General features: G+C 46.8%; 24 protein-coding genes across 42 annotated transcripts; 14 read left to right on the forward strand and 10 right to left on the reverse strand.

Annotated features, from left to right (window-relative positions):
- Positions 1–215: 215 nt before the first annotated feature.
- TMEM240 (transmembrane protein 240) lies at positions 216–14,226 on the forward strand. 3 transcript variants are annotated; one of them, XM_069874807.1, is made up of 4 exons: positions 216–401; positions 1,529–1,670; positions 12,767–12,975; positions 14,078–14,226. In XM_069874807.1, exons 1-4 carry the CDS (start codon positions 236–238, stop codon positions 14,224–14,226), a joined length of 666 nt encoding a protein of 221 aa, XP_069730908.1. In that variant the 5' UTR covers positions 216–235. The 3 variants fall into 3 exon arrangements, with proteins under 3 accessions (XP_069730908.1, XP_069730910.1, XP_069730909.1); XM_069874809.1 differs by lacking the exon at positions 216–401 and adding an exon at positions 1,084–1,351 and having other exon boundaries at positions 1,564–1,670; XM_069874808.1 differs by lacking the exon at positions 216–401 and having other exon boundaries at positions 1,471–1,670.
- A 10,166-nt stretch (positions 14,227–24,392) lies between these two features.
- ATAD3A (ATPase family AAA domain containing 3A) lies at positions 24,393–46,307 on the reverse strand. Its single transcript, XM_069874778.1, has 16 exons — positions 46,041–46,307; positions 44,948–45,024; positions 44,271–44,372; positions 42,901–42,960; positions 42,470–42,539; positions 41,532–41,697; positions 40,836–40,905; positions 39,312–39,467; positions 39,028–39,084; positions 38,019–38,144; positions 36,885–37,009; positions 34,583–34,634; positions 33,662–33,732; positions 30,323–30,490; positions 29,651–29,759; positions 24,393–24,808 (listed from the first exon to the last, which is right to left on the reverse strand). Exons 1-16 carry the CDS (start codon positions 46,267–46,269, stop codon positions 24,629–24,631), a joined length of 1,818 nt encoding a protein of 605 aa, XP_069730879.1. The 5' UTR covers positions 46,270–46,307; the 3' UTR covers positions 24,393–24,628.
- Positions 46,308–48,383: 2,076 nt separating this feature from the next.
- VWA1 (von Willebrand factor A domain containing 1) lies at positions 48,384–77,701 on the reverse strand. Of its 5 annotated transcripts, none has more exons than XM_069874787.1 (7): positions 77,680–77,701; positions 65,905–66,025; positions 57,746–58,309; positions 52,957–53,235; positions 52,219–52,491; positions 51,229–51,498; positions 48,384–50,577 (listed from the first exon to the last, which is right to left on the reverse strand). In XM_069874787.1, exons 1-7 carry the CDS (start codon positions 77,692–77,694, stop codon positions 50,537–50,539), a joined length of 1,563 nt encoding a protein of 520 aa, XP_069730888.1. In that variant the 5' UTR covers positions 77,695–77,701; the 3' UTR covers positions 48,384–50,536. The 5 variants fall into 5 exon arrangements, with proteins under 5 accessions (XP_069730888.1, XP_069730886.1, XP_069730885.1 ...); XM_069874785.1 differs by lacking the exon at positions 77,680–77,701 and adding an exon at positions 68,368–68,400; XM_069874784.1 differs by lacking the exon at positions 77,680–77,701 and adding an exon at positions 67,036–67,122.
- Positions 77,702–87,199: 9,498 nt separating this feature from the next.
- On the reverse strand, positions 87,200–94,007 carry TMEM88B (transmembrane protein 88B). The gene is made up of 2 exons (XM_069874622.1): positions 92,619–94,007; positions 87,200–89,167 (listed from the first exon to the last, which is right to left on the reverse strand). Exons 1-2 carry the CDS (start codon positions 92,886–92,888, stop codon positions 88,898–88,900), a joined length of 540 nt encoding a protein of 179 aa, XP_069730723.1. The 5' UTR covers positions 92,889–94,007; the 3' UTR covers positions 87,200–88,897.
- A 2,273-nt stretch (positions 94,008–96,280) lies between these two features.
- On the forward strand, positions 96,281–100,013 carry MRPL20 (mitochondrial ribosomal protein L20). Its single transcript, XM_069874814.1, has 4 exons — positions 96,281–96,395; positions 97,861–97,971; positions 98,284–98,361; positions 99,378–100,013. Exons 1-4 carry the CDS (start codon positions 96,309–96,311, stop codon positions 99,549–99,551), a joined length of 450 nt encoding a protein of 149 aa, XP_069730915.1. The 5' UTR covers positions 96,281–96,308; the 3' UTR covers positions 99,552–100,013.
- Positions 100,014–101,175: 1,162 nt separating this feature from the next.
- On the forward strand, positions 101,176–111,438 carry CCNL2 (cyclin L2). 6 transcript variants are annotated; one of them, XM_069874789.1, is made up of 11 exons: positions 101,176–101,497; positions 103,230–103,304; positions 103,588–103,697; positions 103,967–104,087; positions 105,330–105,394; positions 108,234–108,333; positions 108,419–108,523; positions 108,750–108,891; positions 109,034–109,151; positions 109,230–109,322; positions 110,082–111,438. In XM_069874789.1, exons 1-11 carry the CDS (start codon positions 101,201–101,203, stop codon positions 110,434–110,436), a joined length of 1,581 nt encoding a protein of 526 aa, XP_069730890.1. In that variant the 5' UTR covers positions 101,176–101,200; the 3' UTR covers positions 110,437–111,438. The 6 variants fall into 6 exon arrangements, with proteins under 6 accessions (XP_069730890.1, XP_069730894.1, XP_069730895.1 ...); XM_069874793.1 differs by lacking the exons at positions 101,176–101,497; positions 103,230–103,304; positions 103,588–103,697; positions 103,967–104,087; positions 105,330–105,394 and adding an exon at positions 105,405–107,953; XM_069874794.1 differs by lacking the exons at positions 101,176–101,497; positions 103,230–103,304; positions 103,588–103,697; positions 103,967–104,087; positions 105,330–105,394 and adding an exon at positions 105,405–107,884.
- Positions 111,439–115,837: 4,399 nt separating this feature from the next.
- LOC138729951 (C-signal-like) lies at positions 115,838–126,001 on the forward strand. Of its 2 annotated transcripts, XM_069874561.1 has the most exons (7): positions 115,838–115,841; positions 115,877–116,050; positions 123,064–123,115; positions 123,412–123,599; positions 124,022–124,177; positions 125,017–125,127; positions 125,249–126,001. In XM_069874561.1, exons 2-7 carry the CDS (start codon positions 115,910–115,912, stop codon positions 125,360–125,362), a joined length of 762 nt encoding a protein of 253 aa, XP_069730662.1. In that variant the 5' UTR covers positions 115,838–115,841; positions 115,877–115,909; the 3' UTR covers positions 125,363–126,001. The 2 variants fall into 2 exon arrangements, with proteins under 2 accessions (XP_069730662.1, XP_069730663.1); XM_069874562.1 differs by lacking the exon at positions 115,838–115,841 and having other exon boundaries at positions 115,876–116,050.
- Positions 126,002–129,265: 3,264 nt separating this feature from the next.
- AURKAIP1 (aurora kinase A interacting protein 1) lies at positions 129,266–131,309 on the forward strand. Its single transcript, XM_069874812.1, has 4 exons — positions 129,266–129,326; positions 129,742–129,824; positions 130,302–130,747; positions 131,146–131,309. Exons 2-4 carry the CDS (start codon positions 129,773–129,775, stop codon positions 131,251–131,253), a joined length of 606 nt encoding a protein of 201 aa, XP_069730913.1. The 5' UTR covers positions 129,266–129,326; positions 129,742–129,772; the 3' UTR covers positions 131,254–131,309.
- A 3,598-nt stretch (positions 131,310–134,907) lies between these two features.
- On the forward strand, positions 134,908–157,390 carry MXRA8 (matrix remodeling associated 8). 3 transcript variants are annotated; one of them, XM_069874796.1, is made up of 10 exons: positions 134,908–135,025; positions 146,627–146,647; positions 147,079–147,387; positions 147,917–148,018; positions 149,179–149,637; positions 154,570–154,728; positions 155,351–155,381; positions 155,673–155,749; positions 156,072–156,149; positions 157,008–157,390. In XM_069874796.1, exons 1-10 carry the CDS (start codon positions 134,923–134,925, stop codon positions 157,031–157,033), a joined length of 1,365 nt encoding a protein of 454 aa, XP_069730897.1. In that variant the 5' UTR covers positions 134,908–134,922; the 3' UTR covers positions 157,034–157,390. The 3 variants fall into 3 exon arrangements, with proteins under 3 accessions (XP_069730897.1, XP_069730898.1, XP_069730899.1); XM_069874797.1 differs by lacking the exon at positions 134,908–135,025 and adding an exon at positions 137,999–138,071; XM_069874798.1 differs by lacking the exon at positions 134,908–135,025 and adding an exon at positions 140,854–141,137.
- Positions 157,391–166,542: 9,152 nt separating this feature from the next.
- DVL1 (dishevelled segment polarity protein 1) lies at positions 166,543–232,584 on the forward strand. Of its 2 annotated transcripts, none has more exons than XM_069874775.1 (16): positions 166,543–166,578; positions 167,043–167,312; positions 195,722–195,791; positions 201,412–201,533; positions 204,483–204,595; positions 209,351–209,489; positions 213,959–214,052; positions 215,017–215,086; positions 215,842–215,981; positions 216,913–216,989; positions 217,469–217,536; positions 218,346–218,423; positions 222,608–222,739; positions 223,169–223,336; positions 223,996–224,202; positions 228,076–232,584. In XM_069874775.1, the coding sequence occupies exons 2-16, from the start codon at positions 167,143–167,145 to the stop codon at positions 228,492–228,494; spliced, it is 2,067 nt and encodes a 688-aa protein (XP_069730876.1). In that variant the 5' UTR covers positions 166,543–166,578; positions 167,043–167,142; the 3' UTR covers positions 228,495–232,584. The 2 variants fall into 2 exon arrangements, with proteins under 2 accessions (XP_069730876.1, XP_069730875.1); XM_069874774.1 differs by having other exon boundaries at positions 166,544–166,578; positions 218,346–218,495.
- Positions 232,585–233,729: 1,145 nt separating this feature from the next.
- Positions 233,730–239,754, reverse strand: TAS1R3 (taste 1 receptor member 3). The gene is given in 7 exon segments (XM_069874467.1): positions 233,730–233,774; positions 233,776–234,656; positions 235,466–235,586; positions 235,864–236,067; positions 236,626–237,405; positions 238,111–238,411; positions 239,432–239,754. Coding segments are annotated over 7 exon segments (2,547 nt in total). The 5' UTR covers positions 239,647–239,754.
- Positions 239,755–241,202: 1,448 nt separating this feature from the next.
- CPTP (ceramide-1-phosphate transfer protein) lies at positions 241,203–243,971 on the reverse strand. The gene is made up of 2 exons (XM_069874811.1): positions 243,826–243,971; positions 241,203–243,055 (listed from the first exon to the last, which is right to left on the reverse strand). Exons 1-2 carry the CDS (start codon positions 243,945–243,947, stop codon positions 242,533–242,535), a joined length of 645 nt encoding a protein of 214 aa, XP_069730912.1. The 5' UTR covers positions 243,948–243,971; the 3' UTR covers positions 241,203–242,532.
- Positions 243,972–244,575: 604 nt separating this feature from the next.
- Positions 244,576–253,401, forward strand: INTS11 (integrator complex subunit 11). The gene is made up of 17 exons (XM_069874788.1): positions 244,576–244,820; positions 245,484–245,581; positions 246,331–246,404; positions 246,598–246,826; positions 246,928–247,026; positions 247,120–247,154; positions 247,817–247,955; positions 248,107–248,171; positions 248,272–248,461; positions 249,119–249,202; positions 249,707–249,796; positions 250,388–250,550; positions 250,801–250,908; positions 251,623–251,684; positions 251,997–252,139; positions 252,313–252,442; positions 253,229–253,401. The coding sequence occupies exons 1-17, from the start codon at positions 244,793–244,795 to the stop codon at positions 253,292–253,294; spliced, it is 1,803 nt and encodes a 600-aa protein (XP_069730889.1). The 5' UTR covers positions 244,576–244,792; the 3' UTR covers positions 253,295–253,401.
- A 1,911-nt stretch (positions 253,402–255,312) lies between these two features.
- LOC138730058 (lysophosphatidic acid receptor 6-like) lies at positions 255,313–256,440 on the reverse strand. Its single transcript, XM_069874804.1, has one exon. The coding sequence runs from the start codon at positions 256,423–256,425 to the stop codon at positions 255,364–255,366; it is 1,062 nt and encodes a 353-aa protein (XP_069730905.1). The 5' UTR covers positions 256,426–256,440; the 3' UTR covers positions 255,313–255,363.
- Positions 256,441–259,989: 3,549 nt separating this feature from the next.
- Positions 259,990–281,463, reverse strand: PUSL1 (pseudouridine synthase like 1). 2 transcript variants are annotated; one of them, XM_069874805.1, is made up of 8 exons: positions 281,384–281,463; positions 280,039–280,096; positions 274,090–274,277; positions 268,689–268,838; positions 267,014–267,187; positions 264,014–264,068; positions 260,778–260,940; positions 259,990–260,529 (listed from the first exon to the last, which is right to left on the reverse strand). In XM_069874805.1, exons 1-8 carry the CDS (start codon positions 281,440–281,442, stop codon positions 260,498–260,500), a joined length of 879 nt encoding a protein of 292 aa, XP_069730906.1. In that variant the 5' UTR covers positions 281,443–281,463; the 3' UTR covers positions 259,990–260,497. The 2 variants fall into 2 exon arrangements, with proteins under 2 accessions (XP_069730906.1, XP_069730907.1); XM_069874806.1 differs by having other exon boundaries at positions 274,090–274,408; positions 281,384–281,423.
- Positions 281,464–284,851: 3,388 nt separating this feature from the next.
- Positions 284,852–363,312, forward strand: ACAP3 (ArfGAP with coiled-coil, ankyrin repeat and PH domains 3). Its single transcript, XM_069874764.1, is given in 26 exon segments — positions 284,852–284,955; positions 322,502–322,559; positions 325,836–325,855; positions 325,857–325,950; positions 326,830–326,883; positions 337,969–338,027; positions 339,569–339,752; positions 341,636–341,680; positions 342,133–342,228; positions 342,572–342,646; positions 343,892–343,903; positions 350,322–350,434; positions 352,130–352,181; positions 352,636–352,736; positions 353,154–353,265; positions 353,856–354,064; positions 354,674–354,743; positions 354,864–354,958; positions 355,472–355,686; positions 356,240–356,344; positions 356,767–356,868; positions 360,038–360,130; positions 360,605–360,825; positions 360,976–361,085; positions 361,757–361,867; positions 361,975–363,312. Coding segments are annotated over 26 exon segments (2,601 nt in total). The 5' UTR covers positions 284,852–284,908; the 3' UTR covers positions 362,123–363,312.
- A 10,629-nt stretch (positions 363,313–373,941) lies between these two features.
- Positions 373,942–392,323, reverse strand: SCNN1D (sodium channel epithelial 1 subunit delta). Of its 2 annotated transcripts, none has more exons than XM_069874777.1 (13): positions 392,250–392,323; positions 382,110–382,441; positions 381,017–381,269; positions 379,918–380,111; positions 379,293–379,396; positions 378,628–378,791; positions 377,955–378,053; positions 376,998–377,115; positions 376,437–376,515; positions 375,876–375,933; positions 375,074–375,129; positions 374,669–374,744; positions 373,942–374,405 (listed from the first exon to the last, which is right to left on the reverse strand). In XM_069874777.1, the coding sequence occupies exons 2-13, from the start codon at positions 382,424–382,426 to the stop codon at positions 373,995–373,997; spliced, it is 1,929 nt and encodes a 642-aa protein (XP_069730878.1). In that variant the 5' UTR covers positions 382,427–382,441; positions 392,250–392,323; the 3' UTR covers positions 373,942–373,994. The 2 variants fall into 2 exon arrangements, with proteins under 2 accessions (XP_069730878.1, XP_069730877.1); XM_069874776.1 differs by lacking the exon at positions 392,250–392,323 and adding an exon at positions 385,290–385,382.
- A 7,205-nt stretch (positions 392,324–399,528) lies between these two features.
- On the forward strand, positions 399,529–408,857 carry UBE2J2 (ubiquitin conjugating enzyme E2 J2). Its single transcript, XM_069874712.1, has 7 exons — positions 399,529–399,753; positions 401,557–401,687; positions 401,905–401,945; positions 402,792–402,894; positions 403,222–403,360; positions 403,782–403,862; positions 405,455–408,857. The coding sequence occupies exons 2-7, from the start codon at positions 401,557–401,559 to the stop codon at positions 405,737–405,739; spliced, it is 780 nt and encodes a 259-aa protein (XP_069730813.1). The 5' UTR covers positions 399,529–399,753; the 3' UTR covers positions 405,740–408,857.
- A 4,019-nt stretch (positions 408,858–412,876) lies between these two features.
- C1QTNF12 (C1q and TNF related 12) lies at positions 412,877–434,424 on the forward strand. Its single transcript, XM_069874617.1, has 9 exons — positions 412,877–413,177; positions 413,502–413,766; positions 420,424–420,543; positions 421,248–421,359; positions 421,609–421,790; positions 426,536–426,644; positions 427,281–427,371; positions 431,482–431,560; positions 432,121–434,424. The coding sequence occupies exons 2-9, from the start codon at positions 413,596–413,598 to the stop codon at positions 432,217–432,219; spliced, it is 963 nt and encodes a 320-aa protein (XP_069730718.1). The 5' UTR covers positions 412,877–413,177; positions 413,502–413,595; the 3' UTR covers positions 432,220–434,424.
- Positions 434,425–476,447: 42,023 nt separating this feature from the next.
- Positions 476,448–482,386, reverse strand: B3GALT6 (beta-1,3-galactosyltransferase 6). The gene has a single exon (XM_069874753.1). It carries the CDS (start codon positions 482,309–482,311, stop codon positions 481,283–481,285), a length of 1,029 nt encoding a protein of 342 aa, XP_069730854.1. The 5' UTR covers positions 482,312–482,386; the 3' UTR covers positions 476,448–481,282.
- A 704-nt stretch (positions 482,387–483,090) lies between these two features.
- SDF4 (stromal cell derived factor 4) lies at positions 483,091–496,053 on the forward strand. Its single transcript, XM_069874752.1, has 7 exons — positions 483,091–483,181; positions 484,282–484,647; positions 488,613–488,749; positions 489,214–489,327; positions 491,382–491,540; positions 492,257–492,432; positions 493,991–496,053. Exons 2-7 carry the CDS (start codon positions 484,340–484,342, stop codon positions 494,165–494,167), a joined length of 1,071 nt encoding a protein of 356 aa, XP_069730853.1. The 5' UTR covers positions 483,091–483,181; positions 484,282–484,339; the 3' UTR covers positions 494,168–496,053.
- A 1,949-nt stretch (positions 496,054–498,002) lies between these two features.
- TNFRSF4 (TNF receptor superfamily member 4) lies at positions 498,003–505,246 on the forward strand. 2 transcript variants are annotated; one of them, XM_069874755.1, is made up of 8 exons: positions 498,019–498,088; positions 498,181–498,389; positions 499,905–500,027; positions 500,395–500,496; positions 501,267–501,333; positions 501,873–502,102; positions 502,414–502,530; positions 503,179–505,246. In XM_069874755.1, exons 2-8 carry the CDS (start codon positions 498,248–498,250, stop codon positions 503,247–503,249), a joined length of 852 nt encoding a protein of 283 aa, XP_069730856.1. In that variant the 5' UTR covers positions 498,019–498,088; positions 498,181–498,247; the 3' UTR covers positions 503,250–505,246. The 2 variants fall into 2 exon arrangements, with proteins under 2 accessions (XP_069730855.1, XP_069730856.1); XM_069874754.1 differs by having other exon boundaries at positions 498,003–498,389; positions 503,179–505,245.
- Positions 505,247–513,118: 7,872 nt separating this feature from the next.
- On the forward strand, positions 513,119–519,967 carry TNFRSF18 (TNF receptor superfamily member 18). Its single transcript, XM_069874543.1, has 6 exons — positions 513,119–513,293; positions 515,648–515,782; positions 516,271–516,358; positions 516,826–516,914; positions 517,995–518,135; positions 518,584–519,967. Exons 1-6 carry the CDS (start codon positions 513,119–513,121, stop codon positions 518,733–518,735), a joined length of 780 nt encoding a protein of 259 aa, XP_069730644.1. The 3' UTR covers positions 518,736–519,967.
- Positions 519,968–527,027: 7,060 nt separating this feature from the next.
- TTLL10 (tubulin tyrosine ligase like 10) lies at positions 527,028–556,402 on the reverse strand. The gene is made up of 12 exons (XM_069874468.1): positions 556,294–556,402; positions 540,955–541,053; positions 540,089–540,239; positions 539,094–539,212; positions 537,869–537,989; positions 537,154–537,239; positions 536,775–536,946; positions 534,730–534,901; positions 532,921–533,061; positions 532,353–532,469; positions 528,153–528,246; positions 527,028–527,308 (listed from the first exon to the last, which is right to left on the reverse strand). The coding sequence occupies exons 1-12, from the start codon at positions 556,400–556,402 to the stop codon at positions 527,028–527,030; spliced, it is 1,662 nt and encodes a 553-aa protein (XP_069730569.1).
- Between the last annotated feature and the right edge of the window lie 4,916 nt (positions 556,403–561,318).

A 561,318-nucleotide genomic window follows, 5' to 3' on the forward strand; every position in this document is an offset into this window, starting at 1 on the left:
GGAGAGCTGGACACCTCCAGCCTTCATTGGGGGGGTCTTCTTGGAGGACCTCAACTCCAAGTGGGAAACGGAGGACGAAGAGGGTCGCAGGGGTCGATGGGGCTGGAGCGCGGGGGCCCTGCGCCCCATAAGAGCTTGGGGGGGGTTCCCACCAGATCCCAGGGGATGCGTGGAGGATGATGCCGACCCCGGGCGGGAGGAAGGGCGGGGTGAGGCTGCCGTATGGGACTCAAAAATGCGGCCAAACGGCGCTGCCGGGGTTTCGCTCGGGAAAAAGCCGTGTGGCTGCGAGGCGGGAGAAGCAGCCCCGCAAGGGCAGGACCACAGCAGAGCCACCAGCACCACCACCACCACCACCGCTCGCCATGAGCCACGCTGGGAGCAGCGCCCTCCCCACCTAGGTAAATGCTTGGGGTGAGGAGGGGGGCGGCCAAAACCACCTCTGCCTGGGAGCATCTTCTCCCCGCATCCCTGCTGCATCCCGCATCCCGGCATCATCTCCTCCCTGCATCCGCGCAGCATCTCCTCCCTGCATCCCGCAGCCGCGCAGCATCTCCATCCCCGCTGCATCCCGCATCCCCGCTGCATCCCGCAGCCGCGCATCATCTCCTCCCTGCATCCCGCATCCCTCCCTCCTCGCACAACCGCCGAGCCAACCGGGCCTGGGGAAGAAAGGGGCTGGGGGCTTCCAGCAGCAAGGAGAAAGCAGCCTGGAGATGAGCGAAGGATTATTTATTTTTTTTTCCCCCTCGTTTTTAGGGAGGTGATGATTTTTTTCGCCCCCAGCGGGTGATTTTTTTGGGGAGGCTTGGGGAAAAGGATGCAACCAGGCTCCCCGGGGCTGGGTGATTTTTTTTTTTTAATTTTTTTTTTTTTTTTTTTTTGCAGCCTGCCTCCTCCTCCCCCAGCCTCTCCCCCCCTTTGGTTTTGGCTGGCTGCTTTGCCAGTTGCTGCATGAAGGGCTGTGCTTGTGGCAGCGTGTGCCCGCTCCCGGAGCCGTGGCGCACCCCCCGCCGCTGAGCCTTGGGGCGGGGGGGGGGGTGTGTGTGAGATAAATAGATAGAGATATCTATATATATAATTTTTTTTTTTTTTTAACCTGTCACGTTCGTCCTAGAAAAATAAAACAATCCAAAGGGGCAGGGCTCGGGAGCCAGAGGCATCCCCAGCTTGGGGGTGGGGTGGGGGGGCCCCCGCAGCCCCGCGCGATGCACCCCGGGCTGGGCTCTGCGGAATAACGCGGCTCAGCGAGGGCTGGGGGCGCACGGACCCGACTGCTGGCAATTCCCTCTTGATGTCCATGAATGCAAACACCATGATTTTCATGATCCTGGGCGCCTCTATCGTTATGGTAAGAGATTTTGCTTGTTTCCCTCCCCCTCCATCCTCCTCCCCCCCTCCCCGCGCTGTCCCTTAGCCTGTGCCCCTCGGTGTCTGCATGTTTGTGCCCCGGTAACGAGCGTTTTCTTGATGACTGCTTCAGTCTTTGGCAATCAAACTAGAGTCAATGTTTTATTCCATCATCCAGAGTTGACCAGATGCCTTGGTTATGGGCTCTTACAGGCAATAGCTTGCTTGATGGACATGAATGCGTTGTTGGACAGATTTCACAATTACATCTTACCGCATCTGAGAGGGGAAGACCGAGTTTGTCACTGCAACTGTGGAAGGTAAGTTCCCTGCAGAAGGGTCTCTCCCACCTGTCCGTGTCCCCCCCCGAGCCCCTTCCCACCCCGTCTCCCCGGGAAGGCACCGCGAGGTGGTGGCCGGCGGCCGGGGGATGCTGGGCTACCATTTTTTTGCATTCTGGCTGTGTCTCACCTTCCTCAGCAGCTCCTGCGTGAACACAGGGAGGGTTCGGGGGTTGTTTTTTTCCAGAAGAAGAGTTTTCTGTGGGCCTGGAAGCCCGTTTTCCTTTGTATGCATGCTGGTGTAGATGCATCTGCGAGCTCTGGGAAAGTGAGTAACTTTGATTTAAACGCTTGTCGTTTTGCCTTCGTTGTCACCCGGATGGGTTGTTCCTCAGCGTGTTTGTGGTCTGGGTGTTGCGGTTGTGGTCGTGTGGCTTAAACGGAACCACGTTCGGAGTGGCCGGAGGGTCTGTGTCCAGAAAGGAGCGTCACGGTGTCACTTTGAGGCTTTATAACCTTTGTTTGGCTTTTAATTCTCCATGGCTTCTCCCCTGAGAGTTGGACTGGAGGCGCTGGTCTGTGCTTTTGTGGAGCCGTTGGTAGGCTGAGAGCATCAGGGTGGGTTCCATGCCAAGAGGAACGTCTTTGCCGCGTACAAGTTTATGACCGGACAGACACCGTCCTCTCCCCATGGCTCTTTGGCAATTAGATTCTCCTGAACAGTGCAGCGTTTCTCGGCTCGTGCGTAATCGCTGAGGTGCTCGGCTTGTAACCGCGCTTGGGATGCTCTCTGGGAGCCTCCAGAGCCCCAGTTTTGGGGTGGTGGATTTCTCTCTGCTCTCTGGGACTGTTCGAGGTCCTCCTCCCGTGCCTGGTTACTCACTGCCTGCTGGGGAGTTTCTTGTCCGGGGGGAATAAAGCAGCGTGAGGCTGTGCCGGCTAAAGGACACGCTGGGGGAGCTCTCCCTCGCCACATCCAACGTTTGGACTAAGCTCTATTCATCTCTGAGCTTCTCTGGAACCAGCTGCATCCTGTCTCCCCGGCGTCACATCCCTTCGGTGCCCCTGGTGTGGAAGCTCAGCTGAAACGGGGACGTGCGTAGCCTAGCGAGGGGAAACCACTTTGCCCTTCCACTCCTCTTCGTTTGCCGAAGGTGAGGGTCGCCTTTCTCCCCAAGGCTCCTCCTCAGGCTCCCCTGGTGGGGCAGCAAAGAAGGTACAAGGTGCAAACAGCACCTCTTGAGCCATCCTGTAGCCAGACTCTAAATATCCAGCTCCTCGAGTGCATCGAGCACCTCTGTGTTAAGGCCTTCGAGAAGGCTGGGGACAAGAAACATCAACAGCATCTTTGACTCTTTTTTTGAGGAGGATTAGCTTTTTCTTCGGTAATTTTTTGGGGTCTCCTTGGTGCTTTTCACCGGTTTAAGAGTTTTCCTCTGCCTCTTCAAGCTGTTTTTCTTTGTGCTTGCCACGGCTGCGTTGGGTGGTGGTGAAAATTGGTTACAGGTAACAGACTCTCACACCGTCTGGCGCGACTGAGGGGTGTCGGGTCTCTTGGCAGTGTCCCTTCTGCCCAAGTCTGAGGAGGAGGCAGGGACACTCCGCTCTCCTCAGGCTCCACGGCTGCAGAGATGCTGTTTGGGCAGATAAATTAGCCGTGGCTCTCTCCCCAGATGGAGTTGGGTTGTTTCTTAGAAAGTGCACGAAACAGCTTCCGAATTGTCAAGCGTGGATCTGAGAGGCGGCAAAGAGTGGAAGCTTCTCTTAGGTCTGTAGAAGCATCAGCTCTTGCTGATAGAAACCTAAATCTAAACTAAAGGAGGGGAGACTTAGGCTGGGTAAGGAAGAAATTCCTACAATCAGGTGGTGAAACACTGGTGGAGGTTGCTCAGGGAGGTGGTGGAGGCCCCGTCCCTGGGAACATTCAAGGCCAGGTTGGATGGGGCTCTGAGCCACCTGATCTGGTTGAAGGTGTCCCTGGTCCTGCAGGGGGTTGGACTGGGTGACCTGTTGACCTGTGAAGGTCTCTTTTGACCCAGAGCATCCTATGATTCTATGAAAACCAGCACACCGGTCTCTAGAGGACAAGTTCTTGAGTGTGAGCAGTGATTTCAATGCTCTCATGATCTGGTGTTGGAGACACTTGCCTGAAGCATCCCTATCCCGTCGGACTCTGTTCTCATTCTCAGGTTTGGTTTATGGCTCTCGCCTACTCTATAAGCTCTGACCCGCTGCCTGAATGGTCCGTGTTTTGAGTTCTCTGGTTTAGAAGGCAGGTGATGCAGAATGTGCCTCTCCCTTGCTGTCAGCTGTCCCTGTGCTCCGAGCGGAGGCCTCAGCACGAGCCGTACACGGCTCTGCCTGGCCCTGGCGAGGATGCATCCCCGAGCGCGTTGCGAGCCGTGGTACCAGGGGCTGAGACTCTTGGTGTGCCCGCAGCCAAAGCGAGTCCTGGGAGGAGGGCGCTGGCTGATGCTCAGCTTGTGGCAGGGAGGAAAATGAGTAAATGTCGCAGAAATGGAAGGGAGGGAGAAATGGGAATAAGTGAAGACCAACACGTGCTGGGCTGAGCGGCTGCGATGACTGATTTTCCCTCCTGCCCTGGCCTAGGATGGAACGTCAGTCACACCAACTAACTAATTCATAAATTTTCTCCTTCCCCTCTGCCATCCTACCTGTATCCTTCCTCAGGGCATCGGGGGGGGCATGTCCATGATCTACCATGTCCAGGGTCTACCACATCCATGATCTACCACATCCAAGCACCCCAGGCTGGACTGTGAGTACTTCGATACCCAGTGCCCAGCAGGATGTGCTCTCCAGAAGGAATTGGAATCCCCACTGAGCTTGTGACTGTGTGAGGATCTGGGAACTGGTGGTGGTTGCAGACAGCGAGGGCTGCCCCTGGGCATCTCTAGGGGTTTGGGACTCTGTGCACTGCTCCACCCTGACCCCTCTGCCCCACCTCATCCCTGCAAGACCCTGAGGAGAATGCTCAAACTTCATCCCCTGGCTGTCCCCACTGCTCTGGTGTTGGAGAGGACCTCCCAGCCAGAGAGACTAGAGAGACTGTGGGAGTTTGGCTCCTGGTTTGGACCACAGCATGTGGAGAGGGTGTTAGTGCATCTGCAGCCCGTGTCTCTCCTCCCTGGGCAGTAGGATGGGCACCTGGCTGTGTTTTCTGCTGCCTCTTCTCCCTTGTGTCTCTGGGGCAGGGTGAGGATCCCTCCAGGGTTGGTCTCACCACATTTTGGTGGCTCCAGGCTTTTTAGAACCGCCTGGGTGCACGGCTGGCACGGCAGACTGCTCTGGGTGGCTCCTTAAAGGGCTCTTCAGGTTGCACGGGGGCTGTGGCTGGGATCTTTACTCCATGTGGCTTTCCCTGGACTCTGCCTGTTCTCCTCTGCTTGCAAGAAGGTCCCAGGAGAAACGAAAAGCAGCGTGAATTTGCGGCGACATGTTCACTTCTTTCTATAATACCCTTGACTCACAGAGGGTCTGATTTTGGGCAGCTGGGCATAATATTTTAATTTTTTTTCCCCATGATCCTAAGCATTTGAGGCATCGGTAGCAAATGGGGAGCATTCCTGGGGTCAAGACGTTTGGGGAAGAAAATCAGCCCCATCTCAGGGTGCTGCTGAGCGCTGGGCTCTTGGCACTGCTGGGACTGACCTCCACCTCGCTCTGCACATCCCTGCGGATCCAGGGTCGCTGCGGGGGCTTCTTGTCACTTTATGCTAGAAGCGAGGCAACGATTTGTTAAAGTGAGAGTGACCTCACTGTCCTGGGCCCTGGCAGGTGCTTCTTGGGTCAATGATGCCAGAAAAGAGTCATGGCCTCTGGCTGAGGACTGAGAGGGGGTGACAGGTGATGGGATGAGAGGGAACGACCTCAGGTTGCACCAGGGAAAATTTCTTCACTATAAGAGTTCTCGGGCACTGGCACGGCTGCCCAGGGAGGTGGTGGAGTCCCCATCCCTGGAGAGGTTTAAACGACGGGTAGGTGATGCGCTTAGGGATACGATTTAGTAGTGGACAGGTACGGTTGGGCTTGAGGATCTCAAAGGTCTTTTCCAACCAAGCAGTGCTGTGATTCTATGGCTCGTGGCTGCACAAGGTGTTCAGCGACAGCCTGTGGCTGCAGGGATGTCTGTGCTTGGGTGATGTTGGGAGGTGACAGCGGCTGGCGGTGTGCGTGCGTCTGCCCTTCTCTCCTGCCCAGCGCAAAAAAAATTAGGTGGTTAAGGTAACACAGCAAGATTGGCTTCTCGCTGGAGGAAGAAGGGGTGACAGCCACATTTACGCTTCTGCTGGCTCCTGTTGATGCTGGAGCAGATCCCTGCGGGAGCCTGGCAACCTCTGCCCTCAGCGTGTGGAGAGATCCAGGCTGTCCGTGCAGGCGGCACAGCCCCTCTGGTCCTCGCGAGGTACCTGTTCCCAGGGTGCAGGGACTGCAGAGGGGATGCGCTACCCCAGGCTGAACGTTTCTGTCCCAGCCAGGAAAGGGTCCTCGCTGGAAGCAGAGAGCTGGCAGCAGATCAGGAGCTGGGTGATGTCATGCAAAGGAAAAACACCAAAGGGCGTCCGTGGAGGCAGGGTGAGTTGGAGAGAACAGATGACACCTGCGTGGAACAAGGACCATCCATGCAGCCTGGGGGGCTTGGAGGTTCTCTGTCTGGGAAAGGACAGGGACCTCAGGAGCTCTGGTCTGTCACTGACCTTCTGAGTGACCTTGGGGGCGTCTTTGCCTCCCAGACAAAGTCTCTTCTTGTGGGAAGCGGAGTTTGAAAGGACTGAGAGGAGCACGAGCCCTACCTGCACGCCAATACCCTGCAGCAGAGCTGGGGGCCTGGCCAACCCTCAAGTTAGCTCCTTCTGTCTCCATCAACCCTACTAGGCTCTTTCCAGGAGGGAAAGGCTCGGGGCAAGGCTATACCAGACCTCTCCTGAGCAACTGGTGTGCGTGGAGACCCCGTGGTGCAGGGGGCTGGAAGGGCGTGAGGTGGCTGCTGCCCTGGTGCTGGGGTCACCCGCAGCATCGGTGACCCGGGAGGGTGGTTAGTGGGGCTGGAGCATCATCTTGGCAAAGAATGGGTTTGAATAACATTGTCCATGGGGCTCAGGCTGTGAGGGGCTGAATGCTGCCCCCTCAGAGGGGGCACAGGCCAATGCTTGCCCCAGGCTCGCAGAACTGCTGTTGGAGGTACAAAGAGAGTATGTTTTTACTCTTTTTCCTCCTTTCCCAGCCGCTCTGGGAATGTCATTAAACCTCTGTGTCCCCAGACCCTCTGTGGATGTGCTGGGGGAGCACATTGTCTGGTGTTGGAGACCACGAGCCCTTTCTGGGGCTTCAGGTAGTGCCTACAGGGCCCCAGAGAGATGTTTCCACCTCTCATTGGTGCCGTCCACGTTGTTCTGCAGACTGGCTTTGCTGGCAGGGGCTCTGGGAGGCGCTGGGCTCATGGGGAGAGGCTGCAAGGTCAGGACAGGGGGCTCTGGGCATGACTTTGGGGCTGTGACAGCTGCAAGGTGAGCCTGGGAGGTGTGACACGTCTGCTTCTCACTGTCACCTGCCCAGGAGGGAGCCGAGCAGAGCCAGGGCATCGGCGGGTCCCCCAGCCCCAGCGGACGAGGGAGCCCAGAGTGTGGAGGAAGCATGGGGCTCTTTGCATTTAAAACAACATCTCAGCGGCGTGTTTTTCAAGGCTCCCATGCTGTGCTTGGGCTGCAGCAGCCAGCGCGCACGCAAGGTCACTGGAAGGGACAATAGCGCTTCGGGCAGCTCCCTAGTGAAACTTCCCAGCCGTGCTGGCCGAGGCTGCACCGCTCGCTCCAGGAGGGATGAAAGGTGGTCTCCACGCTTTGGGACAACCCTGGGAAAGGGATGGGGATGCTATAGCTCATGGACACGTGCACAGACACAAACAGCTTCAGCGTCTCACCTGAGCCAGGTGCTGTCTGGCTGGGGACGGTGCCACAAACCCAGTCTCGCGCTTGCTTCAGGAGAGCAGCTGCTGGCAGTCGCCACCCCCTCCTGCTTTGGAAGGCGTTTCTGGCCTGAAGTGTGGTTACATTTCTTTTCCTACAATTACATCTGCTTCCCGTGGCAGCTCCACCGCAGCAAGGGTGGAGCATGAAGGTGCGTGAAGGAGGTAGCACACAATTAACCTAGTACGAATAATTTGGATCTGTTGTGACAACTGAGACTGGCTTGGACTGTCCAGGAACTGGCCCTCGGGTTATTTAGCTTAGATTGAGATGAGATCACGGGAAAAAACGCTTTCCTGTGAGAGTGATGAGGCCCTGGCACAGGTTACTCAAGAGAAGTTGTGGCTGCCCCATCCCTGGAGATGTTCAAGGCCAGGTTGGATGGGGCTTGGAGCCCCTGATCCAGTGGGAAGGATGGGACCGGATGGGCTTTGAGGTCCCTTCCAACCCAAACCATTCTGTGATGGCTCCCACGTCATGCTCAGCCTGGAGGTGACATATTCCCTCCCCGGATCCAGCCCCCAGAGCCATCCAGGCCATGTTCCAGTTTCCAATCCCCTTGTTACGTGGTGGGGACCCTGGACCTTTGTGCACTATTAATAACGTGCTGTGCTGCTGTGCCAGCGCCTCTGAGTTGCTCCTGTAGCATCCACAGGGATTTGAGCTGCAACAGAAAACTTCTGGGGGGTCTGTCCCTGTCCTCCTCCCCATTTCAGGGGCACCATTCAGTCCTGGTAAGTTAAAACAAAGCATAAAACCCCCTGCAGCCCTGACTCCTTCCAGCTGTTGCACTAGGAGGAAAAATCCATCTTCCCTGAGCATTGCTAATGCCTTTCCATAAAACTCCACGTGTGGAAGCCTCCGACGGGCAACTCCATTGAGTGGAAGTACCTTGGTAACTCAGGGCTCCCAGAAGCTCCTGGAAGGTCCTCAAGAACTTTCCTGGGATGCTTTAATGACAGCAGCCTTTTCTTTTAAGGCAATTTGCACCCGGGATTGAACTGATTTCTCATACTTGGAAAATTAAGTTGCCAGATCCAGATAGGTCTAAATTTTTGCTGGCACAGGGGCACCGTGAGGACTCAGTCCCTCCTTACGGGATGCTGGGAGCCAATATTTATTTTGTGTGACCATCCCTAGCTCACGCATGAACAGTGAGAAAGGGTCGACCAGCCATCCTTGCCTGGACCTTCCTCCCTCCCTGCCCGAGTCGCCCCCTGCGGCTCCTGGGAACGCAGAGACGTCGGTGCAGTCACAATTAGAGAGGTGGCGTTGAAAATAAGAGCTGTTCCCGACTCTGGTTGCACCCCAGAGCTGGTTGTGCTCTCTTCTCCCCTGCCCCTCTCCATCCACGCTCTCTAGAGCCAAATGGCCTACAGACCTAGACTTGTTGTGCTGAGGAACCTGGAGCACAGAAGGCTCAGGGAGGTTCTTATCAATGTATATAAATACACAAAGGGAGGATAGGAAGAAGGTAGAGCCAGATCTTTGTAGTGATGCCCAGAGACAAGCCCAGAGGCTGTGGGCACGGAGTGGAACGCAGGAGGTTCTGCTTGGACATCGGGAAATGCTTTTTCACAGTGAGAGTGACTGAGCAGTGGGACAGGTTGCCCAGAGATGTTGCAGTCGCCCTCCCTGGAGATGCTTAAATGCCCTCTGAACACAATCCCGAGCAACCGGCTTGAGAGAATCTTGGACCAGGTGACCTCCAGAGGTCCTTTCAACCTCAAACGTTCTGTGATTATTTTTATGGAGCTACAGGGCAGAAACAAGGACTTCACCTCTGAAATCACGGGGCTCTGGGGTCAACCCCCCGCACTTGGAAAGGGAGCTGCAAACCCAAAAGGAGCATCAGGCCCTTCCTGGTGCCCCCAAGGTGCCGTGCAGCCCAGTGGTGGCTGAAGGAAGCTGGGAGAGCTGGAGGAGATCCCAGTGCAGTGTGCAGAGTCAGCCAAAGAGAGGGACAAGGCAGCGAAGAGGTGACTGCGTCCCTTCCCTCGGTGCCCTGCAAGCAGAGAACAAGAGCTGTGAAGGAGGCAGACTGCGTGGCAGGAGAAACCTCTTGTGAAGCACGTGAGGAGCGCGCTGAGCCCCATGTTATTGCAGTTAGGTGGTCTGTGTGTTTGTGTGCAGATATGCGAGTGCTGCAGCCACATCCCTGTCCCTGAGGGCTGGGAGAGGTTTGGCAGGGGGAGCAGCTCACTCCAGGACTCGCTTCTGGGACAGGGCTGAGACCCTCCATGAAAACCACCTCATCTGTGGAGAAATTTCTGCATTCCCTTCCTAGGAACGGGTCTCTCCTTGCCGTGTCTGGGAAGCTTTGCTTCTCTCAACCCCACAGACGGCTTCGTGTCAGCGATGCTCTGCTCTAGATAGCCTTGTGGGTGGTGACGGTGAGGCTGAGGAGATCCGTACCAGGTCCTGCTGAGGCACTCAAGTTGCTGATGGGTTCAAGCAGTCCTGGTTCCTGGAGGCGTTTGTGGGCTCAGAACTGTGAGAAGCAAAAGGGAGTAAGTTCAGGACCTGCCAGGTGTCGCTGGTGGTGGCTGGGGAAGCATGGGATGAGGTGGAGGGTGATGCTTGCCTTTCCCCTTCTGCAAGGCTGCTTGGCTGTGTTTGTGACGTTAAAGGGAACCGTCCCATTCAGGAATAAGATCTCCCTTTTTGGGACCCCTCTTGCACACGACCTCTTTCCCCCTAGATTTTTTCCCAGCCAAATGAGGAGGAAAAAGCTTCTGTGGTTGCAAACCAAGAGGGAAGTGTGAGCAGAGCCTCTGTGGTCACTGTGAGCTGCCCGCAGAGCTGGCCTGGGTGCGTCTCCTCTCTGCTGGGTGCATCTCCTCAGTCTATCCTCAGATGCTAGATGCAGATGGGGAGCAGCTCTAGACAGCAGGAACATGGCTCAATGAGCTTCCCATCCACTTTCTTTCCATCCACCACGTGCGGTGACCCCAGGCTGTCCCCCAGCCCTGCCTGGAGCTTTCAGGAGCTGGTGGCTCCCGTGCAGGTGGCCTCCATCAAGGCACTGCTGAGCTGAGGGCTGTTTTCAGTAGGTTCCTTTGAGTGGAGGTTTGTTTGTGTAAATATTTGGACGTTTCTCAGGCGTGATTATTGAGCAACCTGCACCTCATGCATATTCAGAGGCCTCCAGGGATTGCCTCCTCTCCTGCTTGTGGGAGCAGGGCTGGGGATGTGGGAGGGATGCGAGTGTGGGTGATGCTGGGAGGGACGCGATGGGCGATGCGGCTGTGCCCTGGCCTCGAGCTGGGAGCACTGGTGCTGCGTCCATTCCCGAGCAGTGTCTGCCGCTGAACCGGGCAGCGGGAGGAGGCAGGTTGGCGAAGCACAGAGCCTCAGCAGCCTCGTGGCCCCTGGTTGCCCTCAGGGAAGGTTAAAAGCCGTGTAAAGCAGATGCAGAGGCTCCAGAGCAGCAGGCTTCCAGTTTTTCTTTGCGTCCCGCATCCCCCATCACCCGGGATCCTCCTATCCTGCTCAGCTCCCTGGTTACAGATGGTCCCCTCCCATTTGGTCCTCACAGACCTGCTTATTTTTTCTACTCTGCATCTTGCTCCATCCCTGCCATTTTTCCTTCTTTTTCAACGTTACCAGCGTCTCTCAAGCAGTTCAGCTTCATCCCAAGCTTGGTCTCTACCATCTCATTGCATGAATGAACCCAGACGCCCTCCTGGCATAAGATCTGGGGCCGGATTCATCCCTGAGAGAGAGACGTAAGACTGAGAGCTCCATACTTGCTCTCCAAGGATGCTGCCAGGCTGGGGCACAGCAGCCTTGCTAAGCTAGTGGCTCTTTTTTCAGAGCCCTTGGCTACCATGCAAGGTCTTTGGCTGTGTCCCCAGTGAGGGCTGAGTGGTGGGGTGAGCTGGGAAGCAGACCCTGCACCCAACAGAGCTGGGCTGAGACACCTCCCTGAGCCAGGGGGCTGCAGGAGGGGCTGTGGGGCTCAGCTGCAGCTGCCGTTTTCTTCAGGTGGCATTTGGAGCACTCGTGGGGGCTTTCTGGCTGCTCCTGTGCTGGGAGAGATCGCTTACGCTTTGCCATGGGCAGTAACTCCTGCCTGTTCCTTGGGGAGGGCGAGGGAGCCCCGGCACCCCAAACCACTGCAGCGCGCAGAAGGAGAGCCTGAGGCGCTTTGAGAGCTTGTCTGACTTTTCCAGGGGTGCTGCAGGGTCTCTGCCATCTGCTGTCTGAGGATGAATTCAAGGCATGCTTTCAAGTCCTTCCCCCAGTGCTGTAAACGAGCTCTTCTCGCATATGTAGACGACACGATTCTCATTTTAAGGAGGTTATGGGAAGGCTGGGAGGGGCTCTTGATTGGGGATTGCAGGGACAGGACAAAGGGGAGCAGTTTGAAGCTGAAAGAGGGGAGATTGAGATGAGATTTTAGGGAGAAATGTTCTCCTGTGAGAGTTGGGAGGCCCTGGAACAGGTTGTCCAGAGATGTCATTGCTGCCCCATCCCTGGAGGGGTTCAAGGCCAGGTTGGATGGGGCTTGGAGCCCCTGATCCATGGGAGGTGTCTCTGCCCATGGCAGGGGTGGGACTGCATGGGTTTGAGGTCCTTTCCAACCCAAACCATTCAGTGATTCGATGATTTTACGCTGCAAGCTGGGATGTTGAGGCAAACAAGGTGCCTCTGGAGAAGGACCGGGAAGCTGGTGGCCCCGCGGAGCAGAGGACTTTGCTGACCCCTGCGAGGTGGCGTGTTGCGACGGTGCGTGCCGGGCTCACGGCTGCACGCTCAGCAGGAGCAAAGCGTTATCGACCTCTGCCTGCAAACACAACCGCAGCAGTGCCCTGTGAGTCTCAAGGGGGTGACCACTCCAACCTCATGCTGTCCTTATTATTATCTTCATTTTACAGGCAGAGCACTTGGGCACAGAGAGCCTGCGTCAGGCATACGACTCACGTGGCAGGCGTGGGTCAGCTTTCTGTTTTTCCTACCTCGCGTTCTGCTGATTGCTCTGCTGATATAAGCACAAAAAGCCAAGAGCAGTGCTTCTGCTCCCCAGAATGTTGGTAGAACCTGGAAAGAACAGTGTTAAACCAGCCCCAAGAGGAGGCATTGGATGGAAAATATACTCCGCTTTCCTCCACTGATGCTTTTCCCTGTTTCTCTTCCCCGCAACAGGCATCATGTCCATTATGTTATCCCGTACGATGGGGATCAGTCAGTGGTGGACTCCTCGGAGAACTACTTTGTGACTGACAATGTAACCAAGCAAGAGATTGATCTGATGCTGGGACTTTTGCTGGGCTTTTGTATAAGCTGGTTTCTGGTGTGGATGGACGGGGTTCTCCATTATGCAGTGCGAGCCTGGAGAACGAGCCGACGGTATGGTAAGTGCAGCCTCCCCGGCTCCCTCCTCTTCCCTCTCCCCTTTTCCCTGTCCCCCGAGGCTGGTGGAGAGGGAGGAGGGCAGCGGGCTCGCAATGTTAGCTGGATTTAGCCCCAGCCGTCTCCCAGCCCTCTTTATATAAGCAGGAATATTTAGGTGGGAATAACCAGGATCCAGCCTGGAGGGCTGCGCTTTGGGACGTGTGAAGCATGTGTCGGCGCGAAGGGATGGAACGCAACACGCTTACCCCGTGGGCAGCCTGGCAGATGGTGGCTGCGTGGCTGCACGTGTGGGAAGGATGTTTTTTAGGCCAGCAAAGCTTCCCTGAAATGTGGATTTTTCGATGCTTATCCCTCGCGTCCAGGCACGCGGAGTGCAGCCTGGGTTGGGTTGGGTTGGGTTGGGTTGGGTTGGGTTGGGTTGGGTTGGGTTGGGCTGGGTTGAACGTGAGGTGATGGGGTGGAGGTGGCAGGAGATGCTGTGTTGTGGTGGGACCAGCTGAGGTTCCCCCATCCTCCTCGACGTCCCAGATGTGTCAGTTCTTAGGCAGAGGTGACACCAGCCCCACAGGGAAAAGCCTTGGCCATGCTAGTTAGTCTTCGGACACTAGTTAGTCTTCGGGTTGCTCAGCATCCTGGATAACGGCCTGAGAACGAGCCACAGATGCTCCTTCCGAAGCCCTCTCTGCCCTCTTCACTCTCTCAGCATCCGTGTCCCATGGACTTTAATAGTTTGGAGGGGGAAAAAGACAGAAAAACTGTTAAACTAGTAAATGACTTGAAATTCCATCACAGCGGCCCTGCAAATCTCAGCCTCTCTCCCTCTGACCGAGGGTGTCTGTGAAATTACAGCTCAGAGACAGAGGAGACTGAGCAGGAGGAAGATTTATTTGTAAGCCTGTAAGGAATCCTGATGAGGGAAGCGGGCTGTCTCTTTGTAAAAACTCGGATGACAGAGAGATTAATTCCTCGTTACTCTTCCCAGCTCGCGACAGGCCGTGCCGAGGCCAGGTCCGCGCCGGCTTGCTCCGAGGCCGGGCTAGGTCAGGCCGTGGGTCTCATCTTCTGTAATATCTCATCTTCCTTCTCCTTTCTGCCTTCCAGACAATTCCTGGTCTTGGATTCCAAAGTTTTGTAACTTGAAGGAGTTCAGGAAACGTCACCACAGGCAGTACGAGGAGGCGACTGGGAACATGGTGCACATCAAACAGAAGCTGTACCACAATGGGCACCCCAGCCCCCGGCACCTCTGAGGAACTGCAGTCAGGTTTTAAAAAAGGACTTTGCTCTTCTTCCAAGGGAACAGCTGGTGGTTTGCTCCTCTGTGGAAGCCAGCCGAGGACACGATTTTACGTATCCATCCTGTGTGTCCCTGTGGCACGCCACGATGCACAACTAAGCCAGTCCTGGATGCTACGCAGCCAAGACATTGCACTGTGTTCCACGTATTCTCGTCAGACTTGTGTATATATGTAAAAAGCAGACAAAAAGAAAAGGACAAACAGAAAAAAAGACTTGCATTATACTTTCAACCCCCTTTTCCTGGCATTCACGGCTGTCCTGCACATCCAGCTACCCGACGGGGAATGTTGGCCAAGGGTATGGAGGTGGGACAACATGAACAAGATGCGGTTTCTCATCCAAGAACCCAAGTCTCCCATTTCTTTGGTCCTTCGGCTCGGTTTTGCTTTGCTCTGTTCCTTCTGTTGCTAGAATGGCTTGTCTGTTCACAGGTTTGGACGGGGACGGCTGCCACCGGCCAGTTGTGAGGGCGCGGTGTCCCTTTTGCTTTGGTTCATGGTCTTGGGGAGTTGCTGTGGGGGAAGGAAGCCCTGGGAATGCGTAACGGATTTGTTCTTTGCGTTGCTATACAATGAAACCTGCCTTAAGCAATCCAAGGAGTCACAGTGCCAGGGAACAGCGCTGCGAGGTGTCGGGCTGTTTAACAGGGGGGGTGACACCTGGTTTACACCACTTGCATCTTGGTCCCTTGCTGCTGTCAGTACTGTTGTTCTTCACTGATGCTAGAGAGGAGCTGCTCCTGATACACAGGGAGAAGTGTGTGGTGTGGAATGGTGTTGGCTCTGCCTTGTGCTCCGATCAGACTCCTCTGCTGCATAAACACCCCCCACCCCTTGCCCGGGAGGAAAGGAGCTGCTCTCCCCCTCTTAGGGGATGAGCCTGAGGCTCCAGTTAAAGCCATCCTGGAAACCCTGATGGTGCATTGAGAGGGTCCTGTTTACAATCTCACTCTTCCTGCCCATGAACAGTCACTTATCCTCTTGTATTGCTGCTCCGAGCCGGAATAGCACATCAGCAGCGAGCTGGGCTTGGCTTGAGGAACATGGAGAGACGTGAGCCTGAAGCCAAACTCAGCTACAGAGTCGAATGTCTCAATGATGGATTAGATCAAAGTATGAGGATACTCCAACTTGGTTTTGCCTTTGCTACCCTGGTTGCAGCTTAGGTGTGGGTTTCAAGGTAGCTATCGAGTGGCTGAAACCAATCTCCACATCTCTCACTTCCAGTTGCCTGAAGGAGTGATGCTCGATAAAGCCCTCGTGCACCTAGAGCGCGGTGGGATCCGAGTCCTGTAGCAGTCGTGTTCTGCCGGGGAGAGAAGCGTTTGTGCCCACACTTGCATCACTTTTGCACATGCGGAGCAGCAGGCAGCTGGAGTCTTGCTGGCTGCGTGGGAAGAGGAAGATTTTTATCACTAGAGATAAGGGAGGGAGATGCTAGCCCCAAGAATTCAAGGTGGCAGCCCTAAATCCCAGTCGTTTCTCCTTTTTTTTCCCTCATTTTGCGTGGAGTAGGCATGTGGTTAGATGGGGAAAACACCCAGAACAAAAGGATGATGAACTCTCTCAGAAACTGCTGTTTTCTTCTACGGATGGTGATGCTAACAGTGGCCTCCTGTTGTCTGAGCGCGGTGGCTGGGAAGGGAGAAGGACACCACGACTCCCTGCTCTTCTCCTTCCTGCTCCAGCTTCTGTCTTGGTTTTTTTTTCCCATGTTCCCTATGCCCCATGATCAGTTTGATTATTTACAAGCCCCAAAGCCGGCTGAGAGCCCAACCAACCTGTCCCCTGCCATCCCTCCCTTTGCTCTTCTCCAGGGCCTCTTGCCTTGGAGCCCCAGTTTCTGTCTGTCATTCCGAACTCCCCACACTCCCAACGTCTGCGGACGCCCTTTAGCATCTAAAGAACGACTTTTCCTTGGGCGGCTCCTTTCCGAGCCCCAGGGCTTTGCAGCCTCCCTCGCTGTACGAGCTTCGTGCGTTTGACCATATGGGCTCGTCCTCAAGCGGCACAAGATGCTGCTCACTTCTGAGGAGTGTTACTCGCTGAGATCTGGCCAGGCAGCTGCTCTGTTTGCCCTTGTGTGATGCACACACTTAACTGACAGTGAAGAATAAGCTGTATTACAAACCAGGTACAGCGCACGGATACGTCTTCAGGTGGGCCAGTGTCTTGCAGGGGAGAAAGATCATGATGCAAATGCTGAGTCTCTGAAATCAGTTGTGCGTGAGGAGTTAAAAAGCACTTTAAATAATCTTTGCACTTGGTGCCTCTCGTAAGAGAGACTTAAGGCAGTGACTCAAGCTCAGAGCGAGCTGGAAGTCTGGTTCTGCCCTGCGCTAGCATCTGCCCTTAGCTGAAATACCATTAAATACGAAATGTACAGCTGGAGAGAGCGAAGGGATGGCTCACACAGGCTAAGTCTGATCCACAGCAGAATTTCAGAAGGATATGAGGCTCTGGAAGCAGGTAAAAGAAAAAAAATCCTACCTGGTCCACATTCCCATTGTTTAAGACGAGATCTCTTTTTTTTTTTTTAAGCTGCTGTGGCTGAGCTGTTGCCATGCGAGCCTCTCTCTTGTTTGCACTTTGTTAGAGAAGAAAACAAAAAATACTCTCAGTGCAATTGAATTTACTGGGAGTAATTAATTGGTCTTTTAATTAATTAAGAGGAAACAAGAAACCCTCTCCTCAAGCTCCTGTAGGTTTGACCCCGGGGAGTGGCGATCAGGACTGTTGGGGGGTGGGATCCCCCGGCACCCCAAGGCTGCGGTGGGGGGAGCTCCCTCCGCTGGGGCAGCGCGGGCGCCGCTTCCCCCATGGGTTTGTGCAGACGGTGACTGGTTTTCCCCACAGCCTCGTCTCCTCTTTGGGGAACGAGGCGCCGCAGCCCTACAGCGAAGTGGAAGGTGAAACAGGCAGCTGCGTTTTGAGTATTTCTTGCCCCAAGCAGCACCCGCTCTCTCTCTCTCTCTCTGCTTGACATCCGCACTCTTGTCCCTATCCCACCCCCTCGATTCTGCTCGAGGTGTGAGCCTCACCAGCACTGTCTGACTTCGTGGTCTCTCGTCCCTCTGTTCGAGTGAGGTTGCTCCTGTTTCTCGCAGCTCAGTTGTCCGTCCAGTCTGCCGTTGCGCCGTCGTCTCCTCCCGTGCATGTGTTCGTTCTGCTTTTGTCTGGTCGTGGGGGTGTTTTCTCCTTGTTTAATTGTCTGAGATGTACTAGTGTTGACTTGTGCGTTGTTCTCTTGCCTCTGGTCCAGTCTTCACACACCAAACCAAAACCAACCAAAACCCCCCAACAGATTGATACGACAACAAACCCAAAACCCAGCAACAACCCCAAAGGAAAAAGGGGTTCAGTTGGGAAAAAAGGGACTTTGGCAGCAGGGAGTTGACACAACAAGGTCAGGGCGAGGCCAGAGAGTGGAGGAAACCTTTGGAAGAGAGAAAAAACCCAGGTTTCCAGAGCTTCCAGCTGGCAGCTGCGTCTGTAGCGGCAGCTCCGTGGGGACAAAGGAGTGGGAGGTGTGCACCGCGTCCTAGCGCTCGTCGCCAGATGCTTTGAGGGAGGCTTCTGCCGAATGCGATAGTGGGGGGAATCTTGTGCCACCTCAGGAGGGGCTATTTTTAGAGCTTAAAACTGTATGTGCTGATTCTCCAGAGCTGGGATGGGCACTGGGAACACTCCCCTGCATTATCGGTGTGAGGAGCCCGGGTCTCGCTGCCTGCTAGGGGCTGGGATCTCTTGCAAAGGAGAAGAGCAGAAAGACAGCTGGGGAAAAGCAGAGGCTTGTGGAAGCTGTTGGATTGACCCGTAGCTCCTTTTTCAATTCAAGCAGCCCCTAGCCCTTTGGTGAGATCCCTGAAGGCAGCGTAAAGCGAACTCCATTCTCTGCCAACCTTCTTTCTGTTCTTGCCTCCTTCTTTCTTCTTAAGAGAGCAAGACGTTAGAGATTAGGTCTGTCAAGCTGGTTGTCTCCTCCAGTTTGCTTCCTGTCTGGCATCTGCTCTTCCACGACACTCAGTGGCTCCGATAGTTGAGGGGTGGAGAGGGAAGGAAGAATTACAGGCGGCCAAATTCACTGTAAGGGTAAGAAGTGCTGTGCCAGGGAGGGGCCAGCAGAGCTGCACAGGACTGAGAGGAAAGGAAGAGCCCCAAACCACCACACGTGGCATTTCAGGTGCGGCTCTGGGTGGTCCCAGGTGCCACGAGTGCCTTCTTTGGGCTGGCACGATGCGAAGGACCCTTCCCCTTTGCCATCCAGTCAGCTGGGAGAAGAGAATCCCTGATAAAAAAGGGATACGAAGATGATTAAGGGTCTGCAGCATCTCTCCTATAAGGAAAGGCTGAGAGAGCTGGGACTGTTCAGACTAGAGAAATCTCGGAGGATCGATGTATGTAAATACCTGAAGGAAGGATGCAAAGGAGGCAGAGCCAGGCTCTTCTCAGTGGTACCCAGTGTCAGGACAAGAGGCAACGGGCACAACTGGAACATGAGAGGTTCCATCTGAACATCAGGAAAAGCTTCTTCACAGTGAATTTGACTGAGCACAGGGACAGGTTGCCAGAGAATTTGCGGAGTCTCAGCCCTTGGAGACAGTCAAAAGCCAACAGCACATGGTACAAATAGAAAGATGTTGGGATTAAATGCTCTGCATCCCCGACGCTCTCTGAAACGTGCAGGGCAGGGGGCAGATGGGGCATTAGCTGCTAGGCAGGGACATGGGACTGCTGGTCCTGCCCTGGGATGGAGTGAATATGAGAGCACAAAGAAGGAAGCGAAATTATGGGGGTGGGAAACACTCACGCCTGCAACCTCCACGCACGAGGGCTGCTGGGGCAAAAGAGGAGGAACCAGAGGGGTAGAAAACGTGGGCAGGTGTAAGGAGGAGCTGTACAGCGAGTCTGGGCTGCTGCGTCCTTCCTAGGCTCTCAGGACACTGTTCCACATGTGTGTGTGCGTCAGTGTGTTTATATCCGTGCGTGTGTCATCACCTGCTCACTGCATGCAGCCCATTCTGCGTCTCGAGTGCCCCCCGTTCATTTGCACCCATTTCTTCTCCAAGGGGGTTGCTGGTTTTAGTCACCTCTCCAGGCTGAGCTCTGGGATTTCCGCAGAGGGACGATCCTGCGAGGCGCTGAGCACCCTCCGCTCTCGGTGCCGAAGGCAGCAGAAACTCTTGCAGGACGGAGCACACAGGTTAGGGAGAGATTTATTTCAGTAGCGCTCTGCAGTGAGAATACAAGAACACAACTTGGAGTGCTGTTTTCCCTGATGGTTAATCCTTCTTTTGGTTTTTTTCCTGCACTCAAACCAGTTTTGCACACACCGGACAGGGAGAGGTACAACAGACGTTGGTACAAACAGAGAGAGAGATTAGGCTCTGCTCTGAGTCTAATCACGGAGTAATCTCTACTGTAGTTGAAAAGCAATAATGGCTAATTTATTTTTATTAAATACACTTACACGGGCAAACATCACCTCTGGTTTATGTTCTCCATGCTGGGAGTCGTGACGATGCTGCGCCGGAGCGGAGGGGAGCAGCCGAAGGCCGCAGAGAGCTCGGGGGTGGGAGACAATAGAAAAAGCACACTGTGATTTTATTTGGGTCAACGAGTGAGTGTATTTCAGCCATTCCTTCCCTTTCAAGAATATGTTTATATCATAGATAACCGGTTCAGCTCCTGGAACTACGCCCGTCCTTTGCTGTTTGTCAGTAAAATAGTTTTTTGCATGTTTTGCATCTGAGTGTTTTTTCCAACCCTCTGAACCAAAGGATGCTCCTGGGGGGGTGGCTGGAGAGCAGCTGGGGCACTGCAGGCAGGGGCTGAGGGGAAGAAGGGCTGTGCAATTTCCCCCAGATTACATGACAGGATCCTGTCCCAGATTTGAGCCTGCTCGTCTCCCACTCACTGGGAAGACGGAGAAGCTCTACAATCCAAAAGTGATTTAAAAAGATGATAAATATTTTAGTGTCAAAAACCTAATCCTGGGTGCCAGCTGCCCCCAGAGAGGAGCGTGGCCTCTCCTGCGAGGAGGCAGGGTGCACACAACCCAGGGCTTTGGCACCAACAAGGAGGGGAGTGCTCATCTTCCATCCTAGCAGAACAAAATCTGCCTCCTTGAATGAGCCTTTTAACATCCTTCAGTCTGTTCTTTGCTCTCCTGGACCAGGACCACACAAACACCGAGAGTTTGGTCCTTATGCACAAAGATGCGGATGCACGAGTTGTTCTACAAGTCTGGGCCAATCTGGGCACATCTTAGGCTTGGAGCAAACACTGTGTGAAAGCAGAGCAGCAATAAAATACCCAACAGCCAAGCGAAGAAATTCCCACAAGAATAAAACCCAGAGCAGCAGGAGAGGAAAGAAAAGCACGCAGGCAGCAAGGGAGGGAGCTGTTGTCATGGAACTGACTGATGGTTAGGGGCACTGGCGTCTCAAATCACGTCTTGGGGGTGAGAAATGGACAGAGACAAACGATTCGAGTACTCTTGGGGTGAGAACAATGAGAAACAGGGCAAGAGCTGGAGGACTGCCTGGGGACATCTTGGAGCTACCCCTGGGCGTACCTTATAAAATAATAATGTTGTGCAGCCTGGGAATACTGCTAAAGCTTCATTCCAGGAGAAGACGTGGATCAGAAGACAACACCGAGATTTGCTAAGGCTGTACTACCTCAAGGAACGGGGGGAAAGCGAAGGAAAAAGCAGCCTTTGCCTTATCCCAGTGCCTGAGTGGTTGGTGTCTGTGAGAGAGAGATGCTGGCTGAACCACAAGGTCTAGCAGAGTACCAGGAATCTGTGGCAACGCTCACTCAGGGATGCACGAGCCCTACAGCACGGGACACGCACTGGTGAGAAAGCGTGAGGTGCTCGCATCCTTGTACCGGCACCATGGACCTTTGCTGCCAGTGTATCCTGTTCAAAAGCCAGCTCTTTAAGGGATGGCAGCTGAGGACAGATGACCATGCTGTAAATCTGTCTCCCCGCTGCGACACGGAAGCCCAGAGAAGGCGTCTCAGCTGGCAGTGGCAAAGTCTGGCAGTGATGGATCGCTTGCTAATCCGTCTGCTCTTAGATTTGCTCTCCAACACAAAGTACTATTTTAATAAAGTGCTATTAGCTCATAACTCACTCGGCGTCATCTGAGGAGAGAACCTCAGCCTGGAGTTGCCATCCAGTATCCCCGCATGGAGCACTAACAAATAGCTGGGTGCCACCTCCATGGGGACATCATCCATCGTGAGCTGACAGCAAACCAAACGGACCGATGAGGCTGGCAGAGGTGACTGAATTTAAATCTTTGATGAGGCGGGAGTCGAACGATGACGGAAAGCCTTTTTTCCTCCTTCCCTGTTGCATTCCACATGAGCAGCAGCAGCGACAGCGACTGCCACAGCGATCTGGTGGGCAGCAGGGCATGAAATCACCTGGCTGGTGGCTAGGAGCGACGTGCATAGCCAGAGGGACAAGGAATCTCTTTGCAAAAGCAGGATTTAAAGAGCCTGTAGCAACAGCAGCTGGGGCACACCAAGACAGCTGGCTTCAACAGCCCCTGGCACAAGATTTGAAGGTAGGAAGAGCAGCATGCAAGCCTGAAAGTGAGCATGGAGAACATTGTTTCCTGTGGAAATGAAAATTGAACTATCAACACTGGGAAAAAGTAGCCCTTTCAAGCCTCGTTGCCCAAGAAAGGGAAAGAGCTTCACCCCTTGGGATAAAGGCAGCACTAGCTAGCGAGTCACACAGAGCTGTGTTCCAGCACACAGCACAACTGCGAGGGCATCCATGTGTTCTCCAAAGCACCATGCCCATACAACAACACTCAGGTAAGGACTAGTGGCCTCCACCATTAAAAGTGGTCATTAAAATCCCTTAAAAACTCACTTCTGCACTCAGGCGAGCCCAAGAATCCCTAGGTCAGCCTTCCTGCTGTCTTCCCTGAGACAGCAAGAGGCTACTTCTCACTAATTGTTCTCCAGAATCAGCAATTAATCACAGAAGCACAGATCACAGCTCATTAGAAGCATTCTCCTCTGCTTACACTTTGCTTCCAGGTAGGTTCCTGATGCAATCTGAAGGAGGAAATGCCTCAAACAGCTGAGACAGCAGTCGCTGTGCCTTTCACGCAGCTTTAAAGCAGGATTTGCTTCCCAGCCATCGACCTCAGCAAAAGTGCAGTCAGCACAAGGCCAAGAGCACCTTTCCCTTCCTCCAGCTCCATTTGTGCTTCACGGAGATGATTATGGAAGAGAAAGGAAAAGTATTGAAGTTGTGTGTCACAGAGTTTTTTAATCACACCGATATCAGACTGCCCCCTCCCATAAGTCATCAGCAAAGGGCCCTTAGCAGACAGTGGCTCTGCTTTGCCTCCTTCCGTCTCCCAGGGCTTACCAGAAATACAATTCCAGTAAAATCTTACTAGGAAGAGGAAATCCGAGAACAGCTAATCCCCTTTACATCAGTGAGCTAAGGGGACAACTACACCTAGGCTGAACGGGAGGAAAAAACACTGGCATTTGAGTTTATTTCAGTCAGTCAGGACACAAAACAAGGGAGCAGCTTCCAGAACACGTCTTCGAATTCTACCTAGAATCTAGGGGAACATAATGGAGAACTACTTGGAGAACAGCCCAAGACAGCAAAAGGTTTGCAGCCTCAAGAGTCATTTTCTTTCCTGGTGTCCCACAAGGCTGCCTGTTCCGAGAAGCCCGAGGACCAGCCCTGTTCCGCTCCCATGCTCGCAAGCTCTTGTCAGTGCGCATCTCACAGCTCAGAAACAACCACCAGCGAAATGGACAAAGCTGAGATTGCTGTCGGTTCCTGTCAGAGGAGAACATCTCAGCAAGGTACTCAAGGGCACAGATTTAGGTCAGGCAAATGTGCTTGCACAGTGCAGTTATGGAAACAGATTCAGAGCCGAGCACAGGGTTCAAATCCAGTTCAAACTCAGAAAAAAACAACCCAAAACCAAAAAAACAAGAGATTTTCTGACCTCTCATCTCCACAGACAGAACAAATGTCAGCTGATGGAGACAGGCTTGCGTTCACGACTTGATAATGGCACATTTCTCAGCTATTCCAGAAAGGCAGCAGGACACTCCAGCAAGAACAGCTTGGTGGCAGCAGCCAGTAGCAAACAAGCCCCACTCACATCTCTCTCTCTTTCCAGACCATGCTGGAGACCTGTGTGTCAGACAGACAGACTGACAGCTTTGCCTACTCACCTCCTTAGAGAGCTGATGTATCTGGGGGAAAACACCTAGGGCTGCTCCCAGCTGTAGCAGCAAGAACCGGGCTGGCGAAAGCAAACAAAGCACTGTGGGTTGTATAACCAGAACAGACACAGCAGAATGTGGGAAGCAGCGGCTCCTGCTGCAGCTCGGTGGTGTCTGAAGGGCTCCCTGGCACTATGAGCAGTGTTTTCAAGACTGTGCCATGAAAGTGCCACTTGCTCCACTGCAGTCAAACCTTTTGTGATCCAGGGAGCGCGTGCAGCTATTCTACAGTGCTACTCAGGAGGAGATAAGCTCTCAGGCTTGGAACACTTCACACTTCAGCACTGAGTCACATTCCAGAGCTTTCAGCCCCTCACAGCGCATGGTGCAGGCCATCCGCGCATGGTGCAGGCCATCCATCCTCCAGGAGAGCCCAGCACAAAGACAAAAGGAGCAGCCAGGCACCAGCAGGCACAGAAACATCACAAGGGAAGTCCCAGTGCTTACCAGCCATCCCACAGCACAGCTGTAGCTGGTCCTAAGTGTTGACTCCGAGTTCACCAGGTGCTGCTGTGAAGCACACCTAGCACGTCTCTGTAAAACAGAGTCCACCCAGAGTCTGGAAGGGGTGACAACAAGAGAGAAAGGAGTGATGCCATACAGAGAGGTGAGCAAGGAGATAAGTCATGGGCAGGATCTGTGGAAAATGATGAGAAATTGCTCTGCCAGAGCATAAACCCTACAAATTAAAAGATATGGGAGTAGCAGGCTTGGACCAGCCCCACGTTCTCCATGCCTGTACCACTGGGACGCTCCAGAACAGTGTCAAATGGCAGAAGGGTCTGGAGTTTGGGCCTCTCCAGCAGGACAGACATACAGACTAACACAGCTGATGGTATTTCAGCAAGGGAGTCCTTTAATACAGCAGCTTCTGCCTTATTTAGACCATATTTTTCTGGTGCACTTTAAAACCACGAACACGAAGGCGGACTGAGGCAACACCCCCTTCCCCGCACCAACGGACACAGTTCAACACATGATTTCACCAAACAATTGCCCCAAAGACCCTCCCCGCTTTCTCCCACGCCCACATCCCCACACACACGCTGGTCTGAAGCCTGCAGACTTCTCACACTGCTGTTCCTTTGGGGAAAGGCAGGAGTGGGTTGCTGCCAGCCCCTTTGCTTGCTTCAGCACCCTCCGTTTTCAGCCACTCCATCTTCTGTTTGTGTTGCCGCACAGCATCAGCTACACGCGCGTCAATCATGGCCTCTGTAAGAACACCGTCCTCTGAGGCGTAAGCAGCAGCCTGGAGAGGCAAAGGCAGAAGGGACAGAAGTTAATGATGGCAATTCCTACGATCAGTGAAGACTCAAGATCAGCCTCTCTCTTTTGTTCCCTCCTTCATGCCGGTCCAATCATCACCCCAACCCCACTGTGCCTGCTAAACCATGTCCTGAAGTGCCACAACTACACGTGTTTTGAACCTCTCCAGGGATAGAGACTCCACCACTGCCCTGGGCAGCCTCTTAAAATGCTTCACCGCTCTTTCATAAAGAGGTTTTTCCTAATATCCAATCTAAACCTCCACTGGCACAACTCATCCCAGTTTTGACTACCCCAGCACAGTAGATCATGTCTGTCTCTTCGACCACTGCTGCCCCACTGCAGGAGGAATAATTACTTCAGGAAGCGGGAAAAAAAACAAGTCGATTTCCAGCCCTTTCCTGGAAGCCCCTTTCACAGAACTGGTTAGATCACAAGAGGTATTACTGCACTACATGTAACATGTAACCACAGAGGTGGCAGGCACTGGTTTTTACTGCCAGAAGCATCAAAACAGATTCTTCCCTGGGTAAAACCTTTGCAATCCCTCCTTAAGACAGAAGGGGCAAGTTAGGCTGATGCTAACAGTTCAAGCTAGACACTGGCCACAGGCAAGGAGCACAGAGGAATAGAAGGTCTGCCAACAGAGGATTCATTTTGCATAAAGGCGCTTCTCCTCCACGTTCAGTAACAGAGCAGGAGGCATCTTGAGCAGCGGGGCAGTTCCTTCCCACAAGTGACAGCATTGCACTGTCCCCATAACCCGCCTGCTGCCCCAAACGTTCATACAACATCTACACAACATGACCCATCCTCTCCCCCCACCACGCAAGGGGTGAAAGGTGCTGTTCAGACGCAGTATCCTCACTAACTCAACCCCAAAGCCCCCCCATGCCCCTTTTTACTTTTATTTTTATTGCAGGACATGACCAGAGACTCAAAGCTACAAGGAGCCACAGCCCTTTATCAATGCAACCTTCCATCCAGGAGGATCAGGTGTTTTAAAATGGAGTAAGTGCTTTCCTGGGATGTGCTAGGTGCCTCCACAGAACAGAGAGGATGGCTTCCCTTCCTCCCCACCTCTGCATAGCCCATAAATTCACCAGTGGAAACTCCTGCAAAGCTGTGCAGTTCACGCTCTGTTGATTTTCTCAATGACTTTCTATTTATAGAAAGCCTCAGGCCCTGGCTGTCAAGAAAGCAAATGGGAGAAGCAGCTGTCCCTTCTGGGAGCAGCTCGTGCACACACAAAAACCGCTCCTGTGCTTCATTTATATTCATACCCCTGCCTCCTGCATGGACAAATTTTAACCCATTTTTTCCAGTGACACTATTTGTGTTTTGCAACTCAAATCTAATTATGAAATAAGCTGAAAACACAAGTATTTGGGGGGGGAATAGAGGGATGGAACACAGACCAGCCTAAAGGACTAATATTTCTATTTCAGCCAAGAAGTACAGTTTATTTTAACAAATCTGTACCCTTTGAATCATGTTTATAATGAAAAAAGCCTGCTCAGAAAAACCCAACACACAAGCACAACACCCTACCTCCCTGCTTATTTCTCATGTCTTCCAGCTCAGACCACCATAGAACCATTAAATTCTTCCTATAATTTGGTTAAACAGATGATTCTTCTATTATTTTTTAAATATAAACAAGGCTCATGGAGCACAGAGGCATTTATGTCAGTGGCACTAAAGGGAAGGCAATGACAGGAAGCTCACCTGAGGCATAAAACTCCTGGGAGTTCCCTTCAAGTGCTGCCAAAACGTTTTTCCAAAGATCACAGCTTGGAATATTGAAAGGTTGTTTTTTATGACATTATCTAAAGCATCTCAATGCGATCAAGTACAAGGTGCAGAACTAGAAAGTCTGCACATTACTACAAGCAGATCTGAAGGGAATTTTTAAGTGTGTAAATGCACCTAATCCATGCTGTATTCATAAATGATTGGATATGGGAAACAGAAGAGCACAAGGACAAAAGGGAATGGTCATTTCTTCTGCAGAAGAGATTAAAATGGATTTCTAGCACGCAGGCCATTAACTGTGCCAGATAGCAGCACCTTTCCCAGTGCTAGAGGTTACTGCACCCTATGCTTTTCTGCATCTTAATTTCTCTGTTTGGTAGAATCAGAACAAACTGAGTCTGGCTGAAACAACAGTGAATTAGAACTTCATCTAAGCATTAGAACTTCTAAGTGACAGCCAATCAATTTCAAGCCCAGCTTATCGTGGGCTTAAGCTGCTCCAGCATTCACAGCCAGCAGTTTCCACCAGGGCTTTGTGCTGTAATCTTCTCCAGAATGGCTCAACTCAATTTATTTATGAAACAGAGACCTTCGGCAAACTGCATTTCAGCAGCTGCTGTGATGAGCCTATCTGGAAAAGTGTTGGAAACATAAATGTATGACACAGAGTTGCTTCAAGTCTGCTTTGTGGACTTTTGAAGAGCTCTAGGCTCACGACACCTGCTGTTTACCAGCTCTGTAAGAGGTTACTAAGACCAGACCAGAACGATGGATACCTTTTTCCCTTTTCTTGGCTCTTTCTGCCGGGTATCTTCTCAACTTGTAGATCATCTCTCCCCTGCCTGTGTTGTTAGCCTGGCGTAATGCTTTGCGTAGAAACAGAGCAAAAAAAGCAACTGGAGGTAGGGAACTGAGGGGGAAGTCCAGATGTTAGACCTTAGAATCACAAAAGAGGCTCCCTAAATCCTCAGGTTAAGCCCTTTTATATCTTCCTTATAGCTCCCAGCAACCAAGTAGACAAAATCGCAGCCTGCAAAATGATTAAAATTCAAGTGTGTATTCATGATCGTGCTGCTCACATCAGGTTATTTCCCACATCAGCCATCTGCAAGCAGCATCTTGAATCAGAAGTTCACACCCACAGGAGTTTAAACAGTTCAAGAGTTAACAGTCCCATCTGTAGCACATAACTACCTTGCAGCAGTTGCATCCCACAGAATAAAGTCTAATAAACATGTTCTTGAGCACTTACGCTGGTTCAAAGCCCCTACCTATCCTGATCCACCCCGCAGCCATGCCAGGACATAGTAGCTACGCAGTTAACCGCCTTGCCAAGCTATTTTTAGTCCTGACCAGCATCCTGACCCAGTTCACGAGACAGCCGTACAACGAGGTGCACCAGCACAATGGAAAGGAGGGCAGAAAGGCAGGAATAGGAGGCAAGCCTAACACTGCCTGAAACACTCGTCAGACTGCAGCTTTGATCCTTCCCTGATAGAGAGCATTGTATCAGCTACACAGCCACCTACAACAGCTACCCACTGACCCAGGCCCCCAAATACCAACACCATTCAAGAGATCAGCTAGGGTTAAGAGTACTTAAGACACCGTCTCACAGAGAGGCTTTTAACCGCAGCTGATGAAGTGCTATATCCTATGTACTTAAAAGGCAAAAGCAAAGGGAGGTGCTGACAAGTCTCCTCGCAGTCAAAAGTCAGTGGGCCAAACCTAGCATAAACGCAGCCTCTGTAAAGCTCCAGCAGTTCCAGCTCCAAATTCCTTGACTCAATGACTGAAACAAAACCCTATGATAGCAACAGCTCCAACAGGCAGCTCTCAGGGCAGTGCTCGATACAGAAATCTGTATCACGAAATGAGTTTAACTTCTTGGATGCCTTCACAAATGGACTGTATCCTCTCACCCAGCTCCTGAGAAAAGCCCATGTGACCCACCACCAGCTGCAAAAAGCCTGACCCATGACATTCCCTCTCCTGATCAACAGGAGATAAGATAAAGACCCTTGTTCCAGAACAACAACTGATTTTAGCACAGATGAAGCTTCTTGCAGTTCCTACTTCAAAACTATTGGTATCTTTTTGCCCACTCCCTACTGCATCTCTTTTTTTAAAGCTCCTTGACAGTTTTGTGGCAGCAGAGAGGAACATGACCTCCTGCTGCAATTTTACATAGAACCTTGTTAAGAGTTCTGGGGCTATGAGGTACCTTTTAAAAAGTGATCAGGGCAACAATAACGAAGTCATCACCCACAGCTTTCCCTTCCTTCAAGATCATTTAAAGGATGAATGATAAAAGCTGAGGTCATTCCCAGGGAGTAATGACAAGCTAGGAGATAAGGGATGATAAAAAGCAAAGCTGATAAACAGCAAAGGACCATTTATCACAACTTTTTATTACAGGAAATGCCTGGCAGCAAACCCTTTCATATACACAGTAAAGGGGTTCTCTTACTAAATGAAAAGAAATAAAGAAATTCTATGACAGCTGGTGGTTTACCAACACCATTACCTCATCACCATCACTCAGTTTAATACAAACACCTTTATTCTGAGTTTCAGAATTGGAAGCCCACAAAAAGCAGAGCTGATAATGATCCTGATTAACTAACTGTACGCTAACATAAAATGAATAAAGACTAACAGCACTCAAATGGTTGCTTTGGACCTCACCTCACAACTATCGCAGTTGAATGAGTTAGAAAGAATAAATAATTTCTGTACCTTAAAAAGTGGAAAACAACCTCAGGCAACTCCTTTACTGAGCTTCTTGAGCTGGAACATGAGTAATGGGCAGCATAATTTGCCAAGACCCATTCCTAAGTCACACACTTTGCTTGAATTCGGTAAGGGATTTCCCATTTGTGATTATAAAACTTGTTCCTGTTAATGAGATGAGAATTATGCTGACATTCTGACACCTATCTCAGAGCTAGCAGCATCCTAGTACCACCGTATGGAACTTCCAAAATGAAACAGGATCCAACACCAAACATTCAGCCCTTTCAGAAAGGAAAAATGAGCCAAGAAGCCCAGTGACAAAAGCCCTACTTACCTGCCACGCCACAGCAAGCTGAGATATCTCTCGGCCAGACATGCCCTCTGTCAACCTGGCAATCTCTGAGCACTTCTTCCCATAGTCAAACTGGGCCAGCTTCAAACGTCTGAAAAGCAGAACACGGATTAGTTTTCATGTAGCCACATGACAGGAGGTTGGGGGAGTCAGAGTTAGACTTTGTGAAGAGCAACACCGACAATGAAATCAAAGACCAGGTCAATCTCAGTGTAAAGTTCTGGCCTGAGTACAGAGGTTCACTTGGACCCAGAAAACCCGATTTTGTGGCACAAAAACGCACGTACCTGGATTAAGAACAGAAAAGTGCAAGACTGCACAACACAAGGAAACAAATCACCCGGTCTGATTTGTCTCTGTAAGCCAAGACAAGTGCTTGGACATGAGGAGCTTAACAGTGTTCCTACTAGCATTATTGCCTCCAGTGCAGTAATCTGTCTCCTAAATTTTATGGGCACAACAAACCACGGCATGAAATTCTAGCACCTCATCCTGTGCCAAGATAGCAAGAGGCATCTCTCCAACTCCTATCTGTACTATTTGTTTGAAGTGGGTTTATAGATAGTGTGACAGATAGCACAGAAAAGGAGATGAAGAACAACAACAAAAGAAAGAGAATTGGATATTGTGGGAGCGTTCTGCAGGGATACTCACTGTTTACCCTCTGTGGCTGGCTTCAAGACATGCCTATCAAAATACATTCTCACAAGCCGCTCCCGTTCTTCCAGCTGGGGCAGATCGAAGTTCACCATTTCATCTATTCGGTCATTGATAGCCCAATCAAATTGCTCAGGCTGGTTGCTTGCTAAAACAAGCATAAACCTGGAAGTGTGAAACAAGAGAGGAAAGACTGAAAAACCCATACAAATTAAAATCAGTGAATCAGCATGAACACTAGAACTACCGTAGCCAGTTCCAAAGACCTTTCATCACCTGACATGCCTGGAGACCTCTAAATCTGAACCTCTGGCACAAGGCTGGAAAACACGGAGAGATGTTTTCCAGCACAGACATACCTCCAAGTTTAAATACCAGTTTGGGGAAGTGACTTCATGCTGCTAACTGCACAGCACCCTAAAATCACAAGGGGCTGTCTTGGTCCTGCTCTGAATGTATGAATGGCTGACAAACTGAAAGCCAACAGCATCGCTGAAACTTCAGCCAGTTCAGAGCTGCAGAGCACTGAACAGACTCACCCTGGCCTAAGTATAAGGGGAGTTTACCAATGCAAGGTCTGTGTCTGAGAAGGTCAGTCTCCAGTAGCTGGTAAAAGCTGACTTGTTTCCTTCTAGCAAGGCTGACAACACACCCCTGCTACCAAGCCTAACCTGTACAGAGAGAGAGGTATTCACAATGGGTGCCATAAAACAAAGGCGGTTTGTTTTACCAAGCTTTGCTCCACAGTACAGACCTTCCATTTTCTGGGTCTTGCCCCCTCTGGCTGCATTCCAGAAGCCCCCTCTTTCTTATTTTTGCTTTGTAATGATGCTTCTTCCTGATGCCAATTCTACTTCAACGCTTTAATTGATGCTACCAGCTTAATAGTGCGTTATAATTTGAAATGGGCTTTTAACCACAGCTATTGGAATATTGACGTTCTCGCAGTCTATTTAAATTCTAGTCTACAGGGGGCTGTGTTCTTTGCTGTCATTTCTACAGATAACTTCACCAACCCAAGAAACACACAGGCACAAAAGCGTTCCTTTTCTACCAATAAAGACTTCCTCGCAGACCCCTGCAGGACAGCTTGGATGAAGGACTGACATGCAACCTTATATCCAGGCCTTGTTCATTTCTATCCTGAAAATGGTCCAAAAGAACAAGTGATGCTGGCGCAGTCAGCTATCCAGCAAGAAAATGGAAAAAGTTCTTTGGGTGTTTAAACCAGCAGTTTATAACACTTGGTTCCGTTGGTGACAATTCACTTGCAAAGTGACAGTACCCCTCAGGGTCTCACCAAACCAGCTGGATTTACACGCGCTATTAGACTTGTTGAAGTGAACTCCTATTCACGCGTACAGGACTCCTCATTGCCCAAAGCAGCAATAAAGCTGCTGAGAAGTAAAAAGCAGTGCATGAATCACGAGGGCACATTCAGTCTCCTCAAATGGCTCAGTTTAAATTAGGGCTGAATTCAACATCTGACAAAGCAACAGCCCCACTGTTCTGAGTGGGGGCACAGCACCTCCCTTGTCCTTGCAGTGAGGGGCCCAAAATATAAATATAAACATAAATATAAATCTGTTCAGAAAGATAACTTTGCTAGACACTGTGAGTCTGAAAAGGACTCTTCCCTAGAAAAGCAGGAACTATCTAAAGCTAAAACATACACTAATATTTTTAAGCTTTCTGCAGTTCCATCTAAACATCTTCAGCACTTTTGCAGGTATAGAGGAAAAGACATTTCTAGAGATCACCTGGGAGCTCGGGATATCTAGCTTTCACCTTGGAAACCTGTATTTCTATCTTATGCACCATTTGCTCTGAGTCCTGCAGAACACGTGAATTTTGCCAACATACATTTATTCTTGCAATCAAGTCACAACATCGTTTAACAATAATTATACTCAACTCAGCACTTATGGAGTAATTCTCTATATCATTTCAGAAGACACTGAAGAGAAAACGAAGGATCTTGCAAGGTTCTTGCAGGCTCAACACTTTGCTTTCCAGCAATCTGCTCATTTTAGAAAGGCACCTCACTGTGACGGAGGAGGGTGCAGAGAAGCTACATAAAAGCAACTATGAATTAGAACTGATTGGTTTTAATAAGTTCAAGAGATGCCCCAAGGACAGAAAATGCCCTGCTGATGTTCTGAAACACTGGCCTCCTAGAACATTCATTTCACTGTCATGAGGTTACTGTAACAGGTTGTAGTGAAAGACCTAAAGGTGACAATTCATCAGTAGGAAACTCACCTTCCCATGTACAGAGACAACTTTTCTGGTTGGCTCAATTTCTTTGTAAGAGGAGAGGCTTAACAACTAAGTAAAGCTCTCATACACAGAAAAATCAAAGATTATGTGAAAACAACTGAGGAAAGGTCACCTCTTCATTATGATAGCAAGGAAACGGCTCTTGTTAAACTGCGCAGCGCTCTGCAGGAAGTTAACATTAATGTGACAACGCAAGCATGGATGGATTGGCAATGAACTTCACCCACATGCACACAGCTGTCAAGTCAGCCCTGCAATCATCTGCATTCAGCAAATTGAACGGCAGCTGTGAAGGAAACAGCTCTGGGACTCCGACATTCATGTGCAGCGTTGCACACGGGCTGAGCAGGCAGCTCATGCAAAAGAAATGGGGTCAGATTTAAACTCATTCGCCTCCAAGTTTCAAACCCACCCCCACTGCACAGACATGCACAGCATGGAAAGAGGCCATCAAAGCACTGGAGAGGAACAGCAGCTCCAACGAGCACCATGCTGAAGTGGTTTTGAAGGTTATGAAACATCCAGCCAGCATCAACCCTGCATTTTCTTTTGCAATATTGATTTTCACGGGCCCAATATTGTCCTTGTTTAAACAACAGTGATCACAAAAGAGAATGTATTCATTAAGACAATCAAGATGTTCAAGTATCACCCCTGTTTCAGGAAAGATTTCCCTCCAGTGCTGGAAGGGAGCCATGCACAATACTGATGACAGGCGAAAGGGAACAGCTCACCACCCCGTACCATATGCAGGGGAAGCGTTGTTCTGAGGGACAGTTCAAGATCCCTTTTGCTCATCTTTAATGTGAGTCAAACACCCTTTTCACAAGCACTGATCTCCACCCTGCAAACAGCCCTTCTAAGTTCTCCTTTCCATGTACCAGGAAAAGGTAAGAGAAGCACGCTACATTCAGCATACCAACTGCATATTCTGCACAGGTTTTTCATGCCCTTAGTAGCACAGGCCATGTTTCCAACTTTCATTTCCACACCACAGACCCTGTAAAGACTTTCCTCAATTCAGGGCTGCCGTAAGGGCTCAAACTGGATACTCACTTGTTGCTGTGCTGCCCTGTTCTATGCAGGAATGCATTTAAAGTTGCTCTGAGATCTTCACTGATTTTCTCCTGCAAAGATGAAATCCAAAGGCAGATCAGCTGCTTGGGGACCTGAGAGGGGTCACAACTTCAAGCAGCATTACTGACAAAGTGAGTTCTGTTATTGTCAAACATTTGCATTACAGCAGAACCCAAAGCACTGAAATACCTTAGGAAAAAAAGGATCAATTTACAGACCCAGGAAAAAGGTTAGGAGTTAAAGCCTCAAGCAGAAAGCCAAAACGTTTAGCCCCAGTCATTCAGTGATTCTCCTGATTTCAAACTCAGGGCTCTAACTGTTGGCCTAGGAAAATAAGCCAGAGCAAAGAATTCACACATTCAAAGTAATCTTCTAGGGACAGCTCTTTAAACAGAGCATCAGGGTTTATGTAGCAGGTCCAGATTCAATGTACAATCTGGTGACTGACTTTGAAAACATAAATCATTTGTATAGAGGGGAAGATGCTTGTGTAGTTTTGATAACAAAGTGAAAAGCAGTTCTGTTATGAAAACTTCCCAAAATAAATATTGGTTGGGACAAAACCCAAACCCTGCAGGGTACCAACTCTGTAGTGGGAACAATCTTCTCTTGTTTTCAGGATATGCCTTTCTCTCCTACTGCCCAGTCTCCTGCAAAGCCTCCAAAAAGATGACATCACCCATGATCTTTTGTAGGGAGTATTCTCGAGGCAGTCGAGATTCAGATTCCATTCAGCTGCAAGATACTAATTTCTTATCTCTACACTGCTTAATTAGGTGAGTAGTAGAGCATCTGCCAGTTTTAATCTTTTGCCTCTTGAAGCTAGCTAATCAGGTTAAATAAGAAAACTCTCTGCTGACTAACTCTGCAGTATGCACAGATAACAGACAAAGTACTTACTGTTGCCCTCTTCCGCAGAAACGCATCCGCTTCATCCACAAATAGCAAGAGCCTGTAAAAGGAAAGCACTACACAGTAATAGGAGATGGGTAAGTGAGGCTCAGATGGCTCGAGTATTCTCCTGTCCTACTCCCAGGCATCCATATCCATGACCAGCTGGAAAAATTTCTTCACCAAAAGTGTTGTCAAGCATTTAAAGAGGCTGCCCAGGGAAATGATGGAGTCACCACCCCTGGAAGGATTTAAAAGCCATGGAGATGTGGTGCTTAGGGATATGATTCCGTGGTAGAGTGGGCAGTGTTGGGTTAAGGGTTGGACACAATCTTAAAGGTCTTTTCCAACCCAAACGCTTCTATGAGTCTATAATTTGGCAGTGGGCTGGTATCTAACAGTGCTGCTCTGCCACTGCCAAGCTTGAGCAGATCTTTGAAATTCAGACGTGCCTCCCCAGGTATTTGCACGAGCGTTTATTTTAGCATTCCCTCCTACTCATGGGAATGTGCCCACAGGTACAAGCCAGGCACACAAGCAAACAAATATCTTGGCAACAACAGCATCTTCCTGCCAATTCTCCTTATATCATTCTGAAAACGTGAGAGCAGAGTCCTTCCCTGCAACTTGCTTTATTTTGTTGGGTTTTTCCCTTCCAAACCACACTAACGATAATATAATGGTTTTACTACCTGTGGAGAAATGAATTAATAAAGTCAATGAATAATTCACAAAAATAAATTCACTTATAACCCAAGGGCAGTGCTCTTCCCAAGAGACAACACAAGTAAAGATGTTTATCAATAACAGAACCAAGTTGGTCATAAAGCTGTCACAGCTCGTATTATTTTCTTGCCTAGCTTCAAAATTAGTTTTCTTCCAAGGGATTTCAGGTCCTATTAAGATCTTTTACTCAACTCGTGTTATTCTGAAAATGTGATCAGCTACAGCCTCTGCAAAGAACACAACAGCTTCCAGCTAATAAAGGCAACATTGTACTAACAGCTGATATTGTTGGATAACCAGAATAAATACTTGAACGTTTCTAGAGATGTAGAATACTGATGTGTATGGACATGTGTAACTTTGATAGCGACTTCCACAGATGGCCACCTGAAGTGTATGAAGTTCAAATGCACAGGAATTTATTGGGACAGAATAAATGCAGACTCAGGCAGTGCTGTGAAAGAGAATTCTTTACTGGAAGTCTTCATCCAGTTGAGTAACCTCATCTCTCTTCCAACTTCTATTTCTAAGCTTACTTAAATTCTTACACCTTTCCTTCCATAGCTCCTCAGGGTAGGAGAAGCTTAAAGAATTTAAATCCTTAGGAAATGCACCCTGCAAGTCTGGGTTTTCTTTTTAAAGGGGAAAAAGATACATTTAGATGATGAATGTAGCAAGGATTAAAACAGACACTGCAAGATAATGCCCATCTAAAGCAATCAGAAAACACATAAATCACTGGTTAGCCACATTTACAGAAGACCTGCAATCAAAACAGCACAAAAAACCCAAACTGACACCCACTGCAAGATCTCTACTGAATTTTAATATCCTGACTGGACAAGCAATGTCTTAGCTACCTCTGGACTGCAAAAATCCATTTACACTAGCATGAAAAAATTAACTACATATTCTTACAGAATCAGAGAGCCAAGATCCAGCCTCAACACGAATGCTTTTCTGCAGATAAAAGTTTGCTTTTAAAGGTGACTGAAAAAGCACACCAGCTTGTGACTTTTACACCTATTGAACCTCGATGCCTTTAGCGTCTGTCTCCCCCTTATCCTCTTATTTCTCATAATTCCCTACTTCTGCTTGAGACTCAAAAGTAAACAAGAAGCTGGACGCAAACAATACCAGTGTCTAAAATCTGAACAATTGCAACAGGGAACCTAATATCCAGAGTGTAAACACCTGGCTGCCTTCTCCATTTGTGCTAAGTCTTATAACTACTGCCAGAAAAGTAATCAGTCTCAAAGACATGTCCCAGTCTTCAAGCAGGCAGTATCTCTCCACCTGCCTGATGAGACCAGCAGAATCAAGCTCTGACTGATGTAGAAAATGTGAAATAAATAAGAAGGGTTTAAGGGAGCAGAAGAAAAGCTTTCAGCTTTTTTAATATTGCTAAGCAACAAGAATTCACCCGTTGTAGGAAAACTTCAGTAGATGTTACGCCTGGTCAGTGTTATCTCATGCGTGCAAGACTATCATTCAATAACAGAGATTGGGGGTCTGAACTATATCACTGCAGTGAGTTTCTTTGAGCAAGAAACCAAAGTTAGGACTGCGAGGAATCTCCACTTACCCTCTCCTACTGGTGTTGGCCCAGTCGAAGAGTTTATGCATGGCAGTAACTCCTTCCCGCCCCATGGGGGCAACATCGCCACCAGTCATGATGGCATAATCCATGCCCGAGTGCACAGCTAATTTCTGGAAGGAAACAGAACCAGCGAGTCAGGCTCTCCATTTCACTGCGAATCCACGGAAGGCAAGAAGGGAAACAGAAGTAGTTTAGTCCTTATTTGCAGAGGGCAAGTACACTTTTAGAGAAGAGACGAGTCAGTTCAGGGTGGCTTTTAGCATTGCTTTGAATGGGAATGGAAGATGGAAGATAAATCTTCTGGCAGTGCACGAATCTTTAATGCTAGAAGCCACTGCTGAGAGTACTTAGACTTTTATCTTTCACTTGCGCACTGTTTTCCTTCCACCATTTTCTTCACGGTCTAGTTTATAACTTCCATCCTCTGTGCACCAGAGCAGAATTCTATTCTCTACTATTATGCTTAACTAACACAACTCAAAATTTTTTGTTTAAGCAAATTTAAAAGCCAGGAATTAAACATGCTGTTGTCATTTGCTAGACCTGTCCCTCACTACTGGCTTTACACATACAAACTACATAGCATATTGCCAGAGCAGGCAGCAAAATACTATTGGTATATGGGTTTAATGTATTGATAAAGACAAAAAATTCCACTTGTACCAGCACATCAAATCTGCCACTCTTGAACAAGCCTATGAAACCTCAGATCTAGTGGACAAGCACTGAAGAACACATCAAAAAAATCACATCCTGACTGCAAAACTTGCACTGCAAAGCCATCCCCATCCCTTCTCTGGGACTAGGGTCTTTCCTGCCATTCCTCACTGGTTTTTAGACAAGCAGGCTGGTGTTGTGATTTCACAAGTCACAGTTGTCAAGTGCCTCTTGCAGATGCAAGGGCTCTTCTGCCTACGCTTAGCACTAGAATCCAAGTGATTGCACTAATCTAGAGTTGAAGCAGCTGGATGCCCTTTGCTCCTTTCCCAACAGACACAAGAACACAACATTTATGCACGACTACAGCAACAGATTTCAGACGGGAGAGGGTGCTTAAACCACAAGGTTTTCCGAGCACCTTGCAACGTGCAGGCTGTCAGAATCTTGGCAGGGTTTTACCTTGGCAAAGAGTGTCTTTCCGGTGCCAGGGGGACCATACATAAGAATATTCCTGTAGAGGCTTTTGTTCTTTTTCGTATTTCTTGTTGCTATGGCAATATCCCTCACACGTGCTTCTAACTGTGGCTGCAAGAGAAGGTTTAAAGTTAAGGAACAGAAAGTATTGAGACACCTGCATCCATCAGCTTTACAGATCAGTACCAGCAAGAATTAGGCAGCGCTCCTACAGCCTCAAGCTTTTAAGGCTTAACTTCAGCTAGTTTTTACTTCAGATGGGGGTAATTTCCCCTTCTGTGTCAGGACTTACTCCATTTAAAAGTTCTATCTGTTTGGCTATAACTCTTTTATAAGAAAAAAAGCAGCAGTGCAGTATCTACTATAAGAACTGATAATGCCTAAATATTCAGTTGCTATTGGATGCCCTGAGAGGGATCTGTCAAAACATAAGGAGCTCTCTACAATACTAATTCTTTCATGTACACCAAACATTCATGCTCATCCTTATTACACTTGTAGAGATATCAGGAGAAAGCGATCCCTGCAGAGGCATTCTCTCTCAGCAGCCTCAAGAAGCACTTAAATTTGCCTGATACCCAGGAATCAAATTCAGAAGCAAATACACAGAAGCAGCCCTCATTAGCAAGTTAAGAACCATTCACGAGATGGGCAAATGCACACGCTGCTTCAGCTTTCTGGCCTACAAGCAGATCTAGGTTCAATAATCCTCAACAGATACGAAAAGACAGGTGGAAGTCTGGATAAAACTACAGCAGGGCGAGGGCTGAACTAAGACTTCCAACTGCTCTGCACGGAGGAGAAAAAATAGGACTAATGGCGTGCCTAATGCACTGAACACACGAGCTTATTTACAGTCTTAGGGACCCAGAGGCACTATGTCTCCAGAATTACTGGAACTACAGCTTTTGGAGTGAGGGTAAGGAAACAGCCTTTCCTATTCGTATTTCGAAGTCATCCTTCACAGCCCAAGACGGGAAAATAGAGTACTCACACTGAGAACAACTCCTTCAAGGGCATCCTGAGCCTTGCTGGTAAGACGTTTACCAACCTAGAGAGGACAAATTCAATTATGACACGTGAAAATCAACCACAGTTTTGACAACTTACCAGGACAAATGGGTGATATGAAGTGACACTGAACTCGGCCCACTAAGCCATTTCTAACAGTACGTTTATGCGCAGATCCATGGCAAGCTCCCTACTCAACATAAAGAGCTGTAAAAAGTTTTGCTTCCTCGCGGCTGAGAGCAACACAAAACCAAAGCTGAACTTTACCTTGATGGGATGCTTCAGTGCCTCCAGTATAGTAATGCGTGAGGTTTCTCTCACCAGGGAAGGTTTGCCTAAACGTGCCTCGATGTATCGCCCTGCTACTGCTGTGGCATTCTTGGCCGAGTAAACACCCACTGCCAGCAGGGTTAGGCCTGCCACCTGCAAAGAAGAAGGGGGAAGTATTGGGAAAAACACTTGGCAGGTAGACAAAAGACCAAAAAGCTGCTGCTTACTTTAAAAGCAACTGTTGACTTCTAGTACAAGTGCAGAACAAGGTCAAAAGCCTCAAGGACAAGGATGGCATTGTTCAATAAACCACGAGACACCATCTGTTCGGTTTCTCTCTGCTTAAATGGGTGACATCACCTCTGCCTTGGATGCAAACTCCAACGGTTCAGAATTGCCAGTTCTAAGATGCAAAGAATAAGATGACCTCCACACCCAATTCATCTCCAGTTACAGGGAGTTTAGAACACAAAACAGACTCCACCTTTCTAGCAGCCTCCCTCTAAAAACAAGGTACCATGACAAACGATCTTGTGCACTTCGACATCATCCGCTTTAGCAACACCCGGTACTAAGCAAAGTTACAGGTCGTTGCATCAGATCCATCCAGGCAGAGATTAACTATTACCGACTTTCAGACTTCACTGATGTTCATGTTACAAGATACAGAGAAATCTGGCTTTAAGACTGCCAGCTCTGTATCGAAACAGGACAATTACTCAGCTCTCACTGAAGAGCCCAATTACTGTGCCAGCTCCAAAACCCAGCCTGATTATGGTCCCTTTCTATTTATCATGAAGTACCTAGCAAAGGAGTGAATCTCCGATTAGCACAGTGAGTTCCATTAAAAAACACCAACAAAGCATAAAAGAACTTTGAGATGAACCTTCCTAGTCACATGGATTGGCAGTTAGGAAAAAAAAAAAAAAAAGCAGCCCTTACAGAAGGTAGGAAGAGCTGAAAATCCAGGGCTAAATTAGTTATTTTAGTGTTCCTCTAATTCTTACCTTATAGTCATATTCCAAAGCAACAGAAAATGAGTCCAGCTGTGTTATCACCTTTCCAAAAATATATGTACTTTTTAAAGTGAAATGTCCCAAATTTACAAGACAAGAGCTCATTAGAAGGAAAAATGACCATAATGCAGGAAACTGGTATCTAGGTCAGGAGAATATGTAGCTAAAAGCACCGAGCACTCATCTGCAAAAGGCTCCAAATACCGCAGGCACCCCAGGTACAGCCTAAAGATTACAAAAGGATCCACTAAAAGCACGTCTTGTTCTTCCCAGTGCATGAAGCATGTTTTGTATCAGCCTGTGCTTATAAAACCAGAGGGTTGAGCAAATGGTGGTGATGGAATTGAAGCAAAATGTCCATTTTAACAAGCCATGCTACTAAAAACATACTTTCATTGTAAAATTTTAAGTAGTGCACTGAGAAACATCTTTGTGTCTATAAGAAGCCATTGCCAGGCTTTTTTGTCTTGGAAAAAGATGCTGGTCCAGCTGTTAAACAACTTACCGTAGCCGTAACTTTATCCCAGTCTGTTACAAAAGCACGGAATCCTTCCCCAAAGAGCATCCCAGCTGTCCTGTAAGCCAGCAGCAAGGGAAGCAGACCAGAAAAGGATTTCAAAGATTGAATCTAAACAATTTACAAGACAAGTTTATAACGATCTTCTTCAGAACAGGCCAAAGCTACCTAAGGGTTCACCTGGGAATTGAAACATGAACAAGCACGGCGGACACATATAATCATCTGATGTCTACACCTGATCTGGGATTAAATCCAGAAAACCATTTGGCATTAAGATGGTATCAATTTCTTTCTTTAATACATTATTGGTGCTGAACTGTAATTAAAGGTATTTCATTCTAAAGCTTTTTTAATTGAAAATTCCAAAGGACCCAAAATTAACAAATGAAATCTAAATGCCACTCCTCTGGGGACAAGAATACCTTATGCCTTGAACTAATCTGTTAGAAAAACTGTATAAAATTTACAAATCTATAAACAGTCTGTCTGGTTCACAATTTAGGAAGACAAGTAGAAGAGAGGGTTTTCTAACATAATTCCTACTGTTCATAGTACAAGATTGTACAAATTAACTTTCGATATTCCTCAGAGCTTAGAGGAATAAACAGTAAGTTTTCCTACACAATGGGAGAAACCTGCAAAAGCAGCAAGGCAACCCAAGCCCTTCTGGTTCACACGTACTTGAGGGACTCTAATACTGTCTGGCGATGTTCAGCAGCTTTCAAGCGGATCTGCTCCCGAATGATGTCTGCGTTCTCCCGCTCAGCCTTGGCGCGGGCCCTTGCCTCTGCCTCGACACGCAGCATTTCATTCTTATGCCGTAGCTCCATCTCTCGCTCCACAGTAGCTTAAAAATCAGAAAGGAGCAAAGAGGTCAATCTGGGCTGGCTTAATCCCGTGTAGAAGACAGGTGAAAGAGATGCACTGCTTCACCTTGGTTTCACAGCAGCTCTGTGCGGTCCTATTGCAGCAGACTAAGATCTTCCTTCCCTCCCACCTTCCCCCCAAAGTCAGACAACTGGTACAATATTACAGAAGACAGATAAGGAATATTCCCTCTCTGGTCATAGGGATCGCACAACAAACAGGAGGCCTTATCCAGAGAGCACAGTGCGAGACAACAATCATAATAATCAGTTCTGGAAGTTCATTACCAGAAAAACTGCTAAGGGCAAACTTTAGTCAGAGACGAGCTACAGAATAAGGGATAAAGCAACAGAGAGGGATAAAAACACAGAACGAGGCACTGCTGCTGCTCCTCAACATCGTTTCAGAGAAAGGTGAGCTATTTTTTGTTTCTCTTCGCTCTTCAAGACTGGTTCTATTTTAGATTGTCCCAGTATAAAATCAGAATTTCAGCTGCTGTATCAGGAGATGCTGATGGTTCACTGGAAAATTGAAGTACCATAGGACAGATGTTTAGGAGTGCAGCCACCTCTAAGATTGATCTTGGAAGCACCTGGTACTTCTAGCACTACTGCGATTTACCTGTTACTTGCCAAGGACATTGACACATCACTCTAATGGAGCATCAAACTGGACAAAGAGTCAAAGATCAGCACAGAGAACTCATCTTCCCGCCCAGTCTGCCACTAACTAAAGAAAAATTGCTAGCTTACCACGCCTCATGGCCTCCTGCTTCTGTACAGATTCTTCCTGCTTCCTCAGGTTCTCTTCATTAACAAGTTGCTAAAGGCAGAGATGACAGCAGAAGATGTGTCAAGACTGTAAGAACTGGGTCGAGTAGGTATCTGCGTAAGCTTAACTACTACAAATGTTTCCAAGAAGCTGGTGCTTAGGTTGAAGCACATTCCTTCACTCCCCATCTCCCAGATTCATACTCTTAATTCCACGCTTCTAGCCACTTTGCTCTAGTTCTTGAGATTTGGTTTGCCTGGCCAGTGCTGCTGATGCCAAACAAATAGTACAGATGAAAGCAACGCTGCCTGGTAGCAGCCATCTGGCCAGCAGGACAGGGAACTGTTCCAATTGCCACTTTGACTCAAGAAAGACAGTTCCCAGCTGGGTTAGAGAAAGAATAATATCATACCTGCTGTCGCATCTGTTCATCATAGCGCTGCCTTGCCAATTTGTCTTGGTACTGAGCTCGCTTCAAAAAGAAGGAGTACAAATATAAATACAGGAATATAAAGATTAGGCGTTTAAGAGAGAACCTAGTCCTGATGGCAATGGGGTTTGGAAAAAGCAGGGGGCAAAAACCAAAATAAAGCAAAAATAACCCCGCACAAACAAACAAACAAAAAATCCCTGGTTTGAATATGAACAGGGCAAAGTTTGGGGCAAAATATCCTCATCCGGCACAAAAACTTCCTCTATGCTGAGAAATCTAGATAATGTGACTTTGTTTTAAAGCATCACAGGTATAAAACCAAAGAAACATGTGGGTTTTGGCCCAGATAAGGAGACTTACTTCAGTGGGAAAAACATGATTTTCTAAAACACATTACCTGGACTGGCAATTACAAGCAATTGAACTACCAAGATCTGCTGTTTGTCAGGTGAGCTCTGTATCTCATCAATTTTCAAGCTCCTCATTATTTTCTCTCATCAATTTTCCACTGCAACTGGCAAATAAACCCCTGTCACCTACACTCAGCTGAAAGTGGTCCGAGGGCCTGCACCCACCAGCAAGGATGACCCTGTACAGGGGATGACATTATCTCTACTTCAAACACACAGACAGCAGAACGGCTTGCAAGTTATCTCCTCAACAACTGTAAAGCACAGCACGGCAGAAATAAATCGTGATCGAGTTTGCTTTGACTTCAAACAATGCACTGTGAACTGCAAGCATTCAGGAGTGAACTCACGAGCAGCTCCCTGAACCAGCCCCAGTCAAAGTCCAAACTCGGATAGGATAAAAAGCAACATGTGCCAGATAAGCAGTTTTAGCTATCTCCCCGAGCTAGATCATCAACTAGAATTGGTCAGCGCCCTAATTTCCTGTGTTCTCAAAGCAAAAAGTCACCATATGTGAGCTATCAGCGTAAAAGCTAGCTGACATCTCCCTGGAAGTGACCCTGCTTTAGCAGGAGGGGGACAGGATGAGCTTGAAAGCCCTTCAATCCAACCATGCTGGGATTCTGTAACAGCACTTCCTTGGAAGTTCCCTTAGGAAAACCTCAAAGAACGCACAATAACTGCCACTACCGATCCCCTTTTCAAGACTTTAGCAAGAAAAGTTTAAGACAACAAAGCTGCACATGACTACAAATCCAGTTCAATATTACAAAGCCAGGGCAGAAGACGGGATCAGTCTGGGAATTGCCTCACATCTAAGGCTGCCTGTGGCCCATTTTCTCCTGCTTCCCAAAAGGGGCAATTAATGCACCGTTGCCTTTTCTATAAGGGAACAAAAAGAAGGTCTCCCATCTCATGGCTTCCCCCTCATTTCCTTACTGCTTGATGCTGTTTTGTTTCTTCACTGAGTGTTTTCCGTCTCTCTTCTGCTTGTACCCGTATCTGCTCACTCTTCAGTTGTTCTATAGCAGCTTCATACTCCTATTAAGACAAAACAATAATCATCACAGATGAGCTCAATACGCCATCCTACAGAGAAATGCTAGTGACAATTATATTCCAAGAAATCCATTTGTATCCTGCTTAGCTGACCAACGATTGCATGAAATCTCATAATTAACCCTTTCAGGATTAGATTAGATTTATTTTAAAAAAAGAACAAACCAACACTGAAACAATCCCCAAATCCCCTTTAAAAAGAACAAGCCTGTTCTCCACCCAACTACTTTGTCCTTCCCTGCAGAAAATTCTTGTCGCTCCCTAAAAAACATGGTGGTATTCCAGAATTTACAAAACCCCTCAGGACATGCAGTTGTAAACGAAGCCATCAAGTATGAGCCAGAACAGCCACGCCACCCACACATCGCCTTCCAGAACTACTTTCTTTTGCTAAGAAAAGGCAAATAACTACAATTTGCCAAAGCTGAATAGCAGTAAGAAAAACTCAGCACACAATGCAGACTGCTAGAAAGTTAGACTTCAACTTATGACACCCTTAAAGTCGGCAGTTGCCTGACAAAGGCTGGCCCTACAACAAATGATGGGATCCAACATACCTTAAGTTTTGCTTGCTGTTCCAGCTGCAACGTCTGCTCTTGCATCTGGGCAAGGCTAAGAGCATCTTTTGCGTGGCCTGAAAATGACAGCGGGAAGAGGTTATCGCCAGCACAAAATTCATTTCTTGAGAAACCACTAAGTTGATTCAATCCAACCTGGCGCCATCTGAGGCTGCCGAGTGCAGAGCTCTGAAGCTGCACCTCAAACCTCCCTGCCGACTGATGCTCAGGAACATCCTCAGCACGCCCACGAACTGAAGTCAATGGGTTTACCCTGCTGGGAAGGAGCTCCAGCACCTTCCTCGCCCTTCACAGGTGCTGGGGGAGGTGAGGTCCCACCACCCCCAGAGGAAGCGGCTCCAACACCTCCCTCATCCTTCAGATCCTAAAGAAGGTGAGATCCAGGCACTCCCAGGGTAAAGGGGCTCTCCAGCATCTCCCTCATCCTTCAAAGGTTTTGGGGGAGATAAGGCCTGGGCACCCTCAGAGGAAAGGGCTTCAGCACCTTCTGCTCTCTTCACAGGCCTCAGAGGAATGGACTCCAGCTCTTTACTCTTCCTTCACAGGCTTGGGGGAGACGAGACCCAGGCACCCCCAGAGAAAGGGGCTTCAGCTCCTTTCTTGTCCTTCATATGCCCTAGGAGAGGGGAGGCCCATGCACCCTGGGAGGAAGAGGCTCCTCCTTCTCCCTTGCTCTTCACAGGCCCCGAGGGCAGGTGTTGCAGCACCTTCCTCTCCCTCCACAGGCCCTGAAGGTGGCGAGGCCTGGGCACTTTTGCGGGAAGGGGCTCCAACCCGCCTCCTCCACCTCCACAAGCCCTGAAGGAGGCAAGGCCCCGGCAGCCCTGCAGGCAGGGGCTCGAGCCTCTCCCTCTCCCTTCACAGGCCCCGGGGGAAGGTGCTGCAGCACCAGGAGGCTCCAACTCGTCCCCCTCCCTCCACGCGCCCCATCCCTGGGGGGGTTCAAGGCCAGGTTGGATGGGGCTTGGAGCCCCTGATCCAGCGGGAGGCGTCCCTGCGCAGGGCAGGGGGTGGGACTGGATGAGTTTAAGGTCCCTTTCCCACCCAAACCACCCCCCGGCCCCTCACGCACGGGACGCGTCCAGCTCCCGCGCCGCCTTGGCCGCGCGCTCCAGGCCCGTGGGGTCGAAGTTGCTCCATTTGTCCTTGGGCGCCTGGCGGTCGCCGCTCCCGCTTCCTCCTCCGCTTCCTCCACCACCTCCTCCTCCTCCCGGAGCCTGCGGGAGGGACAGTCCCGGCGCCGCCGCATCCCCGCCGCCCGCGGGCCCCGCGCCGCGGTTCAGCCCGAACAGCCACGACATGAGGAGGCGCCGCCGCTCCCCGCGCGCACGCGCGGCCGCCGCCTCCCATTGGCCGAGCCGCGGACCGGGGGGGCGGGACTGCGGCCCGCGATTGGCTGAGGGGGCGGGACCGCGGCCCGCGATTGGCTGAGGGGAGCGAGAGAGCCGCGCGATTGGCTGGAGGGCGCGGGGGAAACGGCCGGGAGGGGACGGGCAGCGCGGAGGGACAAACTAGAGCGGGTCCGCTAGGAACGCCGCGCGCGTTTGGTTAGGGGTGTGGAGTCATGGGGTGAGGGAATGGGTTGGGGTGGAAGGGACTTCAAAGCCCATCAGTGACACCCCCCACTGGATCAGGGGCTCCAAGCCCCATCCAACCTGGTCTTGAACATCCTCCCATCAGGAAGGAGAATCGTGGAATCATAGACTCATAGAATCATAGAATCACCAGGTTGGAAGAGACCCACCAGATCATCGAGTCCAACCATTCCATCAATCACTAACCCATGTCCCTCAGCACCTCGTCCACCCGGCCCTTAAACCCCTCCAGGGAAGGGGACTCAACCCCCTCCCTTGGCAGCCTCGGACAGGGACCAATGACCCTTTCTGTGAAGAATTTTTTCCTAATGTTCAGCCTAAACCTCCCCTGGTGGAGCTTGAGGCCATTCCCTCTCGTCCTGTCCCCTGTCCCTTGGGAGAAGAGCCCAGCTCCCTCCTCTCCACAACCTCCTCTCAGGGAGTTGGAGAGAGCAATGAGGTCTCCCCTCAGCCTCCTCTTCTCCAGGCTAAACAACAAGGAGCTATAGGTTATTCTGATAAACCAAATTTGAAGCTTATCCAGACACAGTGTGACGTTGAGCCACTGCTAAGCGGCAGCAGGTATCGCAGGGAGGGCTCCATGCTCTGTGTCGTACAGGATGCTGTATCACCTCTACCCCATCTCTCATAGTCACAAGCACCGTTTCCTTCTTTAGGGGCCGATTTTAGCTTAGGTGCTCGTTTGACAAATAGAATCACAGAATGATTTGGGTTGGAAGGGACCTTTCCTTGAGGAAATGGCCTCAAGTTGCACTAGGGGGGATTTAGATTGTATATCAGGGATAAATCTCTTCACTGAATGGGTTAAGGGGCACTGGCAGAGCTGCCCTGGGGAGGTGGTGGAGTCCTTATCCCTGGAGGGGTTTAAAAGATTGGTAGATCATAGAATAGTTTTTGAAAGGGACCTTAAAGCCCATCCAGTTCCACCCTCTACCAAGGGCAGGGACACCTCCCACTGGATCAGGGTGCTCAAAGGAAGCAAGAGGATGCAGACTCCAGCAAAATTGTGGTCTTGGGGAAGCCTGTTTTCCTCAGAAAACCGCCAGGTGTCCATCCAGATAACAAGTTGGTGGAGAGGGACGACCGCTCCAGTTCCTCCAGTGCTCCAGATAAGCACTGTCCTGGAAGACTGTGCAGAGAACCTCGGGTACCTTGGCACAGGGTAGGGGGTGTCTGTGTTGCTGAAGCTCAGCTGAGCATACTAGGAGTTCTGATTTAAATCTTTAACTAATCACCAACACCGCGGGCATTGGAAGGTGCAAGGACTCTGAAGAGCCCCCAAGAACAGCTCGTTGGCACATGGAGCTTCTTAGAGTCGCCACACACAGAACTTGGCTCCTACTGGGAGCTCTCATGGTTTGCGCTCTCATCCTATGGAGGAGTTTGGATGTCTCACCAGTTATATCAGTGCAGACAAGATGCTTCGATAGCCCTGGAAATCATCAGGCTTTAGTTCAGAAAAGGGTTTACTTTAACTTACCTGTCCAACTCTGAATTTTCATGTTCATGAGTACTACCAGTTCCATCGATATTTAAGGGATATTTACATTATGGCCTCTTGTAAAACAATTCTTACTGAACTGGAGACGTTACTGACACTGATATATTTCTAGTTATGTATTTCTGACACATTTTTTTGTGGGAGCAGGGGTAAAGTTCCGTGAAAACCAGACTGAAGTCATGGGTGGAATGCTTACTTTTCAGCCATCTAAAATTGAGATGAATACCACCTTTTCAACACATATCTCTCAATAGAACAAAAACTACGCTTAACGGATTTGCCCTCACTACCATCAAGAACAAAAGAATCATTCAGTAGCTCTTGTATTGTATATTTAATTGTCTTCAAAAGGATGCATTACAATTGGAGGGGATGACACATTAATGCGTTAGTAAACTATGCCAGGAGTTGTGCAAAATTAATCTCAGTCCTACAGCAAGAATGAGCAAGATTATCTTATTGCATGAGAGATTCCAGAGGCTTTCTCTTCCCCTCAGCACAGTCTCCATTAAGATTAATCACTCACAAATGCACATTCCAAAGGAGAACACAAATCATGTGAAATCTTCTTATCAAGTTAATGAATGACTCAGTCCCTCCTATCCCTTCCTCCTGCACAAGGCAGCAAATGGTCCATAAAACTAGACATGACAAATTCAACGCTCAGGAGACGCTCGGTGACAAAGTTCCTCTCTGCTTTGAAAGTGGCTGTTTCAAGAAGTCCATAAGCAGAGCTAATGGAGGGTTTGCAAGATGTGGGGGTCTCCTACACAGCACAGCTTTTCAAGCAAGTTCCACATATAGGACAAACAAGCAATAAGTTTAAGATACAGCGAGCATTACTGAGGGGAGGTGTTCCTACTGGTGCTGGGGTTTGTGACCAGGGAAATACATACATCGCTTTACAGCCCTAAGCCCTGAATCTTGGAACCGTGTTGCTCCAATGGCTTTGTCACTAGGTATTAAAACGGTCTCTTTTTTATTCTCCAGCTCCCCTTTCAAAAAGAGTAGCTTAGTGACAGCACATTGAAGCCTGGGGCCAAAGGGAAAGAATCAGGTTCACTCTTCTCCCCTAAAAACTTGATTTTTAAGCATAGCTCAAGCTTAGTGCTAGGTGGAAGCCCAGGACAGGATACTAAGGACGTGCCAGGTATTTTCAGAGCACAGAGCCTGGAATGATAGTGCTGGAGACTCATTGTCCATTATTAATTGCAGAACAGGGTAATTAATCTCCATACAGCTGCTCTGATAGCAGGACTCGCATCCAGCTTGGGGGTCTGCCACAATAATTCAGTGGTTGTGATCCAGGTAGTCCCCCACGACTGTTTAGGGGGGTGGATTTGATTAAGAAACAAAAATAACTGCTTTAGATGGTCTTACTGTCTGGCTTTTCTGGACTCACTGCTGCTCCTTAAGCTCAGCTGAGGGCTGAGAGCTCTAGAGTAGCGCAACCTGGGGGGAAGCAAATTCCAAGTTTTTGAACTTCCTGCTCTCTCAGACTGATACCAAGTCCTAAGACTTGGGGGAACTGAACCCCTCAAAGTCCAGCTGGGGTCTGTATGTCATTGCAGCAGATGAATTTAACACCAGGGCCAGAGGGAGAGCGGCAGAGTGTTGGTGAGACTCAGGAATTCAGCAGGCAGACAGAAACTGTGTGTCAGCCCTGGCCTGGCACTGCCCTGTCGTTCTGCTTCTCAGCATTCACCCATCAGGCTCTACCATAAACCAAAGACCACCTGGGAGCACTAAACTGTCCTTGCATTTCGTCTGCATGTCCCAGTCAAAGGCCAAGTGGGTTAACAACCTCTTTTCTTCCTCTTCTCTTTCAGCTGAGCTTTGACCTGAGCTCCTCTGCAAACCGTATTGCATTATTCTTCTTTCTCCTGACGCTTTTCCCTTCCACCCCGGAGACCTCTGCTCTTGGGATGCCTAATTTGAGCTACCTGTTGGGTCCCTGTGGTGAGTTGGAGGGAAGCTGCTTTCTCTCAGGTGTCGGTGTCAAAGGCTGTCGACAGCAAGAATGGATTTGGCAGCGTGTAATCTTTCTCCGAGTGCAGATGCCCAGAATGAAAGGCCAGTGCAGCAAACAGCTGAGTCTTGAACATGCTCATAAGCTGCAAAAATACAACTGTATCAACGTTTAATAAATAGAGAACAGGCAGGAAGCAAGCAAGAGTGAGGATTCATCACTTAACCTTTTGTTTGTTATTTGTCAGGCATGTTTATATAAAAGATTTGGGGTTTACAAGTCAGATTGGTTGTTCCATTCGAACAAGCAAACCTTTAAGCTTAGGGAGAACTTGGCTGAGGACAGCCTGTAGGCTTGGTGACCAGGACACCTCAACAGACAGCGCAGGCTGGGAGATGATCTGGGAGCTTTCTGGATTCCTCCCTTGAGCCCTCCTTTTTGTCCAAGTCTTTGTCCAAGCAAGATTCCTTGCTCTGCGGGGAATCAGTTCACTCCAAAGTCTGTCATGCTGTCTGTCTGTGCTTATATCCTTGGGCCTCTGTAGCTGGGAAGGACACAAAAAGTATAATGTCAGCCTTATCTCCCCGTTCTCCAAATCGGACCGAGTCAAAGATCTCATCATCCCTGTGGCTGTCTTTGCTACCAGCTGGGAAAAGGCTGTGCTTCTGCACTCACACAGCTTATTTTTAGCTCTTACTTTGCCTCAGCCTATCAAGAATCCCTTTGTTTCATGACAGTAAGTGGTTTCTGGGCAGTGGGAGGAGGGAAGCAGATGGGTTGTACCTCAGCAGCTGTGCTTAATAGTTAGCTTGTCCCTGCCACGTTGAAAATGGAAGGGTAGCCAAGATTTCAAATGACTCAAACAGTGCTTCCAATGCCCATGCCAGCTTTTAGCAGGCTTCCTGCCCTTGCAATCCCAAAGTCTTTCCAGGACTCTCTCCCCTGTACACTTTCTCCTGCCTGCAGACATCGTGCCACTAGGAGGAGTGCTGCTCTTAAAAATGGGAAGAAGAGCCCATCTCTGGTCAGTTCCCTTGGGGCTGGTAGCTGTGGTGGAGACCTGTTGGCCATCTAACTGAGAAGCACAGGACATTTCAGCCATGAAGCTCCTCTGTGTTGGAGCTCCACCACCTCAGAGCCCTTCAGGACACTTGCCCTTGGCTAAAGTGCCCTAGGATTCTGCACCCAAACTCACCTGGCTGCATGCGCACCATGCGGCACAGCCCTTTGCCTGCCTGGTTCTTGTACATGGGCTTCACACACACTTTGTTGGTGGTGCCCGAAGCCAGGTCTGTGAGGAGCACGCTGTGGATCTGCGGCGAAACGCTGATGACGGACGAAGGGCCAGTTTGCCGCCGGCACCTGACTCTGTAACCGAGGACTTTGCCGTCAGCAGCGTCCCAGGAGGCTTTCAGAGTGTTGGGGCCCATGTCTTCAAAGCGAAGGTGCCTCACTTTGGAGCTCTCTAGAGAGAGAAGATGCGTGTTACTGTAGGGTTTTTGTTTGGAGTGGTACTCACTGCTACCAGCCTGGTCTTTCTCTGTTGTAGAGACACAACAGCCCATCACTACAGCTCCACACTGAGGGAGCTCAGCCTAATTAGTCCTTAATTTTGTCCTGGTCCCAGCACAAATTACTTTCATTGGCACTCTTAGACACTGGCTGGCCACCTCCCAGCCCCTCAGCTGCCGTCATTCTCTGAGCTCCTCGCTCCCGAGTCCTGGTAAGAGCTAGGTTTTGCCTCCTGCAGTATCTTCATAGGAGCCTCTTCAGAGAAGCAGCTTTTGCTAATGAATTTGCCCCCCTTCTGATGCTAAATCACACCAACGCACAGACACTGAGGAGATAGGAGTTAAGGGCACTTTTCTTTCTTCTTCAGGGGATCTCCAAGCCCATTCTGCTTGCAGCTGCACTAGGAGCTTGGCAGTACACGACCTGTAACAGCAGTCATATTGTGTCTGGGCTCGATTTTCTCACAGCCCTGTGCCTTATACATCTACTGCATCCTAATGATATGCCATGTTCATCAGAAGCTGCAGCTTTTCCCTCTCCCATTCCTCTCCAGTAACCAGGCTGAGTTCTCTGGCTTCTCCTAGAGGCAGATGACCTGGGAAAAGGAATAGGCACTCTTCAGGGACTTCTTGTGCCCGTAGAGCTTTCTATCAGCAGAGTGCTCCTCACTCACCTTCCTGAGTGCATGCTTTAGCAGACAGGGATTTCTCCATCCCCGATTTGTAGACTGCAGTCACTGTCACCAGGTAGGTTGTATTGGGTGCCAGGTTCTCCACCACGGTGCTGTTATGCTGCCCATCCACCTCCAGCAGCTTCACTGAGTTCCCGGGGAGTGGTCCGTACAGGATCTGATATCGGATCACGCTGTCTAGTGTAGGAGCCCAGCTCACGTGGAAGCTGTGTGGCCCCGACTCTGAGATGAGAACCTGAACTGGGCTTATTTCCTCTGAAAGAAATGTAAAAAGAAGTAGATGAGCACGTAACTGAAGGCATAAGAATGCTGTCAGAGGAGTATAATTGACCTTCACCATATCTGGCTCCCAGGAGGCAAAAGAAAATCAATGCAGCAAGTGGATGCTGACAATCATCTAAGTCAGCACAACCCAGCTCAGCCCTAAGAAAATTATTTCTGTACCTGTGCATCACAGAGTGGGCAAACCTCCTCAGCCAAAACTGGTCTTGCATGCAGAAAATCAACACTGAGTGCAAGTCCATCTCGTCTTTGTCACCCTGCTCAGATTTTCAGCGTGCCACTTTTCTGCATGTTGCTCTCCAGCAGAGATCTGAGCCGTTTTCCTGACCCAAATGACCAGTCTGCACAAAGGGACTGGCTTCTGCACCAAGATCTCTCCCTCTCCTACCCCCTTACACATGGATTCCCCAGCAGTGGATGCAATTATGCATATTTTACCTGCCAGCGTAGTAACCCTTGTTGTCTGTGGAGGGAAGTAATGGACATTGGATTCAGGAATGAGTGCCACCTCGTAAGTAGTTTCTGGCACAAGGTTGCTTAGCGTGAGGCTGGTGTCAGCCCCAGACACTTGCTTGGTCCTCTTCCTTGCCAGGTCATCTGTTGGGGCGTACTCTAGGGTGTAGTAGCCAGTTTCTTGGGAGAGGAGTTTGGGCCACATCAGACGAAAGCTGCTTGAGGTGATATCCACCGCGTGGAGCCGATTTGCTTGGATAACATCTGGAAGAACAGCAGCAAGAAATCACTACTGACATGAATGCATATAAGACGGCACATCTAACATACAGGCCCTTCTGGATGGGAGATGTAGCCTACAGCAACCCTGGACGATGGCTGGAGTCACTGAGGTGCAGCCGAGCCCTTTCATAGCTGTTCAGTGAACCAGACCCTCTTTGAAAGGTTTGGGACCACAAAAAATAAATCCTTGAAGCCAAACTTAAAGCTCAAAACCTGTAAACCACGTTTCAACTGAAGTAGAGGTTTTCATACCACTCTTACCTCTTGGACAAGAGAATGAATGGAGCTTGCAAAGAAAAGGAAGGTGTCTCCAACCACCATGAGGTGGCATTTTGGCTTAAAGCAATTGCTCTTGTGCGTGTTCGTGCTCAACAGGCTCAAGAATAGCTCTGCACCCTGTCTCCTGGGCATGGCCAGCCTGAAAGCAGTTTGCCACCAGCTGCTCTGCAGAGCCCCAGCTTTCCCTCTCCACTCTGTCTGCCTTGTCCTCTGTGCTATGGCCAAGCGATACTGGCGATCTGCTGTGATGGAGAGACCTGACACAGCACGAGCCGTGCCCCTGCCCCCCCCAGCCTGCCTTGTGCCAGCAAGAAATCATCTGGAGACGTCCAGCAAGTTCTGGGGAGCCACTGCTGCCCGACAGATGTGTGGGAGTTACTGAGCCCGGATGAAAATGCAGCTTCCCACACTCAGCAAGACATTATCGCATCCTCAACGCGGCAAGCAGCGCGGTGACGAAGTTGGAGACAGAATTTGGGCATCCAAGTTCTGAAACTCCTGTTCTCAGCTCATCCCGAGCTCCCTGTGGAAACCACCTACCAATAAATTTTGTCGTGTACGTGAAGCAGCCCAGAATATGAAGAAATACATCTCTCCCCCCTCTCTGCCTTTACCCAGTGGCCAGGAAAAGGGGCAGCAGCCGGGCACTGCCCAGTGTTTGCTGAGCCGGCTGCATTCATCCCAGCTGAAGTCACTCCCCGCAGCGCTTCACAGAGCTCCATTGTTCGGTGACATTCAACGTTCAGAGCCACCCTTGTGGTATCTTGCCTCTCTCTCTCCTCCTGCACAGAGGCTTCTCTTCAAGGCTCATGCTACCTTCCAGTTCTAGACTGCAAATGCCAGACACGAGCACCTCTGCTGACGCGCTGTGGTGCCCACAGCTTCCTCGGCTGCTTGAACCTTCCAACGCGTGTGATCTCCTGAGCCCATCTTGGGCAGAATTCCACTGCTCTCTTATCTTCCAGAGGGGTGGAAGCACGTCAGACTTTCTTTCTAGCTCCAAGGAAGTGCCATACAAGGATGTAAATAGGCTGGTTTAAAAATAATATTATTTTAAAAGGAATTTTAAAAGCACTCTGAGCCTTACAGGCCTTATGAGGAATGGCTGAGAGAGCTGGGGGTGTTTAGCCTGGAGAAGAGGAGGCTGAGGGGAGACCTCATTGCTCTCTGCAACTCCCTGAAAGGAGGTTGTGGAGAGGAGGGAGCTGGGCTCTTCTCCCAGGTGACAGGGGACAGGACGAGAGGGAATGGCCTCAAGCTCCACCTGGGGAGGTTTAGGCTGGACATTAGGAAAAAATTTTTCACAGAAAGGGTCATCGGTCCCTGGCAGAGGCTGCCCCGGGAGGTGGTTGAGTCCCCTTCCCTGGAGGTGTTTAAGGGACGAGTGGACAAGGCGCTGAGGGACATGGTTTAGAGTTTGATAGGAACGGTTGGACTCGATGATCTGGTGGGTCTCTTCCAACCTGGTTATTCTATGATTCTATGATTTTAACGAAGTGCATTTGCTCTGCATGGTGTCACTCCTGAAACCTTGTGATTCTACCCTCCATTTCAAGCTTAAACACTTCACAGAGCACCCCGAGCGTCACCGGCCGCCCGTTACACAGAGCAAAGAATCATAGAATCATAGAAAGAAAGACAAAGGTCGTCCCAGACCTGCAGGAGAGCAGCGGGTGGCCTCACCCTCTCAGGCTTATCGTGAAGAAGATTAGCTTTCCTCCTCCGAGCTGCTCCGAGTCCCTGCCAACTTCCCTGTCCCACATAAAGCTGCCTCATTTTTTCCTCTGAGCTGTTCTTTGGCTCTCCCAGGCAGGCAGGAACATTTCCCTTACCTGTGCCCTGCCTGCTGCCAGCGCTCCAGCCCGGGGGGGAGGCCGCGCTGCACCCTCCTGCCATGGGCCAAGCCACAAAGGAACAGAGGAAAGGCGCCGGTGCCAAAATCGCTGCCAAAAGCTCAGGGAATGGAAATAAATGAGCTTGGAGGCAGGGCCTGGGGATGCTGTGAATAAAGAGGGGTGTGATACCGAGGGACGTGCCGCTCTGCCCCTTCTTGCCAGGTTACAGATGCCACGAGCATAGAAAGAGGACAAGAAGCCCCAGAAAGTAGATGCCCATGGTACCCTTCACAGCCCCTCCTTGTTCCCAGAGGGAAATGTTATGTTCATGTGGTGTATTAGACCAAAGCAACACTCAGAGACAGCTTGAGACTTGCTTGTGACAGGGGACAGGACGAGAGGGAATGGCCTCAAGCTCCACCAGGGGAGGTTTAGGCTGATCACTAGGAAAAAATTTTTCACGGAAAGGGTCATTGGTCCCTGGCAGAGGCTGCCCAGGGAGGGGGTTGAGTCCCCTTCCCTGGAGGGGTTTAAGGGACGAGTGGACGAGGTGCTGAGGGACATGGGATAGTGATTGATGGGAATGGTTGGACTCGATGATCCAGTGGGTCTCTTCCAACCTGGTGATTCTATGATTCTATGCTCTCCTTCCACCTGCTGCTGCTTGGTGACTTGAAGCGCCATTTCAGAGCCACAAGTTCTCTGGCATCCCATGAACGCTGGTGAAATCAAGATTAGACACAGAGGAATGTCGCTGCTCTCATGGTGAGTGCAAGGAGCACAGTCAGGCAGTGGATGAGCCTCTTCTAGCTCCACATCCATGAAGCCCTCTCTGCAGAAGCTCCAGCTGGGACTTGGGACAAATAGCTTCTGCTTTGTGGCTCTGTTTCCCTACTTTGATGTGGATGAGAGGGGAGTTTCCAGTCCTAGGAAGGGGCAACACCCTTCACCATTACCAAAGCACACATTTAAGGTCTGAAATCACTCCCTCTGCTCACCTGCTTATATTCAGTGCTAAGTGCCCATGCCAGAGGACTCTAGGCTCAAAGCATTCATTGCAGCAGAAACCATCCAGGGCCCTATTTGGGATCAGAAACTTGTTGCCCTGAACGTGCATGGGAAATGGTTGATGTCTTGTAACTGCTGGGCAGGTGGGCTCCTGCAGAACTTGGCTCAGAAGGTGATGCCAATGGATGAAACAAGTCAGCAGTTGTCAATTCGACTGGCTGAGTGAAGTATAAGTGGGTCCTGGCACACAACCTGATGTCATCTGGAAGGAATGCCTTGGTTTCACAATATTTAAAGGTCCTTTCCCAGAAGGAGAGCACCAAATGAATTGACATTTCCAATGGAGAGAGAACCTCCAGAAAATGAATGGAAAGTCTGCAGAATCACAGTAACTCACTCAGCTTCCCAAACAAACCCAGAGGCAGCTGGGAAGCTGAGGCAAAAGCTTTGCAATTGTGGGCACTCCCACCGCGATGGCCTTCAAGAGCTGCAAAAAGAACTTGCGTTGTGCAGTGTAGCATGCAGACTAGCATGAGACATTCCTTTTGGCTTCCAAACACCTGTCTTCTGGCCCACGTTGTGGCTTTGGGTCTCCTCAGACCCTTTCCAGGATGCTTTAAAAAAACCAGGACTGCTGAAAGCTCCAATCTGCTGTCTGCTGCTGCTCTTTGCACAGCAACCACCACAACCACACCAGCAACAAAGAGGTAGCAGTTGGCCTGCTACGCCTAACAAGTCAGGGCTGGGAGTTTATTCCAAGGGCTGTGCTTAGCCAAGTCAGGTTATAGACCTGGCGGATGCAGAACGTGCTCTAACAGGGGGTTTATGGAACAAAACCATTCCTCTCCTGCAGTCTCTGTGCTGATAGCGACCACCATCCTTAATTGCTCTTTGTAAGAGAACAACAATCATCCTGTGCAGGTGAGAGCATTTTCATGCCATCCTTCAATTGTGCAGGTGTCTACCTGCTTGATTCATTTCCAAGTCTGGGAGGTTCTAAGGAACCCAGCCAATAGGCTGCCCGAGCCTCCTTCCTTCATTAACAACCAAACGACTCATTACAAACACAAGTTCAGCTCACCAGCAGGTTTGCAGAAGGGAGTTTGTCCCGGTCAGTCATGGGAGTCTCCAAGGGGAATAGAGGTGTTAGTCCCAGATCTCCTAAAAGCCTTGGATTATACTTGGACCTGTAGCCTTGTGGACAAAGCACCTCAATTTCCAAGGGCAAAAGCACCTCAATTTGCAAGGGCAGCAGGTGTGGGTGAGGAGGACCATTGGTCTTAGGGGACTGTCACAATACCTGCCCCGGCACTAACTCAGATTCGGCCCTGCTGTGAACTCCCAGAGACCCCAACCCTGCCCCACCATACCTAGGATGGCATCTCGAAGCTCCTCTGTGATGATGGGCAGGTCATCAACATCCACAAAGTGCAGGTGCTTCTCAGGAGGCTGGCTGGCAGCAGCAGAGAGCTGCAGGTAATTGCTCCGCCCAGTGCTGACAATGAAGACTGTTACCCCCATGTCCTTCAGCAGCTGCATGGGTTCGGAGATGTCATCAGTGGAGAACCCATCTGTCACCCAAACCAGTACCTTGGGCACATCTGGACGGGCACCGGCTTCATCGCTGAAGAACTTCTCCTTGGCGTAGGAGAGCGCTTTGCCCGTGTTGGTGTCGCCCATGAGCTGCTGAGTGTCCCGGATGGCTTGTTGCAGAGTCTCACTGGACTGGTACTGGTCAAAAGGGAACTCCATGGTGGGCATCGTGCTGATGTGGATGATGCCCGTCTGGACGTCTTTGGGGCCAAAGGTGAACGGTCGCACAAGGTCCCACATGAACTCCTTGACTCTGATGAACTCATAGTAGGAGACGCTGCCAGAGCTGTCCAGCAAGAAGAGGAGGTCCCCCTCTGAATTGGAAGCCGATCGCTGCGGACCTGGGAGGGGAAAAGAGAGGGAGGTGCGTTAGTGAAATGGTGAGAACTCATCCATGCACAGGCATCTGTGGAAGCTTGGTTATCTTGTACCAAATCTCAGAATTCAGTGAGGATTTTGCTGGGTAGAGACCCAGCTGAAGAGCAGGGCCACGACCTGTGTTGGACTGTTTGTCTCCCACTGCTTTCTTTGGGTTCAGTCTCACTGTGGGACATCACAGTTGCTCAGCCAGATGTAGGTCTTGCCCCAGAGGATCAGCGCAAGGGGAGAGGTCAAAGCACTGCACTGGAGCTGGAAAGAACGCTTAGATGCACTGGAGAACATCCTAGTGCTGACCTGCCCGGTTATGGGACCCTCTCAACGGTGCATCAAGATCAACCATCATTCAACAGAGATAAGGTTGAAGATGCATCTCACCAGGCTGCTGTGTTGGGCTCTCCAGGAGCAGGGAGAGGAGCTCCTCCAGCCTGCATTGGTTCCCTGCTTTCCAGGTTTTGTTTCCAAATTCATTTTAAAGCCACGTTTCATGCATTTGCAAAGACTAAGACAGCGAGAAGGAACTCGCTGTCTTATTTGTCTTAATTTTATCCCCCTTTCCATGCAGAAGTGTGATCCCTGCTGTTCAAGGAGCTACTTGGATGGCCCAAACAGACCCTGTGTCTCTCAGAAGAAAAAAGCCAGTCATGGGAGAGGATAGGCATGCCAAGGGATTGAAAAACAGGGATGAAATATGCCTGATTTCAGCCTGAGGAAATACAGCTCCTCATGGAACAAGAGCAGGAGGAATGCCTGATACTCCTTGCGTCCAAATTCAAGATACATAACAGGTGGGAGCAGAAAATGCCACTGCAGCAATGAAGAGAAGTAATTTCCCCAGGATATTAAACTTCCCTCCTCCTCCTCAGGTCCTGCACAAGCTCACAGGGCTGGAACAGAGCAGGGAGCCCACGCAGGCGAGGTGGGAGAGATTCCTTGGACCCGACACCGCAGGAGCCAGGGGAGCTCTGGCTCTTGGTCTCACCTAGCACTTTCACATCACACTAACACACGGTCTGCGAGCACTGCTGGGACTTACAAACCCCATGTTCTCAACCCATGACATGAACTGAAAGGCCAGGGAGGCGCAAAGAGCAGGAGCTCAGGAATCAGGGCAGAGCCAGAACTACAGCCCGCGAGTCCTGGATCCCACTCCGACTGCTGCAGAAAAAAAAACCCTCCTCTGAGCTCCATCAGCTTGCTCTGACACCTCTTGTTACACAACACCAGGCTGATCCCGAGTACTTTCTGCTCCAAGCTGGCGGTGGACGTGTTCCAGGAGCTGGGAACATTCCTCACCAGCCTGAGCCAGCAGGTCAGTGGTGCCTCGTGCCAGGGCGTAGCCTTTGCCACCCCTCGCTGCTGCTCCGGGGTAACGCTCAGCAGTCCCTCAAAGCACCAAACTGCTGGGCACAAGACACAGCAACAGCCACGGTTGGGAAGAACTTTTGGGTCTAAGCCACCTTACAGGTTTACCCCATCTTATGGCAATGGCAATGCCTGGGAGAAAAATGAGCTGCGTTTGGAAAAGAAAGAAATGATAAAGAAAGTTGATGAGAAAACCTGCTGGCTCTGCTCTCCCAGGAGAGGCGGCCGATTCTCAGAACTGGCTGCCTTTCCACTCAGAGGCTGCGCTCCCCAAAGCTCCCTGATTTATACCTCTGTTGGCAGGAAGGCCTGAAGCAGAGGGACTCCTCCCTAGATCGCTTTTTAATTTGAGGTTTTCTTCCTCTTCTGGATACGCATTGACCTCCTTTCCCAGGCAGCGTTAGGAGCAGCACGTCAGAGGGGCTCTGGGACGAGATGCCTGCGACAGGGCTGCACACACTCATTTGTGCAGAAGAATGCTGCATGTCAAGAAGAACAAGCTGAAAGAGGGGAGATCGAGATGAGATTTTAGAATGAAATCTTTTCTTGTCCCAGGCTGCCCAGAGCAGGGGTGGCTGCCCCATCCCTGGAGGGGTTCAAGGCCAGGTTGGATGGGGCTTGGAGCCCCTGATGCAGTGGGAGGTGTCCCTGCCCATGGCAGGGGTGGCACTGGGTGGGCTTTGAGGTCTGTTCCAACCCAAACCATTCTAGGATTCTATGACAGGTAATAAATCTACCATGCCCACTCACTATTTCCCTGCCCTGGTCCTTTCTCTCCTCCTACTTTGCTGTCTCATACCTGCCTCTTGTAGTCATGCCCCAGTGGAGGCTTAGCAACCTCTTGCTCATCTCTGCCAGCTCGTTGCTGTCTCTGAGCTTGCCTTGACATGGCTTTCTGCGGGGTAGGGAGAACTGTTTGCATGAGCTGTCTCCTTGGAGCAATTAATTTTACAGGAGCTGTCTACAGCCTTGTGGTTTTGGCTCCCACATGCGGCTCCAGCACTCAACCACGATGTGCTGCACCAAGCCCATCTGTGCTCCGCATTGCTGGGCCACCCCACCTTCTGATCGCTTCACTGATAGAGGAGCCCAAACAGGGACGGATCAGGAATCTCTGGTCCAAGGTTTTCTCCCTTTTTGCACCTCAAAAGCAGTCAGAAAGCAGGGTGGTGGTGAAAAGCATTCCAAGTTAGTTATTGGTATTCCAGCTATTGAAAATCTCCCAGGCTCAGAGGGATAGGAGGAGGAGTCTCCTCTGTCTGCTTCCCACACAGCAGTTTAATTGAAATGGTAAGAAAATGGGTCAAATGGAGCGCAATTCCAGGCCACACCCTCAGAAGCATGTTCAGAGTCACAGAATGGTTTGGGTTGGAAGGACCTCAAAGCCCATCCAGTTCCACCTCCTGCCATGGGCAGGGACACCTCCCACTGGATCAGGGGCTCCAAGCCCCATCCAGCCTGGCCTGGAACATCTCCAGGGATGGGGCAGGCACAGCTTCCCTGGGCAACCTGTTCCTGCAGGGTGGGGGACAGAAATGACACCCAGAAACAACAAGTGTGGGTCCAAACCACACGTATCTCATGTGTTAGAGTTCAGGTGTGCGCTGGAAGAAAGCCAGAGTGCTTGCGCACATGGTCTGTAAACATGCAAATAAAGATGCTGCCCACAAGTCTCTGTCTTCCTGCAGAGCCCTGGGCAGCACAGAAACCCTCCTCCTGCAGCCACTGCTGCCTGAGAGGGCAGAGGGATACCAGATCCACAGTGAAACAATGGGAGAAATTAGATGGAGCCTTTAGAAACGGAGAACATCAAAATTACTTAGAGGTGACTGAAGGAGAGATGCTAGGAGGAGGTGGGAGCAGGACCTGCAGTCCACATGGATTACAACCAACTCTTCGTGACCCAGCACGCCTCAGCTCTGTGTCGCAGGCGCATACACAGCATCTTGGCATTCCAAGCTGGGCAGAAAATAGATGCAAAGTCCGGCAAGGTTTCCTGCTTGCCCATCGGAACGCGCGCTTCCATCACCACATCACCCAGCAGAGCTGAGCCTGGGACCCCTGGTTCCTGGAGGTCCCTACCTCCTGACGCTGCCCCAGCAGGGCAGAGAAACAAGGGCTTTGTTTAGAGATTCTGCTGCATGAAGCGAGTCAAACACACGTGGCCACAGCTCTGCTTTCCCCTCCACTGGAAGAAATACGAGCCGCTCACTTGGCTGGCAAGCCATAAGGAGAGATCTCGCCAATACGATTTCCTCCTCCCAGGAAGAAATCATCATTTCTCTTTGTCCCCTCGGCTCCCCACCGGTGTCAGTAGTGTCTCTCCTTTCCTGAGTGTTGCAAGAAACGTCTGGGAAAGCTTCTGAGCCAGGCAGGGCAGGGATCAATGGCCAAAGGGCATTGCTGACAGGCAGTAAACAAGGTCACATGCGCCAGCGCGGTACGAGGGGAATTCAGAACACACCACAGCAGTTGTAGGCAAAATCCCACTCCTGCCAGAAGTACCTGCACGGGAGAACACCCGGGTGAAAACCGGCGTGGAACACCTGCTCCAAAGGGAAGAACATCAGTGGGGAACAAGAGCCAAGCCCCTGCCAAACTGCACTTTGCCTGTTCCCTGTGGCTCAGGGGCACCAAGAGAGCTGGGCATCGCATCAATATCCTTTAAGCGCTCGTTTGACGCATCATAGGTGGCTGGAAAGAGCTGCGTTAATTAGGAGGCTCTGCTGGAAGAGCTGCAGCTTGACACCAAAATGTTCTGCCTGGAGGGTACAAACCATTGGTTAACAACAATTGGTTAACAACTGGTTAACAGTTACACTAGTGGAGAGGTGAATATTCTGGAGCTGAAGGGACTATGGGTGGAGCAGAAGGTTAACCCTTCATACAGGCAAATACCTTTACAGTTACCTCTCCTTAGCACTCAGTCCCACGTAAGATGGAAACAAGTTCATCCATTTAGATTTTGGCAGCATAAAGGATCCATAAAAAAAAAAAATTGAGACAGATCTCACTACATCAGGAGCGTGGTAGCGCCCATCAAGTGACTGGACGCTCAGTTGTCCTTTTCTCTCACGTTTAGGTGTTCAATTCCTTCATCTTTCTTCCTGTTCTTTGTCCTCCCTCCAATATAAACATGCCATCCATGCCAGAGGTGGGGCAGCGGGGATTCGTTACCAGTAAATCTCTGCATTACGCAAGCAGCTGCTGTTTTCAAGCTGCTTCCTTGCGTTACAGCAGAAGACGAGCGGCTGTTTGGCGAGGGACCAGTTGAAGATTGCTCACTCGCAGTGGGATTCTAAAGGAATCACAGAATGGTTTGGGCTGGAAGGGACCTCAAAGCCCATCCAGTCCCACCCCTGCCATGGGCAGGGACACCTCCCACTGGATCAGGGGCTCCAAGCCCCATCCAACCTAGCCTGGAACCCCTCCAGGGATGGGGCAGCCACTAAAGGGACAGTCACTGGCACCTCCCTGCCTTCTGTCAGGGCTTCACTTCTCAAGAGCCAAAGACTAACTCTGCAGAACCCCTGCAGAGCTGGGTTCTTGCTGTTCCTGGGCTCTGGGGAACAGAGAACACGTGGCAGCATCCTGCGGTCCCCCTCTAGCTGGTACGTGGTCAGCAGACACAGATCAATCATGCAAAGAGGGGTTTTGAAGGCACTCATGTGGCAGCAGGAGGTCACCATGGAGTCACAGTCACTTGGCTTTTCCAGGAGAAAAACAGCTGGTCAAACTTCCCTGCCTTACACCCAGATGCTGACAGGAGATATCCGCTTCAGGAGTCCCCCGCGCTCTCAGCTGGGACCTGAACACAAGCCACATCCCTGATTTACACCGGGCTTGGAATTTGTAGAGTATAAAGGATTGAACAGCCAAAAAAAAAAGATCATCTCCTGTCTTGGTTAACTATGTTTTAAATCTCATATTTTTCTTCCCTTCCCAGTGTTTGGTCCTGCAAGGAAAAAAGTTCTACTATGAGAGGAGCCAGGTTTGGAGGCTGAAGAACGCAGCCTGTGCTTCCTTGTGGCCCCTTGGGATCGCAGTGAGAGGCAGGGGGAGGAAGGCACTGACTCTCCCAGAAAGAGAGGCTCCCCCCAAGCCAGCCAGGAAGGGTTTTACCCTCAAAACCACATCAGAGAGGGGTCTGTGCCATGGGAGGTGGCAAGGTCACCTGCCCATTTAAGAAGGTGACCTTCCCCAAGCAAAATATACTCGTGTGACTAAAAGCACTAACTGCCTGTGCAGGTTCCAGCTCGTCCGTGCCACAGATTACGGGCTGAGAAACAGCCCTTCAGACAAATTCCTCTGGCAGGGAGAAAGCTGGGTTGCCATCTCTTAAGATCTTTTCCGGAGTTTCACGGTCTCTGCTGCTTTACTTGGAGCCTTAGAAGTCCTAAAATAATGGAATTATGCCAGCTACCGGGCTGTGTTTCAGAGATAAGCGCAGGGTCCTCTACAAAGTGTGTAAGGATGGGCCATGCCTATTTCTCACTTGCTGCACTCACTGGCACAGCAGCATCGCCATCGTTTTCTGCTGATGAAAGCCCAGAGTAACTGGGCATTGATAACCTAAGTTCCATTTATCAAAGCCAAATCTATCATAGAATGGTTTGGGTTGGAAGGGACCACAAAGCCCATCCAGTTGTAGCCCCCTGCCACGGGCAGGGCCACCTCCCACTGGATCAGAGGCTCCAAGCCCCATCAACCTGGCCTTGAGCCCCTCCAGGTGAGCGCGTAGAAGCACCACTGGCCATCCAGCAGCTTCCTCGCTTTGTCCACTGCGGCTGAGAATAAAGCCACAATCGTCCACATTCAATCAAGTCCCTAGGAAACAGTTATGAACCTGTCAAACAGTTTTCCTCACTGTGTGATCGTGTCACATCCCCACACCACCTCCAGAGGAAGGCACGGTCCTTCTGAAAAAGCCATGGCTTGTTTTTTCACAGACTCTGAAGTTCTGAGTATGGTTTTTAGCTGCGGAACCGCCACTTACTCTCCCACAGCAGCAAAAAAGCATGACAATAGGAATAACTGCTGCCTGTGTGGACATCCAGCGTTGTGACAACACCAGAGGCAGCAGTAGCATTCCTGAACAGCTTGTGCTGCTAAGGGACAGAACGCAGCGCCCTGTAAGGGGACGTGAGCAATAGCCACAGGCTGCTCTGCATCCCAGCTGCAGAATCTGACCCCAGCAGCCTGGGCTGCTGCCCGAGCCTGAGGACCTCCCGACAGACAAGAAGTTCATTTCCCCTTCCACGTTGCGTTACATTTCCCAGGTGCAGCCAGCAGCAGCCTCACAGTCGGAGAACAGTTTTCTACTTGTGAACACAGTGCAGAACAAAACAATTGCACCAGCTTAGCCAACATGATGGGGGCTAAGCCTTCTGCCCGGTGCTACAGTGCAGAACTCAGAAATGAGACGTCCATCTCCTTCATGTCCCTTTCATAGAATCATAGAGTATTTGGGTGAGAATGAACCTTAAAGTCCATCCAGTGCCACCCCTGCCATGGGCAGGGACACCTCCCGCTGGATCAGGGGCTCCAAGCCCCATCCAGCCTGGCCTTGAACCCCTCCAGGGATGGGGCAGACAATTCTCAGGACAACCTGGGCCAGGGACTCCCCACCCTCATAAGAAAACATTTCTTCTTAAGACCAGATTTCAAACTCCTCTATTTCAGTTTCAAACTATTCTCCCTCATCCTGCTTCTGCTGTAAGCTCTGCCAGATCGACCCATAATCATTTTCCCCAAACAATATCCAAGAGAAAGCATCTTAAAGAGGGAATATAATGGTTTCATTACAGAGATTAGCAGGAGAACAACAGGACAGATCTATCACCAGTCACTGGTTTTACTTTTCTTAATCCAGGTACGTCAGTGCCAGGTAACAGCGACGAGTCTGGACTTTATCCACACAACTCACTGAACTCTGTGAGTTGCTGAATTGTTTCCTTTCCATGACTGGAAACAAGCAAGATAAATTTTCTTTCTCCTATTTCAAATTCACAAAGGGTTTTTTTTATTATTATTTGTTTTGTCCTTGTGCCAGCAAAGTAACGTACAAATATAACCTAAAGCAGCAATATAACTTCAGCTTTCATTCTGAAAAGGTTTTCTGAGAAGCTGTAAGGACCAGGAGGCATTAAATGGGGGAAAGCAGTAAGGGAACCTTGCCTTTCCAGGCACTCACCTCTCTCAGGTGCGTTCTGTCCCGCAGCAAACTGCAGCCACAGACCAAGAGAAAGCACCGTCTTGGCCAACATAGCAAAGTCTGGTCCTGGGCAAACTACCTTAAATCCAAAAGCTCGGCTCTGTGAAGGCAGATGGAAGACTTCAAATCAGTCATATTACGTGCAAGGATCCACCAGATCCCAGGGTGCCACTTGTACGCTGCTCATGCCTTGAGCTCCGACTCCTTTACGCGTGTTTTGCTGGGCTGTGGTGGAAGCTCTGGCTCCTGTAGGCAATTTTCCTTTTCTTCCCCCCCCCCTTCCCACTCCTTTTAAAGTCATAAATCCATCTTGACAGGAATAGCTGGAGGAGAGGCACAAACAGCACCCCTGCTGCTGTTCCTCTCCCGAGTTAAACTTGCCCCGGGAGCGGGGATTCAGTTGCAGGCGGGCTGCATGCAGCTGGGCTGGTTTGAAAAATACACCCCTATAGATCAAACTTTGGCCCTGTGAGACACTGGCAGCAATCCAGCTACTGGGGCGGTTTGGGGGGGGGAAGAAAGCGCGGAGAAATCCAAAGCTGCTCTGCGCTGGAACGAGCTAGAAGAAGGAAAACCACGTATATAGAGGAAAGGAAAAGTAGAAAGACTTGAGAGCGTGCCCTGCCCTAGGAATATTAGCTAATCTTCTGGGAGGAGGCAGGCTGAGCATCCCCCAGGTCCTAGCGCGACGCAGCGTGTGTCCCTTCCCCTGGGCCAGACACCAGCCCTGCAAACCAACGCCGCGTCTCGCTTCACCCTGGAGAGGAGCTGGGGCAGATGGCACCGAGAAACGCGGACCCTGTGGGAAGGAGCCGCCGCTGAGGAGCAGAGCGTCAGCGTGTTGGAAAGGGCACAGAGCAACCTCCTCTGGTGCCGCCTGCTCCATCCACTGACTGTCTCCCTCGGCGTGGCATTAAATACATCCTCAAGTCCGTGACTTCCGAGTCAAACGGGACTCGGATGCCTGAAAATAAACCTCTGACAAATCTCTTACTGAGTGAAGGGGCAGGAGAGTTCAGCAGAGAGCACACACCGAAGACCCCAAGTTCAGCCTTCGCTGGCGTGCAGCCTCTCTATTTCCCTTCTGCCAGAACAAAAACCCAACCAGACCTCGTTTCCCTTCTCGTTGCTGTCCATGCATCTGCTTTTGGCTCCTGCTCATCAGGTGGCAATAGCCTCTTCCCCTTTTCTCACTGTAAATTTTAACATGCGTGACTTCTGGACAGACCCAAGACGTTCCTAGCAGAGAAAAGCTGGGAAGTGACACCCAGTTATGAAGAAACCAATCAATCCTCATCTCCCTGAACACGGGGAGTGACCAACAAGACAAGCTAAAAAGTAGTAAAAGAGGAATATTTAGAAGCCTGCGGGATTTCGGAAACTGGTGAGCAATATTTCCTCCAATTTGATGTTCTCTCTCTTGGGAACCATAAAAAAAAAGCGAACAGGAATTCAAAGCCAAGAAACTGTGCAGGGTGGAAAAACTGTATCCAAACTCATCAACCAAATGGAAAGTCAGAACATGCTCAAGAAATCAGATCCAATTAAGAAACCATGGAGTCAGTCAGCCAGTTAAACTGCTTGGGCACGCGTTTGTGTTCCTCCCACCCCAGTCTGGTACCCTGCAGCATCTCAAAGGAGCTTTGCAGTTGCTGTAGGATGTTTTAATCCCAAGTGTTCTAACTCTATACAACCGACAGCTTCTCCCACAGAATCACACAGGCTGGAATAAGCGTTATCAGAGGTACTTAAGAGAAATAGATATCCCTATGCTCATACCAAGAGCAGGTAACTTGAGAGATCTCCTCAGAATGGCATCTTTACCCTGGTGCAAGAGCTACAGAGACCAAACACTACTGCCAGCTGATTCCCTGGCAGAGTGGGGTTTCATAACATTACCTCCTGCTTAAATAAGGCTGGATATTCACTGCCGAGCTATGTTGATGGGAAGACTGGACTTTGAATCATAGAACAGTTTGGGTTGGAAGGGACCTCAAAGCCCATCCAGTCCCTCCCCTGCCATGGGCAGGGACACCTCCCACTGGATCAGGGGCTCCAAGCCCCATCCAGCCTGGCCTTGAACCCCTCCAGGGATGGGGCAGCCACCCCTGCTCTGGGCAACCTGTTCCAGAGCCTCCCCACCCTCATCATGAAGAGATTCCTCCTTATGTCTTGTCTCTATCTGCCCCTCTCCAGTTTATCTCCATTGCCCCTCGACTTGATCGCAGCTGCTTAAAATGAAGAGCAGACTCCTTCCCTCTGCCCCAGGGGGGTTCAGAGCTGCCCCTCGCAGAGCCGTGCTGATTTATCAGCACTCGGGGCGAGGTGAGTGGGAAGCACAGGTACTCAGGCAGTGAAGCTGTCAGTCCGAGTCTCGTTTGGCAACCAAGCATCCAGAGAGAAATCACACAGCGGAACAGATCACAGCATGGTCCAATTCACCAATCTGAGCGAATTCATCGATCCTCACTGTACGTATCCACACTCGGCTCCTGCTGTATTGACCGTGATGGCAGCCAAGAAGGCACAAGGCTTTCCAAACCTCTGTTGAGTGAAGGACTCTTCAGCCACGTCCTTGTTCTCCGACAGTGAATACTTCCCACTTGTTCTCACACTGGTCCCATTCTGGACCTGGGATGGGCTGGAGAAAGCAAGTAAGGGGCTCTTGATCAGAGAATGCAAGGATAGGACAAGGGGGAACAGTTTTAAGCTGAAAGGGGGGAGATTGAGATGAGATCTTAGGAAGAAATGTTTCCCTGGGAGGTTGGGGACACCCTGGCCCAGGTAGCCCAGAGATGCCCACTGGATATTTGCCTCATCTTAGAATAATTCCCTTTTTTTGGTGAGTTTATCAATGGAAATGCCATTCAGTCTCACACCCTGCAGCCTGGAGAGATTTCAGCCTTTATCTGCCTGCAGCTCCCGCTGGGATAAATGGAAGCAGGAAAAAACAGCCTGGAAAATAATTAGATCTTACACAATTTGGTTTTATTTTTAAACTTTACTGTAAGTGACAGATCCGGTTTCCAGTAAGGCTGGTGCACGCGTGTGCTGATGCTTTCCTAGCTGGTGCATCCTGCGGTGTGAAGCTAACGGCGTTGATGTGTAAATGCAATTAGAATCTGGCTGCAAAGCCCAGCCTAGGCTCAGCTCCCCATTGCTGCTAAGCTCATGACCTCCATCTCGCATTGATTTGACTGCACTGCACAACATGGTGATCATCTTCTCCCCGTGCCAACTAATGGAACAGCTCTGGAGAAGGGTAATGATTATAGAGAGTAAAACAAAAAAGAAAATCAAATGAAAGGCAGCAACTGTATAGTTGGGGTTGTTCAGCCCAGAGAATAGAAGGCTCTGGGGAGACCTTAGAGCAGCTTCCAGTGCTGAAAGGGGCTGCAGGAAAGCTGGGGAGGGGCTCTTGATCAGGGAGTGCAGGGACAGGATGAGGAGGAACAGTTTTAAGCTGAAAAAGGGGAGATTGAGATGAGATTTTAGGAAGAAATATTTTCCTGTGAAGGTGGGGGACATCCTCTGATTCTATGATATTGATGATGCTGAGCACTAGGACATAGGTACCAAGAACGTCCGTGCTTCAGTGTTCGAGGATGCGATTCCTCAGCACGGGACCCACACAGGTACACACAAACATTGCAGAGCACAAGCTGTGCACTGTGCTCCTGTGTCCTGTGCATGGAAGGCTCTGGTGGCTGCAGCTGCTGTGACAGTCTGGGGATATAAACAATAACGCAATGTCTGAAGAGAAGCAATATCCTCCCCGAGACAAATGACTGCAGCTGGAACAAACAGGCTTTTGGGAACACAGCCTTTCTTCAGCTCCACATGGAAGTTTGTTTGGAGGGGTTATCTATATATGGCAAATTGGAAATTCCCCATTTGAAAAGGAAGCAAAGCAGCTCTGCAGTGCTAGAAGAACCATGTGGGCAAAGGTTCATCCTTCAACTCCAGGCTGGCACAGGTGAGCAGGTACCCATGGTGCCAGGAATTGTAGAAATATACAATGGTTTGGGTTGGAAGAGACCTTTAAGCCCATCCAGTCCCATCCCCTGCCATAGGCAGGGACACCTCCCACTGGATCAGGGGCTCCAAGCCCCATCCAGCCTGGCCTTGAACCCCTCCAGGGATGGGGCAGCCACCCCTGCTCTGGGCAACCTGGGCCAGGGATCCCCACCCTTCCAGGAAAACATTTCTTCCTGATAACTCATCTCAATCCCCCCTCTTTCAGCTGCAAACTGTTCCCCCTCATCCTATCCCTGATCAAGAGCCCCTCCCCAGCTTTCCTGGAGCCCCTTTCAGCACTGGAAGCTGCTCTAAGCTCTCCCAGAGCCTTCTCTTCTCTAGGCTGAAGAAGCCCAACCCTTGACTCAGTGTGCACCAGGCTCTTGGGCTGGCAGGCAGGACCTCTGCCAGCTCCGGCTGAGACATCAGCTCAATTCTGACGTAGAGGGTGTGGAGAGCAACTGAAAAAACCAACACTCCCAGCTGGCTCCAAGTTTTCCTCCCAACACTGACCACACACGGCTCACCTGACCGCCCACCGAGTCGTACCCGACTTCTAAACAGCCACAGGCTGCGCTGCTAGAGGACGTGAACTTGAACTCCACGGACTCCAGGAATGCCTTTCTGACTTACACAGAGAGGGTCAGGCCCCGCGTTGCCAGTTCTCAGTTAACAGTGTGTCATGCAGTCTCCAGCCTCAAGTCAGCTCTTATTTTTGTTTGACTTGGAAGACAAACTACAAAAATAGACATGTTTACTCCCTGCATTCACCAGCTTTACTTTTCTCAAAAGCTGCCCAGTGACCAGAAATGACTCCACAGTGAGGTAAAGTCTAGCTTATAGATGATCTCTTTCATCCGAAAGCATCTTAAGTCACCCAGCACAAAAATACAGCCAATTCCGGGGTGAAAGGCTCCTTTGGAAAAGGAAAAGGCTCCATCTCCTTTGGACTCCAGCTTCCCAGAGGAGTTCCTGGAACAAACCAGCCTCGGGAAACGATGCCTCCATACCTGCCATCTCTTGTGATTTTAAACTGCATGCAAATTTGATAGGAATGGTTGGACTCGATCCGGTGGGTCTCTTCCAACCTGGTGATTCTATGATTTTACTGTGGAGAAATCATGTCAGAGCAAAAGGAAATGGGAATGAATGCTGTTGTCAATTTACCCTGAGGATTAGCATCAGTCAGCTAAAACAAGTGAGGGGAACAGTTCCCTGAGCACGGTGCCAGAGCTGGAAATCCAGGGATAGATCCGAGGTGAATAACGCCTCCTCACTGCAGCCTCTTAGCTCCAGGTCGCACCAGCTGCACACTTGGCATCTCTCTCAAAGCCAAATCCAATTTGTCTGGTCTTTTTCTACTCACCTCAGGCACATTTTCACCCCTGGTTTGTTCCTGTTAATGTGCCAGACAACAGTAGCAGCCCAATAGCTCTTTGCAGTGACATTTGGAAAGAGCAGGACAGGGTGACTGGAGAGGCACAGCTCGTTTGAGTCACGCCCCAGCATCTGGGGAGCCGAGCAGCGTTTCTAAGTGAAACCTCTTTTCATTTATAAAGGAGCATTTTTTGATGTAGAGGCTGTCAGTGCAGGAACACGCGAGCAAGCCACTCAAGTACATCGTGATGAAAAGAACATCTCGACTGGGAGCAAGTTTACTGGCTCTGTAGGGGGGTTGGACGCAGCATCCAGCAGCAGCAAGAAACTCATGGAGCAAGGTATAGACAATTTAGTAAGTGAAGCAAAGCCACAAGCAAATTAAAATGAGGAATTTATCCACTACTTCCCATCAATAGACAGATGGTTAGCCTCTTCCTGGCAAGCAGGGCTTCGATACATGGAAAAGTGACTTCAGTAACCAGTAGAACTGTCTCTGGCTTGAGAAAGCACACCCTAAACAAGCAGATGCCTCCAAAATTCCATCACGCCCAATGTAGCCCATGCACCAGGGCAAGAGATCACATAGTTACGCTATAGGGTGTACAGGAACCGTGTTTTAATGATATAATGCCCCTATTGTATTCAGGACAACTAGCTAACAGCAGCTGCTGCTTCTACCACATTTATAAAGGCATTTGCAGTCCTCTATGTAAAAACTGCAGTATCAGACCACTATGAGGCTTTGCAGGGTTATTTTTGAGCCAGTCATGAAGAGTCTTGACTGTTGTTAAGAGCAAATACATACACAGAGCCATTAAGGTTGGGAAAGTTCTCTAAATTCACCCAGCCCAACCATCAGGCTGACTCCACTGTGACTGCTAAACCACATCCCAAAGTGCCATGTCGACACGCTTTTTGAGCTCCTCCAGGGACAGAGCCTCCACCACATCCCCAGTTTCGGTGTGGACTGAAAGGGATGATATCAGGGAAAAACAAGTTACAAGCAGCATCACTTTGAGTCAGTCGTGTTTGTGGGGGAGCTGGGCAGCAGCCTGGCTCTCTGAGCTGCAGCTGGGCCGGTTTCCTCTACGAGCTCACAAAACCACACAAAGTTGAACAACCAGCTTCTTGCTTGCACCTCGCCTCCGGAACTTAAAGCGTTTTCAATTTGTAGGAAAAAATGAGATCATTTGGGGAGTTCCAGGAGCAGGGCAAAGAGCAACCTGAGACAGAGAGGGGGTGGAAAAGCATGAGGGCTGGATGCCAACAGCACAAAGCGAGCTGAAGCACTTGAGGATGACTCTGCAACAGTCCAGGCTCTCTTAGCCATCTGAATTCAGGGTACCTCAGCCCCAGAGATTTCATTTTGTCCTTGCATCTGCCTGGAACTGTTGTAATTCCTTGAAGAACTGCTCACAGCCAGGTTGGCTACCCCAGAGAGACACAGTAGTGAAGGGGTAAAACAGGAGAAACAGCAAGCTGCTCATTGCTCAGAGGCTTCTGGCTTTCTCCTTTTGTCAGGTAGGTCAGGAAGAGCGAACATCTCTCGCCCTGTCTCTCTCAGTTACCGCCGAGGCCCCTGTTCTGCGTGCAGCAGGCTGAATTAATAACTGTTGGGTTGTCACAACACATCCTCATCCTCCACCCCACACCTAGAGATGCTAAGGGCTGTCCACACGCATCAACTTCCCTGCCAAGGAAGAGCCGACAGAGCAAGCTCTTTGCTTCACTCCTGTGCTTTCAGCTCAACCCACGACGAGGATGAAAAGCAGGAGAGGAAACACTAATCCTCAAAAAAAAAATAAAAAATAGGCAGAGCACAGGCTCAGCCATCCTTGCGCATGCAAAACCCACAACGTCCCCCCAAATACACATTGTTGGTGCAGTGATTACAACCACAGCATGAAGACTAGGCACAGAAGACAAATGTGCAAAAAAAATTGACTTATGGGGTCTAGGTCCTTACGAGAACCGTGTTCTCAATTGCTGCTTCACGTAATTACATGGGGGTAACGTGAAGATCTGCTCCACAGCACCAGGCACTGCAAAGGAACAAAGGTACAAACCTAGGTGGGCCAAGGACAGACCTACAAGGTCCTTAGGGCCAGGATATCTTTCCAAGGATTGGAAAACTTGCATTACAAGCGTCAGAGCTGCCCAGTTCTGCAGAGGACTTGGAAGAGTGGCTGATTCAGACCATAGAAAGATTCCTATATCTTTGCTGGACCAGCTTCTCAGTGCAGCTTGTTTCCTTCACAAGGCAGGATTTAACTGCATTTTTCCCAGCTGGACCCAGGCTGCCATCTCACCTTGCTTGTCAGAAACCAGAGTAGCTCTGAAAACTGGCCCCCCTTCCAAGCCATCCAGATGAGGTCTGGATGCAGTGGCCAATTTTTAACCAAAGGCTCTTCTTTGGAGTGGATAATTTCCCTTATTGCTTGACTTTTATCCCTTATCTCTACCCTGTTAGGAAAGCCCAGACAGCTGGGAAAAGCCAAATTGAAGAGAACTTCCTTCGACTCAGGTTTCCTGAGGAATTTCCAGCTGTGCAATGAGCTGTGACTTCCCATTCTCAGCCTCCCTCAATAACTGCAGTCTCTTAACACATCAGCCTGGCAAAGAGAAGACAATTTGGAGCAGCCTGCAGGCACACACACAGGAGAGCAAGACATGGGAGAGGAAGCATTCTGCACGCATGCAGGGGAGACTCATGCATGTGGACAGTCTTCTTGGGCTTGTTTGTCTGCAGTGTCCGAGGGAGGAGCGAGTAAAGAAGCAACCAAGCCAAAGGATATCAGCTTCTCTCCCCTAGGAGGCTGGGTTGTCATCTATTTTGCTTATTTCAGCTTCTATACCCAATTTCTTCGGATCACACCGATAATTGTTAAGACAGCACTACAGCCCAACACCCCACGCAGCTCTGCAGGCTCTGACAGACCGCTGCGCGTGGTTTTTTGAGGGTCAGAGTTAACTCTAACATGACTTACAGCAGCCTGCTTGGGCAAGAGCACTGTTCCATCATTTCTGGCTCACATTGCAAACAGCAGCAAGCAGCAGTTGGATCAGGAGGAGCTATCAGGGCAGCAGTCCTCCCTCACAAGCTCACGCCCTGGTGCTGCAACCCATTAACGTCGGGGAACAGAGCAAAAGAGAGCACAGGGCGGTTGCTGCTCCTGTCAAAGAGGCTGTATTTCAGGTGTGCTCCATTTTTGGAAGCTTGTCTAAGTCTTGCCAAGCTCTGCTGAGTTTTTAGCTCGGTGCGGGGGGGGAAGCAGGCAAAGACCTTGATGGAGGGGCCTCCGAGCACCCATCAGAGCTGCATCCAGTCACAACAGGAAAGGGAAGCAGCACGTGGCTTCTCAGTTCCTATCAGGAGGGACGCTTGGCCCCCACTTCAAGCACAGCTGCATGAGTGCTGGCCAAGCCCTGCTCTCCACTCCCTGCCTGCAATTCAGAAGAGAATGAGACTGATTTTCCATCAGCCTCAATACTCAGGTGACAGCTAGAGCGTCTCCCAGCTCTCGGATGCTCCTCGGATGGAGCAGAGGTACCAGTCGTCTTCTTTTCACCCTCAAGCCAGCTGCCGTTGAGGCTGGAGAAGGCTGGTTTCAGAGTAAGCGGAGCCTGAAAACTGGCTTGCTGGGATGGAACGGGTTCAGCGCTGGTGTGGCTGCAGCACAGGAGCAAAAACCACCTGGGACAAGGACTTCAAGTCCCGCTGTAGAGCTCATCGCTCTCGTTCAGGCTGCAGAGAGGAACCGACCCTCAGTTCCAGGATTTGGAACTAGGCTGCCTCTAAGGCAGGTTTTGCAGAGGACTCACTTTTATCCCCTCTCAGTAACAAGGCTTGAAGAACAAAAAACAATCACCCCTTTTGTCTGAACCCGGCTGGGGAGTGAGTGGGAAGGAAGGGAATGACTCTCAGCGCTCTCAGCAGGGCTCCTCCAGCCCAGCTGACCTTGACTGGCTCACTCCAAGCTCCTGTAACACTTGGAAACTTGTGCCCCAGGCCAGTTAGTGTCAGAGTGGGGATTTTCTCTTCAGCCTCCACACCAGCCCACGAAAGCTCTTGGTTTATGACTGTTGTCCTCCCATATACCCTGCCTCTCTCTTCACAGGGCATAGCCTAGGGTGAGCTCTGCATCAGATCTCAGTTTCTCCTTCCAGGCACCGATTCTCCATTTTTCACACGTTCGATTCGTCATTTTTCACACGTTCAGAAAGTTCTGGAGATGTAGAAGCCTCGTATGCAGCGAAGCCTGGATCCACAAGCAACACGCAGGATCACAGGGTGGTTTGGGTTGGAAGGGACCTCAAAGCCCCTCCAGTTCCAACCCGCTGCCACGGGCAGGGACACCCCCCACTGGATCAGAGGGTCCAAGCTCTACTGGCACAAAGGAGCAGAGGCAATCCAGCTTCTGGAGTGGAGAAAGGAGACCTGCAGGCTCGGGAGGGAAAGCAGCACACGCTCTGCCCATGGACAAGGTTGCCACGCCCTCACAACCAACATTCAGAATCTTACAAGTCTCACATCCCCTTTTTTTTGCCATCCCAGACTCAGTTTGAGGTCAGTTGTTTTATAAATCGAAAGGGTGGAGGAGGGCTGAAGGGATTTCCAAGGTAAGCCTCCTTCCTCAGGCTGAAGGTGGACTTGGTGTTGGGAGCCAGGGACCAATTCCACCTTGAACCACCCTGGCTGCGCCTGATGCCTCGGGGCAGGCCACGTGTGGGTGTTCCAGAGCAGACACAGGCCTCTATTATTCATTTACTATGGAAAGAGCCATAAAAAGATCTGAATGAGGAGGACTGACTTGCTGGAATCTACAAGTAATGAGAGGGGAGGTGGGGAAAAAGGATTTCCTACCGTCAGCAAGTTGCTATTTACAGTGGAAAGAAGGCAGGTGGGACATTGATTTCTAGAATAGAAATCCTGTTGCATAAACAGGCTTGAAGGAAGCCAAGGGTTCTACTGGAAAGTGCTAAGGCTGACTACTGTCCTTCCCTTACTCTAAGTCCTGCCAGCCTCATACTCCCTCCCACGTCAGACTAGGGAAATAGTTGCAATTCCAGTAGCCCATAAAGAAAGAGGTGATTTGACGCATTCAAAGCAATCAAAACAATTCCCATCTATTTTGGGGATAAGAGACTTTTGTTCTAGAGCCGAGTGCTGTAATGCCTGACCCATGATGAAAGAACGGGAGCAAAAATATTCCCCTGCACATAAGTGGTTCTATTAGACAGAAATATCCTCCTTGTTCTCCACCCTTCCATGGAGGCACAAGCTCCCTCTGCAGAGCTGAATTTGTTTCTTCAGTCAAGAAAGAAGAGACAGATGATGGAAATATAGAGTCCCATCCAGCCACACACCAACAGAAACAGAATCCTAGAACAGTTTGGGTTGGAAGGGACCTCAAAACCCATCCAGTCCCACCCCTGCCATAGGCAGGGACACCTCCTACTGCATCAGGGGCTCCAAGCCCCATCCAACCTGGCCTTGAACCCCTCCAGGGATGGGGCAACCTGGGCCAGGGCCTCCCCATCCTCATTGTGAAGAATTTCTTCCCAATGTCTAATCTAAATCTTTCCCATTCCAATTTAAAGCCATTCCCATAAAATCAGCTTTAGCTGTAACTGGCCCAAAGCTCTGCTGCTGGATAACCCCGTGTCCCACGCCTTGAAACTAGGACACAGAGAACTAGGAAGATACTGCAGATATTTCTCACTTGATTAATCAGTAAATATACTAACAGAGCCACCTAAAATTGCCCTGAAACGAGTGCACTTCTTGGCAGTCGCCCTGGGTGAGCACTGACTCACTCCTTCAGCCTTTTCAGAGAATTGCACCTTGCCTTCTACCCCCTCATCTGCTCGTCTACCAGAGACTCGCCTCCGCTAGCCGCCTCCTCAAGGTAATTCTTACCCACATCTATTTCAACAGCAGCACAAAGCATCAAGTAGCACTAAGTCACACGTTTACACTGACATCTGGATCTGGGACTACACTCCCCGCTTCCCTACAGGGGAGGGAAGAGGGATCAAGCAAAGAAGAGGCATTGCTCATGTTGGAAAGGAGTTGAAGCCCATTGTGGGGTTTCTAAATCCATCAGCCTTGTGGAAATCTCCAAATTCCTAGAGAATGACCCTAAAAACTGGTCAAAAAGGTGGCACGTCGCTGGGGATGCCACTAAACAGAGAACTGGCACATCAGAGACAGCTAAACATATGCTAACACAGACCCACATCTCTGTACGTGCTCATATTTAAATCCTAGACTATACTGGAAAATCAGCAATTCCAGCTGTTCCTCCCTTTCCCAGCTGTGCTACTGAACCAAGGAAGCAATGAGGCACTACTCACCACTTCCACAGTCATCCTGACTCCTAGGTCTCCAAAAAAAAACCAAGCCACCCCACGCTGCTTGCATATATAGATGGGACAGAGGGCAGGAGGAAGGAAACAATCACCCTTAGGCACTTGCAGCTGGTGAGCTCAGGTGCTGCTGCTGCCCAGGAGCAGGGGCAGGGGAGCTTTGCTCACATGGGGCTGCTCCAAGCGTGGGGTCTGCGCGCATCGCTCATCCTGCTCCTGCGGAGGAAGCCTGGCAGATCCTGTTTAGCAGAGTTCTCCCACACGCGGGGCTTTTTCTGCCTCGGCTCTGCTTCCTGGCACCTGTCAAAGATAGTGCTGAGTCCCTGTGAAAGGGACTCAGAAGCCAGCGAGAGCTCCTTTTCTCATGGGCTCTGCCTCTTCTCCCATCTCTCTTACTGACAAGTTCTTCAGAGGCCACAGCAAGCTTGTCAGGAGAGGAGATGATGCATGGAACATGATGGAGAAGAGTCCCAGAGGGATAAACAAGGAAAACAGATACAGAATAGAACTGTGAAACTGAGGAAAAAAAAAAAAAGTGCCTTTTGTTTGCAGTCTTCCCCCAAGGCTGTTTGTGTTGCTGCTTTTGCCTTTATAGATGTGGGCTACCAAGACACAGGATTCCTTGCAGATCTCTGGAGCAGTGGTGAAGTTCTGGGAGTTCTTCACTCCTCTCCCAGCCCTTCAGGCTGGTTTATGGCTGGATGTGAGGAGCCTTTGCCCTGGTTTTCATCAGCCTTTCTTGCTGGAGAACCCAGGGACGATGCAGACTTCCCACCCCAATCTGTTGGACCTCTGACCCTAATCGGACTCAACCCTTTTTCAGGATTTCAGATCAAAGAGCAGACAATCAGTTTTAGCGCAGGGATTGCTGGACTCTTTCTTGTTACGGTTGTTCATTAATCAGTGATTTCCCGTGTTGGAAGGAGCATGAAAGCCGGAGGCTGAGCCTGTGCCATGTGTGCTGCAGTGTGTACCCTAAATCCTTCTCCAGCAGACAGAACTGTGATCAAGAGGATGCCAGCAGGAATCCAAGGACAGATAAGCCTCGTGTGACCCATGGCAGGGCACCCTGCACAGGAGGGGTCTTGAGCCTTAAAGGCAGCATTTTTCATTTCTGGTTGGGAACGCTCTAGACAGCGGGAGGGACTCCAACAGTGACCTCATGGAAGGGTCTCGTGCCAGAGAATATGTTTTGTCTCCAGAATGTTCATGGGGTTTTGCCGAAGAGCCGTATCCAGGAGGATTAACGGCGAGATGGTGCATCTGTTCCATCAGCCCTGCCCTGGGGTACAGGGAGTCGCACAGAACAACCTCTCTTCTCCACGTGAACCTCCAGCCAGGTTGTTTTCTCAGATCCTTCTAGCCACTCTTGTGACAAGAAAGGGGAGGCTGCTCTCTAGCTTTTCCTTCTGCTCATTGTCAGTGGGAGTCGGTGAGTTACTGTGACGTGGCTCAGAACAAATCTTTACTGCTCTGTAACACATAGAAGTATTTCCTTCTGGAAGCCGAGTTGTTGTGTGTGTAATAACAGCTATTGGAGCACCAGCACCTTGCCCAGTGGTGAGAGAAGCTGCTACTGCAGCATTCAGCAAGCTACAAAATACTGACTGCTGATCCCAGACTGGTTATGGTCTGCGGTGTCCTGCTACCAACACCAACAGCCCATAAAAAGAGGTAGTTGTGGGCACAAATATAGTTGCCTTGGGGCTTAACCTTTATTTAAGCCCACAAATCCAAGGGAAACAACCCTTTTTTGCACCAAACCCCTGTACTTGAAAAGCTGGTAGCTATGCTGGGCTGAGGGTTAATTTTCCAGCAGTGACAGCGGCTGAGAGCAAAGTTATCCACGTCCTCATTCAACTGCATCACATCCTTAATGGCCAAAGGGGTTTCTGTCCTCCCCCTGCTCCCTCTGTTCATGTAGGAGATGGAGTTGCATTTTTATACGGAATAAATCAGACGGCTGAGTGAACGCTTTCCCTGTAACCCGAACTGAAAAACCACTTGCGGTCTGAAGGAGTCTGACTGATTGATTTCCTCTCTATGCTTCTTTTTTTTTTCTTCTGGATTTCTAAGTATCCAGTTGTGACTAGAAAGCAAATGCCAGAATACCACGAGCAGAGCGTTTGGCTCAGGTGGGTCAGGAGGGAGAAGCACAGTCAATGGCCACTCCGCGCCCAGCACCAGGGTGAAGAAAATCCCCCCTCCCTGTCCATGGATCAAGACTTCACCAGGAAAAAGGCGATGTGAGAAATGAAAGCCATCTCCAAAGAGAAATAAGAGCTTTCCAAAGAGAAATAAGAGCTCTCCAAAGAGAAATAAGAGCTATCCAAAGGCATTTTGCAGAACACGGGATGGGTTTCTTCCTCCCTTCGCGTGCGCGGTTGCGGTAACGCCTGAGCCTCTGGCAGCAAAGCCAGTTCCGAACGTGCTGCGTGGCTGAGCTCATTTCGAGAGATAAGAAGGTTTATTTTCCAGCTGGACTCAGCTAACACTTGTTCCTTCAGAAAAGTGAGTGCTGTGTGAGCGGAGGGATGCTGTTGACGTCTCAGCAGCAGATTTGGGAAGGCTAAGGAATCCGGGATGGCTGGAGAGGTGAGGAGAGCCCTGTTCAAGGCTCGGGCTTGTGGCACCCTATTTCTAGATAGGGATGGTGTCTTTCAAAACGAACTAGAAACACTTCTGTAACTTCTGGCTGCGGGATGGGGCTATGAAACATCTCCTGGTGCTGCCACAGCCTGGGTCAGCGAGAGGAAGCTGGTGAAGGAGTCAGGAGGATTTTTCAGGAACAAAGCAGATATCCTGGGCTTTCAGCAACAAGAAGCTTATGTCTAGGAGGAAATCTGCTCCCCTGCTTTCTATTTTTACTTCTACGCCACTGTTTAGGGTCTAGGGCTTGGTTTCCTTAGCTGTGTGAGGTACTTGGGAAACAATGAGAGCAGACACGAGTGAAAGCGGCAGCATCTGAAAGCAGAGAAGCAAACCAGACAGCAACGCTGTTTTTCTGACTGCTTTGTTTGGGATTTTTTTTTTTTTTTTGCCTTGTTTCTTATCTCTCCCCGAGGTTCACGCAAACTATTGAAAACCAGGTCCAGCCCTGCACATCCTGTCTATTTTATACCTGCTGGAGGATTGCCCGCGGAGTCTCAGGGGACAGATGCACAGCGGTGCCTTCTGGTTTGACCTGGTGCTCCTTCCCAGTGTGGTTTGCTTGACCTTTATGATGCTGAGCCCGTCAGTCGTGCCAGCAGGGGAACAAATAGCTTCACAAAGAGATGTCCTGTCTGACAACGTAGAGCCAGAGACAGGATGTCAATATAATCTCCAGCACCCAAAAAGGCTGGGAATGGTTTTTCTGCTCCCCTCTTACTTCTCAGTAAGAGAACCTGTGCCAGTAGAATCATAGAATTATAGAATCATAGAATAGTTTGGGTTGGAAGGGACCTTAAAGCCCATCCAGTTCCAATCCCAATGCAATAGGAAGGGTCACCTCCCACTGGATCAGGCTGCCCAAGACCCATCCAACCTGGCCTGGAGCACCTCCAGGGATGGTGAAGGAAGATGGTTCGAGATAACACAGTGTGAACTGCAAAGAGAGAGCAACTAGCCCGGCTTGGGAACTGGAAAGGGGGTTGGAACTGGGTGGGCTTTAAGGTCCCTTCCAACCCAAACTATTCTATGATCCTATGAACAGTGAGCAGGAGGAATTCGTCACAATCTTCCTGTTCAGTGCTACACAGCCTCAGGCAGAGCCAGCACCTTTGTCCCACGCGTGCCGCCCAGCTGCAGGCATCACCAGCTGGCACAGCAAACCAGGCAGCTCAAAGGGAGAATCATAGAATCATAGAATAACCAGGTTGGAAGAGACCCACTGGATCATCGAGTCCAACCATTCCCATCAATCACTAACCCATGTCCCTCAGCACCTCGTCCACCCGTCCCTTAAACACCTCCAGGGAAGGGGACTCAACCCCCTCCCTGAGATGATGCTCTTTAAGGGCCAGCGACTCTTCCAGCAGCTCTCAGCCATCTCACCAAGTGCAGGGAACGTCCTGAGTAAATATCCTTTTGCTCCTCCTTGCAGTTGGCTCAGGGAAGAGGAGTCGTTATGCCTGGGTTTAGGGAAGGAATCCAAGGACAGGTCCCCTGGGCAGCGCTGCCAGCAACGCAGCATTCCTGGAGCAGAGCTTTAGATCGCACTTCGTTTGGTGTGTCCGGTGTAGGTGCTGCGTGTCCTCCCCACCACGCTCCTGGCCACTCAGTCATTCCTGCCGTGTGGCTAGGGAGGAGCTGCCTTAGGAAACTGGGATGGAATCGCTTCTGGCGTTCAAACGCTCCCACCCACAGCACGGTCTGGTCCCGGCACCTCGCAGGCTGTCCCGCTTGCCTGCATCCCATTAGGAAAAAATTAGGAAATTAGGACATTAGGAAAAAATTCTTCACAGAAAGGGTCATTGGTCCCTGTCCGAGGCTGCCCAGGGAGGGGGTTGAGTCCCCTTCCCTGGAGGGGTTTAAGGGACGGGTGGACGAGGTGCTGAGGGACATGGGTTAGTGATTGATGGGAATGGTTGGACTCGATGATCCGGTGGGTCTCTTCCAACCTGGTGATTCTATGATTCTACGATCCCCTGCCAACGTTTCCATGACCTCATGTACTGGCAGAGAGGGTAAATGCAAAGCAAGCTGCGACAGCAGTAACAACCCTCGCCGTGCTGGGCATCCGTTGTGGACAACTCACGGCTCTTCTTAGGAAAAGCGGCTCTTTTGTTGGTCCAACAAACGTCACTATTTTTCCCATGGAGAAAATAGGGTGCAGATCCTTCACTTGGGCTGCAGACACACAGCCCAGGAGCATCGCCCAGCCTGCCTCTGCATTGCTTTTCCCCATGGGGTGATGGCAGCCCCTAGGAATCTGGCTGCCACAGCTTGGCAGAGTGATTGCTCCCCTCAGCATCTCCGGCTGGATGAGGCTCGGAGCCCCCGATGCAGTGGGAGGTGCCCCTGCCCATCACAGGGGGTGGAACTGGATGGGCTTTGAGGTCCCTTCCAACCCAAACTATTCCACGAGTCTATGGTTCTATGACTCAAACAGGTGACAGCTTCTAGTGTGAGGAGGTGCCAGGCAACATCCTAGAACACAGCAGAGCCTCCAGATTCCTTGGCATTGTCTGCATGCAGCCTGGCTGGCCCTGGGAGCCTGGGGACCAACACTGCTCCTCAAGGATGGAAACAAGGGCATGGAATTACTTGGGGTAATATTTGCTTCCACTTAACTCCTTGAAGAAAACGTTTGTTTTTCAGAAACGCATCTATGTTAGCGATCCCTGGGTACTTCTCTTTCTCTACTCTGTCACTTTTAAAGTGAAAACTTGATTTCTGGGCACCACAGACTCCAAAAGCCTCTTTTTTTCTACTTAGAATCATAGAATCATCAGGTTGGAAGAGACCCACTGGATCATTGGGTCCAACCATACTTCTTTCCTAGTTTGTGTTTTTAATGTGCAAACCCCTGAACAGAGATGAGTCTGGGTGACTGGAAGGGCAGTACTCTCTGCAATATCCAGCAGATGCACCCTTCCAGGCTTCTTTGTGGTACTATTGATTTCTTTTTATATAAAACTTATTTATTTTCATGTTTTTCTGCAGCTCTTAGACAACAAGCCCTTGGGCAACGCATGCTTCACAGATGGTTTCATAGTGGCGTTAGTGTTCTAAGAGCCACAGTGCACTTGAAAACATCGAGCTTCTCTGTTCCCTCCTCCTATTCAGAACATCTGAAGGTGTGGGGAGACCAGGGAAATTCCTGCAGAGGGATTTGTGTGAGCTGACCCAGGCAGATGCAGAAACAATTCAGGGATGAAATGCACATAGTAAATTTATTTAGAGTCCCTTGTGAACGGGGGGATCTCCAAAGCAGCCCCCAGAGGCACGGTGGAGCTCGGTCCTTGCTAGGAGAGAGTTACAGCACTGGCTGTTCCACCTGCATCGCGAGGATCCACGCGGGCGCAGCTTTCCAGCGAGCTTTGATCTTTCCCACAGCGGCGCAGGAATCTCAAGCATGTTCCGAGTCTATCCCAGGCTCATGTTATCTGAACGCAGAGGTCCTGCTCGCTCAGCACACGAGACTAAACAACGATTAGGGTGATATATGTGTTATCCTACACCCCAGCTGCAAGTCACAGCCTGCCCTTGAGTTCCCACAGACCAGTTCCATACAGGTGGAGGCACTGGGGTGCCCCAAACTCAGGTTCTCACCTTCATCCCTGTCGTTCGCACACCAGTTAGTGCCCCGGCCGTGTCCCAGGGCAGGATTCCCAGGATAGAGCTGCACTCTGTGACCACTCTGCATGCTCTCCTGCTCTGGGAAGAGGAGCTGGCTGAGCGAAGGAGCCCTTGGCACACGCTCCCTGATTATTCTTCTTCAATCGCTTCCATTCATTCTAACCAAATTTTCAAGCAGAGCTGGAAGCAATCATCAGCAACGAGTTATTGCAGCTCGCAAGGCGGGGGGGGTGGGTGAAGGAGGACAATGGAAATTTCCCCCAAGACATTCAAGTTATAATTAAGCAGTTAGCAGCACAAATAGAGGGAGCAAAAGAAATTGTCCAGCATATATGTCATTGGAATTGCATTACCGTGCAAATCCCTGCCAAATGAGCCTAGAGAGTTATTCACAGGAAACACGGAGTATTCAGCTGCCTGTGGTGGATCAAGAGCGGCAGCCGATCTCCTGCGAGCACTTCCATAGACTCATAGAACATTTTGGGTTGGAAGGGACCTCAAAGCCCATCCAGTTCCACCCCTGCCATGGGCAGGGACACCTCCCACTGGATCAGGGGCTCCAAGCCCCATCCAACCTGGCCTTGAACCCCTCCAGGGATGGGGCAGCCACCCCTGCCAGGGCCTCCCCATCCTCACAGCAAAACATTTATTAATTCCTACTCTTAGGAAGAACCAGAACCACTCCATTTGCGTTGAATTCCATCCCTTTTAACCCACCTTGCTGTGCCAGGGCAGTGGAGGAACTACCCTAATGAGAAACCCAGAGCCCCAGTCCCTTCTCTTCACTTCGGGGCTATAAATGGGATCAATCTCACACCCAGGCTTGCTGCCTGCATCCCTCCCAGCAGTGAGAGAGCCTCCTTGGGAGCAGGCAGGATGCTCAGTGTTCAGTCCGACGCGGTCAGGCAGCCGGAGCTTTGCCCTTGGACCTGACACAGGCTGCATGCAACTTCATCTCGTGGTACGTGCAGCAGGTCCCAGCTTCCTTTCCTTTAGCCTCCCTCAAAGGAGAAATCTAGCATCCTTCCAATAAAGGCTATGCTGTCCTTGGCTCTGAAAGAAGATTCTGATTTCAGTTCAGCTTGACAGATGGTTCTTATTTGTGCTGCCCCCAGCTGAGGGCTCCAATAACCGGAGGCATCAGAGCACCAATACCCAGCTGAAAGCACTGGGAAATGGCTCAAATATTTCAGCTACAATTCCTGCTGGACTCGGAGGCTTCAGCTGGCAAAAGCAGGGAGGCAGGGAACTGGTTATTCAGCTCCTGGTTTCCACTGGCCTAGAATTTCCCTGTCTTTTGTACAGGTTTTGCATTCCCTTGGGCCGAAGCATGCTCTCATCTACCCCACTGCGAATGTGGAGTGTCTCCACTCATTTCAGTAATGCTAGGGCAGATCCGTGCTTGTGAGAGGGAAGAGCTTGTTCTTTTATTTCAGGAGTGCCTGGGCTTATTCATCCCTGGCTCTTGCACACAGTAGAGATGGGAGACATTCCTTGGTAAGCCTGTACAGTGAGAGCAGCTCCTCCCCTTGCACTTGTGGAAACCTGCTAGTGTCATATTAAATCCATACGTAATCTGTATATAATGTTTCCATAAACATTTATCCACAGCGATGCCGAGGCCCATGTCTTTCTGTCCTCCTTCTCGCCAAGCAGGGCTGTGCTCTGGACTCTGCCCTGGGCTGCGAGCTCACAGAACAAAGCTCTGACTGAGATTTTGAAGAGGGAGGCATCGCTTCCCCCCCAACATCTGTGGGCGCAGTCCCTGCCTGGCACACGAGCCCTGAGGAAAGGAGCCTGGCACAGCTGCCCTCAGGCCTTGATCCAAGGCCGAGGAGATTAAGGATGGCTCTGTACTCTTTACAGGAAATTTAGGATCAAACTAGTTCCACATCAGAGCTTCAGCAGCGCTTGCGATGCATCACTGAGCTCTCTGCCAGACTGAGACACCCTTGAGGTACAGCCTGAACTCTCCGACACGAGGTCTGCTCTGCATGCTTCCAGGTAGATTCATTTCCCTTTTGTTTATTAAAACTCTCTGTAAAGTAAAATACCAAGTCTTATGGGCAATGGCCTTCCTAACAACTCCCAATTTCTTCTGCAGAGGCAGCACTGCGATACTTGCACCACAGGCAGCTTTAGGAATCCTTTCCTTGTAAAAGCAGTTGGATTCAGTGACAGGTGAGCGACAGGAACAGCAGCTCCTATCAAACATCTGTGCTCCCTCAGCAAATATTGCCTTCCGGCAAACTTATTTTTTTTATCCTGTAGCACGATATCTCCTTTTCATGAAACAGAACTTTCTGCTGTTTTTCCCTCAGTCCTGTCAGGTTATTTCTCTCCTTTTAACTCTCCAAAACGAGACAGAGACTGACAGCAGAGGTGTGAGGAGGAAACAGGCCACACCGAAAGGGAAGAATTGCAATGAACACATCAGCAGTGTGAGCAATTCCAATTCCCTTTTTCTTTTTTTAAAGTGGATGTTTCACTTCTGAGGCATAACATGGGATGATGATCTGCTCCTGGCTCTAAGTTGGCTCTTTAATAAAGGAATGAGTTGAAGGCAGGCTGCTTTATGAGCCCTGGGGATCCAGAACAGCTTGCTGATGCCTTCTCCAAATTTTTCCCTCCTGCGTGTGTCTTTCCCACTACATTCCAAGCACATCTGCAAGCACACAAAGGGAGAACACAGCTCTCCCCCAAGATTTTGTCACTGTACAGATGCAAATGCACTACAACCCGCTGGCTGGAAAAGCATCACTCGGAACAAACCCACTCCCGTCCCCCGGGCAGGTGATGACAGCAGAAGGGGGGCCCTGGCAGATGGGGGCACACCTGGCAGGTGAGCTGCAGGACACAGGAAAGCCAGCAATACATCGAGACAACAGCTCTTGTGTCTCAAAAGAAGAGTCAAGCAATAGTGCCATGCTTACCTCCAGCTGCCCCCGTGTTGTTCTTGTCTGGGTTGGTGGCAGGACTGAGTGTCCCTCTGTCCAAAAACGAGGTGTTTCCTGGCACTTCCGTTCTCTTTCACCCATAGCCACCACTGGTTGTTTCTCTGAGAGGAACTATGGCTCTGAGGGCTATGTAGACTGAAAAAAATCAATCCTCAAAGCAAGCAGAAATTACATTTTAATTTACAGTGACACATACTGTGGGACAATGGGCACCATGCGGCTGTTTCTGATGCAGCCAGTGCTTGGAGACAGAACAGAAACTCCCTCGGTGGAGCTATGGCATGATCTTTATTCATACATCACCATAACATGGTTATATTTGAGAGGCAGGGGAGCAAGAGCCAGGGGGAACACAGAGCTCACAGTGATCGGTAGCACACAGACCCCACTAACTGAAGACTACAGACACCCACAGTGAATCCAAAGGACAGAATCATGCATCAAGCTTTTCCCTACCTGCTGTACAGAATCACAGGATCATTCAGGCCAGAAAAGACTTTTAAGATCGAGCCTAACCCTTCTCACATACACTGTACTTTTCACTCAGTTGTAATTTATGTCGTGCCATGTGACAGAGGAGTCTGCGGTATCACTTCAGAGATCACCGAAATCAAGAGTGGGATCCAGGTGACCTGGCTAAGCATCAGTTCAGGCCCTGGGGGAGTTCTGCAGAAGCACAGGAGGAAATTCAGGCTGGGCTTTCCCTCAGCAGGTTTCAGACACGCAGCCCCTCTCCCAGGAACAGTTGCCCCGCACATCCCCCTGGGCATTACAGACCCCATTCAGCACAGCAAGCTCCCCGGACACTGTTTTGCTGCCTTACTTTTATTTTCAGTCTCCGTGGCCCATTCAGTTCTGGTTTCACACAGAGAATACAACACGGTGCCAGTGCTGAAACAGCTCCAAGGTCCTCCAGATAGCCAGCCTTATTGGAGCACAGAAAGATTCATAGTATCCAGCAGTCAGTTTGATGCTTTCCAGTTCTCCTCTCTCAAACTGCAGCGCTAACCCTAAACCTCAATATCTGTGACCCTCAGAAAATAAAGCATTACATGCTGCCCTTTGCAGGCATAAGTTCTTAGCCGAGACCTGGGAGAACTTGTAGTGCTCAGCAGCCACCACGAGTCTTCAGCTCCTCCTGCCAGGAATCCTAAATCCAGCCTGAATCCCCAGCCAGATGTAGCCCCAGACAAAACCACCTGACCACAGCAGAAAGGACAAGGAGCTGTTTACTGGTTAATAACTCTCAGCGTTACCTATTTCAGATGAACAGCTTGCAGGGCAGAAACCCAAAGGCCAGCACTGGTTTCCACAGCCATCCCAGTGACCTGACTCAGGAGCAGAGAAAGGAGCATAAGCACGGCTATAGACTACGGAAAAGAGGGACTGCTCAGTGAGGGAAGAATATCTGATGTGTAGGAAAGTGGTGGATCCCAAACATTACAGAGGCAGCGACCTGCAGACACCTTTGCAAGAGATCAGAAACATCATTCGTCCCACACTTTGGAAAGTCACAGCTGCTTCCTCTTGGCTGGATGCTTCACCAAGGGCTGCATTTTCCAAAGAGCTCTCAGAGGCACAGAGCAAAGTCAGCAGCCACTCCCACCACTGTTTCACTCTATACACGTCCTCTGCGTCCCATGCGAGGTGGAACATGCTGTCAAGACCGGAGACAGTGCTGTGTTCTTACAGGAAGGAGTCCCTGTTCTTCTCAGGGCTGAATATTGTCTTTACCATCAAGGACTTGTGTCTTCCATATTTCCCTCACGGTGAGCAGAATCCTACCCACTTACAGAGAAAGGTATAGGAGATGGCTCATTAACAGCTTTCCCTTCCTCTCACATCCAGGTACCACACAGCCTTCATCTGCAGAGGCCTCAGGATGATGATTCTGGGAGGTGATGGTGGGTGAGGAATGGCCAGGAGAAGAGGGAGCTGCCTAGGGCAGGGGCCCTGGTGCTGCCAATTCATACCCAAGCCTTGACTTGAGCGTTCCACCCCTTGGCACAGCCGCAAAGGCCTCCCTCCTCGTACCAGCGCCACTTCACCCCCTTGTACACAGCCCTGCTGTACGGCTGGAAGCACATGAAGAGCCGGAGACGCCTCGCCAGGCTGCAGTAGGTCACCATGGCCACCACGATGAGAGGGGACATGATGATGAAGCCGAGGATAATGAGGGCAGAAGAGCTGTTGTCATCCAAGATGCTTTTGCAGTAGCGGGCAGACGAGTGCAGCACCTGTGGGAAGAGCAAGACAGAGCTTGTCACAAACGTGGTGGTGGACGTGAGTGGTGACCAATTACCCTTGAGTTTCTAGTGCTTTCACAGAAAGACACACCTTTTCCCCCTCTCTGAGCTGAGCTCAGCAATCTTCAGGCTACACTATGTGACTGGCAACACATTTTAATCGGGCTTTCAATTATTCCAGCACTGCTGTGAGACAAGACACTGCACACCAGTCCTGAAGAAGGAAGCATCGGTCTTTATGAAGTCATCAGAAAAGCACAGCTTAGCATTTGGTAGGCAGAAACCAAATAAAAAGGCCTCCTGCTGCTACATTGACGTGGGTGGCAAAACACATTGGAAAATATAACAAAGTAAATAAAATACAGCAAGATATTAGATTCTTTGTCACAGAGGTTGGTCACTGCATGGCTACCTGCTGGTTGGGGACTCTCCAGACTCCTGCCCTGGATCAGACCCCTTCGTGTTCTGTCCTCTGTGTGCACCCTGTACTCATTTCTACCTCCTAGCATCTCTGGAAAACCCATTCACCCCAGGGTGAAAAGCATCCAGCCCAACTAACTGCTTCTTGCTGAGTGGTGTTTAAAGCCCTCCTTTCATCCTGGCAGCAGGAGATTTGAGTCAAGCACTCGGCTGTTCTGCATTAGCAAATGCTACAGGCAAACCTCACGTCCCTTAGCTTCTTTTCCTTTATCCGTATGCTCTCAGCAGTACAAGCAACACAACCCATCATGCTAAAAAATATCCATCTAATGGATCTGCACTGCAGAAATCAGGCTCTGCCACTAGGAAGGCATTGAAAAGCAGTAGGGCAAACACAAAGGGCTGCTCTCGTCAAGCCGTACTGCTGCAATCCCTCTCTATGTCTATTAAAGCCTGTCCTAAAAGACTCTCTGTAGCTAACAGCAACGCAGTTGCTTTCAGTTCTGAGGTACTTGGTTGTACTCAAAAAACTTTTGCATCTCCTCAAAGCTTTCAGCTGGCGAACACTGTGAGCACAAAGAGAACCTGAGGTTTTCCAAGGTGAGGGTCGAGCCAAGTGAAGTAATTCCAGGAGGCAGTCCTCAGCCTTTTTCCCACTTTGGGTCCAATTCGAAATCCACATTATGTCTTTCAAGGACTAGTTTCAAATCATAGGAAACATTGATTTAAGGGCTTTACAGACAATATCATAGAATTATAGAATGGTTTGGGTAGGAGGGACCTAAAAGATCCTCCAGTTCCAACTTAAATCTACCCTAAAAAGCCTCATGTCTTACAGAATCTGCACCCACACTGCATCTGTGGAGACAGAGCAGCTGTTTTACCAAGACAATGGCCCACACTGCAGTTTCTCCCAAAGAGAGTTGATTATTTCTTGCGAAGATTTAATCTTCACTAAAAGAAAAGCCATTCTACACACCTGTCCTTTTGATTGCAAAAATCCCAACAGCCATGAACTGTGAAAGGAAAGCGTTGCAACCCACAGTGAAGGGTTGCATGACTATTCAGGTAGTTCAGGACCCCTCTGAGCCCCTTTTGCCCTCCAGAGCCTCCCAATTTGCCCTGTTGGGCATCACACACATTTGCATCCCATAGTGGGACATTTCCAGAAGGTGTCACAGCCACGGTGGGAATTATCCGGCCCAGAGGTACGTGATTTCTCCATGAATTATGCTTCACTTCAACCTGCAGCAGCTCTCGTGTCTGCCCTGTTGTACAAAGCAATTTCAGTGATAGATGTCTCCTTGCTCATTGGTTTGCAGGACCAGGAAAAGCTTTGCAATAACAGCAGCTATGAGTTGCCATAATTCCAGGGCAATAATAACCAAAGCCAAACTTCTCAGACCCAGCAAATACATCTGGGAAAACAATAACAGCACAGTCCCTTTGTCAGGGAGCTTTGAGACAGGGAGGTGTGGGGTGAGAACTTGTGTGGCTGGGATGTCAGCTGAATAACACAATGCGATGGCTTTATTGGGAAATTACAGCACATCCACCAGGCAAAGCTATAAACGCTTGCAGCCAAGCATCAGATTTAGCATGCTGTTGTGCCCCAGGATTTAGAGGACTCAAGAGAGCGACTGAAATGCACCTCCAGAACGAGAACCTTTACCACACACACACAGCTCCTCAAGAGAAACATCACCAGGCACTAAAAGTGCTGCCAAAGAGGCCGTTCGCCCAGAGTGGGGTAACAGACAACACCTCTGGGAAACGTGATTTTATGTTCCCACCAGGCAGAGAGAATGTCTCCTCTTTCGCTGCAGAGCGAGACCTTCACACCTCTACCCATGCTCCACAGAATTCAGCACAGCCTTACTGGGTTTAACTGGGCAAGGCTGACTGCTGCCGTGTGGCTAGATCCTTTCCCACCATGGTCACCCAGACAGAAGCCCCGAGGACTTGGGTGACTAGCTAAGATGCAGAGATTTCATTCAAAAGAAGGGAGAAAACTTTCTTCTTTCAATATTTCTCAGGTAAATGCAGCAGTTTGAGAAGATTCAAATCCTACTCCCTTTATTTCCGATTCTGTGGAATAGGGAGACCAACAGCATCTGTATTTCGAGCCAATTCTCCCTACAGGAGAGTTAATAACCCTCAGCGTTACCTATTTCAGATGAACAGCTTGCAGGGCAGAAGCCCAAAGGTCAGCATTGGTTTCCACAGCCATCCCAGTGACCTGACTCAGGAGCAGAGAAAGACACATAAACACAGCTACAGGCTATGGAAAAGAGGGACTGCTCAGTGAGGGAAGAATATCTGATGCCATTTTTTTCTCCCCACAAAGTAGGAAGTAAAAGAGCTCTTGGAATTTAAGAGAAGTCATTGAGCTGGACCAAGAGTTCCTGCCTGCAAGGTAAACAGAACAGCTTTTTCTGAAGGGAGGGGTAAAAATGCATCTGGTTCATTCCTGCCGGCATTCAGATGTGCCCGCAAGACTGGCACCTCGTGGGAGCTCATTGTGAAATGCTGTAGATTTCTCTCTAATCACTTTACACTTAAACAGGCACAGAAAACCACAGTGTCCAGGGGATCAGGACGAGGGGTCCCACGCAGTCTGCGAGGAGCTGGGCAGCTCCTGTGACCTTTCTGCCTCTCCGAGAGCCTTTCTGTCCAGCCTCCTGACACAACGTACAGGGGCCAGCCAACTACTTGAAGTCAATTACTCCAGAAACCACAAAGACTCATGCACATGCCAGCCTTGCTGTGTCACCAAGCAGAGAGCTTGCTCCCTTTTATAGCCAAGAGACAGCACTCCAGCACAAGCCGCTGTCAACCTGTTCTTGTCAGCCCAGCCTACACCCCCCTGAAAAATCTCTGTACAGATACACACACCTTGTGAAAACAAAGCCAAAGCTCGAGGAGTCTGGCCTTGCCTGTACACTGGGCTAAACTAACCTCTTGTGGATGGTCCTGCCGTAGGGGTGGCTGTTAGATGCTAAATGGAGCGAGGTTTGCTTACCTGAGAGTGGCACTGGAAGCCAAAGTAAACCACCACAATGGTAGGAAGCAGCACAACGGTGAAGATGACAAACAACAGGAGCAAATTAATGAGAAAGACCAAGGCGTTCATCATGAGCACCACCAGGGTCCACGCCAAGCAGCACCAGGTGCTCCGTGGCTCCCTGGGAAGGAGCTGGTCATCCATGTCATATGGTGGGAGGCTAGGAATCATCCGAGACTTCTCCGAGAGGTTTTCTGCTCCAAAATCCTCAGTGTCCTGGGCAGACATTCTTCTAGAAGGTTGCTAATCAATTTACGCTCTTATCCAAAATGGTTTCTTTGCTCCTGCCAATAGACCTGTAATTTGCAGAGGTTTTTCCTGCCTCTTCCACACACAAACAAGAATGTTTAATTAGAGATCATAATGGGGCAAGGAAGGAAAGCCCTCTTTTGGCCACCTGTTTCCCAGGGCCTGGCCAGCACGGGTTGTTTCCTTTCAAAATGCCTCCCAGCAGTGTCCCAACCTCAGTTTCAAAGCAGATGTGGCTGCTGGAAGTTTGACAACAGTTATTATTTTGCCTTTGAGTCCATAGAACTTGTGATTTTGTTGTTGCTCTTCCTAGGATTACGATGCCAAAAGGTCCCAAACAGTGGCTGCCTCAGCTTTGATGGGCTGCTCAGTTCCAGAGAGCTTTAGTATCCTCCTCCACCTTTAAGCACTGCTGTTTGCTAAGAATATCAGGCTTAGGCACTTTTCCTTGACTTCAAATCACGTTTCCACACTCTTCACCCTGTCCTCAGGTAAATATTCCTGCTCCACTCTCATCCAAATGAAGTGAGTGGGGAAAACAATGAAGAGCAGCTGTTGCTCCACTCTCTGCCTTGCTGGAGTCCTTGCTCACACCTTGCAAAGCTGGAAGTAAACACTGGAGCAGAGCGTGGTTTCAGTGCTCTCAGCTGCCTGCAGTCACAGGCACTCAAATACAAGGAGTGTCTTCCCTTCCCAGCTGGCTCTCGGAGCTTTGCAACGCTGCTGTTTACAGACTAGATTGTGAAGCTGCTCTCTGTGCTAGCCAATCCTTTACATCTGTCTCCTTCTGAAGTGATTCAGCACACAGCACCCAAGAGCCACCCTCAAACCATACGCTCCCAGGTCAAGATGGTCCCTTTTCAACTGTAATTATTCTGCCTCTGATTCATTTGCTGCAATTTCTCTCTAGATTAAAAAACCTTAGAGAAATTGATAATAACTATTTGTCTCTCAAATCCTTTGTTCTCTGCAGTCGTCACTGTTGTTGTTTGCAGAACATGCTGATATCCTTGCAGGGAAGGCACAGCAATTATCAATTATTTCATCTGCCTCATATGTTGAATATTATTTAATAATTCCAGTGATAGCTACCTATTTATGCAGCCTTTTAGAGGCATCCATAGATGCATTATCATAGTGGGGAGAAAACTTCCTTAACTCTAGAAGAAACAGGTAGCACAGGTCTTGGGAGAAGGTAGGGAAAGAAGCCAGGAGTCCTATGTGCTACTTGATGCTATTTCTCTCAGAAAAATGAGGTTCAGAAAATGCTAAAGTGATTTTATAATACAGATAAGTGGTAGCTTGCCTTCATTAAATGCTCTTGTTAAATATTGCATGTTTTGGGAGTCCATCCCCTGGCTGTTGTTGTGTGTTTTGGTATCTTTATCTGTCTTAATTTGCTGACCAGCCGTAGCAATATCACAGCAGAATTAAAGCTAAAAAGGTTTATCAAAGGACTCAGACAGACCTGTAGGAGCCAGCAATGGCTCTGACAAACACCCCAGGAGCTTGGATAAGTACCTGTTCTGATAGAGTACAGACCATCACCTAAATTATTGTCCTTGTGTCAATCTTATTCCTTTGTAAATACCATCTGTACAAACCAAAGCTGCTTAAGCAGTCAAAGAAGTGCCATAAATTCTAAAAAGACTTGCAAAACCCAGTTTCTCAAGTTCTTTCGTTATAATAAAAATGCATTTTTAATCTGTAGGAGGGTTGAAAATTGTGTTCTTTAAATTCTATCTTCCTTTGGAAGAAACCACACATTCTAATGATTCTTCTAATCACCAAGTGAACTTCATGTCAGACAAACCCCAGCAAGAGTAAGAAAGATTCCTCAAGCCTCTAATTGTGTGTAATTTCACATCCTTAATGAGCACATGCCCCTAAGTGGGAAAAATGTCTTGATGGTACTGCAAGTTATGGAGCAATTTTTAACAGCAGCATCATTGCTTGGAGACGCTGAACCTGGTAATGATTAAAGATAAACAGATAAATTCATCGCCAAGAAGTAATGTTTCTACTGTCCATAATGACAGCACCATCTTGTGGTTTGTTACAGTTCATAAATTTTCATTTTATCCTTCACAATCGCTTGCACACAGAAGGATGCTCTACGACATGCGATGGAATTCTTCCACGCAGTGAAAACACTGATCTTCATACTCCTTAGCATTGTTAGTTTGAGCACTGCATGTGCTAGTCTCCTCTCCCAAGTGACAAGTGATAGGACAAAAGGGAACGGCCTCAAGTTGTGCCAGAGGAGGTTTAGATTGGACATTAGGAAATATTTCTTTACCGAAACAGCGATGAAGCACTGGCACCATCTGCCCAGGGCAGTAGTGGACTCTCCATCCCTGGAGAGGTTTAAACAACATCGAGATGTGGTGCTTACAGACACAGTCTGGTGGTGGAGTTGGCATTGATGATTTTAAAGATCTTTTCCAACACGAACAACTCTGATTCCACGCTCCTGTAGTGACGTGCAGAACTGGACAACTTTGATCCACACCCAAGGGTCTGCTGGATAATGAATCCTAGAATCATTTGGTTGGAAAAGACATTTTTGAGATCACCAGGGCCAGCTGTATCTGTCCACTATTAAACCAGACCCCTAAACATTTCATCATGTAGTGACAGGACTGGGGGCAATGGGCATAAACTGGAGAGGGGCAGAGTTAGACTAAACATGAGGAGGAATTTCTTCCCTGTGAGGGTGGGGAGGCCCTGGCCCAGGCTGCCCAGAGCAGGGGTGGCTGCCCCATCCCTGGAGGGGTTCCAGGCCAGGCTGGATGGGGCTGGGAGCCCCTGATCCAGTGGGAGGTGTCCCTGCCCATGGTAAAGGGTGGAACTGGATGGGCTTTAAGGCCCCTTTCAAAAACTATTCTATGATCTACCAATCTTTTAAACCCCTCCAGGGATAGGGACTCCACCACCTCCCCGGGGCAGCTCTGCCAGTGCCCCTTAACCCTTTCAGTGAAGAGATTTATCCCTGATATACAATCTAAATCCCCCCTAGTGCAACTTGAGGCCATTTCCTCTCATCCTACGACTTGTTCCCTGGGAGAGAAACCAACACCTGCCTCACTACAACCTCCCTCCAGGCATTTTTTGCTCAGGGACCTATTGGGAAAAACAGCTCTGAGCGAGGAACTGAAGAAGGGGATTCTGCCCCGCTGTTCCTCTCTTGTGAGACCTCATCTGGAGGTTCTGGAACCCTCAAAAGGAGAAGGAGATGGACCCGGATCCAGAGGCGGGGGGGGGGGCCGGGATTCGGATCCAGAGGTGGGGGGGGCCGGGATTCGGATCCAGAGGCCGCGGGGGGAGGGAGGCGGGATCCGGGGCCGCCCCGGAAGGCGGAGGGAGGGAGGGACGGAGGGAGGGAGTGCGGCAGCCGCGATGGTTTTGCTGAGCGCGGCGTGCTGGCTCCGCAGCCGCCTCACCGACCGCTTCTGGAGGAAGCAGGAGGTGCTCAAGTATGCACGGGTGAGTGGCCTGCAGCGGCCCCGGCTCCGGCAGCCCCTGCCCCGGCTCCAGGAGCTCCAGCCCCTCCTGCCTCGGCCCCAGCCCCTCCTGCCCCGGCTCCAGGAGCCCCAGCAGCCCCTGCCCCAGCTCCAGGAGCTCCAGCCCCAGACTCTCCTGCCCCAGCTCCAGGAGCTCCAGCCCCTGCCCCAGCCCCTCCTGCCCCAGCCCCAGCAGCCCCAGCTCCAGGAGCCCCAGCAGCCCCTGCCCCAGCAGCTCCTGTCCCATCTCCAGGAGCTCCAGCCCCTGCCCCAGACTCTCCTGCCCCAGCATCCCCAGCCCCTGCCCCAGCTCATCCCACAGAGCCCTGACCTCCTGGGGAGCTGGTCCGAGTGGCACGTCCCAACCTCGAGCATCCCCTTCTCGGCGTGTCCCGGCTTCAAGGGCTTGTTCTTGCTTTTGGTGGGCTTGCTCTGCCTTTTTAAATTGAGCAAACGAGCTGGGAAAATAAAGATTTTAACCTTGCCTTGCAAGTGCATTTTGAAAGGTGAAAAAGGCTGCGTTGGAATATGGTTTCAATTCAAGCTCGCGCTGTTGTACCCCAGGCTTGGGAAGAAGCATTTTTGAGGGCAGGCTGCTGGCATCCTGGGTGGCAGCACGTGTTGCTGTAGTATAGAGATGGGAAGTGTTGAAGTGAGAGTACCTTGCTCTTGCAGGGCCTCAGCTGCCCACAGCACCAGTTATTTATCCAGTGTGCAGCACTTCTTGCAGCTTCAGGCTGGATGGGTGTCAGTGGCAGCTCCAGTAAACCTCACTCATTCCGCTTTCTGTTTGGGCAACTGCAATGTGTTTGGCATATCAGAGGCTCCTGTCCCATCCTTGTGTTTGTATTGACAAAAAAATGCTGGAAGAGGTGAGGTTGAGATGAGAACTTACAAAGAAATGTTTTCCTGTGAGGGTGGGAGCCTGAGAAGTTGTAGCTGCCCCATCCCTGGAGGGGTTCAAGGCCAGGTTGGATGGGGCTTGGAGCCCCTGATCCAGTGGGAGGTGTCCCTGCCCAGGGCACGGGGTGGAACTGGAGGGGCTTTCAGGTTCCTTCCAACTCAAACCACTCTCTGATTCTATGAAAACTGAGCAGGTAGGGCAAGAACAAGAATAGACCCGTGAGTTCAGGGGTTGGCTGAAAGCACTGAAGATGATTTTCCTGGTTGCCTTCCCCCTGGAATCACAGCCTAGAATGAGGTCTGTCTGGTGCTGGCTCCCTCCTGCTAGACTGAAATTATTCAGCCTGCTCCAACTTTTCAGCTTCAGGTTTCCCATGCTGTAAAACAAGGAAATATTTTCTTTATGTGCTACCTGAAGGCATAGCTGATGTTTGTGAAGTATTTGTGATCCTGGTTATGAAATGCAAACGAGCGTAAATTAATATTACTAAAGCGTTTGAGAGCCTTAAAGATAACTGAACGAGAATGTCTTGTTTTCATTCCAGCATTTCCGTGGAAGGAAGAACCGCTGCTATAAGCTGGCTGTCCGAAGCGTTCGGAGAGCTTTTGTGAGGTCTACAAAGGCCAGAAGGGAGAAGAAGAGATTCCTCAGAGCGGTAAGGAGCAACATGTTAGATGCAACCATTAAAATGGGAGAAGAGATAAACTGAAACAGCTGTTTTCCTTACTGGAGGAGTGGTTGTCTCTCAAAATCTTTTACCAATGGGTGAAAAATGTGACTTTAATGTAAATGTAGTCCCTCTGCGGTCTGAAAAAGCTTGCTTTCTGAAGTTCATGCATATCTGTGTGGCACAGAGAAGACTGTAGGTTGAAATTGTTATTTTTACTAAATGTGAGCAGGTCAGCATGACAAAAAGTTTTCTTTTAAAGTATTTTCTCATGCAATATGTTAATTTTTACACTTTTAGCTCTGGATCACTAGGATTGAAGCAGCTTGTCTTGAACATGGTTTGAAATACCCAGCTTTCATCAGCAATCTGGTTAAGGTAAGGATGGTGCTTGAGAATCATTACTTCGAAACAGCAAACTGGAGATGCTGTCTAGTAGAGTTCTTCTGAAGAGCCAGGCAGATTAATTTCTTAGAAGTCTGAAATCTTTCAAGTAGACATAGTCTGAGAGAATATATCAAAGGGTTGCTTGTTGCTGTTTTAAAAAGGAATTGAAGCTGCAGCCTCTGCTTGCCACTCTTTGATCGATAATGGTAGAGACTTCCCGACTGGAGCCTAAGCAGGGAATAACAGCACAGGGCATGGGATTGTAAAGCTCCTTCTGGCAGACTCAACTTCTGCTAATTCTGTCTGGCTTCCTAGTTCTAGTGATGAAAGGCCTTCTGTTTATGAAGGGAACTTTACTTTAGGAACTCAGTTCTGCCCTAAACCTGTTTTTCTTCCTTATATGCATGATTCCCTTTTATCCTGGTGAACGTGCTGCTCTATGCTTTGTTCTGTCCCCAAAACTTTTACTGCACATATTAAAAACAAGACTTGGAAAATGCTTTTTCACTTGTTGCTACTGTGGGCACTAAGGGACAGGTGCCTGTACTTCAAGAATTTAAGGTCATAAAGCTCAGATTAGCAAAAGCAGCCCTAAGAGATCTCTACTCTTTGTGTTTTGCTGATCGTGGGCAACATAGAGAGTTGGTGTCGTTGTCCCTTGTTCTTAAACATGCTGGGAAGTTGATTTTAATTTGTTGTTACTGGGACAGTAAAATTAAAACTTGTTTCTCTGGGGTCTGATCGTAATAATAAGGTGAAAGAAGAGATTTTCCTTCGGTTCTTGGTTTCTATTGGAAAGACTTTGAGAGATTCAGTAAATGAATTTTACTCAGTGGCTCAAGGAGACATCCACTGCAAGGAGTTATGTGTGACAGGTTTCTAATAGTCCCGGAATTGTACAGTATAGAAAAAGCATAATTTTCCTTAAGACCTCAGGTAATTGGTAACCTTTGCAGTGTTGTTCCTAACAATTAAAGTACTTGATCAATGATTTTTCTTGTGCTTAGTCCCAGGTGGAGCTGAACAGGAAAATGATTGCTGATTTGGCTATTTATGAGCCGAAGACATTCAAGTCCCTTGCTGCCTTAGCCCAGAGAAGGAGGCAAGAAGGCTTCCTTGCTGCCCTGGGAGACGGAAAAGAACCGGAGGGGATATTTTCACGTATTGTACACCAGTATTGATACTAAAAGAGTCTGCAGAGACATGTTAGAAGTTGTATTGTGAAGTGAACTGGTCACTGACCACTGCTGTGGAACAAGATCCCCTAAGGATGGTTCTGGAAGGAGGATGGGGTGCGTCAGGGGGGCAAAGCTTGCACCTTGGTGATTTCTCTTCCTGCATTGTAAGTTCTGCCCCTAAACCTGTTACAACTGAGCCAGTTACAACTGAAACGCATTGTACACCACTGTTGATATTAAAAGAGTTTGCAGATACGTGTTTTGAGCAGGTAGTTGTGTTGGGGAATGAACTGGATTGCTGAATATTGCTATAGAACAAAATCCCCTCAGGATGGTTCCGGGAGGAGGACGTGGTGGGTTGGGGGGTGAAGCTTGCACCTTGGTGACTTTTTCCCCTGCGTTGTTGTAACTAAAATGTGCTGTACACCACTATTGCTATTAAAAGACCCTGCAGATATGTTTTAAGTTGTGTTGTGAACTGGCTCCCTAAACACTGCTGTGGAACAAAATCCCTTAAAAATGGCTGTGGAAGGAGGATGAGGTGGGTCAGGGTGCAAAGTATGCGCCTTGGTGACTTTTTTGCCTGCATTGTTGTAACTGAAACACGATGAATAAGAAACCAGAGTTGGAAGTTGGCAGTAGTGAGCCGGGCCTGTGGAAGTTCCATTGTTCATGACGTAGGTTCCTGTTAAGGAATCAGTCATAGAATGGTTTAGTTGGAAGAGACCTTTGCGATCATTGAGTCCAACTGTACCTGTCCACTAATAAACCAGATCCCTGAGCACTTCATCTGCCTGTCTTTTAAGTATCTCCAGGGAGGGGGACTCCACCACCTCCCCGGGGCAGCTCTGCCAGTGCCCGTTAACCCTTTCAGTGAAGATGTTTATCCCTGATATACAATCTAAATTTCCCCTGGTGCAACTTGAGGCCATTTCCTCTCATCCTATCCCTTATTCCTTGGGAGAGAAACCAACAGCTACCTTACTACACCCTCCTTCCAGGAAATTTTTGCTCGGGGATCTGGTTTCGAAGTGCACAGGAATGGTTGGACTCATCTCAAAGGTCTTTTCCAACCAAACCATTCTACAATTTGCAGGCAGCGACGAGAGCAGTGGTGGCTGCCCCATCCCTGGAGGGGTTTAAGGCCAGGTTGGATGGGACTTGGAGCCCCTGATCCAGGGGGAGGAGATGGAAAGGGGGTGGAAATAGATGGTCTTCAAGGTCCTTTCCAGCCCAAACTATTCTACGATGCTATGATTTGTGGGGATAAAAGGGGATAAGGCCCTGCTTACGCCAGGGGGCGGAACTGGATGGGCTTGGAGGCCCCTTCCAGCCCAACCCGCCCCACGACGCTGCGGTTTGCGGGGATAAAGGGCGATCAGGCCCTGCCCGGGGGGGCGTGCGGGGTCCGCCCGGAAGCGCCGCCCCCTCCGCCCTGTTCAAATTCCCAACGGGTGCGTCACGCCGCGACGCACGCACCGCGCGGCCGTGCGTCTGACGTCACGGGTGCGCTGGCCAATGGGAGGCCGGCACTTCGCCGCGCTCCGCCAATCAGCGGCGAGAGGGGGCGGGGCCAAGCGGCGCGGCCCTGCGTGAGGCGGGGGGGGAGGGGGAAGGAGGGAGAGCGGCGCCAGGCGAGGCGGCGGCACAAAATGGCGGCGGGTCCGGGCAGCGCGGCGGCTGTGGGAGCGGTGGGAGGCGGCGGCCCCGCGGTGGGAGCGGCTTCGTCAGGGAGCGTAGCGCCCGTGCCGGGTCCCGGCGCGGTGCTGATCGGGGACAGGTTGTATTCGGGGGTGTTGATCACGCTGGAGAACTGCCTGCTGCCCGAGCACACGCTGCGCTTCACGCCGTCCATGAGCAGCGGCCTCGACCCCGACACCGAGACCGAGCTGCGCGTCACTGGCTGCGAGCTCATCCAAGCGGCCGGCATCCTGCTGCGGCTGCCGCAGGTGGGGCCCGGCCGGGCGGGGGGCTGGGATCGCAGAATCGGGGGGTGGTTTGGGTGGGAAGGGGCCTCAAAGCCAGTTCCACCCCCCCTGCCATGGGCAGGGACACCTCCCACTGGATCAGGGGCTCCAAGCCCCGTCCAACCTGGCTTTGGACACCTCCAGGGATGGGGCAGCCACCACTTTTCCACGCAGTCTGGGCCAGGGCCTTCCCACCCTCACAGGAGAACGTTTCTTCTTAAGATCTCATCTCAATCCCCCCTCTTCCAGCTTAAAACCGTTCCCCCCTCATCCTATCCCTGATCAGGAGACCAAGATCCCATCTCAATCTGCCCTTTTTCAACTTAAAATTAATGGGTAATATGAAACAGCTCCTTTAAGGCAGATTTATGGATAATAAAACAAAATTGCAGTGTAGCTGCAAGGGTGGAAATGAGTCCAAATGTGTGAAAGTTCCCTTCTCTAGTGCCTCCCCACTCTCATTGTGAAGAATTTTTTCCTAATGTCCAGTCTGAATATTCCCCCTCCTAATTTAAAGTCATTCCCCTCGTCGTATCAATCCTTGGCTTTGTTTGCCAGGCTTGAGCCTGGACCCGCAAGCTGGCTTCGGTCGTGGCTCCAGTTGCGGTTGGAGGTGCTGGGGTTTGGGTTTTGGGGGGTGAAGGCCCTTGGAGGCCGCGGGGCGGTGATGTCAGCACCTCCCTGCGTCACCTCCCGCGGGGCACGCTGGGATCGGGCCGGGGAAGGAGGAACTTCGATGGATTCCTGTGAGTTGGAAAGGGTTTTGTTTCCTGGTGAGCTCCAGCAACTGGCCTTGCCGCTTTCTGAGCGTAAAACTTTCCAAGTGTCTTTGAGCCACTGAGTCTCAGTACTTTGCTGCACCTCAAATCCTGTGTTCAGTTTGGGGCCCTTCACCACAGGGACAGTGAGGGGCTAGAGTGTGTCTAGGGAAGGGGAAAGGACTGGACAACGAGCCTTATGAGAGGCAGCTGAGGGCACTGGGGTTGTTTAGCCTGGAGAAAAGGAGGCTGAGGGGAGACCTTATCGCTATCAACAACTGTCCGAAAGGGGGGTTGTACCACAGTGGGTCCTCGTCTCTTTTCACAAGTGATAGGTGTTAGAATGAGAGGAAACAGCCTCAAGTTGCACCAAGGAAGGTTCAGGTTAGATATCAGGAAAATTTCTTCACCAGAAGGATTCTTGGGCACTGGAACAGCTGCCCAGGGAGGTGGTCGAGCTCCCGTCCTTGGAGGGGTTTAAAAGCCAGGTAGATGAGATGCTTGGGGATCTGGTTTAGTAGTGAACAAGTATGGCTGGACTCGATGATCTTTCCCAAACAAACTTCTGGGTCGTAAATCTGAAGGAGAGCCCACAAGGAAGCTGGGGAGGGGCTCTTTATCAGGAGTGCAGGGATAGAACCGGGGAGGGAACGGTTTTAGGCTGAAAGAGGGGAGGTTGAGATGAGATATCGGGAAGAAATGTTTTCCTGTAAGGGTGGGGAGAACCTGGCCTAGGTTGCCCCATCCCTAGAGGGGTTCAAGGCCAGGTTGGATGGGGCTTGGAGCAACCTGGTCCAGTAGGAGGTGTCCCTGCCCATGGCAGGGGTGGGACTGGATGGGGTTTGAGGACCCTTCCAATCCAAACCATTCTGTGATTCTATCAAGTCATTATGAGTAGTTTCTCTTTGGAACTAGTAGTTGTTTTGTTAATACCTGTTGTGGTTCTTCCTTTTTAGGTGGCTATGGCTACAGGGCAGGTGCTATTTCAACGTTTTTTTTATACCAAGTCTTTTGTGAAGCATTCCATGGAGGTAAGAAAATATAAAAAGATGTCTATGGCTACAGATATTATTTCATGTTTGATCTGTTGTGGCAAGTTGTCAACTTGGATGTAATCAGAGCGTTGGTAACTAGCCTGTAGATTTTACTTATTGATCAGCATAAATTTACAAAGCTACATAGTACTAATTTTGCCAAATTTTTAGTATCTCTTGGTTTCACCACCATTTTCTCTTATTATCGCTTCTTAAGTTGTTGGAGGCGATTGGTTCCTGATTTGAGCAAAGCATCAATATTGCAATCCTTCTCTTTCAGCACGTGTCCATGGCCTGCGTTCATCTGGCATCCAAAATAGAAGAAGCACCAAGACGCATAAGAGATGTAATTAACGTGTTCCATCGCCTTAGACATCTACGGGAAAAAAAGTAAGTTTCGACTTTGAAGTAATCTGAAGTGTTTGCGGTATTTTAATTATTAAACTTTGTGGGCTGATGGTAGCGTTGTTGTCTATTTTGTAAATTGGGGAATGTCTTGAAGAGAGCTCAAGAAGAAAATTAAGTTAACTCGTTTTATTCAGTAAATGGTTTTGGGTTTATAAGTAGTGATGTCTCTTACTTTTACACAAACAGAGTTTAATCTATGTGTGAGTACTTTGAGGTTAAGGTTGTCTTCAGAACTTGAAATTCTCTTGCAGAAAACCTGTGCCTCTAATATTGGATCAAGAATATGTGAACTTAAAGAATCAAATTATTAAGGCGGAAAGAAGAGTGTTAAAGGAGTTGGGATTTTGTGTTCACGTAAAGCACCCTCATAAGGTTTGTACTGTATCAGTTAACTTTACAATCTGTGGTTTTTATGTATAAATGCTTTCAGTAGACTGTTCAACTGTGTGGAAGCTGTAGAGTTTGTATATTATAGTGCTAGTTAATCAGTGAAAGTAGCTTGTTATGACCCCAATGTCTTCTTTCTTGTTTAAGAGATGCTTACTACTTGCTCTTGTATCACTGCTGAGTGACGACTGGAGGTGGATGCAGATGCTAAGTATTCCTTGAAGTCAGATTTTATGAGTAGGTAGCTTTGATGTTAGAAAACATCAATTAAACATAGATTCTTAGGCAGAAGAGAATTTGGAGAGCTAGGATTGTGAAATCCTGTTATCAGAAACACTGCGTGACACAAACACTCCTGTTGGAAGCATGCTGAGGTTATTAAACCTGTATGAGCTGGTTAGCAGTTTCTTATGTTCTAAAAAGCATGCATGGGTGTGAGGGGCTTGACTAGAAATGAGACCATTCCCAGTATTGTGTCAGACCAGGATGATATTTGAAGGGTGTAACTACTGCAAATGTTAAAGCTGGTGCTTTTTTACTGTTAGGGTTATGCCTTAAGTAGCTAAGTGCGGTAAAAGAACTTCCCGCTTCTGTGCCAGCAGAACTTGGGATCATGCTCGCTCTTCTTAAAAACTGCTGATGTACGAAGGCCTTTTTAAGCTTACTTGACTTTCAGAATTCACTCATGTTTTCAGTATCCCAGAGGGCAATTGTATTTGTTTGTTAATTGGTATGAATCTTTGCTATTATAGTCTTTTTATCTGCATCCTCGTTCTCCCTTGAACCTAAGAAAAGACCTAGACCTGAACAAACCAGTGACACACAACATGTTAGATCTGTTGTCTGCGATGCTTTTACACTCCTGTTACTGCTTATTGAGGCTAGCGATATTTTCTCCCAAGTCAACAGCTAAAAAGGAATCATGAATTGTATCAGAGAACATACCTAGCTTGAAAAGAGTTGACCAAGTCCTCTAGATGAATAGCGTGATGACTGAGCTCGGATGATGGAGAGCTAGGAAAGTCAGATCTGGTTGAGTGTCAGATCACAACAACTTTTTCATTGGAGAGGAGAAGCGGTGTGGATAAAGAACGGGAATGTTGAAAACACTCCTTGTGGAGTGTTGTAGAGCTTGAAAGAATAACGGATGCCTCATGGAAGTCCCTCTGAAATAGAAAGGTTGCTCTCAAGATTCTTGTTAATAACTGAATAACCCGTATCTTCCAGATAATCGTTATGTACCTTCAGGTATTAGAATGTGAACGTAACCAACACCTGGTCCAGACTTCATGGTAAGTTGATTTTCTTTGTTCTACGAGACCAGCAGGGGCAGTAGCAGAAATATGTCACTTGAGGCACTCTGGGCAGCATTGCTCAGGAGTGATTGTGGGCCACACCAGACAGCTCCAGTTTTTCTTGGCGTGCCCCAAACTATCCAAACGTTGATCGGCCTCTTAAGTTAGAGGCACTGTTTTAATGGTAAGGTAGCTTTCCACCCTGACTTCTCACTTCCCTCCTCTCTGCTTTCACTTTACAGCTGAAGGGAAAATGTTGGGTGGGCAGTAGCATTTCCTTGGGTCTTTTTGTTCTTCAGAGAAAGCTGTGTGCAGTTAAAGTCTGTTCCCAGTGCTGGGAAGTGGCTTTTCGCAGTGCCTAGGCTTGATTACAGGTGTACCAAACGCAGTATCAGCACAGACAAATTTATCAGTATGGATAATGCAAGACGTCAGCTTCTAAGACTGGATAAACTCAGTGTTTCCATGTTTGCCAAGAAATGTCCTCTGCCTTTTTGCTCTCATTACAACCAAGATTTGCTTGGGGATGGGAAGCTTACGTAAAATTCTACATCTTAAACTTAAAAAAAAAAAAGATGATGCTTTTAAACAATAATGCTTTTTAACAATGCTGTGGTTTAAAAACCTTTAGTGAATCCAAAGATCATATTTCTGCTGACTGAACTGTCTGGTAGTGTGAGCTGTGTGTAGAGAACCAGTTTTGACTTTTCTTTTCTGTACTCTTTTGATCAAAGGGTAGCCTCTGAGGGTAAGTGACTAAGACTTCTCCTCTGCTGCCCAAGCGCTATGGTGCAGGGATAGCTGCCGTCTTCAGCCAAACCAAAGCAGGCTCTCCAAAGAGAAGGCTGACTCTAGACAGGTGGTATATACACGATAGTATAGTAACTGGCCAACTGCTGCTTGTGCTTAAATTATTTGACTTTTATTTCTCTTGTGCATTTTGACTGTTGTAATTTTATCACCTGATTGTTGAAGTACTGAACAACTTTTAATGTTATATTTCTATAACTGTTAAAATGATGTATTCTTAAATGATAAAGCAAATTAAGTTGGGATTTAAGGTTTAAAGGGATAAATTAACAAAATAAAAATGAAATGTAATTTCTGTTTGTAAACTAGTTAGAAAACATGCGTACATGCGTGAAGCTTGGAGTCAGATGCAGTACTTAAATTTCCCACTGCCAGATTCGCAGTGCCATTGCATGAAGTGCTTGAATAGGAGAGTTAGAGAATACTCGCTACTGGTTTTCTGTTTGTTAGGAAAGGAGGGGTAGGTGAGGAGGAGGGAGGAAATTACCCTGATTGAGAAATGGTTCAGATGTTAAAATAACATGTTCGTGTGCTGATGCTTGTTGCTTCCAGTACGCAAAAACTGGTGGATATCCAGTATGATTTTCTTACATGTACGTTTTCACAACATTACCTTTTTCTTAAAACATTGTGACAAGGATTCATTTCCTCGTGTGTCTGATTCTGAGCCCACAGGGAAAACATGCAGAGGCCAAACTTGGAAGCAGGCATGTTTTTCAATTTGGCAAACTGGAAAAAGGCTGTATGACTTCCAGATGTTTGAAGTACCACTTACTTTATCGCTTCTTTTGCCAAAAGGTTTGTGCTCTTTTTGTAGCGGGACAAGAAAAGCAGGTTTGAGGTTCCCTTTCTCCCAGAAAGATGAGCTGATGTAGACCACCGCTTCTCTGGGGTTGCAGTTCCTCTTTGTATAAACAAGAATGTGAGACAGCTGGGGCAGGTGGGAGTTTGATCCTCTTGGAATTCAAGTTTCTTTTGGCTGTCCTGTATAAACTGGTTACAAATGTCTGGACTGTGGTCTCCGGTTCGGATGTCTTGGGGGTTAGTGAATCCTTGTATACTGAGTACCCACGTGGTTATTTACTACTTCGAGGAAGTGTTTTATTTGAAGGTCTTTTTGTTCTGTATGGTTTTAGCTTTTCCCCATCTGAGACTTTGCTTGACATGTGTGCTTGAAAATCTAGATCTTCTTAAGCCCATCAGCTGACAGATTCACAGGGAGTTACTTTGTGTATTTAAGATTTAGAAGAGTAATGCCTAAGTGTACTGACTGGAATATATGCCATATTTTACAGTTTTCTCATTCTATGAATGTTCATTTTAAGCAACATTACTGAAATGGGACAATTTGGAAACCGTATTTCATGTGCCAAAGAGGAGATCTGCCTGAATACTGAGTGTTCTCCTGAACTGATGTTCCCAAACACCCTGATTTCTTCTGTGGCTGCTTTTTTGCATCAAAAAGAATTCTATTCTGGATGGAAAACGATGCTTCTGAAAGAAAAGGGACCCCTTAAGTTTCCAGTGGAAGTCGTCGCCTGTGTGCCGAAGTGGACTCAGTTTTCATGGGAGAACTGCTACAGGAGCTGCAGCTTTCCGCAAACCACCTGGGTTCAGCCCTATTGCAGATAAACATATGAACCTAAAAGTCTATAACTGAGCACTTCAGGTTATATTGTATGTTGTCTTGATGAAAGTAACTTGTCTATTGCATGAGAGCAGGCCAGTAGAGATCCACAAGGAAAAGTAAGGTTAAAATTGGTTCTCTTTTCACAACTGAATTTTCAGCAGTCAGTCAAGCTTAATTTCTGCCACACATCCCTCACCTCGAGGGGTTTATGTTATTATTTTTATTTTAGTAAAATTACTCAGCTTTTCTTTAGATTTACAGGAATATAATGTTGAAGTCTAGTAACTGAATGCAGAAAGAAATAGCTCTTGTAGAAGTAAAAACAAACAAAAAAGCCCAAAAAACACAAAACAACTTTGCAGTGCTGTGCAACTTTGCTGATATCCTGTCTTTCAGGAATTACATGAACGATAGCCTGAGAACAGATGTCTTTGTAAGATTCCAGCCAGAAAGCATTGCCTGTGCATGCATTTACCTCGCAGCTAGGACGCTGGAGGTGAGCACACAGTTCCATTCCTTTCAAGTTTGTTAGGTCTTTTCATAGAAGCAGAAAACTGAGCATGTCCTCCCTTCCCTTTCAGATTCCACTTCCTAATCGTCCACACTGGTTTTTACTTTTTGGAACAACAGAGGAGGAAATTCAAGAAATCTGCATCAAAATATTGCAGCTCTATACTCGGAAAAAGGTTTGCTGCTTCTTTGTATTGTAAGCCTTTTTTTGATGGCTGCAGCTTGGAACATGGCTTGGAAAACCTTGAGCTGCAAGCCTGGTGCATTAAGTGGGACGGGATGGTAGTCCCAAGTGTCTGGGGGTCTATAAATTAGTGTCTTCCCACCTCCCTCCCCAAAAATGAGTAAGCAGAAAGCCTAGTTTGCTGAGTTTTGTCATCAGCGGTGCTTCTGTGTTCACAGGTTGATCTGTCTGATCTGGAAAGTAAAGTAGAAAAGAAAAAGTTGGCTATTGAAGAGGCGAAAGCACAAGCTAAGGGTCTAGTACCAGAGGGACCTCCCAGTTTGGATAACACATCAGGATTTTCCCCTATCCCAAAAACTGGTGAGTAATGCATGACTCTGTGCACATGTGCTAACTACACTTATACAGTCTTGGTGACTATAAGAATGATGAAATGGGTGAGGGGAGGCTTTGGTCACTGTCCATACTTTCAAAAGAAGGTAACAAAGGTTTATTTTCCTAGAGTCGCCAAAAGAGGTTAAAGGAAATAAACCTTCGCCACTCCCCGTTCAGGCAATGAAGAATGCTAAAAGGAAAACGGAGGGAGCAAAAAGAACTAGTTCAAATAGCCCAGTAAACGGGTAAGGCTTTTTGGACAAAGCAGCTTATTTTTCCCATGACTACTTGGAGCAAAACAACTTACTGTCTGTGTCACACAGGGTTCAGAAAGGAAGAGAAAGCGGAAGTCGAAGTGGAAGTCGAGATCAGAGTTACTCAAGGTCGCCATCCAGATCTGCATCCCCTAAGCACAGGTAAGCACTCCTGTAAAAGGGTGTGCTGGGAGAGGCTTCGAGACTCATTTCCCAGAGTGAGGTTTGGTAGTTGCTCAACAAGAGAGGCTGTGAGATAACATCGCGGTGTGTGCTGCTGGTTTAAACTCCAGAAATGTTCCGGCTGTGAGTTGTCCTGTCCTGGCGCACAGGTCAAGGGAATTGTCAGGTCTGACCTTGTCATACCTCAGCCAGACCGACCAAAGGGAAAGTGTGAGCATGCTGAGGCACTTTGGAATGTCAGCCTATTTAATGGTTACACATTTACCCGCCAAGCCACAGAGTTTCTCTGTTGGTTGGAGATTTTTATATTTCAACTTGTGTGTTTATGGCTTCAGCCTTTAATGAGTTATGTTTTTACCAAACTGTACAAGAGTAGTTAAGCCATTTTCTGCAGCAGATGAACTCTTAACTCCAGGCTCAGTCTCATTGGCAGTTGCTTCAGCAACTTAATTTATCAAATACAAAATGATCTTATTTTCATTTCTTGGAGAGCAGTAGAGATTCATAGCCCTCGGTCAATGCAAGTTTGAATTCTTATTCAACAGTCTGTCTAGTTTTTATGGGATGCTGAACAACGTCCAGAGTCCAGAGCCTGGTCTCAAACTGTACTTGCACACCTGAGCTCTATAAGTGAGAAGCGTTTGTGTGTGTTGTGGCTACATTTAGGCACTAAGAGTAATGTAAAGTAATTCTATTTAATATTAAGAAAACCACGTGTTTTCTCTACCTTTTCCATAGGAAAAGTGAAAGTTACTCCACTTCAAGCGGCTCCAAGTCCCACAGCCGTTCTCGGAGCCGCAGTGACTCTCCTCCAAGACAGTTCAACCACAGTTCTAACTACAAAGCTTCCAAGGTGAGGAGTTACAAGAAATCAAAGGACTACAAATATTCAACACACAAACCACGGAAATCCCGCAGCAGGAGTTCATCGCGTTCCAGGAGCCGCTCCCGGGAGCGCTCTGACCATTCGGGGAAGTACAAGAAGAAGAGTCACTACTATAGAAATCACAGGCACGAGCGTTCACGCTCTTATGAGCGAGCAAGTCATCGCTATGAGCGAGACCATCCTGGCCACAGTAGGCACAGGCGGTGAATAAAGCAAAAAGTTCTTTCCGTTAGAATTTATGCAGCGGAATTTTTCCTCGTTTGGTATAGGGTGAACCTGGCTTGTAAACCATCAGTTTGAGTAATGTCCATTCTGCTGGCAGTTCTGTACTTCCTATCATGAATCCAACGGAAAGATTCTAACAGGACAGGATGATGTGAAAAACTTAATCCGATAGATGTCTCGGTGACGTGTTTGGCTGGAGTGTCACCTCGTAACACTGCAGAACTTGTCTCCGGGTGCTTTTATGCCTGCTCTGTAGTAGTTTGCATACCGTAGTGCGGTGGAGTGTTGTTTGGGACTCCCAGTTCTGCAAGCAGGACCTCCGTTGCTCAGCAGCTGGAATACTGTGCTGAACAGTCCTTCCCTGTGGAACTAGAAGGCTCAAGACCGTTCATAAACACCATTGGAGTGGCTTGGTGCTAAAAACGCTGTGTTTTCATACTGACTCAATTATGTTGTACAAATGTAAGGTGACTTTTCTAGAACCGTTGCCTATATTAGGTTATATTTGTGTATATATATTTTGCAGTGTTACAGTACAGTATGGAAATATGGCCTTACTAGCCTTTACACTTTATCCACAATGTAAATAAGCATTTCTTTAATACAGGTGGAAGAAATATACAGAAGACTCAAAACTTGAATTCTATCGAAAGACTCGTGTAGAAGATTCTGATAAATGTGAAAGTATTTAGCTCTGTGTATTGAGAGTAGTATATTTTTATCTGTGCAATGCTGCGTGCAGGCCACCAGCTCATAAGGCATTTCCTATATATTCATTTTAAGTGGTTTGAAATTCTTTACTCAGGATCTTTGACACTCTGAAGAATTAGTAGTTTGTTGATCTGCATGCTTGTTGAAGAACAGCATTTACAAACCAATAGCAACCCCCCCACAGCCCAGTAGTATCAGTTCTAGTGGTATATCTGAGCTGTTACTCTCATGCTCCCCAACTTCATTAAAGTATTTGATTTTCTATCAAATTCATTTGATAGTGGTTTCTTACAAGCTTGTACCACTGCGCCTACTCCCAAGGAGAGAAACTTGGTGCCGAATGAAGAGTTTGCCTAACTGGAGATTTCAGACACACCTCAGTTGTTACATCCTGAGTGTGGGTATGGGTAGAGGCCGTCCTGGGTTCCTCTTGGAGGAGGAGATGGGTCTGCTCTGAAACAGGGTGCTGATACCTGAGCCTGTCAAAGCTCTGTGAGTAGGTCCTGCTAAAACCACTGCCTGCTGGTTCAATTCCTCTGTCCGCTCCCAGGGAAACAATGGGTGATGTTTTTTGTGGTCAGTCTTGCAGGTACCTCAGGGTGACAGTGGCTCTTCTGAGATTTCTTTTACATCCAAACCAATCTCTTGGCAGTTTTCTTTGTTCTAGTATGGAGGGAAAGCAGCTTTGAAAGGATTTGCAGTCGGCCTTCCTTTAGCTGACCTCTCACCTACCACTCTCCTGTACTGGAGGCTGCCTAGGATTATGGGGTGTAATTACCCGTAGAACTTGACTAATCTTTGTTTGAACTGTTTTTCACCTCCCCACTCCCCCGACATTCTGTTCTGTAACAGGAATTACCACTTTGTGTTTCACCGCTCACTTACCTGTTCGAAGCGCATCGTTACTGGATGGTTTCAGCAGGTGCCCCTAATGCCTGCAGAGGGGCAAGATGGGTCTTTCCTGGTTGCCCTGCAGCAGCAGTCGGTTTGTAGTTCTTTATTGCAGTTCTGATTGCATCTCAGCTGATTAAAAAAAATGAGATAGGCAGCAGATGCATGGAAAGCACCTCAGAGCTTCAGCAGAGCACTGCTATGGGTTGTAAATTAGTCTCTTCCTGGGTCAACAAACTCTGCCTTGACCTTTGCTCACAGATGGAAACGAATTATTTCATACTTGGTATTTGAAAAGAGTGGAAGTTGAGACGCTAAACTAGCTTAGACAACGTGATACAAAAAGTAACATTGATTGACTATTCAAACGCGAGCAACCTGACTTAAGAGCGTGCTCTAGTTTCTGTCTTTCTCATTCTAGCTACCTGGATACAGCTCGAAGCAGGTCAGCCGCAGATCTCCGTTTTCCAGCTCTAAAAGATAGTCAGTGTTGCCCTGTTCAATTACTTCATTCTGCTCCGGATGCTTCCGGAATTGTCTCTTGCCCAGTTCCTGAGGTAAGCAGCATACAGGGAGGCAGATTTAAGGCACACTCCCTCCAGAAGGACTTTGGGAGGGATTTACCGTAGTCGAATCTCTGTTCTGCTGCAGGGAGCATGGGGAGAGGTGGGGCCCAGGCTGTGTGCGCTTTTTTACGCAGGCCTGATGTCTCTTGGTTTAAAAATCAGCGTCTGTGCTCTGTGAACTACTCTGCTGATGGACAGAGCTGAACAGAGAGTCATCTGCTTTTGAGTACGTTTGTTCAAACCTGGAGAGGAAAAAAAAACAAACAAGAAAGTGTCTATTTTTACATGAAAGTGGTTTGGTTCCAAAACAAAAGGGATTATGTCACAGGATTAAAAGACATCCTGTTCTGAAGAGACAATCTGTCTTTCCCAGCAAAGCCCAACGCGCAGAACATCTTGGCAGCGAGCTGCGGTTGGGAGAAGGTGTTTTGAGTAGCCAGGGGAAGCAGGAGGTGGAGCTGTAGAAGTGTGGGGCTGATGCGTGGATGGGAGGAGGTGCAGCTCTGTGTAACACAGGCGCCTGTTCTCACCAGTGGCACCGTGCGCAGCCCTCGGGGCAGGCAGTGTATGGTTCCTTGGCTCAGGAAGTCTGAATTAGAGTGACTACCTGTATGTGGTAGCTCTAGGGGATTTACAATCAAGCAGCTTTTCAGCATTCATGGTGCTAAATGCTAAGAACCATGGTATCTGTCGTGTTTCACTCAGAATAACCGTCTCAGCATTCCGAAGCAGGCATTCCGGAGTTTTACTTTAAGGTCTTTGCGGTGGTCAACTTCCAAACCTTTGAATTAAATCCCTGTTTCTTTGAAGTTAGGCACCTTGGGCGTTCTGTACAGGCACCTCTCCCGTTAATACCAAACAGAACATCCACTGATCCCCAGAAGTTTAGGGTGGAACATAGATTTCTCTAATTTAAGATGTAGCTGGAGTAGCAGCAGCTCTCTGCAACAGAGGCGCCTGTTCTCACCTGTGGGATAAAAAACAAACAGGGAAAACAAAACCGTTAGCATGAATAAGTAGGGTGAATTTTGCGCTTTAGAAGGGTTTGATAGATGAATGCAGGTACAGTCAAGTAAGCATCAAGAAATCTGCAGTGGGAGGGGGAATCGCAGCTCTGCCAGTGCAGGAATGTGCCCCCCGACACCAGCCCCAGGGCTGCTGGTCCCAGCTCAACTCACGCGTGCAAAGTTGCAGCTCCGCCTGGCAGCGCCGGCACTCTGGGTGCTGACAGCAAGGGCCGAATAAATTACAAGCACAAAGAGGTCGATGAAACGGTCTTGTGCCTGACAGGGATTGTTTGAAAAGCCTCCAAACCTAACAAAATGCTGTCGGTAACGCACAAAGAGAATTGCATTGTAATTAACGCCGTACGCATGGGAGGAAGGTAATTGATTAAACTGCTTGGAAGAGAGGAGCGCTCGTGAGACCGAGATTTCTGGAAGGGAGCTTTGTTTGGAAGAAAGGATTAAAACACAGGTAGCGGCGTACAGGGCAGCCTTGCTGCTGGCTTGTTGCCACAGCTGATCTTCACACAAAGATGAGCTTTTCCCACCAGCTTTAGGCATCTAATCCCAAGGATCCACTTTAAATAAGGGGTGAGGGATCCACACATTCATTTTTATATATTGCAGAGCAATATATATACACATTTATTTGATTGCTTTGATGCTCTGGACCCCCTTGCTAGTGGCCGCTGGTTTCCGTGTACCTGTGTGAGCGCGAGCAGCTTATGCGTGGCTGAAGATGTATTCATTCCAAACCTCCACGCACAAAACTTGCCTCTGCGAGGCTGAGCTAAGCTTTAGTGTGTGGCTATCACCCATCTCTCCCCAGGCAATGGAGAGGTCGGAGGCCCTTCCCAAGGGTCCTGCTGTGGAGACTCCCTCACAGTTGATCCATTCATGGCATGTGAGTTCCTTTCAGTCTTCAGAGCACTATTCCTTGTGAACACGATGCCACAGGGCCAGGAGAAGACACGATAGGGAAGCGAGGGATATTCATACTCCCTGAGAGCTTAGATACCAAAGCTGGAGAGTCCCCTATCTTTCCTGTACAGCCGATGGGTAAAGACAGGAACTGGAATTGCAATTAGACTTCTCCAAAAACCACGGGGGATGAATCTGCCTCCCAGAACGACACAGGAACAGCAGCTGCCTAAGCGATGACCACACCTCAGCTGTGCCATCACACTCTTGCTCGCTCGCCCAGCTTGACAAAGGATGTTGTATCGCGAGAAGCTGGGATGTAATTCCCTAAATCCCAGCTGAGTGCTTTTGGTTTCTGTGCCTCTGCATTCCAGAGCGGGGGCTTCAGTTCCTGCCTCTGTTCATCACGCCGTGAGGGACCTTGTCTCTTCTTGCTGTTCTGCCCGCTCCTGGGTGCTGGGGGAAGCAGTTTCACCCCTCTCTCTTTATCTCACTCCTAGGAACAAGGATCCCCTCTTCCAGGGCAGCCCTGCGATGCCCGCACAAGCAGTTGTGCTCAGGAAAGAGGTTTTTCCTGCAGAAGCTGGCGGAATAGGGATTTGTAACTTCAGGGGACCAAACTGGGTTGTGATCCCTGTAGGAGAGGGAAGAACAGAGCCATCCCTTCCTCTTGGGAAGGCGGTTGCTTTCCCAGCAGGTTTTTTCCAGGCGTGATACCCAGCTCGGGTGAAGATCCAGAGGGAATTTAGCCTTGAGAAGAGGAGGCTGAGGGGAGACCTTACCGCTCTCTCCAACTACCTGAGAGGAGGTTGTGGAGAGGAGGGAGCTGGGCTCTTCTCCCAAGGGACAGGGGACAGGACGAGAGGGAATGGCCTCAAGCTCTGCCAGGAGATGTTCAGACTGGACATTAGGAAAAAAAATTTCACAGAAAGGGTCATTGGTCCCTGTCCGAGGCTGCCCAGGGAGGTGGCTGAGTCCCCTTCCCTGGAGGGGTTTAAGGGACGGGTGGACGAGGTGCCCAGGGACACGGTTTAGTGATTGATGGAATGGTTGGACTCGATGATGCAAGAGGTCTTTTCCAACCTGGTTATTCTGTGATTATCCCTGGAACCAGCCAGCCGGGCAGGGCAGCAGGGGTGCCGAGCTGAGCTAAGTTCAATTGAGTTGAGCTGAGCTGAACCGAGCTGAGCTGAGCCGGGCGGGGCGGGGGCGGGGGCGGCTCCGCGCACGCAGGTTAAGAGCAGCGAGGGGCCACGCCGGGAGCAGAGCGAGCTGAGCCGAGCCGAGCCGAGCCGTGCCCAGTGGAGCCAACCCTAAGAGCGAGGAGAGGAGCCGTGCCGAGCCCAGCCGAGCCGGTCCCGCATGGCCCAGCCGCGCTGCCGCTCCGTGCTCATCACCGGCTGCAGCCGGGGCATCGGGCTGGGGCTGGTGCGGGGACTCGCAGCCGCTGCCCCGGCGCCAGATTTCGTCCTGGCCACCTGTCGGGAGCCCGAGAAGGCGCAGGTGAGGGGTGCGGAGCCGGAGCGGGGTGCGGGGGGTCCCGGCGGCCGCGGGGATGCGGGGGAGAAGGCGCTTTCGGAAGCGCGGAGCGAGGTCGAGCGCGGTGGGATGGGGCTGGGGGCCGAGCTGCTGCCCGGGCCGGGTGCTGGGGTCCCGCAGAGTGTCCTGGAAGCCCCCGAGGCTGCAGGGGACACGGGCTGTGGCCGCTGGGGTGTTGGCTGCCGAGGGGAGCAGAGCGGAGGATGCTGCAGCATCCCGAGCGCTGCTGGTCCTCTGGTCCCCTGGTTTCTCGCTGGATTTGCAGCTGGAGAGACGCGTGTCCTGGCTTTCTGCAGTTCTGCGTGGAGCCGAGCCCTGCAGGGGTAACCCGGAGCCTTCCCAGGGAAACCCTCTACAGCTTTCCTCCTCCCCTCTGCACGGTGTCTGTGTCCCCAGAAGGAGCCGTGCCCCGTCTCTCTCCCCCTTCTCTGCTGGAGAAAGAGAAAGCCCAAATGAATGAGGTAGAGAAACCCCTCTTAGTGCCCTTCTCGGCCGGGTCGGGACCAGAGCCTTCTGCTGAAAGCGCAGGAACTTTAGCTCTTCGTTGCTGTTGAATTAACTTGTAGCCCTTTCCCCTTACTGCCACAGTATAGCAGTAACGTGTTCGGATTCCTTCCCTATCCCTAGAGTGTTGTAAATGACCGTCAGTCAAATTAAACGGACTCTCTAGACCTTTGGGAGGCAAATAGCTAATGAGGGTTCTCAGTCTGATCGGCTGGTGCCCTCTGTTGCATCTCCAGTCTGATCCAGACTCCTGGATAAGCCGGGATGCTGCTGGAGCAGCACAGCAATACATGCTTTTCCTTCCCTAGGACAGCTCCTAGAGCTGCAAGAATCTGAGCTCTCAGCTCCGTCTCAAGCCCCTCTATTACCGCAGGCATTTGGTAGGAGAACCAATACCAAACCCCCTGCTTCTGCATCTCCCGTTTCAAGCATGGCACAAGGCTGCCTCGGCGAAAAGCAACTTCCCTGGCACGTGCGGAGGCAAACAGAGCTTGTATGGCTGTTCCTTATAGTGGATTTTATTCTTTTCAGGGCAAACTGTGATCACACACACTTTGTTTACTGCACAAAAGCTTTCAAAGATGGTGCTGAGGCTTCCCTTGACAGCACCGGGTTCTCAGAAAGCACTCGGATCTCAGGTACCACCGTGCTGCTCTACTTAGAAACCAAAGGAAAAGGTCTTGATTTTGTTTCTTATCATCAAAACGATCTCTCCAGCACAAAAGCACATTTAGGCTATTTCTGAATCAAATTGCTGAGAGAGAGCCCAGTAAGACGGCAATCTGATGCGCAGCCTGCCTTTCAGAGCCACCGCTTCCTGCAGCTTCCCCCTCCTGCCCCGCTTCTGCACCACATCAGCTCTTGAACAGGTACCCGCTACCATTCTGTTTGCTTTTAACTCCTGTTACACGGCCTGGCGTCTGTCCCAGCCGTGTTTCCTACCCGTGATTGCACAACCGTGCGGTGCCGTAGTGGCACAGGAAACCAGCGGAGACATACAACCCATTGTTAGATCAAAATCTCCCCGCGCGGTTGTTTGTTCTAAAGCTGCTTTTGCTGGTGCTGAGGCAGGTTCTCTTTTTCGCCTCTTGGCTCCTGTGTTCAGCACTGACTTCTCGTTATAATGGTCTTGGATCAGTTACACGGAGAAGTGAAATGGTTCCATCAGTGGGAAGGGCTTCCTGGGAAACACTATATGGATATATCATAACGTGTGAGGGGTTTCGCATTGCCAGTACAGAAAAATCTTGAGGAAAAAGGCAGGTAAACCTTCACAAGAAGATGAAATAGCCTTCAAAGAGCCCAGTGAGCCTGGGAAGAGTCTAGGTCCCTCCTTGCTTGCGGCAGTAGAACCTGGGAAGACCACAGCAGTCCCATCTCCAGGAAGCTGGCCCAGAGCCACGTTCTGCAGGACACATGGGGTGCATCCCGATCTTGTCTCTTTTGGAGGGGGGCAAGGTTTGTCCTTGGTGGATCAGGGTGGGTTTTTGTTCTTCGTAAGGACCTCTAGGCCATGTGCTGCGTCTTGGCAGCACATCAATAGAAACCTCTGCAGCCAGCTGAAAGCTTATTTCTAACAGATGGGTTTGGAAACTCCGCAAGGAAGGAGTATCTTTACTAAAGGTATTGTAGTAATCTCGCCAGTCTCATCCGCAATGCATAAAGTTGGCACTAAACCTTCTGAATTCTGAGGTGGGTTCTAACCTTGCTGCGTCACAATCAACTGACCGTCTCAAACCTGCAAGCCGTTCTGGTGCGTTGCTTAAATGTGGTAAGGAAAGGCAAAGCATCCAGTGGGAGGTGTCCCTGCCCATGGCAGAGGGCTGGAACTGGATGGGCTTTAAGGTCCCTTCCAACCCAAACCATTCTATGATTCTAAGAGCTTAAATGAAAAGCTGTTTAAAAATCATCTTCCAGTTTTAGTGGTGAAGTGATTAAATATGCTCCGCTACTGCAAATCCAGTGCCCATCTTGGGGACAATAGCAGCAATTCCCTGCTAGCTGAGAGTTATTCAGGGGATCTCGGCAGCATGCACACCCTTCCACAGATGACTGCATACTTTGGGGTCCTCCAAAGAGCCCCTAAGGACCTGACTGTAGAAAGAGATGCTGGAGAAGGGTCTGACTTTGCTCTCCTCTGCCTACGGCAGAAAGCAGCGCATCTCCCGCTTGCCCTGGGATAATGCTGAGCAGCTGCAAGCTTTTGCATGTGACTCTGTTGGCAGAAGTTGTAATAACTTGGGTTCTTGTGCTGAAGAACTCCTCGGTGGCCTCCACACAACATTTGCCTAACAAATGGGCTTCAGATCACACGATAACATGCAGCAGGCCTGCAGGCGCATCTAGATAACCATGGCTCCTCCTTGAAAAGTACCACACTATACTCCTTCAGCCCCGTTTTCATTCCAATCTGCCTTTACTGTGGCTGCTCCTGCACTGAGAGTGGAAGCAGCCACAAATCTCTTGCAAAATAATGCTGACGTCCTGCCTTTGCACCCCAGGTGGACAAAACCACACAACAGTTACTGTTAGGCAGCCTGTAGAGGCTTACAGACACATCTGTAATTCTCCCCCACTCCTGCTTTTCTTTCTTGCTCTTCCTTCCCCCCATCCCGCTTTCCCATAATAGGGAAAAACCTCTGACCCAAGACTACACCCACCAAAGGTTTAAGTCCCTGTAGTCCCCCCAGACTTGATGAGGTGTGGAAGGAGGTGACGGCTTTCTGGAGGAGCGAGGTAGCGGAAGGGATCCAAGGAGCCGTGGTGTGACTCTGTTTCCAGTGCTTCCAGTCCTCGGCTTGGCTCTGCTCGGCTGGGCTGAGCGCTGAACGTGGGACAGGAACATCTCTTGTTACTCCTGCTCTCCCCGAAGCCCAGGTGTGCTCCCAGGTGAACAAGAAAGCGTTCAGCTCTGTGTGGCCGAGTCCTCTGCTGGGCTCTGGAAAGCTTCCAGGGCTTAATGTGCTGTTTCCCTTCCTCTGAAGTAGGAGATAGCGTTCCCAACAGTGCTGTGTCTGTTCCCTTGTCAGACCCAGCTCGCCCTGAAGTGCTGCTGCACGCTATCTCTGTCAGGTTTGGGGTTTGTTTTATTTTTCCTACATATTTTAGCCATGTGGTCTGCTGTCGGGGAAGAGCAGCTGAGCCGCGTCTGGAGCAGCACTCAGGCAAGATAGATGCATTATATGAGGCAAAGGGGGCATTCCTGAACTCTTTCTAATTCTGTGTTATCACAGCATTGTTGGTTTTTTTTCTTTCTGGAAGTGTTTTGCACTTCCTACAGCATTAAGGTCTCTGTCAGAGAGGACGGTAGCTTTGGGGCAGCTTGGTGTGAGCTATTGTAAAATCCAACAGTGAGTTGGCTGTACTCTGTGACACCGAATAGCCCTTCTCAGAGAGACACAGGCAAACCTGATACGTCTTTGATTTTGTCCCGAGTGCAAGCAGGATGATGTGATACCTAGATACCCTTTGCCTGACAAAGCTGCCTGCGGGCTATTTTAGTTTGTCTTGATTGCTTCCAACTGGCTTAGTATGGCCAGCTCCTTTCCAAGGGCTGAAACTGAAGTGAGTAATGCTTTCATAAGGAAAGCAAAGTAAATCTTGCTAAATGACACAGACAACATAATGTTCCTGGTTGAAATCTAGCAATAAATATCCCAGTGGACTGATGTATCTGTCTCTGGAGCCTTGAATGCCAGAGGAACTTGTTTAAATTGGAGTAGGCTGACTCTTTGTTAAGCGTAATTAAAATCAGCAAGCAGAAACAACAGATTCTAACGAGAGTTTACATTTTTCTTGGAATCCCTAAGCTGGTTCTCAGGGGTAACTGTTCAGGTGCTTCTTGAGCTCCGCTGCTGAAGGTGGTATTGGGGGGCAGCGTTGTGTACTCCGTGCTTGTCAGGCCACACCTGGAACACTGTGTGTAGTTTTGGTCCCTGCGATACAAAAAAGATGTGGAGAGGAGCCAGAAAAGGGCCACCAAGGACTGGGTTTTGTCACATGAGGAAAGGCCAAGAAGGGGTTTTGTTCAGCCTTGAGAAAAGAAGGCTTAGGGGAGACCTTATCACCGCATTCCAATATTTAGAGGGTGGCTACAAAGATGGAAACTCCCTTTTTACAAGAGATTCCGATTGGACGCAAGAGGAAACTTGTTCACAATGAGAACAAGCAGCCATGGGAGCCATCTCCCCAGGGAAGTGCTGGGCTTCCCAGCGTTACTTTCAAGGTTCAGCTGGGCAGGGTGTCGGGCTGTCTTGTCTAGACCATGTTTTTGCCATGAAAGGCTGGCCCAGACAATCTTTGAGGTCCTTTTCAACCTGCTATTCTATGGTTCTAGGATTCTACGAGGTCTGCTGCAAAACAATCTCGCAGACAACTTTGATGTTGTGGGCTTGGGTTTTATCATTTTGTTTTGTTGGGGATTTGTTTGGTTGTTTTGTTTTTAATGGGGGAGGAGAACAAGGCATTGGACAACTGACCACAGCACGTTCCAGGAAAGCTTTTCCCTTCAGAGGGTAATCATTAACTTGTATGTACACGCATTGCAGTAAAATTTTCAGAGGTCTCTGGACACAGGAGGCTGCTGATGTCTTTGATCAAAACTACTTGTGGTGAGCAAAGAGGAGAAGCAGCACACATGGACGTCTGTGTCTGATTGTACCACGAACTTGTCTTGATCCTCCTCTCCACATGCTCCTTCTAGTCACAGAAGGGAAAAGAAAAGGTTTTTCTTCGGTTTTTGGGTTTTCTAACTGGATCTTTCAGCTTATATCAGGTGGAGTAACATTCCTGGAGACCAAAGCTGTACTTTGTGCCTGGAAGCTGCTTCTGAAGTGGGAGTCGATTGTCAACCAAATAATTAATAATTAAATGGGAAAACCATTGCATTTTAAACCTGATTTGCATGCAGCAATTGCAACTTCATGCTGGTTATGTTCTGGAGAATGTTACGGTGTTTGGAGTTCTTAACTGAACATACTACTTACTCACTTTGGAAGCCTCAGTGTTGCTGCCGCTACACAAAATGTCTCTGGCCTTTTAGCCAAAATTAGTAGCTTGTTCCTGTCAGAGTAAAGCAATCTGACTATAAATAAATGAGCAAACCTCTAGCAGCCAGAGGACTTCTGGAGTTCATTACCAAGCGAGCGATACTGCCAAACTAACGTCCAGCGGACAGTCCAAAGCCGCATAATTATCGCAGGCCTTGACACGGCAGAACTATTTCATGCCTGACTATCAATAAACTAGATAGTGTGTTCTGGGCTTTCAGTTTGTTGAAACCTGTCCCACTGAGCCCTGTCCAAGGAATGTCTGGTGGGTTTGTGCTTCTGGCTCGTTCCTCTTCCCCCTCCCCTTGGTAGCCTGATCTGCAGTTGTAGATTGTACTAAGTGGGAGGACAAATTTTCTTAAGAAGCCGGGAGAGAATGTTGCCGAGTGTGAACTGAGATAAAAGATGCAACGTGTTAGAGCTTGACAGAGGACATGGAGTCCCCGACTGTCTCCAAGTGGCTAAGAAGGACTCTTTCAAAACCAGCCCTCCTGACCCCTGTTCCCCAAGGGCTCCTAAAGAAATGGATTTGCTTGAGCTGGAATGTTTGGCCAGGGTTGCTCATCTCCTAAACGCGGCTGGGAGTATGTAACCCATCTGTTAGGTTTGGCCACGCTTCCCACTTGGCTGCATGGCACAGAAACCTGGCGTATTCCAGCTGGGCCCATAAATCCAATTTGGACACACTTTGTCCAGCAGGAGTACCAGTGTAGTATAAATTTTCTCCAAGAACACTGGCCATTCCTCTACTGAGAGGTAGGAGACAGGCGACTGAATTATAGCTATCTAGTAGAGAGAGAATTGTTCTCATGGACAGTTGCTGTATATACAATTTTTGTAACCTATTTCTTGTGTGCTTTAGCTTCTATTACAAGACCTGAAGCTGATGGGAGTGCTGGAAAACAGACTTTTCATGGGCAAATTGCTTGGAAACCTTTCCTGCAAACAAACAGTAATTCCCAATGGCTTCTCTTACGCATCCCTGTTGCCCTGGACTGATGTCTAGCACTGGCTGAGCTTCAGAATGAAGCTTTTCTTACAGAAGAGAGGAATTACTGGCTTGGAATGCGGTCTGTGTGTGGGGTCTGCTGTGGAACCAGCAGTTGTAGCCGCTTGATCACAGACCTTTGGTTACACTGCAAATACACCTTTGAGTTGACACACTGAGAACTAACTCTGCAATCTAGCGTACTGGTATCTTGACTAAACAAGTGAAGAGTTCAGTTTCTTGGAGCGGTTGGTCTTGCTCTCAGGAAAGCTGCTCAGCAGTTTTTGTTGGAAAACAAAAATCCCTGCCTTCAGTCCAATTCTGAAATGAATGGCAGTTACAGTTCTGGAGGTGCAGATCTCAAACTGTTTTATGTAATAGCCATGGAGATGGATATAGATATATAAAATGTAACGCACATGACTTCTTCTTCCTAGGAGCTCCAGCAGCTCAGCAAGCAGTACAGCAACATCAAGCTCCTCCAGCTGGGTGAGTAAAGGGCTTATAGAGAAGTACAGTCAACTAGGTCAAGTGAGTGCATCTTAAGAAACTGGTCTCCTGGCTGTACAAGACCTCCAGCAGCTGGAAACGATCACCCTTATCTTAAGATAACACTGGAGAAACATAATCTATGTAAAGACTTCTGTGCGTGGTCTGTGCTGTCTACACGTCCCCATTCAGACTAGCTCCTTAGCTTTGGTTTAGCGTGTGTTGTCTAGGGACAGGCAGCCTTTGAACCACACAGTTCACGGCTCACCGCGGCTGTTCTTGGCTCCTCTGTGCAGATGTGGTCTGCGAAAACAGCATCAAGAAAGTCGTCAAGGAGGTGGAAGAAATTGTGGGAGACAAAGGTCTGAACTGTCTCATTAACAATGCTGGCATCAACGTGCTCGCTTCCTTGGAAGAAGTCACGGCGGAGACAATGCTCACCATTTATGAAACCAACACAGTTGCCCAGCTGATGGTCACCAAGGTAAGAAGAAGAATGTGCTTTATCTATGGTGTGGTAAGAGTGTTTTCCACTAGTGAGCTGGACATATAACCCAAGGGTTTGTCACCAGCGCTGCACAGATACAGGTTGATATCAAACTGCACACGTAGAGAGCAGCAAGAGATCCTTTCTATCAAGGATCTTTCTCTTTATTTAAATCCATCTGCTGTGAGGTCACCTTAGTGGAGAGCCTGGGCTAGGAGGTGAGCAGAAGAAACTAAAGGTTCTTGGTTCTTAGAGCTGGCTGTTGTGGAAAGGTTTCCAATGGTCAGCTCCTCTGGAGAGCCATTGCCATCTGTGCCGGTGGCATTGAGTCGTACTGCAATCCTTCACAGAGAGTCCAGCTTGCCTTGAATGGTCCAAGAGTGCGGTGACCAAATTAAAACAAACTCTTCTTTTCACAGGCGTTTCTACCCCTCCTGAGGAAGGCAGCCCAGCTGAGCACAGGCATGGGCTGCCACAGAGCTGCTATTATCAACATGTCCTCTCGTTCTGCCTCTATGCAACTCGTTCAGGCCAATGAGGTGTTCCTCAAGGTCTACCCTTACAGGATAGCAAAGGTTAGTGGGCTTCTCTGGGCTGTGCTCGCTGGGTGAGGGTGGGCCTCTGAGTTAAAGACCTCTCTGAGCCAAAGACAATGATCTGAGGCGTGCAGTGCTTTCTTGGAAGGGCTGACACATGTAGTGTTCTTCATGTAGGTGGAAAGGGGACTTGTAAAACCATACATCTGGAGCAAGCATGCCAACTTCTTAAGAAACATCCATGACTACTCTGATGTAGATCCATTTCAGAGGAACTCGGTGTTCAGAAAAGAACTGATGTCATCAAGTTTGTGTCCTATTATCTGTATTCCTTTCCAGTCCAAGCAACATAGCAGGCATGAAACTCAGCAAAGGGTGTGCTGGCCCGTAGCCGCTAATGCTAATGACTGAGAGGTGGAGTTTTTAGTTTTGTCACATCCAGAGACTGAGTTTGTATGAATAGTCAAGATTAGACATACAGTTTCTCCTACACCACCTACTCATAAGCTGTTAATGTGCTTGTTTTCCCTGTTCCAAAGTAAAAAACTGGATGTTTGTGTAGTGATTATTGCAGAAAAACAGAGTCCTTATGTCAATATTATTTTCCCCACGCTCCTTAGGAGTTTCAAATGCTACTTTGTCTTCCCCAATAACTTAGTTTTATCTTTGGGCAGTAAGCTTTTGGCGACAGAGCTTTCACAAAGCCTTTCTTAAGAGACTATCTCCAATAAGTCTGGATAAGTTACTGTGATGCTGTTACTGCCCCTTCGTTTGTCAGGAGACAGCATGGTGGAAAGGAGGTACCAGTTTGCTTGGTTTAAGGTCCTGCTCAAGGTCTGTAAAACCCGTACAGTAATAGATGGTTTCTCCTCTTCTAGACTGCACTGAACATGATCACTAGGTGTCTTGCTGCAGACTTGAAATCGGATGGAATTCTCTGTATTTCTTTGCATCCGGGCTGGCTTCAGACAGACATGGGTGGAAACATGGTAAGTTCCAAGGGGTTGGAACTGGACGATCTTTAAGGTCCCTTCCAACCCAAACTATTCTATTATTCAGTTCCCTTCTGCAGGATATTCCCAGTAATAATCTAAGCTTGATTTGCTCTAGGCTCCCATGCAGGTGCAAGATGCTATTCCAGGCATCCTCTCTGTTCTGGACCGTCTTGGTGAAAAAGAAAATGGTTCCTTCCTGGACTGGCAAGGGGAAACTCTCCCGTGGTAAAAGTGCACAGCGCGCTACAGAAACAGCATGTCAGTCACTATTTCACCTGTGCCACTAATGCCTGTGTCCCTAGGGTTTTCCTAGATGCTAGTTGAAATAGCCAGTCTGATAGCCAGCCTCTCCCTGGGTGTTTTTGGGAAGTGAGGTTAGAGGATTCTTTTACTTGGTATTGCTCCTGCTCTGTTCTAATGCTTCCTGCAAATACTACTGTGCTCCTAGTGACGGATATCTCCTGGAACCATCTAAAATAGATTAAAAACTACAAGTTAAATCCAGGGGCTGGTTCCTCTTCACTTCCAAAACCAAAGTGGGTCTTGCTGTCTGCAGAAGTAATGACCTGACCTCAGAGTAAGGCCAGTGTAGGCTGTCAGATTCCTGTATATTCAGTCTGCTGGAGACATGTCTCTGTAAAAAAGCTGTTTCCTTCAGTCCTAACTCAACAAAGGCTGAAGCTGCCCAGCTCTAAACTGCATGATTTGGTACTTCTGTAGATTCCTCAGCAGCCTCCGAGTGTCCCGAGGTTGACAGCACACACCAGGCACATGCTTTGTTCCCAGTGGGTGACTAACATCCTGATACGGGGGTGGGAATGTTGTTTTGTACATAAACTTCTAAAATGTCTTCAATAAAGTCTTGTTTAAACAAATAGTCTGTTTACTAAATGACTTCAGTTAACTTCTCTGGATGTAGGTTTCTTTTCCCTGAACAGAGAACTGTACTCCTGTCTCGCAGGAAGAAACCCTAACCGCTGCCATCTCCTTGGGGGTAGATGGATTTAATGTGGTGGGGTGTACCCAAAACTGAGGCGGACCCTTGTTCTGGTCTGAAATACTAAAAGCAGCTGGTGAAAAGATCTCTGTGTTCTGGCTGAAGTAGGGATAAAAGCAAAAAGTTCTTTGAAGTCTGGGATTGGCTTCGACATCACTCCCTCATGCCATCTGATGAAACTCTTTCATGCTGTGCCAAGGGGGAAGGTTCCCGTACCAAGCGAGGAAAGACAAAGAACAGCCAGGTAAGCGGGAGAGGCAGGTGTGGCAGCAGCCACGGCTGGACCTGCCGTCGGGTGCAGCCCAGGGTGTGTAAGGCAGAGGTCTGCTGCTGCCCTCCCTGATCCCAGCGCTGGCAGGGGTGTAAAGTCTCACTGTAACAACTGCTTGGTATGTTACGCGTCTGCGCCTTGGCCTATTTTTAGTGACTAAGCAGGTAATAAAATTCTGGGTTTTCCTCTCAGCTGAAGGCCTGACATCCCATCTCCAGCACAAACCTGATGCTGTGAGAAGCCAAACTCAATAATCAATACCAATGTGATTATTAAGCAGGTATTACTTCAATAAATGTCACCGGGGCACACATGGGGTAATCCGCCTAATTGTCCAACTACTGAGACTGGTTACATGACTTTTAGACTGGTTAAACATACATATTCTTATAGATTCCGGGAAATACTCGTTAAACATACATATCCATATAGATTCCCAGAAATGGGTTACATGTCCATTGTTTTCCTGGGAACTTATTGTCCTGGTTTATCAACCACTTTTGTATGCACATCACAGTTTCTTTGTGTCTTCAGAAGCTGCTGCTGGTCTTTATCTCATCTCCTTCATCACCGTGTCCTCTTGGTGAGCTCAGGTCTGTCCTTTGTTCCCAAGTCTGTCCTTTCAATACTTGATTTGTTATTTGTTTCAACTAGTAAACAAGCTAAACTCCTGTTACAATCACATTCTTTCTAACAGCAAGCTGGGTGAGATTTGATTCTTATTATTATTGCTTAAGCTAATTCAGTACCTTAACATAACGATTTATTCCTTCTTTCACATCTCACAAGACAATGAAAGATATCAATAAATTCTTGCAACTCTAAGAGAGTGTTTATTCTTTCAGGTTATTTATCTGTGTCTGGAGATTGTCTGCATATTATCGTGAGATGCAAGACAGTTATATCACAATGTAAGAATGGATTGATAAGCTTTGCTGCAGCTGGGTTGTATGTTTAATTATCTCATCATGTAAATCCATCTTGTAAGATGTAGCTGGTTGAAGTCAAGAGATAACCTGTCTTAGAGCTGCAAGAATTTATCAGTATGCTTAATTGTCCTGTGAGATGCAGCTGGGTTAGGTGAGGAGTTAAATTGAAGTGAGCCTCAAGACAGGGTTGGATAATCTAAAAAAGAATGAGTATTCTTTGAGGATTTACACGGTTCTTTGTCTAAAACTAGTATAAATACCCACTGCTTTTGTAAGATGGGATGGCTTTTGCAGAAGGGCATCCTGAATTGTAAAATAAACACATTATCACCTTTGCTTGGAAGACTTTGTCCTTTTCAATGTTTTGCCAATGAATTTGATGGGAACGGTTGGACTCGATGATCCGGTGGATCTCTTCCAACCTGGTTATTCTGTGATTCTATGAATGTTTCTCACAAGAAGATTATTAAACAGAGAAACCAGCTGCAGCAAAACTTATCAATTCTTTCTCACATAAACAAGCAAAACTCCCGTTACAACCAGTCTTTCTAAGTGCAAGCTGGTCAGGATTTGATTCTCGTTGTTGTTATTGCTTAAGTTAATTCATTCCCTTAACGGAACAATTTCTTCCTTCCTTCAGGTTTAAAAGACAGACAGATGAGGGGCTCGGGACATGATTTCTAGTGAGCAGGGACGGTTGGAATTGGGGTGGACTTCTGGGTGGAAGTGTTGATCTGCTGGAGGGTCGGGAGGCTCTGCAAAGGGATCTGAACAGGCTGGACCGCTGGGCTAAGTCCAATGGCATGAGGTTTAACAAAGGCCAAATGCCGGGTCCTGCACTTGGGGCACAACAACCCTGTGCAGTGCTACAGACTGGGAGAAGTCTGTCTAGAAAGCTGCCTGGAGGAGAGGGACCTGGGGGTGTTGGTTGACAGCCGACTGAATATAAGCCAGCAGTGGCCCAGGTGGCCAAGAAGGCCAATGGCATCTCCGCTCGTGTCAGAAACAGCGTGACCAGCAGGTCCAGGGAGGTTCTTCTCCCTCTGGACTTGGCACTGGTGAGACCGCTCCTCGAATCCTGGGGTCAGTTCTGGCCCCTCACCTCAAGAAGGATGTTGAGGCTCTGGAGCGAGTCCAGAGAAGAGCAACAAAGCTGGTGAGGGGGCTGGAGAACAAGAGGAGCGGCTGAGAGAGCTGGGGGTGTTTATCCTGGAGAAGAGGAGGCTGAGGGGAGACCTCATTGCTCTCTACAACTACCTGAGAGGAGGTTGTGGAGAGGAGGGAGCTGGGCTCTTCTCCCAAGGGACAGGGGACAGGCCGAGAGGGAATGGCCTCAAGCTCCACCAGGGGAGGGTCAGGCTGAACATTAGGAAAAAATTCTTCACAGAAAGGGTTATTGGGCACTGTCAGAGGCTGCCCAGGGAGGGGGTTGAGTCCCCTTCCCTGGAGGGGTTTAAGGGACGGGTGGACGAGGTGCTGAGGGACATGGGTTAGTGATTGATGGGAACGGTTGGACTCGATGATCCGGTGGGTCTCTTCCAACCTGGTTATTCTATAATTCTATGATGAACCCTAAGGGCTTTTCGAACCTAATAATTCTCAATATCAAAACCCTCACGTTCCGCCCCCCCCCCCCAATACGAGGCGGGGGGGGGGGGGTGGCGCTTGTAACCCGCGCCTCAGCGCGCATGCGCGGGGCCGGCCGGCACCACAGGGGGCGCTGGGCTGTGGCGAGTGCGCATGCGCATTACCGGGGCCTGCGGGGCGTGGGCGGTGTCCGACGCATCCGCAGAGGCCGGGGGCGGGGCCGGCGCTGAGGAGAGGGCGCATGCGCAATAGGCGGCGGGCGCCGTGGCGCGGGGGACGATGGGAATGCGGGGGCGTGGCTTTAGGCGCGTGCGCGCGGGCAGAGGGGGATATATGAGCGTGCGCTGCGGGAGGCGGCGGTTGCCGGAAGTGCTCTACCGGAAGTGGCGTGCCGGAAGTGGCGGGGATGGTGAGTGATGGCGGGCGCGGGCAGCGGCGGGAGGGCCGCTCTCGCGGAGCGGGGCAGCGGCGAGGCTGCTGGGGACGCCGTGGACCCTACAGCCCGTGCAGTTCTGTCCCCCTGCTGCGTGCAGGGACGTCTCCCGCTGGATCAGGCTGCCCAAGGCTCGTTCCCCCCGGCCTTGAACCCCTCCGGGGTTGGGGGAGGACGATGATCCCAGTGTGAACCCCAGAGGGAAAGTGGCCCATTTGGGGAAGTGAAAAGACAGGTGTCCTCTGTGTGTGTGGTTTATAAATCATCTCAGCTCCCACGATGCCCAGGTGAAGTGAGGAGAGTGTTTGGAGTCTCTCAGCCTGGCGTTGGAGGAGTTAAAGTGTAAAAACAATATATTTACCTCATTGAGCTCATGTTCTTTTTTTAACAGTCGTTACTGGCTCTAAGCAAAGCAAAGGAATATGTTAATATCACAGCTGGGGTCCCGGTTACTGAAGGCTTCACGAATTGCAGGTAAACAGATGCTGCGTGACTTAGTTTTTACTTTTTCTGGGGTAATAAGGCTCTCAGCAATTTATTTTCTAGTCAGCAGAGCAAGAGGCGTGCAGCTTTTATTGATTATGGGCTTGTGAAACATTATTACAGCTCAGGTCTGCTCTGCTGGTTTTTTGTACCTCACATTTGACTTCTCTGAAGCTTAGGAGATTCCTTGGCAGCAGAAAGGCTTAGTACAACAAACAGTCCCGGGTTGTTCCAAATTGCACTTAAACAGTTTGCACAGTAAAATATTGTCCCGTGTAGTTTAGCAGATGGCATCACAGCGATGTGATTAAGTTTGAATTAAAAAAGACTTCTTTGTTTTTGGGATGGAAATACAACTCCTGTAACCTTTATTAGATTACTTTGGCCACTGTTTGATCCAGTCAGAGCTTTTTTTAAGATATTGGTTGAAAATTCTGCCTTTTAAGTGAATTTTTTTTCTTCTCAAAGGCCACCTCTTGCCAAGGTCAGCGTCCTCCTTTCTTTGCCCTCATTCTCCATCAGCAAACTACAGCACGCAGCCGTCTAACAAGAGCGGAGCCCAGCCTCAGCGGTGGTATGCGCTGGACCCTGAGCTGGAAGAGATGCTGATCCCCAGGAAGCTTTCCATCAGCCCCTTGGAAAGCTGGCTGACGGTTAGATATTCCCTTCCTAAAGCAGAAATCCTTAATGCTCATGAGGAAGTAGGTTATGAACCTCTCCAGCGATATGACTGCCCTCCGTCTGATGAGGGAGCCGATGTGGGGGAAGAAGGAGATGTTGGCAACAAGATTCAGTGTAAGAACGTTTTGAAGATTCGGAGAAGGAAAATGAATCGGCACAAGTACAAAAAGCTGCTAAAGCGACGAAAGTTTATACGGAAGAGGATAAAGGAAGGTCGCAAGAAGAGACGTCAGGTAAGCTGTGATGTAGTTTAGTTCCTTCTCTGGTAATCAAGGTGTAAACAGGGATTGATTGTAATTCTGTTTCTTCAGATTTGTAAGAAGCAGTGTTGAACACTTCACGATGAGGATATGATCTTAATTTTCTAACTGTTTCACTTTCCATCTCCTCAGTTTTCCTCGCATGGGAGTTTTATCATAATGCTACCAAGTTCCTTGTGCTTTTTTACGTATTTTCTGCAATAAGGCTGTAACTATTGTGACACTTGGGCTGCCTACTTAAAATCATTTGTTTCCTTTGTGTGTGTTTTATGTAGATTCTCCTTGGGACAAATGGGCAGTGGCTGAGTACTTGTGTGTTGCCTCTGAGCTGTTACCATTTTTTATTTTTTTATTTTTTTTTTATGTTTTAGGCAAAATTTGAGAAAGATTTGGAGCGCATCTGGAAAAGAGCTGGTTTGAAAAGTTCTCCTGCGGGATGGCAAACACCCAAGATATTCCTGAAAAGTACAAAGCGATAAAAACAATTGTAATGAGTTTCAGCCTGTAACTAATTAAAGGATATCCAGTACACAGATTACTTTTAACCTTTTTCTGAGTGTGATGAAATTAGTAGCAGGATGCTTTCAGTCATGGTGAGCAGTTTTCCAAGGGCGAGCCTGACAGCAATGTGCATTTCCTCCTCAAATGTGTGGTGTGAGCCCTTGTAGGGTGGCTGCTGTGTGCAGTTCTGTGCTGCTGCCCAAGCTGTCTGTCTGAGCAAAGGCATCTTAGTCTGCAGCTGAATTCCTGAAGCTGCTATTAAAGATTAGACCGAGCGATGTACTGGAAGAACAATCCCTTGTGGGAGATGGGGTGAGTGAAAGAATTCTTCTGATTGTAAGTATAACTGTGTAAGATACAAGACACAGGCAATTTAAAAGTTCTTCTCAAAATCGTAGTGTTCTTTTGTAGCCTTCATAGAATCACAGAATCATGGCATTATTTATATTGGAAAGGACCTGAAAGCCCATCCAGTCCCACCCCTGCCATGGGCAGGGACACCTCCCACCGGATCAGGCTGCCCAAGGCCCCAAGATGTAGAAATTTACTTTAAATCCTGACAGAGGACTTGATACCAGGGTTCTGGTTTGTGTCCTGCTCTTGATTTTTCTGCAAGGCAGTTAACGCTTCTGTGTGATTTAGTTCTTCCTTGTCTGTATTCCAGGAGATAGGTGGGGTGGACTGACCTCTGAGAGAAAGGAGGGAAAAAGAATGAGCTCCCTTAGGCTCATCGTTCTGGAGCCTCCAGGGAAACTGCCCCGAAAATGAATTCCTTTGGATCTTCTAGGAGCAGGACACTTGACTAAACTGAAAGGGAAGGAAAAAGTAATCCATGGAACTCATTGCTACAAGGTACAGTTGAGTCTTGCTGCAGGAAGGAGAGATGTTTGTTTATTACAAGCCCAAATATGCTGAACTTGTCCATATGTTGCTCTCTGCTCTCGCTAGATGGCAGTGAATCCCAAGCTTAACTATTGCTGTAGAAGCCGAATGGATCTTTATGTCTGTGTTTTAAGGAAAGGGTACATCCACATTTAAAAATTGATTATTCCTGCTAGAGAACTGTTGGTATTCTGAGAGCTGTATTGAAGCATGTGTAGCTGTGGTAGCAAAAAAAAAAAAAACCTACAAACAGTAATTGTTTGACTTCTTTATAATTCTCAAAATGACTTGAAGATTTTTCCTTCATCTCCTTATTCTGCTGTTCTGAGAGGAAATGGTTGAAAGTCAACAGGGGAGGTTGTAGGTCTATGTGGCAGCTCCAGTTCTCCACAGAAACAGGCTTCTTTGTCATTTTCTGCTGTAGTTTTGGCTCGCTTCAAATTAATTTTGTTCAGCTTTGAGTTTGTCATGGGAAAAGGGAAAGTCCAGTAGTCAATACAAGACGTTCCTTTCCCTTGGAAACCTTGTGCTTAGCCTACAAAGCATGTTGGAGGGTCTGCTAGCTGTTAAAGCAGCCCTGAGGTCATGCTGACAGTGAGTCTGAGCCCACAGATGCCTCTCCTTGCTGTCCTTGGCACAGCCAGAGGATGGTTTGCTGGCTGTCCAGGAAGGAGTCACGGGGCGGGGGAAATGGAGTGGAATGTAATGATGGCTCATGAGACAAAGACCTGAAGCTGATTCAAACCAGGAGCTGCATAGATTGTAATGGGACTGAACACAGTGAAGGAAAACACCGACTTGGATTGAGGCTTTGTAGAGAAGCAAAAGGTTTTGGTATCCTTAAATCCTGACACACGGGGAGCCTGGAAGAGGAATTGTGTTGGTAATTACCCAGACAGCCAGATTTTGTTGAGTTGATGGACTGCTTGAAAGGATCCAGACTGGAGGATTTCTCTGCATACCATAACTCTGGCACTGGAAGTCCTGTTTTTTTTTAATGTCTTCCGTTACTAGTCTCAAGACCAGCGTTACAGGGAGTACATATTAGCCCATGTCGGGGAACATGTATGAGCATTGGGTGTCCAAACTGCCCCTTTCAGGGGTTTAACAGGGCTTTGCTCCTTCTGTTACTCAACTGTCATTGCCCAGTAATTCCTGAGCAGAAATCACTGTGTATCTTTCCTCTGGTGAGGTCATACTGGTATTAAATGGGACACTTTCATATTGAAAACTGCCAGGATAAGTTGATATTGTATGTACATTGGCTTCAGTGGCTCCGACTTGGTCCTTCTTGAAATACGAAGCCAGCTCTCCTCCAGTGGGTGTGTGTCTATGTATTCCAAAGTTAATAAACCGTGTGTGTTTACGTGAGCTGAAAATCTGGCTGAAGTGATCTTACTGATCCTGCAAACAGCACCTGCGGGTAACTAAAATGACATCTTTTCAGCATTCGTGCTGTTGCGCTGTTGGCGTTTCTGTTCTGACCGTGAAAAACATTCTGGTTTGGGTTTGCATGGGCTGAGCCTGGTCATTTACTCTCCAAAAATAACAGGGCTCTGTACTCAACCTGGAGCGTTGCATTGCTGAACTGAAATGGTTTTGAAAAGTGAACTTTGCTTTTTCTACTGATTTTTTAATTAAAACCCAGTAACTGTAGCTCTTGCAGACACCCGAGGTGGCTTTGAGCAAACAGAGTGAGCTGGCTTTCTCATTCTTGCTTGCCTTTCCCTAGAAGACAGAGGAAGAAAACTGAAGCAAGGATTTCTGTAAATCAGAGAATTTAAGACCATCTGATATGTCACTCTTGTTGTTAATTCCCTGAAATAAGAGTGAAGTTTTAGTCTTGCTCACTGCATGGGCACTAATGCAACCCTTCTCTCTTATACTGGTTATAAAACTTGTAAGAACTACAAGGTTTTCCTCTACGTTCAAATGTAGCTGAAATTGGCTGCTGTGTTTCAAAATAAGGGGAAGAAGGAGGAGGTTGAATGGACAGAGGGATCACGTAACTGCACATGCATTGTTTCCTTCGGAAATGTGGCTAAAATTTTGTTTAAAGTCGAAAAATAACATGAAATATTGGTAAAATATGAGGTGTTTTCCCTTGTTTACTAAACAAGACTTGGTGCTGATCAGGCAGGGCTCATGCTGAGGGGATGTTGTTGCTTTTGGTGTGTCTAGGTCTGGCGAAAACACTCCCAGAGCACTTGAGAGTCCCATTACCACTTGGAATTGAGACAAGGATGTGGAGTCCTAAGCAATGAGTTGGCACATAAGGTAAAAAAACCGAATGGCTTGGAATGTGTCAGGTTTATTTTAAGGGAATTATCAATTCATGGCAAGGTGCTTCTGGTTGAGCTTTACCATCAGCCAGAGAGTAAATGGTTAAGCTTGAAGAATAAGCGTTCATAGAAGAACATGCCAAAGAAAAATGATAGAAGAAAGTCCAGCTGTTCCAGTCGGCACCGTGACTGCGTATAAACAGCACCAGTTACTCACCAGCTCTGTTCCCTGGGTGCGTTTGAGTCAGAGCCGTTTCCTGACTGAGGGGTTTTGCTGCTGTCAGCAGCGAGCGAGCTGTGGAGCCGCCAGCTGGAAGCCGCTCAGCAGCAGAATCAGCAGGTACGTCCGGAAGGCAGAATCTGTGACTGGTCACCCAGGCTTAGTGGGTCTTGGTTTGGCTTCCTTGGCTGCTCATCTTGTTTCAGTTACTTCTCAGAGGATGCTGCCGCGTGTCATCTCTTCTGTTCCTTTTCCAGGTCTGAATGGGCACCCTCGGAGGGCTTGGTGCCAAATGTTACTGTCTTCGTGATGCCTGTGTTGGCATCCTGCCGCCTGCGAGAATTGCTGCTGCAGGCCTGTTGGAAGGTAGGACAGAGCTAAGTGTGTCCTACTTTCTGATAGCATCATCTGTTGCTTGGGGAAGGGAAGATGATTCTAGCCCTCGGAAAGACAGGAAAGGCTTTCTCTCCTGAGGAATTTATGCAGAAACCTGGGATCGTGAACGGAAAGTAAGCGGAAAATAATAATCTTGATATCCCTGCCTTGGGTGCAACACCTTCTCCTTGAGTGATTTCTAATTAGGAAATAGAGCTGGGGAGCGGAAAGGAGAGCAAATAAAAATGCACATCTGTAGGGACAGCAGCTTCTGGAGGAAGGCTGCTAGGTTAAACGTGAACATTTCCACATTGTGCTGACTGAGGAATGTCCATTACTGCATTTAGTGTCATCGACCTGTTCCTTGCTTGGAGGGGGAACTCTAAATGAGCTTTACTGGGATTTGGTGTTTAGTTTCCCTCCCATCCCCACTGCTTGCACCAGGGGGGAGGTTCAGATTAGACATCAGGGAAAATTGCTTCACTGAAAGGGGCACTCACAATTCAGGTATTATATATGCTTGCAGAGAGGAATGAGATCTGTTTTCTTTAGTGAAAGCTCTTGGTTGCTGGAGTCCTCCTTGACAATTCACATTCTGCATAAAAAAAAGTTGGGCAAGCTCCATGTTTGTGTGTCTAAATGTGGCAGCAGGATTATATTGCATTATGGAAAGCAACCTCCCTCCAACCAAAGCATTTTTATTATAAATGAGATGGCCTGTAAACCTGAGGTAAATAATAAAACTCTCTGGGAGGCAACCTTTGAGCACCCTTCTCAGAGCCAACCTATTCATTTTTCCACTCTTTCCCAGTCATCTCTGATCTTAAAATAAGATGCCGTGCCTGGAATCCCACTGCTTAATTATTTTAGGTGGATACAAGAGATAGCTTGCAATTAGTGTGAGGAATGGAGTTTGCCTTCAAAAGCTTATAGCACCAGAACACTGTTCCCTTGTACAGAGGGACTGAAAGATGTGGTTTGAGGCATGATGCTGATGGTCAGAAAGGGGACACAAAGTGGCATCTTCCAGCTAAATGTGCCCGCTCCCTGAGAACTCGCAGAACTCTGTGGTTCTTCCCAGAAATAAACAGTGTGGTGCGCTTGTGGCTTAAGCTTTTCCCATGTTGGAGAAACCCAATCTGCTGCCTGTGTGTGATTGCTGGAGAGCTCCAGACAAAGCTGGCTGCGCAGTGTTCTCCACCTGGGAGATCACTGCCTTTCCTTTTGTGCTGGCGTGGGAGCACAGCAGGTTGCTTGTGAGAGAGACAAGCAGAGATGGACAGTCAGGCAATAGCAATTATGGCATCAAAGCCTTTTAAAATATATGTGGATCTCAAAGCTCATCCAGTTCCACCCCCTGCCATGGGCAGGGACACCTCCCACGGGATCACGTTTCTCCAAGCCTCATCCAACCTGGCCTTGAACACCTCCAGGGATGGGGCAGCCACCACCGCTCTGGTTCCTTCCTAAGATATCTTCTAAATCTCTCCTCTTTCCTCTTAAAACCATTCCCCCTCATTTTGTCCCTGCACTACCTGATCACGAGCCTCTCCCCAGCTTTCCTGGAGCCCCTTTCAGTACTGGGAAGCTCCTCTAAGGTCTCTCTGGAGCCTTTGCTCCTCAGGGCCTGAAAAGGCTGGAACTTCTGTACCACTGCCAGCCTTGTGTTGATGAGTGTCCAGTCATAAAGCTTTGGCAGTACAGGCAGAGACTGCTAGTACATCCCTCTGCCTGTTACGAGAGTGGAAGGAGTGAGCTCTGGATTGATGCAGGATTCCTGGATGCTTCTCCAGGGGCTCTTGGTTCATTTATTTCTCCCCTACCTTCCTTGTGCAGGACTAACAACTTCCCTGCAAACCACCTTGAGATATAGATTGAAAATGTGTGCCGAGCGCAGGTCTCTTCACAGAGGGTGTCGCTGAACTGAAAGATGAGACCCAGGTCTGCCTGTCCGCTCCCCGTTTTCTAGGTTTTAGAAAGCAGATGAGTAAGAGCCAGGTGGAACGTCACGGTTCTGAGCTGCTGCCTCCTCTCGCGTTTCTTAAGGCAAACAGACTGGCTGAGTGAGTGTTCAAAGTGATGATTTGATCCCTCAACCATTTCCTCCTGGATCTCAGTGCTGTCTGCCATCTGCCGAATTGGACCAGGACTGGGTATCTGCTCCCTAGCGGGGAGCCTCGTGGTTTCAGTGTTGGGTTTGAAAAGCGAAGATGCTGTGGAACCACAGCTCCCGTGGGAATGAGTCAGTCCCGGGTCATGGGTTGGATCCCTTTCTGTCTCAGGCACTTGATATCCAGAAGTTGATGGTGGGGGGGATTGTTTGTCTCCATAGTTCTAGGAGTTTTGCAAGTGGGACCTGGTCAGGAACCTTGAAATGCCCCCATCCTGCTTCCCAGCAACACGTGGTTGCTGCTGTGAACCTTGGAGGAGATGAACACATGCAGACACCTGCACAGAACCAGCTCCTGAAGCTGTGATTGATGGGAGCTCTAATTCAGATTTGCGTGTTTTTCCATCCTCTCAGAAAATTTGTGCAGTGATTTTGAGCTCATACTTGCTTTTATTGATTTTTATTATTATTATTTAAAATTCTGTGTGTCGAAAATGCTCCTGGCTCTCAGAATAGATCAGTAGTAAATATTTTAAACAAGATTTAAACAATGTAATTTCACTATTGTCTCCTGAAAAGAACCAGCAGGCAGTGAGGAGCTGGGGAATCAGGATACTGGAAATTCAGAAAGGCAAGAGGGATGCAACAGGCGATTGTAAAGTTAAAAATGCAAGTTCTGTCCAAATTATTACAGAGTTCCTTGTTGAGGCTTTCCAGAGCTGAAAGACAGGAAGGAGATTTTTGTCTCAATCTGCTCTCCAGCCTGCTTCCCCGTTGGCTTTTCTGCACAGCGAGTCTTCCCGCAGAGCCAGGGCTTTCTGGGCTCTCTGAGGACAGACGCAGCGCAGTCTTGGAGTGAGGTACCCGACATGCAGCTGGTCCGGGCTGTATTCCTGATTCTGCCACTGCTCTGCTCTGTGAATTCAAGTGAGTCATTTCCTTCAATGTTGTCTCCCTCCTGCTCCCGTCTGTTTAGACTACAGACTTTCCGAAGCGGAGCTCCCTGTGCTGGATATAAAACCTGCCTGTGCGGAGAATATAAGCACGTGTGATGCCACCACTGAAAAAACTACTGTAAAGATGATTGAGGGAGCAGGAAAAAAGCATATAATGTGGTTTTAGATTGTCTGTTTTTAAAGATGTTTTAATTGAAACAATCATGGCAGGCTACTTAAAATGAAATATGTTTTTTGCAAGCAAAACTAAATTATTTCTATAGAGAACTGATTTTCTAGATTTCTCTTTACAGTTTTCCATCCCTGCCAAAGATATTAAACTAAAGAGAAAGCTATAATTTACACCTGCTTTGTGGATGTCAGTGAGATGGTGCTTTGTCTCACTATTTCCATTCCCTATTTGCTTGCTGCTTATTTTTTTCCCCCCATTTCTCCTTCCTTCATCTAGTTTGTTTTTTTAGGATGAGGACTTTGATTCTCCACATTCCTCCCTTACGAAGGGATCCCGATAATGGTTGGTGCCTGTGGATATCGTGACATATAATAGTAATTTTGATCCTTGATGTCTGAAAAAATGCTGGATTTGTGTTTCTGTGGGTAGGTGAGATAGGAGCTCACAGGCTGTTATTGCCGTCACCTGACAGAACTTCAGTGGTGGAGTCTCCATCCCTGGAGAGGCTCAAAAACGTGTGTAGATGTGGCACTCTGGGACATGGTTTAGCAGGCACAATAGTATTGGGCTGACGGTTCAACTGGATGATCTTGGAGCTCATTTCCATCCTTAATGATTCTATGATTTGTGGAGTACAAAGGTTTATGAGGATGAATCTTAGCAGGTGTAAACTGGCATGGGACCATGGTAGTTGGCCTAAAATTTATACCTTCTAAGCGTCTGCCTCTGATTGTTTTGGGCATGTGAATCCGTTTGGCTTTTCTCCCTACACTGAACCCAGTTTTCTGGATCTTTGTATTGTCGAAGAATCATCAAAACGTGTTTTTATCTTGGAAAAATAATCTTTAGGCTTCAGTCTGGGGAAAAAAAAAAAAAAAAGAATCTCTGTTGGTTTCCTGGGCAATTTCTCTGTTTTTATAACTGGTTTCTATTAATGGTTTTGAGATGAATCCCAGGAATCTGAAGCTGATGGCTTTCCAACAAAAGGAGGTGTTTAAATATAGTGCCATCCAAAGATGCCAGACGACAGGAACCACTGAGCTGCAGAGAGGCTGTAGGGCAAACGCTGCAGACAGAGCCCTCTGACCCATTAGGGCAGCGGTGCTGGAAGGACACAGGCACAGGCGTGCACACTCTGCTTGGAGGCTGCAGTTTAACTCCTCATTTCTGCGTGTCCAGGTCTCTGCTCAGCAAACTGCAAAGCTCAGTGCATTAAACAGACAATCAGAAACCTCTCGATATTCCATGTAACTGAATATCTTGCATACCTGGACATTCACGTTGATTAATTCATGCTCCAATGCTCAAATACCTCAATACTCGAAATACCTCTGGACATGAGGAAGGAGAAGGGTGAGGGAACACTGCTCAGGCCAGCCTCTGTGGAAAATCTAGTGAAAAATTCAGCTCCTGACTGGGAGAAGTGTTGACACAGCTGCATTTCCAGGGTCTCTTTGGACTAGCAAAGCTCTAGGAGGACAGGGCTGATGAAGCTGTGTGGAATTAAAGAGCGAGGAAAAGGCACAGATTGGTGTCCGTCTTGTGTCCCTTTTTCTCCTCTCATTGTGAACCCCAGAGAAACTGTTGTTATTTCTTTCTTTTAGTGGTTTTCTTTAGGAGACTTCAGTGGGTTCAGCCTGAATTTGGCTTCTTGCAGTCAGGAAATAGCCAATTCGTGACAGCAGCAACCACAGCAATCTGCATTTATCCCAGAAGTCATGCAGGACACAGCCAGTAACCTCTGCGGTGCCAAAGCTAGGAGGCAGAAAGGTGGAAAAGCAACTTGGAATTGCAGCCTGAAAGGTTCTGCCTGTGGTTGAGAGAAACTGAGGGAAGGAGCAGGTGCTTTGTTTTTTCTCTGTACAATGAGAATGGCTTCTTGCCTCTCAGCCACACGTTTTCCAGACTCTGCTCTGATGATGCAGCTGAGCAAAAAGCTGTGAGATCGGAGCCTTTCATCCTGCTCCCTGGCTGGACAGAGACAACAGGAAAGGCTCCTTCTTCTACGAGACTTCCCGTATGAAGGGCTGAGAGCAGAAGTTCTAAATCTGATGCAACTTTCTGTGTTCTGGGACAGGGAAACCTGTTCTCCCCCTGGCTGTGTTCTGGGGCTGTTTGTGGCATTCCAGGCTCCTTTGCCTGCACTGCCCTAAGCTCTCATGTATTCAGTCTTCGTCATTATTACCCTTGTGCTACGATAGCTGCTATTAAGCCCTGGCTTACAAATCACAGGACAGAGTAAATATTGTTTTCTAGGTTGTCTTCTGAGACTCGAGCTTGAAGTAAAACCATATGAGGAAACAAAGATCAAAACCCCACTGAAGGCAAGAGAATAAATCCAGTCTCGAGCAGACAGCTGGATGAGTGTCGGACAAAGGAAGGAGCAGCTGGATCAAGTAAAGCGCAAGGAAAATTAGTTCCATCCCCAGGGGGAGGGAGAAAGATTGTTTCTAGAGCCCAGAGCTGCCTGAGACCAACTCTAGCCGATAAAACCTTTACATCAAAGTCAGAGGCAGAGCCGAAAGTCCCAGAGGGAGGGGAAAGAGAAGAGGGGGTGTTTGTAGTAGCCCTACAGAAGGCGGTGGGGAAAGGAAGGAGGTGGGGTGCGAGTGTAGGGGAGAGCAGAGAGGGGAGGTGGGAAGTTGGAAGTTGTAGGTGGAGTAAGCCTGCAGAATGTGAGCTGCTGTCTACAGCTTTCTGGATGTGAATTGATGAGGTCATAGTGTTTTCCAGTTACCACAAAAAAAAAAAAGTTTAAAAAAACAAGTCTTCAACTTGTTTTTCAAGAGAGGCGAAAACACGGAGAAGCTGAAGAAATGGAGCAACTAGCAAAACTCTTTCTGTGGCAGCTTTTGCTTCAGCAAAGTAAGCTCCTAGCTGATCGGCATGATGTTACTTGCTTTTATTTCAGCTGCAGAGGATGGGGCTGGAGGCTGGCTGGAAGATTTCAAACTGTTATTTCTGTAAGATTTTGTTCAGATTCCTAAGTTAGCTGTGTTTTCTTCTACGAAGGGAGGGGATCGTGGGTTTCTCATGCTGTTTTGGAGAGGAAAGAGAACAGAGCAATGTTTGAGGCTGTTTTAAGTAGCGCTTCTTTCAGCATGCTTATGCAATCTATTTTTTCCTGTATTACCTTGGTTGGGAAATTCAAAAAGCAATAAGCTTGAATGGGAGTACAGTAAGGCTTGTATAGTTAGAGTTACGTGATCCAAGGTTATTTTATGCTTTTCAAGAGGCAGAAACCTCTGGTTTGTGTGTGTGCTGTGGGTTTTATTTTTCCTCCTGTCAGCATAAAGACAGAGCCATAGGAATTCACTTTTGCGTAAGGTGCAGGAAAGGGCTGAGGATGAGTCTGATCATCTTACAATAACAGAATGGCTTGTACCTGTTCCTTGATCTCAGAGTTTTCCGTAAGAGCTGAAAGCAGATTTAGGGTCCTGAGAACCTGGCCAGGCTGAACAGAGAATCTCCAGTTGTGCTGGGATGGCAGGAGGAGATTTGAGGATTAATTGCAAACCCCCAGCAAATCCTCACTTGCAGCTGTGGGCTCCAAGGAAGGCACCTGTGAACCAGGACCAGTTATGGCTCTCAGAACAGCATGGAGAGACTTTATTCGGGGTGCTGAGAGTAGGAAGCGAGGAGCGCAGCTTTTTGGGGAGCGGTGACCCCCTGCTCTTCCCAGCCCTGTTCGTGAAAGGCTGTGGCTACCACAAATTCCTCAGTACATAGGTGGAGTAAGATGAAGAGTTCTCATTTGGGTCCCTAATTAATCCGGATTCCATGTCACCACATCATCCCCAGATTTGCAATGCTTCAAGGCAAGCTTTAGCAATCTGCATAGGGATGGAAGGTTTAAAGGTGGCTCAGAAAGCTAGTCTGTGGGGGTGGGTTGAGCCTGGAGAAAGAGGAGAGGCCACATATTGTATTTCAGAAGCACCAACCAGTCCAGCTACTCCCCGGTGTGGTGGAGTGAGTTGCCAGAGCTTGTGGAGCACCCAGGGCAGGAGTAGCAGGTTGGGTTGCTGTGGAGCAGTGGGAGAGCTGTGCAGAGGCAGCAGCATCCCGCCTAAGGAGGGATGATCTCCAACAGACACTTTTTAGGTGTGTTTTGGAGAGAGAACTGCCCATATGCCAGGCAGACGTGATAACTGAGTCCTGCTCTTCCCACACAAACCAGGTGATAACATAAAGAGTGAAGATGGGAAGGGGAGAAGGGAAGAAATCTGTGTTGTTCTATATTTGCTGAGATGATCTGGAGAGGAACCACACCCTCAAGTGTTAACGTCTTGCAGGGAGCAACAACACTGTGTTTGGAATGGCTCTATAAACTATTCCATGGGCCTGGAGCCAACGTGAAGTCCACAGGGCAGAGCAGAGTTTACAAAGCTGAGCTAATAACTGCCTGTGAGAAGTTAGGGCAAATCTGTGAGGGATCCTGATTGCCCAGTGGCCACGATGGGGACTAGTTTCTTGTACAGACAGAGAGCTTTTTCCTTTGTGCCGTGGCAGCGTATTCTTGCTTTTTGCCGGTTCGGGGCATGTTCCTACCTGCAGGGAGGTGCTGGAATTGTTGGGACTAGATGGGTGGTTCAGGGCTCTACACTTGAGGAACTGGACTCCATATTCTGCTGTTGAGGAAGTTGTCCCAGGAAGTCTTTAAAAATCAAGATAAAAGCCCAGTTCAAAGCCTGGCTTGGCCACCAGTTGGCTTTTAAGGCCAGCAGGGGCAAGTGGTGGATGGGAGGTGTCGAGGTGGAGCTGTGGTGCTCCGTATCTCCTTCCTTTGCCTCTTTGAGATGTTATTCCTTGTTACTGGTCAGTGGGTTTAGAAACTACCAGAAGAAAACTGAGCTCGTTTGTGTAGCCATCATCTTGATGTTCCTACACCTGAAGCCATTACGGCCTCTTCGACGCTGGGTCAGCTCCCTGAAGATTCTGGATGGAGCCTCTGCCATTCTCCAAAAAGATTTGGAAACAATTTGGCAGCACAAGCTGCTGCTTTTGCAATAATTGTGTGGTGGCTCTACAGAGACCACTAAATCCCCTGCAGAGACCGTGGGATTTGTGGGAGAAATAAAGAATCTTAACAGAGATCTTGTGAAGAACATGTCCTTTCTCTAGGACCAGACCGTTGCTCTGTGATGTCGCTTCCTTTTTCAGAAGAAACAAGCAGCTGAGACCGAGCAGGAGATGGCAGAGAGGGTGTGCAGAGGAATGATGAGCTGCGAGAGAGAAGTGAAGGTATTGTTTAGGCCAGACTCAAGGGACTGTTTTCTGTTTGAACCACTCCAAGGACACTGCCTAGAGAGCTCTGAGTGTGTGAGGTGTTCAGAGCTTGAGGCTTTACTCCTAGTTTGCCTGCAGTTTTTGTGGCTTAATTCTTTACTTGAAAAGTGGATGGGATTCAAGAAGTTAAGAGCTGGCTCTGCCTTTTACAAGGGATTAGGAAGCGCTTTTGCAGGCTGCTTTCCCCTTCCTGTATTGTAGGAGTAACAGAAATACCTCTGGAATCCTGTGGAGAGGCGTGCTGAGTCTGCATGGAACAAGCTAGGGGACAGCGTGTAGATGTCTTTCTTTTCATTTTTAGTGAGCGCATCACACAGAGAGGGCAAAGGGATTCTCCATCACTTGGAATTGGAAATTTGGAAATGAAAGCTACAGCGAGTTTTGTGTCGACAACTGTTATCTGGTGGTTTTCAAGCTTGAGGTGTTGATGTCCTGTAGTTACAAACCCCTGAGCTTTCATTAGGTGCATAAATACTCTGTGATTTTACAGTTGCAGGTTGGGAAGTGTAACTCACCAAAATATCTGCTTCCAGTTGACCCCAATCCTGTGGTTCATAAGCTGTCAGCTTTGCTGGGCTACGGATACATCTCCGCATTGTTCGGTAGCTGCTGGGTTATACAAACAGTAACTTTAAAAAGCGTGTCTGGGGGACAAGTCTTGTTTGCTCTGCGTGTCTCACACGGCAGAGCTAGGTCTTATAGCAAAAGGAGGAGACTGAAAAGAGGAAAAGGCTTATTTCTTCTTTAACTGCTGCTGTGTGTTCAGGTTATTGAAGGTCAGTTGTTTTAAATTCCATTTTCTCCAGAGTACAAGAGACCAGATTTCTTGGATTTCTAAGTGATCTCATTTACAGCCATGTCAGATAACTTTGAATCTTATCCATGACCTGATGTATGTGACGCAAATGTCCAGCATTGATGGGGAACCAGTTCAATCAGTTCTTCCTTCTTTGTCTCGTGGAGTTCCTGTGCCTCTTGCAAAGACTTGTCCTTTCTCTGCCTTCTAGAACTTTGCTTATTGGATGCTGCACTGCGGTCTTTTTGCTATTTGCACCTCTTCCCTTTTCCAACAGGGAACATCTCCTGGTCACTGAGAGGACAAACCTAGAAGGACCAGGGAGTGTAACTGTCAAGTAAGCTGAGAGAAGGCAGATTGAGATGAGATTTTAGGAAGAAATGTTCTCCTGTGAAGGTGGGAAGGTCCTGGCTCAGGTTGCCCAGGGAAGCGGTGGCTGCTCCATCCCTGATGGTGTCCAAGGCCAGGTTGGATGGGGCTTGGAGCTCCTGATCCAGTGGGAGGTGTCCCTGCCTGTGGGGCTACAGAAACATTCGTGGCTGACAGGGCTCCAGCAGCCTCGCCTGGTGAAAGGCTGTGGATGGGATGGAGCTGGGACCTGGGTGGTCCTTGCCATGCTGGTGGGGCCAGCTAAAACATACAGAACGAGGGGTTAGTGCTGTTATTAGTTTAGGGCTGCCACAGGCTACTGAGTATTGGAAGGCTTAGGTGGATATTTGTGTTGGTTTTAAGATTTACGGTGCTGTGTTTGGGCTCAATGTTTTTTGCATTAACTTACAAGAGGAGAAAAGAAAAGTAAATGCATTCCTCTTGCTGAGCCAGGAGAGGATGTTTCTGCAGCACCAAATCAATTCGCTGTTAATGAGCTGTAATGCAAGAGTCTAGAAGCTCTAGCTGTGCATCCAGCCAGCTCAAGACACCGTGCTCTAGCACGCAAGTTGCTGTTTGGGTTGTGATCCCGTGTTGTTCCTTTGCCATGCGGCAAACAGCCCGATTCAGACACACGGGCACTGCTTTGCCCCACCGAGACGAGTGGACGCTGTCGTGATGCCAGCTGCTTGTCCTGTCACGAGTGAGACTGATTTCTCCTGGAGAAGGATGATTTGGTGCTGTAAAAGAGCTTTATATCATTCCTTCATTATTCTAAGCTAAATCTAAGTCCTTGTTCCCAGAGACAGAGGCTGGCAGCTTGTATTTTACCATCAGGTATTTTGCTGCCTATAAGGGGAGACCATCAAATGATGGATGTACAATGTCTTGTGTATGGTGTCCCTTTCTTCTATCCAGGGTAGTACAAACTTTATCTGAAATTCTTTCTTTTCTTTGTGTTGCTGAGGTTATAAACATAATAAAAATAAATGCTTGCATTTGGAGTGTCTTTGAACCTGCAGTTCAATAGCCAGCACTGCTCATTTTTGCTCTCTGGTGTCACTGCCCTGTGTTTTGTGATAGGAAAAGGAAAGGGAGCAGAGTTTATTCTCAGCCCGTGCGCTGGGGGTGTGGCTAAAATAGCTCCAGCCTGGCGTTAATTTATTCTCTTTTGAAATGCATAAGTTCCAGGGCTGAAAAAAATAAAGCTTTTGTCCAGAGGACATTGTGCCTGTGACATTAGCAGGACAAAACATCTAATGATCTTGCAGGAACCCACTTGGGCTTGACTGGTTAGAGATGAATGATGTCATTGTGCTGCGAATCTGAATCATGCTCTCGAAGTATGATGCCAGGAGACCTCCTAGACCCCTCCTACACAACAAGCAGGAAGGACTGGACCAGGGAAATGCAGAAACAAAGGCATGAGTTCATTTCTTGCAAAGTTCTTCCTGCACAGAACTGAGTCACATGAGTTGGACAGAGTTGCGGGTTCATCCAGCGCATGACAGTGTTAACTGTGCTGATCAGGAACGTGCTGCTCCCAAAGCCAGGGGGTGTTTGGCCAGCAGAGCGCTGACAACAGGTGTGAAGCAGAACAGCCAGGGCAAATCCCTCCTTGTTTCACAGGTAGACAGAATTTCCTCAATGCGTTAATCCCACCATCAATTTGAGAGGAGTTTCATTTGGAGTCTTGGAGATGCAAGTTGTCTTTTGGCCCTCGGTGTAGAGCGTCGGCAGCGTGGATCCCTTCCCTCTAGCTGTGTGGTTCTATTCCCCAGCAAATGAGCTGCTGGCAGCTGTGTCTTTGAGTCTGTTCAGGCCTTTGCTTTAGCAAAGAAACTTGACTGAGATGCGAGTGTCGTGTTGTTTTCAGTAACGTTCTTCTTTTCTTCTTTGACAGGCTCTGTGTATCCATATTCAGGTGAGTGACATCTTTGTAATCCACCTGGCTTTGGGATCAGGGGAAGAAAGGAGAGGGACCCGGGTTCCGTGATGTGCAGTAAGGGTCTTATTGCTGACTTCCATGGGCATGAACAATGCATCCCATGAGCTGGTGTCTCTGAGCTTCGATTAAAATGGGGGTTGGGATTAGGAAGGGTAGGCAAGACAGGTCAGATCTACAGTCCTGGTAACAGACATCATCGACATTGCTTTCATTGAATGAAATCAGTGGTTTTGAGTACTTTCTATGGTATTTCTCTGTCAGAGAGCTCTGTGTTGGTCTTGAAAGTTACTTTCTTTTAGGAGGAAGGTGTGCAGAGATTCTAGGACAGGCCAGAGTCCTACTCTAGTATCTCCTTCCTGTGCCATTAACCTGATAACTGGTTTTTATTCTTCGTTCCTGGCTCTCAGTCCCAGCCGATGCCTCAAACCCTCAGAGCGTTGTAGTGTCAGTGTTAAATATCACCGCTACGCTGGGGTCGCAGGCTGTTCTGCCCTGCAAGAGTTACCGCATGGTGTGGACCCAGGATCGCCTCAATGACCGCCAGCGCGTAGTGCACTGGGATGTCTACAGCACCTACTATGGAGATAACAAGATGGAGAGGCTGTGTGACATGTACTCGGCTGGGGATCAGCGTGTCTACAGCTCCTACAACCAAGGGAGGATATTCATGCCTCAGAACGCATTTACAGACGGCAACTTCTCCTTGGTGATCAAAGGTATGAAACAGCACCTTTTGTCTCTTTGCTATCTGCAGATGGAGGATTCATGACTAAATGAACTTTGTATTTTTCAGTGAAAATGGCTGTTTTACAGAGCATTTTCTCTAAATAAATAACCATCAGTCTAATGGGGCTAACGAGGTTCTCTGAAGCACTGGCAGTTTTGTTTTATTTCACGTTAAAACTGTACCATTTTCAAAGAGAATTGCTAACAACTCATTGACTGAAAGTCACTTTGGCTTCTTGTGGACCTTCGTACTTCAGCTTCTGATCTATAAACCCAAGATTGTCATTCTTCCCATGTCCACTCTCAGTTAAACTTAAATAAAATACATTCCACACAAGTGCACATAAACTGAACAATATATTTTGTTAGATGAGATGATTCTTTTGATAAGAATGGGTTAGAACCAGGTTGTATAAAAGCCCTTTCACACCCATACAAGCATTTGGGAAATAAGTGACAAAAGCAATCGTCATCTCAGTATAAAACATTCAACTTCCCTTTTCTTCCCTCTTGTACCAGGTGTTGCAGAGAGTGATGAAGGCACGTATTCCTGTAATCTTCACCATCACTACTGCCATTTATACGAAACTGTGAAAATCCAGCTAGCTATCACCAAGAAAGGTAAGTGTGGCAGGGAACTTGGCATTCCTGGTCCAGCAGTTGAAGTCCAGTGGCCACCAGGACTCTGTTGAACTCCCAGTGGGGTTTGTGTGCTGGTTTGCAGTGGGCTCTGTGGTGTTCTGCTGGTGGCAGAGAAGAGCGGAGTGGATACAGGGTTTTGCCTCTGCCTTCTCGGTTCAGGGCACAGGAGGCTCAGAGAGCATCAGGAGGCAGTGGCATTCCCTGGGTTTCAGAAACCTTATTCAGTGTGTGTATTTTTGAACCTCTCTCCTTTCTTGGCACGCACCAAGCGACGTGTGGAGCCTGTTAAGTTACATCTTTAGGCAGCCGGTTAGCTAACTGTACTATTACTGCTCCAGCAGCAGAACAACCCCTCGGAACAACCCCTCATCACCCAGGTTAGCCACAAAGATCTGCCTTGTACTTTGGCTCGTGAGCTTCCCCTGAGAAGCCGCTAGTTTAAAAGCCTCCTCAAGTTACCACACCTTAACTCCAGCTCTAAAACCAGGCTCCTAAGGGTTGTTGACAGCTGCAGCGTGTGCCACCCACACCACACGGACATCCCAACCGTATCATTTAAACTGACCTTTGTGTGTTGCCCAAGCGGAGCTACTGGGGCTGTTGAAGGGAGAAGAGAGAAGCGAATCTCTGCTGCTGCTGTTCTCACAGTTTCTATGCAATAAAAACACATGGGCAGGCCTGTGAGCTCTGATCTGCTCGGCTGTGTTTTGGTTCTTCTGTTATTCCTTTTCAAGAACAAAATACAAACCAGTGCTGCTCGAACTCCTCCAGTAATTAGGGCATTTGTGGGTAGGAAAGCATTTCCTGCTTGGAGCACTGGGATACAGCATATTGAGGATGAAAACTATTATTCTTAGTCTGTAGAGAGAATAGACTTCCTGCTTTCCAAAGCAAGAGATTAACTCTTATAAGGAAAAGTAAGTGTTTTTTCTTAATGCACTGGCCTAGGATGTAGAAAGTGAAGATGCATTTCTTTATCTGCTGAAGTGAGTGTGAACAAGGCACTTCAGGATCTTTGGAGAGGACGTGTTATAGGATCACGAGGTCTGAGAGCAACTGTAGATGTGCCTGGGTGTCCTTAAGCATAGGACAAGGGTGGAAAGATGTGCAATCCACAACTTGTATTGTCTTCTCCACAGCTGAGGATGCAAGCGAGTACTGGGATGGGGAGAAGCCTGTGATTGTTGCCCTAGAAGGCAGCACAGTGACGCTCCCCTGCGTGAACCGTAACCACATCTGGACCGAGCGGCACAGCGAAGAGGAACAGCAAGTGGTTCACTGGGACAGGCAGCCCCCAGGGGTTCCTCACGACCGGGCTGACCGTCTCATTGATCTGTACGCCTCTGGCGAGCGCCGCTCTTACGGACCTCTGTTCATCCGTCAGAAGATGAACATCACTGACACGGCCTTTGCCCTGGGTGACTTTTCCCTGCGGATTTCACAGCTGGAAAGTGCAGATGAAGGCACTTACTCCTGCCACCTGCACCATCACTACTGCGGCCTGCACGAGCGCAGGATCTACCAAGTCTTTGTGACGGAGCCGGTGAAAGAGAAGAAGGTGGTGAACCTCACAACTCACCACATTGCTCCCGCCATAGGTAAGTGACTTCTGATTGCAGAAGAAATAAATATCTCCAGTTGCACCTTTGAGCTCTAAAGAGCTCAGTGAGGCTCAGGACAGGATTATGATACGTTACTCCCTGTCATCACCTCAGGAGGCCTTTGCTCCAAATGTCCTTGCCTTTTCTGTCCCTCCACAGTGGTTTGCACTTAGTGCTAGGAGGAGGGAGCTTGGCCAAGGCAAACCTGTGCCCTTCAGAAGAACCCTAGACGCCTCCAGAGTGAAGGTGCCACCCAGAGCGACACCGAGGGTTCCTCTAGGTCTGTTCCTGCTCTTCGGGTTAGAAGAGTAGAAGAGGTCTTGCTTCCCCTGCTACTTGTGCATGGGCTGGGTTGTTTCTGAGCCATTTCCATCACACTGGTGTGGCAGCAGCAGTCCTAGCGAGATGAGATCCTGGAGCTGCTTTAATGCTGTGTCCCACCCTTCGGGGCTGGTGACTCCTTGCAGAGCTGTAGTGACATCACCTCCAGCTCTTGTTGTCTTTGCTCCAGGGCAGTTCTGCCTGTTCTGCCCTGCAGTGCTGACAGGCCCTCAGGCAAACAAGCTGTTTTTCCAACAGGCTCCCGTTCCCGATTGCTTTCGTGGAACAGGACAAGGTGTGGGGCAGCAGGCGATTCTGCTGTGCCTTTGCTCTTACTACATGCCACTATTCTCACCAGTGGAGAGCCTCAGTGTTTCTCTCCCCTTTGCTTGGGGCTTTAGGCTGTGCAAAATGCCAGGTGGTGCAGAATTAAGCACCAGGAATTTTCCTCTGCCCTTCAGCTTTTCTTTTTTTTTTATTTTTTAGCTTAAACCAATTTTCACATTTTCCACTGCACTGAGCTATCACCTGGCAGCCTGTCTCAACTTGAACCTGTCACGCTTAGCTCAGGCAGAAAAATAAATAAAAATCCCAAGTTTAATATTTTTTTAAGTCTTTGGGGTGTAGTTCCTTATTGAGACTTTAAAATATTCATTGTGGTTTAATATTTATTGGCTGCTTAGTACAGTTTTTTGACATGCTTCATACATTTTGAAATAAGTCTATTCTTCTCTAGCAGCTGGCTTTGTCAAGTCACAGAAATCTAAACCTCCCCCTCTGAGACTGAAGTTGGTGTCCAGCAAACCCAGGCGGAACAAAAGAGAGGCGGCTGGTGGGGTTGGGCTGGTGGGGAGGCCAGAGCATAAAAACATCAGTCCCATTTGCTGCCCTTCAGCCCTATCCAGATCACATTGTGCAGAGGGAAAGCAGATCTTGTTTTCAGAGTTGCCCGCCCTGGAATTTATTCCTCTCTTTCCTGGATATTGTCCTGTTTGATGCTGAATAGCTACCCACCTGCCATGGAGATGATGCGTGGGCTGGAGCACCTTCACTCTAAGGGAAGGCTGAGAGAGCTGGGGTTGCTGAGCCTGGAGAAGGCTCTGGGGAGACCTTAGAGCAGTTTCCAGTAGGGAAAGGGGCTCCAGAAAGCTGTGGAGGAGCTCTTGATCAGGGAATGCAGGGACAGGATGAGGGGGAAGGATTTGAAGCTGAAAGAGGGGAGATAGAGATGAGATTTTAGGGAGAAATGCTTTCCTGTGAGGGTGGGGAGGCCCTGGCCCAGGTTGCCCAGAGCAGGGGTGGCTGCCCCATCCCCTGGAGCTGCTCAAGGCCAGGTTGGATGGGGCTGGAGCCCCTGATCCAGTGGGAGGTGTCCCTGCCCATGGCAGGGGGTTGGAAGTGCATAATCTTTAAGGTCCCCTCCAACCCAAACCATTCCATGATTCTATAAGTCAGGCAGAACCTACCAGTAATTTAACCTGCCAGGGCTGTGGTGGTTTGGCAGCAGCGCCATCAGCGCTGGAAGATTTTTGCTTTCCTGAGAAAAGTCATTCCCACTGTCCAAAAGAACAGCCTTAGAGGAGCTTTGTGCCCTAGGGGCAGGGAATGCTCAGCTGGTCAGAGCACCACGCACAGAAATGTGCTGAGTCCATGGGAATGTGGAAGAAGCCGAGACATCCGGAGTACCTTTTTCAAACCCGCTGCCGATGAGGAGCCTGCTGGGACGTGCCCTATTTCTCTGTAGCAGCAAAGGCTGAGATGTTGCCCCATTTCAAGGAAAAACTGTCTAGAACTCTTCTCGGGGTATAACATAAAGCCAAATCGAAACATCAGGAGACAACAAAAGCAAAGCAATGCTCTTTTTCAGCAAGCAGCTATAGTTTCTGGCATAACTCCAAGACCCGGAGCTGTTTCCAGGCAGGAAATTTCATCCTGTTTGGAATATAAGCATGAACTCGATTCTGCTCCCAGTCTCAGCAGTACAAATGTGGTGCACGTCGACTAATTCAGGACATTTCTACCCTGCGTTTGCTTTGGAGCGAGGGATTGAAGAATGTTGTGTCTCATGCTTATTGCTGAACTATTCTCAGCCCTTTGCCAGCCTTGAATGGAAAATGGGGCCACGTACCCAGGATGTGTGAGCTCTCTTGGTGGAGAGATCTCAGTTTTTCCCAGCAGAAGAATTTGGCCCATGACGCTTTGGTGATGTAAAGGCACCTCTGTTCTAACTTTTTCTTCCCCACTATTAGATCTTGCTTCCCAGCTCACATGTGTGAACTGGAGGCAGGCAGTTCATGCCCTGTTAAGATCATAGAATCGCAGAGTGGTTTGGGTTGGAAGGGACCTCAAAGTGCATCCAGTTCCACCCTCTGCCGTGGGCAGGGACACCTCCCACTGGATCAGGGGCTCCAAGCCCCATCCAACCTGGCCTGGGACACCTCCAAGGATGTACTGAAAGATCAGATCTTGACTAGAGAATAAACCTTCATCATGTCAGCTTAGGTTCTGCTGTAACACTAGGTTTATGAGGACCATGCTGAAGCTATTCTAGGCACTGCCGCTCATCTACTGGGTGGGACTGAGTCAACCGTCACTCTGTGCCTCAGTTTCCCCAGTTATAAAATGGAATACATCCCACTGCCTTCCTGGAGATGCGCTTTGAAGGCTACTAGTGATGCTTTGCCTGAACACTAGTCTGACAAGTATTTTCAGTGGGACTGGACTGAATAAGCCAAGGAAGCCCAAAGACATTGAATCTGTTTGTTGTTACAGTGACTGTAAAGTTTAACTCTGCTCCCACCCTGTCTTGCAGCTAAGTGGGAAAGCAAAAAGCCAAGAATAGAATGTATTTCTGTTTGCTGATCTCTGGCTCAAACAGCTGCTGCAGGGGCTACCGCCTCATTGTTGGAGCTGCTGCAGCCGCCCGGCGTGATCCAGAGGTTGTTGAAGTGGAGCTGTCATGTGTACTGTTTGCAGCTTTGCAAGTGGCTTTTTTGGTTTGGTATTTTTTAGTTTAGCAGTGGTGAAAAACACATGCTGGTTTTCAGCCCTCTGGCCAGCTGGCCCTGCCAGGGAGCGGAGCAGAGTACAGCACATCCTAAAACCTCTCCGTTTTCTGCTGTTAGAGTTAGCAAATGATCATCTCTGCTTTCAAAGCATTTATCCCAATCCGCTGTTGTGTTATTTGATTCTGTTGTTGTTGGGTTGGTGTTTTTAAATACTGGAAAGGAACTACCTGACAAAGTGGCACCAGTCACTGTGCCACCAACCAGTTCAACGTCTCTCACGTGAGAACGCGGCTGGTAAGTGGTCCCTGTGGCTTTGGGGTATTTTCCCTCATCTTTCTTCTTATTCCCTCTGACTGATTTACAGGGTTAATCTCCCAAGAGAACAGAAGGTCGGACCCCCATCCTGGTCCTTGCCCTCTGTCAACATTCCTGTTAGGGAGAGATGGTTTCAGCTCTGTTTTGAAGAGCCCCCCAAGCCCAGTGTGTCTGGGTTTGCTGCCTGTGCCTGGTTTGACCACTCCTCTGACTCCTGAAAGCAGAGAATTTGCTTCCTCTTTATATGTATAAAACATTGACCTATTTATTTGAGAGCTGCAAAAAATGTTCCACGTAAAAGTTTTGAGTTACACTTGCCTGTGCTGCGGAACCGAAGCGCAGCTGCACCCACAACTGGAATGGAATCTTGGCTTTTCTTTGTGGGTTTTTATTTTATTTGTTTTATTGATTTTTTTATTTAAAAGGAAACTCATTCTTTGGCATTGAAAATTTCTCCCGCTCTGTAAATTATAACCCTCGGTAGGGAGGGGCTGCTTCATACTTGAACTGTCTGGAGCCGAAGCAACATTGTGTGTGTTGAAAGGGACCCAGAGGAGGGTTGAGTTACCCTGCAGGAAGACTTGGGGCTGTCTAGTGTGGCTTCTTTCTGGATTCCTAGCAGTAAACACGGACGCACAGATAGGAAGGCAGCAGCAAGGGACTGTGTGACAGTCACTGCTAATGTTTTGTGCTCCTGGGAAGGATAATGGTGTTGAGAATCATAGAATCATTAAGGTTGGAAGAGACCTCTAAGCTCATCCAGTCCAACTGTAAGCCCAGCACTACCGTGCCTGCCAAACCATGTCACAAAGTGCCACGTCTACACACTTTTTGAACACCTCTTGGAAGGGAGACCCCACCGCTGCCCTGGGCAGCCTCTGCCAGGGCTTCACCACTCTGTCAGTAGAGAAATTTTTCCTAATATCCAATCGAAACCTCCCCTGGTGCAACTTGAGGCCATTTCATCCTATCACTTATTACTAGGGGAAGAGATCAGCACCTACATCGCAACAACCTGCTTTCAGGTAACTGTAGAGACCATTAAGGTCTCCCCTCAACCTCCTCTTCTCCAGACTAAGAAGAGAAGAGCACAGGCATCTCCTACCTGACGGAGATACAATATGTTGGGAATTAGGTGGCCATTTGCCCTTTACTCCATGCAGTTCAGGAGAGTTTCTCACTGAACTTGATTTTCAGGTCCGTGTGTGGGCCCATGTGTGAATGTGCTTTGCTTTGGATGCCAATTACAATTACCAACCTGATTTTCCTTTTCCTCTGCCATCAGATCCAAATGTCGTCAGGGGCCACAATGTGATAAACGTCATCATCCCCGAGAGCCGGATGCATTTCATCCAGCAGCTGGGCTACATCCTGGCCACGCTCCTGCTCTTCGTTGTCCTCCTCATCATCGTTGTCCTCGTCACCCGCAAGCGCCGGCAGAGAGGTGAGTGCTAGAGGAGACCGATGCTCGTAGGGATATTGCATGGCAGGAGAGGTGCTCCTGCAAATAATAACTGCAAAGGAAATGCTGAAGGCATTCCTGGAAAACCAGGAATGTACGCAACAGGCAGTCTTTGCAGGTGCTGATGCCGAGAGAGTCAGTAATGTGGTGTAGGAATTTCCAGGCTTTGATTTGCCGAGTTGCTCTGTTGTAAGGGAGAAGAAAATCAGAACCGCTAGGTAGCTGCTCTTTACAGATGGAATTTGTTTAGAGCAGAAGGTCCACATGCATCCCTGAGGAGCTAAGTCCTTGCTGGGCTCTCCTGGCCCTGGCCTCTGAATGGAAAAGAGGAGCCTGAAATCATCACCCCTTGCAGGGTGGGGTGAGACAAGAGCCTAGTGGGGTACCTGGTGTGTGGGAGGGTGATGAAAACCATCATGTGATGGATGTAGGTGGGAATTGGCAAGTGCAGCACCAGCAGACAAAGATGATGGGTGAGGTTAATGTTTTTGTAATAAACGGGAGGAAAGAAATGAAATATAGAGTTGGCTGCAGTTTCTCCTGGGTGGTCATTCATCATTTCTCATGACTGTCATCCATCATTCTCTTTCTTCTCCCCGTTTAGGTTACGAATACAACGTGAAGAAATACGGAGAGTAAGTATAATTACAGAGTCTGCTGTCTAGGATTAGAATACCTAAAAATGAACTTAGGGGCCCAAACCCTCAGCTGTCACTGAGCCCAAAGCAGCTGTAAGGATTGCTGTGAAAACCACCAGTGCAGGATAGAGAATGAAATTTCTATGGATTTGTGTCCAGATATATAGCAAATAGACACTGTAAATTCTTTAAAGCAGCATTGAAAAAGCTATGGTGAAAAAGCGTGAAAGGAGCCGGTTATTAAAGGATGTGACAATATAATTTTATCCTGTTACTCCTTTTTTTCAGGAAGGATGTCAATCTGAAAGAATTTACAGTCGACACAACAGATCTGACTCGATACAAAAGTGAAGACGTCAGGCTGGGTATGTATCAACCTGCATCAGTTGCTGTAGGTGAGCTTGGCCCTAGAGAATCCAGAGCATTTTGCTGCATGCTAGAAGAATCTGTGATCTAGGAGGAGGAGGAAACTGAAGTATGTGTAAATGATAAGTGCCGGGGGCAAAAATGAAGTTGTGGCGCCTTTCCTTTTCCTGCTGAGTGGCTGGGTAACTCCATGAGTTACTCCTAGTGATCTGGAGATGCCAGAGTCCTTCAAGGACTGATCACACATCTGCCTTGCCTGTAGAGCTTTGTTTTCTTTTAATGTTTTAATGGCTGTCTATATGATCCTTCTCCCTTACACAGATTACAAAAACAACATCCTGAAGGAGAAGGCTGAGCAAACCAGAAGCTTCCCAGCAAAGAACATCGATTTAGACAAAGGTAATAATGACCTGCTTCACCCTAATTCGTGGCTGCAGGATGGGTGGAAGGAGGGAGGAGGGAAGAACACAGTTTAGCAGGGAGCTGACCAAGCCACAGGCGAGTGAGGAATGTTAAACATCATGAACAACTGAGAGCAGGAATGAGAAGCCAGTTCCCTTCCCATCCTTTCATCACGGAGCCACAAGATGCAAGTAGTGATTAGGCTTTTAAAAACTTCTGGCGTGGCACAAATAGAATTTTTCTTTATTGGAAAAAGAATGCCTCTCAGGGCTGGAATCGTGCGTTCTGTACTGTAACCTCAGAGGGAGATGTGTCTCAAAAATGTCCTGGCATGGTGTTTGAGAAGAAAACACTGTGCAGAAGAGTGTTTTGAGCTGAATTAATTTATGGGTAATGGGCAGGCACTTACTTCATCCAACAAAAGCAAACAACTCTCCCTCCCTAGGGGCTGAATCTCTTTTTGTTTATCCAGTATTAATCCTGAGTATTACGCCTCGGTTTGTAGAGCCACACTTATGTCGAGCAGTGCTTATAAGAAGTTGTTGGGTTCCATGAGTTGAGAATGTAGTAAACTGAAATTATATCAAGAAGGGAATGATCTGGAGTCCCTGAAATGCCTTAAACCTGCTGTTCCCAATGGAGTTCTTATGGTATATTTGTCAATGTTCTGCAGAGACTATTGTGCAATGATATATACACTTTACATCTCACTGGGGGCTTTATGGGGAGGGTACTGGGGATGCTGCTGACTGCAAACAGTCGCTGTTCACTGTGTAGCTCAGCCCATACTACACTGTGCCTGTCTGGATGGCTCAAAATCTCTCTTCTCTGACCTCCATTTCAATTTGCTTTCAGATTTCAGGAAGGAATATTGTAAATGAAGATGCTTCCAAGCTGCTGGCTGGACCAGAAGCTTCAATCAAAGATAGAGGAATGGAAAAGAGATGCCTTTCCGTAATATCTTGTTCCTCCAGTTACGATACATTTTTTCATGTACACTTTCTCCCCACTAAGCACAAGGGGGTTTGCAGTTGCTTCGTGAAAGAGTTACCCCATCTTCTGTGTGCACTTACGATGGGTTTGGGTTGCCTTTTCTTCTTCTACTCTCCCAGTCCTCCATTCCCTTTTTCTTTCTTGATATTATTGTTGGTTTTATGCATCAATGATTTTTATGAGCTGAATCAGCAGACCTTTTGCTTTGATGTTACTGCTTTAAATAAACCAACCTGCATCACTGATCTTGAGCCATGGTTATATCAGACGTTTTTCCATGCAGTGTATTCATCAGAAAATAATAGCAAAGCCTGGCTGCGATCTCTCCTAGGCTGCCATAAATCAAGAGGAGCGATATTGTCACACAGCACTCTACATAGTCCAGGTGAAGTACAGAGAGTGCAGCCCTGTGCAAATGACAACGTTTATACCTCGTTTTATGCAAAATGGTCAATATCCTCATTTTCCAGGGGAAAAGGAGGCGCATAAATGACCTAGGGTAGGGTTGGGATCAGCTCGAAAGAGCTCTGGAAGCTGGACTCTGTATTTCTCTCTAAGCTTGTTTGTTGCTTTGTTTGTGTTTCAGCACAGCCCAAATCAAATTTGGCATGAGCAGACTCTTCCAGCTGACGTTGATGGAGTTACAGTGCTGTAAGACCAGTCTCAGTTAGATCAGGACCAGAATATTATGGAGAGGGCTAAACTGCTCTGTGGAATCTGGAATGTGATTTTCCTGCAGTCCTTGGGTGGATCCAGGCCACGCAGAGCTTGTGTGCACATCAAAGCCGAGGTATGATCACAGCGTAGGGAGGTAGATCGCTAAAAGGAACAGCTTCACATGAGCCAGACCGTGAGGAACAGGCGTAGCAACACACTCCACATAGCCTGTCAGGAATTTCCATGAGCCAGAGTCTCAGGAGGGAAGTCAAAGAGGGAGAGGATTCCATTCTTGTGGATTTTTGGCATTGTTCTGGGGAGCAGATACCTGGGGTAGTGGGGCTGTGAGCTGAAGAACAGTGTGGGGATGTCCAGGAATTGGAAGTCAGTAATTCAGTGTCGTGATCTGAGCGAGTTAAATCATCAGGTGACTGGATGGAACTGGGGTCAGGTGGTGGAATTGCAGGTGGTAGAATCATGAAGATGAGCTTGTGCGGGACTGCTGTGAGGGAGGATGTGAGAGCGATGGTGTGGGTTTGGTCTTGAAGTAGGGCTCTGCTTGCAACTGGTGTCTCAGCATGGATGTCTTCCTGCGGGTGGAGAATTCCAAGATTGTTCTATGACCTGTGAGTGGTGAGGAGGGGCTAAGGCTGGGCCCAGGTGCCTGTCGCCTGCCCTTCCCCCAGAGCAGACAGTCATTCAAGGCTGCCTTTGGCCGGACCCGATTGAAACCCAAGCCGCATTCCTGCAGGTGGATACAGCTGCACTGCTTATTCCATCAGGGTGGCACAGTCTCAAGTAATTGTCATTAATGTCTTTCTCCATCCCTTTCATGTCTGTGAGTCAAGGGCTGGAGATCTTCCCTTGCCAGTTCAAATTGCTTAGCACAGCTCATACACACACCAGCTCAAAGTGGGGTTACTCATAAACTCCAGAGGCACTTAAATATTTTATTTGACTTCTGGGCTGCAAAATAGCTTAAGGTGTAAAAAAAAAAATAAATTAATATGTCCTCTGAAACAAGCGCTAGGGAGAGCTTTATGAGTTCCTCATCCATGCTTTGATCACCGGTTTGGGTTTGGGTAATGGTCAGACACGCCAGTATAACCCTAGAGTGCTCAGGGTGGGAGCCCCAGTGAAGATCGTGGCCGGGAGAGGCGTGTGTGGTGTGATGGGACTGCTGATCAGGTCCAAAGCAGCCAGCCACATCCAGTGTGTGATTTTGCATGTTAAAATTCTGGCTGGCAGGGATCCAGGCAAGCCTCCTGGACAACCAGGTATGTTTTCAAACTGCTGAAAACAGAGAGAAAGAAAACTGAACGCTAAACTGAAGAGGTTTGTTTGTTTATTTCTTAATACAGAGGAATTATCAAGGCTATTTGCCCTTAAATACTGGTGAGAAGCCATTTAGATCCTTTACATGTGCACTTTGTGTTCTGTCAGTCCTTGACGTTGGTGTGAAGTCTACAGAGCTGATCTTGCACATGAAAACTGAGGGGTGACCGGCAGTAACCACCCAGGGCGGGGTGGGACCCCTGCTGTCCGTTCACTCTGCACAGACCCAGTGCAATACCAGACTGGTTGGTTTTCTCTCTCTCCTCTCGTAGAACCATTAAGATTGGAAAAGACCTCTAAGATCATCCAGTTCGACCATCTGGCTTTCTCTTCCCAATACAGGGTGGTAACTTGCCTCTCACGGCTTTACGTTAAGGTGTGAAGCACTTTGGTCCGTCTGCTTCACCCCAGTTGTTCAAAGTCGTGTTCTCACTGCGCTGCTGTCATGCTGAACCTTCATAGACTTTGTTACCTGTCATTTTGTAGGCTCTGGGTAGGCTTTGCCTCGCTTATAGTCTCCTTCATTTCCCAAGAAGTGTGGCTTATGTTCAGCTAGTTAAAATAATTGTAACCCCTGATACTTTTATACCACTTTCTTCTCAGTGAGTGCTGCAGCTTAGTGAGGGCAGAGAATTGAAAGTCTCTTTTAGGGTCATGTGTGGACTCAAAAGGGTGTATGGCAGTGACCTCAAAAGGGGTTGAAACTGAGACTGGAACTAGATCCCCCCCTTTCAGCTCTGCACACTCTGCTCCCTCTCAAGGCTGAGAGGATCACTTGTTCCATAAAGCTTGGTCTTTTTATTTTGTTGTAAGAGAATTAATTTTCATTATTATTGTTACTTTCACCATTTATCACTGTTGTGTAACTCTCCTGGCATTTAAGAAATAAAGGAGAATATGATGGAGTTCCAGGTTAAGGTTGATGTTATTTCCTGCTCTTTGGAGATGTTATCTAAACCCTTAGCCAGCATTAGCTAATTCCTCCCATAGCTGTACCGTGTGTTTAATCTCAGAGCATCCTGAAGTGCCTGACAAAGTGCAGATTGAATGTAAGAAGTTATTCCAGTGATTTCAATATGATTTCCACATGGGACGTCATCATTTAACTTGGTCCTGGGGCCCACTCTCCAAAATTGCCGAATAACGACCAGATCTGTGGCTGTAGATGGAGTTCAAACCATCTATCGGAGATGAAGGCTGGCAGCTCCTTCATAGAACATAGTTCTGCTGGTCCAGAAGGGAAGATAACATATCCTGCTGGAATAGTTAACTGCACAGTTTTATACTTCGCTCCCAGCCAAATTCCTTTTTCCCTTGCAGAACTAACACCTTGCAAAGTCCCTGCTGCACATCCTGCTCTTGGAGGGCTTCCACCCGCTGAGTAGTATCCCAGCTGGCGTGACAGAGTTCTTCCAGGGACACTGGTGGAAACAGCTTGTATTGCTGCTTGGGTGGACGGTGCAGGTGCAAGAATTTGAAGGATCAAAGCAGGATATGAAACTAAAAAGTGGCAAAGACGTGCATTTAGCAAACTTAAGTTTATTGAGCTGCTTGTCTAGCTCTGATGGAAGTATTCTCTTATAATATATATATATTTTTTTTCTCTTATTCTCTGTTATAAATCATAACACTGCAGCCAGTCTCCTGCCACTCCATCCATTCCTATTTACTGGGGTGAATCGCCCTGTGATGGCTGCTTGTGCTTTCTTGGATAATCAGAGGGCAAGAAAACCAGGTTAAATGGTTTGGGAGAGGAAGAGAATGAGCAGTAGATGGGGAGTAGATCCTTCTTGCTGGGCTCTGCTGTTGCTCGGAATGAGCAAGGAGTTCTCGAGCAGGTGGAGCCAGGGGCTGCAAACAATGAAGATCTCGCTGGTACCTCTGTGGGGCCGTAGCTCGTGCTGGGTGTCATCGATGCGTTTAGCCCTGCTCTTTTCTTCTGGTGCACCAGGACTCTGCGGGCAGACTCCAGCCCAGGCACTGTTGCTTATTTGCTGCTGAGGCTTCTTGTTACTTTCTTCTGTCTCTGTAGGCAATTGGTCTGATTTTTTTGGGAAGCAGCTGGGAACAAGGAAAAACTCATTTAGCAACCACAGGGCCTGCTTTGCAGACCACTGCAATTAAATATTTTCATTGCCTTCATCTTGACTGAAATGAAGTCCAGATTGTCCCCGTTTCCACCCTGCCTCCCAGCCTGGGGAGAACCTCACCAGTGGAGAGAGACTTGCTAGTCATTAACAGAGCAAAGGTCTGAGGGGAACAAGAAACACTGGGGAACTGAGGAAAGCAGAGTAAAAATCCAAATCTACATTCCTAAGAAGAAAAGCTCCACTGTTTCCTGAGATCAATTGTTTAAACACTTCTGTGCCCTCTGCAGATCAGCTGCTCTGAAGACAATTTCTGCAGGGTAAACTTTTCAAGTATGGCTCTCTCCTTTTAACAAAAGTGCTGCAGCTGATCAGAAGAGGTAGCAGAACCAGAAAATGGCTGAGGAAAGAAAAGAGATCAAGTCATGATGAGCAGGAGCTGGGAATGGTTGGACTCGATGATCCAAGAGGTCTTTTCCAGCTGGTGATTCTATGATCCATGCATCGCGTGAAGGTGTTTGACAATGCTTGATGCTGCCAGAAATGTGTGTTTGCAGTAGTGACTGGTTCTCCACGACTGGCAGTAAGATGAAAAGTGTAGGAGTACTGGGTTTTCAGAGCTGGAATTTGGATGTTCTGGCCCACAGCATTTTGTGTGTGTCGTTCAGTGATATGGGAGGTCTTGCACGGAAGGCATCGCTACCTCCTTTTGCAGGCAGAGCTTCTTACTGGACAACAGAGGGTCTCGTGAAGATTCCCCTCTGAAGACCCATCTTCAGCAAACACACGATGGAGAAAAAGGTGCTTCATCTTAAACACCTTGATGTCGCTCAGTGATTTGAAGCACTCAGCCTGCTGCCATTTCCAATAACGTTCCACATCTTTGCAGACTCATCTCCACTGTTTTGGTCGTTGCTTTGCAGTACAATTGCATTCCAGGAGAGAAGTTAGCAGCAGGGGTAGGGATGTTGATGCCATTCTGTACGAGTATCTGATTTTCACTTGAGATTTGCTGTTGCTGGGAGACTTTGAAAGGCCAGGAACATTGTTCGGTGCGGTAATTCTTGCATTGGTACAGGATCGCACGGTAACAGAACTGAGATGCACTGGATTTTCAGCAGCAGTAACAGCCACCAACAGGCTCAACTTAGATGAAAAAGAGACTGAAATTGGAGGAGACACTCTGCATTTCTATAAATCCCGTAAGCTATGTGCATCTGCTAACAATGTTGGTTAATGTTTTCCATCACATTCTTCTAATTTCTTTTCGGCAGCCCCTGTGGAGCACCAGTGTGAATATTGTCCTTTAGTCTTTCTTTTCCCCTCCCAGGCTGAGTCCCCAGTGCCTCATTCCCACAGACCCATGGGGCAATATCCCTCCATAACACACATTCCTCAATTAAAAGGATGTTTGGAAATGTCACTGCAAATACCCTCTGTCATTTCCCCCAGGTTTATTTGTATGTGAATCCAGTGGCAATGAAATCCCTGGGTAGCCTGGTCCCGGAGGCTGGGAGCAGATTCCTGAACTGAAAGTCTTCTGCTTCCCTCTAGCGTCTGATGCCTTTATTTTCTGTTGGGACAGAGTTCTTCCATGACCTGACTGTACCCAGGATCTGCTGCAGAGAGAGGAAGAATAGAAGGAGAAAAAAAAAAACCTTGCATATCTTTTGGATCAGAAAAATGAGCAGTGTAAACAGACTCGGATTGCATCCTGCTGACACGTACCAGCTTGGAGCCAGCCTACAGCGTCTTAATTTTAAGATGCATGGTTGCGGTCGTATCTCTCTGCTTCTCTTTCTCTTTTAGGAGCATTTCCATGTTCAGTTCTTATTCTGTGTTGATGCTAATCTTGCCTGTGTGGATCGGTAGAACGAAATGGAATCTCTGCCCCAGAGAGGAATAGTAGCTGTTTAACTTGTCTTTTTTAATGCACTGAAAGTCTTCACATAGTGCTTAGCGTGGGGAAAACTTAAGATCTTTGAAGAGAAGGAATAGTTTGGCTAACAGTCCTGGTGTGATTGCTCAGACACCAGTTTGTGCTACATCCCTTCAGTGATAAAAGTGCAAAATACATTTCTTCTTTTATTTTTTAAACAATAGTGATTTGGGAGAAAAATACTTCAGTGAAGGAGTGTAAGGATTAGTCCTACTGATGCCAGTACTTTGGCAACCCAGATTTTCTATCTCTAGGTCAATACTACGATGCCAATCTGGAAGGAATCTTTCCTGGGTTGCAGCTGTTGTCGGTTTAGTTCCTAGCAGATCTGTGCTACTGGCCTCTGGGTAGGTACCATCAGTCCTACAAGCGGCATGGAGAGCTGGCAGGCATTGGTGGGAAGCTTGCAGTGATGCCAACCGCACTGATCCTGCTGGGCTGCTGAAACTAAGGAAAACACAAGTCTTCATCTTCCCAAGCTGAGTATCCACGTGAAAATACTCATAGTCAAACCTGATTTCATGGACATGAGTGGCAGAACTGCCAGCGACTGCAGCTTGAGAAGAAATAATCCTCCAACCGAACGATGGTTTTGTTCCTTCACAAACATATTCTTGCAGGTGGATAAAAATCTGCCGTGAAATCTCAGAGTGGGTCCCAAGTCGCAGCTTTAAGTGTTAGAATGCTCACTGCTTTGGTTTTGTTTTTGTCATCTCTCTTTAAACAAACACTTATTTGCAAAGCACCCAGAGTGTGATGAGCTTTTTGAATTCCCCGAGACAAGCAGCCACCGTCACTGTCACTCAAAGGATGGCTTTTTAAAAGGCCTTGGTTATTCTCTGCGTGGTAATGAAGTGCACTGCCATATAAATGAAGATAAAGGGTGAACGGCTTTCATGCCTCAGGACACGAGCTGCTCCCTGCAGGGGCCAGCAAGGCTATTCGCTCCATCACGGAGGGCGCAGCACTAATAGCAAGAGATTTTATGCCTTATATTTATTTTCTACTGAAGTGTTAAGGCCTGAACTCCACACGAAGCAAGATATTAGCCCTGATGGACCACTGATTTGCTAAGGTGGTGTATTCTGCATTCCTGTGTCCACTCTCTAATTGGATTAGCTTGTGGTTTGACAGTAACATGAAAGTGGGTTATCTCCTCTCTTCTGCGCTTTATAGAGACACAGAAAGCTTTGTGTGAGTCATAGATCCAGTCTTACCATGTCTGTTCCAAGGTAGTCATCTGACAATTACACAACTCATTATCTTTCCAGTTGTCAAAAGTCAAAGCAAAGCTAATCGAGCACAAACAGAGCTCTCTGCAGATCGAGCCTTTGTGTGGATACCACCTGGGTCTCCGAGGAATTCAGGAGGTCATTAAGTATGAACCAAAATGACCAAAGGGTTGAATGTTAATATTTTGCCTGAGTTTCATACTGCAAAAGCTCAGAATCTCAGAAAATATAGCTTTTACCAGAGTAACATTACAGTCCTGCCAAAGGAAGCCTTCCCCATTCTCGCTCAGAGATTCTTGTGTGTGGTAGAACTGATGGATTCACGGCATCCTTTCCACGCCAAGAGATGCTTCCCATACTCTCAGGTGCTTACGGAATGATAGCATATGTCTGCTCACACAAGCAGGACAACATTGAACACATAGTTTTACAGAAACCTTCTGTACTTTATGCCTTACTCTATCAAATTCCAAAATTGAAAGAGCGAGGAATGACCAGCCATTGGTGGCTGCTGCTCTTGGAGCGTACTAAGTTGGTCATTCCTGACTAAACCGCTACCAAATCCCTAGTTATGTGACGAAGACTAAGGCTATGCCTTTACTTTGCTGTTTATCTCACCTTTTTAAATAATCATACAGACATTCCAGTTTAGCAGTGTGAATGTCAGCAGGTGAGCAAATCCCTGGAGCTGGAGAACCCCAGTGAATGTGATGTTGTAATTGCTTCACTCTACCAGAAATGACAGCAGAGAGGCGATGATGTTTTGGTTTCTCAGTATTGTTAAAACTTGTTGAGGTGTGGATTAGCCGTGCCGCTGGTAGAGAGGCACCCGGATCTGGCTCCGCGTGGGAGAATTTGGCTCTGGAAGTGGTATTGCGGAGTTCAGGTGGTAGTGTGCTGGTGGGATCTGGGAATGATTAAAGAGTTGAAAAATGAAAAATAGCAGTAGTTACAGAATCACAGAATGGTTTGGGTTGGAAGGGACCTCAAAGCCCATCCAGTTCCACCCCTGCCATGGGTAGGGACACCTCCCACTGGATCAGGGGCTCCAAGCCCCATCCAACCCGTCCTGGAACCCCTCCAGGGATGGGGCAGCCACCACTGCTCTGGGCAACCTGGGCCAGGGCCTCCCCACCCTCATCGTGAAGATTTTTATCCCAATATCTCATCTACATCTTCCCCCTTCCAATTTAAAGCCATTCCTCTTCGTCCTGTCACTATGCGATCACATTGTGCAGAGGGAAAGCAGATCTTGTTTTCAGAGGTGCCCACCCTGGAATTTATTCCTCTCTTTCCTGGATATTGTCCTGTTTCTTGCTGAATAGTTACCAACCTGCCACGGAGATGATGCGAGAGTTGAAGCACCTTCACTCTAAGGACAAGCTGAAAAAGCTGGGGTTGTTCAGCCTGGAGAAGGCTCTGGGGAGACCTTAGAGCAGCTTCTAGTAGGGAAAGGGGCTCCAGGAGAGCTGGAGAGGGGCTCTTGATCAGGGAAGGAAGGGATGGCACATTGGGAATGGCTTTAAATTAGGAGGGGGAGTATTCAGACTGGGCGTTAGGAAGAAATTCTTCACAATGAGGGTGCTGAGGCACTGGAGGAGTGAACTTTTACACATTTGGACTCATTCCCACCCTTGCAGCTACACTACAATTCTGTTTCATCGTCTATAAATCTCTCTTAAAGGAATTGTCTCATATCACTCATTAGTTTTAAGCTGAAAGAGGGCAGATGGAGACGAGACCTTAGTCTCTTGATCAGAGAGGGCAGGGATAGGATGAAGGGAGCCGGCCCCGCAGCCGGTGTGGAGGCACCGCCAGGAGGAGCTGGAGCTGCAGGAGGAGGAGGAGGAACAGGGAGCTGCAGCTGGAATAGGAGTTGCAGCAGGAGAAGGAGGAGCAGGGAGCTGGAGCTGAAGCAGGAGGAGGAAAAGGAACTGGTGCTGGTGCTGGAGGAGGAAGAGGAGCTGGAGATAAAGCAGGAAGAGGAAGAGGAGCTGGTAGTGGAGCAGGAGGAGGAAGGGGAGCTGGAGCAGAAGGAAGAGCTGGTGCTGGAGGAGGAAGAGGAGCTGGAGCAGGAGGAAGAGCTGGTGCTGGAGGAGGAAGAGGAGCTGCAGCAGAAGGAAGAGCTGGTGCTGGAGGAGGAAGGGGAGCTGGAGCTGAAGCAGGAGGAGGAAGGGGAGCTGGTGCTGGAGCAGGAGGAGGAAGGGGAGCTGGTGCTGGAGCAGGAGGAGGAAGGGGAGCTGGAGCAGAAGGAAGAGCTGGTGCTGGAGGAGGAAGAGGAGCAGGAGGAAGAGCTGGTGCTGAAGGAGGAAGAGGGGCTAGAGCTGAAGCAGGAGGAGGAAGGGGAGCTGGAGCTGAAGCAGAAGGAGGAAGGGGAGCTGAAGCTAAAGCAAGAGGAAGAAGAGGAAGAGGAGCTAAAGCAGGAGGAGGAATAGGAGCTGGAGCTGAAGTAAGAGCAGCAGCAGCAGGAGGAGGAACAGGGAGCAGGAGCAAGGAGCAGCAGCCGGAGCAGCTGCAGGAGGAAGAAGAGAAACAGGGAGCTGGAGCTGAAGCAGGAGCAGCAGCAGGAGGAGGAGGAAGAGGGAGCTGGAAGAGGAGCTGCAGCGCGAGGAGGAGGAGCAGGAGCTGAAGGAGGAGCAGGGAGGAGGAGCAGGCAGCAGGAGCTGGAGCAGCAGCAGGAGGAGCAGGAGCGAGGGGAGGAGGAGGGAGAGGAGGAGGAGGAGGAGACCCGTCTCCCCCCCTCCCCAATGGCGGAGACCAAGATCATCTATCACATCGACGAGGAGGAGACCCCCTACTTGGTGAAACTGCCCGTCCCGCCCGAGAAAGTCACCCTGGGCGACTTCAAGAATGTGCTCAGCAACCGCCCCGCACACGGCTACAAGTTCTTCTTCAAGTCCATGGACCAGGATTTCGGGTGAGCGGGGCCGGTCCCTGCCCGCGGGGCGACCGAGCCGGAGCGACGCGATCCGAGTCCCCGCGATCCGGATCCACGCGAACATGGCGGCCTGAGGGGGTGGGGGGAGGAGGAGGCCTGGGGACGGGTTTGGGCTCCGTGTGCCGGCCTTCCACCTGCCTCCCACCGGGGATTCGGCTCCCCGTGCCCCTTCTGGTGCCCTCTGCCAGCGTTTGGGCTCCCTGGGCTGCCTTCAGAGCTCCCGGTGCCGGTGTTTGAGCTGCCTCTGCCCTGGGTTTGGGCTCCCAGGGCCACCTTTTGGTTCCCTGTTCCAGCATTTGGGCTCCTCATGCTGGTTCTGGTTCCCTGTGCTGCTCTTTAGGCTCCCTGTGACAGCATTTCGGTTCCCCGGGCCGCCTCTTTAGCTCCCAGTGTCTGAGCTGCCTCTGCCCTGTGTTTTGGTTCCCTGTGCTGCCGTTTGGGCTCCCTATGACAGCATTTTGGCTCCCTGTGCTGGCTTTCGAGCTCCCAGGGCTCACGTTTGAGCTGCCTCTGCCCTGGGTTTTGGCTCCCAGGGCCACCTTTTTGTTCCCTGTTCCAGCATTTGGGCTCCTCACGCTGGTTCTGGTTCTCTGTGCTGCTCTTCAGGCTCCCTATGACAGTATTTTGGCTCCCTGTGCTGGCTTTCAAGCTCCCAGGGCTCGTGTTTGAGCTGCCTCTGCCCTGTGTTTTGGTTCCCTATTCCAGTGTTTTGGTTCTCTGTGTTGGCCTTTGGGCTCCTCATGCTGGTTTTGGTTCCCTGTGCTGCTGTTTGGGCTCCCCATGACAGCATTTTGGCTCCCTGTGCTGGCTTTCAAGCTCCCAGGGCTCGTGTTTGAGCTGCCTCTGCCCTGTGTTTTGGTTCCCTGTGCTGGCCTTTGGGCTCCTCATGCTGGTTCTGCTTCCTAGTGCTGCTGTTTGGGCTCCCCATGACAGTATTTTGGCTCCCTGTGCTGGCTCTCAAGCTCCTAGTGCCAGTGTTTGAGCTCCCTCTGCCCTGTGTTTGAGCTCCCTGTGCTGGTTCTGGTTCCCTCTGCCAGCATTTTGGTTCCCTGCGCTGGCATTTGAGCTCCCAGTGCCAGTGTCTGAGCGGCCTCTGCCCTGTGTTTGGGCTCCCTGTACCATTTCAGTTCCCTAATCCACTGTTTTGATTCCTAGTGCCATCATTTTGATTCCTATTCCAACATTTTGGTTCCCTATTCTGGCCTTTGGGCTCCTCGTGCTGGTTCTTGTTCCCAGTGCTGCCTTTTTGGTTCCCTGGGCTGGCTTTATAGCTCCTAGTGCCAATGTTTGAGCTGTCTGTGCCAGCGTTTGCGCTCCCTGTGCTGGTTCTGGTTCCCTGTGCCGCCATTTGGACTCCCTGTGCCAGCGTTTTGGTTCCCTGCACTGGCTTTTGAGCTCCCAGTGCCAGTGTCTGAGCTTCCTCTGCCCTGTGTTTGGGCTCCCAGTGCCAGCGTTTCGGTTCCCTAGTCCACTGTTTTGATTCCCAGTGCCATCATTTTGGTTCCCTATTCCAGCATTTTGCTTCTCAGTGCCAGCGTTTTGGTTCTCTGTTCTGGCCTTTTGGCTCCCTGTGCCAATTCTGGTTCCCTGTGCCGCCGTTTGGGCTCCCTAGGCCAGCTTTTTGGTTCCCTGTGCTGGCTTTTGAGCTCCTGGTGCCAGCGTTTGAGCTGCCTGTGCTGGTTCTGGGTCCCTGTGCTGCCGTTCGGGCTCCCGGTGCTGGTGTTTGAGCCGCCTCTGCCTGGCGCTTTGGTTCCCATGAAACGGTCACATCTGCAATCCTTGCTCCTCATTCCCAGTGCATCCTGCTTACTGGGAGAGCTGGGAACGATGAGGGCTAGGCTGTCAAATGACCTTTGTGATCGTACAGGCCAGATGTTTGACCAGAGCAGGAGATTTCTGACATTGCTCTGATCTCCGCACACAAACGTGGGTTGTGTGCCACCGGCCTTATCTACAACCCTAATAAAATAAACCAATAAAATCCGTTTGACAGTTTGCCAGTCAGTAACTTTGAAAATCTATTAATCCTTTTGTAGCAAATCACTTCTCTTTGTACTCACATCTGTCACCGGCAAGACAATTTTGCATATTTAAATGCCTTGCGAGTAAAAAAAAGAGAACAGGTTGGTGGGAAACTACTGTGGACTTGGTTCCAAGTGCTGTGGCTGAGGTGTGAATTCTGTGTTTGCTGAAAAATATCATCCTGAGCATCCTTTTTACGTATTGTGTAGCATCTTCCCTCTCCGTGAGACCCAAAGCCTTTAATGTTAATTGTGGTTTTACCCATGGTGGAATGTGGATGTTGTTTGTTGGTGTGTATTTCTTCTGTGGGAGCTGTTGGTGTTGGCGTGTTACTTCATGCGTTGACTTTGTGTTTCTATGGACTGTGAAAACATTTTTTTGGCAAACAACTCTACAAACCATAAAGTTTGTTTGCAAAATAAGGTCTTTGAAATTGTCCATTCATAGATTTTTCTCCTTCACCCACAAGTGATAGAGACATGTGCCCTATAGTTGTAAATTAATGCGACCAGCAGCGTGTGGGAGGAGATTCTTCCCCTCTACTCCACACTCCTGAGACCTCACCTGCAGCCCTGCATTGAGTTCTGGAGTCCTCAGCACAGGAAAGACATGGATGTGTTGGAGCGAGTCCAGAAGAGGCCACAGAGATGATCTGAGAGCTGGAGACCCTCCTGTACGAGGCCAGGCTGAGAGAGTTGGGGTTGTTGAGCCTGGAGAAGAGAAGGCTCTGGGGAGAACTTAGAGCAGCTTCCAGTGCTGAAAGGGGCTTCAGGAAAGCTGGGGAGCCCAGCTGGGAATCCTCAGGAAACCTCAGTGGTGCTGAGTTGCGCTGAACCAGCAGGGAAGGTCTTAAACATGTTCAGGCTCTTCTTGGTCTTCAACCAGGTGCCAGAGTTGGTAACCAAAACCCTGCAGTGGATTCTCTTGTTAGTCCCAAAATGGGGGTAAAAATTGTCTTGGAAATGCGGAGGATGGAAGATGAAGGGCTGCAAGTGGATGGTGAGGATTAAGACCTGTACATTTTGTCTCATTTAAACAAGTCTCAAGTGTAACTTCTGCATGTGTTAGGGTGGCAGCTCATTGTCGTGCCACGGCTGGAACTCGCTCTGTAGGCAGTGGCCCTTGCAGGGTGATAACCTGATTTTTGTTTGCTTTTGTTTGCTAGCTAAATTTTTGTTCATTCTGAATTCTAAACACTTGTGAAAAAGAGGGAATTAGAAGAACATTCATCTGAATCTTGGCTGTCTTAGCAAGTGTTAATTGTAAATATGGGCCTTTTTGTCATCATCTTGTGTTTACACTGGCTTTTTCAAATTGTTGGTAGTAGTTGGTAATTAGAGATGCGGTTGCCACTAACCATAACGAAATCCTGTATCTAATTTCTGCCTCATGTGCCTGAAAACGTCGTCCAAAGAAATTCTGCTATGCGTGTTCTGTAAGTGCTCCTTAGGCTTCAACTGCAGCAACGTTCCTGTTCCAGGTGCAGCGTTCTGCGGTTCTGGGCGCTGTTCTGGGATTTGGTGGCTGCTGCTTGGCCAGGTGGGTTGTAAATCCCAGCGTGGAGTGGAAAGTACTTCTCGTGTTAAGGAAGGAAATCTTTTCCTGGAGGAGTGAAGCCTCCTTGAGCAGCAGTCGGGAACTGGGTTCGCAGTGCGGCACATGTTGTTGTAATTAAGGCACAGCCTTTCCTGGATCCTGAAATAATGTAATGAATAATTGTGTTCAGAAACAGGGGATGTGTCGAATTGTTTCCAAGCCTAAAAGACAGAGCTGCCGAGGATGGGAATGGAGTTGGATTGAGGATGTGGAGCCGCATCAAGCTCTGTTAGGAAGTGAAGCAGTTCTCTGTTCTTTGCACCCGTGCTGAGTTCCCAGCGTACTTTCAGCTTTGCTGCTCAGAAGGTGCAAAAGAACCATGCAGGAGTGATGAATTTCCTTCTGAACTTCGGTTACAGTTTAATTTATTACTCTGCCTTTCAGTCTTAATGTTACACTATCAGTAAAGGTGTGGAAAACAGATACACTGCAGAACCTTCCTCTTGATTTTCAGGACAGCCTGACTTTGACAGAGAACCGCTTTCTCGGGGGTGGCTTCTGCACCACCTCTTGATGGGATGGGCCTCTTTGTTCCGCAAGCTCAGGCTTCCCTGCTGCCTCCATCTGTAGATACGACGATGTTTAGAAGAAGTAGGATGTTTAACTGTGTTCTGGCTTTAAGACTCAACCCTTGGAAGTGCTTTGTGCCTTCTATTTTTATTCCAGTTGGTGGGAAACGAAGCAGGGCCGTTACAGGATCAAACTCATTAACGTGATGATATCAACCAGCAATGAAATTATGAAAAGGTGGTGTTTGTGGTGTGTCTTACAGACAAGGAGCTGTGTTACCAACTTGCTTAGCTGCTTACAGCAACTGATTCTTTCCGCTCAGGGAAAGAGCTCAGAGGTCACTTCCGATTGCTGAAAAGGTTGGTTCTAAGGTTACAGCCTCACACATCCTCACAATAACATATGATACGAATTGGTTGATTCTTCGATGGTTGAAAAATGGCAAATAATGAATATATCTAAAAATAAAGCTATAATTTGTGATGCCTGGGCTGTCATGACTGGAACTCTGACAGCTGGATAGATGGTGTTGAATCATTAGGATCCATAATGACTCTGTCTGACAGTTCCTATGAAATGAATTCCTACCCATCTGCTCTTAAATACTTGATATTTCCAGAACTTTTGTTGTAAAACACTATCACTAACTTCCAGAAATACAAAATTAGAAATGTATCCGATCCTATGCGTTCCCATAAGTGATTTAATTTGTTCTGCAGTGACCTGCTCTGAGGCTCCACGCTGCTGTCTCACCTCTGGTCAGTCCAGGATGTTCTGCTGCACATTGATTATAGCAGAGGAGGTTCAGAGGAAGAATTGTACCATCTTAAATACATGCTCTGTACAAAAGCTTGACTGATAAATATCCTCTCTTCTGCACTGTGTGCAGTCAGCGCGTCACCGGGCGGGAGCTGACGGTGTCTGTCAGGACTGCGGGATAGGCAGAGCGAGCCCATCACACGCTCTCCGCAATCTTTATCCATCGCATACCAGGGTAGGTCTGTTCTGCCATCCTCCTGGGTGAGGTTCAACTCCTCATTCTTTCCATTGTGTGAACTAATACTCTCTTGATTACACTTCTTCAGGGAGTACTTTGAGGAGTGGCTTTGTAGGCATTCCTTCAGTATCAGCAGAGCTTCCTTTCAAACTCCACTTTTAGACGCAGCTGTTTCTTGCGCAGAAATGGATTTTCTTGGTACTTGGTGTGTTGAAAACTAGGAAGCAATTGTGATTTAAAGCAGTAGGAATCCACCCTCAGATTGGGATTATGAGCTGAATGGGGCAATTTTTGATAGAAGAGGAACACTGTCTTGTGTCTTTTTCTCATGGAGGCAGCATGCCATCTCTGTTTTTACACTTGCCCTAACAGGAGTCCTTACTGAGAAATGGGAGTCCTGATTGACAAACGTGGGGATGCAGAGTAACTTCAAAGCTTTTAGAGACAAGATATTAAAACCAACACCCTCAAAATACTTGTCGTGGGGACAAGTGAAAGTAGGAGTTGCCTATTTATCAGTGAGGCTTAGGCAATCGATGCTCTATGTGCCGTTTGGACACTGGACATATGTCATTTGGAAATCAGAAAGCTGATTTGCGTTTGTGTTTGCAGCATTCTGTGTTCATTGAGTGTAACTGTGAAAGCTGTTGGAAAAATCCAGCAAGCAAGGGAACAAAATCATAGAAGCCTTCTTTCCACCTGTTCTCACTCGGATAAGGCAGCGTACTTGGCCAAAAGTGCCTTGCAGGTAGGATTCTGCCTTTGAAGTGGACGCTGCTCTGCTGTGCAGGAGCAAGAGTTTTGGGATGGAGATTTGGTTTGGTTGGTATCGCAATGAAGATTTTAACGAGGTATTTTTGCTGCTGTTTTTAAGGAGATCCTCTCAAGACTAAAGAGCAGCATGAAAGGATGCCCACCTCCATTCTTGTTTGAGAACTGAACAAGCAGGTGACAGAGGCTGATGTAGGGCAGTTGAAGGTAGGAGCTTGTCTTTTTTGACACGGAATAAAATGAAAGCAAGTGGTTTATTTCTGCATTAGAAGATACGGACCTGGTAGACGAATGTGCAGAGGGGGCATGTGCTAAAAATAACAGGGTAGGAAAATGATCTTTGCAGCTCTGTGACAAGAATTGATGCCCACAGAACGAATCTGTATGGATCAGAACCAGGCAAGCGGATGCTGGGGCAACCGCTGTGATCGAATCTGGCAAATATTTTGGGTGTATAAATGGAAAGTTTCAGAATTACTAAGCAGGCTGTGAGGCTTAAAAGTAGACTGGATGTGAGGGTCTAGAGAGCAGTCAGAATTCAAGGGGATTTCCAGGGGGCAGGTAGATCAGCAGGTAAGAACGGGCAGGCCATAGGACTCTTGGCCTTGAAATACAGGCAAGATGATCTTTACAAAGAAACCAGGTAGAACCTCCCTCTGATTGTTTGTTTTGCCATGTGTATCTCAATCTCCTCCCTGTTTAATTTCTTTTAGCCTTAATGTTATTGAGAGAACAGGGTATCTTCAGGGAGTTATGAAGTAGTTCCATGAGGGTAGAACCTAAGCAGGTTTTCTGAAGATTTGTGTCCTTTCATTGTTAACCCTCTGTATTTTCTCCGTTAGCTCAGACTGCTTCCTCAGTTAATCAATATTCACAGATTAGACTGAAAAAAAGACAGCAGCTCACTTGGACAGGAGGTTCGAAAGGGCTGGGGTTCAACTGCTAATGCAGTCACATAATTTCCCATATAGAGATGCTTATGGCATGTTTCCTGCCAATATCTTTTGGACAGCGAACGTGCTTGAACAGATGGAGCAACACATGAGTTTCTTGTGAAGGTTTTTTTTTTATCCTATATCCTTCTTGGCCAGGTTTGCCTGTCTGCAGGCGAGAAAGGAATGGTTGTGCAATAGTCAAAGCTGGCTTCAGGTCACACCGGGACAGCTGTTCCCTGCAATGTAAACAGGCCGGGCTGACCAAGAATATAAATGCAAGGCATGTTGCAGCCCGTGGCGAGGATTCCTGACCCTTCGCTGCTGCTGCTGCCGCCAGCTTTGCTTTGCAAGGCTGTAGCAGGGCATGTGGCAGCACTGGAGCTCAGTTTTGGACAGATCCAATGCCTGGTGGAGTCGCTGAGAGTCTCTCTCTGAAATGCACTGGATTTGGAGCCAGTTTCCAGCTGAACTGTTTGTTTACGTGAACAATACTGGTTCTAATGTGTAACTTGTGGTGAGCGCAGTGGGAGGAGAATGCTTTTTAACAAATGCTTTCCTCAACAAACCCACAGGTGGTTGAGTAGATGGATTTGAGAAGATGCTTGGATTTTTATTAGTTCTTTGAGACAGGTAATAAAACCGAGTATGGGGATGCTGACTTTACAGTTCACAGGGTTGGCCGTGGTTTTTTCCAGCTTTCATTCCGCTCATCATGGTCTGTTGCACACTTAAATGCCTTAAACTTTTCGGAAGTCCTGCTGTTGGTGGAGGAGCTGAAAAGTAAAAGCCAAGTTTCAGTTTGAGTCAATTGAGTAAATGTGGAATAATGGTATGAAAATAGGGATTACTAAGAGCAGGTCCTAGGCCTGAGGATCTGGATCAACAGTGACCTCATTGAGGCCTTCATGGGGAAGAAGGAGTCTTGAGACTGGAAGGGAGGTCTCGTTAATACCTGCAGAAGGTTGGAGGGCTGTTCCCAAGTGGGAGAAAATGGTTAAAATGCATTGTTAAAGCACTGGATTGAGACTTAAAAAAGTTGTGTTCAGCCACAAATTTAGGCTTGGATTCAGCAAAGTCCTTGGACACAGTGAGGTGCAGGGCTGAATTGAGGCCTCTGTTAGCTCCCTGCCTGATGAGAATAGCCTTTTTCTCCTGGCTTTTCCCCATTTTCTCAGCTGAGATGTATAAAATTCCAGGAACCTGCGTGCCTCACTGCTGCTGTTTAGACAGCATCTCACACCGTGGTGCTTTTCTGTTTGCTGACATCAGAAAGCACTATTGTAGCACAAATAATAAAAGTATGGATAAGAACAGCAGCCTGAGAGACCTCAAAGCTCGTGCTTTGTAACCACACCAGGGTAGCTTACACGTGCTCTGCCAAGCTGATTCTGATAGCTGCCTTAAGTACAAGTCTCTGCTTATTTTAACGTCCCAGCTGTAATGTAATCTAAATATTTAAAACAACTGCTTTTTCTGCTGGAACCCGAGGACTGCTCAGCTCCTAGGGTGGAGTGTGTTATATTTATTAAAAGCTAATGCTATGAAAACATGCGAAAGGGATACATCAGGTTTGGGCTGCTTCCTGTGACTGGTGATCTGCAGCAGGACAAGTTAGAAAAACAAGTTTAATACTGTTTGGTTAATGAGCACCTCTGCGTAGTGTAGGCACAGTTTTGTTTTTCTTTTCTCCAGTGCTCAGGTAGCCTTCTTTTGGCTTAAGAATACACACACAGCCTGTGCAGCTGGTGTGAACATTAACCATCTCTATAGGATTTGAGTTCAGCAGCTTATTTATAGGCTTGCTCTATCTCTAATTAAAATTTGCCTGTGAAGTAGGTTGAATTAAATGGGATTTATTTAATAAGAATTTCTGAAACACGATCACCGTTACAGCCTGCCACAGGAGAGGGAGCAGGCAGCAGGAGGAGACCCAGATGCACCGGGAGGAGATCTGCGTTCAGCACTTTGAAACCAACCATAAACAGCAGTGGAATAGATTAAAATTTTGAATTAAGGAATTAATTAGCATATAGTGTTAAAGCCTGTAAAGATTTCCATAGTCTTTTTGAGAGGAGTACAGCAGGCTTCCTTCGCTTGGGTTCTTGGGTTCTCCTTCAAGCAGGAGCCTGGCATTTCACAAATAGCCTGTTCATGCTCGCGTTTGTGATTTGACTTTAATTGCAGCCTGGTGTCACCAGGACAGCGTGTGGTCTGGGGGCATTCTGGAACACCAAGCAGGTATTTCACCAGTTGTGCCAGTGCTAGGTGAGAAGGTTGACAAGGTAGTTTTTATGACACACAAACAGGGATTTTTCTGTGCATGGCATCACCGCTAGAATTCTCTCCCTGTTCTTCTGCTCTTTATCTTCCAGAATCATGACAAGTTTCAGTTTGGATACCTGGATAATTAAAATTACTTCCCTTCTCTCTTTTTTTCTATGACAGCTGGGGTTCCTGTATGTTTGGCTGATGCTGATGTTGTGTTTGATATGATTTGCAGTATATTTTCTGCCTTCCTCTCTAGGTGAAATTCTTTCAGATGGTGATTTCTTTTCCCCTTCAAGTTCTGGCCAATTCTCACTCCCTTTCCTGTGTTACTGTCATCTTTCCCTTGTAAATAGACATGGAGAAAGGGCATCCATCAGTGTCTCCGTGCAGCTGATACTTGCCTTGAGAATGTAGGAGACCTCAAGGAATTTGCAGTATGTTATAGTCTCCCCATTGGAGTCTTGAGTGCTTTGTGGTTGATAGGGATCGGATTTGCTAGTGGAATTTCTTTGCAAGGACCCAATTTATCAGTGTTTCTGTCAACTGAATAGCTAGTCCACTGTCTTTATTGCTGCTCGGTCCAATTTTAACATCTCCAGGGTAAATGCGTAGGATGATTACTGGCAATTAGAGCAGTGAGCTGTGCTCACATCCTCTTGGAAACAGGGACAGTTGAAGTTTCTATTCCACCTCCTTTTGTATTAAATAACTTAGCGAGGTCAGCTGGTGTTTGCAAAGCAGCAAGCCTTTTTTTGCTTCAAAATTCTACAATGCAGAGGCCAGGCTTTCTTTTTTTGGTTTTTTTTTGGTTTTTTTTTTCTGTGTTTATGATGAGTAAAAGGGGAGCAGCATTATCCTTGAAACATTCAGCAGTGTGGGAGTCCAGTCCTGAAGACATGAAACTCTGCTCCCCTTTCTTAGCAGGTCCATACTTCTCTTGATGTACCTCACATTATGGGAGGGAAGATCATAGAATCATTAGGATTGGAAGGGACCTTAAAGATCATCCAGTTCCACTTTCTGCCATGGGCAGGGACACCTCCCGCTGGATCAGGCTGACCAAGCCCCATCCAACCTGATCTTGAACACCTCCAGGGATGGGGCAGCCACCACTTCCCTGGACAACCTGTGCCAGTGTCTCACCACTCTCATGGTGAAGAAATTCTTCCTTATATCAAGCCTAAATCTGCCCCTCTCCAGTTTATACCCATTCCCCCTTGTCCTATCACCACAAGCATTTACGAATAGTTCCTCTCCAGCAGCTGATTATTCCAGTTAAAGATGTTGCCGCATCAAATACAGCTCTTTACATATGTATTATTGCAGTTTATTCTGCGTGGCTTTTTGGCTCCTTAAAATGCTGAGATTTCTGGATTTTATTTGGAAAGAAATTAGAGAGGAAGCAAAGTGCCAAGTGTTAAACCTGCTTAGTAAACTCAGCATCTAGAAGAGTTTTATTCCTATTTTCTTCTTTCTTTTTTTCCTATTTCCCATCCTCCTATGGGAAGAGGAAAGTGCCTTGGTGTTTCTGTGTGACTTGACCATCTATTCTGCGAGCGCTGGAGGTGGAATCAGCCCTTGTCCTTTCTGTAGCCACCAGGTAACCCTTAGGTGAGCGAGTAAGTTCTGTTTCTTTTGCCTTGACATCGGCGCTGACGGAAGCAGCTCCGTGATCGCTCCATGCGGAAACACCCAGAGAGAGCTTGAGAAGAAGGCTCAAAGAAGTGGCTGTGTCCTTTGAGTGGCCGGCTGCTGCACGCAGGCTTAATTTATCCTTTGGTCCTTGAGATGTGGCTTTGCCCTTGTACTGGCAGGACTCGGCCTGTTGTGTAAGGAACACGCTGCACGGTTGCTGATCCTTTGTTTGAACGCTTTGGACACTTTGATTGTACTGAATAATGGAGGTGAGGCCAGCGGCCTCTGATAAAAATGGACACGGCACCGAGTTGAGGGAGATTAATGTCATTTGGTCTTGTGGTTACGTTTTAAAAAAGCTTGCTCGTGCTTTCTGGTTACTCTCTATTTACCTCCTTTTTGCGTTCTTGTAGCAGAATGGTTTCCCTGCAGTTTACTAAAGCTGAGGCTGTAAATGACTGCATTGTACTAAGCAGAAATCTTCCCTGATGCGGTTTAATGGCTAATTATGATATCCAGGATGGCATCTTTTCTTTTGGCTCTGTACTTTATAAAGAAAACAGCTGCCTCATCTTTTGGTAAATATCTACTTTATGTGCTCTAATTGTATTATTAGATGGCGGTAATTAAGATAGTCCAGCAAGGGATGTGTGTGAGATCTGCAAACAAATCCTCTTCTCTGAGATAGTGGTAGAGGACTGTGGCCTTCGGTAGCCAGCATTTTGAAATCCTTCTGCATGTGCCTAATGAGAAAAACACATGTAAACTCACTGTAAGTGCAGCTATTTGTTAAGAATTTTGCAAGATGTAGAACATACAATGCCAGTTCCAAAGAAAGCACCGTTTTCAGAAGAGATACTCTGAGTAGGTGGATTGGGAAAATGAAAAGGGAGAGGAAAGCATTCCTGACAGTCTCTAGTATCAGTTTTACTGTTTGTTTAATCACTTGGTTGGGGTTCGGAATCTGGACAGATGATTAAACTGATCTGTTTTTCTTGTCCCAGCAAAATGTGTTGTTTGTTCATAATCATTAAGGGTAGGTCCAGCTCTGCTTCCAGTGAAGGTAGGGGAAAACCATTTCTGAGCTTCTCGCCATTAGTGTTCACAAATGCAGTCTTGCCTTGTTTATCCAAGAGTTCCAAGACTGGTTTCTTTCGCTTTATTTTTCTTCTGTTCAAAGCTTTAACAGTGAATGCAGACAGTGTTGCTTTTAAACCGGTCTGCCTTGTTAGTTTAGCTCACAAAGCCAGCGTTGCAGTTGGAAGCCTAGTAGTAAGTGAATCAAAACATCTCTTCAAGAGCACGTTGCTGACAGTAAAATGTAGGGAAGGTGTAAAATGTCCTTTCTCAGTAGGATAGCACTCAGTCTGTCTTGGTCTTTGGTTGCCTACCCATACACCTTCCCTGTACAAAGTAGGTTTGCGGAGACGGACTTGCAGCAGTACCGAGTAAGCACTCGCTGGAGTTGTTGTGTGATCCTTTCCCTGATACTGTGGACCCTGTGAGGAAGCAGAACTAAAAAAAAAGAACTAGCCCTGTGCCAGCGTGATTGTAGGTGTGAACCTTTACTTCTTCATGCTACAGTACAGAGACTGACCTTAGGTTTGCTTCAAACACATGGTACAGGGCTGTTTGATGTACCCCATCAATAACCAGTTTAAACTATTTTAGGAGATGTTTTCTCACCGTGATTCTAGCTGGCCTAAAAATCACTGTGTTAAAAAGGCAAATTCATAAGCAATATTCTCAAAGAAGGAGCAATTTGATAGTAACATCTGATATTTTCTTTCCCTCTCCGAGTTCAGGGCAGCTCCCTCTGTTTCCTGACCTCTTTTACTTCGAGAGTATACAAAAAAAGCAAATTCCTTTCCTTACACACCCTGCAAAAACTGGCAGAGAGATGATCCTCTTCTAGGGTAAAAAACGAAGAGGTCATGCCTGCTCTCCAGAAAACCTGCAACTCTGAGCACTGCATCCAGCCTTCTCCTGAGAAGGTCCTTAGAGATATCAAACTTCGCTTGTTTTCCCAAACAGAGTAATAACCTCCAAGTGAAAGATGTTACTTAGACTGAAACTTGTTTGTGGGTGGGTACCTGTCTTTATCCTGAGGCCCTGGCCCAGGATGGCCAGGGAAGTGGTGGCTGCCCCATCCCTGGAGGGGTTCAAGGCCAGGTTGGATGGGGCTTGGAGCCCGTGATCCAGTGGGAGGTGTCCCTGCCCATGGCAGGGGTGGGACTGGATGGGCTTTGAGGTCCCTTCCAACCCAAACCGTTCTGTGATTCTGTAAATACTGATGTTGAGCAGTGGGATGTAGAATGGGCACACCATTCTCTAGATCTTCTTTCCGCATCGGAGCTAAGAGAGAATTGTAAATGTAGGTTATATGTGCAGAACAGTGTTGATGTGTAAGCTCTGTTCTTCCTATCTGGTTACTGCCTGCCTTTTAGCAAATGACATTTGGATTGCCTGCCACTGGAATGCCAATCTCTACGTTAATTAAGCACCAGCTCTAGGTTTAATGAGCGTGTTGGACAAGTGGGCGGATGTTACTGGGGATTTTCTGATGGTGCTTTGGGGTCCCACTTTTCAGAGGAGACTACTGGAGGCTCGTCCTCCAATTTTTGCTGTAGAGTTTAATCAGTTGAGACAAGCTGCTGAGCAAATACAGAGCAATTTACACTGCTTGAGGAAGTAATGACCTAAATATCTGCCCTGGGATTCTGTTGTGGCTTACTTCCATGTGAAATGTAAGAAACTGAGGAAATAACAATCATTTTTGGTTATTTCAGTGGCCTTGGTAAGATAAAGTATGAAAATCGTCTGGAGGATATTCAAACCATACAAAACATGATTGGAGTGAAACGCTTGAGGATCATAGAATGGTTTGGGTTGGAAGGGACCTCAAAGCCCATCCAGTTCCAACCCCCCTGCAGGGACACCTCCCACTGGATCAGGGGCTCCAAGCCCCATCCAACCTGGCCTTGAGCACCTCCAGGGATGGGGCAGCCATCAATCTCGGAGGTCTTTTCCAACTTGGTGATTCTGTGATTCACAGGAATTTTCAGTCTTGGTTGTCATGGCTGAGATACGGAGCCCATCCCATGCTCTGGAAAGCTGCTAGGTTTGTATCATTCTATTTTTAAGATCGCTCTGATTTTGGAAGGAGAGGTTTCCTATAGAGGTCGCTCAGCAGTTTGTGAGGAGCAACCCTAAAAGGGAGCCTCCAGATCACAATTTCTTTATTTTTTCTTACCCTGCTGTTGCATTTCTGTAGAAGCAGCTGCATTAGAAATTCCTTAGTAAGTGAGTGTGCAAATACTGCTTGTTGGCAGCTCTCTTGCTGTGGGGAACTGGGATGAGGGTTGTGTTTCAACAACTGTTAGGCTGCTAAAACCGCGTATTCATCCTGTGAAGTTTAAGAGGAGCAGATAGATTTGAAAGTCGTCTGAAAATAAGAATTTTGTTAGTTCAATTCGATCCAAAACCTGCAATATTTAAATGACTTCTCTCTGGGATGTGAAGAGAAGAACGACTGTGGTTGAGGCTATGATTTGGGATTTGAGGTCTGCGTGCAATCTTCCCTCTTCCAGTTACTCTGTATTTGACCTTGACTAAGTGATCAGTCCCTGATACTGCAACCAGTTAAACTGGCTCCGAGCTCCATTTAGGTACATGAGCTGCACCTTTGGAGGAGGCTGTAAACACGTTGAAATTACATCCCTGGGAAGCTTGTAAATAGGGGCTTTTATTTGGGGGTTCAGTTCTGATTGGTAAAAACTTCTGACCCAGAATACAACTCCAGCTTGCTGCAGGCTCACATAACCACGGGGGTTGCCCTTCCAGAAGGATCCCAGTGCAAACACATGCTCCCTTATCAGATTTCCCTTCCCTTTTGCTTCACTTAGTGGCAGAGAGGCTCTTTCTCCCCTCCCTGCCCCATTGCTTTTTGGCGGTCACTGCAGGAGAAGCTCTTGGTTGATTCCTCCAAATTATATAAGTATATAAAAATAATTTGCCAATGCAGAAAGAATGGAACTACTAAAAGAGTGGGTTTGCAAGTCTTTTGGGAGCTACTTTTTAAATCTGTTTATTTCCAGTTGTATATATTTATATTTTCAGTTGTAATTTATGACCTGTTTCAGTTACAGACAAAGAAAGGCACAGTAAGGGGATCAAAAACTAACCAAGCCTAGAGCCTCACCTGATAGAGAGAGAAGAGAGAAGGATACATGGCAAGCTTGTCTTTATTTGAACCAGAACATGCAAAGAAGTGTCTGATGCTTAATTACATTGTGCTCCTCCTGAGGAAGAAAGCTTCACCCTGGTAGCAAGCGATGACGAGATAACCAATGCTGCAGAAAACATGAATATTTAGGAATTTCTGGACCAACCGTGTTGTTTATAATGAGAGGTGCTGGTTCAAGTGTTGAATTCAAGGGGGAGGTTGGATTTCTGATGCCATGGGGAAATGTGGGAATACTTAGTCATGAGAGATTATTGAGCAAGTGGCAGTGTTTGTAGACGTGCTCGACAAGTTCCTCCGTTCAGTCTATGCAAAAATCTTCAGTGGTGCTAGAAACAAATCCTGAAATGGGACAGAATGTGCCTTCCAAAGAGTACTTGGAATGAAGGTAAACTGAGTAATGGCCCTGGAGCCTCTGTGAGCAGGCAGCTGGAGCGTTGTTAAGAGTTCTTTGGTGCTTTACGTGTTTTGTGGTGGCTCCTGCGTAGCACACCCTGATGAATGCTTGGTGAAGATAACGAAGGTTTGCAATGCCAAGTGAATTTATTTGCTGTTGCCAGTGCTGTTTCAGGGCTCCAGCTTGTAAGAATTACCTGCAGGGTAAATGGAAATCCTGTTCCTCGTGTGCTATTAGATGGATGCATCTGGAGCAGAGCGATCAAATAGTTAATGTGGAAAAGCCTGCCTCTTCTTCTTTCACATCGTCCCAGCAGGGGTTGCATTTGATGGTTTACATTAGCTTTGCTGTTCCAGCTCCTGCTTCTTTCACACCCTGCTTTTCATCCCCCCTCCCTCCTTAGGTTTTTTTTTAATACATCTTTTATTCAACGTGGTTAATAAGCATATTTGTCATCTGCTTATTCTTGTCTTTGCTAACACTCCCCCTCCTCCCGCTCAGACCAAATTAACAGTAACCCACTGAATTGCAGATAATGCTACTGTGAATTAACCTGTGCTGCAGGGCAGCTTCGCGCTCCTACTGCCAAGTTGACTTTAGTTTATGTGGCTAAAATTAGGCAGTGCAAAAAGAGCTGGTATTTTCCTTCCTGACTGGAGGGGCTCATCGGTGTTGGAGGGCAGTGACTGGGCTTTAGGAGGCATCTCCTGGACAGGTTCTTCTTGTGGGGACACCTCTGGCTGGGGACATCTGTCCTGGCATTGTCCCATGAGTCGCTGCATGAATCGCACTTGTTCTTTCCATTCGAGAAAAGGTGCAGAGACAAGCAATGTGGTTATTTCATTGTTGTTTATACAGGCAGGGGGCCTTTCTGACAACTGGCATCACCTTTCATGAGGCATAGTGTGAGCTCCTAGGAAGACAGAATGTCAGAAAGGGGAGAAATCCATTAGGATGTAACAGTTCTATCCTTTTTAAGGAAGCATCTTGCTTTTTTCTTTACATAAAATAAAAGTGAGAGTAATAGAAAACAAGTGAGTAGAAATATAATCGCTTGCTGTGCCCAAGATCTGGGACCGTGACCTGGGATGTACTGGATGCAAGAACAAATGCGTGACACAATTATCTAGCAGAGCCTGGCAAAGTGACTAGAGGTTGCTTCCAGTGATTGCTCCTGGATGCAATGGGTTTTGACAGCCTTGAGTCTGTTACTGTCACCACAATAAAATGCATTGCTTCAAATTAAGCAAAAGAAGACCTTTTTTTCTCTTTTCCAGTCCTAGAAACTCTTGGGTCCTATTGTTCCTTTCTCCTTTTATCCTGAGGGCTTCTAGGAGCAATCGCAGTGTGGTTTGTCTCTGCATTCCAAGCTGACAAGAAGCTTTACAATATGTCAGTTAATAACCGGGGCACTGTGAACTCTCGACAGCGGACTGGATGTCGTAATTAGAGCTCTCTCTGTTTGATTTCTTTGGAGCAATGTCATACAAATCAGGAAATGGCTTTATAACTCTATGGACAAACGGGACATTCATGTGAACTTTGTGACCGTAGGGATCCAATAAGGTTAAGTGATGGTGGCTTTGGGTGGGCTTCTAGGTTGGAAAAGAACGCTGTGAATTGTTTGAACAGTTGGTTCAGCTTCCAGTGCCTGGGAATTCAGTAGCAGACAGACACCACTATCCTTTGTGTCGTTGTTGATGGCCTCAACAGTCAGGGAAAGGTTGAAGCTGTTTCTGGAAACACGTCTCTCTGGTTCTGCAGAAGAGTGAAGGATTGAAGCGCATTGTCTGTACTTGGTTTTTGGGTGAGTGGAAGGTTCCATTCTCCAGGGTTAGAAGTTTGTTTATACTTCCTTTGAGTCAGTAGTTTGGTTGATTGTCTTCTTTTCCTCCTCCCTCTTGAACAGCCTCCTCTCTTTCACTCCATCAATACCTCTGATTTGTCCTCACAGGATGCTGGATGTCACGTTGTCCTCAACTTAGCAGGCCCCCATGCATCTAAAAATGGATGTGAGCCAGAGCTGCCTGTATTGAATAAACGTGTTTCTGATTTTCAGTGCTTTTTCTAAGAGTTTGTCTCAAATATTTCTTTCTTAACAATTTGTTCTTTAAATCTGAAGCGTTTGGTTATAAGGTGTAGGTGCTTGTGAAATTAAAACCTGACTTTTAAAGCAGCATTAGCTCTTAAAACCTTATTTCAAGTAGTTGTAGAACCACCTTGACTTTTCCTTGCCCAGACTGCCGATTTTCTCACATTCGTGTATTCTTATTCTTTAGTTTTACTTACAGCAGCCAAATAATGTAAATAAAACCAATAGAGACGTGCACATCTGCCAGCTCATGAAATCTTAAAACATTCTTTTCTCTAAGGACAGTAAGTATAAAAATGTAAATGCAAAACAAAAACAGCTTTGAAAATGTATTGCTCTTTTCCTGATATGATTCATTCTCCTGAGCGTTATGCATTAGGGGCAGATATCGGTTAACACTGCAAAAAGTGGCTTTTGGAGACAGTACACAAAAGCTGAACTCTTATTAAAGCTGTTTTCTCAAAAGGAGCTGTGTCCCTGGGTGTGGAGGCACCGAACTGCTGGAGAACAGCGTCTGCCAGGGCGAGGGAAAGCAACCCTGGCTTGTGAGAGTCTGACTGTGCCTCCTTTCGTGGCTGTGTTTTCTTCTGGACAGATTTCCTTTAGAAAACAGTGACTCAGGACAGGGTCAGAAGGTAATAGCTGTGTTAGAAAGTTAGAACTGAGATGCTGCCAAGGTGTCTTGAACTGTTTCCCCTCTTTAAGATCCTGTAAAAGAGAGAGTTGCTTAGTGTGCGCTTCTGATTTTCCCCCCAGACAGCCTGGCTTTTGGTGGCTTTGCAGACACTGGTTTGAAAACCACCAGCTGGACCTTTGCCTGTGGATAAGGTACTTGGCGTCTTGGGGCAAATCTAAACAACTAGTCCACGTTTCAGAGTTTATATTCCGTACTCACCCCTCTCCCTCCCCTTCTCATGCATGCTGTCTCCTTTTAACAGCTTCTTTTTCTCTCTTTAGACTCCAGGGATCACTAATTAAGAAATCAGCCTCTGGTTGATGGGAGAACCATTGGCAAGTGCTGCAGTTACAGAGCTGCTGGGCTTCCCAAGTCCCTCACAAAAAAGGAGTAAAGATAGGAAGACAGCTGTGAGAGAGGAATGGACAGATTACAAAACCACTGGGATTGGGTCTCTTCTTATCTGGCTCTGCCAAACAGCAGGATATGTGTCTCAATGAAATCAGAATTAGGAAATGACAAAGTGGAGTTGTACTCTTGAGAGATGCTATCGGTATCCCTCTGCAAAAATAGGATTGGGAACGCTCAAGAAGCTGCTCAGGATTTGTGGTGTGGGTTGGTCGAACAGGAGCTGTTCTGCCTCTCTGCTGCGTTTGTAACAGAAGCAGCAGCTTTACGGGTTCCCTGTTCCGGTGTTATCATCTCCCGATGTCGAGTCAATCGAAAGCCTGACCTGTGAAAAGCTCCTGTGACTTCTGGATTGTAGTTCAGTTGGCGTGTAGGAGCTTGGTGTTTGTGAGTGCTGTGATGTGAATTTGCGCTCGTTAGTTTGAACTCAATATGGCAAACGGCCTTTGCTTCTCTAATAGGATTTGGAAGGAATCTTTGCAGCCCTGCTATGTGTCCCAAGCTGAGTCCGATGCTTATACGGACAGCTGTCTTGTACTGGAAGACTTCAGGTTTCTCAAAGCAGCACCTCTCCCAATTTGCTTTTACAAGAATATTGGATACTGCAATTTGTGCGATCGTTCTTGCTCTTTTTCTAAATGCAATAGTAGATATTTTTGTGCAACTCATTGTAGCATTGTCTGGAGTAGCAAACTCATGACTAAACATGAACATGGGGCTGGGGGAGCCCTTGCAGTCAGGAGCCTGTTTCGCTTCTCCACCGGAACTCGTTTTGATGGTGAAAACAAAAATTTTTGGCCTATTGTGGTGAAAATGTTTAAAGAGTGATCACCAGCCCGTGTGGTCGTGTATCCAAAGACTACCTGTTCCTTAGTTTGTATCTGACTTGGGATTTTGCGACAAGCTCTTTTTCACTGCCTAAACAAACTTGTAAATCCAGTTATTCTTTGAGGTTGAAGCATGGGTGGAATTTATTGCTAGGTCTGAAACTAAAAGGTCTGAACCCAGCTTTTCATTGCATTAGAAGTTTGTCTTGCAGTGTTGCTATCCCAGGGAAGCGTCAGAGGGCTGGACGTGCTCTTTTCCTCCCCCAGCGGCACGTCATTCCCTGTGGGAAACAAAACTTCGAAGGAGTACAGATGAGGACAACTTCATCCTGTGATCTGGATTCCAAAATACTTTGTAGATGCTGTCCAGGCTGTGTGTTGAACGGCTGAAACAGCCATGAGGTGGATTCATGTTCTACCCCTCTTGGGCTGCCTTTGAGATTTGGCAGAGGTTCTGGGAATTGTGATTTAGATTTCTCTCCAGAGCACTTTTCAACCTGGTATAGAGAACCGAGTAGGAAAGGCTTCTGGTGGCTTCCCACACAAAAAAAAGGATACGTGGTCTTTTAGGGGTTTTTGTGGATCTCTGTGGGAGAGTTGCCATTTGCATGTTTTTAGAAGGCAAACAGAAATGCTTCTCTCCACCTCTGTGCCGGTGTTTTATATCGGTCTAGAAGCGACAGGCACTATTGCATCCATTCCTGCAGACACCTAACCCGTCCTGGGCTGCGAGTTACCCTTCTGGAAGGTGGAGGAACGCAGACCAAAAGCCCGTATTAAAATAAACTGAATAATTTTCACCACATCACTGACCAGAATTATGCCATTTAATTAAAATACGTCTAGACGAATAACCTAGGGGGAGAGAGAGATTATCTATAATAAGTGTTTGAGGTTTCTGCAGAGGGACCATACTAAATAAATTTATGAATGGCTTCTTTTCTCCTGAGCATCCGGAGTCTTGGAGTAGCTGTTGCTGGATAATGTGGTTATTTCTCGTCTAACTCGCTTGGCATTCATCACTTTGTTAGCGATTATTTTAATCTGTCTGTAAATAATATTTCTGTGAGGTATCGATTAGCACTTGTGGCTCATTTTTGACCTAGATTTGTTATTATAATGAGGTGCTTTTAAAAGCACAGAAGGTACACTTCACAGAAGAAGAAGAAGGATCGATTCTTATCTTGACTGCTCTCTTGTATGTTTAGCTTCCACGTTCTGGTTGGCAGCTGAAAGCCAGGTTGTGTGACACCTGTATTGAAAAGGAATTAAATGACTGTAATGAGGTCTGGAGTTGCTGCCTTATCCAGTGGGTGCTTAGAATGCTGAAAGGTCTTAACTGGGGGCACAAACAACTGCCTGGGCACTTGGCCATTGAAATGTGTGCAAATACACCAAGATAAGAAACATTTGCTGTCAGTGGGCTCTGTTTTTATCAGTGGCCAATATCTTGAATAACATGTTGCTGCAGAGTTGTCTTCTGGGTTTTTGGAAAAGGACTTAGGTTGTAGTAGTCTGGATATCACTTATTATATCATCATAACCTCCTTCTGAATTATTTACTGTGCCGTCCCTCCTCGGTCAGTAGCTCTGCCTACAGCAGATCCATCCCTGGGCTGACGCTGATACGTCAAGACCAAGTGGAATGTAGTATTTGTGCTTGTGTTTGGCTTGGGAGTGAATTTCACCTTCCAGAGTTCGTGTTGGTAATTTGAGGATGGCATTTACTTGACAACCCATTGGATCAGACCCATGAGGGGACTGCAGTGCCGCAGCTCCGTTCCGGTGGACTCTTTCTGCTGGATGTGTCAGCGCATTGTCCTGTAATTCCACTCTCATTCAAAGATTGTGACCTTTCCACCAAGGTCCTTTCTGTTCCTCAGCTTGTCAGATGTCTTTAACTCAGCATCTGCTTGAGTGCTGCGCTTCTATTGGCACTTCTCAAGTAACTTTGAAAGGTGTGGAAGCACAGCTAAAAGGCCGTACTGTTTGAGTCAGTTTGTGCTGAGGGAGGCTTTATAACCAAAATCTGCGTTCCCTTGGCACAAAATTAGAGATTTTCTTGGTATGTGGTAGGTTGAGTGGCCAAGAACCTTCCAGTTTGTTCATCAGTGGGGCTGAGAGCTGTTGATGATCAGCTAAAAGCCTCGTGAACCTTGCCTTTCAATTCTCAGCTTCAGAACTGGCTTGGAGAATGGCACTTGGACTGCGCGTTAGTAACCACGCCGTCTCCATGAGCTGGTCTGTAGTTCTCGGTATGCAGGGTTGTGACCTGACTTCAGCCTGGAGAGGCTTAGATTTTCACAAGGCTGCATCTCTACTTCAACTTTGTGTGAATATCATCTCTAAATGCTGTTTAGAGAGTGTCCTGCCCCGAAGTTTTGAAGATAATTGTACCCTGGGGAAAGCGGAATCAGAACCGGCTGGTTCAAACGGACATCCCACAACCAACTCACTGCTGGCAGTGGCCTCTCTTTTACAGTGTTTTTCCTAGGTGGTTTTTAAGAACTGTTTAATTTTATGTGGGCTTGTTAATATTTATTGGTTTGTAACTAAGCCATTGGACTGGGACTTGGAAATCTGGGCTGACCTGTCCCCTTGTGCTGTGGCTTCCTTGTCTTTACAGCAGAGATGGTGCTGTCTGTCCCCTGGGACAGCTGCGAGGATCGATTTATTAACACCTGTGAGATTGTGATATGGGCACATAAATAATTTACTAAATAACATGGAGGGTAGAGGAAAAAGGGAAATGACAGAAAAGGCAGAAGACTCTCAGTGTGGCTAAAATGCTTTCCTTGTTATGGACACTTTAGGCAATTCTGTTCCAAACCCTTTCCAAGGGAGTGGATGGTGTTGATGAAAACAAATGGTGAGGCCTCTGAACTTCAAAAATCAACCATTTATTTGGCTTCTCCATGCACATGATTCGGAGTAACCTTTTTTCTGCGAAGTTAGCTGGTGGTGGAGTGGAGAATCACACGATGAACATTTGGTCTATCGGTGCTAAAACCAGAATAATTTCTATAGATATCAACTCATAATGCCATAAATGCTGGTATTTTAGCGGGATGTTCACACCTTGAGCATCTGCACGACCACTGAAATATTGTTAATTAAGGAGTGGAGAAGCAAATCATATTCCCTGCATGCCATTGCTCTTTAACAGTCAGTCAGAAATACTTTGAAATACTTAATTAGAAGGCATTCCTCATAGATGCTACCAAGTGAATGTATTTGGAGGCGATGGGCAGAAGCTCTGGTGAGGGTCTGTGGCCCAGCACGAGTCAGGCCATGCGGCACTTGACTGAAATGGAAGGATGAGACGGATCTGGGCTGGGAGCCCGGGCACCAGTTGGTTCAAAACACGTGGAGCCTTTTAGTGTGAGTCACTGTGTTGCACTTGGAATGGCTGAGAGGCCTTTAAAAGTGCTGCAAGTGCGATGCAGATGGCTAACGGGGATTGCTGCACAGCAGAATTCCCCTGCTTCACCGTCCAGGCAGCTGTAATGCAAGTGATCTCTGCTTCCCTCCCTCCCTCTCCCTTCCAGCCCTTGGATCATCTTCGTGGCCTCCTCTGGACTCGCTCCAACAGATCCATGTTCACCTCAAGGTCATGCAGTGGGTTGGTGCCAGAGTGGAACTGAAACAGCTTTGATTGTCCTCGAGTCCCAGCTCATTGCTATAAAAAGTGAAGCTTTGAGCTTGAAATGAAGGGTAGCTTCAGCATGATTCTGAGGAAATACAGTCATTCTTACTTCAGTCACATGCCTAAGCGTAGGTTGGTATCTGGTGTAGGACCTAAATGCCAAAACTTTTCCAGTATCCTGCAGTTCTCCTGAAGGACAATAAATTATCCATAGTCAGTGTGACAAACTGCTGGATGTGCCTCCAGGAATAAAGGTGGAGCGGAGAAAACAGAGAAGAGGCAGTTGTGTGGGCAAAAGTGTTTAGTGTGGTGATGAAGATCAGATGTGGCAGAGGATAACTGGTGTATAAACATTTGAATGCATTAACTGTTAATTGCAGGTGGAACCACCAGGACTATGCTTAGATTTTTAGAAGTGTAGAGTAACATGAGACAGACAGGAGCAGCTCATCACAGAAATGAAGAAAAAGAGGCTTTCCGAACACATTTGTCACCTGTGCAGGAGGAGGCGATTTCCCTGATGCTCACTGCTCGCAGTTCCTTGCTACAATTTCTGTAGAACCCATGAGGGATGTGGACTTGGATGCTGAGCCTCTGCATATCTCTTTTATTGAAGGGTATTTTGGTGAAGGTTTTGTCCCACTGCTGGGTGTGTTGTTCGCATCGCAGTTGTGGGTAGCACATTCATATTCAGTTTTGACAGGTTCGTGTGGGAGTGCTTATATGGAAAGGCAAAGCATTGTCAGTGCTGGGTATGAATAACAGCCTAAAAAGGTGATCGCCGGTTCCAGTCTGGCTCTGTTGTGTTTTAAGGGGAGATTGGCACGAGCCTTTGGTTGAGGAGCGCTGCAGGTCTGCCTCGGAAGGCTGCGGCACGATTCCTGCTCCCGGGCTCAGCGGGATGCCGACAAGATCTGAGGCTTTCAGGCATCGCAGAAGGCTGCAGATCCTTTGTGCTGAGCAGAGCCCTTCTGCGCTGCATTATGGTGTTTATCTGCTTGGCAAAAAGATTTCTCTTCTCCTCCCCTCTTTCTGGTTTCCAGCAGAAACATTATGTCCTGGCTAAGCCTCACGTGTAAATTCAGCGGGTGGCTTTGTTTCCATCCGTTTCTAAAAGTCGGGAGGCCGGTTGAAGGCTTTCTGTGTTGTGACCTCGGCTGCAAAAGTCTAAAGTTTTAATTCAGCGTTAAACATTGAACCTGAAATGTTAATCAGCTTCAGAAAGTCTATTTATAGAGCTGCAGGCATGGTTCCAGTGGGGTAGTTGCAATTCTCCATGTGATCAGAAGGGCAAGAGGTGGCAGCTGTTGGGGTTGCTGGGTGCCTTCTGCAATTTAAACTGTCCTTAAAGGAACAGCGCATCTTTGTTTTACTGAGGTTTTCTCAAAACTGGCTCTCCTCTCTCCTGTGCTTTGGCATTGTAGCGAACAGTCTCATCTTCAGAGATGTTTATATTCTGCAGGGAAGCTTGGCCTGATATTGGCAGGCAGGGTGCAGTAGCTGGACAAGTCTGGGCCTTCTTCAGAAAGGGCTTCTTCCTGCAGAGCTTTAAAAATATATTTTTATGGCTAGTGAAGTCCAGAGAGTTTCTATGAAGCAGCCAAGTGGAGTGGGATACCGGTGGAGTTCCGACTGCTGGTCTGATGGGCAGGTGTCTGTCAAACTGCATTAGAAGGTGGGAGCTTCCCAAGCAGAAGTTGCTTTCAGGTGAGCTGAGAATCTGCCAGCCCAGCTAGTAGAATTTTACAAATATCTTCACTTGGTGTTCCCTCATTGCAAATGCAATCAAAACTCAAGACTGTGCAATGCTATCAAATCCACAGCTTAATATCCAGTTGCCTAAATGCGTATGAATCGGTTGTTAGAATTTTTGGAGTTCCCTTGCTGCTCTTCATATGGAGTCAGAGTGTATTCTGAGGCAACGAAGAGCGTGGCAGAGGGATGAGAGTGAGGGTAAGCTTGAACAATCCTGAGTCTTTGGGCTAAAATCCTCTTGGGAGGAGAACAAAAGGTCAGGATTCTCCGAGGGTAACCAGGAATATCAGCCTGTCACAGAAACAGGTGAGGTATGAGAGGAGAACAAGGCTGGTTTGGTAAATGAACCCGGTACCTGTTTGTGCGGAGCATGGTGGGAGCAGAGCCAGAGGATCCAGACACAATTCCAGGAAGCGAGAGGAAGGAGGGGCTGTGACCAGCAGTGATTGTTTCATTTAGTAATTAATTTTTAAACCTCAGCTCTCGGTCAAATAAAGCAGAGGATGTGAGCTGCTGCGAACTGTTCCCTCCTCCCCTTCCCCACACATCCACACCCTTTTCTGTGTTTCCAAGTGAAGGCTCGGTTGATGTGAGAGCTGGTAGTGGGGATCGTGCTGGCAGTGTAGGACGGGTGCTTGTTCAGGAGTGTGGGGTCTTTTCCATCCTCTGTCACCGATGTACTGTGTGACCTTGGGTGAGTTATTCCCGTGTCCTTCTTTTACCTGGTAGGTGCATTTGAAGGATGAATAAACGACGTAACAACTTGTGCACCAAGCTTTTTCTAGAGGGTGATGAAGAGGAAAATGATACAAATCATAGAATCATAGAATAGTTTGGGTTGGAAGGGACCTTAAAGATATCTAGTTCAAACCCCCCTGCCATGGGCAGGGACACCTCCCACCGGATCGGAGGCTCAAAGCCCCATCCAACCTGACCTTGAACACCTCCAGGGATGGGGCAGCCACAGCTTCCCTGGGCAGCCTGTTCCAGGGTCTCACCACCCTCATAGTGAAGAAATTTCTCCATATGTCCAGTCTAAATCTGCCCCTCTCCAGTTTATCCCCAGTCCTATCACTCCAAGCCTTTGTGAACCATCCCTGCCTGATCTCTTAGCACTGAAGAACCACCTCCATGTGAGTTATTGGTGTGCTGGCAGAGTCCGTCCTCCCTCCCCTTTGCTGAGGAGAATCGTGTCCAGCTGGATCACAGCAGGGCCCTGTGGGGTAGACCAGCTGCTGGGAGGTGTTGGGACCCAAGTTGTCTGGAAATGCCTGGTTTGTTGTTCTGTGTTCGTTGAGTGATAGCTCTGTACGTGACCCTGGGTAGGTGTTTATTTGCTGTCTTCTCTCTTGCCCAGAGTGGCTCAAACCTGGGTTAAGCAGGGGATTGTACATGCTGGGAAGAGACACTGCATGTGTTCCCACCTCGCCAACGTTTATAGAACCATGGTGTTGCCAGGGACGGGATGGATGTAGGAAACAAATATCTCCTCCTCTGAAGGGAAGCTTTAACTTTTCAAGAGCAGGGAATGTCTTTCTTGGTAGCAGATGGTCCCTCTCCTGATTGTTGACCAATAAGTCTATTAATGACTGTGTTTGGGAGCACCGATGCTTTATCTCCGCAGTGGACCACATCCAATACCAACAGACTCTTCCTTACCTTGCTTGGAGATCTCGGGCAGATGGTATGCATCACCTCTTCCCAGGGAGGTGGTTGACTCGCCTTCCCTGGAGGTGTTTAAAATGCGGGTGGATGAGGTACTGAGGGACATGGTTTAGAGATTGGTGGGAATGGTTGGACTCGATCATCTGGTGGGTCTCTTCCAACCTGGTGATTCTATGATTCTGTGATTCCTCCTTACCATGCTGGCTTAGGTTGGGTCTTTTTTTGAACCAATTCCACAGGGCCTTAAGACCTTGGTTTTTTATCAGCTCCTAAGGGACCCTGTGTGTTTCAGACACAGACAACAGAATGAGTCTCCCTCAGCCCTCACTCCTAAGTTCTTGTAGAGCAGAAGACATCTTCTTGAGTACAAAGTTGTCCTCGGACTGAAGCATATGGCTGTAACCATTCGTATTCCTTTCTTGCCTTCTCTCTGTTGCTTCCCCTTCCTGAGAGTTGAAAGGAGCTGCATCTTTACTACAAATAATGATTTGTAAAACAGCGATATTTGAAATTAGTGGTTGCTGCTGTCTTTGATGTTCTTGGCACTGTTGGTTGCTACCCAAAGCAAGCTGGGAATTACAGTCTGTCATTCTCTTGCCTCATAGCTCAAGGCTATATTTAGTAGTTCAAGTTGCAACAGATCCGAAAGTTATTCCCTTTAGCTGCAGCAGGCGGCTGACGCTGCGATAGTGTGCTGGTTTGTGATGACTTCAGTGGGCTGGTTTTCCATCATGGGGACGGCTGAACCAGTCCATGCAGAATTGCAAGGATATCCTGCCTGCCACTGGCTGTGTCAGTGTTAGAAAGACCCCCAAGCCATCTCTCAGGAAAGAACTTCACAATCAGGATGGTTTTAGTGCTTAATTTTGCCTAAATCTTGGGGCAGAACTCTGCGTGTGGTTTCTGGGGTGCACTCAATGGCATTTCCCATGGCAAGGGGGGAAATATTGTCATTTAAAACAGGCAGCTGTCAAGGTGAAATTATTGCAGCATCTTTATTTGGTGATCCTGCAGCTGGAGCCTTTCTGAGTGAGTGTTCCCTCCAGGACTCAGTGAAACAGGAGAGGCGAGGTTTGAGTTTGAGTCAATTCATTGCTGCTGGAGGTGCGTGCGGGTGTTGAAATCCTCTGTCTGCACACGGAATTTGCAGCTCCAGAATTACAGGTCTGAGGGCCTCGTTGAATTGTCAGAGGGTTATGAAGCACTGAGGATCTGCTGGTTTCAGTGGAGTTTACTCTGAATTGTCCTTTTAGAGCCCAGGTGTAAATGACTGAAGCCAATGCTGAAGTCATACGGTCTGTGTCCTGCTGCCAAAAGGTGAAGGGAGGGCAAATGCATTAGGAGTTAAATGGATATTTTAAGATGTTTTCCTTTCCAATAGCAGGAAAGGGATGAAATCTGCCTGACATTGTACTGCAGGCTATTTGCAATGCAAATAAATATGGAGAAAGAAGAGGATATTCTTTCCTGCTTTAAAAAATGGTTTAAGATGTGCAAATGTGGGTATTAGTGATGATATTTATTCCTAATTTTCCAAAAATAAGGTGGAAAGAAACACTTTGTCCATTTGGTCTCTTCTCCTTCCTAATCGTTTTCCCCCCTCATAACATGACACCTCATGCACAGTCCATTACTTTGTGGCTGTTGTGGGTTTTTTTTCTACAGCAACAAGAGACACAAAAACATAAATAAAGGAAAATGTGGTTGGCCTTTTTAAGGCTCAGAGAATGTCATAACCAAGTTGTCCTTATTCCCCTGTGTCAGGACTCGAGGCCACAGATGTATTTCTGGTACGAATCTGCTGTTTGACTTGATGTAAGAGTTGCCGATAACAACATCTTAGTCAAGATTTGTATCTTCCCTGGACGATTTAAGCAAACCACTGTCCCTTCTGATGTGATTTCAAACCCTTGATTGTATTCCTAATGTGTTTTTTCTTTTCCAGGGTGGTAAAGGAGGAGATCTCAGATGACAACGCAAAGCTACCTTGCTTCAATGGAAGAGTGGTGTCCTGGGTAAGTTGGCTCATCTGCCCGTGGGGCTCATTCGTTGGCTGATACCGTGAGCAGAGTAGCACGATAGTTGGGACATGGATCTGGACTTTTAGTAGGACCTTGAATCTCAGATTACATGGATCAAAGGCTTAGTTTTTCATTATATCTGTAACATCCTGTTATTAAGTGATCTATTTTATATGTTAGAGGAAAGTCCACCAAGCCGTGCAGGGCTGAAAAGGTGATTTAAACATAAAAACTTTGTTGTTGCAAAGATCTAAAAGCAAAATTTAGATGTGTGGCTTTAACTGTTTTGGAGAATCAATGGTGTAGAGCTTTTTGTGAGCGTGATACCCATGCAGGCTCTCCTCAGCCGCTGCTGCTGGGCAGCAAATGACACAAGGCATCCTAAACCCATCTGTTTCTGCTGGGGCAGAGGCAGCACAGATTGGTGTGAGTACTGCAGATAGATACATCGCTTCAAAAGCCTCTTTCCCCTCTTCCCACCATCAGCTTGTTTCCAAATTTATATGCATATCCCACTTGTTCAGATTCAGTTTATAGCTCTCTCCTCGGAGATCACAGCGCACCGTTTGCAGATGCTGCTGACAAGGGCTTCTGTTCCCCTTGCCGAACAATCAGCTGCAACATCTGTGTCTGACCTGAATTACGAATTGCAAATTACTTTTTCCACACTAACACCCATAAAATTGCAGCGCTTATCTGCTTCTATTTGCTGCTAATTACTGGAGGAGCTTTATGTAAATCTCGCTGTAAGTTAATTGTTCACAGTTTTGAACCCCTTAATACCCTGTTCCCTGGATCCTAACAAATAATCACATACGTGTAGTTCAGGGCTAGCAAAGTTGGTCTTTACCTTTTCTAAAAGCTGCGTTTTGGGCAGGGCTGTTTCCTTTTCTGGTTTTTAATGTGATGGGGCTGAGATTTCTTTGTCTCCCATGTTAGAAAATGTGTATCAGCTGGTAGCTGACAGCTTGGCATTCTTTCCCCTACCCATCTGTGATAATTGTTGCCCTGGTTGTAAATCATTGCCCTGTACATGTGAGTATTTCACACCCAGGCAATGTATTTAAAACGGGAACATGAAGTGTACCCGGAGCAGCTCAGCTGGCTCTTCCCCACACCTCTCGACTGATGCAGAGGCTACTTTGAAGTTCATGAGGTGACTGACATATGGAAATTGGAGATATTAATCTTTTTTAATATCATTTGAATCCTTCTGTTTGTCCTCAGTAGGAATTTTGATCTTGGTGTCATACGCTGGACTGATTTCCATAGGGGAGAAGGTTCAAGGGAGGATCCCCAAGTCTTTAGTCGTTGCTTACTTCTCCTGCCCTTGGATCTCAGTGTACAGGGATATTAGTATTGAATTAGAATCACTGCTGCTAATTAACGATCTAAACCTCCTCCCATCCCTCTTGTGTCCTGCTTGGTTTTCTCCTCTGCATCTTAGATCTTGGCCTTTTGATAATGGGGTGGGTTTTATTGTTGAGGTTATTTTAGGGCTAAGCAGTTTGGGATGGAGGGCTGCTGTGTCCTGGATTCCTTTTCTGTGGCTGACATTTACGTTTCTTAATGATACAGGGGCCAGTGCTGGTTGTGTGGCTGCGTTCTTCATCCAATAGTTCTTCTGTTAATGCATTTACATGAGGACGTAGCTGGAGGGGTTCGAGGCCAGGCTGAATGAGGCTTGGAGCAACCGGATCCAGTAGGAGGCGTGGGGTGGGACTGGATGGGCTTTGAGGTCCCTTTCAACCCCAACCATTCTGTGATTCTATGACACGTCTGCCTGTTCTGCTCACACACACGCATAAAACCTAGGACGCAGGTTTTTTCAGAGGATAATTTTAGTTCTTTGGGACTGCTTAATTGAAATTATTCATGCAATTTGGGTTTTTCAGGCTCCGGTCCTTACTGGGCAATTTGGATAAATAGCTTGTATGGAAGGGAGTAGGTTACCTTCAGGCCTTTTGCAAAAGCTTAGCATGTTTTTCTCTTCTCTTTGCCCGGCCCTGGGAGAGCCTCCCAGTGGAAGCTGGGAATGTGGAAAGAATTGGCTTGTGATTGCTGTCAGATCAGAGCCAGCCGAGCGGCCTCTGCCAGCAGTTTGCACAAAGTCGCTTGGCTGTTATCTGCGTTTTTTAGGAAGGCTTTGCAACATCTGGGAACCATTCCCTGAGTGGCTGCTGGGAATGTGCACCATCTCCTATTGGCTGGCAGTGATGTCATAGCCTTGTGCGAGCCTTTCTCTGTTGTTTCCTTCTCTATTATCTGGGTGCCAGCAGATAATACTTGTCCTGTTTGTACCTAAGCGTTTTAGACACTGTATTTGGAACTGCAATTAATGTTGTTGGGTTAGAACCGTTTAGTCTGTCCCGCACAGGGTGACACGGGACCTTTGGGGCAGTTAAATGATCGTCAGCAAAGTGCTTTGTTGCTTCTTGGAGCCTAACGGAGTCAACGAGGGGAAATCCACGGAAGCAGATTCTTGTTGATTTTTTTTGTATAGCTAAAATGAACTGATTTCAGGACCTGTTTCTTCTCTGCATAGATTATTTCTACCCTCATTCATCTGATTGAATTATCACACAGGGAAAAGAGAGAGCTGGGCAGGAAACCTGGCTCAGAGTGAAGAGGATATTAACACAATTCTGTGATGTAAATCTTCTTCTATCCTGTTCAGAGCTTATAAGAAGGAAAGCAGGATTGCTGAAAGCATTCCTAAGCTTTAAGGCACCTGAGCGAGTTATCAGGGGAGCATCGGCACAGGAAAGACATGGATCTGTTGGAACGAGTCCAGAGGAGGCCACACAGATGATCCAAGGGCTGGAGCACCTCCCAGGACAGATTCAGAGAGCTGGGGTTTTTCAGCCTGGAGAATAAAAGCCTCTGCGGAGACCTTAGAGCAGCTTCTAGTTCTGAAAGGGGCTCCAGGAAAGCTGGGGAGGGGCTCCTGATCAGGAGTACAGGGCTAGGACAAGGGGGAAAGCTTTTAAGCTGAAAGAGGGGAGATTAAGATGAGATCTCCGGAAGAAATGTTTTCCTGTGAGGATGGGGAGGCCCTGGCACAAGTTGCCCGTCCCTGGAGGGGTTCAAGGCCAGGTTGGATGGGGCTTGGAGCCCCTGATCCCGTGGGAGGTGTCCCTGCCCAGGGCAGGGGGTGGACTGAATGGGCTTTGAGGTCCCTTCCAACCAGATTATTGCTGCTGATTTCAGTGAGCCCTTGGATCAATCACTTCACCTCTCTGTAGTTCAAATTCCCCTTTTCCTCCTCTACACTGTGTTTGCTTATGCTTTTCACTTAATTATAGCAAGAACTGCCTTTCACAGCGCTCAGCAGCCATCTGAGCAAACTCACCCTGGCGTTAATTAAGCCAGCTCAAGGAATCAGTCTGTTCAACATTCATGGCCAAAGACACCAGTCAAGAACGAGCCGAGGAAGGGGAAAAAGCAAACACTGTTACACTCTGCTCTCATCCAGCTAAATATTTATTTGTCTACCAGCATGAAAACTACAATACTTAAATTCTTACTGTTCCTTAGAGCAGCAGCAGCTCTTGGTGTTTCTCTGAGCTCAGGGACTGATAACAGTAACTAAAGAAATACCCCAAAAGAGCCATTTGTATTTTTGACAGCAACTTCAGTGCAGCCACATTCATCTACAAGTTGAAAGTAATTATTTCCTATCAAGTCCCAGACATCTCAAATCCCAAGTCAAAGCTTCACAGACATGGCCCATTATCCACTCGGAGGCTGCTCCCAAAGGACCAATCGCACAAAAGGACTTACTGATGAGGCCCTGTATTCCACCAGGAATTCTGTCAAAGGCAAGAGGACTCTGCACTGCTAGAAGGCCCCCAAATGCCTATCAAGAACGTGATGTTTATTTTAGTAATGTGAAATTGTCTATGCTGGGTAGATCAGGCTTCCTCCTTTTTTTTCAACCACAGTGCATTTCACAGAATGGTGGAATGGTTTGGGTTGGAAAGGCTCTCAAAGCCCAACCAGTTCCACCAGATTGGATACTAGAAAAAATTCTTCAGCGAAAGAATGGTGAAGCCTTGGAATGGGCTGCGCAGGGAAGTGATGGAGGTGTTCAAAAAACATGTGGCCATGGCTCTTTGGGACATAATTTAGTAGGCACGGTGATGTTGGGCTGATGGTTGGACTGGATGAGCTTAGAGGTCTTTTCCAACCTTGATGATTGCATGACTCTCTGATTCCTCCGGGTTAAACTTTCACCCTAAAGGATGTGCCTAAATGCCAGTAAGTGTACTTTGTTTGCATATATTGATGCAATTTGGAGTGGGAAGAGTGAGGGGATGTACAGACGTTGCCTACACCCAGGTTTTTTCTTTTCTTTTGGTTTGATTTTGTGAAAGCATTTACACAGAGGCTCCTCAGCGAGCGAGCCAGGCTCAGAGATGTTCTTGCATCTCCATAATGCCAACATGCTTTCTAAACATCTCCCATTAACTTCCCCACCTGACAGAAAGAAACCCTAATTATCAAGTTATTCAGAGAGCTCGTGTTATTTTCCCCTTCAGTGTTTCCTCTGCTGCTCTTGCTTTGGTGACAAGAGAGTTTGAATAATGCAGCTGCCTCCATGTGGTGCTGGGGAGCTGTTTTGTCTTCAGGCAGTTCCTTTCAAGAGATTGTTGTATGTTTGCCTTCTCGTGTTTATGGAGTATGCTCTTAGGAGTAATACCAAACACCAGTCCCCTCCTGTCCTGTTCCTTCTCCTTCTCCATCCCCTTCTTTAACAGCCAGCATCTCTCTGAGGATTATAGTAGAATTAGTTCTTGATAAATTAACCAATATAGCGAGAGTCTCCTGGCCTCAAGTTGTGTCAGGGGAAGTTTAGATTGAATATTAGGAAAAATGTCTTTACTGAAAGAGTGGTGAAGCCCTGGCAAAGGCTGCCTGGGGCAGTGGTGGAGTTTCCATCCCTGGAAGGGTTCAAAAAGCATCTAGATGTGGCACTTTGGGACATGGTTTAGTTGTCACGGGCTGATAGTTGGATTCTGACGGTCGTAGAGGTTTTTTCCAACCTTAATGTTTCTATGATTCTTATATAGGGCAAGTTCTTCCACAGCTAAAAATAGAGGGAAGCTGAAACCTTGTTGCCTCGTAGTGAAAGGTAATGATCTGAGTTGTTATTTGCGCATTTATTTAATTAAGGACCTTACAGTCACATTTTAAAAGCTTCGGCAAAGCAATTGGATGTCTCAGGGGCTTGGTAATAGGTTATAAACCTTTTTATTTTCCACCTCTAGGTCACCTGTTCCAGTCTGACTAGGTATAAACTGGAGAGGGGCAGATTCAGACTAGATTTAAGGAGGAATTTCTTCACGATGAGGGTGGTGAGGCCCTGGCCCAGGTTGCCCAGAGCAGCGGTGGCTGCCCCATCCCTGGAGCTGCTCAAGGCCAGGTTGATGAGGCTTTGAGCCCCTGATCCAGTGGAAGGTGTGCCTGCTCATGGCAGAGGGGTTGGAACTAGATGCTCTTTAAGGTCCCTTCCAACCCAAACCATTCTATGATTCTATGACTTCTGTAGCCAGTGGCCAGAAGGCGGAGAAGCCTGTATGAGCGTGTGTAATTCTCTTCTTTCTCTTGGCAGCTGGTCCTGGCTGAAAGCTCCCACTCGGACACGGGATCCCAGTGCACCGAGAGCCACGCTGACCTTCCTCCACCCATTGAGAGAACAGGTGGCATTGGAGACTCCCGGCCTCCATCGTTCCAGTAAGAGCAAGTTGTCTTTTTTTTTTTTATTATTTTACACCAAAAAATGCTTTTCCCATATGTTTCTTCACCACGTTTCTCCCTGCTGCTGCAAGCCAGTTATTTATTTTTAGAAAAATGATATACTTATTAGAACTGAGGAAGTAAAATGGGGGATGAGAAGAAAAAAACTTATCATTGTTAGAATGAAACATATATCATATGAATCTTGTTTTGAAACCCGCTGTGGAAGAGCTAAGTAGAGAGGGAGCCCAAAATGCTTTTTGTGGGGTATGGCTGATGACCGTTTATTATTGCTATGTTACGTATAATTCTGAGTATGCAGAGCCAGCACAATACTGATATTGAGAGCAAGAATTTATCGAAGGAATGATCCCTCCTTGGTGTGGATGCGAGGCTGGCAGCCGGAACGGTGTGTAGCCAGGCTGGGAGTCAGCTGTTGGAATGGTAGCCTTGTTATTTCCTGTTACGTGTGCAAAGCCAAAGTCTGTCCTCAGAATGCCTCCTGTTTGGGCTGGCCCTCTGAATTCACCCCAGGAGGATTTCAAGCAGAACCTGGTTCTAGCTGCGATCTTAGTGGGTGTTTGGAGAGGGAAATGTGGTCCCGATTTGCCTGGTGTCATGTGTTCTCATTGCTTTCTGCGACATTTGTTGCCTGGAGGAGCCCGTAGCGCTGTGTATGAGTCTTGTACAGATAAATGCCTTCTAGAGGGTACAAGAACTCCTGGGAAATGCTAACCCTGCCTGACACCGTGTGCCTTGCAGGGGCTTTACCGCCCTCCTGCGTTCATTAATTGCGTTATGTTGCCTGGGAGAGGCCTCTTTGAGTGCAATCACATGGCCTGCAAGTAGAACATAACCACTTCTTTGTATTCCTGACCTGTGCCTAGATGGAAGAGCTGCAAGATCAAACTTCAGTTAAAAAACTAATTGTGTTGGAAGTCGAGCACGAGTCTGTGTGGGTAGCCACTCGCTTCTCTATGTGCTCAGCCTGATGGGATTCCAGCTGTGCTCTCCTGAGGTCCCAGCTGTCTTCTAGAGTGTCCAGAGCATCTTGTCTGGTCTTCCTGCCGGCACCCAGCACAGGGCTTCAAGTGGTGATGTCTTCGTGTTACAAAGCTGATGTGGGAACCCCAGTGGGGCAGGAACTCACACAGGTCACGCAGAGTCAGGAGCAGCAAAATCGGAGATTGTACTCTCTGGCTCATGTTCTTGTTCTTCTCATGTGATAAACAACTAGGTGTTGTATAATTGTACAAACAGAAATGTTGTTGGTCAGCAAAGAATACAAGAAATGGACCGAGTGGTCAGGTCAGCAGGCAATACCGTCCCAGGGAAGGAGATCCTTGTCAGCAGTGAAGTGGTAATTGCAAGTAGCTGCCCGACAGGATTGGTTTGTTCCTTCATCATCAATTAAATCCAAAGAAAATTTACTTTTCCCCTCCCTGATGAGGGTCCTGAAGTTCATCCTGTATTTCATGCTCTGCTGCTTCTGTTCGGTGGCTGCCAAATCCACGTTCATCTGAATGGGTGAGGCCGTTCCTGGTTTAGCAGTGGAGGTGCAGAGTGAGCTGGGAATAGTCACTGCTGAGCTACCATCTTACGCAGCTCTGGGGTGTGTGCGCTGAAAATGGGATTGCATTTAATTTGACCAGCAATGAGAGAGGGAACAAGCCAGTTGTGAGGCTCCTTTTGCACTCTTTGTAGGCAGGTTTAGCCTGGGAAGCGATTTAATCCTGGAGAGGAGCAGCAGCAGTCGGTAGATGGTGCCGGTGAGGTGTCCGAGAGCTGCCTGGGGTGGCCTTGGCAATCTGTCACCCTCCTTCCCTCTCCAGTTGTGCTGGACTGAAACAAGAAACACAGCCAGACCCGTGACTGCCCTTCGATACAGACCTGCGTTTCGGTCCCTCTGTTGGGGCTTAAAATGTGCAGTCACTTGAAGAACAGCCTCGATTTCCCAATTTGTGTGGTGGGCATGTCAGCACATTTCATGAAGGCAAAGAAAGCGTGTGGGCGTGCAGAAGGCTTTCCAGCAGTCCTTTTCCATGGAACGCTGCACACGTGCTTACACATATACCTGTTCTGGGAGCCCGTGGGACCAGTTGGCTGGACCACTGCTGCTTTTATTCCCTTTGTAAAATGTGCATGGCAGCACCTTCCGACCTCAGGGAATTCTAGAAGCAGGACAGTAATGACTCAGATGCTGTGCTCTACATATGGTGATGGCCATAACACACTCTGTGAGCCTGAGAAGGACGTGCTGGGCAGAAACAGCAGCTGCCAAGGGCAGATAGGAGTTGGGACTCCATTTAAATGGGAGATATTTGTGGAACAGAGAGGAAGAGTATGGCCAGTGACTTTCCTAGGGAACTGGTTCTCAGCAGAATCATAGCATCATAAGATCACAGAATCGTTAGGACTGGAAAAGCCCTCTGAGCTCATCCAGTCCTACCGCCAGCCCAACCCCACTGTGCCATGTCCCGAAGTGCTGCGGCTACGTGTTTTTTGAAACCCTCCAGGGGCAGGGACTCTACCGATGGGACTGAGCTGAAATCCCATTTCCTCTGCAAGCATGTTAGTGGCTAAAGCTGCCTGGTGGTTGTCTCTAAATGCTAAAGCAATCCCCTTTCTTATCCCTTTTCTTAGCCCATCAGGCCTTTTTCCCTATGGAAACTTCACACCGCAGCCCTGTAGCAGCTTTTTTTCAGCATCACGATGATACAACTTGTGCAAATCACACTGTGTCTCAGGGCATGGATATTGAAGTGTCTTTTCACCCATCAGGCACTTTGGGGGCTGGGGGGAGCCTGCGGGGCTGCACCCAGACTGCAGCTGACCTGCAGAAGAGGTTTCTGGCTTCCAAACCAACGTGCTCGCACCCACAACCGCTTTTGTCAAAAACAAAAAACCAGATGACTCCACTGTTTCTTCCTATTTGTTCTCTGACAGCCCGAATGCTGCCAGCAGCCGGGATGGCCTGGACAATGAAACAGGAACCGAGTCAGTTATTAGCCACCGGCGAGACAGACATCGACGGAGAAACAGAGAAGGGCATGAGGATGGTGAGTCCTATTTCATTTTTCCTCTTTTTCATTTAGAAAGAACAAGTTTTCTGACAGTCTTTCAGAGCAAGAACTACTTTTGCATGAATCCTGCGGAAGCGTGTCTGCATTCCTGTGTGCTTTCAGGGAGTGTTATTATTTTAATGGAATAATTTGATGATTGCTTTGAAACTCTTTGAAGATCGGCATTTTCCAAGAGGTTTGGACAGCCTACGGTAAAGTGGCAGGGAGGTTCTTTTTGACAATGTAGAGAACTTTCTGTAGTATTAGAAGATAATTAGTTTGGAGAGGAATAAAGACACACAGTACTGAGCTCCGTGCTGTCATGGCTCAGCTGCCTCCGTAATTCAAGTTTGCTCGTATAAAGGTAGGACACTCTGCCTCTATGATGTGTTGGGAGTTTGCAGCATAGAAACTTTGAGGCTGTTAGTGTTTTAACATGGCAAGATCTGAGCCAAAATCCTCTGAAATAATTTCTGTTGATTTCTCCAGGATTGGGTCAGCAGTAGTGTTTTATTCTGGTATGAATACTGCACATTGGTTCTGAAGAACTGGTTTTTTATACAGAACTGCACCCAAAGTACACATACAAACTGCACAACTTCATCTCTTGCCTCTAGTCTGTACATCAAAGTACGCCTGGTTTTTCCTTTGTTGCCAGACAAGAATTTCCAGGCTTAATTATGAATGAATAGGTGCCACCCATCGAGTGTCAAATGATCCAGAATATGGAATACTTGGGCCCAAGAGATGCCATCACTGGCTTTCTTTGCACCTTCACCCACTAAAGTATTTGTCTCCAGTTAGAAAACCAGAAATCATAGACACACCGCAGGTTAGAAGCCGGTGTCTTAACCCTTGTGACTGACTCGGAGTGACTGAAAATTACTCAGTGGGTAGAGCAGAGAGCTGGTTTTGCACCATCCTGACTGCAGATCCCTTTGGGAAATCCCAGAGAGAGGCAGAATCTTCCAACAGTGTTGTGTTAAAAACTTGTTACAGGAAGCATGTTGAAGGGTGATTTGTTTTTAACGTTGCTCATGTGGTGTTGTTTGAGCACAGGGGTTTCTGCCTTCTAATGGTCAGAAATAAGTTCATGCTTTTCCCTTTAGACAGAAATGGGATAAAAACTCCTCCTTCTCCCATCAGTCTAAGCTGTGCACAGGCAAAGTGTCTTTGTAACAACAGTCATACATTAGTCATTCTTCTCTTCAAGTCTTTGGAGTGCAGTTGGATAGAAAATGGGGGAACAGTGATAGGAAAAAGGGGACAAGGATGGAGGAAGGACAGCAAGGTTGTAACACCTGGTTCACAGCTATTTCAGGGACAGAAGCTGTGTGCTCCCTTGTCATTATGAAGTAGTGGTAAATCCTCCTTTCCCTGCAGAAAGAAGGAAATGTGTTTGGAGTGTTTGATCTCGTCCTGTAGAGACTTGTTCAAATAATACCCAAATTACAGCTCAGGCAGTTCACAGAGAGGCGGGAGGAGGAATCGGCATCGGAGCACGGCATTACTCACGGGTTTGTTCCGCAGGTATTATTCTGCAGAGTAGCCAGGACACAGGCACGGCACTGCCAGCTCCCCAAGCTGCACAATAACACGGACCGCAGAGCGTTTGGAACCATCTGAGCTCATTATTGGTACAAAGTGAGTGGCAAAGAATTACCCACCCTGACAATGAGGATATCCCTGGATACTCTACAAAGGGAAAGAAGTACTCTTTCCACATGAAAAAAAAAGGAACGATGTATTATAGCCTTCATTTCAAACCAGGTGAAGTGAGAAAAGGGGCTAATGAGCCATTTGGGAACTGCACGGATCCAGACACATTGAGCTAAAACTTCTACAGGTCAAGCAAGCTGACTCTGCTGGTCCTCGATCACCAGGGAACGGGGAGGCTCAACAGAACGAGGTTCTCAGTCTTGCTTGGGAAAACCTCAGGGCAGAGAAGAGTGAAACAAAGATCTGTTGGGAATGTAGGTACAGTGAAACTATCCCACAGTAAATATGAGTAGAAAAGCAGAGTCTAACTGTGAGCTGTGCAGAAAAATCTCTCTCTGCTCTGCCTGATGGTCAGGGATCACTGCTGTTTTCAGAACACAGGAGAAGCTTCCTTCTAAGTTAGCCACTAGTTCTCACTTAAACCCCCTCCAGCCCCTCACAGCTCCATTGTGAGTAGATGGGAGTTTCATCTTCTGTCTCCGAAAGGTACCATTGGTTCTAGGCTGCCTTTGATTTCTCCTCTCCAGGGTTAGACAAATGAACCTTTCTTCTGCCCAGTCATTCTATGTAGAGCAACGGAGTCCTCAAAGCATCATCTTCCCTGTCTTTCTTAAGCCACAGGTTTGAATTCCCGAGAGCAGTGGTGGCTGCCCCATCCCTGGAGGGGTTCAAGGCCAGGTTGGATGGGGCTTGGAGCCCCTGATCCAGTGGGAGGTGTCCCTGCCCAGGGCAGGGGGTGGAACTGGATGGGCTTTGAGGTCCAACCTAAACAAAATTCTGTGATTCTAAAATGAGCCCTGTCTGGAAGTGTGGACAACGTTACCTAGTCTGTGTGTATTTTAAGGTACGATGGTGATTATACGGTGGAGGCTACCTAGGCAGAGAACTTATTTGCTAGGGGAGTGAGAAACTTTGTATCCAAAGCAGCTTTTGTATGAATTGGGGAATGCCTCTTCATGATCACCCTTCACGCTAACGAGTAGTGCATCCATCCCTGGCATTAGCTTCATCTAAAATTAGTCTGAAAGAATTGAACTGTCAGCATGTCAGAGCTCTGCTGTCTCTCTTAAAGCAACAAAAGCCCTTTTTGCTTTGGGAAGTTGACAAAGTCCTATTAAATGAAAGCAGAGTGAGGATGTTAACGAGAAACGTGGGAGGTCTGCCTGGCGCATGTGCTGGGACCCCTCGCTGTCTACAACAAAGCTCCCACCTCCGTTTCCTGAGGAGGAGTGGGAAAAAGGACTGTGGAAGCTCTAATTAGGAAGGTAATTAAGGGACAGGTTTTGTTTGGCATTGGAAGATGTTTTACTGCTACTGCTCCGTTTCTGACAAGTCCACAGATGCCAAGTGTCGTCAGTGGAGTTTTGACACCGCCTTTGCTGTGGGGTGGACTTAACTGTTGTGCAGGCAGCTGAAAAATACTGGATAATGACCTGTGCTTTGAGAAGCTGTTGATGTGGGCGCACTTGCAGATCTTCAAATGTTTGGGCAGAGGAGCTGTTGGAGATTTTTGGTCATTGCCACAATCTCTGTGTTCCTTGCCATAGTCTGTGCCAAGGAATCCCAACAGCAAGGGCTGGGACTATGAAGCAATTGCAATGGGAACTGGAGCAGTGGGAGCTGAAAATAGATTTCTTCTCAGCAGTTTAAGGATTCCATGAAAGTCCCTGATCATAGTGGGAGAGGAATGGAACCAGAGCAGAGCATGAGCTGTGTTTAGACTAAGAATTTGGATACCTGGGAGTATTTTATGATTAAACCCCTTATAATCATGGTTTGTGAAAGTACTCACTCAATTATGATAATGGTTCTCACTCCCGGCCCCCAGAAAGGGAATTGTAGCTGGGGAGAGAGATTACAGAAGCTTTATGGATTTAATTGCACCCTGTGATTATATAGGAAACCTGTAAATTCAAGGCTGCTTGGTGCTGTTTGGGAGGTGTAAAACTTTGTTAAATTTGAAGCGTATTTGTAAACTGGTAAAGCCACTTTTGTTCATCAGAGCAGTGTAAGGAAGCTTTTCCATGAGAGATCTAGTCAGACAGGAGACGTGAAGTTGAACCCCCTTTTCTGTTTAAAATACAGCAGAGATAGAGCTGGAAAGAGGAGATGGAAAAAGGTAAACAGTACAGTGAGCTCTTCCGATCTTGTATATAAACCAGGTGTATTTTAGTTGCAATATGTAGGAATATGGATGTTGATCTCAACTGTCAGTGGCTCTTGGGGTCTGCAAACTGACAGTAACAGTCTGCTCTCTGCCTTGCATCTGTTTGCCCAGTCCAGTTCCAGCTGCGCACGGGCTTTGAGGGGAACCACAAGGTGAACCTTTGACAGTGGTCAAATTCCCTTCCAGTTTTGTTTTTATTGAATTGTGTGAGAAGAGCCATATATTGAAGTTTTAATTTACACAAGCAGGCTGACGCATTGCTAGTCAGAAGGAGAGGATTGTCCACAGGAATGTTTGTGTGTCCGACAACATTTGCACAGCGAGGGATTAGGAAGAAATTGTTCTGAAGCATCTTGTGTGTGTGGGGTGGTCAAGACTTTGATACAGCTGTGCTGCCCAGACGAGGTGGCATCCCTGGGGATGGGCACATGGAGCACAGGTATTAATAGAATTCCTCAAGGAATGTTGTTCATCATTTTCTATGCTGCTAGGCGCATACCGAACTCCAAGTGTCTTACCTGCTGCTTTTCGAAGATCTTCATGTGAACCTTCCTGTTGATGTCAATGTCTCATGGCCATCCTAACCGATGTTCTGATATCATTCTAGTCCTTGTTTGTGCCTGCTGCTTCTGCCTTGCTCTGTTTCTGGCTTGCCCGTGCACTGAGCCATAGACAAATGAAAACCTTCAGAAGAAGCTAGGCAGACAGGAGTCTTTCCAGCTGTTGAATGAAAGTATGTTCTGCACAGAGCTCAGTTTCATGATAAGGATCCGCAGCTCTGTGTGATCGTTGTGCTGCTCACGGTTCCACTTGTTCCTTCCTCTTCCTCTCTGCCTAGTAACACCTCATTTCTTTTGTTTTCACAGTCCCTCGGATCAATGGCCATCCAAAACTGGACAGACACCGTGAGCACCCTCCTGGTTATGACAGCTCTTCTACGATGATGAGTAGCGAGCTGGAGTCCAGCAGCTTCATTGACTCCGATGATGATGACAACACCAGCAGGTAGGGCACTGGTGCGGTGACTGAGCTGTTAAACACTGTTTGCCTCTGTTTCCCAGCCACTTGATTCTTTTTCTGGGCTTTCCTGAAACATGCTGACGAGCAAGATGAGAATATTTATATATTCTCTTTTCTTATTTCCCTTCTTTTCTTAAAAATTTTCCTCTGTTTTCTTGGGTTCTTTTCTGCTGCCTATGATTTGAGCACTGGTAATTCCTCAGTAACATCAAGTTGTGTTCAATCGCTGCTACGTTAGTGGGGTCGCTCTCCAAGCTGCCTCCAGCCACTGTTCCAATTAAGAGAAAAATGCTATTCCTGTTTTTTTTCCTTTTAATAGCAAGAATGATCGCATTTTCAGATCAAAGCAATGTCAAACTGTCTACCTATTTATAAAGTCCTGGTGTGAATATTGTAACAAAGCACTTAGCATAGACTCCTAATAAGTACACACTTCACTAAAGCTGAATTGTAAAGGAATTCCTAGGTAATTGCATAGTCTGAGACCTATGAGCAGCGCAGGAATTAATCAGAGTTAATGCTATTGCAAAGGCAGGCTGTGATGCCATTTATTTATGACTTTTTAATTATTTCTTTCTTTTCGTGCAGACAGAAAATGTTAATTATTCCTTGCTTTTTTCAAAAAAACCCCTCTCCATTTCAAGTAGTCCTTGTTATCCTCTAAAGAGATTTCTGTTGTTCCATAAAAGGTTTGTAAGCCAATACATTTCTCTGATTGAAAATACCTATTTTTAGAGATGTAAAATCAATCCAAACAAATACTCTTCCCTTTCCTGGCTGCGATGACAACATGCTCTGAACACCGAGTGTAGAGCTGCTGCTGTTTATCCAAATGAGCTATGAAACCCATTACAGATTTGTATTAATTGTCAAGATTGAGGATCTCTGGGGGTTTGGAGAGATCTGTAGCTAAAACAAATAAGGTGCAACATGAGGTTGTTAAATTCTAGGGGGAATGGAAACAGCAAAGAACCAGTCGTGGAGGTGCTTAGACATTTGCTGTGTTTACAAACACGCTGTTGGCTTCTTGAAATCATTGGATCTGCTCAGTCTTGCCATTAGTCATAGCTTAAAACCGGTTGAAGAGCAGCATTTCCTTCGCATTCTGGGTGTTTCAAAGGGTTGAAAGGGTAAACATTGAAGATTTGGTCCTGGATTGGTTTCAAGAACTTATTTTGCAGTTACAGGGAAGTTGCCAACACCTGAAGATACAGAAAATGAGCCCCTGGCCACTTTGTACTTCTCCTGGGTGTTCACGTGCATAAAGCGTTGGCACAATCAGTCGTTAACCTGAATGTACTCTAAGGCTTCCTGAAGCCTTTAGGGCTCCTACGCCTCCTTCCCTCCCTAAAAACTCAAACCCACAAAAACAACAACAGCCCTGCAGCTGATTTTGTTTCTGGTAAATAAGTTAATCATTCCCATGGCAGCAAGATATGCAGCAGGGCAGGATTAGCGCGGGCAGGGTGGCCACTTGAAGCCCATTATGCTGGACCCAGCTAACTCTCTCTGTATTAATAATAAAGTCAAGCTTCCTGCGTCTGACCTGAGAAGAAAGAGACTCTTGGAAGCTGCTGCGCAGCCCTTTTCCGTTCCGGGCTAGGGCAGAAGCTTTTGGCACAGGGAATAGCTGCCAGGCCAGCTAGTCAGGAAGAACAGCTGAACGGAATGCTCCAAGGTATGCTGGTGTGTTGCCGTGCGGATGCGCTCAAGCAGATGAGAGATTGTGCTGGCAGGGAGAAGTTTTCTTTAGAGGCAAATACAGGCAAATAGAAAACCGAACATGCTCCAGATCTGCTGGAGACGGCGGCCTGGGGAAAGAGAGGTTGAAGGGGGTAAGTGATTACAGCTGATCAACTCTGGGGTCAGAACCTGCCTTGGAAAGGAGATTGGATGTGGAGGTGGTCACTGGGAGAAGAAATCAAATGTGAAGGGTGTCACTGTCTTGCAAGGGAAGAGGCTGTCAGGCTGAGGATATTTTCCTATCAGTGTGTGTTTGACACCGGTTTGGTTTAGTTTGACCTTGGAGCAGTGCGCTAGAGCTGGGGAGTTTGCAGCCTGAGGAAGCTCTGTTGCATTTAATTAGAGAGAAAGGATCATTTTTTTGCTTCAGTGATTTAATTTATTCACAGATACTGCCCAGAACCCTTCAAGTAGTGCGAGTGCAATAATTATTTCCTTTGTTTTTGAAGTTTGATGTCACGGTAGTGTTCTTTGCGGGCTGTAGTTGGTGTTTTGAGTACAGATTGATGCAGGGAGCTCATGGTGAACTGTACAAGAGTCTTGTTTCTATCTTCTGTTAAGCAAATAAAGCTCTGGCAGATACGAAATAGCTGTAGGATTATTGTCAGCAACTTCCAATTGGTATTCTCAGTTCAATGTAACTAAAATAATTCACTGCAAAAAAAGTTAATTACATTTATTCTTATTCAAGAAATTAGCATTAGTTCTTTTTTGACTATGGGGATAAGCTTTCTTTAGCAAATTGTTACCTTTTTTCCCTTCCTTTGGGGGATGCAGATTGGTAAAACTATTGTTCTTTTAAAAAAATCTCTTCTGTGGGATGTATCGGACTGACTGCTAGAAATGCCAGTGGGGTTTTGGCCAGTACCCACTATAGGGAGTGGGGAGTTAGGATTCTAGATGTGTGTTTCATCTTTGCACTTTATTTTTCCCAATAGCTCAAATATACTATCTCGTTTTGCTCATCGAATTGTGATAATAACTTGTACTTATTTCTGGGGATACTTCAGAGATTGAAACGTTACTCCTCAAGAACTAGATGATCTTTAAGATCCTTTCCAACCCAAACTATTCTATGATTCTGTGATCTGGTACTGTTTCGTGGCTCTCATAAAGAGCACCTCCCCAGCTTTCCTGGAGCCCCTTTCAGCACTGGAAGTCCACTATAAGGTCTCCCTGGAGCCTTCTCTTCTCCAGGCTCTTTATTTTTCCTATCGAAAAGGGAAAGCCTCAGCGAACCAGATACTTTGAGCTGTTTCCACAGATTGAGAATTATCAAATTTTGGATCTCTTTTGCACATACCACCTCTTAGCTCTTTACGTTAATTTGCCTTGCTGGGAGGGAAGAAAGGAGCGTGTGAGGTTAACGTGCCTGAAATAGTTTTGTGAACTCAAAAGAGAATGTCAGGAGCCTCACAGCCCTGAGCAGTTCCATCATCTGTGATGTTCAGCTCAGTTTACTCGACTAACACACACTGCCTGTCCACAAGATGGGTTTCCTAGTGTGGTTCGTAGTCTCGTGACAACAAGCTCCTTTTTGAAGTTGATGGTATCAAGTTTTGCTTGAGGTTTTCCAGCTTTCCTGCATGTGGCTACAACTTTGAGACATGGAGACTGGGGATAAAGACGGGCACAGTTTGCTTTGGGGCAGCGCCAGTTCCATCATTTGGGTTGTACAGGGTTGGGTTTTTTATTCTTGGGTTAATGATGGAGCATTTCTTTGCCCCTTTTTTAATGTAATAAATAGAGAAGAGAGGTCTCTCTGGTGTTAACGCTGGTGTATCTGAAATCCATGCTTTGTTCCAGGCTTCTGAAATGAGTTTGGACAAATCCATGCCTTTGTGTCTCAGTCTGTTGTCTGTAAAATGAGAATGATCACTGTTCCTGACTCCTAGGGGGACGTTAAGGACTTATATGTAGAATGTGGCACATTTTACAACTTAAAACAGCCTGAAAAAAACCCACAACAAAATAAAACTAACAGAGTAGGTAAAGGTGAATCATAGAATCATCGATGTTGGAAAAGACCTCTAAGATCAGTAAGTCCAACCGTCAGCCCAACACCTCCTTGCCTACTAAACCTTCTCACAAAGTGCCACATCTACGTGCTTTTTGAAAGCTGTTTATTAGTTGCACTTCATTGAATTTGAGCCCCGATGTTAAGTTCCTGCTACCAGGGGAAATAACAGCAAAAGAGAAAAACAGCGCCATGACAAACCTCACCAGAATTAACATTAAGACATTCTCCAGGTTGTTGTTCTCCCAGAGAGGAGATGAAAATCAGTGTTTAATGTACGTCTGTTCTTAGAGTGTGTGTGTTTCTTCTGTGGGCCAGGAGCCAAGACCACCTCTAAAGCAATGGAAAACGGCTGCCTCTGACCTTTAGGTGGTGATATCGGGGTGATAAGTGCCTGTTGAGGTTGGGTTGCGCTCAGTCTTGCTCCCAGAAGAAAGCAAGCCTGTAAATTATAGTCTAATCTGTGCTGGTATCTTCTCTGTGCTCCGAGGCTGAGACGCAGCACGCCCTGGGACTGAGCAGCAGTTCAGCCACGAGCAGAACGATCCGTTGTAAGGCAGCTGATGGTGTTGGTGTGATTTACTCTCTCCTGCATTCATAGGGGTCAGCTTTTTTTTTTTTTTGGCAAGGTGCAGAGAAATTGAAATGGCTCAGCTTTACCAAGTGCTCCATTTCCTGCTCTCTGTTTCCTCAGGTTGAGTAGCTCCACCGAGCAGAGTACTTCGTCCCGGCTCATACGGAAGCATAAACGCAGGAGGAGGAAACAAAGGATGCGGCAGATTGACAGGGTAAGGTTGGCATCATCATTTTCTGGGGAGGCAAACCGTGTTCTATGAGTCTAGCGTGTGAATTGGGAAGGGATCCAGAAGAGGTCTGTGCCCTGTTGAATGCACTGGGAGGGCTCCCTTTGCCTGCAGTCTCCCCTGGACTAAACCTCGAACGCTTGAAGTTCTGCAGCACTACAGGCAAGACTTTCTTTCTCTGCTCCCTTTCTCCTTTTACTATGAAGTGATCGCATTTCTTGCTGTCTCTTCCAAGCCCTGCTGTGCTGTGGGCAGGGGGTGGCTGTGCTGTCAGATGCCTGATGGATAAATCATGGAGATTTGCATTCTGCTGAACGGAGAAATCTGTGTTTATACTAAATTACCAGGCTTTTCCCTCTCTCTTTTCTGTGCTGGTCCCGTGGCAGCAGCAGGAGAGTGCTCCAAAGGGCTTCTCAAATTAACTCTTTGGTTCTCCTATGTATAGTTTCACAGACGAAAGAATGAGCGTGCATACATTTTATCACAAGAACTGGGGTGATGTTTTAGCAGATATTTGATAAGCACATTTGTATTTCATCTGGGGGAGAGGGGATTGTCTGTCTTTCCCCTTCCTGAAGGATAGTGTGTTGTTCCCTTCTCTCTTTTGGGAGGAGCTGTGGATGTAATAATTCACACTACCCTGGACATTTTAGGATTTAAATGTCTGCCTGCCAGCCTTGCAGTCAGGCAGCAGAAGTGTTTGCGTGTAGAGTTTGGTTGAGAAACCTCAATATAGCAACAAGTTTTACAAACAACACTTTAGGATTGTGGTTTTTTTCCTTATGGACTCCTACTGAAGAGTAATTCTGGGGAGGCCACCGTGGTTTCTGCATCCCTTGCAAATGGAAACCTATTCATCAATTCCTGATGCATTAACCTTCAATAGTTATTTTTATTGTTTTATTTTGTGCCATTTAAAACATTGAGAATTTTCTGTTGTATTTTGCAGTCATCATCGTTCAGCAGCATCACTGATTCAACCATGTCCCTAAATATCATCACAGTCACACTCAACATGGGTAAGAGGATAAGCCATGTTTTTTTATGGTGAATTTCAAGCGTGTGGTGTGTTTTGTCATGGTGCAGTAGGAGAGCCGGTAGGAAGTTCCTTGATTTGAAAGGATGCCAGCTGAACTAAAGGGAATGGGAGCTGCTACTCAGCTGGCTGTGCCCAGATTCCTAGTCCGGTACCGGATGGTTCCGAGCCGTTTGCACTAGCAGATCCAGATTCTTCCTGAAAAGCCCAGGCAAGGAGCTACAAGATCTGGAATTCTGCTCTTCTTTCTAGGAGTGGTAAGGGGTCAGACATCACTAGGAGGAGGAGTAGAAGGGCACTGGCGGTTTGCATTTCTGCTGCTCGTGCGTTTCATTGTTTAGCCAGGCAGAAATGTGTGGGACTGCCAATTCAGCACCTTCCAGTAGCACCAAATTCTTCCTGCCACTCTGACACATGGAAAAACATTGCCTAATGCTGATCAGGTGTTTAATTTCTACGTGTAGACGTGTCTTTTCAATGTTGTTTCTCTTACTGATTTGTTTGAATGGAACTTTTCAGTGTCCTGTAGGGGAAAATAATGTCTCGAGTAGTGTTTCCCCACTGCCTTTCCCTGAACGTGCCTGGCATGGTAACCTGAGATAGCAAAGTCAAACACAGCCCAGCTGATGTGTTGAGAGAAGTGATTTTTCAGGACTGAAGTAGCCTGGCGTTAGCTCTTTGCTGTCAATACAATCAACTTTGTTTGCTTTTTCCCCCTCCCCTCTCCTTTCTGTATAGAGAAGTATAACTTCCTGGGAATCAGCATTGTAGGACAGAGCAATGACCGGGGTGATGGTGGCATTTACATTGGCTCTATTATGAAAGGAGGGGCTGTGGCAGCCGACGGCCGAATTGAACCAGGAGACATGCTTCTGCAGGTTGGTCCGTGTCCAAAAAATATGTGCTGCTGGCTTCTTTATTGGTGGCTCAGCTCAGTCATCCCACCAGATCCATGCCCTTAGTAATGGCTTAAGAGAATTCATTCATACTCAGAGAATGTGATGTAATCTAATTGCCAACCATATCCTGGGCTGCAACAGAAGCGTGAGCAGCGGGATGAGGGAAGGTGTTTTCCCCCTCTGCTCTGCTCTTGTGAGACCTCACCTGGAGTCCTGCATTCAGCTCTGGAGTGCTCAGCACAGGAAGGACACGGATCTGTTAGGGCGAGTCCAGAGGAGGCCACAAAGATGATCCCATGGCTGGAGCACCTCCTGTATGAGGCCAGGCTGAGAGAGTTGGGGCTGTTCCACCTGGAGAAGAGAAGGCTGTGAAGCAGCTGCTAGTACGGAAAGGGGCTCCAGGAAAGCTGGGGAGGAGCTCTTGATCAGGGAGTGCAGGGGTAGGACATGGGGCACAGTTTGAACCTGAAAGAAGGGGGATTGAGATGAGATCTTAGGAAGAAATGTTTTTCTGTGAGGGTGAGGAGGCCCTGGCCCAGGTGCCCAGGGAAATTGTGTCTGCCCCATCTCTGGAGGTGTTTGAGGCCAGGTTAGATGGGGCTTGGAGCCCCTGATTCAGTGGGAGGTGTCCCTGCCCATGGCAGGGGAGTGGAACTGGATGGGTTTCAAGGTGCCTTCCAATCCAAACCATTCTATGATTCCATGAGCTGTGCCACAAAGACTTATCCCTTCGATCTGTAATTCTTTGTGAACTCTGCTGGGTAGCTGATGTGCTCTGAGAAACAATATTCCTGTAGCTGCTCAAAGAAGTGGAAGCAGTTTCAAGGCAAATAAATCTGGAAAGAAATAATTAAAATGTCTTTAACTTTCCTGTTGCAAAGCCTGACCTCTGCTTTTTGCAACCTTTCAGGTGAACGATGTCAATTTTGAGAACATGAGCAATGACGATGCAGTACGGGTTTTACGGGAAATAGTCTCCAAACCAGGGTGAGCATGTTACAAAATCTTTTCCTGCTTATCCTTGGTATCCAGGTATTGTTATTGGGCAAACCTGTGAGAAATCACATTTGGATCTCAGTAAGCAACCAGTGCGACTGCTGATCTTGACTCTCAACTCAGTGTAAATGGTGAATAGGTGAGACTGCTTCCAGCGTACCAGCCAAAACCAACAAAAAGTAGGAGTTGCCTACTTTCAGCAGTGCTATTTGTTTGTAGGATGAGCGATTTAATATGTCAAGAGCTGATCTTTCAACGGGTTTCACCAACAGGGCTCATGATCTGTGCAGAACCAGACAAATCCTGATACTGTTTGTACTGGAAATACTTCAATGAGCATCTCAAAAGCATTCTCGGAATGTACTTGACAACTGTTGGATAGGAATAAGTGTGTTTCAAAGAGTTCATTGTTGCAGTTACAGCTTCTGTAGAGAAAGTTAAGTTTCTCTTCTTGTTTTCTTTCTTCCCAGACCTATCAGCCTAACAGTAGCCAAGTGCTGGGACCCTACACCCAGGAGTTATTTCACCATCCCCAGGGGTGAGTATGTATTTGTGCTGCTTTTCTGGGTTCCTGGGAGCCTACAAAGTCCAGAATATTTTTTTAGATAGTTTAGCATCTAGGGATTTCCATTCCCTACGAGTTCCGTACTTTTAGGTTTGTTGTATTGTTTGCTTTTTTTTTGATTTGGGAGGCAGGGCTTCAAGATTCTGAGACTCCAGTGTGCACTGAATTCACAGGAATTTTGATTCGTGTGGCTTTTGATCAACCTTTTGTTGGGCATATCCACCTGATCTTAGCTTTTCATTTGGTGGAAACTTTGGAGGATAACTATGCTTAAGTGTCAAAAAGCCTTATTTTGTCACACGAACACTTCTTTAGAAAGAATTTTGACTGAGTACTTTTAAAGTTTGAGGTGACCAACATTTTTTAATACACATAAAACCTCTTGAAAATTATCTAGTCTTAAAGCTTTGGGCTTTATAAACCTTTCACTGGCTGTAAAAGATCAGTGCCCATGTGATAGACACAACTGCCTCCTGCTGGCGAGTGCTCTGCTTGTGGGATTAAAGCCGCTCGTTACCAGTCCTAGGGTTGCATTGTCTATTGAAATTAATGCCACAGCCTCATACGGACTCTGGGATTGAATTCGTTGTGAAAACCAGCGTAACTGAAAGAAAAATCCCCCAAGATGCAGATTTCAGGGAGAGTTTGTGTATCAGTTTGTCCTTTGTTCAGCAAAGATGCTTCCGTTGTTATGACCTGTACCCCCCCCCAAAAAAAATTCTATCTTACTCTAGGTCTAAATCTGATCCCATTTGTTTTTTCTCTTTCTGGTTGTTTTTCAGCTGAACCAGTGAGGCCAATTGACCCCGCGGCGTGGATCTCTCATACCACAGCCATGACGGGAGCGTACCCCCGTTACGGTATGAGCCCCTCCATGAGCATCACCACATCTACCAGCTCCTCACTAACAAGCTCAATTCCCGATTCGGAAAGTAAGTCACACTGCGGCCAGCACAGGGCAGGCGTCTTCTGCTCGGGGCCAGCAGTGCAGAGCTGTGCGCAAAACCGACCCCGGCCACAAGCCCGATGAAAACAACAGCTGCCACACAGCTCTTGAATGCTTTCTTAAATATGTAATTCTTACGGGGAGCGTAAAACCTTTTTGCACAGGTCAGAAGTTAAGCTAGTGGTGTTTTGCCAGGGTTCACATTCAAGAAGAGGTGGCTTTTGGTCCCTTTTAAAGGCAAGCCTCCAGCTTTATCCTCCCAGATGAAAGTGAGAGCTTTCTCCTTGTGTTTGGCTATTTTTGAATAAATTTAAGTAGTTTACTTCAAGTGGCTGTCACTGGATAATTATGTTAATGTATCGTTTAAGAAACCTTCCACTGATATCCACGTAGCCTTCCTTTATACTTTTTTATCCTTATAGAATTCATTGAAAAAGGCAAAACCAAACATACTGTCCTACATGAGAGTGTGGTTAGAAGTCAGCCTTCTCTCCTGGTTTTCTGTCTCTGAACTAGTCAGATCCATGTAAGCAAGGAGTTGTTATGATCCTGTATCTTGGAAATCTTGGTTTAAAGACTGGAAGTTCCCCTTTTTTCACTCTGCCTTTGCTTTCTGATAGAAGCCTGGGGTAAAAGCTAGTGTTTGGGTTGAAATAAGTGGATGTAAGGCAAGACAAATAAATGAGGAGCACCTGTCTCTGAGAACACTGTCCACTGAGGTCCTCGTTCAGGAAGGTGTTTGCATTTAAAATAGCGCTTATGTTTACTTGACAAGGAAGTTTTGAGGTGCTTTGCTCCTCCTCAGTCTGAGTTTGTTTCCCGTAATACAGGAAGAATTTCTCTAGAGATACAACCTTCCTGTCAGGTTTGTTCATCTGTAGGAAGGAGATTTGTTATATTTGTTTACGTACTTATGGACATCTTGAAGTGGCTTTAAAGCTCAGAGGAGATGATCTCATTTGTGGGACAAAGCTACCTCCGTGTGCGTTCACCAAAAGCCGGAGAGATGCCTACGTGTTTAGCAAGGGATGCTCAAGCGTCTGCCAGATCCAGAGGCTCAATTTAGGACTGAGTAACTGTGTTCGTTTTGTTGAATCATAGAATCGTTTGGGTTGGAAGGGGACTTAAAGTTCATCCAGTTCCAACCCCCCTGCCACGGGCAGGGACATCCCACTAGATCAGGTTGTAAGGCTTTTCCAGAGAGGAAGGGAACATAGCATTTAGGACAAAATAAAACGAACACGAAAAACAACACTTCGAGGATTTTAAAGACCAATGTGATGTTGACAAAATCTTCTCTGGACTGCATGGCTGCAGGAACTGGTTATGTCCTATCAGGCTGCACAGGCGTCTGCCTCTTTTTCTTCTCTCTTCTCTCAGATTTTATAAGCACACGGTTCCTGGAATTCCACCTCCCCTTGAGCTGAAAGGGCCATTATCCTGTTTGTAGGTGCAGTAGCTCTTTAGGTAGCAGGCAGCCCCACTGAGGGGGAATACATCCGCTATAGGAAGCAAGAGAACGACTCACCTGATGACTGCTTTATCCTGGGATGTGTTTTCAGCCTTACAGGTACTTAAGATTGCTGGAATCAAATGTATCTGCTGATTGCTGTCAAACAATGGTAGTCTGTTACCCTACGTTCCCCTTGAACTGTTTATGTATCATGTGCCTTGACATAAGGTGACGTGACTGGGAAGCGTGGGACACAGACACCCTCTCAGTTTTACTTATAAAATAAATGTTATTTGGGAACAGAACTGCATTTCTGGAGACAGCTTCTCATTTCTCTGCCAGTGACTTACAGCATTTCCTTCCCTGAATGCAAGAAAAGGCAGAGTGCCCCAGACTTTATCCTTTTGGGTTTTCACCCCTGACTTTTACCTTCTGCTTAACGCTCCCTCCTTCAGTTCAGCCCCATTTCCCGCGCCCCAGGCCCTCGGTACAAAGAGCGCCCGGTGTGAACCTCTTGCAGGAAGGACAAAGCTGAGGAGGAACAGAGGAGGAGAGAGAGGGGCAAGGGGAGCCTGGGCATTGATGTCTCAAAGAACAAACGGCTACATGCCAAATGGAGCTTTCTGTCTTTTCAGTCCCAATTCTGTCTCAGTTCCTTAGAGGAGAGACTCACTGTTCCTCAACGTCTGGCTGGGGCAGTGGCTGTAGTGAATAACCAGAGTCTCCTTAGACAAGTCTGGTTCGTGGCTCCTTCTTTAAAGTGTTGTGGTTGCCTCCTGGTCCACTGTTCAGGGGACAAGTCCAGGATGTTGTTAAATGGAGGGAATAACTGCTTTCCTTGTGCCTAGCCTTCCTCTGCTCCCTAGCCTCTGGATCACAAGCGAAGTTCAGATATCTGATATATTCTCACAGCCACCATCACGTCAGTGGTAGTGGTGAAAGTAGCTGAGATTTTGGGGCCATACAAATCACCACCACCCAGTAGGAATTGCTCTGTGATAGCTCCTTATTTTCTCAGGTGCATTTCTTCAAACCCAGGACTGCAAACCAAGTGTGTCATGGTGATTACTGCTTTAAAAAGCATCTGGTTCTCCAGCAGCGTCCTGTCCATTCAGAATATTCTCCAGCATGGTTTGGGAGTGCTGGACTTGCTGCCTTGGTCAGTGCAAATCCTGCTCCTCGGTTACTCTGCTAAAGGCAGGTTTTTCCAGCCCTGTTCTCCCACTCCAGGCCCCCTTTCTGCAGAGCAGGGCCGTCCCATCCCATGAGCTGATGTTTCAGTGTTTCTTGAAAGTCTTGCTGGTTCAAATTGCAGTCCGCTGACGTTGTGGGAAAGTTCTTTTTGTCTCTTACATGGACTTCAGAGGATTTTGCATTGAGACTTCAAACTGTTTCTGCTTAAGAGTGTTCAGCCTGAGGTACCATGTCATCGCGTTTTTGGGTACTGCAGTACAGACTCCAGCCACGAGTGGGATTCCATGTGGTAGGACTCCGTTCTCCTGGAGAATAGGCCCCTTCAATTGCCAGCAAGTGGCACACGTAGAAAAAGTCGATGCTCATTTGGCCACGGTTCCTTCCATGCATCACAGGTCTCCAAGAAAAAACAATGTATTGCTCCCCATGTACTTCAATATTGATTTGTTGTTCCCCCCCCCCAAATCAAACACATTGCTTTTTTGCCACTAACCAAACTAACTTAAAGCAAAAGCAGAATGTTAAGTATTTATTCAGACTTTGTAAGTATTGAAACCGCATGCGTAGACGGTCTGGGATATTTTCATGTGTATCAGCAGTGCATGTGTTGAAAGAAACATTCTCCTTTTTCATTGTTTCATGCTGGTTTTACCTTTTATCAAACTTCTGGGTTGCTGGAAAAGGACAAAATTGGTTCCCTTGTGCTTTGGAAAGGTGGGTGATACGAGAAGCTGGGAGAAGGGAAGGGAGGAGGGCTTCTGAATTCCTGAACTACAAACACAGGACACGCCTGCTCAACATGAATTTTCCAGGGCTGAGAAGATGGGAGCAGGAAGGAGGACTGGGTGCTGCATCCAAAGAAAGAGTTGTCTTACATGTAGACAGGCTGATTGGGTTCTGCACAGGACACAGAAAGGCTGTTAGTCTCTTGGACCCAGATTCACCCACTGGATTTCAATATTAGATGCCATTTTACCTGTGTGTGGCAGAGGAGTTTCTAAAGGAAGCAGCCTCCTGCAGCAGGGATCTCGGGTCAGCAGCGTGAATCTCAGCCCTGTTGCTCTGGTTTTATTATAAAAATTGTGTGGGACTAGAGATAAGGAGGAATTTCTTCACTGTGAGAGTGGGGAGGCCCTGGAACAGGTTGCCCAGGGAAGCTGTGGCTGCCCCATCCCTGGAGGGGTTCAAGGCCAGGTTGGATGGGGCTTGGAGCCCCTGATCCAGTGGGAGGTGTCCCTGCCCATGGCAGGGGGTTGGAACTGTATCTCTGAGGAATTGGTTCTAATGCTGTAATTTATACCATCGATGAGGGTGCATTTGGGAACCTTTGTGTCTTTTTTATCATCTGGTGGTAAGCCGTGACTTGAAATGTTTCATCTGAATCGGGAGCTGAGAAGGTCTTTTTGGACTCGTTTCCTTTCAAAGAAGCATGTAACCTTTCTCCCTTTTAGAATTAGAAGAATCTCCCCTAACTGTGAAGAGCGACATGGCTACTATTGTCAAGGTTATGCAGCTACCAGACTCAGGCCTTGAAATTCGGGACAGGATGTGGTTGAAAATTACCATCTCCAATGCAGTGATAGGTAAGTGAATCAAAGGAATGCAGGGGTAAAACCAGTGGCTCTTTGGGAACAGGCTGAAGAAACCATCTTTATGTGAACTCTCCCAATCACTTGTGTTCTGTAAATCCCCTGACATTTTCCTTACTGCAACTCAGAAAGGGTTAACAATGTAACTATAACATTTTCTGTGTCTGCATGTGGTGTCACCTTTAACGTCCTATGCAACCTGATGCAGGATGATTCTCTGCTTCCTTTACTGATGTGTGGTGGTAACTAATTTAGCAGTCGTGAAAATGATACTTGAAGCTCTTTGCAGCAAGATTGCTGCATGCTCAGATCTGCCCTCAGTACCACACACTGCAGCCCGGAGGGCTCTGTGAGAATGTCAAGATTCAAAACCCCAAAAGGATCAGTCTGGCTCAGATGATCCTCTTCCCATTCTCATTTTAGGGGCCGATGTGGTTGACTGGCTTTACACACACGTGGAAGGCTTCAAAGACCGACGGGAGGCTAGAAAATACGCCAGCAGCATGTTAAAACACGGCTACCTCAGGCACACCGTGAACAAAATCACCTTCTCGGAACAGTGCTATTATGTCTTTGGAGACCTCTGTGCCAGTAAGTGACCCAGCTGGGAAGGGCAAAGCTGTGCAAGTGGTGTCTTTGCTGTGCTCACAGGATGCACAGAGGAGAGTCCTGAGAAAGCGGTGGCTGCCCCATCCCTGGAGGTGTTCCAGGCCAGGTTGGATGGGGTTTGGAGCCCCTGATCCCGTGGGAGGTGTCCCTGCCCAGGGCAGGGGGTGGAATGGGTTGGGCTTTGTGGTCTCTTCCAACTCAAGTCATTCTATGATTTGCTGATTTCATAAGTGGATGTTTTTGAATATTCCACAATTCTGAAGTTGCGTGATGAGAGGTTGATGCTTCCTGTTAGACCGTGCAATCAGACTACTTGGAGGAGAAGGATGAACTAATCAAACAGGGCATTGCACTCAGGCTCAGGATAACTGGACTCATTTCTGGTGATGCCACAGATTTCCTGCTTGTCAGTCACTCTTGTTTCCAGTCTGTAAAATAGGAGTGGTTCCTCTTGATTTAGGGAAGTGCCACAAAGGTGCTTTGATGCTCAGTGGTAAATATTGAGGTCTGCCCTGCTACGGGTGAATTTTTGGGCCAAGGCCAGGTCCCTCTCCACTGTAGGTGCTGTGCCAGCTGTTATTAGCTGGTGAGAGCCAGCTGCTCGATAAGAACAGAGTCCTCACCTTTTTTCTCTTTTCCAGATTTGGCTGCACTGAACCTTAACAATGGTTCTAGCGGAGCTTCAGATCAGGACACCCTCGCTCCACTTCCACATCCTGCTGCTCCGTGGCCGTTAGGCCAGGGATACCCATACCAGTATCCTCTGCCCCCTCCGTGTTTTCCGCCAGCGTACCAAGACCCAGGCTTTAGCTATGGTAGCGGCAGTGCAGGGAGCCAGCAAAGTGAAGGTAAGATGCTTTTTCTGGTATTTCTCTCTGCAGCTGTCATGCCTAACCATTTGCTTGAGTTCTTCCGTACTGTCTGTGCTCCTGTCTCGTGGTTTCGCACGCTGCCTGCATGGATTTGGTGCGACCGCACTCACTCAGAACTGTTTGTGTGGGTGAGGGACTGGGTTAGCCCTTCAGCTCGGGATCGAAACTGCCAGCGATGATTTAACTGAGTGTGCAGGACAGGACAGAATAGAACAGACACAGTTTATGGTGATGCTGTGGTTCTGTGCCCTATGCAAAATGCTGGTGGGAACTAGAGCCGAGCCGTTTGCTCTGTCTGTGACTTCTCTTACCTAACAGCACCACTACGGCATAGACAACATCAATGACTCAATCTCCCCTCCTGTAAAGCATTCCCCCCTTTCTAGAGGTCAGAGACATTGCCAGCATCGCTCAGCATTGATAGAAATTAGGCCACGTCCTTGCTGATGGAGCAGAGTTTAGAACCAAGGTGCTCTTGGCTTTTACTTCCATGCTCGGTACAAAAGGCAAATCACTCTCTGCTTGTGAGACAAGTGAGAGGTGGCCAGCCAGATAGTCTACAGGGCTGAAACCCTGCTCACAGGGTGGAGGGTCGCTTTTGGAGTGTATGGCAGGGGAACAGAGAATACTGCATGGATTAAAAACCCGATCTCCTCCTTTCCTGCCCTAGGATAATTTTATGGTTCGTTTTTAAACCTTAGTAAATAAAAATCACGTATTTTTGCCTGTACAGACTTTTTTTTTTAATCATTTCCAGAGTGACTTTTGCTTTTGGAAATGCTGCCAGTAAAGAAAGGCTGAGGATTCTCTGTGTTTCTGTGCTGAACATCCAGTAACTCGGATGTAACTTCTCCCTGTTTAAGGCAGCCAGGTGGATTTCGCAAAATTGCACAGAAGAATCTGGTAACAGGAGCTTTTTCACAAGATTTTAGCACTAGTGCTTCCCACCTTATCTCAAAGTTACACATGACTGTGAGGAAGCTCCATCCAGAGGTTTTAGAAGAGCAAGCTGATTGCGCTGGGAAGAATGTGATTATTTTTCTGGCAGCTGGTTCTGCAGGCGGTGGAGAATTCCATCTCTGCTGCTGGAATGGGAAAGGTACAGTATTTTATCCATGCAACCCGTGTTACTGGCTAAAGAGAGCCTTACGAAAGGCACCAAGGTGTTTAATTCTGAAGGGTTTCAACGCTTCCCTTGTTCTTCTTTTGGAAACTACACTTCTGTGTTGTTTCTTGTGTTGTAACTGTTATTCCCTTGTTTTGTTCTGAGCAAGCGTTAGACTGAAGGATTCATAGCGGAATGGCTGACTCTAGGGGATTGGTAAGCTTCAAATGCCTCCATAATAAGAATGAATTCACAGCATGATCATTTAGACTCTTGTGACCCAAATGTTTAGCTGTATTTTTTTCTTTATTTTTGTTTTCTTATTTTCCTTTTTAATTGTCTTGGACGCTCGACCTGTCTCGGCTCACAGTAGTTGGCTAGCGCAGCATTAGCTTCTCGACCTGTCTGGCCCCCGTGTGACTGTGCTGCAGCAGCTACAGAGGGAAGGGCATCACTTATCTCCCTGTCAGCTCCGAGAGCAAAACCCTATCACCGGTCTCTTTACTTCTCTTCATCAAATAAGTGAATCCCAGCTCCTAATTTATTAGTCTGATGTCATCCATATGGATTGGAATTATCCACCGGTGTCCTTCCACAGCTTGTTTACAGAAGGACACTCGAGCACTGTCCAGATGTCTCTGGAAGGAACTGAGAATCCTGGGACATGCGGTTGCATTGGTCACTGTCAATACAGAGTGCTGGAATTGGGGTTCTTGGGAAGTCTCTTACGTGCGATGATAGATCATAACTGAATCCACCTGGTGAATAAGAGTGTCACATAGCTTTGAGATGGATGCAGAGTATTTGCTGAAGATTACAGAAAAATACCTAAAACTGGGGTCAAGAGGCAGACTGAGACGGTGTTCTGGCAAGCAATAGATGGGGAGGAAGATCTAGCAAGGTTTTATGTGGTGTTGCAGTTCTGTTCAAGGCTCTGTTCCCTTATTTCATCTGAGCCACGTCATTGTTCCTGCCCGCAGTACCCAGGACATAGGTGATCTTTAAAGGCTCGGGCAGCTTTGCTGTAGGGAGTGGCAGTGCTGTGAGAACCTCTGCAAAACGTCATCTCTGCTACCATAGCGTTTAGATCAAAGCCACATCCCTGCTCTGGTAGATGCTGGCTGTCCTGATGGTGAGAAATCTGCAGGTTACAGTCTGAGGGGATGAAAGAAGTAGGAATTCATTGTGAGATAAAGGCAGAGGCGTATGAGCTGTGGAAGGGTTAAAATAAAACATCTGTTTTCTTCCGCTGTGAACCATGTGCCACGCTCCAGAGCTCACAAAGATGCTTCTTGGATGTCATCTCTGTGGTGTTCTTTGGTGCAAAGGCTGTTGCAGCCAAGCTGCTAACAAGTAGTTTCTCCTCACTCGTTTGTTTTTACAAGATCGTTAGGAAACATTTGAAATGGCAAATCAGGGCCCTCTCCAAGAAGCTCACCTTAATGAATCTTCCCAGTATTCAGTGGAGACACCAGAACCTATGTTAACATCTCCATTTACAGATGGATGAGGGACAAAGAAGAACAGTGTTTTCCCCAGAACGGAGAAGAACTGATAGGGGTTACAGCCAGCAAATTCTGCTTCACGGTACCAGGCTCAGAATACAAACTTCAAGTCCGTGGATTTTGTATTTTGTATTTTCCCTCTCTCCTTGCACTCTGCAGGGGAATCTGTACACACTGTGCACACCAGGTTGATCTGGTTCTCCTGTCTCTTCTCCTTCCCTGCTCTAAACATTGGCTGGAGCAGATGGAAGGTGATGATCATGTGTAGTTCAAGAAAGTAGCAGTTCAGAGTCGTCGTGGTTCTCCTGCTTCAGTGACCCTGGTGACTCAGTGGCTCATCGGCCTCAAAAGCTGGTCCCATTCTGCTGGCTGGGGATCCTCTTCAGGGAGACAATCTGTGGGTTGTTTTGGGGGGGGTTTTAAATAATAATTAACTTGGAAATGTCTCCTAACTTCATCCCAGCCTCTCTCTCATGGACATGACCTTCAACATCCACGTAAAATCAGTTCAGAAATTTAGTGAAGCTTGCATGTAGGGATAATTCAGCTCATGCCAGCAGCAGTGCTTTGGTTTTCTGAGTTGATTTAGTGGCCTCTGCTGGGAACACCCTGCATGCTGCTGATTTATGGCAGAGCAGTTCAACAAGTACCTGTTTGTTGAAGAACTCTCCAATAACAGAACACTGTAGTGACAAAAGAATGAACCCACGGGAGCCAGAACATCTGTTAACCTCAGGTGATGTGGCCCTGGTGCGAATATTCCCAAGGATGATAGAGAAGACACTTCAGGTTCTTCTTGAAGAGGTTTTGCTGGTAGAAGATAGCAAAGACTGAGAAAGTTACGATTAGATTGAACATCACTTGCTTGAGTCAAACCCCAAATGCCTGCTTCTTCCTTCCTTTTCTGCTCCTCCTCTGTCTCTGGTCCGTGGGGTGGCAGGAGAGCAGATGGCTTTCAGCCAGAAGGTCTGGGCTAGCTGCTGCTTTTGCTGTGCGAGCTCCGAGGTGTCTACGTCTACCTGTGCATGGCACAACCTTGTCAGCTTTGTTCTTCTGAGTATCATTGCTAAATCCCATAAGCCACCACCAGCACGTTCAAGCCTGGTTTTGTCATCATTGTTGCCATTCCAACAGTCGTACGCGGATCCGTGAGTTTCGGTAGGAGCTGATGCGGGAGGTGGCGGCGACCGCGAGCTAATTCTGCTTTTCTCTGTGTCCTTTTCGCTCGTGGCCCTTTAGGAAGCAAAAGCAGCGGCTCGAACCGAAGCAACAGCGAGAACAGCAGGAGAGCTCTTGGCAGAGAGAAGGACCGCAAGTCAGCTGGCAGCGGCAGCGAGTCCGACCACACCACCCGCAGCGGGGGCGGCACCAGCGTCGTGCGCCGGGAGAGGCCCGTCAGCCAGCTCAGCCACCGGAGCCACGTCTCTGCCACCCACAGCGAGAGAAGCCACCACAGCCACCACTCCTACGGGCCTCCAGGAGTCCCACCCCTCTACAATCTCCCCAAGCTGGGCTCCAAAGTCTACGGGACGAGCGGACCACCCGGAGGGCCCCCCGTGAGGGAACTGAGCGCTGTTCCTCCGGAGCTGACGGGGAGCCGGCAGTCCTTCCAGAAGGCCATGGGCAACCCTTGTGAATTCTTTGTTGACATCATGTGAGAGAAAGTGCCTTCAGACTCGGCGTGGGGAAGGGCCAGGGGGTTGTTTTGGGGACGGGCGGGCAATTCCATCATTGTCCAACTCGTAATGGAAGAAACTTGGCTGTCTTGCATGTTACACCTTCCCGGTTTGCACTTGTGTTGCGGAAAAATCAACAAAACAAAACAAAAAATACAAAAAAAACCCCACAAAAATGAACGACGACAACAAAAAAATCTCCCGGGATTGTTAAATATCAGCAAATTGATGGCATCTTTTCTTTGTCCCCTTTTTTTTCACACTCCCCCCCAGTTTCTTCCCCTCTTGTTTTGGATTGTGAATGGCTGGCATATATTCACATCGTAATGAGCTTTGGTAACTGTGGCGCCTCCTTCAGTGCAATTCGTGTATCTTTTAGGCTTATTCAAGGACTGTTATTTCACGCCCGACTTCTGAATTTCCAGTAATGCATAGTAGCACTTTTATTTTTCCCTGCTTATTTCTCTTACAAGGAAAACAATCTGATGGCTGGCGGTATCTGTGATACCACCTGTGTCTTGGCTGCATCCGTCGCTCTAAGCAGAGAAGCGCAGAGCCAACGCGTGCTTGGAAAGGAGCAGCCTCAAACCGATTCCTAGCAGAAGGAGAAGCTCTGACTCCCACCTTCTGCCCACTAGGGAGTATAAATCAATCTTTCTTTCTTTTCTTTTAAGGTATTATTCAGTCCAGGGAGTGGTGGAGTCTTGCTGCTGTATGTGTTCATTGTGCAGAACTTGTAAAGTTATTTCTTTTCGTACCACGATAGTGACTTTGTAGCTGCAGTTCCTGGGCATTTCAGTCACATCCCTGCTGACAGGTGGCTCTCTTCCTTCTGCTTATAATGCACTCTCGCTTACAGGTTGTCAAAGTTGTTTCTGCAGATATAGGACAATTGCTGCTAAGCGGTTGTGGCTGCAGCTTTTCCCTTTTGAAGGGGATATTTATCCAATTTATCCGGTTCTAGCAGACGTAGGTAAATCCCGGCTCCCGCTGGGACACGGCTATTCATTTTGATCACCTCTTTTTTCCATTCTTGGTTTCTGAGCAGCGTCTTTCTCTTTTCTTGGAATAGAAAGCTGGAGATGTCTAATCCCAATGGCAGCGTTCCCCAAGGGAACGTGTTCTGAACACAGAGCGGGGCCGGCTGTTAGTGGAGAGGTGAGAGGGTGTTGTGAGAACAGCTTATAAATGGTGCAAGGAGCAAATCTTTATACCTGACACAGAGCGAGACCCACAGGAAAGCGCCTGCTGGGGAGTTTTGACTTATGTACCTGCTCTTGTATATCCCCAAGATTTCATTATTGTGCGTTTCTCGCTCTAAGGCTTTGGATGCTCGATGGAATTCAGGAACCTTTGGGGGATGTGAGAAGCTTTTTTAAAGTATCTGAACAAGGGCATGGTAAGAGCACACCCACGCTCTGGTCTAGGGTCTCATTTAATGGGAAAAACAAGTGAAGCTGCAGTCCCGTAGTGGCGTTTGACCATGGGGCCGTGCCTCAGTTTTATGTTTTGTGAGCTACCTACTTCCACCAGGCTTTAGGATAGGGGCTTTAAAATCAGTCCTTACTGTATAATAAGTGTTTTCTTGACTGGTAAGAAGCTTATTTTTGTTATGTTCCATGCTTTATGGGTAGTGTGACTACTTGGTATGAATGTCAAAAGAGAACATGCCTTTCTCACTCTGTCCATGTAATTTGATGTTCCTTTGCCGCCCTGAAAAATTACTCTTCGAAACTGTCCTTTTAGGATGTTCATTCTGATGGATTTTTCACTATTATTTTTCTTATTACAGGTCTGTGTGTAAACACATCCCTTTTACAAGAGTCAGAATAACATTTTCAAACCTCTGTGTTAACTGGAGACTTAACTCTCACTTTCCAAAGGGAGCCAGGCAATTAGGAAACTGTCCTCAGATTAGGGACTCTGGTTGCCTAGGATCATAGAATGGTTTGGGTTGGAAGAGACCTTAAAGATCACCCAGTTCCAACCCCTCTGCCAGTTGATAAACCAGCTGAGTGGCTTGGGACACTTTTCTCTCCAAAAATCTCCCCAAAAGCTACATAATGTTTCTGAAAGCAGTGCTTTCGTTGTAATCCCCCTGGTGGGCTGGCAGAGTCAGCAATGGCTTGTTCAAAAGGTGGCACTACCTAAAGCTTGACTGTCCAACAGTCTCCTTTTTTTTCCTTTCCTCCTCCCACTAACGCAGCAAAGATGTGAACTAAGCAAGATTGACACTTAAAGCAATGAAATAAATCAGGGTAAAATAGTTCTGTGATTTGCTGCGTCTCCGCTGTTAAGGAGTCTGTGACTTCACTGACAATCACGAGTGGTTCTGCTTCTAAATCTACTTTAACTTCTGTGGTCTCTTATATATTAGGATTTTTCTGGCCCACTTTGTCTTAAGGCAGAATCGACAGGGCTGGGGGAAGAGGTTGTCGCTTCAATATTTCCAAAAGGGATTCAAGCTGGGGCCTGAGTTTTCACCCATGGAAGAAATGTATTTCATTTCCTCATCTTCTTTCAGGAATCGCAGTTTACTCACCCGCTTTTTTGTGGTTTTGTCTTGTTGTTATGCTGTTGGTAGAAACTGTTGTGTGTCTTGCTGGTCTTTGCTGCTATGTTGAAGGACTGTGTTCTGTACGTGTGTGTCTGCGGGTGCCTCTGGGGTGAGGCTGGTGCTCTGGCACCGTAACGCGGGGGTGGGAAAGCGTTCGGCTGCTAAACCCGGCCTGAACTCATTGCACCCACAACCAGGCATCCATTCCAGGCTCCGAATGTAGCGACAGATGCGGTTAAGGCTGGATGCACGCAGACCCTGCTGCTGACAGGGAGCAGCAGGAGAATGTAAATGGTTCTATGTGAGCAGTGCAATACCTAATGGCCCCTGCGGCTAAGACAAAAGCTTCATTTCCCTGCCTTGTAGTGAGAGGGAAGGGAAAGTTAGGCCTGAAATGATGCTAGCGCTTAATTTTCAGAAGTGAATAAAGCAGGAGATGTCTCACATCCCATCCTTGGCTGTGCGGGTTTCCCCTCTGGGGCACAGCGCTGCCTGCTGAAAGAGGTGCCACCGGTGCCACCGAAGCTGCTCACAGCAGGCAGCGCTGTGCCGGGCGAAGGCTGGCGTCCTGCAGCACTGGCTGCTTCCCTCACCAGGGCCTGAAATTTCTCTCTGATTGTAAAGCCAAATAACTGGCACTGCCTGCACTCTGGAGTGCACGACCTGTGCCTCTCGCTGCAGCGAGGAGGGATGGGTTTGCTCCATAGGGCACAGAAACCACTTCACAACGGGAGCCTTAAATAGCCGACAGTTTTATTCTCCGAGCCCCTCAGCGTCTGCCTACGCTCTGCAGCCAAGCTTAGCGTTCACATGTACCTGCCGACAGCTTTTAACAAGGACTTCTGGGTGTGTCTGGAAGGTTGTAGAACGTGAGGAGCAAACGGTCTGGGATGACGTCTCCTCTCCAAGGGAGGAGGTTCCTGTAGGAGCATCAGGCCCACTCGGTCTCGCAGCTCCGAGGAACACGTTCTTTGACAAATAAGTCTTAAAAGCACTGCTATTGTCTTTTACCTCCTGTTAAGAAATTTCCTTTTCAAAGGTAACAGTCCCCTGGACACTTTATCCAAAGGTTTATTGGATGGCAAGCAATGATGCACAGACGTTGACTTTTGGTGTTATTTTTTTGTTCTGTTCGGTCCCACCTTGAGACTCGACAACTCATGAGTTGATGTAATTGTTTTTGTTTTGCATTTAACTGGATTGTAATAAGATTGACTTAAAATTATTAATTCTAATCAGTGATTAGAAATACATGTAAAGAATTTTATGTACAGTAGAGGAACAAAGTTACATGATTTTAAATAATGAAAACCCAGACTATCGCCTATTCTAGAATTGGTTCTACTCAAAGAGTGACCTCTTACTAGCATGGACTGCACTGTTCCTGTTAAATGTCTATTGCATAATTGAATTCTTTTTTGTAGATATTGTATTAAAACTCAAGTGTCTGTATAGTTAATATATAGCTGCTTATGTGTAAATGCTATTTTAAACACTAAAAATCTTTTAATTTTATGTGATACCACAGTGTACGTCTTCAGTTCTTCTCACTGTCTTTTACTGGCGAATGATGAAACATTGGTTGAATCTTATTCTCTTTTTTCCCCCTGAAGACAAGGAAGGTTTGTCCTCTGCAGGAGAAGATTGTTCAGGAGCTACTGATAGGCAGCTGGCAGTTCTGAGGATTACTGGTATTTCTGAAGTGCCCTGTGAGTGTTCAGTACTAAACTGGGTTGAAATGCAGATTTCTGTGCTGGTTAACGACATCTGGCTGGAAAGAAAAGACCCTGCCATTCATCTGAAGTGCGCTAGCTTTGAGCTAGTTACTAATATATTGATGCTGAAGTTTTGCTTTCCCCTTAAATTGCCCTACCTCTTAATTACTGAGCTTCTCCCTCGCACAGCTCGGCAGGAATAGATGTAGAGGAAAGGCTGAAGGAAGTTTGTGGAAGTCAAAGACAGCTGGAGGATCTGTCCTGGTGCAAAGGCGTGAGCTGGAACAGGCTCTCCTGCCTGCAGTCCCTGGAGGTGAAGCTGCTGATAGAACCTCTCAGTGTGAATATTCCCTTTGTTCTGCACTCCCACAAACTCCACAAAGTCCCAGAGCTGAAGTGAGGAGGACTAGTGATGTTCTCAGGTGCAACAGCATGCTCACAAAGACTTGCTGCAGCCTCCAGATGTGAGGACTTCCAGACTTGAGGTGAGATTTTGCTATCTGTGGTCATGCTGAGGAGTGCTTTTGTCAAATATTTCAACCAAGTGCACCAGGAAAATTTTTAGCCTTGGTTTTATTAAGATTCTGGCTTGCCCACAGTTATTCTAACTTGGAATGAAACTGTGCAATCTCTTGAGAAATACAAATTCTTGCTTGTTTTGTTTTAGCGCTCATGGACTAGTTCTCAGTTAATGTGTATGAAGTTTGGAGGGTATCTGGGGCTGGCAGAGCAGTGGTTGCCACTGAACCTTTGCTTTGCCTTTCAATCTTTTATTTCATTTAAACTTTCCCTTCCTGGTGGTCAGCCTGCTGAGTAAGGTTGTGTTTAACAGGGTGATGGTGTATGAGACCGTAGCTTATAAACTCATCATAAATAGAATTATCTCCTTAAAACCCACCCAGCTTCCCTCAAGGAGCAGGTGACTGGATCTGCTTTATTGGCTGTTTATTGGGAGTCCTCCTCTGGCTCCTCTTTAATGGAATTCTGGGAAGTGATCCAGCGTGTTCAGATCAGGCATAAACAAGATGATGTAGCATTTTGGGAGGTAATAAGCCCCCAAGATACCCAGACTGGTTGCCAAGATGGCACTAATCTGAGTTACAGACCTGAGGACTGTCTTCAGCGTGGCGAAGACAGCAATAAAGAAGATGTAGATGATGAAATAGATGAGGATGGCAAACGTGATCCCCCGGGCCAGGTTGTACTTCTTACCAGACGTCTGCACCATGAACGTGCACAGGAAGCAGACGGTGGCCAGGCAGTTGTTGTAGCCGTACAGGAGGACGAAGGCGAGCCAGGACTCGGTGTTGCACACCAGCAGGACTTCAGTGGGCAGGGACTTGTAGTCGGACACCAGGTTGTCGGGACCCAAGCAAAGGTAGCAGGTGGAGAAGGCGCATTCGGTGAGGAAGCAGGAGGCGATGACGAGCCAGGCCCTCCTGGGGGTCACCCATGGCAAGAAGGTGGGGGCACAGCGAGGGCACTCGGTCACTAGGGTGATCTCGAGGGACTTGATGAAAAGGGTAGAGAAACAACCGTTGAGGCACAGGCAGCTGATGACCTGCTGGATCATACAGAGTTTGTTACTGGGCTTGCCTATGTAGAGGCAGCAGCTGAGACACAGCAGCAAGAGTGTGAACAAGGCAAAGAAGTTCAGTTTGCCTCCTGAAGCCTGCACGAGGGGGGCCTCGAGGTTCTTATAGAAGAGCACTGCTGTCAGGCAGATCAGGGAGATGATGATGCCCATCAGCACTAGCAAGGTGATGGTGAGCGGCTCATTCCAGAAGAGGTATCTCTCGCTGCGGACGTAACACTGCGTGCTCCGGACAGGGGACCACTGGTGCTCGAGGCAGGGAGTGCAGGTGGAGCTGTCTGCAAGGGAGCAGTGAGAAGGTGATGATTGCTGCGCAGTGGAGATGATGGATCACAGTCACGAACTGAGTAGCTGCTTTGAGTGCTACTTTGCCTGCTTCCTCCCCTGCCTACATGTTCTGGGTCTCCAAAGCTTGCTCAATCTCTTTTTAATTTTTTTCCCCTCTACTTCTCCACCCTCTCTGCAAAAGGATCCATGTATTGCTTGGTTGTTTCCCTTAGAATTGTGGAATGGTTTGGGTTGGAAGGGACCTCAAAGCCCATCCAGTTCCACCCCCTGCCATGGGCAGGGACATCTCCCACTGGATCAGGGGCTCCAAGCCCCATCCAGCCTGGCCTTGAACCCCTCCAGGGATGGGGCAGCCACCCCTGCTCTGGGCAACCTGGGCCAGGGCCTCCCCACCCTCACAGAAAACATTTCTTCTCATCTCAATCTCCCTTCTTTCATCTTAAAACCCTTCCCCCTCGTCCTATCCCTGCACTCCCTTATAAAGAGCCCCTTGCAGCTTTTCCTCAGGAAGGGTCACCAGCTTCCTAAAGATCCCATAATTTCATCATACCCCTCTCTTCTGCCTCTTAAGAGAAAACGCACACGTTGTCCTTAGGCGTTTTTTTTGGAGAGGAAGGTCCCCCGTGAAGGTCTGTAGAGCAAGACTGAGCAATGCCCAGCAAAACAGAAGGGACCCAAATGCTGTGCACTGGCCGTGCTTCACGAAGAAGAGCTCACAGCTGGTCTTTACCAGCCCGGTGAGCCTGTGTGAGCCTGACCAGTAGAGAGACATAATACAGAAGGTAAAGCCAGACCTCACCTTTACTGCTCCAGAAGGTGTTCTCTGGACAGTCCGTACAGTCATAGCAGCAGAGGTGGGATCCTTTTATTCGTCTGAATTGTCCTGGTTTACAGTGTCTGAAACACTCTGAGGTTGGCTCCTAGGTAAAAGGAAGAAGGCACATCAGCCAGGCAGCTTCAGGAGAAGAACCGGTTCGCCAAACACACTGGAAGCAACTGGCTGGTCAGGGATCCATCCTGTGTCTGAGCCTCAAAAGTGCTGGGAACTCCTTTTTCAGAGGAGCAAGAAGTGGGTCCCTCAGCAGTCTTGTAGGCACAGCATGCGGGCTGAGAACTCTTTAGGAACCATCCTGGTGGAGCTGCAAAACCATTTTACCTCATTTCATGATTGTTTATGCTTTTGCCCGTGATCTTTACCTTTTGATCTGCTGTGTGAAACTGAACCTGGGACTTGTTGATGAACAAGAACTCTTCGTAGTCGCCTACAGGCAGATATGTAAGGCTGCCGTTTTTCCAGGACCAGAAGATAAGCTCGTACCCAGGGTTTGTGTTGTGGGATTGATCAAACCTGAAAGTTTGGCTGTTGGCCCTGAACGGGAGGGTGTTCATGAAGTGCAGGAGCTGAGGAGAGAATGAAAACTGACCGTGAATACTGGTACAGTTGATGCTCTTGCTTAGAGAATAATAGACATAAGGAAGAATTTCTTCACCAGGAGAGTGGGGAGGCCCTGGCCCAGGTTGCCCAGAGCAGGGGTGGCTGCCCCATCCCTGGAGGGGTTCAAGGCCGGATTGGATGGGGCTTGGAGCCCCTGATGCAGTGGGAGGTGTCCCTGCCCATGGCAGGGGGTGGGACTGGATGATCTTTCAGGTCCTTTCCAACCCAAACTATTCTATGATAACACAATAAGCTAACTTCTGACTGAAATCAGGTGTCCCTTACGTGGTCTAAGGCTGTGGCTATCGACTGCTCCATCAGTCGTGCCAAGCCCCGTGAGCAGGAGCCAGAAAAGCCCTGGAGAGGGGAAGGCAGTGCTAGGCAGCGGCAGAGAAGGTGCTGGAGCAGGTCTTGGCTGCCTGAGGGAACGGCCAAGGTTGTGTCTCTGCCAGAGCACGGGGTAGGAGCCTGGTGCCACGAAACCCCCCATCCCTGTCTGCTTGTGCCCCCTGACCTGCACTCACCTGCCAGGATGGGATGGATGCTTTGGGACACGCTTGGTGGGTGCAGCCCAGCGCTCTGTGCAGCGCGTAGGCCACGCTGTAGACTGCCACGTGCACCGGTTCTGTTTGCGTGCGGCTCAGAAAGGGCAAGGTGTCCTGCAGCGAGACGTGGTCACACTCCGAGCACTGCGTGCCCAGCATGTCCGAGTTCAGGAGGTCGTTGAGTTTTCTAGACTCCTGGCAAAACTTATCCTGCTGAACAGAGGCGAAGAGGTCAGCAACGTATTCCTGGAAGCCCGGGACGGGGTCTACTTTCATAACAAAGCCTAAGACTGTCCCGATGCTCTGAATATTTGGGACGTAGGCAGCTATGTCGGACAACATCCAGGCTTCGGTGCCAATCCAGACTTTCTTGCTGAGTCCCATCCTGATGCTGTGTTCCAGCAAGGCCTGGGCTGGCTGACTGTAGCTAAAAAGGACGATGATGTTGACTTTGGTCTTGTTAATTAAAGTAATGGTCTCTTCCAGCTGGTCTTTGGCTTTGGGATCTGAAAGATCCGTAGGAATTAGCCCCTCAAATGCTATGCAGATGCTGTGATTTCCAGCCATGCTTAATAAGAGCTCCTGGGCTCCTCGGCCATATTCATCGTCACTTCCAATGGTGGCAATCCAGTTCCATCCAAACTTGTTGAGTAGCAGGACAATAGCTTCCACCAGGTTCTTATCGCTGGGAACGGTTCGGTAGAAGGATGGGTACAACTCTGTGTTGCTGAGCTTCTCGCTGCTGGCTCCGTAGCTGACCTGCGAGTTAGAGGATGAGAGAAAGTGAGGCAAAGGGTAAAGTCGAGGAGAGTGGTCACAGTACAGATCTCTCTCCATCTTCTTTTCTTGGTCTCTGTGCACTGGATTTTCAAAATGCTGGGTTAGGATAGTGAGGAGGAAGGACTCTAAAGGGGTAGGTCTGTCAGGGCTGCGTTTACCAAGAGACTCACAAACTGGTCCCTGTCACGTCCCTCCGGTAGCACTGTCCCACAGGGCTTTGTCCTTCCACTGTGTCCGTCACCACAGCACCAGCCCTTATCGTTAACAACAGTGATAATTAAGAACTATATGCAAGGGATGATGCACCCAAGGCTCAGTAATGTCTTAACTGAGGGGTAAATTTATCTCCCTGTTAAGCTCTGTTGTGGCCCCTGAGTCCTTACAGCCACAGTTGTGTTTTCATGGGATCTTCCCAGCTGATGCTGGGAGCTTCATTATTCCCATTTTCCATGGGTCACAGAGCCTCCTCTCTCTCCTCTCCAGGAATTCAGGCACTGAAGTGTCTTCCAGGAGGGAACTTTGTTGAACAAGCCAAGATCACTCAGGAAATCTGTGGCAGAGGCAAGACTGGACTTTGAACTGGGACTGCTACAGGGCAAAGATCTGGAGTAGAGACCACATTGCTGGTCCAAACCCTTCCTCCACCAAAAAGGAGATTCTTGCTTCTCTGGAGAGTTTCATTACCTGTGGGATCAAGAAGCTGCTGAAGAGTTTGGCAGTGACCAGGCAGAGATCTGACTTGTGGGGCCCGATGACAGCAGCCACGCGAGGCTGGTAGTCGGTGTAGTCGCACAGGACTCCGATGCCCGTGGTGCTGTTGCGGGTGAGGAAGAGCAAGCTGGGCTGCAGGGCCACCACTGGCTCAAAGCAGGTGTCGTACATCTCGTAGCCCAGCTTTACGCCTGGGAGAAGCGAGGTGGAATTGTTGATCTGATCGATAGCAAACCTCATCCCAAGAGCCCAGATGAGCCCATCTAGATACAACCTGCAGGAAGAGGAGACGGGGAGTTACGTGGTCTGTCAGTGCTGTTAGGTTGGTGATGGGCTTAGCCCGTGTCCCTTGCCATTTTAGCATCCTGCCTGTCAGGTGCCATCAGCAAAGCGCTCCTGCACCCTTTGTAAATGTTTTCCTGTGAGTAGAGAGGCTCTGAGAACCTTTCAAATCTAATTAATCTTATCATTTAGCAAATACGGCCTCTGTGCTTCACAGGAAAAGAAACTGAGGTTGGGAGAGACCGGTATGCTCAGCTCTGAGGGTCAAGACTCAGACAACCTCCTGCTCTTAGCTTTGTGTACTCAGCCATGAAGCCAGAGGCTCCCAGAGCACCGTGTGTGCTAATTCAGGTGAGGAGCCCTTCTTCCTGGGGTTTTCTTCCACCCTATAGCTCAGTGCACTGGGCAAATTCCTCATCTGTCCCTGAAGGTGGAAAGATAGAATCATAGAATAATTTGGGTTGGAAGGGACCTTAAAGATCATCCAATTCCAACCCCTCTGTCGTGTGCACGGACACCCCCCACCGGATCAGGCTGCTGATCTTTGCTCTTCGCACACTGGCAACCTGCGAGACAGGATTTCATTCCCTGCTTTGCCTTTTGCACGGTCGTAAAAGGCAATAGCACCATCTCGACATGTCACCTGCCTGCAGGGAGTGTTTCTCATTCCATCTGCGAGCAAAAGCAGCGTTTACCCTTTTTTGTGTTAGATGCCAAACCACGCAGGAAGCCGCTGCCACTGGAAGCTTTCATCGAAGTGGAGTTGGTCACATCTGAAGTTCGACTGCATAATAGCATCAAGAAAATGAAACCATTTTCTATTTCAGGATCAGGAAGTGATGGCGCAGTCCCCCAGCACTCAAGCACCTTAAAGCTGATCTCTCTTTCCATCTCTCCTCTAACATTCACCTCCACGACCATCAGTTGCTCATAGGGCTGCTTTCTTTTCCCTCCTCTTCCCAGCCCGAGTGACCAAGATAACAGGTACTAATGAAGCTAAAATTCCTCTTACCTTTCACACACAACCAGCGTGGGCTCCGATCGTGCTGTCAGGTTTACGGTGTCCCTTCCAAAAGGGAACAAGCCTCCTAGGATATAATCCCCAGGCCTTCGGAACTGAGCTGACAGGCAGCTGGGCTGGAGAGCGGCTGTGGAACCAAAGCTGAAGCCCAGCAGCAGGGCAGGGACCATGACTTGAAGAGGTTTCAAAGCAATCTCCAAGGCCATGTAGGAGAGGGAACAGGGGCAGGGGAACCGTTTTCATCAGTTCCTGGGAAGCCTCTTTAAATAGAACTCGGAGAGATGGAAATAACAAGGAAGAATTTGTTTAGGGAAATGTGTAACTTTGTGCTTGGCGGGCAATAATCAAATACCCAGCCGTACCCTGTGAGCCTGCTCGGCTGCAAAGCCCTGGCCTCCTGGCTGCTGTTCCTCCGTGAGGAACCTTTACTCCAGCAGTGATGCTGCACTCGTGGTCCCGGCTCCGGAAACTGGAGTTCCTGTGGGATAAGCGGCACGCTCGGGTGCCGCACCTGTACTGGGACCTTTGCATTAACATCCCCCTGCCTAAACCACCCAGGAAACAACATCCGTAATGGAATGCGATTGTAGGAACCGGCTCTGTTTACACCGTTCACGAACAAGGAGATTTGTGCCTTGCTTAGTGCCGGGAGCAGAGCTGGATCCGTGCAGGCTGCTCATCCCAGAGCATCGCTGGGGAGAACACGCTTTGAGAGGCACGGAATCCAGCAAGCTGGCAGAGCGGAGCCTCTTCCCATCGTATCAGCGTTGCCTGTGTGGAGGCTAAACATTATGATTCTTGCTCTCCAGCATTGCTTCCTGCTGCAACCGCAGGTTTTCCCCGGCTGTCTCTGATTCTGCGGGCTCCCAGCGCAGGAGCAGCCTGCCCACAACAAATGTCACAGAGTTTACTTTTAAATCAACTTCAGAGTAAGATGCCGAGTTGCCTGAACTAAGCAGCAGTGCGAAGAGACTGATTTGTATTTATTGTTTTTTAAATTCAAGGTCTCTTCGTCGTGGAGATAACCAGACCTTCCTCAGGGCATCGCAAGAACCTGTCTGGCGCAGGCCATCGTGCGATCACAAGGTTGGTGAGTGATTTTGCAGCTCTGTTGCTGTGTTTGGGAAGTTGTTATTGGCTGATGTCCATTTTTCACGCGCTGAACTATGGTATTAGCTTCAGTTTAGACTTCGGTTCGGGTAAGAGTTCCACAGTGCAGTAATTGAGGTTGTGTCGTGGTTTGCATTATTTTCTGTCAGGTCTGATTGTAGAGAACAGGATGGCTCTGAACTGGAAAGTTCAGTTTACAGCATCGTACTGGCTTGTTGTGTATTTGTACTGTATCATAACAACTGCTTACGCTGCCAAAGCGATATACGTAACATATGGATTTATCCTATGGAACTATGCTAATCATTTTAAAGTGGCCTTAGCAGAAAGGGAATGATAGTTGTGTTTTCACAGCGGAGCAACTAAACCTCCATTTAGGATGTTCAAGGAAATTCCATTTCCTGTCTTCAGGCAAAAGTTATTGTTGTCAGATGTGACTGGTGGGAACAGGAGCCCAGTACACGGCATCGAGCTCCGGCTGGGTTACTCCTGACACTCACTTTCACTTCTGGTCACCAGGTAGATGAAACAGCCTAGGCTAGTGAAGGATGAGATGTGGTTAGAGAGCACTCTAAGTCACCTTCTTCCTAACACCACAAAGAAAGGAAACATTGCTGTAAAGAACACTCAGAAGCATGTTATTCACGTGATTTAATGTGCAGTTTAATCTCCATGAGGTAATAGTGATTTCCTGAATCATTGTGTTGTGCTGGCCCAAAATGCCTTCTGAGATACAATCAAAGCACGAGGGATTCTCCCTCCTCCCCCCAATATTCATATCCTCCTGAAATAACAAGGTACTGTTTTCAGCTTTTAAAAAGAGAAATAAGCTCTGTTTTACGTACTTCGGTGTGTATATATATACAGGCTGCCCAGGGAAGTGGTGGCTGCCCCATCCCTGGAGGTGTTCAAGGCCAGGTTGGATGAGGCTTGGAGCCCCTGATCCACTGGGATGTGTCGCTGCCCATGGCAGAGGGGTGGAACTGGATGATCTTTAAGGTCCCTTCCACCCCAAACTATTCTATGATTCTATATATACATACACACACCAGCTATTAGATATATTGATTTACAGCAGAAGCCATAAATGCCCCCAAAGTAGTGACTTACAGTGCAAATCCATGTTTCTCTCCAGACAGAAAAGTATATTTTTGTAGGCATTTGACATATTCATTAAAAAAACATATAGCCAGAACGCAATTTAGAAGGGAAAACAGACAAGGTCCAGTCTGCAGCCGTAGCTGGATAGACAGGGTTGTGCAGTCTAGACTAGAAACTGCTCCACATCCCAAGACGCGTAAAGGAAAGGAGCTTCCTTTGAGAGGATAACAGAGAACAGCTTGTAAACAATAGTGAAGCGAGCTCCTGTGCAGTGCAAAAAGACACCACAGCTGGAACCGTGCCCGCGCACAAGGTCACAGCTACTGGTGTAAACGCAGAGAGCCTCAAAGTGCAGAGTTTAGCTTTAAAAAAGAAACCGAAACCTCCACTCCCAGCCGAGCTAGAGAGCTAAAGGTGAATCCAGGAAGGAAAAAGAAATCCCTTAAGCATACTAATGCTGTGTTTTGCTTACTGTAGAGCTGGGGCTCTGCAGAGAGATATGTACAGATAAAAATGGGTGCATATTTTTCTCTTTTAAGTGAGGCATCCTGAATAGCTTTGCCAACCTATCATCTCCGTACAGGAAGAGGAAAGGGAAAGAACCACAGACACGGAAGCAGACACTTGTCTGTCAGTGAAAACAGGCAGCTTTCACCTGATTCATATGATTTTGGAACAGGTTGCCCATGGAAGCTGTGGCTGCCCCATCCCTGGAGGTGCTCAAGGCCAGCTTGGATGGAGCTTGGAGCAACCTGATCCAGCAGGAGGTGTCCCTGTCTGTGGCGTGGGAGTGCAACTGGATGAGCTTTGAGGTCCCTTCCAACCGAAACCATTCCATGATTCCTGTCGGAACGTGGCAAGGCCCCTGGATAGTCCTCCCGTCAGGGCAGGTTCAGCATCCCGTGCTGGGCAAAGAGCTCCTGGGTGATGCCGTAGACATCGCGGATGCAGGGCAGAGCCTCTCCCAGCATGGCCACCGCCTCGTCCGCCGAGCCCGCATTCATGCTCTCCAGGAAGGTGTCGCGGGACGGCAGCGTGCAGAAAGCCGCCGTGGCCACCTTCTGCACCAGCCAGGGGTGGTAGGCGGCCAGCGAGGCGTTGTAGGACTCGGTGCAGATGACAGAGGTGCGGGCGTCGTGGCTGGCGGTCCTCAGCCCCTCCAAGAAGAGCTCCAGCCAACGCAGGGCGCGGTGCAGGCGCAGCACCGTGCGGCACCCGGAGTCCGGTCGCCCCGAGCGCGGCTCGAAGCCCACCAGCCCCTGGGCCAGCTCGTGCTGCACCATGGACTGCAGCGAGACGTACTGGGCCCGCTGCTCGCCGCTGTAGTAGCTCTCCATGATCTGCACCTTGGCCACCGCGTCCTTGCAGATCAGTGAGAAGACGGTGCCCAAGCCCTGCAGGAACCTGGATGGGGAGAGAGCAGCGTCAGCAGGTAGAGACCAGTACCGGGTGGGGAATGGGAGGCTGGTGTCACTGGGCAGTGGCCTGTCCGGGGCAGGGATGGGGAGAGACCAGTGGCACCGGTACTGGCTGGGGAGGGAGAGAGACCAGTATCACCCAGTGGCACCAGTACACTGGGGGGATGGGGAATCACAGAATCACCAGGTTGGAAAAGACACCGGATCATCGAGTCCAACCATTCCTATCAAACACTATCCCATGTCCCTCAGCACCTTGTCCACCCGTGCCTTAAACCCCTCCAGGGAAGGGGACTCAACCCCCTCCCTGGGCAGCCTCTGCCAGGGACCAATGACCCTTTCCATGAAAATTTTTTTCCTAATGTTCAGCCTAAACCTCCCCTGGTGGAGCTTGAGGCCATTCCCTCTCGTCCTGTCCCCTGTCCCTTGGGAGAAGAGCCCAGCTCCCTCCTCTCCACAACCTCCTCTCTCAGGGAGTTGGAGAGAGCAATGAGGTCTCCCCTCAGCCTCCTCTTCTCCAGGATAAACACCCCCAGCTCTCTCAGCCGCTCCTCTTGTTCTCCAGCCCCCTCACCAGCTTCGTTGCTCTTCTCTGGACTCGCTCCAGAGCCTCAACATCCTTCTCGTGGTGAGGGGCCCAGGGGAGAGCCCAGTGTCACCGCTATCGGGTGAGGAGGGAGAGAGAACCGAGACCCCCGCGCGGAACCGGCCCAGGCGGGGACGGGGAGAGGCTGGGAGGGTGCGGGGCGCACTCACCGGACGAGCCCCCGCCACCCCCGCAGGTAGGGCCCGAGCAGCACCTCCCGCCGCTCCGTCACGCACTCCTGGAAGGCGGCGAGCACCTCGCGGAGGCTGAACGAGCCCTGCGGCCCCGCCATCCCTCACCCCGGGGCCCCGCAGCGCCGCCCGCCCGCGCCGCCCCGACCCTTCTCGGGCCCGCCCGCCCCAGGCCCCGCCCACGCATACGTCATCACGTTGGCCCCGCCCCCAAACGGGTCCACGCCCTATATACCTTAAACCTATTCTCGAAGCCACGCCCCCTTCGAGACGCCATAGGAAATACCCACCCATGTAGGCCACGCCCCCTACGCACACGCACCAATCGAGGCCACGCCCCCAAGACGTCCGTTCGTATAGGCCCCGCCCCATAAGTGTCAATCAATCCAGGCCCCGCCCCCTCTAGGCCCCGCCCCCCGTGCGCTGCTCATCCACTCAGCCCCCGCCCTCCCCGCAGACCACGCGCCTCAGACCACGCCCCCTTTCCATTTATGGAATGCTCTCGTCTAGGCCCCGCCCACTTAAGATGCCCCATACCTCCCTCCAGGCTTCTCTTAGGCCACGCCCCCTTTCCATTTACGGGATACTCTAGTCCAGGCCCCGCCCCCTCCCTCTAGGCTTCTATTAGGCCACGCCCACTTTCCATTTATGGAATGCGCTGCGTAGGCCCCGCCCCCTCCCAGCCCAGCCCCCCTCACGAACCCCTCACCGCCCCCTCAGGCCTCTCGGCCCCGAGTCCCGCGTTCCTGGGGCCCGATCCCAGATTCCCGATCCCGCATTCCTGAGGCCGATCCCGCACTCCCGGGGCTCCCGGCCCCGTTCCCCGCCGGGTCCGGGCCGCCCCCGCTCTCTCCAGGCCCCGCAGGAGCCGCGGGGCCTCCCCCCGCCATGGCGGCCTGCGTGAGGCTGGGCTGAAACCCGCCCCGCGAGGGATTCGGAGCCCGAAATGCCTGAGATTAAAGTCACCCCCTTGGGTAAGTGCGGCCGGGAGCCGTGTGGGCCGCAAACTCCGTGTGAGGGTGAATTCCTGACTTCTGCTGCAGCTGGGTTGTGCCTTTAATTATTTTCTCGCATAAATCTGTCCTTTGTGGCGAGATAACACGCAGAAAATCCCCAGGCGTGGATAAATAACCTGAAAGAATCAACACTCTCTTAGAGCTGAGTGAGTTCATTATCTATTTAGTTGTCCTGTAAGATGCATTGACGGGTACAGGTGTTACTTTTGATGTTTTACAACTTCCTGGCTACGTTTGGGGGCTGAGGACTAATTTGACTGTTAAATGTAAGTGTTCATTTTCAAGAGAAAGCTCTGAGGAGACCTTAGAGCGACCTTGCAGTGTCTGAAGGGGCTACAAGAAAGCGGGAAGGGACCCTTTAGAAAGGCTTGGAGTGATAGGACTGGGGACAATGGGTATAAACTGGAGGGGGCAGATTTAGACTAGATAAAAGAAGGAATTTCCTCACCATGAGGGTGGGGAGGCCCTGGCACAGGTTGCCCAGGGAAGTTGTGGCTGCCCCATCCCTGGATGTTTTCAAGGCCAGGTTGGACGGGCTTATATACCTTTAAATGCTTCTCTTTTGAAGTGATAGTAAATATTTCCAGAGGTATCTTACTTGTCTGTCTTTCCTTTCTGCAGGAGCTGGCCAGGATGTGGGGCGCAGCTGTATCCTTGTGTCTATCGCCGGGAAAAATGTCATGCTTGACTGTGGGATGCACATGGGCTACAACGATGATGTGAGTATAGCAGAGAACATTGTGTAAAGATGCTTTCAAGGTGCTTCTACCTGGCATTTCCTAGCAGGGCACCTGCTTCATTGTTCCGCTCCATTCCCTTTTGTCTGAACGCTGGCTGATTTATCTTATCTGACATATGGGTAATATTAGCCAGGCATGCGTTCTTGGGTGTGTGTATCGGCCTGGAGTGGATTATGGCAGAGAACAAATGAATATTGCCCCTTCGAAGTCTTGCCTTTGTGTGCAAGGGGCAATTTTGGGCAGTTAATTCGTACCACAAATCTCTGGTACCATAGAGAGAGTGCAGTAGGAAACAATCCTGATGTTTAGTCGCCTGGAAGGACCAATGGGAAAAATACTCTGTAAGACAGAAAGAGTTAAAGCTTGACACAGAGCAAATACGCCATTACAGAAAAGGTTTGGAGGCTTTCTGCCTTACTGCTTGTGGGTAAGCTAAAACGCATGGGTCATCTGTTTTACTTAAGATAAACTCGGCTTTGTTTTATTTATTTGCGAGGTCGGTTTCCCTGTTTGTCCTCTGGCAGCCCTCCCCTTCTCTTTGCCTCTTTCTGCTCGTAAGTGCTGCTGATGTTGGCTGCAGCTCTCGGTGTGGCCTGCTGCTTTGTTGCTATTTTCTCTTGAGGTTGATCACAGCACAATTCCAGTTTTGGGTCCCTCGTGCCATTGTTTTGTTAACTGTTAACTGGCTTTGTGTTGTAACAGAGAGCCTGTTTTTCATGCCTTTGCAGAGGCGCTTCCCTGACTTCTCCTACATCACTCAGAATGGGAGGCTGACAGACTTCCTGGACTGTGTGATCATCAGGTGAGGAAGCTTCCTTCGCAGTCAGAGCCCACGTGGGAAATGGGAAAGCTTTGTGTACTGTCCCTGTCAGCCCAAACACATTGCAAGTTCATCATTCGTATCTTGGCTGGTTCCTCTGTGTCTCGGAGCGCTTCAGAAATCCGAAGCTAAGTTCTTTTGTAGTGTCTCCTTTATCCCTTGTGTCTTTTTGCAGCCACTTTCATCTGGACCATTGTGGAGCTTTACCCTATTTCAGCGAAATGGTCGGTTACGATGGGCCCATTTACATGACGCATCCCACCAAGGCCATCTGCCCCATCCTCCTGGAGGACTACAGGAAAATCACTGTGGATAAGAAAGGGGAAACGAACTTCTTCACCTCCCAGATGATCAAAGACTGTATGAAAAAAGTGGTTGCTGTGCACCTTCACCAGACAGTTCAGGTAAGACATTCTTTCTGCATGCTCTTTGGTTGTTGTCAAAGCAGGGCAAGCCTCATTATTTGAAATGTTTGCACTGAGGCAGCATTTGTTGGTTTGTGCAGGTGGATGAGGAGCTGGAGATCAAGGCGTACTATGCGGGCCACGTGCTGGGAGCAGCCATGTTCCAGATAAAGGTTGGATGCGAGTCAGTTGTGTACACGGTAAATACGCACAACAGTATTTTTAGATACCTGCGTCCCTTTCAATGGCCTGTGCCATTCCATAATATCAACAGATTTCTCTTCTTCCATCAGGGCGATTATAACATGACACCAGACAGACATTTGGGGTAAGTAGGAAGCTGAGTTTCTATGGGTCTTGTGTATTTCTGAAAGGAAGATTTTAGCACAACTTCTTTTAATACCAGCATTGACTTTTTGTTAGGAGACTGGAACGTTTAACGATGTCTTTGCTGGGAAAATAAACGTGATTTTGAATAATGAGAATGAACAGATTTACTTTGACTCTTCCAGATAGACCTTAATGTGACCATCTTCTATATGCTCATATGAATCTTTTCCTAAGGCTACATAATAATTGGACTTAGATGTTGGAAATATGTTACTGTTAGGGTATCTTCTACAGATCTTTACTTTCCAAGAGACTGCCAATCACAAACTGTAACATTCTTTTTATCAGTGTATATGAGATTTATAACATTCATGCTATTTGGAATAATATTTTAATGCATTTAAAACAAGTAATGGACTGGAGAAAAACTGCTTTTCAAAATCTGTAGTCTCTGCTCAGGGCTAGGTTAGTTTAAAGAAGGCATGGCCTGCAAAGAGAGGCGCCCTGCTGCCACAGAACCCTTGTGCACATCTGTGTGCCTGTTTTCCCATCTGCAAATGGAGATAGGGACATTCTCCATCCGTCTTTGAGTCCTGCAGATCAGAAATGCCAGACACCATGTCTTAATTTGATTGGGATTTTAAATTCCTTTTCTTTTAGTGCTGCCTGGATTGATAAATGTCGCCCAGATTTATTAATCACTGAGTCCACCTATGCCACAACCATCAGAGATTCCAAACGCTGCAGAGAAAGAGACTTCTTGAAGAAAGTCCATGAGACTGTAGAAAGAGGAGGGAAGGTACAGTATTTTGATCATCTTAAGTGATGTGTCTTTTTGTCTTGCGAAGCTCAAAGGGGGAATGGAGGCACTTGTTCAGAAATGGGAATGCTGCAGGGCCCTTTATGTGTTGTTTGGCACTCACAGACTGTAAATCGTACCTCGTTTGCAGGTTCTTATCCCAGTTTTTGCCCTTGGACGTGCCCAGGAACTCTGCATTTTATTGGAAACTTTCTGGTGAGTGCTGTCTCGTCTTTGGAGTCTCCATAAGTTTCAGCCTCGACAGCCACGATCCTCACGTGACCCTCACAGGTACCTGGAATGCTTCTTTCTACAGGGAAAGAATGAACTTGAAGGCTCCAATTTATTTTTCCACTGGTCTGACGGAGAAGGCCAACCATTATTACAAGCTCTTCATCACCTGGACTAATCAGAAGATCCGGAAAACATTTGTGCAGAGGAACATGTTTGAATTCAAGCACATCAAAGCATTTGATCGGGCCTTTGCAGACAACCCGGGGCCCATGGTAGGTGGACGTTAACGAGGTGGGAGAGCAAATGTGGTTTTCTACTGCTCTGTTCCTGACTAAGGCAAACGAGCAGCCTGCAAAGCTAAACATCCTCTACACGATTAATATCCACATCCCTTCTAAAACCCTGTTGTGGCCAGGCCATCTGCATGTTTTTATCTATGTAACTGTTGAAGAGCTTTCTCTATTTCAGAGAAGGTAAAATGCTCGGGGAAAATAATAATATCGATTGTGTGTTTATATAATCCGAGCCTGATTCAAACCATAATTTTTACAGCATGTTCTTTTGCCAGGAGACGTCAGGAGACGGATCCTTTACGACACAAACTCTTTTTCTGGTTTTATTTCTGACTGGTTTGTTAGATAGGAGCTGAAAGAGGAATCTGTTGAGCATGATAGACCCGTTATCAAACAGTTCAATGATTTTACTGGACACGTGGATGCTCACAAAACTTGCCTAAAACAGTATTTCAGCTTGTGTGAAAATTAAACAAGTTAGGAGAAACAAAATAGCAAGAATCCCTATTAGATCTTTGCAGTAGGTGTGCTCTGATGTGGACTAGTTGATACTCCTCACAGCTTTAGAATATTTATGTATTGTAAATAATGGAAAATCCCCTGTGATCGATTCTTAGCACACTTTTTGAATTCTAGGTTGTGTTTGCAACCCCTGGTATGCTCCACGCGGGACAGTCCCTTCAGATCTTCAGGAAATGGGCAGGGAATGAAAAGAATATGGTAAGAAATTGGTACCTTGAGTGACGTTTTGTGTTCATCTGATCGTGATACTGATGCAGTCATAGAACAAACGTTGCAGGAGAGCTTTTCCTGGCTGCCTGGAGTTAACAGACATGATTTCTCTGGTTATCCAACCCACGCAGAGCACTTTCAAGCTCTGAGTTTTTGCTACGTGGGACAGGGTGAGCGGAGGAGGTGCCTGTCTCACACAGGAGATGTGGGAGACTATTCCTAAAAGTGCTTTCATTAATTTGAAGCTGCCTCGAAGCCCCTTGTAGCCAGCGTTAACTCTTATTTAGTGGTGTGCAGCTTTTCAGCACATTGCTTTCTAATTCCATTTTCACCCACGTTCTGCAGTTGGGTGTTCACAAGCTGCAGACCAAAGCACCAATTTATATCATCAGCGTGAGGATTTTGTGTTACATTTTGTTGTTACATTAAGAGCAGCTCCACTATGCACAGTCCTTGTGCAGAGATTGCAGATCTCTCTGGTTCCCTTCCCAGGTCATCATGCCCGGCTACTGCGTGCAGGGAACCGTAGGCCATAAGATCCTGAGTGGACAAAGGAAGCTGGAGATGGAAGGAAGACAAATAGTAAGTTTTATTTTCAGGAGGAAGTCTTATCTGGGGGAAGTTCTTTGGAATCTGAGGCACTGGCTAAGGTGCCATGTAATTGTAATGGGAATAAACCACCTACAACACTGAAAACACCCCAGCAACGTTTCCTTTGGAGTCACACAAGGTGTATTTTTCCCTCTGCGCTGGCAGCAGTGTGTCTCTCTTTCTGCCATGTGACTTTGTCAAGGGTGTACGTATAATGCTGTTTAATAACTGGCACCGCTATTCAGATAGGTAAAAATAATATATTTTTAAGCAGGTGGGGATATTAAAACTGATACCAGCTGTCCTTAATAATAATTTGCTTTGGCAAATGTGTGACAAGTATTGTTCTCTGAAATTGGGCAGTTTTATCCTGTAAATTATTGAAAGCTGCTGTGTGCAGCATTGTATTCGGTCTCTGCTTCTAAGCAGCTCACTCTCCAACCTCATTTTCCTTTTCAGGCGTTCTGCTTCCTTCTTAAAACTAAATACAGAAGGGTCTGGGGCTGTTTGTGTGTCTACACAAGCTGTAATTAGCCAGAGCAGTTCCTGATTCACCGAGCCTGTGTTTTCTGCTCCCCACAGCTGGAGGTAAAGATGCAGGTGGAGTACATGTCGTTCAGCGCCCACGCAGACGCCAAGGGAATAATGCAGCTGATTCGCCAGGCTGAGCCACGAAATGTTCTCCTGGTCCATGGTGAAGCCAAGAAAATGGAGTTTCTGAAGCAGAAAATAGAACAGGAATTTCGTATGTATTGTGTTTGTCCTGATGAGGGAATGGCAGGAGAAGGAAGGCATTAAGGTTCACAGACTTAATCCACTGCACCTCAGCAGAGAGTTAGGCAGAATGTGATTTACAGCACGAGGCCCCCTCAAGAAACTGATACCTGTAACAGCTTACTTACCGTGTTAAGCCCATTTAATTTTAATTGCCATTTGACACAAAGTAGTTTTGGTGTATTGTTATAATGCAGGACTCGCTGAATTTTGCATTGCAGATGTCAACTGCTACATGCCTGCAAATGGAGAGACCACCACGATATTCACCAACCCCTGTATTCCCGTGGACATATCCCTAGGACTCCTGAAGAGAGAAACAGCCATAGGTAACAATGCATTTTCAACCACAAATTTCACTTTTTGGGCCCTGCCATGTGTTGCATAGTCCTTATGTTAGGTGGAAACGGTGACGTAGAGCAGTGCTTCCCATAAAAGAACAGGCTTTATCAGCATTTCATGGTCGAAAGGGCTTCCTGTAACATGTAGTGGCTACCACGCTGCAAATGTGCATTCAACAGTGTTTAAAAAAAGAGGGCTACAAGGATGATCTGAGGGCTGGAGCACCTCGCATCCGAGGACAGGCTGAGAGAGTTGGGGTTGTTCAGCCTGGAGAAGAGAAGGCTCTGAGGAGAACTTATAGTGACCTTCTAGTACCTGAAAGGGGCTACAAGAAAGCTGGGGAGGGACTATTCCAACCGAAACTATTCTATGATTCTAAGTACCCCCCTGCCTCCTTGTTTGCTACAGGTATGCTTTTATGGGCTCAGCCTGTGAAAACTGGAATTCCTTTTATAAACCCAATTGCAGAACAAGCTAAAGCTCTGAAATCAGGAAGAAAGATGGGGAGAGAGGTGGTGGTTCTGCATTACCAAGTGTGGTTTATGGTGTGTCCAGAGCGCTGACAGTGGTTGAAGCACTGTGCGCTTAAAGATTTTATATCTTTGTTCTCCTGAACCTTAGGAAGGACTCAGAAATCCAATCCATCACATTTTGTTGCAGTTGTCTTATGTCACCTTTCTTTCCCATTGCCCTTGGTGCAGGTCTCTTACCAGATGCCAAGAAGCCAAAGCTAATGCACGGGACATTAATGATGAAGGATAACGTAAGTCACAACGCTCTTACGTTTGTCTCGTGTCCTCTGTGTGAGCGTCACCATTCCTAAGTGAGGTCTGGGTGAACAAGGAACTCAAATACAGCTGCGCAGTGCTGTTTTTTTTTTGGAATCAGCCCAGTAACAGTGCAGCTGTAGGCAAATGGGCTGAGACATTTCCAAGGTTGAAAGGCAATGCTCTTGCCTGCTGGAGTTCTGCAGTGATGAACACACAGCCTGTGTGCAGCTGACCATGGAGGAGGAATAAAATTTCAGGAAGTGCACAGAAATAGCTTACAGTGGATTTGTATTTTTCCTCTGCAGAGCTTCCGTCTGGTTTCTCCTGAGCAGGCTTTGAAAGAGCTGGGCCTCACAGAACATCAGCTGCGTTTCACCTGCCGCGTTCACATTCAGGATCCGCGGAAAGAACATGAGACAGTGCTTCGTGTCTATAACCATCTCAAAGGGCAAGTCTGTTCTTAACTGCATAGGGTTTTTCCATCCCTAGGGATGCACTCAAACATCTCCCTCTTGAGTACAAGTGCCCCCTCCTTTCTGCCCTTCCAGACCAGCCCCAGAGAGTTATTAAGAGATTTCGGTCTCCCACCCAAAATCAATCCTGCATCTTCTCTCCTGCCAGGGTGCTGAAGGACTATTCAGTGCAGCACCTCCCTGATGGCTCCATAACAGTGGAATCCATTCTTATCCAAGCCACAGCACACTCAGAGGACCAAGGAACCAAAGTTCTTCTCGTATCCTGGACCTACCAGGTAGGATTACTTGAAGCCGTACTTCTCAGGTAGCTCTGACCTTTGCTCCTTACAGCCCCAAGTGCTCTGCCGGGGGGTTGTTACTGTGCAGCGAGTCGTGTTCACTCTGGTTTGAAGAAGTTTGACTGGAACAAGATGAGCTGAGCCACTGCCGGTTTAGGTTAAGTAAAGTACAAATCAGTTTACAGGTTTGTTTTCTCTGGGACCATGGAACTCAAGGCAACTGATGGGAGTAATTACACTTACTACAATTACAGTTAATTACAATTAAACACAGAGCTGTGTTTTGAGCATGCTACAGTAGCCAGCTTCTAAACTTGGCTGTATCACTACTGCCATACGGAGTGTGGAGGTATTTTATTGTGTGGTTCTTAAGCGTAAAACTTGAAATACCACAGAATTGTGGTAAGATTAGACATGACTGTAATATTTTCTTTTTAAGTGCTTTCTTTACAGCAAGGAAATGCTTTCTTGAGAGCAAAACAAAACCATCAGTGGCTTTTTATTCTCTGCTTTCAAGACAAATGGTCATTTTCCTTCAAAGACACTCAGGCACCAGCTCTGACCAGCAGGAGTTTTACACAGACATTTTGCAAGAATGCCCAGAAATGCATTCATACCAACCACATTGATTGGTTTCCATTTTTGAACACTGCTAACACTGGATTTTGCTAGGACTAGGAGTTATTTCAGTCTGTTTCTGGGTACCAGAGTCACATTTACTGCCTGCCCGGGGAAGGTCAAGTAGAAGATGGCTTTCATCCCATTTCTCTTTGCTCTCTCTAGGATGAAGAGCTGGGCAGCTATCTCACATCCCTTCTGAAGAAAGGGCTGCCGCAGAGCACGGCCTGAGCAGAGCAGGAGGCACAGTGGTGGTACAGAGAGATTGAGATTTTATTTTGTTTACACTTTCAATGTCTTCTTCTGGTTTTAATAAAGGAAGTGCAGTGTTTGCCCCATTACTGTAGCGACAGTGGCACCATTCAAGAGTGCTACAATCTCCCCCCTTAGAAACCATCCCAGGAGGCACTAGAGCCTGTCAGTGTCCTGAGGAGTCCAGAGTCCAGAATCCAAAGCTTTGAGTTGTGGAGGGTCAGGTCACCAATACTCAGCATTCTTCCCTTCCCACAGCTCATTCCCTTCAAGCCTCAGCCAGTGCAGGGTGAAACAAGGAGCCTTCCGAGCTTCCCAATTAAAATACAAGGTATAAAATAGGATGGAGGCAAGAGGGTAAAGCCTTAAAGATGCTCCTGACTCAGCAGTAACTATGCCTTTTTGGGAGCCTCTAATAATAATAGTTCTGTCCAGAACATGAAAATTGTACTTAGTTGGAACAGCCCCTCCTGTGCTGCAAAGTGTTTTTGTCGCCTATAAACACAACAGAAAGAGAAAGTGCAAGAGTTTGCACTTGTCTTACCAAGCCCCATCCAGCAGAGGAACACAGAACCCACCGTTTTCTATATTGTACAGAAGTTTGAGTGGGTTTTTTTCCACTGGTACATCCAACCAGGCCAAGTTGGATGGGGCTTGGAGCCCCTGATCCAGTGGGAGGTGTCCCAGCCCCCGGCAGGGGGTGGAATGGGATGGGCTTTGAGATCCCTTCCAGCCCAAACCCTTTTATGAGTCCAAGTGTCCATTGTTCAAAGAGAAGACAGCACAGACACGCAATCACTTCTCTTCCCACACCACTCTGCCTTCTTCCTTCAAAGCCCAGGGTGGTTCTTGTTCCTGTGCTCTGCACGGTTGGGAAGGGCAGCACGGATTCAGCGCTCTGCCATGGTCCAGCACTCCCCACCAGCCCCACAACACTTTCCCTTCCTTTCTCACGCGCTGAGCAGTCTCATGTGCCAACAGGATATGGATTTCTATGAAGCGTGGGTGTGGCGTGGGAGGGAACAGAACAATGAGTCGATATCTGTGACCCAAACTCCCCTCCTCGGAAGGGAACTGTTGCCTTTTCAGCACGTTTGTCAGCCAGGCCAGTGTTTTTCTCTCAAGTCTGATAAACCACAAATGATAAATTCTCTCCAGCGTCTCATTTCACAGGGTGCAAAACTCTGCCCTTCTCAGAAGCCGCGCAGATCTGTCAATGCAAAAGCAGGAGAGAAAGGTCAGTTCCACAACCACAATGGCTGAAAATAGCTTCGATATTTGAACAGGACTGCACAGCGTAAGGTGTCATGCCAGCTCCGACAAAAGCTTCTCTCAAAGACTATGGTAAGAGGAGCTCGTTTACCACTAGTCCTGATAACTACTTCAATCTATTGTCTTTTAAAATGGTATTAATAGGCTTGAACCCATAGGCACTAGCAACTCTGCACCGAATTACTCTTGGGAAGCCAATTGTTGGATTCATGAGCTGGGATAAGAAACCCTTATTTGGCCGTGGAATGCACGCAGAAAGCAGTTTGTGAACCCAGCTGGCTAGAGTGTGCCCGGAGGGAGAGCACAGCATCCCTCCAAAATAGGGAAAAGCCAAGCAGGGCTGCCCCATCCACTCGGCTCTCAGCATTCCTGACACGTGGGAGGCTGGTTTCTTTCAGGAAACCCTTTCCTGGGCCGTCCGGCCTTCCAGAAGAGCCGTGGTGGCTGCCCCAGCCCTGTTCAAGGCCAGGTTGGATGGGGTTTGGAGCCCCTGATCCAGTGGGAGGTGTCCCTGCCCATGATAGGGGGAGGAACTGGATGGGCTTTGAGGTCCCTTCCAACCCAAACCATTCTCTGGTGATTCCTCATGGGCTTCCCCAGCTGTCAGAGGAAACCTCTCCCCCCGGTACTGTCCTCATCAGCCAATGAGAACACAGAGCTGTCTGGCACTTCCCTCAGTGCTGCCCTGTTGTACCCACCACTGCATGAAGAACAGAAGATCCCACTGGTTTGATTTTTCCCTTGAGAAGGTGAATACTGTACTTACTTCAAGTGGATCAGTTGATTCCAGCCCTGTGTTTCCTATTCCCCTGTCTCTGCTGTAGTTTATAACCACAGGACGACTCCCCAAGCTTCTGGTCGCAGATGGTGTACACCAATTTAGACCTGAATTTGAGCTTGAAGTTGAGGTGCCAACGCTTGCTGGAAGAGGTAAAGTAGTACAGAAGTGGGTTAAGGCAACAGTTGAGGCTCACGAGGGCTAAGGTGACCCTCCGCATTTTGTAGATCAGGTTGGTAAACGCCTCATTCTGGATGACCTGGATCCTCATCAGAAAGTGGAGCAAGTGGGTGAGGTTGTACGGGAGAAAGCACAATGTGCAGATGACCAAGATGATGTAGATGGTGCTCAAGGCCTTCCTCTTGCGAACGCTGTGCTTGATCTGGGAGATCCTCTTGGCAATGAGAGGGTAGAAGATGAGAATGACGGAAAAGGGGATCACAAACCCCAAAACTAAGGCCAGGATGTTGTAAGGCGCCATGCGATAAGTCCAGCTATGTGTCCCGAAGTTCTCAAAACACGCTGTCGTGTTCCTCATGCCTCTGTTGTGGAGGGGACCTCCAAGGATAAGTGGAACCATGATGCTCAGAGCAACCACCCACAGCACCGCAACCACCATCAGGTAGTGGAGGAGTTTGATCTGGATGTAGGTGAAGGGGTGCAACACAGCAACGTATCGATCGATGCAAATGCAGGTGAAGAAGGCGATGCTCAGGTAGATGTTGATGTAGTAGAGAGTCCCTGTTATCCTACAGGCCATGTCACCGAAGATCCAATTGTTGCGATTCAGGTGATAATGGATTTTAAAGGGCAACACACACACAAAGAGGGTGTCTGCCAGTGCCAGGTTAATCATGTACACGCAGGAATGGGAGACGTGCTTCACTCTGCAGCACAGGAAATACAGAGCCAAGACATTTTCTATCAGTCCCAGCACAAAGACGATGCTGTAGATGACTGTAAACAAGGAGTACTGGAAGTTTGCTTCCAAAGCGAGTTCCGAACTGGCATTGGCGACTGTCCCATTGGAGACTCCTTCAGCCCAGGAATTATCTGCCATGGTTTCTGCTGGAGCGGAGGGATGCCCAGCATGAGATGAGTCTTAAACCATCCCTTACCTCAAGGGAGCCTTGAGTTTTACTTCACTCCAAGAACTCAAGCCGCACAACCAGGTGATGTGAAGTCTGTGGGTCAGGTCTGCACTTGGTGTATTTGGATGGGAAGCGGGGCAGCTGTAAGGGAGAATAAATCATTTAGCGCACAGACATTTGAAGCTTACACAGCAGAGTATTTACTGGTGTTAAAAAACACCACAAGGTGACAATATTGAAATAACAGAGACAGTTATTTTGCCCCCCCATCTCTAAAAAACAGACATGTAGCAGGCGATAGCACCGATTAAAGCCGGGCCAGCAACTGAAGCAGCACAGGAGAACTTTGGCAGCAAAAATGGAACCCTCTGGAAGGCCTGTAATCCATTTCCCATTCCTAAGCCCCACCAGAATTCCTGTGTCATTACCCAGATTTATGATGTTGTTATCCTGCTCTTAAAAAATTGAAGTGATGGATTGTGCAGGCTTCTCAGGAAAAAAGAAAGGCAGTGGTGGCTAAAATACAAGCTCTTCCAGTTACTGCTGCGTGACAGCTAATGCAGGACTCTCTATTTTAACCTTGCTGCTGCAGTTTTATGAAGAACGTGTGTGGAACCTTCCTGTTCAAACGAAGAAATAAGTGTTTAAAGCCCAGAACTGAAACAGGTAGTTGGCATCGGCTCTAACACCGCCCCTACCCCCACTTAGGAGCAGCTCAGGGTGCTCGTCAGCAGCGCAGATGACAACTGTAATGAAAAATAGAAGAGCTCCGCACTTTGGACTCAGCATGCCAGGTCCCTCAGGACAAAAATTCATTCACAGGTGGCACAAAGCACAGGATACGGCCCCAAGTCATCCTAGGAGTAATGAAGCCAAACACTGACACCTCAACAAAACATCTTAAGGGCCGTGGAGAAATGAAACCCAGCTACAAGAGGCACAGCATCCCTGAAGTTGGGTCATTGAGAGCACGAAAATACCAAGGGTGTTGGGTACTTTCCAAAGGAAACTCTGAAATCACACTTCCTCCCCGCAGTTGTTTATCTAATGAAGGCAAAAGCACCCAAGATGATAATTGGAAGATTAGAAAGGGAAAAAAAATGGTTTCACTCCAGGTTGGCAAGCAGACCATTCTGCTTACATGGATTCTTTGCCTGATAGCGAAGGGTTTGTACACACAGAGAGGAAAATGAATACAAACCAGGCACAGCTAAGCCAAAACTAACCAGCACAGGACTTGAAACAACCTTTACCTCAGAGATGTGCCAGAGCAAAAGCCACTCAACACCCACCTCTGTTAGTCCAGTGCTGGGATCGGGGAAAGGCCCCAGGATCACTGAAGGGACCGATTTGCTCCTCGCAAGACATGCACGGTGAGGACATCCATAAGCACAGTCAGGTAACAGCACCAGAACAAAAGGAACTTTCCCAAACAGCCAAAACACTGTCCCAAAAAGCCAAACCAAAAAGGAGTTTCTGCATGCTTAACGCTGGCTGCTGTGAGACAGCAAAATGAGTCCTGCTAAAGCACTACCTAAAACTGATTCCACTTGGATCCCTGGCAGCACCAATGGCAGGGAAGCTGCTTCCCCCACCACACTAGATAATATTGTTTGCTTTCAGCACCTGTAGTCTCACTTATTGTAACCAGAAGTTGGGAAACATTTGCAGAAATGTCAATAGCACCGTGAGTATTACAGAAAAAGGCTGGCAGTGGTACCTGAGCAGCAGCAGCCGCGTCTTAAACACTCAGACAGCATTAGCACTTGGTTTGGTTTCCTGCCCTGTAAAGGCTCATAATAAATCTAGTTACAAAGTTCACTTACCAGAGCTCAGATCATCACTGCTCATGCAAAAGCTGCAGACGAATAAGCCAACCTCTCCACCGAGTCCTCACAGCTACGAGGTCACTGCTAAGCTCTCCTGCACAGTTTTAACACCAGCGCAAACTGCAGAGCTCTCCCACGTTGCTCTGTAGAGAAACCACAGGAAGAAAAGATGAAAAGCTGTTGCTCAGATCAGAGATGGAGCGCTTGCCCTGCTGGTGAAGCGTCCCCCAGAACTGGGGGGAGAAGAGCAGCAGCCAGCACCAGCGCAGGCTGTAGCTCTCTGTGATCCTCTGTAAGGGGAGGCACAACGCTCCCCTCAAAGCCACCTCCGACTCGCTCCAGCCTGTCCTGCCCTCCAGACCCAGAGCAGGACCTGTCCCTCTGGAACAAGGTGCCAGGGCTGCAGTCTCAGACACTGGCCCACAGCCGTACTCTCACTTCCCCTCAAAGGGAGAAGAGCAAGACTTGGCTGCCATTCCCTTTCAAGCAAAACCCGTCTGAAAACCTATGGGCACGTTCAGGTTTGGGACGCGGAGGGATGAGCCTCACTGCTTGTGTTGAAAAGTCACTGCTAGAGCACCCCTGCCTTCAGGTACTTACCCAGCAGAGCTGTACCAGAGAAGCACAAACAGGTACCACGCAGCAGGTTCAGCTCTCCTGTTCCATGCAGAGACCCAGGACTCCTCTGAAGTTCTTTTGTCTCCGCTGGGAATTGGTCCCCGAGGGAACAAAGCTGCCAGCAGTCAGGAGAGAGCAACCAGAACTATCGTGCCTTTCCTTCCCACGCTGCAAAAGACAGTCTCTGGCAAAACTGCCACCTAGGACGGAACGGGGAGGAGATGAATCACTTCTCATGAGGGGGCAGCCAGCCATGGGCTCTCTGCATCAGGACCATGCGCTAACGATCCCCACTGCCAAAGGCCAGGGTGGCCTTGAGAGAGGCCAGCAAGAACTGCTGCCCCCTCCTCTGCCGACCCTGCGGCTTCTCTACCATGCAAACAGAGAAGAAACTCCACAGCCTCTCAAGAGGTCATCAGGATTCTTCATTTACTTGAATGCAATAGACTGCATCACTTGAATTGCCACAGAACAAAGAACACGCTCTTACCAGATCAGGTGGGCTGTCTGCTCTGGCAAACTGGCTTTCTCTGCAATTCTTCTCCTCCCAGGGACAGAAGGGAGATTAATTATGGTGGTACCAGTGTTTAAACCAGGTATTGTTTCTTCTGGGAACTTCAGAAGTCAAAATTTTCATCCTCTCTCCTGTAACTCGGCTCTCAAACAGTCATTTTATAACCAAAACATACAGAGATTCTTGTGTCGTTCATACAATAAAAACCAGAAGCTACCCAACGTGTACTTTATTGCTTGGGCAAGCAGGCAAAACCTGTGGTTAGTGGTTAAAAAACACTAAAAGAAGTAAAAAACCCCTCTTTCTGCTCTGCACTAAGATCACCGAGACTCTGGCACGCTCTGCGGTGCTGCTGAACCAACCGTGGAAGAGCATGAGGCAGCAACAAGCAATTCAGAGCCCAGAAGCCACGTGGCAGCCACCCCTGCCTGTAGAGCCTCCAGCACCCAAAGCTCCACACCAGGACCAGGCTGAGGCTCTCAGAGCTGTCGCTGGGACCATCAAAACAGGTTTTAAGTGACCTCACGGGCACTTTGCTTTGTTAGCTGCCACATATGACAAACAGGAGCAGGGAACAGGACAATGTAAAAGCCACCGCAGCTCAGCAAGAGCAGCTGCTGACGAGGAGAGGATGCAGCGAGTCCTGTCGAAGGCTGTTTCTGTAAGTCACGGCGTTAACAGAAACCTTTGTCCCTTGCCCTACGCTGTACAAAGGCAGGGAAAGGGGCAGAGAGGAAACGCTACCTTCTCCTCTGCTCTAAGTCTGCGTCTCCTCCACCCACACACCGCAGAAGGGAAACAAAACACCAAACCAAAACCCCCGAGCCCCACTCCTTCCTTCTCCAGTTTGAGACATGGACTGGAATATCAGAAAAAGAGGAAAAAAAAGCAGCCTGGAGTTGTTCTTCCTTCCCCTCGGCAGTCTTGGCAGGCAAGAACAAATGATTTGAAGATGCCTACGGTCACAGTCAATGATTTTTATTGAGACACGGCCACGTATTGTGTAAAGAGCGCTGGCAAAGCTCCATCCCACATCCACAACAACAATCCTTACAGGCATGGCCGTATCCCACAGGGCTGCTATTCTCCCGGGGCGACTGTAGGGTCCAAATCTGAGAGGGAAACAAAACCCCAAAACATCGATTTAGGAGGAAAAAGATGGCACCGATACCACCTGGAAGCGCTTAAAACCTGTGGCCTTCTCTTCCTGCTGGGCTCCCTTCCCCAGGTAAGAGGAGGAAATCTACCTGGGAAAATAGCAGGATGCACCATGCAGAAGGGAAGACCACGGGTGTCACTGCTCCCATCAGCATCAGGTCTGACTCCTAGAAAAAGAACAGCATTCCCTGCAATCACCTACCTGCTTCATCATATTCCACCGATTTGAGAAAGAGTCCAGACGGAGGAGCCATGGCATTTGCTGGAAAAGCCCGTGGATCTTTTATCTCCAATAACTCCTTTATATGCCGAGGTGTTAACTTGCCCTGGCCAACGGCAACTAAAGACCCAACCATTCTTCGGACCTGGAAAACCACAGAACACAGCTTAGGAGCTGCCCTCGTAAAGCTCAGGGATTAGGAAATTCTAGAGCCCTGCACTCGTGCCCTCGGCAGTGCTGTACAATGGCTCACAGTTACTGCTGATGGCAAGTCAAGGAAAAACCTGAGTTCATTGGAAAGAATGATATCACCACGATTTCCTAATATGAACCTGCTCCTCAATATAGGTACATCGTTATTAATAAATCCGTAAGGCCCAGGAAGACCAATTTCTGGTGTTCCTCTACCATTCCCAGGGCCCACTTTGCTTCTAGCCCAGCTGCTCTAATGTCTCACGGAGCCTTCTCTTCTCCAGGCTGAACAACCCCAGCTCTTTCAGCCTGGCCTCGTACAGGAGATGCTCCAGCCCTCATTTTCAGGGCCTCTGCTGGATTCACTCTAAGAGATCCATGTCCTTCCCGTGCTGAGGACTCCAGAACTGAACACAGCAAGAGCTTGTCTGCAACGTGCTCAGCATCTTCCAGCAACCAAAGCTGGTGGTAGGGAAAAGAACTAGCCAAATTACTTTACTTCCTTTTAGTCTTCCCTTCCAATGTCTGAAGATGCAAGTAAGAAGGAGATGGGGACCTCTAAGACAACTACCTCCAGCTACACAGCACTGCCCTGGAGCAAGGCTTGTTCTCGGCACAAGTATGAAGCAAGCTGAGCAGAGGACAGTTTCTGTTTCAGAAACAGCAGCAGCACCCACACATCCATCTGTGGCAAGAAGCTCGCATGCTTGCTGGAAAAGCTGAGCTTGCAGGTGGTTCTTTAACACATAAGTGAAGCTGGTTCCAGGTGGGGGCTAGGCAGGGCCTTGCTTCTCTCTCAGAAGCCAAAAAAGTCAGAGGAAAAACACCACCCAAGTTTGACAGCCTGCCAGACAACATCCCCCAGTGCAGCAAACTAGCATTTCAAACACCTCTGCATGTCACAGGTCCCCTCCCTCCATGCTCATCCTTTCTAGACCTAGTAGGCGAGCACAAATTTCACAGCCCAGTGCTCACCTCCTGCACAAACACCCCTCCCACCTCAGCATCCTCCGGCTAAACAAATACCCTTCCCTCGCAGATCCCTAGAGGACAGGCTGCTCCAGGAGGGCCAAGACTTGGATCTGCCAATGCTACCTGTGCAGTGAGTGCCAGTTCTATTTCTACTGCATCCCTGCGTGGCGGCTGCATTGCTCTCCACCCTTTTCCTGAGCTGAAGGGGTCTCTCTGAAGGCAAGAGCACTGACCATATTCCTGGTACAGCCGCTTTTCTTATGTCAAGGCAGCCTCAGGAAGCTGCTGCCAAGGAATAACTGACAAGGAAGAGCCTCTCAACTTGTGCCAGAAGCAGTTCACCTTCTCACGCTGCTGCCAGAACACATTCCAGCTGCACAGTCACAATCTGCCCTAAAGAAACATCCATTCTATCCACGCCCTTTCAAAGTGTACCAAGGTCTCCAAAACCTTAAATGGGGTGCTGTAACGAAGCACCGGCCCCAGTTTCTAATCTGTTAACATTTACAGAAGAATGAACTAAAATCCACTAAGCAACCTGAGCACATTTATCACCCTTAAGGAGAAAGGTCCAATAAGCCAGGAACCATTTATCCAAAAGAAGTGCTGTCTCCCTGTGTGCTCTGATCTCACGCTGTGCAGGGCCAGGAGCCCGCAGTCAGGGCAGAGAGAAGCAGTGCAGATCCTTGATGTATGTTATTTTATCCATCCATCACTAGAGGTCATTGTACGCTGTGACTTTGAGGTCTCCGCACTTGGAATTAGGGAGTAAATGCAGACTAACTGAAACAGCCAGGCGCTTGGCATCTACAAGCTATTCTGCAAAAATATACCCACTTTCTGGGGCTGTTTAACCCTATTCTCTAATAAAACCATCTAGCTGTCAATACTTGGCACAACAGCTATACAAGGCAAGATATGAGGTCCAGCTACTCTCCTCTCCTCTTTATGATGGAAGCAAAAGCAGATGCTCAGTTAGGAGAGCACAATATCAGCGTGTAGAGCCAGTTAGTACCCCACGCCTGCCTGCCAGCTTGCTGTAAGGCAGCTGCTGTGAACAGGCTGAGCCACGTATCACAGGTCACTGTTCTCTTTGCTCGGCGTCACTAAGCAGCACTTCCATTCTAATGCACTAAATGAGTTACTAGCATTTTCTCTTTGTCACAGAGCACCTGATGAAGCAAAGGCTCTGCTGTATATCAAGCCCTTCTCAAGCACGCTGCTGTTCTTCCCTTGCTTATAGCCAGACACCCACTACCAGAGAGCTCACAGAGCATTTACTTGGCACAGGATGAAAACAAATTGGGTTTGTCAAAACAGAATGAAAAATAGCTGCTTGCTTTTCCCACAAAACACCCCCTCTCCTCCAAAAGACAAACCCACTCTTCCCTGCTCTGTGTCTCCAGAGTGTGACCGTGGCCAGGACGGGCAGACAGGGAACAGCCAACTCTTTCCTAACGAGGTGATGATCCTCTAAGTTGTGGAGAGAGACATCTCCCCTGAGGACAGCACCAAGAACCTACCGGAGTCATTTCAAAGAGAACCCAGAGGAGACTAGACAGCATGGCAGAGGGACGGATCCTGCAGGCAGGCTCGCATAGCTGAATCAAGTCTTCCCACCTCTCCTTTGTACAACACTGAGAATTACTTCATGATCCAAAGCCAGAAAATAAAATTCCAGGCAGCCTTTGCTGGGCCCAGTGCCATTCGGCAGAGCAAGAACATACGTCTGTTGGTTTTTACCACTCAGACTGCAAGGACAACACTTGCAGAAAACAAAACTTTCCATCCTCCCACACAGTTCCATGACTTTGGACGTTCAATGTTAGACATAAACTTAAAAGATTCCGGTTCTACTGGATCAAACAAAGAATAGAGAACCTCACTTCTCTGATGCTAAGGTCCCCGTGTCTGTCACACGGCTGTAACACCAGCTCTGCAGAGGCTGTGCCGCACAGGGATGCGACATCGCTGAACTGGTCAGTAGTTATGGGGACAGCAACACTTTGGTTTGTGTAGGCAAAGTCTGACCTGAATAAAGCACTAAACAGTACCTGTCGGTAAAGAAACGATCTGCCTCTGAACTTCAACTCCCAAAACTCCAGTCTCCTAAAGAAAGGAACAAACAAAAAGCGTTTAAAATCTCATTTCAAATGGCTCTTCTGCCCACAAGTACAAATCACAGGTGAACCCAAGTAGAACAAAGAAGCAGCTGCACAGCCCCCAGTTAAGCTGAAACAGCACCATGAGCTTTCAAACACCAGACTACTCATTTGCTACTCAGGTGCAGACGTTTTCAGGGGTGAGACAATTTGTATATACCTAGTTCTACAGGGCTTGATCTTCCTGCTGCAACCTTTTGTCTGGAGAAGGACAGCCTGGGTTTGCTGGAAACACCTGAGCATCAGGGAGGGGCTGCCCATGCCCTGCGAGAGGAGACAGCTCTTGGAACCACAAGGAGAAAGTTGCAGAGGGGACAACGTGGTCACAGGGCAGGGCACGCAGACTGTGGAACAGTCGTTGTGGGGAGCAGCCACCAGCTGCTTTCTCACAGGATTCACACATAACTTACTGCTTTTAGCCCTCCCCGTCGTACATGTTGGCATAACTAGAGGCGGCTCCTGCCCCCGGATTCCTCTTTATGTCACGAAATGACAATGCTTCTATCACTTCCATACTGTCCCCCCACAGCTCGATGCACAGGGTGGAGAGACACATGCATAAATACCCACCAGAGAGAGGTCATAACTCAATGTGCTCGCTCAGGGGAGACCTTAGAGCAGCTTCCAGTACTGAAAGGGGCTCCAGGAAAGCTGGGGAGGGGCTTTTGATCAGAGAGTGAAGGAATAGGGTGAGAGAAAATGGTTTTAAACTGAAAGAGGGGAGATTGAGATGAGATCTTAGGGAGAAATGTTTTCCTGTGAGGGTGGGGAGGCCCTGGCCCAGGTTCCCCAGAGCAGGGGTGGCTGCCCCATCCCTGGAGGGGTTCAAGGCCAGGTTGGATGGGGCTTGGAGCCCCTGATCCATGGGAGGTGTCCCTGCCCATGGCAGGAGGTGGGACTAGATGGGCTTTGAGGTCCCTCCTGACTCCTGACTAGAATGGTTTATTCTACGATTCCATAATTCAGCTTAGGTCTTCAGCAAGGCAAAGGGACAACTTTTTGAACAGGGGGTAATGCTCCTTTTGTCAAATCGCTTGCACCAGCTTTAGCCAGGATTCTCCTGTCTGGATTGTCTTGAAAAAGACACATCAAGCTACAAAAGATGGGTCAAGATACTTAGGAAAAATACCTTGCAGACTTTGAAAGAGAACAAGATATCTTTCTTGAAGAGGGAATCTTTGTTCTCCTTGTCAATCTCCCTGATAATTTTGCTTACTGGCAAAACATCCAGCTGTCTTTTTCCACTTGGCAGCAGAAGCCAGCACCTTGCAATGAATAATACATGTTCAGCCAGAAAATGGGTGACAGAGCAATCACTGCCCAGGAATAAGTGATGGGGCTACGTCTCTGAACACATCCTTAGCATTCAAAGGCATTTGGTACGGATGGGACATGATCTCCGCTTCCACTGTTGCTGAGCAACTGAGTTTGACGGAAGGAATCATTTTAACAGTCAGCCTTTTCAACAGACAAGTGGTCAATTCAGAAGATTGGTTTAAGTTCAGAAAGGAAGGAAAGAACGAGAAAGAAAAGCTGCATTATTTGACTAAGAGGCCATGGTTTATCATTCTATGGATTCCTCTCTGAAACAGAAAACAAATCTCCTTAGATCACAGTAAAAAAAAAAGAAATAAGTTTTAAAAAGCCTATTTATATGCTTTTCCTGCTATCCCAGCCCTTTCACTGCAGGAACAGCTCGTTCTGCTACTGCAGTGCAGAAATACACATGTGCTTCAGGTGTATTTGCTGTCTTATCTGCAGAACAGGCAAACAAACTCTGAGCTCTGTGACTGCTACTGCTCCCATAGGGAGAGTTTTGCAGATGAAAAGTAACTATGACACTGTAGTTAAAAAAAAAAAATTTGAAGAAAAACTCCCACCAACATCTGGCCTGTCACAAAGACCCAAAGCCCGCAACGGGAGGAACTAAAAGAGCAGGGTTATTCAGAGCATACAGAGCTTTAGCTGGAAAAACACACCCTTCTATGAAACAGGGAAAGAAACAGGGGGCTGTTCGCAAAGTGGAGCGAGGCTCTGCCCAAGCCTGGAGCGTGGCACTTGCTGATACAGACAGCTCTGCAGGCATTCAAACCCAACATGGAAAACTGCAGAGAAAAGGGCTTTCTCCTAGTGAGAAAGCAGAAAAAGGTGGCTTGGAGACACGACAACCGCTAAGTTTGCTTCCAAGCTGAAATACAACAGCCACATATCGGTGAAAGAAGACAGCATGAAAGCAAAAGCCACGTTCAGATGATAAATATCCATGACCTTTCTGGGAAAAACCTCCTGTTTCTGCTAAAGAGAGAATATATTCAAGCCACTGAATTTCAATACTTGCAAGACCTGGTCCTGAAAGAACCTGACACTCAACAATCTTTTGTTTATGCAAAGACTGAGGAACATTGGACTTCAATTCATCACCATCCCCTGGGAAGACAGTAGGAGTTACTGGTGTGAACTGAGTGGATCTGCAGAGCTACAGCAGTGACCTAGGTGTTGCGTGGGTTTTTCCTTCTATTTGCAGCCTTTAGGCAAAGCCAGGACACAGCAGGGTAAAAAACAAATCCCATCCCCTGGCAGAGCTGATCTTTAGCAACCAAAATGAGCATAAATGCTGGAAGCACCTCACAGGAATTGCTCCATGCCAGATTCCATGCACCATTTTATAACATCCTGCCTTTCAAGGCACAAACAACTGGACTGGTTTCACTGCCCTCAATCCTGCTCATCTTTCTCCCTGAGGATACTGGGAAGGTGAGGGAAAGAAACATCCTTTCCACGCTGTCACTAAGCAGAACCCTGATGACACCTTCGCGGGACTATGAAGGCAACGCACAGCAAACAGGGGGTCAGTTCCAAAGCGGTGCTGGAAAGCAGCATTTCAGCTCTCACCTGTGCTCGTAGTGGTGGGACAGGAAGCCAGGAGAGGGTCGGATGTCCACCTGAAGGATGGTCCTGACTGGAGACCGCAAAGGTGTTTCAGAGTTAAGTGAGCGAAAGGTGCTGAAGTCGTGGGTTCCCAGCAGGAACTGGGCTGCGTCCTGCATGGCAGGAACGTTCAGGGAGCTGAAATTAAACACACAATGCAAAAGGAAAGGAGAATCGGGTGGGACCAAGCATGTTAAGTGAGTCGAAGTCCAATTAACTGATGAGGGGCTTAAACCGGGCACACAGATTTAGCATTGTGGAAACACATTTTGCAAGAGTTTCTCTTGTAAAGGCCCAAACCACAAGCCACGATGCCAAGTGACCTGAGGTCTGAAGGTATTCAAAACCCCAGGCTAGATGAAGGGTTGGCAGGCATAGGCTTTTACACAAACCTTTATCCTGCTGTGCTGCTCATAACAATTCGATTCAAATAACTCTATTCAAATTGCTGGCTAGAGCGTAGGGCGAGAGAACCAAAAGCCTTTGCAGTATCTGGATCTTATAAACTGAAAATATCAAACACTATGATGGTTTTCCAAACCTTAGATTTGCAACAGCCAGAAGATGAAATTAGGAAGTAACAGAAATGGAATGGGTGAGTGAACAGTTTGAGATGAAGCCAGTGTAAACCCAAGGTGGGGAAGCAGGGTTAAAGCTGGGAAAGTCAAGTGTCATGCAGATTCTTCATGTCAAGTATCTAGGTATGTTCAAACTAATCTAAAGTAAAAGAATTCAGGTTATGGTGAGGAAATTACCATAACCTGCTACAAACCTGTTTTTCTATCATGCTGTGGGAAACTCCAGTTTTCTTAAATACCTGTTTATCTCGGTGCAATGTAAACTAAAGGCCAATAACAAATTATCTCATGAGTTCTGTTTATTTATTCCTCACTCATTGATATCACGTCCTAAAGTGTTTTGGGTTTTTTTAATGGCATTGACTTCATTTTTCTTCTCTTGCAGATACAAATGCTGATTTGATATGACCCTGGCTACTCCAGAACACAAGCGAATACTGAGCTGGATACACTGGTAGGGTTGCTGAGAGTCATTGGCTCTTGCTATTCAAACCCGCAAGCGCTCAGACAGAGAATGCGAACACAGTTTTTCATGCAGTCACTACCAGAAATAGGGCGAGGGGAAAAAAAAACCCAAAGAATTCTCAGCCTTTGTTCCCAACTGCCTCTATGGTCACACCTAAAACTCCGAGATCTGCTGTGCGATGCATTTCTGCCTGTCTGCATCACATCAGAGCCCCGCTCCTTCAGCCAGCTGTCCAAACTGGTTTGCTGTAGGAATTGGCAAGGTCATTTGAGGAAACACTCATCCCTTCCATAGGGAGGGACACGAAGTTGTTGATGGACCCTGCCCAGAGTCACTGAGTATTTCCGCAGTGCTTAAGCACGTTTATCACGGGTACAACTGACAGTGCAATTAAAAACGAGCTGTACGTCTCGGGGCTCGGTGAACATAACTCGGTGCAGCTGCACTGACTTGGACAGGGAAATCTTGTCAATACAAATGGGAATCTGAGATCCCGTGCAGAAATTACCCCCCCCCCCCAACTTTCCTCAAAAGCCAAGCTTTGCAGAGTGTCGATGAGGTAGCTCCCCAGGGAGATTTAATTGAAAACACTTACCCTCCTGCAGGAGCCCAGCAGAGATCCCTTTCGAACACCGGTATCTGAGAATGATGAGTGCAGCCCATCAACAGCCGATAAACGTAGGTTCTTGACAGCGCAGAGAAGCGTGCGTGGAAGCTATTGGCCACTCGACAGACATTCAAAATGCTGTTAGGACAGAAAAGAATGAATGAGATGGAGAGAAACGCCGTGCACTAATTCAAAAGCTTTTGCTTGGTCACCACATAGATGGGAACTGAAAGGTGTAATGGACTCCGTGAGAAACTGCACATACAATTAATTAAATATCATTCGCTCCTGACAGCCAATGACGAACCAGCGACCATGGATTTGCACTTGAGAAATTGCATATACAATTAATTAAATATCATTCGCTCCTAACAGACAATGATGAACCAGCAACCAAGGATTTGCACTTGTAGGCTGCCACAGGCATCTCAAAAGAAGGCAGAAGAGCCTTGGCATCATCCCTGTCACCATATACACCGTGAAACGGACTTTGGGTCAGTTTTGAGGATGCTCACACCACCTAAGAGGCTCAGACCAATCAGTCCTTCAGTTGATAAATAGCAGCTGAGAGATGCGTTCATTATTGTTGCACAGTGAAGCCAAACTCCCCCAACAGGTACTGTGCTGGCTCTCAAAGGTGACGACGCAGCTCACTGTGGCAGATGGAGATGGCTTAAACTAGGTCACGACCACCTTTCCCCACAGCCTCCAAGATAAACAGGATTTTGCCGCAGCAATGAAAATAAAGATGCATCACTCCATCACCTGGACTGAGTCCATCCAGAAGCTGCAGGATGCCGCATGCAGGAGGCCTCCTGAGAATCTTCGTATTTCACACATACAGAAAATAGCTTCTGGGACGTTCACTTCTGCTCAATCTCCCCTGATTCTAGGCAGTTAACTAAAGAAGCAGCTTTCTAGCCAGCTGAACCCCCTTGTTTTCTTCCATAAAGACCAGGGAGAAATGGCCTTGTTTCTCTAAGCCATTGCCACTCCCACCATCAGACAGCTCGGGAGCCAGAAGGCTGTCAGAGGGGAAAACACCCTTCTCTCTGGCGAGGGAGAAAACAGAGCTGAGTTTCTGCACCTCTCTGAAGTGTTATCATTGATTTGAACACATCTGCAGCAGTTTCTTTTCCCAGAGTACTGGCTATTCTGCAGGGAGCACACAGCACAGAGTCACTATTACACAGGCACAATCCTCTGCAGGTGTTACTTTAGCACATCTCTCTCCTTAGAAGGAAGTGTTTCCTCCTGCCGTGTACCTTTTTCTCTTCAGAGTTTGACATAGCAAGAAGGAACCCAGGGCAGCCAAAAAATGCGATACCATTTGGGACCAAGTAACAGACAAACCTGTTTATTTACTTTGAAAAGGTTGATGCTTCAGGGATTTTTGCCAGCCCCAATGCCTCTGGCTCACATCCCTTGACTGCAAAGGCTCAGACCACAGAGGAAGAAATTAAAGCTGAGCCACAGACCTCCACAAGGATTTGCAGTAATGAGCCCAGGAGATTGCTCCGCTGCTATAAACTCTCAGCAGAAATGCAAACATCATCCTCCAGGCCTCCAGCCTCTTCTAAACACAGTAATATAATTATTACATTTATTTTCCTCTGCCTACAGAGGAAATGCCTCCACAAGCATTTCATCTATCTTGAGTTTCTCTTGTTAACAGTTATGTGATTTTTATTAAATAACCATCCTTTTACTCCCTCTTATAGAGTGATTCTTTCAGAAAAGCCTATTAATGCTCACATGATTCTATGATGCCTGCATCCCTTCCTGCCTCTCCTAGCAGATGCAATTGCTACCATAGGCTTTTTCTGGCTAGGAATGTCTTTCCAGCATTTATTCCAGCAGCTACATTTCAGGCCTTGTTAAGATCCCATTTCTTGAATGACTGCTGGTAAATAAAGACTTGTGACTTTCTTTAGGTTTTCAGAGCCTGAATTTCAGAGGAGGCTGAAGAACAAAAAGCCTGAGGACATTTAACTATAAATAGCAACTCATTAGATACACAGATGTCTTCCAGAAGTATCTCCTTCTTTCTCCACTGACCACAAAAACTAAATTCCAGTTTGCAGGAGACGGGAGGAATCTCAGCTCTGTCTTGCTGTCACCCGGCTTTTACTGTGTGCTTACAGAACTGGAACCAGAAATGGAAAGTGTGAGCCTACTGCATTCCCACTCCCACTTAAGTGACAGCAAAATCCTCCTAAAGTTACCCCGTCTATGAAATATGCCCTGATTTTTGTGCACAAGATCCTTCTAAATATACTTTGCAAACCTACAAGCGAGCTCAGTCGCCAGGAGAGACCCATCGTGCTACACAGAAGGTTATTACTGCTGACGATACAGTCAGGCAGCCTGGAATCTTGTTTCCCTTCCAAGCTCTATCACAATAATGTGTTCTCACAAAGACCCCTCTCCCCATCACCCCCTGCTTGCAACCACATGAAAGCGCTGGGTTTTCTCTTCAGCATTAGGAGAGAATTCTTCTTGGCAAAGTAATATTTACCGAGGGAGGAGGTGGTTGCTGCATACGCTCAGACTCATGCCCGTCACCAAGCTCTTTTAATGAAAAGCAGCTGGACCATTTTTAAAAGGGAGGAAGGAGAAGTAGAGCTGATAAACTCAAACTCTAGTTCATGGGGACTGTATTCACAGAATCATGGAACAGTTTGGGTTGGAAGGGACGTCAAAGCCCATCCAGTTCCACCCCTGCCATGGGCAGGGACACCTCCCACTGGATCAGGGGCTCCAAGCCCCATCCAACCTGGCCTTGAACCCCTCCAGGGATGGGGCAGCCACTGCTGCTCCAAGCAACCTGGGCCAGGGCCTCCCCACCCTCACAGGAGAACATTTCCTAATATCTCATCTATCAGCAGGTATCACCTCCTGATATGTTCCTGTCAGACCGCAGTGTGAAGCAAAACCCTTCCTTCCGCAAGATCCCACTGCTGCCTCCTTTTGGAGATGCTCTCTGCTGGAACACGTTCTTCAGCTGCAATCCCGGTTGCTCGTGGACTGATCAGCCAGGGCATCACAAATCCAGCTACCACTACAACCCTGTATGACTGCGGCTATTGAAAGTAGCAGGGTCACAGCAGTGGATTCAGCTCTCTAGGACAACTTATTCCACTAAAGCTACACAACATCACTTGCAAGTTAGAAGCCTCAACTCAGGGGAGAGAGGCTGCGACGCAGTGGCTGGTGACACACAGAACAGACTGATTATTGCAGTGGCTGTAAAAAATAGTTTTGATTCCCAAATAACTGCTTTAGTCTTTTAAGGATAAAAATCAAAACTATGGCCTATTTAACGTTCCCTGTTACTGCTAGAATATCCAGAAAGGATTTGACATCCAGGATGTATATATTCTGACCTAGTTTCCAGTCTGAACTAAAGTAACAACCAAAACCCCACGTAAGTCAAATTCTATTTCAGAATCTTTTTCTTTTTTAATTGACACGGCAGCCTGAAAAGAAATCATCTCCAGCCCCATCCCACAGCAGCTGCATTAGACTCTTTACACAGATGTCAAAGAAGGTGGAAGCTGTCAAGGGACAGTAACTCGCAGATGTTAAACATTCAACTTTGCTAGCTTGAGAGAGAGATCTGTTTTGTGTTCTGCCCTCTCACCACAGAGGAATCTAAGAGGCCGACAGAGGAACTGGATTTTTAAGTGCAGCACTGTCAATCCCATATTATCACACTAATATTCGATCTCAGGGTTGGGATGCATGACCTGACTTATTCCCGATGGCTGTCTGTGGGCTGTCTTGTAAAAAGCAGTGAAATCAGCACTTGCTTTTCTTTCAGGAACCCACTGTGAAACCTTTGCTTTCTGAGAAAGACTTCACCTACTCTGCCTACCGCTAAAACATATTTTTGCAAATAAAGTGGGGGAAGAGAAGTTTCCCTTACAGACTTCTGAGGACAGTCATGCATTTCTAACAGCAGCCACAATCTATATCGAGCCCAAGCAGTGTAACAGTCATCTTATGCTGCTCTTCGGCTGAGCTCACCCACTCCCAATGCGTTGCAGGAGGCTCCCGTGGAGGGACAGCAACAGCTAAGCTGCACAGACAGTCAGAAGATGGTTAGGATCAAAGACAAACAGTGGTGTGGCCTTACGCTGTTCTCAAAACTGTCTAAGGGTTGTCAAAGGAACTGTAAGCATCCAAAGGAGAAGGTCAGTTAAAAACCCATAACAAATAGACACCAACAGGAACTATGTGCCTCCAGTAATAAGGCTCTCACAGGCTCTTCCTGCCCTCTTTCCTGAGCTCAGATTCCAAGGATTTTACTTCCCTTTCTCTTTCACTCTCCGACAGCTTGTTCAAAGGTGAAAGGATGCAGCTGCCTCCGAGACAGCTGCTGCAGCTTCTGCTCCATTCATCGACCGAGCTGAGAGCCCACAGATTAAAGGCCCCGCTGTATTTAAAAAATGCAAAGCATCACTGACATACAACACAGGAAACACTGCAGGAAAACACTGCAAAACCCACTCCTGAGTCTGTGAGAGCTTCAGGGTCTAAATGCTTCTTTGGTACTTGGTCTGGCGTGGAGAATTTGCCTCCGTAATCTTCCTTTATGTTCATACCACCAGACACCAGAAAGACTGCAGTGAAACAGAGCAGCCTGGGCCTCTCAGTAATTACCCATTTACATCTTGCACCAAAGTTCCTCTGCTCACCTAAACAGCTCCTGTAAATTACCCATCTTCTTGCACAACGCTGAAGGGCTTTGACACGCTCTTCAGTCGGGGACCACAGAGATTCGAGCCTATTATGCCTAATGCTGTACAGACAAAGACAGCCTGTGCCTTGAAGAGTTTGTAGTTGATGCAAATAAGACAAAGGAACACAAGAAAGAATAGAGCGCAGCAGAGCAGCTGCTGGCAAACGGTACGTTGATTCTATGACGTAGCACAGATTTGGCTTTCAGTCTAAAAACCCCAATGCTTCATTCAATTTACACTTTAACCATAAAAATGCACCCATCTCTGGGTCAGAACACCCAAACTGTTTGACAGCTGACAGAGAAATTGCCCAGCAGCTTGGGAAGGAAAGCAAAGAACATGAAATTCAATCCACCTTCTGAAAAATACACAGAGACTAGTAATTACTTACATAATTGAGGTAAATTCCTAACAGAAACTGTTGGTTTAATCATTTTATTCTGCCTGTGAGGGTGGGCACTCAGACTTAGCAGGATAAGTTCACTCTGAAATTCTTCAAGAAGTGATAAGTCTAATAATAAAAGAAGAAGACCAAATAGACAGGGGAAAATACATCTTGTGGGTGGAGATGGGAGATCACTGCTGCATTTCCTTCTGTCTCCAACAAGAGCAAACTAAAAGATTTTGACTTACCACCAACTCACCGGATTGGCTCAGCCCTCAGGTGGTAATTAAGGCCATAGAGGAGCTCCTTCTCATTGAACGCTGGCTTCCCTGGTTCCCTCTCGACGTCAAAGTGAGCAGAGTTGCAGAGCGCATGGACACCAGTATCTGTTCGGCTGGAGATGTGGAACTTGATGGGAACAATGGGTTTTAGGTTCTGCGCTGCCTTCTGAAAGTCAACACAAGATGGATTCATGAATAGGGGACTCACTTCAAGCTAGCTAGGAAAAAATATCCTCCTCCTTGCTAACCACACCTCCTTATTGCTCACAGAGAAGTAACTGGGGCTTTTGCCATGGGCTGCAAAGATGGGATGGAGAGGAGCCTGTTTGGGGAACTCCTCCTAGCACCACTGGTTTCTCACCTTTTGTCCTGAAATCACCTCAAACAGAACATCCAAAATGCCACGTTAACTTCCTTACATGTAAAAAATGGAGTAAAGATATTCATCTCCCCATACCATTGAGAAAGTGGGAAAGAGGACAAAGAATTACTCAGTGAAACCCAGACACCACCCCTGCAGCTCACTGCTAAGAACTGGACTCAAGATTGTCTCAGCAGCTCTTAAGGAGCTGCAGAACCCAACCCTTAAAGGGGCGGAAATAGCACACAGGGATGTCTCAAAGACATCAGCCAAGATGCCTGAAGGAGCTCAGGCTCCATCCTTTGCTTCCAGTGCAGGCCAGAACGGTGTAAAACACTCTGTCTTATTGCTGCAGGCAGAAGTTTTTTTCCATCCACAATGGGAGCGGGGCTGTGGAGGGCAACACACTTCCATTAATTGCTGAGAGCAGAGGAGGAGACAGGGGACCAGATGAATAGCAGCACAGCACTGATGTAATCCATTTATTAGTCCCACTGAGAAACAGAAGCATAACTGGATCTAAGAATCAAGACAGCTCTCATAAAACACGCCAGTAGTTGAGGACCTGACACTGAGCTACCCCAGCAGGACAAATAACCACCAGACAAACACATGCCACTGGCAGTCACAAGATGAAATTTCCTTATATTTGTTGCTTCCACAGCTGCATTAATGCAGGACTTGGCTAATCCCAAGAGTGCTGTTTTCTTCAGGAGCTAGAGCTGCCTTAGTATTCACACGACGTTTCACTCACACTAAAACTTCTGCAAGACTAAAGCAGAAAACAACGTTGCCTACACCATCACAGAGTTGAAGTTTTGCAGTCACAGAGCTCAAGCTTATCGGAGCCAAAAAGCCTTAAAATGACATTGATAAATACTTTAAAAATTAGTTAGCAAACTGTTAGCAAAATTAGTTAGCAACAAACTGAAAGTTCCTATTCTTAGTGCAAGGGGAAGAAGAACTATTGAGATCCTCTAGGTTCTGCATATGGATTTCAGCATGGATTTGCCGGAGAGTCCAGCTGTAGCTAGGAATATTGTTTTCCTTTCCCAACTGTTCCTCTCCACACAGCTGGCTTTTATCCTCACCCTGTTCCTGCCTTTCTATTTTGTCCTCTAACAAAGGGCTGGAAAAACAACTGGGTGAATTACTACAGGTTCCTGCTGGCCAAATAAATAAAAACCCGCTAATTGAGTCATTATTATGGTGTCTCCCAATCAAGACAAAACAGAGAGAGCAAAAGAGATGCTAACACAGTTAATCAGATGCTATATATTTAAGGGTCTGTCTAGACTGACCTCAGTATTCCAATAACTTACTAATGCGATGTTAAAACCATGGTAGGTCTTGCCTACAGTGCGATTATAAAGCTGAGGCCCTGTAAAACACTTTTTTCTTTGTGAGGCCAGGCCCTTAGACAGAAAATCTGATGTAATTTGTTACAGTGAATAAGTCAATCATATCTGAAAGACTGAAAAATACCAACAAAAGAAGAAAACCAGATGAATGACTGGAAATTTCCTTCTCTTTCCCATCCCCACGCCTGAGCAGTCAGCCCAGCAGCGGTCTTTATGACATTTTAATTTGGTACCAAGAGTCAATAAAGTTTGAACTGCTGACTCATAGATGCCTTCCAGACTCCTGCTATTTGAGCAGACGGGATTCTTGGGCTCTCGGAAACATCCCACTAAAATGCACAAGGAGGCAAGGAAAAATGTAACTGAGCTACAGGGAAAGGCCTGGGAAAAAGAACAAAAATGACGCCAGCCTTTTCCCCTTCCTAATCTTTCTACTTGGAATTCACATGTGGTTACAATTAACAAGGAAAACCTTTATTTATCGCCCTTCATCAAAGAGAAGATGACAGAAATGAAATAGTTTTCTGCAGTAGACCTTGGCTTGTGCCTCAGCAATTTGTCTTAAAGCAGAAGCTGCATTTTAAGAGCTAAGTTTCTAGAGAGATATGTTTGGGTTTTGCAGGCTCCTCTCTTCCTCCATCCTCTTCCCCCCATCCCTTCTCATCAGGCAAAAACCATCCCGCAGGAACAGAGTTGACTGGGGGGAGAGGGTGAGAGAGAACAGGAGAGAACATGGAAAACATCCTTCTTTCTTGTTACAGGCCTGGGGGAGTTTCGATGCAGCACTCTTTTGGACCCCGCGCTGCATCCCATTTCAAGCACTGCATCTAAGCAAGGCTGGATAGTGGGAACACCATTTGGATCTCTTCTCCTCTGCCACAAGGAGCTGAGCCCCACTGGAGAGCAGACTGGAGAGGAATGGGGGGACCGCAGGCTCCAAGGCAAATCTGGTTGGTTGCCCCACTCAGGTCAGCCACTGAGTCCACAAAGGTGCAGGACTGAGTGACAGGTTCTACCTGTAGGATAAATGTTCTGGGTATCCCAGGAGGAATGTGGCCATCATCAACAACAACTCTCAAAGCTTTATTTCTGCTCTGGATCCTTCCACCAGCCTAACAGGCATGTAGCTGATGATACGTTATCAGCTGCTGCCTCTAGTTTCAGTATTTCGTTTGTATCCCATCCTAATTAATCTCCTCAAAGAGAGAATTCCTGAACTGCTGAATTTCTTGGCAGGCAATTCAGAAATGACCCCTTCACCCATGCAAATGTCTCATCTCTGTACCACCCAGATGTTCTTTGAGCCCATAGGCCGCTGGTGGTTTCCTCCTCTGGTTCCCACACACTTTAATCTGTTACTATCACCCACACTGAATTTCAAAAAAGACACATTATTTACATTTAGTAATTGCTTGGAAACCAACCAGTTTTTCCTGCCCTTTCAGATAAAACAAGCTGCTAAAACAAGCAGGCCTCATGTGAGGTACTTGAGAGGGTTCACTGCCATCAATCCAGATCTCTGCTCTGCTGGGTATCACCTGTGGATTCCTACGGGGGAAACCGAGGCAGAAATGAAGCACTTTACTCATAGGCACCCAGCTAAAAAGCAACAGAGAAGATACAGGAATAAAGGAGCTGGGTTGTGCTTCCACGTGTGCAGAGTTCAGAGGTCTTTGCTCCCTTCTTTAAGGCACAGAGCATGCAAATATTCTCCTCCTACCTGGCCTTAGCAGGAGGGTGCTGGCCAAAGCAGAGCTTTGCGTGGGCAAGATTAGTTTTGGGCAGCGTTCACCAGCAGAATGGGAAACAGCACACTCAGGAGATGGTTCAAACCAAACACATAAGGGAACTTCATTCCCTACTTCTTAGCAGGCTCTGTATATAGTGCCTGTCAGCACAAGCAACAGCTACTGACTCCAGCAAAAGGTGACACAAGGAAGATCTTCCTTTACAGTAGAGGTATCTGTAATTATTGAGACTAAAGCGCAAAGTCCTGTATCTTCTAATTTTCCACAAGGAACTGGAGGGAGCCAAGTCACAGGGTTCAAACTTGCCATCTGGGGAGGCAGGGTCTAGAATTCTGGGTTGGACCCATTGCTAGCAAGCTGGTGTTCCAAGTGCTTCAAGATAAATGTGTTGCCTCCAAGAAAGAAAGCAAGCACTGTCTGCAAAGCTCACCCCCCTCAAACACAGAGCAAAAGCTTCTGCGAACCTTACCTTGCACAGAACTGCAGTATACGCTCACAAACCAGCCCATCACACTGCTGTTGAAACATAAAGTCTACACCTCACAGATAATTTGCTTACCTGTAACTGCAAACAAATGTCTGAACCTATTTAGACTACAATAAGGATCTCATTACAGATGTAATTTTGCCCTTCCCTTCGGTCGCCTTCCTGGCTTTGGCAAGTTGTGAAGTTCAAGGCTGCACAGAAACGGAGGAAGATAAATTCCTCCAGGCCCCAGAAGTTTTCTATTAAAGTTGCTTTCAGACTTCCCATGTGGTTCTAATAGACACAGCCCCGCTCAGCAGTGCCCAGCATCAATACCACCACATGAAAGCAAAGCACATATCCCAGAACTGGCCTGCAAAGTGCTTATGCTGTGAAAAGACAACACCAAATAAGTTTATCTTTTTTTCTTCTTCTTTTCTCCTTTAATCACCCATCCTACCCATTTGCCTGTTAGAACAAAGTTACTTGGATAATGCAAAACAACTGCTGGGCTCATCCAAAGTCCGGCGCCTGGGGCTGAGACACTGGATGGCTCAGAGGATGAGATAAATGAGATAGAAAGTCCTTGGGGGCTCTTTTTTCAAGATCTGCACAATATTTATACACTTTCTCCACAACGGTCTGAGGCAAGAAGCCATATAAATACACCCCAAGTACTCTTATCCAAACCATAATTCATGCTCAGCGACAGCATGTGAGAATGATCGCCCTCGTTCAGTAAACGAAGGCACAGTGTGGAAATACCTTGGCCACAGTGTCAGAGCAGCTGGGTGGGACAACACATCTGCTCCTGGACCAGCCTTCCAACAGCTCTGCCTCTGCACAGCACCGGGATTGTAGCTAATTCAGGCAGAGCACAGACTGTCACAAACAAGGATGGTGGGTGCACCACCTCCAAACTGCGACAGTTTGTCATCTCAGGTTGGACAATGTGACTGCAAATGGGAACCAAATAACAAAGAGGCACGATCTGAGCTAAAGCAATCAGTTTCAACCAACAATCTCTACCTTCCAAACAGCACAAGCTTCATTTCAAACTACATGATGCTTCTAAGACAAGAGAGAACAAAAATGCAGCTTCCTTTTTGATTCCTGCCCTGCACAGGTACATGGGATTCATCAGCACTGCTCAAATAAATGCACATCGACAGCAGCTCATAATTAAGTAACACAAACATCCAGTTGTGCCTCAGCACAAGTGAAACACTTTCCACTTGCCAGTGCAAAAATTGGTTTTTTGCTCTCCTATTGCACATCCAACTCCAAGCCCAAACAGCACTTGGGCCCTGAAAGCTGTTCTTATACTCTGGGAAATCCCTGGGAGCAGTGCAGGAACAACAATGATGACAGGATCACACCTCTTTTCCCCAGCATACTGCAACAACTGCAGAGAAATGGAAACTAAGCATTTATTTTTCTTTGGAACAATGGATATCCTGCTGTGCTTTGTTCTGTGCTTGAAAATGTCTGTCGGAGACATCCTCTCCTGGCAGGATGGAGCATCTAGTTTCTAAATCTATAAAGCACGTAGATGTGAACCAGAAACAGAGCAGCTAAGCCTGCTCAGAACTGAGACAGTGCTAAGTACAAGCAGAGGCAAAGCCACAACTGTTAGGGAAGTTTACAGGCTTAAGTACTTTCACGTGGACCAGCACCTGAGCAAGGGCTCTAAGAATCATAGTTCTGGGCTCAAATGCCTCAATTTCAAGTCTTATTGGAGGGTTCTCATCTTGTTCAGGGTCAGGATCTTAATGTCTCCAACTTTACCCTAACCTATTTCTCCCACCTGTGTACTGATATAATTCCTAAAGCGCTTTGACACTGAATAAAAGACACTTGCATAGTGCTAAACACTGTAATATTCAAAACGATCCATCTAAAAATAATATTTATCCTTGACAACATCTGAAGCTCAACAATGTGACCCTGTACGTTTCTTTTGAATGACAATATTGTTAGTGAGCACCTACCTCCAAATAATTCTGGACTCCGACCACTGACTGATCATTCGAAGTCTGCATAACCCCACTGCAGAGCAAAACAAACCAATGGTTACTGACATATGTCATGACCCACAGACAGAGTCCATCCCGGAGTAAACGGGGGACAGTCAATCTGTTTGCTACTGAGTGACCTGGATATTTTTACAGAAATTGCAGGGGCCAAACACTTCGGTGAAAGGACAGGAAAATGTAGCATTTATTTGCAAGAAAGAAGTCTAGATATAAAAATCATCCTTCAAATCCTTTACTCTCCCTTCAGATGGAGGCTGACGGGAAGATAAGGCAGACAAATTACGCTGGAAAACAGTTGGCAGGTAAAACTATTTCAGGGCCAGGAGCCGGTTGCCAGTTGCAGGTCCCTTTGTTGCAGGCCCCGTGGGTGCCATAAAGGGATTAAAAGACTGTGAAGGTGGTTTGGGATGAGCTTTTGCCCCTGGTACAGCAGAAAAGCTGCTGAAGTGCAGAGATACACCCCAAGGCTGAACTCAACCTACCTGTAACTACTCAAGAGTAATTTAGGTCAGTACCCACAGTGACACAGACCAGGCACCGCAAAAGAATTGTGGGTGTTGGAATATGATGGTGGTGGTATCTGGTAACATCCTCATGAAGACAGGCACAATTCCATGGGTTGGAGCCACACAGGTTCTCCCACACCATTTTTTTTTAAATGTAAACGAGCACAGCTCCCCATGTGGGATGTTTAAGGCCTGGGGGAACCCAATCTCAGCTACGGGGCAGGACTGGCAGCCCACAGATCCCTTCACCTGCATCTCTCCAGCAGCGTGGGTGAACCTGGTGCCCCAAAAACCACCTTCACCGCAGGAAAGCACAGCAACGTGCCCTCCCTGCCCCTCCTGGGATCACAGCTCTGCTGCCTCCTGACCTCAGATCCTTCCTCTTTGCTCTTTTTATGCATTTATTGCCCAAACCATCCCTTTCCTCACACTGCTGTGCACCAGCACCCAGCAGAGCGCAGCTCCCTGCCTGCTCTCATGACCTCGCACGGGATTTATCCCCGATTTATTCCTGGGATCACCGTTCTGCTGCCTCCTGAGCTCAGATCCTTCCTCTTTGTTCATTTTACGCATTTTCTGCCCAAACCAACCCTTTCCTTACGCTGATAGGAGCCAGCAGACAGCAGAATGCAGCTCCCTGCCTGCTCTCACAACCCTGCAAGGGATTTATCCCTGATTTATCCCTCTGCCACAACCGCTGCGCTCCCTCCTTTCCCACCAGCTCCTTGCAGCTCCCCCACGGGAGCCCCACAGCCGCTGTTTCACTCCCCCTGCCCGGTGGCTGAGGCACCTACCTATATTTAGTGCCAAAATACTGAAAGAACACTAGGTACCGAGCCGGGGCAGAGCCCATCTTTGCCGGCCAGGATGGGAGGAGCGAGGGAGCAGCTCCCACCCCTCTCCGCCCCTTCCGCCTGGGCTCAGGGCAGGGGGGGGGAGCAAAGAGCAGGAACAGGGGGGGATGCTGAGGCCTTTGCCGGTTTGGGAGAGCAGGCCTGAGCTCTGTTCTCCTAGGAAGGTTTGGTTGGAAAAGACCTTTGAGATGCATTGAATCATAGAATCACCAGGTTGGAAGAGACCCACCGGATCATCGAGTCCAACCGTTCCCATCAATCACTAACCCATGTCCCTCAGCACCTCGTCCACCCGTGCCTTAAACACCTCCAGGGAAGGGGACTCAACCCCCTCCCTGGGCAGCCTCTGCCAGGGACCAATGACCCTTTCTGTGAAAAATTTCTTCCTAATGTCCAGCCTGACCCTCCCCTGGCGGAGCTTGAGGTCATTCCCTCTCGTCCTGTCCCCTGTCCCTTGGGAGAAGAGCCCAGCTCCCTCCTCTCCACAACCTCCTCTCAGGGAGTTGGAGAGAGCGATGAGGTCTCCCCTCAGCCTCCTCTTCTCCAGGCTAAACACCCCCAGCTCTCTCAGCCGCTCCTCGTAAAGCTGAGTCCAAGTGTGCTTGTTCACTGCTAAACCAGATCCCTGAGCACCTCGTCCACCCGTCTTGTAAAGCCACACAGGGATGGGGGCTTCACCACCTCCCTGGGCAGCTCTGAGAACACTTTTGGTGAAGGACGTGGGGTGCTGGTTGAGGAGAAGCTCGATGTGAGCCGGCAAGGTGCACTCACAGCCCAGAAACCACCCGTGGCCTGGGCTGCATCCAAAGCAGCGTGGGCAGCAGGGCCAGGGAGGGGATTCTGCCCCCCTGTTCCTCTCTTGGGAGACCTCACCTGCAGTACTGGGTCCAGGTCTGGAGTCCTCAACATAAGAAGGAGATGGAGCTGTTGGAGCGGGTCCAGAGGAGGCTACAAGGATGATGCGAGAGCTGGAGCACCTCCCGTACAAGGACAGGCTGAGAGAGTTGGGGTTGTTCAGCCTGGAGAAGAGAAGGCTACGAGGAGACCTTAGAGCGACCTTCCAGTACGTGAAGGGGCTACAAGAAAGCTGGGGAGGGGCTGTTCACAAACACTTGTAGTGATAGGACGGGGGGCAATGGGTATGAACTGGAGAGGAGCAGATTTAGGCTAGACATAAGGAGGAATTTCTTCCCAATGAGGGTGGGGAGGCCCTGGCCCAGGTTGCCCAGAGCAGGAGTGGCTGCCCCATCCCTAGAGGTGTTCAAGGCCAGGTTGGATGGGGCTTGGAGCCCCTGATCCAGTGGGAGGTGTCCCTGCCCATGGCAGGGGGTGGAACTGGATGGGCTTTGAGGTCCCTTCCAACCCAAACCATTCTATGATTCCATATTCCCAACCTCCAGCGAACTGACCCCGCGTGGGACCATTCCCAACTTGTCCATGTCAGCATCCCTGCAAAAAAACCCAGCATTGGGGTGTTGGGTGACCCTGCTTCATCCCGTTCATCCTGCCCATGAAGAGCTGTGTGGAGGCCACCACTCGCTGAGAGTAAATCACAGCCACAGGGACAAAAATAGGCGAAGATAATGATAATAAACAAAGGCAGCAGATGTTCTTCGTGACCATGCTCTGTGTTTTAAAATCTTTATTCTGAAATACTGCACTGCAATATCTGGATGCGTGATGCGTAGCCTAAAACCAGTATAAACGATCGGCCGACTCATTAGTAAAACAGGGAGAGCAATGGAAAAATTCCTGGCCGCCTCATACAAATCTGGGATCTGTTCTGAATGGAAAAATCCAGCCAGCTTTCAGCTCACACAATGGCATCCAGGCTCTATTGTGATGAAAGTGATGAACCTCAGCTTTAAAGAGGACAGCAATATCTAATCCCCGAGAGGTTGTGCACACACGCACAGGCAGAAGCGTCCGCGCACTTCCAGCTCTGCTAGAAGAAGCAAAGCAAATAAAAAATTGTGTTGATTTGACTTTTATGAAACCGCAGAATACCAACGCCACAAGAGGTCACCTTGCTCCTTTTCCTGGACCAAGGTGGTCAGCAGGGCTAATTCCTCCTCCTGTGTTCCTCACGACCCCCCCCTCCAGCATCCAATAATTGTGTTAAATAAGACTTTTGCTCATACAAAGATGCTCTTGACGGTGCCTGGCAGATCAAGCAGGTCTGGGAACTCTGATGGAAACAGGAGCTTGGCCTGGAGGTGAATCACTTGCGTATGGAAATGGCACCGAACATCTTATTTCCTTTCATTTCATGACGGTTCTATTTATGGCTGAGGTAAGACCTCATCGCCACATTCTGTCGTGGGTTCAGGTGCCCCTGGCCCTACTGTTTGTCTGATTTTAGTTTAGGTCCTTGTGACACAGGACGTATTTTCTCAAAATGTGGGGATTTCCACTTCAGGCCCTTCTCTCGGCCCTAAATTCATGTAAAACTTGCCACAAATGATGCAGGTTACACTGTTCTGTCTACAGTGCTCAATGGGTGGAGGATCAGAACTAAACCCGTTCTAATTAGCCTCATTAATCCATGCCACATTATATCGCCGTGTCCCCCAGCAAGCGTGATCCGGTCAGCTGGACCCACAAGCCCAGATGTCTTTCCTTCCTTGGATGATTATACTGCCTTTGGAGGAGTTACTGCAGATTTACGGCGCGGCTGATGGCAGCAGCAAATCCACCGCGCTCAGAAAATTAAAAACTAGATTAAGTAGTAACAGGATTGATGCCAATCCTTTTGACACTGCCGGTATAGAGTCACGCTGGGCATCGGCGCAGGAAGGACATGGAGCTGTTAGAGCGAGTCCAGAGGAGGTCACGGGGATGATTCAAGGGCTGGAGCATCTCCCATAGGAGGACAGGCTGGGAGAGTTGGGGTTGGAGAAGAGAAGGCTCCAGGGAAAACTTAGAGTGGCTTCTAGTACTGAAAGGGGCACCAGGAAAGCTGGGGAGGGGCTCTTCTTTTCTCCAGGCTGAACAACCCCAACTCCCTCAGCCTGTCCTTGTACGGGAGGTGCTCCAGCCCTCAGATCATCCTTGCAGCCTCCCCTGGACCCGCTCCCACAGCTCCATCTCCTTCTTATGTGACCCAAGGGGCAGAGGAGAAGGCGTCGGGGAACCACACGCTGGCACTTCCCAGCCCTGCCTGGAGGGGGCGCTCGGAGCCGGGGGGGGGGGGGCAATGCTGGGGGTGGGGGGGGTGGCGCGCGCGCACAGTGGGAAGGGAGGCGGGGTGGGGGGCGCGGGGCGCGCCGGCGGGAAAAAGGGTGGGAGGGGTGGGGGGGGTGGCGCGGGCGCGCGCGCGGCGGGGCGCGCCGGCGGGAAAAAGGGGGCGGAGGGAGGCGGGAGCGCGCGGCGCTGGGGGTTGCGCGTCCTCGGGTGCCGGGCGCGGCGGGAGATGCGTTCGCTCCGGCGCTGAAGCTGCGCGGCGGGGGTTGTGGAAGCGGCAGGATGACGGTGGAGTTCGAGGAGTGCATCAAGGACTCGCCCCGGTTCCGGTAAGAGCGAGCCGGGGGGGGAGAGGAGAAGGGGTCTGGGCGGTGGGGAAGGTGGGACACGCGCGCAGAGGGGCACAGGCGTGCGGACAGACACACAGACAGGCACACACAGGGACAGACAGACACACAGGCACACATACAGGGACAGACAGACACACAGACACGCACACACAGGGACAGACAGACACACAGGCACACATACAGGGACAGACAGACACACAGACACGCACACACAGGGGCAGACAGACATAGACATGCACACACAGGGACAGACAGACACACAGACACACAGACACACAGACATGCACACAGAGGGACAGACAGACACACAGACGCACACACAGGGACAGACAGACATAGACATGCACACAGAGGGACAGACAGACACACAGACACACATACATGCACACATAGGGACAGACAGACACAGACATGCACACACAGGGACAGACAGACACACAGACATGCACACACAGGGACAGACAGACACACAGACGCACATGAATGTGCACAGAGATACAGACAGACACACAGACATGCACACACAGGGACAGACAGACACACAGACACACAAACATGCACACAGACAGACACACAGACACACAAACATGCACACACAGGGACAGACAGACACACACAGACATGCACACACAGGGTCAGACAGACACAGACATGCACACACAGGGACAGACACACAGACACACAAACATGCACACACAGGGACAGACAGACACACATACGTGCACACACAGGGACAGACAGACACACAGACGCACAGTCACGCACACACAGAGGCACAGACAGGCACACAGAGACACGCAGACCCCCACACACGCATACACAGAGATGCAGACAGACAGACACGTAGACACACGCACGGACCCAGGCAGGGGAGCGTGGGAAGCGAGGAAGGGGCTCCCAGCCCCCCTTTTCCCCGGTGCTCTCCGAGGATGCCAGCGGCCTCCCCGAAGGCTGCATCCCGTTCTCGGCTGCCCTGGCAGCGAAGGGCGCAGTGGTGGCACCCAGCAGGCGGCTTTGGATCCCGTTTGGAACAGGGAAAACTGGCATCACCCCACGGGGAACATCTAGGCTGCGCTGATTGAAACCGCCCCGGGAGCTGGTGCGAAGAAACACGGTCATTTTCCACGCGGTCACGTTCCCATCTCTGCAAGGGTGGATTTTTTTTTTAAGTTGTTTTTTTTTTGAGTGGTTTTGAAAGAATCTGGGCTCTGACAACAAAAGGCTCCGTCTTGGCTGTGCTGTGTTTAAATCAGGCCCTTCCACAAATGCCCAGGGCTGGAGAGGAGCCTCTGTGGTCTGGGTAGAGATGCTCCATTGTGCCAGGAGCATCCTGGCGAGGTGGCTGGGTGGGCTGGGACATCCTGATGCTGGAGAGGGAGGATCGGAGCTTCCATAGCTCCCAATCCCCTGCTGCTTTCATACTGTGCCTGGATGGGGACGGGGGAAAGAAAGACAATAGCCTGCAGAAGCAAGTTGGCTGGCTGCGTGTGCAGAGTTCTCAAGGGGTCTTTGCTTCCCCGCAGACGTTTCTTGCTGGTCCTTCTCAAAACCTTTTCGTTTATTAAATAGAACAGGTGACATTTTCCTTGAAGAAAATGATTTCTTGGAATAGAATATTCATATGAAAGGCTGCAGCGGTCCAAACGATTGTCATTGCGTGTGTGGTTGTGCACAGCTGCAGGTAACACAAACACCTGGGCTAGAGCATCTTTGTTATCCCTTCCTGTGGGAATCTAGGGCTGTGCACAGGGTCCTCCTCCACACGTTTTAATTCTAGTTGCATGGTAAGATCCTGCTTTTTGTTGTTCCAAAGCTGGTTCCGAAAGCATCGTGGGGAGTGTGATGTGAGACGACAGGCTGGTCTTACTTGTGTGCCTGGCTGGAGTTTCTCATCAGGGAAAAGTTAGATGCCTGGACAGGTTTGCTGAAGGTATGAGCTCCTTCTCTAGACCTCTGCTCACTTGGCATCAATCTAGAATTCATCCTCCTCCCCTTTTTATCCTTTTTTTGACTGTCATTTTATCCCATTGTGCTGCAGAGCATGTGAACCGTTCGGTGGCATCTTTCCAGAGCAGTGACTTCACTGTCCAGATGTCTCGCTCCACATGGCAGTGACCCTTTTCCTGGTGACGTCAAGATTGATTGATATGTTTATTTATTTATTTTGCTTTCGGGGGGTGTGTGTGTGTGTGGGCTCCAGGCCAAGTTTCTTAGTATGCAGGCAACATCATTCTGCTCTGTCTGCTCCATCCATAAAAACAAAACAGCCCTTAGAGCTCCGTGTTGGACCTTTATCAAAAGCCAGTTGTTTAACCATGGAATTATGAACTATTTCCCAAATGGCCAGACACAGTCTGCCTCTTGCAGGGAGAACAAGAGATTAGACTGGAAAAATAAGCCTATATATTTCAGGAGGGCTGAAATATATGTATCAGGGGAAAGCGTAAGCTATGGACACCTCAAAAGGTGGCAAAACACTCACATTTGCAGGCCTGAGGCAGGAACAAAATAGTATTCTTCACATTTTCTCAAAGGGTACAGATTGTAGCCCTTTTCCTCCTTCCAACTCTTTAATTAGTTCACTTATTTGTTTGTAATGCAAGAGAAGCCTTAGGTACTGCTAAGGGACAGGGTTTCTTCCATTATGCAGGGCTGAGATGCTTATTAACATGTCCCTAAAGTCTTACAACTAAACAAAGGTAAACGACAATGCAAGCTACACTCAATAAAAAAATACAGACAAGCATGAAGGGGGAGAAGGTAGCCTATAATCCACTTTCTCAAGAGGGATTGAGACAGCAATAGCTAAAGCTGTAGGAAACATCTGCGGAAGAGGCAAAAAATTAATCCAGATTTCCCCTTCCAGGCTCTAAGCTAGGAACCTCCCTCCCTTTCCTGCCGGCACCCAGGGCTGCAGGGAGCCCCTCTGCGCTTCCCGGTGAAGAAACGTGTGTGTTTTACACTTGGCTTGTTCCCTGTGACTGTGAGCCTAAGAGAAAATCAAATTATTTTCTATTGTAGGCAGGGAGGAGAAAAACCTCCAAAGAAAATATTGCACAGATGTAAACAGAACAGTTTATTAAGCATCCTGTAATAAGGCTACCAAACCAGTCTGCTTCAGCAATCAAATCCAATTGCGTGTCAAACCACTCCTGATCAATACTCAAAATACACTTGGTCCATCACTGCTTCCTTCTTCAGAGGGACCAGTTGCTGCAAAGAAAACTTTGGTCTGCAATCTCATTCCTTATGTATATGTGGATCCTCTGAGTGGCAGATCCAGCCTTATTTCTATAAGACACCTTGTAGAGACACGTATATTCCGTTCCAGTAAACAAATATAATCACCTTGAAAGACCAGTTCTAGCGCATTTGAATACAACCCCAAGAGATGTTGTGGCTTTCAGTTCCTTGATGTGCAGAGCCCTCTGTTTAACCAGCACCGGTCCTGGAAATCTAGGAACATGTTTCCTAGTATTGTGGAATGGATTGAGTTGGAAAGGACCTCAAAGCCCACCCAGTCCCACCCCTGCCATGGGCAGGGACACATCCCACTGGATCAGGGGCTCCAAGCCCCATCCAACCTGGCCTTGAGCACCTCCAGGGATGGGGCAGCCACCAGTTCTGAGCAAAATGTTTCTTGTTCCCCTCAGTCATGGAAGCTGGCGCTCTGGAGGGGTGCAGAGAACCCGTTACTGCCCTTACCCTTGCAGATCTGTTAAGCAACAGCGCTAGATGTGTAAATTTGGCTCATTCTTGCTAAATGGAAAGTCCTCCGCCGTACTGCCAGCTCCCAAGGCTTCCCCCTTCATTCCCTCCTCACCCAGGGAAGACCTGCTCGATACTAAGGGATGGGTAGGGGCAGCTTTGCTCCTTCTGGGTGTAAATGCACCCTAGGAGGACAAGGGAAGAGCAGGGACAAATTGCAGAGGTCGTAGTGCTCTGTGGGTCCCAGAAAACCCCAAATGCCTCTGTGGTAATACCCACAAGGGAGGGAAATAAGGGATTTTCTTAACTAGCAGTTGCTGTTGTAGTTGTTGTTGCTTCTAAGTAACCTTATTAATGAGAGTTGTTGTGAGGCGAGGGTTGCCCTCTGCAGAGTGGGCAGCAGGGTGAGCCTGGCGATGCTGTGCTCGCACCACGACTGCGATGCTGGAATCTTCTCCCAAGGAGCCCTTACGGCTGCCGGCACCTCAGGGGACAGACAGCTAACTGCATCCCTCCGTAGACATCCAAGCCCCAGGCCACCGTGGGACCTCTGTGCTGCTTGGCAGGTAAGGGAGACCTGCAATTGAGGTGTAGGCTGCGAGACAACCGTGTACGTGCCCAGGTTTTAGGGGTGCCAGTGTTCACTTCCCCCATGCCTTGCAGGCTCTTAGCTGGAACGCGGTGGTGCTGGAGCTCCCGGGAGTCCCTGGAGCAGCGCTGTCATCAGGCAGTGACCCAGGGACACAGGCAGAGACGTTTATTCTAGCAGCGTGCAGCTCCGTCTGCGTGTTATTGCGGCTCTCATTAGGCAGAGAGAAATGCAGGCGTGTAATTCTAGCTCCACGAAAGACACGAGGAAAAATAATCTGTCATTGCCAGAGGAAAAGAAAGTAGAAAAACAAGTCCATTTAGAAAATATTTTCTAACTCTTACTAGGGTGTTTCAAGCAGAATGGGAAGAATTAAAACCCTGAGTCAAACTGATCTTGCTAAATCTGATAACAAACTGGAATAGATGTGTTTAAAGCCAGCAAAACCAGTTTTAATTGCATCCACTCTGTGTGAATATGAGTTAGTGAAGGCCTCTACAGAAAAGAGCGGCGGTGGCCTCTGTGTGCTTTGTGTCCGTTGATGCCGCACGCTGTTGGTGGGCAGTTTGAGGTAACCCCAACTTATCAGCTTAAGTTGCTTAAAAGCAAATTAAAAGTTACACCCAGAGCGGTCAAAGGAAGGCTCTTCATCTCTTTAAGTCAGTTTAACAAAAGGAGCACATGCATTGATTTGAAATTGGGTTTTGTTACACAAGGTTTCTTATGTAAGCAAGATCCCTGCTACCAGTTGCCGCTGCAAGATGTGCCTACGCAGAGAGCTTCTTTTTGAGTCAGAGACTAATGAGTACAATTGCCATCGGTTGCTGCTTTAGTAGCACGAGAGAGGAGATACTATCACAAAAGCAGCACGGTATCTATATCAATCATAATACCTGTCTTTATTCTGTTTCTTATCTCTCTATCATTGCACTTCTGGAGGTTCTGAAGCACATAAAGGGAGACGTGAAAGCAAAGGTGTCACCATATAGTCACCTTCTCTCACAGAATCAGCCAGGAGATGCTCTCCCAGGTACAACAGTGCATCCTGTCCCTCCAGCCCCTAAATATCTGTACCTCAGTGTGGTGCTTTGTGGATGCAGCGAGGCTTTGTTTCCCCTCCTGACTTGCAGCCTTCCTTTTTCAGCATCGCTTTGATCCCAAGTCAGTAATAGAGAACCAAATCTGGCCTTTGCTGGGGTTCTGCTGGGGCTTGGTTCATGATGGGCTCCGTCTATTAGGTTGACTTCTCCCACCCATGTGTATTTGAGGCAGCTTGTTGCTGATGGGCCTTCTGGAGCCTGTGGCTTCGACAGCTTCACCCAAAGGGGCCTCCTTTGCAGTCGAGGCTGTTCTTGCATCAGCCGAGTGGTTTTGCAGAAGTTTTTGCAAAATGTAAAACTTTGGCTGTCGGGGCCTTCCAGAGGGCAACACCACAAGGAACCCTTGTCCTTGTCCTCCTTGGCTGACCAAAAGCCACTGAGAAAGCCAACATTAGGATTTTGCTTGCTGCTAGTTTTCCAGCTGTAGTAAAGAATGGAAGAGGGTTGAAGTTAGATGACAAAGCTTGCTGAAAGGAATAAAGACAGAAGAGCAGTAACCCTGTGGTGGAAGAGGGTAATGAGACCCAGAGGTAATGTGGCTGAGAGATGCTGATGCTGGCTTATCTGTGCTATTAAGTTATGTGTGTGGGAGTCATCCGTTCCTCCTCGGAGAGTGCCACATGCCTTGATAACTGCACTTTGCTGGTTGTCTTGGCACCAGGCAGTGTCTCTGGATTCCAACCCCGGTCCTCGAAGGGCTGCTGCTTGGCCAAGTGAGCATGTAGGGTAAGAGTTCAGTGAAACATTTCTTGGCGTAGCCTCATTCATATGGACTCTAGACAGGCTCCTGTCGAAATGTGCGTTACTGCAAAGCCAGCGAGCTTTGCGTTCTAGGGCTAAGTCAGAGTCCGTTGTCACTCACACTGCTGCAGGTCAGGAAGCTGGAAAGATGCCACGAAACCAGTTTTGTGGAGGTGATGGGAAGCAATGGTGTGGAGCTTTCATCTGAAGGGAATGCAGGCTCTCTGCTAGCTGGAGTGGAGACTGGGGAGTCCAGGGGCTGAGGGCTACAGCTTACTTTGGCACTCAGCGACTGTGCGAGTGAGAAAAGTCCCTTTTATTCATTTCAACAGCTCCTCTGTTTCATTTTCCTCAACTTAGGGAAAGGGACAGGATGGAAGGGTCACAATGTGTGTCTGAGTCAAGAGCCTGCGAAATAATTAGTGTTTGTGATGACAAAGCACCTTCAGTAGCGTGATGCCATCAGCACGGATTGATTAAGCATTCGTCTCTGGTGACCTCTTAAGGTAGGGAGGAGCGGGAGGTTTAGGCTGAACATTAGGAAAGAATTTTTCATGGAAAGGGTCATTGGTCCCTGGCAGAGGCTGCCCAGGGAGGGGGTTGATTCACCTTCCCTGGAGGGGTTTAAGGGACGGGTGGACGAGGCGCTGAGGGACATGGTTTAGTGTTTGATAGGAACGGTTGGACTGGATGATCCGGTGGGTCTCTTCCAACCTGGTGGTTCTATGATTCTATGATTCCAGCACCGGGCTCCGAGGGGAGGAAAGCTAGAAAGGAGGGCGACGTACTGCTGCACACACCAAGGACCTCTCCCAGCCTGCCTGAGAGAAGCCATCTGCTTGCCTTGGTTTATTTATGCCTCCTGGAGACAGGAAGGCATGTCCTGGAGTCAGGCTGCATTTTTTTTTGGACTCAGTGGCATCATCAAGGCTGCTTTCCAGTCTGGTCAGGGAGAAGGGATGGAGCAGCATGGTGGAGAGTCTTTTGCCTGGAGGAGCTCAGACGGCGTGTCTGGCAGCTCTCCCCAGCTGGGCTCCCCTCCGCCAGACAATCCGAGATGGGAGCTTGTCACGTGTTCCCGATGTTATCGGTGATGTAGCCTCTATTAATCTGGGTGCTTTTGCAAAGTTTTGCACTGTCAGTAGGGCAGTTCAGCATTGACCTATAATCACTGGATAAGGAATAAAGCTCTGTCTCATCTGCTAATGCACAGATCAGGGCATTGCAAATTCCACTACAACTCCTGAGTTAGCTAAATCCATGCCGAGGGGTCTTGCAAGCCCCTTTCTGCACTTAAACATTTGTAGGGTACATAAAATAGAACCACAGAATCATAGAATGGTTTGGGTTGGAAGGGACCTTCAAGCCCATCCAGTTGCACCCCCTGCCAGGGGCAGGGACACCTCCCACTGGATTGGGGGCTCCAAGCCCCATCCAACCTGGCCTTGTACCCCTCCAGGGATGCTAACCCCGTAAAGCCTCGACTCCAAGCATCCTAAACTGCTCTGCTCTCAAGGGGCAGTTGAAGAGCTGAAGGAGGAGAAAGGAATGAAGATCAAGCACAAGAACTTTAGAATCCCAAGCTTTTCTGAAGTGGCAACGGTCCCTTTAAAACCCGGTTTCATAACACTATGAAATTTCAACCACAGTATTAATTTTTATTTTTTAGGAAGGCCAGTAGAACCATGAGCTTTTCTGGCTTCCTGAGCGTGGGCTTTGCTTAAAAAACCCCAGGCTACTGCTAACTTTATCTGGGATAAAGAAAAGAGCCCTAGAAACAGACCTGCAGTGCAAGTTTGGATGGATTTTGGGAGCAAGACAGAATGTTTTCCTGGAGCCAAGAGTGCTTGCTTGTTTGCTGGCTTGCAGATCTCCTCTACATCAGGGCTGGATTCTGATTTCAGACATTTACAGTCATCCCTGACTGCTGTTTCCCAAGTGTTTGTTACGCACCCAGGTTCTTAGCTCTTCCCATAGTTGATGTGGTGCCTGTCTAACGTAAAACTTGCTTTAAAAATGAGAGTGGAAAGGAAGTGGGGAAAAAAAAAGTAGATTTGGCTCTGTGCTAACGCGATGCCGTGCTAAGTTTTCGTGTGGGGAAAGGAAGAGGAGCCAAGAGCAGAAGTTGTTCTCTCTTAGACCAACTACTACAGACTTGGAGGGAGAGGGGGAAGCAGGCATCGTAGCCCGTATGGAAGGCTGAGATTTTTATCTGCCAGTAGCTTTCTAATTGCTTCTTTATCTTCTCTGAGGCCCTGCAGAGCCTGCTCTGTTAAGATATTGGAACGCACAAGATGTGGAATTTAAGCTGCAGACTTCCCTGCGTGGAGGACGTTGGAGTGCTGGGGACCTGTATGTCTCAGTCCCCGGCCAAGGGGATGGACTGCACGGCCTGACCACAGCCCCAAGGAGATGGGTGGTATCTTCTAGGCTGCCTGGAAGCGAATTGCATCTCTGCTTCCCTAGCATGTAAGCTGCCAGCCATCCTCTCTGTAGGACCCCGTAGGACAGGGAGCAGAGCTAGGACGCTGAACAATTCTTCCTGCGACCCACAAGGAGGGTGGAGGCTGTTTTCCTCCAGCTCCACTGCATCCGTGCCCAGCTGCAGCCAGACTGGCCTCAGCCCAGAGGGAGCTGCCCACAACTGCAGTCACAACACCCACGGTGGCCACGTACCAGCAGGGGAAAATGCTCACATGTTGTTGTGTGAGCTGCTAGGAGAGAGGGAAAACCATTTCTACTTCAATTGCAGCGGGTTAGAGGAGAGGACAGGGTATGCTGGAGACTCTGTTCCTCTACAAGGCTTAGAGAAGTCATAGAATCATAGAATCACCAGGTTGGAAAAGACCCACAGGATCATCGGGTCCAACCATTCCTATCAAACACTAACCCATGTCCCTCAGCACCTCGTCCACCCGTCCCTTAAACCCCTTCAGGGAAGGGGACTCAACCCCCTCCCTGGGCAGCCTCTGCCAGTGCCCAGTGACCTTTTCTGAGAAAAAAATTTTTCCTAATGTCCAGCCTGAACCTCCCCTGGTGGAGCTTGAGGCTGTTCCCTCTCGTCCTGTCCCCTGTCACTCTTGCTGCGTGTGGTTTAGCGGTGGACTTGACAGTGTTAGGTTTATGGTTGCGCTCGATCTTAAAGGTTTTTTCCAACCTAAATGCTTCTGTGGTTCTGTGCGTGGTGGGGAGGAACCTGGCTTTGCCACCAGTCCTGTGCATGAGAGCAGAGCTGAGGCATGCAGGTGTCTGCCCTGCCAAAGCAGGTGAGGCAAGAACAGCCCGGGTCAGAGCAGCAGTGACTCAGCCACACGTGTTGCTGCAGGAGCTGGTTACTCCTCTGAGCCACTGCTCCCAAAAGCAGAACGTGCAGCGAGATAATTGCCCCTGCACAAACCTCTTGGCAAAGCCTTCCGTTCATTTCACTCGGTGGGTACACGTTTGGGCTTACAGGAGAGGGTTTGCTTTAACACAGCGTAGAATCATAGAGTCACCAGGTTGGAAGAGACCCACTGGATCATCGAGTCCAACCATTCCTATCAAACACTAACCCGTGTCCCTTAGCACCTCGTCCACCCGTCCCTTAAACCCCTCCAGGGAAGGTGACTCAACCCCCTCCCTGGGCAGCCTCTGCCAGTGCCCAGTGACCCTTTCCATGAAAAATTCTTTCCTAATGTTCAGCCTAAACCTCTGCAGGTTTAGGTGGTTCAGCCTAAACCACCTTATCTGCAGGAGAAGTTCACTTTGCTTATGTGCCAGGTCTCTTCTTGAGGGAGACGGAGAACATTCTGTTGCTCTGATTGGAACCATAGAATGGTTCTGGTTCTGTGAATCTCCTTGTGGTTCGCAGGAATAATTGTTCAGTAACCTAGCCAGGTTTGGATTGGAAGGGACCTCGAAACCCATCCAGTTCCACCCCCTGCCAGGGACAGGGACACCTCCCACTGGATCAGGGGCTCCAAGCCCCATCCAACCTGGCCTTGAGCCCCTCCAGGGGTGGGGCAGCCACCAGTGGGCCACCTGATAGTTAACCATCACTTAATTCAGAATGGAATAAGACACACGTGTGTGTGGTTTCTGGGATTAATTGTTCTAGAACAGAACTTTTACTGGATATGGCGAGGGAATGGCTCAGAAGCAGAGCTGTATATTCATTACAGTGGATCAAAGGGGTGACGTCAGAACTCATGGGTGGCACATCCCAGAGTGAAGTGCTCATTCATTCCTTAAATAAGCATACAGTGGCACAGTCTAAACAGATTATATAATATCAGGGAGTGAGATAATCTGTTCTCCACATACCCGGTCTGCTTCATCATGCTACAGCTAGGCTTAATAATTAACATATTCTTTATTAAAGGCTGCTGCTAACAGAAACAGCCTGTGTGAACACATGTGTAAATGCATACGTGCCCATGCGGTGTTCCCAAGGGTTGGATGCATCTGCCTCTTGATAAGGGAAGAGAATATTTTATGGGACTAAGATTTAGCTGCATGGCCCTTGTATACATGTGTTCGGATGCCCAGAGGAACAGACATAATAGCTCGTAGTGGGACTCTGCATCCAAGCAGCTGTGCCAGTCTTTATTTCACAGTACATGGGGGAGACTGACGTACAATTTTGTCTGCTTAATTTCTGACCATCAGGCTGAAAATGCACGATATTATGTGCATAGATGTTACAGACACGGTATATCTGCAAATATAGCTGCAGTTAAGCGTCTCCGTGGGCATAGAGAGCAGCTGGAGGAGGTTTGTCTGTACTCCCACAACAAAGAAAAGTTAGATTATGGAAGTATATATATTTTTGCCTTGCTTTGAGGCCATTTTATGCGCTTGAGAAGAACACCAGCACAGTCCTGCTACATTTGCAATATTATGGGAGCGCAGAAAACCCTGTAACTACTTCGAAGAGTGGCTATTAAGGCATGTCAGTTGTGCCTGCTCTGTTCTAGCTCAGCGAAACAATAGTATTTCCCACAGCTCAGTTTCTTCCCAGAATATCACCCCTTTGTTCTCTCTGATAAACCCAGTTTTTGGCAGGAAATATGGATTTGTCGCCGCGCTGTGACCTCGACCCAGGATGTAGGAAACAGCCACTGTGACAGCATAGCAGGAGGCCCCTTTTCCCTTCCCCTTCCTTTTCCCTTTCCGTTCTCCTTCCTTTCCTCACCCAGCACTTCCCACACGCTTCTCTTCCCACACGCTTCCCAACTTTTCTTGCTGGCTCCGTCTGGAGGCTGGTACTTAGATGGTGCTCTCAGATTTGCTGAGAACAGCTACCTGAAGGTTGGAGGAAGAGAAAGCAGCGAGCTGACGTTCCTAAGCAGCCAAAGAGTGTAATAAAACCAGTTCTACCAGACTGAGTTTAGGAGTTTGGAATCCTTGGTGTGCCACTGACTCATCTGAATTGAGAGATAATGTCAAAAACTGTGGGACAGTGCTGAACAGGGCTGAGGCTCTGGAAAACTCCAGGCTGGGAAAGGACTTACCTGAGAAGTCAAAATGCTACGGCATCCAGCCTCGCGACTTGTGTTCATACTTATTTTTTAGTTTAGTGCTCCACGCTTCTCTTCTACCTGCAGTTCTGAACCGTGTGGGTTGAGGTGAGATGCGTGAGACGCCAAGAAATCAAGAAGTGGAGGCTTCTAGCTAGATTTTCAGTATGGAGGAGGAGCATCTCTGAATCCTACAGGCTGAACCCTGTTGTTCTGACCCTTGACTTTGTGCCTCAGTTCTGTTTCTGCTGCTGGGAGCCGGTTGCCACAATGCCAGCTTTGTTCCCCCTTGCCTGGGCCACATCATTCAGTACAGAGGATGTATTAATTTTTACTCCAAGCAGCGCTGGTCCCTCTTTCCTGCCCATTGATTCGCTCTGTTCCTAACATTTTAGCTTTTTATGTGAGCTTCCCTGCTTGTATACGAGCCTAACCATCCTATTTCCAGAGCAGGGTCCAAGACCACGTTGTGCGTGGAGCAGGACAGTAAGGTTCATCCTGCAAGGGTGATTCACCAGCTCAAAGGGATGTGGCACAGCTAAACAATCTGTAGCTGGTAGAAGTCCTGCTAGCTGCACTCAAAAGAACGTCCTTTTCTAAAGCTTGATGAGTGAGACACTAATCCTTTACATGAGAATTAATTCCCCAGTCCCAGCCACATCACAGCAGTTCTCTTCCCCCTGGAGAGGTGTAGGAGGAAGTCAGAGCTCGAAAAATGGGACCGTACCCAACCCTTAAGGGTAATATGTAAAAGCAAGGGATGAGTAGTGTCTAGGATGCTTTTTCCTGTTTCCCCAAGCAAGGCTCCAGCAGCACCAGCTGAAGTATCATGTCCGTGAGCTCTCATCCCTTGAGGAAAGGGTTGTTGCTTAATGCTGTCAGTGCTCTGCAGGGAAAAACCAGTTGTTTTGTGGCACTGGGACCCAGCAAAAATGATCCCCAGCTCTCCTAGGGCAAAGGAAGGGGCAAGGACCCTTCCCTTATTGCCCCCCAGGTCAGTCAGCGCTTCTGCTGCCAGGGAGGGCAGGACCTTCGCTGTGTTTGGCAGGACACGACGCAGGAAAAGCCTTTCAGAGAGAGACAAAAGGAGCAGAGAGGGTTGGGGAGCTCCAGTTCTGAGCCAAGACCCAAGGGAGGGAGAGAAAAAAGAAACAAGGAGCTTTCAGTGCTGAGAGAGATCCCTGCTGGGGGAGGGTGGATGGAGCTAAACTGTGGTCTAGGGGAAGTCTCGACAAAGCCTGCTGGAGCTTGTCCAGCCCTGTTGGTAAACGGATGCTGCTGAGTTCACTTGGGGAGAAGACAGAACCGTTTGATACAAGGTTTTTTTTGATAAATCCATTTTTCTTGTAAAAGAAAACAAATATCTGAGGAGTCACGTGGCTGTGTTTCTTTCTTTGGCTCAGGAAAGAATATTCCTTTATTCAGGCATAGGAATGGTTGGACTCGATGATCCGGTGGGTCTCTTCCAACCTGGTTATTCTATGATTCTATGATAGGGGCACTGCAAAAGCTCAATCCTTGCGGCGCAGGAAGGGAAATGCCTCTGATGAGCAGACCGAGCAACCTTTGCAGTGAGGTTGTGCCTTGCAGCTTTGTCATTCTTCTGCAAAATAAATGTTCAGAAGAGAAGGGAAGGTAGAGATCCATTCGGTTTGGTAGCCAGAGAAATTACTAAGCAGAAGTGGTGCTATGCTGTGATGAGCTACAGATGGAAGTTGTCGTGTGGTGGTTACCAGATGATCTTTGTCAGTTCATCAGCGTTGGTGCACATGGTTGGCCTGGGAAATGGTCCGCAAGGAGGATCCATCACTTTGAGGTGCTCGGCTCAGCGTTTTAAGTGAGAGGTGACTTTCGGTGAACTGAAGGGCACGAGAACAACGCTGAACAAGAAACGGGTAATCCTGACTGCTGTGACAAGTGAAGAACCCCGTTTGCCCTGAGGATGGTGCCTTTTTAAAGTTAACTGTCTGAATTACTGTCAGTCAGGCTGTAAAATCCCCGAGAGGTCGATGTTCCTAACTGGTTTTACCATAGTTTGCACAGACATCCGTATAGGGCTGGTCTGAAACCACCGAAAGGTTGTGTAGAGAAGAGGCACCATCCTAGGGAAGCGGTTTAGGTCAATACTGGTTCCTGACCTGATGTGCCTAGCACCACCAAGTCAGTTTTCTAATGGGGTTTTCCTTTTCACACACACTGCAATAGCAGCATCAGAAGAGTGCGAGTTGTATGACATTGTTGGGCTGCTTCCTTCTCTCTCAAGATTTGAGAAGCAGCTCAAGTACTGTGGGCAGGAGTAGGAAATAATTTGCTGCAACTTCTGTCAGAATTTCCCCCCTAGGCTGCAGTGATGAGTGATGAAAAGTAAAGTGCCTTCTGTAGAGCGTTTCCCTTCTGTTTTATGCACGTGTTATGGTCTGCAGATCCATCAGGGTTGGACAGCGAGACATCCAGATGCTCAAGTTGCTATTGTCTCCTTGAACATTTGGCTGTGGGTTGCAAAAGAGAAGATGGAGAAACCTGTTATCGTGAGATTCATTACATAAGGAGTGCATTAAAAGAGCTAAGGAACAGTTTAATCTTTAAGCTGTTAAATCCAAGAGTAATTTAGGTTGGAAGAGACCTCTGGAGGTCACCTAATCCAATGCCCTTCTCAAAGTAGGACCTGTGTCTTGATGCTAGAGGAGCTGAGACTGGTTATCTGAAAGTAATGATGGAGAATTCAATGTGTGGGAAAAGCACTCGGTAAACTCAAAGACTTTAAGAAATAGTCCTTTTTGTAACTGGAACATTAATGAGAAGCAAATGCTTGTGTAAATAGCCGAATGTATAAAAGCCATATCTGGTATGAGATATCTCTTAAAGAGAGGTATCAGTTTTTCTAAGTGTTAATGTGCTGGTTTAAAGTCAGTGGAGCTCCATGCGACCAAAATACAAGCTCTTATTCATCTCGCTTCAAAACTCTGTCTAAACATACACCTCCAGCCTCTCAGCAGGAGAAGAGTCACAAGCTGGCATTTAGCATGTTTCAGACAAAGACTGGGTATTCCTGGAGGTCTGCAAAACGTGTGGAATGTTAGTGATACTATTATCAAAGCTAGAGCTAAGCTAAGTTTGGGCGCTGCGTCTCCTCAGCCATGAGAAAACATATTCTACATAGAAATGGGAATTCTACATAGAATCATAGAATAGTTTACGTTGGAAGGGACCACTCCACTTTGTGAACTGTCCCTCCCCAGCTTTCTTGTAGCCCCTTCAGGTGCTGGAGAGTCATTGTAAGGTCTAACCATGCATCTAACTCCGTGGAAAATATGAGAAAATAGAGCACCAAATACCCGGAAAACATCTGCATTCATGTACCAGTGAAAACCAGATTTGGCCAATCTGTTTTTCATGTCTTAATGATCTACTTGGAGGTTCTTGTAGCATTCAAAAGCTGTGCTGAGACCACCCCGACTGCTTGTAAGAGCCAAACAGCAAGCTGATGTCACTTGCTGGCTGTATTGGCTTGCTCTTAGCTAGCTAGTAATCCAACCCCTGTCTTGCAGCGATCCCTAACTCTACTGCCTGTTGGGACTTCATAAAAAGTGAAGAGCTGAGCCTGCTAGCTACTTGTAGTTCCATAGCAGGAAAGGAGTTGAAGCTGATAGGTTTGATGACAAGTTCAAGTGTTTGAGCACTCATTAGGATCACAAAGGGAAAAGAAATTTTTCAGTGGAGCCTTTGAAAAAAACAACAAACGAGAATAAACCACCGGGGAGAGAGATGAGGACCCTGCGTCTCAGAATCGTTTCAGTGTCACTTACATCATCTGAGCTTCTGCTGTTCTACCTCAGGTTTTTTACTACAGAAAACTCCCCAAGGATCAAAAAAGCATCAGTATGGCCTTGCACATCTGCATCATTCCTGTAGCCATCTGTAGAGAGATTTTAGTCAAGATTAAAAATACAGCTTATTCCATTATCCTGCAACAAAACCAGGAGACTCGGACCACTAAAACCAGCTCTTCTATTGCCATTTCTCCATTAAGTAATTGGTAGACTTTATCCCAAAGACCGATACATTTTAATGATGAGTAAAATCCCCTCCACGCTCCTTACTTCACAAGAGTGGCACTAAATGAATTACTCTTTTCAAAACATAACATGAACCTCAGATAAGGTAATAAAAGCAATTCAATTAGTTTTTGAAGTGACTTAAATGTGAGTGGCTTTAAAATTATTCAGATGATCTGTTTTTCCCTAGCTTTCTCCCACTTATCCAAAACACGGCGCAGGTCCTGGACTGAGGCAGCAGTTTCCACAGGGAGGAGATCAGCAGAGCTGCAGATGAACTGCTCTGTCGTGCGCTGAAAAGGGAAACGTGGGGAAGCACACATCGACCTAGAGGGAGAGGTGATGGTCTGAGAACGAAAAGGCTGCTGACTGCACAAAAGTGGTTAAAAAGAACAGGTAGCAGAAAGCGTTATTGCTCCAGTGAGTACAAGTGGATCAGACCGGCGTGTGGAATTAGCATAACACTTACTATAAATAGATTTATCTGGGCCAGAGTAAATCTCAGCTGTTTTGACCAGAACGAGAAGTCACCTCTAAATGAAGCAGATCCTTGCTGTGTGTTCAATCACAAAGAAATGCTTAGGTACAGCTGAAGCCAGCTGAGAGCTCTGCCCAGGGTAACTCTTGGGGAGGTTAACCCCTTTTTAATTGGAAAGAAATGAAGAATATAGATGTTTGTGTGTGTTCCCTTGAAAGAGGGGAAGGCTTTTAGTTGCCCTCAATCTCCCTCCGTTCTTTGCAACAGGACCTCTCCCAGCCAAGGTGGAGGTGTGGGTTAGTGCTCAGCCCACAGCTGGTTTTACTGGTGCCCTCTTCCCTTTCCCCAGCCCCTTGGCCCATCCTCGTGTTCGGCCTTCTGCAAGTTCTCTCTGGCTGTTATGTTTTCCTTCTGATTTATGGTTTCCTGTGGGCTTGGAGGAATGCGAGGCAGGAGTTGCGTTCTGCTTTGTCACTTCTGAGCAGAAAGGGAAACGGAGATGAGGAGCAACAGGTCTTGGTTTTCGTGGAGGTTTGCAGGCTGATAGCAGAGCTTGAGCAAGGATCAGAGCAGCCCTGTGGTGATGGACCAGACACTGCTTGCCTTGCTGAAGTGCTGACAGCACAGAGAGCCACAGAGCAGCAGAAATCATTTAGCAACAGCATAGACATGGGTGCTGTCAAATACAAAGAGCTGCTGTCGATTTCTTATTCCAGATGGTTTTTATTTTAGATAATCTGAATGTGAAGAAACCCGTCACAAAATAGGGCAAAGGCCCCGGTTAAGAACTGGCAAGAAACCAGAGTGAACCTGCCCTTCTGCTGCAGATCTCAGAATAAACTGGTCACTGCTCAAGGAGAGGCTTGGAAATGTGAAGATAAAGAACGTGGAAACCAGGATACTGTGTGTTATTCCTGCGTGTCCTCCAGGAACATGTCAAGGGTTTGTAGTGCCTGTGTCTGGGATGGAGGCTCAGAGCACGAGCCCGTGGGACACAAGCTGCCAGATCCAAGCTCCTCTGGTTCTGGGTTGGGTGGAAGGCTGAATTTCGGGTTGGTTGGTGTGTCACAGTCACCCGTTCTGAGGAGGTTTGGTCAGTTGTTTTCGTGTGAGCTCAGTGATGGAGAATCCAGGGCTGTGGCTTGGCCTTGACTCAGCCTCAGCTCCAACCCAGGCGCTCCTCCCCGCGTGAACTCTGTCTCCTTGGCCTCTTTCTTTCCAGGACACCTCATTCGGAGCTCTGCATTGTTCTCTTCCCTCTGCAGTCAGAGGATACCAGATGCGTGGAGGGTGCTGACAAGGTTGCCACTGTTAAATACATCTGTCTTTTGGGTGGGCACGTGGAATGCTTGCGAACAGGGGTCTTCATGGCCATCTTAATGAGCTGCCCGTGGCTCAGAGTCTTTAAACACAACCTGCCAGCCATCAGAGGCTACAAACTCTTCCCTTTCCAACGCTCACCATGCTAAGTACAGTCCAAAAGTGTGCCAGGTAGCTGTGTCTGTCTGAACAGCATCCTTGGCTCGGCACGTGGTTAGCCTGTGGATCTCTGCTTGGTGACCAGAGTGGTTAACATTACAGGTGGTATCCAGCCTGAAGCTACTTCTTGCCAGCAGCTTGTAGTGGCTGAACGCAGATGTGGTTTTATTTAACTCAGTGCACTGTTGTCCTTCCTCTCTTTGAACAAGACCCATGGTCAAATATTTCCTTTGTTAATGTGCTGTGTGATCCTGCAGCAGAATTTTCAGAGAGATGCTCATACATGGAAGAAAAAGCCTTTTTAAACAATGTGCTGCTAGGGAGTGCTTCCCAAAGCAAATGAAGCCTCCATTAATTAACTCAGAAGCAGCTGAATGTCCATTCCAGTGGACGGAGATGTTCACTTAAATCATGTCTGATATAAATAGCATCACTCTGCCCACTGCCTCGGCACTTATTATGCTCCCTCTGATGGGAGAATGGGAGTGACTGTGGAGCATCTTAGAGATGCTGTGACCTCGCTGCTTGGAGGACATCCTTTCATTCAAGTGCTGAGCCGGTTGAGCGCAGAAGTGGGCCAAGATGTGTCACACAGGGAACTGGAAAACCCTCTCTGCAGGATCAGGGCCAGCCCCGGGAGTGTTTTGGCTCAGGTTGTTTCCTATATGGACAGAGAAGAGGGGTCAGTGGTCAACAAGGACTCGCAAGCGTGTGGTTAAGTGCTATCTAATTTCCAGCAAGATGACACGGTGCTGCCATCTGACTTTATGGAGGGCTTGACAATTCCTCCCACCCCTGGCTTTTCTCCAGGTGTCCTAGGTGCGAGGTGGACAGGGAATGGGCAGAGCCCTGCACCTAGGGAGGAGTAACCCCATGCACCAGTGCACGTTAGGGGTTGACCTGCTCAAAAGCAGCTCTGCAGAGAGGGACCTGGGAGTTCTGGTAGACAACAAGCTGACCATGAGCCAGCGCTGGGTCCTCACGGCCGAGAAGGCAGAAGGTGTCCTAAGGTGCATTAAGAACAGTGTGGCCAGCAGTGCCAAGGAGGTTCTCCTTCTCTTCTACTCAGCCCTCGTGAGGCTCCATCTGGAGTCCTGTGTCCAGTTCTGGACTCCTCAGCTCATGAAAGACAAGGAACTACTGGAGAGAGTCTGGTGGAGGCCACAGAGGGGACTGGAGCATCTCTCTTATGAGGAAAGGTGGAGAGACCTGGGATGTCTGAGAGGAGAGATGAGATGTCTGAGAGGAGATCTTATCAATGCTTATCAATATCCAAAGGGTGGGGGTCAGGAGGATGGGGCCACACTCTTTTGGGTGATGCTTGCTGGCAGGACAAAGAGCAACAGGCAAAAACTGAAGCACTGGAAGGTCCACCTGGACATGAGGAAAAACTTCTTCACTGTGAGGGTGACCCTGCTTTAGCAGGGAGGGTGAGCTCCAGAGTCCCTTCCAACCTGGACCGTGCTGGGATGCTGATACAGAGGTTCCCGTATCCTTGGAGAGGGCAGGTAATAGCAACCAGAGCTTCCTTTTCTGTCCTGGTTTTTCTCTGGGTGTGGCTTCTGTATTTGGTAAGCATTAAGTAGTAGCCAAAACCAGTACAGAAAAGCATAGCCCGTGGCTTGACTAGTCATGTAAAGATATTAATAACCATGCACACAAAGGAAATGATTAAGGAACAGGCAGAGTTCCTAATTGAATGCTTCTCCCCCATTCATGGGAGGAAGGGTGTGAAATCTTTCTTGTTCGTGCCAGCTCTAATTACAGAAATCAGTCCCTGGCCCCATTTGTGACAGGTTAATCTGAGATGGAGCCAATTCTTAGGGCAGGGCTGGGCTTTCCTTTCAGCTCTGGGAGGAGCTAGGAGTGCAGGTTTACAGGAATTTCTGTATTTTTTTTCCCCAATTTTTAATTCAGGAGTGGAATGGGGTGGAAATTGGTCAAAGAAACTCCTGCGCTATGAAATTCCCAAGTAATTTATCGTTTGAAAACTGTCACTCTATTTCCAGCTGGGTTCAGATCTTAGTATGAAACTTAGAAGTCAGTTTAGCTCAGTTTCAAAGTGGTGAAAACAGAACTTACTGATCCATCTTTTCCTTCCAGGATGGAATATTCCCAGTCTCCACGCTGTCATAGAATCATGGAATGGTTTGGGTTGGAGGGGACCTTAAAGATCATGCACTTCCAACCCCCAAGGGGCACCTCCCACTGGATCAGGGGCTCCAAGCCCCATCCAACCTGGCCTTGAGCAGGGATGGAGCAGCCACCACTGCTCTGGGCAACCTGGGGAAACGTTTCTTCCTAACATTTAACCTGAAATGTTTCACTCTGATAAAGCAGCACTTCCCAATGCCAAAATAGTCTTTCAGAAAACAGAGTTTCCTCTAGAAAATTCCCAAGAAGGTCCACATTTAATGTAATTCTTCGCGAATTTGTTGCTATACCAGACTGCAGTGAGTTAGCTCTTGGCCCTGATGATTGCATAATCAAAGCCTTTGATGTGTAATCACTCCTACTCAGCCCTAAGCAGGAGAACCTGTTTCACAGGGAGAGGAAGCATTTGTCAAAACACATCAGTTCTATCCAGGGCTTTTCACAAGCTTCTTCAGCCTTTTCTGACAGATTAGTGCATCCCTGTATGATCCAGACCTTGTAAATAAGCATTCACAGAGTTCTTTCTGCAATTCTTTGTTACGTAGGGAATTAATCTCATTTTAGAGCTGATGTTCCAAGGGCAGTATTTTAAAGGCACTGAAGTGCCTATGGAGGTACATGGGTGGCTTGTGACGTTTTTAAACATCCCTGAATTCCCAATTTTGGGTAGACACAGGTTGAAGGATAAAATATCTTGGAAAAACAATGACAAAGGTAATTTTGGATGGGGCTTGGAGCCCCTGATCCAGTGGGAGGTGTCCCTGCCCATAGCAGGGAGTGGGACTGGGTGGGTTTCGAGGTCCCTTCCAACCCAAACCCATGATAAATGTGTTCTCCCACAAAGATCAGTGTGTTTAAGAGTTTGAAAAGTTTAAGGTAAATGAAATTAAACACCATGGAACCTAATGAGCATTAAAGTTTGCCTTTGCGTATCAGTGGAACTCCTGGTTGTTTCTGGAGTGGTGATTAAATACCAGGCCAGGTTTTGATTGTGTTTACACTGGTGGAGGTTTGCAGAATTTATTGGGCTGGTATAACTGGGGAGATTTAGTCTAGTGGAGGTGGAAGTGAATGTCCTAAAAGAAAGCCAGAACATTCACAAAAACAAGTCTCAATCAGTCTTGAGTTTGCTTTGTGGTTTCCTTGTGAATCAGAGAAGAAAAAGGGAGTGGGAGGAGGGGAGAGAAAAGAGGTTCAGAACCCAATCCAAAACCAACCCTTTCTCTTCCCCCAGCCAGTCTCTCTCCTATAAGACATTTGTTTCTTCTGGCAATAGGAGGAAGCCTTTCCAGACATTGTCCTCTGAGAACTGTGCAGTATTTGCAGTTAAAAGGGCAGCGCACATGTAAATTTGTGTGCACTAAGAAAGAGAAAGAAGAAAGAATAACTGTTATTGTAACACAAAGGACAGGGTGTTTTATTTTTTTGGCCCCGAGAGCTGACACTGCATCACAATACAGAGTTTGATTTCATGGAGCCCCCGATCTGCAGGGCTCTAACTGCCTAAAGCACCAGCCCCCCTGCTCGGTTGATTCCTGCAGCGCCCTTGATTTCTCTGTCGATGGAGGATGTTATGAGGACTCATTTCTTAACGCTTTAGGGCTGCACGTATACCCCTGAGTGCCAAAAAATGTTGGCTTAGAAGAGTAATTGTTTTCTTATCTGTCTTCATGAATCAGTAACAACACTTCAATACGAGAGGCCAAGCTAATTTCTGAATCCCCGTCCTACTTCGTCAGCCTTGACAGGGTGGACGGAGCTCATGGTGTTGAAATGATTTTCCTTGCAAAGGGTGCTGCCTGCAAGCAGTTCTTAGGTGCCAGCTTGGAACGTGCCCAGAAAAAAACCTCGAGCCAGCACAGCGTATATAGGATGTTAGAATGGTTTGGGTCGAAAGGGACCTTAAAGCCCATCCAGTTCCAACCAGCGAGCAGTAGTAAAGCAAAGCTCGTTAGTGCTGTGGAAAGATTGGGAGGGTTGGGGCTCAACCTGTGCTAGCAGGTATGAAAGGAAGCGAATCAACTGGTACAAAGACACCTAAGAGTGATGTAGTGTCCATTACCCTGCATCCATGGCATGGCTTGTTTTAATCAATAGGATTAATTTGGAGGCCGTGCTAATTAAGGGATTATCCCATGGAAGTGTAGATGCTCTCTCTGCCGTAGATAATGGGATGCTGCTCCTTCTGTGGCTGGGACAGAGATTCAAGGGCTGTGTCTGCAATGGGAATTTGCTTTGAAACTGGTGGTTTTAACTAGAAGCCGGTGTGCCAAGGGGACTGGAGCATCATGCAGAGCTGGAATACTGATATAGAATCGTAGCATCGTTAAGGTTGGAAAAGACCTCTAAGTTTATCCAGTCCGACCATCAACACGACACCACCTTGCCTTCTAACCCACGTCTCGAAGTGCCACATCTACATGTTTTTTGGACCCCTCCAGGGAAGTTCCTGGTTTGGGTAGGACTGGGCAGTCCAAAGTGTCCCTACTGCTTGCTGACCACAGGTCTGTGAATTCCCGTGTCGTTTTGCCATAGATTTTGGTGATGATGTTCATCCTAGCAGCCTTCTTCAGATGTCCCTGTTTTACATTTTGATAGGAATGGTTGGACTCGATGATCTGGTGGGTCTCTTCCAACCTGGTGATTCTATGATTCTATGATTCTATGATACTAGTGTTGTGGTCTTCTCCACGCATGGGAGGGTTTGGGCAGGAGGGCCAAAAGCTCTTGAACCTTCAGGAGGTAGATTTTCCAAATGGCTCAGCATGATCTAGGTCAGGTTGGATGGGGCTTGGAGCAACTTGATCCAGTGGGAGGTGTCCTTGCCCATAGCAGGGGGTGGAACTGGATGGGCTTTAAGGTCTCTTCTGACCCAAATCATTGGAGGATCCTGTGATGATCAAGAAACGCTTTCAGAAGGCGTCACGGTGCGGAGTGCCAAATGCCAGATATTTCTCACAAACTAAAGTCCTCTTGGGTTTTGCAGATCTGGGGTTTCTCTGATGGTCCAAGACTTGTACTTCCAGCAGAACGGGGTGAGCATCGCCCTTGCCAGTGGAGCTGATGCTGGGAAATGTAAAGCCAAACCCCAGCACTGAAAAGGCCAGTGAGGCTCAGCTTTGGCAGAGGGTCGGGAAATCTCGCAGAGCCGGGGGAAGCGTGGAGAGCCGGCCAAGGGGAACACAGCTCCAGTGTCGGGGCGCACAATGGAGTTCCTGTGGCCGTGGCCACAAGGGAGGGCATTGTCTGCCGCCCCAAGGGTGCCTGCGCTCCACGTGCAGAGCCATTAGCAGCGAAGCTAATGAGTTCAAAATTCACCGTCAAGGCAAGAGGACAAGTAGCAATCAGTGCAAGATGATCCTGTTCCCGTAGAATAGGCCCTGTGTGGTTGTCTGTTCCGGACCTAATGGGAACAAGAGATGGAGTGTGTGTGACTGTGTGTTGTGCTTAGGAGGTCAGGGGGACGTTTATCGCTGCCACTGCAGCAAAGGGACACCTGCCGCTGGCAAACCAGGACTCTTGCCTTGCTCTGTGTTTGTGTTCGTGATTTCCTTGTCCCTGCTCCTCTTCCTCTCTCGTTTGGCACTGCCGAGGGACAAGGAGGGTTCAGAGCCAGGCCAGGTGCACGATGGTTTGGAGACACAAAGAGGCACAGGAAGCAAAGGTCTGAAAGCATCAAGCGTGGTGGCAAAACTCTCTTTGGCTGCCAGGATGCAGAACCAGTGCTGAAGGCTGGATTCCCAGCTGGTGTAAATCAGCAGTTCTTCACACTGCCTTCCTATGAAATGAAATGCTGCAGTGGCAGAGAGCAGAGGGGGCTGCCCCATCCCTGGAGGGGTTCAGGGCCAGGCTGGATGGGGCTTGGAGCCCCTGATCCAGTGGGAGGTGTCCCTGCCCATGGGAGTGGGTTGGAAGTGGATGGGCTTTGAGGTCCCTTCCAACCCAAACCATTCTATGATTCTAACCTACCTTTCCTAACCTAGCCTTGCCTCTCTGCACTGTTTCCCTGACCCTCCTGCCTGACTTGCAGCATCTCCTGTTATTGCCACTGTGGCTTTTCCCCTTACCGTTCCCCGGCTCCCATCGATCTCTCTGAAATGCCTTTGGATTCCATCTCTGCGTTTCACACAAGCAGGCTCTGCATCTTCTGCCAAGCTGTGCGTGTGTGTGTGTGTGCACTTTGACTATGTGTGTGGGAGAATGAATATTTAGGGGTAAAACAAAGTTTCCTCTGCAGCAATAACCATTATAGACTAAACAAAATGTCGCGCACATCTGCAGCCCAGCTATTTCTGGTTCGAGGCAGAAGGCTCGTGCAGTGTAGCAGAGTCCACCTCACATCTGCCACTGGTGCTTTTTTTTTTTCCAAAACAACTTTTCTATGGAATTCTAGTGAGTCACAGGCTCTGAGGCTACCTGCAGCTCCACGCTGTTGGCAGCAAGGTGCAAGACTGCTCTGTTTTGCGTAAACCAGGTTTGTTTTCTAAACAAAAAACATATTCAATCCGTACCAATATCAGAAGTGTTTTCCTTTATGTTCTTATGTTATGAATTTGATGTAGAACAGTGACAAGATGTGCAGCCTTTGTTCATAGAATCACTGAATGGTTTGGGTTGGAAGGGACCTCAAAGCCCACCCAGTCCCACCACCTCCCACTGGATCAGGGGCTCCAAGCCCCATCCAACCTGGCCTTGAACCCCTCCAGGGATGGGGCAGCCACCCCTGCTCTGGGCAACCTGGGCCAGGGGCTCCCCAGCCTCACAGGAAAACATTTCTCCTTGAGATCTCATCTCGATTTTCCCTCTTTAAGATTAAAACCATTCCCCCTCATCCTCTCCCTGCACTCCCTGATCAAGAGCCCCTCCTCAGATTTCCTGGACCCCCCTTTAAGTACTGGAAGGCTGGTCTAAGGTCCCCATGGAGCCATTTTCAGGGTCTAATTCATCGCTTGTGCAGGTAAACATCTATTAAGTGATTTAAGGTCTGCATTTTTAATGCGTAGACATTTTAACAGTCGATTCTGCAGTCCATCACCCACCTCCTGTCACTATGGTAGCTGATTCTGTGTGTGTCCACCCTTCTCCTTCTGTATTTAGGATGGTATTTGTTGGCATTTGTGGCAGGAATGAGAGATGAGTGTCTCATGCTGGAAGATCTATCCTGTCTGATTCCACTTGCTGGCCCAATTCGCCTCTCACGCCATAGCGGTCGTTCCATTAGGCTGCTGAGGATTAGGAGTTAATAATTAATTGGTGATATTTAGTTTTTTAAAGATGCAGCTTCTGGTAACCTGATCACATGGGACCCAGAGAAATCAAAGGTTTTATGACCCCAGAGAAAAGCCCAGTAGCCACAGGCAACTTGATAGGGCTTGGTGCTGTTTATTTTAAGATGTTTTATGTGTTTGCAAGTGCATCTTCAGGAGTCGTAGAGCAGTGTAGTTCCATGGACAAGGACGTCTGTGCTGTCCTTGCATTAGGCAGTACCAGAAAGGGAAGGAAACAGTGGTCATGCAGACTTCTGGAATGCCTCATCTTCATTTTTTTGCCTGGCTTTACTGTTTGTTTATTTGCATTAAAACATAACGAACACATTTTTAGTTATTTAGCCACCTGCAGTTTGACCTCCTGTGGCTTGGGGCAGCTCTTTTTTTGTCTGGGCTAGCCTGGGATGCTCAGCCAAGATGACAACACTTGCTTTGTGGCTGGTGTTTTTAGGGGACTCCAGCGTGCTGGGGGGCACACCTCGTGCTCTGCACCAAATTGCTCTTTAAAGTAAGCAATGTAGATGGAGCAAGCCTGCAGAAACCTATGAGAGCTTCACATTCCCAGCTTAACAAGAGGTTCTCCATGCCTTTCATCTCTGTTCTAGGGACATCGAGGCTCCCAGGGATTTAAGAAGCAGCGTGTAACATTAACTCCCTAGTTTACTTCTTGCTGGGCATATCTCTGGATCGACTTCATCGTACCAGCTCTACCAGTGCAACTGGTTTTACAGAGACATTTCCTCACTCTGATTCGTGTTCCAGCTTAGCAAGCTGGGTGAAGCGTGTGCTTAGCACTGGGCATGCATGTGAAATCCCATTGGATTTGGTGAGACGCAGATTTAAAACCAAGTAGCTGCTTGAGAACTTTGCATATTTTACTTACGTATTTTGCCCTTTAAACCCTAGCTGGCTCCCAGCACTCCCATGCCCCTCCCTGGCTCCCTGGAATTGCTGTTGTAGGCATGTGTGGTGATTTATTCTCCCTGCCCTGGTCTACATGAGGCTACTAAGCCTTTACTGACCCACGGTGAAGACATGTGGTGAAACCACGAGCATCAAAAGCAAACGTTCTCCTCAGCATGTCTCTCTCTTCCATGTGTCACAGTGCTCTGCCAAGGATCCTGGCCAGATGGTGTTTTCGATCCACAGCATCGCTGCTGATGGTTTGTGTTGCAGTGTTTGGCCAAAGCAAACCAGGCTTCAGGCTGGTGGGTGCTTGGTGCTCACACGCGTGCTTTGGTAGGTCCTACGTAACGCTGGAGCTGCAGAGCTAGCCCAGAGGTCATTAGCTGTGCAGCAAACCGGGACCGCAGCAATGAGTCATTAGGAATATCTCTGATGTCTGTTCTCATCTGTCTCCGTCCATCTCCGTTCAGCTTTGCTCTTCCACGCTCCTCTCTCCACTTGAAATGCTGAATGGGACGAGCATGGAAACAGCCCCTTTCAAGACCCTTCAAGTCAGATGACAATTTAATTAGTGCTGCTGTTTCTCAAGTAATCCCCGAGTGTGTTTCATCCAAACATCTCAGAGTTCCTCCCTGACATCAGCAGCACAGCCTCTTGGCTGCCTTGCAGGGCAGACAAAAGCTGTGAATTCTGGTTGCTCGGGAGCTGTGGAACAAGGATAAGCACTGTAGGAAGGTGGCTTATTCATGGGCCAACAAGAGAGCAAATCCAGGCACTGAATGTACCGTCCTGACACCTGCTGTGACTCCCTAAACCCAGTAAGATGGTCCTGGTGTGGGCTCCAGCATCCTTTTTTATTTAGCCTGGCTGGAATGGTTCTTGGGATGTTTACTATTTGCCACTTTTGATGATCCGGTGGATCTCTTCCAACCTGGTTATTCTGTGATTCTGTGATTCTGTGAATGCCCCAAGCGTGGTGGAGTTGAAGGGACAGCTCTGAAACTAAAGAGGTGGAGTCTCCATCCCTGGAGGTGTTCAAAAGGCATGTTTACTAGCCCTTTGGGACATGGTTTAGTAGGCACGGTGGGGTTGGGTTGACTGGGTGATCTTTCCAACCTTAGTGATTCTATGATTCTGTGTATTCTCCACTTTGGTGGATAGTGCTGACTTGAAAGCCAGAGAGCAAAAGCATCACATGTGCCAGTTTCCAGCGTAAGTACTCAAAATCTAGGTCAGTGTTTGCACTGTGTCAAGCATTTATGCTTGGGAGGCTATTGACTTGTCAGCACTGGAGGTGTGTTAATAAATCTCTGGCAATATTAACAGTAATCTGTTCACAGTATCTTTGATCTGAAGGTCTTTGGATGTGGTGCAATCGTCATTAAGTGGAGTTTGCAGTCCAGTTTTGTGAGAGCAGCTCCATTTTACAGATGGTGAAGCCAAGGCAGGGAGCGATTAGGAGTTATTTTTGATGACACGGCTGAGTCGTTGCCAGAGGTAAGGATACAACCCAGGAGCACCTGCTCCCAGACTCCAGCTCCAAGTCACTACGCAGCACTTTCCCAATCCTATTTGGACCCACCCTTGGAATATGGTATTCCAAAGCATTAACTCCCCCTGCAGCAAGGCTCCTTTCCCAAGCTGTAAGCCCAGCAGTGATGTACATCCCAAAAAAACAGATAAACATTTACTTTTCTTTTGTCTGAGAGTGCTGCAGCCAGTGGGGACTGCGGGGGCTTCACTGCAGGGACACCTCCCGCTGGATCAGGGGCTCCAAGCCCCATCCAACCTGGCCTTGAACCCCTCCAGGGATGGGGCAGCCACCACTGCTCTGGGAAACCTCGTCCAGGGCCTCCCCACCCTCACAGGAAGACGTTTCTTCCTAACATCTTGCCTTAAACTCCCATCTTTCAGCTTAAAACTGTTCCCTGTCATTCTATTCCCTGCTGAAGAGCCCGCGTCCAGCTCTCCTGGAGGTCCCCACGGGTGGGTGACGGGGATGAGGGGCTGGTTAGGAGGGGGAATAGGGAATAAGGAAAGGAGAAGCAGATGGCAGCAGCACTTGCTACCGCAACCATCAGCCAAGGAGCCACTGAAGCCTCAGGTGCAATTTAATCCCAAATTAGCACTCTTGAGCTCTAGGCGTCCCGCTGCTGTGTGTGTAATTGGGGGAGGGCTGCTGTGTGTCTGGTGTGCGTGGCAGGGATGGATTAGTGCTGGGTGTAATGAGAGCCACGCTCGGCTGACAGAGCAACAGGATTTAGTGGGATGGGGGTGGGAAGGTTTCTTGTAGATGGAATCTGTTTCTCGCACCTTCTTCCTGGCTCCTGGCTGGTTTCATTGTGCACCATCCCTCCTCCCAGTTCTAGGTTGACTCTTCCCAGTTTAAGACTGGGACCAGGGCTTAAGGGACCTTGTGCTTATATGGTTTTGGAAGTTCAGCAAGATGAGTTCCCTTCCTTTGGACGTCAATTTTACCACCTAAGCTATATGACGTGTGTGAAGCATGTGAGCATACAAGGCTCCATTTATGTTTTCCAAGAGCTTTTGGTCTCAGGAATGGTTGGCATTAATGGAGAGAGCGTATGTTCTCATGCAGGGTGGCTCTGCAGTCCCTTCTCAAACCCCTCTGGAGGTGCTCCTGTAGGATTGGGATTGTTGAGCCTCACAGAACCAGCACCAACAAGGTGATTTGGATTTCTAGTCTTTTAATAAGTGATACATGTGTCTGAAATAGCACTTCACTGGCATGGCTGCTCTTCTGCCTAGTGTATGAGAACTATAACCTCGCTCTGGCTGTAGCCTGAGAAGGTATCTCGCCTAGACTCTCTTCGCTTCCCAGTCCACGCTCCAGCTGAGCTGGGATGCTGAACTGGTATTTAATGCCACTATCCAGTTTTGTTACTCCTTAGAACTTCCATCTCCAGCACTGTTCTGTGTCTCTACTCGTTCTCCGCAGAAACCTTTGGCTCTCCTTAACTATCTCACAACTGGTCCCATGCTATTTCCACGAGCAAATGCAAAAAGCCACACGAGTCGAGCTCCCTCTCCTCTTGAGCGGGGAAGCCCTAGCAATTGCAGGATGTGGTTGTCATGGATATTGTCACCATGGAGCTGTTGCCATGGTGCTGTCTGCTCACATTGACAGAGATGCAAAGTATACTTATTCTTTTGAAGAAAGGAGGAAGAACAGTGGATACATGAGGACACCGACGCTTTCAGGTTTATTTAGGGAGGTTAATGACTACGCTGAGTTTTGCTGGCTCTGCTGTCTGTCTGTGTCAGGTTCCTTATTTTTCTCTTTTGTATCTTACAGCAGCAGCCAACAAAAAGAAGTGAGACCAATGTACTTGCTGGAGGGTCATCAGTTTAAAACTCCTGAAGCACAGTATCTTGCAGGAGGCGAGGATATGGAGGTGGAACTTAAAATCCCATCCTCCCTGTAGGCCCTTTTTCCTCGAAGGAACACACTCACCTGATTTTAATTCTTAGAGAAGGTCTGTCCTCCTCTGGAAGGTGGTTTGGCAGCTATTGGTGACCTTGTCAGGCTGCTGAGGGTTCTGGAAGAAGGAGTTGAACGAGAAGCGACTTGTGTCCTTGTCTGGTGGGGTCAGAGCCGATGTCACCAAGGCAAATGCTGGTTTCACTCCACTTCAAATAGAGCACAGCCAGGTTTAGGAAATAATAATAACAACTCGGCTTTGCACGCCTACAGCTCCTGACTCTCTGAATATGTTGTCGCTGCTATTTATCAAATCCTCCAAGCACTCCTGTGAGAAAAAGGAGTCATAGAATCATAGAATCATAGAATAACCAGGTTGGAAGAGACCCACCGGATCATCGAGTCCAACCATTCCTATCAAGATTCATTTTTCTCAGTCTTTTAATAGCAATCGTGAGGCACAGAGATTGTGGTAAGTGGTCTCTTATAGATGTCGTGGCCACCAGGAATAGGATCCAGGAGTTGCTGTGTCCTGTCCTCAGCTCTGGAAAGCCCGTGTTTCAGTCTGTCCCGTAGCATTAAACCAGGAGAGGTCCTGAACATCACTTGAGTGACGTGGGATAGGGCCCTGAGCAGCCTGATTTACAACTATATTAATCAGAGATCTGAATGCTCCAGGGGGACAAATAACACAGTTTTTGATCTGAATATGCCAGTGGCTTGCTTCCAAACACATCAGGCTCACGAAGCATTCCTTCTCCTGGCCACAGAAGATGTTTCTGTGGAGGAGTTGCCCCTGCATGGCATCGAGTAGCTGTTTTCTAGGATTTGACAGTTATTTTTGTTGCTGCTGGCAGAGCAGGTTTTAAGCACGTGTACGTGCAGTTATCCCTGGTGCAAGGTGGGTTTCTGGGAATTACCCAACCCACTTCTCATGTTCATCTGGTGGAACTTAAGGTATAAAAGCACTGTTCTTTGCTCCTGTTATTAATTGGATACATGACTGTTGTTTGCTATAGTCAGCTTGTCACCTGAGGATTCCCCGGTGCTTGCCAGACGTGGATTAATCACTGCAGACTCACAATGTCACTGGGAAAATAGGGTTTATCAATTTAGCAACAGGGAAGTCGAGGCTAAGAGATGACTTATATGGCAGCTAATAACAGCTTTGCTTATTGCTTCAATCATCACAAGCCATCTCTTTTGTGAGACTTATTCAGCAGAGTCAGAAGCAAATGGGGATGGATGATAATCTAAAACCGGGCTCTGCGGTTGACCTGTCATCTCAAGATGTTGTTTGCTCTCAGAAGAGGTGAGAGGCAGAAGAGTTCTTGCCGTGGACCTGTGCTCTGAGAGCAGTCTAGCTTATTATTCCTGTCCTCATAAAAATGCTTCTGGGAGGACTTTTGTCACATACAAGCCGCGTTTCTGAATGGCTTCTTGAAAGGAGAAATTCAAAATCCCCGTGTAGACCCCTCTGGATTGTGGAGAACTGCTGATCTCTGCAAGCAAGGCAACTCAAGCCTCATCTCTTCAGCTGGAAGGGCTCCGCGTAGCCCTGACCAGTCTGCAGACGAGGTCGTGGGTTGCTTTCTCTTCCCTCATGACGGAAATAGCCCAAGGCCTGGAAAAGCATTAGCAGGAAGAGCACAGCATCAGGAAACACGAAGGGCACCCAGCCAGGACATGACTACACAGCTTTTAGCCGCCCAGCAATCGGGACGTGGGGTTTTTTGGGTGAAGGGATTCAATTCCCCCTTGTTGGAATCGCTTGGTTTCCTGGCCAGCTGCCTCCAGCCGGGCGAGCGTGTGAGCATCCCTCTGGACGCGCTGCAGCTGCTGCCTCTGCCTGGGGTTTTCTGTTCAAGATACAAGCACCGTGGACGCGGCCGGCGTGGATGTTCAGTAGGGATCGTATGTGCCGCTTCCCGTGCCGGTTCGTCCCGCTTCCATTTTCCTTCAGGATGGAGCAGTGGAGCCCAGCAGTGCTGAGGTGGCATTACTCATCCCGATGGAGTTATTCCAGGTTCTCAGCTTGCTTGAATAACCGAAAGGGTTTTGCCTTTTATCTGTGACACAGCGGTGGAACAGTGGGAGGATTTCGATCTGGGGATGGAATTGGCAGGGAGTTTAGCCTGGTGCTTGTGTTCTGCAGTGAGTGGTTGCGCTGAAGCCTGTTATTCGCTAGGGAAGCACGATGAGTGGACTCTTGAACTGCATCAGTGAGCAGGATAAGGATATTTTGAACCCCAAAAGCCCAAGGTTGAACTTAGGCATGTCGTACCTTTGAAGGATGGGAAACCAGGTGTTAAGGATCTGGTATAATCTCTTTCTCTAAGATTCCTACGTCGGTGGAGCGAATGAGCTGGGTCTGTCAAGAAGGATCTCGGTTAGCTCTGCTTTAGCTCATTAGCTAATTGGCAATGGACTGGGATAGCACGGCTCATAATAAACCTGCAGGATCGTTCCTGCACACCATTCTAGGGAGGGACAGCGGGGAGTTTGTGATTAAGGGAGTCAGCACTCCTGTATTTAGCTGCCTGGTTTCTCCCTTGACATGGTAGGTCCTGCAGTGACTTCGTTTGTTCAGGGAGGAGGAGAAGGTGGGGAGAGAGGGGGACTTGAGCTGCATCTGGGTTTAAACACTGCTGCTCTGCTCCAGCCTTCTCCCAACCCTCAGAGAATTTATATTGCTTTCTAAGAAGCTAAGGGCCAGAGCTGCAGAAAGGAAAATCCCTGGCAAAGAAGATCAGGTGTGTGGCAAAAACCACTGTGGGGTTGGAGGTAGGCACTGAATTGAGGGCTGAGGTCCTTTTATCTTTCACTTACAGCCTTTCCAACATGAAGGCATGGCTGCAGTACTCCTAACCACATCTCAGCTCATAATTCATCTCCCAAAGGACTCCGATCAGATATAAGAGCTCCATATAAAGGAAAGGAGGAATAAATGTTCACCCTTGCTTCCTGTAATGAAGCTGGAACTGTTGCAGTCCTGGAACTGAATAGGTCCCTGAGATCACTGTCCTTGAAATCAAACACTTGAAACCTTTTAAACCAAATCCAGACACCAAATATAAAGTTCCGTGCTCTCCTAGCCATAGTCAGTTGTATTCGTGGCTTAGTGGATATGAGACTCGAAATGTATTCCTCCTCCACACAGAGTCCAAATACATCGACTCCTTTTCTTAGGTTGTGATAAAAATGGGGAGTAAATTATAGATGCTCTCTCCGCCTTTTGGCAGGAAATAAGCTGCCAGACCGCCTTGCTGCACTAGCCTCTACCTGACATCTGCAGATTAAACAATGGCTGCTGTTGCTTTCATGGAAAGAAAAGCATCCCCAGAAATCCCAGCTCGCCGTGTTTTAGCTGGTTATTATGTCCAGCTATCGGAAGCACGGAGAAACCAAGTGGAAAAATTCAATCTGGCAGTAAGAGCGCGATGCATGAAGGCACACAACTTCCAAACCCAGCGAACGAAAATAGCTGCAAGAGGAAAAAAATGGCCTGAAAGAAGCTCTTTAATTATTCTATTTCTTTCAAAAGCTTGGCCCCTGGCACAGCCAGGCTGCCCTTCGTCTAGGGCAGATATACGCGTCGCAGTAAAGCTTGAGCACCGCGTTAGTGGAGGAAAAGAAGCTTCTTTTTTGGCTCTGTTTTCAGAGAACTGGTAGCAGATCGATCGTGGCCAGAGCCCTGGGCACAAGGGAGGCTGCACTTTCATAATGAGTCACCAGGACTGCGTTTTCAGCCCCGCTGATGGGAGGGGGAAGGAGTTTAGGCTTCTGCTTGCGTTCTAGAGGCTGCTCCCAGAGGGCTGCTCGAGGATGAGGCTGGAAGAAGTGTTGGAGGAAAGCGAAGGGAGGACTACCCAGCACTTTTCCAGTCTGCTGGAGAAGTTCCTGGGCTGTGGCATGAATAACTGAAATCTTTGTGATGGTGCTGCAGTAACCAGCAACCCAGTAAATCTGTGTTTCAGGACACCGACAGAACACCCAGTCTTCTAGAAGCCACCCATCCTCTTCTGTGGTGTCTGGGTCTTTACATCTTTCTCCAACACTTGCAAGTTGGCGCTTCTGAAGCTTATGAGGAACACTGGGAATATTGCAAAGCTTTGAAAAACTCCTGCGGGTGTTGTTTGCGCTGAAGATGGCCATGCTGACATCTGAGTTTTCTCTAATTAAGGAGCAGATACTTGGTTATATGCCTTTCTCTGTAATTAAGTCAACAGCATTTGTATGAAACCTCCCTGTTGGCAGAGATGCTGTGCAAAGAAATGCTGCAGCAGGACTGAAAAGTAAAGAAATTCCTAAACATTAATAGCCAATGCAATGGAATTTGAAAGCCAATGAAACAACCAGTGTTGAAGACCCCTACTAAAATAACCTTTTCTGAGCTGTCAAAGGGGCTTCACAGTAAGATCAGGAAGAAGAGGACAGGGATGCAAGGTCAGGCGAGCACTGCATAGAATCATAGAATCATAGAATCATAGAATAACCAGGTTGGAAGAGACCCACTGGATCATCGAGTCCAACCATTCCTATCAAAATGCATCCTTAGCATGATGCTAAGGGGATAGAGAACGATGTTTCTGTTGTGTTGAAGCAGAAGCCCTCATCCTCTAACAGCACCAACCTGTTGTCTGACCCTTCTGTTGGAGTTTGCAACGTGCCTCCTGGTTGTATGGGTTGAGCGAGCAGACAAGAGAACAGGAGGAGCAATGGGTCTTTCTCTAGTAGGGGCTCAGCTGGTAGAACCTAAGCCACCATCTATCAGACACACATTATAGGAGTCCCCAAGTCAGGCCAGAGCTTGGAAGGACAGCGGTGGCAACGCTGTGGGATGGGCGTGGATCCGTGTTAGTAATTTTCCGTAACATCCTTACTGCGTTCCCTTCTTTTCCGAGTGCCTGTGGTGGGACAGAGGGGCTTTAGTAGAAAGCAAAGACTGGCATTACAGTGTTGTTGCAAGACAGAGCTTGTTCTTAAAAAACAAAAGTGCAAATAGAGAAACAGAGGCACTAAACTTGGTGTTTCTGCTGTTATCACAGGGTGCAGATTTAGTCTCTCGCTATCCACAGTTTTGAGGAGCTGCTGATGAGGCCATTTCAAACACACGTAGTTTCTTTTTCTGTCCTGGTTTCTTCCCAGCTTCTGTAGAGCTCCAGGAGAAGGCCAGGGATTGAGGACACTCCTGAGGAGCCGTGTTATATTCCCACAACTTCAGAGAACCTGGGGCTTGCTCAGAAGCAGAGTGCTCAGCTGCCTCCTGGATGCCTCTGGATGGAGGGTGTCTGAGATCTGGATGTGAAATTCTGGCCTCACCATCTCTTAGGTTGGATGTTGTGGCAGGGAAAGGGCTGTCTAGGAAAAGATACGACGACGCTTTCATTTGAAGCACTCAGCAAGTAGCAGACTTTTTGTAAGCACGTATTTCTCCTTGCATGGCAGGAAGGAGAGGAGCCAATTGTAGGCAGTCGTTGTGTTTTCCTGCATCCGGTACTTTTGAATGAAAGCAGATTCCAGGCTGTCTTCTACGATATAATGGTGATTAATAACCTAGCCTGTTTCCTTTGGATTTGATGTTCGGCTTATGTTAAGATGTAGGGAGTATTGTTTCTGAGATGACATCAAGAGCTCTTGGATGAACCCGGCATTGGCAGGGTTTCAGTGCTTCTTGCTGCTTGCAGAGCTGAAGAACATCACAGCTCATTTAGGAACAGCAGACATACTCCTTTTTTCCCTTCAGACTTGCTTGCTAAAAGGAACCAGATGAGGAGAGGGCAGCACTGGAGTCACAAGCAACCTGCAAATGGCCAGCGTCCCCCTTCTGCCCTCCCTGGCTGGGAGCAGCATGGTCAAACCACAGGCTAGAAGGAATTTTTAATGGAAAAGGGACATTGATGGAGGAGGCGCTCGTCTGCTTGGAAGCAATATCATCTGGGATCGAGAGAGTGGTGGAAGGGGAGCTCTCTCTGAAGGAGAGAGAGCTTTTCATCACCATTCTTGAACATGCAGCTCATTTAGATTCAGCAAGACAGTTGTTAGACCCGCAGTCTTGGAGGCCATTCAGACTCAGGGCTTTAACGCCCTTGAAGCAGCGATGGGCTGCTTAGAATCGGGTCCCTCAACAGGACCTGCGAGGTGGGGATGGGGATGGTGTGGAGGCTTCCCAAACCCAGCAAAATCGACAGACGAGATGGAGGGTGTGCTGAGGAAAGATGCTAATCTGTCACTCTCTCATTCTTCACGTGATGCCCAATGTATTATTTAACCTTTCCAGCCTTCCAGCTTGCAGGGTGGTGTGTCAGCATCTCCTGGCTCTCCTACCAACTCCAGCTTCTTGGTATTCAGCAGCGTCAGGAGGGGCTTTGCTCTGCTTCACCTTGTTATCAGTTAGGTGCCACCTTCTTGAAGTGCAGATACGTGGAGGGGAGGAGAGTTCCCACGCTCGTATGACATCACCTGGCCTCTGGTGTCATTAATGAAAGAGCATTTTATTATCATTAATCAAAGCGCGTGCTGCACAGGGCATCCCAATCAGCTGGCTGCTCGCAGCCCACACGAGGCTTTGGAGGGGGTGTGTGGGTAGAAAAGCTGCTCTCTCCTGTAGTGTTTGAAGCTGCTGAGGATCTTCTGGATGCTAGAGACAGACCTGACAACAACCGGTCTCCTGTTTTACTCCAGTACTGTGGGAGGACAGACTTTCTCCTCTTTGCTCCTCCTGGATTACTCAGGACTGCAGCAAATGTTGGCTGCCTCGTAGCTTACAGATGGGGACTGCACTCACCTGTGGAAGGTATTATACGTAATTCTCATTGAAGAATGCTCAGAATAGATGTTACTGAGTGTGCTGTGCTGCTTTGGTTGTGTGTCCCTGCCCGTGGCAGTGGGGGCTGGAACTGGATGGGCTTTAAGGTCCCTTCCAACCCAAACTATTCTATGACTCAATGATTTCTTCAGGACTTTTGCTGTTCCCTTCGATTTGTAGGTGTCCTGTCCTTTTGCTGAAATAGCAATATTGATTTGTGGACCTCTGAGTCACGTCTCCCCCTGACTCTTTCAGCTGGCACATGTTCAGTGCTGGGTTTCTTTAAGCATAATACTTCAGGAACCAATATTTTGAATTACAAGCCCGCAAACGTAAGGAGCTCTTTGCAGTGGAATTTGGATTGTGTATCCTTGGTGCATCAGTGTGGAGCGAGGCTCCCCACATCTCCAGGTGTGTGGTTAAAGAAACAACCATCGAATATAAACATCGTATAGCAGTGAGCAGCTCTGCAAGGGAAAACTCTCAGGTTTACAGCGCTTCCTGATGGACTCTGGCCTCCAAAAAACTCATTTCATACCACATTCCTCAGTCTGGGGATGCCTCTTGCGAATGGCTGATGTCATGTTAATATTTCACTTTGCGAGGGAGGCCTGGTGACCTTTGCAGCTGGATTCTTCTGGCCTCTTACTGTCACATCTGTCCAGTGACGTGGAAAGAAAACAGATCTGATAATCGTGGAGCAGATTTATCTGTATGCAAGCAAAACCCCACGTGTGTGAAAGAGATTTGTGGTGTTCGGTTACAAAAGGACCAATATGTGTTTCTGCTTGAGTGGTGGTTCCTAAGGCTCAGAGGAGAGAATTCACCACGTGGCTGCACTTCAGGCACAGTCATAGCCTAGAAAATGGGTTTTGGTGGTGCTGAAGCAAGCAACGTGTGCCTGAAGTGAATGGATGGGTATTTCTGTGCCTCTTAGCATTACAGCCAAATAACAACGTTGTCTGCAGAATCAGAGCAAGGCCACTAAATGGGTTTACTGGGCGTGACTGCCACAGCACACCTGAATTTCTCCATGGCACTGACAGAAAATAGCAGAATCTCCATCTCTTTTCCCAGCCCTGTGGAATTCATTGCTGGGGAGGTGTGATCCTTCTCCTGAGTAAGCGAGTCTTAAGCTTACGTAGCAGCAGGAAACTCTAAGTGGGAAGTGTGAATCCCTCCTCCTGTCCAACACCATCACACATTCTTTAGTCCCTTTACTCACCTGGGACTTTCTGGCTTCTTTCCCAGTCATCAAAAGCAATCAGTTAATTATTTCTTTGTGCTGTTGTCATTGCAGGGCAACCATCGATGAAGTGGAAACAGATGTGGTGGAGATAGAAGCAAAGCTTGACAAGGTAAGATGGGGCAGCTTAGCACATCGGTTTGAAGAGGGGCTGATGAGTTCCTGCTTAGGGATGTAAGTTGATGCTTGCAGGAAAACAAGAGGCCAGATTCACACTGGTGATGGTGGTCGCTGTCTGATGTTCATCCTGGCTGTGCACCACAACTGTAACCAGACACTGGAAATATCCTTTCAGGGACCAGTTTGGCCATTTGACCTTTATGCTGGTGATTTTTTACATCTAGTTGGTAGTTTGGGTCTAAGTCAGAGGTTTTATGATGGGAGGCGGCTTTTCCACCCCCACTTCTCCTGATGTCTGTGGCATCAGCCAAGTTGTTTCTAAATGAGAACAGAGACAAATGAAGAAGAGGAGCCAGAATTGCTGTTGGCTTTTTATCTGTGAGCTTTCCCACAGCTAGCAAGGGATAAAACTGTGTCTGATGGAGAAATGGGCTTTGTTGAAGTCACAAGCCTTAGGCAAAGCTGTGTCCTATAAAACCTATTTACTAATCAAGCTGCTTGAAATGTTTATCTGCACAAGCTAACTAGTCTCACTAGTGAAAGCTGCAAAGGGATTTAAGTTATCTCTTTTCCTCTAAGCTGAGGCTCTAAAGACAAAGCAGGGGTGAAACTTGCCCTGATTCTAGCACTGCTGCTGTTATTGGATGATTTGGTGTGCCAGGAACCATCCTGGAGTGAGGAGGGTGACCTGGAAGTACAAGAGCTGTTCAGGGATCTCAGCTTTTTATTGCTCAGTGCTTTCTTGCAAATTGATTTGAGCTCCTTTGGGTGAGGACTGCATTAAAACAATAGTCTCATGCAATTATGCTGTTCTCCTGACAGCAGTTCCGAGGTGGCATCCTGGTGGGCAGACGTTTCATTCTGTTTGCGTGCATCGTTTCCCCTTCTCTGCAGAGACGCAAAGTGCTGGCTCGGTCACTGTCAGCAACACGCTCATCAGGCTGGGATCCAGGGCAACTGAGGCTGGAGTTTGCATCTGAAAAGCCACTGAAGTGCAACTTGGTTTCTTTGGGACAAGATTCCCCCACCCCCAGTCTTAATAAATGAGCCTTGGGTGGCCCAGCTCCTCTCCTGGTTACCAGCTGTGTGGATGCCCAGCGCAGCCTCTCTAGGGCTCGGTGCACGTGTTGTTTAGCGATACCCTAGCTGGCAGGACTAGTTCTGAAAGAGCAGCGAGCTGGCAAGGACTGACTCTCTTTTTCTGTTGCTGAGCTTCTGAACGCTTTGTTTATAAATCATTATCCTTTTAACACCTGTATAAAATGGAAGTAAAAGACGGTGTAAATGATTTGTCCAAGGGAATGCCAGAGATTTGGGCTTGTTTGCTGTTTCAGAGAGATTTCTGTCCCGTGCTCTGTCTGCAAAGCCATCACCTCTCCCCTTGGCAGTGGGATTGTGCTGAATGGCCTTCAGCTACGAGTAACGCAGCCTCAGCCACATGTGTTTGTGCAGAGGTAGAAACCGCCACGTTGCAGAATAGGCTGGATTTCCTTTCCGGAGGATCTGTCCAAACCCCTAGTGTATGTCTGGGCTCCAGATGTGACAGGAACGGCATCTGTTTGCTTTTCTTCTCTGGGCTTGGATGGGATTGTACAAATCTGCATCCAGCGTGGGTCTGTCAAGTTGCGTGGACGGGGAGGATGTGAGTGTGAAAGAATGAGGACTGTATATCCTATATATGCACAGATACACTACGTGTGACTGTATATATTTATACATTCAGATATATTTTTACTGCAGACAGAGGCAAGCAAGCTTGTTCTGCAATGCATGCATGTAGATTAGACCCCAAAAGCCTCGCGGCTGCATAAATAGAACAAGCACCGAGCCCAAAACCATCACACATGCTGCAGTGGGGCTTTGGCATCCAGCCAGACTCGAGAGCTTCTCATTCCCAGCCTGTGGGTGAGGCTGGTTGGTAGGGAAAGATTTCTAAAGCCATTTTTCATTAGTTAGATTAATATCCCTAAACAGCTCCTGGATTTTGAGAATGGAAAACTTCAGTTCTAAGCATTGCTCGCTACGAGCAAATAAAGGATTTTGCTTAGTTAAAAAAACCTAGAACAGTCATGATTTTAAAAAAAAAACAACCCAAACCCAGAAAACAAACAAACAGTTAAAGAAAATGTGCTCGGTGGCCAGCTCGTACTCTTGCAAATCCTCTGGGCCTTTGGTTTATGGATTTATCTTAGGTAGTTGAACCTTTTACAAGGAGCTTTGGCTGCAAGGAGATAGGCTAATGGCCAGGAATTCCGGCTCCGCTCTTTTCAGCTGGTTCCAGGCGTGCTGGGGCAGTTTGCTGTGGCTTGGAAGTCTGGGAATGTTCCCTGCAGCTGTTATATTATCAAAAGTTAATAAGAGCTGTCTGGAGATGGATACCTGTGCTGCAGCAAACATTCCACAGGGAGGGAGCCACCCTCTTTTGCTGCATGTTCCAGGTAACTTCGCGATAACAGGTAAAATTGGGATGAGAACTGCAACATGCTTAAAATTGTTAATGTTTCTCAGAACAAAGCTCTTTCCAGGTCCATCAGGAGGATTGCTCTAAGTCTCAGGCAGCCCAGAGCTAGATGCTGCAATCCCTCTTCAGCCAGCAAAGCTTCCCGGGGCTGCAGAACTGTGGAGATTGATTTATAGGTATCCACAATCTTGATAGCTTGACCTGTGTGGGAGCAAACACAGATTCTCACTGGCTGCACACAGCAGACGTGGCTTAAGCAGTCCTGAGCAGTTGGTTTAAGGGAAACATGATACAAACCACCAGACTATTTCATGCTGAATCCCCTTCCATCCAAGGCAGCAGCAAGACAAGTCTCTACAAGCATTCCGAACAGCCCGCTGGCTCCAGCTCGACATCCCAAGAGTTCTAGCAGCTTATCAACTCTCACTTCCTAAGCAGCTCCAGGCTCCTTACCTCTCTCAGTCCATCTGTGCGATCAGGTTCATTTTGTTGCATGGAGGTGATGCCTCGGGATAGAATGAGCGGTAGAAACCCACTGGAAAAAAAAATGGCTGCCCTGATTCATCTGTCCTCGGGGGACAGCCTGGAACTGTTTTAAGTGACAAGTGGAATGCTGACAGCATGATGTACCCTGAGAAGCTATTTTGCATCCCTCTCTCTGCCACGTGCAGTACGGTTTGCTAAGGTGCTAGAGGCTGCACCACTAACAGGATTGGCATCTTGTTCTGAAGCTGTGGTGTGGTGCAGATTGAAACCAGTTTGATGTGATCAGCTGCCTGTCTGCTCACTCCCTCTCCTCTCGTGCAGCTGGTGAAGCTATGCAGTGGATGATCGAAGCCGCAAAGCCTACATCACCACAAACAAGCACTTTGTCAGCGGAGTCCGGATTGTCACAGCAATGCAAGAAGATGAAATGATTTCGGTAAGTCTTGAGCTCCCTGAAGTGTGTCCTTTACCCTTCTACTGTTTAAGTAGCCAGTTAGATCATTGACTCGTAAGAAGGCTCAATGCCCATTCAGTTCCAAAGCCCATCTGGGCATGCCAGCACCTCCTTGGCAGGGCTCCACGCCCCATCAGACCTGCCCTAACCCCCATCCAACTGCCCTGACCCTCGGGCAGGGGCCATTGCAGCCTGCGGCAACCTCGGCCAGGGCCTCCCCACCCCTCACAGGAGAGCATTTCTAGTTCTAATCTCATTCTCAATCTTCAGTCCTTAAACCTTCCTCACAGTCTGAAGACCTCCCCCCAGCTTTCCTGGAGCCCCTTTCAGTACTGAAGCTCTCTACGTCTCTTCTCCTAAGCTGCTCTAACCCTACCCAACTCTCTCAGCCTGCCCTCGTATGGAGTGTTCCACCCTTGGATCATCTCCGTGGCCTCCCCTAGACCTGCTCTAACAGATCCACATCCTTAGTATAAGATTTTATTTGTGCAGGAATGTAGAGAGCATCTGATAATGCCCCACTGGAAGGTCAGAGAGAGATTCATCATTTTCAGGAGAACTGGACTTTTAAGAAGCCGCAGTGCTGGCAAGGTTGTTGGAATCTAGGTCAGTAAGCATCAGTCACTTAGGAAAGGCGGGTAACCAGCCTACGCAAGCGACAACTGACATGTTGACTTCAGCACTAAACTGGAAAGGACAGGGAGCCTATGGCTTCGGTGTCAGCTATTTTTGAAATGCCTTCTTGCCAAATGGCAGAGCGGCTCTTCAGCGGTTTAATGAGAGTCTCTCAGCCGTGGAACCCCTGGGGATGAAGGGCAGCTGCTTCTATTCACTGCCAGTTCTCTTTACCTTTCTTTGCAGGAGTGCCTCGATAAATTTGGAGACAGTCTGCAGGAAATGATTAACTATCACATGGTAAGATGCTGCTTCCTCTTGTCTTTTTGCGTGCTGATGGCAAGGTCTTTCTCGAGCCACTGATTGAAGGTCTCCTGCGTTTGGCTTACTTGACACTGCACAAAGGTGGGGCCCGGGGAGGGAGTGTCTTTTGGGTTCCAGTCCCTGCACGTTGCGTAGCCAAGAGAGCAGCGAAGATCTGGGAGTTGCCCCTTGCAGCAATATTGAGTCTGTGCTCACGAGGATCCATCCTGATGCATCATGTACGCTAGGAAATGGGATTTCCACAGCCTTGGAGAAGAGGCAGCGCTTGGTGAAAGGGTGTCTACTGCTGCATGGGGGCCTTCGGGCTCATTTCAGGTCAGAGGTGTGCACTGAATATGTAGAAGGGTGAGGTTAGAAACCCCTTCATGAAAGGAAGAGCTCACAGAAGTCCCGTACTGCAGGTACTTTGCTCTTATTTTTGGGTTGTAGTGAGGACAGGCAGGGTCCTGAGGAGCTCTGGCTTTTAACAGCTTGCATGTACAGTCTTGTTGCTGCAGATTTAGAATAGACTGGGGCTTGGCATTCCAGTTTGTGACATTAGGACACCGGCACGGCTGTCAGTGGATCAAACCGAAAAGACTGTATTGTTCACTTGGTGCTGGAAGGAGACAGAGGGAGCGTGTGCAGCTCTGTGGTTAAGGATAACACAGGACGTATTAGTGCTTCACTGAGATGAAAGGAGGGAAGTGCCCAGACAATGGTTATTCTCCTGAGCTGACTGTATCTCAGTAACAGAGGACAAGGAGTTAGGATCTGCCTTTACTCTGTCCCAAACACCCAGTCATGACATCTGTAAACCTCGTAGAAGAGGAAGATGCTTCATGTTTGGTGGCTCCATGCCAGCCACAATTTTAAGTCTGTAAGTCAGTAGAAGCTTAAAGCACAAGTGCTTTAAAGTAAAGGAAGCCTCAGGATGGCAGCATGGGACTGACCCACTTTTATACCACGATGCCCCTGTCGAAGTACATTAGGCACAGTGCTTGCTTTTGGGATGCAAGTTAACCACGTGCAGCTGGAGAAGAGCCTGAATCAAGTCCATTTAATTATTTCATGAAGCAGGTGGGAAGACTGTCTCCTAGTTAAAAAAAGGGCAGGGAAAAGAAGTACTGCACGCATCTCTCCTAGAGTATTTGGGAACAGTCAAACAGCTGTACAGCAGTGTTGTTGGTGGGGAGGGAGTGAATAAAGCAGTGTGAGCATCAGTGAAAAGGGGTGTTTGTGTCAAAGCAGAGAGAGTAAAACCCTGATTTTCTGGCGCGGCTCAAATTCCATCTGAAGACGTAAGGCCTTTTTGCCAAGGAGGATATAAACCTCTGAGAAGCAATCCCTTCGTTCCCAGGGATCGCATCACAGCTGTGCTGATAGAGGCTGGGCTGAGGAGTGCGTGCAGCCCAGCCATGAGGAAGCAGTCCCAGCCAGAAACCTCTGCATGCAGAATGATGTCTGCAAGCTCCGCTACGCCAGCTGTGCAGCTTCCCCTGGATCCCTGATCTCTGCCAAAAGTGCCACTTCTGGGATTGCTCTTGGCCTCGGCCGAGTAGTAAGCAGAAGGACCCTTCCCAGAGCTGTCAAATCCCCGTCCCGTGCACCCCACCCCGTTCACCAGGGCTGAACTCCCCGCTGCGTGGGACTCGGGGGCTGTAAAAGGCAGCGTGCCCCTACCTCTAGCCGCATGCAGGAGGGGATACGTGCTTAAATCCTCCCTCCCACCAGCCTTTGGAGAGCACCCTCTTCCCTTGGTGCGCAGCGCTGGGAGTCCCTCTCCGGGAAATGGCTTTGGAATGAGAGCTGCATCTCGAGCCCTCTCCGGCGGCTGTTCGGTTAGCAGAGTTATTTTTAGTGCCTTCTGCTGTCTCCTTTGTGTGTGCCCGTGCGTGTGTGGATGTGTATCTTGGCTCATCCGTGGCTGAGGATCTCAGCTATGAAACAGTTGTCAGCGCTTACTCTAGGAATGCGGCCAGGACAGTATGTACAACTGGAACAAGTTAAAAAGAAGGGAAGATATCCCCCAAAAAATTGGTTGGAAAAGCTTGTTCTACAATTTTATTGCTGGAGCACGGAGCCTGGAGATATGCTTATCCTAGTTCAGCAAAATCCAAGCATAAAATCTGCGTGAATGTAGAAGATGAACACGCTGAGCTCCAGAGCATCCCCACCTTCCTTTTAATGCACAAGGAGGAAAAAACATCAAAGCATCTGTAAAGGAAAGATGCCAGATGGGAGGGTTGAGTTCAGAAGAGCTGGAATCAGTGTCCTCTGCCTTTTTTTGTGCTCTTAGCCACATGCATATGGGCTAATGCCTTACTCATGTCAAAGCATGTGTAGAAGTTAGAAACCTCAATGCCTTCATGGGTCTGGACTGTTGTGCTTTTATGTCTCAGCTTCCATACCTGCAAAAAGCATTTCAAGTGCTTTCCTGTCTCTGAGAGGCTACTGGGAGGAGACACAGACCAACAACTAACAGCAGCTCTCTTAATCCTTGCCAGGTAAATGCCAGGGTTGTCAGAAAGATGAATCAATGCCTCAGGTAATGGAATTCTTCCCTGAACTGTAGAAAGGGATGGAACCAAGGAAGGATAGACAGACAGAGGGAAAAGAGGACAGGTTTAATGCTGGGATTAAAGGTGCTGGGACTCAAATTCTGTTCAGCCACACAGACTTCTAGGAGATTACACTGATATAACTGGAAATTGTGTTGGGCCCCTGTCTGATGTTGAAATCTGAGTGAGACCTACTGTCACGAGCAGCTCCGCTCCCTTGGGAGCAGCATCTGTGGAGGATTTGAACTACAATCCACCTGCCACTTAGCCAACAGTGCAGTGGCCAATTCTGCATTGTCCCTTCCCTGTGCTTCTTGCTATGATTCGATAAGATGAAACCAAGCAACCACCTTCTAAAGCTATTTGACCTTTGCAAAACCAATTGCAGCAGTGCAGAAAGCACTCACACCTTCTGGGTTAGTTCCCAGGTAGCAGACTGGCTTCCCTCAGGAGTTGGTTTAATCTAAGCAGTTCATGACCTCTCCCAGCCAGCCCAGACTTGCCGTACCACAGAGAGAGGCAGTCCTGCCATCCCTCCTGCCTCCTCTCCATCTTCAACTTTCTCCAGCATCTTTGTCATCCCTCCCTTGCGCTGACGCAGGGGGTCGCGCAGATGCAGAGGGCATCTGAGAGAGTCTGTGACAGAGAGTCTGTGTCCAAACTGGTCTGGTTTTTGGCTAGTTAAAGCCATTTCACGGTGCAACCACACAAACACAGCAAACTAGCTTGTGCTGGCCGAAAAGTTCGTGAAGCTGTGGTCCAAGGCTTCCCTGAACTGTACTCTGGAGGTGACTGCCTCTCCCCATTAAATATTTAAGGAGTTTGGGCTCCTGGCTTTGCCTCATTGTGTTGACTGCCTGATGTGTCTTGCTCGGGCAGCTGTTATCCTGGGGACGGCTTTGCAGGGTAGACAAGAACAGTTGGATGGCTCAGACAAGCTGATGTAGGTAATGATGATTGAGTAAGAGGTCAAGGAACTAATGTCTCTCGCTGGTTGTGTTTGATTTGACTACTGAGCCGGAGAATGGCAGTGCCCTGGCAGCCCCAGAGACCATGTTCCTGTAACACACCAGCTGCTTAGCAGGGAGGACGGTTTTGCTTGCTTTCAGGCTTCCTAGGATGTTCTGTTCAGAAACCAGTGCTTGGTGGCTTGAAAAAGAGCTTCCTCCCCATGTTACAATGCTGACCTCTTGAGGCATCGCTGCAGATGTTGGTAGCAGCGTCAGCAGAGGAGCCAGAGGTCCTGCTGGCTGCCAGTGCCACCTTGGAATTGGGTTCCAGGCAGGATGCTGTGTGTGTGTGTCTCTTGGTGGCTGTCCTGTGTCTAGATGAATATTGCATTTGGCTCTAGGGGCAGTCCTTTCCCTCTCCTAAAAGTCATGGCTGTGCATAGATCATGGCTGAGGTCCTGTGCTCATCTTTTCTAGCAACAGTTCCGCTGTCTGATTCTAAGCTGTACTAACACTGCGTTATCTAAGGGATAAGGGTCCCAGCCTCAGGCACCCTAGACCCAAAATTTCAGTTCATGCAGGAGGATGATGAGAAATCTGATGAGAAATCTGATGAAAAATCACTGTGACTCCTCCCCCTGTTCCAAAAGCAAAATGTTCCCCCTTTCCCTGTTGACTCTAGGAATCCCGCACTTGTCAGTTGTGCTAAGAATTCGAAAGCATCAGTTCTTACCTCCAATACTGGTAAAAGTACATGATTAGGGTAATTGGTTCTTTATGAAACATGAGCAGGGCAGAGATGCAGAGTCTCAGAGGTATTTACTTATCCAAGTCCCACTGGACTCGGGGAAACTGAGGCACTTGGACACCTTGGCGGTGTTAGTGTGCACTTCCTACCCCCAAGAGAAAATGAGATTTTGCTCCTGAAAAATTCCTTGTACGTGAGATCCTGAGGACACGAGGGTTCTTCCTTTCACTGTGTAAACCCTTCAATATCCCAGAGCTCTTCCCTCCATAAGGTAAAGGTCTGTCTCATTATTTGTGCTGTTCTGGTCCATCGTTCCCCTCCCCGCCAGGAGCCTCAACACAGAAGGAGCTGATGTTCTGCACAAACTCCCCAGCCCGTTCTCTGGCAGCGTCTTTGCAGCGAGGGGCCCAGCTGAACTGTCTGAAGGATGCTGCATCGCATCGCCTCGTCAGGCGAGCTTCCATGCTCTGGTTAGAGGTGCACGATCCATGACAGGGAACAAGTTTTCAGCCACCTCTGAGAGACCTCTGAGCAGCGGGTGGCAGCTGGGGGTGGCAGAGCCTTGCAGCAGCCTTCCTGCACAGCTCACTAGAGTGAACCATTCCCTTTCTCATGAGCCTGAGTGGCATGAACTGGAATTCTGCTTGAGGGCCTCCCTTGTGACCCCTCCTCCTCACAACATACCACGCTGGAGCAAATAGATTTTAACGATGGCTTGCCAAGCTCTTCTACCCTGGATACGCTCCTTGCTTCCTTGCTTCTCTGCAGACAGATGCTCTGCTGTCAGCTCCAGAACCTGTGTGTGTGCTTGCTTGCCTCCTTAGCACATCTCCTAAACCACGAAACAGGTTGGAAGGCGTTAAATCCTAGTCTTGAAGTAGATCTTTTTCCCCCCAGACTTCTGATTAGGTCAGAGTTCCCTGCGCTGTTAGGTGCAGTTCTTTGTTTAGCAGTCACATAACTCATCAGCACTTATCAAGGCAGATATTCCTTTCCACAGACACAACTGGCTGTGCTCCATGCCAGCCTTTTGGTGCTGACAAGCTGGCCCAATTAAGAGACTTAAAACTTATCTTTCCGTGCAGTTCCCTCTCTCTGTGCGATCAGAAAGACAGAAAAGTGCAAGGATGTAAGTGAAGGTGTTGTGATGGGCTTTGGCTGAGCCCCTTATATGCATCTGCAGCAGCATCAGGCTATCCTTACCCGCTCTGATGCACCTGTGACCTTTCCAACACTTGCTCATAAGTGCTAGTTCCATGACAGCGCCTGTGAGAACTGCAGCTTGACTCTCTCAGTCTCTAGCTCTTCCTCCCTTCCCCTAACTTCACTGGCCAGCCTACCGTCACAGCGACATCCTCAGGCGAGGTGCAGGAGCAGCTTGCAGGGGCGTTTCCTGCTGACGAGAAGAAAAGCCACCCAAGCTGTCATGAGTCAGTGAGGCAGATGGCAGATGTCCTGGGTGGAGGGCATTGGTGGAGTTCGGGGGGAAGGAGCAAGGAAGAGAACGAGGAGAGAGCTTCCAAGCTGCCTGTTCTCCACAGGGTTGCATGGACAACCTGCATTTTCTGAGAGTGCTTGGGAAAGGTCCAGGTGCATCAAGCTACCAGGGTACGGGATAGCATTGATGGATGCAGAATTCTATCTGACAGAGGAGGTGCTTTCTGTCAGTTCGTGGCTTCAAAGGCTTTGCCGTTGTGTTCTAGCACAACAATGATGTTGTGCTAGTTCAGAAGACTTCAGCCAGCGGCTGCCCTTGAAGTTGGATACCGGTCTAGTGGTCAGCAAGCTCAGTGCTGCGTTCTGGGTTTCAGAAAAACTGGTTTTTTTTTTAGTGTCTAGAATATCTTAGAATGACCGCTTTCCAGCTAGGGGAGAGAAGCAGCTTCACTAAGGGGCAGGAGCAAATGTTCTTTGGCCTAAGCACGAACTGGAGCTCTTGAGCTTTTTGGGAGAGGGACTCAGCCTCAGCTTGGATCAGAAGTTGGGCTTAGACTGTGTTGACATCCGGCATGTGTAATAGAAGCAGTGTTGTTGGCTTGTTTTCCAGAGCACAGATCCTCAAGTGAGCTGGATTACAAAGGCATCGCAGCTGGAATGCTGCTCATGGGTGGCATTTATTTGGTGGGCCATCACTTAAGAGATGTAGGACCATGTCCTACAGCCAGACATTGAAGCATCCCTTGCCAAACAAAGGATATTTTAATTCTACCTCCCCCTCTTGCGCCTTAGGTTACGATATTCAGCTGCAAGAAGCTGCAGTGAAAGAGAAGTAAACTGTAGGAATATGAAATCAGGGGAAAACATACAATATGCTGTCATTGTTGAGTTTTATTTTGTTACTTGAGCAGTGGTATTTACATGCTCTTTCTGAACAAAACTGCAGTGCCCCTGCTTTGGAAGTCTGCTGGTGGGACATGGTTCCCGACGCTGGATGAAAAGGTCAGGTTCTGATTCCTAGGCCACCAGACAACTGACCCTCATTTAAATGCGACAGAAACCAGTCCCCAGACTGTTTGTGGGGACATCGATGAGAACCAGGCCTCTGGACTAGCCATGAGGGAGATAAGCACGGAGATGTGCCTCATCCTGCTCAAGACCGCTGTGGCCGGGGTGGTAAATTGGCAGAGGTGGAGAAGGGCGAGCTGCCTATGTCCAGATGTCAGGCAGCTGCAGAGGAAGCTCCACACCCTTCATCTCATCAGCTGGGGCCCGTTATTGCAGGAGGATGGCTGATTTGTTTAGTGACCATGATCTCATCTGGGGCTATGGCTCTTGCTAATAGACCTTGTTGGCCCTGAGCAGCTTCACCTGGGTCCTCCACCCACACCCTCTGCCCGTGGGCCCAGGAACTCCATTTAAGCTCTGCCCAGGGCCTTCACTCTTGGTTTGAGCTATATTATGGGAGCATCTAACTATGGATTCTGCTGCCCCTACCTTAAATGCTGATTTTCTTAGCCTGCTGCTGCAGCTGCTTTGTCACCATAGATCTGCCTGGTGATCTGTGAGCCCCGATACGTCAACCAGCTTCTCAACTTGGCCTCAGACCTGCCTCATCACTGTGAGTTTAGCTGTTGGTCTGGATTCTTGGTTGAATCTGGCCACCATCACTGGACCTACGCTGCTTTCTTGGTGTGATGGAGCCTTGGCTGGTGAGCTCCCTGCTCTGCCCCCTGCGTTATCCTCCCTCGCCTCCTGGTCCAATGGCCTCTGCTGCTTCTTGATAAACTCCCACCACAAATGCTGTTCCCTGCCTTTAATCTCTACTCAAGCACCGTTCCTGTGAGCAGCTGTGATGTCCTACTTCTGAACCTCCTGCGTATAAGTGCTGAGAGAAGCAGTCCCCAGCCAAACAATCTCACTTCTTTTTTAGCTTCTGCTTTGCTTTGAAGCCTGGTGGGATCTCCTCTTCTCTTGCAAGCTCTGTAGAGCATCACGTGGGAGTGCTGTAGCAGGGACGTCCCTTTGGATCTCTGATGTCCTTTATCTTGATTTTAGGCTTACAAGTCCAGGAATAACATCCTGGGCTGCTGAACTTGCTTTTGGTTCTTGGAGGCATGAAATTCCTAAGCCCCCTGTCAAACATAGGTTTGGATTTGCCCTGTTTTCTTAGAAGCCCACATAGGATCTAGCATTTCACTGCTGTTGGGTGAGAGCTGTGTTAACTCCCTTCTTTCATGCTCAGGCCCAGATGTGTGTGAGTCATAGGCTGGACTTCTCATGTCTTGGTGGAAGCGAAGAGAGAGGGTGGGGTGATATTTGGTCTGGAAAATCTTAAAACAAATGATTTGTTCCAAGTATGTCTGGGAAAGGAGGAAAAGCCAAGAGATGATTTTGTATTTGAAACTCTAGCTCTTAAAACTCTATTTATTTTGCGTTGAAAATCGAACGGAGGAACCACTTGAAAATATTCCCCTGGTGATCTTGCCTGGCAGAATTAATGAAGCAGCAGTAAAAGTAACGCTGGTGTCGGAGGATGCTTCTCAGCAGAGATGCTGCTGGAAGGAAAGGTGTTTTTGTTACCTGCTATCCTCTCACCTGGCAATCCCCAGACTTGTGCTGTGTGAATCAACGTCACGGTGGTGCAGGGCTCAGTGCTTGAAGAACAGGAGCAGGAATGGTAAGGTGCCTTCTGTGGCTTCTACTCGTTGTCACAACAGGGACCAGCCTGCATTTCAGTCACACCAAATCCCATCCACGTCGCAGCTTTGTGTAGCCCAGATGTGCTGTTTATCAAGCTGAGGAAGCCCTATTCCTTAGCTGTGTGATTTGACTTTTACATATCCCAGAGTCCCTTCTTCCCTGGAATCTTCCAGGGCTCTTGTCCGCAGTCCTGAGCGTGACATAATAGTGTCCCTTCCTTTCTTTGGTCCTAAGTAAATGTATCACCCTGGCAGAGACCAGTGATGGGACCTTTCCATGAAGATGCAGGTGGGTGCCAGATGGCTTTCTTGCTGCTTGCCTGTCACTGCATGGTAGTGGGAGTGGAGGGACGTGTCATAGAGTCATAGAATCATAGAATCACCAGGTTGGAAGAGACCCACCAGATCATCGATGCCCAAACGTCACTTGGGGAAGCTGCATCACGGGAAAGGTTGCGGGCCAATGCTTCCTGGAGAGCCGTTGGAGAGAGAGATTGGATGCCAAGAGCAGTAAATAATTTACATTGGTAAAAACATGAAGCTGGGTGGTCTTGGGGTTTTCTTTCTTCCCCTTTGCTTTGCATCTGTTCATACTTAGAGGCTGTTCATGCTCAGCCAGTCCTGGCATGGTTCTCGCTTTATCCTCGGCTGTGGCAATGTGCAGTGTGAATGTGTTTGAGGCTGTGCAGCCAACGCTGCTGCTTCTACCTAGAGAGCTTTGCATTCTCTTTGGAGCAGCACACTTGTGTAGTGTGAAAAGCACCACGTGCTTATCTCCTAGTGAGAGATGTTAGGACGTTGGTGACTTTTAAGTCTGTTGATGCTGGAAGGGGGCAGCAGGACTTGACCCTGAGTGGTTTTGCTAGTAGATTAATACAGGGCATGAGGAGGTTAAAGCTCGTGACCAATTTTGCTTGTCCGATCTCTGCAGTGCCTGCCAAGATCTTAGTGTTGCGAGCGGAGTTCTGCTCAGGTTGGGAATGTGGATCATGCTCCAGTTTTGTTTGTGTATGTCACTATCCTCTATTTCTAATTAGCAATTAATTAAACCAGTCTTCCCCAGATCGAGTCTGTTTTGCCTGGGATGCTAACTGGTGAGTGATCCCCCTGTATTTATGTCAAACCCCAAACTTTTTAATCTTATTTTCTCCCCTTGTTTTGCTGAGGAGGAGTAGTAAGAGAGCAGCTTGGTGGGCACTTGGCAGCCAGACAAGGTTAACCCACCACCTCCTCGCAAAAAAACTGCTGCTTTAGGCAATGCTTGCTCTTTTTCACTCTAAATAGTCTGTTATAAGATGAGTTCTGCCTCTTGGAAAAAACCAGGAGATGCAGAGGTGTTCGATGCTTCTGGATCTGTGTAACGAAGAAAAGGAAAAGAGAGATGGTGGGTAGGGTGTCAAGGGGAGCTGCCCAAACCTCCCAATCCAAGCTTGCCACAAGGAAGGAAAAAAAGCAAACTGGGAAAAGCTGCTTGTTTTAATATGAAAGGGCTTTGTAGAGTCTGTAGTGCTGAGAGAAAGTATCTTGATAACGTCCTGTGTTGGCCTCACAGTCCCTGGTTGAGAGTCCCACTCTGTGGGCTCAGGCAGCCTCCCCCAAAAGGGCTTTGGTCATTTCAGGAGAGAAAGACCAAAGGCTGGATTGGGAAATACTGCTCCTGCATCCTCAGGAAGAGGGACGCGGCTACCGTTGTGTGTTCCAGGGCCTCTCTTGGTTAAATTAGCTGCTTGGGACACAGTGTGGAGCAAGGTTACTCGCGCCAAGCGGCTGTCGTGCTGCCAGACCCCAGCGCTGGGAAGTTTCAGGCTATCGTTGAGTTTTGGGCTGGTCTCCAGGCCTTGTGTTCCTGATGGTGGGATGAAGCGGGGTCCCTGTCCCTTCTTTGTGGGCCGCTCTTGCTAGCAGCAGCGTGGCTAGCGGCTCTTCTCCGTAACCCTGGGGTTAAGTGTGTTTCCTGCAGCCGTTGCCGTGTGGTCTGGGAGGCTCTGCCCATCTGGTCCCAATTAGCTGAAATGCTGCATCATCCCGATGCGTGTCTGAAATACGGAGCTGTTTGTAATCGTGGTTGTCGGAGAGGGAGGTGAGAAGACACCTCTGTTTGGCATCTAGGAGAGAATATCTCTTAAAGGAAGATAGGGAAGGCTGGAGGTGAGGTGGGCAGAGCACCTAGAGGAAGGGGTTGGGGACATTTTTTTCCTGAGTGACAGACAGGGGAGTAATTGAAAGACTTGTAGGAACTAAGTCAATTAGTAGCACATGTTTGGGCCTCTCACACATGTTCATCACCTCCATCTCCTTCCCCAAGTGCTGCAGCATTGAGGTGACAGTGCCCTCCTCTGGCAAAATGAGAAATTCGAGGCTCAGGAGGGACAGTTCAAAGTAGGGACTGTGAAAGCAACTGCTCCTACAAATGCTCCTGAAGGTATGTTGGTGGCATAGGTCTCTCTGGAATGTTCAGAGACCTGGAACAGACTGTGGAACCTGCAGTGTGGGAATTCTGCAGGTATATAAAAATCCTATTATCCATTATGACAGCCATCAAGGCATGGGTGACACCAAGCCCTGGAGTAGTGCCAAGTCCCTCACGTTGAAGGTCCTAGAGAGAATTCATGGATTTTCTGACTCCTCAATGTTTCCACGTTGCAAAAATATTTGATGTTCTTCTTTCTCTCTTTTTCTTTCAGATCTTGTTTGACCAGGCTCAGAGGTCAGTCCGGCAGCAGCTGCACAACTTTGTAAAAGAGTGAGTACTTGTCTTATCAGTTCAATCTTCCACTTCTTGACCTTCTGTCACTCTGGAAATAGAACTGCAACCTCCATGTGACTACTGGAGGCTTTACTTGAAGCAGAAGAGGCACTGAAGGGCAGAGGAAAGGATCTGGTGTGATGGCTGTTGCTGTCATCTTGCTATCACTCGGCTGCTCTGTTGTCAGCCAGATGTCTTCATCCTGTTCCCAGCTTGTAGTTAAAGCCAAACATGAGGCATGCTTCCAGATCACAGCATCATCCCGAAGTCTGTTAAAGTTTATCTGCAGAGCCCTTCTTTGCTGCTTCTCGCTGCTGTAGGTCAAACACATCCAAGGGAGGGCTCAAATCCCTTGCAGTCTACATCTTGTGTTATCTTATGCTTGATGCAACATTTCCTAGGTGATATAAACCAGTGTAAACCAGTGCAAGCTTGCAGAAGGAAGGAATTTTGCCACCATATGACTTAGAGGTCCAGCAGAATCATTGTGTTGTGTGGGGAGCTAAGAACATGCTCAGTCACTCCAAATTCCAGCAACTGGAGCAACCAGAGCATCAAGATGACAGACAGGAGGGCTCTTCTCCATGTGGAGGAAGCAGCTAATCATCTCTGTGCCCTCAGCTTAGAGCCTGACCATGGGTTTAGAGTTCTTTGCTGATGCAAAGCAGGTTTACGAGGCCCTGGTATGAGCAGTGCAGAATATTGCGTGTTAGAGATGTCAACCTGCACAGGGCAGGCAGAAGAACTGGGTTCAGGAAGTGAATTAGATGGGGTCCAGGCTTTCAGCAGCCTGTCCCTGCTGTCACTGTGCTCACATGTTTCCTCTGAGCGCCTCTTTTCCCTGGGGTAGGTACCTAGTGCAGCATGGGATCCCACGACAGCTGAATATAGGTCAGAGAGGCAGCTGAGGTCTTCAGTGGAGCAGGAGCTCGTTGTCATGGGAACTGCGAGCCCCTAGGCAGCTGTGTGGCTCGATGGAGGGAGGGGGTCCCTAACTGACCCATCCATTCCTCATCCCCGTTTTCTTGCCTAGCGTTCACCCTACCCCCACTTTCTCTCTATAATCATTTCTCTGATGAGCTCAGATTTAATCTGCTTACAGCTGGCAGGCGGAAGGGGGGATTTCACCTTCGTTTTGGGTCTGTCATCCTTTCAGCATCTTTGCAACTTACTCTCTTACTCTTTTTTTTTTTTTTCCTTATTGCACTTGTACTGCTCAGCCTCTGCACTTGCAGGTCCTGGTTCTTTGATCTTTATGTTGCTCCTGCCTCTGGTTGGAAAAATAATTTCTATGCTTGGGACCATTTGGAATAATTCAGCGAGGGCCAATTTGCAGTTTCCTGTCTGAGGGTGGGAACAAAGGATGCTGTGTCCTTGCATGGTGATTCATGCTTATCTGAGAGGGCAGTATTTACCCTTTAACCTGCCCTCCCTGTCCTTGAGCCCTCAAGGTCTTTAATAGAACGGTTTGGGTTGGAAGGGTCCTCAAAGCCCATCCAGTTCCACCCCCTCACCATCTCATCTTCTTTGGATTCCAGTGACGTCCGGAAGTTCAAGGAAACCAAGAAGCAGTTTGACAAGGTGCGAGAGGACATGGAGATTTCGCTAGTGAAGAATGCTCAGGCACCTCGACACAAGCCCCACGAGGTGGAGGAGGCAACAGGCACCTTGACCATAACCAGAAAGTGTTTCCGACATCTGGCCCTGGACTACGTGTTGCAGGTTGGTGCCTGTGACCCCGGCTCTCACTGGCTCTCCTAGAACAGAACAAAACATCACAGGCAAATTGCTAAATAATCTGCTGTAAGGAATGAAGAAGTTGAGAACTGAGAAGGTGGCAAGTAGGGCCTTCCAGCTGAATTCCAAAGGGTATTGGATTGCTGATCCTTTGGATGCTTGCCCTCTGCCCCGAGTCATTAGGACTGGTGTGTGGTGGAGCACAAAGCCGAGGTTTGCTCTGGTTTTGGGCACTGGTGCGGTTGTACTGCTACAAACCCATGTGTGGCTTAGCAAAGCCCTTTATGTTGGTCCCAAGGCTCTTGGAGCTGCCTTAGGCATGATCCAGCCTCAAAGAGTAGGAGGTGCTGGGATGAGAAGACACTGGTGGGGCTGTGAGGTCTGCAGCTGATCACATCTGCTTGAAATACTCACAGGATGTTGGCGTAAGCAAGGGGAGGCTCTTCCCCAAATCCTTAGCTGCCTCGCTCTTTATGACTCTCCAGAGAGTCTGGCAAAGCAGCATCAGGAAACTGTAGAAAATGAGGGCCAGGACACAACATTGTCAAGTGCTCTCTGCAAATCGTTGTCTGCTCCTATGGGTAGAGCAAGTCCTTGAGGGCAAATGTCTGGATCTGTGTGCGCATGTAAACATCTGTGTGTGTATTTGAGTTCGTGGAACTCCAGATGGGTGTGCATGCATGCGCGAATGTGCATCTGGATGGATGTGTGCGTGTACGTACATGTATGTGCGTGGCGCGTGCCTGCGGCTGTTGCAACAGTGGAAATTCCAGTTGAATATAAGGGAAAACGTTACCAAGTGATGCGGCGCTGGAAGAGAGACCCAAAGAGATTGATGGTCAACAGGATCAGGCTTTGAGCAGCTTCATCTCACTTGGAAGGCTTTGCCCAGGCAATTGGACAGATAACTTCTGATGGTCCTTTCCAACCTGGGTTGTGCTGTGGGAATGGGAGTTAACCTATGTCCACGCCTTTGCATGGCACTGACTAGTCTCTTGATGTCTGTGACATGTTCTCCTTCCTAAAAATGCTACAGCCGAGCTAAGAAGGAAAATCTTAATCACTTTTTCCAGTAAACACACTGCCTTAGATTGAATTTCTCTTCCCAGTGGGAGATTTCCTGCAGGAACACTTGCTGCACCCCAAACCACCAAGGGTTTTTCTTTGACTTATTCATCAGCTTCACGTTGGGTCTGTCCTTTCTGGCAGTGGGTGTATTAAGCAGACAAATTCAGTGTTAATATTGATCCATGTGTGTCTCCACTAGCTGTCACTCCTGCAGCACCAAACTAAGACCATCTGCCAACACGCTCTGTCTGATCGTGAGGCGATCTCTGATGCCACATGCTCTGGCAGCTGCGGATACAGAATCAACGCTTTCTCCGTTTCCCTTTCATTACCCAGGATAGTGGATGCAGAAAAGAGGCAGCTGGGAGGCTGGGAATATACCCAAACCGCTTTGTCTCCCCTCCTGTGTTGCTGGAGCTGATGACCAGGTTGCCTAGTAGGGAATCCTAGTGTCCCTCACAGGAACTTTTATTTTTGTTGATATTTTTAAATCTTTAGGATGTTTTTCCTTTCCAGATCTGGGGTCACTTGTCAACCGAAGTACACCTAGCAGTAGCTTTAATCAGTAGCAGCCCAGGTCAAGCAATGGATCTATTTCTTTATTTATGGATCTGTTTCTCTTTTTATTTGACCTGGAACTCACAAGAACTGTCTTTCCAGAAGCTAACTTTGTGGCGCTCTCCTTTAATAGTTTGTGGCTTGCTGCTAGTGCCTTTGCAGCAGGTTGTTCACACCTAGGTCTCCGTGCCAGACTGCTTAGTGCTGCTGATGCTGAGTGTCTCATCTCGATTCCTTCACAGATCAACGTCCTTCAGGCCAAGAAGAAGTTCGAAATACTGGATGCGGTAAGGGCTCTGTGTGTTTGCTGTGGCTGCTCTCAGAGACTCAATGAAAGGCAGCCCTCTCCATTTCAGGTTGCATGGGTCGACATACCGACTCCTCGGTCTGCCCTGGAGATACTGTCTGGGACTGCTCAGGGGGCTGCAGGTATGCTCACAGGAGGGGAGAACGAAGGACCAGCAAGATGCTCCACAGGCCAGAGCTTGAGGGGACTTGGAGGGGTGCAGGACGCTGCTTTTACTGCTTTGTGCTCACAAACAGGGCTTCCCTGACAGTGTGGAAGGATTTGAGAGGAAGAAAGGAGAAGGAGGAGAAGCATCTAATGGATTAAGTGGCTTTGGGAAGGGAAAGGGTTAGACCCTGAAAAGGCTTGTTTGTGGGTAGTAAGGGATAAGGACTTTTCACCCTCACTTGGTCTCAGAACCTGTTCTGACCTTGCTCTTGTTTCCCTCCCCAGATGCTGTCCTTCATGCATGCCCAGTACACCTTTTTCCAGCAGGGCTACAGCCTTCTCCATGAACTGGATCCCTACATGAAGAAACTCGCCGCAGAGGTGAGGGGACCGGGGATGGGATTGACTCAATCTGCCTGTTTGTACCCCTTTGCTGCAAAAGTACATCCTCTTTCCTATTCAGCTACCATGCTTGGGAATCAGGGAGTGGTTGGAGCATCATGCTTGTTGGATGAGCCATGCCGTACTGCAGGGTGACAGCCAAGAGCTATGGCTACTTTCAGTGCACACCCAAACACAGCCCTTTTTTCTTCCCCCCCTCTTACGAGGTCTTATGATGTTAGGTAGGGCTGGTGTAATCCCAGCGTGGGCAAGCAGAGATGGCCAGTGGCTCATAAACCTCATTCCTGACTTTTATACCTTGTGTTCTCCTCTTTGTCTTCAGCTGGACCAGCTGGTGATTGATTCTGCAGTGGAGAAGAGGGAGATGGAGCACAAGCATGCACTGATACAGCAGAGGGTGAGTCCTGGGGCTGCAGCTTGGTGCAGGCAGCGCTTCTGTCTGTCAGTGTGGTTGTCTTGATCACACAGTGACAACTGCCATCTGATGAGGGGCCTTGCTGGATTCATCTTGTGCAGCCTGGAGCAGTAGCAGTTGATGAGAAGAGAGTAATAACCTTGTAGATGCTGGGGTTTTAGCTAGTAGGTAGACCTGATCGAACGTGGGGCATTCAGCTGCTGACATGTCCGAGTACACGAGGGAGGACCCTGTGAGTCAGGGCACCTGGGTGGTTTTCCCAGCTCTGCATCTGACCAAGTCTTCCTTCTATGTTTTTTTCCCCCCCTCTTTGCTCCTGAGGATGTGGGAAGATTTAAAGATTCGCGTTCTCTGCATGGCTCTGAGATAGAGGTGTGGATGTAGTTGTTTGTACTTGCCTGTGAAAACAACCTGACTGCATAGCAGAGCTGTTTTGGGGAGAGGTTAAAACGTTTCTTCTTTATCTTTTATTTTCTTGTCTTCTTTCCCCCAGTCTCACATCGTTCCTCTGGCTGAGCAAGCTAGCTTTTGTCTAGCAAGCCCTGTGCTCTCCAGCTACTCAGTATTAGCAGCTCCCTTCTGACACTTCTCCCTGCCTCGCTTGGTGCTGAGGCAGCCGTATGGCCGCGTGCCCGAGTGCCCAGCCAGATGGCCAGAGTCCCTGTTAAATCATCCAGCAGACAAATGAGGGGATGCTCTCCTTTGCTCCCCATAGATAGTACTTGCTGCAGGGCCTTTTCATTCCCAGGGAGCTCGTAGGGGAGAGAGAGAGAGAGCAGGACCCTGTACTGCTGTAGAGCTGCAGGGAGCTTCTTTCATGCAAGTCTGCTCCAAACTGCAGTTCAGGTGATTCCTGCTTTGCTCCTGTGAAATGACATGGCTATGTGAGGAGTGTAACTTCAGAGGGGTTCACGGGGACCCAAGCAATAGGATTGCCAGGGCTAAGTGAGCTGTTGTTATCAGCTGAGATATGGTGAACCTCTGTGTGTGTCCTCTCACCTGCTCTGATTTGGAGCAACCACTGTGAACTGGCCAGATCACTAGAGCTATTATCAGTCAAGCCTGACCCTTCAGTAAGGAGGCATCTTTGGTTAACGTGGGCTCTGACTTTTCCAAACCATCCATCTGGGAATGTTGCCAAATCCAAGGCTTGAAGAAACATCAACTAATTGTGTTTTTTTTTTTTTCTTTTCCTTCTCTTCATGCATCGCTGACCTGCCCCTGCAGACCCTCCTGCAGGTGAGTAGCCACATGACTTTTTCTTCTGGCATCTTAATTTCTCAGAATCAGCTCTGGATACTTTGAAAACAGATGAAACCATGTCATAGCGTTAGTGCTGTAACCTGAACACTGGAGATGGAATTTTAAAGTCAAGTTTCAAAGGAGTTTAGTTTCATCCTCATCAACATTAGTTTCAGTCCTGTGAGCCCAGGCTCATAACAGAGGGTGCCGGTGGACTTTCAACACACAGACACACGTGTGCTCTCGTGTACAGTAAGAAAAGATTCCAGAGAGCTCTGAGAAATGTCTGTTCTTGAGCCAAACCCTGAGAAGGATCACTGAGGAGTCTGTATTTGGCAGGCATTTGTGTGGATCAATACCTCTCAACAGGAGGATTCTAAGTGGCTGTTTTTTTCTTTCTAATGTTGTCTCTCAAAAATGTCATAACCCATGAAATGGAAGCATAACCAGATTTGAAAGCTAATGGCAGACATTCCCTGTGACTCGGCCTGTCCATATGCTTCCTTTGGTTAAATGTTCTGAGGGAGGGGTAAATCCATTCGTGAGCTCTCACTTCCCCTGGGACTCTGCTGGAGTGATGACTTCATTCAAGGGAACATGGAAAATCTCTCTAGGGCAGTGCATTTCGGTTAAATCTCTGTGGCTTTGACTGGACTAGTGGGGAATGAAGCAGGGATCAGGTTCGAAGAGGAAAGAGGAGCAATTACTCTTCATCAGGATGCGTGTGCACAAGATGTGAAAGAGCTGAACATCGCTACTACAATTTACAATTTAAAGCTTCCTGCCTGGAAATTTTATGAGACTGTTTTTCAGCTACTTGGGGTCAGCGTTGCTCCTCCCTTTGCAGTGGAGCACGGCACTGCATCTGGTGAGCATCTCACCATCTCCAAAGGGAGCACAGCGTGTGTTTGGATAGCTGTCTTCATTTCCAGTAGGAAATGAGAAGAGAAAGGGTAACGTTTAAACCAGTCCTCCCTTGTATATCCTGACCTTCCTGAATCCTTCCACTGCACCATAACTGATGAAAGTAAAACACGGGGCTGTGTAAAAGCTTGTTTGGAGCTTCACACCCATTCCAGGAGCTGGAGTAGTGGGGGAAGCAGTTGTTTCTATTGCCTTTTTGCAGGGGAAGGGAGGATGGAGTGCCAAGGCAGAGCTCTCTGCCTCATTTAGTCCAGCTGGTAGATAACAAACTAGGGCCATATGGCTCTCCAGCACCCTGATTTCTGTGGCTGTAGGGGAGCAGAGCTGGAATTACTGGCCAAAAGTTGGCTCTGCTCTGCTCTGGGAAGCTGGGGAAAGCAGATCCTGCTGAAGGCAGGCAAGCCTGACCCCGTTAAGGTCAGGGTGAGCATCGTCCTGTCAACTTTGCTCTGTGTTGCTTGGCTTCCCCTGCTCCCTTCTGTGCCTCTGGGCAGCTGTATGATAATTAGTCCTTGCTCTAAGCTGATTGACTGTGAATAGGAGGCAGGAGGAGGAGAGGGTAGGCAGGTGGTCCCCAGAGGCCAGCAGCCCTCCTTCCCTGAGTGCCCCTTGCTGTGACAGAAGCCACCGGCAGAGCTTGGAGCTTCCCCCAGAAAAAAAAAGAGTAGGAGGGGTAAAGAAGAAGGGGTTGAAAAAGAAATCCCTCCTTCCCTGCCAGCCCACGGTGCGTAGAGATGCTACTCTAGAGAGAGAGCGGGAGAGGACACAGAGCTGGTCCTCGCTCTCTAAACACGAGCAGCAAAACCTCCCTTGCAGCCGGCATCATGAAGATTTTTGGCAGGCTTGAATACCTCCTGGTAAGGAGACTCCTGCAGGGTTGGTTTGACTTGGGGAGAAAGTTGAGAGGGTGCTTTTTCCTGGGGGAGCAGGGGTTGTGTGTGTAGGACCTTAACTTAAAAGAAGCGCGGCTTTATTACTGCAGGAGAGCAAGTGTGTTTGGTTCATTTCTGGGATGGAAAAGCTCTGGGGCAGGGCACAGATCTCTGTGCATCATCTGCTGGCAGGGGAGAGCGTTTGGCATTAGGAAATTCAAGAAACAAAAGGTCTGTAAATGGGATTTGGCCAGAATGCATGAAATGTGTCTGCGCAGGAGGGGGATGTAGGTGGGGAGCCCTCCTCCACGTTCCATCTGCCTCCGAGGGTGTTGGATTGTGCACTGAGGTAAAAATAACCAGAGAGAGAAAAGCCTGAAATACATTCAGGCACCAGTGTTTGTTTGGAGGCGATTGTGTGTTCATCTTTAGGGAATGTGAATATTCCTCTGAATTATGTTCTCTTTAGAATCAAATAGCCAAACGAGGACATGCAATCGTTAACTCACCTCCAGCAGTTCTTTTCAACACATGGATGCAAACATAATATTAGAGTGTGCGTAATAATGTTGATAAATACTTCATTGATTGCTTAAGAGGGTACTTTGGGAGAAAAGCCTTTGTCTTCTGTGAGGGATAACGTGTGTAGTGTGTGTTGTCACTTATCCTAAATGGTATTGATTGAAAATAAAATAACGTGGGGGTTTGGTAGCAAAATGTGTTTCTCTGCGTATCTGAAAGCACCTGAACTGAAATGATTCCAGGTCACGATTGTTTGGTTTTGATAGTGTTTTCTATCAATACAAATCAAAACGGGGTACAGAAAACAACCAGTATCATTATTTACACATTGATTTGATATGCTGAGGGAACGATGCTGTGGCTTTTCAGGGAGCGCCGTTGCCATTGGGATTGTATTTTTAAGATTAAGGAAATCTTGGTATCTTGGAGAAAGGTTCTGTTTGTTCCCAGCCAGGTGTGGTGCCCTTTGGGACAAGAATGAGCCTGTAAACAAGCCCTTCCTACTTCAGAGGGTTTGCTCCTGGGCTGGGCTCCTTCCTTAGAAGACTTTTTGCCCCTAGGGATTCCAGAATGATGAGGGGCGTCTTCGTTCTTCATATTAAATCTGTTCGCTGAGGCTGGAGGTTAAATTAATTTAATTGCCCCTTTCTCTACAGGACGGGGAGTTTTAACTGAGTGGGCCACAAGGCAACCTTCAAATGGGGGATTTTCTTCTTTTTTTTTTTTAGTTCTATCGTAGGTCTGTTTGTGTCTGGGTTTGAAAGTGTCCTCATTAAGGTCCTTTTTCACATCCCTGTGGATGTATCTCTTGGAATGTGTTACTTCATTGTTTCAGCAGCATTCAGCGTGCTCCCATGGAAACCATTTATAAAAAAATATCAGTTCCCAGGCGGTCTTGTGTGGAAATTCGGAGTGACAGGGCTGAGATGGGGAGGGGACAGTGAGATGAGATTGGTGTGATTTACTGAAAGATGCAGATGGTGACAGAGATCTGGTTTCTTATTTTGGAAGACGTCCCTTTTATTTTACCAATGTGTGATCCAACATGTAATTGCTGTTGTTGATTGTGGCCAAAACCATTCAGATCCCCTTCCTCGGAAGCCTTTTCCCTGTCAAGCATTTTTTCGTGTTACAGAGAGAATGGGGTGCTAAATGCAGATGAGAAAAATCAGTTCAAACTCATTTGGAGCAGACTTACTTTTTATTTTTTTTTGTGTACATTGCATTGATTGGAAGGATGTGGCAAAAGGTAGTTTATCAAAATCTCATGTATGATAGGAAATAGGGTGAGAAAAGCATAGGCGTGCGTGCTCTTCGGCTGCTTTTTCAAGGGTAAGATTTGAATCAAGAAAGTTACTCCACGTGTTATAGAACAGGTGACACATTCCTTCTCCCCCAGCACCTCCCAGGCATCGCAGCTTGACTTACAAGGCTGGAAGGTTTTTATTTCCCAGTTCCATATGAAGTCAGACAAGTCCACTGATGCGCCGTGTTCCTTGTAAGAGGCAGGGGGAGCCTTCCTGGTGGTGCAGATGTGCTTGTCAGCAGCAGTGTCCATCAGCTGGCATCCTTTTGACTTATTTCCCAGAGCTAACAGGATCCCAGTCATGAATAGAACACGTGCAGAAGCTCATTAAGGGAATGTGTTGTCACACATCTGTCTGTATCCAGCTGTGGCCACCCACTACCATGATGTTTCAACATCATTGGCAATATGATCTTGGTTTCTAAGCTGGCTTTGACCTGGAATTGAGTTTCAACAGGTGTTCTCTAACTCTTTTTCCAAAAATTTTGCCTCTTTTCCATGGCTGGGATAAGCCAGTTCCCTGTAAAACATGGCTTAGCCCAGCCATGGAAAAGAGGCAAAATTTCTGGAAAAAGAGTTCACGTGCTTCCAAGCAGAGCAGGATGGAATGGAACAAAGTGCTCCTGAGACCCGGTGTGCTGCATTTCCTGGGGATAAGAAGCACACGCACTGGTCCTTATCCCTCGGATCTCTCCCTTGGTTTGTACCTACTGTACAAATCCAGCTTACAGACGCATTCTGCCCTCAGCTGCCCTGCTGATAGTTGCTCAGGAATTACACCGGCAGAAAATACGAGCAGAAATTGGCCTGGGGCTGTTTCCTAAGCAAGGAGAGAGCTAGGAGAAGAAATACCCTCTAAATGATGCAAACAAAAGCTACTCTTCCCATCACCTGGATTGCTTTCTGTTGCTCTAGCTCTACATGCCCTTTGTGGGGTTAGGTCTGATTTTTCTCTTTTGAAAACTGGGCTTGGTGCAGGTTGGAGTTGTTTCAAAGGCAAGGAACAATTCCCTGTGCCTTCGGTTGTTCTGCTTGAGCCATTGGATTTCTGGAGATGTGTAATACAATGCAGAATCAAGGAGGTTAAATTCACACCTGGCTTACCTCCACTGATTTTTACTGGATTTACTTTAGTGACGCATACAGCCCATCTGTTCCTCCTGCACTCATCGGCAAGATATCCTTCTTACCATCACTCTGCTTGATTATTTAAGGACAGACGAAGAAGTCAGGTGATTATTTAGACCCTCTCCTTTATTTCTACCTCTCTTACAAAGCGAAGCACAGCTAAGTGGTCATTTTTAAGCTGTGCTTTGAAGGGTTTTGCCCTACACTTGGTGTGCGCTTCTCAACAAAGTCCAGATTTTGGGATGTTTGCATTATTTATCATAAACCAGTGCAGCTACTCATTGGATTTATAGAATTGTTACTTTGGAGTGGCTCTACAAAAAAATCACAGAATCATTAAGGTTGGAAAAGACCTCTAAGATCACCCAGTCCAACCGTCAGATTGCTACAAGTTAGAGGAAAATTCCTTCTAGCCTTTGTTTGCAATATATACATGAAAGACATCTGCAGAAGAGGGACCCCCATGGGATTCACCCTCTTGTGATGAGAAAATATGGGGCTGAGCAGACCCTTAATTGAGTGCCTTGCAGCGGTTTCTAACGTCTAATTGGGCATCGTGCTGTCTTCCCAAGGAATGACTCAGTCCTGTCCCATTATATCTCCTCCTTCTGCATCAGTATTATTCTTATTATGACACCTCCCAGGCAAGCTTGCATCTCTGAACATGAAAATAACTCATCTTAATGAGAGTGAAGTGCATGTTGCTTAGCAACACAGCATCGCAAGGGTCTTCGGATGCTGGGCTAGGAAAGGCATTTAAGTTAATGGGGCTGTTCTGACTGCGCTGTTGTGTCTTTGAACCAAGTAGCAGAGGGGGAAATGTTTGTGCTGAAGAGAGCAGGAGATGTGGGTAGAATGCATCGTTTGAGTGGAATCAGTGTTCATAGACAATGTGCCTTAGCTTTCTAGGTTAGAGGGAAACTCTTCTAGGTTTTGTGACCTAGTTTCTCTTGGGAAGGATGCAGACCATTGCCCAGGGAGAAGGATCCTGTGTTCTGCGAGGGTAGCTGCTATTCTCTCTGCTCTGTCTTGCTCACCAGCTGTCAGAATCCATAAGATCTAACTGATGAATTGGTGCCAAGCCTGACGAATCAGCTCTGACCGATAGCATAGCACAGAATTGAGTGAGTACAGATTGGGGATGGCATGTGACAGTAGCTAATGAAAATGCAATTGATAAGCTTTCCTCCCTTGAAATCACCGTACCCCTTTTCCGTGGATGAAGAGGCTGGGATTTGTTCTGTTCCTGGTCCTCTGCTGAACAGAGAGGTGGCAGCAGCATTGCTAACTCACTTGGCCAGTGGAAAGCACCTCTATTGTTTTATTTCCCATTGCAGGTTGCCCCAGATTTGGGGAATTTTTAGCTCTCATGGTGATAAGCTACGTGCATTTCTCCTTATCAGCTGCCAGAGATGGGAAACACAGCATGTGTAATGCTTCCCTGCAGACACTAGGAACAGAGAGGCTTAGGAAAATAAGAATAATTCATGACTTGCTCCTGGCTGCAGCCTGCTGAGACGCAGGGATGTGCTGTGACACAGAGCTCTGCCTGAACCTTAGGACTTTAACACAGATATTTCTCTCCTGTTGATGTTTTCATTGGTCTCATCTCCATCCTAGAGATCGCAGTGACTTTAGAGTCTCAGTCTCTTTCTGTTTGCAGGATTTCTCCTACGATGACTCAAAGGTGGAGTTTAATGTTGATGCCCCGAATGGAGTGGTCATGGAAGGCTACCTCTTCAAGAGAGCTAGCAATGCTTTCAAAACGTGGAATCGGTGAGTAGTAACTCCTATTTAATATTTGGGATAAGACAGAACACAGCTAATACTGCCTGTACAGGAACACGCTTCACTTTTAGCGATCTTAGCAACTGTTACCATCACTGGAAGGATTCTGAGTGAAGTAGTTAAAAGCTAAATAGCTAAAATAGTTCAGATGGGCTTGGTTTGATAGTTTCTGCATACAGAGACTTTTCTTTCAGGAGCATTTTGCATAGATGTTGAGGGATGTGGTCCTTACTCTACTCAACACTGGTGAGGCCCCATCTGGAATCCTGTGTCCAGTTCTGGGCTCTCCTGCAGAAGAAAGATGTGGATTTACTGGCAGAGTCCAGTGAAAGGCCACGAAGATAATTAAGTGGCTGAATTATCTCTCATTTGAGGAAGGGCTGAGAGCTGGGACTGTTCAACCTGGAGAAGAGAAGGCTCAAGGGGGATCTTATGGATTTGTGCTTGAACAGGAGGGTTGGACTAGGTGATCTGAAGAGGTCCCTTTCAATTGAAGTGATATTGGAGCAAGTCCTCCTGAGATGAACAGCATCTCAAGACGAGATTAATGTAGCCTTATCAGCCCACTAACCGGGCAGTGTGGCGCCAAGTCAGCTCAGAGCAAAGGGGAGTAAGCAGCTGCTTCACTCCAGTGATGTTCTAAGGCCTCATAAATTATCTACTAGCGCATTATGACTCAAGTGCTGAGCTTGCAAAGCTTTGATTCTGGTGTGTTGGAGACATGTACATTAGTCAGTAAATGAGCTAGATGAGTGTAGTTTATGTAAGTGATCGTTATTTTCCTGTTCAAAACCACATATGCTTCTTCCTATGAAGTTGTGTATCCCCCCTAAGCTGCATCATGGCATGAGCCAGCTTGTGTTTTGCTGCCTCTTTCATGAATGCCAGGAAATTAAAAAAAAAAAGTGCCTTCCCCGAGGGAAGAGTGACCAGGTTCCGTGGAGGGAAGACAGGGCACAGTATAGCTCGAGTCTTGCCCTAGGAAAGCTGTAAATACATGATGATTAAGAGAATCATAGAATCATTAGGTTGGAAAAGACCTTTGAGATTATCAACTCTGACTGTACTTGTCCACTTCTAAATCATATCCCTAAGCTAACCTAACATGCTCAGGGCATGTCCTGCTGTCAAACCTATCCATTCTGGGACAGGGAGATATGTGAGAGTGGAAACATCAAACTGTGCTGCTGGGACCTGAGAAATGGCTTTCTGTGCACTGACCCTGCTCTTAATAATTTATAAATATTCCATCTGATAGGTCACTGGGAACGCCAGGCTCGTATGCATCCTGCACTAGGCAGGAGGCTCTGCGGCTGCCAGAGCCCTTGGGGAACTGGAAGCAAAGGTTTCATGTTCTAGCCTTGCTCGATATTTATGTGTTTAGTTTCCCCTGGGACAGTCAAAGGGTTTCATACATGGTTGTGCAGAAGGATTTGTCCTCTTCCAGTGAGTTTCTAATGCATGAGATCAATGTCTTTTTGACCTACATTTCCTCCTCTCGCATAATGGGGAAACAATATGATATTAGGAGATCTTTTACTTGGCTTTGGGATCAATTCAAGGCATATACCATTCAAAGCATTTTTTTTAAATGGAGAGCTGTCCTGCATTGCTGCAGAACAAACTACATCCCTGTAGCTCTGCTCTTCGCTTGTTCTGATGTCTCTGCCTCTCTGCCCGCAGGAGGTGGTTCTCCATACAGAACAGTCAGCTGGTGTACCAGAAAAAGCTAAAGGTCAGTGAAAATACCCTAAATGATGGTGGTGGATTAATCAATCAACTTGTCTGTTGTCCTGCTTTGCTGCAGACCTGTGCACTGTGGTTGGGGAGTGGGGTGGAAGAAGTGGGGATGGGAATTGGGTCAGAGGGGCATTATTGTGCTCCAGAGTCGGACTGTACTGAAAAATAAGTGGCAGCAAATGCTATTTGGGGTGCTCTAAATATTCCTGTTAAGCAGAGGGAACTGGTGAAGTCCCCAGTAAGCCTGCTTCTTCATGTGCATGTTGTCCCATGCTTTGAGTCTGTATAACCCCTTCCTGTTGCCCTGGAGCTATGCAGTGGTGGGCTGGCTCAGCTCGCTCTGAACTGGGCACCTGCTAACCAGCAGGGCTTGAGAAGGAGTTTTCCAAGAGGTCTGATTATGGCACAGCTTCAGGGAGCCAAAAAAGCAACCTTTCTCACCCTTTCAGGATGTCCTCACGGTAGTGGTGGAAGACCTGCGGCTCTGTACTGTCAAGCCGTGTGAAGACATAGAGAGGAGGTTTTGCTTTGAGGTCGTCTCACCTACCAAGTAAGTTTGGTGGCTTCCCTAGGCCATCCTCGTGGTAGCTGGACTGTGCGTGGAACTGTGAGATTAAATTTGAGCAGATGCTGCCCTGGGCTATTAAATGTTGGCTGTGAGATACCATTGCCTGTACTTCAGAGTCCCCATAAAGTTCTTCAGACATCAGCGTAAGCCAGATTTAGACCACAAGTACTAACGTACATACAGACTGTTCTTCTAAACAGCTAGAAGACTTGCCTGGAGTTTTTGAAGAGGAAAGACCTGACGGTACAAGCTTGTAGGATTAATTTTTGCCCCTTTGCCTCTCAGATGAGGGCGCTGCCCCTGTCGGAATGACAGTGCTGAGGGTGAAGTGAAACAGTACTGACCAAAACGTGCACCCTGGTCCTTTTTCTCTTTCCGACTCCTTTCCTCCCTTTGCAGGAGCTGCATGCTGCAGGCTGACTCGGAGAAGCTGCGTCAGGCCTGGATTCAGGCTGTCCAAGCGAGCATCGCTTCTGCGTACCGGGAGAGTCCCGACAGCTACTATATTGAGGTGAGTGAGGGGCTGTGAACGATCAATAATAGTCTTAGAACCCTCATAGTGGGCTTCTGGGCTGAGTCGGGTCCAGAGTGCTTGAGTAGACCATCTGGAAATATCCCCCTGCCCTCAAGGAAGAGAGCAGATGTGAGTGCCAACTCGAAGGCAACAATTATTCACCAACCAAAGCCACGCTGATAAACATGGACTTGGGAAAAGGCAAGGCTTTAATTCAGTGTTGTCCTAACGAGTTCACTTTCTTGCCATCACTCTCTTGGTTGATGTTCCCCTAGGAATTGTGTTCCACTGGGAAGAGCTTTCACCCTAGCTGGGACAAGTGCAAACGAGGCACTGTGATAGCAAATAGTTTGTCAGGCTGGGCTCTGCGTGCTGCCCGCGATCTCGGAGCGGGGATGGGGTGCGGTGCCGTCTTCTGGCAGTCATCAAGATTAATGAGGCTTTACTCATTCCCTTCTCGGACTAACCCAAGTTTATTCTTCTTCAGATAATGCTTCCTATCAGCGCCTCTGCTATGCAAAGCTCCGATTTGTTCCACAGGGCTTTGCAGAATCCTAGAACCCTTTTTTTTTTTTCCCCCCCTGCAGAGGCTTGACCGGACTGCATCCCCATCAACTAGCAGCATTGATTCTGCTACTGACTCCCGGGACCGCAGCGTGAAGGGAGAGACCATCTTGCAGAGGGTGCAGAGCACCCCTGGGAACGACCAGTGCTGTGACTGCGGCCAGCCCGATCCCCGCTGGGCCAGTATCAACCTGGGCATCCTGCTGTGCATCGAGTGCTCTGGTATCCACAGGTACTGCGTGCGTGTGCTGCGTGCTGCCAGCCAGGGTGGGGATTGCAAACTCTTTGAAAAAATGATGGAGCCTGAATTACAGCTGATTATAATGTTTATACAGATAAATTGGGAAGTCATTGCTTGCTGCTGTACCTGTGTGTGCAGGTGCATGTGCATAAACCTCTGCTATAGCTACATCTACAGCTACCTAAAAGGAGGTTGTGGAGAGGAGGGAGCTGGCCTCTTCTCCCAAGGGACAGGGGACAGGACGAGAGGGAATGGCCTCAAGCTCCACCAGGGGAGGTTCAGGCTGGACATTAGGAAAAAATTTTTCACAGAAAGGGTCATTGGTCCCTGGCAGAGGCTGCCCAGGGAGGGGGTTGAGTCCCCTTCCCTGGAGGGGTTTAAGGGACAAGTGGACAAGGTGTTGAGGGACATGGTTTAGTGATTGATGGGAATGGTTGGACTCGATGACCCGGTGTCTTTTCCAACCTGGTGATTCTATGATTCTGCATCTGTATAGATAAATACATAAAAACTGGGTTGATCTTGTTCATCTTATGATGCATGAGCAGGTCTGTTTTGAGGTATGTCACCATTTCAGTTTTCTTCGTTTTTGTTAAATAGGAGTCTGGGTGTTCACTGCTCTAAAGTTCGATCTCTCACACTGGATTCCTGGGAGCCAGAGTTACTGAAAGTGAGTGTTGGCTTTTAATGGCAAGAGATAGAGAAATGATGGGCATGGAGGGAGTCTTGGTGGCAAGCTAGAGGCTAGCTTCCTCTCCAAGGATTTTATTAATTCACTGTTGTATTGCAGCTGATGTGTGAGCTGGGAAACAGCACCATGAATCAGATTTATGAAGCACAGTGTGAAGAGTTGGGACTTAAGAAGCCAACAGCAGGGAGCTCCAGGTGAGTCTGGGAGCACACGCTGGTCTTCTTGGTCCTGTGGAAAGCTATCCATCCATACATCCAAACCCAGCACCCTGAACTCTCTGGAAAGTCAGATTGAGTGTGACTGGCTGTTTGCTGAGGTTCCAAACCACTCAGGTGATCCCTCCCTAGCTAGTCTGGGTCAGTGGGGCGTTACCAGCCAGCTACCTGGAGAAACACGCTTGGGAACCAGGGCTTGCTGGATTTACCTGGTCTGGGACCTTTCAACTACATGTAGCTGAAGCACAGGGTGTTGCCTGGGGCTGAACATCATTCCACTCTCACCTCCACACTGCGCTCGTTACTTTTGCTTTGAAATGGGAGATATTTTTAGGTTGGAGAAACTCTCCCTTTTAATACAGAGCTCAGTGATTTTTAGGTCTCAAAGCCAGGCTGATAAAATGACCCAAAGCAGCTCCATCTCCTTGTGGCTGTTTGCTTTAAGCCGTTCATGTGGCCCAGCACACAGCTTCTATGCCGTTCTTCTCTTAGGCAGGACAAGGAAGCCTGGATCAAGGTGAAGTACGTGGAGAAGAAATTCCTGAAGAAGCTGCCGAACGGGGAGACTTTAACGGAGAACGAGCGGAAACCTCGACGCTGGTGTGTGAAGAAGTGCCAGAGACACAACAGCACCACGAAAGCCCCCACGGCTCGTCGGAAGTACCGCCACGAAGCAGGCAATGCCTCCCCAGCCATGTTATCGTCAGGTGAGAACCCTCCTTTGCCCCAGTCGCCGTGCAGAGCTGTGTCTGCCTGCCCACCGCTCTCTGTAGGTGCGGACGTGCTGCCCTAATAACATGTGTGACCCCCTCTTTCTCTAGGACCCGCAGCCTGCCAGAGGTATAAGCAAAAATGCTGTTGTACAGAACAGGACTTTAGAGCAATTTCCTAACGTTTTCCATCTGTTTAAGGTGGTCCCTGCGGCTAGAGGAGATCATAGAGTGATCCACCAACTTCTGAGCTTGCTTTGTGCCTTTTCTTTTGTATTCCAGCTTCCTGCTTTTTAATAAGTTTCAAATCCTTCTCTTTTTCCCTGCCTGGTCTGTAAGAGAGCCTGTGCTTATGGAGGGCTCTGGCTGCTCAAAACACTCTGGGATGAATTTTTCTGTAGTTTGTCACCTCCTCTTTGTTATCTTTTGGTGTACGTAGTGCTGAACGCACGTGCAAGCTCAGCCTGTGTAGGTACAGCTGTAGAACTGTCTTGTTTCTTCATTTGCACATTATTAACTAGGTATTTCATCCTCTCTCCGTGTCAAACAGCAGCTACACTGGAGAGGAAGTTCCGTCGAGATTCCCTCTTCTGCCCTGATGAGCTGGACTCTCTCTTCTCCTACTTTGACACTGGTGCTGGCTCCGGCCCACGCAGTAAGTACAAAGAAAGTGTCTCTGCTTCTGGAACCTTGACCTCCCAGCTCTTCTAGGGCATGTGCATCGCGCCAAACCCAAGGTTAGCCTCACTGGAGAGAGGCTAAATACTTCAAAGGAGCGATGGGGAGTTAGATGAAAACGCTCTAGCACGTTGCTCTTTAGTTACTCTTATTTTAATCTCCTCCCTAGTCAGTCCCTGGTGTTTGCATTCTGGTGGATGGGATTTTTTTCCCCAACATCTTTTACTCCCAGGCTATACATTCCATTGGCCTTTTTTTTTCTGGTTTTAGTTTTGGCTTTTAATTTTGGGTTTTTTTCCTCCTTTTTTTAGCAAGTCTTACTGCGGACAGTTTTTTTTTTTTTTTTTTTCCCTGTTTGTGACAATGAACTCCCCTCATCTTCCGTCCACCTTCCTCTAGGTGCCAGCCACATCTCTATGCAGCATCCGCCAACAGGTGGCCTGTGGAGTGGCGGTGGCATTGGTCCCGGTGGGAGCGGTACGCCGTTCCTCCTGGACGGAGGTAAGGTGACGCTCTGGCAGCTAGCAGCAAAAGAGACATCCAAATTTTGCTTGTCCAAACCAAGCTGCAGAGAGGCAGTTGTGTATTTTCTTCTGGCCAAGTGGTTGGAACCCATACGACACCAGACCCTCGTGGGAAAGGCAGGCTGGCTGGCTTTCAAAAGGCAAAAAGCTTCCTAGGGTTTCCAGCAGTCAGGTTTTTACATCTTAAAGGAATGAGTGTCCTTCAGATGAGGTAAAGGATCCAATCTTGTACTTGTGGGGGTCTCGTGGCAGAGAGAAGTGCTTAGAATCATAGAATCACCAGGTTGGAAGAGACCCACTGGATCATCGAGTCCAACCATTCCTATCAAACACTAACCCATGTCCCTCAGCGCCTCGTCCACCCGTCCCTTAAACCCCTCCAGGGAAGGTGACTCAACCCCCTCCCTGGTGCCTCTGCCAGGGACCAATGACCCTTTCCATGAAAACTTTTTTCCTGATGTCCAGCCTGACCCTCCCCTGGTGGAGCTTGAGGCCATTCCCCCTCATCCTGTCCCCTTGCTTGAAATGCTCCACGTCTCGCAGTCTGCTCGTGTGGTCCATTACCATCCTCAGCTGAGGACCAGTAACTTTTTAAACCTTACTGGGCATTGTATGAACTTAAGAGAAATATTTAAGGTCCTGAGTCAGCACAGCAGAAAATCACAGGCTTTAGGGCTTGTCTGAATCAAGGATTTAAAAGCTATTCCAGTTTGAAGGAATTCAGTGTCATTAATGAACAACATTTGGGAGATGCAGGACTTGAGCAGCCTTGTCTTGCTTCTGTAGAAGAAAATAGGAATTCTATTGCTGATTAAGGAGAAACAGAACTGGAAATTTGATTTATTAACATTCATGTGATAGGAGCCAGATCCTCCTTTCTTGTTTTGATGGAAATCTAGAGTAGTGCCATATGGCCTCATTGGAGTCGTTCTTGTGCTGACATAACAGAGTGTAGGCTCTCTGAGCAGTGTGTTTGCTTTCTGCAAAAAACAATGATATTCTGACAGCAAATCCAGGAGAAGAGATACGAAATTGTGGAATGGTTTGGGTTGGAAGGGACCCTTAAAGGTCTCCAGTCCAACCCCATGGCAAGGGACATCTTCAACCAGATCAGGTTGCTCAGAGCCCCATCCAACCCAACTTTGAATGTTTCCAGGGATGGGGGCATCCACTGCCTCTCTGGGCAACCTCTGCCAGTGTCTCACCATCCTCACTGTAAAACTTTTCTTTTTCATACCCAGGGTAAATCTTGCCTCTTCTAGTTTGAAAACGTTACCCTTTGTCCTGTCACAACGGGCCCTGCTAAAAAAGGTTCTTATAGGCCCCTTTTCAGTACTGGAAGCTGCTCTAAAGTCTCCCTAGAACCTTCTTTTCTCTAAGCTGAACAACCTCAACTCTTTCAGCCTGTCCTCACAGGAGAGGCGTTCCATCCCTCTGATCATTTTTGTGGCCTCCTCTGGACCTGCTCGAACAGGTCTCTGTCCTTCCTGTGCCGAGGGCTCCAGAGCTGGGTGCAGGACTGCAGGTGGGGTCTCAGCAGAGTGGAGCAAGGGGGAGAATCCTCTCCATCACCCTGCTGCTCACACTTCTTTGGATGCGGGCCAGGATACGGTTGGCTTTCTGGGCTGAGAGTGCACGTTAATGGCTCATGCCCAGCTTTTCATCCACCAACACTCAAGTCCTTCTCCGCAGCGCTGCTCTCAGTCTCTTTGTCCCCCAGCCTGTATTGATACTGCGGGTTGCCCCAACCCATGTGCCGGACCTTGTTGAACGTCACCAGGTTCACCTGGGTTCACTTCTCCAGCTTGTCCACGTGCCTCTGGATGGCACCCGGTCCTTCTGGCACGTCAGCTGCACCGCTTGGCTTGGTCTGCGTACTTGCTGAGGGTGATAAGTGCCTCTTCAAACGTTTCCTGTTGCACTTTGATTATCTCATTTGCTGAAGGATTACGTGGGAGCTGGGATTTCAGGAACACTGTTTTAGAGACTGTTCTTTATCTGGGACCTGGCTGAAGCTGCTCTGAAGCGTTCAACAGAGCCTTTAAGGTGTCTTGTTCTGCTATGGTTTTCAAGGCTCAGCTCTTTAGTTCTTGCAGGCTTTCCTGCCATTCCTCTTTGCAAAGACTGCTCGGCTAGTTTTGTTAGCTACAACCTGGCTTTGTTTTCTTCCTAATCACAGCGGTTTGAGTGTAGGTCTTGGGGTAGATCACTGGGACTTAACCTCTTGAATTTGGAGAGAACAGACACTCCTGGCCCTTGCAGTCATTGGGAAATTAAAAGCAGCAAGAAGCTGAGTCCAGCCAGAGATCCCAAGGGGGACTGGACATCCCTCTAGACAGAGATGTGCCATCCCTGTTCCTGCAGGGGCAATTTCTGCATGTGGTTCTTCCTTCCTTTTTGTCATTTTCTTGACTGCTTTCAGGTGCAAGCTGGAAAAGGTACGAAGTTGCTCTGCCACTGACACGTTGTTCATCCTTGGTCAAGTTGCTTTATCTCTTCACGGCTCCGTTTCTTGTATGTAGTCAGCTCTCTTGTGATGTTCCCCACCTAAGCAGAGAAGCCCTACTGGGGAAGGGAAGGGATGTCTGTGAAGGTGAATGAGCCAGTGGACGATGCTTTAAGAATCTGACTTGAGATAAACGCTGTTGATTATTATTTGGTCCAGTCATGATCAATCTGTCACAAGAGCAGGTGCCCCAGTGACAGCCGAAAAGCTCTGAGGAGAGCACGGGTAGAATGGAAACTGAGATTATTAGTTGTAACAGCGGGGGAGTGTCTTTATTTGCTCCTGACACTGCCTAACCTGCTGCAAAGCTGTCTCTGCTGCTGCTCTGCTCCAGTCTACGTCACAGCATCCCTCATGGATTGCAACAAGGGCTGTCCTCGCCAGTCCAAAGTGCCATGGCAGTGTTGGAGCATCCCTGCATGAAGGGCAGCGTGGGGACGTGGACACCATAAGGCTTTGCAATTTTTCCTTGGGCAGTTTTATCGAGCGGGGCTAACCGGGCTAGCAGTCCCCCTCTCCCTTGCCAGCAGCGCCTGGTGCAGTGTGTGTGTGACGTTCTGCGCAGCCCCTGTGGTCTCAGCTGGGACTGGGATGCCTGTGTATTAAAATGGGCTTGGTTTGTCTTCTGTTGGCCCTGCAGGTCTGAGCAGCGACAGCGGGCTTGGAGGAAGCACGGACGGCAGCACAGATATCCTGGTGTTTGGCTCGGTGGTGGACAGTGTGACAGAGGAAGGTGGGTGCCCCAGGCTGTTGGTGGTACCAGTACCTGAAGGGGCTGCAGGAAAGCTGGGGAGGGACTGTTTACAAAGGTTTGTAGTGATAGGTTTAGGGAAAATGGGTATAAACTGGAGAGGGGAAGATTTAGAGCGGACATAAGGAGGAAATTCTTCACAGGAGGGGTGGTTGCCCAGGGAAGCTGTGGCTGCTCCATCCCTGGAGGTGTTCAAGGCCAAGTTGGATTGGCCTTGGAGCAGCCTGATCCCATGGGAGGTGTCCCTGCCCATGGCAGGGGGATTGGAACTGGATGATCTTTAAGGTTCCTTCCAACTCAAGCCATTCTATGATCTCTGTGGGAGTGTGGGGAGCAGCTACTGCTAAGACAGGGTGGCTGGTCAGGAAGGTTTGGTGCCAAGAACAACAGGAAACATAAGAATTGGAAATGTGAAACCTTTGGGTCATCTCTCTCCATCCTTTTCTTGCCCCGTAGAGTGCGAGGTTTCAGAGGAGTCAAGTGGTGAAGCAGAGATTGAACAGGAAGCCTCGGATTTGGAGGACCTGAGGGAGCTGCATCCCGGCTTGTTGATCTACAAGGCAGCACAAGCCCGAAACCTGCCTCTCATGGCAGAAGCACTGGCACATGGGGCTGAGGTCAACTGGGTGAATGATGAAGATGAGAACAAAACTCCTCTGATTCAAGCCGTGATGGGGGTACGTTGTGGCTGGGAGGCCACGTTTGGGATTATGGAGTCTTGCCTCTAGTTGCACTGACAGTGGGCACCTTACAGCCTCATATGTGCTTATGTGTCCTCTCAGTGCTGCTGGCTGAATTCATTTAGAGATCCCCCTTTCTCTTGCCAGGGCTCCTTGATAGCCTGTGAATTCCTGCTGCAGAACGGGGCAGATGTTAACCAAAGAGACAGCCGAGGCCGGGCTCCTTTGCATCACGCCACGTACCTTGGGCACACTGGGTAAGGTCTTTGCACGTTGCTCTGAAGGCTCCGTCACCCTTGGGCTGAGAATCAGCGTTGTATCCCATCAATAATTTCATTGTCATAACGAGAATTGCCCTCATGACAGATTGGGGGGCACTAGGCTCGTGTTAGAGTGAGTTCAGAGGAGGCCACAAAGATGATCTAAGGGCTGGAGCACCTCTGTAAGGCTAGGCTGAGGGAGTTGGGGTTGTTCAGTCTGGAGAAGAGAAGGCTCCGAGGAGAACTTAGAGCAGCTTCCAGTGATGAAGGGTGCTCTGGTAAAGCTGGGGTGGGGCTTTTGATTAGGGAGTGCAGGGCTAGGATGAGGGGGAACTGTTTTGAGCTGAAACAGGGGAGATTGATATGAGATCTTGGGGAGAAATGTTTTCTGTGAGGGTGGGGAGGCCCTGGCCCAGGTTGCCCAGAGCAGTGGTGGCTGCCCCATCCCTGGAGGGGTTCAAGGCCAGGTTGGATGGGGCTTGGAGCCCCTGATCCAGTGGGAGGTGTCCCTGCCCGTGGCAGGGGTGGAACTGGATGGGCTTTGAGGTCCCTTCCAACCCAAACTATTCTGGGATTCCTGATTTAGACCACTGTAAGTGAAGCTGTGCCTGCTACGGAAGGACAGTGCCCTCTGCCTGCTCTGATGGTCCTTTCTCTCCCTTCTGCAGTCAGGTCTGCTTGTTCCTCAAGCGAGGGGCAAATCAGCACGCGGTGGACGGCGACGGGCAGGACCCGCTCAGCATTGCTGTCCAGGCAGCCAACGCAGATATCGTGACCTTGTAAGTGCAGCCAGGCCTCCTGGTGCCTGTGTTCGGGAACGCTGCCCGTAAATAACCACCGGGGAATAACCAAACCTCTCTCCCTTGTGCTTTTTGTTTCCCTCTAGGCTGCGTTTGGCTCGGATGAACGAGGAAATGCGAGAAGCAGAGGGTCCCTTTGGACAACCAGGTCAATATCCCAGCAACAGCCCTACCGAGCTGCAGTACAGAAAGTGTATACAGGAGTTCATCAGCCTTAATATAGATGAGTGTTAGTGACAAATCCCCCACCTCCCCTTCGCTCTCTGGAAGTTGGGCTGGATTCTAGAAGCCTTGAGAGCCCCATCCTTGGTATATTGGTGTTTCTTGCGGATTGGTCTGTTTTTGATGCCTGCACATATAGGTTGAGATGCACACAGGGAGGAAAAAGTGGTCTCTCCTGTTAGCGTTAAGTTCTCATGCTTGACTACTGGATGGTTGATTTTTGTGTAGGAAACTCCTAGGGCATAACCACAGACCATGGCGCGTGGACTTGAGTGTGTGAAGAGTATGGGAGAGGAGTTTAGCATTTAAAAAGAAAAAAGAAAAAAAAAAAGAGGAAAAAAAAAACCCGAGAAGAAAAGGAAAACCTCTATCGTCAGGAGAAACCCACCGACAATACAATCAGATGAGCCTGTCTCTGCTTCGGTGTCGTTCCCATGCACTGGGTTCTCGTCTGAACAGTCTGTCTGGAAGGGATTGTGTTGTGGAGCCCTCTGTCCTGGCAGCGTGACCAGCAGCCTTGCTCTTTTGTGGGGCTGCTGCAGCGTTCAGGAGCTGCTGGGGCCAGTTCAGAAAACTCCAAGATGACCTCTAAGTCAGGAACAGGCTGCTTCGTGGGGCAGAGCCCTTTTGCTCCAGAAGGCACAACAGAAGGGGTAGGATTGAGAGCGATGGCTACTCACCTTAATTGCTCTCAGGACTATACCAGCCACGCTCCCCCTTTTTTTTTTCTTTGCCTTTGGTGGTTAGCTGGTCAAAGCCATAGCTCGCCTGCTTCCTGGGCCAAGATGCAGCCTGCACAGTGTTATGGAAGCAGCAGTGCTAATTTTTTGAGGCTGGGAGAAGCTTGTCGCTGGCGATGGGCTTTTTGTCAGGGAAGAAAAGCCACGTCCACCTCCCACCGCCTAACGGCTGGCTTGCACGATGCAATTGGACTTTGGTTCAGTTTATTTCGTGGTCGCTTCAGATTTCTGACTTAGCATCTCTGTGAAGGAGACTTCTACTTGCATGGATATCCCTCTGCCCTCCCCACGCGTGCTGAAGCATGTGAGCAGGGCATCTCAGCAGCTGGCCCAGGGGCTTTTGAGCTCCCCAATTCCAATGCCGGGCAAAATCTTTCATTTCTTTCCTTTTTCTTGTGTTGTTCTGTGGAGTGGGGGAATGTGTTTCTACTTCGAGCGCTTTGTTGCAATGTTTGTGTTGTGTTCTGGGGATCCTGCTGCCGTGCATTCCTCTCTCAGGAGGGTTTACAGAGCACATTGTCCTCTGGCTGGCAGTTTGGATGCCAAGCTGAGATGTGCTCCTGTAAGATGCCTCTTCTTAACGCCCTCAACTGCAGTTGATAGCAGAGCTTTTCAGCACGCGTGGGTGGCAGCTGATATTCCCCCTGCCTGGGCACCTTGGCTGCTGGCTCTGGGGATGGGGCCACAGTGCCTTACGGATAGTGCTGGGATCTAGAGGGCATCAGGATGCCACAAGGAACACGAGAATACCAGGCAGTTTCCCATCCTCTTGCGTTACATCAGCAGTGATACACAACCGTATTATTTTTCATCTGATACACGCTTGGCTTCTTTACTTTTTTTGTGTGCTGGCTGCTGTCGCACCGCAGCCCTTAGCAGATTAAACCTTTGCAAGGTTATTTCTGTTAATGCAATTCTGTCCTCAGATACCGAAGCGACAGTGCTCCAGCTCTTTACTCGAGACTAAACCAAGTGCACTCAGTGTCCACCCACACTTCTAGAAGTAGAACAATAAAGGAACTCTTCTTAGACTCTAGTAGGGTGTCCTCTCAGTTCACAGGACAGTCCGTGCTTCCTTAGGAAAGCGCTGTCCCATATTTTGCTGCAGCCAGACTGTGGTTTTCTGTCTGTGCAATCTGCATCTCCAAGTCTATCTTGGTCTTGTAGCTTTCTCATTCCTTTGGAGCTTTGGGATGCACAACAGGGCTGAGTTCCAATCTCTGTCCCAGCTGCCAATCTGAAATGGTCCTAGTGGCTATGCTGAAACTGCTGCTGCTCAACAGCAGGGCAAAACCTGCCCCCAGGGCCTTTCATGCTTCCCTGAATCATAGAATCACCAGGTTGGAAAAGATCTCTGAGATCATTGAGTCCAACCATACCTATCTGCCACTCAACCATACCCATAAGTACCTCATCTGCCTGTCTTCTGAGTAATAAACAATCTCTTTCCAGCAATTCTGGAAAATAAAAATCAATGAGCTTGGTCCCATCAGCCTTTCTATCACTGGCAATGCTTTTCATGGCTTTTTCTCCATCACCCCGATCTTTCTGTCCTGGGAGGTCAGTCCTGCTGCTGAACCTGCTGTGTGACTCCTGGCTTGCCTGAACCTGCTGATTCCCATCACGCTGATGAGTTGGAAGGGCAGCGCACCATACAGACCTGCATCCTCCCTCCTTAGCTGCTCAAAGCCTGGTCTGAAACTCCCCTCTAGCCTTTTGCCAGGCAAAACTCTCTCTGAACTCTTCTAGAGTTGAAGCTGTAGGACGTGCCCATAACAGCTGGCAGAGGACAGATCACTTGGTCTGTGTTCCTATTCTGTGGCATCCTCAGGAGTGATTCAGAACCACGCGTGGGATGGAGCAGCGTGGCATAAAATGCCATCATCGCTACAATTCAGTTTCAGAGGGATGCTAGGAGGTATAAATCCTTAGTTTCTTTGTAAGTAGGGGCTGTATTTTGATTGTAGCTCCCACATGTGACTCTGGAGTCCTATCACTGAAAGAAGAGGGCTGTCTGCAGGCATACACCTCTCTAAGTGATACCAAATGTGCATTGTGCACAGCTCTTGCCACGGTGCTGCTCCATCATCTCCTTCAGTTTGCATTTCAGACGCCCTGGATGAAATATCTTTCTTCCTGATACCCACGTGAGGGTATAGCCAGCATCACTGCCCCCTCTGCATTTCTCCTGCAGGATTACAGGTTGCCACTTCACATTCTCGTGGGGCTTCATCTTTCAGGCATTTGCATTGGGTGTTTTCTTCTTTCCAGTAAAAGTTAACCTAAATTTAAATGGACTTCCCTGCTGAGCAGGGTGGTGCTTTCCACCTGCCAAGAACTTGCTCTGCTTCCAGCGTTAGGAACCGAGGGATTCTCTGAAACGAATTCTCTTTGATAATCCTATCCCGTTTGATACTGATCTGCATCAATTTAGACACCTGTCAGTGCTGATGTCCCCTCAAGTCACACCCTTTCCAAGAAAAAGACCACATGGAATCAAAGTTGGTGTCTTTGCGGGTCCTTCAAAGATCTTGAAATCAAAACAGACACTTTGCCGCTGCCACGGTCTTACTCTAGTAATGAATTTCAGCATGATCATTGCCTAGCAATGTTTTTTACGTGTACAGCAACTTCAAACACCCCAATCGGTTTTCCAGCTTTTTATGAGAAGCTAGAAATAAGTCTGATCCTTCCTGTAAGCCGGCGAGAGCTGGAGGAGCGGCTTCCGCTTTGGGGCATTTTATTTCACCGTCAGCATTAGTGGCTCATGAAAACACCACAAAAATCATGTACAGCTCAGTCCCTTGAAGCTCAGACTCGCTGCTGAAGTCCATGAAGTTAAAGCGTATGTAAATACTGATGCAAAAAGCGGTGTCTTGCGAGACAATTTATCTATTTAACATGTATTGGTACTTTATTTAGATTCAATGTATAAAGCAACTTTGTGCACTTTTCCTACATACAGTATTGGGGGGTTTATGTTCTTTTGTTATGGATTTTGTGCTGTCTTTTTTTAATCAGTGGAAATGTTAAGTATTTAATTTATTATTGCTGTGCCCAGAGGACTAGTGCAATTTTTACTCAATACAGTTTGTCTGTATTTAATGTCAGGATTTTTTTGTAGCGTTGTTAGGGAATATTTTTCAAAACCTGCCTTTTTTCCCCCCCCAATTTTCCTTTCCCCTTTCTCCCCCCCTTTCTATTGTCATTATACAGATCGTGAGGCATTTGGTGCCTCTGGTTTGACATATAATCAAGCACTTCAGTACATCCTGCAGTTTCTTAAACAAAAAAAGGTTCTCCAGGAAAAAAAAAAAATATTGCTAAGGAGGCACGTCTCAATGTTTTCTGTGTTTATTTGATTTTTTTTTGATTGAGTTGTATGTGGGTACATGTGTGTTTGGAGGGGAGAGTGGAGAAATTGTACAGAAAATTGGTTTTCAGCAAAATCCACGGCCAACCAGGCGCTGTGGAAGACTGGATATCAAACTTCTTTTTTTTTTTCCTGCTTCAAATACAGCTGTATGTGTCTTGTACAATCTCATTTGAAATCCCTAATGCCCAAACTACTCTCTCTTCATTCTTTTCAGAGTGTGTGTGTTATCTCGGTGACAGTAACTTGGTTGCTACCACAATTAACATCAGATTTGCCTTTGTCTAGAAAGCAACATGCCAGGCATCGTCAAAACTGAAATGGACCCAAACCCTTGCCTCAGCCATGCAGATTCTACCATCCTTTGAGTTTTTAGGATCTGGGTGACTGTTTCTAATCCCTGTCCCAAACCCTGTAGCTGAGTGCCTGGACGTGCAGTCTAGGTTTGAATCTCTGGGGTCTGATTCGAAACGGGGTGAGTCAGGTGCTGGCAAGTCAATATGATAACCCTCAGTGTTCCCTCTCCTCGTATCATCCAGGGAAGCCTCAGGTTACTTTGATATTGTTGTCTCTGAGATGGTCTCTGCGATGTGAAATTCCCAGTCTAGAGGAAAAAATAGGAAATTGGAAGAATTTATGTCTTCAAAGAAAAAGATTTGACAAGCTGAGACTGGGGTCGGCGTAAAAGCGATCAGTGACATCTCAGACCAGCAAAAATGGCCATTATTTATGCAAGAGAAAAAATAAAAGACCTCCTAAAGCAATGCACTGATTAACTTCTTGTGCAGTGGCTGCCACACAGTTGCTGCTGCTGAGCTGCTGTGTTGTTCCTGCGCTGCTCGACTGTCCCTGAACCCACTTCTCTCTCCTCGCTGCCCGAGCATTTTTGCTTTCAACCAAAGACAAACCAGGATGAGTGGATTAAATGGGCTGTGAAACCAGGGGTGAGCTGGGCGAGTGTGTGTGTGAGTGGTGCTGGTGCAAAGGGGGGTGGGGAAGAAGCGATCGAGCAGGAGGAGGGAGAGTGGGAGATCTGAAGAAACAGGATTATTGCTTTTTTTTTTTTTTTGATGTTCCAAAATATAGAGTGCTGTTTCCATAGGAATGCGATTCATATCAGTCTGCCTGCTGGCTCCTCAGCCTCGAAGGGAGTTTGAGCTGAGGTAGGTCCCTTCTGAGCTGTGTGGGGTTAGTGAGACAGCAGGGCAGCTGAAGAGTTACGGGGAGGGAATGAGGGACAGAGGTGGGGACAGCAGCCAAGAGAGTTTCCAAGGCATGAGGAGGACCATGTGTGTTTCTGGTGCAGCAGCTGAGATGGTTTGAGAGCTGCCTGCAATAGGAGCTCCACAAACACGTCTCAGCACCTTCCTCACATTGAGAGCCATGAAGGAGAATGTTTTGGTCCTACGTCCCTGTGCTCCTGCAGGTGACGTGTTGGGAGCAACCAGGTGGTTGCCTTCAGGTCAGTGGATCCGTAGACGTGTCTCGATGGAATTCCAGTCATCGTGCCTTCCAACAGGACACGAGTCTTAGTGCGGGTTCCCCATCCTGGGAGCTCTCGACGCGAGACCTGAGGCTGCTGACTCACAAATAGCATCAGCTTTTCCTGGCTAGGGCTCCCATCCCTTCTTATCTAAACAGCACAGAGAGAGAGAAGTTCTTTAGCCGAGTCAAAGCTGCTCCGTGTGGCTGATTAATCCACCTCTGCTACACCCGGACTGGCTGGGTCGCTGTGCCAGGGGCTGACGTTGCTGTAAATACGCTATAACCTATTAACCTCCTTCACTTGCCTGCTTTCAGTACAACTTTGTAACACGTTTTTTAATTCCCCCTTCCCCTACACAGCCTGTACTATGGAATCAGATATTCTGTATGTTATTATCTTTGTACAATTTTAAACCTGTTGCTGTGGTGTCTGCCTTTTTTTCTCCCTCCCTTCTCTTCTATTGTCTCTTGAAACACTGTTAATAAAAATCTAGGTAAACTCCTTCCCTCCTCCTTCTCTGGCTTGATTCATTTATGTAGGGTTCCTTGCCTTGTTGACTGTATTAACTGGATCTAGAAAAGCATCCCCATTTAACCCGTTTTCCTTCTCCTCTGCAACCCACAGCTTGAATATTACAGCACTGGAACAGCACATAAATACTCTGGTTTTTTTGTTTGGGTTTCTGTGATGCTGTCTCGTGATGATGAGATTTCAGGGTTCTCGGGGTGAGGGTGATGCTCTCAGGTCACCCTCCCCAGCCCACCCGTTCATATTTCTTCAGAGTACCTGTATCAATTGATGCTTGATATGTTCCCTGGTGGCTGTTCTATAAAAGGAGACCTTGCACTAGATGGAAATATCAATCTTCTCCCCACGGACCACCCTTTCCCACCTATCCCAGTGCAATCCTTCCCCCGTTTCTCTCTTACTGTGTGTCTGTGGCAGAGAAATAAAAGAAGAAGGAAAAAAAAAAGGAATGACTATCCTGGCCTCATGATTTCTATCACACTTAGCATGGAAAACAAATGAAAAAAAAAAACCAAATTGTGGAATTGTGGTATAAACCCTGTTAATGTTAATTAATGACTCCGGGTAGGCTCAGTGAAGGAGTTGGACTCGATGATCCTTGTGGGTCCATTCCAATTCAGGACACTCTGTGTTTCTAAGGAGTGAAACAGGAAGGATGCTTGGAAATCGGGAGCGTTACAGTCCTTAAAGGCATTTATGGAAGGAGAGCTGCATGGTCTTACAGTAAGTTTATAAGCCCAGAGCTTCATTTTCCCTCCCTATTCCCTGTCTAAACAGAGACTGCTCTCTCCCAGCCTCACGAGAATAAATACACTGAAGACTGCAAGGCAATTACAGGACCCCAGACCTCCAATGTCTTTCTTTCTGTAGTTAACAAGGATTAAATGCTTAAATAGCTTCAAAAATGTGGGATGAATTCTTTACTACACCAGCAGGATTCTTGTAATGGGAGTCATACCCAAGTATTACCAGACCCAGCGTGCAAGAGGATTTAATGATCTCAAACAAGGATGTGTTCATGATTTTACCAACATGGTCAAGCTACTGGCAAGAGGGAAAAGCAATTCCCTGTCCCAGTCCCTAAGGGTGATGCTTCGGGACCTTCCTGAGGCAGGATCAAGGAGAAGCAGTGGCTGTTGCATGTTCTCTACACCAGAACTCACCCTCTTTGGTGCTTACTTACCTGTTGCTGCCGGATACGCTTCATAATTCAACAGCAGCCTCATAAATAACCCTGGGGAGATGAAGTTATGTCCTTGTAGAAAAGCTGGGTGGGCTTGTCTTCTTCTCCCAGAGACAGAGGGTATTTTATTTAGGGAAGACGGGCAGGGGTGGTGGTGGGGCAGCAGGAGGGAGTGAGGGATGCACACAGAGAACGCTCTGTCACTAGCAGAAGGGGACAGTGATGTCTCACGGGCTGCAAGGCAGAGGTCTCAGTAGCATTAGGATGTATTTATGTGCACAGGACAGCACTGGAGGGGGTGGAAACAGGGAGTGCCACCAGCTCAGGAGGAGCTCGAGAGACTCTAATCAAAAGCTAACAGGTAGGTCAGGCACAAAATCATGTTTCCTGAGCGTTGCTGTGCCTGAAAATCAACAGACCCTGGTCAAAGCCTGCCTCATTATAGAGCTGAGGTTAGAAGCCTTGGCCACCTGCACGTGGATGATGCCGAAGACCATTATTCTCAAGACTTTTGGGGCTGGACACACTTCACATACTGAAAAGAGTCAGTCCTCCCGTTCGAGTGTGCTCACCCTTTAGCTGGGGGGAAGGGAACAGCGCATTCCCCTGCCCTGTGAGCTGGTGTCAAGCGAGCAGCTGGAGGAGATCTCCTTGAGGATGCTCCCAGGGTGGGGACTCAACGATCCGGTGGGTCTTTTCCAACCCCTACAGGGTCTTTTCCTGTGTACCCCCCAGCAGCTGTGGATCTTGCGTCTCAGAGCCTCTCCTCGACACATCTTTCAAGCAAAAGGCACGGGAGCTCTGTATGAAAGCCTAAAGCTGTACCTGCCTAGGTGAATAGCTGGGATTGTTGCCTTATCTTTTCTCCCGTGGCCACGTGGGTTCATCACCAGGTAAAGATGAGCTCAGCAGCCCAGCTCACGGCAAAAATTACCCTAGAAGCAGCAAACAGAAGCAGAGATATCATCAACGGAACGAGGGTGCTCGATTATCTCTAGGATTGCAGCATAAATCTGAATCATTCCTGCATCGAGGGAGATTCTATCGCAGAACCACTGCTGGGACATGTGAACTCTTTGCCTTCGCTCGTGGTTTGAACGGGGCGTTGAGTCAGCTGTCCCGGAGAATTGTTATTACCTGATAGGGCCCTTCGACAGGTTGTTGTTTTGCTCCAGCAGAGCTGTTCAGGTATCGTACCTGCCGAAGCGAACTATGGAAAGCCTGGCTGCCAGAAGAGAAACCAGACAACCAGTACATTAACTTGTCTTTGCTCCTGGCTCAACACTGTCTTCAGCAAACTAATATTTATTCTCAACTGCGTGGAGCTCTGCTCTTGCACAAGTAGCACAAGAAAAGACCTCGGTGTTTCAGAGCACTCAGCTTCCATAATAACTCTCCTTCAAGTCTTAGAAGTCTCTCTGCTGTCTCCTGGGCTTTGGAAAAAGTACCAATAGTGTTAAAATAGAGGAATTATCCCAAATCTGATAGTGAAGTAAGAGTCTTGAGAGCATGTTCACTCATGAATAATCTCGTTTTAATGAACAAAGAATGGAAAGCCCAAACAGAACCTTCTGAGGCAGCACAAGGTTAACAAGCTGGGCTCTGTTCCTGTATCACGTGTAGAGCTGTCTCCTACCTCCAGGTGAAAGTTGCGAGTGAAAATGCCCTGATGGACCATGATCTCCGTGGGTGGGAAGTATCAAAGCAAAGCAAAGCAAAAATATTGGGATTAATGCCCTCTTCCTGTGTATTTTTGCAGGAGATGCTACCTACCTGGACATCTTCTGGGAGTTCTCCCACATGGCTTCCAACGACCCGGAGAAACTCAAAAGGAGGAGCCGTCATTTCAGCCACTCCTGCCGATAACCTTCTCCTCCCTGCCCAGACCTGCTGGAAGCTCAACCTGCCTGAGCTCTGCGAGTGCAGAACACCAGGAATGTAACACACAAGCTGAGCTCAGCTCCTGAAGAAAAGAAATTCTCTCTTCAGACAAGCTTCTGCTACCAAACCTCTGTGTTCCCTGGTGCCCTGAGCACCTTCCTGGGGTAATTACAGACTAGGTGAGCGTTCAGTCCCAAGCCTTGCAGTACCCAAACGCACTCTACAATGAGTTCAGCTGATCTTTTAGCTCTCAATGCCCTTTCTATGCTTTTTATTTCTGGAGAAACCTCTCCTTGTTGGCATTTGTGATACAGCAACAACATCCTCCCCTAGAATGAAGTACAGGTCAGCAGTCCTTGAGTGTGCTAGGAGGAAACCAAGTCTGAAGCACTCCAAAAACTGTTCAAAAGGGGTAGCTCACCTCTTAAGATACCTCTGGCACTGAGTGCTTGGAGACATCTCTCCAACTCCCTGAAAGGAGGTTGTGGAGAGGAGGGAGCTGGGCTCTTCTCCCAAGGGACAGGGGACAGGACGAGAGGGAATGGCCTCAAGCTCCACCAGGGGAGGGTCAGGCTGGACATTAGGAAAAAAGTTTTCTTGGAAAGGGTCATTGGGCACTGGCAGAGGCACCAGGGAGGGGGTTGAGTCACCTTCCCTGGAGGGGTTTAAGGCACGGGTGGACAAGGTGCTGAGGGACATGGGTTAGTGATTGATGGGAATGGTTGGACTCGATGATCCGGTGGGTCTCTTCCAACCTGGTGATTCTATGATCTGGTTTAGCACGGACCAGGGAACGTGACGCCAATTCTGTAGAGACTTTATAAGCAAGGAGAACCTAGCGCTTCCCCTCACGGGCTCTCTGTCTCCTGCTCGTTGTGTGTCTCACTGTTAGGAGGCTCACACCCTCCTGCAAGGCATGGCTTTCAGTATTATTTGTGTCATTTTTATTATTGTACGTCATAGCGCTGGAAAATAATAGAAGGTTGTGTCTGGGCTATACAGGTATAGGCACCACGACACAACAAAGTGCGTCGTCAGAGTGCTGTCTATAAACTGTGACGTGCTGAAAGGTAATAATATATCTGATGGCAGAAGAAATGTATTTTTTTTAAAAGGTGGGAGTGAAAAAATCCCACATGCAAACGGTATCTATGAACTGAGAATAAAGACAGGAGATTTTTTAAAAATTCAGACACTTCTCATTTTTTCTGATTCCACCACTGCTCTGGAGAACCCAAGCCAGAAAAATCTCTTTCTTCTTAAGATCTCATCTCAATCTCCACTTTCTCAGCTGAAAATCATTTCGTCTCGTCCTGCCCTCCCTGATCAAGAGCCCCTTCCCAGCTTTCCTGGAGCCCCTTTCAGCACTGAGAGGCTGCAATAGGATCTCTCTGGAGCCTTCTCTTCTCTAGGCTGAACAACCCCAACTCTCTCTGCTTGTTAAGATGTACTCTAATTTCATTAACACTATTAATTAAAGACACTGGCAATGTGGCAGATTAATAGGCATCTCAGCCCTTCTGATGAGATGTTTCTCCTGAGTGACAAGCCTCCAAACACCTTCCTGAGCAGAATGCAGCTTTCACAGCCCTGGGGACCAAGAAGCGATGCTGCCAGGTGAGCAGGGAGCTGCTGGGTGGGCTGTGGTCTCAGGGAAAGGTGGTGGGTCAGGATGATGAGCTTGCAGGAGGGGAGCTGCTCCTGCAACTGCTGCAGCCTCCTGGTCACAGTTGCAGGAGAGCTTTGCCTAAATATCACTTGAAGGCAAAACAAAGTTAAACTACCCAGTCACAGTCTGTATTCAGAGCATTTTATTATTTTAAAAAGTTACAAAACAAAGCTTATAATAGATTTCTTAACTCTAGTTTTCTACAGACGGTCATAAACAAGATTATAACAGAGTGAAACATTCCTATGCAAACATCATCATCAAAAATAAAGGTGCTATTTTATGTACACATAAATTACTGTCAAATATTAACATTAAAACATCTCTATTTATAAATGGACTGCCATAAAACTGCAGCATTGTTTCAATCTTCTCAATAAATCAGATGCTCTGTCTGTGACATGAAAAAAAGTTATCAACCCCATTTCTTGTCTTTTCTTTCCTCTAAGATTGTAAGTCCTGTTTGAAATCGCATGGGTTAAGCCTAAAAGCACCTCAGTAGCAGCATCCTGTGCATTGTCCTCATGCAACAGTAGTAGAGCAGGACATCGTGGTGTCTTGGAAGCAAAGCTGGAATCAGAGCCACCTCTTGGTATCTCATGCTGTGTTATCCTCAAGTCAACATAGACTGATACAAGCTCATATTCCTTAGTCTCCATTGAAAATCTTTCTGTTAACAGCAGGCTGACTTTGCTCTTCATTGAGTCTGTGAAATGTAGATGGGCCTGTCGAAGCCACAAGCTGAGTTTCTCATGAGGGTTTAGAAGTTAAAAGCTATGAACAGGCTTTTATGAGGACCCAACAATTATCCCAGAGAGTAGAAGCGCGGGTCTCACCCCAGGTGCTCGCGAGGAAGAGAAGAACATTGCATGATGCCTGAATCCAGGACACATGGATGGTTTAATAATGAACTTTCAGCACCTGGAGGAGGATGGCCAAGCTCACAGATTGTAGATCCAGGACGTTTCTGACGGCGCCTGAGCATTTAGGAGAATTTTAAATCTCTGTGCTCACAAACACATCCTTAGCTATTCATTTCCCTTTCCACAGGGTTGTCCTTCATGTATCTAAATCCATTAAGCACCACATCTGGACACAGGTCTGGCATTTCCATCTTGCTGGAGAGGGGGAGAAGCTGCAGGTTGTTGTTGTTGCCCATAGCAATAGTCACTCCAGAAGGGTGAGTATGAGAATTGTCGCCATTTCCAGCATCTTCTTGCACAACTTGGTAGTTTTCTAGGGTCAAGCTCACACTGGGAAGGGTGGGAGTGTGACCAACATCCAATGTCTTGTTTAATGTGAACCTTTGGTAGCAGAAGAGGAGGGACAAGACTAGTGTATCCACCAGCAGCTCAAACATTTCAACTACAGACAACACTGAGGATCCAAACCAGAGACTCCATTGGCTTCCCATGCTGGACAGGAGCAGATTCACCTGGGGAAAGCATCACAGGGTTGTGTTTATCAAACACAGCAGAGCTCTGGGATCATGAAATTATTGCATATCGCATTAGCCACTTGCTATCTGGGGAGTAGTTTTTTGTGACTGTCTAAAACGTGGAATTTCCAAGCCACTTCCTTGAGAAGAATAATCCCATCCTACCTTGGGGGCTGTTAAAAACCCTCCCTCCAACCTCACACTGCGCACCACAACAAATGACAGATAACAATGTTCTGAGATGATGTAGAGCAACCTACTGAGAGTAAAGGAGACTCGTTCACAGACTTATAGTTCAGTTGCTGGTAGAAGATGGTCACCTTGGCAATGTCCTTCCTGTATGGGAGAAAAGGAGCAGTTAGCAAGGTTGGGATGTCCACGTGTCACTCACCTGGTGGAAAGCACTTCTCTGGATTTTACAGACTCATTGCTAAGCAATAGGTTTCACCACTCACTCAAGCTTTCTTCCTGAGAGTGTTTAACACCAGCTTGGAGCAGGGTCACACAAGGGATCGTCTTACGGGGTTGTGAGGAAAAATGGGAAATTCATTGGATGACCCTGTACGTTTCATTCTTGTCTTCCCTTTCCCACCTAACACCTACAAATTCTGCAAGGATGAAGAGTTACTCCACGGTGGTAACTGTGTCTTTGTGCAGTGACTAACCTGTTGCTGGTGGAGTTATATCCATTCTGATGCCTTAGAGCTTGTCGGACCCAGTCCTGCAGCAGAGGATATATATATTATTGGCAATTCTGTCTTCTAAGCTTTGATATAACTAATATTTTGTAAATGTAGGTTTCAAAAGCAATAATGTGGCTTTTGTAAATAATAAGAAAGGATGTAATTGATTGGTTTATGACACGCAGCGATACCTGTCACGTAGTAGCTGTATTTGTCAGAATAGCAAGGAAGTACACACTGATCTTCTAGGTGTGTCTAGTATTCTGGATATTAAATTCTGCTCTAAAGGCAACCCCACCAAATAATTTCCTCTTTTAAAACGTATACGTTGTATTTGCAACTCCATTATCACATACTGCATGTGAGTTAATCACCTGCTCGTAGAGCCCGAGTGCTCATTTGCCATGAGAACATGAGAAACGGCAAGAGGTCATCTGTTGACTCACAGGGTTTCCAGCACCTCACAGACAGTAATAAGTGAGCTGTTACACCACAGCACCCACTGGAAGCAAAAAGTTATTAACGCTCTTCTGTAGGTGGGAACTAAGGCAGCGAGGTGAATCGCTTAAGGTCACAAGGAAACTTGGATTAGAACTGGAACTGAATGTACCTCTCGAGCATCTTAGTCTGACATCTCAACCATCAGGTCATTCCCTAGGGCTCAAGCTTTTGGACCAGCTGGCTTTGTTTGCCTCTTCCATTGCTGCTGTTTTCACCCTTGATTTTAATGCTCCAAAAGCCACAGTGAATATAGTACCCCCTCCAAACAGCCTGTATGGATTACCTGAGACTTTGATGATGGCCACTTAGCTGTCCCTGCAGACACCTTGTACAGCGATTCCCTGAGAAGATAAAAATGGAGAATAAGATCACTATGACTCCTGGAATTCAAAAGTGAATGCAATAAGCAGTTTAACAATGCTAACTACTTGCCCAAAGCAGAACTTCTGAGGGCAGTTCTTGAGAACTCTGGAAAAAGCTTTGCTTGAAAAATAAAACCAGGGGTTGCCTGAAAACTGTTCAGGTCAGGAGGAAAACCAGGATGGCTTCAAAATCCTAACAACTTTTCTTTGATGCATTCAAACCCAAAATACTTGAGTTTGCTATCAAATTGTGTCTTTCTGCTTTGAAATTGGCCTACAATAAGAAAGGCAAAGAAAGAAAACCAATATAGACTGGAAAATGACACAATTTGGTTTGGGCTTAACAAAACACATCAGTGTGATCAAAACAATTTTCAGTTGCCCAGTTGGTCCATAAGTTTTCCACTACGTTGCCTACATTTCCACTGGTGTGATTTTCCTCTGCAAACTGACATTTATTGTGCTCTAATTCTGTGACCTACCGGCAAGGTTTGGGACACTGGTCAAAACAATTCAGGTGGTGATTTCTGAGCTTGCTGTACAGTTGGTAGAAGCAGTGACCTGGTGGACGAGATGGGAAGAACACACTCAGACACTTCCTTGGGAAACAGAAGGCTACCAAACCTTCCCAAGCAGGCAGAATGCTCCCAGAGAGACCAGGTTTTGCCCCTCTCTCCCTTTGGAGTGTTTTCAGACAGCCAAATTAATCACCCGTGTGCAAGGTGTACACCTTCCCTGTGAGGATCCTTGAGGACAGGTCAACTAGAACACCAAGAGAATATATTCAAAGCTTTGTCTTACACCAGCACAGCCTCCAATATTGCTAAGAAGAAAGTGCTTGACCCTCTATTAACATCCTTAATAAGGATGCTTGATAGCATCAAGACTTTTCCTGCGCTAACTTGACATCCATGCAAGTGGACAGAAAGGTATTTGCCGTCTGGCTGGATTAATAGTCCAGGCAGGAAAGTAGAAGGGCAATAATCTAGAGAAACATGTAAACGGTGACTATTGTAGGAAGGTGACAAGTCTTTTGCTCTTACCCCACGCAGGGTGTTTATTGTAGTTACAGTACTCGGCACCGGGAGGCAGTGGGTAGTAGTAATAGCCACAGCCACATTTTCGAACCATTATGCGCTGAAAGCAGGAATGCAAACAAGCCTGGAAAATAAAGAAGGCATAAAAGATTGGATAAGCCTGAAATTCTCAAGGGAAGCCCACTTTTTCAGTCTGTAACATGCAGGTGATAGGATAAAACATACAGGTTTTGTTACTGCAAAAAGACACCAACCATTACTAGAACATGATTTGAGACTCACAAAAAGGTTTGGGTTGGAAGGGACCTCAAAGCCCACCCAGTTCCAACCCATGTCACGGGCAGGGACACCTCCCACTGGATCAGGGGCTCCAAGCCCCATCCAACCTGGCGTTGAACCCCTCCAGGGATGGGGCAGCCACCCCTGCTCTGGGCAACCTGGACCAGGGCCTCCCCACCCTCACAGGAGAACATTTCTCCCTAAGATCTCATCTCAATCTCCCCTTTTCCAGCTTCAAAATGTTCCCCGTTGTCCTATTGCTGCACTCCTGTGATGCGAAATGGTTTTGCTTTTCATTCCTGGGCTTTCCCACTGAAAGCACTATTGAACCTGGGGAGACAGAATTTTTTCCCAGCTCCTTTTTTCATTATGCCCAGCAACATCACAGTTAAACAGCCCAGGCCTCTAGGGCCAGGAGAAATTCCTTGCACAAAGAAAGACCTGATGGTCCAAGAACATCCTACCAGCACAGCCCAGCTGCCTCCACTGGCTCAATGTTCCATCTCCCTTGTGTTACAAGGAGGGAAGAGTCCCAGTGTCCGCGGCTGAGTATCCCCATGAATCATTCTGTTATCTCCAGCAACGACTCTGCTGATTTGTAAAAGCCCTCTGGAGAGCAAGGTGTGACTTATCTGCTATTCACCCACTCTAAGCTGGGGCCTCAGTCAGTTGCTCTGCCAATACCTGCAGGGTGTAGGAGTTGTTGTACAGGAGTTTAACATTCACATCATCACCGTTAATCGTGCATTTCCCGTAATTGCCACCCAGGCGATTCACCTCATCCTGTGGACACAGAAAAGAGTGATTAGGAGCTTTAATTGGACGTGGCCATCACCATCTAAGCTTAACCGGACAGCGCATCCCAGAAAGGACTGGAAGGGTAGTGATGTCTGTGAGCAGCCAAGCTGTTCCTGGCTAATAAAAATATAAAAAGCAACAGGGCAAAGGTAGGAGAGAGCGTGTGGTCAGTCACCCTGGTTCAGCTGATGAGCAGCAACTCATTGTGTCAAAGTAACTAAACCGCTTCTGTTTGTTCTCATCCTAATTTACGCACAGAACCCCTCGTGTAGAGCTGGAATGAGATGTAAAAGGTGTAAGAGGCTCAGTGTAAAACAAAGCAGGCCCCAACGTATTGAGGGCCAAAAGGCATCTTGCACCTTTGGGATGATTTTGTGTCACCCATGGGAACCTGAGCACAGCGAAGAGAGAAAAGCATCTTGCATAAATATACACGAGCAGTCAAGAAGTGAACGCAAGAGTCGCACAAGTGTGTTGCATGAATCGGTCGCTGTTCGAGTCCTCGCAGCTTTCTGCAGTCAGAAGGAAAAGAAAAAATGCTCTTGAGCAAGTGGCTAACCTGCCGAATGCCTATGGTGGTTGCAATGCCTGGTCTGATGTCAAAGCCCTCGTGCTCAAGGAATGGTGTCTGATTGTGGTTGTGTATCATCACTTTCACGCCTGCTACCGTAGACAAGAGTGGGATGTGATCCTTCTGCTCTGCTTTCAGGATAAGGGAAAGTCCTATAAACCAAAGAAAAAGGAAGCGTATAACAACTTTCTTCAGGCCAAATCAGGAACACCACAATGTCTTGAATTCTCAGCCCTGATCAAATTGCTCTCCTAGCTCATTCTTTTTCCTTAGAGATCTGCTGGGTCGTCAGGCAGCAATGGCACCAGCCTATTCCAAAACTAATAACATTCTGCTTGCTCTGATTTAATATATTGCTGGCATTGCTGTCATATCATAGAACCACAGAATAGTTTGTGTTGTTAGGGACCTTAAAGATCATCTAGTTCCAACCCCTGTGCAATGGGCAGGGACACGTCCCACTGGATCAGTCTGCTCAAGGTCCCATCCAACCTGGACTGGTGAAGCAAGCAAATACAGGATATTATTTGTGCCACCAGACTGGAACTCAGGGCTCTTTGTCAGTAAGTTGCTCATAAAACACATATGTTTAATCCATAGCCAAATTATATTAATACTAGCTCTCTTCCCCCCTCCTTTGCCCAGTCACATACCATAAGGAATTCCTGGTTTTGTAGCCGTCCAAAAAGGGTCTGTTCCCTTGCTGTTAAAAGTATAGCAGCTTCCAAAGACCGGGTGGTGAAAGTGAACATAATCACTGAAATCAAGAGAGATTTTTGACAGGTTTTAATTACGAGTGTAGCAATAATTTTACTTCTATGCAGGATGTGGGGGGTGTGTATACAGGAGTGCCTATGGGAAAATGTTAATAACTCTTTGAAGACCAGGAATCCGAGGATTCCTGCTCCTTTCCTCACGGATAGATAGGCATTCATTGTTTACCATTCAATAAAGTTGATGCATCTTTGTAGGTTCAATTCCTGCTGGATTTCTCAGGCTTTTTTGACAGCCTAAGACACCAGCTTACAGCTACAGAGGCAAGTCATGGCAGAATGCTAATTTCTAGGTTCCTAGCCCCAAGCTCTAATCATGAAAGGCTGTTCTTTCTTCCAGTTGCATCTCCAGTGAGGGCTAAGCCTGGTGTGGTTTGCACCTCATACCTAAGTATGCCATCAGGTGCAGCGCCTGCACTGCCTGGAAGTTTAACCTCAGTTTCAGTCTCCAAAGGCCTTTTAAGTTCTGCTGAAATCACAATTAGCATCTCAAGAAGTAACATACCCGGGTCTGCAGGGCTCCTCATCGTACTGACAGGAGTAGACCATGTCTTCTATTTGCTCCTCATGATCAGAAATGTTGATTATAACTGGTAGCTGGGACATGATATTCATGTAGTGGAACCTATACCATTCAAGAATTGCCCCCATCCCAGACGAATAGGTCTTGTAGAAGCAATTCCCACCTGTGGCATCGCACTGGAAGAAAAGAAGAGAGGGAGATGTTCAGCCCAGCCAGGATGGGACAGCCTAAGGGTAACAAAGACCAGGGGGTAAAGGCAATACTGGGTACAGGGACAATAGGAACTTTGATTTTCCCAGAAAGTGAAGTCTCTGATAATTTCGATTGTCACAGAGTGGCTGAGGATGGAAGGGACCTCTGGAAGTCATCTTGTTATGTGCTAAGCACCTTCACTCCTCAAAGCTGAATTAAATGTGCTACTTCATCTCTGGGTAGATGATTCCCATAGGCTGCTGCTACCATTTGCTACTGAATTCATCACTTCTAGGAGGAATTTACCTGTGGGTGAGGTGTGTAAGAGCACGGATGTCACTATTGTTTCACTTCACAAGAATCCCAGCAATCAGCGTGAACTGTTAGAGGCAGGGATGGACTCTCCTGAAACATCCTCCAGGCTGTCATTGCACAGCACTGAAACTACCTATTTTTTTCACTCGTAGTTTGGAATGCATCTTGCGAGAGCTTTGTCAGGGCCCTGGGTGTGCTGATAGACCTTAATGGCCTTGAGCAGCCTCACCTGGGGCTTCCACCCACACCCTCTCCCAGAGGCTGATTTAAACTCAGTCTGGGCCCATCACTCCCTTTCAAGTTGTAGGGTTGCCGCTCTCTAGCTGGGCTCTTGCTTCACTGTGGACCTTGTTGATCCAGTGGGTGAGCTTCACAGCCTGATCTTGAACCCGCCTCGTCGCTACGAGCTTGTCTGAAGAGCTGGACTCTTGGTTGGACGTGGCCACCACCTGCGAGCTCTCGCTGCTTGCTCGCTCAGGTAGGGTGGAATGGACCCTGGTCCCTTGGGGAGCACCCAGTACCAGCTCCTTCTGACTGTAGCCAGGTTAAAATCTCTAAGAGGACATGCACTTACCAACCTGAAGCCCACGTTGGATTGCTTCCTCCCTGACCTGTTGTGGGGGTCAGGCATTCTCACGAGTGAGAAGTTTTGGCTGAGCTTGAAGGTCGATCTGCTGAGGTTGCCTCTGCTTGGCAAGTCTTTTACAAGAAGGTTTTTCTCGTTCGCGTGGAACAAGCTGGCCGACGTATTGATGCCGTACAAAAACGCGATTGATTTCTCTGCCATGCGGTCCAGTTGAATCAAAGGTTCGCTAACCAGTTCAAATCTGCAAGGAACAGGAATATCAGCTGTTTGTGAATATCCACATTTTTATTAAGCAAAAGCACTTGATTTTATGTGCCCTCATAGTATCTATGTGAAGCTACTCTCCTGGTCTCTGCAGACCTCAATGTCTGTGTGAGAAAAGCCAGCAATTATGGTGCTTCTGCTTAGCATACCTAACTTCAATAAATTAATTTCTTAGGAGCTCCAGCAGATGAATTTCTACTAGCTGGATCTTCTACTGAAAACCTCAGAACTTGTGGCTCTGCAGCATCAGCTGCACAAACTGGCCTTTCTGTCAGCCAATTAGATAATTGTTCCGAGGAAATGACTTAATTCCTTTACTATGTAATTGGAAGCTCCTTGATAACTCGCCACTATTGTGTGAGCCTTGTTGGACAAGCAGAGCCACGCAAACTTCGATAGAAGTTTCCTTAGAGCCATTCGGTGGTAGGAAAACCCAAGCAGAATCAGCTCAAGCGTGCATCGCTCCAGAGACGTTTAGTTAGGGATAAATGCATACAGCAACCATGGTTTTGGGGAAAGATATTGTTTTGATCAGAGCACAGAATCAGTTTAGCAGCTTGAACCAAGTCACAAGGTAGAGTTACCTCTATCCTGACTCAGTGCATGAAACGAACTGCTACATGCTATTGCACAACTCCCAACAAGATCTTATCTTAAAACCAGTTTGGAAATACAAACAGTCTCCTTCCACTTCAGGGAAGCAGAGAGACCTCCCTCAACTGGCCTCCCTCTGCCTTCAGCCTCCTCCAGGCTGCAGTCCGAAGGTCGCTGACCCTCCTCAAATCCTTGGGACCATAACGACGTGACTCCAGGTTACCTGTATGGGTCCAGATTGCAGATGGTAATTGCTGGAAACATCTTGGGCTCCGAATGCATTTTCATGGTGAGGACAACAGGGTAAGCCCAGTACTGGCTGAACATCAGTGCAAACTGCCAGTATAACATGCCAAAGCTCGCCAGTAAAAGCAGAGTCCAAAAAGCTGTTTTCATCCTATTGCTGTCTGAGCACACCAGGCGGATGGTGCCGTGGATTGTTGTGTTCTTACAGAAGAACTCAAACATGTCCTTGAAGGAGTCATAGAACTCAATCAAGCCTTCCTTCTTTTCTTCTTCTCTTGCTGCGTCCTGCTCCATCCTCTATGTCTGTTTCTGTGAAATAAAAAAGAAAACCAGCTTATTAGCTGGTTGGAAAGGACCACAGCCAATCTCTGGACTCTTTCAAACAAGGTGTTAATGAGTTTGTTATCAGCAAAAGCTGAAAATAACTGTGAGCTGAGGCTCATCTGCCTTCCTAGAGTTTGGACACCAGGAAGTGGCAAAGAGGACAAATGTTCTGCATGGTGCATTCTACCCCGCTTACGCTGTGACCTCTCTGTTAGTGTGGATATGCAAAGTTAACGTGACTAATAGACAAGGTGCTGAGCAGTCTGCAGCCAAAGGGGTGTGTAATTTTCTTCTTTCTAAGAACAGCAAGGACCAACGCTTCATTCTGCACCATTGTGTCACCATGCGTTAGTATAGACCTGTAACTTATTATTACGAGCGTATCGCTAGTGAAACACACTGGCCTATGGGCCTGGGACTCAGAACTAGCGAGATATCTTCATCCTTATGTCGAGGAATCAGGATAAATCCAACTTTCAAGGGAATGAAAAAGACAAATTGGGATCTGGTTTTGATTTTTATGAGCTCTCATTCTGCAGGGTGGAGGTAAACAGGATTAATTTCTGCCTCCCTTGAAACAGAACCACATTCAAGATGAAACACAGTAGGTATTCTATAGTTTAGATGACCAGAATCAGGTCAGGTATTTAAGAAAAGAAGTGAAGAACAACACCACCTTAGTTCAAACCACACTGGGAATTAACCAGATTACGATGTGGATAAAGCATTGCAGATGGTATTTTAAAAAAAAAACTCTGGTGGGTTGTTTCTGAAGACCACAGAAATATTAATTACTGCTATTAACAGACATTTTGCCTCGTATCTCTTACATAAATAGTTTCTTCCAGGAATCTAAAAGTTGTCTTCTCTTTTACAGAAGTGATAAAGAAGCACAAGAACTGAAAATCCCCCCCGAAAAGTCGTGTAACTGGAAACAAAACCCACCTCTCCTTCGTCACAGTAAGTAGAACACCTATTGTGTTACTTCTGATGGAAGGATGAACGCTATTTATGCTCTCAGGTTGTAGCCAGCCCAGACCGAGGACACCTTCCCGGGTTCTAGTAACTGTTTGAGGTGTTGGGCTAATGTTGACATACTTCCACTTACTGAACGTGACATCAAATCCTGTGAGTTCCCAACATTACAGCACTCTGTGAATCACCCTGCCTATTATGTTATTAAGAGGAGTTTACCGAGTACAACGCTTCGGTCCAGCCTTAACTCCAAATAAAAGTCTTGTAAATACGGTGCCAGTGTTTGGAGACAGGTCAAGGAGCACGCAAATAACTAAAGAATGGTTGCAAAGTGATAACAAAGTGAAAGCAAAGGACCACGGATGGAGGTCACCAGAGCTCATAGATACATGGAAGCACACTGACCTTCAAACTCAACTGGTTTTAAACCCTGCGTTGATTTTAAAGGGCTTTGGAACGTGATTTCCTAAAGAGTTATGGGCTGCTAGGACAGACTGGAGAAGAGAAGTACCACAGGTACCACATTTGTATTTTCTAAGATATAGTTTGAGAATAATACACGATTAACTCAAAAGCATATGCGCCTCCTTTGTACATTTATAATTACCATGACAAATGATTTTTCAGATTTCTTGCATAAACTTGCCATTGAACAAATACAGGAAGCCCAAGCAAAGCGGAATATTTTTTTTAAAAAAGGGCAAGAACAATTAAAAGGAAACGTGTAATCAAGAAATAAAGTGCAAAATGAACAATTCCACATTTGCTACAGGGAAACACTGTGTTTCTGCAGCGCATGTACAAACTGTTACTCCCACACAAAACCACGGTGCTTTGAATCACTGATTACAAATTTTATCAGCGAACCTCACAGCTGAAGGCTTACAGCTGAACGCTCCTTTGCTCAAAAAGAACTGCCTTTGGTAAACTCCAGAAACAGCCTTGCTATCCCTTATTGTTGCACAATTTTCAGATTAAACTCTTATACTAAATTGTATGTTCAGCCTTTATCTCATTCAGTTCTTTCTTCCTCATGTTATTTTGATAAATATAAATGAAAATAAGCCTGCAGTGCATGTTAAGCAATACACTGAATGATTCCTTAAATATTTTATTGTGTTTTAAGATAAAAATGACAATTGTATGAGGAAAATTCCATCAGTTGCTGTTGAATTAATCTCACTAATTAGTCTTGCTCCAACGAGAAAAAGCAGAATAAAAGGTAATAGTTACCAAAAGTAAATGCTAAATCAAATCTATCAAACATTTCTTCTATGTATAATTCTAAATCTAAAACCAACTCACCCGCGAACATTCAAACCATGACTTTCAGAGTCAATACACTGTTTTCAGACATTCTGACTTGGCTTTTAAGGCTATGGCTAGTTAGTTCATACCGCTGGAATCTGCATTCTTAAAATAACTAGAAGGAAAAAGCATGTTCTAATGCAAAAAATCTTTGGAATCTTCCAAAACGCACGTGTACAGGCAACAGAACATCCTCTCTCCACTGGGTTCCCAGATCAGCCTACCACTAATTTATTTAACACAGCAATTGCAGGCAGGGACTTAAGAAACAAATAACAGTGACCAGTTGCCCGCCTTGTCTGCAGTGAGTGGCTGGAGAGAGGCTGCAGGTCATAAGGAAGTCAGAGGAAGTTATACAGCAGTGGCAAACAAGCATATGTTCATGTATTATCCCAGCAACCCGATGCTCAACACATCCTGAACACTTACACATCGATGTCGTGCAGGCAAATCCTTAACCACGTGGTAGGTATCTACAGATCAATCGTACGTATAAACAGAAATAATCAGTAAAAGAACTAAGATCATTTTGCAAAACACCCCACTGTACCTTGACAAGAGCTCTATCTCTGAGTGTTTAGAGTAGCCACTAAACCCAGACTTCGGCTTTATCCTGAATAGAAGACAAGTCCTGGTCCAAGGCTCCCAGATTTCTAACTGCAGGTGCTTTGGGGACTGTCCAGCCTATATGGATCGAATCGATGACATCAAAAGGGGCAGGGCTTAAGAAACAGATCATGGAATTATTCAAAGCATGATCTAGGCAATAATAGGAAGTGCATGAACTGGACAAACAAGTTAACGTTAAGGTTACACTTGAGTTAAAGTTGGTTTGAGTGGTGGTATGTTCATTCTTTTTTATTCCCATGGCTAGAAAAGCTTTTTAGCTGTTATTTCTACAAATACCTAGGGAAGGAACCATGAATCCTGTAAGGTTCTTCCCGCTCTGAACTTTCCCATCAAGAAATTAGCCTTCTGTTGCCTTTTCATGGTTTCCGGAAGCTTGTATGATCACCAGTAATTGAAGCCATTAAGGTTTCCACAGGTGTGCTTGAGGAATTGCATACCTTAGTGTAATCTAAAATGATCAGCTACTCAGTCTAAGGCACACGTGGCACCGGATTTCTTCCTGCTTCTCCAAGACTGTTGCTTACCTGCAGTGGGTTTTCCCATACCCATTAAGAATTTGCCTCTTCAGATGTTGAGAGTTGAATAGGCTAAATCAACTATGATCCTCAACTTAGATTGGAACACCCTGGTTTTGTAATCCTGCTTCGTTAAGACTTGCAAAACTCTGCGTAAGCAATGTAGAAGTAGAGTTAGAATTCTGGGACTGCTAAAACACAAGCACCTTGGAGTGCTTGCATCATTAGTGCTGACATCTGCCAGCTGGAAAACAGCTCTGCAATGGTTTTGCAAGAAGCTTGTGGTATGAAAATATTAATACGCTGTATACGGATAATGTTCAGAGCTCCAAATCGGGGTAGCAGAGCTCCTGGCTGCCTTTTGAAATTGTTTGGGACTGGATTTTCTCTTGCATTGGAAGGGCAATCTCATCCAGTGGGAGGTGTCCCTGTCCATCGCTGGGGGGATGGAACTAGATGATCTTTAAGGTCCCTTCTAACTCAAACTATTCTATGATTTGATGAAATGCTGTTATTTGCAAAGTCAACTGAAACGTCTTGTGAAATTGAATTAAAAAAGAAGGAAGAAAGGACAAAGTTCAGGGTCTGATTTTGACTGATATCAGTCCTGTTTGCATTTTTAATGACTGCTTTGTGCTAGATTTTGGCTTAGAAAACCAAAACATGTAGAAAGTCTATCTCAAATTTCAAAACGATTGTCCTAAACAATGAGAATCCTATCAAACAGCTGTAACGAACACGTTCTACCCCTCTTCGTCCTTGGTATTGAAAGGAAATAACACAAAAAATATTCAGAAAATGTTTTAAATTTTTTAAAAGGCCAGTATTTTGGGGTGTAAAACTTAAACTTTTGATCGAGCTGCTCTTGAATGAACAGCTACTCAGAGCCACTTATCACTGATTGATGAAACTCCGAATACTGAAAACCTAATTCTGTCACGTTCATTTATTTGTCTCCCACCCTTCTTTCTCTCTTCATTTTATATTGTGCAACAGAAAATGGCAACAATAAATCCTTGACAATGGGATTGTTGCACAATGGACATACACAAGACAAATTCTCTTGCTTCATTCTTGCTGCGGGCCTGAGCGCAGAGTTTCTCTGGCAACACACCAGAACAATAACTTCTGAGCCAGCCATCATCTTCTCCTGCAGGAAATGGAGAAGAACTGGATGTGCAGACAACGCTGTCCCTCAAACAAAACACCACTTCTTTCTGCACTTGCTCCTTTGCCATCCTGCATCCTGAGCTAGGAGGAGAGGGGAGGAGAACTCTTTCCCTGGTGAAAAAAGTAAGTTGGTCTTTATTTCAAAATACAGAAACAGATTATGGAGCCAACATCCATGAGAAAGTCCTCTAGGGTTGCAAAAAGGCTGTGCTATAATTCTTTTCAGAACTAGATCATCTTTAATGTCACTTCCAACCCAAACCATTCTATGATTCTATAATTCTTTTCAGTGGGGCAGAAGATATTTATTAGTGCCCATCGTACTGTAAGAGAGGGAAGGAGCAAGTATCTTGCCTGCCCTGTACAGCAGAGCAAGTGTCAGTGGTTGAACGCACCCTCCGGACAGGTCACGCTGCCTCCCACACAATGAGTTTTCAAACCCCTTTCCCTGAACTGCAATTTGTTCTCCAGTTTGGCTTAATGGGATCACATCCCGTTTAGCCGACCAAGAGCATCCAGGTAAATCAATAAAGGAACCTGGTCATTTTGCTTTCGAGCTTTTATCCTGCTGTTGTTGATTCAAGGAACTGCTCAAACCCCACGCTCCTGACCTTACCCTGGTTCTGAGTTTTGTGCCTCCTCAGCAAGGATAAGAATCCATTCTCACCTATTTGATAGACTGCTGAAACAGGAATGAAAATCACGACTGTACAAGCATGACTTTGAATACCTGCCTGTCTTGGTATCAGCCCTAGCTCAGAGTAACAGATGGGAAGTACAAAGAGTATCCTCTGTGTTCAAAAAAACATGTAGATGTGGCGCTTCAGGATGTGGTTTAAGTAGGCATGTTGGTATTGTGTTGAGTGTTGGACTTGATCTTAGAGGTCTTCGCCAGCCATAATGATTCTAAGATCCTCCAGGGAGAGGGAAGAGATTTTAGCTACTTCCCTTGGGCAACAAACCTTGTGGAATGGACTCAGGCTCTTCAGGGAATCTCCTACCAAACAATGTCTTTTTTACCCTCGAATTTTTCCTTACAGCTGGTGCACATGATAAAAAGTTTTCCTCTGTAGAGCAAACCTCTCTCATAACACTGACTTTGGTTGTTATTAGAGACCAAGCAGACAAACAGCACAGACAAGGTTCAGGATGTAGAATGTTCAGTGTGTCCATCCCTTATTATATTTGTTGTTGTTGTTAGAGGCTTGAGTGAAAGAGTTTCAGAGATTAAACTGCAGAAGCCTAGTGATCATCTCCAGCTTGTCCCTCTTGCTGCGACTGGATACTCCTCTAGAGCTCAAATATTAATATTTCGTCCAATCTCATTGTTAATGCCCAAAGCAAGAGGTGCAGCACTGTCTGGACTTCTTGTCAGAACACTGAATTGCAGTGAGGTGCGTCCATCTGGACAGATGAGCTTTTCCTAATCATGTAAATCACCCCCTCACAAAAACTTTCCCAGCTGGTTTGAAAGTTGCTCGCACTGAGACCCAAAACAGACTGGAAATGACTGAAATGACATATAAAAATGCTCCCCCACTTGTAGTAGCTCTCCCCGCTGCCGTACCAGACTGTAAACTTCTCTGTAATTTGCTGTCCACTAACCACACAAACTGTCTTTCAGTTATTAACTTTCTCCCTTGCTGCATGTTTCATATTATCATCCGCTCCCACGCTTAAGTGTTTCATGATGTTCTATTATTCCTCAGCTCATCTGTGGCTTCCAGAGATTCCCCACTCTTTTCTCTATCTTGTTCTTCAGCCTGTGAGCTGTGAAAAGCAGCCCTTGGCATCCACTCCTCGAGCAGGGAAGGGATACAGACCAGATCCTGCACCCTCCTGCCTTCACCTTTGGAGATCTACAGCTTAATCTTGATTTTTAGCAAATCTTGCTTTACTCACGTCACTCATTTCCTGCATGAACGGCGCTTATTCTCCTGGAATGCTCCAGGTTCCTCTTGTCAAACCATCTTCTCACGTTTTCTCTCATTGCACAGGACGCAGCACGCCAACCTCGTCTTCCCCTCTCTGAAATCAGCATGACTTGTCTCCTCTGGTTTTGTGGAAACTCCCTTGCAGCGCTTTCTTCATGGCCACTGGCTGAGCCAGTCTAGCCCTCCTCCCACTCAAAGGCAGGCAAACTTTTGTGGGCAACTACAGCAAAAGGAAACTCCCAGCGCTCCCTCTTTGCGTTTGTCGCTTGGCTGCGCCGTGCGTGGACGTGAACTGGCACGCAGCAGGCTCTGCCGCCTCTATTTTCTCCCAGTTCTTACTACTTCAGCATCTTTTTAAAGAAAAACATAGAATTGCTTCTCTGCTGGAGAAAGGAGCAGTGCTCGGAGGTATTATGGAGTGTTTCTTCAGTCCTATGCAAGAGGCAGTCCCTGCCCTGGAGAGCTTTCAGACGTTGCTTAACGTCTCCTTTTGATCTTGCCCCAAATGTTGCTGAACTAACTCAGATTTCCAGGTGTTTTCTTTGTCTCCTGGAAGCACCGTTCACCAAAATTTCTTCTGAGAATCCCAGCACTCATTGCTTTGCTTGTGCGATTCGTTGAGCCGTGAGGGGATCTATATCTTGAAGATTTAGGCTGGACATTAGGAAAAAAGTCTTCACAGAAAGGGTCACTGGGCACTGGAACAGGCTACCCAGGGAGGGGGTTGAGTCACCTTCCCTGGAGGAGTTTAAGGGACGGGTGGACGAGGTGCTAAGGGGCATGGGTTAGTGTTTGATAGGAATGGTTGGACTCGATGATCGGTGGGTCTCTTCCAACCTGGTTATTCTATGATTCTATGAAACCACAGTGAGCTGTGCCTGTAGAAATAGGACAGCATTGGTGTACTTCAGTGCCCCTTTTGTGCTGGTTTGCAACTAGCCAAAGCAGCTTCTATAGCTCCAAAGGCTGCCAAACCTGCTCAAGGAAGCAGCTACGCGCTCCTTGGCTTGTGCTGAGCTCCTTAGTGCTCTGGTCTTATCGCCAGCAGCGCCTGAGTTAGCAAAACTCAAGCTGGCACATCCTTACAAAACCCAGAAATCACAGCAATGAGCACATGCATATTCTGCTAGTCACCAGCCATTTAAATGTTCCTTAATTACACCTCTCGTTATGAAGAGGCCCCACGTAACCCCTGCTTTTCATTAAGCCTCCACGAGAGGCGCAGAAGGTTAAACCAGCAGCCTCAGTGGCAAAATCCTGCTTGCTTCCAGGGTGACCAAGCATTCATTTCCACTCACTCACCGTTCTGAGTAAGATGTCTGTAGCTGTTCCTGTCATCCCTCTGGGATAACACCTGTGTTTTTCTTTCTCTTCCTGTTCTCTGTTCTTGTTCCTTTAGTCACAGGTCTTCATAGGTGCTGTTCCACCTGCTCAGACCTGCCAACCCCTCAGCCAGTTTCAGAGATTCACAGGCTGGTAAAATCCTGCTCACTAGAGGATATTCTTTTATCCTACTCCAGCTCAGACGTAGTATCCGTAGGAATGGTGATGCAATTAGGACTGACAGAGGTTGGGGATCACCAGTAAAAGCTTCCTGCTCTGTGGACATGCAAGATGCAACCATCCTGGAATCATGGATACCATAACTCCACCATAAACGAAGCCCGAACCTCCCCAAGAAGATATCCAAGCTCCTGGAGAAAGTGGCAGAGAATACATCTGGCTCCTGTCTTCAGGCAACAGGCAAGATCTCCCCTGGCGATCCCTCCTTCTCTTGAGACCCAGGAGAGAGGTTGCAGTGCGATGCTTGGCAGTGGTTCACCGGGGTTCAATCAATCCAGTAACTTCTGGCTTTCCTATTGGGAGCTGGGATAGATGTCAACAAGAGGAAGAAGTACTCCAGTATGGCAACTAGGAAGGAGGGGAATGAAGAAACCGGGAACGAACTGTGCAAGGGCAAAACAGTCATTAGCAAATCAGTAACTGAAACTAGCTGTTACGTAAGTGGCTGTGTCAGCTGCCCAGACCTCTTCAGGTGGGTGCTTTTTGGGTTAAATTCAGGTGCAGTGCTATATTTTCCATCAGCAGCCTCTGAAGGATTCCTTCAGCTTCTCACCAAACAGCTCTATCCAGTAGTAACTGCAAAGCCATGGACCCAATGCCCCAACAACAAATGTAAAAATCTCTATGAAGGCTGCTAGTGCTGAAAAACTTTAAAAACCATAGTAAGAATCCCCTGAATGCAGGAAACCCCTCAGTGAAGCCATTGTGGCTGAAAAGAAGAACTAGCTTTACAAAAATAAAGCTAATTTTGTAACCTTGAAATAATGCCAAAGGCAATCCAAAATGCTAGGCTGAGGGATTGCATCGGTGACTTATTTTTTATTCGCTCAAACTTGCAGAAGATGATCTAGGAGACCCGTGAACATCTCTGGGTCTGTTTTCTCTGATGTTTGCAGTGTGCTTATTCACATGGAAAGTGCTGTAGTTTAAAGGTAAATCATAAGACTTGCTATTAATGGCTTGTTTTTCATTTTTTTCAATGCCCAGGAAAGCTTTATTCGCCAGTCAAAGAGTAGAACTGCTGCCATGTGACTCCCATGCCCCATACCTCACCATGAAGTAACGTGGAGGGAACATTCCCCCTGAACAGCACTAACAGTCCTGGTCTGACCTGTCTGCTCAGCACTAGCAGAAACCCCCCCCACAAGTCCCCAAGGAGTCCCCCCAAAGTCAATAAGGAGTGGGCTGTAACCAAATGGAGCTAAACCGGTCCAGGGATGTTTTCTCACTGAACTGACCCCATCAGCACCATGTAAAACCCAAATGAAGGCAGAAGCCTACAAGCTCTTCACAAAGAGTTCAAAGTCTGAATCCTGTTTTCTGCAGGGTCCCTGCTTGCCAAGGCGATTTTGTTCAGGCTCTAGCACTTAAAAACAAAAACACAAACAGCAAACAAACAAACAAAAAAAAACCCCAACCCCCAAATAAACCAAACACAAGGAGATATTCAATTTTTCTTATCCACTTGACTCTCAAAAGCAATGGCAGCAAATCATAGAATCGTTTGGGTTGGAAGAAACCTTAAAGCCCATCCAGTTCCCCCTTCCATGCCATGGGCAGGGACACCTCCCACTGGATCAGGGGCTCCAAGCCCCATCCAACCTGGTCTTGAACACCTCCAGGGATGGGGCAGCCACCCCTGCTCTGGGCAACCTGGGCCAGGGCCTTCCCACCCTAAAAATACAAAATTCCACTCACAGACGAGGGCAGAGTCTGCCCCAACGTGGACAAAGAAATACCAACCTGAAAGCCTTCAACTCTTGAACTTTTCTCTTCTCTTGCTGTGGAATCTTGGGCAAATCTTTCTGCCTCTCTGTTGCTTCATCTCTGAAACAGCCATAATGACACTTTGCAGCATTGTTGAGAGGGTTAATTGGTGTTTGTATAAAGCTTCGGTGATGTAAGCCGCCATGTAAGCACGATGATGACTATTGCTTTGATACTGCTTGTTAATTGCAACAGGATGGGTTATAGTCATGCTGCAGTACATAAAAATATGTTTGTAAGAGATATTCCTAGATCTCATCTGATATTTTACGATGATCGGTACCTAATCCTGTATTAGACAAATAGGAGAGAGAATTCTTTGTGCCTTTAACAGTCTTGGAGATCATTTGCAAGCGTGCAAGGGGTGCTGCCGGCATCAGATCCCAGAGATTTCAGCCTTTAGCTTTCAGCCTCATCAAATGAGCTTCGGCCAGTGCCCGTTGCTTAACATAATAGACTTTCTTCCAACTTCATCAGCCTGAGAGGATAAGATCTTGAGATTATTTTCACTTCTAGACTCATTGGTCATAAAGATAGACCAGTAGTAATTACCTGTGAAACTGTTTAAGACCCTCCCTGCTTCCCCGTGTCCTGCGTTGCCCCTAGAGCTCAGGTATTTCTTTCTCAAGGAATACTGTGTGCTACATATGTCTGTGTATGCTCTTGTGTTTGTAGTCGTGCAAGCACAATGGTGGAGCTACAAAAACGGTAAGATTGGGGATTTTATTTTGCCGTTGGAATGAACAAAAGCAGATTATCTTTGATCTGTCACAGACTTCAGGACATGCCCTGAGCACCCCTCAGGAAAAGACTCTCTAGGACACGTTGTCATGAATATTCAGTGTAAACGGTGAGGTGGAACGTTATTGTGTTATTCTGGGTGCCATAGGAAATCATGCTGCCTTGCTATCTTATTTCTGATAGTATCAGAAAGTTACTATTAAAAGAGTCTGCTGGCAGACACAAATTCTAAACACCATTTGTACCAATAGTTACAAACTGCTTCCCTCCTCCTCTTCAAAGACGTGTCTTCCTGCAAGGCTACAGCATCTCCGAAAGCTTGCATCAATAAATGAACTGTTTATCTACACCCAATCTGATCAGAATCTGGCTGTAGAAGCCTCCATGTGCTTCTACACTCCCTGCTTCAACTGTTCTGGTGGCATTCGGTGCATACCCACTTGTCCCCATGGACATAAAGTTAAAGATGGATCAGGAGGTGGAGTGGGAAAGCAAGGATTTACAGCTCAGGCAGCAGGGACTCTGTGTTGCTTAGAAAACTCTATAAAGAAAACATTTTATCAGTGAAAGCAGCTGGCAGCACTGGAGATAATTGCGCTAGGTAAAGGCAGAGAAATATTTATCTAAGAAATTTAGGAAAGCAGCCCAGCCAATGAAGCTCCTTTTATGTTTAATCAGAGGGAAACAAACCACTGGCAATGAAGGAGATGCAGATTTTGCAGATTTCTTTATATTCTTTTAATCAGCATGGCATACAGGAATCAAATTAAGAAAGTACTGCTACTGTTTCTCCCTCGCTTCTCTCATTCAGGTAGATCTTTATACAGTTCCTCAGTTTTCTGACCTTTGGACGAACAGGATGTTTTTGGTTCTGTCTGTTCCGCGCTCTCTTGACTATTGTCAGCCATATCTCCAATTCACTTATTCCCAGGTGGTTTTTCCCAGCTTGGCCTTCTCACACATTCAAGATGCATCATCCTGTATCCTCGGAACACCTGGTCTTTTTAATAATGTTTATTGTAATATGCTTGGTACCAGCCTCATGCTTTATCTTAGCCCCAATTAATCTTCCATATACTTGGAAGTACAGTCCGAGCCCAGCCAGGATCTTCCTGTAGGACTAAGTAATATTTTAAACAAGGAAGAAAAATGTTTAGACACAAAAACTTGCTGTGAAATTGCAAACGATATCTGTGAAGAATTATTATCTCATGAGATCTGTGTAGAGATTACCTGGCTTTAAAGGTAATGAAACCACAGCCATTATAATGGCTTTTGAAGGCATCCATCCATCGTGCGAGGTAATCGCTTAATAACATTCTAATACCAGGCAGGCTGCACTTTGGATATAAAGAGCAATGCAATCATAGAAATGTCAAATATTAAAGGAGAGCACGCGGAAGTGGTGAAAGGTCTTGAGTGAGAGTGATGAAGGGAAAGGAGAAAGTGCTACGTCATGCTGTTTGTCTTTGCATCGTAAGGTGATGTCATTAGAAGGCCACTTAGGGCCATTGATGGCTGTGTAACAATTAGTGCTTGGGCGACGTAAATGGGAACTGGAGCCTGGTAACGAAGCTCCTTCCCTAGTACTGGTGGAATAGACGGGGAAGAGGACCAACCTTTCCTCTTTCTGAGTCAGAAAGATAGCAGAGTTGTTTTCTAAGTAATACTATCTCCTCGTCGATGACCATAAAGGAGGTCACGCCCGACCTTAGCCAGGCAGGAGAGGAAATCAAAGGGAAAAAAGCGCTGGTTTCAGCAAGACTCTCAGGGATTTATCAATATCTGGGTCATACTGCCTGCCGTTTCATTTTGGGTCACCGAAGGCTCTTCGATTGCCTGCTGCCTCTCCAATTACGACAGTAGAAACTGAAGTAAATCACAGGAGGTATAAAGCCTGGAAATATATTAATCTGGCCTGTAAATGCACAACATCGATCATTACTGTAACGGCGGTGATTATGGAAAGCACATATTGTGATTCACGTTTGGCACTTGCTGATGTGGAACCTTTACTCCTGGGAGCTCAAAACAGATGACACAAAGTGATTAAGTGTGCATGCTTCCAGTAAAGCTAGATTAAATAATATTATCCTTTATTTATACAAGAAGAAAAACAGGGCTTCAAAACAACTGATTGATTTCCTCATGATCAACAATGAATCAGTGAGACCCAGGAACCATCTCTGCAATACAAGACAACCACCCACACTGAAGCTATTTGTGAACAAATTGTCAGTTTCCACTAAAAAAAAAAATAATATATGAAGCTCAGTTTCCTAGGGAAACAAAGGGCTTGGGAAATTTTACAAAATTACATAGTTCTACTAGGTAATAATGTGTTATATTTCTGTAATATTATGAAACAACTACCTAAAAGGAGGCTGTAGCAAGGTGGGTGCTGGTCTCTTCTCCCAAGTAAAAAGTGACAGGATAAGTGGAAATGGCCTCCAGTTGCACCAGGGGAGGTTTAGATGGAGTATTAGGAAAAATTTCTAAACTGAAAGAGTGATGAAGCATTGGAAGGGACTACCCAGGGAAGTGGTGGAGTCTCCATCCCTGGAGGGGTTCAGAAAATGTGTAGATGTGGTGCCCGGGGACATGGTTTAGGAGGCGTGGTGATGGTGTGTTGATAGTTGGACTGGTTGATCTTAAAGGTCTTTTCCAACCTTAACAATTCTATGATTCTAGTCCTGTTTTTTCCCCCCACTTAAGCTAAGAGACCTATCTCGGTTATCTGAAGCAGCAACGGGTTCAGTGGTGAACCCGTGAGGTAACTAAAGAAGAAACCCTGCCCAGTGAGTACATTTGAGTCGTGCAGTTAGATGCTCTCCTGATCCCACTGCAATAGGGCTGTTGCTAACAGGACTTGGGGAAATTCCTACCCCAAGGATATGTCCAGTGTCTTTCTGGGATACAAGAACACTGCATTTCATCAGCACCCTCAGTTCAGAGCAGCCTTGAGGCATGACTGTTCTTCCAAGTGTTCTCTGTCCTCCAGACAATCTAAACAGAGCCGCTCAGCAGCCTCAGCGTTGCCACATTTACTGGACAAGATTACATTTGAGTACATGCGAACGCTAATTAGCCCTCGCTACATTCCTTGGGGTGCATTTTCTTTCTAAAATTACTTCTTCATCCACCGAGCTCAGCCTCAAAATATCCATTTGACTGCATGCGTGGAGTCGTGTATAAAGAAGATGAAGCTAAGGAGGTACCCCAAAGGCACCCAGAAACAGAACAAGCTGAGCAAATTCTGATTGTTATTATTTCTACCCAACCTGAAAATTTGCAGTGCTTTTCTTGTGAATGCAATTAAAGGAAAATTATCTACAATGCAAAATTTAAAGACTAATGCGAAAGGTGCGTGCCCACAAGGACATAAAGATGTTCTCATGTTCTGTCACCACCCATGTGATCCTCCTGAAAGGCTCATATAAAATTAAGATATAATTCCCACCTGTATGAGACAACCTCATTCGACTCTGTCCTGGAGTTAATCCTTTTACAAGTTAATTTAGTAATATGTACTTGTTGACTTGCTGCACTTAAATCTTTAAGAACGCAAATTTGGAGCTTCTCATGACTTGTTAAGCCTGTGTTTAAAATACGCCTTCAAGACACGACAGCAAAGAGACTTTACAGAGAGGAAATTCTATCGTGTGACTCATTTGCAAGATGGAAAACAACTGGGAAGAAAGAAACTACTCTGAGAGAGAAGTCTCATTCTACGCTATCATTAGTGTGGAGAATAACACAGCTGAGAGATGAATGGAATGTTAATGACAACCCACTTATGCATGAAATATTTTGGGGCTGGGGAACATTAGAGAGAATGACAGAGGTGTAAATATGAGCTCTGGAATCCCTTCAGCATTCTGGGGCCTTTGTAACATCTCCAGGTTCAAGTTTCTCAAATTTCTGGGCTTACATGACTTAGGAATTTCAGTGTAAATAAAAAAACCAAAGAGATAGAATGGTGTGGCAGAGAAAGAAAAGGGTAATAGCCCTTAGGTCAAAGGGTATAAAACTAGATATGTGTTGTACTATATGAGTTGCCAGGGGAGTTTATTAGGTGAAATGCACGTAGACTGATCCAGCATTCTAAGAATATCTTGTATTTATGCAGTGAGTGTGGTGCCAGTGCCCTCTGTTGGGTGCTCAGGGTGGGAAGAGTTGTGATCATCGCAGGAACCATTCCTGTGGGTGATGCCTGCTTCTTTTGGAACAGTAAGAAAAAGTCTAATCTTTAATGCAATCACGCACCCCCTTCTATCAGCCTGTTGCAAACTCCGGGCAACTCAATAATTTGCTTTTCTGCCTTTTTGCTTCACCTGAGGCAACAGAGGAAGATTATTGGCGCAGTGACAGATGTACCTCCCCTAAGACGAGTACATTTGCTAATAATTAATGCATACAAGACGGTGGCTGTGCTCTATGCCTGGAGCACTAAACACAGACGTACAAATTCAGATGTAAAAACCTCCTTAGGTTGCATTAAAATGAACTTTTATATCTTAGTTTTTTGAAGAATTTTAATTAGGTGGCGATTTTTGTGTGTGTGAGAGAAAACACATTAGGAGATACAAGTATTCAGATCCAATACAGCCAAAACTTGTCTCCAGATGGATTAAACATCACAAAGAACTGACCAGAACAACCCTGCCAGCCATGGCTGAGGTGAAATTCCTCGAAAAGGTCTGTTGTGACCAATGCCTGATAAACCCGGTCTCGTACAAGTGGTTTGTAAACATAATGTCTGCGTAACTCACTCCACGTGCTTATTGTGCCAAGAATGATGTTAAGGCCAGGTGGAATTTTGTGTTACAAAATACTTCACAATACCCACGTTGTTAAAATGTTTAATCTTTCGAGTGTGGGCGTCTCACGTAACCCCTGAAGGGAAGGGCCGTGTGCCACAGTGCTGGACAGTGAGTGAAGGATCCAAGACACAGAACTTCGTGTTCCCTTTGACAGAGTGAGATTTTGCAGGGTTTTCTCCTAAAACGGCCTGGATGCAACGTCTTTAATTCATAGTGAACAGATACTGCATCATCTTGTCCTATTTGCTTTACTCTTCTCAAGCTGAAAGAGGGGAGATTCGGGTGATATTAGGAAATGTTTTCCTGCGATTTAACCATCACTGAAGCAGCAAATGCGTGGATATGACATGAAACGATCTGCTGTGGTTTTATGGGCTTTGCAGTAGAATCTTGGATCCACCTGCAGGGCTGCCCCTGTCTGTGCTCCAGCTCCTACCTGTGCCCCTGCCCGCACTCCTGCCCCTTCCCTGTCTGCAGCCCCTTCTTCTGCCTCTGTTCTCAGCCCTTGCTCCTGTCCACGGCCTCAGCCCCTGTCCCTGCCCCAGCTCCAGCCCCTCTGCTACAGCCCCAGCACCGTCTCCAGCCCACCCCTTCTCCTGCCTTTGCCCCCAGCCCTCGCCCCTGCCCCAGCTCCAGCCCTTGTCCCTGCTCCAGCCCTTGTCCCTATCCCCTTCTCCTGTCACTGTCCACCGCCACCATCCCTGCCCCAGCCCATCCTGACCCTCTTAGAGCTTTCGTCCCTGTTTGTCATCCCTGTCCTCTGCCCATGCCCCTTCCCTTCTTCTCCTGCTCCAGCTCCCTGTCCCCAGCTCTAGTCCCTTCTCCTGCCTCTGCTCGCTGTCCCTGTCCCCAGCCTGTCTCATCCTTACTTCGGCCCTTGACTCTGCCTCTAGCCCGACCCCCCTGCCCCCATTCCCAGCCCTTGTCCCCCAGCTCCAGCTCCTTCTCTTTCCTTTGCCCCACTCCCAGCCTGTTCGCAGCCCTTGTCCCCCCAGCTCAAAGCCCCTTCTCCTGTCCCTGTTCCCAGCCCTTGTCCCTCAGCTCCAGTCCCTGTTCCCAGCCCTTATCCCCAGCTCCAGCCCCTATTCCCAGCCCTTGTCCCCAGCTCCAGTCCCTATTCCCAGCCCTTGTCCCCAGCTCCAGTCCCTGTTCCCAGCCCTTATCCCCAGCTCCAGTCCCTGTTCCCAGCCCTTGTCCCTTAGCTCCAGTCCCTGTTCCCAGCCCTTGTCCCTTAGCTCCAGTCCCTGTTCCCAGCCCTTGTCCCCAGCTCCAGTCCCTGTTCCCAGCCCTTGTCCCTTAGCTCCAGTCCCTGTTCCCAGCCCTTGTCCCTCAGCTCCAGTCCCTGTTCCCAGCCCTCGTCCCTCAGCTCCAGTCCCTGTTCCCAGCCCTTGTCCCCAGCTCCAGCCCCTTCTCCTGTCCCTGTTCCCAGCCCTTATCCCCAGCTCCAGTCCCTTCTCCTGCCTCCTGCCTCTGCCTCATCCCCCATCCCAGCCCTTCCCTCCAGCCCCTGTCCCCGTCTCCCTCTTGGCAGCGGAGGCCCTAAAGCGCGGGAGTGGAGGAGCCCGGACAGCCCTGAACCGGAAGCGGAAGTGCTGCGTGCGCGCCGCGCCCCGGAAGCGGGGCGGGTCCCTGCCGGAAGGAGCCGCCAGAGCTGCGCGCGCCCCGCCTCGCCGGGCCGCCATCTTGGCTGGGAGCCGCCGTCGCGCCGCAGCGGGGAGGCGCGGGGGTCGCGGCCCGGCCCTGCCCTGCCCTGCCCGCCTTCATCCCGGCCTTCCTGCCCTCCCCTCACCTCCCCGCCCTCCTTCCCGTGGCCTCCGGCTGCAGCGCGGCGCGGCGTCCCGGCGGTGCAGGGCCTGCTCCAGCAGGGAGAGGTGAGTGCGGCCTGCGCGGCGGGGAGCGCGGGGCGCTGCCTCCCTCCCCCGGGGCTCGGGGAAGGCTGCCCGGTGCTCTGGGCCCCGGCGGATCGCGGAAGCATGGAACGGTTTGAGTTGGAAGGGGCCTCAAAGCACATCCAGTCCTACCCGCTGCCATGGGCAGGGACACCTCCCGCTGGATCAGGGGCTCTGAGCCCCATCCAACCTGGCCTTGAACCCCTCCAGGGATGGGGCAACCACCACTGCTTTGTGCCAGAGCCAACCACCCTCGTAGGAAAACATTTCTCTCTAAGGTCTCATCTCAGTCTTCTCTCTTCCAATTTAAAACATTTCTCCTCGTCCTGTCACTGCGTACCCTTGTGTAAAATCCCTCCCCTGCTTTCCCGGAGCCCCTTTCAGTACTGAAGCTGCTCTAAAGGCTCTGCAGAGCCTTCTCTTCACGCTGAACAACCCGCACCCTTTCACGCTGGCCTCATAGGGCAGGTGCTACCGCCCTGTTGTCTGAAGGGAAAAATTGTCCTCGTGGTGTCTATAACATTTGTCATTTCTTTTCTTTGTTTAAGAGCTGCCTGTGCTTTTATAAGCACTGAGGACATTAAATATCAGTAACTGCACTGAGTACTGTAGAACTCCTAAGTGTATTTACATAAATTCTAAAAAAAAGCCCTGTTAAATGCTTTATTTTGAGTAGAGTTTGAATGTTTGGCCACATACAATAGTTGTTTGAGGTTTAAATATTACTTCTTTAAAAAAATAATACTTGGCTATCTCGTTGAAGTAGAGGAATAGAAAGGGACATTGGATTTAACATACTTATCACGTCAACTGCTGCTATCATACTGTCAGCATCATCTTCTCTGTTCACACAAGCTATTTGTAAAATCCTTCCTTTTTGTTCTTGTTTGAATTTCCACATAAAACCAAAATAACTGCTAGGGAAAGCAAATTAAATAGCGGTTATTAATTGCTCTGTGTTCTGTAGGTACATTGTAAGGGCTAATGCTTTCTTTGTCTTGTAAGCAGCATGGAATTTTCTTTCTTCACAGAGACTTGTCTCATGTTGGATGAGGTCTTTGTTTATCTGGGAGAGAATAATCTGAGAATAATCTCAGAAGTTCTGTAAATTCAAGTGACACTTAAACAGGCAGCAGATTTAATTTAAAATCCTTCTTCTTAAAGTCAATAATAAGATTATTGTGGGTTTGTTTTGTTTAAATAACTATAAGTGTGAAACATCAAACAGATTGGAATTGTGGGCAAATTTGCATAATAGAATAGGGAAATTAATTGCTCAAAAAGATTAAGCCCATTAAAACAACTTCAAACCAGTCATAATGTGATCAGCCTAAACAAAGGACTGGTTATTAACAGTTCAGGTGGAAACCTACAGGAAAGCTGAGGAGGGGCTCTTGATCAGGGAGAGCAGGGATGGCATGAGGGGAACTGTTTTAAGCTGAAAGAGGGGAGACTGAGATGAGATCTCAGGAAGAAATGTTCTCCTGTGAGGGTGGGAAGCCCTGGCCCAGCTTGCCCAGAGCAGTGGTGGCTGCCCCATCCCTGGAGGTGTTCAAGGCCAGGTTGGATGGGGCTTGGAACCCCTGATCCAGTGGGAGATCTCTTGTGAATGTGCTGTTTAAGATTTTGCATAGTTCTTGCCACTTAAGTCACAGCAATTTAACTTATATTTTCAAGAAAATAGTCTTTAAAGTAGATTTTGCAAAAATCTGGAGCTGTGTTTGATGAAGCATAGTAACTCTTCCTCTATTAAAATTGTATTTGTATATATTTTTTACAAACTAGATGAGCAACAACAGTAATAAGAGAGCACCAACAACAGCAACACAGAGACTTAAACAAGACTACCTACGAATTAAGAAAGATCCAGTGCCTTATATCTGTGCAGAGCCTCTCCCATCCAATATCCTTGAATGGTAAGAATTAAGAGTGAGCTGCTCACTCATTTGTGGAGAGAACGAGATTTTCCAGGTCATCAAGTCTGACTCCCTCATTCCTACAGATTGTGTGGGAATCTTGGTTTTGGGAGGTGGAGTATGGAACTTTGGCCGAAGTGATACTGATCTGCATTTTTATAGAGGAATTGATTGTGTGATGGCTTTTATACTGTTTAAAATTCCTTCTTTGTCTTAGGCATTATGTTGTACGGGGACCTGAGATGACTCCCTATGAAGGTAAAAGTTCATGTGTAGCAAACGTGTGTGTTTGTGTGCTTCATGTTGTGATTGGTGGTACCTGAGTAATTACATGACTATCGGAATGGACAAAGTATAACTACTGGGAATAGCTCTAAAAACTTAGTGCGGTTTCAGCGCTGTCTGTGTCTTGTGTGGTAGCTTGTTGAAAAGAGGTCATGGTTGCCACTGTCTGTTCATGAGTTCTGTTATCAGGGATTCTAACAAAGCCTCATTTGGGTTAACTTGAGTTCAGGTGACTTTCTATTAAATGATTGCTAAAGGTCTCAGAGCAGATAACTCACCTTATGTGATTGTATGTGACAGTCAAAGATCATTTCAAAATGCCATTTTCTTACCACATAAGTGCTGTTATTGAACAGAGATGTATATTCTCTCTATGAATTTCTCTGGTGAAAGTGTGGAACTTAAAAGCCGTATTAATTTCTTGTAGTCACACATTTCACAATGCCTTCTGGAGCCTCTCACAAAATGCTTTTCAAGGTCAGATTCTTCATAGGGTTGTATTTAGTTAGCTATTTTTGTGGAAAACTAACCTATTTGTATTGTACTAAATACGTTTAGGCTGGTTTTCCTTAATGCACTGCAGGCTGGAAAACAGAAAGTACTGTTTGTACTTTGTGCGTGTGAGAGAGTGGACTACAGAGTAAACCTACTGTGGGTTGATTATTCCTGTGTTTTAGAGGCACAAGATGATACGTTTGTTCTCTCTAGTATGAGGGGGAGGAGGAAGCAGATAAAGGGTTTTATTTGACCCATTTTGAGTAGCAGATTAGGACTTCATCTTCATGCAAAATAAGTAATTCATCTCTTTATGTAATGCAGGTGGCTATTATCATGGGAAACTAATATTCCCCAGAGAATTTCCTTTTAAACCTCCTAGTATTTATATGATTACACCTAATGGAAGGTTTAAGTGTAATACAAGGTAAGGATTTTCTTCTAACACTTAAACAATTAACGCCATTTTAGCAATATACATAATGTGTAATAATTTTAATGGCAAAATTTGCTGGGCATTAGGAAGAAATTTTTCACAGAAAGGGTCATTGGGCACTGGCAGAGGCTGCCCACGGAGGTGGTTGATTCACCTTCCCTGGAGGTGTTTAAGGCACGGGTGGACGAGGTGCTAAGGGGCATGGTTTAGTGTTTGATAGGAATGGTTGGACTCAATGATCCGGTGGGTCTCTTCCAACCTGGTTTTTCTATGATTCTATGAAAAATAAACCACACTGCCTGTCTTATCCTTTTGAAGGTTGTGTCTTTCGATCACTGATTTCCACCCGGATACCTGGAATCCAGCTTGGTCAGTCTCGACGATCTTGACGGGCCTTCTTAGTTTTATGGTGGAGAAAGGCCCCACACTGGGCAGCATAGAGACATCGGAGTTCACAGTAAGCTCTGGGCTGTCTGATGTGCCTTTGTCAGCTTAGGGAGTGTTGGACGTGACCCCCAGGTTCAAACAGCAGCAGCAGCTGGCACTTTGATATCTCAGAAATGAATAAGTTGTTGGGGAGAGGATTTCTTGGGTAACATAAAATCCCTTTTCTTAAACAGTATGGTTAGGGCTTTTTCCTCTGCCTTTTCCCCTCACTGGTACAGAACACTAATCCCATAAAATGGAGAACTGAGAAAATAACTTACAATGTAAGACTTAGAAATATCTGTTGTAGTGAATAATACTCAAAAGTATGAGGTTTTAAATGTTAGAAACTACTTGGCTAGTGATTTGCACCATTCTTGGGGGAAACAATCAGATGTAGTATATTAACTTTGTTTTTATGCAACTGCTGATAATTTATGTTTCCTCCACAGAAAAGACAGCTTGCTGCACAAAGCTTAGCATTTAATTTAAAAGATAAAGTCTTCTGTGAGCTCTTCCCTGAGGTGGTGGAGGTAAGGGAATTCATCTGTGCAATACCTTCATTTCCTGTAGTTCTTCAGCTTCCCTGTGTAGATCTCTGAGCCAATTGTTTAGGACTTTTCCACACAGTAGCTACTTTTGTCAATCTTGGAAACCTTTTAAAAGGTGCTTTTTCTCTGTCTGAGAACTGAAAGCTTGAATCTTGAAATGGCATTGTTTTTCTACTGCACAAGGGTTCATTGTATAGGAATCAAAGTGTGTATTTAGGTCAGATATCACAGCCTTGACTGGGCTGTGAGTGCAGCAGGCATGGTTACGGTGCCGGTGTTTTAGAATTGTATAATGTATTTTCCTGAGTTTGGGTAGGACTCATTTGTGTATCTGGACTTGGTCTATTAGTATCCTAGATTTCTTTTTCCTTAATTCTCCTTTACGATCAAACACTCTTATATTTTTCTTGCTTAACTTCTGAGATGGAGTTATATCTTTTTTAGGGTGTGTATCTTACTTGCGTGACACTAACGCTGTCAGCGTGTTGATAGACAATTTATAGTCATGTATTGGTAACAGCTGAAGGATGTAGAAGTTTGCTTTGTGTAAGGTTCTGAAAATGCTTACCCTTCAGCCAGACAACAGTTAAATGCATGGGGTAGGTTTAAGAAAGACAGAAAAAAGAATCTGGGGATCTCTGGCCAGTTTCCACTGATGATACTTGGTTCTAAAGGGTCTCACCTGTTACAAGTGATGGATGATGTTTTCTGCACTCCTGTCTCAAGATGGTTCCTTCCTTATAACTCCTTAGTGAAGGAATTCAGTGTGTTTTTCTTAGAACTTGAGGTCATAAACACACAAGCCCAGTGAGGTGTACGTTGTTCACTGGCAGAAATGGCCTTTCTGGGCATAGTGGTGAGTGCTTGTGGAACTTCAGGTTTTATTCATCTGTTATTTTCAAAGGTATTCACAAAGCTCTAGTTAAAAAACATTTTCCCTTTATGTCTCCTTTTGGGACAGCTTTCTGGGGAATGAAAAATTTAATCTCCCATTTCCTTTCTTTCTCACGCAGATATCTGAATGGAAGGTTTTAATTATGTTTTCATATCAGTTGCAAGAATGCCAGAGATAGCTAGTTCCTAAATTGTGGGGAAACTCCTAAGACAGTAATAGTTAACAGCTGTTGTGTTCCAAGTACAGGCAGATTTTTAACATTTAATACTTTAGAGTGCTAGTTGTTCTAAGTTTCTGGGATTGCTTGGTTTTTTTGAATGACTTTTGTTCCAAACAAGCTGGACACACAGACTTTGAAAGAATTTCTCATTTCTGAAGAAAAGACTTCTCAGAAAATGTACACGTGAACTAAGAATCAACTCGGCCAAATGATTGTTAGTGTCAACTACTGAATTAGGTTACTTTGAAAACAGCTGGGGAGACTATACAGATGTATGTAATGCAGTTAATGTAGTTTAAAAGGCCTACAATATAAATTATATATATATAAATATACATCTTTCTCCTGAAGTTACACAATATCTTGGGTTCTGAAATATTTTCAAAACACCCGGTGCCTTTACCACGTTCACTTCCTTTTCACTTTTTCACCTTCATTTTATTTTTTTTCTTTCTCCAGGAGATTAAACAAAAACAGAAAGCACAAGAAGAGCTCAACAACAGACCTACATCCCTCCCTCTACCAGATGTTGTCCCTGATGGGGAAGCACACTACGGTCAGAACGGAATACCCCTCCTTAATGGGCACCTTCTGTTGGCACCTGCCAATCATCCAGGTCTCCAACAGGCCAATCGTAACCATGGACTTTTAGGCGGAGCTTTGGCGAACTTGTTTGTTATAGTTGGTTTTGCAGCCTTTGCCTACACAGTCAAGTACGTACTGAGAAGCATAGCGCAAGAATGAGAAAAAGAAATCCGAGACCAAATTAGGGGTAGTTGCAGAATGAGTGGGACTCTATGTGCATCTGGCTCTGACACTGGGATAAATATTTGTTTTACCAAGTGGCAGGTAAAACATTGGTTGGCTCATGGGTTATGTCTGTGAAACGGAGTAGTTTCAATTAGTCAGAAAACTAAAAGTTCTGCTCGCAGATCCTCTTGTCCTCGCTACTGTCTAGTAGTGGCTCACAAGTCAAAGCATTATTGATGAGACACTAGCATTTCTAGTGCTTTGATTTTTATAGACGTTCTCCAGCTGTTATTTGAAATTTGGAAATCTTAAGCAAATAAAGCTTTTTACGTCACCGAACAGTTTTTAAAATGTCACAGTTTATGCATATCGTATTTTATTTTCATTAGGGAAGAGTCTTTTGAAATGATTCAAGTAGAGATTTCATGTGGGCTTGGTAAGAGTTTGGTTAACGTGATCATTTATGCTGCAGAAGATTGCTGGTTTCTCTCTTAAAATAGAATGAACATCGTTGCGTATCTAGTCAGTAGTGATTAGATGAGTGGGGAAGTAACACCATGCGTGTTAAATGTGTTGTCTAAATTATCACAATGTCATTGAAGGTCTTATTTCGGCTACAAGAAATGCAGTTGTTGGCCTCTGCAAAGGATTAGCAAGAAAAAGCATTTGAATCAGTCTTTAGCGGGGAAACCCATATCCAGTATTGTATTGGATTTGTTCACTTAGAGATTTCCATTTGGGGGTAGATGTTGTATTTGAGAGCTGTAATGCTTAATTCTGATTACGAGGTGCCACTGTTGAAAAAAAATGTAATAAAACTGCACACACCAATGGAGAGTTGATTGTGTGTTTAGAAAATCTTCTCTGGATCTCTTGGGCTCTGGCAAATGAAGTAACAAAGCCCTTATGAAGATAAAAAGGCAAATGAGTGAATAACAAACCAGCTGCTTCAGAGTCGACTGAATTATTCTGAAGTGTCACTAACTGAAACAAACCCTTAAAATTAGTTCTGCTTGCTCACTGGAAGATTTGCATAAACGCTTAAAACCACCGCCTCAAAAGCCCAGACTCTCCTAATTCATCTGAGATTCTAAAAGCTTTTTTTGCTCTGACGTTTGTTCATCACTGTTCCCATTCAGATAATTGGAATACCAATGTTTCTTCATGGGGTTACAGGACTAGGGGTAAACACTGAAGCTCTTAGAGTAGTTCAAAAGCCTGTCTGAAATTACTACTTTAACTCGATTTCCTTGGTTCTTTCCTATCCTGTTTAATTTTATGCAAATACTTTGTTTCATCGGAGGCAAACTTCCTGTGCCTTTCATAACAGACAGTGATGCCTGAGTGTCTGGGGAAGATCGTGCTCACTGTTAATATAACAACAAGCTGTTAAAGGTTGGTAGCAGGGTAAAAAACTCTGCATCTCGCTGCATAGTCTTATCTTATTGTGAAGAGCCCAAATAAATATTACCTCATCTATCTGAGAATGTTCTTGAAACTGTTTTATTTTCCCTTCCAAATTTGTTCTCTCTGCCTGCTCTTGGTATCTTGAATTGTAAGCAAAAATGTCTTGTTAACCCATGAGCCATGCAGCTTAGAGCATCAGTAAATGTGACCAATTCTTTGCAATAGGTAGGAGTTACCAAAACTAGCAGCACAACTCTTCTAAAGAAATCATAAAGCAGTTCTTGCTGAGGTAAGGAAGGGAAGGAGGAGATAGGGTGCATGGGGCTGGAGTTTGGAAAAGGCTGGATTTTGAAATGTATTTATAAATCTTTGATTTTCTTTTTTTTGCTTTATTTTGTGGTTTTACAAAATCTTATTTATAACTTTTTTAATTTACCTCTTATGTGCTTAATCAGCTTTTGTAAAGAAAAGCACCAGTTGTATCTATCTAGAAATGACTTGTGTTCTGTCGGTCTGAGGCTGTGCTGGAAAGGAATGGGGAGTATCATGTCTTTCCCGCAACAATATGATTTTCGAGGTGGATGATCAGAGTGATATTTTTCTTAAAGCATACAGACCTGTAGCTGAGGCTGTTCTGCCTCATCGATTGTAGTGTCATTCGGACATGTTTGTGTTCAGGCAAAGCCTTTTATTGCCATTGACATCGCCTACAAACAGAAGCTTATAATTGGTTACTGATATTTATCTTCTTATCTTATGGAAGTTCTTTTGTCCACATAAATGAAGACAAAGGCAAGGAGACCTTGGTCATGATGTGTTTGTGTCTTCTGTGAAATTTACCTAACCAAGGTAAAAGAACCAGTGAAATCTGAGATGTTGATAAAGGGCATTTTACTACATGACAAGAAGTTGGCCTTAAGCAGCACCCAAGCATTTGAAGGTGGGTCTCTTTGTTTGTAGGAGATGCCACAATTGGAAAGAAAAAAACCCCAACTTTGGTTAAACCCTGGACATGCTGCATTTTATCCGAAGATTGGTTTTATTTAAAAAACAAAACTTCCAATTGCAGTTTCTCTTCTGTACCCTGGACTCAGAGATAAGAGTTGACAGTCATTGCTGGTGCCATTTAAAAGCTGGAAGCAGGGGCTGACTGAACCCTCGCACCTATGGCTTAGAAGATTTTGATATATCTCCTTGCCTTTGGTAACAGAAGATTTATTCCCTTTTGTGTAGGATTTACTGGTTTGTCTCTTTTAAAATTGTTTATAATAGTATGCAGTGTCTGATCTTTTTGTTACCAAAGTCATTAGATGGAGGATTTTGCCATGCAAAAATGTTACCATGCCCTGAAGCAGAGCATTACTTTATGTAATGAAACTAAAAGCTGTCCCTCTCTATATGATACTGGAACAAATATCTGGTTCTTTGCTTTCACACTGCAATTTCATAGGTTTCTGTAAGAAGGTTACACAGACTGGGTGTTGGTGGGAGGGTAGGTAGGGAGTTTCTGCAGCCTGAATCAGAAAACAGCTCAGTTGTTGCCTTTAAACATCTCTTTGATTCTTAAAATCCTGAATTTGTGTGTAGTCATGATGTTTCGCCCCCTAAGATGTCAAGGTCACGGAAGTTACTTCAAGCATGTACTGAGGAGTAGAAATGACTGCATTGTAAAGTTGTTTGTTCATAATAAACATGATGAAAGTTATACTTTCTGTGGGACTGTTTTTGGGAAAGAAATCACGGGGAAGAAACAAACTGGATCTAGATGGACTAGAAAACAAAATATAGCAAAACCACATCTCTCCTGGCTCCTGATGTATTTTTTTTCTGCAAGTTAGTTTGGTGTCTCCTACACCAGTGGTAAAACACCTGCAGGACTGCAGGTGGTAGCATCTTTTAGCTCTTTTGTTTGACAACACAGTTCCTGGACAGAGAAGTCATTCTGTAATGGCATGGATGTCACAGCTGTCATTGTAGTGCAGAACCTGGTTTCAGTACCTACTCTGAGATGTGTGTGAGCCACTCTGAGATGCTGCTTCACCCTTGCTGCCAACAGTGATGATCTCTGAAGAAAAAAAAGTAGATTGGAACCTTGCCACGAACTCGGCAGTTGCTTTTGGAGTACAGTGTGACTACGTTCTGCTGCTGTTCCCTTAGCATCTGTTAAGTTCTGCTGGTTCTGTGCTATCTAGACAGCTTCAGTTGTCTCTGTATCTAGGTAGCTTCAGCTCTGTGTAAAGCAGTAAATGTTACTCAGGAGCTGTGTTCACTCAACTTTCAGAATTTGTGTTTGGACTGCCATGCTAGTTGTGTGTGGATCCAAGCTGTAGTTGTTTCTAATAGCAATTTCTCTGTAACTTGATGGAAGCAAGTTTTCCCTTGACTGACACCTGCCAGGGCTGAGCTGTGTCCTAATTTCTTTTATAGAACTATACATTTTCCCTAATAATGTTAGTATTTTTTTTTTTCTTAATCAGAACGGTTCTTGTGCCTGGAGTTGTTTTGAACTCCAGCGTTCAGGCTTAGTGCTTTTCATTTGGTCTGTTGCCTCCCCTTCAGGGTTTTGTAGTGTTATATTAATAAGTAACCGGCTGGCTGCGTTGCTGTGTTCGGGATCTCTGCGGTCAGACAGGATTCTTGCCATAAGGACATCATTCTGCTTCTACCTAAGGCAAACTCTGTAGGAAAATAAAACCCTGACCCCCCCTCCAATGGCATTTGCGTAAGAACTTGCATTTCAAACTGGTCCTGGGTGTTGATGGTGTGTCTCTAGCCAAGTCTTAAGTGGGAAACTTGTGTTTCTTCAGAAGAGCCAGCTCTTAACTTGTAATTACAATTGCTACCTCAAGCCCTGTGCTTCAAAAGGTATTTTTTTTGAATGTCTCTGGATGATTTCTCCTAATGATTTGTTGCGATTACTGGCTTATATTGCAACCGGCTCGCAGGAAGACAGAGTGCAAGAGGATGCTTTTTTTGCTGCCCAGCAAAGGCCAGATCTTAGGTTTTTAAAGCAGAAATCTCATGTTTTCCGTGGATTTGCCAGGAGATGGCGTTGCGATCCCGCGTGGGAGCAGCAAGGTGGGAATGCTGGAGGGGAGAGGAGCACTGGGAGGGCTGGAGGGATCTGCAGAAAGCAGCTGCAGCAGCCAGGAGCTCTTGCTTTGCCTTCCCAAAGGTGCTCTTCTTGTCTTCTAGGGTGTTAAGCTGTGTTCCAACACGTTTAATCCTAAGGGATCTATCACAGGAATACCCTGGACCTTTAAATGCGATGAAGTAGGGGGTGTGTGTGTCAAGGAATGATAATGTGCCTTCTCCATTGGCTTAAAAACTCATTATCTCTGCATCAAGGCTTAGGAGTTGTTCAACAGATCCGCAGTGGGCAACTCTGGGAAGATCCAATTGCCCTTTTGCCCTTTGGATGTCATTCTTAGCATAGTTAAGGAAGGTCTCTCTTGAGTAAAAGGCGAATTGCATAAGCAGAGATTGAAAGATCACATCACAAGTTGTTTGCCCGACTGTTCCGTTTCCTCTCCAGCTTTTCACACGCCCCTTACAGTGTTTGCAAACGCTCTGCTTGAGTTCTTGCACACCATTTAGTGTTTGATAGGAATGGTTGGACTCAATGATCCGGTGGGTCTTTTCCAACCTGGTGATTCTATGATTGTGAAATGTAAATGTGGCTTCTTGTGTAATACTTCCCCTACTTCAAAACTTTACCCCTGCAGAATCGGTATTTCTACATTCTTAACTAGTCCCATTATTGCTGCAATGATGCTGGGCTCAGGGGAAAAAAAAAAAATAAAAAAAAAGTCTTTTCAGTTGCTGTTAATGCTTTGGCAAAACTCAGGTGCTTTGGAACTGTTGCAACCAGGATGGGAGAACAGCAGCAGCCAGGTGTGCGGTTTTCTATGGATATAAATGCCAAATGAAAGCTTGGAGGAAAGGGAACAACTGTGTGGACACTTGTTCCAGCCCAACATGAAGAAAAAAATATAAGTTGGGGGTTCTCCACAATCGGTTTCTCTGGAGTAACTTCACCTTGTGGTTGCAAACGTAGGATTCGTTTCCCCCAGGTCTGAGGCTGTAACCTTGGGGTTTGGCTCTGGGGATGGGAAAGGAGATGTTGGAGCCCAAAAAAAGCGATTGCCCCATCGCAGCCTTGGATGTCATTTCGAGCCGTGGTGTGCGGATCTGTCAAGCTGTTTAGCTGCACTATGACAGATTGTCCTATTAATGTGTCATCAAGTGCACTTTTACAAATTCATGTCTTGTCTACAACTAGCCTGAAAAAAAAAGAGGCTTAAGTATGAGAAGGCGCCAAAGAAAGTTAAATATTATTAACAAATAAAGTCTGCCACGTAGTTTTGATGGAATGTGAGCTAGTTGGGGGAGGGGCGATACGCTGTTAACTATTTAGCTTCTGTGTAACTTCCCTTCTTGCTCTCACTCGCTTCTCCTTCCCAAACTCCCATTTCTCTCCAAAGATTCTAGTTCTCGATTTTATGCTCAGATGGTTCGTGCCTCAGTTTCCCTGAGCCACAGATAATAGAGCTGTTCCTCCTGATCCACCCTGGCTGCCTTTCCAGTCCAGTGAAGCGCTGTGCAGGCATTATTACTTGGATTACAGAAGAATTGTTAAAAGAAAGCAAACCTGGTGCTCGCTGACTGCGTAAGAGACTTCAAATTATGTGATTTTTCAACCTTTTATCATTCTTAGACCTCCTCGTGGTACAATCTCAGATTTGCATCACTCTCTGTACTTGTAAAAGGAACAGGAATAGTTGTTCTAGGTGGTGGGGAGCTGGCACAGATTTGATGACTGTCCGAATATTCCAAGATCTCCCTTATAAAATATTTGAAGGAGATGTGTAACCTTTAGTTTCCAGTTATATTTAACGAGCAGCTCACCCTCCTGTAAAGAAATCTGAAAGCCCCCACAGAGCCAGCCCCTAATGAGAGCTGGGGAAAGGCTGCATGGGACCCAGCTCACCAGGGGATAAATCACGAGCTCGGAGCTATCAGCCTGGTGTGATGCTGAGGGCTTATTCCCAGCCACATATTTTTAGCTCTGCCACACACTCGTGTACGGTTTTACAAACTTCCCAGAAAAAATGGTGATTTCTTGGAGATAATGAAGGGGAGGTACGGAACGGGGCTGAGGGGAGGGAGCAGGGAACGGGCATTGATTTAAATCTGCCTGGCACACGGGCCAGCTCCACTTATCAGTGAGTCTAATAGGAATGTGAAGAGAATAGGCTTGACAGCTCATTAGAATGTGATCCCTCCTCCTTTCTTTCTTTTTTTTTTTTTTCTTTCCCCTTTTCTTGAAGTTGATGGAAACTCATTCAGGAAAGAAGTACTTATTTGCTGAGGTAAAGCAAAAGCTGAGTAGGGTTTTGCCGGTGTGCAGCTGAAGAAAGGAGCAGCAAGAGAAGTCAGATGTGATCTGCACTCAGAGGCACCTGAAATCTTGCCTAGCGTGAGGAGAGATGAGGATGAGAAAGACACGAGATTCTGCATCCTGACAGCTGCTTGTGGCGTCGGGACTTACAGCTCATCGTTTCATCAAAGAAAAGTGAAGATAAACACAACTAAAGAGGAAGAGAAGCTAGACTTGGGAAAATTTCATCTGCCCCTAATGGACCTAGGTACATCCTCAGATTCTTTGCTTCTCCGTTTCCACTTACACAATATGAGAAATTTATTTTTTATTTAGGAGGCTGAGCTGTGATGCTTCCAGCCTCTTTGCAAGAGCAGCGGCTGTAGCAACCTTGGGTTACATTTCCCCGGCATCTTGAAAGGAAAGGATGAGGACTTATCACTGAGGAAAGGGAAGCATCATTCAAGAGAGAACGGATGGAATGTATTCAAGCCTGCTTTGAACTGAACACAATGCTTCCAACAACAGAAAGTGAAATCTCCTGTTGAAGAGGAACAACCGAACCACCCCCCTAATGAGTTTATGTTGTCAGCTCTGGCCTGAGCAACTGTTGCCCTGAGCAATTTGACTTCTCTAGGTTTCATAGTTGAGTGCATTTTAAACGAGTCTGAAGACTTATTGGTGGTGGTGGTGGGGGAAGTGACACTTCAAGGTGGGTGGCAGGACTCCCCAGAGCCTCTTGTATTTATGTAAGCTTCAAGAGGCTGAATGGACTTACCTCTTTCTTCGAGTGAATCCAGATTTTCGAAGAAGTTTATCTATACCATTTCCATCTGTCCTGCTTGAGCAGAGATCTCTCCAGCGACCAGAGCATCCGTGCACGCTGCTCATTTGACATTGCATAGCCCAGAGGATCAACTTTAATAGTTCTAACTGCCTTATTTTTAATTTTTTTTCTTTTTTTTTTAGAGAAGAGGCTGTGCCTATTCCTATTATTGGTGGTGGAGGCTTTTGTGCTTGGAGAGTGCCCTTCCTGACTTGGCCCCTCCCCTCCCTTTTCAAAATGAAGGGGTGCACCTGGGTATTTGTGGCAACTTTACTTTGTCAGCAGTTTTGTCTCTTCATAGTTACAGCAGCGAAGAGAGAGAGAAAGGTGAAGAAAGAACCCAATCAGTATACAGACCCTTTCAATGCTACCCTCTCGAATAGCGAAGAACTGCACGGGCATCCCAAGGTAGGTGTTTATGAACTTATTGCTGGCAGCAATGTGATGCTGGTTCCTTTTTTCCAACGATGGGGTAGTCTTGCCAAATTCTTTTTGACTTTAAAGAGAAATGGTTTCTCTTCTGCCTTTGCATGACTGATTTTCTAGCTCACTGAAGCAAATGCTGGAAGACTGATATTTATGAGTTTATTTTCAGATGTGCATGGCTGTAGTCCCATAGTAGCTGATAAAGTGTAAAGATATTTTGGAGTTCTAGTGTATGAACACTCTCCTGTTCAGAAACAACTAATTAAAAAAAGGCAAGTGGCAGGTAAAATAGTGGTACTGGAATATTAATTTACCTCTTGCAGGCAGACTCTTTGCTGGCTGGAACGTTGTTTCAGGCAGCAGTACAAACACCTGAGCTTTCTCTGCACTGCACCCTCCGCTAGAGAGGCTGTAGGGAATTACAGATGAGAAAAATGTTAATGTAGTCAGATGATCTGTTTAAGGTGATTGTGGCTCTTGTGTAAAAGGATTCAGGATGGTGGTAACTGTGCTTAAGTGGCAAGTGTAGGGCTGTGCGTGATACCTCAGCAGCCGGAGCGGATGACTTGCTAGGCTGAGTGAGTGAATTTTGATGGGTGGGATCCTCCTATTTATATGTTTGGGGGAATCACCCCAGGCTGAAAGCTGCAAAAAAATTTCCAGTCGATTGATCGTAGCCCTCAGAATCCTTTAATACGAAAACTCAGAGTGGGAGAAGGAAAGGGGGTGAAAAGCAGATCCTGGGAGCAGGATGAAATGCAAGGAGATGACAACATTGAGGAAGGAAGGAGCCTCCCCTGTCACGCAGCCCTTTCTCTCTTCTGCTTGCACAAAACTTGCTTGTTTCAAGTGGAGGTGACCTCTAGAAGATGACTTTGATCACGAGCATTAGGGGTGGCAGTCACTATAGCAATAGAGGAACAAACCTGTCAGAAATTGGGGCATGGCAGAGGGGGCAAGTTAGAACAATTGGGCTGACATTCTAAATATCCTACTCAGTGCTATTGTGAGAGTAATTGGTTAAGGTTGGGCAAGTCTGAGAAACAGTCCTCTATATAAAAAAACTGGCTGCTGCACTTCAAATTATCATTAGGGGACTGAAAGCAGACTGCAGCTAATTTTTTGTTATGTACTGCAGGGCTCTGTCAGGACAGGTTGTATACACGCTAAATTCTTGAGGTGCTTATAATCAATCACTTTCTTCTGCTCTCTCCAGAGCTGCTTCACTCTGCTTTTGCAAAAGAGGCCAGATGCATATCTGTTGCACCTAAATTTCAGTCTATTCTGGAATTAATTTGGCTTGATGTGAACTGCATGGGACCGCAAGCAGAATATATTCTGAGTGCAGAAGCAAGCAGAAACTGGCCCCGGTTAATTCTAATGTAGTCATACATACATTACTGCTAGAAGAAACACTCAGAGGCTAGTGGGCATTCATTAAAACAGACGTTGTTTGGAAGCTGCAGTTTCTGTGTTGAAATCCTTTGCTTTAAAATATCCATGGCAAAGGTTTGGCTGCAGTAGGAGCTGGCGGGTTCAGGGAAGGCAGGTTTAATGAGGACAGGACGAACCCAAATCTTTGATGTTAGTGCTTAGGAGCTCTTGCTTGATATCCACTCCCAAATTTTGCAATGTGAAGTTTTCTCCTTGGAATCCGTTTGAGGTTGGCGTCCAGGCTCTAGTTTGTATCTAGACTGTATTGTATTTCATATTCATATAGCACCTGCCTGAGAGAAGGGAGTATTTCACACATACTGTACCTGCAGTGCTTAAAAATCACCACCATTTCTAGGATAAATGAGTTTCACAGCGAAGCATCATGATTTGCATTCACTAAGGAGAGAAATAAAGTAATAGTGAAGCTATCCTTACCTAATCTGTCAAGCTAAAGGAAGGTGGAAAGCAGTTCTTGATGGAAGATTGATCTCTCTGAGCCTTGAAGGTACCGTGAGCACTTTTGTTCCATGCAAGGATGCCGTGCGCGGGGAAGTGAAACAGCAGCAGCGTCCCGTTTAATTTCTCTACAACACGTAACAGGGAAGATGGAAACTTTTTTGGCCTCGCACAGTAAAAATTAAGGCTGTGTTTACCTTGGAAGGCTCTGTAGCCAGCTGGTAGGTTATCAAAGCAGAAGGAGCAAGGCATGAAATATTAGCTAAGAGTAGTGATTTTTATTCATGCTGTTGAAAAGGTGGATGTGTTTTCCTTCTAATTAAGCAAAGCAATTTGGGACAAACTTCTCCTGGGAATTCTTTTCTAACAGGAGTGGAGAGAGCTCTCCTTTAACATTCATGTTGCATGAGTCATGCAGTGAAACCTCTATCTAAGACGGGGAAGCAGAAGTCTCAAAACTCCTGATAAACCTGCTGTTTCGAAGGAAATAGCAAGTGCATTGGGTATTTTTTCTTTAAATATGTTTCCTCCAGTCTTATCTTTGCTGAGTTGCTGTCAATGTGATGTGCTTGCCAAGCATGTGAGAGTTTTCTTGTCTGACACAGATGGACTAGGAGAGAGAGCAGGACACGACTGATGGATACAGAGGTTATAACCTACTGGACCTTCTTACTTCGACTGTGGGTGGCTGAGTAACTGCAGCAGCCACTCTCCAGGCACAGATCTTGTCTTGCAAGATGTGCTGTTGTACAAACAGTAGGTTGGTTTTATTGGGTTGACACTGATCAGGAGTTGCCGTCTGAGTAGAGGGAATAAGGGTGGAGTCTGATGGAGTCTGACTGAAAAGACAGGTTGAAATATAGGAGATTCCACTAAGGAGAAAAGCTTCTTTACTGGGGGGATGGTCAAACGCTGGATAAAGACGGACAGAGAGGCTGTGGAGTCTCCATCCTTGGAGGAGGTCAAACGTGGTCCAGAGAAACCTGCTGTAGTTCATCTGCTTAGACCAGGGGGTGTTGAACCAGGCAGTCTTCCTTCCCCTTCCAACTTCAGCCCTTCTGGGAGCTGCTTTCAAGGGTGGTTTGGGCAAGCGACTCAAAGGCAACATCCTAGCCCGGGGAGACCTATTGACTCAGCATCCCAGTGACATTTTAGGGATGATTTGAAATCAGTAGCATTATACCTTCAGGGGAATTTCTGCAAGAAATAGTGTAATATTTTTAATTTATTTACCCACTACATGGAGAAGGAGCCATTGAAATTCCGTTTCCTTTGTGATCCTCGTGTCTCAGTCAGATCTGGGACTAGGTCTACCTGGTTTGCTCCTTAAATTTCTCTGAATTATTTCTTTGGGATCTTTGCTCCCAGTTGAAACCAGCAGCTGGTTCAATGACATTGCACAGATTGCATTCCTCTAATATAAAGAGATTTCAGCCTCAGCCTGAAATCTGTGATTGCACGTGTAATTGAGAAACATGTTTTTTGGTCTGGTAACGTTAAAGCTGTGGGAGAGACTGGACCCTGACCTCTTTGTAGCAGATGATGTTAGCTCTCGTGTTTTGTGTCTGTCATCATTGTCAGGGCTGTAACAGCTAACAAGCTCCCTAGCAGTTCCTTGTGGCCCTTGTGAAATAACGTGAGATTCCTACATCAACATACTGAATAATTCAGCATTTGGTCTCGTTTCTCAGAGCTATTTGTAAGATTTTTAAAGCTCTTTAATAACACATGTAATCACATGTGGGTTTGAGCGCTTGATGGGTTGCGCTGCCCCTCTTTTGTGGGTTCCTTACCTTTTTGGGGTGTCCCTAGAGACAGAACTCTGCTGATTAACACTGACAGCTAACAGCAATAAACACCATGCGCTTTTCTCTCCCAGAGTAGCTCTTGCTCACATGAACTGTTCCGTTAGATTCGTTATATTAATGATGGGTGTGACCACTGGGAGCAGTTTGTGGTTAAATGGAGGGGAGAAGCTTTTTGAGATAGTCAGTTAGAGGAGCAAAGAATAATTTTTCAATCACATAGTGGGAATTTAGGTAGGTATTTCATTTCGGTTTTGGCTAAGATACTAAACCTAACACTTCTGCTCTAGGGGAAGTTCTTCAGAGGTCTGTGAAAACCACAAGTGGTCAGGATCTTGCTTTTACGTCTCATTAATAACCACAAGTGTGTATAACTTTATTAGCAGCTGACATAGGATTTTTCAGGCTAAAAACAATGTTCTGTCATATTTTAACCTATTCCAAATAAAATACACTAGTGAAATAAATAATTTGCTCCTAATTTCATAATGAAGCTGACAATACTCTTGCTGGTTTAAACTGACTATAACACAGAAATTTGTGGATTTAGAACCATAGAATCACCAGGTTGGAAAAGACCCATCGGATCATCAAGTCCAACCATTCCTATTAAATACTAAACCGATTTAGATAATTGAAATGCTTAATCAGGTCCATTTTGTGTCAGGCAACTGCTTAACTATTAAGAGAAGAATTCTTAAATATAATTGCATCATGGATGGACAAATACATTGATAACTGAGCAAAACTTGCAGGGCAGTAATTTCAGGCATAAAGACTATGGACTGGAGTGGTTAGGTATAAGTTCTTGGACACACATCTCTGACTAATCACAGGTGGAAAGGATGCTGTTCCCTCGCAGAATTGTTACCTTTTCATGCTTTATTTCCATCCTGTCCCACTCTGAGAAATGCCTGAGGACACTCTGAGATGCTTTTAGGTGCTCACAGGTAGTGTTGACTTTGTTCTTTTATTCATCTGGACTCTTTTAACTGTTTTATAGAATTATAGCATGGTTTGGGTTAGAAGTGGACCTTAAAGCCCATCCAGTCCCACCCCTGCCATGGGCAGGGACACGTCCCACTGGATGAGGGGCTCCAAGCCCCATCCAACCTGGCCTCGAGCATCTCCAGGGATGGGGCGTTTCACTTTGTTTTTTAGCAGAGATGCAGACTGGATCCCCGCATCCTTGAACTTCAGGAAAGTTCAGCTACAGTTCAGAGATTTCTCAGGGCCCAAACGCTGCTGCTTGACTGTAGGTTTCTGGTAGCAGTTTCTTCCATGCTGGCTGTGTGTGTGTCTCTGGGCAGTGCCTGCTGCTTTGGGAGTCGGAGCCAGAAAGAACCGCAAGTTCTGCTCGTGTACAGCAGGCAATTACAGCTCAACTTGTCTTTTATTGTCAGGGAAATTAGGGAGAGAGGGGGCTAATTTCTCATCAGTGTCAGAAAGTGGTTCGGAAGCCATAGGCACCGTTGTATTCCGATTCCGAAGGAACGTTAAAAAGACCTGATGGACGGTTCATTAAAAATCGCTGGCGAGGCTTGTGTTTATTTTGGAGATGCTGTTTCAAGTGTGAAGGAGTAAGCTTGGTTTCTCTGTAGTTAACATGAGGGTTCCTCCTGTAAACAGCACCCCGAGAGGGACGAGTCCCCCTTGCTGGGATTCCGAGGCTGCTCTCAGTCCTGACTGATACCTGAGTTGGCTGCAAGATCTCTCTGGCTGCTGGAGGCTGCTGCTGCCAAGAAAAATAGAGGCTTGCATGCTTACTGCTGGGATTGCTCATGCATGCCATAGTAATTAAATAATAATACCACAAGGATGGAACATTCATTTTAACTGTCAATCATCCTTGTGCTGGAGAAACTCGGGAGTGCCATGACTGTCTTGTAGAGGGATTTGTAATTTAAGGAAGCCGCCGGAGAGCTCTGGGATTTTTGTATTATTTTTTTAAAAAACTTTACGAGTTTTAAATCTATTTTTCTGGGATGTGCCATCTGGATTTCTTTTTTTCTCCCTGACAAGATGTCTGCTCTGGCCTGTTTCTTCACAGTTGGTGCTCCAGAAGGGCTGAGGATATCTGTTTGTCTTCATAGTTAGTAGAATGGTTTGATTGGGAGAGGACTTCAAAGCCCATCCAGTTCCACCACACCTTCCACTGGATCAGGGGTCTCAAAGCTCCATCCAGCTTGGCCTTGAACACCTCCAGGGATGAGGAAACTTCATTGTGAATTTTTTTTTTTGTTTTTTTGTTTTTAATGTGTGCCCATTTGTCACTCTTCAGCCTGTGATTTGAAAGTTATGGAGCTTCTCAAAGTTTTCTGTACATTTTAATCTCCCTGTATTGCTTGATTGATCCAACTGATAAATGTCAGATGCTGGTGGTGAACAATCTCTGGCATCCGGGCAGGTTTCCCGTGGCGCATATTTGGACTCTCAGAGGGCTGAGAGATCTTTCTCAAGCTGCTAAGACTCTGGGGTACGCTGGCTCTCTCTTACTGACTTCTTAAGCAAAGGGAGTTGCAAGATAGCACATCAGCTTATGAGAAGGCATTTTGATATTTTAAAGACAGCATCATCTGGCTTTTGGACTATTTCTACTGGTAGGTTTTGTCTATAACTCATGAAGAAACAAATCCCGCTCCAGTGGGACCCTGTGAAAGGCTGATGTCTTACGTACCCTGCATCAGAACTAGGAGTGAAATATATAAATGAAGACAAGAAGTGGTATGGCACTAGATAATCCAAACTGAATTGCTTGTTAAATAAATGTAAAATTCCATTTTATCCCACCTTCATTCTACTCCCCAAAGCAGTATGTTTGGATCAAGGATATGGTTTAGGCAGCAGGCAACAGCCTGGTCTGGAATCTTTGCATTCTCTGCATCCACGTGGTGGCCAAAGTGATACAGGGATATCAGTGTTTGTTCTTGTTTCTCTTCAGATCCTAGAATCTCCAGATCCTCGAATCACAGATCCACGACGGACCTGGATCTCCTTTGTTCACCGCCCAGACGATGGCAACACCTCTAAAAGGAGATGCAAAGGGAAAGACAAGAAATTAGTAGGTTATTGCTAGATTGCTCTCAGCTAATTAATACACACTGTGGCCTCCTTTCCTGCTGCTGATACGCAAGGTGTTTTGTATGATCCAGCTTTTGCCTTCCAACCTTGAGTTTGCTGCATTTACATTTGTTTGTGTTTAATTTCTCAATGCGTTTTGGAGAAGTTTGAGAGAGTAAGTGTTATATGCTTTGTTAGATAAGGTACATGAATTAATTTTTGTTTAAATCAGCTGTTTCTTGGATTGAGGCATTTTGTTTTTATACTGCTCAGGAGAAACAAAATTAACATTTTTGTTCCTCCACTAGATAAAGTCCAGGTATCTCAACAAATATATCACTCAAGGCGTGGACGAGTTGTTTATTCTAAATTAATGAATTACTTATCATCTGCTGAGTGATGCTTGATCACGTGTGTGCTTCCAGTCTGCTGCTTCGACAATCATGAGTGCTTCTAATAATTTCCTTTTATTTCTCAGTGAACTGATGGGCAGGATGTTTCCATGCAGGTTTGTAGCAGTTAATTTGAGGAAACAGGCTGGAGAGCCAGTTTAAGATTTCCTGCATCAGGCGTGTAGTTGAACTGAGGGGTCTGCTCGCGTGGCTGGCAGCCCTGTAGGATTGGCTCATGGCTAAGAGAATTTTTGGTCTGTCGGTGTGATAATCTGGTTCTAATTCACGTGTTGTTTTTTGGTTAATTCCTTAGCGTGGCCTTGTTGGACCCCCAGGACCTCCTGGCCCCCAGGGACCTCCAGGAGCACCTGGTGCTGAAGTCACCCGGGAAGTCCTTCTGCAGGAGTTTAAGGAGATATTAAAAGGTAAAGACTATAAGATTTGTGCTTTTGTGATCTGCTAAGCCCCATGGTGAATAGAGAACTAGCTTTGCAAACGTTTACCTCAAAGCATTCCCCTCTCTGGCAATCAAATATTTGAAAAAATGTTTTCCCAGCGCTCCTTAGTTGGAGTTGAAGGGTTGAGTGGAGAAGCCTGATAGCACAAATAATGGCTTCATAGACCAGCTTTTCAAACCAAGCCTTTTTTTCCTATTCTTTTTCTTTTCTCCTCAGAAGCCATTGAGCGTCGAGCATCCATGGCTATTTCAGCCCATCCTAGCCAGTTGCCTCCGCTGCTGCTCTCCTTGGAGGAAGTTTCGCCCCACAGGCGTGTAGAGGAGGCCTTCCACTGCAAGCTGAAAGGACAAGTCACCGTAGACAAGAAGACTCTGGTAGAACTTCAGAACTTCCAGTCGGTGAGATGGGATTACAGACTGAACCTGTGCAACTCCTGAAAGGAGGTTGTAGAGAGGAGGGAGCTGGACTCTTCTCCCAAGGGACAGGGGACAGGACGAGAGGGAATGGCCTCAAGCTCCACCAGGGGAGGTTTAGGCTGAACATTAGGAAAAAAAATTCACAGAAATGGTCATTGAGCACTGGCAGAGGCTGCCCAGGGAGGGGGTTGAGTCCCCTTCCCTGGAGGGGTTTAAGGGACGGGTGGACGAGGTGCTGAGGGACATGGGTTAGTGATTGATAGGAATGGTTGGACTCGATGATCCGGTGGGTCTCTTCCAACCTAGTTATTCTGTGATTCTATGATTCTATGAACTCCTCAATAGCCATTGTGTGTAGATCAGCTGTGGTTCCCCTCACCTGCAAAGCTCTAGGTGGCTCTGTAGGTAAAGGTGTTTCCTGAAAGGGCAGACTAATCCCAGAAGCTCGTCTCAGACTCGGATGCCATGAATATAGCACCATTCTGTTAGTGATTGACAGAACTAGGATCTCATACGATGATTTCAGCACTGAATCTCAGCTGCAGTAAGATGGATATTTAGCTTTCTCCTCCCTGGTAAATCCAAAAGGCAGAGTTTCTTCCTCTTGCAGCCTCGCTGAATCTCATTACAGTTCTTACTAAAGTTCTAACAGGTCTGTGCAAGAGAAGGCTGTCTCACAGGTCCAAACAACAGTCAGTCTTTTTATTTCACTTAATGATGGAGAAAGACTTGTCCATGTTTGGCATTGGACTGAAGGATCTGTTCTTTTTTTTTCAGTGCACACCCTGTTTAATTCCAGAGTAACCTTCAAGTGGAGAAAAATCTCAAGTGGAGAAAAATGTCAGAGGCAGACAGAAGTCTTTGGTTACAGATTTGTGAGCCTAAATAAGAGCTGTAATTTTGTTAGATGGGCCAGTCCTGATGCCCAAACTCTTTATATAATGCTTTCTGAAAGACTAGTAGATGTAACCTACGTAAATTCATGATAGTCATGTTACAATGACCATCGTGGGATGATGTAGGTCAGCATCGTTGCATGCTGATAACCATGGTTAAGATGTTGAATTTGATACTAAAACTTCTACTGACCATTTCTAGACCAGTTGCAAGTAGGATCTGAATTTGAAATATAGATGTTAGGCAAAGCAATAGCTAAAACCAAGTAGTTACTTGGAAACTGAAGAGACTTAGACCTTGGAGTCACAAAAATTGTCTAATAGCACAAAGGCCTTCAGACAAATGGTGCTTTTGGGATGTGACAAGAAGAGTATGAACAGGGAATACGGCTTTCTGTCAGCAGGATTTACTAACCACCATATAGTAAGGTGCTGAGCTTTCTTCCCACCTGCACTAAGTCCCATTTCTGAAGAATCCTGTCCAGCAGATCCTTTCCTCTGGAGTAGTTTTGCAGCTAGGACTTCTCGGAGCTGCAGTGGTTATGTTCTAAATAGGGTGTTTTCCTGGATCTTTCCCAAATACACTTCTGGAAGCCTGGTTTGACAGCACTGTGGGTGCTGGCACAGAGGCAAGATTGTACTTGAAGTGTGGGCAGGGCTAGAGAGATTTGCTGCCTCATTAATTAGGAGGGAAAATGTGAATAAAGACATCTCAGCCATCAGTGCGTAGGCTGATGCTTCCCATGCTTTGTTATCGTATGCCTAGCTCCTTTCTAATTGCTTCTGGCCCTGAAGCTGATGTGGGAGGGCTGGCAGGTCCCTGGATGCCAGCCTTTCATTTCGGCTCTGGGACAAGAAGTGTCTGGTTTTAGCTTGTGCGCTGATATAGGGGAATTTAGCAGGGAGGGAGACAGTGGATGCTTGAAAACATTGTCTTTAAACAGTTCAAGGTGGGGAGAGAGAGGTAATTCCCCTCTTTCCATCCTGTTGGTTTAATAGCGTAAGGAAGCCAACAGTTTGCTCCTTCTAAGTGAGATTATAGGGATTGACTCAAATTCCTGGATTTGGACCTTACCCAAAGCATTTTGAGGTAGTGGAAAGAACCTGTACTGAGAAACTGCCTATCACTTCTAGACTCTCTCATTTGAGTACGGTGTCTGTTCTATTCTGACCTTGACTATTGAGAGGGCATGATGGTTTTCTCATCCTTCCATGCTTAGTTTTCTCCAAAAACATTCCATTCCTCTCTTCTTCTCGGTCTCACAATTTCCTTGGTATCTGCAATGAAATGCAGGGTGCTCCTTTCTCCACACCTCCTCTTGCCATGTCTCACGTTTTGAGGTCACGTTGCCCAAAGAAGCGGTGGCTGCCCCATCCCTGGAGGGGTTCAAGGCCAGGTTGGATGGGGCTTGGAGCCCCTGATCCAGTGGGAGGTGTCCATGACAGGGAGTTGGAACTGGATGGGCTTTGAGGTCCCATCCAACTCAAACCTATGACTCTATGAACTGAAGTAACTGCAGCTTCTGACAGGCCATGGAAGTGGGATTTGCCTGGGATCTAGATGCATTGCTGGAATCAGATAATTTAAGGCTAAGGTGGCCCATGTGCTTTTCATGGTGGAAGATCCCAGAAGGAGTCCTGGTACCTCTAGTGCTTTGGGATCAAGCTAAATGTTTGCCTTTGGCAGCTGGGTTTTATTGCTGCTTCAGGAGACTGGTACATCCTTGTCCCCTGGGTGTCGTGGTTGCTGTGCAGGCTGGGTTATCCTTTAGTGTAATAACAGATATGTCAATGCATTGATTTCTACACCATTGATCACTAAGAAGCTAAACTGGCAGTTCACATCTCGATTCTCTGTGTGTGGTTCCTCTTTTCCACCCAGAAGTAAACTGCGGAGCATGTGAGGGTTACGTGGGGATAGGAGATGAACTGAGGAAGAGCAGCTGACCTTGGTTTGTATAGAATGGCTGGACACTAAATTGTTTAGTTTTGGTCTGGTAACTGAAATAACTGTGTGCAAATAGTTTCTCAGCTATAAATCCCTGCAGTGTGGGAAGCAGCTAGGTAAGTATGCTGCTGTGAGGCAGCAGATGCAGCAGGGACTCTCACTGGCATGGGGTTTAATGGATTATTTTGCCCAGAGAACCTCTCCCTGCATTGTCTGTTTCTATGAGCAAAAGAATAACAAAGCCACAGAGGGCATGAAGAAACAGGAATGTTTTATCAGTGATAATTTACTGGTGCCTAAAATTGCCTTCCAAGCTCAGCCAGTGGTTTGGAATTATGTTGCTGGTTCTGCTAATAGTTGTAGCAAGCAAGAAACCATCGACTAGGGTTTTGCAAGGCTTGGATCTGCTCTTTCAGTGAGGTAAATAAAACAGAGCATCACCAAAAATGATGGTGTGGTGATAGCGTAAGGATGGAGTGAAGCTCTTTGTCATTAGATTAGCTGTTATTGTCTGTTTGTGTGTACGTAAAGAAGACAGAGCTCCTTTTCTGTATATATCTGTGAAATTTAAGACTACAGCCAGATCTGGGGAACCAAGGGCTGGGAGTTACTGTTTTGTGAACCTTGCCTGGGATTTGCTGAGTAAAGGCAGGTTAGTGATTTCCCTTCTACCATGTAGTAACTCTCTACACCAACACCACCAGACCCAAATATTTCCTTTCTTCCTTTCAAAGACAAAGCTAAAGAAATTCTTCCCGCTCTGCAATGTGAAAGCTGGCAATTCCTGGCTGTGATGAACCTGTCTGGGGAGATGATTAACTTCCTTGGGGTACTTGAACAAAGATGTTCCACTACTTGGTTTGAGACCACTCCATTATACGTTTCTGCGTGTTTTAGGGATGTAGCAGTGTGGGTGCCTTTACAGAGTCAGGTTTGAACAGTTCATGGAAATTCATGGAAATGCATTCACAGTGCACAGAACGCCCTTGCGGTGGAAGCAGAGTCTGACTAATGTGCCCATTGAAGCCACTCCTGCTTCTCCCCAGCTCCAGCCAAAGTCATATCAGGCAATCCAAAACAAACAATAAACATTTCTCGCAGAGTTTATTTCAGTCTGAGTCAGATAATCTACTGTGAGCTTGACTTAAGGCTGCTTCCTTGGCCGTGAGGAGAAGCTGCATGTGATTTTACTAGGGTTTTGCCTATCCTGCAGAATCCAAGACTATAACAAAATGTAACAAAGTATGGAATCTGTAAGAATCCAAGCAGTTGTTCTTTAATAATATCAAAGCCATGTGTCTTAGACCTGAAGTGGGTAGAAAACCTCTAGAGACGTAGCTAAGTGTTTCCTCTGTATTGTATCGCAAAACCAGTGTATAAGGTTCCAGTTTTTTAAGCCTGGGGGCTCTACTTGGCTCCATCTGGGACATCCTGGGGAGTAGTAGGCACCTCTTGACTCATATAATGAGAGATTTTGTCTATCAGAACATCTATCAGAACATTATGGTTGGACTCGATGATCCTGTGGGTCTTTTCCAACCTAGTGATTCCGTGATTCTGTGACCAGTAGAGGCTAGAGGCCACTAAGACCAGCAGAGCACAGGGACGCAGTAAGCACAGGCTGAGTCAAGATGAGTTAGAAATGTTGAGCAGTGAGCAAAAAGGGCACCTGCATGCCCATAATGATCATTTTGCCTTTTGTGAACATCAAATGCTGAGAGAGAACCCACCTGGAAGGCGTGTTCTGGGCAGATAAGGCAGTAGCCTTGCAAGTTTTTTGATTTTTCTTCTTAAGAAAGAGTAAGATTGTTCTTTGTCGTGGGCAGAGGTAATTGTTGAGAGTGCTGGGAATTTGTTCACGGTCTCCTTCTCTTATCTTACAGCCTCTGGCCAAAGGAGCTTTTCTCCGCGGGACAGGATTAAACCTGGCAACGGGCCGTTTCACAGCACCGGTGTCTGGCATCTACCAGTTTTCAGCCAACGTCCACATTGGTGAGTGTTGTTCACAGAAGCCTTTTCTGTAGTGCTTGGGAGGTGCTGGAAGGAGTCCTGGGGAACTCTCTGGCTGTACAGATCCTGTTTGATTTGAAACACGTGCAGTGGTAGCTCTGCACCGTGAGCTCTCCCTTTGGTACCATGACCCAAACACCTTTCCTTAGAGCTGGGTACTTCCACAGACTGATAGTTACAGCGGGCTGCTCAGTGGATTGAGAGCAGCCCTAAAGAGAAAGACTTGGAGGTGTTGGTGGGTGAGAAGCTCCACATGAGATGGCAATGTGTGCTTGCAGCCCAGAAAGCCAAACAAATCAATACTCCTTATGGAGGATGAGTTTAGGAACCAACTGTGTTCCTCTGTAGAAGTTATAGCTTCCATAAAAGACTTCAGAAGAAATGAATGTGATGATGTAGAACTGCTTCAAGACTGTTTTGACTGTGTTTTGTCACCAGTGCATTTGTTCGATGCTTTTAATAATTCAGTGATGAATTATTTTGTAATCCAACACCAGAAGGGTGCTTTCCTAAGAAGTCACGATGTTGTTACTGGTGTCTCTGCTAAGCCAAACACCAGCTACTGGTGGTCTGCTATGTTGAGAAAGTACTTACATCTCTTCCCCTGCTTTTCCCCAGACCACAGTGAGTTGAAGAGTAAAGTCCAGCTCCGAGCCAGAGACAATGTCCGAGTGCTGATCTGCATTGAATCTCTGTGCCACAGATACACGTGAGTTGCTCCACTGCCGTCTCGGCGATTATTTTTCTCAGATGGGCAAATGTTTCAACCAGCTGTGGAGTTCAGGTTCACCAACAATGAGTTTTATATGATAAATACTTGTAGAACTTCTGTGGAGAGAGTGATTCCACCTGGCCCTTAGGTTTTACGTGGGTTTTTAATCGTGATTTCTAACCTTTCAGTGGTAATTACTCTAAATAGGAAAATATTGCAGATGTTGAGAGAATTGTGAATGAAGTCAGCTGAAATTGGATGTAGCTAAAGGTGCTGAATGCTCAGCTACCGTCATAAATGCACAGAGTGGAACACGTTAATTTTGTGCTGGAGGTTGTTAGCTCCATTTTTATGATTTCAGCTGCGTTCTGAATGGATCGCAGCATCTCATTCATGTTGCTATGAAAGTATTAGAGTGACGAGGAGAACGAATAGGTGGCAAATAGAGGTGAATGGACCCTGAGATAGAAAGTGCAGGGCTTACATAGAGATAGTTGATACCTTCTCACGGCCCTCAGCTGCTCGGATAACCATGCTGAATTTTCCTCTGCTGGAATCTGTTAGCAAAACTCTGGTGAAGAAACACTTTTGTTGGGCTCATGGCAACCTTGGGTGTTGCTCCTCATGCAGTGGGTGATGGCATCTGATCCCTGTTGATAGCTCTCTGTGCTCCCATCACCCTTCCAGCTGCAGCATGTAGGTGACTTGTTTCTCAGAGAAGACCAGCTTGCTCAGGAGGTGTTTGGCACTTGGACGAAGGGGCTGAGGAGCCCCTGGGCTGGGCTGAATTGCACCCAGCAGAGGGCAATGCTGCTTGCAGAGAGCAGCCACCTCCTCTGCTTTCTCAGGGGAGGAAAAATGCCTGTACAGGGCTGTGCAGATTCGCTCTGCTCTGCCTGCAGCTCTTCCAGTGCAGCTGTAGCAACACCTTTCCAACAGCACCATTGAAATACACCCATAAAATGACTCCACAGGTGCAACTTAAAACCCAGAAACCCATAAATTTGCTGCTGGGCTGACTATTTCAGCCCTCACCTTCCCTGCTCCATGAGTCAGAGTGCTGCAAATAGAACTGACCTCTCACAGGCATTTCAATTAAGAGGCTTTATTGGCGAGCGAATTTGACGTGAAGTCTCATGTAATAAATAAACCTCTCTTAGGTTTCATTGGCCTGTGGAAAAGTCTTGGTTTGTCTCTGAGTACCCATTAGTGCCTGGTAAGGGGGAGCTGTGCACCCACTGACCTGATGGGAAGAGAAGGAGCTTGCTGCCTGGAGCAACTGGCACCTCCTCGACCTTGTAGACTGTTTTATCACAGTTTTTTTATGATTGCAGCATTTAAAGTGAGGCAGTGACAGGCTGGCTGCAGTCACAATCTCAGCAGAAGTAGCAGGGTCTTGCCTCTTGAAAGGGCACCTCATATTGTGCAAAGCTGCAGAACTTACAGGGCATTTTATTCCTTGTCAGAATTCCTTTAGATCATTCTAAGAATGGACTTCATCTCTGATCCTGAAATCTGGGACGTTTGTTGACAAGGAGGGATTTTGGGACAGCCCTAGCTTTTAATCACAAGGATGAGTAGGGTAGAATGTTACTGTCTTTTTTACAAGCAGCTCTCACAAACTGCCTCTGCACAGTGCAGATCCCTATTCCTGTCCTTTCCTCTGCATAGCAAAGACCAGGCAGAAGGAAGTAATCACATTTTTATTTTTCCTCGGCATTGTCGCTTTTTTCTGTTCACCTGCAACAATCTCCTCCTATCTTTGCAATCTTATCAACAACAGGAATCACGCCCCAAGCCCTTGGATTCCTCATGAACTGAAAGTTCCACAGAATCTTTTTTTTGCATGCTTTTGGGATGTAGAAAGATATTCCATTGGGATGTGGAAAAATATAGCCAGTTGGGCGTGTCGACCTTATGACATTTCAATATAGATTTGAGTGCATGAGTGGGTGTCATTTATTTATGAAGCCACCTAAGAGGATTTCTGAGTGCGATTGATCCTCCACACCTCCAGGAGTGAAAAGCTGTTCTCCCATCCTGATCCCCACTCTACCTTGTCTTCAGTTACAGAATCACAGAGAAAATCTAAATTAATTTAAAGCATTTTGCAAAATAAATGAAAATGACAGTGGTGAGTTGTTCCTCCTAATGATTCCACAAGCTCCCAACTAATTTGATTAAGGCATCTGAGAGAGAAAAAGGTGTTTTTCTCTGAAAGGCTCACTTCCATCTCCAAGGACAGTGTCTATCTGTCTCCTTCTCTCCTTTGTTATCTATTTAGCCAACCTTAATATTAATAAGGATGGATGTCAGTCTCCGATTGCTTTCAACATGACTTTAGTCTTGCTTTCTTGTTCTGGATAAAGGCAAGCACAAGGATGAACTGAATAAGAAGCTTCCCTATGGGCCATGGAAATTCCTGTGCCTTCCTTATTGCTTGTCTTTTTAGGTGAAAGCACCTTGGAAGCCTCTTCTGGTTCTAGCTGGGATGTGTGAAAAACCTCTTTGTCACATACAGCCCAGGCAGGTTTATTGAGATGTTTGGAGATTAACTTGCCATCTAACGAATTTATAGTTACTTTCTCCAAAGAGCAGTAACAGTAAAACCTTCTCTTTCTTAGACAGAACTGACTCAACTGTTTGGGTAAAGCTCTCTGGTGTTTGTATCAGAGTTTTCATCCGTTGTCCAGGGTCGGAATTTATGACTGTCCTGAGCTGGGTGAGTTGGACAGTAGGAATAAAGCAGGATCAGCAGTGATTCTGAGAGACATCTCTCTCATATGGTGGGTGAAAGTATGACTGGTCTGGGGCATGGAAGGAAGGTGGGTGGAGAGATAGGAACCTGTCTGGACAAACACTCTGCTGGCACAGGCTGAGCTGCTACCCGTGCTTGTGGAATTTCCTGGGGATGTCGGTGTACTCAGTCATTCATTTGAGGGAGCTGGAAGAGCCCCCAGGGCTTTCGGCTGAGAGAGATGGAAACTCGGAGGCAAGGAGACAGTTGGAATAGAAGAGATTAATGGTGGGAAGTTCCCACCCAGGTTAGGCTTTTGGCAGGATATGACACACACCCCGAGCTCCTCAATCACGATGGTGCCAAGTGGCTTGTGCTCTCTGGGCCAAATTGCCCCTACTTCATGCATATTATTGCCTCGCAAGGGGGCTGGAAGCAGCACGTTTGAACTTGCTGGGTTTCGTCACTACCACTTCATGGAAAAGAAAGTGAGGAAAGGGGTTGGTTTGCTTGAGAAAACTGCCAGATCTGCTACTGCTGGCTAGGCAGATTTCAGAAGAACCAAGCAGGCGTGGAGCGCTGTGGTTTTATAGTGCATGGGTTGTTCTGACTGTTGGTGTCTCAGGCATCTCCTTCCACCCTGAATCCTCTACAAAGGAGCAGAGTTAGAGCTCTGTAAAGTGGATGCCCCAGAGAGCAGCTGTCCTACATCTTGCTACTGATGGTTATTTGAACGTGGTATTAGAAAAGAACAGTGCCTGAGGGGTGATCTGGAGCTCTCCTTTGAATTTTAGCTGAAGCACAATTTTATTTTGTTTTTATGTGACCCCTGATCCAAACAGCTTTCAGCTGCAGAATATGTTCTCTCTTGCATAGGCTGACTGCATGTATTGTTAACATGTCATAGGCCTTTCATACCTTGCAAATTAATGCATTGTTATTAGCAGAATGCATATAGCTAGCTAGTAACAGGAGTGTAAACTAGCGTGGTGGTCAACAAACTGGGATAACTGGTATGTAGATAAATCTAAAGGAATGATTAGTGGGGGGATAGAGACCACAAGACCTTGAGAATGGCCTCTGTGAGAGAAGGTGGCTCCTAATTCCTGCCTCCAGTTGAGTTCTGCATCTACAACCTTGTGTGCTCTGTAGGTCTTCCATGAATCACTACAGTGAGGACAAGGTTCCACTGTTCTCTTTTCAAGGCAGCTGCTTACAGCTGGCATCAAGTCACCGGGCTACCCATTTAGTACAGACTAACACTAGAACCACCACGTCCTCTTTCTAGGGAGGTCATGAGACGGCTGTCATTCCTCTTGCAACTTGCTTTAGGTATTTAACGGCTTTATTTTTCTTTTGCTGCTGTTTAGGTCTTTGGAAGTCATCGCTGGTCTGGAAAGCAACAGCAAAATCTTCACTGTCTATGTACACGGCTTATTGCAGCTGCAGGTAAGCCCTCCCAGACTGAGAATCAGGATGTGGAGTTACTTACTGGCAAGGCTGAATTTTCATCCGGAGGTGGGGAAGTTTTTATTAACCCTCTTTCTAAGATTATTGAAGTTAAAAGCCTCACCTGGGCTGACTAGAGGGAATCTGTGGCAGGAACTGGAACAAAAGCCAAGCTCATGTTGTACGTTCTGACCTTGAGCCTCCTAAGTAACCTTCCCTCTAAGAAATTACAGTAGATATTTTTCTTTCTCAAATCTCCTCTCGCGTTGTCAAGCTTCACTACAGAAAGTAACCTTCCCTCTGAGAAATTACAGTAGAAACGTTTCTTTTTCAAATCTTCCCTTGCAATTGCACAGTTTCACTACAGAAAATTTCTTCCACCAAGTCAAAGCTGTAGAGCTGCGGTAAAAACGTTTGGTCAGACCCTGTCCCCAGGGGCCATAGAAAAGGGCAGGAGGCTTCTGTGCTTAGTTCGTGGTGGTGAAATGCTTTTTTTCCCCTGCATTTTATACTGGAATGAAGCATCAGGTGTTTTCCTTTCCTTCTCGCTCTCTCTGCAGGCTGGCCAGTACACCTCTATATTTGTGGACAACAGTGCCGGAGCTCCCATCACCATTCAGAATGGATCAGATTTCATGGGCATGTTAATGGGCGCGTAACATCACCTGCAGCAGCACAGCAGGGAAGGATGTGGATTAGAGCCTTGCGGTGTATATTTGGCTGAAGAAACCTTTACTCTGACTCTGGGAGAACTGCTTCCCGTGACTGTTGGCATCTTTTTAAACAAGCAAAGAGCCTTTCCTTTCACAGATACTTCAGCTTGCTTTCAGAGGCTACTGCTTTTCAAGGTCCACACCAGTTCATTCGTCATAAAAAAAAATACTTTTACAATCCAGAAACAAACTCTGCGATATTTAACTTGTGCTTTACCAGATGCTCACTGAACAATACACTGAGACTTGGAATTTGCTATGTTATAACTTTGTTTCACAATAGCACTTGTAATCAGCATGTCTTTTGGGATTAATTGCGGGGTGTTCGAGTTTATAAATGAAGGATTGAGAGGGGAAGTAAAATAGTGACTATATTCTATGCGTTGTGGAGGAAGGAGACAAGGGTTTGCCAGCAAAACTGCTTTTTTTCATACAATTGTAAATGGTATAGGCCCTCTCTCGTTCAGAATTGGATATATTTGACAAGAAGCACGTTGAATTCTCAGATGGCTGCTTCACAGATTGGAATCCAAGGTCTGAACTCTCTAATCATGGTTCTTTATATCTAAGTATTTCCTTGATCTTATTGACGAAGCTGAATACCTCACTGCCTGTGCAGTTTTGTGTTTATGAAAGGGTAAGGCCAACGGCACCAGTTCTAGCACGAACTCCTTTAGTTATGTTCTTATGTTTTAGTAAGATATACAAGTGGGTTTGGATTGCTTAGCATGAACAGCATCCTCTCAGGTGCCATATAATCATTTATAAGTGTGTCAAATGCATTACACTGGTTGTCAAGAGCCTGGCAAAGACACTGAGAATAACAGGCTCGGATCAGACAGGCGGCACCTATTTGGTGCTTGTTGGACTGCAGTGAAACAATGAAAGAAAACACGGGGCAAGGCTTATTCCATCAGGTGGTCAGGGTCATAGGGAGGCTGTTTAAGCTCTACTTGGGACTTGAAAGCGCTCTCAAAAATCATCCGAAAGACCATCCAGCGAACGTTTTCCGGATTTCTACAAATCTGTTTGCAAATAAAAGCATGTGAGATTGAGCCCTCAAAGCAGCTCTGCGTGTAGCTCCAGGCTATAAACTCATTTTAACAAGGTAAAAGGGTGATGACATTTCATGGGGTTAAGATGCCCTGTGGTAACATCCTTGTAATTGAAAAAAACCCCATGCTTATTTGATGTACCTCTGTAGCTTTCCCTTCCAACAGACAACCAACCTTGCTATTGATTCAGTTTTCTAAGGAAATGGCTGTATGATGGTGTCGTAAATAGATGGTAGCAAGGCCCCAAATGGAGTTCAGATACTTGTTCTTGAAGGTTTGCAGTGAATGGGAGATTCTCCTTGTGTAGTGATGAAATTTTTGATAACTAAGATATCTTCGTGCAATGAAAATGACTGAAGGCGTGAAAAAAAGTCATCCGTTGCTGGATCTGTTTTTCAGGTTGGTCAGTAGGTGATGTTTCTCCAGGCTTCACTGCTGTTGAGGTTGGTGGTATGCAACGATGTCTTCTTTCAAGAGCTGTGGAAAATCCTGCAATAAAACAGGCATGGCTGAAGCTATTTCGATCATCTCCATTATAAATACCTGAAGACAGATCTGTAAGGGAGGACTAAACGGTATCTTTTTCCTTTGTGAAGAACATATTGAAGTTCTGCCTATTGGAGGAGGAAGCAGAGAGTACAGGGAATAATTAAGTAGTGTTTTTACAGGAGTAAATGCAGATAAATTCCTCTTTCTAGTCATTGGAATGCAGCTGTTCCAACTGGACCTCCATAACTGTCTAAAATATAGCAGCTCTCAATATTTATATATTAATTCTTGCTCCACAATACATGCCAGAAGCCCTATGGATCTTTTTTGTAGTACACTGTGGGGAGAATGGACCTTTAAGCATAAACAGGGTGTTCTGCTGGCAGAGGGGAGCTCACAGCTATTGAAAGGCACGGCAAGTAGCACCAGTAGTCACTTTTGGAGTTTCAGAAAGCGTATAAAACACTCAAATATCACTAAACCCTATCAATAAAGACTGGTCGTTTACACTGGGATTTGATGGAGTAAGTGTAGTCAGAACAAGTGGCCAATATCCCAGTGTGTATTACTAAACTGTACTTTGTACTGTGTGAATATTTGTAATAAATCAGGCTGTTTCGTGCATGACTTGCAGTAACATAATCAAAGCATTGTGACACTCAGCATACGTCGTTGTATCTATAGGTGATTTTAAACCAAGTCTCTCTGTTCTTGGCAACTTGGAGTTGAAATATTTATTTTGTTGTAGAACTAAAAATGTTTGTCAAGACTCGGTTGTGGGAGATGTGACTTTTTTTCCCTTCGCTGCTATGTTTTACTCTCGGGATCTTCCAAGTAGGAGGTGAATTGGGCTGCCTATTCTCCTTTATTTATATGGAGAGGAGTCAGACAGTCCTGAAGAACACACAGCCTGAACAGTGCAGGCTGAGATCTCCCTTATCAGAAGGAACGATTTGCCTGTGGATGCTGACAGAGAGAGAATAAGCCTCTGTCTCTGGTGTCTTTTAACCACCTTGCCTTTCTGCTCCAGCCATCAGAGAAAACTTCATCTTGGAGAGCGCTAGAGAAAAGTCAAATTAGCAGAGGAACTGGACATTGTCTCTCTGGATTTGTCCTGAGTTCACTGCTACCACTGGAAAACTCGTGGGGATTTGATTAGCTCAGGATAGAAGGTTGTCCCTTAAGGGGCTTTCCTACGCATCCCCAAGGTCTTTTAGCCAAAAGACACTTATTTTTAAGAGTCTTTTAACTCTGAATGCTGCCAGGCTGCAGTTATGTACCCTGTGGCTCCAGCCAGCAGTCAGAACGAGCACGAGATTGTCTGTCCAGCAGTAAGAATGGGTTGAAGCAGCCAAGAAGCGAGCAGCGACTGGGCCTCCGGTGTTGAGGTGCAGGAGAAAAACTCATGACTAATATGGACACGAGCCTCCTGGCCGGGCCGTGGCTGAGGCAAATACTCTGCAAGGCTTCTGTGCTGTTTGGAGAGTGAGGAGATTAATGGTGTGCAAAACAAAGTTTCAATGTTGCTCTGTAGTCATAAAATTTATAGTCCAAGAAAATTTAAGGACTCGGGAGGACCGAGTCCAGTATGAAGAAGTTGTTTATAACAAAATAAACCTCATGTGCTTGAGCTTATGCTTTAATGGCCAAGTGTGTTAATCCCACCCAGTGGTGATGGCTATTTGTGGCATGCAAGGGGAGAAGTCTAAAAGAAAGATAAATTAAATGGCCGTGTTGTTTTTCTGAATCCTTCTGGCATGCTGTGTGCACCGTCTGTGTGAGCTGAGGCAGCAAGAGACGATGAGGACCTTGCTGTGGAGGTCCTGGCATAATGGGTAACACAAACAGTTGCTGATTTTGTTCTTTAATATTTCTGGAAGCGAGGAAAAGTATATCTCTTCTTACTGGAATGAGTTTCTTAGCCTCGTCTTTGAGTTCTTCACAGAAATGTAAATGACACAAAAAGTCTCTTAGAACCGTAGAATGGTTGGGGTTGGAAGGGACCTTAAAGACCATCTGGTTCCCCTGGATCAGGGGCTCCGAGCCCCATCCAACCTGGCCTTGAACCCCTCCAGGGATGGGGCAGCCACCAACGCTCTCGGCAAGCTGGGCCAGGGCCTCCCCACCCTCACAGCAAAACATTTCTCCTTAACATCTCATCTAAATCTTCTCTCTTTCAGTTTTAAACCATTCCCCCTCACTCTATCCCTGCCCACCCTGATCAAAAGCCCCTCCCCAGCTTTCCTGGAGCCCTTTTCAGTATTGGAAGTTGCTCATTTTTTCCCTAAGATCCTTGTTTCCATGTTTTGCCTGTGTTAGCTGCCTCAGGACATGGTGTAGTGCTGATCAGGTGCTTCAGAGGTGGAACCTGCAGTGAATTCTTCCTATTTAACTCACACGGACCCTCGGAGTGGCTGTGTTAGGGCTCGAAGCTGAGCAAAGCTACCTCCACAATGCCTATTTGCACCCTCGCTCCCTCTCCTCGCAGCTTCAGGCAAATCAAAGCCACCTCCCAGGCACGGAGATTCCTGCTGCCTGCAAACATTTTTCCCTGGCTGAGAGCTGACAGGTTATGAGGTTTGAAGTTCTCTTCGACTCGCACGTTTCGTAAATGATTTCGATGCCACACTCCAGACTGACTCCAGGGGTATTTATGTTGGATTAGCAGCAGATTGCCTGCCTTTCCTCGCTCAAAAGAAGAGAGCGCAGCACATGTAAACTCCCCCTGAACGGCGGGCTAGTAACTGTCAAGCAAAATGATTAGTTTGTCATATAAAACCCTTGTTCTAAATAGGCACGGGTTATAAATCAGTCGTGAGGACAATGATGAAATCAGAGACCTTTTCCAAGCCTCTTCTCCGAGTGAAGCCCACAAATAGGAGTGAGCAGCAGAATGTTAGTTGTTGAATGCTCGGTCTTCAAGGAAAACTTGAGGGTAATTTGAAAACCGTGCTGAATCTGTGACTGTAGCAAAGAAAGGAGTGTAAATTAGCCCCATAGTGGCATTAATAGTATGTGATATTAATTTTTAAAAATGAATCCCACGTACTTTGGCATTGCAATTACTGTGATGGAGAGAAACCCAACGGCAGAATCCAATGAGTTGCATCTGTGAAGATTCCATGGAAAATTAGGGAGCTGATGACCCTGTAACAACTAGAACTCAGTACCAAGATCATCTTGAGTCTTTATTGCTTCGTGTTCTGGAAAGAAGGTGTCAAACTCTCATTGATTACAGAGCTGATTCTCACTCAGCAGCTTTGATTAATGCTCAGGCTGGGCTGGGACCAATGAAGACCAAGAGGCCGTGACATCAAGGATTCAGGTGACCCTAATTTCCTGCAGAAGAGCCAATTTCCTGCAGAAATGCTAGGACTCAGTCTTAATAAATAACTCATGGGGAAGGGGTTGATAGGCATTTATATTAATAGTGCTGATGAGCAGGTATTGGAGCCCTGTGGAATGGAGGAGCCGCATCTGCTGGTTAGTCATGGAATTTTACCGTTTCTTGTTGGGAAGGGGTGGAAATATCCTTTGTTACTACTTTGATGGCCTTTGTTTCCAGGCTTAGAAAGGTACACGGTTTGTACTTCTCCTGTGATAAGCAGTTCTGATTTAAAACAGCCTCTGGGCTCCCAGGTAGTCCTGAGAATAGACACGTCAGTCCTTAACAGTTGGAAATTCCACCTTCATTATGGTTTATGTTTGGAAGGTCTAGGAGAGCTGCTAGGCTGTGCTTTATGATCTTGCGTTCTTAACTGTAGAAATGTTTTGGCTCTCTTTATCCTAAAATATGGGATGGGAAAGATGGGCTTTGAATGCCTGGGTGAGAAGGGAGAAGGCAGCCAGGAGTTCTGGGCTGGGGAGGTGGGACGTGTGGTGGAGGAGGGCTTGATGCGCTGGTTTGAGAGGACTGGGATTGATACAGAAGAGCGAACACAGCCCACCTGCTTGTGCCTTCCGTAAGAACCCACATAAACTTGCCATAAAGCACTGCAGCTCATCAAGTTCTTATTCTATGATTCTACTCCTGGGACTTTGGAGAAACACTTGGTGTACTCTGTGATGTAAAATAAGAGAGAAACCCAGCATCCCATGGAGTCCAGCATGTTGCATTTCCATAAAAATCCTCCTATGTGCTCTGTAGATTTTAAAGTTGGGATCTTAGATCTCATTTGAGGCACTTGCTTCTTTGTTAGATGAATTTTGTGCTCTGGTTCATTACTGCAGCTTGTTTTTGTTGGCGAGGGAAGTGTTGTGTTTGCAGTTTGTTTGGCACGAAGGTTATTTTGTATGCTTGTTTGGCATAAACAATGTTTTGCGTGTTTGTCTTTTCACTGGTTTCCGTGTTTATTTCTCTCTGCCTGCTCTCTGCTCTCCCTCTAGCTGTGGCTGCCTTGCAGAGCACTTTAAAAGCAGATACAGCTTTGAGAGCCCTCTGGAAAGGAGGCTCAGTCATAGAATCACAGAGTAGTTTGGGTTGGAAGGGACCTTGCTGTGCTGCTTTCTGTGGTTTGGATAAATCTGTGCAATGAGATCTTCACCTGTGCTAAACCAGTAAAATGAGGGGGACACTGAAGTTCTGGTTCCTACAGCAGTGGATGTCCAGCTAATTGAAACAGTTAGTGATCACTTGTTGCTGGTTCCTAACCTTGTCATTACCTTCAACTGCAGGGAACCTGAAACTGGAATTTCAGATTTCTACCTCTTTGATCTCGTTCTCACTCTCTTGTGTTGTCATGATTAATGACAGACTGTTTTAAAAGTGCTGTGGTGTCTGACTAATGCGATCCGAGGGGTGTGCAGAGCTCCTTATTTCCTCCCCCTGCAGACCTGCTAAGTGATTGGAGAAGAGTTTATTTTCCACTTCATTTTCTTGGTGCCTGGGGCAAGGAGGGAGTTAATATTCTCTGCTGCGTTAAAAGTAACTTCTTTTTTATCAATTAACTACATAACGCTCATGGTCAGAAAAAGAAACCGAAGTATGTGTGACATCCAAATTCTGCACATGAAAATCCCATTTTGTAAGAATATAATGGATCAGGTTACTTATCTGGAGGCTGTTTTTGCAATAACACACACGTATCGGTTAGCGAGTGCCTGTGTGTCATCGTAGTGATGGTCTTGTGAGCCTGCCACATGCGTTCTGACAGGCTTCTTCGCACTGCAAGTGAGCAGGGGCCATACAGACTGCTTGGGAGGGATTCATTTGTCTCCCGCTGGATCACAACACCAGGACAAATGTCCCCTTTTCAAACAAGGTCACTGCCACAAAGCCACGGGCAGCAGCTGGAGCACACTGAGTGGCCAAGAGCTATGGGCGAGGGAGCAAACTGCAGCCAGTCTGACTCCTGCAGATCTGGTATTTGTGGAATGGGGCTGTACTTACGTATTTACTCTTCCCTTTAAATAAAAACACCAGGGAAAGAGGGAGAGAATGTCAGACAGCGGAGCTAGATATCTCAGTACTGGATCTCCAGCCGTTGCCCCTCGCCAGGGCTTCGTGGGTTACATTCTTCTTGCTTTCCCCCCTATTTTAAACAAATAGGAGCTGGAGCCTTAGGATATATTAGAGAGTGATAGGGATCTGCGCCGATAATACCATTCTGGGCTATACCCGAGGAAGCTATTAGCTTAAAACTCGCAATGAATGGGATCTGATAACGGAGGAGGAGGGAGGCAGATGAGGGGGAGAGGAAGATTATTTGCAACTGTGCCAGGGAACGCTCCGCTTTCTGCAGCCACAGTGCCTGTCTCTGGCCTGAACGAGGAGGGAAGGAAAGGGAAAGCTTTCCATAGGCTCGGTAGGTATGTTGGAGCTGCCATCGGTGCTGCTGGTGACCGCAGCCTGCGTGGAGCAGATAAGAAAACTGAGGAGTCTGTAGGTGCACGCAGGTGTGCCCATTAGATCCTCTCTCGATGCCACGGCTACCTGTACAGAAAGCCCAGTCCTCCTCCCATGCTTCCTCATTCTCCCCTGGCTTCATTTTCCAAGCCCACATTAATGACTTTGAAGCTCTCTAAATATATGTTGTTTAATGTTTAGCTTTCATTGCTTGAAGTAAATATAGTAAGAGCTCAGAATCGCCGTTTAGGGCCTGACAAACCCCATCTATGTGAAAACAAGGTGCAATCCAAAGTCTGTCCCTGCTCTGCACGCTTCAAAACAGTGCACTGGGTGGTCATGGACAAGGCATCTCATTCACCAGGGTGATTCACCTGTGGATCTGCCACCTTTCCTTGTCCAACTCTACTGTTGCGCAATGAACCTCGGCCGCTACTCGCTGCATGCAGCAGAAGCTGGGCTGCAGGTTGTGTTTCTAGCCCCAAGGCCTTGAAATCACCGTTCATCTCCAGAAGAGATCGTTCCAAACTAGCTCTGTGCCCACTGGATCACTGAGACCAGCTCCCTTCTTCTAGCTGGCGCAGCCAACCTTGAGGACTGCTCTTGCTTTCCCCTCTCCTGTCACTCCGAGTGGAATTGCACAGGCGTTTGGGGTCATAAGGAATGTGCTGTTTTGACTCTGAAAACTCAGCAGGAGCTAAAGACACAGTGGAGTTGTACTGGGACCAAAAAATAAAATAAAATAGAGGTGTAGGGGAATGGAAAAAATGACTGCTTCCAACTGCAGCCAGGTTCCTGCCTGCCGTGTCCTGGTGCTGCTGGCAGCCCTGCCCAGGACAGCTGCTTACATTGAGTCTCCTGTGGTTGGTGCCATGGGCTTGATCCTGCTGAAGAGTCGCTGGTTCTCCTTTCCCTTAAATAAGGAGCTGTTGTGTCCTGTCCCTCCTGTTGTGAGTGGAAGTCGCTCTGCACTGGCCTTGTTCTCAGCACCTGCTTTTGGTTGCTCGTGGAAGCAGAGAGAGCTTGTTCTCACCGGGCATATCTGTTTTCATGCTAGGGCTTTCGCTGTAGAACTATGCTAGAATGGCTTTTTGGGGATACGTGGCTTTGTTCCACACTGTGTGGGCTCCAGTTCTGACCAGGGCTTTCTGTAACTGCCTCCCCTGCATAAAAAAATCAATCTCATCCCATCAATAACTGGGAAGTAGGATGCCTGGGGTCAGGAAAGGATTTGCACGCGCTGCGTTTACCTTGATGGAGGTAAAGATATAGCCTTAGGACAAATCCCACGTGCTTAATGTATCTACGTGCTCTCTGAGCCCCTCCAGGGAAGGAGAGTCCACCACTTCCCTGGGCAGCCTCTTCCAATGCTTGAGTATTCTTTTAGTGAAGGAATTTTCTCCTAATATTCAATCTGAACCTCCCTTGGTGCAACCTCTCATCCCATCACTTGTTACTTGGGAGAAATAACCAGTGTAAGAAGTAACTCTCCTTCTCTTCCCCTTGTCGTCCTTTCCGAAGGGCAACAGTTGATGGTTAGCAGCCTCCCTACGTGCATGGGAAGTGATGGAGAACTTGAGTGAGACAGTGTCAGGCTGGCATTGTGGGACCCTCCAAACTATTTTCTTTCCCAGTGGGAATCTGGGTAGCGTGTGATGCTGGCAAAGTGGCAGCCCAAGTGGGGTAGGGAAATCGAGTGAGGAAATTAAATGCCATCATTCAACCAGCTCACAGCCCAAGGGCATTGTTGCACCTTCCTTGATCTTTGAACTCGTTAACATGAATTTTAATGAAGTTTGTGCAGATTGGCAGCTCTTCTCCCACGCTGATAGAGACGAAAGGGCTTGAAACAAGATCTTGTACCTCCCCTGAAGGGTCATGCAATGGACACTGGTGTCTGGGGCTGCAATAAAGGGTCAGGGAGTTTGAGAACAACTTATTTTACTGGAGCAAGACAGTCTCTGGTAGGAGGGAATTAAAGGCAGCCTTTTGGCCCAATAGGCATCCTCTGTAAATCTCCTCCTGAAAGATGCCAGCTCTGGTAGCCTGAAAGGGGGCTGGAGGAGGCTGCTGGGGTCACAAATTCGAGGGTGAGAGCATATGGGTGAGACTGGCTGACTCTAGGAAAGTGCTGGAGACGTGGGTGGACGCAACAGGGACCTTCCTTCCCGTTGCTAGTAGATAAATTATTGGTGATCCAGGAAGGTTTGAAATTGCTCAGAGAAAACGTACATAAAGTAATCCCTCCTGCCAGATCTCTGCTGATGAGGTTTTGCCAGAGGAGGCTGGGGGAAGGGTGATAAAGCAAAATTCCAAATCTGATCTTTTGCTTCCAAGCCTGATTTGACTCTCAGCTGTGCTTTCTTCTTTTTTTTCTCTGCAGGATGCCTGCAGGCTTTCTGCAAACGCATCCCTCCCAGAAAGAAACAGCCTAAATCTCTCCCATTGGCTATTTGTCTTGGATTGTCTCATGTAGAAAGCACTTTGTTCTGATCAGATAGGAGCCTAAAGAAACCTGGAGAGAGGAGTCTAGGGAAAAGTGGAAATGACATGCAGGGAAATCTTATCTTGGAGAAATAATGGCACAGGAGGCTGTTTCCACCTGATTGTTTACAAATAAAGTGAAAAGAGAGAAGATGCTCTGAGGATGGAAGCAAATATTTTTTTTTTCCTCTTCCAGACAGAGTTGGGGATAGGCACGGAGAGAAAATTGGGGATCCTTGGACAAAATAACTGTGAAATTGAGGCAGGAATGGACCAGGGAGGTGCACAGGCAGGGGATGTCTTCAACACAGCTGATTCCCACAGCTATCTTGAACCATAGAAGTCGTACTAGGGAGCACAAGCATAGAAGAATCCTCTTTCAAGCCCTGTGGGTGCAGGAGACCCCACCACTGCCCTGGGCAGCCTCTCCCAATGCTTCACTGCTCTTTTGGTAAAGAAATGTTTCCTGACATCCAGTCTAAACCTCCCCTGGCACAACTTGAGGCCATTTCCCCTCATTCTATCATTTGATGAGCAACCTTATATCTGTGTGGGTAAGAGTTTAAGAGCAAGAGAATTTCCTGTATCTGATGGATGCCAGAAGAGCTCATGCCTCTCAGGAGTGAAGCAAGACTGTGTCTGGCAGCCTCGAGGACAGCAAGCCATACGTAGGTGAGCTGAGGTGTTTTCACAGTGAGGAGAAATAACAAGATTAGTTTTAATCATAAACCCTCATTAGCAACCGAGACTTGAAACATTCGTGCCAAGCAAAGAAAATTACAGGAGAAATAGAGAAAATAAAACTCTGTCCCAAGTGACATTAACACACGGTTGGGAAAAGACGAGGAAATCATTTGAATCTCCTCACCACTGATTTTTGTTGCCAGTGGAAGCTGACTAACGCAAACCCATAACAAAGATGGAATAACAGTCAATGAAAGGAGAACTGCTTACTCACTGACAGGCTTGCAGATTTGTGTTTCATTATTTAGCTGGCACAAAAGCCCTCCATTCCTGCAAATAATGAGCTGCCTGGCACTCCTCGGGGCCCTCAATTACGCACCTGTATAGGGATTTGCCAGATCAGCACCTCGGCGAATAGAATCAATAAAAACCACATAAAATGTGTTTCTTTAAAGAATCAGTTCAGCAGTATTTTTTTGTTGCCTTTAATAATGAGTATTGCCTTCCTTTCAGCCCAGCCTTATAGCCTGAGCATATTTGCTTTGGGCAGAGACTGCGGAGGCCAAGGGGGAGGTATTGAAAAATTTGAGTTGATATAATTCTGGCTGCTTTTGGCTGTCGTGGGTTCCAACAAAAACTGGAGCTGGATTTCTTAAGCACCTTTTTAAAAGCTCGTACTGCTCTCAAAGAGCATAACAGGTTGATAATATGATGCTATGGGCTGTCTGAAAGTTCCCTGAAGCTGGAAGAACAAGACCTGTTCTTCATTTGGGAGAAATGTAAGGAGCTAAGAAGCTCCACTAGGAAATCAGGGCACTTGTAGGAGACATCAAATCAATTGTAGGAGCCGTCAAATCACAGGGTCCGTGTGTGCCAGGGCTGAGATGTGTTCAAATAGTTCAGATCCAGAAGGACAGGGATATAGAGTGGAAGGAGAGAATGAAAAGGAGGAAAAACGGTCAGAAGGATCACAGAGGGAGAAAAGAGGCAGCAAAACCGCATCAGACAGATAGTTAAGTTTAAGAAGAACTAAGCGCGAGTATTTGCGCAGAACAAGAGCTGAGAAGCAGAAGCTGCCAGCAAAGAACCTGTGTGTTCATGGTGATGCCTGCTAGCAGGTAGGAATGTTGAACAAACAAAACTGGTAAACAGAAGTTCTCATCCTGCACTTCACTAAGCCAGCGGTGACTTGCTGAACGTGCACCTAAGGGCTTGCCAGGTCTGAAGGAGGAGACTAAACAAGAAATAAATATATTTATTGTTAGAGTAACTCTTGTGTTAATATAGAATTGCATTCAGATGGTGCCTTTATGAAACAAGCAGGCAAAAGACAAAATGAGTGGGCAAATGAAGAAATTGTATTATAATACACATCAGTAATATTGTATGTTATTATTTATTATTACATCTATATTATGGTAAATGAAAACTTAATGCTGGGTTATTAGTTAACACTTTATAGTAGGAGTGGAACTGGTGGGATGCCAAGCTGTTAGCTATTGGTGTAAGAAAAGAATGGCATTTGGATACTCAAGCCATAGATGAAGCTGAAAAATCAAGATAAAAGCCTGGCTGTATCCACGATGCTTTGCAAGTTCCCCTTGGACAAAGCAAGATGCTGCAGCCCTTGCAGTAGAAAGGGCTTCTCAAACCAGCTTTGTAAAGGTACAAACAACAGCTCGTAGTATAATGTGTGGGAGATGCAAGACCAGAAAACACAGATTACTCAGCTCTATATTGTCTGTGCGCAGTCAACTTAGTCGATTTCGTAGCAATAAAACTTTGAGTATCGTTTGATGCTTCTTCATTTCTAGGGTAGGATCTCTAGGACTGTGAATCCGCTGATCTTCCCTGCTGAAAATCCCAGCTGCTACAGGGAAAAGCGTGTAATGAGGGAAGGAGGGATCACATGGAGTGTCAGGAGGGTGGAATAAAAAGGAGTCTCTTTTCCAAACCAACATTTTTAAGAAAAAAATCAAATCGCAGTGTCTGCAAAGAAGCCCTTGAGGATAAAGATGGGAACAGGGTTGGGCAATGCAGCAAATAGACCATTTTTCATCACAATCTCATAATTGCTGTCTTGTTCCCAGTCTGCTCTTATGACAGACTTTGCAATACCCACTGGAGACTCTTCTAGGATGCAGCACTGTGAGCCAGGACCTCATTTGAGCATTAAACCCGAAAACTATGCTAGGCAAACTGGAGCCACAGAGTCAAGTTTGGATCCAAAGTACCTTTTTTTTTTGTTTTGTTTTGGCTCCAGAAACCCAGAGCAAGGAATGCAAATTGGCTTGCAGAACTATGTCGATTTTAGTGCCAAAGTTTCATTTGATATCATCTCTGGCACCTACACAGCAGGTGCTTCCCGAGGTGACCTGAGGCACAACAAACGCTGGGCTGAGCTCTGCTAACCACACAGCTCATGGGGCTTGCACAACGTTCGATGCCACTGCCTCCTGCACACACGGAGGCTCTCCTGCCACCGTGCCCTCAAAACACAGCTATAAATTGATTTTGCAGGTAGGCTGGTGGCTCCTGCCTCCTCTAGCCCTACCCAAACATCCTGCTGCCTCATGGTCAATGCACGTGGTGACAAACCTCTACCGCTCGTTATGAGTTATGATTCCAGAACTGGACACAATACTCCAGATGAACTCATCTTTTCCTGCTTAATATGGAAATTCCTCTCCCCTTCCCTATCATGGGTGTCTATGAACTTATGGGAAATAAGATTACCCATCTCCTGCTTACAGGTAAAATGTGCTCTCATTCAGTGCCTAGGAATTGGAATCGTAATGAGAGACGTGATGGAAAGGAATGGTGACATAATATCAAAAGAATGTTTTTTTTAGCTAGAAGCAATTCTCGCTGCGCTTGGTTTTGTTTTAACCAGACACAGCCCCGAGTGAAACCTTTTAATGTGACGCGAAGTAGTATGGAGAATTAGTCATTTATATTAAAGAAGCAGGATGTAGCTTGGCAGCAAGGCGTGAGGATGGCGTGGCTAATGCTGCAGGATTTACAAGGAGACAGGTGAATTGTTGCAGTCTAATAACATTTGGCTGGAGGAATTTTAAAGAAAGAAGAGTGTCACAGCTCTCTCAACGTGCACGCAATAGCTAGATGCCTTCCCTGGAGGGTTTAAAAAAGCATGTAGACGTGGCATTTCAGGACATGGTTTACTGGGCATAGTGGGATTGGGCTGATGGTTGGACTAGATGAGCTTAGAGGTCTTTTCCAACCTTAATGATTCTGTGGTTCCATACGTAGAATTTCATGCTGCATTCTACGTATGGAATCACAGAATCATTAAGGTTGGAAAAGACCTCTAAGCTCATCTAGTGAGCAGAATAAAATAAGCCTCACTCTAAATATCTTCATTATCCTCTTCTAGATAAAAAGCACATTTAGCCATGTTAAGCAGAAGACTGTTTATAGAGCAGATGCAAAGCCAGGAGTCGCAGAAAGAGATTAAGGACTTTGGAGAGAGGAGACAGAAATGCGTGTGGAGACAGAGGAGCCTGTGTTTAACTTGTAAGATTGCTGGGGTTGGGGGGGCAGGGAGAGGGGAAGAAGAGCCTGTTTGTTGCCTTAGCTCCTGTACTTTTCTCTTTGCTTCTCACAGCTCTTGCCTCGAGTGCTTAGTTCTTTTTCAGAACACATCCCGCGACGTGTCCCTGGCTTCTCCTCCCTTGCAGCCAGACAAATTGGACCCCGTTAAGCATCCTCCCCCAGTTGCCCGGGCGCCAGGGCTGACAGTGTTGTGATGGCTAAAGAGCGCGTTGACAAGGAATCTGCCTTCTGCTGAGTGACAGTGCTGGCCTCCCGCCAGCCCGAGGGCAGGACAGGCTGGGGTGGAAGGGACCATCTCCAACGCTCTGCAAGAAAATGCACCTGGTAAATCGATAGTCGCCGCTCTGAATCCATACCAAGAGAACCAGTGGGCTCCTCTTCTCATTCTGGGAAGATGAAAATCCTCTTGAGTCTGGGCAGGGGTGGCGATGTGGAATAGTTTGTCATGAAGGGTCTTGAGAAGAGCTATGACGCCCTGTATTTGCTCCGTGCAGAGATGTCCGTGTTGCTGTACTGAGTCATTCCTCATTGTTGAAACAAGAATGCACGATAGAAATACTGCAAAGAAACCTCGGGGATAGTGCTCTGGGACTTCTTGGGCTGCAGGACAATGTCATAGCTTTGTGAGGCTTCTGGGAGTTTAATAGCAAGCGTCTTCTAGTGAGACAGAGTATAATAATTACACTGTTGATTCTATGGGATATGCCGTGGCCTGACCATTTGCTTTCCTGTGATGACTGACCAGTTGATGACAATCAGCGCTGACAGCCCCAGTGACTTAACAACCCGTGGGGGTGTTGATTTTAGTCCTTGTTTTGCAGCAGGCAATATCTACTCCCCTTGCCATTTATTTCCCCCTCACCCTTTTTTTTTTTTTTTTTTTTGGTAATTGCTGGGGCATTCTCACAAAACAAAAAAAAGGCCTGGGCTGCTTCCCTGGCAGGCCAAAACTAAAGCCAAAGGACTTAGCGAAGTGCTCTTGGTGGTTTATCCTGTGGCGCTCCTGCAATCCAGGCAGCCAGATTAGAATGAGTGCGATGGGACTTGATCTTCCTCTGCAACGAGGAGCAGGTAATTCAATAACCCTGTGCTGGGCTTTGATGCTGCAGCACTGGAGAAAAGCGATAAACCAGAGCAGCAGAAGTCAGCTGAATTAATGATAAGAAAAACGTACATTTTTGGATGGTAGCGCACAACTGGGGGTTTCCAGGTTACTCCAAAAACTGCGTGTTGGGCAGTTGGGGACGTTTGTCACAGTTTTGTGACAAGTTCAGAGAATCAAGGAACAGAGCTCCGTGTTGGAGCCATCACAAGTGGATGAACAGATATTAGTATTCCTCTTTCTAAGCAGGGGTTTTCTTTTTCTCCAAGAGTGTGTTGGTTTTCTTACCATCACCAGTTTGCTCTTTTCTAACTTTGATCTCAGATCAAAAAGCTGAGGGGGATGGGAAATGGGGGACAGGCCAGAGCTGGGGGCAACTTGGTCACAGAATATCAGATTTCCCAACAAACAACCCAGGAATACAAAAAAAAGAGAAAGGAGGAGAAAGGAAAAGTGAAAATAGAAGCAGAGGGGAACGAGTCAGGGTGTTCTAGAGAATGATTATCCTTATTGTACCGATGGGGTGTCATGCTCTGATCAAACCACGAGGACTAACGTGATCGCTGACCTGGTGCTGGTTCCAGTCTGCTAAGTGTAATTCGTACAGAGCCTCCCAGCCGTGTCTGCTCTCATCCAGGGTCATGGGGTGTCAAACCTAAACGTCTCTTCGTAATTCTGCATTTTGCCAGGTACTGCAACCTGTGCCCCAGGCTTGCCCGGTGATCAGAGCACTAATTGTGTAAAATACCATTCCAGCTCAAATAGGAGATGGATGTCCAGCTCCATTCCCCTTCTCTGGATGTGCTTGAGCCCCTCAATGTCTTTCTTGTACTGAGGAGCCCAAAGCTGAACCTAGGATTGGAGGTGTGGAATGACTTTCTGGATGAGACACTCGTTTGTCTTTCTGACATGAGCTCTGAACAAGTTAGTCCTCTCACATCCTTGTCCTGGTATTTTCAGAAACGTTTGAGAGCGTGTGAACAAATGCATGTGGCTCTTGGGAGTTCATTCCTCCCACCTCCAGCCTCAAATAACACCTTTCCATAGTCCATAGAATGAAAACAAAGCGCATGAGCTGGAGAGTTGTGAAATGGAGGGGTTAGCTTTTAGATTAATTGTGCGTTTTTCATTGTCTCTGCTAAAGACAGCACCTTTTCAGCCCTGCCCATGGGCACGGAGCCAGGGCGTATCATGAATTAAAATAATAAAACTGATTTTCACTGGGAGACTTAGTTCCCTCCAACTTCTCTAAGTCTCTCCCTCTCTTCTCTTGTAAATAGCTTTAATACACCGCAGGCGCCGAATCACTTGACCTAGGTTAGCCTGTGAACCGGGATGCTTTCTGCTCGGCTGCATAGTCCGGAGCCTGGATTTTTCCTCCCATTCTCTGGCTGTCAATCCAGGTAATAGTCAAAAGCCTTATCTGAAACGCATTAGACTTTCAGCGAATTGTCTGGGCTCCAGGCCCTGGGTGCTGAAGGCACTCGTGCGTGTAATGTGTAGAAGAGGCGAGACAGTAGCTTTTAACACCCCTTGCCTCATCTATTTTCTTGGCTCGGGTTCAGCGAGTCTCTGCAGTCTGCCAGCAAGAAACGTAGCCCTTTTGCTTCAGATATGTAGGCAGTGGTAACCGATCGGCTGCAAGATGCTTCTTTGAGGGCTGTGAACACTCAGCACCCAATTCTGAGGCTATTTTACCTAATATAGGAAAGTCATTTTGGAGGCGTGGATGGTGGGAAAAGCAGGGGGAAAGGAGTCGGTATGTGGCCTGGGCAGCTCAGCGTGGTGGTGCTGAGAAGAGCCTGCGGGTGAGGGTTGCAAGAGATGTGTTTGAGGGCCTGAGATAGTCTAGTCTAGAGATATTCTTAGCTGAAGAAAAATAATTTACTTAAAAATCATTAAAGCCAGAAATCAGACTATCTGTTTTGACCTCTTCCATAGAACAGACCGAGCTTTTCCTTCTTATCGCAATGCCCAGCCCGCAGCTCCAGATGTGGCTGGAGAGAATATCCAAGAATTCCCATTCTCTTAACAGCTCTGAGGGTTTCTATCCTCTCCCTTTGTACCTTGATCCAAGAAACTCTTAGCTGATGAATATGGGTGGTAAATATTTAAGCACTTTCCCCCAGCAGATGTCAGAGTATGATAATTATATCAGTTTTGCTAATTGACCTGATCCCTCTGTGTGTACAGTTAGGAGGGAAGCTCTTTTCAGTAGTCCCAACAGCTTTTATTTATGTAAATATTTAAAGGTCAATTTTGCTTAGAAAAATGCACTGAACATCTTTGGAGCTATCTGATTTTCTTTAAATCAAAAAAAATGGCAGAAAATGTTAACAATATAGAAGCTTTGACATGGATGTCTATTAGAATCACAGAATCATAGAATGGTTTGGGTTGGAAGGGACCTTAAAGATCATATAGTTCCAACCCCCTGCGATGGGCTGGGTCACCTCACAGTGGATCAGGCTTTCCAAGGTCCCATCCAACCTGGCCCTGAACACCTCTGGGGATGGGGCAGCCACCACTTCCCTGGGTAACCTGTGCCAGGGTCTCACCACTCTGATCGTGAAGAAATTCTTCCACATGTCTAGCCTAAATCTGCCCTTCTCCAGTTTGTACCCATTGCCCTTTGTCCTACCACTACAAGCCTTTGTAAACACTTCCTCCCCAATCCATTTCCATTTTACCATGCAAACTCTTTCTCATCCTCTTGTTGACTTGTGATGAATCTGCATGAATTCAGTCTAGGAAAAGACTTAATAACATATCAGTGTTGTTTACCTGACTGGGTAAATCACAAGTAGGCAAAGCAGACTGAGTATGCCCACTTATCTGTAGATGGCACCCAGAAAACTGCTAAGTTCACAGTTTTCATGACTACCTGTTGTATATATTTGTGTTTCTCAAGGGGAAGAGATGACCCAAATATCTCCTATGCTCAGCCTGGCATTGCTGAACTTCAAGGACTTTCATGCCTGATTTAGGTGTGGGGTCCTTGCAGTCTACGTGAACTTGGTCCGTGTAGAGTCACAGAGTCAACAGGGAGGATGGGATGAGTGGCAAAGGGCAGGCAGATCATCCACTGCTCGTGTGCTTATGAGTGTTGCAAAAAATGTTCCTCTTCAGCTATAAAAAATATCAGTCACTCTAAAATAAAGTGGCCAACATAAGAATTATCTGGGTAGCATGTGAACGAGCAAGGAGCACGCTTCGGGTCAGGCCCAATTAAGAAAGAGCATAAACAGCAGCAGAGTGTGTTCTATATCACATTCTCTTGCAGCAAGAGGATGATTCAACATTCCTTGACCTCTCTGATGATGAGCGGCATATCCAGTTATGAGGGTGGTCTTCTGGCATGGTGTGGAAACCAGTTAATTGAGGGACTGCTCAGAGTATCGTTTTCATACAACCACCAGACAAACAAATAAGTGAATTCAAGAACTTCCCACTGCTCTGTGTAAGAAGGACCAGGCACGTCTAATTCTATCGATGACTCTGTGAGGCAAGGTCTGGCACTTTCTAGATTTTTGCGCAATGCCTAGCAAAATAGACTGGCTGGAAAGCAAATAATGCTGTTATTAGTGGGTCATCCTTGATGAGCAGGAAGCCGTGATTCACTGATATGTAACAACTGGAGTTGGCAAGAGGGGATGAGATGGAGGGAAAGGAAAACACATCAGAATGTCGGTGCTGCAGGATCAGAGCCAGTTCGATATATGTGGTTTGGACAGCAGATTCCTAATTTGCTATGGCATACAGAAGAACTTTACAGGAATTTAGAGGTCTGTCGCTTGAATCCCATTTCAGGCTTCTGGAAAATGCTATTAAGAAGATGTCAAAATAGCTTTTGCCTTTTTCTCAACATATCAAAAAAACCTAAAGGAACGTAAAGGATCAAGAAGAGCTGACTGGTTCCCTGCTCCATCTCCTGTACAAACTTAATCAACCCAGCTAGAACCCAGGGAACCCTCTCAGAAAAACTTCTCTGAGGGCTGCACAGAGATATTCGTAATTTCAGAAAGATTCCTTGTGTACTTCTGTGACAAAGCACCGCTGCCAGCCATAGAAGGGCAGAGGAATGGGTCAAAAGGAGCTGGAGAGTATGATTGGAGAAGACCTGCATCACTTCTGGGAAGGCACAGTCTTGTCAAGCTTCTTAGCTGGCCAAAGCTAAAATAATTAGAATATTGCATGTGTGGGCTTTGCAGCAGGTTTATTCCCTCTATCCTCACAGCTACCTTGGCAGTGGTGAGGTGATCTCAGTCAAGTGCAGGAAGAACAGATGCTTTAGCATGGAATGAACATGTTTTCCTCCCGTTTTAACCCTTGCTCCCAACATAAGTTACTCTCTCATCCTCCTGAAAAGAGTAGATGAACTGTCTGCAGCCATAAAATAAGCAGGGGTGCTTGGTTCTGGTGTTTGAAAGGAGAAACTGTTGTGGTACTGTTGCTTGGAAAACTGATATGTAAAGCTGTCCAGCAACAGAACCTTTAAGATTCTTTTAAGATTTATTTATTATTTTCTTTTAAAGAGAGAGAAAACAGGAAAATCAGAATTTCACGACGTCTGTGCTGAAAGAAACAGGAGACTAGGTCAGTGCGTCCAAGCCCTTGACTGGAAATCCAGAAGCAGGATTTATGGTTTGCTAGGTAATCTGTATGGAATTCCAGGAGTGAAAAGGCATTCACTGACCCATTCTGAGGCTGCTTCTGTTCCTTAGGCTTGGTTGGAAAGGAAGGGAGAGCCCTTCTACTGATAATGATCTTGCCTGGGGGGCAAGGCTGAGATCCAGGCCACAACCACATCCTGAAGTCCCAGCCTGGGCAGTAACCATCATGTGCTCACCCCAAAGTTCTCCTGTGAGAGGGGCAGCCTCACTTCAGCAGTGAAACAGGAGAAGGTGTTGGGGGTCCCAGGGAAGGTGTAGGCTTGGATGTCCTCATGCACCTGGTGTGCTGGCAGAGATGCCCACGAGAAGCTTGTCAAAGCCTTGCCAGCACGATGCCTGGCTGGATCCAGCGCTGCGGGTCCCAGAAATAACCACTCTACATTTTTGTGTGCTTAGCAGCGTGGAAATCTGCTCTGCCAGGTATAATTGGAGCTAACGTTCGGTGCTTAGCTCTTAGGTCTTGTGCAGGGCTGTGCCAAGAGTCAAGGCCTGGTTGATTCTGCTGCTCCTATTGTTGGGTTCAAACATCTCAACCAGATGTTCTGCTCTATTGCTTTTTGTGGCCTGTTGTCTGAGAGGACAGGACAATGGGAAGCATGGAGCAAGACATCCCTTTGTATGTCTTGGTTCCCATGAACCAAGGCAATGGGTATAAACTGGAGAGGGGCAGATTTAGACTAGGCACAAGGAGGAATTTCTTCACGCTGAGGGTGATGAGGCACTGAAACAGGTTGCCCAGGGAAGTTGTGGCTGCAACAGCATTAAGGCATGTGCTTACTTGGCTAGAACCACCTTCCTTCTGACTTCTAAGCATCTTCCATCTTTTAGAAGAATTCCACCCATTGCCAACAGACGGAGGGTGAGGAGCAAAACACAATGCATGCAGTAAAAATTGATGCAATTACTTAAAGGGAAAAGAGGGTGACAATTCTGGGCAACAAACAGCAGGGAAAGTCAAAGCTGCTAATGACCCTTTCAAGTGATCAGAATTGTGATGAACTTTAGTATTAATTCAGTGTTCCTTAACGAGCTTCCTAGAGCCAAGTCTCTTGAGTTTTCATTCTGCAGTGAAATCTTTGATTTTTGGATGGCATCAGAGAAAACCTTCCCTTCTACACACTTGTGTTCACCTGCTAAAAAACCAAAGGGGGCAGGGGGGAAGCTTCATTCATTTCCTACAGGTGAGATCCTGAAGGTAAATTGGTGAAAATCTTCACAGCCCTCCAAGAACTGAAACAAAAGAAAATCCCCCTTCGTGAAATTCCAGTCCCTTTTCTTTAACAGCTCCTTCTTTCTTTAGAAGTCTGCTGCTGCCCCTTGCTGCATGACAGAAAGAAACCTTAAAGGCATGGGTGAGAGCACAGCTCTTGCTCAGACTGCAAATCTTCCAGAGGATTAGGGTTTTACTTCAAATAGAGGAATGTAAATGTGTCTGGCTCCATAGTGGCTGGAAATTTCGTGCTGGAGCCAATGTTGGGCCATACTTGGCGGTGACGAGACGTTTGTTTGCCCACCCTGGTTGGACTACAGCTCTTGGGCTGGAAAATGTTAAAATGGGCTGCGAGTGCTTTCAATGTCATAAAGCAGAGTTGGGTGGGGGAGGGCTTAGAGGGAGGAACTGGGTATAGGTGATTATTCTCGCCGTTGTATGTACTAAGGATGGAAAGCTGGGGGAAGAAGCTGAGTTAGTTTAGTCTAACTGCAAGGCTGCGAGTTTGAGCTCATCTATTTCCCACCCTGCTGCTGTCTTTTAGCTATCACTCGTTGCTGGCATCTTGCCCACTTGTAGAAGGTATTTGGGGCTCTAAATCCCACTGAGTCCAGTAGGGATTTGGCACTTAAATGCCTTTGTGGTCTCAGGTTTTCTTTGAAAACGCAGGAAGGTAATCTGCTAGTGAGTGGGAAAAAGGGATACGGCAAGTTGGCCTGCCTGTGACAGAGGTAAGCACGGAACCAGGTAACCTGCGCGTCCTACTAGGGGACCCTAGAAAGAGATTTGAGTGCGTATAATGTGCAGTGAATGCCTAATGAATTCAACAAAACTGGATGCCCTTTCATATGTCGAGGAAGGCGATTCTGCCCCTCTGTTCCTCTCTTGTGAGACCTCATCGGGAGTGTTGTGTCCAGGTCTGGAATCCTCAACATGAGATGGAGTTGTTGAAACGGGTCCAGAGGAGGCTATAAAGACGATCAGAAGGCTGGAGCACCTCTTATACGAGGACAGGATGAAAGAGTTGGGCTTGTTCAGCCTGGAGAAGAGAAGGGTATCTTGAATATGATATGATCAGTTGTTAGTGTAGATGAAATGCTTTGATCTCCATGAAGGGCTGGCTATTCCTGATAGATGATGGGAATCCTATGGGCCAGGGGATGTTTGGCTTTGGTCAGCAGACCTTCTGTATTATCCTTTTCTGGCAAATGTTTCCTTGGAGCTAGACAGACCTCTTAACTTAGTTGGAAATAAGACGTTCTTGCGATTACAGATTCTAGTCATCACCAGTAACTCACAGCCCTAAGTGCTTTTCTGTTTGATCATCCACTCTACGATGTGCAACGTGAGATACAAGTTATTGCCCCAGTTCTTGACAAACAGAAAACCAACTCTGTGGTGGATAAACTTACCAGATATATCCTTATGCAGCTGATACAGCGCAGGTGTGAAAATAAAAAGGCCAGGCTGTGTTGGATTAACATCATGCTGAACTTAAGGGGTGGGATAGATCCAAAATGCTGCAGGAAATCATGGGGAAATGAACCAAGGATGTATCTATGGTCAAATTAGCTGCGTAAATCCCTTAAGTGGATGATAATTTGGTAAACAGTGTAGTGTCTCTTATTGCCACCCCCTTAGTTATCTGCAGCATAGATCTGTGCTAGAGAGTGGATGGAGAAGGAAAAATACTCTCCTAGCTCAGCTACAGTATTACCTAGCTCAGTATTGTGTAATCCATGGTAATCCGAATGAGAGATGCTGTGGCAGTGGGTACTATGATGTCCTCCTCCTCTTCTTGGACCTGGAGTGTCTGCAAAGAGGGAGGGCGCTGTCCTCATTTCATCAATCAACTTGGTCCTAAACCAATTTCTTACCTATCCCTGCCCAGCAGGCAGCAAGGAATGGGGTAGAAAGGCAAGCAGGAGATATTTATTCAGGAATAAATAAAAAACCCCTTTTTTTCAAGCAGTGTCTCTTCTTTTCCATGAGCACCAGGATGAAGTTCTTATTTGGCCCATTCTCTTTCCAGCAGAACTCTTTCCCCTAACTCCTAGTGAACACCAAAGCATCTTTCACTCCTGACCCTTACTGTCCTTTCCAAAGAAATATGTTCAGTCTGGGGTTTCGACAGGCTCAGTGCTTTAGCCTTCAATGGCAGTTTGTATTTACGTAAGTGGAACACTAATATTTACTTAAGATTATACTGTATTTCTTATGACTGAAGGGAAGATTATGCTGCATGCTTTTTATATTTAAGAGGTGGGGAAGGAGGAAAAGTCCCATGGCTTGCCTAAAGGACCAGAGACTCTGCTTTGCATTAAGTATGAAAACTGGAGCAGAAGGGTGATTGGGACTAGAAACAAAGCTGTCTGAAGGCAGTAGGAATGCGTGCTAATGTGATCCACAGGAAAAGCAACATTAATGGAAGAAGAGGGAACCCCCTCTTGTTAGCTCAGACTTATTGATTCGGTACAGAGACCTAGATTAATTTGGCTTTAATAGATACTTCTTCATAAATAAGGTTCTGCTTGTTCTTATCTGTGTTCTTTCATCTACTAATATATTATAGTAACACAAAAGAAAAGAGCTGTAGAAATAGTAGAACAGTGAGTACTTGGAGATGAACTTCTTCAACCTGAACCCACCAATAAATGCGACATTTTGAATACATTGATAGCAAGCATTCCTTCCCAAAGTTAAAATATCTTTTGAAATCTACTCAGCACTTCTTTAAATAACATTTACATAATCCAGGGGAGGAAATTCCCATACGCTGAATGACGCAGGTTTAATTTTGTTCCAGGCAAAGGCAGGAAATCCATCGGTAAGCCTGAAATTCTACACTTAGCCATTTCTTTTGTGCCTCAACAGTGACGTGTATTGTACGAGGAACAGCTACCAAGAGATAGCGCTGCATGAGACACATCTGTGCCTCACCTGCAGAAGTTATCGGTCTCTTCTAAGTGTGAAATGAATGGGAAACTACTGTGAAATTGCCTGGCATTCAATGCTTTTCACCTTTTAAGTGTCTGGGCCTTGGTTCTTCGCTTCAGGCTGTCCTGAGCGTGGACTTTTTGCCGTTTGCTGGCGCAGGATGATGGCTGTTGCATAAGGTCTATGCTTGTTCTGTTGTGCACAGGCAACCAAAGCAATATCCTCTTCCAGGCATGCAATAAAGCTCTATTTTAGTTGTTCTTACCATCCAGCAGGCAGGATTAGTTGCCAGGGCAAGCGCTGGCATTGCCACAGACAACTGCTCCGCAGGTCTCACCAGCCAGGGAGTTGGACCTTCCAAAGCTAGTGTTGCCATCTACAAATCTAACCGCAGGCACCAAAACACTGGCACAAAGAAATACGTTGGCAATAACAGAAAAGAGAGGCTGAGCAGCTGTCCCTTTAGGAGAGAGGCCATAGTCTTGCTTCATGTGAAGCGTTTTCCTTGCCCACACAAACACACTAATGACATTACCACCAGGTATTAGCAGTGCTTTGAAATGGCTGGGAAGAGACTATGGATAAGAAAGTCCAGCCTGGTACGTTTCTCCAGAGACCACACACATGCTGTATTTATGAACAAAAGAAACAAAAACTAAGTTGTCTTCTTTTTATTAAAGAAAAAGAAATACCTGAATAACAGAGCTGTGTGGTCTGGCAGTGCCTCCCTTATCCTTTGCTTAACTTGCTGGAGAAACAAACACAACTTTCTTTAATTTTTATCACTTTGCTCGTATTTCCCTCCTGTTTAAGCTCCTGAGAGAAATCCTTGGAGTGAGCCTTCAAAAGCAGCATTGCCTTGTGACTGGTGATTGCAATAGCTCAGGCTCAAGTAAAATCATAGAATAGTTTGGGTTGGAAGGGACCTCAAAGCCCATCCAGTTCCACCCCTGCCATGGGCAGGGACACCTCCCACTGGATCAGGGGCTCCAAGCCCCATCCAACCTGGCCTTGAACCCCTCCAGGGATGGGGCAGCCACCTCCTCTCTGGGCAACCTGGGCCAGGGCCTCGCCACCCTCACAGGAGAATGTTTTACTCATATCTAATCTATATCTGTCCTCTTCCAATTTAAAGCCTTGTCCTATCACTACATGCCCTTGTAAAAGTCCCTCCTTGGCTTTCTCACAGCCCCCCTCCATCCAAAGCCTGTCTCCTTGTGGAAAATTGGGTTAAATAATTGGGGAACGGTTGGACTCGATGATCCGGTGGGTCTCTTCCAACCTGGTTATTCTGTGATTCTGTGATTGGGGAAGTTCTGTGCAGTGCCAGCCAAGTCCCTGCTCATGAAATGAGCCGACTAGGCCAGCCCTGGCCCTTCTATAAAGCAAAATGAGCATCTTTGAGTTCCAGGTCTATCTGCTTTTATCACTCTGTGGACTCTTAGGTTTAACTCCCTTGCATTTCCTTACATCTGTTTGATGCTTCCCCAAACAAATGAGCGAAGTTCAAGAGAAAGCCCGGTCTTTCTTGGGTCCTGATGGGCAGTTCTGATGCTCTCCAGCCCATGCAGTGACATGTGCTTAGTTAACCTTGTGTTCAGAGTTCCTCTATTCATACTTTCACCACTAAACAAATGGCATGTTCTCTGTTAATTGCCTTGATTGGGATTGCTTCAAAGGAAACGATTTGCTGGGATATGAGGTTTTTAGATCTGTGAGAAGAGAGCCAGTCGCTAACCCTGGTTTTGGAAAGGATTTACTTGGCCTTGTCCTCCAAGTTGTGGAATGAATGTGTCACAGCTTTCATTTTTCAGAAATATTTAATGATTGGCGAAGGAGACTGGCCAGCAGATCTTGCTAAACAAACCTGTTATGAAATCCACACACATTTTGCAAGCTTGGGCAATGATAAAGGAGCTCTTGGCACTAAGATGCCCTGACCAAGCAGTTGCACTGAGAAATCAGACGGCGAAGAGGAGCAGAAGGCTTGGAAACAAATGTAATTGGGAGAATCAGCCTTGATCTGAGGGATGAGGCACCTCCCATAAAAGGACAAGCTGAGAGAGTGGGGTTGTTCAACCTAGAGAAGAGAAGGCTCTGGGGAAACCTTAGAGCAGCTTCTAGTGATGAAAGGGGGAGCAGGAAAGCTTGAGAGGAGCTCATTAACAGGGAGTGCAGAGATAAAGTGAGGGGGATGGTTTTAAGATGAAAGAGGGGAGACTGAGATGAGATATTAAGAAGAAATGTTTTCCTAAGGGTGGTGAGGCCCTGGCCCCAGTTGTCTCATCCCTGGAGGTGTTCAAGGCCAGGTTGGATGGGTCTTTGAGGACACTGATCCAGTGGAAGGTGTCCCTGTCCATGACAAGGGGGTGGTGGAACTGGCTGGGTTTCTATCTTTCTGACCCAAACCATTCTATGATTCGTTTTGGTGCTCGGTGAATCTGTATCAGACTTCTGACTGTTCCCAAGACCTGCACAGGCTCCTTTCTCCAAGGTTTCTATCAGGTTGCAGTACAAAATGACATCTTGAAGAAGAGCAGAGATGACCTTCATCAGATGCTGAGATGCTTGCAGCTAAATCCCAGTTGAACAGATACTTTCGTCTTGATAAACACTAATGAGATGCTTTTATTTGGTGGGTTGTTTTTTTTCTGCACATGAAAATAAAATGAGCTATACGTGCTGTCCCCAGTCCCGTCTATAAAAGTGTCCTCAGGGAAGAAACTAAGCCTTTGTGAATGATATCTAGATCTAATTTAGGGTTAAGAATATGTCTCAATTATGAAAAAAAGAAATGTCTGTAACAGCTCTTTATAAATTGTATGTCTTTATTAGCGATAGCCCTTTAACAGCTTACAGGTGCTCTCAGCTTCTCAAACAGAACAGATGGAATATGACCAAATTCTGAGCAAACTTGTGGTTTTGTGTAAGTTTTCTTTGGCAGACCTTTTGCAGAAAGTAAATAGTGGATGTTTATGTTAGATTATTCCTGCTTTTTGAAACAAGCAGGTTAGGAAGCAATTCTTGCTTATTTCCAAGATGTGAATGCAACCAACTTCAGTCAGTCGAGCATCTGAGCTGTGAAGTGCATGAGTCTTCAATGGAACAGCAGATAACTTGTCCCTCCAGGTCTGGTTCGCACAAGAGCCACAACCTGGTCTTGAAAAACTCCAGTGTTGAGGCATCCACGACTTCTCTGGGCAGCCTGGGCCAGTGCCTCACCAACCTCACAGGAAACATTTCTTCCCAATACCTCATCTGAATCTTCCCTCTTTCAGCTTAAAGCCATTCCTTGTTGTACCTTGTTTTCTGAATTCTGAGATATTAACAAGCCTCACTTCATGATTTGAGATCCCAGGGGAAAAAGGCACCCTAGAACTATCTGCAGTTCTTATAAAAATGAAGCTAATCAGCTGCTAGGAGGGATAACTCTTCCTACCATTCTTCTTCTGGTAGCAATTTCCAGCTTTCATGAGCTCGATCCAATTTGGATTTGGGGCTAATGCAGCTGAGGCTGGAGTCAAACCAGGTCAGAGCCAAAGCTACAAGCCAGCAAATACTGTTCGGGCGCTTGTGTGCTGGAGTGAGCTTGTGCTTTTGCCCATGAGTTTGCATGCTGCCTGTGTGGTTCTGTGGTGGCCTGAGTTATGACTTCAGAAAGGACAGAGAATAAGTCGCTGAGAATGAATACTGTTATTTTTCCACAGCTCATTGAGTCTCTAATAAGTGACTTGCTGTGTTGCTTTTGGGAGGATGTTCTGTGGTTGCTGGGGAGAAGATGGCTAATGTGTTTATTTGTATGTCACAGTTTGGAAAATTGCTTAAGTTGTATTTCTCTCTGTTTCAGTCGGGGCCTCAGAGCTCTGAGTCTGCGCAGCTTGCCAAAGCTGGTGAAAGGGAAGGCAGGCAGCAGTAGGGAAAGGGCTTTCCCCTCTCTGGTATGGAGGATACAATCCCTACCTTGCCTTACACAGTATTCTTCATGCTTCACACATGTCTGCATATGTGTAACTTTTCCAAAAAAGTCTTCTAGAAGTCTTGTTTGCCCAGAGCAGTGGTGGCTGTCCCATCCCTGGAGGTCTTCAAGGCCAGGTTGGAAGAGTTTTTGAGCACCCTGATGCATTGGGAGGTGTCTCTGCCCATGGCAGGGGGTGGAACTGGGTGAGCTTTAAGGTTTCCTTCCGACCTGAACCATCCTATGATGGTTCCTAAGCCTCATCCATGGCAGAGATGTCCTGCTAGTGTTGTGATCCCATTACAGAGAGGCTAGTTCCCCCCGTCTTGCAGAGACGGCTACTGAGTTGGACAAATTACGGATGACAGTAGAGTTGTTGTCCTCTCATCCTTACTGTTTCTGCATCCTGCATTTGAGTAGACACACAAGCTAAATCCTTGGCAGCATAAGGCAACGTATGAAATCAGCCTTTTACTGTCAAATTCACCAATATTTCATGGCATAATGAAGTCAATTGACTCAGTAGACCTGCAATTTCACACATAAAACCTCACACGTTACTAAGCAAACAACAGTAATTCAGGACCCACAGTTCTTACAAATGAGATCATGTCCATTCCATTTCAGACACAGCATTTTTGTTCTGTATTGCCCTGATGCGTAGGTGAAAGCAGTCTGCTGGTTTTATGATATTTTAGCAAAAAGCTGGGAATAACCAGTGCTCAGTTTGTAGGTGAAGTGGTTCCATGAACAGAGAAAGACACATTTCCACAGAAATGCCACCACCAACCAGCTGACCATAGCCTGAACATGCAGGTAAAGCTGTTATAGCTAACACAGCTACCTGAGTTCATACCCAAGCTAACAAACTGTCATAGCAGATGTCATGTAGATGTAGAGAAGGTAGATAGAGTATGGCCTTTGAGGCCACATCCTAGAAGAACTCACTTCTGTTCAGCTGTGAAGTGGTGTCTTGCTTCTGTCTTTTATCCAGCGCGTGGTCCAAGTCTCCTTTCTGGTGGGACAGTGGAAGTTGATAAAATGGTAAACTGGTAAATTGCAAGTCTGGAGAATGAAGTATTCCAGCAGATGAGGGAAAGTGATGATGTTTGCAATCAAGAGATGATTGAAGGCCAGTTGGACGCAGAGTTTGGTGTCAAAAGATGATGGAGAACTGAGCGCCATTTATGGAGGCTTTGAAAGGAATAAACAGGAAAGCAAACGTCAGAGAAGGAAGGAATTTGCCTTCAGTCTAACGGTGATAATAATTTATTGTCTCCTTTGGGCTGACTTGAACCTCCCTTGACTGCCAAATGCAGAGTATCGGCCTGCCTTGCCCCAGGGAACACGCAGTACAAAATACAAACTCACAGGGGAGATGACAACCAGGGGACAAGTATAGGAAAGGAGCTGATTTTGCCAGGTACAGATCTTTGTCTGCCCTGGGAGGAATCTTCCTGACTTAGATCCAAAGTGACTTGTAAACTGATTCTTGGTGGCCTTCAGCAAGTTATGAGCAAATTGCTCTCAACGCCGAATGAGTGTGATCACGCAGAAGGCTGCATCCCTCCATCATTGGGAGCTGAAAACCACATTTAAAGGTAAAACAGTGCCTTTTTTTTTTTTTTGAGTGGTTATTGAGAGGAATTTGGGTACTAAAGATAATTCATTAACTTACCTGCTGTAACTAATGTCTAACTTCTAGGAATGTCTCCCATACATATGGTTGTATCAGCAGTAAAAATCAACTGCTGTGCACTCATAAACGATGTGAGCGCTTTGGTAGGTACTTGAGTACATTCCTTGGGAGGGAAATGTGGCAGAATAGCAAGGTAGTGGGAATTCAGTGTTGTCAGAACAGCATTTCTGACTTCTTTTTTCCCTCGGTGCTTATTAGCAGATTTCTTCCTAATGAGGAGACAGATATTTGTATAAATATCTGAGCGAGGGGGCAAGCCATGCAGTGACCTGGAAGCCTGAGTTCTATAAATAAGAAAAGGGTTTGTATTTCTATGATATATACCCTGGTGTTGTAGTCATAGAACCACAGAATGGTTTGAGTTGCAAGGGACTTTAAAGCCCATAGAGTTCCAACTCCCCTGCCATGGGCAGGGACACCTCCCACTGGATCAGGGGCTCCAAGCCCCATCCAACCTGGCCTTGAACACCTCCAGGGATGGGGCAACCATGGCTTCTCTGGGCAACTTGGGCGAGGGCCTTACTCTCACAGTAAAACTTTTCTTCTTAGCATCTCATTTCAATCTCTCCTTAACCAGTCAACTGGTACCTCTTGCTTAAAAGCCTATAGTAGAAATAGAAAAGGTCCAGCAAAGACTAAGAGGCATGGTCAGAAGTATAGAAATATATTGTATAAAGAGAGGTTGAACAAACTATGACTCTTCTTCGAAAAGAGATTCACGAAGGAGACCCTAAAAGCCTATAAAATCGCAGAAAGCAGAGAAGAGGAATAAGAGTGACACGATTTCTTGTAGTCTGTGGCAGAAGAACGTGCAGACCCAAGCACCAGACTATTTCCCTGCATTGTCATGTGTTGACAAGAAGATTTCAGTAACGTAGCCAACACCCTCAGAGGACAGAGTGGGAGAAGCACGTAAGCCTGGCTTTACCCAAAATGAATCAAGATGATATTCATTCCAGGAAATTTGTTTTCATTCACTGGAGAATTTAATTAGCCATGGAAGGAACTCTAATTACACTTAAGAAAAAAGTTTTGGGATGCATGTGACCGAGAGCCAGTCATTTTCTATTGTTTCGAAAGTAAACACTGGAGGCCCAGGCAATTTTTAGATCATCTGAGTTATAAGAAAGTTGGATAAAGTTGATTCAAACTTCATAAAATATGCAACAAAGTATTTCTCATGAGCATGATGCCTGCATCTCCCAGCAAGTACACACTTATCAGCCAAATTACAACTTCACCCTGTTCAATAGAATCATAGAATCACAGAATGGTTTGGGTTGGAAGGAACATGAAAGAGACTGTGATTGGATCATGCACGAGTGATTTCCTTAGGACAGTCCCTCTGGAATGTGAGTCAAATTTTACTTTGCATCTCTTTTTTATTTGGAAGCAGGTGTTCCTTGGCTAGAAAATGGGCCCGATCCACAAACTAAGCAGTGGAGGTTTGAGGATACTACAGACAGTACAGCTTGCTACACATTATAATGCTTATTTCAAGTCCTTAGAATGAGATTAGAATGAACTTACTTTAAGTGGAAAAATCAAAGTCAAGTTTTCTCAATTGTTTTCCTGGCCTCAGATTGGACTCGCCTTATTGCTTACTATAACCCGTCAAAAATTAAAGCTTGGGACACCAGAAGGATAGTAGCACATTAATGATATATCGTATCGTTCAAGCCAATACAATAAAGCTCAACAACCCTGCCCAGGGCAAGTCACTTTGCTTTCCAGTTCCTTGGTGGTGTCTTCTGCGACTAAGGCAGAAGAAATCCCTACTCGCCTTGCAGATGTGCTTATGAGGCTTAATGAGGCTTGATTAATGCTGTCAAAGCACTTTGAGATATTTGATAGGATAAGAAGCTTCCCAAGTGCCACACAGGGCTTTTTTTCCGGATGAGTTAGTCTTAACTCAATCCCTGTGAGAGCACACAGATGGGCTTTCCCTTGGTAATATTGTTGAATTTTGGCTATGAGGAGACCTCTTTGGTTCTTGGCTACGGACTTGTGTAAGACAAACATCCTGAGGCTGGTGACCATCTGGAAGACTTTGATTAGTGGTAACATCTGCCTTTAGTCTCTGGACACCAGATGGCAGAAAACAACTTAGTATACTGTCCAGGAAAGCCAGGCTAACCCAGAAGATCTGTTCTTTTGCTAGTAGTTAAAGTCACATTTTTATTGCTCTGCTACAGGGTCCTGCGAATGGGTGTAATACCATCCAAGTTATAGAATGATGGAATGGTTTAGGTTGGGAGGGACCTTAAGAATTGTGCAGTTCCACCCCCCCTGCCATGGGCAGGGACACCTCCCACTGGATCAGGGGCTCCAAGCCTCATCCACCTTGGCCTTGAACACCTCCAGGGATGGGGCAGCCACCACTGCTCTGGGCAACCTGGGCCAGGGCCTCCCCACCCTCCCAGGAAAACATTTCTTCCTAAGATCTCATCTGAATCTCCCCTCTTTCACTTTTAAACCATTCTCTCTCTTCCTATCCCTGCCCTCCCTCATCAAGAGCCCCCCCCCAGCTTTCCTGAGCCCCCTTTAGGTACTGGAAAGCAGCTATAAGGTTTCCTCAGATCCTTCTCTTCCCCAAGTACCGGTAGTTTTATCGTGGTACATTGGTAGTGCTGAAATTGTTTTTGAGAGCTACAACCAACAGCCAGAGAGCAGAGCTTGGCTTCCCCGAGTTCCAGAGCCTCTCCGGTAGGTGTGCACGAGGCAGCGTCTGTTTTGCTCCCACTTGGCTGTCCACAGCCCTGGCTCTGCCCTGGCTGTCTGGTGCCTCTTGAGACCATTTCAAAAGCAAATCCAACCTTTCCTGTTTATGGATTCTCACACTGAACAGATGCCTCTTTTGGAGGGTAGAGCTCTTCCTAGCTTGATGTGACTTGTTATTTGTTTTTGAAGTGGCCTGAAGGTTGGCTCCTTTGCTTGGAGTGCGTTCAGGCTGAAGAGCTCAGTTGCTGCTGGAGAAAGAGAAGCTTTGCTGACTTCTTCAAACTCTCCGTTAAACCCCTGCTTAGTGGAGATGCTTACAGCTCAGCTGCAGTTTAGGGTCACGGTGTGCTGAGATCGCTCTTGGCATGCTGATCAAAACTCTTGTGTTGTTTGAGTAGTTTTTCTTTTCTTTATCTCTGTGGTACTTTTATCTTAAGTTAGTTTGCAGATTTTGGGTGGGAAAAGACTTTTTGTTTTTTTCCCTGGCTTTGTTCAGCACCCAACACAACAGTGGCTGTAGTAATAACACACGATCCTAAAAGAGGGATAGAGTGTACGAGTTAAAGAACTTCCAAGTAAAATCATGAGATGAAATGTAGTTATTTACAGTCTATATTCATGTAGCCCTTTCTTCTGTATCAGCTCTCTGAGGCCCAACCCTAAGCTGCATTCGTCAAGTGCCACCATCTACTGGTGGGCTTCGAATCATTAATTTTTTTCAGTCTCATAAATTATTGCTTCCATTGGATCAGGTCTTTCAGAAGCAGGTGACAATGCATACAAAGAGAAAGCCTTTGTGTGTATTGAAAGCAGGAATGTGGGGTGGCAGTTCTGCATGAGCTGCAGAGCTAGCAGGTCTTAGATCAGGCCAACGAGGCTGGAGCTTTTCCAGACCCAGAAAACTGATGCTCTACAGCAGATTGGATGGGAGCTGACCACCCACTCTCACTAGGCTTTATTTACACAGGAACAGTAATCCGGATTGCCTCAACAAGGATATGTGGAGAGATACATACATTGGCCTTTGTCTGTGCTTTGTTAACCTCTTCATGGTCACTGCTGGGATTTGTCCTGCATCTTCGAAACCCAGGGAAATAGTTCTGCTACAGCAGTGCTGATGGGGAGAAATTATAGAGTCATAGAATGGTTTGGGTTGGAAGGGACCTCAAAGCCCATCCAGTTCCATGGGCATGGGCAGGGACACCTCCCACCACATCAGGTTGCTCAAAGCTCCACCCAACCTGGCCTTGAACATCTCCAGGGATGGGGCAGCCACGACTCCTCTGCGCAGCCTGGGCCAGGGCCTCCCCACCCTCACAGCAAAACATTTCTTCCTAAGATCTCATCTAAATCTTCCCTCTTTCAGTTTAAAATCATTCCCCCTCACTCTGTTCCTGCCCTCCCTGATCAAGAGCCCCTCCCCAGCTTTCCTGGAGCCCCTTTCATCACTGGAAGCTGCTCTAAGTTCTCCCTCGAGCCTTCTCTTCTCCAGGCTGAACAAGCCCAACTCTCTTAGCTTGTCCTTGTATGGGAGGTGCTCCAGCCCTTGGATCATCTTTGTGGCCTTCTCTGGACTAACTCTAACCAATTTGGAGGTTCCATTCAATTGGACATGGGACTGGACCTCAATCTGTCCAGCTTTCAGCTACAAGAAGTGTATTTTTTAGCCCATTTCTGCTCGGTGCAGTGACCTACATTCAGTTCTTAACAACCGTGGTGGGAGTTCTGAAATAACACCACTGCCTGCCAGCCTGACTCCAGATCTACAGGGCAGAGACTGAAATCAGAATCTGATTTAGCTCCTCCTTTGTGTTTAATCACAGTCCTTCCTTTCTGAAAAGGGATGTCTTTGCAAACAGAATTTTGTACTGTGGCCAGATTTAAACCTGTGTAATTTTTTTATTCCTCTATGTCTGCTTATAAGCTGGAACTGAGAATAAACCTGTTCCAAACTGAAAACACACTAGTGCCCTCGTATGTGAGAACTGTGCACTACTGGCTGCAAGGGGAACCTCCAGCAAGATTTTAGGGGTTTATGTTTGTTGGTATGGCTTGGTTTTTAAGTCGTCTTGTTCAATGCTCAGATTCCTGTCCATTGCATCCCTCTTTCTCTTATATTTTAAATGAGAAGAGTTTATTTCTGCGCTCACTGCAGTGATGGATCTAAACAACGAGGAGTTGAATGCTTTATGGTCCATCTTTGGGAAATTCTTCATCAGCAGCCATGGGCTTCCACTGCTTTGCTGTAGTTAGAATCATAGACTAGTTTGGGTTGGAAGGGACCTGAAAGATCATCCAGTTCCACCCCTGCCATGGGCAGGGACACCTCCCACTGGATCAGGGGCTCCAAGCCCCATCCAACCTGACCTTGAACCCCTCCAGGGATGGGGGATCCATGTCTTCTCAGGGCAACCTGGGCCAGGGCCTCCCCACTCTCATGGTGAAGGAAGTTGGGTAGATGTTATCCTGCCCCTTCTTTGATCGTAACTCTTATAACTGCACCAACACAGAAAAAAAAAAGTAGTTGTTCTTGAGTACTGCGTTTTGATGCTGGTGTGGGTTTTCTTGTGGGCTCCTGAAAGCCAGCGGGCACGCATCAGTGTTATTCCAGCCTTCCTCTGCCCCTGTGCAGAGCGTGCTGCTGCAGAGCTGGGGACTCAAAACCACAGATGAGAGTAGGAAATGAATGTAGAAATCGGAACATTACCGTGGCGCCCGCTAGCAGTGCCACACCAAACAGAGGACTCTGCCTGTCGTTGTCTCACCCCTAAACCCCCCTGGATGGGGTTTATGTTACCGCTAGAAGGTTCTCTGGCTTGGCCTCTGAATCCACCTCTGCAGAAGGTTTGGCTGAGTGGCCTTGTAGAATTTGAGAGGGAAATAGCAGACTAGGTTTGATGACTGCAAGATGATCTTCTTTTAGGCTCTCTGTTGTTTCATAGCTCTTGCGAGTAAGTACACAGGGGAAAAAAATCAATTGGTTCCATTTAACAAGCAGAGTTTTTCAAGCAATCGCTCAGACTGCAAAGCAGATCAATCACTTTGGCTTCTTGGTGGAGGAAATGCTAAATCAAATACTGATCTATTCCTTCAGCACCCAAACTCCCTATGTTAACAAATTATTTCATAGAATCATAGAATAACCAGGTTGGAAGAAACCCACCGGATCATCGAGTCCAACCATTCCTATCAAACACTAAACAATGTCCCTCAGCACCTCGTCCACCCGTCCCTTAAACCCCTCCAGGGAAGGGGACTCAACCCCCTCCCTGGGCAGCCTCTGCCAGTGCCCAATGACCCTTTCTGTGAAAAATTTTTTCCTAATGTCCAGGAAATTTCTTCTCAACAATGGCACAAGCACGTGCTTTCTTGCAAAATCAGTTTTTGCCCAGCACACAGAGGTACAAATTTTCTCTTCTTTTTCTCCCAATTACTAAATTTCATGCCTCTCCACCAGGCTTTGGCTCAGCTAATAGAGCCCTACGTGCCAGCTGTAGTGAGCACGGTGTGAGGTTGATGAAATGGCACAATCTAACGGACTGTGAAGCCTCTTCTACCATTAAGTAATGAGTTCAGGTCCATGCTGGGATACTGGGCAGCCACTGGGAAAGGACTGAGTGGGTTCACTTCATCCTGCAATGAGCAATTGTGTTTTGCTGGTGGTGGCCTCGGCAAAGCCACCACCCTCGTGGCTCCTGGGGGGTCTCAGTCCTGCAGGGAGCAGAACAAAACCCTAACGACCGGTCACTGCAGCCTTTGAGCCTGGAGAGTGCTCAGTCCCTTGCAGAATTAGGCTTAGAATCTATCTAGGCTGACCTGGGATGCAATTCCCCTCTCTGTGATGAATGTCCCAGCCCTCTGTGGGTTGGGCTCTGAACATTGCTGTAACGTTGTCTTTGTTGGTTTAATTTTCTAATAACATATTTTGACGAGCAATGCAGCCAGACTGGAGCCACAACCCAGCACAGCAGCTGGCATGAAAAACTCTACTGTATTTCTGACACTGGGGTCTTTTATAGCCAGGGTATGATGGTTTCAGCACTAGTGCAATTGCAACCAAGTATTAAATATCCCAATTAGTGCAATTCACAGTTATCGACAACACTGTTTTCTTTCCAACATTCCCCAAGGACAAGAAAATGCTCTGTGTGAATCTGAAAGCATCAGAAAGAGAAGGCATTCACCAGTAGGATGCTGCAGTGTTTAACATGGATCTCCAGAGCTGGTCAGGGGCTGAGGAGAGAGCAACACATCAGCTTTCTTAGGCAGTGAAGGTAAAATAGACTCAACAGCCTTAATCTAAGAGAGCCTTAATCTTCAGTTTGTGGTTACTACCCAATTCAGCAACAATAAAATGCTGTTTGCCCAAGCTAATTTCACTAGTTTTCTCTAGATTTCACCCCCCAAAATGATGGGACAAAGAAATTCCTTGATTTCCTTCCCTCTACCTAATACCATTCACAAATCAGGGCATGATCCTCCAAATGCAGGCGTGCACAGTCATGGTTTAGCCCACAGTGCCAGTGAAATGCAGGATTGACTTCTGCAGGACTGACTCCCAAGGATCGATGGTTACTAAATGATCATTTTATCCCAATTACTACCTTTACTTTTTTTGTGTCTTGCTCTGTGAAGCCAGAGGGAAGCAACAGAGCTGGAGAACACTGCTGGATTTCATGAGTTAAAAAATGACAGCTAAAAAAAAAAATCATAACTGCCTTTTAAATAAACACCAGAGTTACTGATCCAGTTGTTTATGACTCTCTGTTCCAGCCCATTTCACCGACAAAAGCCAAGTGAAATCAGTGTTTGATGCCTGAAAAGAAATGCAAAGCCATCAGCTTGACATGAAAGGGGAAGCAGCGAAGTAAACAAACTCTGATTACATAGAAGAGGTTGCGTGTTTGCTTAGAAAGAAATCAGTGAATCACAGGTTGTTTTCAGTCAGGAATAGAAAGAACATGTTCTGAATAATCCAAGGAATGGGGACTCTGGGACACTGTCTGCTGGGCAGTCTAAGGAGAGAGATGTCACAGCAGCCTGGGTAGGACTGCGAAAATACAGCTTGGTTCTTTGATTTTGCTCCTGATGGGCATGTCAGCCAGTTCCTCGTGGCCTGTTAACTTTTGGGACTGGGAGTTTGAGCTGATTAACTTGAGTTCAGCATGGTCCTACATCAGAATCAGGGCAATCCCAAACGCAATTACAGGCTGGGTGGAGAATGGATTGGAAGCAGCCCTAAAGAGAAGGACCTGGGGGTGCTGGTGGATAAGAAGCTCAACAGGAGTCAGCAGGTGTGTTTGCAGCCCAGAAAGTCAATCGTATCCTGGGCTGCATCAAAAGCGTGAGCAGCAGGGCGAGGGAGAGGATTCTGCCCCTCTACTCCACTGTGGTGAAATCTCACCTAGAGCCTTGCATTCACTTCTGGAGTCCTCAGCACAAGAAGCATGTAGATCTGTTAGAGCGAGTCCAGAAGAGGCCACAAAGATGATTAGAAGGCTGGAGCACCTCCCATACAAGGACAGAGAATGTTGGGGTTGTTCAGCCTGGAGAAGAGAAGGAGGAGACATTAGAGCAGCTTCCAGTACTTAAAATGGGCTCCAGGAAAGCTGGGGAGGGGCTCTTGATCAGGGAGTGCAGGGATAGGGTGATGGGGAATGGTTTTAAACTGAAGGAGAGGAGATGGGGATGAGAGATTAGCAAGAAATGTTTTCCTGTGAGGATGGTGAGGCACGGGCACAGGTTGCATTGCCCAGTCAAGGAATCTGCAGCCACTTCCAACCTGCTCCTGGCTCGTGCCTGTTCTTATGCAAGGGGTTCTTCAAAACTGCACTTCCCATGCCATGAAGGAATCCCTGGTCAATACGAACCCTAGCCTGAACATGGAAGGGGAATGCAGTGGGAGGAAAGGAAAGTAGGGCCTTTGATCTCTTATTTCATCTGGAAGGCATTGAGAGCCAAATGCTTTTGAATAAACAAGCTGTCAGTGGTAGGGAGTGAACAGATCCACATGGATTGGGTGGGGTGCTCTCTGCACAAGCCGATGTGGAATTGATGAAAAGCAAGCGATGGGATGTTTCCTAAGCATTCCCCTGCATGGTGATGTAATCTCTCATTCGTCACGTGCCCTGGCTGAAGCTGATCTCTACACATGCCAAGGATGAGTGGAGGCAGACTTGCAGTCAATCCTAGGATAATTAACTTTGGAAGAGACCTCTGGAGGTCTCTAGTTTAACCTACTGCTCAAAGTGGGGTCAACTTTGGGGGCAGACCAGGTTACCATGGGCTTTATCCAGTTGGATTTTGAAAACCTCCATAGCTGGAGGCTGCGCAACCTCTCTGGGCAAGCTGCTCCGGTAACCGGCTGTTCGAATGATGACAAACATTTCTTTCAATCCAATTTGAACCTCTCAACTTTCAGTGTGAGGACAAAACATACAGGCCATATGTGTCCTCCTGCCTTCTACAGGCTCCTACCCATCACGCCAGAGCAGCTCCCTGAGCTAACCATGGCTCTGGGTCTTTATGGTTGTGCCCTGCTCTTTCCCAAAAACAAACGGAGCAGAGTGCTGTTGCTAGTAATGAAGATAAAGTTCCTTTTATCACAGCTGGAATTAAAATCAAGGTCATTTACCCCTTCAAGTTCCTCCTTTTCATCTCAGTCCTTCCCCAAACAGGCACCTCTCTCCTCTTTAGTGACTCCAGTGCTTAGGACAAGTGGGACAGCACATCCCTGCCTAGTGGCTGGTTCCACCCAGTTGCAATATTTATGTACTTCTTGCTGTCTCTTGCTCTTTGGGACCCTGCAGCTTCACTGCATTTCTTTTGTCTCAGGTTTTAGAATTTATTTCAGTGACTCCAGCCCTGATGTCTGAGTCTGGCTGAAAATAGTAACTCAGTCTGATCTTATCTGCAGCTATTAGAGACTTCAATTATATCCTCCCGGGACTATCCTTTACTCCTAAGAAATTAGATCTTGCTTATTGTTTTCTTACCCCTCTTCTTGTCCTCATAAACCTTCCAGCTATGGGTTTTGCTTTGATGAAGCTTTTCAGGAGCTGGATTGGACTTTTACAGAGTGTAAAGTAATCAGACGCTTCCCTTGGTCTGGCCATGCCTGGATCCCCAAGGCCTTTGATGACTTTCCTTCTCAATGTCCTCAGAAGAAGTATAATTATTATTAATTTACAGAGGAAGAAACCGAGGCACGGAGTAGTTATTAGTTTTATTTTAAGAATTATTTCCGTGGAACTCTGTTGGGATAATGGATACACACCACATTAAGAACCCGGGGAGCTGCAGACCATGGTTTGGCTGGCCTGTCTGTGGCTGCAGACTAATCTAATGGTCACCTCCAGGAGTCCTGACTGCAATTAATTGGTCAGTTCCTCCTTTATAATGAAAAAGTGCCTTGCAGCTGCATTAACCAGCATTCAGCACCAATATCCTACTGCTCCATTCCCTCTTGTCCTGTCTCTGCACTCCCTGATCAAGAGCCCCTGCCCATCCTTCCTGGAGCCCCTTTCAGCACTGGAAGCTGCTCTAAGGTCTCCCTGAAGCTTCTCTTCTCCAGGCTGAACAAGCCCAACTCTCTCAGCCTGGCCTCGTACGGGAGGTTCTCCAGCCCTTGGATCATCTTTGTGACCACCTCTAGACCTGCTCTAACAGGTCCACGTCTTCCCTGTGCTGAGAGCCCCAGAGCTGGATTCAAGACTCCAAATGAGGTCTCACTTCCTCGTATGGCTGAAGATTCTCCTAACTCCTTGCTGAGTTTGGCTGTTCTTTGCAGCCCAACTCAGCAAGATTCGTTTTTAGGAAGAGCCAGAGTGTGGCATTCACAGAGAAGCCACTTGTTAGGGACTGTGAGCGACCAGCTCCAAATCAGGGCAGAGGCAGCTGAGAAAATTATACAAACAAGTGTGTAGTGTGTAAACATCTAAGGAACTACAAAAAGACACTGAAATTCATGTAAATCTGGGTTAGCCCCTGGCCGCCTTGGTCTTAGCAGGCATGGGGCTCAACATAGCACATTTCTAGGGGGGGTTTTCCAGCAAGTAGAACGCTTGTTCTATTGAGGTCAAGGCATGGAAAGACAGACAAATATATTAGACAAGATAACATCAGAAAGATCAGACCCAAACCTCCAGTTCTTAGCACCTCAGTTGCTGGTATGTTTGCAATCAAGATCTACTATCTCTGGCTTGAGTCCTTCTCTAAAGTAAATACATTAAGTAAATATTTGTAACTCTTGTGGCTAGAATCTGTTCTGGAGAAATATTTTTGTAGTGTCTTGTGCTCTGATGTTTCAAAGCCAACTGGAGCCATTTGGCACCATCCCAAATCAAGTGATTACTGGCAACAACAGCAGCATTTTCCTTTATTTAGAAAAGGCAGTGCTATTAACTTTCCAGCCCCCTCTGTTGCTTATGCATGGTGCACTTTGCACTGCAGGCTCTTTGCGGGGAACTTCTCTGCTTGTCCGTCACTTTAGATTTCATTGCTGCACATCAGCCTGCTGCCTGGAAAATAAACAGATGCTGTAACAGGACTCGCACTCCCTGGATCTTGGCTGTGAAGCAAAGCAGGGAATGACATGGACCACCAAAAGGTGGGGCTTGTGGCCTTCACTTGATGTTCTTCTTCTGCCAACTTGCTAAAGCTGCTCTGCGGAGCAGGGGTAGTTGCCTCGGAGTGTCTAGAAATTAGAGCCAGAGCGGTCATCAAACAGTGGGCAGTAGGGGGTTGGATGTGTGGGCTTGCGGCTTTTTGAGTTTTCATCAAAACATGTATCAGTGTCTAGATTTTTTCCACATTTTTTCCCATGTTTTCATTGAAACCGATAACAAAAAAAAGGAACAAAACGCAGAAAGTGGAGAGGATGTGGAAAGTATGACTAAAGTTTGGATTTCGTGCAATGCTTGGGTATGGAAGCAAAAGGCAGCTTGACAACACTGTTGGAATAAGGCTGGACCACTCCATACCCTATAGGATCCACTATAGGATCAATATAGATGATGCATGTATAGAAACCCTGGCTGATCCAAGCAGGACTGGGCTAGAACCCTGCTGGGACCTGGGTGTGGAGCCCTGCCATGACTCCACTTTGCCTGGCATGCTCTAGAGGTCACATAGCTGAGCAGTAGCTCAGGCGTGTTCAGAAACAGGGTCTGATTCCCTGAGCTGCTCAAAATTTCCCTGGAAATACTGTCGGACTCACAGGGGAATTGTTTTACTGAGTGGGTGCTCTTCAGAATTAATAAAGCCTTTGGAATCTGACTTGGAACAAATATCTATTTCCGTAAGGATTGATATGTCATTCCTTATCCCTGCTTTCACAAAATTCTTTTTACACTCCCTAAAGTTCAGCATTAAATGCCAGGTGAATGTTTTCATGAAAGATAATGAGTAATTAGTTCCTTATCTCAGAAAAGACTCACCTGAGAAGCTCCTAGATTGAATCACCGTGTTGATAGTTTTTAATAGGTTTCATCTCTACATATTCTTTAATCAATGAAGAAGTTCAAGGAGGAGTTGTACATGGACATTTTTTGAACTGAATTCCTTCTTAATATTGTGGGGGAGAGTTTCCCTTATAAAAACTTGTTTGGGTGCCTCAAATCAATTGTATTTTCAGCTGATGAAACCACAGAAAAACTTGACTGGGGGCTGGGGGCAGGGGAACTGGTTGGTTTTGACTTGTTCTTTTAAAAATGTCCACTTCATTGGAAAACTATTTCTCTTCCACCTGCCAACCCTCCCCCCAACAACACCAACACCTTTTGATGTAAATGTTTTGGCCAGTTTAACCACAAACATACGTAGACATGAAAAAGTCCTCTGAAGATTTTTTGCAAATCACAGCTGCGTTTTTTTTTTCCCCATAACAGACACAGTTTGTCCACAATCCCAAGTTATTGGAGCTCCCAAATGGTTTCTAAAATTCCTTGCCTTCCAGTACCTGAAGGGGCTACAAGAAAGCTGGGGAGGGACTATTCATAAAGGCTTGGAGTGATAGGACTGGGGGCAATGGGTGTAAACTGGAGAGGAGCAGATTTATACTAGATACAAGGAGGAAATTCTTCATGATGAGGGTGGGGAGGCCCTGGCCCAGGTTGCCCAGAGCAGTGGTGGCTGCCCCATCCCTGGAGGGGTTCAAGGCCAGGTTGGATGGGGATTGGAGCCCCTGATCCAGTGGGAGGTGTCCCTGCCCATGGCAGGGGTGGGACTGGATGGGGTTTGAGGTCCCTCCCAACCCAAACTATTCTATAATTCAGTATCAGACTGACCAAAACGTGGCTCATAATTTTTAATTAACTTGCTTTCCTCATTTGGGGGGGCTTTGTGGGCTTCTACAAAGGTTTCTCTTTAACATTTGGGTGTGCATTATCAATCGTTAATTCCATGGAACAACATGTTGGCTCCACCCTCAACCATTCCTGAATTCCCTTTCAGAGTTGGAGAACTTCTTCCCTCTTCTCCTCAATCACCCAGTGGAGCCTGTGTTAAACAGCAGATATAGCTAGATTTTGGTCATAAACAACTGTCTTCTGACACTTCTTAGATTCCAGCTTTGAGCCTTTCTTATACCCAAGGAACACATCCCATTAGGTGCTCCTAAAGGCACACAGGGACATCTAGTGACTAAGTTGTATAGGACAAGTGAACAGAGCTCCAAATAGCAGCCCTTGCTTTGAGGGTCTGCTTCAATAACCAATCTGAAAGGGCTTTTAATGATTTATTTTAAAAAAACGGAAGAAAACTCTTATTTTTAAGTCTTTGTAGCAAAGATGCAAAAACAAGTGAGTTCGTTATACGGATGGGAAAGATTTTAATTTATATTAAAATACAATTTTTAAAAGAATTGGAGGACATAGTTTGATTCTATCAGGGAAAACAGGAGGACAACAGCCCTGTGGGGGTGTCCCTTTAAAATAGTTGGGCCTAATCCTCACCTGCAGCTGATTTGTTGCTTCCCTGACGTCACTAATTGACCTCTTCTTAAAAACAGTAAGAAGATGTCTGTGGGGTTTTTGGTGTGGAGTGTTTGGGCTGTGCTCGTGAATGTCATCCTGTGGAAGCCACCTTGGGTAGGTTGCTTTTATTTGCCATCTTCCTAGAAAAAAGAAAGAAAAAAGGTGAGGTAGATGACCTGAAAGGATTGTTTTGGCCCATGGCAGGGGGTGGAGCTGGATGATCTTTAAGGTTCCTACCAACCCAAACCATTCTATGATTTGATGATCCAGGGCTACTGAGAACCAGGACACTTAGGATTGAAAGTATCAACTTGGTCTTTCTTAGAGTCATCTTGTGCTTCTGAGTACAAATAGATTGGTTTATTTAGCTAAAACCAGAGGTGTTTCTCTGGGCTAGAGCTCAAGCTCATCTTGAAGAGCACTGACTACCTATGTCATCAGCAGAAAGTTTGGGCTATTTTAAACTGCTGAAAATGCTGAAGTTATTTGAACAGATGTTGGAACGAAAATATTTTCAAGTCTTTGTCAGAACGTTGCTAATGTTTGGGGTTTTAAACATAAAACTGGGCTGTAGCCAATGGTGTTTATGGATGTCTGACTGCTTTACAGTTTAAGTTACCTTCCGTCTTAGCATGCTGATCAGACTTTCTTACTGATGTGAACAGCTTTTTTGTGCAATTGTTGAAGATGGAGCAATCCTCTGTGCCTCTCAGTGCCATAATACAATGAAAATAACCACACCTCTATCTTTTTGTCCACAGAACAACCAGCCACCCATACAGCAAAAGTCTTTTATTAAAAATCACAGCACACAGATCCTTTGGCCAGTCAAGGCGTACATAAAGGACATAAATACATACACGATACGCTTATGCAATTGCCAAGAGTTTTCATCATCACAGAGAGCTTCTAGCAGTTTATTTCCTATATAAACGCTGAGCAAATAAACTGTGTGCCACAGCCCTCCCCGAAACGGTCAAGACGTGCGGCTGCCAAAAAATGGATGATTTCTTTCATTTCATTGTTTAAAACATACCCAGCACAGCACTCCACACAAACTCTGTTTCATAAAGGCACACTACGCAGTATCCTTCAGCTCCAGGTAGGCTACAAGGAACAGACTGATCCGTTTCCAAGTTTTATTAGACATTACCTAGTCTGTATTAGAAAGTAATAACTGGCATATCATGTTGGCATAAAGTAGTTCCAGTTCCAAGGTAAAAGCGCCTCTTACACAGGTACATGTAGCAACAGATTTGAGTCTTGCAGGCAGCGTGTTCTAAATAAAATATCTAACAGTGTAGGTGTTGACAGTCTGTCAAGCAATCAGCAATACTGAAAACACGTTTCAACTCTGATGCTGGAGCAGAGCTGAACAGCAAGAAGAAGAAATGCAGCTCTTGATCACCTTCCTGTGCTGCTGGGCTTCTAATCAAATCTGCAAAGCGCCTTGGCCCCCAACACATCAGTGTTAACAGATACGAAATCCAAATTTAAATGCCCCAAAATGAGGCTTTTCAACTAAAGAAAATGTAACATCTTGTCAAAAGTATGAGACAGGGCAGCTGCGTTGGAGCAAGCTTCACACGAACAAGGTGAGGCATTCAGAGAAGTAAGTATGCAGTTACAGGAATAGTAATTTCTAAGTTGGGTTTGGTTTTTTAAAATCTTGACCTGACTACAGGAATTTTTAGAGACTGAGGGTTTTTTAAGTGGAACTGTTAGTTTATTTAGTATGGAAATTAATGTTTTAGCTACTTATTTTTATGCACTAAAGTAATGAGTCACGTTGCACATAACAAAAACTCAGAGGAAAATAAAATCAGCATTCTAGTAGAGTCTAAGCCATTGTCAGCTTTAAATATTTCAGTCTCGAGTCTTAGATGTCATCTACGGAGAGGACACATCACGAACAATTAATTTGTCTACTATTTCTTAGCTAGGGTAGAAAGCTAAATGCCTTCTTTTAAAGTTATTTTTTAAATTAAATAATAAGAAAGAGCTCAGTAGCGTTACAGACCCACTCAGTGGTAGTTTGGAATGGATGCCAACGTAAGCTTATAGTCTTGACACAGTTGCCTATCTTATAATAAATAACACACCGATATCTAAGAAAGCTGAGGTGATAATTTCCCCCCATACTAACAATAATAAAATTGCCAAGTATTTATGAAGGGAAAACTTAGAAACCAGCAGAAACACTGTTTAAAAAAAAAAAAAGAAAAAGCCAAACATATTGTCTAGTGGGACATGGCAGGGGGTTGGAATTGGATGGGCTTTAAGGTCCCTTCCAAACAAAACCATTCTAAGGTATCACTAACTTACTGCCACTAAGAAAGGCTACAAAAAAGAAGAGAAATCCGTTCCTGGATAACTTTGCTTTCTCCAAGGCCCACCCCAAAACTTTACCACTCCCATATAGCTGCTATAAAGACCAAAACCTGCTTATTTCTCAGCGGCAATGAAACATCCTCTGAAATGCTGGATCCCTTAAGTCGGGACTTTCAAGGGAGACCAAGATTGTATCCTGGTTCTCAAGTATAAAACCACCATATACCAGATTTCTGAGATGACGTCAGGAAATGTGGAACCTGATCCTGCACAGGTTTGACAGGTGGCCCTTAGTTACTGCTTTTAAAACATTCAACTCTAGTGTTGTTCAAAATGTGCTTTATGTTTTGCTTCAGAAAAAAAGGGATCAAAAATGAATTTGGGACTAAAACGTTAGATGTTTAATTAGTCAAAATAGCCTTTGTATGTCTTTCATATGCAAATTCTTTCTGGTAAGATTAAAAAAAAAATAATCCTGTACCAGTTAATGTTTTTATGGCCTTTTCTACACAACATGTGGAACGCCTGCTCTCTCCCAAATGATTCAATTTGCTTTTAAAACACCAAAGAAGTCTAAGGATCTCCCAATTAACTGAGATTGAAATCCATGAGCTCTATTTGCAGCAGGGGGAGTATCAGTTAAGAAAACTGAAACCACAGGCCAAAGGGCAAGACTGTCCATCTTTCTCTGTTGATTTGTTTTACAATGAGAACAACACACGGGTAACCCTAACCAGACACATGGGTAAGAAACGCTTCAAGAGCATTTAACTATTAAATATTTGAAAGAGCAATGTCTTCCACGTTACTATCAGATGGAGATCCAGCATTTCTCTATTACTTCGCTTGCAATGAAAACCACTTTGTTTTGGGAGTGGGGATGAGGGTTGTGGGCAGGGAGAGTCAAAGTCACTAATGCAAACAGCTCCCATGAGCGTGGTTATTGAGAGGAATGGATAAATGGCTCAGTCCTACTAGTTGGAGAGACATGCAGCAGATATTTGATCTGCGGTTCAGATCCTGGTACTTTAAATAATGGCTTGTACACCAATAACTTCAAGCACTGCTTGATACGTAATTCTCACGGACGTTATGCAGTACCTCCTTAAACAAATTTAAAATTACATTTATCGATCTTATTTTTCCTATACATAACACAGTTTCAATAATTATAAATAAATACTCACATTGCAAGCATTTAATCACATACATACACAGAATAGTACTGAACGCCAAATGGCAAAGATATTTTTAAAATGCTGAAACCAATTTAAATCTCTGTATCCTTGTTAAACTCTTGTTTTGGAACAGTATTTCTTGCTGAAAAGCAACCCTATCTACCTGTCAATACATAAGCGTGCACTAGAATAGACACATGCTAAAATAACTTATTTTTCAGTAACTTAATTTAGCTTTGTTTTTAGAAGGAGGTCAAAGATTTGTTCAAATTTTCAAAACAGAGAATTATCAGCTTCTGCAGAAGACTTTTCTTAATCCTCAATTATTTAATCAAAACAAGAATAACAAAAAAAACCCATACTTGATTCCTTTGGCATGAACTGCTAACTTATTTAAGAATTAAAAATACAGGTATCGGCACCCTTTTGTTTTTCTTTGCAATTTGTCTCTTCCTGCAGGTGGGAACAGACACTGACCTAGGGAGAGGAGGGAATGAAACTGTATGAAAGTGCAGCGTGCATAAACTGTAAAACTGTTGATTACGAACACCCTCTAGGCATGAAAGTAAAAACTCAGCTTATACTGAAAGATCTGTAGTTGACACAAGTTACTGAAGGCAGTAACTCTGCATTAGTACTGGAAAAGAATGTATTTCTGCCATCAGAGCACCTGCCATTCAAAAATGTTTGAATTACAGGCTTACCTCTAAAGGGCTGAAAATAAATACTGTGGTGAAATTGTGTAAGTGATCTGTTCTACAGCTGAGAATGTCCTGTCCACATTTGCAGTTCAATACTGCATCTGATGCCGACAAGCTCTGTCAGTACTAGGATTATTTGTAGTATAGACAGGGCTAAGGGGAATAATCCCACTTACCAACACATCACTTGGGAATTAAGTTAGATCTCCTGTAAAATTCATTGTAGTTCCACTGTAAGTTGCTACTGGAGAGGAGGGAAATCCACACAATCTGGCTTCTGGCATGTAAACATGACTGTGAGAGACGGATCTCCTTGGGTTGAATCGTAGCTCCTGAAGAGACAAGGTTCTCTTCAAAAAGGAATTTGGGCAGGGCAGGGGGAACCTATTCCTCTTGGCTGCCTACAGAGTTTACTTTCTTAGCTGAGGTACCCAAGTTTGAGCGCTCGTTTGAATTCCAAAATTTCCACTGATCTAATTCTGCTAATTTATATTTTACAGAAGTAACCCAGAATAATATAAATCTGAAGCCTACGACATCTGACATTGTAGGAGTCGGTGAGATCGCTTATTGTTGGGAGGGAAATGTTTCTTCATACACAGTGCTTGAAGGATAAGGTAAAAACACCAAGGCTACCTTTGTAGCATAACTACTTGCCCTCAAAATAAGATAATTTATTCTATATCTGCCAAATACCATAACTCATCCACCTTTCTAAATGTAGACTTACCCTGTAGCTGCCTGATAATTTATGTACATGTCTTTAGAACAACAAAAAGCTGTGACAACTTGCACAGGTCTAACAATTCCATTCTTGTCAGAGTACTCCCTAAAAAAACTCTCCCCCCATCCTTTCACAAATATCAAAGGCAAAATTGTTCCCTTTACTTGACTGCTTGTGTCAATATTCAGCCACCTGTTCCCACTGGCAACAGCAACTGATTTGCAGCCCCATTAGAATCTTTAAAACTTGCCAAACTGACACTTGTTCCTTGCCAAGAAATAAACAGCAGATGCTAGTTTTACAATCTTAATAGACAGCATAAAGCCTTTAGTAAATAAATCTTGAAATCTGTTAAAAATCTTCCAGCAACTTTTCATCCAAGTTCTCTCTCCCAAATTTCCTGTACTCTCTGTATTTTGCAACCTATTGTTTGCCTTCAATCCTGTCTTATGAGCCTTTCCATGCTTTTTGTCATCTATTTCCCTTGTTCAAACACCTCTACATCATGTCACATCAGTAGCTTTTAGGAGTTTCAAGGTTTCATTGACTGTGACATAACGAATCGTGCAAAATCTTTTAAGTAATTTAAGCCCTAGTTACTGGGATTCTCCCACAAGTAACAGTAACCAAGCTCGGAGAGTCCATCAGCATTCTGCCTTTTCCTTCCTCAGACTCTCACGGGATGCCATCCTTCCTTTGGCAACACTGGGAAGGAGGCACCCCCCAGTCATACATGTAGGAAAGCCTGAGCTTAACTTCCTCCTTACAGAGCTTTCCTTCTTTAGCCAGGGTCTGGTGCTTTTCCAGCATGTCCTCGATGCTTTGTTTATGAGTTACTATGTACTTATTGTTGCAGCCCCGCGACTTATACTCGGTGTCAAAGCGAGGATCGTGCACTCTTTTAACATCGATGGGCGCCAGCCACACGCCCAGGGAGACATCCTCGCTCTGCCACATGTTCAGATAGTCTCGGCTAAGACGCAAATAGTGCACCAGATCTGCAGAAATCACATACCCACCACCCAGAGCGTAGGGTAGGTAGTAGTCACAGAGCACCCAGGCGCTCTCTTTCCATTTGCCACCAGACTTCACTCGACCGCGGCCAGAAAAGAAACCCCAGTAGAGGCGCCGCGGCTCCTTGGCTCTCAGCTCTTCCACGAGCACATCCAAGCGTACAAAGGTATCGTCGTCAGCTTTCAGGGCGAACTGGAAGTCCAGGTGCAGATCCAGCCAGATGTACGTGGCCAGGACTTTAGCAGTCAGGTTTTCATATGAATCCCGCAGCTCTGGCAGGAGGAGGAGGTCTTTGTGCCGGCTTTGCTCCAGCTCCAGGCTCCGCAGCTCCTCAGCGCCGAGCCCGCTGGTTCCGATGACGAAGCGGCTCCAGACGTCGTGGTGAGGCGGGTGCCCGGCGGCCGACAGCCACGTGCTGCGGATGATGCTGCGACGCTCGCTGTACTTGGGGCCGCTGGTGATGAGCACGGCGAGGAAGGCGCTGTCCTGAGGGGGGGCAGCCGGGGCCGGCGGGGCTCCCCGCAGCGACAGCGCCGCGGGCTGGTGGTGCGGGAGCCCGCGGGGGGCTGGCAGCGGCCGCAGCCCCTCGGACGTGCACTTGGCCAGGTACAGCAGGACCACGGCGAAGAGAGACAGGCCGCCCAGGCCCAGGGCCGTCTTGTGGCGGCACAGCAGCCGCAGCAGCTTCATGGCCGCGGGGCGAGCGGGGCCTCGACGGGGCGAGCGGGGCCTCGACGGGGCGAGCGGGGCCTCGACGGGGCGAGCGGGGCCTCGACGGGGCGAGCGGGGCCTCGACGGGGCGAGCGGGGCCTCGACGGGGCGAGCGGCCCCCGCCCCCCTCCCAGGCCCCGCCCTCCCGGGTTTAGGCGGGAACGCCTTACGGCGTCCGACAGGGGTCAAGAAGCCTGCAGGAACGCCTTACGGCATCCGAGAGGGGACAAGCTTCCTGCGGGAACGCTCACCGCGCTTCGCCGTCCCTCAAAAGCGGTTTCATGCCTCCTTCCTCTCCTCGGGGACGCGGCGGCTCGGGCCGCGGCGGGGGAAGGAAGGGAGAGGCCCCGTCCCTGCCGCGGGGCTGGCCCTGCGATGCGCGTAGCGCCCGCCGCTCCGCTCGCCGCCTGCCTCGCGGGGGAAGGGGCGGGAGGCGGGGCCGCGCGCCCGCAGGACGTGACCGCGGAGGGCGAGGCCCCGCGGCGGCCATCTTGCGGCGGGGCAGCCGAAGCCGAAGAGCGGCCATTTCGGTTGCGGGCGCGCCCCGCCGTGCCGCCGTTTCTTTCCGCTCAGGGCACGGAAAGCGGCGGCAGGCGCCGTTCGGCGGCGATCGCGAGGCTCGGGAGGTTGTGCCGCGTTCAGAAGGGGAGCGGAGTGAGGAGAAATGGCTGGAGCGAGGCGCTCGCTTGCCCTACTCCAAGATGGCGGCGGCGCGGTTCCATCACACCCCGCGCTCTGACGCGGGTCCCGCGCTCCTCCCAGCGGCCGCGCCTGTGGGGCCGGAGCGGGCAGCGGCCGAAGGGCCTTTCCTCACGGATCGCCGCCGGGCCGGGGCTGGGCAGGCGCTGGGTGAGTGCGTGGGGCCAGGGGGGCGGCTGGGCCGAGCCCAGAGAATCACAGAATAGTTTGCGTTGGAAGGGAACTGAAAGCTCATCCAGTTCCACCCCCTGTCATGGGCAGGGACACCTCCTACGGGATCAGGGACTCCAAGCCCCATCCAACCTGGCCTTGAACCCCTCCAGGGATGGGGCAGCCACCCCTGCTCTGGGCAACCTCTTCCAGCACCTCACCACTCTCATAGCGACGAAATTTCTCCTTATGGCTAGTCTAAATCTGCCCCTCTCCAGTTTACACCCATTGCCCCAGTCCTATCACCGCAAGCCTTTGTAAACAGTCGCTCCCCAGCTTTCTTGTAGCCCCTTCAGGTACTGGAAGGTCTCTCTAAGGTCTCCTCGGAGCCTTCTCTTCCCCCGCGCCCATGGGGGGAGCGGGACGAGGTTGGACTGCAGCTTTGGAGCTCCTGGGCGCTCCTTGTGGCCCCTTTTTCATGGTCCCCGTGGTCCTTTTGCCAGTCCCTCTGGTCCTTTCCCCGGTTCCTGTGGCCCGAGAGCTTGCCTGTGAAGGGTCTGGGACACAAGGGTTACGAGGAGCAGCTGAGGGACCTGGGGCTGTTGAGTGTCTGGAAAAAAAGAGGCTGAGGGAAGACCTCCTTGCTCTTTGCAGCTCCCTGAAAGGAGGTTGTGGTGAGGCAGGTGGCTGGGCTCTTCTGCCAAGGAACAAGCGATGGGACAAGAAGAAACAGCCTCAGATTGTGCCAGGGGAGGTTTAGATTTGGTATTAGGAAATGTTTCCTGCTGAAAGTGGAGTCTGTTGGCCAGCACCTCATACAATCCCCAACATTTCATTCCTGGAGGTGTCCGAGGCCAGGCTGGATGGGGCTTTGAGCACCCTGATCTAGTGGAAGGTGTCTCTGCCCATGGCAGGGGGTGGAACTGGATGGGCTTTGAGGTTCTTTCCAACTCAGACCACTGTATTATTTTCTGTGGTGCTTGAGAGTGTGGTTAAGTGGTGAACATGGCAGTGTAGGTTCTTCTGAATTTTAAAAGAGGATTTATTAGTGACAAAATGTTCTAGAGTTTAATGCATGTGTTTTTCCTTTTTGTTTTTAGGTCATTTAATCCCTTCGCAGTAATTTAATCAGCCACTACTTTAAATAAAAAGGAGAAAATGATGTCAAGGCAGGCCTTTCTCTGCGGCTTGGGATCTCTGTATTTGTCCCTTCTGTTTGTGTTTCTTCTAATGGATGTTTACGCGAGGCCTGCAAATAATTCGGCCCTCAAAGAAAAGCCAGCTGACAGTAAAGATGAGAATGAGATCTTGCCACCAGATCACTTGAATGGGGTCAAAATGGAGATGGATGGACATCTCAATAAAGAATTTCATCAAGAAGTTTTTCTAGGAAAAGAGATGGAAGAGTTTGAGGAAGATTCGGAACCCAGAAAAAATAGGAAGAAGCTCATGGTCATCTTTTCAAAGTAAGTCGTGTACATTAGCAGGAACAGCACTGCCTCTTTCTCTGACCTTCTGAGTAAAACTTGCAAATTTTTCTGTAATACTTAAAAATTGTAATGATGGGGGGGGAAAGCTCCATGCTACAAGCAGTGTCTTCAGTTAAAGTGTTAACATCCTTGTATAACTGTTCTCATGAGTGAGAGTGCACGTGTTGAGTGTTGCAATCAGTGTACAGGATTGGTGCTGTGGCCTAGTAAAGTTTATGACAAAACATGCTGTTTCTGTGTGAAAAAACTTACGTAGCCTCTCAAATTATGAAAACGATTACTTTTTCCTGGTTTCCTGGCTCAATGAATCCCACTTGTGTCTTAGATCAAGGAGTTAGTAAGGAAGGGCTCTGTTAATGGTAGAAAGCCCATGCAGTGAACTGGGAAGGTGGGAATTCGTTTCAGTTCTGGTCTAGTACTGCTATGCTCTATTGCTTTCCTGCAAGTTTGGTTTTGATTTGTGATCTAAGTTGCTTTGTTGTTTGTTCTTAAATCCCAATGGATTTTGGTTTTGTTTCTGTTGTGACTTCTGCAAATAATTGCAGAGGAAAAACACTGAAAAGAGAATTGTAAAGCTAAAAGGGAAGAAAAGGGACAGACAAACAGTGGGGTAAGATTGTGGTGAAAAACTAACAGGTGCTTTCTGTTCATAAAACTTCCTAGGAGTCAATAAGTTTCTAAAATTTGAGTGTTTCCAGTGAAATACGTGAAGGTTTAAGATAATTATGCCTAACTGCACAAACACTTTGGAAGTTACCTTGACAGCTTTTTTCGTTCAGTTAACCTTGTTAACAAAATATTTAGCTCCTTAGTTTAGAAAAAGAAAAGAGAATGAGAAGAAAATGTCAGAATAGATTTGATTTTTCTTCTGTAGTCTTTTTGAAACCTTCATCTAGCTCTTTACTTGGTTGAGAAATATTAACTTTACTTTTACACATTAAAGCATTTTTCCTTTTATAAACCACTTCTGCTAGATAAGGTTTATATCTACTTATGAACTGTTAGATGTTTGGAGGTCAGTAAACATAATGGAGATGGAAATCAGTGTGTGCTTTTAGACACCAGGTGGCAGAAGCTTTCCTGTTTTGATATCTTTGGATTAGATTACAGATTTGTATTACTCCGTTAGAAAACTGTTCGTGCTGTATTCCAGTGGAAGGTTTGAAGGAGTGTGTGCACCCTCGTTTGTGTTTTTCCTAACCTGTAGATTTAAATATACGTCTAATAAGTTCTGCGTACCTTCTGCTGTGTAAAGTAGAGCTTTTCTGGTATTAGTATTTCCTAGTCCACTTTTCATTATTTGGATGGGAGACCAGCCCTGAAGTTTTATGCATTCAGTGATCAAGGAAATTTATATCTTTAGTCCTTTAGGTAAGAACGCTGCTTTCCTGCACCCCTCAGTACCTTGGGCAGCATTGCACTGTTGTCATTTAGGAACCTGAAAACACGTATCTGACAACCTGAGTGGACAGTGTTTATGAAAAATGCTTTCACTTTTGAAAGGTGGCCGCAAAAATCTCATTTTTAATGGCTTGTGGTCAAGAAACTGGGCTGAAGTGTTAGAAAAGTGCTCTCCCAGGCTGAACAGCTACATTGAATGCAGCCCTTACTATCGGCTTTATTATAATTATATTATAATTATCCTACAAAGTACCATACTTGCTTGTTTCTTACTCAAAGGTGATATTGGTATTCAAGCTGTGAATAGCTACTGAAATATAGTTTGAATAGTCAGTGAAGTATTAACCTTGAACTTGGATGTTATAAGGAGCTGTTATGTCTGATGCTGCCCATTATTGAAATGCGTGGATGCTGATGGTATTTATCATGTTGCATCAACTACTGACTGAGCTGTGTTTTATAATTTCCTTTGGAATGCGTCAGGTAAGCGATATAGTAGATTATTCACTGTAATCTGTTTTTTAATTCAAATTTATGCCAATAGTAGTCCCTGCTTTTACAAAAACTTTCTTTACTGTCAATTCAGGAAGTAGGACTTCATATTTCCCAAGTTTCTACAAATCTGAGATAGCACTTTATAGCAGAAATCGATGCTTCTTGTGGAAAAAGAGCAATCAAGATATTTAAGGGTTTTGTTTTGAGTTGTTATTTCTTGAAGCTTGAGAAATTGTCCCAGGGTTTCTAATCACAGCTTGCCAAGGAGGATTTGAACAAAGTTGTCATCTAGGATGACTTTCCTGTTTGGATTCATCTTGTTTTCTTGAACTTTCTTGATAGTGCTTGTTCTTTGGCAATTTTTTAAGGAGTGCCTTGCAATTGACTGCTCTTTATTAACATCTTTTGAGTGTTCAGGCCTATCTGCCTCTGAAAACTGATTGCCCATCACTGCTTTGTTTTCCCTTCTCATTTTTGACAGTAGCTTTTCCATATCAAACCACATTTGTAAACCTGCTAAGTGCAAGGTGGCGCGAGTGAGCGTTTTGCCGGTCTTGCCATTGATACTGAAAAACTGCTATACTGAGCCTGTGCCTCTGTACGTGGAAAGATGTGATACAATATATAAAACCACTAATACTGCATTTATTAATACAGCTAAGTGTCGTAGAAAATTAGGTGCTAGGGTTGTTATTTGGCTTAAGCTTTTAACATTTAGTTGACATTTAAAGACAAATTGCAAATTTAATAACTTGAGTTTCAATGATAACACTTCAGCGCTGTAAAGACGGTGATACAAAGAGATTAAAAAAGGCAGAGCCAAGCCGGGGGTTTTTGTTGTGTTTTTCTTTGTAGTTGTTTTTTTTTTAACTGAACAAGAATGGTTTTGGTATGCTTTAAATAGAATCTCGCCTTTTAAATGTTAGAGATGTCCTTTCGTTTCAAATATTGCTACAGCTTTTTTGAATAAATACTTAATGATATGCTCAAAAAAGCCTTAAAGTGGCATGTTCTTGGCTTTGTATTTGTTCTTCAACTGTACTTTTTATATTTACTTCTTTTTGATGAAACAAGTGTCAATGGAATTGATGGTATAGCAGAGTATTTTAATACAATAAGTCAGCATTGCTAGCTCACTAAGGAGAACAGTGGATTGTCAGGTTGGACATTTACTGATAATTTTAGTCAGGTAGAAAATGTTCAGTTCTGTAGCTCAGTAGTTCAGTTGCCCTGAGGACAAGCAAATCCTTTGACAAAGCAAAGTAAGCCTGTTAACTCAGAAGCCTAATGGAGAACAAGTGTATTTGCAAGACTCTTAAATGTGTTAAGAATTAAGAACTATCAGCTGTAATGGTTACCAGAGATTGAGGTATGATAGAGGAAACATGGTTGGTTTGCTTTTTTCCACTTGCAAGTACTTACAGGGTATTAAATAGTTTGAAAGTTCTTGCACCAAGGTTATTCACATTGCATTTTCATTGCTTTTAATGGTCACGACAGTTGTGATGTGATCTAGGCAGGCACAGGGAGGCAGCTTATCTGTAACTTCAGAGATCTTGGAAGATGGAGGTAGATGAGACTTGGCAAGGTAGACTGAGCGGGAGTTAATGTTTTGAGAGTGTATCAGAGAGGAGATTTTTCAAAGTAGTGAAAGTCTGCAGCAGCTGGCAGTTCTGAACCAGTGGGGAATAAGCTGATATGCCATGACTGATGTGTTTGTGGTTTCCTCTACTTTAAAAATTTACTCAAATCCATAATATTGAAATGAGTTAACTTGCAGCAAAGTGAAGTAGCACTGGATGTTTTTCACCAAGTAGTAACCTAGATGTTGTAGTTACTTAACTTATGAAATATATGATTAACTTTCTGCTAGCTTACTCTGTAGTTCAAAGAATTTACAACTTCTTAGAGAGGGTTATAAAATACTCCTTTTATATAGCAGCCTATGTTTATTATTGTTAAATAAAGTAATTACTTAAGAATCTGAAAATATACACCTCCCCCTCGGTCCCCAGATCTAAATCTTGTTTGCTATTCATCCATAGGGTGGATATAAATAATGACAAAAAGATAAGTGCAAAAGAGATGCAGCGCTGGATCATGGAAAAGACAGATGAACATTTCCAGGAAGCTGTGGAAGAGAATAAAATGCACTTCCGAGCTGTGGACCCTGATGGTGATGGTAAGGTGAATCCGTCTCCTGATGACATCTTAATTCAGTTGTTAATAGCTGAACCTGCTGGCTGCTCTTCAGATGGGCTGTGAAAAAAATCCAGTTTCCTCTGGACTGTGTGTAATCACAGCTGGTTTGATCCATGCAGAAGGCAATTAAGCGAAGAAGTAATTTGCTCTGTTCAGCACTGTAGTTCTGTGTTGACTGCTGTGCTATTTCGCTTGAGGTCATAGGAAATTGTAACAAGTGGCTCTGCCACTTGGCGTGAGGACGGTGACATAAAGTTGTTATTTTCCCAAGGTCTGTCTGGTCTAAAGAAACATAAAAGTGAATCAGGTGGTTGTTTTCATGCTGCCATTCATAAAGCCTAGTGGGATGGTAATAGTGCTGAACCAAAAGATTTTAGCATGTACAGTTTTAAGTAATGAAGAGTTTGTCAGTTAAGCATACTGAGGTCTGCCTCTTTCTTTCAGGCCATGTGTCCTGGGATGAATATAAAATTAAATTTTTGGCAAGCAAGGGCTTTAATGAAAAAGAGATTGCAGAGAAGATCAAAAACAATGAAGAGTTGAAAATAGATGAAGAAAGTAAGTGCAGACTGTTGATGTGTGTCTGTTTTTCTTTTACTTTCCTAAAATCTGAATGTTAAAACTGTTTTCAATATTAGGTGAAACTTTCATTTGAATCTGGCATGGTATAATCCTGGCAACTCTTAGTAGAGTAATCTCCCTGCTCCCCCCCATCTAAGTGTGTTTAAATTTACTGTTAATTAAATCATGAAGCCTTAGCCTTTCCTTGCAGGAATTACTATTTTAAAACTGGGTTATGTTATATTTTCCATTTATCAAAAAGCAACTAAAATGCAAATGGACCTTTGAATTTTACGGCAGGGAAAACACCTGTGCTGTGTTCTATGGCACTGTGGTTAACTACAGTTTACAGGAATGCTCATCAGATAAAAGATTTGCTGAATAAGGGAAGTGTGCACATTATCATTTTTCTACCTAGGTATGAGCCCGGTTCAGGAAAATCAAATTAGTTATCTACCACTTCCTGAGGATGATGGGCAAAGCTTATTTTCATACTCTAGTGCAGAGTAAAAGTTCTCTTTTTCGATCTGTCTAATAAAGAATAACTGAATGTGTGGATCTTACTGAGTCTTGTGCAGAAGCAATACAGTTTGGATACCAGGCCAAAGCTAGGGGTGCAACTCAGCTTAAGCAGGTAACAACAGTTCTGACTGGTGACTGACAGCTGAGTTTCATTTAAGAAGATTAGGCAAAGGGAGATTGACTTGTGGCTTCTAACATTTGGCATTGGCTTCAGTAGAAAATCATAAGCAAGTGTTTTGATTATTCTGTGTTTACTTGTGTTCTTCATGTAACTGCAGCTTACCATTTACAGACTTGTTCTGCAATTTGTATTAAGACTCTGAAGGATTTCTTTACTCTTCACAAAAAAACCATTCACTGAAAACTCTTAATTGTGACTAGCAGATCAAAAAATGTCGATGCAACAATTGTGTTTGGTTTTTTCCCTCTTGTAACTCATTAGCCAGAAGGATGCAGGAGCTATTTAAGACAGCTTATTACATTGAAAAGAAATTTTATTATCTGAAGAGCGTAGTCCTCCAGAGTGTTTTTAAAACTGGTGAAAAGCAAATGCTTCAGATTGGTGTTTGTTACTGTATTTTGCGTATAGCAGGGTATGCCACAGACTGTATTTTTCCAGTGTGTCATTTAGAAAATGCCTACACCAGAAAAGAGTTCTCTCTGCAGGTACTTTTTTCCTGTTAGGTTATGTTCAGGACCGCTAGGTGCACGTAACATTCGCATTGTGTGTTGCAGGGTGGTTTTTTTCTTCAGATCAGATGCATGGGTTTAGCGGAAACTCGTGCAAATTATAATTCTCAGTAGAGTTTAGGAAAAATTCACTTAGAAAGTGCTTGTCTGCGTGATGTAAGATTAAATGAAAGAAGTGGAAATGTAAAGTGAATTTGGTGCTGATGTATCTGTTCATACATGTGTAATTCAACTTGCATTTGCTTCTTGAAGTAAAAGCATTTCCTCTTATTAAATAATGATGATAACTAAAACATATAAAAGGTTTGGGTCTGAAGTCAAAAGCTTTCTGATACAGAATAGACGAGGTAGCTAAAAGGAGTAGTAAGTCCTTGTATCCTTAAGCAACTGAAAACTAAATGCGTTCCTTGGTGCTTAGCATCTATTCTTGATGCTTCCAAACAGTCTTTTGTAGAGCTACCCTCTTAAATCTCTTGTAGCCCCGACAAATTCTGTTTTTTAGCCTGAAATACTGATCATGTATCAGAGCCTAAGAATCAGCTAACAATGCTTGATACGTTGAAGTTTTAATACAGGTGTAGCTAAATCTTTATTTCTCATCTCCTAATTTCAGTTCAGTTGTTTGGTTAAAGATCTTTGCTAGTGTTTCAGCACAAACTTGGTGAAACTACTTGCACTTTGTTTCCCTTCAGCACCTGTTTTCCCTGCGAGTTGCCCTGTGAAATAACTGATTCATAGACCATCCTTGTTCAAACAGTTGGATAACAGGGGGAAGGTGCTTTTTAAGAACTTGAAGTAGATTGGACATGATAGCTTAAATTTTCTTCTGACATTTCTAGCCCAGGAAGTTTTAGATAACCTGAAGGATCGGTGGTACCAAGCTGACAACCCGCCTCCTGATCTATTGTTAAATGAAGAAGAATTCTTGTCCTTCCTTCATCCAGAGCATAGTAGGGGAATGCTGAAGTTCATGGTGAAAGAAATCATTCGAGATTTGGGTATGCCACTTTAACACACATTTCTTGGGAGTTGCAAACCATTTTGTTGTTATGTCATTGCACTGTCACGGGTCAATCTGGAATTTTGGCATGTTGTTTGCTCTGTTCTCCACAACTTCTAATGTGATGAGTAAGAATAGCAAACTGTTAGAACAAATTCTGGCATCTCTGTGGAGTCGTCTATGCATCTCTCAAGGCTATAGTTAGTCTCTGCTTGTTAAAGAACAGCACAATGTTTTTATGTTAGAAAAATAACCTGAGTGCCTCATACAGAGAAGATCAGCTCACACTGCTTCACACTGAACGGCTGCTGCATGGTAGGGTCACTGCAGCAATAGTAGAAGAGGTTTGACGGGTAGTGAAATACTATTAGTTGTCTCTGGCAGTAGATGGTTGAAAAACAGCAACAATTTAAAAAAAAAAATTAGAGGCCAACTTCTCCCTGGTACATCCTTCAAGTCCAGAATATTTTTTTCATTAGCATATTGATGATTGTATTTGTTTTAACCTTCTAAAACATTGTGGGTATACTGTAATACCGAGAATTTACAGCTAACCAAAGATATAAATGGTAACTATTCTTCTCTGCTAGAGTCAGGATTGTGGGCAGCTGAAACCAGGCAGGCTGTACCAATGACATCTCGAAATGAAGGAATTTCTCATTTTTAATGGGCATTAAGCAAATACTTTTCAGTTACTCTGTACTTGTGTTGTAGATCAAGACGGAGATAAGAAGCTTACCCTTTCAGAGTTCATTTCATTACCTGTTGGTACTGTAGAGAACCAGCAAGCTCAGGATATTGATGATGACTGGGTAAAAGACAGAAGGAAGGAATTTGAGGAGGTGATTGATGCCAACCATGATGGTATTGTCACAATGGAAGAGCTGGAGGTAAGTCCTTGTAAAACCAATAGTTGTTTTTTAAATGCAGGATTGGAATTGCTTTAGAGAATATGAGGCCCAAAAATATTTGAATTCACTGTATGCTGCGTGTCTACTTCACAAAATTTTGTATTATAGTGTTGTTCTGTAGTGCTTGCGGATGGTGGTGGTGTGCTTTTTGTTCAAGACGAGGGGGAGTTTTCCTGGCATAACTGTTATTCATAGGAATGCTTTTAGGGTTTTTTGTCACCTAGGCACTCATGGATATGCAGTGCATGAAAGCAAGTCACAGACTTTGTTACGTGAGTGGTTAGTGGGACAGTGAGTCATACTTTCAGTTGCAAAAGGAGTAACCGGCAACCTGTATATTCATTAAAAAAAATAACCAGAAATAAAACAATAATAAAAAAACCACCCAACAGCAAACAAACCCTGGGGCCCAGTAGTGTAGAAAACAGCACGAATCTCTTGTCTTTGTGTTTTAAACAAATTAGTATTTTCAAGTGTAGGTGCTAGTTTGTGGCATTTTTGGACCTTGGTTTGCAGAAATAAGGCTTGCTTCTTGTAATTCTGCCTGCTGAAGAGGCTACCAAACAACAGGAAATATTTTGCACCCTGTAGTTACGGCAGTTTTGTGGCCAGTGGAAGCAGCTAGTGCCTTATTACTTGCTGCTTTTTTCATTTCTGAGTGTTAGAATGTACTTTGACCAGCAGAATTCAAACTGCAGCATAGGCAGTGTGAAAGGAGAACCTCTAAAATGTTGGTCTTTTACCTGAGACAGGTGAATATTAAAGTTCCTAACCTTCTCAGTATGCAAACATGTGGGTAGGAATGATAGTGCTGGTATTGACAAATGGTTATATTGTGACATAGTCAATACTAATAGCCTTTTTACTGAGAATTTTCTTTAAAAATAGCAGTTTAATCTGTGAAGTCTTTGTATAAATATACATACGTAGATGCATGCACGTGTATGTCACATCTTCTGGGAAGATATTGAAGATAATCTTGAGTCTTCTACGTCATGGACTGAAGCGTGCAGCTTGAAAACTTTAGATTTGTTTCAGGTTAGGTGGAGGAGAGAAATGCTTTTTGTCTGAGACTTCTGCCCTCTATAATGTCTGCCTGGTGGTTTAAAATGGAACAAGAAAGTTGTAAATAGAACGCGTTCGGAGAAGTTTATTTCCAGAAACAAGAAAATTTAGGCCATACAGATTGATTGTGTGCCACTTTTTAATTTTGAATTGATATTTTATTACAAAAAATACCAGATTTGATAGTGAGTGTAGTTTACAATCAAAATGTCAAAAATATTTGTATTGCAGATCCTGGCATAAGCTGAGAAAATATGTATTTCTGTTAGAAAAGCCAAGGAATCAGTGAATAGAGATAGTTGTAAGCCTCTTATAAAGATGTGCTAACACGTTTTCGTGTGATTTATGTTCACTTTGGGTTGGCTTATGTTGGTCTCATAATTGCTGAAGCTTACATAAAGTTAAGATTCTTAATTCTGATGTGTGAAAAAGTGTGCTTAGTGATGGAAAACTCCATTCTTACTTGTTTTAGGAATATATGGATCCGATGAATGAATACAATGCCCTAAATGAAGCGAAGCAAATGATAGCAGTAGCAGATGAAAATCAAAACCATCACTTGGAGCTGGAGGAGATCCTGAAATACAGCGAATACTTCACAGGCAGCAAGCTTATGGACTATGCACGTAACGTCCATGAAGAGTTCTGATCCTGCTCGCTTTCCCAGAGCTCTGAAGCACTTTCTTGCTTTCAAAAAGAAACAAAAGGAAAAAAATAAAATCCAACCCCCAAACAGACCGAAAGTTACTTTGCTGCTATCTATGTCCTATGCCTACAGTGTGTTGTCCTAGACTGAAAAAAATCTTCCGTCCATATGCAAGATGTACAGCTCTGCCTTCGGTATGAGGGACAAAAATGCTCCATATGTAATGGGGCAGGTTCTGGACTACATCAGTTCGCCCTGGTTTGTACAGTTAATACAGCTGAAGTTTCAGCTGTGTTTGGCTAAGCATATTTGGTGGAGGCTTCTTAGATATTTAACTCTTCTTGTTGCCCTCATAGCTGCTGATCCATGGAAATTGCAAATAACACTGAAAGATATAGGTGTTCTGACCTCATGAGAGTGTCCGTACATGGACTGATTGGCTGATCTTCCAGTATTTTCCTCAGTGCGTCTCAACCTACTTATTTGTCGTTGAGAATAACACACACAAGTTCTCCCTCCATCACTGAGCTATCATTACGAGCCATGGGGAAGAACTTAATTTAAATGTTGCAGAGAAATTGTTCTGCATCTACTTCAAAATGAAAAGAGATTGTAGTGTGATAGGTTTTGTGTTTGCAGCTGCACTGGGAATGTGACAGACTTGAGATTGCTTAAGTCTTAAGAAATCAGATTTTACTTTAAAATGAAGAAACAGGGAAAGTTTCCTTGTGGAGTTAAAGGTGTGGGACAGAGCAGTGGGATTCACCTAGGTGTACAGTGAGTCCTTAACTAAAATTCATTGTTAAAACTTGTATAATTACTTAACTCTGCACATTAATGATGCTGATGAACTCATGAGTGATGAAGCTGGGGGAAATGCAGGCTTTGCTTTTGAACTGCTTTTGCCAGAGCGATGCACAGTCAGCACCTGGAAACCTTTTTAATCAGTCTAGTTTGGGGTGGTATCTGACAGCATCTTGCAACACAAGGGTCATATCCACTACTGTCTAAAATAGAACAGTTATTTTTACTCTGGCTCCATCCTTACTGTAAAAACCCCTCTTTCTGAAGGGTTGCCTGAAAAAACAAGTGAGATGTTATATTTGATTAAATTTATTCTCTTAATATAATGTAAATATAAGCACTGCTGTCTGTTTCTGTCTCCGTATTCCCTCTCTTTTTTTTTTTTTTTTTTTTTTGTTTCGTGGCCTGTTTTGGAGTAGTTCTATATACATATACCTCTTTTCATTAAATATTTTTTCTCCATGCTTTAGAAATTTTGCTGGTTTTAGGTTTGTCAGCGAGTGGGAAAAATTGGAACTCTTCAGAGCACAGACAAATGAAAAGATGATTGTGTAAGAGAGGGATAAATTCAGTTGATAAGCTCATTAAAACACAAGATTAGAGCATCTGCCACGTTAGCCCCCACTCCCTTCACTTACACTTGGTTGCAGGGTGGTGAGATTTTACTATGGCTTGAATCTGGAGATGTTTTAACAATATTAGTTGATAATTGTATAAATGTCCTGACCGCATTCTTGTCTTATATTCTAGTTGTTCGCCCAATTCTATTATTTAGGTATAATTTGAGTGGATGAGTTGTATCTTGTCACAGCTGATGCTAAGAAAGCAAGTGCTGGTTTGCAGAGGGATCCTTGAGCAGCTGAAATACGATGATGGAATTTGGAACTTTTATCTGTCAATAGAGGAGAAGATTACATATGTGCAGTCTTAGTGTTTAATCTTCTGATAACTTGAGCATGGAATCCCTTGAAAAATACAAGATGACGTGGTATTTAGCCAGCAACTGCACAAATGTTAAAGTGTGGACTGATGTTGCAGTATTTGCCACACTTGATAAATCTGAAAATTGAGGAATGACTGCAAAAGGAAAATTTTAATGGAGTTCTACCCTTAATGTGTTTTTTTCTCAGCCAGAAATGAGGATCAAATGTTAACTGAGAGGTGTCAGGATAAAGTGGATTGCATGGTGAGGTTTGTAGGTACATGACGTTATTCCTGACTTAAGTAGAAGCTCAAACTATTGTAGTTTGTCCATAGATTTATTTATTTAGTTAAAAAAATATATTTTAAGTATTTATGTGCACTCAATCTTTCTCAGATTCTTGTAGGTCCTTCCCTATTGGTGAAAGCTTCCTCGCCTCTAATCCCTAAGGATTAGTGACTTTCTGAAGCATTTTTCTAAGCACTAGTTGTGTTTGGGTTTGGGTTTTCGTATGTACACAAGGGCTCTGATCACTGTTAATAGGACTTGGTATCCAAGTGCTGCTACCTCATGGACATGTTTCATCTTCCCGAAATTCAAAGTCTTGTATAGAAAATCTAGGATAAACCTCTATAATAAAAAGTGATACATGAATATTAAATAAAAGCAGAACAGGTTCTTTTTTCTGACCCATAGCATGGCTCAAACTCCTCACTCTGAAGCTCTTGTCTCCTCCTAAATCCGGAGTAGCTGCATCCAAGCTGGGTTTTAGGAGCAGATGTGATCCATGGCAGTTCCAAGCAGCATTTGGGAGAAGTTAATCTGCATTGGTGAAAATCCAGCCAAGGAGTTTGCTGAATAGGAAACGCTGTGGAATAATCTCTGTGCGCTCTCCCTGATTTATCTACTTGCATAATCCAGCCACATAAAGGTATTTGACAAAATCAAGCCTGGTAATACGCGATGCAATGCATAAGAGTTGAAGTCTTGAGATGGTATGTGGTTAACTCCTTTTTATGAAATGAGCGTTTAATTTGCATTAAAGGATCCTTAACAAGAAGATCAATGCATCATCACTGCCCTACTCTTTGGGGAGTTTTCATTTTAAATGTATTTAGCAGAATTTTAACCTTAGCTTGTTTGTGAACATCATAGGAGTTTGCATTTTCAGTTTCTTACTGAATAATAATTGACTTATTGAATAGGTGAAGCCTGCTGCTGTTTGTGAAAGAGAATTGGGGGGAAGGAAATCTGGTTAAATGTCGCTGAGGGAATGACTGAGTCATGAGGCATAAAGCCACTTAAATGAGTGTGGTACCATGGTGGGAAGGGATTTGGCTGTTTCCTGTGTACAGGTACTGAATGAGAAGGTAGTTGCAGTTCATCTGCTATAATTTACTTGTTCAGCTCTGTTTTGGAAGGAATGGCTTGAAGGGAAATGTGCTGCTCCATAGGGGTTGTTTTCCAGAATGCTTGGAAAACAGAAGAAGTAGGAAAATAGTTAGTAATTTGCTTCACTTTTGCCTCTCCATCCACTCTTAAACAGTTTTAAAGAAATGTAAGAAATCAGCAGTTCTGGACAAATTGCTACAATATTGATGTTAGGTCCACACCAAATACTGCAGGATAATTGGGATTCCTAATGTACTCCTGTTCCAATTCAATCTCCTTCACATTTAGATGTGAATTGACTGTAGATCTGCTTTGTCTGGGAAGTCTGGCTACAGTTTTTAACATAAATAAAGCATCTTTGGTGACTGCAGGATGTCTTGTTTACTTAGGCCTTTGTGTAAAAGTTGCTCAGGTCTCTTGGAAGTGGAAGACGTAAAATTTAGATCCCAGACTAGTAAGATCAAATTAGTAAAAGGTCTGCCATTATTGTGAGGCCAAGGGGAGAATCTGTCTGTACTTTGCCTTTTCAGGAGGTAGCCTGTGTGCTATGTTTCATTTTACCTGTCACTCTCACCTGTAAAGGTTTTCAGATGTTACCTCTGTATTGCTTTAATGCTTCTCTTCACAGTAACAAGGATCATCTCTTCCAGTTCTCCTGGCGTGCAAGGATTGTGCTTTAAACTACGTAGAGCGGTACGCACCTGGCTGGATGCACTCTGAAGGCTACGAATAGAAAACTTTTCATAACGCTGTTCAGCACGCTGTCATTCTGCCTATGAATATTTCAGTTGCGAACTGCAAAAGAAGTAGGTTCTTGGGGTGTGGGAAGAACGGGGGTGTGGAGCATTGTGCTGGGAATTTCCCAGCAACCGACATACCATTTTGTTCTGATCACCAGCAGTTCAGCATCACTCCTCCGAGAGCTGGCAGCTGTCAGGATTTTGCTGGGAGAGCAGGGCTGCGTTATGGTCGCTGTGGGTTTTTACTCACCTTTTCCTGTTGTTTTGCTCTTGCTGCTGGCGGTCGCCGTTGGCCGTTCCTTGGGACTGAAGTGCAAAGAACATGAATATCGTTACGGTGAAAAATGCTGCAAGTACTGCGCCCCAGGTAAGTAATTCTTGCTGGGTGTTGGTTATACTTGCTGGGTGTAAGATCTATCAGTAACTAATCCACAGGGTTATTAACAACTTGATGGGAGTATCAAATGTGGGAAGCATAACATGGAGAAAGAGCATTTGATGAGAAGACTTTGATAGCAATCTCAACTGACAAGGATTATTTCTCTATCATATTAAATTTAAGAATCCTCCTCTTTGAAAACTGCATTCCCTAACTTCTTTTGTGTGGCTCAGCTTCACTAACGTGTCCAGTCTGATGCGTTTACATTGTGAGAGTACGAGCTGAGAAAACGTAGTAGCATTTATGTTACTTTCCTTTACCGATCGTGTATAGAAGCTTAGAAATCCTACATAATACTGGAAAACTAAAGATAAATAATTCTATTACTAAAGATATTCTTTAAGCTTTCTTTTGAAGCAGCTTTATGCTATTTAAGGTGGTGGGTTTTTAAAGGAAAAATACATGCTTGATTCATTGACAGTGGCTGGCAAAGCGTAACTTGACAGGAGACGTATTTGTTCCCTCCTTTCTTATAGTAGAAACTGAATCAGTCTGAATTCTGGGCTTTGCTTGCGTTCGTGTGAGTTTTTTTCTACAGTCTGAATATCTCTGAAGGCAACGCACCATTGAGAAGCACAAATGCAAAATATCAAACCTCAAATACTTTAATAGTTGGGATTTGGAGCAGTTGCTTTCTCTTTTCATAGTTAAGTCTACTACACAAAAATAGATACGGTATGAACTGATGCAGTTGTGTTATCTGCAAAGAGACCAAGTGGAATAAACGCAGCCTTCAAGTTTTGAGGCAGTTCATTGCATTATTCTCAAAACCATTTTAATGAGTGTTTCTGAACTCAATTTAGTGAAATTCATATTTGTATGCAAATACATAAATCCTTTCTCTCTGAAGCTTTTTGGTTTTCCTTATACTGAAAGAATTTTATCAGGTGTTTTGTGTTAGCAAATCTGCTGCTGTTGGGGAAACGTTTCTTCGTAGTCTCTTCCTGAGTGGTAAAAATGCAGAGGTGTATTGCATAGACTGTGGTCACTAAAAAATTCTTGTATTTTGCCACTGATATCACTCAATGAAACATGGAGATAATTAGAGGATCTGTCATAAAGCCATTACATTACACTGGAGATCAGACCTATTGCTGTTCTAAACACCTGCTTTTTTCCCTGACGTTGGCTGCAAACTGTGATGTCTAAATGATACGTAAAGGGGGAGAAGTGACATTTAGAATCCACTGGGAGAATTGTTTGGGGCCCCAACGCTCAGCAAGTCGTCATGACCCTACAAGCCCATTTCTGCTGCTTAATTTATAGTGATGCCATAAATTTTGTCTCACTTTATAGTGATGCTATAAACTTTTGTCTCAATCTGCTGAACGTTGTAAGTGGAACTGTCACTTTGTGGGCGCTCTTTCATTCTAATACATGAGAACGAAGAGGGTTTCCTTGTGATAATGATCAGTTCCTCCTTCTACACGGTTTTTGTTTCAGGTGAGAGAATGAGAAACCGCTGCACTGCAACAACAGACACAGTTTGTGCCCCATGCCAAGACGAATACTTCAGTAGTGAGCACAACCACAGCTTCTGCAAGAGCTGTACAATCTGCAACACTTGTAAGTGAGCTGTGTGGTGATCATTTCTCAATATGAATTTGGGAGGCAATTGGTCTTCATGTGCTTTCTTTATCTGTTCATGCTCCTCAAAAGCTGATGTTATAAGGCCTGTCACTTGAGACAACCAAGTCCAAAACTGGGTTATCATTTTGATAGCTGGTATCTCCTGATTGATATTGGTGGTAGACCCTTCAAAGGGAAGCAGGCTTGTACTGCCTGAAACCTCGTGACTTCAGAATTGTTAATAAGTGCTGTTCTTTGCATTTTTCTTCCAAGTGAAACAAATAGGCACTGAGTAATTAATTTTTTTTTTTCTTTCTTAACTTATTTCTTGCCTCTCAATTGCCCTTTATTCTGTTGTTGCCAGGGAAGGGGAGCAGGGAAGTGAAGAAGTGTGAGAAGACCTCTGACAGAATTTGCAGTTGTGTTCCAGGTTACATGCCAGATGAGGGATATACACTAGGAAGCGGTGAGTAATATGTCAGACTCTCCAAACTCTTGCCTGCACCTTGGAAGAGATGATTATTATTTTTGATGTAAAAGCTGTTGTCATTTGTCTCATTGATATCTTCACACAAGTGTTATAGCAGGGTAGTTGTGCAAACTGTTGTTCTGTGATTTCTGAGCTGTCAGGAATCTTAGAATCATAGAATCGCTTGGTTGGAAAAGACCTTTCAGATGGAGTCTAACTGTACCAGTTCACTACTAAAACAGATCCCTGAGCACTTCATCTACCCATCTTTTAAACCCCTCCAGGGATGGAGTCTCCACCACGTCCCTGGTTAACTGTGCCAGTACCTGAGAACACTGTCAGTGAAGAAATTTTTCCTGATGCCCAAACTGAACCTCCCTGGTGCAGCTTGAGTCTATTTCCTCTCGTCCTATTGCCTGTCACTTGGAAGAAGAGACTAGGACTCACCTTGCTACAGCCTCCTTTCAGGCAGTTGCTTACACTGATAAGGTCTCCTCTCAGCCTGCTTAAGGCTCTCCTTGTTGATATCCATAATTAGCCAGTAGACACAAGAGGAAGCCTTGCCAGTTGTGGACTAAAATGAACCCCTGAGCGTGTTGTGTTACTTCTAACCCAACGACTGTGGCTTTTAGAGCCTATGTGAGTTTTGTTGGTCTGTTCTATAAGCTAGACTACTAGCATAAGCTATTGGTGTAATTACTGTGTAGCTGTCATACAGTTAGGTTGCCAACTGAACTAAAATTCTGCCCCTTTCTTTTTTTTTCCAGTATGCTCGCCATGTCCTGAAGGGTTTTATTCCATGGGAGGAAATGAGAACTGTCAGCCTTGGACCAAGTACGTATCACTGATCCAAACATGTTCAGAGCAATGCTTTGTGTTTACTGATGTACCAGTTGATGCCCAGATCGTAGTGTGTAGAGTAAACCTGCAGTAGGTGCAATGAAACCACATTCCTCGTGACTCCCAGGAGCTTTGAGCTGTCTATGTACTGATTTGAAGCACCCGTCTGCCTTCCACCCGTTTTCTCTTCACCTATGGCAACAACAGCATTTATTCTCTTTTTTTTTGTTTTTTTTTAATGGTCTGGGTGTTTTGTTTCTGTAGCAAAATGTTCTCTTGCCAAATGCAGTTGTGCCTCCAGGCTGTTAGATGTACAGATGCTAAGAAAAACAGAATATTTTTTTTTCCCCAGTAATAACTTTGATTAGCTTAGTTGTTCTTTACATGTTTGTTGCATTTAGGAAAGTTGAAGCCTGAGTTTGTATTGATAAAACAAGATTTGTAATGTTCACCCCATTATTCCATGGAGATCACTTATATAATCATTACTACAACTGTTAGAAAAACTACATTAATTTATTTTTTATCCCCAGCTGCAGCATTCTTGGAAAAACTACTCTTCAACCAGGGACAAAAACAAGTGATGCTGTTTGCAGCAACCATATCGCACAGCCAGCTACTCCTCAGAGTCCAACACCTGCTTTGAATCTTTCCACCGCTGATCACAAGAATAACACGTCGACTCCACTGTTCTTACCGTCCAGACCCAGTGTGGTTCCTTCCCTTTGCCTGGATAAGAACAGTCCCACAGAGACTAACTGGGGTAAGGAGAGGGAATGACCCAATCTAGTCTCTCTATTTACTGCAGCTGGTCAGGAATTTTCACCTGAAAGTGATTTTGTTGGAAAAAAAATCACACTCTTTCTCAGAAGCCTTATCTGTATTGTACAGAGGTCTTTCAGTGAGACACACACAGGATCGCAGATTTATTGCTAGTCTGCTTGGCAACTGGGTCTTTTTAAGCTTTGTGATTCGGGGGTACTTCTGGAGTTTAGGTTCCTTCTTTTGAAGCTGGAAAGCCATGGAAACTCCAGGTAGAACCATGAATCTTAGTGTATTCTGGTTTTCTTCCAGGGTCTTTATCGCTCATTCTTATTTGTCTGATATTGCTTATGGTGAGTGGAATGTCGATCCTCCTATTGATTATCCAAGCAGCCAAAAAAGGGACCAAGAGGAAAAACAACAATCAGGGTGAGTTTCTTTTCATGGAGAAAAGTGTATAGGAAAGAGAATTATTAGGACCCTCTATTTGGCCATTAATTGTTTCAATCATAACGAAGTCTACCTGGCTAACTAGCACAGTGCATTGAAATTAATGGCCGTGGTTGATCCTCTGTTCAGTCCTGATGCACTGGAGGTCTCGAGTGTCTCAAGTTTGCATTCTTACAGAGCACAGATTCCCCTGTTTGTTGCCATGAAAAAGCATTCTCTCTCTTTTCTCTGGTTTTGACCTCTCCTAGATTTCTCCTCCTGTAGTCACTGCAAAAATGAAGTCATGATTTTTTTGTAGTATTCAGTACAGAGAGGATCCAGAACCAACTGTGTTTTAAAGACTATATTGTGGAATTTTTTTGCTTCGATAGAAGTGAACTGTCTTGAAGGGTCTCTTGCAGATGCAGGAAAGATTTGGATGAGAATAGCTGAACTGTATATTCAGAATTAAGTGGCAGCCTAGCTCTTGAGTCAGCCCCCAGCTGCCTCGTTCCATTCACAGGGCAATGGCAAAGTGTATTTTCACTGTTCCCTACAGTTAGTTCTCTTTTCCTGCCCCTTCTACTCTGTACTGTATTTTTTTTTTTTACTGTATTTTTTTTTTTTTTTTAATTATCTGTCTTTCAGGAGAAAGGAGCTTTCGAATTCCTGTCCAGGAAGAACAAATCGACTCCAATTCTAGTCTCATCAAAAACTGACTGCATGTTAGGTTACGGTTTCCTGCAGTTCTGAGCCGATCAATTGTAACAAGTAATGTGATGGAACGTTCTGTGGCTGGCCATACGTGTGGGTGTGTGTAACTGTTTAATTGCCCTTGGGTTCCCCTGGGTCTTGTTGAGCAGCCCCTTTCTCATTAGGACCCGTGGGAGTAGCTGTTCTTGGTGGAATCATGTGATTCTTTCCCTTGAGTTGATAGTCCCCGGTTCATTTCTAGCCAACTCTCTATGTAGTGATAGGCAATTGTCTTTGCACTGAAGAAAGTGTTAATGGAGCTGTAAGAGCTGATCAGGGAGCAGGCAGAAAAATCAAAAGTCCTGCCTTACAGCCGTCTGAGATGCTAGGGAGAGTGTATCTCTCTTTTCAGTGTTTCAGTCTGGTTCCCAAATGAATTATCCTCACTTTAGGTGGCGAATCTCCCTTGATGAACCTAACCAGCTGCTTTTGTGCTTCCGTTTTTACAAATGTCTTGGTCAAATGTCATGTCAGCTGTGCCTCCAGAGAGAATTGTCAGTGCTGGAAAATAGCCTTTGATGTAATTTAAAAACCTCAGTGTAAAATTTCAAGAAGAGGTGAACTTGGAAGTTAGATGAAGTGCTTTTCTCATCAAATATAACTCCTCAATAGGTAACTCATTAGGTAGGTAGTTTATATACACAGTACCAAAGCATATACCAAAATATGCAACAGGAAATGTATTGAAGAATACAGATGGTGTTTAGAAACTTGTTTTTAAACATCCGTTTTCTTATATGTTATACATATGGTGTACTTAGCAATAATTTCCTATTTTGAAGTGCATATACAATGTATACAAACATTTGTATTATATACGATGTGTGATAGTGACTTTTTGAAATAAATTATAGTAACAGCTAGACGCACATGTATGATGTGTATAATTGGGGAGTACAAATGAGTCAAAAGTTATTCAAGTGTGTGTTATTCTCACAGAAAGCAGGTTCACCAGATGGTCAACCCTATGGCTTAGCAGGATTTGAGTTCATCTGCTGCCTTGTTGCTAGTTTTCTGTGGCTTAGCAGGCTTTGGGTTCTCCTGCTGCCTTGCCCCTGGCTTTCTGTGCGACTTGAGAAGGTTGTGTGTGGTGGCTTTCTCTGTAAAGCTGGTTTGGCAGCCGTTCTGATCTGACAGCTGCTGGAACCTTCAAAATAACGAGGCTCAGCTCCTTCAAAACCACAGAGCCCCTGTTGTGAAGGCAGAGGTCTTGGAGAGCTTGCTGTGACCTAAATCGTGTCGTCTTGCGATGAATCAGATGGCAAAATGTGATGTATGAATCCGAGAAACGCATTCCAGGGAACACCCAACAAATTCTTGGAAATGATGCTTATCAGGTTCGTAGGCAGTGCTTCAGAAGCACCGAAGGGGGTGACTGTAAGTGAGGAGGTGCAGATAACTAATGAACTCTCTGAGGTTGTGGGTTATCTGACAAAAACCCAGCCCGCAGGAACAGATGAGCTGTGGGCTTGGCAGAAAGAAGTGTGGCTGTGGCAGCACAGCTCCTCTGTGGTGCAGGCTCATCACCTGTTTCCACAGATTTTACTTGTTTTCTGCCCTCTGGCTCACCTGCACAGGAAAATCCCTGGGTGCACTGCGTTCTTACGCTTCTTACAGCCTCCCGGTCAGGAGATTTCCTGCAAATTTAGGGCGTGGGTTCCCTCTGGCTGAAGAAGGAACCGATCCTGGCCCTGCAAGTGCATGGGGAGCTGAGGACAACTTGAATTTGCTCACCAGCTTTTGGGAAACTACAGACAGACAATCCAGCGTGCTGTGTGGCCGAAGGCCTGTAAGACCCTTGGAGGCTGTAATTGCTGGATTTTGTGCTAGTGAATACCTGTCAGCAGGTCTGTGGTGCTGAAGAGCTGTATCCAGTTGCCGTACTGGGATGTATAATCCTATCGACAGTGTTAAACCATTTGATAAGATTCAAGGTATTTATGATTTGATTTCTTTGAGGATTCGCGTGTTGGTAGATTGCCAGTTTAAATAAACTAGTATAGATATTTTGCTCTAAATAAAGGCACAACTGTGTTTTTTTAATTGCCACGTTCAGTCTTGTCACTCTTCTGTGAAAAACTCGCTTGGATTTTTTGTTCCGATCCTCAGAAATGGCAGAAAGTAGATAAAAATAGGTAAGATAATCATGAACAAATTGGCGCTGCCTTCTGCCCACGCTTGTCTTCCTACGTGCCAGAAATGAAACTTTCCCTTCTCAGAGGTCTGGGTCTGTGTTGCAGAGTAAGTTCCTGTTTTTCAGTCACTCAGATTTCCCCTTTTTCAGACACTTGAGAGGCTGAGTTGTGCAGCTTCATCTGAGGTGATAAAGGTAGGACTGGACAGGAAATTTTTTCCAGTGTAGTGCAGAAAGCTGAGGTGTCGAGTTTTCCTTTACTGCACAACCCAGTGCTAACTCTGGTTTTGGCGTGAACAATATCGGCAGTTGGAGGACCTGGTAAACCTGTATGATTTGTAAATTAGATGCATCTTGGTTGCACAGAGCTGTGACTTAGGAAGTCACTTGAGCACACACAAAACTGTCTGCATGAATATTGCTACTAAAATTTGGCTTCTTGATTTGTTTTAAGAACCCTCTGTAAAACTAATAATTCCAGTGTTTTGTATTTCTGGATGAGCATAGTGCCATTTTTCCTTAATAATTTAACTTTACCACTGCACTAGCTGTGGACTCCTTGGCCAGCCCCTTACGCTGTTCGTAATGAGCCGCAGTCTGAGATTACGTCAGGTTACTACCAAGAAATAGGAAGAAAACCATCCAATAAAGCCAACCCTGCTTGTCTTTGGCATTTCTATCTACAATATTTCTCTCTCTCTTACCTGAAAGTCTATCGCACGTGGCTGCCGCGGGTTTCACCAAAGCTATTTGTTTAAATTGGAGATTTGTTTTGCTTTCAGTTTTAGAACAAAAACAGATGGCATTTGGGAGCCACATGGGAAAAAGAATATATGAAAGGGCTGGGCTTTGCAGCTCTTGAATGCTCCTTTCAGAATTTGCAGCCCCTTCAGACTGCAGATTTGGCTGTTAACATTTATTTAATGTTTCGGTAGTTATTGCAATTTAAAAAAAAAAAAGCCTCAAACGCAGATTTATACGTTTGTGCTTTTTATGTTCATTTCCTCCTTTGTCTTTTTTGAGGGGAGGAGTGTTCCCCTATGAATATATGAAAGTTTCTGCTACTGTGGCTTCCTCAGATCCTTTATCTCCTGTATTTTCACATTCTCCTGTAACTTAGAAGAGCATCAAAGTGACTCAAGTTTGCCATGAGAGACTGCTGAACGTGTCACATCCGCTGACAGACGTCGTGCCAGGTGCTAAAATGGAAAGGAAGCAGACAGCTTGGTAACATCGGGGACTGCGGGGTTTTGCCTCTGTCTGGTTTGGTTTCCTTCTATGAAATGTCACCTACTTTCTTGCCTTTCTCTGCTCCCTTGGGATCGTCTGCAAGCCGTCGCCACTTCTGGCAGGCAGGCTGTGCAAACAACCTGGAGAGGTGATGGTGAGACTCCTTCCCTCGGCTGGTCCCTGGTGCTGCTCGAAGGAGCCTTCCAGGAGCCTTTGCAATGCCTGGGTTCATAGAATCATAGAATCACCAGGTTGGAAGAGACTCACCAGATCATCGAGTCCAACCATTCCTATCAAACACTAAACCATGTCCCTCAGCGCCTCGTCCACCCGTGCCTTAAACCCCTCCAGGGAAGGGGACTCAACCCCCTCCCTGGGCAGCCTCGGACAGGGACCAATGACCCCTTCCGTGAAAAATTTTTTCCTAATGTTCAGCCTAAAGTTCTCAAGGGTTGTTGCGGAGTGAGAATCTAACTTGCCTTGGGAACCCCCGGGTAGCACTACATGAGTCACTCGTGTTCTGCCACCTTGTTTGCTTCCTGTGAGCCTCACTTGGCACAGGTTTATGGGGCAGTTGTTCTCCCCATGTGCCGAAAGAGGGCAGGCGTTGGGCGGGCACTGCCAATGTCCCAAACCTCTTCTCCCCTCCCTCATTTTTGGACAGCATGAGAGGAGATCTCATTGTGGTCTGGAGTTTCCTCTCTAGGCACTGGTCTAGGAGCAGGCACTGGTCTCCTCTCCCTGGTGACCGATGGTAGGACCCAAGGGATTGGCAGGAAGATTTGCCAGGGGAGGGTTGTGTTGGGTGTTGGAAAAAGGTTCTTCCCCCAGAGGGTGGGGGAGCACTGGAACAGCTCCCCAGGGAAGGAATCACGGAGCCAAACCTGATAATATTCCAGAAGTGTTTGGACAATGCCCTCAGACACATGATATGAATGTTGGGGTGTCCTGTGCAGGGACAGGAGTTGGACTCGATGATCCCTGTGGGTCCCTTCCAGCTCTGGGCGTTCTATGTTTCTCATATGCTGACCTGAAAAGCTGATGTCCCTGTGTCCCCGTGGGTACCAGCCTCGCTGCGTGCTTGTTGCGGTGCTGCCCTGTTCCTCTGTGCTCTCTGTGGCCCATCATGACTGCTCTTCCACCACAGCTTCCTTGATGTGGCAAGTCACCTCACCTTGTGTGATTAACATCTCTTACAGCTGTCACAGCATCATGGGGGGCTCTTTAAGTTAAGACCAATTAATAGCTGTTTCCCAAGAGCAGGGGCAAGCTCTGTACAATAGAATATCAATCCTGTAGGTAAAAATGGAGCTTTTTACATCACAATGGGTTAGAAACCAGTCATGAGGTGGAGCTTAGAAGGCAATCTATACATCGATCTAACAAAGATCATTACCCATTCAGAAATTACACAGATATCAAGCAAACAACCTCTTGTAGGAGAACTCCGCAGCTTCTCTGGTAACCCGTTATGTGTAATCAGCAAAATCTTAATGTCAGGAAACCAGATGCTGTCCCTGGTAACGATATCTCATCAGCGATATTGAGTCCAAGAGTGTCAGTAAAGCCACTGGCCTTGCGAGAACCAATTATGTGCTTGAGAAGTGGTTACCCTTTTCTGGTTTTCTTTGTTTTATTCTTTGCAAAAGGTCAGTAATTTGGACAGCTCAGCAAGCTGGTGGCCCCAGTGGCCCCAAGCAAAAAGGAAACTCTAAAATGAGGCTCCTGGCGATGTGTGTGACGTTCAGCTCATGGCTAGATGGTGGGCAGCAGTAGAATTTGCAGCCAGTTCTCTAAATACTCTTAGGAATCATAGAATCATAGAATAACCAGGTTGGAAGAGACCCACCGGATCATCAAGTCCAACCATTCCTATCAAACACTAAACCATGTCCCTCAGCACCTCGTCCACCCGTGCCAAATGTGTGCCCTGAAGACAGAGATGCAAGTTGCCACACCAGTGCCCTCAGTGGGTGGAAGAATCCACTGGTTCTTCCTTCAGATCTCATCCTTGAGCGCTTCTTCTGGTGTTACGTGTGCAGGTCGTAGTAAAAGAGGAGGGAGAAGGGATTAGGAAATCTGTGATGTCTTTTCTTCTGTTCCATCACTGTGTGCATTTATGTTTCAGCCTTAGTCTGCCCTGAGCCTATGCACGAGTATGGGCAGGTGTGGCTGGAAGAGCCCTTTCTTTCGGGAAGGTGAGGTAGGAAGTGAGCCTTTGGGGTCTTCTGCCCCACATGTTTCTGTGTCTCCCTTCTTTGCTGAAGGAAAGCAAAGCAATCCATCTTCCCCAAGTTTGGTGTAAGGAGGCCACACGCTCAGAACTGAGGTTCATTTCTTAAAAGTTTAAGACCTCTTCATCCAAGACTGAGGAACTGGAGTTTGGCATGAAGGAGAGGCTTCGCTTTGAACTCCAGCACAAGCCGTTGCAGAATTTCTCTTCAAAGGGACAATAGTGGCAGCATTTGGATGCTCCTTTTTACTGGCAGCTGGGAACACTGAGCACTGAGGCATTTCTGAACATCTTGGCTCCTTGCTTCTTCTCTTTGCCTGTTCAAGACTGTGCTGTGTCTCCCTTTTTCTTGCAAAGGAGAAGGGGCTGCACGATATACGTGCTTGAGCAGCCCTGGAGCCCGCATTGCCTTTTAGCCCTTGGGATTATGATTTTGAACACAGGAGACATGGATTGAAAGAAACTCTGCAGCTAGAGAACCGTGGCTTGTGTGTGAAGACAGAGACCGTACGGATTCCTGGTTTCTGAACAGTCTTGGTCAAATATTGCCTGCTTAATCCTACAGCTGCTGCTGTCTAAAGCTGCCAAACAGCCAGGAGATGAGAATTACTGCTTATTGATGAGGGGAAAGGACATTTATTCTATCGATAGGTGCAGAGAGTGCTGGCAACCCCACTGCATCAGGCAGGGTCGACGCACGTCACATACAGGACTGAGCAAGAAAGGGGTTGACAGGCGAAATGTCACTACCTCACATCAGAGGCAGGTAAGGTTAACTTTAGAAAACCCCCAAAGATTTTAAAGCCAGATAGTCAGGTTGTCTCTGAAAGGTCATTGCTGACTCTAAAGATTTAGACTTGGCGTGTGCAGCTGTTGTCTGTGATCTGACTGTAAATGTTCCATCACCTGGCAGCATCTGTGTGCGGCTGTGATGCTTGAACAAGAACAAAAATATGTAGAGACTAATTCAGAACAAAACTGCATTTAAAACAGATTGAGGGAAATAAATTATTAGTTCCTATTCTGATAAACACCAGGTATCAGATATCGCATATGTTGTCTACCCGCAACCTTTAGGCTTGGGGTTCCCTTCTGTACCACCTGCCAGTAGTCTTGGAGGTCCCTTTCTCTGTCATTTTGGAGGTCTTTTCTCTATTGCTGTGTTTATGATGCTAAGTAGAAGTCTGATCGATGTTCACGTGTGGTATTTAGGCAGTGCTAGCTGTTGATGTCCACCTGTGAGCTTCAGGGGAATGGCTGATTCCTCCCTCTGGAATCACTACGCTGTCCTTGTCCTTTCTGCTAGAGATGGACTAGCCCTTTGCTGCTGCTCTACTTCTAAAGATGAAGAAATCAAGCACCAGGACACTAAGTGTGGTGCCTAACTTACAGAGTTTGTCTTCTACAACTGAAGTCTTTCGTTAATCATCAAATTACCCATCCCAGCTGGTGCTGGAAGTAACATTTCCTACTGTTGTTAACTCAGCAGCATTAACTATCAGTGGCTGCTGTGCTGGATATTCCAGGGCATGGCCTTGGTGTAGCTTCCAGAAGGTGAGGCTAAAGGACCCTCAGCTCCTCAGGACCCAATTTTGGTATCAGAGTAACTGTTGGGGTCCTAACAGGGTCTGTCTCCTCCCCACCAGTATTGGCACTGGGTCTCCACCTAGGGTACAAGTACTCACGACAAAGCCGTAGGGTGTTTCTGGGGAACCTGAGCTGCGCCCCTGGGCGAATCTCTCAGCAGCACAGTCAATCCCATCAATTCCTATTCCCAAATTAACATTTCTCCCTGTGCACCTCAGGAATAAATGTTTTGTTGGGGATACTCCCAAGACCGTTTGTGATAGGAATGGTTGGACTGGATGATCCGGTGGGTCTTTTCCAACCTGGTTATTCTATGATTCTATGTCCACCACGTCTATCGGTGTTGCCAGCTGCTATAAGAGGGTTTGCAGCCCTTTTATGTTTCTAGGGAGCCTACACGCTATCTTTTAATGAAACTGGAAGAACCTGACCTCAAATGCAGGTGCTGGGAGGATGAAGAAGAATTGATTTGGAGAAATCTGGCTTTACTTCATGGGCCTTTTGTTCCAGCTTTCTTCATGCAGGTGAGGCTAAATACATCTTTAAAGACTGAGTTAGGAGTGTGAGGATCAGTGCTGCGTGGGAAGAGGGGGGGATATTCTCTGTGGCAGAAGCACAAATTAGGAGGCTTTTAGTTTCTGAAATGGAACAGTTGGCCTTCCAGGCGCATTATGTGTGAAAAACTGATGGAAGAGACCTGTGTATTTTCTCAATTTGCAGCTAGTTTGGATGCGATCTTTTGATAGAAAGATTTCACCTGGCACATTTAAGAGTACTGGCAGCTTTGCAACATATGGTTTAGTATTTGGTAGGAATGGTTGGACTCGATGATCCGGTGGGTCTTTTCCAACCTGGTGATTCTATGATATGTTTTTAAAACTAGAAGGGTCTATTGCACAGCAAACCTATCAGATTGTTGCCAACCCAGGACAGGAACACAGAGAGATCCCGGAATAAATCAAAAGCTAAGTGAAAAGTGTGCTTAACGACCTGCTTTTGAGATCCATAGTTGAACCTTCAGGAAGAAAGCGTAGTACGCGGTGAAGGAAGAGTGATGGTGTCTGTGAGAAAAGTTTGTTCAGGCTTCATTGGCTGTGGGTTAAACGAAGGAATTAACAGGGTAAATGTCAATGCTGTAGGCATGGCATTTTCTCTCTTTGCAGGTCTGACTTTCCCTTGCCTTGACCTATTTGTCATCATGTGCAGTGTGGAAAAGAACCTGTTAAAACACCAGAATTCATCTGTTCTGCTGAGAAGGAGGTTGGAATTCAAATACTATCTTTGTTGTGCACACAAAAAAAAGGAACCACAAGCTACAGGGATGGAATCAAACCCTGGGGCACAGTGGAAATAGAAGGGGAGGGGGGAAGCAGGCAAACTGCCTACACATGAAGCAGAGATAGAAGTCTGCATGTGCAATTGTATAAGCCAAGACATTTTGGGATGGAAACCCAGGAGTAGGCGATGCTTACAGGCAGCATGTCTGTGCCTATGTACAATTTTGCTGAGCAGCTGTCTTTTATTCCCTAAATTCCAGAGTTGGGGGTCGGAGGAGCTGTGTGAGTGTTTGATAGGAAGGGTTGGACTCAATGATCCGGTGGGTCTCTTCCAACCTGGTTATTCTATGATTCTATGATTCTAAAGAGCCCATTGCAACCATTTCCAGTTTTGGCACCAGGGCTGAACTTGCAGCCTGTGAGGGAGACAGTATTCTTTCTCTTGGTTTCATGATATCTGCATGGAGTTACATCAGCTCTGGAAAGTCATAGTATCATATCAGAATAGTTGGTGTTGGAAGGGACCGCAAAGCCCATCCAGTTCCATCCCCTGCCATGGGCAGGGACACCTCCCACTGGATCAGGGGCTCCAAGCCCCATCCAGCCTGGCCTTGAACCCCTCCAGGGATGGGGCAGCCACAGCTTCTCTGGGCAACCTGGGCCAGGGCCTCCCCGCCCTCACAGGAAAACATTTCTTCGTAAGATCTCATCCCAATCCCCCTTCTTTTAGTTTAAAACCATTCCTCCTCATCCTGTCCCTGCACTCTCTGATGAAGAGCCCCTCCCCAGCTTTCCTGGAGCTCCTTTCAGTACTGGAAGCTGCTCTAAGGTCTCTCTGAAGCCATCTCTTCTCCAGGCTGAACAACCCCAATTCTCCCAGCCTGTCCTCATACAGGACATGCTCCAATAATAATGCAAAAAATAATGCAAGATCCAGATCCAGAACGAAGGAAGTTGAAAGCAGTTAACAGAATCAGAAAATCAGTGGATGGACTGACCTACTATACATTGCAATCTGACAGTTAAATCCTTGAGGGTTTCTGAATTCATTTAGAACTAAATCAGGATGAAATAGTCTGAGAGTGTGGAATTTTAAGCATAATTTACTTTGCATTAGTTTTCGCATCAACTTGCAAGATCCTTTGAAAATCAAATCATGTGATGCTACATCTTGCTTATGATGTGCTGCTCCAATGGAGTCATCGGTGCATTGTGGTTTAACCCTGCTTTTTTAAGACTTCAGTGACGTAAAATCAAATATTCTCCCCACCCCTGAAGAAGCAGGAAGAGTGCAGCCACAAAAAGCCCAGTGCTTTCCCACACTCTTGATACAAACCCACCCTAGAGTGTTTTTGGGTTGACACAGCTCAAGACATGACTGACCAGACGGGTGAAGTCGGACGCCTCAGGATTCGCGCTTGCTTGCTGCTCGTGGTGTTCCTGTGGCAATGGGCACAGCAGGCGCTGGCGATACCGTGTGAGCGTGGGGAGCTGCGAATCATCGGCAAAGGCAAAGAGAAGTGCTGCCCCAAATGCTTCTCAAGTGCTGGTAAGGGAATGAGGTGTCTGTCCTCTTTCTGTTTGTCACGGTTGTTTTATGTCAGTCAGGGGAATCAGGTGTGGGTGACAGGGATTTGTGTGTAAACGTATCCTGGATAACTGTATATGCAAAGTGAAATGGCAAGGGCTTCCTTCCTGTCCCTTAAATTCATCACGTGCCTTAGCTATAAACTTCAGCGTGAGCTCATATTTCAGATTTGTTATACGCTTAGACTTGATATTCTGTAGTGGGAAAGGGAACACTAAGTTTCTGTGGGCTGGTCTCGAGCTGGTTCGGAGCCCTTGCTCTTCAAACGTGGCTTCAGAGTCTGCCTGTGCCATTCAGCCTTCAGAGGGAACACAGGGAGTGATGCTCTCTGCAATTTGTGATCCTAAAGGGTAGGAAGCATCCCACTTCTATCCCGCCATCCCACTTCCATCCCCTCATCCCTCATCATTTAGTGTTTGATAGGAATGGTTGGACTCGATGATCCGGTGGGTCTCTTCCAACCTGGTTATTCTATGATTCTATGATCCCACTGACCTGTGCTTCTCCCAAAATTAAATGCACAGAGTCTCAGGTGATCACTACTTTCAACAGCTTGTCCCAACCTCTGTCCTCTCCTGATCTTAGGATGGTGGTGAGATGGTAATTGATTATTACTTGCCTCTATCTTTAAGTCAAATTAAGACCCTAGAGGTGGAACACTGACGTTTCTTTGCCCTGGTGAACCTTGAACAGGTGATTTTACTGCATGGTCCCAGGAAAAATCATGCTACTCTTCCTAATTTAGTGCTGTCCACAACAGTAGCCAGAGCTGATGCAGCTTGTCTGCATGATCTTTGGCAAGGAATGCCCTTTCCTTCTCTGTTTGTTCTGAAACAGGGTTGCTGGAAGCCTGATCTAACTAGTACAGGACTGCAGTTGTCCTGCAGGTTAGCAACAGTGCTGGAAGAGATGTTACATCTTTCATTGGTGCCTAGATAGGAGTCAGCCTCCCAGCTACTACTGGCTTGAATATATCTGCCTCAACCAACAGCAAGGACACTGAATTCCCTGTGGAAAGAATGGGTGAACACCTGGGATTTGTGGGAATGAGCAATAAATAGGTGAAGAGCTCTAGAGTCCTCAGAAGGATAGAGACCCCAGGGTTTTATCCTTCCTGCTGAAATAAAGCCATTCAGCATGAGGTAGGAGAGTTACTCCTTGGTGGGAATCAGCTCCAGAATCACCTACTAGTAATACAGAAGAAAAGCACCTCCAAGCTATTTTTTTTCCACTGCCAGAATTCATTAAGGTTTGCAGCCCAGTAAGAGGAGAGTGGTGGGCAGAGGAAGATGTGGGCAGTTCCCTGGAGGCCCTGTACATTCCATCACTAATCTCAGCAAGTAATCTTTTTTTTTATCTTTGCTGCTCGCTGTGGGTTTTTTAAGCAAGCCACTGAACTAGGCAGCATTTCCCTCTATTTTTTTTTTTATTCAAGGTTATACAGCTTGCTGGTTGAATAGCGCTTTCCCTCTAACTCACCTCCAGCTGCCTGAAGGACTGCTTGATGCTGTTCACTGATAGGATCAGTATATACGACCAATCCCTTGCCTTCATGAAAGCTAGGAGCTTCTCAGAATTAGGGATGATATTTTTGGAGGGCGAGCAAAGTTAATAAGAGATCTATTCTAGAAGGACAGAGGGTAGGAAGGGTGCTGGGTTTATAGCTTGGATATAGAGCCATTTCTGCCAAGGCAGTGTAGGAAGCAGCCGCTGTTGTTAGGGAAGGTGTGAGTTTAGTGACTTTCATTGGAACTTTGATAGGAATGGTTGCACTCGATGATCCGGTGGGTCTCTTCCAACCTGGTGATTCTATGATTCTATGATTCTATGAAAAAGGAACTCTAGCTTCACTGGCCAAGGATCTTTGGGGCATCTCTCCTCTGATGTGGCTGAGCCTAATTGATAAGAGCTCTGGCAGCATCCTAAGAGCTGTCTGGATGGCTGGTTAAAGTGTAGTGTTTTTCTGGGGTACTAGTAGCGCTCTCCTTACTCCACGGGATCGAAATCTTCACCATGTAGTAAAGTAAACCTGCCTTACTCCTGTCTGCCACGATCTATGTTGATGCTCCAGAGAAGAGTTCAGTGGTAAGTCACGTGGTGCTCAGAGAACCACGGTGTAAATGTCTCAGTGGAGCTTAACTTGAGTACTCCAGATTTTATCCACCGTGCACGCGAGTGACGTCCTTCTGCTAACCAGTTTTTCCACCACAGCACAATGAGGAACTATTTCACCCGCGGCAGCCAGTAAGACCAATGATTAAGTTAATTTCTGGCCTCTATGGCAAAGACAAGTCTAACTTATTTCTTCTTGACAGGAGACAACAGCCCATGTGAGAGCATCAAGGATAAAGACTGCAAATGCCGTCAGGGCTACAGCTGCAGCAGTAGCTCGTGTCACTCCTGCAGCAAACTGCCTGAATGCGGAGAGGGCGAAGAGCTGGTTATGCTTGGTAACTAAAGCAACACAAATTACACTAAATAGCAAAGTTCAGTATAAATGGTTGGCTGAGCAGCAGACTGTTCCCTTCACTTACTATAACCTTCTCTCAGGAAGGCTCATGATGCAGAGAGAAATGGCATTTATACTGTGGTCTTTGTGACCCTATTTTATAATTCTTCTCTTCCTAAATTTGAGACGTTCAGGCTCCGATTTGCAGTATTGCTGGTCTTCCAAGGTGCTAGAACTGCCAATAGAAGACTGTTTCACACAGTCTTATCTCTTAACTTTATCAGACTATTCCGTACCCCTTCTGTAAGGGATCCACCTATACATTTCCCCAAATGCCACAGTGGCAAGAACTGCTTAGATTCTTCTCCACAGGGGTGATTCATGATGCAGAGAGAGTGTCGAGGGAGTGCATTCTACTCTAGTCTGTTGTATCCCCATCTTTCAGTAAAGGCACTGATGGCTAATAATTCATGTTCTCTTTTCTTGTAGGCGATTTCGACTTCACGTTCAAATGTAAACCATGCAAAATAGGAACCTATTCCAATGTTAAGAATGGCTGGTGCCGTAACTGGACTGAGTATGTATTCATTGATACATTAAACATATCTTCCTAAGATCTCACCTCAATCTTCCCTCTTTCAGCTTAAATGATTAAATTATGAGGTTTTTTTAACATTTAGCAATATGTGATATTTCTCTCTCCTTTGTTTTCATAAACTGTCAGTCTCAAAGCAGAACTTAAGACAAACTGCTGCGTATCCTGCCTGCTTCCAAGTCCAGCTCAAACTGATGCAAAATTAGTCCAAACATGGACATCACTTAAAACAGAGAGACTTAAAAAATTGTGCATATAAACAATTGTGATGTGGTCTTATCTTGCTGGGGAACAGCCCTAATTTTACCTGCACTCCTATAAAAAGCAAAAGATGGAGGCAAGTTGTGGAAAGAGTGGAGAAAAAGAAGAAAGAGAGGCAAGAAAAATGCTGGAGAGGAATGAAGGGAAATGTGGGGACATTCTAAATGTGACTCTCTTTCTTCCTTTAGTTGTGAAAGTTCTGGGTTTCAAACAATCAAGCAAGGCAACAGGACACACAACACAATGTGTGGTTTCTCTACTAAAGATCTGGAGCAAGGTACTTTCTCAAAATTATTTGTTTCTTTGAGCCTGTAACTTCTCTGCACTTCTTCAGCTGGTGGCTTGTGGCTTAGCTATTATCTGGAACTTGTTATTGTGAAAATAGGCTTTGGAAATTTTGTGTTTCTTGCAGTATTAATATTGGTAGAATTGTTGACCTGGGCAGTGGTTCCATTATTAAAGCAGTGTCAGTAATACAGGCAGGGAAAAGCTCAACAATTATCCTTAAATAGAGCAAACTTATTTGGCAAATTGTCAGAGATTTCTAGTGAACAGCTCTTGCTGTTTTCATAGATTCATGGAAAGGTTTGGGTGGGAAGGGACCTGAAAATCTATACAGTTCCACTCCCCTGTCATGGGCAGGGACCCCTCCCACTGGATCAGGTTGCTCAGAGCTGGATTTGCTTAAGAAGGCAGTAGTTTAATCATCCAGTTCCTTTGCAAGTCTTGGTTGAGTCCATGACATCCAGAAATGAAATCTCGCATCTTACCATGGATCAAATTAAACAGGAATAAGTGGTCCAGGCTTTGCAGGTACTAAGCATCTTGAAGACAGCAAGCTGCACTGCTTCTGTGTTTTCCCCAGCCCTTGTCCCCACCATGAATTGGTGGCTTTCAGGTCTGGGTCCTCCATTCAGAGAAACTGGTAGTTCTGCTGAGACAGATTGCAAAAAGGGGCTACTGTTTACCTCCATGAGGCTGAGACAAGTGTAAAATTTTGGCTTGCTCTAGTGCTATTTGGGGAAAGATTAAAGCCAGATCTGCTCAATAAGCAAACCACAAAGCAGACTAGAAAGAAATGCTGATAGCTGCAAGAGAGAACGTCATTGAACAATGAAGAGATGAGGGATGTGGGGGTTTTGTGTGAATGCCTCTTACCACAGACCCACCTATTGCACTCTTGACTTAGAGGATCTCAGTTTCATTGCTAATACCTGCACTGTTTTTATTCCCTGGAAGATTATTTTCCACCAAAAGAGGAAATGAATCTATAAATTTCCCTGAGAGAACTGCCTTTCTTTTAACAGTAGTCTGGGCATGTGATTTCTTAATCCCTGTTAAATATATCTAATTGCAGCTGATATTACACATGACTCTCTCTACACCACCATCCTGGCCATCCTTACTGCAGTGGCTGTGTTTGTTCTCATCTTGCTGACCTTCTTCTTGCATTTCTGCATATGGTCACTGAAGAAAGAAAAGTACCACGCAGCTAACGGTAAGTACGCCCTTTGTGGAACTTTTCAGTGGAGACCAACGTGTCCAGAGTCAGAATGGTATAAATTAAGTTGAATAAGTACAGTAAACATGGATTTACTGTGTGATTTTTGAACGGGTTATCTGTCGTAGAATGGGTTGGGTTGGAAGGGACCTCAAAGCCCATCCAGTTCCACCTTCCTACCATGGGCAGGGACATCTCCCACTGGATTAGGTTGCTCAAAGTCTCAAACAGCCTTGTCTGGAGCACCTCCAGGGATGGGGCATCTATGATTTCTCTGGGCAACCTGGGCCAGGGCCTCCCCACCCTCATTTACTTCCACTGAGATGCAGAGCATCACCTGCATCTTTGCCTCAGAGGGAGGCTGCGTGGGAAAGGTAATGGGCAGATAACAAACATGTATGAAGACCTCTTGTATCTGCAGTGCTTTTGCTTATTCTCACTGCAGATCTGGAACATAACTTCCGTAGGCTGCCGGAGGCTCCACAACTGTCGCACCACAGAGAGGAGACTTACAGCTGCCAGTTTCCAGAAGAAGAACACGGAGACAAAACACCAGAAGAAAAGATGTGCTATTTCTACCCTCAGAGTCCACAGTGAAAGCAGATGAATTGCAATGTGTTGTGAGGACTGGGAGCTGAGCTCAGACTTTTTAAAAAAGAAAAAAATAGGGAGAGGCTGGGTGCGTAAAGCATCGTTCCATACACAGCGATAAGGAAGGGGCTTGGGGGGAGTTTCACTTTGTCTCTTCTCAACACAACCTCGCGTTTACAATCAAGAGAAACTGCGCAGTCAGACAGACACTCAGTTCAGCTGCACTGCAAGTTTCTTGGGTCGTTGCGGTTTCTTTTTTTTTTTGATAGGAATGGTTGGACTCAATGATCCAGTGGGTCTCATCCAACCTGGTTATTCCATGATTCTATGATTCTTTTTCATTGATGCTCTCTTCAAATCTGTTTGGGACCAGGTACCCTTCCTGTTGTTATTCCCCTTTGCATCTTCTGTGCACGTCTCTGTGATGCTCCTACAGAGGAATACGTGCGTAGAAGGCTGGTGTCCCCCCTTCAGTCCCTTCACTGCTACAGGAAATACAGCAGTACCTGCAGTGCACTCTCACAGCTTTCCCAGGACATCCATATCCCCAGGATTTGTCCTGATGCTCATATTGAGGGAATAAGGCATCATATCTAGCAACCTCATCTACTACTCTTTCCTAAGCAGACAGTGCTTTTCCCTCCTGTCACGCTCCCTCTGTGTTATGCCGCAAAGGGTCATTAATCAATTAAGGGGCTCAAATCAAAGGTCCTCTTAATAAGTTCAATACCCTCCAGTCCTCACAGAAGGTGATGGTCAGGCTGGTGTCAGTGCATAGAAGTGCTGATGGGAGGCTGCCACGGCCACATCATTTGTTCTTGCAGATGTTTTCCTTATGCAAGTTCTGTGATCACTCTCTTCTCACCTAGTTTAGAGAGTAGGGGGAAAGAAACAATGGAAAATAGATAAAGGCCCAGAATTTGTTCTTGAGGGTTTTTTTCCCCCTCACTCCAGAAGAAGAATCATAGACTGGTTTGGGTTGGAGGGGACCTTAAAGTCCATCTGGTTCCAACCCTGCTGCCATAAGCAGGGACACCTCTCACTGGATCAGGTTGCTCCAAGCCCCATCCAACCTGGCCTTGAAGACCCAGAGTGTCTCCTGGTTCATACCAGCATAGCTCTGCTGCCTTCCTCATCAGCTGAAAGATGTTCTCTTTATGGAAATATCTACCATGGAAGATTATTTTTTTTTATATTGAATTAATGTTCCTCCAGTTTCATAGAGCCATGAAATTTCACGTCGAGAATTAATGGTTTTGTCTGACTTTAGAAGGGCAGGGTTTCAGCTGGAGTTGGTTGCTTTCTGTGAATTGACACTCCTTTCAAATAGCATCTCATCTGTGCCTTCAACGAGTTAAAAGTCGTGTGTCTTTTGTATAGAATTACCTTTGTGTTATGTGACTGCAATCATAGTTTCAAAGCTCTGGATGCCTTATGGTTTGGCCTTTTGGTGAAAGCTGCTTGAAACAGACTCTTTTATGACCGAATCAGCTCTGGGCAAAAATGAGTTTTGCCTCAGCCTTCAAATGAGAGGCTATAAATATCTCAGAGCAGAGCCTGGACTTCAGCTTCCTCATGATTTCTTCCAGATAACGTAAGCAGTTAGGGCTTATTTCCTAACAGAATAATGAAATTTCTGTTAATCACCTTACTGAATACTCAGAGGAGATTACTGAGTGACGTGCTGGTTTAAGTAGGGCTCTCTGAAATTGCAATAGCTGAAGTTATTGCCTCCACAGATGGGTGTTACAAAAGCACTTGAACAGAAGATCCTAAGAAGTGGGGCAGGTCATTACCTTGGTAAAACAGAGGCATCGCTTCTGTGCCCTGAGGCAGGGTTGGTGGGATTGGATAAGAATCTATCTGTTTTGCTCTCCTTGAGGTGACTCCATAACCTCTCTAGGCAACCTAGTCCAGTGACTGCCTTAAAGTTAGTGACAGATATTTTGTTAGTTAATATTATCCATTATGGTTATGAGGAAGAATTGACTCTTGGGCATCTCTTTCAGCGTCTGTAAACTATTGCTGGTTTCTCCAGGCTCTTGCCCTACTTCACAGCCTGTGGTTTCCAGACCTCTCAGCTTCTCTAAGCTCTTTCCAGTTGGTGTTTTTTGAAGCCTTCTCTGGAAGAGGTCTTGGCAAGCTTGAATAGAGCTGAAGTATTAATTTTACAGTTCATGGACATGGTTGTATAGCTGAACATTTCTTCAGAGATTGTGTCAAGAGGAGTTATTCTGTATTTTGTGTTTTTTGCTGTTTTTTTTTCTGTGCATTATAGAATCTTGTAACTGTGTGAAATAGTTGTAAGAGAAAATGAAGCGCAGAGGGTTGTCCTTATTCTTGAGAATGTATTCCCCCACAGTCCTAGTTTTAATCTTCTAGCTTCTTTTTTATTGTGTTCAGTGCACCTGACATCCTTATACCTCAGCTTCCCCTTGGTGAAGAACAGAAGCAGTGATACTTCTTAATCCTAGTAGGATGTTGTAAGACATTCAATGTATTTTTGCCTTCTTTTGATCCTCTTGCTGTTAACTCTTGTGCTACTGATAATTTTTCCCATTCCCAATGAGAAATTCACTGAAAAAGAGTGAGTTTTCCTCCACTGCTTTGGGAAACGTGCGGATTCTTCATTGAGTTGAAGTGGAGATTCAGCCAAGGGAAGGTGAAAGTATTGGATTGGATTAAATAGGATGACTTAAAAAAAGGTGTAAGACTCTCTGCATTGTTAGCAGTTTTACTGTGGAGTTCGACACTTTCAGAAACCCAAATGCTGACTAGTAAAGACACTGAGGACCATTAAGGTTGGAAAAGACTATGATCATCAGGCCCAACACCACCGTGCCATGTCCCAGTGTACCACATCTACACATTTTTTAATACCTCTAGGGATGGTGACTCCACCACTTCCCTGGGCAGCCTCTTCCAAAGCTTTACCCACTCTTCTGGTAAAGAATTTTTTTCCAATATCCAACCTAAACCTCCACCGGCACAACTTGAGGCCATTTTCATCTCATCCTATCACTTCTTACTGCTCCTTCTATGTTGGCCATGGTTATTCTTGGCTCTGTATTGACTCTTCTTGTATTTTTAACATTTCCCACAAGATTCTGATGGTGACCTTTTGTAAAGGAAAAATAAACTTGAAAATTGAATGAAGTGCCTATGTGATATAATTAAGCAAACTGGAAACATAGGATTTTATTCTTTAGGTTGTCCCAGTGTTTTTGAGGGCACTTAGTTTTACTTTCCCAGTTCACCACCCCCTTCTCTTACAGAATTACAGCTACTTCACCAATGGACCCTCACTCAGATTCTTCTGTAATTGAATTTTAGGTTGATGCCCTTGTGCTTTATTCGCTTTTTTAAGCAAGTGGCTTAACATTTCCAGGCTGCTGGCTGCACCACCTTTGCAGCTCCCCACAACCAAAGCAGCAGGAAACTGTGGCTGATATTTTTTTTCCATTCCTGACAATGACAGAGAAGCAGCAACCTTTCCAGCAAGAAAAAAAAACCAAACTCAACAGAGCTCACTCTTTGAGGAACGAAAGATGTGAAGCTCTAGTGGAAGTCTGTGCTTCTGGCAACGTGCGGCGAGTCTTAGCGAGGCGCACAAGAATTTCTGGGCTTGTGGGTGTTGAGCAGCCAGCACTGCTGCCAGTTAATATTGAAACACGATGAGCAGAGCCATATTATTCATTGGAAACTTGCACCGTGGCCTTTTGGGTTTCTGTATGCCTGCCCTGAAGAGGAGTCCTGCTTCCTACTGCCCCAACCACCTGGTTTTATGCCTGCTTATTGATGGGAAAAGCAACCAATTTCCTGACTTCTTAAAGCTCCAGTTCAGAGGGAAAAACCCAAAGTGTGAATCATTTAAGCCCGGGAGAATTTCAGTGAAAGAGGTTTTCTTTGCATCAAAGGAAATGAAAGCTATTGGCTTAGAACTGAGAGCTTGTGAGAAAACACTGTATTTAAGTTTCCACTCAGAAAGAGCAATGGATTTATTTGATCAGCCTGCAATTACTGCAACGTTGGAATTGGATCATGGTTGAATTTTCAGCTCAAATCCCAGAGTTTATGGGCTTTTCCAGGTTCTGATTTGACCTTCCAAGTTGATTTGATTCTATGATTCTGTTCTATGTCATCACTTCGCTGTGCCTGAGGCTCCCGTGCCTGCCCCCGGAGAAGGCGGAGGTGGTTGCACAGGGGGAACAGAAATTGGCCTTTAGGAGGGAAACCCCTGGTTCCTCCAAGTTCTGGGATCTTCCCATGATCTAGCCTTGCAGTTAGAACTAAATTTAACAACTCTTCTCTGACTAATGTATATTACTTTCCCGATGCTAGATCTAGTGGCACCACTTAGCATTTTGTGCTTCTAATATGAATCATTATTCCCAAACTGTGATTTCTAAAATGAAAAAGACATGATGGCAAAATTTCAGGGCAGGGAAGTGTCACCTAGCAGAGGAGAGGAGTTAACTTTCCGTCTTTGTTTTCATGCACCTTCTCTAGAGGTTTAATTAAAAAAGATTCTTCTGGATCTACAGCTCTTACAGTTCTTCGGACACCTCCCACTGGATCAGGGGCTCCAAGCCCCATCCAACCTGGCCTTGAACCCCTCCAGGGATGGGACAACCCATGCTTTGGGCAACCTGGGCCAGGGCCTCCCCACCCTCACAGGAAAACATTTCTCCCTGAGATCTCATCTCAATTGCCCTTCTTTCAGCTTCAAACCTGTCCTCCCTCACCCTATCCCTGATCAAGAGCCCCTCCGCAGCTTTCCTGAAGCCCCTTTTGGTACTGGAAGCTGCTCTAAGGTCTCTCTGGAGCCTTCTCTTCTCCAGGCTGAACAGTCCCAACTCTCTCAGAGTGTCTCTGTATGGGAGGTGCTCCAGCACCATCATCTTCATGGTGTCCTCTGTATTTGCTCCACAGATCCATATCCTTCCTGAAACATTGTCAAGACAAATTATTGAACTTTATTTAAAACAATGTTTGGTGCTTAGATGTGCCGTGATACTCCGAATCAGCTGAAGACCTTGCCCCCTGGTGTTAGGAAATGCAGGGGCGCAGTGAGAAGGTAAGGTGCTACCCATTTCCAGTGCCATTCACTTACAGAGAGAGCTAACAATTGTCGGTGTTTGGGTTCCTGGTGAGCTCTGGGGATTTCTTCATCTTTTAGCTGCAAAAAGAGAGAAAGAGTAGCAAGAGAAGAGAAATGCCCGAGGTGTAGAAACAGCCTTCATCATACTGGAGGTTTTGCTCAAACAGAAGGCACCTAGGGATAAGTGCAGGAGATGTTTTGTTAGGCTACCACATCTGCGCATGCTCCCTGTAAATTATTCATCTTCTGAAAGTGAAGATGCTCATATACTTTCACAGGACTCCCTATCCTTAATTTTTATGGTCGCCTTTCCCAAGGAAAGGGAAATGAAGCTGTTGTGTGATCACACACCTGCTTTTCCAAATAACTTTTCAACTTACTACCTAGTTTCAGCCCAGCCTGGTGGAGGTGTTCAGTTCTTAACAGCATCCGGAAAAGAGACTCATAATTAATTTATTATATTTGTGGACAGACCTTCGTTAGATATTCTTTTTCTTCTAGAATTATTGGTTTTTTTAAAATTTCTTTTTTGTTTTGCAGTATATGCGACTGTCTTGATTTCTTGATTTATATATGGCTGCACAAAGGAAAAACTGGAATAGAAAAGAGGCGACGCAAAGCTTGTTTGGGTACCTTTGCAGCTACACCACGGATACAGCCTGGATGACTGACCTTACAGGTAACTGAGACCTCCTGTCTGAAATTAAATGCGTTGTTGTTTTGCTTTGCAGCAATGTTTCCTTACGTGCTGCATCGATGTAGAGTGGGGGAAACTTCTTAAGGTGTTTGGAATCCAAGTGAATTTCTTTGAAATTGTCCAAATCAATAAATTTTACTTGACCTGGAATTTTTTTGAGTTGTTCTTTGTGGGGTAAAAGATAGCAATGATTACTTGTGGAAACAATTTCTGGCATGGAAACTTCCAGGATTAATATTTTTTTCTTGATTTGGGCAGGGAATGAAACCTATAGAAAAAGGACTGTTCACCATCGAGAACTGCATTGTGCTCTCCGAGCCAACAGTTACCTCAATGCTGCTTTCTACGCATGGTTTAGACTCAGGTAAATGGGTTTTCTTTCTGGTATTTACACAGTATTTTATGCTGTTTCTTTTTCTGATAAGAATCAGGCCATACGTATCGTAAGGAAATGGAGGAAGATTTCTCATTGAGGCTGAGGGGTATGATTTAGTGTTTGATAGGAATGGTTGGACTCGATGATCCGGTGGATCTCTTCCAACCTGGTGATTCTATGATATGTACAGCTGAGATCTGAATCACAAACCAGCAGCCAGCAGAGAATGGTTCATGTGACAAGGGACAGGACGAGAGGGAATGGCCTCAAGCTCCACCAGGGGAGGTTTAGGCTGGACATTAGGAAAAAATTCTTCACAGAAAGGGTCATTGGGCACTGGCAGAGGCTGCCCAGGGAGGGGGTTGAGTCCCCTTCCCTGGAGGGGTTTAAGGGACGGGTGGACGAGGTGCTGAGGGACATGGTTTAGTGTCTGATAGGAATGGTTGGACTCGATGATCCGGTGGGTCTCTTCCAACCTGGTTATTCTATGATTCTATGTGCAGCCCCTTGTTCACCTCCAGGGATGAGGCAGACACCACTGCTAGGGACAACCTGGGCCTCCCCACCCTCACAGGAAAACATTTCTTCCTAGGATCTCATCTCAATCTCCCCTTTTTCAGCTTCAAACCTGTCCTCCCTTGTCCTGACCCTTTACTCTCTGAGCCAGAGCCCCTCCCCAGCTTTCCTACAGCCCCTTTCAGCACTGGAAGCTGCTCTAAGGTCTCTCTGGAGCCTTCTCTTCCCCAGGCTGCCCATGCCCAACTCTCTCAGCTTGTCTTTTATGGGAGGTGCTCCAGCCCTTGGATCATCTTTGTGGTCTCCTCTGGAATTAGTGCTGTCCAGCCGACTCAGAGTATTCATGGCTATAGGAATCTGAGGGTAGGAGGATAAGGGCAAAAGCTTTGGGAGGGCTCCTGGAGCTGCTGGGTGGGAATTGCCAAGGCCGAGCTGTCCCGGTGCTCCCATGTCAGTGCATCCTGCCATCTTGTGACCCTCGTGGGTGCTGCAGTGTGTGCTGTGTTGCTTGGGAAACAGTAAGCACCCACCCAAAAGTCTCGCCATAGCCTAGAACGGCATCCTCAAGCAATGCTGCTCATCATCTCCAGCCTGGGTCCTAAAAATCCATGAAGAGCCCTGCCCGCTTTCAAAGCAGCCACTGTTTCCTTTTTTTCCATCCCATTCCCTTTACATCTCTTCTGCGCTGACTCCCCAGGAATGAGGTAACAGTATCATAGGATGGTTTGGGTCAGAAGGGATCTTAAGGGTCTCCCAGTTTCAACCCCCTTCCAAGTAAGCTTGTAAGTTTGAGCTGTTTCTGTTAAAACGAGTCCAGAGGAGGACATGAAGAAGATCCGAGGGCTGGAGACCCTCCCGTACAAGGACAGGCTGAGAGAGCTGGGGTTGTTCAGCCTGGAGAAGAGAAGGCTCCAGGGAGACCTTAAAGCAGCTTCCAGAACGGAAAGGGGCTCCAGGAAAGCTGGGGAGGGGCTCTTGATCAGGGAGTGAAGGGACAGGATGAGAGGAACAGTTTTAAGCTAAAAGAAGGGAAATTGAGATGAGATCTTAGGAAGAAATGTTTTGCTGTGAGAGTAGTGAGGCCTTGGAACACGTTGTCCATGGAAGTTGTGGCTGCCCCATCCCTGGAGGTTTCAAGGCCAGGTTGGATGGGGCTCGGAGCCCCTGATCCCGTGGGAGGTGTCCCTGCCCGTGGCAGGAGGGCTGGAACTGGATGGGCTTTGAGGTTCCTTCCAGCCCAAACCTTTCTGTGATTCTGGATTGTATGGGTGAGATCAGTGTTGTTTTTAAGAGGGATGAGCTTTAATGTGGTAGCAGTTGTCTCTTTCTCTGTAGCTTTGCTGTAATTTCTGGCTGGCTGTTGAACGTCCTACTTTCTGCAAAAGAACTTTCTGCAGAATAAGTATTTATAGAAATAATCAGTAGTTTTCTAGTTGAGGTTGATATCTGTTTCTTTACATAAGCTGAAAATGAGCTGGACAATCACAGCACGCGCAAATACAGCTTTTATTTTCCTTTTATGACTTCTGAACTTGTGAAAACCCTCTTGACCTGTAATAGTTCAGAGGGGTTTTCTGTGATGGTCGAGGAGCTGTGTGTGTGGTAAAGTTAGGACTGTTGATTGCCAATTCTGGGCAACAAGGCAACTTGTCCTGAAGAGCAAATGAACCTCTTGGAAGAGTTCTTCAGCGCTCGGGCAGGGCTCCGACCAGAGTGAATGGTGCTGCCTGCTTGTGGCCGCAGGTATCGGCCAGTTCTGGACACCCCAAGTTGTTTCTGGTGCAGATTTGCAGCATGCTCGTGATAGAGAAGCACAAAACGGCGGAGTGTCTCTAAAGGCAAAACACTCTGACCCTTGAGGCGCTTGGTGAAAACCTCCAGAACCAAATCTGGAACAGAAGATGCAGATGTGAGATGGTCTCTGATGCTAAACTATATCCAAGCTGTCATGTGTAAGCACAAAGCTTTTGATAGGAATGGTTGGACTTGATGATCCGGTGGGTCTTTTCCAACCTGGTTATTCTATGATTCTAGATTCTATGAAAGCAGCTGTGTGCATGGGAGGGGAAGTGCGTTCCACCCCATGATCTGTGGATTTTGTGGACTCCTGCCATTAAGAGAATTGAAAAAAGAACACACGACGCACACATTTTTGTTTCTGCATTCACTTCAGCCACCTTCAGCCCCACTGGAAGCATTTTAGGAAACCGGTAGGAAAAATGTTGTAAAACTGCTTGCAGTGCAGGATATGAATATTCCCCAAAATAAATACACACATCCAGTGTGAGGGTGGGGAGGCCCTGGCCCAGGCTGCCCAGAGCTGTGGTGGCTGCCCCATCCCTGGAGATGTTCAAGGCCGGGTTGGATGGGGCTTGGAGCCCCTGATCCAGTGGGAGGTGTCCCTGCCCATGGCAGGAGTGGAACTGGATGGGCTTTGAGGTCCCTTCCAACTCAACCCATTCTATGATTCTAGGAAGGCAACTGTATCTATGAAAGTCGGCATAAAATTTAACCGCTCAGGTCCTTCTGGTGGGTGCATGGCTAACTAGACTGTAGCTTTTCTAAGTCTGCATGGATTAGAATTTTCAATGCCTCCTAAATTGCTTAGAATCTCAGCAGTGAGACATCTTCACGCAAAGATTGTTTCAGCCCTGAAGCTGACAGAAACAGGAGTCTTTCTTCTGAGAAGCAGCGATTACCTGCTGCTGACCACCCTGTGACCTGTTTGCTTACCAAGGCTCTCGTAGACCACAGCTGGGATGATCTCTTTCAAGACTTTGCAGTTGGTATGCAATGCTGGGTTTGAGTTCATCTCCAGAAGCCAGACCTAGGAAAGATGAATGCCAGTCAGGAATCTAGGCTGGATCTTCTTAAAGTCAGAGCAACACCCTCCTGCTGTCTTAGGGAACACCTTGAGAGGTGGGAGTACTAATAAATCCCAACAAAATCCCACAACATAGGATGCAGGCAGGAGAGAATTTTCCTAAGGACTGGATGAATTAAACAAATCCCTTTCTGTGTGCATTTGCTTACTTCATAACAGCATTATATCTTATTTTGTGTCTCCAGCTGATGCTGTGTAGGTTAACCCTTTCTCTGTAGGTCTGTGCTTCTTAACGCACCAGTTTCCATACCAGCTTCTAGCTGAGCTTTTTGGATATCACATAGTTATAAGGAATCTAGGAAATATTTTCATTTAGGGTGGACATGGAATCAAAACTAAGAAAACAAGGTACTGAGTTTTCAACAAACCCTTGGCCCTGATTTCCTGGCTGAGCTTTAGTTTCAGGTGGAAGCCATGTGAGATACTAATTTTACAAATCAACGACTGTCATCTCCATTTCCCTTTGAAATGCTGAGGTCTGAAGCTACAAGCCACATAATGTGATGGTCCAGATAGAAATCTGTGAACAATTGTCTCACATGTAGTGGTGTTTATCATTTCTTTTCTCTATAGTGAGGGAAACTCATCTGTTCACTTCCAGCCTCCACCATATGGTGCTGCATCCTATATATAACACATGCAGCAACTATTCAGCATTCTGTAAGGAAGGATATTTAATCATTTAACAGCCCCAGGAGTATTTAACTGCTTTTTAACAGATTTTAAAATCTAATTTAAAAATTATATTCTTTTCTGAAGCAACAATGAGTTTGCCTGCAAGTACCTGGGAGATAAAATCAAAGTGTTTGGTAGATTTTGGCAACGTAGCAGTCGAAATCTTTTGATGAGAATAAAATACAACAATTAATTTCACTTCTTTGAAACACTCCATTAAACAAATGAGAAGACTGATTAGTGAGGGCAGTGAAATGTTTTTTTTTCCCAGAGAACTGGAACAGTTGATCAAAAAAACCTGCTTTGAAGATGCCAACAGAGGGCACCTAAGTTACATACATTTTTTCCTAGCAAATGTTCTTGTAAGTGGTTTTACTTTTAGAAGTTCATAAGATTTTGTGCTGACAGACAAACTCAATGAACCTTCATAATTATCTTGATCAGGTTGTGGTTTCTTGTTCTTCAAAGCAAATAAAACTGACAAACAGGAGGAAGAAAGTTCTCCGTGACATCTATCACGCTGTTCATCTACATTCATATTTGTTCTCGACTTCCTAATCATGGATTGTCCTTTTTTGGAACTGGATGATTTTTAAAGTCAGGCTCCTTGGACACCTACTGCCACACAGACCATTCCATGATCCTATGACCTCTCTACATCAGAACTTAGATGAGGATGGCTTAGTCCTTAGAGAGGATGGCTGTAACATGCTTCAAAGCCCAAAAGTATCCTCGGCAGAGCTGGCTTGTTCTGTGTCTGCATCCACAGAGCCTGACCTCTGGCTGGAGCTTTACGCAGCACTGAAATAGCAGTCATAAATAGGAATAAAATAACTTGGTCTCTGTGCCGTGTTGACATAGCTGAAGCCACATGCCCAGTTGCAAACCAAGCACTGGAAGGGCTACTCAGATGTTGCCGACCCACTAAGCGATAGTGGAGACCACAGGCTAAAGCAGTGGAGTTCTCTTCTCCAGTCTTTACAGCCTTTATCAGTTTTATTTTTATCATCGTGACCCGGGGAGAGCACAGCCAAGTCTACAGTATCTGTGTGGTACCTGATATTCGTGGGGTGAGTGAAAAGCCATGTCATTCAAATCAAAGGAACCGTCCCTGCTTTAACTAGAGGCTTGAGTGTTATCTTCATTTATGCACCTCTATCACAAATTGACAAATGGCTTATTTATGTTCAGGCTGTTCTCTGCTGATAGAGAGCTGAATCCCTTTATGGCTGATGAAAACGCGGCACATCTGCGTTCTCAGCGTAACCCTGGAGAGAAGCCCTTTCCCATGGATGATGCAATGCATGCTGAAAACAGGCTCCTTGAGCCTTGAAATCACACTGTCCTGAGCTGTGTAGGGACTTAGGATTTACACTGCAGCACAAGGAAGCTCCAGAAAACAGCAGGAAAAAAAGCCAACAGGAGCAAACCCACATCTGTCCCTTTTGCTCCTGGTCCTCTTGAAGTACTTCCTTCCTTTCTCAGCTCACATCTAAGTATGCAAAGCTCTCCTGAAAGGCCTTCTAAGAGCTCTGAGGCAGGAAAAAGATCTTCCAAAGTCTGAATCAGGATGCTCAGGGCCTTCAAGGCATGATGCTGAGAGCATTTATGTCTTCGATAAATAGGGAAGAGGGAAAGGCATGATGAGCTATAGAACTGAACACATGAGACCATGCTAAATCAGCATAAAGCAGATTATACACGTGGCCTGAAATGGGATGACAGGGAGAATAAGGCTGTTGTGTGTTCCAGGTGAAGAGGACAGGGTGTCAGACCAAGAATTGTAATGCCAGCTCACAGAACACTGGGAATTTCCTCCACCAGCCAGGGTTAAAGCTGTTGTAAGCTGACTCTGCAGGGCGTGTTCCTGTGTCTCTTGACACAGCACTACCCCAATAAAAATGTAGGTTTGTGACTTTCCAGCAGGGGCAAGAAAACATGGACAAACCTACGGCTGCATAAAAGCCTAAATTGCCACTTTACTCTTGCAATGGGAAGTTTCAGCTTCCAATTGACACTGTCACCACCAAGCGTCCAGAAATCCTCCTCGTTCTTATAGAGAATGCTTGGCAAGAGACAGATTCTGTTTATTTCTCTCTCTATAGAATATGTGAGGATGTAATGGTCTTTAAACACTGATGTTTTTAACTGGCCAAGTAGGAATTGCCACAATAGAGTGATATTGGATCTTCTATTTTACTTAAAGTTTACACAGCCAGGACTTTGCATGCCAACATTGCAAAAGACAATTCCCACTGAAATTTGAGAAGCACCAGTTTCTACGTCTTTGCCATTTGCTCTCTCTTGCCATTGACTCCCTGTACAAAGGAGCCTATTGTTCAGGTGCCTTGCCCACTGCTGCATACATTAATTCCATTCTTTCCTAGGGTTTGCTGTTCATCCTGCCCTTTGCTGGAATATCTTTGAGTTCCTTTCTGCTTTAGCAACAGCAGAATCTGCCAGATGGCTTTCTGTTATGTGTGGGCCAGGTGGTTCTGTATTGAAAGCACCTCAATCACTATATTTATTATTTCCCTTTCTTCTGCCTTTTCTTCTCTGTGTTTTACAAGTTTGGGTTGTAATTCTAGCCGGTTTTACAGACTCGGGGGGCTGACCTATTGCTAAATAGTGAACCTACAGTGAGTGTGGAGATGCTGATGCTGACATCTGAGTTGATAATGACTGATTCTTCAGTATGGTGAGGGTTCTGAGTCACCTGTGTTCTGCATTGCCTGTGGTGGGTGCTCAGCTAGCTTAAACCAGTGTAATTCCTGTGCTGTTAGAGGCATTACACGTTGGTTTATGCTGGCATATCGTATATTTGGGTTCTGGAGAAAGAAAAAGCTGAGTGGGCATTAAAATTCCAGTGATTCCTGGGGAGATTCTGATTGGACACAAAAGGAAAATCGTTCGCAATGAGAACAATGAGCCCTGAGAGTAATCTCCACAGGGAAGAGTTGGATTTCCCAACCCTGGACACTTTCAAGATTCACCTGGGCAAGGTACTGGAACATCTTGTCTAGACTATGCTTTTGCTAAGAAAGGTTGAACCAGATGAAGCTTGAGGTCCCTTCCAACCTGGTATTCTATGGTTCCCATACTTTTCACTATGAGCTTCACTTCCATGTGAAAATTCTGCATTTTGCTTCCATCCTGAGCTGTTAATGCCAGGGTTTTGCTGTGTGGTATATCTGCAGGCAGAATAGCTGCTGTGTCTTGATGGAGCTGGAGAAAGAAATGAATCCTGCCTTTAGAGCTGACTGATCGAATGCTCTATTTAATTCCTAGCACCAGAGCCTGTGTCACCTGGTCTGTACTGCTGGCATTAGACATCTGGCCATCGTACTTGGTATTTGACAGCATTATACTCATACCTTGAAGTTTTCATCAATTAAAAAGTCACAGCCGATGAGATCAAAGTAGCCCAGTTTGCAAGCCAGTTTGTGCTTGGCTGCCAGGAAACACTGAAACATGATCCGCTGCATCCTTTTCTGAAACAGAAGATGGGGAAAGGTTGTAGCTGGTCATTGGGAATGCCAAGGAGCTTTCTAACGTGTACTTTAAATGCAGGACCACAGCATTGAATCATAGAATCATAGAACCACCAGGTTGGAAGAGACCCACCGGATCATCCAGTCCAACCATTCCTGTCAATCACTAAACCATGTCCCTCAGCGCCTTGTCCATAATTGCATTCTTATAACTACCATTTACATTCACACTCTCTTTTTCAGCTGTTTACCCATTTTATTAAAACTAAACTCTTTGTGTCTTCACTTCTGTGTTTAGCATCCACAGATAAATGGTTACCATGGGACCATCAATACCTTCTCGCTCTGTGTGGGTGTCTCCCTGGGGGCTCCAGGGAACTGACAGGTCTCCTCCCAATTCCTATCACCTTAATTAGGCAGACGAGCACACCACACGCTTGCTTGCACTCACAGTAAACACAGTGAAAACCCAGTCTTTGGGGAGCCCGTTGCTTTTTCCGAACTTCTCATTAACGTAGCTGTTGAAGTCCTCCATCCGCCAAACTGTCTCATCTTTCAACTGGCTGTACAGGGAATTCTTCTTCTGCATGTACTGAGGGGTGGAGAAACAAGGCAAAGGGAGGATTAGATTCCTGGCAGTGAAGAGGAACCTGGGATCCACTTGCATGGCAGACATCCAACAACCCCAAGGTGTTCACAGCACCTGGAGTTGGGAAGAAGCCTGGGGTCAGGTTAGAGAGGTGGAGGGAACAGAGACTCTCACTAGCAGAGCTAAATCTGGGCAAGTACCCAGGGTCTCTGTCAGCAGTGTTTTCTCTCCAAGTCTGTGTGTATGGACGTACGATATGTCTGGACCAGTGGCTGACAGACAGGGAGAGGTGCTTTCAAGTCATATTCATGATATTATTTGAACTAAATCTGGTTTCAGTGTCTGGCTGCGTGGAGGAGAGTACATCTGGGAGAGATGTATGGATGTATCCCCAGACGAAACCTAGGTGAGGGCTTCTCTCTTCCCCTGCCTCATTAATCCCTATGTCAGCTGAAGTTTATCAATAATGGGGTATTTTTCAATCAAAGGCAAGTCCTCTTTTCCTGTGAGACAGTGGGGCTTGGCTGCAACTCCATCTCTGGTTCGGCTACTGTGTGGCTGCAGAGTCTCTGGTTAGCGATGCTGTCTCTGCTGCCTCTTTTCTTTTGGAAATGCAGCAGGAAAATGACTGATTCCAGGTGGGTCGTAACGGTAGGAAGGGAATGACAGCAGAATCAACCGTAATTTGAAGAAGCCGCTCCTGCAAACTTCATTTCCCTCCTCCCAGCAGGAACCCAGGTAATTTATGTTGTGCTCATAAACACCTGTCCTTTGTTTAATATCACTTGTGCCATGGGATTCTATCCCAGCACCTGAAATCCTGTGTGGATAGCTCTCTATCTAGCTGAGCAAACAGACTATTCCAGGAAAACAAGTGGCGTACTGATAATAGCAAATATTGCAGGAAGCAGCTATAATCTGCTGTCCTGAACTGCACTTCTACAGGAACCGTGAAACTCCAGCTGAAGTGGGTTTGTCTGATGCCTCCCTAATGCAGATTTTGCTAGTTCTCAGAACACAGCATGGTACTGGAAGGAGAAAAGGGCTTCGTAATTTAATCATCTTGCATCAGGGCCAGTTCTGACCATTGAAGGGATTCATTTGAAGTAAAAACTTGGGTAGACGTAAGGAACACAGGCTTTTATTTTGTACGACAAGAGATATATGAGGGTACAAGCCAGGACAGTCTTGTTCTGTTACAGCCCTCATTTGAGAAGCAAAGATGGAGATTGAAGAATCAGGGCTCTTGAAGAACACATCTGCATCTTACATCTTTACAGTTGATGTATTTAAGCACAACAGGAGCAGCAAAATCCTTAGCCAAGTTTAAGGCTCCTTTGTGCTATGCAGCTGAGATCAAAGGTTTCTTGCCCTAAAAAGCTTATGGTCTAGAGGTCCATGAGAGAATAACTGCAGGAGAAGGAGATCCAGGGAGAGAAATTGTCAGGTTTAGGAGAGAACTGATCCATGGCAGAGAACTGATCTGGATCCAGTAGCGTTTCTGTTCAGCCTTATTGTTGTTCCTTACCACCAGCCCACATAATTTCCTGAGTGTAGGAATTGTGCTTGCATGAGGCATTTATTTTTAGCCTTTCAAAAGCCTTTTTTTTCGCTTCCTATCTCTGTTCACCACACCTTCCCCTTCTTCTGAACTAAGTGACCTTAGTTTACCTGGTTTGTGAGATGAACAGTCAGATCATCCGAAGTGGCATCATAATTGACACAGGTCAACCTGACGTAACCCTGGGCAAAAAATAACACGTATGGTGCAGTGCAGGCAATGAGGAGGTAAGAACGGACATCAAACTTCTTCCTTTCCAGGAGCAGAGGCTTCTCAATATACCTGTCAGAGCAGTATTTCAACACGCATCACCAACAGGCAGCCAAACTACATGGCAATTCAAAGCACACACAGAACCCCACAGCTCAGTCATAGAATCATAGAATAGTTCGGGTTGGAAGGGACCTTAAAGAACATCTAGCTCCAACCCCCCTGCCATGGACAGCAGAGACACCTCCCACTGGATCAGGTTGCCCAGGGCGCATCCAACCTGGCCTTGAACCCCTCCAGGGATGGGGCAGCCACCACTTCCCTGGGCAACCTGTTCCAGCATCTCCCCACCTTCATAGTGAAGAAATTCCTCCTTATGTCCAGTCTGGCTCACCCCACACCATAGAACTAATCTATTTGTTCTTTTCTTGATGCTGTTTTTAAGGTGAGTGGCAGCAGAGGGCACTCATAGGAGAGAAAAGAAGTGCAAAGAACAATTCCTTTTGAGAGGAGTAGAAGCTATGCTGAATCTCGGGAGCAGGAGGTAATTAAAGATTTACTAATATTTACTGGAGAATATACAAAGTTTATATCTGAACATAAAGAGTCCTTCCTGCAGCACCATTGCTTTTATTGCCAGAGTGGCGTAATCTGGGAATTGTTCCCCTTTATCATCAAAGGTTGCTGGATTCTGTATAAATAACGAGGATATGCTGTTAGAAAAATCAATGCTAACAACAGTTTTCAAAGCAATATGCTTATTCTTTACAGCATAAGCCATTCCTTGCTAAGAGAAATTAAGATGAAATCTAAGACAGGGTCCGACTGCTTCTTCCACTAGCACTGTTGCTTATCCATGTCAAAGAGCACATCTTGTCTTTGTCAAAGAGCAGATACTGTCCATGTCCAAGACCATATTGGTCTAACTAAGGTCCTTGGTCTGGGTTTGTGAGGCAGACCCTGTTTTGCTCTGTGTATGAAGCCTGTGAGATCCTCATTCTGGTTTGCCATTTTACAAATCTCTCCTACCCTTTGCAGGGAGGCCAACCACTCCTTTCTTACGAAAATCAACGTTCGGATGAACGTAAGCAGAGAATATTGCTTGCTTCAGAAACCTTGGAAAGGTTACCATGTGCTGTGTAGAGTGCCCTGTATGCCCAGCTCTGCACACCAAAGGCATCTAGGAACTGTAGCTCCTAGGGTAAATAATGAAAGCATCTGTTCTGGCATTTCTCTCTGAAATTTTTATTCTCTCATCTCAAAGCACTGAATCTGGTTAAAGATATCCCTGCTCACTGCAAGGGAGTTGGACTAGATGGCTTCCAAAGGTCCTTTTGAACCCAAACCATTCTATACTTCTATGTTTATAGGATATAATGGCTATAAACTGGAGGGGGCAGATTTAGACTAGGCATAAGGAAGAACTTCTTCATGATGAGGGTGGGGAGATGCTGGAACAGGTTGCCCAGGGAAGCGGTGGCTGCCCCAGCCCTGGAGGGGTTCAAGGCCAGGTTGGATGGGGTGTTGGGCAACCTGATCCAGTGGGAGGTGTCCCTGCCCATGGCAGTGGGGCTGGAACTGGATGGGCTTTGAGGTCCCTTCCAACCCAAGCTATTTTATGATTCTATGATATCAAATTTAAATTGTTTTGTACAAGTATAGAACTTATGTACAGATTCACAGCATGTGACCTCTTGACGTCGTCAATTTTCAGACAAATTAAACTCAGATCTTTCTGATGACAAAGATCTACCTTGAAATGACTGAAGCATGAATGCAAGACAAACTAAGCAGAGAAATAACTTCACTCCCACAAAATAAAATCTAGTAGGTTGATGAGATGTGGTGTAACCTCATGAAATACCTATCGAACAACTCAGCTCTCCGAGTCCAGTGTGTAACTTAATCACTAATCACACATGAATTCCCAGGCTTCAGTCTCTACCTTTGCACTATTCTTGCCTGAGGAGCCTTGTATGACATGTTCTTATTGATGAGGTATTCCTTAGTGCTGCAGAGCTTGGCTTGAACAGTGTTGACAGCAGATGGAGTTTTAAACAGGAAAATTCCTCGGCCTTGGTTGGAGGAACTCGGTTTGCAGATCCAAATCTGTTCTTCTGTGGAGAGAATGAGGCTATTATAGTCCTGTGTGGGGTATGAAACACACGTGTGCCTGCTAGTGGGCTCTGAGAACTGCTCACTTGAACATGTGAGTATATATGTGCATATAGATATCAATTATTATTACCGTGCATACTTTTATGAACATTTAGAGGATCACAGAGCTATTTAAATTGATTGCCATCCTGATTATGACAATTCACCTTTGCAGAGCTCAAAAAAGGCATTTCTCTCATCTTTTATGTCCAGGCGAAAGGATTCTGGGAAGAATTCTTCCATCTTCAGTAACCTATAAGAGAGTCAAATACAAATTGAAAATCCTACCCATCACATTCATTCCACTATTACTTTCAGAAAGAATGTCTGCAAGCAGAAACTTAAGACATGGCTTTTTTTTTTCTGCTTGTAGACAGTTGTGTGTTTGTTGCATGGTTTTCCTGAGCTACATTCCATAAGATTTCAAGAATACACGTTGGCCTTAAGATATTCTTCATACACTCAGGTTTTTTGAAAGCTAACTGAGATGGCACAGGATTGCCATTTGGGTTTGTGATAGGTCAAAAATGAAGGAGCAGAAGTGGCAGTAGCTTCTTTCATATTTACAATGTTTATGGCACGAGAAGTTGTGGCCTTTCCAGCAGGATGATGTACCCAAAATAGGGGATTTATTATGACTACTGTTTTGGGGGGACCTGGCACTCCTACCACTCCAGACATAGAGAAAGAAATTTTGTCTCTGATGTATGAAATTCTGGGGGAAAAAAAGTGATTTTTCTAGAGGATAAGAAAGACATAAACCCCCATATACTTTGTGTCCTGCACTGTTACACATTCAGGAGAAATTAATCCTCTGTTTATGTGCTCTCAATTTCTCTTGGCACGTTTCTGGTCAAGGTTCAAATTGGTGAGACTTCTTACTTGGAATTAGAGCTCCTACTGTTCCTTTTCATCACCCGCTCTTGCTCTCTCAGGCAGCATAAAAGCCCTATCTTATTGGTGAGGAATCCATTGTTGGGAATCTGGTAGAGAAGCTGTTCACCTGTATGAGGAAAAAAAAATCTTGTCCCATGCAGCAGAATCTAAAGGATGAAGCTGACTTTGTCACTGTTGACTTTCACCAATTTACTTTAAGGTAGGAATGACAACTCGCAAAGCAGTGAAAACAATTGCTGTGAATGTGTTTCTGTCCAGCCTTGGAACAAACCGTCCCCATGGGGCTTCATGAAATAGTTTATCCCTTCCCCCACTCCAAAGGTGCCCCTGCCACCACAAGGAAGGACATGGATCTGTTGGAACGAGTCCAGAGGAGGCCATGAAGATGATCCAAGGGCTGGAGCACCTCCCATAAAGGAGGACAGGCTGAGAGAGTTGAGGTTACTCAGCCTGGAGAAGAGAAGGCTCCGGGGAGACCTTAGAGCAGCTTCCAGTGATGAAAGGTGCTCCAGGAAAGCTGGGGAGGGGCTCTTGATCAGGGAGGGCAGGGATAGGATGAGGGGGAATGGTCTGCTGTACATGGGCTGGTGGGGAAGTGAGAACGCTCTCCCTCTGCCACAGGAAAGACCTCAGCTCTGTGCCATGATGCTCAGGCTTGATAGAGCACAGGTCTTGACCAGCTCCCAGAAGTAAAAGAGTTGCCTCAGGGACTGTCCTGGGGGGAATTTTCACTGTTTGGTATGCGAAGTACTGCTCTGAGGATGTCAGCCAGATGCATGGATGTGGAGGTCCTTGATTTTATGCTTTTCTGGTGGGAAATCTGGCTAGAGGCTATAAAGTCAGGATGCACTGATGAGACAAAGGGTGGAGTGCGATTCAAAAAGTTGCTTGCCAATACAGTGGAGTAGTTTGGAGATAGCTGGGCCTGAGGTGTGTAGGGTGATTCATCTTGAGCTTACTTTACTTCCCTCTGCAAGTGCACCCTTCCTTCCCAATAGTATCTTTTCTCCCAGAGCTGTTTTCTTGTCTAAAACCTTTCCTTGATTAAATCATCATGGCAATCCAGGTCCGGTGTCCCCTCTGAGGACTGCCAAGAAGTTGGGGTTGTCCATTTCTCCTGCCTTCAGGTGACCTCCTCTGCCCTGGCAGTCCAGTATTCTCAAGTTTTTCCCACTACCCTCTCCCACTCAAGCCCCACAGGCACCTCTACCTTCTTTGAAATGGTAATAGGTCTCTTGGCACTTGATTTCACACCATTTCAGTGCATAATCCTCTCTTCTGTTGTCATAGATACGCTGCCAGCCTCTGCTCTGGCAGTAGCTGCTCAGGCTGCATATGGAAAACAAAATAGCAAAGTAGCTTCCCTTCTGTTAACAAATACTTAGTTAGCTCATGTCCCTTGAACTCTAGGAGCCTGACCTAACATGCCCAGAAGCCCCTGGTTGGGGAGTAAGGTGGGAAGCATTAATTAGAATGCCTGCTAGTGGACCTGCTGCTCTGAACTTGAAAGGGTGGGGGATTAGCTGAGGATGCTAAGAGCATTGTGATTCTGCAGCTCTAATGAGAACTTGTACCATTTCAGCAGGGTTTTTTTCAATTAGGATGCAACTGCTACCCATAGAATGGAGATGTTCAGGGTCCAGTCTTAATAAGGAGCCTCTCCACTGAGGACTTCAGGGAGCGATGCCAAGTAGCAATAGAAAAAACAATTTGTAGACAAAACTACGGAAACACAGCAAGGAAAGTGCTCTGTTTGCAGCAGGGACTCTGTGGTGCTCGCTGGTAACAGCATTTAGAGTAGAGTGCCAGTACCCTGGAAGGAACTTAGAAATGAATGAATGGAACTTCTGATCTGACAATTTTTCTTGGGCAGAATTCTTCTTTTTAGCTTGTTTTACCTATAACACAGCAGAATGTTGCTCAACAACAGTGGTTCCCAGCTCTAGTGGTGATGCTGGCAGATCTGCTACGTGGTGTATTCTGAACAGCCCCAACAGAGAAACTTTTATTAAACAAATGGAAGTATTCTGTTTCTTTTCAGATATATGGGTCCTTTCTATTTGAATTATCTTTGAACGGTTCCCCAGGTCTACCACTCCAAAAAGGCACCATATCAAAGGCAAATTATTTGAGGCTCATGGATACATTCCATGCTTTCATATATGATCATATTACTGTTCATATGAATGTGCTGAGAGGACTTACAGCTCAGCTCCGTTAGATCCCCCGATGTAAAAATATGGTCCTGGTCCCACCGGTGCTTTGTGTATTTCTTCTTGAGGGTATGCCTTACCGTGTGTTTTATTCCCATTAGAATTGGATTTGCCAAGCTTCACTTCAGATATGGTAGAAGTAGCTGCAAAAGTGGAAATTGAGAAACTTCAGATGGTCTGAGATCTTCTCCATGAACCCCACATCTAGAAAGCCAGCTGTTACAGAAGATACTGTAAGGTAAGGGGCTGCTCCAATTGGATTTATAGCCATTGCTAGGGGCATTGTCTTAAAACAATTCAGAAATTATTTCTAATGTAAGCTGGTGATAGGTACCATGATGCGTTAATTGGAAATAAATGCCATTGTCATACCTGGGAGCTTCCAGAGCAGCTCATGCTTACTTATATAATGAACATTTGGGATATTGATACCCAAACCACTGGGTCCAAAAACACGGAAAACATTAAAAGGTTTCATACTTCCAGGGGCTGAGAAACTATGCCTCTAGTTTCTTTTCAGCTTGGCTATGCACAAAACTTTTGGGAACCATAAAGCCTGTCAACAGAAGAAAAAGTTCACCTTGTCCTAGCTCTGTCCCCACTGGAATTAGGTAGTGGCAGGGAAGGAGGAAGCAGGAAGCAAGCAGATGAGAAGACTGGGGTTATCTACTCTTTGGACTGTACTTTTATTGTTATTTGTTATAGAATATCCTGTGATCACATGAGTAAAAACTTCTATCTCAATGACAACACTCCTTTGACTTAAATGGAGCAAAGACACTGAACTTTGTTATCTCTCGTGTTTTACAAGCACTGGGTTTACGTCTTCTCTGCCCACGCTTACTGGCTTTCCCACACCTGCTTCAGTTTGCCTTGGAGTAAAGGAAGTAGACTGTAAATTCTTTGAGGTGGCACTTGCTTTAAATTTCTGCTTCCCGTAATACGTGGCATTAACGTCTAACAGTCAAGGTTTAGCGATGTTAAAAACTGCAGCATTATCAGTGCTAATCCCTGGACTCCTGCCTTGAACATACTCCTGAAAATAAAACCCAAACAAGCCAAAAGAACGTACTGAACAACCAGCCCAAGCAAGCCAGGGCACAGCTTCCAGGATAGAGAACGGTGCCTCGGCGATGCCTTGTAACCAACTGAAATGAGCTTTTTCCAGGGTGAAAATGAGCATTTTCCAAGGTGAATTTCCCCCTGCCTGTTCCTGGTTGTGTAGAGCCAAGCCTACAGGATGAGGGGGCAGTTTTGATGGGGAGGACTCCCCAGCAGAGAGCGGTGCCTGGTTTTTATGGCCACTATCTCATTTTGCCATCACAGCACCGAACCAGCGTTCCGTTCCTCTAGAAGAGACCGTCATTAGCGGCTCATTGAATGTTTTGATCTAACCATCTGAAGGTAGCTCAAAGACAGGGTTAATGCATTATGCATACGCATCAGGCAAATTAAAAGACATGTAGAAAAGCAGCACAGCTCACCTGCTTCCTAGACCCAATGCATTTTATGCAAAGGTTGTACCGTGAGGTGGTACCACCCCTCTAGCTACTGGTATCTTCCACGAGGGAGGCTGATCTCTCTCCACTGTCTTAGCACCGTGCGTTAAAGTGCTGTCCTTGCTCCTCTTTGATATGAGATTGTAAATATTTATTTGTCTTTTTTTAACATTTAACAGCTCAGTCCTACCTTTTATCATCTCCCTCCTTGCCTGGATTGCTAAGAAATTAACCAATTTTAAACAGTCCCATTTATCCTGAGACACGGACACATGAAATACCCTGCAGTGATTGAAGTGCTGGTAAGGTATTCTTCCATTAGTCTGAACACGTACTTGTCTCTCCCTCTCTAATCTTTGACCCAGGGGGTGGGAGACTTTTATCTTCTTTTCTGTCTAATTATGGAATCTCCCAGTATTAAAGGTGAAGCTTCTTTACGTTGCATCTTTTGACATGTATTCTTTAAGTGTGAGTCCCCTTAGTCTTCATTTGTTTGTATGTTTTGCATCCTCAGATGGCTAATTAACAAAGAAGGATGGAGAGACAGAGATGCATTTCAGGCAAGGGCCTTTTCACTTGTTTATCAGAGGTGGGATTAGATGCTTGTTGGGACTTGAGCTCTTAGGAAAGACCAGGCAGAGTGGTTTAGCTTGCAGGTCTAATCAGCCCAGAGCAGTGGATACTTCAGTGGAAAAGTTTGTGCATCTAAACTCGATTCTACATTGTCCTGTGAAAGAGCCTCCCTCTGTCTAAAAGCTACTTGTGGTGTGGAGGGGGAGAGCCTGGGGGGAGCCAGGCTTCTAACTCATCACATAAACTACCAGCACGAAACTAAACGGCCTGATTCCCTTCCAGAGAGCCCACACAGAGATTGCCTTCACACTGGGCGCAGCCAGCAAATTACATTGCTCGAGACAATTCTGAATTCGGCTCATTAATTTCTTTGGGAATTGTGTGTTGGTGGTGTCTGTATAAGCAGCTCCTATCTAATCTCGGTTCTGCTTTCAGTGCACAGGAGGATAAACACACTGGCAGGGAGAGGCAGTCTGCTTTGTGTCTTTTGTTACCAAAAGAGAAAAAATAGCATATCTTGGAACAGAAAACTTCCTTTTTCCCTTTTCCATGTAAAGGAAGGTTTAACAGAATAGGAGCTGACTCATTTCTCTAGAATTCAGAGTTTAAATCTAGCTGAAATTTTCATTTAAGAAAGCTACATGATCTAATGAACTTTCTAAAGACAAGCACTGCCCTAAAGATCAGCTCTGTATTAAAAAGATCCATTTGAAGTGAATGAAGGTATTTGTTACTGCCAGTGACCAACAAATCCAGAACGTAAAGGGGGCTCCAGGAAGGCTGGGGAGGGGCTCTTGATCGGGGGGTGCAGGGACAGGATGAGGGGAATGGTTTTAAGCTGAAAGAGGGGAGATTGAGATGAGATATTAGGAAAAAATGTTTTCCTGTGAGGCTCTGGCCCAGGTTGACCAGGGAAGTGTGGCTGCCCCATCCCTGGAGGGGTTCCAGGCCAGGTTGGATGGGGCTTGGAGCCCCTGATCCAGTGGGAGGTGTCCCTGCCCATGGCAGGGGTGGCACTGGATGGGCTTTAAGATCTTTTCCAACCCAAACCGTTCTATAATTCTATTAATACATCAGGAAAATAATACTGCTGGTTTTGTCATTGCAAGATTTGTGGCATTTCAGCCAAATTATCTCTCCATAAAAAAGTGATGTTTTCTTTTCAAAGGAACTGCTGGTTAATGGATAGGTTGTTTTTTTTCCCTTTGCGTTTTCAACAAAGCACTTAAAATGTCAGCATAAAATATTTTAATTTTACTAGATATTTGTCAGCTAATATCAATAATCTCTGACTTGAATTTCTCTTGAAGCAAAAAGATGAGCCTGTTTCCACAGGGTTTAAATGAAAATGGTGTCTGTTACATGCAATAAGTCTGTGATTTATGCCGTAAGTTAGTTGACATCACGTCTTACACTTGGCTTCATATAAGAAAATATAACTCCCTTGATACTGACATCAGCATGGTCATAGGACCCCGCAGGATTAACAGCTAAAAACAAGGATACAAGATTCACCTCTGTTAGCTGGTAAGGATCCAGCCTGTTGTTTGCTACGTTTTTGCATCATGGATTTGGGGTTCTTTTTCCACCTGGTTGGCACAAAGGCCATCTCAGCTCAGCCTGCAAAAGGAAAGATCATCATCAGCCCCTTCGCCAGAGTCAGGAGTGATCTGGGCAAGTTTGTAAGGTGTATTTTTTTATCTGTCATCATTTACTCTGTTGATTCTACCTGCTGTTTTATCATCTTCTGCATTTTTTTCCCATTCCTTCAGACTAGACATAAAGAGGAATTCTTCACCATGAGAGTGGGGAGGCCCTGGAACATGTTGCCCATGGAAGCTGTGCCTGCCCCATCCCTGGAGGTGTTCAAGGCCAGGTTGGATGGGGCTTGGAGCCCCTGATCTAGTGGGAGGTGTCCCTGCCCATCCCAGGGGGTTGGAACTGGATGGGCTTTAAGGTCCCTTCCAATCCAATCTATTCTATGATTCCATGATTCAGAATCTGACAGAGTTGTTTAGCATGGAATACATAAGCTCTGCATTCTATCTCAGCTTGAACCCCTCCAGGGGTGGGGCAGCCACCCCTGCTCTGGGCAACCTGGGCCAGGGCCTCCCCACTCTCGCAAGAAAATATTTCTTCCTAAAATCTAATCTAAATCTCCCCTCTTTCAGCTTCAAACCTGTCCACCCTTGTCCTCTCCCTGCACTCCTGATCAAGAGCCCCTCCCCACCTTTCCTGGAGCCCCTTTCAGTAGTGGAAGCTGCTGTAAGTTCTCCCTGAGATTAGAGAGGTGTTCCTACAACCACAGCTTCTTGCCTTTCAGCCCTTCCTTTTAGGGGCTAAATCCATATCTTAAGTTAACAATAAATAATGGAAATTCTAACCTTTGCTCAGCAGTTTCTAAATACTTTAGCAGAGCTTTCACTGCTCTCTGCCATGCCCACAGTTTGGAGAACTTGCACTTGACGTCTAGTCAGGTTATAAACAGCTTCAAAAGAAGCAACCCATCCTGTGATGGAGCAGGTTTGCACTCTGGAAGACTGCAGACAGCCTTATTTCAGCACGGTGGATTCATAACAGCAAGTGGAGTCTCAGAAACTCAGATTCCGTTGTGTCTGTGCGTGAGGGTCATGAAGACTTCAGCACAGTAAACACAGGTTGATCCCCTAGCAACAGCTGCCTGGCTACTGTTGGTAGTCACACAAGGGCTTCTGATTTTAAAAGTGCAAAGGGATTTCCACAAATGCATGTGCTTTTAGCTAAAGCTGTGCGACAGGGGGGTGCCGAGCAAATCTGCGTGTGCATATCAGAATGGGACTGCGTAACAGAAAAATAGGAAACTCAGTTCAGTGCTCTGAGTGTCTGCTGGGTGGCACGGTTCTTACTCCCTCTTCTGTGGCTTCCCTCAAGTGTTCTAAGGGTCAGGCTTCACCTCTCCTTGAGAAATCCTTGCTGCTTGCGCTGCTCCAAATAGCAAACCAGAAAGTCCACTTCCATTCTCTCCCTCTATACTCAGTGCTGGTGAGGCCACACCTCAAACCCCAGGTTCAGTTTTGAGCCCCTCACTACAAGAAAGACCTTGAGGGGCTGTAGCGCATCCAGAGAATGGGAACGGACCTGAGGAAGGGTCTGGAGCCCAGGGGTTTTGGGAGCAGATAGGAGGGGATCAGTATAGAGAGGGAAGTGCTCAGGGAAGTGGTGGCTGCCCCATCCCTGGAGGTGTTCAAGGCCAGGTTGGATGGGGCTTTGGGCAGCCTGATGAAGTGGGACATGTCCCTCCCCATGGCAGGGGGTCTGGAACTGGATGATCTTTAAGGTCCCTTGCAACCCAAACTATTCTGTAAGTATGGAAAAAAACAACTCTATTGGTTTGGGTGCTTCTCCAGAATGAATTTCTGACCAAATAGAGTGCATCCATTGCCAGTTTTATGACTAAACAAACCATTTCATGAGCATGGCAAATCCCTGTTTCTACAGGAGCCTCTCCTCCCTTACATTTTTGTTTTTATTAGACCGTTAATTATCTGAGTGCAGTGAGAAGTGGCTAAAACAAGGGGACCTTGATTTTTTCAGGCAGTCATTGTGTGCTACCGAATTAGCCGTAATAAAAGATTTTGACATTTATGGAGCCTCGGTCAAAAATACAATGATAGAAAGGCTTTTTTAGGTAGCTTATATTCCTCTCTCTACACAGATTTTTCAGATGCAGGAACAAAAAATAACATGGGGCTGGGTTGTTTGGGTTTTTTTGTGACCTCAACTAGATACGCACAAAGTACAGGTCATCTCCAGGGTTAACATCAGATGAAGCTCGGGAAGGTCTGCATTTACTGCCAGGCTTTCACAGATCCAGCTGCAGGCTCACCAGTTCGAATATTGACCTACCCAGAAAACTTCTGCCACACCTCATTGCTCTCTCCAACTCCCTGAGAGGAGGTTGTGGAGAGGAGGGAGCTGGGCTCTTCTCCCAAGGGACAGGGGACAGGACGAGAGGGAATGGCCTCAAGCTCCACCAGGGGAGGTTTAGGCTGAACATTAGGAAAAAATTCTTCACAGAAAGGGTCACTGGGCACTGGCAGAGGCTGCCCAGGGAGGGGGTTGAGTCCCCTTCCCTGGAGGGGTTTAAGGGACGGATGGACGAGGCGCTGAGGGACATGGGTTAGTGATTGATGGGAATGGTTGGACTCGATGATCCGGTGGGTCTCTTCCAACCTGGTGATTCTATGATTCTATGATCTGCCAGGAGCACCTGAGATGCTAAAATCTGTTCTCTGAGGAGAGAGATCCCGTTCCAGGGAACACAGGCAGCTCCAATTGAAACCACAAGGGAGGAAGGATGAAAATGCAGCAGTAAATCTGTGTCATTCCCCCCCAATAAAAAGGGATGCAAGGTGGAATTTGACTTAGATTCAACCTCTCCCAGAGCTGGCCCTGCATGCTCCAAAGTGGATGTGCCAAGCCAGTGTGAATGCTCGGCACTCCTCCCCACCGGTCACAGTGACCTTCAAGACCGTTCTCCGTCTTTTCCGGTCGGTGCACAATGCCTCCGATTAGCTCCAGTGCTCACGCAGAGCCAGGCAGGATCCCGTCCTTGCCTTACCCCCAACCTTCGTGGATTACCTCTCATGGCCAAGCCACCCAACCTAATCTCCCCGGTCACAGAGAGAGCAGCCTGGAGTGGGAGGACAGCAGTGTCGCAACCTGGGGCACCGCAAATACTTTCAGCAAACGTTCCACCCTCTAGGAAATATTGCCTAACTCTTGGAGGAGGGGAGAGGCTGGGAGTTATAGAGGTAAAGGAGGCATTTCATGCACCTGAGACGTTCATATGTGCCTCTGTGTTCAGTGAAATGACAATTTCATTAGCGATTTCCAAAATTTTCCATGTTTTGAGATCCTAGCATGAGGTATTTTAATTTGCACACTTATTTTTCTACCCTTTTTTTGTTTGACTCTCCAGTGCTGAACACATAATTGAAAGAATGCCAGAGGTTTTCCTTTGGGTGGGAGGAGGCAGGACAGGGCGTTCATTGTCTCTCCGTCTTCTACTCAGCTCTTTCTGTGAAACCTGCAAAAGTGTAGGTGGCCCCTAAAAACTGAGTTTGATAGAACTATCAGTTTAAAAGTCATTAGAGTAAGAAATGACAAAGTGACTGTGTAATCCTTATTATCTTGGCTCGAAAAATAACATGCAATAGGAAAGAATGCGGATTGTCAACACAGGTACAATTATATCCAGCACATATTTAATTCCAGGTAGTTCTGTCAAGGAGGTCCTGTGAGTTGATTAGCTCTACAAACATCTGAGTCATTTGTTTGGGAATCAGGCAGTGGGACAGCTTGTTGCTGCGTATGGTCTGTTATTCATGTGGATAAAGTTGGAATATTTTGATGTGAATGACCCGTTGGTGTGTTTTATTTCTGAAATTCATATTGAATCCATATGAAATACATTTATAGCAAACTAATCCCTTGATTAGGGCTACAAAGATGATTAAAGGGCTGGAGCAGCTCCCATCTGAGGACAGGCTGAGAGAGTTGGGCTTGTTCAGCTTGTGTGGTCCCCAGCCGGGATCAAGTTGCACTCATGGCTTGGGTAGGTTGGATTTCAGTGACAAAGGGGAAGCAGTGCAGCATGGATCAGCTTTCCCAGAGATAGAAGGCATCGATCCAGCCCTGTGTCTCACTGTGCAGCAGGCACACAGGGCACAGACATGTAGGAATTAATGGTTAAGCCCAAATTCTGAAACAAAGCTTTGGAGTTAGGAGACAAACCCTCTCGAATCAAACATGAAATCCAAGGTTTTGGGGTGGCTGCTGTCATAGTTTTGTACTGAGGCCACTCAAAACCACGTTACAACTGTGGAAAGTTCAGCACAAGTGCCTGTTCCATGTAATTTGCCACAGAAACCCTTTGTATTCAAGGATCCATCCCCTTTCCGTAAGTGCTTCTGGCACTACAGTGGGAAAACACAGCAACTGAGATGATCAGTTAAATCCCAATTTACACCTACGTACCTGCATCAACAGGAGGAGGCTCCACACAGTGATTTCACCGAACCAGTTTCTCATAACAGGACCGGTTTTTGGTGTTGCTGAGCACCTATAATCCTGCTTGAAATCAGTAGAAAGACAGGAACACGTCGCTTCATGAGAGCAAGGGTTGTGGGAGGCAAGACTCTGTCAATTATGGAAAAAGGAATTTGGTCTGAAGTCCAGTAAGTCTGTGGAAATCTTCCAAGGGTTTCATCTGGCTTTGTATTAGTATTTTCATAGAATCATAGAATCATAGAATAACCAGGTTGGAAGCGACCCACCGGATCATCGAGTCCAACCATTCCTAGCAAACCATTCCTATTTTGAGGAATCTGGGAATGTTTCTGAGAAAATTCACCCCCTTTCTCTCCCTTTCCACCTGCTTTGTTGTTGTTGCTGCTTTGGTTTTTGTACTGAGCCCTTTCTAAATGTTTTTGTTCTTCTGCCTTGCTCTGATTTAGGGCTGCAACTTAAGAAGCAGCAAGTTGCTGGAGTAGCATTACACGCAGCCGGCCGTCCCAGCTTAAGCAAAACCCAACCCACCACCTAAGGTGTGGCAGTGGAAAAAAGAAAGGTGAGAAAGAAGAAAAGCAAACAGGCATTGTACGTGGTCCTTCCCACTGCTCGGGTTTCCCACTGCTCAGTTCCAAACCCAGTAACACTGTTTATGTGGGAGTCAGCTGCCCTACCCGAGTGCGTCCTAGGAGAGCCACAGAGTCTTGTAGTGCTGTGTGCATCCTTCTGGCCACCACTGTACGTCATAGAATGATATAATCATAGATTCATACAATGTTTTGGGTTGGAAAAGATCTTAAACTCATCCAGTTCCACCCCCTTCCATGGGCAGGGACACCTCCCACTGGATCAGGGGCTCCAAGCCCCATCCAACCTGGCCTTGAACCCCTCCAGGGATGGGGCAGCCACCCCTGCTCTGGGCAACCTGGGCCAGGGCCTCCCCACCCTCACAGGAAAACATTTTTTCCTTAGATCTCACCTAGATCTCCCCTCTTTCAGTTTAAAACCATTCCCCTCATCCTGCCCCTGCAGTCCCTGATAAAAAAACCCCTCCCCAGCTTTCATATAGGTACTGTAAGGCTGCTTTATGTTCTTTTTAGGCTTTTATGTTTTATTTCATATATCACTTCAGGAGACTCTCAAAAGCTTTCTAAGTACAAGCCATTGCTTGGCAGGACTTTTCCTGAACCCAAACAAGTTCCTCATTGCTGTACCTGTCAGGCTAACGGGCTATTTGTCCTCTTTCAGAAATGTCTTTAGTTCATTTTGGAAATTCTGGACTGTTCAAGCCTGGACCCATCTCTCAGATGCCTCCAGGGATGCCAGTGAACCACGGAGTCCAGAGACTCCAGTCACAGTCCAGCAGGATCCCCTCTTTGGGAAGGTGAGATGGATGCCCCTATGTTCTGAGAAATTAAGTCCTGATGAAGGTTAATATTCCAATAGTCTGAGATAAAATATGGCAATGTTTTCAGTAGTTTTAAGGCAACCAACTTCTTATGGGCTACGTGTCACTCCAGTTATTTCTTTCTGCACCTTGCGAGCTCTTCAAACCCTGACAGGGCCCCATCTGTTGCTGTGAGTTACCGGCAAAGTGTGTTACAGTTCATAAAAGCACTTGCTTCACGGTGTCAGATGGGGCTAAATTTTCATACGTGTTGTCAATCATGTTTTGCATAAACCACAAAGACCATCCCACAGAACTGTGTTGCTAGTTATTTTTATTTTTCCCCTGTGGAGAGCAGCCTGGAGAACTTAACCATTTATTTAGCGTAGCTGGTGATTTGCAAACTGTTTACTCTGCCTCCCCGGGGCTTCAGATGAGGAAAGCTTCCCTTGCAGGGCTCCAGAACTTGGCTTCTCTTTTGAGATACTCAATTAGCATCTACCAGTTCAATTCCTTGGAGCATAAATGGCTGTTGCAGGCCAGGCTGGAGAGACCCTCATTTTCCCCCTGGGCACTGAAGAGCAATAAACAGTCATTACGATTTTGGCAACATCAACCCAGAAGAGATATGGACTGCTCCCTTCAGAAATGGCTATTCAGCTTTGAGCTACTGGCAGTAAATTCTGTTATTAAAACACATTAGATGGTCTTTAAGGTCCCTTCCAACCCAAACTAGTCTATGATTCTATCCTGACCTAGTGGGACGTGTCCCTGCCCATCGCAGGGGGCTTGGAACTGGATGGGCTTTAAGGTCCCTTCCAACTCAAACTACTCTAAGATTCTGTGATTCTATGATTCGTTCACTATTCTGGTGGCTTTTTACAGAGAGCTGCGTTCTCTTTCCACCAGCTGCCTGCCCTCAATACTTGCCCCTTACTGGAAAGGTACATTCTGCTATGAATAACTGAATAGCTCGATGATAGATGAGCTCATCTTTGATTTATCAAGTTTATGAAAACACCCTGAAGGGCTGCTTCACTATCACTGACAGTTAGAGCTCTGGCCTTGAATGGCCTCACCAACTTCAACTCTTAGAGTGAAAGGATTAACTCTGCATTTCATTTCCGCAGAAAGAGGATCTCCCTGCTGCTCATGCAGAGTTTCTGCAGGGAAGTGCACCTCCCAGGACGAGCAGAAATGACTTCTCAAGCTGAGTCTATAGCATTTACTGGAAAAAACAGTAGATTTTTCTGAGCTTAGCAGTGGTTTGACAATAGTACCTGTGAATAGAAGTGGTTGAATTTAGAATCATAGAATAGAATCATAGAATCACTTGGTTGGAAAGGACCCACTGGATCATCGAGAGTCATTGGAGGTATAAACAGGAAAAAAAATGGAATATTCTCAGAAATAACAGGAATGAGGGACACAAGAGGCTCACACCCACATTCCTCTGACTCTCCCCCGCCAAACGTTGTGGAGTCTTTGCAGATGGGGAACTTGCATCCAGGATTTAGTTCTGACTGAAACCTTAAAAAGGTTCTGAAATGTTCAAAAACCAGTTTGCTGGCATTTCAGGAGTTTAAGTGAAGCTGCTTTAATTATTGTAACCACAAGCAAATGTAAAACCTCTGTGTTACAGACAACACCGACAGGGTCAGCGCCGGGACTGAAATCATGGCAAGCGTCCCGAGTCCAGGGCATGGACTCAGAAAATGTGAAAGTTGGATACAAACTGAAGAGCAGCAGTGAGGTGTGTGTGAAGAACCTGGTGATGGGACTCTGGGCTACAGCTGAAGCAACTTGCTCATCCAAGGATTTATAGTGGGAATCACCTGGCTAAGGATGAGGATTCTGCTCACTGCTTGAGTGTGGCTGCTCCAGCACAGGGCTGAGGTGCTCCCAGGTAAGAAATGTGTGTTTTTAACTAGTCTGAGCTGTTGCTGTTGCTCCTTAGAGCTGAGGCATTGCTTGGTTGGGCAAGCACAGCAAGGGAGCTGCTCCTGGTGTGTTTGCTATGGGGCTTCAGAGCCCAGAGCGTGGGGTTGGTGCCTCCCTGTGCTCAGCCTGGTCCTCCAGCACAGCATAGTGGCTCCTTCCCCTGCCCAAAGAGGGGTGGTGAGGAGCAGCAGGAGTTATTTTCCTGGTCTATCCAGAGTATGGAATCCCAGGGCTGGCGCTGGTATGAGTAAGGAGGCAGCAAAGGGCAGTGCCTGAGGGAACACGAGGCTGTGAAGAGGAGGGGAGAGTAAACTTTGTACCATTTATTGAGCTACCAAGGTAGTGTGATATTGAAAAAAACAAAACAAAACACACCCTGCTCCTGCTATGCCCTATCATGACAAGGAAAATGGGAGGAAAATGGGGTATAGCAGGGAATGGGAGTCCTCTCAGTCATGCCTAAAGCTTTCAAGTTGCAGCTATGGGAGAAATCCCATTTTAAATCAAGAGTTATAGGGAGGCTGTGTCTAGTTCGCTTCACCCACCATACAACCACAGCTCAGACTGTTACTAGTCTTCTGCTATTTTTTTTAAGTATATTTATAGGCAGCTCCTTTGTTCCCAACGAGTTCTAAACTGGCTGTGATTCTGGGACCTGTTCTAAGGGAGATAAAGGTCAAAGACAAGTAAGCAATCTGAAGAAGTTGCGTTACTAACTCCTCTGAGTTTGTGTCCAGGTTCCCCTTTATTTGGTGATTCTCAAAGCTTTTTTCTTCCTTTCTGCATGTGTTTACTGAAAGGATAGGCACGGTCATCAAACAGCAGATAGTGAGTAATGAGTTGGGCTCGCACACAGAAATCCAAATGGGTTGGTTTAAAGTTGTGTTTGGCATGCAAATAAAATCAGCAATCCAAATGAGGTTGTTTCTCCTCAGTGTTTGCTTAGCCCCTCCCTGGCTTTCGCTCCCAGCTGGAGGGACTGAGGGAATGGTTTAATATTGTCTATCAAGTGATCTGCGTTTGGACACTGAAAATAAAGTGGAATATTGATCAAATCCTCTTGGTTCTTCCAACCCCTCTTAAGACAAGGAGATATAACACTATTTAGGAGTGAATAGGTAGGAGGGGACAGGGAATTTGGCATGTGACTGCCCCTGGAGCAGGTTCTTGGGCACCCTGACCCCCCACAGCCCCCAGGACAGGGGTACAAGCACTAAGGCTCTCATCTGAACTTGGAAGGAGTCTTGATCCCACACTTGTAAAGCAAGTTTACAGTGGTGGTGGGGCAAAAAATGCCTTGAAAAAGGTAGATAGTTTGTTAAAGTGTATATATTATTCACTAAGAGCTTCTTTAATACTTAAATCCATTTCTCTTGAGTAAAACAAATTATAGGTTTGTAGTTTCTGTAGTCTAAATGCCTTGAACTTTGCTCTTGAATCAGTTTAGATTGTAGCAGTTGTGCCAGGAGGAGCTTGTTAAATTTACTGCCCTGGGAGCTGACTCCACCTTTTCTTGCTTAAAATAAAGGGGCGAAGGAACATGGAGAATGCTTCTCCCAGGCAGAAGTTTCTTAAAGGGGTGAGGTATTATATTTGTCTCTGCGTTTAGGGCTGATATGCTGAAGATGTAAAGAACACCCTCACCACACTGAGAATAATCCTTTCTGTTGATTGTGCTTTCATCATACCTAGAGAAGGTATGAAGGGTTTTTAATGCACTGGAACTTTTATTGCTTTATGATGACTAATAAAGTATTTAGAAGGATTCAAGCTGGCTTCACCCCGCTAAATATTTTGTTTCATACAAATTACTAGGAAAACTAAATGCTTTGTCTTTGCTCAGCTCTCTGTTAGAAATCCCTGGTTTGCTTTTGCCTGTTTTCTGGTTGTTGGAGAAGAAAAGAAGTACAGAAATTATTTCTACACCCATATGTTGCTATGCCAGTATGTTAACATTTAATGTGAGTAAGTTAAAGCCAAATATGAGGTCTGAATACTTGGAGTCTACAACAAAGTCTCTGGGTTATTTTCTCTTGCAACTGTCTGGACAAGTTGTTTTCTGTGTGCACCTGAGTTTTCCCAATTTTAACGTGTAGGTAATAGGGAGCAATTTCATAGGATCATAAAATAGTTTGGGTTGGAAGGGACCTTAAAGATCAACCTGTTCCACAGGCAGGGACACCTCCCATTGGATCAGGGGCTCCAAGCCCCATCCAACCTGGCCTTGAACCCCTCCAGGGATGGGGCAGCCACCACTGCTCTGGGCAACCTGTTCCAGGGCCTCCCCACTCTCATAGTGAGCAAATTCCTCCTTTTATCTAGTCTAAATCCACACCACTCCAGTTATCCCCATTGCCCTCAGTCCTATCACCACAAGCCTTTGTGAACAGACCCTCCCCAGCTTTCTTGTAGCCCCTTCAGCTACTGGAAGGTCGCTATAAGGTCTCCTTGGAACCTTCTCTTCTCCTGAAGCCAAATCAGCAGAGAATATTCCGAGAAGCTCCGTACAGAGCTGTCCTGAGAAGCAGTTATTGCTTTTGGACAGGAATTAGACTGAAGTCAAGCATCGGGGAATCCTGTTTGCTTGGTTTGAACACACAGTATTGCTTCAAAATGAATTCAATTCAGAGCTGTGTTGAGATTCAACTCTTTTATTTAATATAAAACTAAAATGCCTAAAATTAATAACGTGAGCTCCAAAGCAGTGGAACAACACATTAAATAGCATGTAAGATATATAAATGTATTTATACAACAGCAGCTAGTGAAACTGTTCTTGCTTCTACAAAGAAAATAATCTTTCTCTGTGTGTTTATTGGCATATGTGGATTCTAGTGATAAAAACAACGATAAAAGAATTTTCATCAGAATAATTGCGGTAAGCTACCAGTAACAGAATATGTGAATATAGCATTGAGGGCTAGAGTCATATCTTCAATCTCTTTGTCTTCCCTGACAATGTTTTATGCATTCCTACCCTTTCACTCTGTGCATAGTGCATCTCACAAGATTTTTTTTTTTTTATTATAATCAGTTTACCCAAGAACACAAAGGCACATAGTTCTTCTTTTCACTTCTTTTAAAGAAAATTAGTAAAGGGTAGTGCTGCTGAAAGGTCAACTTTGTTTCATTCCAAGAAACACTCTAGCTCCAAAACCCCCTTGATCATATGTTAAGCATCTCAGGAAGCTGGAAATAGAAAGAGTGAGGCTTCCAGTAAGAGGCTGCAGCTTCTGTGAAACTCAAAGCATAAGCTTTGGACAAAGAGAGGCATATAGAGGAAAAGAAAACAAGGAATGCAGCCACTGCGGTTCAGAGATAGCACAGGTAAAATATCAACTGTGGTGGACTGATATCTTGATGAAACAGTGTAATACACACTTCTTTACGTGGTAAGTTTCCATAAAATACTAGTACTACAAAAAGGAATAGCATTTGTACTCTGCAAAACGAGACTTGCCAGTGTGAGTCATTTTAACCGGGACATTGATACTATCTTCACCTTCTGAGGACTTTTGGCAAGGCGATTTCCTAACTGGGAAATTCCTGACAGTTTAGTGAGACTTGGTTGATGTAGAGAACTACAGTATCTTCATTCTCCTTCCTCGGGGCATAGGATGCTCATCAGCTGAGGTCAGGAATCCATTCCATCACCCTCTCACTGCAGTTACATTGCACAACGAAGGGTGTTATATTAAAAAAAAATCTGGAATAGCTATTCCTGCTTCTCATTTTGGGGAGGATAAAGGCTGGTAGCCACATTTGGGGGATTGGAACATTTCTCTTTTTTATTGTATACTTCAATTACATCTCAAAATAGAAGATTTTTCTGAACTGAGGGCTTTGCCAATGTTTTTATTTTATGAGAAACCTTTCAAAGTACTTTTCTGTCAGTGTGAAAATAAAGCAGGCCTTGTTTGAAGTTGCGATATAGTAACAGGTTGCCTTGACTTGTTGATAAACTTTGCTCATTTAACAAAGAATTTCCAAACGGAAGCAGCTACTTAAGCTGGCAGCAACCTCAGAAGACTAAATGGCCCAGGTTTGCCTAGAGAAATTCTCTTCATCTTAAACAGCAGGAAAAAAGCCTCAGTGTTTTCTGTATAGAGTGTGGCAGTGACTCTTTAAAATGAAGATTCAGGAACTATCAACTTGGATGAGGCTTTGAACAACCTGATCCAGTGGAAGTTGTTCCTGCCCATGGCAGAGGGGAGAACCTGGATGGGCTTTAAGGTCCCTTCTGACCCAAACCATTCTGTGAACTTGAGTTGGGAGTTTTCAGCCAAGTTTACTCTGCAGTCTTGCCAATGATGGTCCCAAAATTGATTTTTTGCCCAAACTTCAGTGAGAAGATCCAGCAATCAGACTTCATGGATTCTTCTGATAAAGGCAAGATTTTTTTCTCCGCATTTCTGTCAAGACGAAGATTTTTGCCAGTGCGATTGACGGCATTACCAGACAGTATTAGACAAAAATAGCTAGATCTAACTTTGCCTGGTAAGACAGCAATCAGCAGGCACTCAGGCTAAAGGCAATGACCAGCATTAAAGGACTTTCTCCAGACTGAGGACTAAAAAGATAGGGCAGGGAAAGGCTGAGGACCTCTCCCTTAGACAAAGCAATAACCAAGTAAATATTTAACTTGAAATACTTGCTGATTGTGAGGCAGGTACAATTATGAAAACACAACTCTTTCCAGTTCACGGGCATGTGAGTTTAAAAGAAATGGTAAAGAACTTAACTTACCAAGAAACAGCTCTGTCCGCTGCATCCATCGTGCTCCCCACGCCTGTGCTTGGTGCAGCTCCATCAACCCCAGCACAGCCAGGCTGGGGGTGCACATCTCAGCCCTCATCGATATTAAACCCCCTCTCAGTAAGACAACTTCTGAAGATTTAAATCTGATGCAGCCCAGGCCTCGGAGGGCGCTGAAGCCATCCTGCATACTTAAACTGCCTGTGGAATTGCTCTCCTGTTCAGCTGATCTGAGAGAGATGAAAATCAGTAGGAGAAGGGGAGGAAAGAAAGATGTTGAGGTAGAAGGGGATTTTTCTGGGTTGCCCCTGGCTGTCATGACTAACTGTCTCTGAGACAAGATCAAATGGACACTGTCTTAAGCACACATCATCGTGGGGGAATTTCCTGGGTCTCAATTTCATTTTTTTTGTTTAAGGCAACATTCCTTTGCCTGCTATGGATGCTCAGTTAGAGTTATCTTCTTTTCCTTTTTTTTTTTTTCTATTTGCTCAACTCCATCTGAGATTTGCACCCATACTTTGTTTTCAGAGAAGATGGATGGGTGGTAGGTGTGCGCTCCAATTCATCTTATTTAAATGCTTGTTAAAAGCCAATTTGCAGGGTCACTCAGATTTCACACCATTTCCTCAATCCCTTGTGAACCAGTTACTTATTAACGTAGAGGCTAATCAGCAAAAACCACTTCTCTGCCTCTTCCTTCTCTCCCTCTCGGTTTCCTGAGAATTACAACCTACAAGGGCAAACAGAAAATGGAACTTGTTCCAACTCAAGTCAACCAGCGGAGTTAAAGCAGGTATAGCCAGCTCCTTCCAAGCTGTTCATATTGCAGTGGAAACAACCTGAAGTTATAAACCAACTGGTTCATTTTTTTTTTTTCCTGCTGTTTCTGTATTATCTAGTAGTTTTGGCAAGGAATCATATGCCAAGGGCTGAAAAAACATTCAGAGATTTTTGGTGGCAAAGGCAGAGGGTGCAGAATCTGCTCCAAATACCATTATGTTGCTCTACCAGTTCTGTTTTGGAGTGAGTGAGGGCATTAACATGAAGTTGAGGATGAGGAAAATGTTTTGGTGCTGTGATTCAAACACAAATTGACACTTGGACTCCATTTAAAGATCTGGGGCAAGGAGTGTGTGTTGTCGGTGCTTGTGTAATTTCTTATATTTCTTACAGAAAGAAGCTGAAAACCAACAGGTGCTCAAGAGCCACAATGAGGTATGTGCACAGTTCCACCTCAAGTTAGATCCCCAAGAGCACGAAAGTTCTATGATTTCTCAGAAGTGCAGGCAGTATGAATGCTCCTTATGTAAGAATGAATCTCAGCTCGTATAATGGTCTCTCGATGAGTTCTGATATGAATTCTTATCCTCTACAGGCAGACCAGGTTGTCTGCAAAATATTGGCTGCATTCATCTGTCGAGGGCTCGGAAAGACTTGCAGGGTAAGCAAAAACCCTGAATCTGTTTGTGCAGTTCAGACAGGAGGTATTAAGTGTCACTAGAGGAGGGCAAGACTTGCACCTAATTTAGCCCATGAATTTGGTCTGCAAACATGTACTTTGTTTTAGACATGTGAGCAATCCCAGAATCTGCTTGTAGGATCAGATCTTTAATGCAGCAAGTGGTATCACCACTAGTAGTGCTGAAACTTGTAATTTTTGCTAAAGCAGATGGAGCTGGACTAACTGGCTCAAACATGATGTCACTAAGGTAAGACTCTTTCTGTAAGAGGTCTCCTCAAGAGTTTGCTCCTCTGCCACCTCAGGAAACTTGTTTAAAGCTGACCTCTATGTGATAGAAGTACTTATTTCCTTACCAAGTCCCAGGTTTCAATCAAAACTTCATCCATTTTCATAGTCAATGTAGTGGTGTAGTTACTCCTACGTGAGTTGGAATGAATTCTTGCGGGAAAGTAGCTCTTCACGTGCCTTTGCTTGGTTAGGTAGAGCAGGGTAAGCATTCCATAGTAGTTCCTTGACTGGGTTAAATTCCTTTGTTTCTTAATGGAACGATTAGAGTGATTAACCCACCTCTTCTCTAAGCTGAAAGCACAGCCTCTAACAGGGCAGGTTATAATGTTGAAAGTTCAAAGGCTGTTCAACCATGGAGGTGTAATTGAACTGTAATTGGGAAGAATGACCTTTACAAGCAGTATCCTGCCCTAACCACCTCTCACAGCCAAGCACGGTAACCGACAAGAAATATTTCAGCCTCCTGCACAAGACGTGCCGTGCAAATACATCGCAGTTTGGAGAGAAGGGAGCATTACTGTGCTTTTGAGAAGATATGACTGTTGCGTTTTAAAGCTGATGTGTCCTGTCTCACCTTCTTCACAGCAACATCAAGGTTCAGTAGCACCTAACAGAGCGGTATCCAGTATCTTCTTTATTTGGAAGTATTTATGATTATAGCCATTTATTATGTGTAAAAATACTTGTTAATATGATAGCCAACATCCTTACCCTCTTGTCCAAATGTTCCTAAATTGTGGTACAGTGTCTTTCTGTGAGAGCTCCTCCTGAGACATGTTGTTGTTTGGTTCACCCTTTAAACATCGTTACCAGACAGTGTTAGAGTAGATCCAGAAAATCCAGCACTGTCTAGTAAGATGCCCACAGAGGACCAGAGTCTGTTCAGGAGCTGGAGAAATGAAGCATCTATTAATGATTCCACATTCTTCAGGAAGTCAGTGTTCCATAAAAATGAACAGAAATGGCGCGAGAAAGATTGTCTGATGTCACTGGGTGGGTAGATAAGGTGATGAAAAGCTTGAAAATCATGGTGAATTTCAGAAAAAAAATATAGTATGAAAAAATGGTTTAATGGTGATCTAAAATAGAAAACATAAGGTTAAGTTCTGTTTCAACATGATGTAAAAGCAGAAAGATTTCTCATGGTTTTGATCTTGGCTTCCTCATTCCCTGTGATTCACAAAACCACCAACAGATTCAAGCCTTTCCAACCAATTAATAAGACATTGGAGAACTGGGGTGTAGAGAAAACGGTATTATGCACAAAGAAGTGACTAAGATGACCTAGCATTTAACACAATTATCTGCTTTTAAATAAATACTTTATTGTACTGACTTTAGTTTAAGGGCTGCAGACAAATTTGAGTCAAAGAATGAGTGGCAGCGACAGGACTCCTGGGTACGCGGTTGTTAGACAGTAATGTAATAAAGCAAAGCGATAAAGGTGATAAGGCAGCTGTGGGCTTTGTCTTCTTTTCATCAGAAGAAGGGGAAGTTTGCACATCGTGCAACAGGGAAGGTAAAAATCCAGCACGTGCTTCTCAATGAGCGTTTCCCTAGGCGAGAGCTCGGTGCTGTTCTGAGTGGGGCTGTTACTCTACTGACTCTGATTTCTGACTCCATCCCTCACGCAGGAGGAAGGTGGCAGGATTTGCTTGGTCACCCTTTATTTTTAGTCTCAGCTCTTGGAATAGTGACAGCCTGTCACTGCGTGATAGCTTAAGAGAGCTCAGGTACTGTTAGACTGCATGTAATATTTATTATAGCCCTAAGATACTCATAAGTCTTTGTGGAGCCAGCACAGTAGCTCACGTGGTCTCTATATATACACATAACCTTTCTATCGAGCTAAACTGTAAAAAAAAAAAATACATTTCCTCCAAGCTACACTTGAGTTAATCATTCTGTTGACACTTCATGATAGGGTTCAAGGAAACAGCTTCTCACTGCGAGTAATTAAACCCCCCAGCCCACCCCGTATATTAGTAAGAGATCCCGGGGGGGAGGGTGGGACAGGAGGAGGAGAAGGACTGGATGCTTCTATTGTTGCAGTTTGGTGCTTAACACCTGCCAGGTACACAGAACCACCTGCCACAGCGCCATGTGTCGGATAAAAACATCTAACAGCAATAATACCCTTTCTCGGCGATAGCCTTTATAAATCGTTATTTACAGTACTTTTAATGTCTGATAACTGGGATGTATACCTTCCTGTAGTGTTTTAATTATTAGCAAAGAACAAAATGCTTTCATGAACCATTTAAGACAACTTCCACTAAGTCCCTTTAGACTGTGTTACTTCTTTCATGGTGATTTTAACTAGTATAATTGATTTAGGAGAATAAACTCCATAGAATCGATCCCCTGTATTACAATATTAGTCCCCTAAAGTAATGAAAGCGAGGGGAATGGGGGCTAAGTCCCATTCTCTCTTCCCTGCCTCCTCCCCCAAGAAGTAACAAAAGGATGTAAAAGCATATTATATAAAAATAAAATTTAAATTTTATACGTTACAAAAAAATTCAAAGTTTTAAAATAAAAGGCTTTGCTATTAGAATGCTCAGCTGGAGGAGTCTAGAGGAACTGCTGTGGAAAGGAAAGAGTAAGTTACAATAGCAAAGCTGAAATCTATTTTAGCAGTCTAGTTCTTAAATTATCTTATATTTAAATGAAAAGAACATTTGATTTTTGAGAGAACATTACAAACAAGAAAACTCAAATGTTACATTTCAATAAAATGTTTCCTTTCATTCTCTGGCAAGCTACCATTGCATAAGAGAAAATAAAAAGAACATATTTAGAGAAGAATACTCTTATAAAATTTAACATTTTCATGTGCGTGTATTCTATTGTTGCAGTATCAAATGTGCTCCGTTTCACCCTCGGCACAGTTTTCTATTTACAGGCTCACTCAATAATGATAAAACATCATTTTATCATTCTAGAATAAGGACAAGATTTTCTTCGGGTTTTTTTTTTTTACCCTTTCTCCTAGAACCCAAAGCATTTAACGTAAGTTTACTTATGCTTGGGGAGATTTGACAGTCAAGCATGGATTTTTCTACTGGCCACTAACCTCTGTTTCCAAATTCGCTGTTGAACATTTCCACGTTGAACACGAAACACCATAATCATCATTACCAGGCAGTATTAGAAAAACAGAAAACATCCAATGCTGCCCAGTAAGATGGTAATGGCATCTCAGGATCATGGTCTACAAACAGCAGATGTACCGCAAGCGAGAAAGCCTGACTATTTGGACT

Source organism: Phaenicophaeus curvirostris, chromosome 22 (genome assembly GCF_032191515.1).
Source record: "Phaenicophaeus curvirostris isolate KB17595 chromosome 22, BPBGC_Pcur_1.0, whole genome shotgun sequence".
NCBI classification, from domain to species: Eukaryota; Metazoa; Chordata; class Aves; order Cuculiformes; family Cuculidae; genus Phaenicophaeus; species Phaenicophaeus curvirostris.

What these genes read in the sequence shown, in the direction of transcription:
- TMEM240 (XM_069874807.1), top strand. Translation starts at nt 236, where the DNA reads ATGCGGCCAAACGGCGCTGCCGGGGTTTCGCTCGGGAAAAAGCCGTGT. An exon ending in GCAGCGCCCTCCCCACCTAG is followed by an intron (nt 402 to 1,528) that starts GTAAATGCTTGG and finishes TCCATCATCCAG; the next exon opens with AGTTGACCAGATGCCTTGGT. An exon ending in GAGAACGAGCCGACGGTATG is followed by an intron (nt 12,976 to 14,077) that starts GTAAGTGCAGCC and finishes TCTGCCTTCCAG; the next exon opens with ACAATTCCTGGTCTTGGATT.
- ATAD3A (XM_069874778.1), bottom strand. Translation starts at nt 46,269, where the DNA reads ATGTCGTGGCTGTTCGGGCTGAACCGCGGCGCGGGGCCCGCGGGCGGC. An exon ending in GAAAGACACTCTTTGCCAAG is followed by an intron (nt 37,010 to 38,018) that starts GTAAAACCCTGC and finishes GTTTCCTTCCAG; the next exon opens with AAATTAGCTGTGCACTCGGG. An exon ending in ACAGGGCAGCACAGCAACAA is followed by an intron (nt 30,491 to 33,661) that starts GTGAGTATCCAG and finishes TCACACTTCCAG; the next exon opens with GTTTATGCTTGTTTTAGCAA.
- VWA1 (XM_069874782.1), bottom strand. Translation starts at nt 67,087, where the DNA reads ATGAGCAGGAGCCAAAAGCAGATGCATGGACAGCAACGAGAAGGGAAA. An exon ending in AAGGGTTACTACGCTGGCAG is followed by an intron (nt 52,492 to 52,956) that starts GTAAAATATGCA and finishes CATTTCTTTCAG; the next exon opens with AGGAAATAAGCCCAGTTCAG. An exon ending in CATGGTGCGCATGCAGCCAG is followed by an intron (nt 50,578 to 51,228) that starts GTGAGTTTGGGT and finishes TGTCCTTCCCAG; the next exon opens with CTACAGAGGCCCAAGGATAT.
- TMEM88B (XM_069874622.1), bottom strand. Translation starts at nt 92,888, where the DNA reads ATGTCTGCCCAGGACACTGAGGATTTTGGAGCAGAAAACCTCTCGGAG. An exon ending in GCTTCCAGTGCCACTCTCAG is followed by an intron (nt 89,168 to 92,618) that starts GTAAGCAAACCT and finishes CTCTTCCCACAG; the next exon opens with GTGCTGCACTCGTCTGCCCG.
- MRPL20 (XM_069874814.1), top strand. Translation starts at nt 96,309, where the DNA reads ATGGTTTTGCTGAGCGCGGCGTGCTGGCTCCGCAGCCGCCTCACCGAC. An exon ending in AGGTGCTCAAGTATGCACGG is followed by an intron (nt 96,396 to 97,860) that starts GTGAGTGGCCTG and finishes TTTTCATTCCAG; the next exon opens with CATTTCCGTGGAAGGAAGAA. An exon ending in AGAAGAGATTCCTCAGAGCG is followed by an intron (nt 97,972 to 98,283) that starts GTAAGGAGCAAC and finishes TTACACTTTTAG; the next exon opens with CTCTGGATCACTAGGATTGA.
- CCNL2 (XM_069874789.1), top strand. Translation starts at nt 101,201, where the DNA reads ATGGCGGCGGGTCCGGGCAGCGCGGCGGCTGTGGGAGCGGTGGGAGGC. An exon ending in TCCTGCTGCGGCTGCCGCAG is followed by an intron (nt 101,498 to 103,229) that starts GTGGGGCCCGGC and finishes CTTCCTTTTTAG; the next exon opens with GTGGCTATGGCTACAGGGCA. An exon ending in TTCCCCTATCCCAAAAACTG is followed by an intron (nt 108,892 to 109,033) that starts GTGAGTAATGCA and finishes TTATTTTCCTAG; the next exon opens with AGTCGCCAAAAGAGGTTAAA.
- LOC138729951 (XM_069874561.1), top strand. Translation starts at nt 115,910, where the DNA reads ATGGCCCAGCCGCGCTGCCGCTCCGTGCTCATCACCGGCTGCAGCCGG. An exon ending in ACCCTTACAGGATAGCAAAG is followed by an intron (nt 124,178 to 125,016) that starts GTTAGTGGGCTT and finishes CTCCTCTTCTAG; the next exon opens with ACTGCACTGAACATGATCAC. An exon ending in CAGACATGGGTGGAAACATG is followed by an intron (nt 125,128 to 125,248) that starts GTAAGTTCCAAG and finishes GATTTGCTCTAG; the next exon opens with GCTCCCATGCAGGTGCAAGA.
- AURKAIP1 (XM_069874812.1), top strand. Translation starts at nt 129,773, where the DNA reads ATGTTAATATCACAGCTGGGGTCCCGGTTACTGAAGGCTTCACGAATT. An exon ending in GAAGGCTTCACGAATTGCAG is followed by an intron (nt 129,825 to 130,301) that starts GTAAACAGATGC and finishes TTCTTCTCAAAG; the next exon opens with GCCACCTCTTGCCAAGGTCA. An exon ending in GTCGCAAGAAGAGACGTCAG is followed by an intron (nt 130,748 to 131,145) that starts GTAAGCTGTGAT and finishes TTTATGTTTTAG; the next exon opens with GCAAAATTTGAGAAAGATTT.
- MXRA8 (XM_069874796.1), top strand. Translation starts at nt 134,923, where the DNA reads ATGGGCACCCTCGGAGGGCTTGGTGCCAAATGTTACTGTCTTCGTGAT. An exon ending in CTCTGTGTATCCATATTCAG is followed by an intron (nt 146,648 to 147,078) that starts GTGAGTGACATC and finishes CCTGGCTCTCAG; the next exon opens with TCCCAGCCGATGCCTCAAAC. An exon ending in AACGTGAAGAAATACGGAGA is followed by an intron (nt 155,382 to 155,672) that starts GTAAGTATAATT and finishes CCTTTTTTTCAG; the next exon opens with GAAGGATGTCAATCTGAAAG.
- DVL1 (XM_069874774.1), top strand. Translation starts at nt 167,143, where the DNA reads ATGGCGGAGACCAAGATCATCTATCACATCGACGAGGAGGAGACCCCC. An exon ending in CAGAGAAGGGCATGAGGATG is followed by an intron (nt 204,596 to 209,350) that starts GTGAGTCCTATT and finishes TTGTTTTCACAG; the next exon opens with TCCCTCGGATCAATGGCCAT. An exon ending in CTTTGGAGACCTCTGTGCCA is followed by an intron (nt 223,337 to 223,995) that starts GTAAGTGACCCA and finishes TCTCTTTTCCAG; the next exon opens with ATTTGGCTGCACTGAACCTT.
- CPTP (XM_069874811.1), bottom strand. Translation starts at nt 243,947, where the DNA reads ATGGCGGGGCCGCAGGGCTCGTTCAGCCTCCGCGAGGTGCTCGCCGCC. An exon ending in GGGTGGCGGGGGCTCGTCCG is followed by an intron (nt 243,056 to 243,825) that starts GTGAGTGCGCCC and finishes CTCCCCATCCAG; the next exon opens with GTTCCTGCAGGGCTTGGGCA.
- INTS11 (XM_069874788.1), top strand. Translation starts at nt 244,793, where the DNA reads ATGCCTGAGATTAAAGTCACCCCCTTGG. An exon ending in ACACCAGACAGACATTTGGG is followed by an intron (nt 247,155 to 247,816) that starts GTAAGTAGGAAG and finishes CTTTTCTTTTAG; the next exon opens with TGCTGCCTGGATTGATAAAT. An exon ending in CTGTAGAAAGAGGAGGGAAG is followed by an intron (nt 247,956 to 248,106) that starts GTACAGTATTTT and finishes CCTCGTTTGCAG; the next exon opens with GTTCTTATCCCAGTTTTTGC.
- LOC138730058 (XM_069874804.1), bottom strand. Translation starts at nt 256,425, where the DNA reads ATGGCAGATAATTCCTGGGCTGAAGGAGTCTCCAATGGGACAGTCGCC.
- PUSL1 (XM_069874805.1), bottom strand. Translation starts at nt 281,442, where the DNA reads ATGGGCTCTGCCCCGGCTCGGTACCTAGTGTTCTTTCAGTATTTTGGC. An exon ending in TGCTGGGCTCCTGCAGGAGG is followed by an intron (nt 267,188 to 268,688) that starts GTAAGTGTTTTC and finishes GTTTAATTTCAG; the next exon opens with CTCCCTGAACGTTCCTGCCA. An exon ending in TCCCACCACTACGAGCACAG is followed by an intron (nt 264,069 to 267,013) that starts GTGAGAGCTGAA and finishes TCCTTTCTTTAG; the next exon opens with GAGACTGGAGTTTTGGGAGT.
- SCNN1D (XM_069874777.1), bottom strand. Translation starts at nt 382,426, where the DNA reads ATGGAGCAGGACGCAGCAAGAGAAGAAGAAAAGAAGGAAGGCTTGATT. An exon ending in GAGGAGCCCTGCAGACCCGG is followed by an intron (nt 379,397 to 379,917) that starts GTATGTTACTTC and finishes TCTTGATTTCAG; the next exon opens with TGATTATGTTCACTTTCACC. An exon ending in AAAACCAGGAATTCCTTATG is followed by an intron (nt 378,792 to 379,292) that starts GTATGTGACTGG and finishes TTTGGTTTATAG; the next exon opens with GACTTTCCCTTATCCTGAAA.
- UBE2J2 (XM_069874712.1), top strand. Translation starts at nt 401,557, where the DNA reads ATGAGCAACAACAGTAATAAGAGAGCACCAACAACAGCAACACAGAGA. An exon ending in TGAGATGACTCCCTATGAAG is followed by an intron (nt 401,946 to 402,791) that starts GTAAAAGTTCAT and finishes TATGTAATGCAG; the next exon opens with GTGGCTATTATCATGGGAAA. An exon ending in AGGTTTAAGTGTAATACAAG is followed by an intron (nt 402,895 to 403,221) that starts GTAAGGATTTTC and finishes ATCCTTTTGAAG; the next exon opens with GTTGTGTCTTTCGATCACTG.
- C1QTNF12 (XM_069874617.1), top strand. Translation starts at nt 413,596, where the DNA reads ATGAAGGGGTGCACCTGGGTATTTGTGGCAACTTTACTTTGTCAGCAG. An exon ending in AACTTCAGAACTTCCAGTCG is followed by an intron (nt 421,791 to 426,535) that starts GTGAGATGGGAT and finishes CTTATCTTACAG; the next exon opens with CCTCTGGCCAAAGGAGCTTT. An exon ending in TCTCTGTGCCACAGATACAC is followed by an intron (nt 427,372 to 431,481) that starts GTGAGTTGCTCC and finishes GCTGCTGTTTAG; the next exon opens with GTCTTTGGAAGTCATCGCTG.
- B3GALT6 (XM_069874753.1), bottom strand. Translation starts at nt 482,311, where the DNA reads ATGAAGCTGCTGCGGCTGCTGTGCCGCCACAAGACGGCCCTGGGCCTG.
- SDF4 (XM_069874752.1), top strand. Translation starts at nt 484,340, where the DNA reads ATGATGTCAAGGCAGGCCTTTCTCTGCGGCTTGGGATCTCTGTATTTG. An exon ending in CTCATGGTCATCTTTTCAAA is followed by an intron (nt 484,648 to 488,612) that starts GTAAGTCGTGTA and finishes ATTCATCCATAG; the next exon opens with GGTGGATATAAATAATGACA. An exon ending in GTTGAAAATAGATGAAGAAA is followed by an intron (nt 489,328 to 491,381) that starts GTAAGTGCAGAC and finishes TGACATTTCTAG; the next exon opens with CCCAGGAAGTTTTAGATAAC.
- TNFRSF4 (XM_069874754.1), top strand. Translation starts at nt 498,248, where the DNA reads ATGGTCGCTGTGGGTTTTTACTCACCTTTTCCTGTTGTTTTGCTCTTG. An exon ending in CTGTACAATCTGCAACACTT is followed by an intron (nt 500,028 to 500,394) that starts GTAAGTGAGCTG and finishes TGTTGTTGCCAG; the next exon opens with GGAAGGGGAGCAGGGAAGTG. An exon ending in GGGATATACACTAGGAAGCG is followed by an intron (nt 500,497 to 501,266) that starts GTGAGTAATATG and finishes TTTTTTTTCCAG; the next exon opens with TATGCTCGCCATGTCCTGAA.
- TNFRSF18 (XM_069874543.1), top strand. Translation starts at nt 513,119, where the DNA reads ATGACTGACCAGACGGGTGAAGTCGGACGCCTCAGGATTCGCGCTTGC. An exon ending in CAAATGCTTCTCAAGTGCTG is followed by an intron (nt 513,294 to 515,647) that starts GTAAGGGAATGA and finishes TCTTCTTGACAG; the next exon opens with GAGACAACAGCCCATGTGAG. An exon ending in TACTAAAGATCTGGAGCAAG is followed by an intron (nt 516,915 to 517,994) that starts GTACTTTCTCAA and finishes ATCTAATTGCAG; the next exon opens with CTGATATTACACATGACTCT.
- TTLL10 (XM_069874468.1), bottom strand. Translation starts at nt 556,402, where the DNA reads ATGAGGGCTGAGATGTGCACCCCCAGCCTGGCTGTGCTGGGGTTGATG. An exon ending in AGTAGGAGCTCTAATTCCAA is followed by an intron (nt 537,240 to 537,868) that starts GTAAGAAGTCTC and finishes ACTCTCTTATAG; the next exon opens with GTTACTGAAGATGGAAGAAT. An exon ending in TGTGGTCTACGAGAGCCTTG is followed by an intron (nt 527,309 to 528,152) that starts GTAAGCAAACAG and finishes CTTCTGTTCCAG; the next exon opens with ATTTGGTTCTGGAGGTTTTC.